The 576,716-nt window shown below is 38.5% G+C and overlaps 2 long non-coding RNA genes across 5 annotated transcripts; one reads left to right on the forward strand and one right to left on the reverse strand.

Annotated features, from left to right (window-relative positions):
- Positions 1-80,963: 80,963 nt before the first annotated feature.
- LOC123335011 lies at positions 80,964-480,730 on the reverse strand. 4 transcript variants are annotated; one of them, XR_006641382.1, is made up of 4 exons: positions 477,856-480,730; positions 324,014-324,154; positions 153,733-153,835; positions 80,964-81,177 (listed from the first exon to the last, which is right to left on the reverse strand). It is a non-coding gene; the product is annotated as an uncharacterized LOC123335011 (long non-coding RNA). The 4 variants fall into 4 exon arrangements; XR_006553227.2 differs by lacking the exon at positions 80,964-81,177 and adding an exon at positions 145,348-145,634 and having other exon boundaries at positions 477,856-480,726; XR_006553226.2 differs by lacking the exons at positions 80,964-81,177; positions 153,733-153,835 and adding exons at positions 294,801-296,585; positions 304,649-304,833 and having other exon boundaries at positions 477,856-480,725.
- On the forward strand, positions 320,838-325,101 carry LOC123335012. Its single transcript, XR_006553228.2, has 3 exons — positions 320,838-321,056; positions 321,258-321,418; positions 324,818-325,101. It is a non-coding gene; the product is annotated as an uncharacterized LOC123335012 (long non-coding RNA).
- Positions 480,731-576,716: the final 95,986 nt, after the last annotated feature.

Raw genomic sequence — 576,716 nt, forward strand, 5'->3', positions numbered from 1 at the left:
CTCCAGACTATTGCATTCATATCCCAAGTTAGAAAGATTATGCAAAAAATCCTTCAAGCTAGGCTTCAGTAGTATGTGAACTGAGATTTTCCAGATGTCCAAGTTGGGTTTAGTACAAAAGGCAGAGGAACCAGAAATCAAATTGCCAACATTTGCTGGATCGTAAAGAAACTGAGGGAATTCCAAGAAAACATCTACATCTGTTTCACTATCCATGCTAAAGCCTTTGACTGTATGCATCATAACAAACTGCAGAAAACTCTTAAAGAAATGGTAATACCAGATCACCTTACCTACTGGTACTCATACGAATCACTGGATGATCTAGAAATATATAGGTTTTTATATAAATTATTTTATTTTGGGCCTAAATTCTATATGATAATGATTCAGTTCAGTTCAGTCACTCAGTCGTGTCCGACTCTTTGTGATCCCATGGACTGCAGCACACCAGGATTCCCTGTCTATCACCAACTCCTGGAGCTTACTCAAACTCATGTCCATTGAGTTGGTGATGCCATCCAACCATCTCATCCTCTATCATCCCCTTCTCCTCCCACCTTCAATCTTTCCCAGCATCAGGGTCTTTTACAATGAGTTAGTTCTTTGCATTGGGTTCATTCCCAAGGCAAACCATTCAATATCACAATAATCCAAGTTTATGTCCCAACTAGTAATGCTGAAGAAGCTGAAGTTGATTGGTTCATGGTTCTATGAAAACCTACAAGAACTTCTAGAGCTAAACCCAAAAAAAGATGGATGGGGACTGGAATGCAAAAGTAGGAAGTCAAGAGATACCCGGAGTAATAGGCAAATTTGGCCTCGGAGTACAAAACGAAGCTGGTCAAAGGCTAACAGAGTTTTGCCAAGAAAACGCCCTGGTCATAGCAAACACCCTCTTCCAACAACACAAAAGATGACTCTACACATCGACATCACCAGGTGGTCAATACGGAAATCAGATTGATTATATTCTTTGCAACCAAAGATGGAGAAGCTCTATAGAGTCAGCAAAAACAGGACCAGGAGCTGACTGTGGCTCAAATCATGAACTCCTTATTGCCAGATTCAGACTTAAATTGAAGAAAGTAGGGAAAACCACTAGACCATTCAGGCATGACTTAAATCCCTTACGATTATACAGTAGAAGTGACAAACAGATTCAAGGGAATTAGATCTGATAGATGGAGTGCCTGAGAACTATGGACGGAGGTTTGTGACATTGTACAGGAGGCAGTGATCAAGACCATCCTTAAGAAAAAGAAATGCAAAAAGGCAAAACGGTTGTCTGAGAAGGCCTTACAAATAGCTGAGAAAAGAAGAGACGGTAAAGGCAAAGGAGAAAAGGAAATATATACCCATTTGAATGCAGAGTTCCAAAGAACAGCAAGGATAGATAAGAAAACCTTCCACAGTGATAAATGCAAAAAAATAGAGGAAAACAATAGAATGGGAAAGACTAGAGATCTCTTCAAGAAAAGTAGAGATACCAAGGGAACAGTTCATGCAAAGATGGGCAAATAAAGGAGATAACTGGTATGGACCTAACAGAAACAGAAGATAGTAAGAAGAGGTAGCAACAATACACAGAAACATTATACAAAAAAAGAAAGAAAAAGATAATTATAAATTCATTATTATTTAGCTGGTTAATCTTTTCTTTGGGGTAGTCTTATCCAGTCAGTTTTATTTGGTTTAGAGTTTCCACTACTATTCTTTAGAAATTTTACTTTGTGAGGAAACGTCTTCCCTTTTTGTTGCACATTCCTCCCCTAAATCTGTAACATATCATGTCTTAGACTCTGGAATCACCAATGTACATTTACTACTTTCTTGTTTATCAAGCCCAAATTTATATCCCAAAACAATGTAGTTCAAGCTGGGTTCAATGTAATGTATTTTTTTCTCAAAAGGTTGGAAATAGAACAATATTGTAATGCCTTTTCTACCCATAAGATTAAATTTTTCTCCCACTTACCAATAGAAAAATTGAGTTGACCAAAATTCTCCCATTAAAATGTAAATCAAACAAACATGTACGTGTATGCTTTTTTCTTTCACTTGATTATTAGTTAATTTCACCCTTGGTTAGGAGGATTTATGTATAAAACAATGAGAAAATGGTAACTTGACTAGAATAAGGTTTTGTTATCTAATTCCAAAAGGCCTGATAAGATTTTGTGTTTTCTTCCCACAATAAGGTATACTTTTGTTCTGCACTTGTTGCTAAATGGATTCTTACCCTCTGAAACACACCACTCACTCCTACCCTGAACTGCCAGATTTTCACGTGCTCAAAACAGGCCCATAATGGTACCTGTTACCACCTTATTTGTTGCATTGACTTGAAAAATCATTTGTTCTGAGATTTGGTGCAGCCACATAAGATTTCTGTGATCACATCAAGGTCAGTAAAGTATTATTTAAACCTACTACTTTTTCTTCTGGAGAAGGAAATAGCAACCCACTCCAGTATTCTTGCCTGGATCCCTTGGACAGAGAAGCCTGGCAGGCTACAGTTCAAGGGGTCACAAGAGTCGGACACGACTTAGCAGCTAATACCACTATTTCTTCAAAAAATCAGGAATTATCTACAAATTCATAAAAACTGGACATTTATGTATCATGGCTGATTTGTGTCTTCTTGAATTTTTTCCCTACCTCAAATATTTTGCAATATTTCTTACATAGCTATCTAACACAACCCTTTTGTAGGGTTTTTTATAACTGGTATTTTAGAGGCATATCATATTTCTTTTCCTCTTTTAAACATTCTAATATTCAATAATTAAAATAAGTTGATGAAAATATGATGGCTACTGTTGTTTGTTAATTAAGTAGTTGGAAAATAGAGTAAATTGAATATATATTCAGGATATCAGCATATAAGGAATGACTGGTGAGTAGGAATTAAGATATCTTTGGTCAACATGGTCCTCTAATGTGGTCTAGCCAAGTGTCTGATGGGCTGCTCAGGTGGCTCAGTGGTCAAGAATCCACCTGCCAATGCAGGAGATTGCTGGTTTGATCTCTGGGTTGAGAAGATCCCCTGGAGAAGGAAATAGCAACCCACTCCAATATTCTTGCCTGGAGAATCCCATGGAAAGAGGAACCTGGTGGGGAAGGGGGGTTGCAAAGAATCAGACATGACTGAACATATACACATGCATGCAAGCGTATGACATATTATCATTCTTCTCAAAAAATGGTAATTATATATTTTCTTGGAAACCAGTAATATAGGCTAGTTCATAAAATACTAGGAAATTATAATTAACCAATTTGATAATTATAAATTACTATTTTCTTTTGAATGTCTAAAATACTATTTTTATTATTGAAGATGAGGGATTAAATAATTGCATAAATGTTAAGTTTCCCTTTATAACCTATAATATTAAATATATCCCTAGACTAACACTCTGAGGCTATATAAGAAAACATGCAGATCTAACTATGTTACTTATAAATGCTCAAATGCTTGGAAACACATTTAAACATTTTTTATTCCTATGTCAAATTCTATCAAGGCACAAAAGCAAAACACTTATTTTTCCAAAGTTTATTAGTGGCTTAAATGAAAAATGTAAAGCATATTCTCCCAAAATACTCTATGTTGAATGAGCAATTTTCTCTCAGTGCTAATTCATAGCCTAAATTTTGTGCATGGTGAGCATGGCTTCTGTGCAATTTATGGCATATGCGTTATGATAGATCTCAAGTAAATTATGAACTCTGTGTGTTACCAAGGCACTGTCAAACTCTGATTGATTTGGACAGTTTGTAGTTAATTAAGTTCATTTCCAATTCTGTCTCTTCATCCAGTTTCAAAGCATTCTATATTGAAAGCCTATTTTCAATTAGTGAGAAGGATGAAACAAAAAGAATTAATTACAAAAGTGACAATCCCCATTTAAGTCTTCATAGTGGAGCAATTATGTATCTTAAAAGTTAGGAAATTGAAGAGTTGTACTTGTCTAATATATTATGTCCTTGATATATATCTTATATATATATATATATATTTAAATGATGTACATATGCCATTACAGTATGGGGGGAGGGGAATGCAATGATTAAACTTATCTGTAGTTACCATAAGTTAAATAATGAAAGACCAATTTCCTTAGGTATTTTACTTAGTATTTATTATTAAGAATTAGATTTGTTTTCTGAATAAGTATGACAGACATTTAGAAAATCTTAAAGACATTTATTACTTTAGTGAATCTTACAAATATGAGAAGCATGGCTAATTTCTGAAATCCTACTAGATAATTCTGATATAATAAGCCAACACTGGCCAACCTTATCCCATCTTATTGCTCTCCAAGGTCCTATGAACAGGACCACCACAACCAATATGAAGCAAGTTTGCATAGCAAATAAGTACTGGGAGATATACAGATCTACTCTATATGTCTAGCCCTGCCATTTATGAGGCAAGGATTTTTTTTTTTTTTAACTCTATCAGTTCAGATCAGTTCAGTTGCTCAGTCGTGTCCAACTCTTTGCAACCCCATGAATCGCAGCACGCCAGGCCTCCCTGTTCATCAACCAACTCCTGGAGCTCACTCAAACTCACGTCCATCGAGTCAGTGATGCCATCCAGCCATCTCATCCTCTGTCGTCCCCTTTTCCTCCTGCCCCCAATCCCGCCCAGCATCAGAGTCTTTTCCAAGGAGTCAACCCTTCGCATGAGGTGGCCAAAGTACTGGAGTTTCAGCTTTAGCATCATTCCTCCCAAAGAACACCCAAGGCTGATCTCCTTTAGAATGGACTGGTTGGATCTCCTTGCAGTCCAAGGGACTCTCAAGAGTCTTCTCCAACACCACAGTTCAAAAGCATCAATTCTTCAGCACTCAGCTTTCTTCACAGTCCAATTCTCACATCCATACATGACCAATGGAAAAGTAATAGCCTTGACTAGATGGACCTTTGTTGGCAAAGGAATGTCTCTGCTTTTCAATATGCTATCTAGGAGGAGGAGCCAAGATGGCAGAGGAGTAGGACGGGGAGAACACTTTCTCCCCTACAAATTCATCAAAAGAGCATTTAAACGTCGAGTAAATCCCACAAAACAACTTCTGAATGCCGGCAGAGGACATCAGGCACCCAGAAAAGCAGCCCAACTCTTCGAAAGGAGAGAGAAGAAATACAGCTCCATCCACCAGAACATCGACACAAGCTTCCCTAACCAGGAAACCTTGACAAGCCACCGGTACAAACCCACACACAGCGAGGAAACGCCACAATAAAGAGAACTCCACAAACTGCCAGAATACAGAAAGGACACCCCAAACTCAGCAATTTAAACAAGATGAAGAGACAGAGGAATACCCAGCAGATAAAGGAACAGGATAAATGCCCACCAAACCAAACCAAAGAGGAAGAGATAGGGAATCTACCTGATAAAGAATTCCGAATAATGATAGTGAAATTGATCCAAAATCTTGAAATTAAAATGGAATCACAGATAAATAGCCTGGAGGCAAGGATTGAGAAGATGCAAGAAAGGTTTAACAAGGACTTAGAAGAAATAAAAAGAGTCAATATATAATGAATAATGCAATAAGTGAAATTAAAAACACTCTGGAGGCAACAAATAGTAGAATAACAGAGGCAGAAGATAGGATTAGTGAATTAGAAGATAGAATGGTAGAAATAAATGAATCAGAGAGGATAAAAGAAAAACGAATTAAAAGAAATGAGGACAATCTCAGAGACCTCCAGGACAATATTAAACGCTACAACATTCGAATCATAGGGGTCCCAGAAGAAGAAGACAAAAAGAAAGACCATGAGAAAATACTTGAGGAGATAATAGTTGAAAACTTCCCTAAAATGGGGAAGGAAATAATCACCCAAGTCCAAGAAACCCAGAGAGTCCCAAACAAGATAAACCCAAGGCGAAACACCCCAAGACACATATTAATCAAATTAACAAAGATCAAACACAAAGAACAAATATTAAAAGCAGCAAGGGAAAAACAACAAATAACACACAAGGGAATACCCATAAGGATAACAGCTGATCTTTCAATAGAAACTCTTCAAGCCAGGAGGGAATGGCAAGACATACTTAAAATGATGAAAGAAAATAACCTACAGCCCAGATTATTGTACCCAGCAAGGATCTCATTCAAGTATGAAGGAGAAATCAAAAGCTTTTCAGACAAGCAAAAGCTGAGAGAATTCTGCACCACCAAACCAGCTCTCCAACAAATACTAAAGGATATTCTCTAGACAGGAAACACAAAAATGGTGTATAAATTCGAACCCAAAACAATAAAGTAAATGGCAACGGGATCATACTTATCAGTAATTACCTTAAACATAAATGGGTTGAATGCCCCAACCAAAAGACAAAGACTGGCTGAATGGATACAAAAACAAGACCCCTACATATGTTGTCTACAAGAGACCCACCTCAAAACAGGGGACACATACAGACTGAAAGTGAAGGGCTGGAAAAAGATTTTCCATGCAAATAGGGACCAAAAGAAAGCAGGAGTAGCAATACTCATATCAGATAAAATAGACTTTAAAACAAAGACTGTGAAAAGAGACAAAGATGGTCACTACATAATGATCAAAGGATCAATCCAAGAAGAAGATATAACAATTATAAATATATATGCACCCAACACGGGAGCACCGCAGTATGTAAGACAAATGCTAACAAGTATGAAAGAAGAAATTAACAATAACACAATAATAGTGGGAGACTTTAATACCCCACTCACACCTATGGATAGATCAACTAAACAGAAAATTAACAAGGAAACACAAACTTTAAATGATACAATAGACCAGTTAGACCTAATTGATATCTATAGGACATTTCATCCCAAAACAATGAATTTCACCTTCTTCTCAAGCGCACATGGAACCTTCTCCAGGATAGATCACAACCTGGGCCATAAAGCTAGCCTTGGTAAATTCAAAAAAATAGAAATCATTCCAAGCATCTTTTCTGACCACAATGCAGTAAGATTAGATCTCAATTACAGGAGAAAAACTATTAAAAAATCCAACATATGGAGGCTGAAGAACAGGCTGCTGAATAACCAACAAATCACAGAAGAAATCAAAAAGAAATCAAAATTTGCATAGAAACAAATGAAAATGAAAACACAACAACCCAAAACCTGTGGGACACGGTAAAAGCAGTCCTAAGGGGAAAGTTCATAGCAATACAGGCACACCTCAAGAAACAAGAAAAAAGTCAAATAAATAACCTAACTCTACACCTAAAGCAACTAGAAAAGGAAGAAATGAAGAACCCCAGGGTTAGTAGAAGGAAAGAAATCTTAAAAATTAGAGCAGAAATAAATGCAAAAGAAACAAAAGAGACCATAGCAAAAATCAACAAAACCAAAAGCTGGTTCTTTGAAAGGATAAATAAAATTGACAAACCATTAGCCAGACTCATCAAGAAACAAAGGGAGAAAAATCAAATCAATAAAATCAGAAATGAAAATGGAGAGATCACAACAGACAACACAGAAATACAAAGGATCATAAGAGACTACTCTCAACAATTATATGCCAATAAAATGGACAACGAGGAAGAAATGGACAAATTCTTAGAAAAGTACAACTTTCCAAAACTCGACCAGGAAGAAATAGAAAATCTTAACAGACCCATCACAAGCACGGAAATTGAAACTGTAATCAAAAATCTTCCAGCAAACAAAAGCCCAGGTCCAGACAGCTTCACAGCTGAATTCTACCAAAAATTTAGAGAAGAGCTAACACCTATCCTGCTCAAACTCTTCCAGAAAATTGCAGAGGATGGTAAACTTCCAAACTCATTCTATGAGGCCACCATCACCCTAATACCAAAACCTGACAAAGATCCCACAAAAAAAGAAAACTACAGGCCAATATCACTGATGAACATAGATGCAAAAATCCTTAACAAAATTCTAGCAATCAGAATCCAACAACACATTAAAAAGATCATACACCATGACCAAGTGGGCTTTATCCTAGGGATGCAAGGATTCTTCAATATCCGCAAATCAATCAATGTAATACACCACATTCACAAATTAAAAAATAAAAACCATATGATTATTTCAATAGATGCAGAGAAAGCCTTTGACAAAATTCAACATCCATTTATGATAAAACTCTCCAGAAAGCAGGAATAGAAGGGACATACCTCAACATAATAAAAGCTATATATGACAAACCCACAGCAAACATTATCCTCAATGGTGAAAAATTGAAAGCATTTCCTCTAAAGTCAGGAACTAGACAAGGGTGCCCACTTTCACCATTACTATTCAACATAGTTTTGGAAGTTTTGGCCACAGCAATCAGAGCAGAAAAAGAAATAAAAGGAATCCAAATTGGAAAAGAAGAAGTAAAGCTCTCACTGTTTGCAGATGACATGATCCTCTACATAGAAAACCCTAAAGACTCCACCAGAAAATTACTAGAACTAATCAATGACTATAGTAAAGTTGCAGGATATAAAATCAACACACAGAAATCCCTTGCATTCCTATACACTAATAATGAGAAAACAGAAAGAGAAATTAAGGAAACAATTCCATTCACCATTGCAACGGAAAGAATAAAATACTTAGGAATATATCTACCTAAAGAAACTAAAGACCTATATATAGAAAACTATAAAACACTGGTGAAAGAAATCAAAGAGGACACTAACAGAGGGAGAAATATACCATGTTCATGGATTGGAAGAATCAATATAGTGAAAATGAGTATACTACCCAAAGCAATCTATAGATTCAATGCAATCCCTATCAAGCTACCAACAGCATTCTTCACAGAGCTAGAACAAATAATTTCACAATTTGTATGGAAAAACAAAAAACCTCGAATAGCCAAAGCGATCTTGAGAAAGAAGAATGGAACTGGAGGAATCAACCTACCTGACTTCAGGCTCTACTACAAAGCCACAGTTATCAAGACAGTATGGTACTGGCACAAAGACAGAAATATAGATCAATGGAACAAAATAGAAAGCCCAGAGATAAATCCACGCACATATGGACACCTTATCTTTGACACAGGAGGCAAGAATATACAATGGATTAAAGACAATCTCTTTAACAAGTGGTGCTGGGAAATCTGGTCAACCACTTGTAAAAGAATGAAACTAGAACACTTTCTAACACCATACACAAAAATAAACTCAAAATGGATTAAAGATCTCAACGTAAGACCAGAAACTATAAAACTCCTAGAGGAGAACATAGGCAAACACTCTCTGACATACATCACAGCAGGATCCTCTATGACCCACCTCCCAGAATATTGGAAATAAAAGCAAAAATAAACAAATGGGACCTAATTAACCTTAAAAGCTTCTGCACATCAAAGGAAACTATTAGCAAAGTGAAAAGACAGCCTTCAGAATGGGAGAAGATAATAGCAAATGAAGCAACTGACAAACAACTAATCTCGAGAATATACAAGCAACTCCTACAGCTCAACTCCAGAAAAATAAATGACCCAATCAAAAAACGGGCCAAAGAACTAAATTGACATTTCTCCAAAGAAGACATGCAGATGGCTAACAAACACATGAAAAGATGCTCAACATCACTCATTATCAGAGAAATGCAAATCAAAACCACTATGAGGTACCATTTCACGCCAGTCAGAATGGCTGCGATCCAAAAGTCTACAAGTAATAAATGCTGGAGAGGGTGTGGAGAAAAGGGAACCCTCTTCCACTGTTGGTGGGAATGCAAACTAGTACAGCCACTATGGAGAACAGTGTGGAGATTCCTTAAAAAACTGGAAATAGACCTGCCTTATGATCCAGCAATCCCACTGCTGGGCATACACACTGAGGAAACCAGAAGGGAAAGAGACACCTGTACCCCAATGTTCATCGCAGCACTATTTATAATAGCCAGGACATGGAAGCAACCTAGATGTCCATCAGCAGATGAATGGATAAGCAAGCTGTGGTACATATACACAATGGAGTATTATTCAGCCATTAAAAAGAATACATTTGAATCAGTTCTAATGAGGTGGATGAAACTGGAGCCTATTATACAGAGTGAAGTAAGCCAGAAAGAAAAACACCAATACAGTATACTAATGCATATATATGGAATTTAGAAAGATGGTAACAATAACCCTGTGTACGAGACAGCAAAAGAGACACTGATGTATAGAACAGTCTTATGGACTCAGTGAGAGAGGGAGAGGGTGGAAAGATTTGGGAGAATGGCATTGAAACATGTAAAATATCATGTATGAAACAAGTTGCCAGTCCAGGTTCGATGCACGATACTGGATGCTTGGGGCTGGTGCACTGGGACGACCCAGAGGGATGGAATGGGGAGGGAGGAGGGAGGAGGGTTCAGGATGGGGAACACATGTATACCTGTGGCGGATTCATTTTGATATTTGGCAAAACTAATACAGTTATGTAAAGTTTAAAAATAAAATAAATTTAAAAAAAAAATGCTATCTAGGTTGGTCATAACTTTCCTTCCAAGGAGTAAGCGTCTTTTAATTTCATGACTGCAGTTACCATCTGCAGTGATTTTGGAGCCCTGAAAAATAAAGTCTGACACTGTTTCCACTGTTTCCCCATCTATTTCCCATGAAGTGATGGGACCAGATGCCATGATCTTCGTTTTCTGAATGTTGAGCTTTAAGCCAACTTTTTCACTCTCCTCTTTAACTTTCATCAAGAGGCTCTTTAGTTCCTCTTCACTTTCTGCCATAAGGGTGGTGTCATATGCATATCTGAGGTTATTGATATTTCTCCCCACAATCTTGATTCCAGTTTGTGCTTCTTCCAGCCCAGCTTTTAACTCTATATTCCTCAGTTACATGCAGTTATAGACAAATATGGTATTATGCATACTACATCATGCAAAATGTTGGGCTGGATGAAGCACAAGCTGGCATCAAGACTGTGGGGAGAAATATCAATAACCTCATATATGAAGATGACATCACCCTTATGGCAGAAAGCAAAGAGGAACTAACGAGCGTCTTGATGAAGGTGAAAGTGGAGAATGAAAAAGCTGGTTTAAAACTCAACATTCAAAAATCTAAGATCATGGCATTCAGTCCTATCACTTAATGGCAAATAGTGGGGAAACAATGGAAACAGTGACAAACTTTATTTTTTTGGGCTCCAAAATCACTGCAGATGGTGACTACACCATGAAATTAAAACACTTGCTCCTTGGAAGAAAAGCTATGACCAACCTAGATAGCATGTTAAAAAGCAGAAACATTACTGATAAAGGTCCATCTAGTGAAAGCTATGATTTTTCCAGTAGTCATGTTTCGATGTTTGAGTTGGACCATAAGGAAAGCTGAGCTCTGAAGAATTCGTGCTTTTGAACTGTGGTATTGGAGAAGAGTCCAACAAGGGTGTTGAGAGTCCCTTTTACAGCAAGGAGATCAAACCAGTCAATCCTAAAGGAAATCAATCCTGAATATTTTTTGGAAGGACTGATGCTGAAACTGAAGCTCCTATACTTTGGTCACGTTATGTGAAGAGCTGATCTGTTAGAAAAGACTGATGCTGGGAAAGATTGAAGTCAGGAAGAGAAGGGGACAACAGAAGATGAGATGGTTGGATCACATCACTGACTAATGGACATGAGTTTAAGCAAGCTCTGGGAGATGGTGAAGGAGAGGGAAGCCTGCCATGCTGCAGGCCATGGGGTCACAAAGAGTCAGACATGACTGAGCTACTGAACAACATTCCTCAGTTAAGATGTTTGTAAAATGAGGATGATACCATAGAATCTAAAGGGAAGAGTCACGGGTTAAAAAGCACGTACATGAAATGTTTAATCCAGTACCTGGCATAGTAAATAGTTATTTATCATTATTATAAATATAATAATGTTGCTGCTACTGCTGCTAAGTCACTTCAGTCATGTCTGACTCTGTGCAACCCCGTAGACGGCAGCCCACCAGGCTCCCCTGTCCCTGGGATTCTCCAGGCAAGAACACTGGAGTGAGTTGCCATTTCCTTCTTCAAGTGATGTTAGGTACGGGTAAAAATAATCCAGGTCCCAAAACTTCACACCTGTATAATCATAAAGGAAATTATTGTGCATAGGTTTCTGAAAATGGGCTTCCCTCTCAGTTCAGTTGGTAAAGAATTCACCTGCAATGCAGGAAACCCTGGTTCGATTCCTGGGTCAGGAAGATCTACTGGAGAAGAGATAGGCTACCCATTCCAGTATTCTTTGGCTTCTCTTGTGACTCAGCTGGTAAAGAATCCACCTGGAATGCAGGAGACCTGAGTTTGATCCCTTGGTTGGAAAGATCCCCTGGAGAAGGGAAAAGCTACCCACTCCAGTATTGTGACCTGGAGAATTCCATGAACTCTATATTCCATGGCGTCGCAAAGAGTCAGACAGGACTAAGCGACTTTCCCTTTTTTTCTGAAAATGAGACGATTTGAGATGATTGATTTTGGCTTTAAATACACTGAGTTTGAAATCCCAGTAGAGCTTTTATCTGGAAATCCAAGAGGACAGATAAGATAGTGCTATATGAAAATACTTGCATGTTTATCAATGTCAAGGTGAGATTTGCAGTTTGGTAGTTTTTTAGATTTTTTTTTTTTTTTAAATCCTGAATTTAGTAGATGAAATCCCAGACAGACCAACAAGAGACAGAAAAAGGAGCTCAGAGCAAGACCTAACAAACTGCCTCATAGGTGAAAAAAGTTGAAAAACAGTACAAATCAGAATGTAAAACAAAGAATAGTGTAAGGCAGACAAAAACTTGGAGAAAAGAAAAATCAAGAACCTAACAGATGTCAAAATACTATGGAAAAAACCCACTGAAATTAAAATAATGTGCTAATAGCATAAAGATAGTGAAATATTAAGTCAGACAGCATAGATTCAAATAAATTAAGTATATATGAAGATGGCATTTCAAATCAGTGGCAAAATATGGCTTTGTCAATAAATGTTTTAAAAATTATTGAACTTCAGAAGGAAGAGAATTATACATTTATCTTACACCACTCACATCTAAACATCTACATTTAATGGATTAAAAATCTAGATATAAAAAATGAATAGGACAGAATGATACAAAACCCAGGATCTATACATATACAAAAAGAGGTAGATTTGAATTATAACACTGCACTAATTCTCTATTAAAATATATCATAAGCAACATTATAAAATAAATAGGGGGAAATATTTTACACATGCAAAACCCAAAGGTTAATATTTATAAAATGCAAAGAGCTCCATAAATCAACTTCTAAAAATTCAATTATCCCAAGGGAAAAAGGATTTCTCTCTCTCTCTCTCTCTCTCTCTCTCTCTCTCTCTCTCACACACACACACACAGTTGGTAAGTGATAAACTGGTACAACTATATAAATGTGTATAATTCACAGCCTAGTAAACCTAGAAACACTAAAACCATGAATACTATTTATTTCATTAACACTAAATCCCACGTGGAATTATGGCAAATAAGACTAGATATAGACAATTTAGTTATGCACACAAAAAGCTCATTATAGCAACAACAAAAAGGCAAAATAAAATTTTAAATCTCTATCCTTTGATAGAGGAAATTTAGATCCAAAAACAAAATGCCTCAGAATTTTTTTCACTAGTAAAGTAAATGTAGTGACTTGGCTATATTAAAAACGTACCACTGGTCAGTAAAATAAACAGGATGAATTCATGCATGTAAGTACATGCTGAAGCAAAGGACTGCTTACAAACTATTATTACAACAGTTTTCTATGAAAAGCTGAATCAAATGGAAGAAGGGAAATTATTAAGGCCTTTTAAATCAGTTATGATTTTTGCTGGTTTATGTATACTATATAGTTTTGTTTTTCTTAAATCTTCCTAAATAAATGTGATCTACATTTATAATATGTAACATTATATTTTTAAAATGTTTTCCTGAATAAAGGTAGAGCTGGAATTGTGTAGTCGACACAAATATGCTTTATAAACAGACTACCAATATTCATGGCATGGTTAACCTATTTACAAAACTTTCTACATCGTCAAGTTCTTTTGTCTTTTTTTTTTTTAACTCAACCTCCTCAACTGAAAAAAATTAGTATGAAAATAACCCCTGTATTGCATTGTTTTTTGAAATATAAAATGATACATCAATAAAATATTGAAGGTAAAGTATATGCTTAATTCCTGGCATACAGTGAGACTTCAATAAACATGCTGTATGATTTTTATTATTTTTGTTGGTGATACTGATAGGGAAGAGGAAAAATGAAGGGCTGGTTTTATTTGATTAGGTGAAATACGGCAACCAGTTTAATGTGAAATTTATTTCCTTTGAGCTACCACCCATTTTCTTGAAAAAGTGGGTTATGTCAAGGTTATTTTTCTTTAATACTCCTTATATCATCATGCAGCCTCACTTCCCCTTCTCTGAAGTTTCTCTGGGTGACCACTCAGTCTCCAATTGTACTCAACTCCTCCCCATCTTTCTGCCTTTTTGCCAAATCTTTCCAACAATGGCAGTATCATCACCACTTGTTAAAATTCAATCCATCTTCTAAAGAACAGGTCATTCTTATACTACTCCTTCCATTCCCCATTTCTCAAGCTTTCTGCACTATGTTAGAACATCCATTCAGTCATTTCCTGCCTTGAGATATCATAAGGATGTATCCCTGGGTGGGAAGATCCCCTGGAGAAGGAAACAGCAACCCACTCCAGTATTCTTGCCTGGGGAATCCCATGGACAGAGGAGCCTGGCAGGCTAGAGTCCATGGGGTTGCAAAGAGTCAGACACAACATAAAGACTAAACAACAACAATAGCACCAAAATCATCTCCCAAAATAAACTTCTCTTGATGACAAGAGACTAGGGAGGTGAGGGATACTGGTAAGTGTTAAACATGATGCCCACACAGAGTATGACCAAACAGTGTATACACGGAAACCATTCAGTGATTATTAACCGATTTTAATACAATATGGGTGAGCCAAGGATGGGCAAATATAGCACTTAATTTTTTTCCTAGGTAATGATGATACTGTAAAAAAAAACAGGGCAACGGGGATTTTTTGCTTAAAAAGGAACAAGGACAAACCTCTTTATTTCAACTCCCACTCTCAAACTAAAGTAAAAATGAAACAACAAAAGCAGTGAAGTAAACTGCACTTTCAGTGAAGCTAGGAAAAAACAGCAACCCCAAACCACACAAAATGGATATTAGAGTAAAATATAAACAAATTAAGAGAGGGTATGGGGGAAAAAAAAGAATAAATTGTTTATTCTTATTAAAATAGAGGTTACCATTGTATGTAGCACATTATATGTAGCCTGAAAGGACCAAATAAGCCATTCCTTACTTGGAAAGATGAGGGTTTTCTTTTTAATTGAAATACAGTTGACACCTACCTAGGAACAGAATCTAAAAAAGAGTGTATCTATGTGTGTGTTTAACTGACTCATTTTGCTATGCCACAGAAAGTACCTAATGCAAATCAACTATACTCCAATTAAAAATAATTTTAAAAATAAAGGAAAAAGAAATATAACTGCCATACAACATTGGGTAAGCTTAAGGTGTATAATTTCTTGTTTTCATTATCTGCATAGTGAAATGTGATTACTGTCACAGTGTTACACTTCTATCAAATGGCATCATTTTGAGTGAGTGGATAAGCCAGGGAATATGCCTGGGCTTCAATATCTATAAATATCCAGGGATTATCTATTATCCATGGATGTGAGTTAAAGAAAGACTCTAATGTATGTGTATAGTTACAGGAAGTGAGCTGGCAGCATGGAAACAATAAATAAATAAGCATTGTGAGTATTTATTGCCACCAGATGCATAAATATAAATAAATGCTAAATTATAATACACATAGCCTAGATGAAATTATTTTAGAAAGAAATGCAGATGTCTGAATTTATCTCAGAAGATAGCAAAAGATCAAGTACCAAGGAAGTAACTGAAAATATGGTTAAAGAGGGTCAAAGACCTACCCTCTTAAAGTTATGAAGCAAATGACAGTTTGAGATGAAACATACCAAACTTTAGAAACCAGTCATAGACCATTGAAAAAATTAAAAAAAAAAACCCTTCCCAGTTCTTTCTACAAAGCCATAATAATGGAAGTATCATAAATATAGTTTCAAAAAAACAAACAAAAAAAATGTAATGTATGGGGGGAGGAGAAAAAGGAGAAAGAGGAATGTAAACAAAGCTCATTTTTTAATATCAAGACCAAAATTCTGAGAGAAACATCAGTAAAGTTAACCCAGAGGTTTTTTTTTTTTGGGGGGGGGGGGAGGGGGGTTGGGTTTTTTTTTAATTGAAGGACAGTTGCTCTATGGCATTTTTTTGTTTTCTGTCAAACCTCAACATGAATCACCGTAGGTATACATACATATATCCCCTCCCTTTTGAACCTGCCTCCCATTTCCCTCCCTACTCCACCCCTCTAGGAGAAACAGACATAGAGAAATGGACATATGGACATGAGGAGAAGGGAGGAGAGGGTGAGATGTATGGAAAGAGTAACATGGAAACTTACATTACCATATGTAAAATAGATAGCCAATGGGAATTTGCTGTATTACTCAGGAAACTCAAACAGGGGCTCTGTATTAACCCAAAGCTTTTAAAGAGATTTAGAAATAGGATTAAGCCTTGAGCTGCTAAGATGGTTCAATATTGAAAAATGTTTATATTGAGTTTAGAGTGTATGCTAATCTCCACCAAAACTTAAATTTATATTTTACAAGATTAATATTCATTCTGGTAAAACTTACAGTAAAATAGGAATCAGTAGGCTAAACACACAGGTAAAGATAACCGTGAACTTCCTGATGTTCAAGCTGGTTTTAGAAAAGGCAGAGGAACCAGAGATCAAATTGCCAACATCCACTGGATCATGGAAAAAGCAAGAGAGTTCCAGAAAATATCTATTTCTGCTTTATTGACTATGATAAAGTCTTTCACTGTGTGGATCACAATAAACTGTGGAAAATTCTTAAACAGATGGGAATACCAGACCACCTGACCTGCCTCTTGAGAAACCTATATGCAGGTCAGGAAGCAACAGTTAGAACTGGACATGGAACAACAGACGGGATCCAAATAGGAAAAGGAGTACATCAAGGCTGTATATTGTCACCCTGCTTATTTAACTTCTATGCAGAGTACATCATGAGAAACGCTGGGCTGGAAGAAGCACAAGCTGGAATCAAGATTGCCGGGAGAAATATCAATAACCTCAGATATGCAGATGACACCACCCTTATGGCAGAAAGTGAAGAGGAACTAAAGAGCCTCTTGATGAAAGTGAAAGTGGAGAGTGAAAAAGTTGGCTTAAAGCTCAACATTCAGAAAACGAAGATCATGTCATCTGGTCCCATCACTTCATGGGAAATAGATGGGGAAACAGTGGAAACAGTCTCAGACTTTATCTTTTGGGGCTTCAAAATCACCGCAGATGGTGATTGCAGCCATGAAATCAAAAGACGCTTACTCCTTGGAAGGAAAGTTATGTTCAACCTAGATAGCATATTCAAAGGCAGAGACATTACTTTGCCAACAAAGGTCTGTCTAATCAAGGCTATGGTTTTTCCAGTAGTCATGTATGGATGTGAGAGTTGGACTATGAAGAAGGCTGAGTGCCATAGAATTGATGCTTTTGAACTGTGGTGTTGGAGAAGACTCTTGAGAGTCCCTTGGACTGCAAGGAGATCCAACCAGTCTATTCTGAAGGAGATCAACTCTGGGATTTCTTTGGAAGGCATGATGCTAAAGCTGATACTCCAGTACTTTGGCAACCTCCTGCGAAGAGTTGACTCATTGGAAAAGACTCTGATGCTGGGAGGGATTGGGGGCAGGAGGAGAAGGGGATGACAGAGGATGAGATGGCTGGATGGCATCACTGACTCGATGGACGTGCGTCTGAGTGAACTCCGGGAGTTGGTGATGGACAGGGAGGCCTGGCGTGCTGCGATTCATGGGGTTGCAAAGAGTTGGACACAACTGAGCGACTGAACTGAACTGAACTGAACTGAAAGATAACACTTGCTTTTGGAAATGTTAAGCCAAGAACAACCATCATGAATATAAATTTTCAATGATAACTAAACATTCAAAGACCACCATGCAAAATATTTTTATAGTGCAGTAACATTTAATATGAAATTAAGAGTCGTGTATTTGCTCATAAATATTGTCTTCTCAATTACCTTCGAGAGAGAAGGAAGTCTTTATCAACTCCATCACTTTGACAGTGTGTCTGTTCAGTTCAGTTCACTTCAGGTCAGTCACTCAGTAGTGTCCATCTCTCTGTGACCCCATGAACCACAGTATGCCAGTCCTCCCTATCCATCACCAACTCCCGGAGTCCACTCAAACACATGTACATTGAATCGGTTACGCCATCCAACCATCTCATCCTCTGTTGTCCCCTTCTCCTCCTGCCCTCAGTCTTTCCCAGCATCAGGGTCTTTTCAAATGAGTCAGCTCTTCGCATCAGGTGGCCAGAGTATTGGAATTTCAGCTTCAACATCAGTCCCACCAATGAACACCCAGGACTTATCTCCTATAGGATAGACTCGTTGGATCTCCTTGCAGGCTAAGGGACTCGCAAGAGTCTTCTCCAACAACACAGTTCAAAAGCATCAACTCTTTGTCGCTCAGCTTTCTTTATAGTCCAACTCTAACATCCATACATGACCACTGAAAAAACCATAGCCTTGACTAGATGGACATTTGTTGGCAAAGTAATGTCTCTGCTTTTCAATATGCTGTCTAGGTTGGCCATAACTTTCCTTCCAACAAGTAAGCGTCTTTTAATTTCATGGCACAATCATCATCTGCAGTGATTTTGGAGCCCCCAAAAATAAAGTCTGACACTGTTTCCACTGTTTCTCCATCTATTTCCCATGAAGTGATGGGACCAGATGCCATGATCTTAGTTTTCTGTATGTTGAGCTTTAAGCCAATTTTTCCACTCTCCTCTTTCACTTTTATCAAGAGGCTCTTTAGTTCCTCTTCACTTCCTGCCATAAGGGTGGTGTCATCTGCATATCTGAGGTTATTGATATTTCTCCCGGCAATCTTGATTCCAGCTTGTGCTTCTTCCAGCCCAGTGTTTCTCATGAGGTACTCTGCATATAAGTTAAATAAACAGGATGACAATATACAGCCTTGACGTACTCCTTTTCCTATTTGGATCCCGTCTGTTGTTCCATGTCCAGTTCTAACTGTTGTTTCCTGACCTGCATACAGATTGCTCAAGTGGCAGGTCTGGTATTCCCATCTCTTTCAGAATTTCCCACAGTTTATTGTGATCCACACATTCAAAGGCTTTGGCATAGTCAATAAAGCAGAAATAGATGTTTGTATGGAACTCTCTTGCTTTTTTCCATGATCCAGTGGATGTTGGCAATTTGGTCTCTGGTTCCTCTGCCCTTTCTAAAACCAGCTTGAACATATGGAAGTTCATAGTTCACATATTGCTGAAGCCTGGCTTGGAGAATTTTGAGCATTACTTTACTAGCGTGTGAGATGAGTGCAATTGTGCAGTAGTTTGAGCATTCTTTGGCATTGCCTTTCTTTGGGATTGGAATGAAAACTGACCTTTTCCAGTCCTGTGGCCACTGGTGAGTTTTCCAAATTTGCTGGCATATTGAGTGCAGCACCCTCACAGCATCATCTTTCAGGATTGATAATGTGTGTGTAGACATATCTAAAGTGTGTGTGTAGACATATGTGTATGAATGTGTGTATGTTTAATGCAGAATTATGACATGTTTAAAGTAGGCATTTGGAGAATTAAGGTTTTTTCATAACAAAGATTGCATAACAATCTTTGCACAACAAAGACTGTCTAGACTATTTAGAGAGAGTCAAAACAAATATAGACATAAAAGGGGTTTATGGCAAAGGAGGGTCTTTTAGGAAGTAAAGAATTCTACAGTTTGATAATCAAGGAGAGATTTTGATTGTGTGCTGAGGTCTAAAGAAGTCTGCAGGTGTGACCCCTCTGTGGATGCATCAAGAGCAGCTGGAGGGTGGGTAAGCCAATCGAACCCATAAAGCATGGAAAATAATTTCAAAATAAGATGACGAATATGACATCTTCTGGTTAAATTTTGAACTCTAAACCTAACCTCTCTAAGAGCTGAATAAAAGTCCTTTGGAAATAACCACAGATTACACCAGGCAATGGTGTCCCAATATTTTATATATATATATATTGGTGGAAGATTAGAACCATAGTAACCGCATCCAACTTCGTCAAAACTACAAATGATGTTTCTTCTTGCTGCTGCTAAGTCGCTTCAGTCGTGTCCGACTCTGTGCAACCCCATAGACGGCAGCCCAACAGGCTCCACCGTCCCTGGGATTCTCCAGGCAAGAATACTGGAGTGGGTTGCCATTTCCTTCTCCAATGCATGAAAGTGAAAAGTGAAAGTGAAGTCATTCAGTCGTGTCCAACTCTTAGCGACCCCATGGACTGCAGCCTACCAGGTCCTCCGTCCATGGGATTTTCCAGGCAAGAGTACTGGAGTGGGGTGCCATACTTCCAATTTTTTGAATCATACTTGTGATAAGTTTCTTGTGGAATATGTTGTTATATCACTGCTTTGTTTGCCATCTCAACAATATAATTCTATTATAATTATAATTCTTTAGCTCAAGCTTGCTTTTACAAGCATATCATGCCAGAAAAGCACCTTTTAATCCTGAACATATCGTACAAGATAAAGCACTTTTTAATGTTGAAAGATCCTCATATTTAGGATTAAAAAAGGAACAACCCACAATGAATTATCACATGAACTCTCTTAATGCTCATTTAAAATTTCACATACAATGACGTATATAGCATTTTTAGTTTCATAGTGAGCAAGTATCCAAGAAAAGCCAAGAAATAACACAGTTGCTGGATTTCAAAATAAACTATGTTTACCACTTCACAAAATTTAAGGGGGAAATTATTTGCATGAGGAGATAGGCTCCCCATTAAAAAAAAAAAAATTCATTCAGTCCCTGCTGTGTTTCCCTTCAAAGCGATGATCAGTTTCATACATTTCTAATTTTTGCTCCACTGAACGTACAGAGCTAACCTGAATACACCCTTATCGTTTATTTCCTAAAGAGATATATTCTGATTCCTTGCCAGATTGCTATTTATATTGCTCATAAGACAGCCAGTCTGATGATACAGGATGAAAATGGCTTCCAGCCCTACCCATGAGTTCACTGAGCTATAAAGCAACTTTGTTAACTTCACTTACTGGATTTTAAATTGTCATGTATTGGCAATTTGTCTCTGGCATTGACTTCCTGCCCTAGAGCTAAGATAACTGCTGTAACTACTGGTTCATTCTTCATCACTAACTTTATAGCTCACTACTCTGGTCACTGTAAGAAAGTAATGGTTGAGGATTCTGCATCACAGTACCATTTTTATTACCATGCTGAAAACTGAACTATGGAGAATTTCATCTTGAATCTTCTGCCAGCTATCTTTACAAATTCTCAATGATTGAATAGTTCTATCCAAAGACCCATTCAGTCAGCAAATATTTATAAGACTCCACTACCGAGGACTTGGAAGTTTTGATAAATAAAAAAAAAGAAGACATGGTCTCTGCTCTTAAGTAGCTCATAACGGAAAAGACAAAATAAGCACATGGCTAACCATTAGAAAACAGAAATTATTCCAAGTGTCTGGCAAGTTTGTCCACTACTTGCTCTTGCCACTGTTATCATGTTAGCGTCAGTTACCACCAGCTTTTATCTAAAGCATTGTAGCAACCTCTTTACTGGTCTCTCTTCCTTCAATCTATCTTCCCAGTGGGAATGAAAGTTACCTCTCTGATACAGAAATAGAATAATATAGTCTCCATTTATCACATCCATAAATGATTTTTCAATGCCTTTAGGACAAAGTTCAGATTTCTTGACATGGCTCATATGGCCTGCCTCCACCCAGACCTTGTCCAGCTCATCACTTCTGACTTAACCCTCACCATTCTCAGCCCTGCCCTCTACACTATAACCATGTCAAACCCCATGCAGTCTCTAAACTCCAGCTGTTAAGCTTCTCTACTGTGAAATACGTTAGTCCCGCTGCTTCTTCTGCTGTTTTTCACCCTACCCCCATACCTGAGCCTGGATAATTTCTACTTGATATTCATGTATAAGCAGAAATATTACTTCCCTTCAGAAACTTTCAGTGACCCATATATTTGATTACCTTCCCCACTCTATCTCAATACGTGTTCATTTAATACCTTGTTGTTTATACTTTATCACTATATTTTAATTATTTTACAGTCATTTTTGGCTGAATATTAATGTTCCTAAGGAGAGGGGATATTTCTGTCTAACTTATTACTGGACTTGGTATCCAGCTAGTTGATAGCAAACTCACAATAAATATCATCAATGAGTGAATGAGCTCATAATATAAATGTTACAGAAGTTTAGAAAAAAGACATCAGTGTGACTAGAATAATCGGGAGGATCTGTGAAAAAAGGATCTGATGAATAAATATGATTTTGACAAGGAGAAGAAAAAGAGACTTTCATATTAAGGAAAAGAAGCAAATTCATAGTAAATACCAACCATGATATGTATTGACTAAGAGACAAATTTTCAAAACAAGAACTATGTATGCATAGCTGTTACTAGTGGGAAATATAACTGGCTAGGTATGGTGGAGGCAGATCATGAAGAATCTTTAGAAAAAATTGAGAAACAAATGAGTTCACTATGGATTTATTTCTATTTTTTGCCTTCTCAGGACTTTCTATAATTTTCAATCAGTGGATGCTTGATATTGAACAAATTTTCAAAAATGACCACTCATTATCTCATCATGTTGCCACTTCCTCATTCTTTATTCTTTTTACAGTCTCATTAAATTATAATTAAATCCATGATAGGACTTGTCATTCTCTGTTCCTCACTTTCATATTTTTCTTTGCATTGTCTATGCTGCACCAATATTTATTTCTTTAGATTGTCTTGTAGTTTGGTAAATATGTCTTCAACTTTGTCCAATCTGCCATTAAACCTATCCATTGTATTATTCAATTAAATTACTACATTGTTTTCAAGTCTTCTTTTCCTCAAAGATGCCTGTGCTTCCTTTAATAACAGTGTCATTGTTCTTTCTGATACTTAAAAATTTAACAAGTTAAGAATATTCATTTTCCTTCTTCATTGTCTAATTCCATTATCTGAAGATCCTGAAGGTCTGACACTGCTTTTTGTTATTTCTGCTGGCTCTTGCTTATGATGGCATGTTTCCCTGAAAGCTCTGTAAGTCTTAAGTGCCCAGATTTAATCCATGAAAATTCTGTGCAGCTTGAGTTGAGAGGACATCCCTCAAAAGAGAACTTATTTCTGCTTCTGTCAAGTATCCTCATGTTCAACCAATCTGAGACTCATTTATACTATTATAATCACTCATTTGGAAGTTTTCAGGATTACAAAGAAAGTACAAATTTTACCTATTCATCAGCATAAGGGATATTTAAGGTTACAACTCTTTAAGGGAGGCATTTTTTTCCTCAACATGAGCTCAAGCCCAAATAGGTAAGTTATCACCTCTCTCTCTCGTTGGATGGAATTTTGCCTTTCTCTTTCCACCCTTTCCTTAGGTTATGGTCATTTGAGAGTCCCAGATTTGTCAATTCCAAATCTAACATGGACCTCTTTGCCATAAGGCCTTCTCTTCCAAGTGCCCATTGAAAGACAAGCCTTTGATTACTAAGATTGGAAGAAAACACCTTTAGGCAACTCATAATTTTAATGTGGCTTACTACTCAAGAGTTTTTGAGCTCTTTCTTTTTGGTCACTGGCAAGTTTCCTTACATTCCCACAAGCTCAGCAATTGAGGGGATATTGTTGTATTTTATCCAGCTGTTATATTTCATTTGCATATTTTACAGAGGGAAAGCTTTTCTGACTGTTTACTCAATCATACTGACAGGAACTTAAGTCCAGAGTTTTAGCAATATGATTCAGGAAGCAGTGTTCTTAAACTATGGCATCTAGTTAGAATCCAATTTACATTGGTTTGCCTGGTTTTATCATTTCAAGTCCCCTATCCCAGGAACCTCTCGGTCATACATCTAGAACTAACCACATCTGGCTATCAGTGTAGTGGGTAGCCAGTGATAGAAACTGACTATGTTTTTAAAAAAGAAAAAGAATTGTTTTGAGAGATAGAGTAGATATAGGGCTTCCCTTGTAGCTCAGTCAGTAAAGAATCTGCCTGCAATGAAGGAGACTCAGGTTCGATTCCTGGGTTGGGCAGATCCCCTGGAGAAGGAAATGGCAACCCACACTAGTATTCTTGCCTGGAGAATCCCGAGGACAGAGGAGCCTGGCGAGCTACAGTCCATGGGGTCACAAGAGTTGGACATGACTTGGCAACTAAACCATAACTAGTGTAGATATATTTGGAGAGATATTGAGAATCAGTGGTAGGCTGGCAGCCAAGCCTCAAAAATGGCAAAGAACAAAGAGAACTGTCATGTGCCTCTTGTTCAAGATTCAAAAATTCTCCTAGGGGCAATTATTCAAGCCTAAATATCTTCTCTACTCCCTGGATGCATCCTAGAGGTGAGCCATAAATTCCAACAAGATACTCCTAAAAGTGCCTCTCTAAAAGGGAAATGTGATGCAGCAAAACAATACAAAACAGAAAGAAAACAGCACAAAGATGTGATGGACCAGCTGAAAACCAGGGTAACAGCTAAAACCGGCTCAGATCTTCGGAAGTCATAGAGTCATAAACCCTTTTCTACCACAATTACTCTTTAATCAGGTCACTTCCATCTTAACAATCAGTGATTTTTTTTTTTTTGGTTAGTCTAAGTGCATGAGTTTTTATGTTTCCTTCTTCTAGAAGTTTTACATGTTCATACTATTTTATTTACATGAGCATTTAGAATATCAGTTGAGTCATCTTTTGTATTATGCAATTTCTCCTCCTTGTTATATTTTGTTTACATTCCCTTGACCCTCATTGCTTATCATTTTATGAACAAATATATAACCTCCTATTGCTGTATTTCTGTCCATAATCCACACTTATTCTAAAGATATTTAATTATACATGATCTTCTTTGTAAATAAAAAGACATTTCTTATGCATTATATAAAACAGAATGGAAATAGTCATGCTTTATACAATAGCACTTCAAGTAAGTATCACTGTTCCTACTGTAAAGATGAGGAAACTATGCCTTAGAGAAATATTCAAGAAAAGAATGCCCAAAGTTGGGACTCCCCTGGCAATCCAGTGGTTAAGACTCTGTACTCCAAATGCAGGGGGCACAGGCTCGATCCCTAGCCAGGGGGATGAAGATTCCCACATGCCCACATGCTGCAAGGCATGGCCAAAAAAAAAAAAAAAACTTCCCAAAGTTTATAGAGCTAGTTAGCGAAGTAGGGATCCAAAACAATCACCTGACTATAAAGTTTTATGGTTAGCAATTAGGTCATTCTGGTGTGAAGCGAAGTGAAGTTGCTCAGTTGTGTCCGACTCTGCAACCCCATGGACTGTAGCCTACAAGGCTTCTTCATTCATGGGATTTACCAGGCAAGAGTATTGGAGTGGGTTGCCATTTCCTTCTCCAGGGGATCTTCCTGACCCAGGGATCAAACCCAGGTCTCCTGCACTGCAGGCAGACGCTTTACCCTCTGAGCCACCAGGGAAGCCCAGGTCATTCTGGTATACAATATCTAAAACCTGCTTCCAAATGCTTCCTACTATTAAATAGATGTCTGAATGACTGCTTTATTACTTTCTAATAAAGGAGGCATTCAGTATCTATTACTTTCTAATAAAGCAGGCATTCAGTAGCTATTCAATAATGGTTTCAACAAATAGCTATTTGGTAACATTGTGTCAGACACTTTTCTAAGTTCTTAGACTATATCTGTAAATTAAAGGAAAGAAAAGATCAAATCTCAATGTCCATGTATTTTTGTAGCATAAGCTAATATAAACAATAGTAAATACAATGAGTTTTCCTTATGTAGTATTTTAGATGGTGGTTATATATAATGAGAAAATAATTAAAAGTAGTATAAGGTAAGTAGGAAATGAGAATACTAGAGAGCAAGAGTTGAAGATTGAAATACAGGGAGCAAGACTGAAACATGCAATTGTTTTTGACTTAAGAACAATTTCATAGGAGTCAGCCTATCTTGTTGGTCAAGGTAGACATGACTAAGAAGGTGAGATTTGAGCAGATTTGAAGGAGTAAGGGAATTAGCCAGGCAGGTAATTAGAGAAAGAATGATTTAGGTTCCTTCTGTGTATTCTCCCTTTCTCATTTCAGTTTAAAGCTCTCTTAAGCTAACTCCTGGTCTCCTATCATAAATATTCTTCTAGTCTAAGACATTCATTGTTACATGTCAAAATCACCACTGTAGACATTAAAGGCACAGGAAAACTAAATGTTTTTCATAATGCCACTAAGGTTGTGAGCTTTTTACATATTCTTTCCTTTTTCAAATATAAAATACAATTAAAAAAAAAAAACCCTCTGTGAAACTTCCAATTTAAAGTATTTCCCTCCCAATGATTCAGAAGGAGATACTGTTTTTATTTTTTGCCTATTGGCTACTGCCACTTGAAAAATAGGTGTAGGGTGTTCAGCATGTTTGGTAAAGTCTGGCAGGCTCCGTGAGGACCTAATTATCCTTTTTGGACCTCATCATCTGTGCAGTAGAAGATAACTCAGCAGGCCCTTCACTAGCTCTGGTGAGAAAACTTCTGAATGCTGGGAATATCCTGCCTGATAAGGGTATTTTGGTATGCCTGAGGCTTTTAGTCCATCCTCCTATCAATTTGATCTCTGGGGAAGCTGAAGATGAGTAACTAAGATCAATCACACAAGCGATGTGTACCTACACGGCTCACCTTCAACGCACATTATGTCACACATCATTCCTGAGAGAATTGAGCATTTATCTGTGCCATTCCTCTGGGTTCAATTCCTGGGTTGGGAAGATCCCCAGAGAAGGGATAGGCTACCCACTTCAGTATTCTTGGGCTTCCCTAGTGGCTTAGCTGGTAAAGAATCTGCCTGCAATGGGGGAGACCTGGGTTTGATCCCAGGGTTGAGAAGATGCCCTGGAGAAGGGAATGGCTGCCCACTCCATTATTCTAGCCTAGAGAATTCCACGGACTGGGTCACAAAGAGTCGGACAGGACTGAGTGACTTTCACTTTCACTTTTTTTCTGGGAGAGGATAAGCAGCAGCTTGGAGCTGGTTTCTGTAGAACTCCACTCTACATGTCCTCTCCTAACTGCAATGTATCTTTTCACTGTATTGAACTATAACTCTGAGTATAACAGTTTTTCTAAGTTTTGTGAGTCCTTCAAGGGCACTATTTAGTCACTCAGCTGTGTTAAGACAAGGGTGTCAAGTCAAGTCGTTTCAATTCAGTCTTCAGCCAAGGGAACTAGTTATTAAGACAGAGAGTTGTCTTGGGGACCCTTTCCAACACACCTCCACCCGGCTTTCACTCTTCTTCCTGGGACACAGTAACAACTTTCATTTTTACCTCCAGATCCTCAGATCTTTAACCAATGAATAGAGTTCAGGATAAGAAATAGGCAATCATATAACACTGCTTCTGAGCCCTACTCTATCTGCATTTAGTATTCCTCCACATGTTAATGTACACATGTTAATGTACAGCATTTTTAATTCTTTTTCACATTTTCAGATCTCCCTACTCCAAACTCTATCCTAGTTTTATTGATGCATTGCTTCTCCTATTTTGACTGAGAACTTTTTATTTTGGAAAGTAAACTGAAATGTAGAAATTTCAGCATTTTTAGCAAGTACCCTACGTGCCTCTCACACATCCTAAAAGTTGTAAAGACAAAGTGCTCGATTACAGTCAGTCTCCTTGATCAGTTAACAATTCCTCAAAGACTAGTGACTGAACTATTTATAAATCTTCCATTGTCCCTATTTTATCACAGTAAAAAAAAAAAAAGAAACATCCAACTTTCCATAATAAAATATATATAAAATGTAAGAATATAGAAAACAGATTTATTGCATGAAAGGTTGGACTAGTCATCTGATATTAGACCTATCTTAAACATTAAATTATATTATAAATATATTAAAGATCATGCATTCTTAAACAAGTTATTTAAATCTTTCTTTTTAGCAAAAAGGTAGCTATTAAAATTTAAATACTGATATAAATAAACTGAATTAAACTACATTATATAACAATATTATGTCTCTGGAAAGAAAGAAGTAGTGAAATAACTGAATTGGGAAATACAAAAATCCAAACTGGCAAACAACTTTTTATTTCATATTTTCATTTTTTGAGTTGTATTTTGGTTATACATATCCCTCAGAGTAACCTGACATATTTTAAATGAGCTGAAAAGATGAAAATAAAGTTTAATTAATTAAATAATTATACAGTATGAGCCATGTTTTAAAATTTCTTCAACATGCTCTATTTCAAAGTTATATTTCTCTTTTAAAATGACATAAAACTCAGTGTTGAAAATAAGCAATGAATCAACTATTCCATTGAAAGCATCTGGCAAATCACTACTTATGAAATTATACTTAGTACTACCTTAAACTAATGAAATAAAATAATTCTGTTCAGTAGAAATCATTTTTCCATTTCTGCAAATTCTGTTTGTATAAGTAATGTGCCAATACTTCATGCCTCTATGGAGTAACCTATGCACATTTTTATTTGATCATCCTTTTGTGGTAGATTACTTTAAGTAGAACTGTTACTGTAAATGAATTTGCTTAAATGTATGGTTCTAAATTAGTGAATATAAATTACAGTTCCATGATTTGTCATCATTTAGGTTGATATAGGACTTCATTTAAATATATTATAATTGAGAAATGATTTGAATACTACATGTTCATTCACTCTGATAAGTTATCATCTCTACCGCTATATTTAGCTTCTTTCTGAGACTATAGCTTTTGGCAATTCAGAAACAGACTGCAAACCTCTAACTTCCAGATAGCTCATTGTCAGTCAAAAGGGGCAAAGCATAAATAGCATCTATATATTATGAAAATATATAGCTTTAACTCAGAGAACCTACTGAACAGAATGGTATTTGCATAAAAGAGGCAAAGAAAACGTGCCATGACCAGATGCAGATGTTCTAGTTTTATAACCTGGTATCCAGTAAGAGTTTACCACTGAACTTGACATGACTCTACTTTTGGCTAATCAGGCCTTTGTTTTACATCCCAGAAAAACCATTTTCTTGTGAAATGTGTAACTCTCCTAAGGGGAGATATTTTTGCTTGTGAACTTTTTATATCACAAATATACAGAGAAGCACAGAAACATGTGAGAAGTGACTGCCTTTTGTGCTAGTTCAGCAGAAGATAAGAATTTCAGAACAATATATGCAAGTAAGAGTTACATGGAAAAGAAAGAAAAGATTAGAAGATTACAATTATCTTTGGGAGAAGAAAATTCTGTTTTCAGATACGTTTTCTGAATAGGTCTGGCTAAAATATACTTAAAAGATAGGATTTTTAAGATAAGAATTTGGATTGGGTAAGATTAGACAAATGTAGGAGAAAAGAGAGCACATGTAAATTTTACTAATATTAACAGAATGACATAATCTCTATTTCATCAGCTCTCACCCTACAAACATCAGAATTAATATCTGTTTCATTCAAAAATGAACTTTTCATTCATCTCATGAAGCATTCCTAACATGCCAAAGTCACATAGAAATTTCCTACTTTCTGCTTTTGTTTCACTCCCAACATCAGAATATGTCTTATTTTCTTACCAGATCCACAGTAAAATTTCCAGCATTCTTTTATGTTAGTTGGGGTATCAAGTCACCATTCTATCAGAAATGGAACTCACAAGATTAGCTTCAAACAATTTACTTATTATCTAGTACATCTACTAACTTTAATGAAATTAAAATTATTTAGGAGTAAAATAATGTATATGAAACAATTTTATTGGTAAAAATTTTAAGTACAAACTTTTAAAAAGTTCCGAAGAAAGCAGAGTTCACATGAAAAATGTAGGCAAAGCAAAATCCTTATCTACTGTCAACAGAAATTTCAGGTACAAGCTAAAAAAATATTGAAGAAAGCAGTGTTTGCATGGAAAATGTAAGCAAAGCAAAATCTCTGTCTACTAGGTATCCACCTGCTCTACTAGCCCCAGGTCAGGCACAACCTGTACAGCATTGAGGGGGGAGTATGCTACTCAGCATCATTTATAAAGTTACAACTTGTCTTCCCTATAATACTTTTAAAAAAATATTAAAAAATTTCCAAATGCATTATTTAGCTTCCTCAACTCTCCAGATTATGTCCCTATACCTGCTCTATAGAAGTAAAAGAATATAAATACACAGATTTGAAATGCTATTATCCATCCTGATTAAAACTCTAGTTTGTATATAAATTGATCAATAAATTTATTTACTACTGGGGAGGTGGGATTAGGAAGAGACCAAAGGCAGCAAGAAGATCCTCTAGTGTCAACCTGTTTCAAACAACCTTAAAGGAGATAAACTATTGCTAGGCAAAAACAACCAGTAATAAGTTGCTAGCAGATATTTCCCTTACGTCTATAAATATATAATGGCATGAAACAATACTTCTTGATAAATTGCTGCCCCGATGAGAAGAGTGGAATCTTATTTTCTACCAATTTAAAAATATATATTTGTATTGCCAGAAATGATAAGTAGTCTCACTTTAGGGTGAATGGCATGGGAGAGAGTAACAAACCAAGTGCAAACTGATATGTTCTGTAGTTTAGAAAAAGAATAAAAGAAGGAAGGGAAGGATGGAGGGAAGGAGAAGGGAGAAAAAAAGGAGGAAAGAGAGAAAGGAAGGAAGGAAAGAAGGGAGGCAGGCAGGCATGCATATTGGGAAGCAATGAGAGAGGAGAAAACTCCTTAAATGGTATAAAAAGTGAAAGTGTTAGTAGCTCAGTAGTGTCCAACTCTGTGACCCCGTGGAATGTAGCCTGCCAGGCTCCTCTGTCCATGGAATTCTCCAGGCCATAATACTGGAGTGGGTAGCCATTCCCTTCTCCAGGGAAAAAAAGACTGATTCAAAGATAAACAAGAGGACAAGAAGCTGCATGGGAAGCCTGTGCAGTTTATTTGCACAGGACACATCTAAGCTTGAGGAAGATCTGGCATGGGAGAAATAGACGTCTGTGTGGCTAAGGGCTAGGTACTGTACTGGTCTCTGAGGGTCTAATAGGCAACAAAAGTACCAACAGCCATGGCCTTAGAGAACTTGGACTCCAGTAGGGGCAGAAAAGATAAAAATAGTGATGTAACTATTTCACTCAGTGCTAAGTACTAAGAAGAAATATAAAAAGAGTGAGGGGATATAGAATAATTGGAGAAGAAGGGAATTCAGGAAAGGTGTGCTTATCAGTAATGGAATTATGGGGCTAGCAGGCAAGGAGAGTGACCCAAACGCAGGGGACAGTAAGTGAAAAGATCTGAGGCAAGAGGCCTTGCTACGTGGAAGACAAGCAGCCAGCCGAGAGCCCGGTGCAGTGACAACAGAATGAGTCAGCGGTAGATGAGAGGTTGCGGGTGGCGGCGGCAGCAGATTGTGTAGCGGTTACAGAGGACTCTGGATTTTACTCCAAGGTGGGAAGCCGTTAGAGTGTTTTGAACAGGGGAGTGACATGTTGTGACATATACTTTAAAAAAGGATCACTCTGCCCGCTGTAAGGAAACTAGACTGCAGAATGACAAGGATGGAATCAGGGGAACAGTTAGGAGGCAGTTTTATATGTCTGTTTCTCTGTGGGATGACTGCTGTTACAAATTGCCAGATAACAAAAGCGATTAGTTATCATTCATTTACCAAAGTGATTCTGAGCATGTCAATGTCATGTTAATTTTTTTTAAGTTAGTTTTTTTTATAATAGTTTTAGGTTCACAGCAAAAGAGGAAGGTAAAGAGACTTCCCATATACTTCCATCCACACACTTGCATAGCCTCTTCCATTATCAGCATCCCACAACAGAGTGGTACCTTTGTTACAACCAAGACCCTATACTGACCCCTTATAATCACATTATGGCTTGCTCTTGATGTTGTACATTCTATAAATGTGTGCATGCGTGCTAAGTTGCTTCAGTTTTGTCTTACTCTTTGAGACTCTATCAACCATAGCCTGCCTGGCTCCTCTGTCCATGGGAGTCTTCAGGCAAGAATACTGGAGTGGGTTGCCATCCACCAGGGGATCTTCCCAGCACAGGGATCAAATATGAGTCTCTTATGTGTCTCCTGCATTGACAGACGGGTTCTTTGCCACTAGTGCCACCGTGACACAATTATAGTTGACACAATTATAGCATCATACAGAGTAGTTTCCCTGGCCTAAAAATCTTTCACCAATATATTGTCCCAGCCCATGGTTTATCCTCTCTTTCTCTTGGTCATACTAACTCTAATTTTATTATAAAAACACATTAAGAAAAACAGACATTCAAGGGAAAAATCATCTACAATAAAATCACCTGATCAAATATTTTTGTTAACTTAGTTTATAACCATTCTAATGTAAATATTTTCTCTAACAACATATTTGCAGCAATTTTATAAATAGAATTATACAATCTATTCTTCTCACATATAACATTTCACCATGTACGCTTTCTTAATTAGTATCCTTTTTCTTTTCCCTATATTTTTTTTTCTGTTTTGAATTCCCTTCTTCTACTTCCAGATGACTAACATGAACAGACTCTTGTGTATATATCCATATTTTCTTGATGTATCATCACTGACTTGATAGACATAAGTCTCAGTGAACTCCGGGAGTTGGTGATGGACAGGGAGGCCTGGCGTGCTGCGATTCATGGGGTCGCAAAGAGTCGGACATGACTGAGCGACTGATCTGATCTGATCTGATCTGATATACAGTTCCTTTTAAAAAATAATGTAGTTTCTAAAAAATACTGCATTGCCTCCATAAAATACACTGATTCTTTATACGTCCTGTATTCTACTTGCAAGATGTCCAAGGTTTCAACAAATTATTATTTAAGTGCCAAACTATTTTGAGGAAAAATAAGAATATTTAGTCATATTAATAAATGCAAATCTGCTGAAATATGGTATTATTCTCTTTCTGCTTCATTTGCTGTCTGGATCATGAACTCCCATCCTCCTCTTTTGAAACCCTCTCTGAAGCTCTTTTTCAAAGGGAATGGTGCATTTGTAAATACATTTGTTACTTAAAATGTATTCCAAGAATGGTTTTAGTGAAGCTTATTACTAGAATTACATTTGCATTACTAAGTAATATGTACTTACTCCAAGTACTATTTGTGCATGGCCATCTGGTTTGATGGCACATCCAAGGTCGAGACAGCTCCCCAGGGCTCCACAATTCACTGAGATCCCTGAGAGGGCACCACTAAATCAGCAGGCCCAGGATCTGCCAACACACATCCTCTAAACTGCTCATTGGCCCTGAAAACACTTCCTCCTTCTGGAAGTCACAAAAATGGATTAGTGTTACAAGCTTGGGGTCCAGCACATTTTATATAGTCTGTAGTCCCAATAATCAATATTTAGGGGAGTATTGGGTGCTTTGATATTTTGAACTTTTTATTTTCCTGACTATATTCTGATTAAATTATTGATACAAAGGACAATGTACTGGTAGGAAAGAGTGCTTTCTCCTATTTTCCAGGAGATAATTACTAGGTGCAGAAGAAAGAGCTAATCCACTCTAGAGATATTCAGTTAGGAAAGGTTATCAATTACTATTTGTAAAAGAAATGATTCAGTTGAATAAGTCCCTTCTAAATATGCTCTCTTTTTTTGAAATATCTTATAATCTATAGGCTTTATATTTTGTATTACTTTAGAGAAGACTAAACAATAAACTCTACATGAAGTTCCAAAATAGGTTTAATGAAGATAAATATATATATATACACACACATGTATATATATGACTATGCTGCTGCTGCTAAGTCGCTTCAGTCATGTCCGACTCTGTGTGACCTCATAGATGGCAGCCCACCAGGTTCCCCCGTCCCTGGGATTCTCCAGGCAAGAACACTGGAGTGAGTTGCCGTTTCCTTCTCCAATGCATGAAAGTGAAAAGTGAAAGTGAAGTCGCTCAGTCGTGTCTGACTCTAGCGACCCCATGGACTGCAGCCTACCAGGCTCCTCATTCCATGGGATTTTCCAGGCAAGAGTACTGGAGTGGGGTGCCATCGCCTTCTCCAATATATATGACTATATAGACATGTATTTTCACATGTGTGCATGCTTACATATTTTTAGTAAGAGCTCTCCAGAACAAATATTTCATGTTTAATATATTTTATTCTTGGTAGCTATGATTAATATTCTCCAGATAAACTCATTCCTTCTGAAGGAAAAATCAATGCACACATATACAGATGTCAATCAGCTTCTCTCTGAAATCTTTTACAAAATCTTGATGTTTTTCTCCAAATGCATGATTAAGAGCATGCCCTCTGTCCTTAGTATATATAATACACTAAAAACCTTGAATTTAATCCTTTAGTCATTAATGTTTAAAGGAAATAGCCATTTGTGTTCTCTATGTTGGTTGTCATCTGTATCTTTAAAAGCAACTTCTATTTTAGCAACTGAATTTCCGAAAGGAATAATCATAAACCCAAGAACTAGCTGAGAGAAGCTCTTACTTAGTAAGGCCTGAGTAAATTAATCCCCTAGTCATAAAGGTTCTCAATTTCTCATCAAGTTTCACACACACACACACACACACACACACACACACACATATATATATATATATATTCATAAACTTATGGAACTTTGTGCAGAGTTTACAGTTTAGTCTTCTTTAAAGCAATAAAGAATATAAAGCTTGCAGATTACAAGTTTGACAGAAATAAAGATTCAACTTAGAGCCAAACTAAGTATCTCTATAATCTTCCAAAGAACTGAGACTGAAATCTAAACTTACTTACCCCATTTATATCACAAAATAACCAAGGTTTATAACGTGATTTTTTTCCCACACCAAACGTGTAACAGAATTCTAAATAGGCAATCCAAAAGTTCTATCATGTCACTGACCAGCAAGAAAATTTTGGTCTGTTAAGTGACACTTTATTTTTTTTTAATTTAAATTTATTTATTTTAATTGGAGGCTAATTACTTTACAATATTGTATTGGTTCTGCCACATATCAACATAAATCCACCACGGGCGTACACGTGTTCCCCATCCTGAACCCCCCCCACCTCCCTCCCTGTACCATCCCTCCAGGTCACCTTTTAAAATATTGTGCTTCTATCATAATGTAAAAGTGTATTTTACAAATTATAAAGTTATTATAGTCAAAAAAAAGTTACCATTCTTGGATGTCATGTTTAGGAGCTTAATTTATTTTTAAAACTTTTAAAATAGACATTTTAGTTTCTATTTTATGTCAACTACCATAGGCACAAGAATATTTTCAGAATATCTCTGATACCACAATAAATACATATTCCTAAACCTGGTATCATTTCAGCTCTGACTAGGTAAAACAAAAATTGTTTATTTATTATTATGCTATTGAAAGCTCAGGAAACATGAACAGAGATTGAAGACAAAGATTTTCCAGAGATAAATAAAATCAGTTAGCTGGCATAAAACAGCCACTTCCCAGGAGGTTATCACTGATAAAGAGATATATTCACTCTTATTAAACTTATTAGCAGAAGCCTCCTTTTTTAAATCATGTCATTTTTCCTATACGTAGAAAAAATTTTAAAGTCCACATCATCATATATTTTAACAATTATTTTCATTTGCCACTAGGTTGATAAATATTATAAAACCTTAGATTATCAAGCGTTCTTAAAGACTACCTAGTTCGACTGTACTTTTACCCACACAGTTGCCAGCAATTGGTTTTCCCACGTATCTAAAGCCTCCAACAATTCAATGTTAGCAGCATCCCCGGGTTTCCCAACTCTCATCACATTATTTTAGGAAGCAGCATTCAGCGTGCAATTTTAGAATCATGATATTTTAAAAAGTAACGACAATTATATTTCTACTAGGCTCATATTATTCTTCTAACAAAATTTGTCCAGTTACTTTCATTGTAATGATCACATAAGGGCAAAATGTGTGTGTGTGTGTACTCTATATCTATATCCATCTATTTATCTAAATCTAAACCATCTATCCATTGATCTCTAGATAACTAGATAGTTAGATAATTGTTATGTATATATACAAACACATTATTGTTGTTGTTCAGTCGCTCAGTCATGTCCAGCTCTTTGCAACTCCATGGAGTGCAGCATGCCAGGCTTCTCTGTCCTTCGCCATCTCCAGAAGCTTGCTCAACTCATGTCCATTGAGTCAGTGATACAATCCAACCATCTCATCCTCTGTCGTCCCCTTCTCCTCCTGCCTTAAATCTTTCCCAGCATCAGGGTTTTTCCCTAACTATTTGGCGCTTCACATCAGGTAGCCAAATCACTGGAGCTTCAGCTTCAGCATCAGTCCTTCCAGTGAATATTCAGGATTGATTTCCTTTAGGATTGACTGGGTTGATCTCTTTGCTGTCTAAGGGACTCTCAAAAGTCTTCCCCAACACCACAGATCAAAAGCATCAATTTAGCAGTCAGCCTTCTTGCTTCCCTTGTGGCTCAGTTGGTAAAGAATCCACCTGCAATGTGGGAGACCTGGGTTTGATCCCTGGGTTGGGAAGATCCCCTGGAGAAGGGAAAGGCTACCCACTCCAGTATTCTGACCTGGAGAACTCCATGGACTTGCAAAAAGTTTGACACAACTGAGCGACTTTCAGCCTTCTTTATGGTCCAACTCACATCCATACATGACTACTGGAAAAAAACCATAGCTTTGACTATGTAGACTTTTGTTGGCAAAGTAATGTCTCTACTTTTTAATACGCTGTCTAGCTTTGACATAGCTTTTCTTCCAAGGAGCAAGCATCTTTCAATTCCATAGCTGCAGTCACCATCTGCAGTGATTTCTGGAGCCAAAGAAAATAAAGTGTGTCACTGTTTCCATTATTTCCCTATCTATTGGTCATGAAGGGATGGGACTAGATGCCATGATCTTACTTTTTTGAATGTTGAGTTTAAAGCCAGCTTTTTCACTCTCCTCTTTCCTCTTCATCAAGAGGCTCTTTAGGTCCTCTTTAGTTTGTGTATATATACAAACACATACATACATACAAATCAAAACTCAAAAAAGTAAAGTAAAAGAAAGACCAGGTTATTCAAGTAATAAGACATCTCTTGTTTCTAGAAACAAAATTGTTTCCTAGGGTTTCCTTTGCTTTCCTGCAAAGCATCTGCTCCAGGTGCTAGTAGAAATTGTATTGGTAGTTTCTTTTTATGAGTTTCATTTTTTAATGTTTTTATTATAGTAAAATATAAAACATAATATAAAACATATTATTTTAACCGCATTTAACTGTACAGTGCAGTGGCATAAGTACATACACATTGTTATATAAATCTCACCATTGTCCATTTCCCGAATTTTTCACTTTTGTAAACTGAAACTCTGTCCCCAGTAAACATTAACTTCCCATTGCCCATCCCAACCTCCTGCACCTCCCTAGCCACCACTCTAGGCACCTGCATCTACCAACATACTTTCTGACTGTATGGATTTGATTATTCTAGGTAACTTGTACAAGTGGAATCAAACAGTATTTGCCTGCACCTAACCTATATAGCATATTGAAAAGCAGAGACATTACTTTGCCAACAAAGGTCCGTCTAGTCAAGGCTATGGTTTTTCTAGTGGTCATGCGATGAGTTGGACTGTGAAGAAAGCTGAGCACCGAAGAATTGATGCTTTTGAACTGTGGAGTTGAAGAAGACTCTTGAGAGACTCTTGGTCTGCAAGGAGATCCAACCAGTCCATTCTGAAGGAGATCGGCCCTGGGTGTTCTTTGGAGAGAATGATGCTAATGCTGAAGCTCCAGTAATTTGGCCACCTCATGCGAAGAGTTGACTCATTGGAAAAGACTCTGATGTTGGGAGGGATTGGGGGCAGGAGGAAAAGGGGACGATGGAGGATGAGATGACTGGATGGCATCACCAACTCGATGGACGTGAGCTTGAGTGAACTCCAGGAGATGGTGATGGACAGGGAGGTCTGGCATGCTGCGATTCATGGGGTCGTAAACAGTCAGACATGACTGAGCGACAGAACTGAACTGAACTGAACTGAATGTATATTGGGTGGCTTCCCTGGTGGCTCAGAGGTTAAAGCGTCTGCCTGAAATGCGGGAGACTGGGGTTCAATCCCTGGGTCAGGAAGATCCCCTGGAGAAGGAAATGGCAACCCACTCCAGTATTCTTGCCTGGAGAATCTTATGGAGGGAGGAGCCTGGTAGGCTATAGTCCATGGAGTCGCAAAGAGTCAGACACGACTGAGCCACTTCACTTCACTTCAATGTATATTGGAATGCATTTTTATGGTTAACTTAATATATGTCCTACAGGCAGATTGTACCTTATTTTCCCCCTGTGCTATACAGTAGGCCCTCACCAGCCATCCACTTCACATACAGGATTGTTCACAGGTCAATCCCAATCTCCCAATCCATCCTACTCCCCACCTTGGTGTCTCTATGTTTGTTCTCTACACATGTGTCTCTATTTCTGATACGCATATTGGTAGTTTTTAACTGATTCTATAGAGAATGTTTTAAAGACTAAGACATTTTAAATAGTTCTCAATGCTTATTTAGTGTGGACATATACAGAAATGAATCAGTGTTGTTTAAATTGTAGTTATTACCTACAGCTAATGGCAGACTCATTTCAGGAAACTTTAGGTTAAGTATCATTTTCTTAAATAATTGAATATAGTATCAATCTGCACATTGCTTTGAGATATTGTTTTCTTTATATTCCATGACTAGTCTTCAGTTTATTTATCATAACACTCCTATAATATTCTTCTAATTTTAGTTTCCTTCTCCTTCAATCTGAGACATAACATAAAGTAGTATTAAAAGCATAGATATATGTTTGCTTTTGAGCCCACTAATTCACATCTTAACTATTTTACTTTCTAGGTAAATGAGTTGGAGAAAATTACTCAACTGGTGTGTTTGTTTTTCATAATGTTTACTCCCATCTTCCCTTCCCAATGACTTTTGTTGGTTACAAAATGTAATCCCAGTTGTTCTTATACTCTTTCAGTTTACCTACCGTATAACCTGCCACTTGCTAAGTAACCAAACTAAGTATCATACTCTCCTCCACTGTTAAAGCCTATTCTAATAAACTTCTCTTCATGTAATTTTCTTTACCTAAATATGGGTTTTGGTAATTTCTCTTTTTCTTGTTAGCTTTTTTCATCTATAATTTTTATTTAGTAGATACTATTTTTAGAGATGTTTTCAGTTCAGTTCAGTTCAGTCACTCAGTCATGTCTGACTCTTTGTGACCCCATGAATCACAGCACGCCAGGCCTCCCTGTCCATCACCAACTCCCGGAGTTCACTCAGACTCACGTCCATCAAGTCAGTGATGCCATCCAGCCGTCTCATCCTCTGTCGTCCCCTTCTCCTCCTGCCCCCAATCCCTCCCAGCATCAAAATCTTTTCCAATGAGTCAACTCTTCGCATGAGGTGGCCAAAGTATTGGAGTTTCAGCTTTAGCATCATTCCTTCCAAAGAAATCCCAGGGCTGATCTCCTTCACAATGGACTGGTTGGATCTCCTTGCAGTCCAAGGGACTCTCAAGAGTCTTCTCCAACACCACAGTTCAAAAGCAATAATTCTTTGGCGCTCAGCTTTCTTCACAGTCCAACTCTCACATCTATACACAACCACTGGAAAAACCATAGCCTTGACTAGACGGACCTTTGTTGGCAAGGTAATGTCTCTGCTTTTGAATATGCTATCTAGTTTGGTCATAACTTTTCTTCCAAGGAGTAAGTGTCTTTTAATTTCATGGCTGCAATCACCATCTGCAGTGATTTTGGAGCCCCCCAAAATAAAGTCTGACACTGTTTCCACTGTTTCCTCATCTATTTCCCATGAAGTGATGGGACCAGATGCCATGATTTTCATTTTCTGAATGTTGAGCTTTAAGCCAACTTTTCACTCTCCTCTCTCACTTTCATTAAGAGGCTTTTTAGTTCCTCTTCACTTTCTGCCATAAGGGTGGTGTCATCTGCATATCTGAGGTTATTGATATTTCTTCCGGCAATCTCGATTCCAGCTTGTGCTGTTTTAGGTTCACAGCAAAATTAAGAAGAAGGTAGAGATCATTTTTTTTTTCTTTGAAAATGCCAATCTTTATAAGTTGCATCTATCTGTTTAATTTCATGAAGTTCTTACTTATGATATTACCCCTTATGTTACTTTATCTGCCACCACTCTCTTTCCGTTAACTGCTGTGGATTGTAGAATTTAAGTGAGCATTGTTCTAGTAGTACCTTAATAAATCTTTCTAGTAAGTACAGAAAATATGAGGCTAGATGAAATGTCTATTTTCCCCACACATCTTCATAGCTTAAGCATGTTTTTTTCAAGAATGAAATGGAAGGATGAGCTCTATGAGGTGTGTTATTCAGTTTATTCACTGTGGCAGACATGGCTACTATCCTATTGCTACCTGGACATATGGTAGGACTGTACTGCCTCACTCTGCTGAAGTTAAGTATGGCTGTATCACATGCCTTGACCAATAAAATGTGAACATAAGTTGCATTATTACTTTCAACAAGAAGAGATAATTTCCCAGTTCTCCATTCCTTTCTTTTCCTCTGCCACTGCAATTATGGGAGTGTGTGTAGATGTGGAGGTTTAGTGCTACACAAGTCTATGAAGGAGAAGTGTAATGGAGAGTTTCTCAGATTGAAAATAACTTCCCATGAGAGAGGAATAAACTTTGGACTTTAAGCCATGGAAATTTAGTCCATGGAGACTGGTTGTTGCTGTAGCATAACCTAACATATCCTAACTAACATAAATATATAGATTTATCTGAACAACAACAACAAAACAGCATCCGTGTCTATTTTACCTACTACTCTAACTGCCTCTTTAGATAAGGAGTGGATTAAATTTTTTAGTTTACTCACTAATTCATTAAGTAAAGATTCATTTAGAGTTTATGCAAAAAACTGGACAAATTGTTGGGGATAAAAATAATAAACTGGATAGGTATGACCCCTAACCTGAGGTATCTGGCATTCTTGTGCAAAAGACATAAACAAATAATAATCAAACAAAAATAACTTAACAAACAAAACAGTTATAAAATGTTATGAATGCTATAAAGGAAACAATAGTCTAAGAGAATAACAGGAAACTTACTTAGTTATGGTAATCGGAAAAATCTCTGTGATGAACTTTTAAAAGCAACTGCAAGTACTAAAAAAAAATTAGAAAGTCACCAAATCTACCCAGGGAGATGTTCAGGCTCAGAAAAAGACCTAAGAAGATTTTAAATTTATACCTCAGACTTTTCCATAGCATAGAGGCAGAGTATATCAATCAAAAACAAAACAAAAACACAAACAACTTCTCCATTCTTCTCCCTCCTACCACCCCCCCCCCCACCAAAAAAAAAGTAAACTCTGGGAAAGTGGGATAATATGATTCTAGGATTTAAATACATTAGATTTTTGTGTCCAGTTTTCAATAAAAGGATAACAGGACATACAAACAGCAAAGTATGACAAATTAAAAGAAAAAGTCAACAGAAACTGTCCCTGAAAATGACCAATGCCAGACCTAGTAGATAAGATTTTAAGGCAACTGCTTTAGGGATGCTCAAAAAAGGAAAGGAAGATTGTGGAGAAGGTCAAAAAATAATGCACAAACAGATTGACTGATAAAGACAAAGAAAATGTAGAAAGAAACCAAAAAGAAATTCTGGAGCTGAAAAATGCAAAAATTGAAGTGAAAAACTCACTAGAGGGATTAAAAGACTGATTATAGACCAGGCAGAAAAAAATCAATCCGTAAACTTGAAGACAGGACAATGGAAATCATTGTGACTGAGGAACAGAAAGAAAAAAAATGCATATATATATATTAAATGTTGGCAGAGCCTAAGGGGCCTCTGGGCCACATGAAATGGATCAATATATTCATTGTGGGAGTTACATAAGAAGAGCCAGAGGACAAGGCAAAGAGAATACTTAAAAAAGAAATAATAGCTGGAAACATTCAAAATCTGATGAAAGGCATGAATAAAACTTCCAAGGAACTCAACAAACTCCAGGTAAGATGAATTAAAAGAAACCCACATCAAGACACACTATAATCAAATTTTTGTAAGACAGACAAAGATGGAATCTTCAAAGCAGTAACAAATAAGTAACTTGTCACATACTAGAGGAACTTTAATAAGATTAGTGGTATATTTCTCATCAGAAACTCTGAAGGCCAGACGTCAATATGCCAATACATTCAAAGAGCTTAAAAAAACAAAAACCTGTAAATCAAGAAATTAAGTATAAGATATAAATAAATGAAACACATCCCATATTCATGGGTTGGAAGACATAATATTGTTAAGGTATCAAGACTACTCAAAGTGATATACTGATCAAGTGAAATCTCTAGCAAAATTCCAATGGTTTGTTTGGCAGAAATAGAAAAATCTAACCTAAAATTCATATGGAAACTCAAGCACCTTGACTAGCTAAAACAATCCTGAAAAAGAAGAATAAAGCTGGAGGAATTACATTTCCTGATTTGAAAAACACTACAAAACTATAGTAATCAATACCCTGATACTGGCATAAAGACAGACATATAGACCAAAGCAATAAAATAAACAGCCCAGAAAATGAACCTTCATATGTATGGTCAAATGATGTTTAACAAAGGTGCCAAGACATTTCAATGAAGAAAAGACAGTATTTTCAACAAATGTTGCTAGGAAAACTGAACATCCACAGGCAAAAGAATGAAATTAGACGTTTATCTAACAACATGTATAAAATTAACTTAAGATGGATCAAAGATCTAAATGCAAAACTTCAAAGTATACAACTCTTAGAAGAAAACATAGAACAAAAATTTCACAGCATTGATTCCACAGCGATTTATTGGATATGATACAAAAAGCACAAGTAACAAAAGGAAAAACAAACTGAACTTCATGAAAACGAAAATGTTCTGTATATCAAAAGACTATCAAAAGAGTAAAAAGGTAACACACGCATGGGGTAAAATATTTGAAAATCATTTATATGATAAGGGAGTTAACATTCTGAATATATAGAGATTTCCTAATACTTAAAAAAATGAGTATGATTCAAAAATGGACAAAGAGCTTGAATACATATTTCTCAAAGAAGATATACAAATGGCTAACAAGTATGTGAAAAGATATTCAACATCACTATTCATTCAGCTCAGTTCAGTCGCTCAGTCGTATCCAACTCTTTGCAACCCCGTGAATCGCAGCACACCAGGCCTCCTTGTCCATCACCAACTCCCAGAGTTCACTCAAACTCATGTCCATCGAGTAGGTGATGCCATCCAGCCATCTCATCCTCTGTGGTCCCCTTTTCCTCCTGCCCCCAATCCCTCCCAGCATCAGAGTCTTTTCCAATGAGTCAACTCTTCGCATGAGGTGGCCAAAGTACTGGAGCTTCAGCTTCAACATCATTCCCTCCAAAGCGTGAATTTAACTCAGATGACCATTATATCTACTACTGCGGGCAGGAATCCCTTAGAAGAAATGGAGTAGCCATCATGGTCAACAAAAGAGTCCAAAATGCAGTACTTGGGTGCAGTCTCAAAAACGACAGAATGATCTCTGTTCATTTCCAAGGCAAACCATTCAATATCACAGTAATCTAAGCCTATGCCCCAACCAGTAACGCTGAAGAAGCTGATGTTGAACGGTTCTATGAAGACCTACAAGACCTTTAGAACTAACACCCCAAAAAGATGTCCTTTCATTATAGGGGACTAGAATGCAAAAGTAGGAAGTCAAGAAACACCTGGAGTAACAGGCACATTTGGCCTTGGAATACAGAATGAAGCAGGGCAAAGGCTAATAGAGTTTTGCCAAGAGAAGGCACTGGTCATAGCAAACACCCTCTTCCAACAACACAAGAGAAGACTTTACACATGGACATCACCAGATGGTCAACACCAAAATCAGATGATTATATTCTTTACAGCCAAAGATGGAGAAGCTTTATACAGTCAGCAAAAACAAGACCCAGAGCTGACTGTGGCTCAGATCATGAGCTCCTTATTGTCAAATTCAGACTTATATTGAAGAAAGTAGGGAAAACCACTAGACCATTCAGGTATGACCTAAATCAAATCCCTTATGATTATATGGTGGAAATGAGAAATAGATTCAAGGGACTAGATCTGATAGACAGAGTGCCTGATGAACTATGGAATGAGGTTCATGACATTGTACAGGAGACAGCCCATGAAAAGAAATGCAAAAAAGCAAAATGGCTGTCTGGGGAGGCCTTACAAATAGCTGTGAAAAGAAGAGAAGCGAAAAGCAAAGGAGAAAAGGAAAGATATAAGCATCTGAATGCAGAGTTCCAAAGAAGAGCAAGAAGAGATAAGAAAGCCTTCCTCAGAGGTCAATGCCAAGAAATAGAGGAAAACAACAGAATGGGGAAGACTAGAGATCTCTTCAAGAAAATTAGAGATACCAAGGGAACACCTCATACTCTGTGTATTTTACCATAATAAAAAAAAAAAAAAGGAAAGAAAAGATATCCTGGCCAGAAGGAGAGCCACTCAGAACTCTCTTTTGGCAATTAAAATAAAAGAGTAGAATATAATTGGAGATGCTCCACCCTGGGGACAACATCTTAGAGAAAGTGAAAAAGAAAAGAAAGCAAAAGTGGTTATTACTTTTAATATACAGTAAGATTATACTAATTTATGTTGTAGCCTTTGCATATTTGGGAGTTGGAGATAATTCACAATCACTCTATGAAATGATGATTGTATGATAATTAAATAGAGCGCATTGTGACAGGGTTTAGTTAGGTCCTGTGTTTTTAAAATCATGTTGACAATCTCTGCCTTTTAATTAGCTAGTCCATTAACCTTTAAAATGGTTACTGATATGCTTGGTTTGCTTCTACCACTTTATTTCCTACTGTCTCCTTTGCTTTGTTGTTGCTGTTGTTCATTTGTTTGGTTTCTCCTTGCCTGCTTTTTAAAACTTTAATTTTAAAAATTCCATTTCCCCTCCCCCTGCCCAGGCTTTTTAGTTTAATACACACAACAGCACCTTAAAGACATTTGGGAAGAAAGTGGAACAGTGGGGAAGGACTCTCAATCCACACTGAAAATGCAGAGCTGTGTTTTAGTAACATCAATTTAAATTCCATTCTAATTTCTACACTAGCTTTTTTCACTTATGCTTATTTTCATTTTAAGTAGTTGCTACAGGGCTTAGAATATATATTTAAATTTTTTATATGTCCTCTACAGTTAGTTTTGTATCATTACATGCAAAACATAAAAATCATAAAAGTGTGTGGTTATACTGTACAACATAAACTAGTACAAAAATAATATTGTCCTGTACATATATTCATCCTTTTTTTCACTTAATATTTTAGAAGACATATGTCTATGCAGTTCTAGTTTACTGTAACTGGTACTTCTACAAAGGATTATTTAATATATTTTATAAATTTATTTCTTCAGTTGATAGGCTATTGTTATAGCCTCCTCCTGGAGAAGGGAAAGGCTATCCACTCCAGTATTCTGGCCTGGAGAATTCCTTGGACTATATAGGCCATGGGGTTGCCAAGAGTTGGACACAACTGACTTTCACTTTCACTTTCTTAAAAAAAAGAAAAGCCTATTTTGTTAGTCAGGGTCCTCCAGAAAAACAGAATAAATATTAGATAGATACACAGATTCATAGATAGATATATACATGCATATAGATGTATAGTATGCATGTTAAGTCGCTTCAGTCTTGTCCCACTCTTTGCAACCCTATGGACTGTAGCCTGCCAGGGTCCTCTGTCCATGGGATTCTCCAGGCAAGAATACTGGAGTAGGATGCCATGCCCTCCTCAGTGTATAGTATACATACATACATATTTTAGAGTGTAAGTCCTAGTGTGAGAGCAGAAGATCAATGTCCTAGTTCAAGTGGTCAGTCAGAGAAAGAGCCTGAATTCTCCTCTTCCCCTTTTTGTTCTATTCAAGCAATCAATAAATTAGATGATATCTTCCACACTGGGGGCAGTTATCTGCTTTACTCGGTCTAGGAATACAAGCACTAGCCACTTAGTCATGGCCACCTCTTTACAACCATATACTGTAGCCCGCCAGGCTCTTCTGCACATGGAATTCTCCAGGCAAGAATACTGGAGTTGGTAGCCATTCTCTTCTCCAGGGGATCTTCCTGACCCAGATATTGTACCCGGTCTCTTGCACTACAGGCAGATTCTTTACCATCTGAGCTACCAGAGAGGCCCCTCACTTGGTCTATTGATTCAAATACTAGTCTTCTCCAGAAACATCCTCACAGACATATTCAGAAATAATGTTTAGCCAAATATCTGGTTACCCCATGGTCTATTCAAGTTGACACATGAAAATTAACTATCACATCAATGGTGCTAGAATAAATAAGTTTGTATTTAACTTCTTATGCATATGTATTAGTTATTAACTAGGGATACTCTTTAAAGTTGCTATGTGAAAGTCAATGCATATCCTTCAACTTTACTAAATATTCCCAAATTGCTCTCTGAAGTGGTTAAATTATATGAGACTCTCATTAGCAACAAATGAAAGTTCTATCTCATTGTTCCACAAACTTGGAACAGTCTCTTTAGTTTTTACTTTTCTGATGATTTATAAGAGAAGGAGTAGGGCAATAGTTTTCTCTAGGGTATTTCACTGCAGTAGGGTGATTATTGCCTAAAATTCTTCTGCTTTGCAAGGGTGTTCCTTTACTATGGACTGACTATACAGCCCATGGAATTCTACAGGCCAGAATACTGGAGTGGGTAGCCTATCCCTTCTCCAAGGGATATTCCCAACCCAGCGATTGAACCCAGGTCTCCTGCATTGCAGGCAGATCCTTTACTAGCTGAACCACAAGGGAAGACAAAGAATACTGGAGTGGGTAGCCTATCCCTTCTCCAGGAATCGAACTGGGGTCTCCTGCATGTCAGGTGGATTCTTTACCAACTGAGGTATCAGGGAAGCCTAATCCTTTGGCAAAAGAGAGTAAACTCTTTGTTGGGTTCTTTTTAAAAATTGTCCATACCCACTGGCATTTCGAAAACTCTAGGAACATGCCACAGTATGGTTCATCAGGTACCAAGGCTCAGAGCTTCTCTCCCTTCTCTCCCTTTTCAGTTGTCTTGTATGTGTGTGTGTGTGTTTTTTTAATTTTATTTTATTTTTAAACTTTACATAATTGTATTAGTTTTGCCAAATATCAAAGTGAATCTGCCACAGGTATACATGTGTTCCCCACCCTGAACCCTCCTCCCTCCTCCCTCCCCATACCATCCCTCTGGGTCGTCCCAGTGCACTAGCCCCAAGCATCCAGTATCGTGCATCGAACCTGGACTGGCAACTCGTTTCATACATGATATTTTACATGTTTCAATGCCATTCTCCCAAATCTTCCCACCCTCTCCCTCTCCCACAGAGTCCATAAGACTGTTCTATATATCAGTGTCTCTTTTGCTGTCTCATACACAGGGTTATTGTTACCATCTTTCTAAATTCCATATATATGCATTAGTATACTGTATTGGTGTTTTCTTTCTGGCTTACTTCACTCTGTATAATAGGCTCCAGTTTCATCCACCTCATTAGAACTAATTCAAATGTATTATTTTTAATGGCTAAGTAATACTCCATTGTGTATATGTACCACTGCTTTCTTATCCATTCATCTGCTGATGGACATCTAGGTTGCTTCCATGTCCTGGCTATTATAAACAGTGCTGCAATGAACACTGGGGTACACGTGTCTCTTTCCCTTCTGGTTTCCTCAGTGTGTATGCCCAGCAGTGGGATTGCTGGATCATAAGGCAGTTCTATTTCCAGTTTTTTAAGGAATCTCCACACTGTTCTCCATAGTGGCTGTACTAGTTTGCATTCCCACCAACAGTGTAAGAGGGTTCCCTTTTCTCCACACCCTCTCCAGCATTTATTGCTTGTAGACTTTTGGATCACAGCCATTCTGACTGGCGTGAAATGTACCTCATAGTGGTTTTGATTTGCATTTCTCTGATAATGAGTGATGTTGAGCATCTTTTCATGTGTTTGTTAGCCATCTGTATGTCTTCTTTGGAGAAATGTCTATTTAGTTCTTTGGCCCACTTTTTGATTGGGTCATTTATTTTTCTGGAGTTGAGCTGTAGGAGTTGCTTGTATATTCTCGAGATTAGTTGTTTGTCAGTTGCTTCATTTGCTATTATCTTCTCCCATTCTGAAGGCTGTCTTTTCACCTTGCTAATAGTTTCCTTTGATGTGCAGAAGCTTTTAAGGTTAATTAGGTCCCATTTGTTTATTTTTGCTTTTATTTCCAATATTCTGGGAGGTGGGTCATAGAGGATCCTGCTGTGATGTATGTCAGAGAGTGTTTTGCCTATGTTCTCCTCTAGGAGTTTTATAGTTTCTGGTCTTACGTTGAGATCTTTAATCCATTTTGAGTTTATTTTTGTGTATGGTGTTAGAAAGTGTTCTAGTTTCATTCTTTTACAAGTGGTTGACCAGATTTCCCAGCACCACTTGTTAAAGAGATTGTCTTTAATCCATTGTATATTCTTGCCTCCTTTGTCAAAGATAAGGTGTCCATATGTGCGTGGATTTATCTCTGGGCTTTCTATTTTGTTCCATTGATCTATATTTCTGTCTTTGTGCCAGTACCATACTGTCTTGATAACTGTGGCTTTGTAGTAGAGCCTGAAGTCAGGTAGGTTGATTCCTCCAGTTCCATTCTTCTTTCTCAAGATAGCTTTGGCTATTCGAGGTTTTTTGTTTTTCCATACAAATTGTGAAATTATTTGTTCTAGCTCTGTGAAGAATACTATTGGTAGCTTGATAGGGATTGCATTGAATCTATAAATTGCTTTGGGTAGTATACTCATTTTCACTATATTGATTCTTCCAATCCATGAACATGGTATATTTCTCCATCTATTAGTGTCCTCTTTGATTTCTTTCACCAGTGTTTTATAGTTTTCTATATATAGGTCTTTAGTTTCTTTAGGTAGATATATTCCTAAGTATTTTATTCTTTCCGTTGCAATGGTGAATGGAATTGTTTCCTTAATTTCTCTTTCTGTTTTCTCATTATTAGTGTATAGGAATGCAAGGGATTTCTGGGTGTTGATTTTATATCCTGCAACTTTTTTTAATTTTTTAAAATTTATTTATTTATTTTAATTGGAGGCTAATTACTTTATAATACTGTAGTGGTTTTTGCCATACATTGACATGAATCAACCATGGGTGTACATGTGTCCCCCATCATGAACCCCCCTCCCTCATCCCTTCCCATCACATCCCTCAGGGTCATCCCAGTGCACCAGCCCTGAGTGCCCTGTCTCATGCATGGAGCCTGGACTGGCAATCTATTTCACATATGGTAATATACATGTTTCAATGCTATTCTCTCAAGTCATCCCACCCTCGCCTTCTCCCACAGAGTCCAAATACACGATTTTCAAGGTTTTAGCTGTTTTTAATGGAACAAATAGTGAGACCTGCATCTTCTGTTCTTTCATAATGAACTCTGCAATTGGTTTGTTATGTGTTGTGAAAAACCCACCTGTGATTTTGATGGAAATTACTTAGAATTTAATTACTGATTTAAAGAGTTATACTTCTATGTTCTCCAAGTGCTTTATAATTTGCTGCCTAAGGTTCTTGTACATATTTTATAAGATATGTTTCTTCATATGTTTTACATTTTTACTGGTAGAATCTTATTTTCTAATTAGTTATTACTGATATACAGGAACATGGTGATTTTGTATTCATATCTCAGATCGTGTAACCTTGAATTTTCTATTGCTAATATTTCATCTGAAAAGTCTCTTAGAGTCAATATGTGGGTTATCATATAATCTGCAAGTAACAATTGCTTTGTCTCTTTCAATTTCTTCAAAGATATATCTATCTATCTATCTATCTATATATATATATATATATATATATATATATATATATCTTTTTCTTACCTTATTGCATTTTATATGATATCCAGTAGTTGATCTGAAGAGATCTCTGGCTTATGCCTGATTTAAAAGAATACTCATTTTTTCATTTTTTTTTATTATTCTCTAATGAAAATCTTTCATTAATCATTCATTTGAATTTCATTATTATGATGAATTGGCAAGAATACACCAAAGAACTATACAAAAAAGATCTTAATGACTCGTATAAGCATGATAGTGTGATCACTCACCTAGAGTCAGACATCCTTGTGTGCGAAGTCAAGTGGTCCTTAGCAAGCATCACTATGAACAAAGCTAGTGCAGGTGATAGAATTCCAGCTGAGCTAGTTCAAATCCTAAAAGATTATGCTGTTCAAAGGTTGTACTCAATACACCAGCAAATTTGGAAAACTTCGTAGTGGCCACAGGACTGGAAAAGGTCAGTTTTCATTCCAATCCCAAAAAATGGCAATCCCAAAGAGTGTTCAAACTACCACACAGTTGCACTCATTTCACACACTAGCAAAGTAATGCTCAAAATTCTCCAAGCCAGGCTTCAAAAATACGTGAACAAAGAACTTCCAGATGTACAAACTGGATTTAGAAAAGGCAGAGGAACCAGAGATCAAATTGCCAACATCCAACTCATTGGAAAAGACCCTAATACTGGGAAAAATGAAGTCAGGAAAAGAGGGACGACAGAGGACCAGATGGTTGGATGGCATCACTGACTCAATAGACATAAGTTTGAGCAAGCTCCAGGAGATGGTGATGGACAGGAAAGCCTGGTGTGTTGCAGACAAAGGGGTTGGACAGGGTCGGACATGAGTCAGACATGACTGAGCAAATGAACAACAAATTATAGCTTTCTTTTCTTCCTTTGAATGTTAATATGAAATTATACTGCACACATCTAGAAACATTAAAAATTGGTTTAAGGAAAAAGATATTATGTCATAGTTAATATAATAAAGGTTCTCTGCTGCTACTGCTAAGTCACTACAGTCGTGTCCGACTCTGTGTGACCCCATAGACGGAAGCCCACCGGGCTCCCCCGTCCCTGGGATTCTCCAGGCAAGAACACTGGAGTGGGCTGCCATTTACTTCTCCAGAAAGGTATGTTATTATAAAATCAGTTTATCGCTTTATAGAATTATAAAGAAATTTAAATGAATTTTAGTTCTAGTCTATTTTTTCTTTGAGGCCAGTGATCAGACTTAGTATCTTTATACAAAACTACCAGAGTTATCAGGTTGACCAAATGTTAGTAATTGAAAATATGATAAATCTATATTATCTTCTTGCATTCTTATGTGTATATGCTAGATAGCTGTATTTAGAATGTTTTTTATATATACTTTTAATAGGTAAAATTAAGTTTTTATGTTGCAAAAGAAAAACATATTTCTGTCTATAATTCTTAAGAGTGAATTATCAACATATTTTAATTCAATTCAACTTAACCAGATGTCAGCTAAGATCTTCGTGACATTAAGACTGTGGTATAAATTATTCAAATACACAAATTTAATGTCTGAGAACTTCACAAGGTATCTGCTAATCTCTGGTGTTAAAGCACAGTTAAAGTCCTTCATCTGTACTATCAAGTATGGATATTATATTCTACCACAATGTCAAAATTAGAACAAAGCTCACCCTTTATGCCTGACTGGACAAAAGAATTCATTACACCAAGAATTTTATAAATTGGTTTATGGGTTAAGATTGCATCAAATTCCACACTGAATTCCACTGATGTGCAGAACAAACAACCATTCCTCTATTATTCTCTACCCTCTGGTGCAAAGTTATAGCATCTAGACCAAGGTCTTTCTGTGTCTCAGCACCTGTCCTTTTTTAATATTCTAAAGTCATCTTTAAAAAGTCACTTTTTTCATATAAAAAATGCATCATTTTGTACAGCAAATTAATAACTGTTTTCAAATAACATAATATCTATAAACTTCTTACATGGGCATCTTTATCATTTCCCTAAAACAAATTCAGTTTTATGATAATTTCACAGTCACTTTTTAAAGTTGTTTGATATGACTAGAATTAAACCTTTTTAACTTTAGTGAAACTTTATCATATCCAAAGAACGTTACTCACTAAAACTACATCATACATCATATTTTCAGAGCATTAACCCAGAGAAGAACATGGCAGAAAATCAATAATGTATGTAGCTTGATGCCTTTTCACATATTGATTTACATGTCATTTGTCTGCAATTATTGTTTAAATACAATTCACTTTGCCAATAGGATACTATTATCATTATTGCATACAAGAATCAGGCTTACATTAAAATGGTTTAAACCCAAGCCCAATTTTATTGTTGTTTTGATGATTTGCCTTGGAATTTTAAAGATTAACAGAAGTAGAATACATATACTTGAACACTGTAGTCATCCATGTTGAACTTTATAATTCATCTTTGATCTTCTTGCTGATATTTACAATATAACATTGGCTAACACTCTTCCCTGACAAGCATAAGAGCGTGTTGATGGCCTGAAGACCATTACTTATAGTTTCTGTCCATTGCATTGTTTGTACAGGAGATCCTGTAGCAATGATGCTAATTATGATTTCCTACTCTGAAAATTAAACTTTTTACTTGTTTTGTTTAAAAGAAATTAAAGAGGAATCCCAAAACAAACCAAAGATCCCTTCCTCCATGATAACTACCCTCAAAGAACCCCATATGGGATGGAGATGCTCATTCATTTTGCTAGGTTCTCTACCGTCAAACTGGAGACAGTAATCAGATGCAATTATTAGAATCCTGATTTCGTCCTTCCTACCCAAGGGTGAAATGGCCTAGAGTCAGTGCTTCCAATTATACTGGGTGGCCCAGAAAATGGGCAGGCTGATTTATAGATAGCTGCGCTTTGTTCTAACCCAAAGATCCCAAAGGAAAGGCCTGGAGGAGAAGCTGAATCTCCCTATCAAGTAGCTTTCAGCTCTGTCACTAGCTAAAGAATTAAACAGAAAACTAAACCTGAAAGAGAGATTTCTTTTTCTCTTACAGTATGGTCCATTCTTAAATCACTCTGACATTAATAGGAAAATTCCATAGGCACACTTGTATGTCCTTATTAAAGGATAGAAATTAAAGAAGTGACAGAGAAATCACCAAACCCACTACAGAGGAGATGCCCACAGGAATAACAGACTTGGTTCACATTTTAAGTAGTTCAGTCTGAAAAATTCAAAATGCAATTCCTTTTAGGGAACTGGTATCAAAAGCAAGCTCAGTCACATATAACAAACTCCATGCTGTTTTGATCAATTGAAATTATTCTTCCTATTTTGGGCTTTTTAAATCATTTGCTACAGAATTCTCTTCAACAATCTTAAAGATGGAGTCAATAAAAGAGTAAAACTTACACTTATGTTGCTTTGCATATTGTTGAGTAGAAAGTAGAACCCTACCTGTTCTCTGTTTCCATGAGAACCACCCTACACACATACACACCCATCCACCCTCACATACACAATTTCTCCAAGCTACTTCTTGGAAGCTGACTTTTAAAACACCTCTGTTTTAGGACAGAGTTGCCATTTTGTTAGGACATAATGCAAAATCTAGAACTGAATAATATAAAACCTATACCAAAATGGCACATCTCCCTTTTTTATTTTCAAAGACATCAACTATTTCCACATAAAGAAAGGAGGCAGAAAATGAAAAATGCTTTTTAGCCCACAGCCTGAGAAGTTCCAAGTCTTTTTTTGAAACCAACCATAAACAATCTCCGCAAAAGGCAAGAGAGAAATGCCTATATTCAAGTGAATATTTGCATGATTTTAAAAACTTTGATTAGATTTCTGGTTTTGATGCAAAGCAAAATGCTACCTAAAAAGCCAGTATTCTGAAGAAAAAGTTTAGAGGGAGAAATAAGAAATGTACAGTATCTGACTGGTATAGAAAGAAAGCATGTAAAGGGAAGCTTGCATTCCACGTGGAGATGTGATTTACTATCTAAAGCTAGAATTTAAAAAGAAAATAGTACAGGAAAAAATTTCACATTACATCACCTCAATAACCCTCCCTTCAATTTTTCCTTGGTATGGGTATCTGTCTACCATAGCAAATGGTGCAGAGGAGTGATGCTGAGCATTTAATGTGTTTAAACAAAATTATATTATGCTGCAGACTTGCATTTGTCATCCTCGTAAGGCAATAAAAATCTATCTTTCCTGAGAAAGAATGACACCTGTAAAACTGTTCCAGGCAGGGTAAAAATTTTGAAAATGCAAAGTATTCACAAACCTAGCAGACATCCAAAGAGGGTAAGATTCAGAAAGCAGTGTGAAATTTTTGACTTGGGGTAAACTGCAGAATCTATAGATTCTCAACTATAAGTAAAAGAAAAGAAGCAAACTTAAAAGTGTCATTTCTGTTTTTGTACTTAGAGAAGAAACTTCAGTATCATCATTAACAAGTAACATTTAGTATCATGATCTAGAAACAGTAGTTGTAGATACCTGCCAAAGAGGGTGGAGGGTAGGAAAAGGATAATGTGTTGTTGAGTTCACTTGGAAATTTTGGTCAGATATGTACTCATCCCTGCACAGGAGGCTGCTCAGAGAGGTGAGGAGCTTGGTTTTTTATGTATCTGAGATAACTGAAGAACTAAGACAATGCATGTACTATTGGCATCAATTATCAGAGGAGCTCTGATAAAGGCAAAATACAGAGAAATGACAGACATCTGAGAAACCTTCACAGAGGAGAAGGAAGACCCAAACTAACCTAAATGAGAAGGTAAGTGGAATTTCAATCAGCGAAGTGGAGGCAGAGGAGAATAAGTTCTAGATGGGAAAACAGCCCAAGCAGGAAGGAACTAATATTGTCTACTTTGGGCCTGAGATTGGCCCAGATAGGTAATTACAAAAAATAGCTTACTTTAATATTTGAGGAAAGATAAGTTTGAATAAGAATTATGAAGAATATTAGAATAAGTTGTTTAAATACTTTATACATAAAAACTACAACACAATGGGACTAAGTTTATTAAATATTTACCATTATCTCATGTTATTCAAATAGCAACTTTAGGAACACAGGTAATAATATTAGTAAAATTAAGGCTTGAAGCAGTTGAATAATATTGATGACACAGATATAATTTAGAAAAGTCAGGATTAAAACCCAAGTTTGTTATTTCAAAGTATGCTCTTGACTGCTATATTTCATTGTATCATTATAATTTGCTATAATACATATCATTGGTCTTGAAAAATATTTCCATAAGGAGGAATAAAACCCATTGCATTGATGGAGATCATATTTGCTATAATACATATCATTGGTCTTGAAAAATATTTCCGTAAGGAGGAATAAAACCCATTACATTGATGGAGATCATATCTGTATATTAAGCAATGTTGAATACAAGGAGGTATAAGAGACTGTAGAAGAGTTAGCTGGCATTATAAGCAAGGAACAGCTCATGAGTGGCAGTGGGTGCTATAAGCTAGGTCAAGAAGTCTGGACCTTATCCAGAGGATAATGGAGAAGCCATTGAAACATCGGCAGTAAATGGCATAATCAAGTGTGTGGTTTAAAAACATGCTCTGGTTACAATACAGATAATGGTTTGATGAAGACAGTGGTAAGGACACTACTGAGCCAGCTATAGAAAGAATCCAAGTTCAAGGTAATGGTGGCCTGACTTAAAAGGCAGAAATAATGGGCCTTCATAATTGAGCCAAACGATATCTAGGTTTGTGACTTGGACAATGGGAGGAGAGTAATTCTACTTACAGAGTTAGGGATCACAAAAGGATAGGGAGAAATGATGAGTTCATTTTTGGACTTGGTAAGTCTAAAGTGCTTTTGTGGCATTCAAGTAGAAATACCTAATGGGTGGAGATATAGATATGACACTCAGAAGGGAGGTCTCACTAGATGTCAAGATCTGTGATTAATTAAAGCCATGGGAATAAGAAAGATTATCCAAGGTGAGTGTGTAGAGTACAAAAGGAAGGAGGAATTAAGACAGAACCCTGAAAAACAACAAGCTTTCAGAAAACTGCAGAAGGGAAACAGAAAAAATAATTTTCCTCCAGAGAGAAAACATACTCCTGTATGTGGAGCACTTGGAACTAAAGGGGTGAGGGTGTTCAAGATAGAAGACATGACAACCTGTGGCAAATGCGGATGAGCGCTCCAGTTTGACAGAGAAGACAAGTGAAAACTAAATCAGCAACTGAAGGTGTTACTAGTTTAACATCCTAAAAATGATCAGAGGCCAAATTATAATGGATTGAGAAGTTAATTTTTTACAAAAAGCCAGTGTATACAGACTAGCTTTATAATTTCCAAAGGTCAGTGCTGATGCCTAATCAAGTACTTATAGATAAGAAGCTAATGAAAAGCATTGTTTTTGTTTGTTTGATGAAGCTAAATTACTCTATGCTGTTACCCTAGAATAATATCCTTCCAAATTTTTAGTACTAAAAATACATTTTTTCATAAAGTGATGGTGATAGACAATAGTGTGTGCATGCTAAGTCACTTCAGTCGTGTTTGACTTTGTGCAATGCTATGGGATTTCTTTGGAAGGAATGATGCTAAAGCTGAAACTCCAGTACTCTGGCCACCTCATGTGAAGAGTTGACTCATTGGAAAAGACTCTGATGCTGGGAGGGATTGGGGGCAGGAGGAAAAGGGGACCACAGAGGATGAGATGGCTGGATGGCATCACTGATTCGATGGACGTGAGTCTGAGTGAACTCCGGGAGTTGGTGATGGACAGGGAGGCCTGGCGTGCTGCGATTCATGGGGTCGCAAAGAGTCGGACACGACTGAGTGACTAACTGAACTGATGGACTGTAACCTGCCAGGCTCCTCTGTCCATGGGATTCTCCAGATGAGAATACTAGAGTGGGTTGCCACGCCCTCCTCCAGGGGATCTTCCCAAGCCAGGGATTGAACCCAGGTCTCTTACGTTTCCTGCATTTGCAGACAGGTTCTTTTCCACTAGTGCCACCTGGGAAGCCTGAAGATAGTAGTAGTTATTTTGAAATATTATTGATAGTTGAATCTATATACTCTTCTGAATTCTGCAACCTACCATTGCTGCTGGACTTCAAGTGTTTGATTCTAAAGAAATGGGTATCCTAAAGAATATCTCAGCATTCCTTGATGGGTAGAGGGAAGGTAGAATAAAGGAGAGTGCTACTTGTCTGGCAATGATATTTGCTTCTTTTTAAGTACAGAATATAGTTTTGAAGGGTCAGTAGAGAGGTATTTGCCTTTTGTCTTTGGCAGTTTCATTATGTTGTCAATTATTACAGTGCAATGTTCTAATAGGAGTTTCATCATGCATTCAAATTGGATAGAGGATTCATTTAGCTGCCACAACAAATTGAGCTCAGCAGGCTTCATTTCAGGAACTTCTGTGGTGTCAAGTGGTCAGTCCTTCAGTTTTAATTTCTATATATATGAGATGCAAATTGCATGATATTTTCTCCTCTGATAGTCAAAGCAAATGGCTCCAATTACATTCTAACATATCCTTAACTGGGAGGTAAATAACATTATCAGCTTGGGATGTGGTAGGATGAATCACAAAGAAAAGATTAATTATCTTGTAAAGGTATTGTATTATCTTAATTGTTCACATCACTCAAGCTTTTCTAATTAGAAAGGTAAATACCAGCCGAGGCAGTTTTTGCCCCTGCACTGTGAAAAAAAGGCTAAACATTTACATGAATTATACCTTCTCAAATATTTAAACTTGATAAGGCCAGCCTTCGGTTTATACTCATTTTCCTGTCATCAGACTTCCCAAAGGTCAACTGTATTTCTCTTATAAAAAGTGAAGGGATAACATTACACTATTAAATAATAAATATTTCAATGTATTGATGCTGCAAGCAAGCCTACGAATCCACACTACTCCAGCCCACTATTGTTCAGTGGTTTCCAAAATTCAGCATGCTTTTCTCTACCCAATCTATTCTAAGAGTACTTTTAGCCCAGTGGTTTATTTGAAAACCCACAGGAGATTATACACAATCCCTCTGTTTTCTCCCTTCAAGCAGCAGCTGTCATTTCTTGTACAGAACATTTCCCATTTCATCTTTCTGATTAATGCTTTGTCTCTGGATAAATTTAGTCCTTAATAAACAATCAGATTCCAATCCTGCCTTCCAGAACTCTAACCTCGGAGAAGTTAATTGGACTCTCCCATGAGTTGAGCCCTACCATGTCCTAGACAGGCCTTGCTGACACTAGAATATCCTTACTATTATGAATATTTTTCTTGATAGAGCACCCAGGATACAGCAGGTTTTGAGAAGTGATGCTCCCTTTAGACTCATTGTCTCTGTTGTTGGTTTCTTTTCTTCATTTTGAAGCAGTATGGTCTAGTGCTCCAAGAACAAAGACTCTGGACCCATATGGGTCTGCATTTAAACCTCGCTGTAAAACTAACTCTATAATCTTAGGGGGAGTGTTTCACGTCTCTGTGCCCTCTTCCTCTTCTGTAAAATGGCTTTAAAATAATACCAGTCTACTAGGGAGACTTCGAAGGAATAAACGATACCATGGCATGTTGTACACTTAGCGCAGGCCTAGGTATATAAGTCCTTAGTAACTGTTGGCTCTTAATGTATTTTAGTAGTGTAATTTACATCCTCTTTACTGAAACTCAGTTTGAAGTCTGTTTCTGAGGTCAGAATCAGAAGTGAAATATTCTGGTCATTTGAAAAGGTCATCTGAACTTGCCTGCATGCCAAATACTTCCCTGAGTTCTAATCCAGATGTGTCTCTCTCATTATTCCATCTTCAAAGTGGGATCCTTCCAGAGGTCTGATGGGCTTAACACACTGTATCCATAGCTGGTGTACCACCTCACTGATCAGCACCATTTCACTTAAGGCCGTTCCCTTTCCGACAGGAAGGCTTGAGGGAGATGATGACCTTAAATGCCAGGATTTTCCATGTGGGCACAGAGGACAAACATTGTGAGCATCTGGGCACAGCACGGAGAGCAGATTTTGAGGGTTGGGAAGCTCAGTGTTCACTTAATGGACCCTTGGGCTTGAGCACAGTGTATTGTTTAAGGGAAGAGAGGTTAATTCATCAGGAGCTCAATCTTTCAGTCTCATCTACATTTACATGAGCAGGACATCTTAAACAGTGAGGGGGCTGTGTTCTTGGATGAAACCACAGCAAACATGTAAGATTTTATGGGTATGATCTCTTTGTATTCTCTAGCCAGTTGCCTGGAAGCCATAGATCCTTATTTACCATAACATGTTTTTTTTCCTCTAGCGTATCCAACAATTTCTCCCTTCTCCCTAGAATTTATGTCAAGCTTCAATCACTTTATCTGTAATGCCAGAGTCAGACTGCCAATGCAGGAGTCGCAGAAGACACAAGTTTGCTCCCAGATTGGAAAGATCCCCGGGAGTATGAAATAGCAACCTACTTTAGTATTCTAGATGGAAAATTACATGACCGAAGAGCCTGGTGGGCTACAGTTCAGCAGGTAACAAAGGGTCAGACACAACTGAGCATGCATGCACTAAAACCTGTATGCATAGATCACGTTTTCTCTTCGTGACCTCATTCTTAACCTTTATTCTACATTCTCCTCCAGATCTTTGCTAAAAATAGATCAAGACATAGCTGCACCCAAACTGTTTATTTCATCTGCTTGTGGTTTCCATTATATCACCGTTTCCATGAGGTGGTATCCTATTCTCAGGCCAGTCAGGAATGAGGTATGCTTAGCCTAGGGGCTTCCCTGGTAGCTCAGATGGCAAAAACTCTGCCTGCAATGTAGGAGACCCAGATTTGATCCCTGGGTCCAGAAGATCCCCTGGACCATGGAGAAGGAAATGATAACCGACTCCAATATTCTTGCCTGCAAAATTCCATGGACAGAAGAGCATGGTGAGTTACAGGGTTGCAAAGAGTTGGACACAACTTAATGCCTAATGCACACATGCTTAGCCTAGCTGTGCCAGGAATACATCATTGTTAATCAAAGTCTTGTTGTGTTCTTGGGTGACACTCTTACAGTTGAAAGAATGTGAAACATTCTGAAGTACCATGTCCATTCTCTTCTTGTTCAGCATCTTTCCCTCCTGAAGACTGTAAGGTTGGCACAAGCCCTTCCAAAATTATTATATCAACTTCTGCAGGTTCTATCCCCACTCCAGTATTCTTGCCTGGAGAATCCCAGGGACAGGGGAGCCTGGTGGGCTGCCATCTATGGTGTCGCACAGAGTCAGACATGACTGAAGCGACTTAGCAGCAGCAGCAGCAGAAGGTTCTATCATCTTATCCTTAATGCCTCTTTAATCTTTCAGAATATTCGTTGGAAGGACTGAAGCTGAAGCTTCAATACTTTGGTCACCTAAATGCAAAGAGCTGACTCATTGGAAAAGACCCTGATGGTGGGAAAGATTGAAGGCAGGAGGAGAAGGGGATGACAGAGGATGAGATGGTTGGATGGCATCACTGACTCAGTGGACATGAATTTGAGCAAGCTCCAGGAGTTAGCAATGGACAGGGAGGCCTAGAGTGCTACAGTCCATGGGATCTCAAAGAGGTGGACACTACTGAACTGAACCTTTCTGTAAAATAGACTCATACCATTAGAATTCCTCACTCTACACTTAGCACAATGCCTGACACCCAGTATGCTTTCAATAAGGATAAAAGTATTACAATTACAATTACAAAAGTATTACAATTTCTGTTTCAGAAACTATCCTGGGTGTTGCCAATACCAAAGTGAATAATCACAGTTATTATCTGCAGAGAGTTCATCAACGTTTTGAATTTTTTGCTTACATCATGTTTCCATTAATGACTTAACTTTACCCTGAGAACACTATGTCTTCTTTCCCAATTTCCCTCAGATGCAGTGAGCAGAAAACCATGATTCCTGGCTAATGCTATTGGATGATATCATTACTTATAACCAATGAACTGGGCTCCCATGGCAAAACTTCCTAAGAGCTTCATCTGATAATTCTCTTCTTAACTCAAAGGAGGTTAAATATCATTTGAAAAACAAGGAACTAATAAGAATCTAACATAAACTCTCAAACCAGAGAGTCCACAGGACTATGAGGGGCAGAGACCCAATTAGCCAATCATATTCCTATCAATAGGACCTTTGGTCCACTTGTCAATATGAGGATAGCTATAGTTTGAAATAAATATTCAAGTGTTGCAAAGGCAAATTGCTTGTATAAGAAATATTCTTTGAGACTTGAAAATTGACATCTTCTCATTCAAGATTAATGGCACTTAGATTAGAAAAGTAAATATGACTCATTTTATTAATTTCATCAGATTGAAATCTCCTTAAGAAAGAGGGCATGCTTGCTCATGGCTTCAACCTCATTGTCTTACACATGCCTGACACAGAACCCAAGCTCAATAAAAATTCAGTGAAATAATAAATCCATTTTGCTACCAATTCACCACCTAGGAAAAAACTGGCAAGTGAAAGGAAATTTAAAAGCTGTAGCAAATTTATTTGCAAGATTAGAAAAAGGCTGTTCTGATCACAATAGAAAATTTTAAATACCAAGTAAGAATAAATCCATACCGTCATCCACTATAAATCCACATCTGTTGTTTATTTCTATTGATAGTTATTTTCCCCAAGTTTAGAGGTATTACTAATGAAAAGAAAGAACTGAAATGCTGACTGCTTAAGACTTCAAAAAGTTGAGGGAGTTACTTTGCTTTAGTTCTTTAAGTTAATGAAATCTTGTTCAAACCCATCCACCAACCCTTCATTCAAATGTCACTTTCCTGATTGCTTTTGTTATGTGCCACTGAGTCATGGAGATTTCACGGCTGGCTCATGTAGTGGCAAGGCGATAAATCATAACCACCAAATAACGCTAGAGAAATTACAAATGATAGACGGCATTTCAGAGGACTGCCTGTGGGAAACCAGGTATTTATTTTCACTTTGTACCCACTTCTAAATGGCCTGCATTTGGTAATGAGAGTTGTCAGAAAAGTCATAAGTTATTGTTAGCTCACTCCTATTAAGGCACATAGGAAGGACTTGTGAAAAGTAGAAGATTTTGCTCCTTTGTTGTTCTAGAAAATTAAAACTGAAGTTGAGAAGTAGAAATCTGAAGAGAAAGCAAAAACAATCCAACATTCAGACCTTTGGTGAGGAACACTAATTGCTGCCACTTTTTAAGGAATGCTTCCCATATTTTCTTCAGCATAGTGGAAAAAACAAAATAAAGTGTAAATACTTTATGTAATACTTTATATAAATACTTTATAATACTTTAAGTAATACTTTATACATAATAAAGTATAAATACTTTATACATAATAAAGTATAAATACTTTATACATAAATCAGTTTGGACTCAGTTTATTTTAGCATTATGTTGAGTTAGCCAAAAGTTCGTTTGAGCTTTTCTAAACATTTTAGAAGAAAACCCAAATGAACTTTTTGACCAATCTAGTTATCACTATAGTCTGAGAATTATACATGGTTTCTGGAATAGCATTCCTGAACAAATGTAGATACAAATACCAAACAGCCTTTAAATGACTAATTAAGACTATTAACCAGTGTGTCTCTGATAAGCATTTGTTTTATAATTCTCACACAGTAACTTAGCCCTTAGTTATAGTCTCTTCATCTGGGGCTTCCAAACTATTTCATTAACAATGATAAAATTATCCTGCTATTTAAGGGGAAATGGTTGTGCCTTCCAAGCAAATTTGGTTAAAATTTAAAATGTATAAAATTTCAATCTTTGATTTATTACCTTATAACTTGATATGATGAATACAGTTAAGCACCTCCAGTACCAAGAGGCAAAGGAATTTCAAGAACAAACAAGTAGATTTGTGGGTTTTCACACCTTTATCCTCATGTCATTCCAGAGAGCTGGGTTTATGTGTGGTTTAAAACAAGGAAAATTTGAGTTAACCATTGTTTTCTTTCTTTCTTTTTTTTTTTACTTTGTTTATTGGCTTTTCCAAAAATTTGTTTGGTTTCTAACAAAAGTTTTGGAAATTAAAAAAAAATATGTGAAGGAACACTTTTTTTTTAACCCATTAATCACCTGCACTGCAGAATCTCATTTCTAAGAATATTAGGCAAGAAAAGTCAAAAGAGTAAGCTTAAGATACAAACAATCTATGCCATCTCACCTTCTGCAAAACTCACAACCCTCTGGGAAGGATGGAAGAAGAGGAGGAGGTGAGCTGTTTGCTATCTAAGAATATCTAATTAAAGTCACTTGAAGCTTTTACAGGAATATTACATTATCTCTCGTGGACACTTAGAGGAACACAGGTATATAGATATTCCCATTCTCTTAAGAATTGTGCCAAGAAAGAAAAGCTGAGAAGGCATCTTCTTCAAAATTCTGAAGGGAAACTAGTCTTTAAGTAGGCACTTTTGGTGCACTATGCATTAAAGTGTTTTAATAGCATCCATTTATCATTTTAACAGCAAGCATTTACTAAAAGGTATATGGCCAGATGCAAAGAAGAAAGAACATAATGTCTCCTGAGGCCTAAATTTTCAAAAGACAATGTGAAGACATGTCAGAAGTGGGAAATGCTGCTCTTTTCTCTCTGTTTGCCTCAATTGTGTGATTTTCAAGTCCCAGCTCTACAGGTGACAAAACTTTTTGCTCTCAATAGTCTATTGTATGAGGAGACGATTCAAATAAGACCCAATCACATCAGGTTAATTCAAGGTCATATTGGAAAGCTTCTGACTGTTAGCCATTATAACTGGTAAACATAGAAATGATAAGAACAGACACTCAAGAAAAATCAGAACTTATTTACTGCTTTCACATATATTATCTGAGGTGGTTCTCCTAACAACCCTATATATCTAGACCTTATCCACATTTGACACAAGCAATCCACAGAAAGCTAAGCTAACCTGTTGTCTTTGTTGGTGTATGGAACATATTCAAGTGATTGCAACCCAATCACCAAAATAATTTAAAAACCATTAAACACTAAAGAAATAATCCCATTGACACATTAGAGCAAAAATTTTCAAAGTCTGATTTTCTTCAAAACTCCCATGCATTGAGTACCATTGATTAAGTATATGTACTATTAACATGTACAACTGATTAATTATAACATGGGGATGATGACAGAGGATGAGATGGTTAGATGACATCACGGACTCAATGGGCATGGGTTTTAGAAAACTAAGGGATATCGTGAAGGTCAGGGAAGCCTGGCATGCTGCAGTCCATGGGGTCACAAGAAGTTGGACGAGATTTAGCAACTGAACAACAATTATAACATTATTCTTCAACATATAATTTTTCTTCAGACACATGCACGCTTTATCAAAGTATATTATTTTCATGACCTGTCTTGTCCTCTGCCTCCAGTCATTAAGAGTTATTTATTTTACATTCTGGTGAAGCTGACTCATGTTAATACTCAAAAGATACCTGATAGTTGGCTCCTCTGTATATATAAAAGACAGAATATTCCACAGTTGGTGGTATTTTTTGCAGTCTTAAATTTTTTAATTTTTATTTTATGTTGGAGTATAGTTGATTTACACCTGAAACTAACACAATGTAAATCAACTATATTCCCATTGTATTTTGAAATGAGATGTCTGTAGAAGTTCAAAGAATTTAAGAAAAAGGTGGAAGAACAAATGACTAAATATCATCAGAAAGGGACTGATGAAGTAAAATGTAGGAAAGGTTTTAGGCATTAATTGAGTCTGGGAGAGTTGACTGATGTTCAATTTGGTGATTACTGCAAGAAAAAGAAACTAGAAATCATATATGACTTCAGAGTCACTGCCAGTGAGGAATTTCAGAAATGCATTTTGCTTCTTCTGTATGTCCTATGGTCATAAAACAATTCTTTGGGGATTTTATGGTCTCCCATTTGCTGATCCTAATGTTTAATGTATTATGTGAGGCAATATAGCTATTCTAGATATTTTACAGAGCAGGGGATGCAAATTTTTTTAAAGGTCCATATTGTAAATATTTTAGGCTTATGAACCCTATCCATCCCACATGTTCAACTGTGCCGCTGTAACAGAAAAGCAAAGCAGGCCATACTTAAAGCAATGGGTGTGGTTGTGTTCTAATAAAACTTGAGTAACAAAAGGAAACACTGACAAACCTTGTTTTTGGTTATGATTATGGGTGCTTTCTAACTGCTATATCCAGATTCCATAGTGATTTCTGAACTGCTCCCACTTATTTTCCCTTTCAAAGTGTCAGGTAAGGGCAGGAGGGTCTCAAATATTATTGTACAATAGCTTATCTTTTTATCACTTTCACACTTGAGCAACCTGTGAGGCTAGTGTGCTAAAGGTAATCCTAAATTCTAAGCATGGATATCTGTCTTCTTAACTCATGTTCTTTTCTCCAGGAAAATTATTTTTAGAGGCTTCAAAGTTCAGTTCAATCACTCAGTCATGTCCAACTCTGTGACCCCATGGACTGCAGCACACCAGGCTTCCCTGTCCATCACCAACTCCCAGATAATGCTCAAACTCATGTCCATCACTTTGGTGATGGCATCCAGCCATCTCATCCTCTTCTTCATCTCATCATTGTCCTCTTCTCCTCCCACCTTCAATTTTTCCCAGCATCAGGGTATTTTCTAATGAGTCGGTTCTTCACATCAGGTGGTCAAAGTATGGAGCTTCAGCATCAGTCTTTCCAATGAATATTCAGGACTGATTTTCTTTAGGATGGACTGGTTGGATCTTCTTGTAGTCTAAGGGACTCTCAAGTCTTCTCCAACGCCACAGTTCAAAAGCATCAATTCTTCGGCGCTCAGCTTTCTTTATAGTCCAACTCTCACATCCATACGTAACTACTGGAAAAAACCGTAACTTTGACTAGATGGACCTTTATTGGTAAAGTAATGTCTCTGTTTTTTTAATATGCTGTTTAGGTTGGTCATAGCTTTTCTTCCAAGGAGCAAGTGTCTTTTAATTCCATGGCTGAAGTCACTATCTGTAGTGATTTTGGAGCCCCCCAAAAATAAAGTCTCTCATTGTTTCCACTGTTTCCCCATCTATTTTCCGTGAAGTGATGGGACCAGATGCCATGATCTTAGCCTTCTGAATGTTGAGTTTTGAGCCAACTTTTCACTCTCCTCTTTCACTTTCATCAAGAGGCTCTTTAGTTCTTTGCTTTCTGTCATAAGGGTGGTGTCATCTGCATATCTGAGGTTATTGACGTTTCTCCTGGCAATCTTGATTCCAGCTTTTGCTTCATCCAGTCCAGCATTTCTCTTGATATACTCTGCATATAAGTTAAGTAAGCAGGGTGACAATATACAGCCTTGAGGAACTCCTTTCCTGACTTGGAACTAGTCTGTTGTTTCCTGTCCAGTTCTAACTGTTGCTTCTTGACCTGCATACAGATTTCTCAGGAGGCAGGTCAGGTGGTCTGGTATTTCCATCGCTTTAAGAATTTTCCACAGTTTGTTGTGATCCACTCAGTCAAAGGCTTTGGCATATTCAATAAAGCAGATGTAGATGTTTTTCTGGAACTCTCTTGCTTTTTAAATGATCCAACAGATGTTGGCAATTTGATCTCTGGTTCCTCTACCTTTTCTAAACCCAGTTTGAACATCTGAAAGTTCTCAGTTCATGTACTGTTGAAGCCTGCCTTATAGAATTTTGAGCATTATTTTGCTCGAGTGTGAGATCAGTGCAATTGTATGGTAGTTTGAGCATTCTTTGGCATTGCCTTTCTTTGGGATTGGAATGAAAATTGACCTTTTCCAGTCCTGTGGCCACTGTTGAGGTTTCCAGATTTGCTGGCATATTGAGTGCAGTACTTTCATAGTATCATCTTTTAGGATTTGAAATAGCTCAACTGGAATTCTATTACCTCCACTAGCTTTGTTCGTAGTGAGGCTTTCTAAGGCCCACTTGACTTTGCACCCCAGGATGTCTGGCTCTAGGTGTGTGACCACACCATCATGGTTATCTGGGTCATGAAGATTTTTTGGTATAGTTCTTCTGTGCATTCTTGCCACCTCTTCTTAATATCTTCTACTTCTGTTAGGTCCATACCATCTCTGTCCTTTATTGTGCCCATTTTTGCATGAAATGTTCCCTTGGTATCTCTAATTTTCTTGAAGAGATCTCTAGTCTTTCCCATTCTGTTGTTTTCCTCTATGTCTTTGCATTGATCTCTGAGGAAGGTTTTCTTATCTCTCCTTGCTATTCTTTGGAACTCTGCATTCAAATGGGTACACCTTTCCTTTTCTCTTTTGCCTTTAGCTTCTCTTCTTTCTTCAGCTTTTTGTAAGACCTCCTCAAAAAATCATTTTGTCTTTTTGCATTTCTTTGGAGGGTTCTACAACCTGTCTTTTTGTTCTTGGAGCTTCTGTAATTGCAGATAACCTATTTGATGGTCCCTTGCTACATTCTGACCTTAGGCCAACTCATTTCTATGGAGTTAATAAATGATATCATTTGGTGATACACAAGTGAGTATCAGTTCAGTTCAGTTCAGTCACTCAGTCATGTCCGACTCTCTGCGACCCCATGAATCGCAGCACGCCAGGCCTCCCTGTCCATCACCAACTCCTGGAGTTCACTCAGACTCACATCCATCGAGTCAGTGATGCCATCCAGCCATCTCATCCTCTGTCATCCCCTTCTCCTCCTGCCCCCAATCCCTCCCAGCATCAGAGTCTTTTCCAATGAGTCAACTCTTCTCATGAGGTGGACAAAGTACTGGAGTTTCAGCTTCAGCATCAGTCCTTCCAAAGAACACCCAGGACTGATCTCCTTTAGAATGGACTGGTTGGATCTCCTTGCAGTCCAAGGGACTCTCAAGAGTCTTCTCCAACACCACAATTCAAAAGCATCAATTCTTGGGCGCTCAGCTTTCTTCATAGTCCAACTCTCACATCCATACATGACCACAGGAAAAACCATAGCCTTGACTAGATGGACCTTTGTTGGCAAAGTAATGTCTCTGCTAGTGAGTATACCCTCTTATTAAAAGAAGACTCCCAAGACTAAAATGTCCTGAACATACAAAGAAGTACATTTCTTATTGTATACCGAACATACCATGTTAGAAATTAGAGATTTTAGGAGAAAGCTACATATATAATCACACTTTGTAGGTCTTTTTTTTTTTTTTAACCTACTCACAAGGCAAAGTTTGAAAATATTTTTCTTCTCTTTTTTGTCATATTTGAGTTTCTGGTAAATCATAACCATGAGTGCTCAAGGCAACCTCCTCCGTCTGTATCCCATGTGTTCTTCCATGGTTCTCTACTGCCTTTGGAAACTGGAGGTGACACAGCACTCAAGAATTATACTGACTCTTTCCCTGACTTTGGCATTAAAAAGTGTACATTCTTCTTTCTACCCCTCATTGAGCCCTGTCCTGATCTTTGCCACTAAGATTTCAACTTACAAATCTCTGTTCTTCTTATGAAATGCCAGCATCAGGAGGAAAAAATAGCAAAAGGAGGAAGCAGTACAGAGAGTAATTTATTCTATTCTCTAGTCTGACTATTTGGTGCTAAGAATGGAAAATTTTAGAGAAGGAGAAGGAAGCTACCAGCATCATAAGGATAAGCTTGGTTGTCTCAATTGTGGATACAGGAAATAAAAGAGAAACGTATGTTTCTGTTAAATAGTGTTAACTCAAATGTATAATTTACACATCCAGATGCAGCTGCAGCTTCTTGGCTGGAAAAAAGAAGTCAGAATGCATGAGCTGGGACAACGGAAGAGTCCAGGAATTTATAGCATACACACACAAATCCCTTCCATATTCTACTTCTACATACAGAAACAGATGCGCTACCTCTCTGCAGTCCATGTTTTTAAACACAAATAAGAAAGCTGCCAGACAAAGACACAGACCCAAACGAAAAAGTCATTTCCCAGCAAGTGACGCAGCAATCTCTACTTTGACTTTGACTTTAGCTCCACAGCTGTGGTGAAACTCACATTACGGCCGTGGGAAGGAAATTGTTCCCAGGTGAGAAGCAAATTATCCGGCTTGGCACAGAAATGTTGAAAAGGCAAATTCCACCTGCTTTTCTCTAGGCAAGATATTTTTGCTCAAATATCTTCCTGCCACCTAGTCAAACAGTTGCCCACTTGTCCAATTTACATCCTGATTCTGGAAATGACTCCAATTTTGTATTCTGTATACACATGGCATCTGTGTGTGAAAATACACAGGTAACCTAGGGCTGAATCTCACACCTTCTAAACCATTAAAGAGAGAGTTTTAAGAAACCTCAGATATGAATGTCTTGATTTATTGACTGACTGATTCATTCATTCCTTCCTTTTTTCATTGAAAAAATGTTTCCTGTCTGGTATCAAGCACTGTTTCAAATTCTGGGACTGTATCAGTGACAGACAAGCTCAGTGCCATTGTCCTCACACAGGAAGACAATGAAAAAGTAAATCAGTCAATGAGACATTTATTCTTACTTATTTCATACTTAGCTGATGAACAGTATATGAGAAAACATTGTTCTAAGGCCCTGTGATAAAAGAGATGAGGAAAAGAGCATTATGATTTCTTCCCTAAAACACTGAGTTTTATGGGGTAGCAAGCATTCAAACCCTATACTATAGCATTAATCTTAATGATTTTTATGTTCTTTAATAAATATACAGAGAGAGATGTTAGCAGAAGACTAAGGAAAGAACAGATAATCTGACAAATAACAGGAGAAAGCAATTATGAAGAAGTACTAAAAAAAGTATTGATAATGATTATGACAGCAACTAATCCTCCAAGCAGAGCTCACATCCCGTCCTTCACCGTCATAGGCACCTTTAATCCTGTCACCCTCAGACATTAGTATTCTCCTCTTCCCATTACATATACCCATGCTGAGACATAAAAATGGTTAAAAAAAAAAAAGCCATGCAAGGTCACAGATCTAGAATGTAAGGGCACTCGAGTCCATATCCTCAAATGCTGTTCAATATGGCCTTTCACAGTAAACGGAATTTTAACAGGTAAGAAATAATAATCTAGTAGAAAACACAGCATAACCAAAAGCACAAAGGCTTCCAAGGTCTGGAACATGCTGGAGAAGAGTGAGTTGGACAATTGGGTAGATAATCTGAAATAGGAGGATTTAAGGGATTTAAGACTGGAAAGGGAGGAATCCATGCAGAATTTATGTACGTCATGAAAAGTCATTTTACTCTTTACGCTGGCAATGAGTAATAATGAAAAGATATGAAGATAAAAACACCAAAGGTATGAAGATAAAACTCTTGAGAAGAGTTTTATGATGTATACTTACTCTATCTTGATCCTTGCCCTAGGCACTTTAGGTATATTGTTTCTAATTCTCATAAAATGGTACAACCCTTAGCACAACTTTGGAGATGAGAAAACTAAGACTCACTGCTGATATATAGCAAGGCCAGAATTTGAAGCTACATAATTTAGACTACTCCACTATTTCCTCTCATTTCTATGAATTCCATAAGGTAGTGCTAGTGGTAAATAAAGTGCCTGCCAATGCAGGAGATGCAAGAGACCCAAGTTCAGCCCCTGGATAGGGAAGATCCCCTGGTGGAGGGCATGGCAACCCACTTCAGTACTCTTGCCTGGAGAACCCCATGGACAGAGGAACCTGGCGAGCTCTAGTCAATGTGGTCACAAAGAGTTGAACACAGCTGAAGTGACTTAGCCCATACTCATGCAAGCTGCATTGGGGAGGTAAAGAGAAAGCTGAAAGGTTGCAGAAGAGACAAACCATGAACCTATTACTCTATATCATGCTATTTTATGAGTTTTAAAACTCATTATTAAATATCAATAGTGTACTTACATTGTATTTCAATTAAATTCCAATTTCAGTTTTGAAGTTATAGAAGTGGTTAGTTCAATTACTAAGACTTGAGGTCCTATGAATCTAGTAACATTCATTCATTTTTATGTTTAATATTATTTTAATGCTTACTGTTTTCCAGACTGTGTATTAGGGGACACTGTGGATGCTGTAACACACATAATCTTTCTCATTGCAGACTGTGCAGTGTAATGAGGAAGACATAAAGATAACAACAATGGACATGGGATATCTGTGATAAAAACAGAGAAACAGAAAATGCCCCTCACAGTACAGTCATCTAACTTGGTGGAAGATTAGGTTTAAAAGGGGAGGGTGGTGTGGGAGGGTGGCAAGAATGTATCTTGAAGAGGAGGAGTTAACAAGAGTATTCATAAGAAAGATGGAGTAGAGGACTTCCCTAGCTGTTCAGTGGTTAGGGCTCCATGCTTTGATTGTAGGGGGGCACGGGTTTGATCCCTGGTCAAGGAAGTATGTGCCATACAGCATGGCTAAAAAATTTTAAAAAAGAACAATGAAATTACCTATCAAGCATCAGCTAAGTAGAAATGAGAAGTTTCCCCTAATTGGAAAATCTGAATAGAGATTTTCTGCTAGAGAATTGAACTCCCTACTGCTACTCAAAGAAGCTTTAGGTGGCAGATTAGATGCCCAGGATACCAGCAGCATCTCTATGGTCAACAGCAGTCAGGTAGTAATAGAGTACTATTACTATTACTATTGCACCGGGTAGTAATAGAGTGGCGGGCTCAGCCCCATAATTCCAAGGCTAAGTTAAAGATGGTGGCTTAGGCTCCTTCAGTTCCTTCCTCCTGACCTGACCCTTTTGTGGCAGAGCTTACTAATTAGGTGTCTGCACCAAATGTTGCACCAATTGGCACTGGTGGTTCAACAAAAGACTCAGAGGATCTTTGTTTTACTTATCATGGAGAAATGGTGCAGCTGCTGCTGCTGCTAAGTCACTTCAGTCGTGTCTGACTCTATGCGACCCCATAGACAGCAGCCCACCAGGCTCCCCCATCCATGGAGTGGGTTGCCATTTCCTTCTCCAATGCATGAAAGTGAAAAGTCAAAGTGAAGTCGCTCAGTCGTGTCCGACTCTTCGTGACCCATGGACTGCAGCCTACGGGGCTCCTCCATCCATGGGATTTTCCAGGCACGAGTACTGGAGTGGGGTGCCATCGCCTTCTCCAAAATGGTGCAGAGTTAAGGCCTAAACATGGCAGCACCTTTGCTTCACAGAGTCTGGTTGAACATAGTCTAAGAATTTTCTGCTTTCAGCAAGTGACAGGTAAGAGCAAGCTGTCACATACAACATGGTCAGGAGTCTACACAATCCAACAGGATACCAATAAAGCTATCAGATTTTCCAAAACCATCTGGATTTACCTTAATGGCAATGGCACCCCACTCCAGTACTCTTGCCTGGAAGATACCATGGATGGAGGAGCCTGGTAGGCTACAGTCTATGGGGTCACTAAGGGTCGGACACAACTGAGCAACTTCACTTTCACTTTTCACTTTCACACATTGGAGAAGGAAATGGCAACCCACTCCAGTGTTCTTGCCTGGGGAATACCAGGGACGGGGGAGCCTGGTGGGCTACCTTCTATGGGGTCGCACAGAGTCGGACACGACTGAAGCGACTTAGCAGCAGCAGCAGCAGCTGCAGGAAATGACATGTTAAGTCTAAGTAGTGAGTGAAAAAGAACAATACTGAATCATCAGCAACAGATCTTTTATAAAAAAGGCTAAGCTAGGACTCCTCACAACAATGCGTCCCATTGTTATGGAATACAGTTACAACCCTGAAAGGTGTTGTTTGTACAGAGAGGATGACATTTTCATGAACAAAATGACCTTCTTTCACCTAAAGTCTTTGATTTATGCCAGCTGATTAGTGCCAGGATGAAATTTAATTGGTGGGAAATATCATTGACACTCATACTTCTAAGGTTTCATATTGAATTCCACAACTGGATAAAGTTCAAGGAAAAATACATATTCACTCTGCCTTGAACATTTTCTAGTTCCTATGCCTTTTTCTCTCTTTCGCCCGAAGATATGTTAAAAGATCTTTTCTTGGGTCCTGACGGCTGACCTCTAATTATCCACAGCTCTGATTTTCCCACAGGCTCCAGAAACTATTTAGATAATGTTACTGCTTGAGTGGCACTTAGATTTGAAATCTTCTTAGTGAACTCTTGGGAGAAAAGATATAAATTGTAAACAGGACCATGCCCAATGATAGAGTAATAATAATAATAATTTAAAATTTTATTTTATATTTACTGAGTAAGTATTTATATTTATTTTATATTTACTGAGACAATTACTGAGTGCCATTATGCATCAGCCACTATGTTAAGAGATATATAAATATGATCCTATTTATCTTATACACCAGTCCTATATAATAGGAGCCATTGTATCTCTACTTAAGTGACTAAAAAAATGAATATAAGAAAAGCTGACCAGCCTGCTGAAGACCATACCTAGGAAGAGGAACTAAGAAACAGATCTTAGTTCAAATCAAGGACTAACCTCAGCATTACTTGTTTTAATAAAATAACTATATCATCTCCATGTGTTAAGTGAATAGTCTCCTAAAAGTCACTTTTAGTTTTTATGTATATTTAGATTATACATATGTTTATATCCAATATGTCTACATATATATGTATATACATGTGTGTATAATATAAACTGTGCAGGCATACACACACACACATATACATAATATGACAGATGTGAGAGCTGGACAACAAAGAAGGCTGAGCACCAAAAAATTGATGCTTTCAAACTCTGGTGCTGGAGAAGACTCTTGGGAGTCCCTTGGAAAGCAAGGAGGTCAAACCAGTCAATCCTAAAGAAATCAATCCTGAATATTCATTGGAAGGACTGATGCTGAAGCTGATGCTCCAGTATTTGGCCACCTGATGTGAACAGCTGACTCACTGGAAAAGACCATGATGCTGGGAAAGATTGAAGGCAAAAGGAAAAGAGGGTGACAGAGGATAAGAAGGTCGGATGGCATCACTGATTCAGTGGACATGAACTTGGGCAAACTCCAGGAGACGGTAAGGGACAGAGAAGCCTGGTGTGTTGCAGCCCATGAGGTTGCAAAGAATCAGACACAAGTTGGCGACTGAACAACAACAATACACAATATGAGAATCTGTGTATTATGTTTCAGTTGCTTTGGCTCTATTTTGTATAACAAAAATTAATTGCTTAAAATAACAGTCATGTTTATTTTGCTCATGAATCTGTAATCTGGGCAAAATCTAGTGGTGACAGTTTGTTTCTATTGCACAAATCACCTAGGATGGCTTAAAGGCAGGAAGCTGGAATTATCTCAAGACTCATTCACTCTTATTTCTGACAGTGACCGGTGGACTGAGTCCTTAACTATGGCTGCTAACAGAAACAACTACACATGGCTTCTCCATGTGGCCTAGGTTCCTACATGACTGCTGAGCTCTCGGGGCAAACATCCCAAGAAAGACAGAGAAAGATGCATTATATTTCATAGCAGCCTCTTCTGCTACATTCTATTCACTGAGACACTCTCAATGGCCTGCCAGATTCAAGAGGAGGAGAAACAGATTCCCCTCTCTTGATGGAGAATGGCAAGGTTCTAGAAGAGCATGTGAGCCCAGAAATACTTGTTAGGCCATTTTTAATTCAACCCTCTTCAATATGTAACTCACATATAAGACTATATATTAATGAGTTACTCATAAAACCCATATTTATGAATATAATATAGACTGTGTGTATGTGTGTAATGATGGATCCCGACATCATGAAAGTCTTCAATCTAGCTATGATGGGGAATGCAGAATTTAATAAGGCAATTTAGTAGAGACCAGTCAGAATTCAGCTACCATTAACTGCCATTCTTAATGAGTGTTTTTCTTCCTACACAGTTTCTCCTGGCCAACAGGGTCTCAGCCCTCCTATTTCAGATGGGATTTGTTTTTGTGTATATTTCACCTGCATTATGTGTACAATGTGCCAGGTGGCTCTGGAAAATAGGGTTATGGAGATGTGGAATAAAGGGGAAGAATAAACAAGGACTCAAGACTGTGGTGTTAGATCTTGCTGGGAAATTTGGCTTCATTCTTACTATCTAAATAACCTTGGGAAAGTTGATCAACCTCTTTAAGTCTTCATTTTCTTATCCAGAAAATGGAAATATTGTAGCATTCTTCATAGGGTTACTGAAATAACTTTCATAGGTATTTTATGAAATAGCTTCTATAGTGTGATTGGGCAATACTCAGCATGTAGATGTCACAGAAAATTGCATCAAAGTTTTTTTTAAAAAAATAAAATACAAGTGCTTGCTTTATAAGATCTTGACTTAGCCCCTGTTCATCTCCCTGGCTTCACCTTGTACATACTCCACTGAATCACTCTTGTCTAAACTATATGACCTTCTTTCCATTTGGGGGGAAATCGTCCTAGCCTCAAGGCTCTTCTATTTGTTCTTCTCGCTCCTCCTGGAAGATCCCTTCTTCAAAGCATTGTACAATTACTTCCTCCCCATCACTCAGATAATTTAACTCCCCTCCTTAGAGAGATCTTTTCATGATCAACCTCTTATTCAAAAGGCCCTTGTTCTTCCTAATAATTCTTTATCATGTTATCATATTTAAAATCTAATAGTTTTTGACTCATAATTTTCTTAACTATGGATTCATTAACGTTTTAATTATGCGGTTCTCCCCACAAAACTGTGAGCTGTGTTATACAGTGATCTTCTGTCTTATTATGGGCCAGAGGAATAGTCAGTCCTCAGGACATGTCTGATTGATGGATGAATGCATAAATATGTATGTGTGTCTCATAAAAGGGAAAGTCAAAAAATTACAAGATTTTAAACAAACAGCATATAAAATTGTATTTCTGTGTAAGAAACGAGACTGACATTTACCTGCTGTCCCACGTTGGAGGGGTGTAACAGAAAGGGAGGTGGGGGACTGCTTTTTTGTTAGCTGGAGGGCTCACATCAGAGACAAATTTACCCCATGCTGCAGTGAAATCGTAAGTCACCTTTATCTTTTCCTTGATGCTCTTCATCCTTTCCCTCAGGCCTTGTGAATGTGTGACCTAGAGATTATCTCTTTTCCTTTCACTTCTGGTCTTATGGGTTTAACTCCAGGTATCTGGCTGCATGCCTCTAAATCAAGAAAATTTGCCTTCCTTTTCCAGGAAACAGTATTTCAACAGTCTCAAAAAAAAAAAAAAAAAAAAAAATCAAATGCACTGCACATGCAAATCATTCTTCCAAAACCAAAACAATTCTAAAAATTACCCAAGCTTGCACAAAAATAAATGTTAAATTCATTAGACTATTTTCACTTTTCTGGCCTTTTCACTGGAGGTATTTGGCAACTGAAAATTCATCAGTGTATAAATGAATGTATATGCTTGTTGTAAGAAGCTTCTAATTAGCACATACAGTGAAGTGTGGAGAGTTTTCTATGGAACAAACTCTGGCTATGGTTTAAAACCGAGGTCTGTCCTCTGAAATATGTGGACAGCTGCTACGCACTTAAAAAAAAAAATAAAAAGGAAATAAGTTGTTAACTTGGGATTGTGGAGCGGAGCTTGACTGTATGTCTAGAACAGATGTTTGGGGTCTGCGACATTTTGCATGGAGTCATTAGAGACTTTGTATTCAAAGGCTCCTGGGGAGCTGTCTGACTGTTTTGTTTAATTAATAGATCTCTTTGCAACTCTAGAAGCAGAGGAGCCAGGGGACAAATAGAGGTGTGCAATACTACTTTTCCACTTGAAAAAAACTTAACAGTTGCCCCAGGTAGCACTAAATTGGTCACCAGGCCTCTCGAGGTCTCAATTTCCCGGTCCTTAACTGAAGAGGATAGGAAGCCTTCCTTGTTTCACAGGGCTGTGTCAGAGGACCTAAACTAATGAACTGAACCAAAATTGTTTGCTGACAACCCTATTTTTAAATCTTTACTGTCTTCTTTTCTTTATGATCATGATAAACTCAAGGCTATAATAATTGGGGGGATTAGAGCTATATGACTGGAGAAGGAAATAGCAACCTAATCCAGTATTCTTGCCTGGAGAGTCCCATGGACTGCGGAGCCTGGCAGGGGGCTACAGCCCATGGGGTCACAAAGAGTCAGACATGACTGAGTGACACTCTCTCTCTCTCTCTCTCTCACACACACACACACACACACACACACACACACAGAGCTATACTCCTGTTAGGTTAATGGCATTCAACAGTTTACCTTTTATAATTTATGTTCAATCATTCAACAACAGACAAATTTAGTGTTGAGTAATTTCACAGCAGTTTCAAAAAATAATTGAGAACTCTGCTCTCCTGTTCTCACCAGCCACTCTTTTCTTCACAAGCTTGGACACATGGAGAACTGAGAGAATGAACATGAGCCACTTCATAGGGTGTTTTGCACATCAGCTAAAAAAGCACCTTTCTTCCTGTTCAGCTGATTTACAAAAGGATCGATGATGAGCAACATCACTAAGCTCCATGCCCCTAGCTTTGCAAAGTACCACTCCTCAGCTATTAGGAGGATATTGTTTTAATATTGACAGGGAAATCAAAAGGTTTCATTGAGTGGTGGTTACATGTTTTCTTCCTGCTGGAATATGATTTCTTAGTGTCCTTGGGAGGAGAGCAACACTTCCCTCTCCACACTCCCCACCCCACTGGAAAATATTTCCACTCTCCTTGCTTCCTCTAAGGAAGACTTCCTATTCACTTAGTTTCGTTCCCTTGTGACCTGAAGCCATTTCACCTATAGAAGACAGATGACTTCAACCCTCAGTCTTGAGCTTGAATTGCAATACAAACCAAATTAGATAAAATAAATCAATAATACCCTTGCAGGCCAAATTCACTTAAGTAACATTTACAGTACAATTGCCCACTTTGTCCATATACCTTAATCCATTAACACTCTACATCTGCCACCTGAATAAATATGTTGCTCCAGCTGAATATAAATGAACTAGGATCCCATCATTATTTGTGTTGAGTGAAAGGTTAGCAAATTTCCATTTCTTTAAAAAAAAAAATGATTTTGAAATGAAGCAAGAAGCTGCTGAAACATGAAGCTCTAAGATTTTGCTTGAATGCATACTGCAATATCCTCAAAGCTCATTGATGGTCTAGAAGTTTATAATAACTGCATTTATACCTCTTACATCATGAACCCCAAATGTAATATACAGCCCAATACATTTGCATTTGGATTCTAACTTAGAAAGTAAACCTTAGATAAGGAACAAAAGACATACATGGGGAACTGTGACATGGAAAACTTCATGGTGGGTTTACAAAATTACCAGGACACCTAAAGATGACTGCAGCAAAATAGACACAACTGAAAGACCATAGTTAAGTCTACTTTGTTCTGTTAGGTAGGTAGAATAGGGAAAAGGAGTCCAAAATGGCGGTGGCTAAAAGACAAGGAAGGTCCAAGGACCAGAGTGAAGACTTCAGGCGGAACAAACAGAACAAACAGCACTCCTGGCTAAGCCCAATTTGCATAGGGCAGGCCCAGGTGGAGGAAAAACATATAAAAGGAGGAGCCAAACCGCTTTCTCTAGGACTCTCTCTCCCGCGTGCATGTGTGTGCTCGCTCGCTCGCTCTCGCTCTCTCTCTCTCTCTCTCTCTTTCTCCCTCCCCACGCACTCCTCCACTCTCTTCTCTTCAAGTCTTGGATTCTCCTGCTGTCTTATAAATAAAATAGAGCTGTAACACTGATTTGCCTAAGAGCCGTAACTGATTTGCCCTGGCTTTGCGGAGGCTGTTCTGGGCTCGAGGAACCGAGCCCAGAGAACCGAGGAACATACACTCGATAGATGTCACGCTAGTGTAGAACTGAGGAACATACACTCAGTAGATGTCACGCGAGTGTAGAACTGAGGAACATACACTCGATAGATGTCACGCGAGTGTAGAACCGAGGAACATACACTCGATAGATGTCACGCTAGTGTAGAACTGAGGAACATACACTCAACAGATGTCACCCGAGTGTAGAACCGAGGAACATACACTCGATAGATGTCATGCGAGTGTATGTTCCTCGGTTCTTTGTCTCGTCACAACAAAGATTTGGAGCGACGGACATTAAAGCCCTCGGCGCATCACAGCTCTTGGGTCTTGGACAAACCTTGTTACAGCTCTTAGGCAAATCAGTGTTACAGCTCTATTTTATTTATAAGACAGCAGGAGAATCCAAGACTTGAAGAGAAGAGAGTGGAGGAGTGCGTGGGGAGGGAGGGAGAGAGAGAGAGAGAGAGAGAGAGAGAGAGAGAGAGAGAGAGAGCACACACATGCACGCGGGAGAGAGAGTCTGAGAGAAAGCGGTTTGGCTCCTCCTTTTATATGTTTTTTCCTCCACCTGGGCCTGCCCTATGCAAATTGGGCTTAGCCAGGAGTGCTGTTTGTTCTGTTTGTTCTGCCTGAAGTCTTCACTCTGGTCCTCGGACCTTCCTTTTCTTTTAGCCACCGCGATTTTGGACTCCTTTTCCCTCTTCTACCTACCTAACAGTTCCAACTTCACATACAGTACGAGTCAGTCAGTCCCTCCAATTCCCAAACTACTGATGGAATGTAGAATATTACACTGTGAATAAAAGCCTTGTTTGATCATTAACTTGAACTTGGAAAGAGCAATCAGACAATTTCAACCAGTATCAAAGCCACAGTAGCATCAAAACTTGCTTTCTACAGGAAAGATATGAAACATAGTTCCAAGGGTTTAGGAAACAGAGTAAAAAAATAGTGAAGGTATATTCTTAAGCAGATATATTTAAGTTCACTTCAGCAAAAGGAGTGACAAGACCGGTAGTGATGTAATTTCCACTGGATGTACCTTTCATAGTGTTCGGTACCTGAGGTTCTTAACCTTTGCCCCCACCCCACTCTCCATCACACACTGCCAAGGCAGACTACTCTCAGGCAAATTTTATATCATAACACAAAGGCCAAAGAAAAGCTTCAGTGTTAAGAAGCCTAGGTTCAAATATTGGCTACTTATATTCTGAGTGACCGTGGGGAAATCATTAAAACTTAATTAGGTTCATTTGTCACTGGGATTTTTTTTTTAAAGACCTAATCCTTTTTTTTTTTTTTTTCAATTAATTACTATTGGAGTACAGTTGCTTTATAATGTTATTTAGTTTCTCTCTGTGTGTGTGCTTAGTCACTCAGTTGTGTCCAACTCTTTGCAACCCCATGGACTGCAGCCTGTCCATGGGGATTCCCCAGGCAGGAATACTAGCATGGACTGCTATGCTGTCCTCCAGGGGATCTTACTAACCCAGGGATCGAACCCAGGTCTCTCACATTGCAGGCAGATTCTTTACTGTCTGAGCCACCAGGGAAGCCCAAGAATACCAGAGTGGGTAACCTATCCCTTCTCCAGGGGATCTTCCCAACCCAGGAATTGAACCAGGGTCTCCTGCATTGCAGGTGGATTCTTTACCAGCTAAGCTACCAGGGAGGTAGTTTCTACTGTATAGCATGTTGGTGGGAATGTAAATTGATAGCAGTCATTATGGAGAACTCCATGGAGGTTCCTTAAAAAACTAAAGATAGAACTACTATATGGCCCAGCAATCCGACTACTAAGCATATACCCAAAGAAAACCATATTCCAAAAGACAATGCACCCCCATGTCCATTGCAGCACTATTTACAACAGCCAGGACATGGAAGCAACCTAGATGTTCATCCACAGATAAAGAAAATGTGATACATAAAAAGACTGAATTCTTAAGGGTTACAGTGAGAATCAAATGAGGGATATAGGGATGAGGACAAAAAGGAAGGGATAAGAATGAATGAAAATTTAAGTAGGAGGCAGGTCTGCTTACCATTGCTCTTAATGCAGGTAGGCACAGTGTGGGAGGGAGACAGGCCATGGGAGACTTGAATCTCTTGTTTCCTCAGATATTCCAAATCTACATGCCTCTTACAGTTAGCCCAGCTCACCATGATGAGAATGATCCTCATATTTGAGCATATATGTTGTTCATGATGACCAGGGAACATGATCCAAGTATTTTATCTGATGCTCAATCAAAAGCAAGCAATCTGTTTCAACATTAGGAGAAAAACTGTGTTTTACTTGAAACAGTAGTATGTAACCCTGCAGCATAGCACCTATATAAGAGATTTTTGGTAGTTACTTGATTATACCTAATTTTCATCATATGTGATAACTTTAAAATTTTACCCAAAATAGCACAGAACCCTGCCATCTAGGTCAGACCAAATTCTAAGTAGAATGCACAAGTGAGGTTCATGGATCAGAGCATACAAACTGCCTCACATTGAGGATTAAAGTTTCTTCAGGACTACTAAGTGGGTATATTATAGCCTTGGGAAATGACTCTTCCATTTAACCGAGCTCTAAAGTTCTAAGATACTTAAAACTGAGTCAAGGATTCAGTAGAGAAAGCCCATATTTCAAAGATAACTCATAGTACTTATCTAGTAAATTGTGTGGATAAACAGGGGAAAATTAGCTGCAGAGAGAGAAGAGAAAACATTTGTGCTACAGCCTAAACCACACGAAAAACAATTTACAAAATGAGCATTTTAATAGACAAAGCAGAATGTTTTCACTGGTTAAAAATGCTGCAAAATGTTGTCAACAATAGTTTGCATCCAAATAGTCAAACCTAATTGTTTTTGAATGTAACATAATCGCGCCTTCATTGTGGAGCTTTAAGAAAAGCAAGGAATATAACATGAGTTCTCATGACATTAAAAATAAATAATTTGTGTAGAGTTATTATGTTAGAAGAAACACACACCCACCAACCCATTAGATTTCATTAGAGACAGACGCAAACTGTTAAATGTTTTGTTTTGTTTTGTTTCAGCTTTGAACTTCACAAAAGATAAAACTCATTTCTTTGGAGCATTTTCTACTCTGTTTCCTTAGAAGTAAGCTTTCAAAGTGGGTATTAAAGCCGTATGTAAAGTAAATATGGCATGCATAATTACTAGTAGCTGTTAATTCTATTAATCAGCTCTCAGTGGCATTTACAATACCGTCAACAACCATCTACAATCAAAAGCAATGTCCAACAAACACTTCGAAATGTTGAAAGTCATGGACATACGTGCAAATTTACACTGTTAATGAAGGTATCTGGAAACCAGTCAGGAAACAAAGGAAGACATTCATAATAACCTGGATGAGAACCAACAGGAACTGACGACAAAGGAAAAATAAACAAATGTAAGTGACTTTCAAGAACTTTAAGATGATTCTCAGCTTTTACCTTTTCTGAGCCCTATTGAACACCTAACATTGAAGTGAGAAAAAATTAGGCACAGAGGCAAGTTATGGATCACACACCCTAGTGTAATCAAACTCTAGCAGTTACAGCAAGCACAAAATGTCAACTCTAACTACCTTATTGAATTCCCTAAATCTATGACCCACAAGATTGTCATATTAATTTGGTCATGGCCAGAGCCTAAGGGAAATCAGTCAGGGAATAAAGGATATCCAACAGGAATAAAATGAAATGCAAGTCAGTCTTGTTTGTAATATAAACACAGAATCATTTGACCATAATGACCAACTTCCCTGGTTTGCTAGGGAATCCCCTGGTCTTAGCTCTGAGAGTCCTACATCCTTGAAAACTTCAAATCCCAAGCAAACTGGGATATTTGATGACCCTCCTATTTAATCTGAGCTTCTCATGACCACTGACTTACCCACCTGAACTTAGTTTTGACTGAAATATAGAGAGAGCAGTGGTTCTGAGATTTACTCTGCATAAGGATCACCTTATGCAGGCTGTGTATTGTCACCCTGCTTATTTAACTTACATGCAGAGTGCATCCTGTGAAATGTTGAGCTGGGTGAAGCCCAAGCTGAAATCAAGATCGCCGGGAAAAATATCAATAACCTCAGATATGCAGATGACACCACCCTAATGGCAGAAAGCAAAGAGGAACTAGGCCTCTCGATGAGGACGAAAGTGGAGAATGAAAAGCTGATTTAAAACTCAACATTAAAGAAACTAAGATCATGGCATCTGGTCCCATCACTTCATGTCAAATAGATGTGGAAACAATGGAAAAAGTGACAGACTATTTCCTTGGGCTCCAAAATCACTGCAGAGGGTGACTGCAGCCAAGAAATTAAAAGATGCTTTCTCCTTGGAAGAAAAGCTATGACCAAACTAGACAGCACATTAAAAAACAGAGACATCAGTTTGCCCACAGAGGTCTGTATGGTCAGAGCTATGGTTTTTCCAGTAGTCATGCATGGATGTAAGAGCTGGATGATAAAGAAAGCTGAGCACTGAAGAATTGCTGCTTTGAAACTGTGGTGCTGGAAAAGATTCTTGAGAGTCCTTTGGATAGCAAGGAGATCAAACCACTCAATACTAAAGGAAGTCAACCCGGAATATTCACTGAAAAGACTGATGTTAAAGCTGAAGCTCTTATACTTTGGCCACCTGATGTGAAGAGCCAACTCACTGGAAAAGTTCCTGATGCTGGGAAAGACTGAGGGCAGGAGGAGAAGGGGGTGACAGAGGCTGAGATGTTTGGATGGTATCACTGACCCAATGGACATGAGTTTGAGCAAACCCTGGGAGAGAGTAAAGGACAGGGAAGCCTGGTGTGCTGCAGTCCATAGGGTCACAAAGAGTTGAACATGACTGAGCAACCGAACAACAAAGGATAACCTGGAAAACTGTTAATACACAGTGTCCTGGGTCCCATCCCTTGGATTCTGATTTGATAAATTGAAGTGGGGCCAATGAAGTTGTATTTCTATGAAGCTCACAACCAATAGGAATGCTTCTGGTTCAAGTACCATATTTTGAGTAACACTGGTTCAAATTTCATTTACCCCTTTCATTTCCCAATGTTGCATCCTATGTCCTTGAGTTTAGTTCTCAAGAGTACTTAGGCATGAACAGATGTAACAGGTCTTTTAGAAGGAGAAATACCTCATCTTGGCAGAAATGATGCCAGTGTAACAGATGGAAAATGTATCCAATAAACTGAGTATTTATACAACGTTAAAAGATGTAACTGTTTTATTTATAAGAATTTCATCAATTATTCCCATTGTAAAACCTTGGGAAAAAAAGTGAAAGTGTTAGTCACTCAGTCGTGTCTGACTCTTTGTGACTCCTTGGACTGCCCACAAGGCTCCTCTGTCCATGGAATTTTCCAGGCAAGAGTACTGGACTGGGTAGCCACTCTCTTCTCCAGAGGATTTTTCTGACCCAGGGGTTGAACCCAGGTCTCCTGCATTGCATGTGGATTCTTTCCCATCTGAGCCATGAATATCATCAATTATTCCCACTGTAAAGCCTTCCTAAAATTCACTTAAGGGATTAATAGAAATAATAGGAAAACAGAGATACGCCTTGGTTATAGCCACTGTGAATATGCTGCTGTAAAACTAGTATAATCACAAACTATTTGAAGAAGCTCAGCAAGGATTGGTAAGGAAAACCTCAACTAAATTATACTGGCAGGTCGATGATTCTCCAACAACAACTAGGTGTCCAACAATTCAATTCTGACACCAAGGGTCCAGAGTTCGTGCACACTCAACAGGTTAAGGGCTCATTCCTACAAGACTGCCCCCTCTCCATATGCCAGGGGCCAACTCATTTCTAACCATCTATAAATCTGGGGGGTTCCTGTGACGCTTTGCTCAGGTTCTGAAATTGCTAGAATGACCCACAGATGCAGGAAAACATTGTACTCTCATTTACTGGTTTATAACTGTGTGGATCACAATAAACTGTGGGAAATTCTGAAAGAAATGGGAATACTGGACCACCTGACCTGCCTCTTGAGAAACCTGTATGTAGGTCAGGAAGCAACAGTTAGAACTGGACATGGAACAACAGATTGGTTCCAAATAGGAAAAGGAGTATGTCAAGGCTGTATATTGTCACCCTGCTTATTTAACTTATATGCAGAGTACATCATGAGAAACACTGGGCTGGAAGAAACACAAGCTGGAATCAAGATTGCCGGGAGAAATATCATTAAACTCAGATATGCAGATGACACCACCCTTATGGCAGAAAGTGAAGAGGAACTCAAAAGCCTCTTGATGAAAGTGAAAGTGGACAGTAAAAAAGTTGGCTTAAAGCTCAACATTCAGAGAACGAAGATCATGGCATCCGGTCCCATCACTTCATGGGAAATAGATGGGGAAACAGTGGAAACAGTGGCTGACTTTATTTTTGGGTGCTCCAAAATCACTGCAGATGGTGACGACTAAAGCCATGAAATTAAAAGACGCTTACTCCTTGGAAGGAAAGTTATGTCCAACCTAGATAGCATATTCAAAAGCAGAGACATTACTTTGCCAACAAAGGTTCATCTAGTCAAGGCTATGGTTTTTCCTGTGGTCATGTATGGATGTGAGAGTTGGACTGTGAAGAAGGCTGAGCAGCAAAGAATTGATGCTTTTGAACTGTGGTGTTGGAGAAGACTCTTGAGAGTCCCTTGGACTGCAAGGAGATCCAACCAGTCCATTCTGAAGGAATCAGCCCTGGGATTTCTTTGGAAGGAATGATGCTAAAGCTGAAACTCCAGTACTTTGGCCACCTCATGCAAAGAGTTGACTCATTGGAAAAGACTCTGATGCTGGGAGGGATTGGGGGCAGGAGGAGAAGGGGACAACAGAGGATGAGATGGCTGGATGGCATCACTGACTCGATGGATGTGAGTCTGAGTGAACTCCGGGAGTTGGTGATGGACAGGGAGGCCTGGCGTGCTACGATTCATGGGGTTGCAAAGAGTCAGACATGACTGAGCGACTGAACTGAACTGAACTGAACTGAAGGAATGCAAATCTGAAGCGGCCAAATAGAAAAGATGGTTGAGACAAGTTACAGGGTGTGGGCATACAGAGCTTCCATATCCTCTCCAGATAAGCCACCCTCCCAGCCAGTAACATGATTACATGAAATCATATTTAAGAATCAGCTATACTGTCAATATGTTTCAAAGAATGAATACATATGGAAAGGAATTCTGAGATGACAAACGACTTTCCTTCTCAGTTTCAGGACTACCAATAAGGAAAAAGAGTACCAATGGCAAACCACTCCAGTATTTTTGCCTGGGAGGCTGGCAGGCTATAGTCCATAGGGTCACAAGAGTCTGACAAGGCTGAGCAACTAAACAACAACAATCTTTAGGTGTGGCCTGATTTCCTTCCTAAATCTACCTATCTGCTTTGGTGAAAGAAGATGCCTTACTGTAAAAATAATCAGAACTGAAGTATTCACAACCCAGCAGCTTGTCAAGCACTGTCACAGAGGGAGTTTTATTGAAGTGTCATTGTGTAGACATATCTGATTGAATCATTGGCCATTTGTGCATGAACTTCATCACCAGGCCTGGTGTGTGGGCACAAGATGCTGAAAGTTCTAACACTCTGGTCACTTGTTTGGTTTTTCTGGTGGGCAGCACCATTCTGAAGCTATCCAGAGCACACACCCCCTGCCCTCTGCCTCTGCTCAAGAATCATGTCATTAGTGTACAAAAGAGCAAATTCAAAGCATTTTAGGAGCTATGCTAGGAACCTGTAACAAAGACAATAAACTTATCTTCTTATACTACAACAAAAAATTGTTTTAAATTTATCTCACTCAAAAGCTACAAGTCATGAGAGAAAAGGCAATCTTTTGTCAGATACTCAGCTCTGTCTTTATCACCCATAACCAACGTTTGAACCAAAGACCATGACTGTCCACAGCAATGTCACAGGGTTATTAGGCTCAGTCTACTCTCGGAACAGTGGTAAAGAAGCAGTGAATACATTTTATAGAGACTTCTCAATAGCCAAAGCTGAAACTAAAAGAAATTCTCAGGATAAATCCATTTAACTATATAGAATATCATACTTAGTGACAATTTTAATTCACTGAATGTTGAATGTGTTATTTGTTTAAAGATAATCTTTATAAATTCAACATATTTTTATAAATGGTAACATTCATAAAGAGGCTCCAACTTATTCATTTGTCATTTCTCATGTAATAAATTAAAAAAGCAATGCATAAGCACTCAGACTCTCATACACTATCCAGTCTTCATCAGCTACATATGGAGATAAAACTCCTGGTGTTTCCTCTTAAGCTGAAAATACTGCCCAATCCCTTGTCATAGTTACGATTTTTTCTCCATTAACATAAATTTCCAAAGTTTTCTCCAAGCTATGTATTACATATTATTTATTCAGTGATTCCCATAGTCCTGGCCTGTACTGTGTAATTTACTTTAATTATTACTGTTCATCCTCACCAGGGCCAAGACTTAAAGTGAGATAAGTGAAGCTTTCACCTTGGGTTCAAACTCTGAAGAGCCATCAAAAACTTAGTAATCAAGACTAATAATATTTTAATGTAACATTTCTTAAAAGTGAATAGTAATGAAAGATTCATGATAAACAAAATGTTAAAATTTTAAATAAAGACTAGATCAGCATTCTTGGCTTTTTTCTTGTCCCTCAGGTTATAATATGGTTCATCACTCTTACTGATTCCTCACAACAACTCTACAAGGTACAAAATAGTATCATTCTCACTTTATGAAATGAAACAGAGAAGTTAAGTACCTTGTCCAAGATGACACAGTTGGTTAACAGAGAACCAATGTGTCTGACTTCCAAACTCTTCTGCTATGCTGCGGCAGCACCTGTCAGTATTCACTGAATGCTTTTTACGTGTTTAATGTTAGGGGTTACAGTGCCCAACCTGAGGTCCATGGTTCATTAGAAGGGCTTGCAGTTCTCATTTAAAGCTGTTATACTCATGATCATATTTCATGACAGTGAAAGGATACAGATTATAATCAGGCCAACGGAAGAGACACATGGGGCAGAGTCCCAGAAATTCCCAAATGTGGAGCTTCTAACTAATCTCTCCCAGTGGAGTCATGACAGATTGACCTCTCCCAGCAATGATATGTGACAATATGCAAATGGTATTGTTAACCATTTTTCACTAAGACCACATGTCAGGCACCATGAGCAGGAGAGAAGTAGGGTATGAATTAGACTACAGACACCTCTTTTTGGAAGAGAAGTTATGCCCTAAGTAACATGATTGCATGAAATTCTACTTAGGATTCAGCTATATTGTCTATATACTCAGGAGAATGAATACATATGGAAAGGAATTCTAAGTTGGCAAATGACTATCCTCAGTTTCAGGACTGCCAACAGCAAATCTTTAGGAGTACCTAATCTTTAGGAGTCTGATTTCCTTTCTAAATCTACCTTTCTGCTTTGATGAAAAAAGATGCCCTAACTGTAAAAAAGAATCAGAACTGAGGTAGAGATATCAAATAAGATGCGTACACATCTGTATATTATTCATAAATAGCATTTGTCTTGTTCCATGACCCTTAATATGTTTCCTTTGGAAGTGTAGAACATTATCCCTGTTGTCCTAGCCTAACAATTATAAGAGTGTCTAAAAGGTGGGAAGTACACTGCTGGGGATATGAGACAGTTTTAGATGTTATTGGGTTGGCCAAACGCTTCATGGATCATAGCCTTGTTGTGGCACAGGGGCTTGGGTAACTCAATGAAGCTATGAGCCATGCCATGCAGGGCCACCCAAGTTGGATAGGTCATAGTGAACAACTATGACAATACAAGGTCCACTGGAGGAGAGGATGGCAAACCACTCCACCACTCCAGTATTCTTGCCAAGAGAATACCATGGACCATATGAAAAAGCAAAATGATATGACACCAGAAGATGAGCCAAAAAATTTCATTCAGGTAAGATCTTACGGGAAAACTCAAATGAACTTTTTAGCCAATCCCGTAATAAACAAATAGGTTTTTTGTTTTTGCTTTAATGAGTGTGTACTCAGTCTTGTCTGACTCTGCAGCCCCATGGGCTACAGCCCACCAGGCTCCTCTGTCCGTGGAATTTTCCAGGCAAGAATACTGGAGCAGTATTGCCATTTCCTACTCCAAGGGATCAGCTCGACTCAGGGATCAAACTGACATCTCCTACATCAACTTGCACAGGGAACCAGATATTCTTTACCACTGTACCACCTTGGAAGTCCCAGTGTATTTTAATAACCATGTTTTATTCACTGTTTATTAGAAAGTTTTATTATAAATATATTAGAAACATGCTAGGGAAATTATGTAAGCTTTTAAAAATTGTAAGCCTAAAGATGTCAAGTAACTAAAAAAATTAACAGGAGAGGTCATACTCAGTACATGACAAAAGGAAGGAAGGAAAAGAAAATAATCAAAGCTTAGGAAACCATGGATTAGTTAGATATAGATTTTATCCCATCTTTCTACGTGAAAGAGGATTTAAATTCTACGGCTGTCAGAAAATCAGTTTCTGAAGGGCAAAACTAGCCATGTTCAGTTTAGGTTTTATTGAGTTAAAACTTTCTAAATTGAAGAATTTCTAAGGGGGAAGGCAGCATTCTTTCTAACCAAATTCAGAAAATCTGATCGTTCTGAAGTATTTTTAGTCCTGAATTGACTAAGTGATGAAATGTTCTTTGGCTTAAGTTTTGTGTAGTGCTAACCATTATCATCCAATGCTGTAACCCGCCTTCCCTGGGCCCTGTGGTTGTCTCTCTGATCTAGAAAATCAGAAGGTGAGCTGAGGTGGAAGCGGGGAGCTGGGGGACGGTACCCAGCCCCCAGGGTTCTTCTGCCACCTCAGTCTGACCTTTAAAAAACTGTTCCTCCTCCCTGTACCTCACTTTCACCATTTGGGAAGGATGGGATGGTGATCTTCTCAGCACATGGTGGGAGGAATGAGTTCCTGTCTGCTGGCACCCTGAAACTCCTGAAATGAGAAGAGGAGGAGGTAAAGGAACAGCAGGGCTTCTGGAGGAGCCTGTGATCACAGGAATGAGCAGGGCAGGTGGCTAGTTGATGGAATGCAGGGCCCATTCTGAATATGGAGAAAGTTATGGACTGTACCTGGAACTCCCACACTCCTGTGTGGTAATAGAGCTCAACTAGATGACAATGAATGAGCAAATGTTGAACTTGGGTTGGAGGGGGTGGCACGGGTAAAACCATTTCTTGGATTTTTCTTTTTTTTTTTTTTTTCTTTTTTGGTTTACTTGCTTGTTTACAATGTACTAGGAAAAAAGCATTATTGGAGATGACTGGATTTTAAGATTCATAAACAGGAAGTGTGGAATAGCATCGTGACATCGTCACTAGTTATAGAGGCTTTAGAACTGGAAAGGTCTGGTTGTCAGTCCATTACTTCCTATGTGACATTGAGGAAATAATCTCTCAGCTTCCTTAGTGTGCCCTGAGTATAGTAATAGTAGCAACTTCCTGCTTTATTTGAGAGAATTAAATGAGATAATGCAGTGAAGCATACAATACCAGACACATAATTCTGCCTCTGTTATTACTGTTATTATTATTTTAATTTAACCTCTCAAAGTTGCATTTCCTCATCTGTAAAATGATAGCAATAACTATCAATACTTCATTATGTTCCTGTGAGAAGCAAAAGAGATAATGCAGGTGAATTATCTGTAAACTCAAGTCACTCGGGAGCTTTTCTGCCCCTTGGAGCTTTACATAAAATTGGCTTGAACGTTCTGAATTTTAAAATGTGTGTGTGATCAGTGTTTACTAACACACACACACACACAAACACACACGCGAGTTTCAGCAAATTTCCCATCTTTACTTTCTCACTGCCCCCTTATCTCTAGGCCTGAGTTTTCATGGGCATCTGCCAAAATCCCCACATCAAATCTGGACACAAAGCTGTTCTCATTCTATTCTCCTAAGAGAAGCCATCAAACATTCACACACTTAGAGCTTTACTGAAGAATCATAAGATGTACTCTTATTATTGTGCTCCCCTGGCTTCTTTTCTGCCACACGCCACCAGTGTCTGCATTCCCAATGCCTGTCTGACCATATGCCATCCCCCTGTCACACAGAGCTGGCTGGGACCAAATATCTTCCTTTGTAAACGAAAAAGCACCAAGTAATTTCAAAGCATCAGGATGTGCAAATTATGAGTAAGTTGGAATTTTAATCCCAAATCAATTCAGGATATATTTACTGATGCTCATTCTATGCCATAGACGGTGCTGGTTTCTAAGAATGCAATAATGACTAAAGCATATTTCCTGCTAGAGAGCTAGCAGCCAGGTACAGAAAGAGTCAGAAAAAAAAAAAAAAAAAAATGGCGTCAGGACAGCTTCATCCTTGAACAGCCAGGGATAGGAGGAGCAATAAAACAATAGGGGGGTGGAGCCCACACCTTTGGAGAAGATAAAAAAGGCACAGCAGGGTATGGAAAAGAAAAGATAACCCCAAAAAAGAAAAAGAAAGATAAATGGAAGCTCACTGTAGGAAAAACCAGTGTGAAGGGACAAAAAATTTACAAACAAAGGTATGTTAGGGGAACAGAAAATAAGTCTTTATGATTACAGTCCACTTGAGGCATTAAGTTTGGATATCTCTTCCAACAAACAAATACTTCTAAAAATAAACAAAATTGATAAGGCCTATTTAAATACTATTTAGATTAAAAATAATGTTCAAATCTAGCTCAGAGTTACTAACTGAAGTTAAAGCAAGTCCCCAAATTTGAGGCTTATTCTCACAATATCTTGCAGTAGATTGGATGAATAATTACATGAACTTAATGAACTCGATATCTGCAGAGGGGATACATAATATATCTGCTACTAAAAAGCATGACTCTTTCACTCTTTGTGCAGAAACCACAATATATAGGGCTTCAGAAGGCATATGTAGATATAGTCTTGGATGCTAAGTTCAGTTCAGTCGCTCAGTCGTGTCCAACTCTTTGCGACCCCATGAACCGCAGCACGCCAGGCCTCCCTGTCCATCACCAACTCCCAGAGTTCACTCAGATTCACGTCCATCGAGTCAGTGATGCCATCCAACCATCTCATCCTCTGTCGTCCCCTTCTCCTGCCCTCAATCTTTCCCAACATCAGGGTCTTTTCCAATGAGTCAGCTATTCGCATCAGGTGGCCAAAGTACCGGAGTTTCAGCTTCAACATCAGTCCTTCCAATGAACACCCAGCACTGATCTCCTTTAGGATGGACTGGTTAGATCTCTTTGCAGTCCAAGGGACTCTCAAGAGTCTTCTCCAACATTACAGTTCAAAAGCATCAATTCCTCAGTGCTCAGCTTTCTTTATAGTCCAACTCTCACATCCATACATGACCACAGGAAAAATCATAGCCTTGACTAGACAGACCTTTGTTGGCAAAGTAATGTCTCTGCTTTTCAATATGCTATCTAGGTTGGTCATAACTTTCCTTCCAAGGAGTAAGCATCTTTTAATTTCATGGCTGCAATCACCATCTGCAGTGATTTTGGAGCCCTCAAAAATAAAGTCAGCCACTGTTTCCACTGTTTCACCATCTATTTGCCATGAAGTAATGGGACTGGATGCCATGATCTTCATTTTCTGAATTTTGAGCTTTAAGCCAACTTTTTCACTCTCTTCTTTCACTTTCATCAAGAGGCTTTTTAGTTCTTCACTTTCTGCCATAAAGGTGGTGTCATCTGCATATCTGAGGTTAATGATACTTCTCCCAGCAATCTTGATTCCAGCTTGTGCTTCATCTAGCCCAGCGTTTCTCATGATGTACTCTGCATATAAGTTAAATAAGCAGGGTAACAATATACAGCCTTGACGTACTCCTTTTCCTATTTGGAACCAGTCTGTTGTTCCATGTCCAGTTCTAACTGTTGCTTCCTGACCTGCATACAGCCTTCTCAAGAGGCAGGTCAGGTGGGCTGGTATTCCCATCTCTTTCAGAATTTTCCACAGTTTATTGTGATCCACATAGTCAAAGGCTTTGGCATAGTCAATAAAGCAGAAATAGATGTTTTTCTGGAACTCTCTTGCTTTATCTGTGATCCAATGGATGTTGGCAATTTGATCTCTGGTTCCTCTGCCTTTTCTAAAACCAGCTTGAACATCTGGAAGTTCACAGTTCACGTATTGCTGAAGCCTGGCCTGGAGAATTTTAAGCATTACTTTACTAGCGTGTGAGATGAGTGCAATTGTGTTTGAGCATTCTTTGGCATTGCCTTTCTTTGGGATTGGAATGAAAACTGACCTTTTCCAGTCCTTTGGCCACTGCTGAGTTGTCCAAATTTGCTGGCATATTGAGTGCAGCACTTTCACAGCATCATCTTTCAGGATTTGAAATAGCTCAACTGGAATTCCATCACCTCCACTAGCTTTGTTCGTAGTGATGTTTTCTAAGGCCCACTTGACTTCACATTCCAGATTTCTGGCTCTAGGTGAGTGATAATACCATCATGATTATCTGGGTTGTGAAGATCTTTTTTGTACAGTTCTTCTGTGTATTCTTGCCACCTCTTCTTAATATCTTCTGCTTCTGTCAGGGCCCTACCATTTCTGTCATTTATTGAGCCCATCTTTGCATGAAATGTTCCCTTGGTATCTCTAATTTTCTTGAAGAGATCTTTAGTCTTTCCCATTCTGTTATTTTCCTCTATTTCTTTGCACTGATCACTGAGGAAGGCTTTCTTATCTCTCCTTGCTATTCTTTGGAACTCTGCATTGAAAAGGGTATATCTTTTCTTTTCTCCTTTGCTTTTCACTTCCCTTCTTTTCACGGGTATTTGTAAAGCCTCCTCAGACAGCCATTTTGCTTTTTTGCATTTCTTTTTCTTGGGGATGGTCTTGATTCCTGTCTCCTGTACAATGTCACGAATCTCTGTCCATAGTTCATCAGGCATTCTGTCTATCCCTTAAATCTATTTCTCACTTCCACTGTGTAGTCATAAAGGATTTGATTTAGGTCATACCTGAATGGTCTAGTATGAGAGACAAAACAAAAATATATTCATTGTCACATTACTCCTTTTGTGGGCAATTTTTCTAGTCTCTGTCATTATAAGTTACTCATTTCAAAGAAAACATAATTTTACAGTTGGGACTAAAATTTCCATTTCAAAATTAGTGAAGAGAATATAAACATCATAAAGAGAGGAAAGACAGCATGAAGTTGGAGGTTATCAAGGTCCAAAAAGAACCAGACTTATCAACACAGAACTCAGAAAAGACCCAGGTAAGACAGAGAATAGGTTTCTTGTACAACTCTGGAGAGATAAGCAATCTCATCTGTTTCCCTTACATAAAGACACTTCTTTTCTTAATTATTGCAAATATAATTCGGCTTGAAAAGAAATCCAGGCATGCTTGAATCCCAGGATTTATTCATCCCAATATAATCCAAGGAATGGCCTCTGGGCTTTAGACCTCCCTGGCCCAATATGCCCAGTCCTACTTCTTGTATTCAAGCTTGGGTCCAGTGATCTTAATTTTCCTTCCAGTGCATCCGTATCAACTGAGTGATGAGCATTTATTTAAAATGGCTTTCATCCACACTGTAAGAGTAGTTGAATACATTTGAAATACCCTAGTTAGGAATCCATACTCCAGGCGTTTCACTGACAGTTGTGTACACTCCAGAGGTGGTGGCATTAGTGTTTTAAAAACCACTGTATCGATTTGCCTTGGTGTTCACTAGTTAGCACAGAGGATATTAAAAATCAGTTTCCATTGTGGAAAAGCCACAAAAGTGGCTTTGTGAACAAAACCTTGTTGAAAATTATTGCTGATGAGCTCAGTGCTTTAATGCCTTTTGATTATTACTACAGAACTATAATAGACTGTCCTATGAGAGAGTCTATTTCCCTTCAAAATGGAGGAATCTATGGCCTGATCCAACCAGCAGTTTTGTTAATCCTGACAGGTGTTCCTGGAAATGAATCTTTCATACAACAGGAATTTTTTAGGAATTTTTTAAGGATTGAAAGTCTTTCCTGAGCATAACGAACAAACGGCATGACTGTTTATGTACCTAGTTATTAATGTTTGATTATGTGCCAGATTTTCACTTGAGACTAGATCTCATTGAACCATTACACTTGAGAGTTTTGCTGGACTAGGTGAAGACAGATAGTTCCCACTTACCTCTAACTGTTGGCAGTGATCAATATGTACAAAAAGAACTGGACTAATTATAAAATCTAAATGACCTCTGCCTGGGCTCTAGAAATTCCAGCCTCTATAGATACACACAGTTGAAAGCATCACTTAACTAAAACCCTGCCACTTTAGTACTATGATAACATTATTCCCCAGGTAATATTTGGCAACACTTGTATATATTTTGGTTGTCCCAACTGGATGCAGGGTTATTACTAGCATCTATCTGTTCGATAGAAAGCAGGCATCAAGCTGGACTCAAAACTGCCAGGAGAAATATATCAACAACCTTACATATATAGATGATACCATTCTAATGGCAGAAAGTGAAGAGGAACTAAAGAGCCTCTTGATGAGGGTGAAAGAGGACAGTGAAAAAGTTGGCTTAAAACTTAACATTCAAGTTACTAAGATTATGGCATCTGGTCCCATCAATGCATGGCAAATAGAGGGGAAAAAAGTGGAAGCAGTGACAGATTTTTCTCTCCTTGGGCTCCATAATCAATGCAGATGGTGAATGCAATCATGAAATTAGAAGATATTTGCTCCTTGAAAGAAAGCTATGACAAACCTAGACAGTGTATTAAAAAGCAGAGATATCACTTTGCTGACAAAGATCCATATGGTCAAAACTATGGCTTTTCCAGTAGTTATGTATGGATGTGAGATTTGGACCATAAAGAAGACTAAGCACCAAAGAACTGATGATTTTAAACTGTGGTGTTGGAGAAGACTCTTGAGAGTCCCTTGGACTTCAAGGAGATAAAATCAGTCAATCCTAAAGGAAATAAGTCTTGAATATTCATTTGAAGAACTGATGCTGAAGCTCCAATATTTTGGCCACCTGATGTGAAGAGCCAACACTGGAAAAGACCCTGATGCTGAGAAAGATTGAGGGCGGGAGGAGGAGGGGACAACAGAGGATGAGACAGTTAGATAGCATCAGTGACTCAATGAACCTGAGCAAACTCCAGGAGACAGTGAAGAACAGGGGTGCCTGGCATGCTGCAGTCCATGGAGTTGCAAAGAGTCAGACCCAAAGTAGCAGCTGAACAACAATGCTGCTAAACAACCGTCCAACAAAGAAATATCCAATCCCAAATGTCAACAGTGGTGATGTTGTGCAATCCTGTAATAATGATATAGTTGTAAAACATATAATATATAATTCAGTGACTATAGTTGAGAACACTGTACTATATAATTGAAATTTGCTAGAAGATGTTCTCATCACTCTCTCCCCCACCAAGATAAATATATGAGGTGATGGATGTATTAATCAAGTAGATAGAGGGAATCTTTTCACAAAAGGAAAAAAAGATACTATGGGGAGACCCAGACCCTGAAAACTGCTGAAACCCTAATCTCCAATTCTTTTTCTAGACAGGCAACTTCTCTATTTCCTTTCAAAATATTCTCACCATCCTATCCTAAGTTCCCCTTTCCCTCTCAAATAAAAATCTAGGTGAGGGATCTTTTCATGAGATGAGCTCATGAAAAAAAAATAGACCAGTTCACAAATATATAAACATGTTCATTCCTGGTGAAGCAAACGAGCCCTGAACTGAAACCATGAAGACCTTCCAAAAGGGATGGTATGTGAGCAGAGATGAGAATATTTGCATCTTAGTTTTCAGACACTTGAAACACTGAGAGCATATCAAGCATTAATACCTCAATAAACTATCTGTCCTCATCACTGCAGAAACCAAAAATTCAGTGCAAATGTTTTGGGCATTGACATTACATTTTCTTTGTTCTTATTTTTGTCTAGAAGGCAGGAGAGGCAAGTGTGGTAGTGATATATAATAATGTCAACAGTAATAATGGAGGTGATGATAATGGAGATGATGACAGCTATTTACTGCTCAAGAATAATTTCTTACAAGCTGGGTACTGTGCTACAAATACACTTTATGTTACATTTGTTATATCTATTTCATTAGAATTGCAATTCCCATCTTGCAGATGAAGTTATGAAAGCCAAAGGAAAGGATTTAGGCTAAGTTCACACTGATACTTAATGAAAGAGGTAGGGTTTAAATCCAGTTCACAAATCTCTGATATACATACTCAAAATTCATTCAACAAAAACATTAAGTATTTACCATATTGGGAGCTACCCAGGTGGCTCAGCAGTAAAGAATCTGCCTGCCAATACCGGTGACGTGGGTTTAATCCCTGGGTTGGGAAGATCCCTTAGAGAAGGAAATAGCAACCCACTCCAGCATTCTTGCCTGGGAAATCCCATGGGCAGAGAAGCCTGGCGGCCTCACGTCCACATAGTCACAAAAGAGTCACACATGACTTAGTGGCTAAACAACAAGGCACTTATTTGGGATGCTTGAGATAAATCAAAAAGGACAGACATCTCTTAACCACTAAGTTATACTACCACTAGTATGAACATTTCAGCTATAGTCTTGCAGTAAACTGTTTTCTTTGCCTAAACTAGATTTGATTCTCATTTTTTTTTTTTTTTTCATTCTACAGGTTTGTCATCCTTTGGTTCTGATTCAAGTCAGATGTCATTGTTAGAATATTCTTGCTCAGCCAAACATAAGCATTAGGACAGAGTAAAATCTTTCTTATTTTCTCAGCCTATTAAATAATAAAGCTTAGAGGAGACTTTCATAAACTAGAGCACAAGTTCTTGGAAGTAGAGACTTGGAGAGGAAAGCATTTACTGGAAGCAAAATTCTCTTTTAAAGTCTACATGAGGATCTTATTGAGATCCAGGATTCTTTAATCATGAAAGATTCTTTTTTTTAACTGTTGGCAGACCCAGTATTACCATTGTGACCCACGCAAAAATTCTCTTTGTTCTTAGTAGCTGAGGGTGTGTGATTGGAGATTAGCCAGAGGAAGGACCATTGAATTAAACTTTTCAGAAAGGAGGAAGAAGATTTTCAGAAACACTGGTTTTGTCTCATGGCAGTGGGCTCACCAGCCATGGAACTGTAAACACTAATCCATTTTATCCATCAGCAAATGTGACAGTGTCACAAAATTGTCGTAGAAAAATGTGAAAGAGTATCCATTTTGAAAGAGATGAAGGAGACATTCAGGGCCCAAAGAGCACACAAATCTTGGTCCACACGGGGATGTAACCTACAGCCATCCAAATAGTATGTTCACATCTGGAAAAATGAAAGCTACTAGCAAGGGACTACTGTACATGATTAAACTGCTAAACAAGGCTCTCACTACTGATCTATGACCTACCAGCTATGTCACTTAAAACAAGTTACTTACTTGACAATTTCGCAACTTAGTTTTTCTCACCCATAAAAGAAAAATATTACTAGTTCTTACTTTGGAAGATAAAAATGAAATAATGTACCTAAAACACTCAGCAGAATTTCTGACACATTCTAACAACAAATTTAAGGTACTGCTACTGTTAGTTGACCTTCTCATTAATTCAGATAAATGCATTCAACAATTGTTAGGAAACCTAAAATCAGAACTTTTCTTGCAAATAGTTTTCCCTGTAAAACATGAGAAAAGATGATTTATTTTCCAATGGCTTTTCAAAATCTAAGAAGCTGGAATTATCTTATCAGGAACATTTGGATTATAGAAGGAAATTTCAAATCCCCTAGAATACACATGTAGGTTTGCCACAGCAAAATCTCTAATGCCTTAATCATTAAACTAATCCCTTATCTTTACTCTGAAATAAATTGTTTCTCACTTTTTTTTAATTTCCTTTGTTTTCTTCATAAGGATATTCTAAATATGAAGAAAGAAATTCATAGTTTTACATATGAAATATTCAGGAAAAGATGTTAAAACTAGGAAAGTGAAGAATGCTCTCTATCAAAACGTTTTATATTCTGTAAGGGAATAAGGATACTTACTCATGAACTATAGGAGAACAAGTTGGTTACTAAATAATGCTCCAGTGGACTATGACATGAGACAGATCATTAAATTGAGATTTAAACTGGAAAATACCAAAGGAAGCAATGAAAATTAACTTGGACAGTCTAGAAAGTAAAACTGAAAAGGCAAGGAAATGAAATGTACAGAGGAAATACAAAAGCACAGTATGAAGGACTGCTCCTGTGGATATTAGCATGGTGGAAACTGAGCTCCTAAGTGCTTTATCGATAAGCAGAGCTATCATTAATCTTTTGTGACAGGACACTTTGGAGTAACCAAATTGTGATGGTCCCAAGCCCTGAATATCCTGTATTATCCTCAGGATTGAAGATGACTTCTATATACAGTAATTACTGTATCATGTTTCTCCACTGCAGTAAATTTTAGCAGAAATGGCTTTCAAAAGCTGTCTTAATAAAAAGTGATTTAGGGAAAAAAAAATAGTGCCCAACCTCAGTTCTTTCTTTCTCACAATGTTCACCTAGATATATTTGATTTTGAATTTCTTTTTAGAGGCACAGACCTCCTATGTAGTTTAAAGTTAAAATAAGAAGTGGGAGGTTTGTAGTTGGTTTGAGGGTTCTAAGAGAAACCTCCCAGCCCTTGAATCGTATAATTCGTGCTATTTACACATCTTCTATGAATTTCAATTTATGACACGTATGAAGTTCATGAGAGAGACTCCAGGAAGAGGTTAAGATCAAAGTTGAACAAATAAAATATAAACAATGGGAGAAAACCCAGAATTTATAGCATATGAGAAAGCTTTTCTTAGCAGATGAAGTACAAAGAGGGCCTTCCTGTTTGCTGCAATAATTATAGAAGCTTACAGAAAGATGACAAGTGGGGGGGAAAAAATACAGAAATCAGCCCCCCACTCCCACAATGTACTCTTTTCTCATTAGTTTTTTCAATAGCTGGGCCAGGAAGGCAAACTCTGGAACCACCCCCTGTATTTTATCTCAACTCTAGTTCTCATCAGTGTGGCCTTGAGCAGATCATTTAGCTTCTTTGAGTCTCAGTTACACCATCTGTTACATGTAGATAATAATAGTACTTATTTTATTTAGGGTTTTGAGAATTAAAATAGTTAAGGGAGAAATGCTTAGCAAGTGTCTGTCATATGGTATATGCCCATTGAGGGTAGGAATTTATTGGAGGTTGAATGGTGGACCCTCAAAAAACATATCCTGCTCTTGATGTTGTAAATGTAACAGTATTTCCGAAGTGTCTTCCAGACATAAGTTAGTCCCTAAATAAAATAAAGTATCCTTATAAAAGACAAAAGAGGGGAAGACAAGGTAAAGATGGAGGCAGAAGTTGGAGGAATGTAGCTACAAGTCAGTGGATGTTAGGGCCACCAGAAACTAGGAAAAGACAAGGAAGAATTCTCCCCTACAGCGTGTCAGAGGGAACATCTTTTGACATCTTAAATTCAGACATCTGAATTTAAGTTCCTCCAGAACTGTAAGACAATTAATTTCTGTTTTTTGAAGCTACGCAGTGACTATTTGGTTATAGCAATCTAAGGAAACTAATATATAGTTATTTGTAACAGCTTTTATTAATCCACATATTCTACAATTCCATTTAAAGTGTATAATTCAATAAGGGTCTATTTGGAGGTATATTATCAATTTTTTATATTATAGCAAAATATATATTACATTTTAACCATTTTTTAACCACATAGTGGCATTAATTACATTCACAAAGTCATACACCTATCACCACTTTTTCCTAAGTTTTTCATCACCAGAACCTATAATTCTTCATTTTCCCCATCTCCCAGCCCCCAATACCATTTAATCTACTTTCTGTAATATGAAACTTTTTTTACCTACAAATCCAATTGTATTACTTCTGCCCTAGCAAAATATTTGGAGCTGTGATGTACTTCTTCAGTTACTAGTTGGAGGTGACTTTAGCAAAAGGAATTGCCAGACAGGGGCCTAAAATTATCTGCCAATTCCCCATTTGTGGGCTACATGTGGTACCAATCAGCCGATGTGTACCTTGCAACTACACAGCCAAACAGAGTTGACAAAGCTCTCAAGGCAATTACGCAAGAAGAGGTAGCTTCCTATCAAAGTCAAATGTTTATATTGTGATATGACCTTGCTTTATCAGTGGATTTAACCCTCCTGGTCTCCTAGGTATACCTGCTGGGCAATTGTGGTCTCCCGAAGTCTTACCTATAATCCTTAAACTCTCTGCTATATTGACCATGAGCAGGATCTCTAGTTCACTTTCCTTCTGATGTTATAAAAATTGCCTATATTTTACCACTACTCCACTTGCCATTTCCTCTTCCATGTAGGGTATAGTTTTTAGGGAGATACTATACAGTATTTGTCCTATGCTTCTACTTACTCACAAATGTGACAAATTTCAATTAGGAGTAGTGAGACACTATTCTAGGCACTATAAAGGAGATAAGTATTAGTAATTTACTTGGTCTACACTTTTATTTATTATCACAACTGCTTTCTACCAGACTTTGGAGCCTGTAAAAACCATAGCAAGTTCTTTTCACAGTTTTATTTTTAAGATAATTATACATCGTGGTTGAGGCTTAGATCATAGGAAATCATATTTCAAAATATTTCCCAGAAAACTTTTCTATCCTTTAGAAAACCTGATGCTCTTGTTAAGCCAAGAAACTCCATTATGGTGTAATGGATGTCGAGAGTCATATCAGGGCTTGGGTTCTAGTTTTGCTACTAATAGCTGAGGCACCTTAGGAAAGATACTTCATCACTCTAGGTCTAATTTTCTTCTTTCTTAATAAAGGGTAATGCTTGAATCTACTTCTTATGGTTATGAGAATTAAATGAGATAAATTATCTGTCACTATGAACACAGCATCTTCGACATGACTGTTTAAGAAATGATGCCCCAATGATCTAACTACAAAGTTAGAGATCTACTATAAATATTAGGGAGTCTTCATTTTCTGGAGGTTTCCTCTCTACATATGATGTTTCATTGCTTTAATTAAATCTTTGGTTTGAGATGAGACCTAGATGGAACAATGAGTTCCCTCGGCAAAATAGTGCCCTCCTCATTCATCGATCCAATGAACACTTACTAAATATGGTCTCCAGGGGGCTAGGTTCTGAGCCATGTCTCAGAAGCCCATGGTAATGGTGTGTATAGATACATGAACAAATTATTGAACAATAAATATTATATTTAAGAAGGTCTGCAGAGCACTAGAGCACTTAGCATGTATTTACTCTGTGTTGTGTAACTTCTGGTTCCTTTAGCCAAGATGCCTTTTTTTTCCTCCAGTTAATCACATCCTGGGATCCAATGTATAAATCCAGTATTGTATGTCTTTCTTGTACTTAACTCTTCCAAGGAATTTTATTTTATGTACTATATGTATCAGAATGGTGTACACTGCCATGTAATGTAAAAAAACAAAGAAAAATCTATATTAATAATGCAGCTAACTATCTAAGTATTATACCAACTAAAACAATAAATAAACCTTAAGCACTGAATTTAAAAAAAAAAGAAATAGACTCTTCATTCCACCTTGCAAAGGCAGAGAAGGTGGCATTTCAGAGGAGTCTGACATTACATACAAAGGCAAGTAGGAAGAAATGAAAGATAAGGTTCAAGGCACAAAAGAGGGCATAGCATGGTGAGGGACTTTCAGATTGGTTTCTGTGTGAAAGCCAGATACCCACATGAGTGTGGTCAGAGCTAAGAAAAGCTCTGATTTGATAAAAGAGAACATAGATCTAGGGTCTTTGACTTCTCTCTCAAAGATAATGGGGAATAAGTGTAAATTTTTTAATAATTAGACATCAGAATCATATTTCCTACCTACCTTACCTCTTCTACAAACACTTGCAGAGCATCTATTTTGTGTCAGTTGCTTTGCATGATGGATGGCAGAGTCATGGCTCTCAAAGAATTCACAGTCAAGAGAAGAGCACTGGGTAAGAATGCAGTCTCACCACAGTACTACACTAAGTTACCGAGGTGAGCAGAGGGTGTTTTATGGGAGAGGGTATAGAGAAAAGAGAACCCTCTTACATTGCTGGTGGGAAAGTAAATTGGTACAGCTGCTATGGAAAATAAAATGGAGTTTTCTTTAAAAAACTACAAATAGAACTACAATATGATCTAGCAATATCACTCTGGCATATACCCAGAGAAAATCATAATTCAAAAAGATACATGCATCCCAATGTTCACTGTGGGTTTCCCAGGTGGCACTAGTTGTAGAGAACCCATGTGTCAATGCCAAAGACATAAGAGATATGGGTTCTATCCCTGAGTTGGGAAGATCTCCTTGGAGGAGGGCTTGACAATCCACTCCAGAATTCTTGCCTGGAGATTCACATGGACAGAGGAGCCTGGTGGGCTACAGTCTATAGGGTTGCAAAGAGTCAGACACAAATAAAGTGACTTAACACACACACACAATGGTCACTGAAGCACTGTTCACAATAGCCAGGACATGGAAGCAACCTAAACACCCATCAGCAGAGGGATGGATACTGAAGGTGTGGTACATATATACAATGAAATATTACTCCGCCATAAAAAGAAATGAAACTGCCATTTGAAGAGATGTGAGTGGACCTAGAGATTGTCATACAGTGAGAAGTAACTTAGAGAAAAATAAATATCATATATTAAGACACACATGTGGAATCTAGGAAAATGGCATAGATTAACTTATTGGCAAAGCAGAAATAGACACAGACATACAGAACAAATGTATGGACACCAAGTGGGGAAAGGAGTGTGGGATGAATTGAGAGATTGAGATTGACATATATACACTACTGATACTATGTATAAAATAGATAACTAATGAGAATCTACTGTTGTATAGCACAGGGAACTCGACTCAATGCTCTGTCGTGCCCTAAATGGGAAGGAAATTCAAAAAAGAGGAGATATGTGCATACATACAGCTGATTCACTTTGCTGTACAGCAGGAACTAAAACAACATTGTTAAGGAACTATACTCCAATAAAAAAGAAAAAGAAAGAAGGCATTTTGTGAGAACAGTAAAAAGGCACCTAACCAAGTCTTGGCAAGGTCAAGGAAAGAGTTCCAGGAGAAGCCTTCTCTACACCAAGCCTTCGAAGATTAGCAGAGTAGAAGGTTAACACAGAGGAGGTGGGAGAATGCAGGAGGCAGAGGAAGTTGCACACACAAATCTACTGTGCCAAGGAAGAGAGAGATGTGGAACTCAGGAAACCAAGAGTAATTCCTTCTGACCAGGGCTTACACTGGAAGGTTGGAGACGGGAAGAAACTGGGCTGCAGAAAGAGATGGAGTCATTCTGGAAAGAGCTCTCTAAGCCGTGGTAGACAGTTTTGACATTATTCTGAGGGCAACGGGTGTCTTCAAAAGGTCTGTGCATAAAAATGACAAATCATTAGCTGTCTATTTTATACACAGTGGTGTGTATATAAGAGCCCACTGTGTAGCACAAGGAACTCTCCTCAGTACTCTGTAATTATATAGGAAAATAATCTAAAATAAGAGTGGATATATGTTTGTGTATAACTGATACACTTTGCTTACACCTGAAACATTACATCAACTATACCTCAACACAACATACATCAACATTACATACAACATACAACATGACATCAACATTACAAGTCAACTACACATCAATAAAGTTTAAAATAAATAACATTTATATATTTTTAAAAATAGCAAATCACATGTGTACCTTAGAAAAATCACTCTGGCTATACATAGGGAAGTATGTGAGGGGTAAATCTGGAGATAAGGAGACAGGAGGCTGGTATAATAATCCTTGAAAAAGAAAAGAGTATCTTACATAGGATAGTGGTAGAGGGTACTGCTTATAGAGATATTTAGGAATGTCTAAGAGACATTGAATGTCTAAGAATGAAGAGACATAGAATGTCTAAGATTCCTAAGAGACACTTAGGAATCAGAAGTGGCTGGACTTGCTGATGTAAGGAGTAATATGCTGCTGCTGCTAAGTCACATCAGTCATGTCTGACTCTGTGTGACCCCATAGACGGCAGCCCACCAGGCTCCCCCATCCCTGGGATTCTCCAGGTAAGAACACTGGAGTGCGTTGCCATTTCCTTCTCTAATGCATGAAAGTGAAAAGTGAAAGTGAAGACACTCAGTCATATTCGACTTTGAGCGACCCCGTGGACTGCAGCCTACCAGGCTCCTCTGTCCATGAGATTCTCCAGGCAAAAGTACTGGAGTGGGGTGTCATTGCCTTCTCCAAAGGAGTGATATATAAGGAGGAATTTAGAATAAAACCAAGATTTCTGGTATGGCAGCCTAGTGGCTTACTACATTTCCATTCTGATGGGGATCTCCGAGGGAGGTGTTATGTTTTGGGAAACAATTATGAGTTTGCTTTTAAACTGGAAAGAATATTCCTATGGAATATTCAAACAGAGATTGATAACTAGTAGTGAGTTGGCATTCAATATGGACTAGAGACACAAATTTGGGATTCAGCAGCAAAAAGGGAATCACAGAAGCCTTGGAATTTTTGAGATTGTAAAGTAGAGGAAATAAAATGAAAGGAAATTGGGATAAGCTAGAACCTATGAAAAACCTACAAATATGGAATTAGAAAATGTAGAAGAATGTACAAAAAGACCTGGCAAGAACAGGCATAAAGGTGGGAAGAAAACCAGGTGAAAGTATCGTTACATTAACCAAGAAAAGGGTAACAGGAAGATAAAGAAGTCAATGTTATCATGAGTTACAGACAGTTAAAATAAGGACTAAAAAAATCACTTTAGACAGATAATTATAGATACTTATGAATAAAAGTCAGTAAAATATTAAGAATAAAGTTTATAAAATCAGTTAGCAAACTCATATACTTGTCCAAGAAAAGGATGATAAGATCTGGACTAGTGCCATAGTAATGGAATTATTAGCAAGGGAAAGATTTATAGACTAGGACACATTTTGGGATTCTAGATGACAAGACTTAGAGATGAGAGATGAAGAGAAAAAATAATCAGGTAGAGAGACATTTAGTTAAGAGATTGTTGAGTTTGAGGAACTATTGACATTTACAAGTAGTATAGTAAGTGAAGTAAAATGATCGTCTGATCACAAGTTGAAAAAGAGAGATACAGTGGAGAAACACCACTTATCCCCATGAGTGAAGAATGTGTGCAAAATGAAAAAAGAGACACAGGAGAGGATTCTGGGAACACCATCAGAATGGGAGCAGAAGGAATACCCAAAGCACTGAGACAGGAGGAGAGCCAAATGAACAGTGTTGTCCAAACAAAGAGGAACAAGAAAAGGAGTAGCCCCACTTACCAAATGCTGCAGATAGCTTCAATTACACAGGGGAGTTCTCCAAGATGGAGTCAAGGGAATTCAGTTCTTATTCTAGACACTTACAGTGTGAAGCTATAAAGTATAGAATAACCCTGTGAACACCCAGGACACTAGAGTTAACAAATTAATAGAGACAAATAAACAGGATATATGTATATATAAACAAATATTTCTGGCAGAACTTTAAGGTTTTAGTCTTGGTGAAGTTCGTTGTCAAAGTGCTCCTTTAATGACACATCGAGTAAAAGCTAGAGTGATGAATTGATTAACAAAATGAATGCATAGACTCTTCAAGGATGAGGAAAAAAAAAACTGTCTAAACAATGATTTGAAGGCACCACAATATGAAATGTTACCTGAAGTATTAGGTGGCCACTCTCTAAATCCCCAAGAATTTACACAGCTGTCTGTTGAAGAAAGATTATAGCTAGGAAGCTGACATCCAGCACTCTTTAATACTATTATATGTGTTAGAAATACCTTTATTCTAGAAAAATAAATAAATAGTTTAATGATAATCAGCAACATATTCAACATATTCTGGCAACAGAATTTCAAAATAAATAATCTAGAGGAAGTTGAAAATGTTTAAACAACTGCAAATGAGAGAAATTGAATACTGTAAACCATGGAAAGAGACCAGGATTAAGTTCAGAAAGTGTTCTGAAAACCACAGGCATTATAAGTCACATTAACAAGATACTTTGGTAGAACCTAAATGTCTTAAATGACATAATGATTATATTAATGGATAAATACATTAACCATAATATAGGCTTATCTTCTTCCATGCACAAGCAGTTTTCCTTCATGCACTTGCTAATTTGAATGTTTTCATATATAATTAAATTGGTAGCTCTAATAAGATAAATGCTACATATGAAATGCTAGGTTGATCACGAAATATAAATTGCCCTGATGTACAATGACTACAGTGGGAATTAGGTATACCTCAATGCACTGGATCTGTTCCCCAGAATAACAACAGGCTTGTACCACTCCCACCAGCTCAACCCAACCCTCACACCTCCAAGCTGTTTTTGTACTGAACAACACAGAATTATTTGCAGTTCAAAAAGTCCTCCTATTATGAATTCAGATAGCTTGAACTTGATGTCCAGATCAACAATCTCTCAGCCTATAATCAATTCACAATGGAATTTACAAGCAACAGCAACACTCATAGGACATTTTGTCCTTTTAAACTAACGTTCTGAACCACTGGCAAGCTTAGTGGCCAGGGAAGTTATATTTTAGCTCCAGACCATTGAAAAATGCCTCCTATAGCTTCAATAATAAAAAGGGAATCTCTAACTTCATGATAAAACTGCAGGGGTTCTTGTTGCCACATTCAAATCTAATAGAGTAGCCATGACTTCATATTTATTAACATCCATATCATCATTTTAATACACTACTTCATCTTTCCAGGAGAGTGCATAGAGTGCAGCGAAAGCCATATTTTACAAGCCAATTTTAAATGCCTTTTAATGATGATTCACAGTGCTCTAATACAGATTTCTCATCAATATCGCCATCCTGCAGGCACGCATTAAAGCTGCAAATCTTTTCTTGGGTGGTGCTACTGTCAGACTCCAAATGTACTATAAACATAACTCAAAGATCTGAGTTAAGCATCCCCCTTGGATGCAAGGGGTATAATCTGATTTCTGCAAACTGGAAAGAATGCCAGCTATGCCAGAGAGAGATTTGAATGCCCTTGATTGGAAGACATGCCTGAGTCTCTCTCTCTCTCTCCCCACCCCAGATGAAGAAGAACAGAGGCCCACCACCCCTCTGCACTTCCCAATGGCTCAGTCGGTAAAGAATCTGCCTGCAATGCAGGAGACCCAGGTTTAATCTCTGTGTTGGAAAGATCCCCTGAGAAGGGAATGGATACCCACTCCAGTATTCTTGCCTGGAGAATTCCATGATCAGAGGAGCCTGGTGAGCTACAGTCCATGGAGTTGCAAAGAGTTGGACACAACTGAACGACTAACACTTTCATACCATTCCTCCACAGGGTAATCATAAGTTGAACTTCTTTCTGTCTAGGTTTCTTCAATTTGTAAATTGTTTGATTATTTAAGTCTTTCTTCCCCTAGTAAGTGTTAATCAGCATTCTTGATAGTGGTCCTTAGGATTGTTACCAGGGAACTTGTAAATGATTTCAGAGATGTAGCTGAGATAAAGGAAGACACCTGTGGATGAGTTCCTTCCATTATTATTAGCATAAGTCCTTACAGGCCAATTCCTGAAACATTGTGATAAACTGCTGTAAATAGAAATGCTTGATACACAACATGGTGGGAAGGCTTAAATTGTTCTGGGTCTTTAGCATATTTTCACATTGGTATTAAGAATGTTAGAAATAATTTAATCATTGCCTGATTATAGTGATGTTGGGAGTAATGAAATCCTTGCCTTATTACATATGGACTCATTCAGAGCCTCATTATTTATTTGGCAAGCATTAAGCATCAAATCAATTTAGTCAGATACTTGAAAATGGGAAATTCAAGATGAAAGTTAAAGGGAAGATTAAAAGGTAAAATTAAAACTATTTATTTCTAGCAGGCACGGAGTCATTTTCTTCATAAGCAATGCATCCCAAGAGAGTTTAAATGGGAAGAGAGCAAATGACAGAGTCCATCCCAAAGAAGGGAAATTAAAATGAAGAAGAATTGGCAAAGCAACCCCTACTTACATTTGCCTGGGTCAAATGACATAGGAAGAAGAGGGTGGTAACTTTGATTTGTAGCTATGGAATGTACTCTGTGCTTTTATGCAACTGATTATTATTGGAATGGTTTCCATTTCCAGCTCAATAGAAATGGGAAGAAGGGAAGTACATGCAAATCACTTGGGAATCTGCCGTTTCATTCTGTATATGCAGATGTACTGACATTAGTAGAATGCAATAAACGTGCTCAGTAGCGTTTTGGTTTCGGACTTAGCAGCCACATCAATGATACCCATTTTTACATTGCAGTGTATATGGGAAAGTATTCCACCCACACTCAATTGAGGCTGGAGATAATGCCAGTGTAAGCAGCTCTCTAGTTGCTCCTTGTAAGGAAATTTTCTAATGTATTGATCCATGACAATCATTATTGGATTGTGTCACAGGAAGCTGATCCCCAATGCATGATGGGGAATAATTGCCAATAAAATTATACAGGAAGCTTTAAGGAAAAAACCACTTCTTCCTTTTGAATAGAGATGTAATAGAAGCAGAGCCGAAATTATCATAGGGCAGCATTTGGATTTGTTAGCCTGGCTCTCACAAAACAGAAAGCGATACATACGCTAACACAGGCAACCAGTAGCAGATGAAAGAAGTAGTTGGACTTAATTCTCGTCTTTTAGGATAAGGTGAGAAGCTAGACATTTAGATTAAATGTTGGAAGTGTGTCAGAGCATTAATTACAGAGTCATATTTATTACTGAAAAGAACACTGTTTAGCCCAGGAACACATGGGACATACATTTTGTATTAAATGAGGCAAAAACAGAACAAAACAAGAAAATGGAAACCAATGTTAGTATTGAGCCAGGCACCAGTTTAGAAGCTTTACCTATAGCACATGCATGTGGTCCTGCCCACCATTCAGGCTGAGGAAGGTTCAAATTTGATAGATAAGGAAACAGATTTAGGCAGATTATGTCTCCACTTCAGGTCATCCTTGTTGGAAACGATTGACCTGGATTTAAAACTAGCTGTCTAATTCTAAAACCTATGCTTTTTAAAAATTACACCCTTGGCTTACTCAGCATGTACCATCAGGTAAAATAAACACTGCCTCCCAAAAGTATCATCACCCCATTGCACGGATCCCATGCTGGCATCCTCCACGTTTCCGTCTGCCAGCTACAGAGGCTGATGGAGAAGACCTGAGGTCAAACAGCTTCTGTGAAGTGACCCCAAATTCAATAAAAAGTCATTTAATCTGCTGAAGTGGTGAAAGTGACTTTAGTCTCAGTCAGGAGTGGATCAATTTATCCCCACTGGAATTTTTTTCAATGCTTAGATTTTACCAGTCAGCTCATTACAGGGCCAAGAAGAGGTTTTAAAGGAGGAAATTCTTTTAAAACCTACTTCTGTTTCACTCGTGTTTGCTTGAGGATCATACTAAAAAGATAATATTAATGTAAAAAGAGGGAACTAATGTGTTCCTTTGCTGTGGTTATCTTTGGGTAATATTTTTACCCATTTCTCCCTGTGCTATTTTCAAGAAAGACCTATTGATTTTTTAAACAACTCAACATTACTAGGTTGCAAAATTCTCTTTATAATATCAAGTTTTGCTTTGTTTATACCATGACTAAAAGCATGCAACTGCCCAAGTATAAACAAACATATATGACAGTCAGTGTACTTCAAATGCTCTTTGTAAAAGTCAATTCATATTCTCAGTGTCTTTGTGAGTAACCATTTTATTAAGAAGTTTGCATTCTTCCCTCTTTAAAGAAATTTTATCCCCCCACTACTTCATGAATCCACAGTTGTCCATAAGATTAAGATTAAACCAGACTTGCTACTCTAATAAAAATTTGCCATTCCATGTGGTCATTGTAACCAAGTCAAAATAGTTTTGCTTTGTTTCATTTTTTGAAAATAAAGATTCTTTGCCAATAACAATTATTATTGCTACTCAGCCCTTTTCTTTTGTCTGCCCAGCCCTGGAGACATTAGCATCAGGGACTAATTCTAACTGTAAAGCTCCTCTGGCATCCTCCTTGCCCATGGCTTCCTTCACCAGTTCCTCAGAGCTGTCTAATAGCCACAGCCCTGGCTTTAAAAGTCTTAACCGCAGAGATGGAGCTTAATCACAAGAGCTGGTCTTCTCTTGTGTCAAATAAATACCAGTGGCTGCAGACTGACCTTGGAGAGAGAATGGAGGTCACAGCTGTGGCCACCCAGGGAGGATACGAGATTACGGAAGCTCTGACATGATGTGTTTTATATTTATGCACATACACACACACACACACACACACACACACACATGTATTTACAAAAACAGTGTTCATTGTACACTTATAGGATGGGAAATTATATGTCCCCTTCTTATGGACAGAGTTTCCACATAAATTACTTGGTATTCTTATATGAGACATTTGTATATTATCCCTCATTTATTTATTTATTTAATCATTTACTATGTAGACAGAGGATGAGATGGCTGTATGGCATCACTGACTGGATGGACGTGAGTCTGAGTGAACTCCGGGAGTTGGTGATGGACAGGGAGTGCTGCGATTCATGGGGTTGCAAAGAGTCGAACACGACTGAGCTACTGATCTGATCTGATCTCATGTATAAACTCAGGGACATTTATTTTATATTTTGGGTTATAATCTGATCATATGTTATTTATTTAGATGTTTTTCAACATGTTCCAGTTTTAATTATTGGGCGAGCTTTCAGTTAGCTCCTATATGCCTTTGCTATACCTCCATCATTTTGTTTTTTGATCACTTCCTACTTTCTGGAACCACAGGAAGCTCCACACTCATACTGCCCTGGTCTTCAGATCAGTCACTTTTCCAAGGATCCCTAGTTCCTTTTAATGGAAAATGGTATTAAAAATTAAGGTCTTGGAACTGGATGTGCTCATTGTGAATGGGATGTTGCTTCTTCTAGCCCTTTCAGCAGACGGAACTTGGAAATATATATGTGTGTGTTAGTCGCTCAGGCATGTCCAACTCTTTTCAACCCCATGGACTGTAGCCCACTAGGCTCCTCTGTCCATGGAATTCTGAAGGCAAGAATGGAATGGGTAGCCATTCCCTTCTCCAGGGGATCTTCTGGATCCAAGGATCAAACCCTTCATTCTCTTGCAATGAAGGCAGATTCTTTACCATCTGAGCCACAAGGGAAGCCCTGTGTATATTATTAATATACATTATATATTTTATAAATATGTTATAAATATGTTCATGATGTTCTTTTACATGAATACAAAAAGGAAAAAGGAAAAAGATCTAAAAGAACCTCAAATGGACCTCATAGAGATGAAAAATACAGTATATAAAAAAAATTAGATAGTGCCAAGGAAAAAATACTATGAACATGAAGACATGGCAGTTAACACTGTTTAAAATAACGGTGAGAGAGAAAAAGGACTGAAAAATCAAGTCATCTAACTCACATATAATTGAATTACCAGAAAAGGGGAGGGGTTGTAAAAATATATACAAAGAAATAATGGCTTAAGTGTTAAAAAGCATGGAAAAAAACTGGAACTCTAATACACTATTAATATTGATGAAAAATGGTAAGTCACTTTATAAAGAAAAAGTTTCTCATAAAGTCAATTATACACTCACCATATGATAACATATGTCTTCCTAAAAATGTTATGTGGCTGTTCACAGTAGCTCTACTCATTATAGCCAAAACTGGAAGCAAGAAAATGTCCATCAAGTGACGAATAAGTAAGCAAACTGTTACATATCCATACCAGGGAAATCTACCCAGCAATAAGAGGAACAAACTGCTGGCACATGCAACAATATGAAAAAATTCTCATGCAAAATACTAAGTGAAAGCAGCCAGGCACAAAAAAATACACGCTGTATGATTCGATTTTTAGGAAATTTAATATATATCAATAGAACTTATTATATATTATATTTTGAAATAATTGCATACTATATTCTCATATAGTAGGATTTGTATGAAATTCTCAGAAAGTGTAAAGACAAAGTAAAGGTAAGTGATTTCCAGGATGACAGTGGGAATAGGTGATTTTACTGCAAAGGAGCAGAAATGTACTTTCTGGGATAACAGAAACTTGGTATCTCATTATTTGTGGTGTGGTTACTTGACTGCATCCATCAATGCAATACAGAATTATCAGTTTTATTTGAGAATTATGCCTCAATAAATATGAATTTTTAACAGAATATTCTTTGTCCTAAGCTTTAAGGGGAAGAGACAGGCTAGTAAGCAATATTCATAATAACAACAGTATGGTCAGTGCTAACATCAGAGGTGTGTACACATACTCTGTTTATTCAGCTGGTAGCTGTGAGCCTGGGAACGTACTAAGTACTGCAAAGACAATTGTCTGCACAGAACTTAATATTTGGGAAACAGAGCAAAAAATAACTATCTCCAAGGTCTCAAAAAAGACTTCTTACAGGTGATTTCTGACCAAAGTCTCAATAATTTCACCAGGCAAAGGAATAAGCATGTATAAAAACACTAGGGGTCAAACCTACATCTCTTTTGTCTCTTGCATTGGCAGGTGGATTCTTTACCACTGGGCCACCTGGGAAACCCCAACTTCTATTAATAGAAGGATCATATCTGGTTTTTTTCACCACTGTATACTGCAGTGTCTGAGATATGGTAAATGTTCAATAGGTGTTTCTGTTATTGGATGAATATGAAATCATTTTCTGACAATTTATTCCAATTGCTGTCCCTTCAGATTCAAGAAGAGTTTCTGTAGATCAGTGATCCCAACCATGAGCTTTTTAATTTTCTCTGGTAATTTCCACTGTAACTTTCTAATGAGTAGATTAGAATATATAAACTATATATATATTTACAACTATATGTTAAATTTGTGAGCCTAATACACTTCATCCCTAATACACTTCTTCATTGCTTCATGCAGGTCAGGAAGCAACAGTTAGAACTGGACATGGAACAACAGACTGGTTCCAAATAGGAAAAGGAGTACGTCAAGGCTATATATTGTCACCCTGCTTATTTAACTTATATGCAGAGTACATCATGAGAAATACTGGGCTGGAAGAAGCACAAGCTGGAATCAAGATTGCTGGGAGAAATATCAATAACCTCAGATATGCAGATGACACCACCCTTATGGCAGAAAGTGAAGAGGAACTAAAAAACCTCTTGATGAAAGTGAAAGAGGAGAGTGAAAAAGTTGGCTTAAAGCTCAACATTCAGAAACCTAAGATCATGGCATCCAGTCCCATCACTTCATGGGAAATAGATGGGGAAACAGTGGAAACAGTGTCAGACTTTATTTTGGGGGGCTCCAAAATCACTCTGGATGGTGACTGCAGCCATGAAATTAAAAGACGCTTACTCCTTGGAAGTTATGACCAACCTAGACAGCATATTAAAAAGCAGAGACATTACTTTGCCAACAAAGGTCCATCTAGTCAAGGCTATGGTTTTTCCAGTGGTCATGTATGGATGTGAGAGCTGGACTATGAAGAAACCTGAGCGCCGAAGAATTGATGCCTTTGAACTGTGATGTTGGAGAAGACTTTTGAGAGTCCCTTGGACTGTAAGGAGATCCAACCAGTCCATTCTAAAGGAGATCAGTCCTGGGTGTTCATTGGAAGGACTGATGCTGAAGCTGAAACTCCAGTACTTTGGCCACCTCATGCAAAGAGTTGACTCACTGGAAAAGACCCTGATGCTGGGAGGGATTGGGGGCAGGAGGCCAAGGGTTGACAGAGGATAAGATGGTTGGATGGCATCACCAACTCGATGCACATGAGTTTGGGTGAACTCCGGGAGTTGGTGATGGACGGGGAGGCCTGGCGTGCTGCGATTCATAGGGTCGCAAAGAGTCAGACACGACTGAGTGACTGAACTGAACTGAACTGAATACACTTCAGATTATAGATGAAAATCAGAAAAATACTTGTATACTTAAGAAACCTGTATTTTCTTTATGTTTGTTCAAATACTTCATGTAGTCTAGATTTAGAGACTATATGAAGTATTTGAACAAATATCAGTGGCTGCCAGAAGTCTGTATCTGTCTCACATAGGTAACCTAGTTTATGTTATCATCAGAGACATATTGAACTGATAAACCATGGACACTTACCCTGCAACCTGCCTGCAAATGCTTTACAGCTGTTAAATGCCTTGCAACCCAAATGGACTGTAAATGTTTATTTCAACAGTTTCCAATTGAACAGGCATGATTTTACTGTGTGGTATCTATGGTGTGGTGCCTGGTCTCATCACAAGTGAATGAGATGAAGTTCAACATAACTGCATGCAGATAATGGGTTAGACTTGCTAGTGATGCAAGAGCTAGTGAATCAGTCCAGCTCACTTCTGACACTTTGTCACAAGCTTTTTTTGTGTGTTTATCTTTTTTTTTTTCTGCCTTCACATCATATGAGCAGAGAATTCCTTTCCTTTTTGAAGGGAAAGAAAACAACAGTAGTAAATTCTAGATCCCCTTTACATTACTTTCACATGACATGTGTGACCATAAAATTGTAACACTGACAATTTTTTCTTTTGTGGCTGCAGAGGTGAAGAAATCCAGCCACTAAGATTTAATCTTGGTTCTCCCTGTCCCCGCTCCCCCCAAAATAGTCAGCTTTAGGAAAGTATGTTTAATTTTAAATTAATTTTCAATTAGGTGAAAAGCAGGAACATGATTAACTAAACAAAATTTTCTTATGGAACTAGCAAAAACAGATGCTTATTTCACAGTGTTAAAAAGCATATTTTTAGGTAGAGCTTTGGACTGTAATCTAGGAGGTCTGGTTTGTTTGCCTTGCAATAGGCCATTATCTAACTCTGAGACTGCAGATAAGATCCTTGAATAGTGTGTATTTCATTTTCCTTATCTGCCAAATAGCAATGATATTTTACATACCTCTACAGAATTTTATATGAAAATCAAGTCTGATAATATATGAGAAAATGCCTAAGAAAGTATTATAAAATGTACAAATATTTGTTATCACACAGACTCTTTTATGTACCCAGAGCATCATGCTGTATCTTGTACAGAAGTTACTCAGGCAGACAAAATCATCAGGGCTAGTCTATCTCCCTTTGGTAACTACTCATACTTCTGCTATGATCTCTCAAAGAGCAAAAAATAGCTCACCAGGTTTTGTATTCTCTTGATGCTGAGTAATCCAGGATCGTGAAAGAGAAAAAACTAGTTGAACCAGTTAAGTGCTTTAATATAGATGAAGAAGACAAATGACTCAGATATACATTGAATATTGACTATAATACTATCCCTTGCCTTCATGGAGTTTAGAGTTTAGCTGATTTATGGGTATAAAAATCAAAACCTTATCTTTTGTCAAAATATCCTCCAAATGCAAATTCATAAATTCAAGAGTCCTTACTCTCCTACTCTTCTATCCTTTGTGTTTTCTCCTTCCAACTGCAGCAATCACGCATAGTACGCTTGTCCTGACCACATTGAGGTTGCCTGTACCTTTTATCCCTATGCTTCTCTTTGTCAGCTTCATCCAAGGCCTTTCTCTTTCATTCCTATCCAGCTTAGACTTCACATTAACCATTTGGACTCCCTCTTAAAATATTCTCAACTCATTTTCACTGTGATATTTCCAATGTTTATGTCAAACTGTCTTCACACTCAGAAAATATGGCCTGGGCCAATGGAATAAACTAGAACCTACTGGAACCCCAGTATTCCATCCCAACTGAATCTTCAACACTGACCCTGCCCTCATCTTTCAATGTTCCTTAGTCTGCTCTCTCATCCACTCCCCAAAGTAGTGATTACCAACTTTTTTGTTCATTTCAAATCTATTCTATCAACTCTAATCTTTTCTACTACCACAATAGAAACAGGCCAATTTAGAGGAGAATTAAGTCCGTGTTTGCTGTAATTCTACACATATAACTGTATCTCTTTTGAATTGCTAGATATTGCCTCTCTGCTGGCTGTTTCAACTAATTTTTAAACATGACTGAGTCATGTCACCAAAATGGCCAAATAAGACATCTCTCATATGTCCCAGCAACCCCCAATAATAATTAGGTATCCATCTACAGACAAAAGTACTTACCTGTGAACTTTATAATGCAGGTAAGGGACCCAGTGCAGTCCCTAGTCCAAGACTCAGAAAAGTCACATTTAAAAGCTGGACTCATATCTAGGTGTCTCACTCTCTGGCTATGATCTCAGCTACAAAAATAGAAACAGCTCCATACCCTTCAGAACTCAGCTACATCCCCATATGCCTTTGGGTCTGTTACAGCACCATACACCAAGAGACACGGGAGGAGTCAAATTCACCTGTGCATCAGGTAATACACAGAAATTGGTCCTGGAAATAGATCCTGAATTAACTTGTCAACTGGCTCTCTGGATCAGTGTCTAGGAGTCTCTCAAGCTAAGTCCACCAGACATGATCAGACTGTAGATCCTACAAGGACACTGTGCTGGGCTCTGGCCTGCCTAACCAGTCTGTAGATAGTTTTGCTGGCAAGGAACCCTGCAAGAGTACTCCCATCTGCATCCCCAGAGATCCTAAATGGCCCTATACTGAACTCCAGGCTCTCACAGACACAGAACACAAGCATCCTGACAGTGCCGAGACCCGCTAAGCACAGCTCCGGCCCCTCCAACCATGATCAGGGATCAGTCTAGTCCGCTGAGAGCTCTGGTGGGTGACAGGCTGATCCATGCCTCAAGAGGCAGGTGTGCAGACCTGTTGGCAAGAATGTGGTGAAATGGGAACCCTAGTGCCCTATTGATGGGAAGAAAAATAAGTGCAACCACTATGGGAAAAAGTATGAAGTTTCCTCAAGAAATTAAAAAATAGGATTATCATATAATCCAGAAATCATACTTCTGGGTATTGTATCTGAAGAAAAAAAAACCACTATCTCAAATAAATATCTGTGCTGTCCTCATGTGCACTGCAGCATTATTTACAATAGCCAAGACATGCAAACAACTTAAGCCAAATGAATAAAGAAAGAGTTGTACATATACAATGAAATATTAGCCATACAAAAGAAGAAACCTTACCTTTTGGATTTGAATGGACCTTCAAGCTATAGTGTTAAATGAAATAAGTTAGAGAAAGATACATATAATCTCATATGTGGAATCTTAAAAAAAATCCACATTTACAGATAAAGAGAATAAAATGAGGATTGCCAGGGCTTGGAACATGTAGAAAAGTTGAAAAGATATAAACCCAATTATAAAATGAGTAAGTTCAGGGAATCTAATATACAGTATAGTTAACAGGACTGCATTATATGTTGATACTTGAAAGGTACTAAGAAGGTAGAACTTGAATATTCTCACTAAATACACACAAACTGTTATTATGTGCAGTAATGAATCTGTTACCTAACCTTACTGTGATAATCATTTTTCAATGTATACATGTATCAAGCCATCATGTTGCTTACTGTAAAATTATACAATTTTATGTCAATTACATATCAATAAAATTGGGAAAAAACACCATTAAGTTAAATTCATTTTGAGTTTAAAAAGAAAAAGTTCTCTTGATTATATGACCCTCCAACTATGGCTTTATCTTTCTTCTCCTGTTCTTAGCCAAATCTCTGGAGAGACTTTTCTATGCTCACAGCCATCTGACTTCAATTCCTGCAACTCTACAAAATGACTTCACAGCTACACAAAGTTAGTCTCTGCCAAAGTCATCAATACCTTGATTCCAAAATTCACTAGACACTTTTCACTATTTAATAATCTTACCTGACCTGTTAGTAAGTACAATTGAAAAATGTTGGCTACTTGCTCCTTCACTAAACACTCATCTATTTGCTTCTGTGATACCCTCCTCTTCTGTTTTTTTTTTTTTCTCCCATACCTTCCGCATCACAAATGTTCTTGGCACCCAGCCCCACCTATTCCACTTCCCTGAAATGGGACTCTCTCATCTACACTCCTAGGCCAATGTCCAGTGATAGCCTCTACTCATCTAATACAGAAGTCTTCACTTCGCTCAGTTCTTCCCTCTCCCTCACACCTCAAGCCAGTCAATCACCACATTGACTTAATTTTACTCTACAAATATTGGATCCAAATCTGTCCAATCTTCTCCAGCACCACTTCTGCTTCTCTAATTCAGTCAGTTACTGAAATGCTCACTCCAGGTCAAACATTGTGTTAAAAGTATGGGGGAAATACTGCTGATCAAACCAAATATTATTTGAGCCTTCAAGGAGACTCTGTCACCTTTCCTGAATTATTCCAGTAGCCTCATAAAGTGTCTCTTTTTCTCCACATATGTCAGCTTTCCAATCTTTTTTTTTATACTTAAGCCAGATCATTGCTTACTTAAAATGAAGTTTCAGCTATAATACTCCTCATACTAAACCTTTCAGTGGCTCCTTCATGCTCTTAAGAAAAATTTTTGATTCCTTAATATAACCTACAAGACCCAGAAGGATTTGGCCCCAACTCATATTTCTGGACCCATGTCACTAACACTCCCTCCACAGTTTCCCCTATTAACTTGAACAATATAATCCAACCATACTTCCAACTTTTGTAAGCATGATGCTTTTTCTCACTTAGACTCACTACATTTTCTTCATGAAACACCCTCCGTCCCTCTGGATCTAGCTGCTTACTTCTAGAAAGCAAACCATGACACACTAATTTACTATATTTGTATTTTGTTCCCTTCCTCAATGCTCTCCATGGCATGCACTTCACATTTACAATTTTTCTTATACTAACATTATCAAATTATACTCATAAAAAAACCTATGTGGGGAATTTCCTGGTGGTTCAGTGATTAGGACTCCATGGTTTCACTGCTGAAGGCCTGGGTTTAATCCTTGGTCAGGGAACTAAGATACCACAAACTGCATGGAGTGGTCAAAAGAAAAATAAAATGAAGATTAAAAAAAACCCTTGTATATACCAATCATTGTGCATATCACTGTAAACAGACAGAATATCTGCCTTGAGGGAAATAAATGGTAACCAATGTGTGCAGATTTATCTGTGGTGATTTAAAAGCATAAATGTCTAGATGAATGACTAAACCAGATAGATAAAATCACAATTTCTGGGGTAGAAACCAGTTATAGGTTTTTTTTTTTTAATCCTCAACAATACTGATACTCATTTCTGGTTAAGAAACACTATACACTCCCCTTTGTCCCACACAGACTCACATTTTTTTAAAAATATGTGCACCTGATCACTGATTTTCATAGTGTAATCCCTGAATTAGCAGCATCAGCAACACTTGGATACTTGTTAAAAACCATCCATTTTTGTACCACACCCAAGATATACTGAAAGAAACTACTAAGTACCAGGCCCCAGGAATCTGCATTTTTGCAAGCCCTTTAGGTGTTTTTGATACAAATTAATATTTAAGGACCATTGCCTTAGATTAACCTTACAATAAGGATGTATTGCCCACCTACATTATATATTTGTGTGCATGGACGTGTGCTCCGTCGCTCAGTTGTGTCCAACTCTTTGTGACCCCAGGGACTGAAGCCCACCCACCAGGCTCTTCTGTCTGTGGGATTTTCCAGGCAAGAACACTAGATTGCATTGCCATTTCCTTCTCCAGGGATCAAACCTGCATCTCCTGCACTGGCAGGTGGATCTTTACCAGTGACCACCAGGAAAGCCCTAGGTTAATCATGCATAACATGGTTTGGTGTTTGATTAGAGAATCCTTTCCCTGTGAGACCAAGTCATGGTCTCAGAATCCTTCTCAACAGAGAGATACAGGAAGTCATGGCAGTTAAGTCAGAGTTATACCTTAAGTTGAAATCTTTCTGTGATTCTTACTATAATTTCCTATAGGATTCATACTATCAATACTTCTCAGTGCACAAAAAATGTAGGACATAGGCTCAAGCAATGGAGGAAAGAGGGGTGGGCATGAAGATACGAACCTTAAGATAACTTTGATAAAACAAAGAAGAAAAGAACTGGTTTGGAGGAAAGATTCTCTAAATGTAGAGAGAAGTATTGGTGGCCAACAGTGGAGAGGAGATCCAGGTAAGGAGAAATTTTAACAGGACAAAATAGGCATAATGGACTGGAGACCAGAATGAAGAGACTTTTTTGATACTCTACCTTTTATATACAATTATATTCATTTATGGGCTACATGCATTCATTATAGGCTTGCCTGGTGGCTCAGATGGTAAAGAATCCACCTGCAGTGCGGGAGACCCGGGTTTGATCCCTGGGTCGGGAATATCCCTGGAAAAGGCAACAACAACCCACTCCAGTATTCTTGCCTGAAGAAACCAGTGGACAGAGGAGCCTGGCGGGCTACATACAGTCCATGAGGTCACAAAGAGTCAGACACAACTGAGCCACCAACTCTTTCTTTCATATTCATTTATATTCACAAACTATATCGAGTTCTGTAACTGAGGGCATTCTGCCTGGTTTTGATGTTGTATAATGGCAGAAATTTTCCTAACTCATCTTACTGAACAGGAAAGGGAAGGCCAATAAGTACTTTCAAAGTAGTTAAATTTAAGGCACTATTTCCAAATAGGCTAAATTTAAGAAACTAAGACAATTTTGAGAATTTGAGTTTTAAAAATATCACCATAATGGGCTTAATACAGTTAATACTAAGGTATTTAAGTCCCACTTATTTTACCGCCATTAGAAAGTCTTTTTCTTTGATAAATGGCATTACCTATGTGCTACTAAATGCTTCTCCTTTTTTGTGAAAACAGTATATTTTATGGGAACAGGGCAATTTTTATTTATCCAAACCATTATATGTTTGAAACCTCAATAGATCCAAAGAAGTTACAAACAGGAGTAACCAGAGAGCTTGAAATGTATTTATAATAGCCCCATTTAATAAATATCTCTTCTATTGTCCATTATTTTGAAAATATCGTTAAAGCTTGAATAGTCTCATTTGAATGTACATTTCCGAGCTAGAATTTGTGTAACTCTGCTGTCACCAACAGGTTTCTGTGTGAACTAAATGGTTTCGTCTCAGTGTGTTTTCATTGTATCTAACACTTAAAAATCAAGGCATAAACTATACTGTTATTTTCCTTAAACTTAAGATGCTCTGTAGAGTGCAATTAAGCATTAACATATTGCATCTGGAAAAGTAATTATTATTTTTTGATTTGCTTGAAGAGGATAGTATGGACATATATCAGCCAAAGAGCCATTTGTATTTTTTTTTCTCTCGCAACAGATTTATTTCTCCATTAAATGTAGAAAGATCATCAATATCCACTACATGGCTTCAATTAACTGAACATTTTGTCAACCACCACTATTCTCCAGCTGCCAGAAAAACCATATGAAATAATAGAGAACCTGTGCTGTTCGCTCTTCTTCCTTCTCAATTAAACAAAAGAAAATAGAATGACAAGAGGACATTAAATCTAAGCCTGCCTTTTTAGTTGGCATCTGCTCTTTCTCAGACAATTTATAAAAAGTTACATAATGGAAGAACCAATATAAAGGCAAGAGCACAAGGGTATTAAAAATATGTCTCTCCCGCACCTCATTTCATTTGAATGACCTTGGTTCCTATGCCTCCTTCTATGCCTCCCATAAAGTCTCAGCATCAGTAGGCATAAAAGAGAGGGATTCAGAAAGTATTATCTTTTGACCAAGAAAGAAATAGCCAAGAAAACTACTGGTCAACCACAATATAACACAAATATTTCATTAATGTAATTCCGTATTAGAACAGAACCTATTGTTCCTTCATTTTTAATAATCCAGGCAGTTTTATTACTATCAGCTGAGTACGATTTCTCAAGGTTTCATTAAAATATCCCAGATGGACACAAAGCATATTTAACGGAGGTTCATCTTTTTTTAATAAGGAATGTATAAGACTTTAGGATCACATATATGACAATGTGAAGGTAAGATCATAAATTATGTTTACTATATTATACTGAAGTGTAGCTCATATGTACAGACTGATTTTGATAATCTGAAAGAACTGCTCTATTTTTTGTGCTCACATTCATGTATTCAATCTCTTAGAAAATGGTTGGTAGCGTGATGAACAATTAGGATACAGATCTTCACTTTTAGGCAAACATCTAGTTGAGTGTGTGTGTGAACACAAAGCAGATATTCATAACAAGAATAATAAGAGATATGTCTGTGAAAGAGATAGAGATTGATTATGAATTTGAGAATAAAAAGGAAGAGAATCTAAGGCATCAGGGAGTGGTAATGGAAGACTTCCTGGAGAGAAAACTAATTTGAGTTGAGCTTCCCAGCAATTGGCTAGGGTACTCCAGAATGAAAAAGCACTCTGGTTTAATACATGAGGATATTTCTTTATTATTGTTGTCTTAATTAAGCATCTACCAGTGAGGCTTTTATGCTATATGCTTTAAGAAGGACACCTCTTTTAATCCTTCCAATCAACCATGAGACATTTACTATTATCATCTTTATATAAAAAATGAAAAGTAAACAATTTTTCAAAAGTCAATCATACTGGATTTTATCTCACAAAACAACACTAGAGATAGCATGACACCTCTAGGAATATACTATAATCTAGTATTGGATAGTGGAGGGCACTATAATAGATACCACAAATCAGAAATGAAAGTGTGAAAGAGTGGATCTTTTATGTGAAAATGCATATTTTGAATTTTTTCTATTGGCTACATGGTACAATTTCAGGATTAAAAAAAAAGGATAGAATTATGTATTACTTTTATAAAAGCTAATTATTGAATAGATTTATAGTAATCAGTACAGAACATAGATAGGGGAAGTAATGATTAAACCTAGGAGATAACTTAAGAAACTATGGCAGTATTTTAAGTAGGAGATGATAGTTTGGACTGAGTAAGTGGGAGTTAAAGAAAAATGGACAAATTCAGGAGGCAATAAAGAGGAAGAATCCACAGGGCTTTTTAAAAAAATGAATTAGATGTGTGGAGAGGGGGAGAAAAGGTGAAATTTGCAGTGACTTTCATATTTCTAGCTTGAGTAATAAAATTTGGATTGTAGTGACATCTGGATTGTAGCGCTAGTAGAGAATATAGGAAAAAGACACACTGTGGGTAAAATAAGGGAAATGATGGCTCCTCTTTGGAGAACGGTATGGCTGATCTACCTATAGAGAGTATATTGGCAACTGACTAGAATGATCTTACATGCAGACAGATGCTGAAGTCAAATATATATGCATGTGTCACAAGTTCATAGGCTATGGAAGTCGTTTCAGTTGGCAAGATCAATCAAGGGAGTATGTAGGAACAGAAGATAAAGTTGGCCTGGATATCAGGAAAAATAGAATCTCATGAGAAAAACTGAGACATTAGTGAAGAGAGGTGGAAGCAGAAAAAATATATGGAAGAGATAATTCTGGAGTTCAGGCAATGGTATCAGAGACACTAGAGATCGTGTAACTTAGATGTATCTACCAAACATGGCCCTAGAAGAAAAGAATGTGATTGAGTTGCTTAAAGAAGTTAGACCACACTTAGAGGAGAAAGAGATTTGTGTGCCCAGAAAATAGGGGTGCTGAAGTGACACACCATGACGCCCGGGTGGGCTAGGGAAGAAATTAAAGCTAGGTGAGGCCTAAGAACTGGAGGTTGTGATGAATTTAAGTCGTAGAAGTGTTACCATCAAAGTTCTCAGGAAACTGTAAGACAAAGGCTATGGTGGAAAAAAAAAATGCGCCACTAACTTTAAGGCCTCAGAGATGAGAAATTTCTAAGCAATTATATTATCCAGGCTTTTGGTCACAGATTGAGTGACAGAGAATGGAAATGAAGGTCACTAGAAAAGAAATGATGAGAAATTGAGGTAGGTGGCCATATAAAGGTTTGAAGTACCTGAGGTGGTTGACAGGAGTTGGAGTAGAAGGGGAGACTAAGGCAGGAGCCAATTCACAAAATATACAAGGTTTGGGGAGCAGAGGGAAGTAAGAGACCAGACAGGCGGCATGCACTTTATGTAAGAACAGCTTTCTCAAAGGGCTGGATAAATACTAGTTTGTGCTGTGTGCGCTTAGTTGCTCAGTCGTGTCTGAGTCTTGCGACCCCATAGACTGTAGCCTGCCAGGCTCCTCTGTCCACGGGATTCTCCAGGCAAGAATACCGGAGTGGGTTGCCACTTTAGCAGAGTGGAAATGGGGAATTAAAGAAGGTCAACATCTCCCACCACCTCCAACATATGTAGAATGTGAAAAATCAAGTTATCTTCACTAAAAAGAACAGCAGAGTAGAAATTAATTTCCTCTTAGAAGCCCACTCTGAGCCGCAAACTCATCCTGTAGAACCAAGAATCCCTTCTACATAATATTTGCTGTATTTATGATAACAATCGTGTATTTGCCTTTATCATATTTCATTTATATCAGACTACTGGATTTTATCTATTGCTCCATTCATTGTTGTGTTCAATCCTGAATCTTCCACAGACTATATCTCAGAGCTATAGACATAATAACCTTCTAACAAGTACTATATGAAAGAAAGAACAGATGTGTATTGATCAGAAACTCACCCATGTCTTTTCCAATTGGCTAACATAACAGCAACAAAATGGGTATATGGCCTCCTCTATTAAGATATTAACACATTTGCACTATTATTTGTGTCAGTAAACAAGCTAGCTAGGGCTTCAAAGTGTTTATTCCAGCCTAAACACTGATCCAACTCCAAATTAACAGGTAATATAGCCATAACCTTTATTCCAGTTTTTAGGTTAGCCAAAAAGTTCATGTGGGCTTTTCCATATACTGTTACAGAAAAACCCAAATGAAATTTTTAGCCAACCCAATATGTTGTGAATAAAGAGACACAGAGATGAACAAATCAAATCAATTAACTTTAAAAAAATATAGATACCAAAAACCACATTACACACAAAAAATTGGGGGTAATGTCAAAGAAGTATTATGCATTCCAGTTTTAACTTCAGCCTCCCAATTTAGTTCTCTTTAGTCCATCTCACTTTTTATATTTCCTAGTAATACTTCCACTTGCAGTTTCAGAATCTGAAGTTACAACACCAGGGACATCATCGAAATTCTCAGTGCTCAGAGTGACTGTTGTAACGAGCGAGGCTACAGATTCAGCCACTGTTTCAGTAAAAGGATCAATATTTGTATCTTGTCCAAAGTCTGCTGCCTTTCCTTGACAATAACTTCCACTACTCCCTTGAGGAATAACCTATAAATGTTTGCAATTTTCTATCTCAAGGCCTCCTTTCTCCCTGTCCACTGTCTTGGCAAAATACTTTCTTTCTCACACTTCAGGGACCTCCCTTGTTACTCCCTCATCCAGTGTGGCATTAGCACTACTGTTAGGACATCTGCAATAGTTAGAACCTCATCTCAAAAAGGTTGGATGCTCAAGTTGGTATTCAGATTTTTTTTAATATATTTCCTATCAGTAAAATTAAAGTTTTCTGATATAGAGCCAGTGACCAAGTGCAGAATGCCAATATGGGATCAACATTTGATTAGTATTCTTCACAAGCATCAGTTTTATGAAGCCAAAGCTAACAGTTGAAATAGTCGATCTTTCCCATCAATTAGCAGATCATATAAGTAAAAGATAGGATTTAATTCCTTTGATAAATTGGAGCTTATAAAAAGAGCTGATACCTGCTTTAAAGCTTAGAAAGGATTTTAAAATATGATAAAAAGATAAATATCATGAGTCTGCTTGTATCAGGGACCCGTGTAATATTTTAATGATGTATATAGTCAGCCCTCCTTAACTGCAGATGTGGAACCTGTAAATACCAAGGACTGACTTTACTACACCATTTTACTTAAAGGATTTGAACATCAGCCGATTTTGGTATCCTTGGAACTCCTGGAACCAAACCCCACTGGATAACCAGGAATGACAGTGCATTTAGTTTGATCTTTTATTTGAATTACTGAGGGCTTGCAAGGAAATGGAATCATCAGCAAAATACATCATATGGTAGTAGAAAACAACTGGGATTAGGAGATTAGATTCTCGGATTCTAACCCTACTCTTGTGTGTGGCATACAACTAGACCATGGTATGAAACAGACTGCTGCTGCTGCTGCTAAATCACTTCAGTCATGTCTGACTCTGTGTGACCCCATAGATGGCAGCCTACCATGCTCCCCCATCTCTGGGATTCTCCAGCCAAGAACACTGGAGTGGGGTGCCATTCCCTTCTCCAATGCGTGAAAGTGAAGTTGCTCAGTTGTATCCGACTCTTTGCGACCCCATGGACTGCAGCCTACCAGGCTCTTCCATCCATGGGATTTTCCAGGCAAAAGTACTGGAGTGGGGTGCCATTGCCTTCTCCAATGAAACAGACTAGATAGCAGTAAAAAGTATGGATTTAAGAACAAGAATGTAGGGCTTACACCTACCTCTGCCACTTACTAGCTATAAGACCATGGACATATCATTAAACCTATTTGTGTCCTGGTATGCAAATATGTAAAGTGATGATAATAAAAGTACCAATTTTGCAAGGTTGTTGTGACAAATAAATGGATCAATACATGTAAAGCCTTTAAAATGATGCCTAACCCACAGTAGAAACATATTATTATTAATTACAAATGCAAGCTAATATCAGACATATGTATACCTATGGCTGATTCATGTTGATTTTTGGCAGAAATCAACACAATACTGTAAAGCAATTATCCTTCAATTAAAAATAAGTAAATTTTTAAAATAACATATTTTATACAGCACTTCAGAAATGACAAAGAATCTACTTAGAGAATCTTCATTGCTTCATCAAGAGTAGGGTTAGAATTGCTTCATAATCATGGTTCCTATTTTACTGATGAGAAATCTAAGAGTCAGAAACATAACATAGTCTTTCAGAGTCACATGGGTAGGCGATGGCTCAAACTCAGGTCCTCATACCCAAACTCATTTGCCACATTATATGTCCTTATGGCTTTGGCTGGGAATCTACACTAGGTCACTATCATTGGAGTTGAGAATTTTACCAAGTCCTTAGTAGGAAGGAGTACCAGTTTGAAATAAATAAATAAACAAGCCAAGAGTTAGATTCAGAATTCTACTTCTCTTCTAGAAATCAAGGAGTAATTAGGAGAATGGAGTACGTGTAGATAAACTGTGGACCTCAGGATAAATTCAGCCAGCCAGCTAGGTTTGAATGGCCTGTGAGCTGAGGAAGGTTTTCCCATTTTAAATAGTTGCAAGAAAAAAAAAATCAGAAGAAGAATATTTTGCATCACATAAAAATTATTTTAAAAATCTAAATTCATTATCCATAAATAAACTTACTTGGAGACAGCCACATCCATTAGTCTACATAGCGCCTATGGCTGCTTTGTGACACAGGAGTACCTGAGACAGAGACTGTGTGGACCACAAAGTCTACAACAGTTACTATCTGGCTCTTTACAGAAAAAGTTGACTGCTTTCCTTGTCTCTGCTGCATCCTAGTACAGCTGGCACTAGACTATTGAGGGAAAAAAATCATTTTTTATGAAGATGATGATGAAACAAATGTCCTCAGATACCTCACACACACTCAGCACATTCCCTACAATAATGGTTATCAATGCTAGGCTCTTCTCTGATTAAGAGTACCTGGAATTACTGGAATACAACTTTGAAATATTGACCTTTTGATTACAGATCTTTACACTCTACCTGTTATTAAGATGTTTTCACATAAAAGGCTGCCCAGTCTCCTTTTACAAAGAAAACAGAATGGAGATAACAACATAGGTTCAAATCTAAGGCATGTTTGTGTGTGTTCACGCAAGCTCAGTTGCTTCAGCCATGTCCGCCTCTGTTACCCCACACACTGTGGCCCGCCAGTCTCCTCTGTCCATGGGATTCTCCAGGTAGAATACTAGAGTGGGTTGCCATGCTCTTCTCCAGGGGATCTTCCTAACCCACGGATTGAACCCGTGTCTCCTGCATTGCAGGTGGATTCTTTAGCTGCTGCTGCTAAGTCACTTCAGTCGTGTCTGACTCTGTGCAACCCCATAGACAGCAGCCCACCAGTCTCCCTCGTCCCTGGGATTCTCCAGGCAAGAACACTGGAGTGGGTTGCCATTTCCTTCTCCATGCATGAAAGTGAAAAGTCAAAGTGAAGTCGCTCAGTCGTGTCCGACTCTTCACGACCCCATGGACTGCAGCCCACCAGACTCCTCCGTCCATGGGATTTTCCAGGCAAGAGTACTGGAGTGGGTTGCCATTGCCTTCTCCCCTTTACCATCTGAGCCACCAGGAAAGCCCTAAGGTATGAATACTTGAGCTGAAAACTGAAGGTCCCCAGGCTGCCAAGCTCCTATATATAGTGCATACTGAGTATGGTATCTGGAGACAGAGGAAAAGGCTTGTGTGTCCTAGATAAAAGACGGCACACTAACCCTAGACTTAAGTTGTAGAAATCAACTGACTTTCTGCTTGGAGGTTAAGGAGCCAGATGATAATCACGTGTTCAGAACCCTGGGACTGATAAATGATTAGATTTGGTATCAGTTCAGACAACAGTGTTCTCTGGTTTAGCATTTCTAATGACCTTTTGAAACCATAAGCTCAACATTATTTCTTAATGAATTTCCTTTGTCCTATTTCAGGAGCTCTCAGGGCTCCTTGGTTACACTTGGGTGACTCATAATTAGTTCTGCAATACTAACATAGATTACAATTTGAAAAAAGAGAGAGTAAAAACAAATATGCTTTCAATCACAGCAGAGGAGAAAAAAAAAGAGTGGTAACAAAATGTGTTGGTATTGCAAATTACCTAGTTTTATTACTTGTTCTCTTATTTATTTAAATTAAGATTCTAGGTCCTTTAATCCAGGCTTATTCATTTTTTTCAGGATTATTCTTTTAAAGACATTCTATTTTCAAAGTTTTGAAACAGTGATTGTAAAAATATATTCTGTAAAGTTTATGGAAGTTTGCTTAGATAAGCCATCCTGGCCGTTAAACTTGATTTTCAAGTAAACAGCACGGTGATTGTTGCATGGCACATCTAAGAGTCAAAGAACTGAGTACCACTGAGCATCACGGTAGAATCTGAATTAGATGAAGACCACTGGCTTTGAGGACTGACAAACCTCAGCTGGAAGCCTGTCCAGCTACTCAATAACTTGTAGTCTTAAGTAATTATTGCAACTCTCTCAGCCTTGGTTTCCAAGAATCTGTCCTCATAGCTGTGATCAGAATGAAACTGAGTAATTCATGTGAAGTGTCCAGCACAGAAGTGCTCATTAAACATTTATTATTACTCCATTATAATGCAGTCTGACAATCATGTACCCCACTGACTCAATGCCCAGTGCCAAATGCATGAGTGTTCTAGGGTGTTCCTGAGAGCATTTCAGCTCTAAGTCTTTACCTAAGCTTATCATGTGCACTCAAAGATGATCATTTCTCCTTCATAGAGCTCAAACTACCAAGTATTAGTCACTAAGTCATGTCCAACTCTTTGTGACCCCATGGTCTGTAGCACACCAGGCTCCTCTGTCCGTGTAATTCTCCAGGCAAGAAAACTGGAGTGGGTAACCATTCCCTTCTCCAGGGGATCTTCTTCAACCCAGGGATCAAACCCAGGTCTCCCACATTGCAGGCACATTCTTTATTGTTGGAGCCACCAGGGAAGCCAAAACTATTCAAATTATCAAACTTCTTATATTGAAGCCAAATTATTATACTGAAGCCAAATTACTATATTGAAGCCAAATTGTTATATTGAAGCCAAATTACCAACCTTCTTATTATATTGGTTTTCAATTATTAAGTCAGTCTCTCCTTAGTCCAACCCTGTTTCCTGGAGCTACACAAAATCACTCTACGGTTATCCACACAAGTTTTCTCTTCAAATTAACTAACCCAAGTTCCATCAACCATTTCTCATATTTTATCAGTGGTTTCCAACCCTGGTTGCACATCAAAATTATCTGAGAACTTTTTGAAAAATTTGGATGCATAGGAAACTCACCCTAAAACTAAATCAGAATATCTTGGGGGTGGGCCCAGGAATTGCTATTTTAGAAGGTCCCCAGGTAATTCTGAATGTACAGCCAGGGTTAAGAACCACTTTATGTATTCTTCTTTTTATTGTGTTGATCATTTTGTTCCTAAAGAACTGCCTAAATTATTGCTCTCAGATAAACACTGTGGTTTTAGTCGCTAGGTCATATCCAACTCTTTGCGATCCCATGAACTGTAGCCCACCAGGCTCCTATATCCATGGGATTCTCCAAGCAAGAATACTAGGGTGGGTTCCCATTTCCTCCTCCAGGGGGCCTTCTGCAGCGACAGGCAGATTCTTTACCACCGAGCCACCTGAGAAGCCTATACACACTGTATTCTTGATACAACCTGAGCAAAATCACCGTCACCTTCACTTTTCTTTAAAGGAAGAAAATTGTCTGTCTTGTTCAAGCAAACCCCATTCAGGGCTTCTCAAACATTATTATGCATAAGAATAGACTGGGGATTGTGTTAAACCATAGATCCTAATTTATAATCTCTGGGATGGCACTCAAGATCTGTACTTCCAGAAAGGTCCTAGGTAATTGCTGGTCTAAGAACCATACTTTGAGTAGCAGAGGTCTACCTTCTGACTGAAAGCACATTAAAGTGATATGCCAATACTGAAAGAGACAGTGAGCAAATATTCTCTTGGTCACATAATCAGTCATTCCACTGAATCTTTTATAATCTGCATATATTTGGTGAGTTTGTAAGTTGGTTGGCAAGCCATCTATCTCAAATATTGGCTATTTCCTCAGATGTTCTGCTTAGTGCCTGGTTTGGAAACCAGCATCCATTTGTCTTTGTAGCAGCTAGGATGGTGAATTTAGCTAGCAGAAGGGATTCATAGAAATATGAATACTGCACTTTCAAGTCTCTGAGAAAGAAGACGTGCTAAAACAGTGACATAATTTGAACAAATAAACACCTTTTTTGTGTACAAGGATCATGCCCTTCCTTAATAACATCTCTTGAGACTCTCAGTTATCTTCAACATGATGGAAATTAAGATGCTAAATGAGTATTGGCTTATTAACTCATTGATGAGACACACTCACTAGACAATAAAACCTGCTTTTTATGTCCATGGAATAACTAAAGAGGGAGACACTATGTCAAATATAACAAATTGCATGGCATAAACAGTGAATACAATTTGACTAATAAATGGGAATATTGAAAGGGGCTGAAACAAGGCATTGAAGGAGTGATAATCTGCAAAAAGGTAGAGAAAAGGGGCAGGGAAAAGTCATTTCAACCTTTAATATGGATAGTTTTACATCCAGAGTCAACATCATGCTTGACTTGGGATATCTAATGAGATTGCAGACCTAAGTGGTGTACTTGTAGGACCTTCTGTCACATAATGTCAGGGATAATATATTGAGCCAAGGAACATGTGAGTTATATTACAACTGCAAGGGAATAAAAATTAAAACCCCTTCATGTGGAAATAGACATAATCGTGCTACATTTCCCTGCAGAAGAGCATATAGTGGCAATTTTTCTTCATATAATATTACATTAGCTTTAATTCTTATTAATAAGATACAAGAGTCATTAACACTATTAAAAATCTAATTATGTTAGCAATTTTCCATCATGTCATATTTGAGCAGTTAAGTATTGGTATTTGTTTTTCCTAATGGGATTCAAAAGTCTAATTAATAGGCTTTCTTTTGTGGTTAAGTGGGATGAATCTCTATGAGAAGCAAGACATTTTTAGTATCTATAAGCAGCTTGTTTTCTCATATACTACAGTACCAGGTCATCTGTTTATCTGTGGAATAAATAACTAAATGGGAATTATGAGATTATTCTATGAAATTGAACAATGCTTTTCACTACATGTGATGTTACAGCTACTACATTCTAAAAACTTTGATATACTATTTACTAGACAAAAAGCATTGAAAAAGAGTATGCAGAAGATTCTTACTTATACATATTGAAGGAAATGGAAGATCACATACTGAATGGCTAAGATGCTTTTTCTGCTTGTGGTGGTACTGTTTTGGGGAAGTGTACATACAAATAGCTAATAAAGACTCAATAGTTGTAAGGTTAATGTCTTAATGCCTTTTTATTCCTTGGTAGTATTCTAGCTAATATGTATATTATAATATGCTATGCTAACATGTATAACACATATATTATACATTGTATTATATGTATAGCTTCTATATTATGCTAATTACTCCTTGGAAGGAAAGTTATGACCAACCTAGATAGCATATTCAAAAGCAGAGACATTACTTTGCCAACAAAGGTTCATCTAGTCAAGGCTATGGTTTTTCCTGTGGTCATGTATGGATGTGAGAGTTGGACTGTGAAGAAGTCTGAGCGCCAAAGAATTGATGCTTTTGAACTGTGGTGTTGGAGAAGACTCTTGAGAGTCTCTTGGACTGCAAGGAGATCCAACCAGTCCATTCTGAAGGAGATCAGCCCTGGGATTTCTTTGGAAGGAATGATGCTAAAGCTGAAACTCCAGTACTTTGGCCACCTCATGTGAAGAGTTGACTCATTGGAAAAGACTCTGATGCTGGGAGGGACTGGGGGCAGGAGGAGAAGGGGACGACAGAGGATGAGATGGCTGGATGGCATCACTGACTTGATGGACGTGAGTCTGGGTGAACTCCGGGAGTTGGTGATGGACAGGGAGGTCTGGCGTGCTGCGATTCATGGGGTCGCAAAGAGTCGGACATGACTGAGCAACTGAACTGAACTGAAATTATATTATGCTAATGTGTATATTATATTATGCTAATATGTATATTATATGTATAATATGCTATGCTAATATGTATATTATTCATTTATTATAATATAACAGACATAAAATATATATTTCATATATGTGTAATATAATGTAATATATTATAGTCTACAATATAATGTGATATGTGATATGTATGTATAGATAGATACTAACATAGTATCAAAGAATAAATAATATTTATATAGATATCTGTTTCTTGGTATTAAAAATGACCCTGTGATATGCTGATAATTTGTAATTAATCATGTAGTCACAGGAGTTAAACTATCATATCATTTTTTTCCTTCAGACTATTAACTACAATTTTTAAAATTAAGACTAATTTTATAGCAGTTTTAGGTTCATAGCAAAACTAGAGCTAAAGTTATAGACTAGAATTATTCTCAAATTGATGTTGAGGAGCTATTGGTAGGATATGAGAAAGCTAACAGCCCTAGAAATGACATAATACAAGAGCTGGCAGAGCATGGATATAGAATAGCAGCATTAAAGAGCATATACAAATTCTATATTTACAAAATTGTTTCAGTTATTCATAATCACAAAACTAATAAGATCTCAAAAAGAAAATATTAAAATTTAACTCTGCAAGTTATTATGTAGCAAGACAAATGAAAATATTACACAGACTATGACATATTGTTTCTGTCTTGAAGCAGAGAATAGCTCTAAGACAGGAAAATGTGACTTTCTTTTGGTATATTTGATTTTATTAGCTATTTTATCACCTGTTTTAATTTTATCTGTTTGACTAGACCTGTTACTAGTAATTTGAAGCTACAGAAGTTGACATTTTTTCTCCATTGCTTTTCTCGGCCTTTCATGTTGAGGAAAACTGTTCCTTACAGCTGTTACTTTTATCTGCATATGTGCTATTTATATACACCTTAGTTTGCTTTTCTATTTGTTTTATCTTTGGTTAAGTTAATGGTTGATCTATATTATAGTTTCTTGCCTAATTAATTTTAGAATTTATGCTTATTGCTCCCATGCTTTTGCTCTCACTCTCTCTCTTAAGCTAGATTTTTAATTTATTTTAATTATTTTTGTGTCCATATGTACTCCTTGCTATGATTTTTCATCTAATCATGGCATTGGCTATATTTTGCATAAGAGGTTGAGAACCTTGTATCTTTATTTCAATAAGTTAAAACTAGAAATGAGAGTGAAAATATTTCTGTTTTAAGTCTTAAGAAGAGAAAAATACCTTCCTCTTGAGGAGACTGGCAAAGAAAATTAGCATGAGACTCATGAAGCACGTGCTCATCTCATTTTTTGCCCTATCAGTGGTACTATTCAGATGAGAGCATGATTTACAGATGTGAAGAAACCTCTCAGGAACATTTGCCTTTCTCTATCTGATTTTAGGATCCAAGATAGTAAGTATCTCAATAGCATATGAGAAAAAAGATCACAAAATGCTTTTCCTTAGAAACGAAGTTTGTCCTGGTTTTTTATATAAGTGCTATATTCATTTTAAATAAACAATTGACCCACTGAAATAAAATTTTCAAAAAACATTCATGTGATGCTAACATAAATTTCACTTTTACAAATACTGCCAAGTATTTCACTTCAAGATGTAATTTTAATCTTGGGACAAAATGAAATAATTCACAACAGCCTTATATTTAACTATTGGTCAATAAAGCATCCAATGACACTTTAATCACATATTTTGACAAATAAATTTTAAAATATAAAAATAAATTTATATAAAAATTCCATATTTACCATTTAAATAAGTGCAATTATTTCTATAACTTCTATTTTAATCACAAGCATCTAAAAATACATAGAAAGCAAGTTATTTCAGTTGACATAGAGAGATGAAAAAGTAGACCTAATATTATAGCTACCATTCATATAACGATAACTAGTTTTAAGCCCTTAATTTATTCCTAATCACACTCTTCTAAGATGCATATCATTATTATTTTCACTTTATAAAGAAGAAACTGAGGCTTGTACAGATTATGTAACTTAGTCACAATCACAAAGCTAATAAGTGACAGCCAGGATTCAAAGCCAGACAAAATGACTCCCAGTTCATTTTCTTAATCTCTTGTCTAAAACCCACCCTGTGAAGTAGCAGAACACTGAAGAAAGCATATGCTCTCGGGCATGTGTCAGCTCTGTCAGTGTGCACAGCACTCAGCACCATGCTCTGTATTTAGCAGTTCATGAGTGATTCCTATTAAGCCTATAAACCAAGCACAAGCCCTGGAGTTTGAAGAAGGATCACACTTTACAAGACAGACAACCTAAGGTCCTCCAAATCTATCCAATAATACTTCCAACAATAAAGAAAAGACCAGGTACATGATCCTTGGATAAAGACCATCACCAGTGAAATCCCTATGATTTTCATGGTTTGAGATGCACATTTTTTTAAACAGTAGAGTGAAAGTGAAAGAGTTAGTCGCTCCGCCATGTCCAACTCTTTGCTACCCCATGGACTGTAACCTGCCAGGCTCCCCTACCCATGGGATTCTCCAGGCAAGGATACTGGAGTGGGTAACCATTCCCTCTCCAGGGATAAAACCTGGGTCTCCTGTATTGCAGGCTGATTCTTTACTGCCTGAATCACCAGGAAAGCCCTTTAAATGGTAAATTTCACATGGAAGCAAGAGTTCTTTTTTACAAAGGACAAAAACCAACCTTCACTTGTGTACCAAATCCCAGTTATTTGATATTAAGATAAACTGGTTCTCAGCTGGTGGCTGTCTAGCCCCTCTCCCAAGAGATGACACTAGACAATCTCTGGGGACATTTTTGGTTGTCACAACTTGGTCTGGGGTGAAACTGATGCTGGCAACTAGTAGGCAGAGGACAGGGATGCTGTTAAACATTTTGTTAACACAGGGCATCCCCTCAACAATTATCCAGCTCAAAATGTCCATAGTGCTGATGTGGGCAATCATGAACTACATATGGGTGTTTTTTAATTCTAATGAAACTGTGATTTTCATTAATACAAAAGAAGAAAATAATAACTGACCTGGAAAGTTCCTCCCTGGCCCATGTTTTAAGTGACTAACAGAGGGAAAAAGGGAAATAGAGAAATTAGTTCCTCTACAATGCTGTTTTAGAACTTGAACTTGAATGGATGAAAACCTCTAAGACTGTTTGCTATCTGTCTTGACTGAGCCTCTCAACTCTCATTCTCTTCCGTCCCCGAGAATTTCTGAAGGAAATCTGCCTTTGTGCTTTTCCCTGTACCTTGTGACTCCTCACGTTCCTTCCTCTCTATCACAACCTGGCTGTTTGCTTACTGCCAACACATAAAGTCCCAGAGGACTTCAGGTACAGAGGAGGAGGGCAGAAAAGGAATAAAATGGAGAGAAGGAAGGAGGAAGGGAGAGGGGGAGGGAGACCCACTTTCCCAAATCCTTGGAAGGGCTCGTTTTTGTTGTCTGGAAAGCCATTTATGCTCCTAAGAGGTACTAGCAGCATAATCATTGCAGAGTAAGTAATATATTAGGACTGGCTGTTAGCTGTGGGAACAGAAATACAGTATTAATGTTTCAGCATACTTACTTGCCTATTTTCTTAAATTAGTTTAAATAAAAAGGTCTAGACTATTCTACTCTCATCCTGTCATCCATCGCAGCTCTTGAGATTCTGCTTTAGTTCGAAATCCTTATCTCTGCACTCTTCTCCACCAAAATACATCTAAAGGGCATCTAACTCTTTCAGTTAACTGTTCACATATATTTGAAACATTAAGAAGAATCTGCTGGCTTCCAACTTCGGCAACCTAGGTTATTTGGATCAACAAGTCCTCTAGAAACAAGAGCTAAAAATGTTTGCTTAGGTTTTGAGCAAAGCAGTAGAAAAGAAAAACGGGAGGTTATGAGAAAACTCTCAAAACTGTGGGCAGAGTTCATGGAAATTTTGAGACTATGTATAATCTAAGACTAAGGACTAAGACTAAGACTAAGACTAAGGACCTACTACCACCATGGTTGTGGGCAGAGCAGTGCAAAGCCCTTCTAGAGATATGTATGTTCAGCATCATCCGTGAGGAAATACCACAGATATTTTTCAAGGGCAATAACCATACAGCAGTGTCAGATAACTAGATCCAAAGAAACAAGGCAACATGAATGAAAATCAGCAGAAACACAAATAGCATAAAAGACACAATTTAAATACTAGAATGTTCAGATACAAATTTAAACACCAAGCCCACCACATTTAAAGAAACAAGCAATGAAATATTGCCAATAATGGTATATTGAAATAGATAAATGCTCAATTATAAGGTAACTACAAAATTTTAAAAGCCCAAATTATAACTTTTTACTAAACCCTAATAATTTAAGTATTGATAAATAATACAAATACAGTAAATCCTTTAGATAGTAATCAAAATAATATTCAAAAGAAATCTGGGTGACTATACTAATGATGAATAAATATATATTAAGAAAAGTCATCACTGGAGACAGAGTTTTACCACATAATGACACAAATTTCAATTTACAAGGAAGATTCAAAATTTTAGATTGACATGTATAAATCTGGAAAATTTATAAAGCAAAAATTGGCAGACCTACAAATAAACAAATTTATAGTCACATTAAGAGATTCTAATATTCCTCTCTCAGTAATTGATAATAGCAGCAGCAAAAGTTTTGAGCAGAGATAGAGAAGGTTTGATTATTATTCACACTCTTGATTCACATAAAAATATACCACCCCCAGCAACTGTAGACATAATTTTTAAGCACATATGATATTTTCATAAACTTGTAATGTTGAAATAGAAGTCTCAAAAATTTGCAGAGGATTGACCTCTACAAGCACAACTTCTAACCACAAAGATATCCTAACAATGAAATTGTTAAGAATTAACTCAAAGATAACTAGAAATTTCTCACATTGAAATTAAGAAATGAATTAAATAATCCATAAGTCAAAGGAAAAAACACAATGAAGATGAGAAAACACTTTGGATTTGAGAATAATAAAAATGCTACATATCAATATATATAGGATATAGCTAACACTGTACTTTGAGAAAATATATAGCCTTAAGATAGAAAAAAAAGAAAGGCTGAACACTAAGAAATGAAATATTATCTGAGAAAGAAAGAAAGAAAGACCCCATGTAGCCTACCAAGCTCCTCTGTCTATGGGATTTTCCAGGCAATAGTACTGGAGTGGATTGCCATTTCCTTCTCCAGGAGATCTTCCCGACCCAGGGATGGAACCCGGGTCCCCCGCATTGTAGACAGACGCTTTACCGACTGAGCCACCAGAGAAAATTTCAACAGGAACTGCCTCAAAATTCAAAATAATAAAACTCTCGATATTCATGCTGCCAATACCTTTAAAATCATGATGATTTGCCTTATCCTAACTCAGCCAAACTGTAGAAATAAGACAATGCAGATTGTCCTATGAAATGGAAAATATAAACCAATATCAAGTAGGCCAGCTGTTAATACCACTTCTAAGATACTGAAGAGTTCTCAAGGCTTGGAAAGGTTGAATTTAATTACACTCAAGATGGCAACATACTTCAACAAAGACTTCAGAGCAGAAGAGAACTTGATTGGTCATGGAAACCTTAGAGAAGATGTGTCTTAAAACCAATATTCAGAACACATATGAAAACTGATCTGGAGAGGAGGATACTCCACCAGCTCAGTGATCCTGCCTGCCTTGGAAAGTATAACATATGAGGGCTGTGACGTCAAACATTCACCTTTTTGATCTACTTTCTGATTTCCAATTCTATGTTTGTCTTTCAAGAATTTGGTTTCACTTGTACTTTGCCTAGTGCATGGAATCTTGACTTCCAGATTCAAAGAAAGCTATGGCCATCTCCACAAGGCAGGAAAAAAAAAGTTTGATTGTTCATGCAATTCTGGAAGACGATTGTGAAGACCATCCTGATACTCCAAGGCCTAAAGGGAAGAATGTGCTAAATCGGAACAATATCTTGACCTCCTGACAGTTCTATTTCTCAAGGTAAAATAATAAATTAGCATCCTGGTTTGGCATTTCAGTCTACCGTGCACCTTTTCAGGAAAAGGCAGTGTCTTTACATTCTAGCAACTTTGGAAAACTGAGGAAACCAGCATTCTGTACAGCCATTGGCCAGATGGAGGTGACCGTGTTTAGTGTCATGTGGAGGAATTTCAGTCATTAAGTGACTTTAGAATGTAGGAACACACCTCACATTAACTACATCCAGGCAGGTAATAATCAATGGGCGAGACCACGTTGAATGAGTACTTGACCTTCAAAACAGTTTTCATCTTTAAACTTCAGTTTTGCTAGATCTAAAACAAACAAAAAGAGATTCATTCATATGAGTCTGGATATTTCCCTTACCTATTAATTTACAAATTTAGACACTAGATTTGTATCCAAACACCTTAGAAATGCAGTGAAACCAAAAATACATGAACTTGTAATAATTTGATGGAGATGAGTGAAAAGAACTAGTGAATGATCTGATGTATATAAAGAATATTAAACAAAAGAAAAGTGAATGAACTTCTCAGGTAAGTCTTTTTGAACTTTAATAATTTTCAAGGATTCCAACAAATGTTAATAGCAAAACTTTAACACCAATGCATAGTAAACAATCTTAAACATAACTGAAATGTACTTTGAAATAGCAAGGTAAAAAATAAAAAGATAACAAGTAAATCAAAAGCTTGAAAGAAAACGAAGTATGAGTGACCTAGTCAAAGCTGTGAGTTTTCTTTCTTCTGTTTAAAAAAAAAAATAATAATAACAGGACTGCATTCACCCACCTTTTACCCAACCATCAGATATATTACATAGATTTATAAAAAGATCAGAAGACATGAAAATACTTTTTTCCCTTCACATTTGCTATGGCATCAAGGAAATATGAAGGTCATTCCGTGTATCTCCAACTCTAAAAGTCTAGCCTATATTCAAAACAATCTAAAAACGGGAATTGATTCATCATTTTTCCCTTTTAAATTTTACTCATCCACATAGAAGAGACTTAAAACATTTTCATAAAGATTAGTCTGAGACCCAAGACACGTCTCTACCTAGGGACCCTTGAGATGCACACTTCAATACTAGAACACTTATTTGGTGGTATTTGTGACTTGTCTGGAAGATAACACAAAAAAAAACTGTAATGTCAGTTCTCAGATGCCTATGAAAGGATCGAGGTCTCCCCACAAATTTATTCTTCCAGACATGTCAGGCAGTGGGACTTCTAAGGCGTTGTCCTAAGCAGAAATCTGAGTTTGTGATGAGATTTAGATTTCTCCATATAATCCTCAACAAAGTCATAGCTTCCTTACTATTCTTTATGAAGTGTACATCACAATTCTATCTCCTTAAAATCTGTTCCTGATTCTCCACTGCCCATGAACGAGGCTCACTTTAACATCACATTCAAAACCCTTAACTAATGTCAAACTGTCTTCAGTCTTGCCTCTCTCCACCCTTAAAGCCCTGTGCTTATTAATCAGACTGAACTACCTACCATTCTTCACAAATGCCAAGAGTTTTAATATTTTTATGCTTTTCCCCTGTATTTTCTCTGCTTAAAATACCTGTGTACTCCCAGCAAAGCCTTATTCATTCTCTAAGACTGAGATGAAACACATAAGCCCCCAGATACAGCTAATTCCATCCTCCCATTTGCACCAAAGCACTTTGTTCAATCTTCCACTCTGCCCTTCTGAACGTAGCGTTAAGGTATCTGCCTCACAAGCTGGAACTAAGCTCCATGAATGTATGTACTCTGCTACTTATATCCTTAAAGTCATACCATGTAGCAAAATTTTGGTGCATTCAATAAACTACTAACAAATACAAAATTTCAGCAGCAGCCTCCCAGTATTCACCACCATAAGCCTATCATGCTAACACCAATTATAAGTCCATATTGACTCCAAAGTAAACACTCAGCTTCCCTTTGTGTTTCTCATTCATGAGCTCGGGTGACATGTACCTTACTGGTCCTTCTGCAATAGAACTTTTCATTCTAGGGACCCTCGTTTCCAGGGAAGCAATGACTTCATCGGATGCTGATTTATATGGCTTCAGATAGGCGGGACTTACAGAGGAGTTCTAATGGCACTTTCTGTTCACTCATGCCCCGTGCATCATTCAGCCATGGCTCACAGGCTATAAAAGTGTCTCTGCCTGCACGATGAAACATGGCTATCCTAAGGTATGCCAGAGATTCGAAAATAAAAGTAAATCTCCTCCTTGGGTGGGATCCACATTATCATGCAATTTGTGAGCTGGCCCACGTGAGCCTGTTTCAGGCACTTTTAGATCAGTGGAGCAGCTATTAAAGTGCAATCAAAGCATTTTTGACTCCATAGAATTAATCATGAAATCTGTTCCTGCCAGCTCACTTATCATATTCGAAATATTAATTTAGAGCAAAATTAAATCGGACACCCACCGACAGCAACATTTTGCCCTTCAGAACTCCCCTTCATATTGATTTATTAATGGCTGCCAGAACAGTGTACCAGAACAATTCATTACTTCTTTCTGGATGTTTCTGAAAGCTTACAAATAGTCCTTGGGAATGAGAGGTGTTATCTGACAGACTTTTGACAGGGGTATTTTTCAATTTGCATAACATTTGGGGGATTTATTGGGATTTCAGGAAGAAGTCATTTTAGTATCAGTGGCAATGGGTGATTTGCTTCAAGAAGTTTTAAAGCCAGGTGGTCATCTGACTGTGGTGCAAGTCTGAGATAATATAAAACTGAGCGCATCACTGAATCCACTCTCCACTGTGATGAGGCGCTGTAAAATGCAGAAAGGAGGCATAGGGTGTCCTTTTATGAACTATGTAAATATTCTTTTTACTTTTGCTATTAAGATCTCAAATACCTACATCAGCCCTTGAATACCATGCAAGTTCACATGATTAGCTGTGACAGTGCTTATTCCAGGCAGTAAAAGCAAATAGGCCTTTAATCCTGAGACAAAAGGCCTCTCTCCCCGGACCTCAGAGAGGAATCACACTAGCAAAGCCATGAAACAGTGCTGACAAGCCCAACTTCACCGTCTCCTTTGTGTAAACAGCAGCACAAACACAGGAACAGGGAAGAGAACATCTTGGCTGAGTCACAGACTTTGTGCTCATTCATTCACTCATCTGATGCATTTTCAATTGAGTTCCTACCACCAGGCGATTTTCTAAACACATGGCCAACCATGTTGAATGAGACAGACAAGGTAGCTTATCCCTTAACTGAGGCAAGGGGAATAGAAAATGAGAACAAAGCAAATAGATAATTACAGGTGCTGTGGAGAAAACAGTATGGGGAAAAGGAATGGAAGGTCATCATGGGGTGGAAAGAGACTGCATATTCGTTGGGTAGTCACAGAAGTTCTCTGTAAACAGCTGGAAGAAGAAAATTCAGGCAGAAAAAAAATCAGTATAAGTGTTCTGCTGGAAATATAGGAATGAGTTTGTGTGTATAAGAGACAGGAAAAAAAAAAAAGCTGGAGTGACATGAACATGGTATAAAGCAGGGTTCTCCAACCCCTAGACCACAGACCATTACTGGTCTATGGCCTGTTAGGAACTGGGCCACACAGCAGGAGGTGAGTGGTGGGCAAGAAAGTAAAGCTTTATCAGTATTGACAGCCACTCCCCATCACTCGCCTTACCGCCTGAGTTCCTCTTTCTGTCAGATCAGAGGCAGATTTAGATTCTCATAGGAGTGCAAAGCTTACTGTGAATTGCAGATGTGAGGTGCTGTGCTACTTAAAATAATCATCCAAAATCACCCCCTGCTCCCATGTGTGGTAAAAGTGATTTCCATGAAACCGGCCCCTGGTGCCAAAAAGATTGGGGACCACTGATGTAGAGGGTGTAGAGGGGAGAAAGCTTGCAGATGAGGTCAGCAGGGCAGTGGTCAGATCCTTTGGTTCTTGTGTACATCTAATGTGGTTTATGTTTTAAAATATCACCTTGGCTACACTGTGGGGAGGTATCTGAAGTCTCTGTTCTCATGTAATGCCCACCACCACACAATGAGGTGACTACTAAGGTAACTACTACCACCACTCCCATTTCATTAGCCAAAGGTACAACTAGTAAGTGTAAGAGGTGACCTTCCAGATACACTCAGTGTCCTTAACCACTGTGCTCTGCCATGCAAATAGAGTACAAACAGGTGCAATTGTTTAATGTTTCTTCCAGACTTAAAGCAATCAGTACCCACTGTTGTAGGTGAGCGGATTCCGTTCAAAGGGAATCTGTTATCCCACCCTCACCTGGCCCCACAGTCCAGCGCACAAAGCCAGGATGTTAGAGTGGATTCTCCGTTCATTGCCTTGGGACGTGTTCTATCTCTCAGTGGTCCCCAGTGGATTATCTGTTCTCCATCTCCTTGACCCATGATCACAAGGGCTCTTCTGAGCACAGCTGTGATACACAAGGCACATGGTCTCCCCTCGGTCTCCGGGAATGCTGTTTGCATCTTCCTGAGTTCAGCCCAAAAGCTCCTCATTATTGCGCATCCATATGGAGTATTCCCATTTTGGACAAACAAAAAGTAAACAGTTTGACACTTAACAGGCTACTCTTAAAGCAATTTCTCTAAGGCAATAAAAAATTTATTATTTTACTTTTCCCCTGCATTTATCAGGACTTAAACATATAAGAAAAATTGGATCACTGAAAGATTATACAAAACACGAATAACAAGAATTGCTCCAAATTCACTTTTTAAAACAGCATTTATTAGGTAATGGTTGATATTTTGTAAATAGGCACTATGTGGGGAAATTTAGCCCTCATTTGAATTGAGTCATTTGACAGATATCACATTTATTATCTATATATCTATCTATCTACTTCTCTGTACATCTATATCTATCTGCCTATCTGTTATTCATTGTCAAATCATTTATCCATAAAGATAAAATAACAATAGAAAAAATGGCAATGGAATACATCCTTAAAAAATGTAACTACAACTAAATATCTAAATGATGTGCCAGAATCAATCAGCTCTTACGTTTAGGTGCTATGACTGTATGCAGGCCAGAACTACATACAGTAAAAAAGCAACAATGCAAATGGCAAATCAATAGCACAAAAATTGTTGTTCTACTTTTACATGTCAGTGAGAGTAACACAAATTAGAAAAAATGAGAATTAAATTCATGTACTTAGGTATTCTCAATCTCCTATACCAACTGGACTAATACCAACAGACAAGAAGATAAAATGATGAAAGAAAATGAGAAGGAAATCAGAAATCTCAGCTAAGAAATTACCTAAGCTATGGAAAGAGTACAGACCTGGGAATTAGAAGACTTTGTTCTAGTTCTGGCTCACCACCTGAGACATTTTTCTGCACTGTACCTTTTTCAAATGAGGGGAACAGAATTGTTTTTTACCTGCTGCTCTTACTGGATATCAGTAGGTGGTGAATCCTTACTCAAGTTCCTCACCTCCTTATCTCCCAGCTTGTTTATGGCCATATAGTATTCATGACAAGAGGTGCCCAGAAAAACTCAATAAACAAGACATATTTTATTGCAATTTTTTTTTTAAAAAATCCAAGTTAATATAAAATCCAGGTGACAAAAATATCAATACATCAAAAATCTAAAATAAAGACAGAATTTTTAAAAACTGTGTCTCAGCTTTCCAGCATGGAACTGTTATTTTTTGCATTAATTTTTATTTTTAAATAGTATATTTAAATAGCATTTATCCTAAATTACTGAATTTTTTGGGTGCCCATTAAATGTTGTGTAGGTCTTTCCCAATGGATCATCAGTAAAGAATCCACCTATAACACAGAAGATGCAGGAGGCATGTATGAATCTCCCTGTTTCAGGAAGATCCCCTGGAGCAGGAAATGGCAACCCACTCCAATATTCTTGCATGAAAATTCCCATGGACAAAGCCTGGAGGGCTACTGTCCCTACGGTTGCAAAGAGTTGGACACGACTGAGTGACTGAGCACAATATTGTGTACTAGTCAAGTACTTCAGGGAGAAGGCGATGGCACCCCACTCCAGAACTCTTGCCTGGAAAATCCCATGGATGGAGGAGCCTGGTAGGCTGCAGTCTATGGGGTCACTAAGAGTCAGACAAGACTCAGCGACTTCACTTTTACTTTTCACTTTCATGCACTGGAGAAGGAAATGGCAACCCACTCCAGTGTTCTTGCCTGGAGAATCCCAGGGACAGGGGAGCCTGGTGGGCTGCTGTCTATGGGGTCACACAGAGTTGGACACAACTGAAGTGACTTGGCAGCAAGTACTTCACTCACCTTACCCTACCCCATCCCCAGTTAAACCATCAATTCCCTAGGAACTCTGAACAAACCAGACTTAGTGTTACAAAAGCAGATAAAAAGAATAGCAGAGAGAAGTCATCAGATCAAGTGTATTTAATAAAACAGCAAATGTTGTAGAAATCTAACTGTCCATGGTGACTATCGTGCTTGTGTCTATACCTGCTCTCTGCGTCTCCTCTGAAGAATCCCAGATGTAAAGCTCTGGTATGTTTACCAGGTGCTACAAGAAACTCACGAAATATTTCAGAACATTTGAAGTCTTCCCTGACAATGTCTAGGATGGAGAAAGTGAAAGTGAAAATGATAGTCACTCACTTGTGTCTGACTCTTTGCAACTCCTATACAGTCCATGAAAGTCTCAAGGCCATAGTACTGGAGTGGGTAGCCTTTCCCTTCTCTAGGGGTTCTTCCCAACCCAGGGATTGAACCCAAGTCTCTCACATTGCAGACAGATTCTTTGCCAGCTGAGCCACAAGGGAAGCCCCTAGGATGGAGAAGTCCACCCATAAAGTATAAGATTCCCTCTTGTCTCTGCTCTGTTCCCCTCCCTCTTGTACACATGCTTCTGAAAACTTGGGGCTCACATATCGAGGTGTGCAGAACTAGCTTATCCTCCAAGACAAGGGTTTATCAAAAATTTTCCCAAAGGGAAAAATGTTTTTCCCCAAGAGGAAATCTCTTAACTAATTTGACCATTCACCATCCTGCTCTCATATACATACATATGCACATATATACATATATATACCAGAGAAGGCAATGGCACCCTACTCCAGTACTCTTGCCTGGAAAATCCCATAATGTGATGAAAGTATCAGTTCAGTTCAGTTGCTCAGTCATGTCCAACTCTTTGCAACCCCATGGACTGCAGCATGCCAGGCTTCCCTGTCCATCACCAACTCCCAGAGCTTACAAATTCATGTCCATTGAGTCGGTGATACCATCCAACCATCTCATCCTCTGTCGTCCCCTTCTCCTCCTGCCCTCAATCTTTCCCAGCATCAAGGTCTTTTATAATGAGTCAGTATCTTTGCATCAGGTGGCCAAAGTATTGGAGTTTCAGCTTCAGCATCAGTCCTTCCAATGAATATTCAGGACTGATTCCATTTAGGATGGACTGGTTGGATCTCCTTGCAGTCCAAGGGACTCTCAAGAGTCTTCTCCAACACCACAGTTCAAAAGCATCCATTCTTCGGCACTCAGCTTTCTTTACAATCCAACTCTCACTTCCATACATGACTACTGGAAAAACCATAGCTTTAACTAGATGGACCTTTGTTGGCAAAGTAATATCTCTGCTTTTTAATATGCTGTCTAGGTTGGTCATAACTTTTCTTCCAAAGAGCAAACGTCTTTTAATTTCATGGCTGCAGTCACTATCTGTGGTGATTTTGGAGGCCCCCCTCCCCGAAAAAAAAAAGATGAAAGATGCATGAAAAAAGATGAAAGTATAAGATATATTATGTGGGTCACAAAGATTTCCTTTAGGAGCCTTGGTCCAATCTGAAATTGATCGTTTCTCTCTTCTCATTCACTTCCTAATGCCAGTAAAGGGGAAAAAAAATTCTATCTGAGGAAACAGAAATAGCTTTCTCTCTTTCATGTTACTTTCTTATTTTTAATGACTTGGGATCCTTCATCTTTCCTTGTAGCAAATATTTATGGGTTTTTCTCTTGATCTCTGTGGAAAGAGAAATACACAAGAGATTCCTGATGTCCACATGTGGTCCATAAGAGGAAAGCATGGCCCTGTGGGTCTCAGAATACCCACAGAATCCCTCAGAACACTTAGGTATTAGCAGCAAAACCAGAATGCTCCTTTCCTGTACAGTATCTTATTTCCCTGAAACACAACTTGGCTGTGGGCTGCCCTGAGATATACACTGTTCCCTCGCTCTGAATGCTGTTTTGGAGCATCATGCCTTTGAACTTGCTGGTTTCTCTGGCCGGAACACCCTTCTCTTCTGTATCAATTTTTAAAAGTCTCCTGTCAAAAAAGCTGTATTAGTCTCCTGTCTTCTGCAGCAACACAGTACTTAAGACAACGTCATTTTTTGGCCTCACAGTGTTGGAAGTGAGAAGTTCAAAACAGACCTGCTGGCTCTTGAAGAACATCTGTTTCATTGCCTTTTCCAGATTCTTGATGCCACCTATATTCCTTGTCCCCTGGGCCCTCTTCCATCCTAAAAGCCATCGGCGTAGCATCTTCTCATCTCTCTCTCTCCCATCAGCATATTCTTTTCTTCTCTGACTTCATGCCTCTCTCCAAAAAGGTTCTTTGTGATTACATCAGGCTATCCTGATATAACCCTTCCTGTCTCAAAATCTGGAACCTAATGGCACATGCAGAGCTCCTTCTTACCACATACAGTAACATATTCATGAGTTCTAGGGATTAGGACATGAGCGTCATTGGAGTGGAAGGCATCATTCTGTCCCTCACAGAAGCCTATGCTGACTGTGTGTCCTAGAGTAAAGCTTTGCCATCCTTTGGCTACAATAGCACCTTAGCTGTAGGCTCCTCTCACAGTCAGGTACAGGCAGTTAACCAAGATGCTTATCTGTAAAGCATGTTAGAACAACTCAGTAAATGTAAGAAGGTGTGGAAGGAAAATATATTTGCTAGAAAATCTCCCAGGAAGGAAATCTGTTTGCTTAGAAGGAACACTTCAATCAGCTACTTAGAAGAGAAGAAGATGGCACTCCCAAGGAACATCAGCCACCACACTGCTTCCAAAGGGGACTCCTGCCTGCTGAGTGGGCTGGGTAATGCCCAGGGAGGTAGTAGTTGAGGTTTGTTAGGCACTACTGTGTATGGCCATCCCTATTTGCCCCTTCCAACCGCTAACTCAATCACCTTTCTAAGTAAACAATGAACATACACAGAAGCAGTGTATGTTAGAGAAGAAACCAAACTGCTAGTGGGCCAACATATCCTACTTGGGAATCCATCCATAGGGTTGGCCAAACAGTCCATTTGGGTTTTTCCATAATATCTTATGGAATATGTGTGTACGTGTGCTTTTTGGCTTTGTTATAATTTTTTTCACCCGCAAAACGGGGATAAAGGCTTTTCCTCATATGTTGCTGGGAAGACTAAATATGCAAAATATTTAGAACAGTGCCATGCATATAGCGAATGCTTAGTAAACCTTAACTATCCTTACTGGGCATTACTCTGCCTATATGAGGGCCATCTGGTTTGGTAGCCTGTATACTGTTCAAACCCCAGTGTTAACAATTTCTACAGTAGCTTCAACTCCACTGCGCTAGTGAAGCAACACACTACACATGGAATATATGTACAATACAGACACACAATACACATACATACACATACAATAGCTAATAGCCACGTCGGATTATTTACATTCATGTTCAAATTAATTACAATTATACAAAAATATAGAATCCAGGTCCTCAGTCACACAAGCCATAGGTCAAGTGCTCATTAGCCACATAAACACTGATCATTTTCAACATGCCAGAAAACACAAATGCAGAACCCATTCAGTAAATACCCCATGTTGAGGAATACAGTAAGATCTTCAGAGAAGGCAGAAAATGTTTAATGCACTCATAGACTCACACATATCACACATGTCATAGTCACAGTTCTTTCATGGTAAATCTTAAGACCCATAATAGATCTCAAGTTAAAAAACACAGGATTTTAAACTCTAAAATGAGGATATTCTCTGGGCTTTGAGGTTTCTGATATTATGAAGACATCTTTTTCTGGCCTCTGCCCTCTAGCACTAACCAGCCAAAAACCATTAACCTCCCCATGGTAATGACACCATTTCCTCATAATCTTTAAAACCCTGGCTGGATTAGGTGAGGCAAGAAAAGAGGACACATATAGTTCCGGTCATGTTCACATTACCAGAGATTAACGATGTGCCAGAATAGTCTGATTCACAACACACCACCTAACATTACTCTTACAATCAAAAACAAATTCCACTCATATTTTCTCTATCTGGCCCCAACAGTAGTACAGAATTATTTCTATCACAGGCACTCATCTAGAGTTCAGTATCAAGAATGACAGGTTTCGTCAACATTCCAATATTCTGTATGCACAACACACATGGTTAATCAATCGGTAGCCATCTCCCCATTGGCTTGGCTATGGCACCAGAATCCTTCTCCCACGCCAAGCTCCACGTAGCATGAACCAAACAGCGGATATTGCTATCTGAGTTTAAACCTATGTGCTATTCCTGGGTCAAAGGGTATTTGGTGGATAGAAAGAATCAAAGATAGAGGAAATCCAATTATTGCATTTAAACAATGCCACTTTCTTTAAGGCATAAACATGCTTCCTTTCCCTTTTTTAGGATAAGAGAAATGCTCTCTAACCAAGAACTCAGTGGAGCAACAGTGCCACCCAATGGCTGGTTGGTTAGTTTTTCATTTAACTGTTAGCATTTTAAACAGAAAAACTCTTTCACTGATAAAAATGGGAACTGGAGTTGGCTATTAGCTACTTAAGCTCTATTCACCGTTTTTCTAAATGATAGATGCATAGAAGGTAGGAGGCATTGTGAGAAATGGAATTGCCTTAAAACAAAATCCTCAATCCTTGGCACGTTTCCTCTATCAAATCAAACACCTCAGCAAAAAGAAAAGCTCCGCATGAATTTACAAGTGAACAAGATGAATTTTCACCTCTCATTTGCAAGTGGGTGAAATGGTCATCAGTTCCCCAATACTTCCACATCTGCTCCCCAAGGTGAGCATGGTTCTTTTTTTTCCCTATTTTCTGATAAATCAGTGTGCTAAATTCACCCTACTAGAAACATTAGAGTAGGTATATGTATTGCAGCATTTTATATGCAAAAAAAAAAGTATAAAGGCTATGACAAGTGTTATAAATAGAACTATTATTTAGCTTAAAAGGAAGCAGAATTTATATTTCCCAAATCGGAGACCACTCAAGCTTTGAGATTCAAGTAAGCAAAATAAATCTGAGCTTTTTGCAGTGTGAAATCGAAGCTCTAACTCTATTAATAGAAGAGGTGAGTAATAGATTTTCCTGGTTGGATGGTGGTGGGTTTTTATTACCTAATTTTCGTGATCTGCATAGCTCACCAAACATTTCCAAAGTAAGGTGACAGGAAGTCCCCAGGCACTGAGGTTGCATATTGTAAATGATGGGTTTTTCTCCCTTGGAGGGACTTATTTGAAGATTCAGAGATATACCCACAGGACTTAAGCCCAAATAAGTAGGAAAGTCTGCTTTTTCTTTTAACTTGCAATCAATCAGACTGCTCATAAAGTCTTTTTTTTTTTTTTACCTACATTGATGCTTCTTAAAAAAATCCCAATAGTTAAAAAGAATAAGTTAGTGCTAGGTTCTAGTTGGTGCTATTTTTTTTTTCAATGCATAAAGAGGTAACACAGAAATATGTACTAGTGTTTACTGGCAATTGCTATGATTAATCACTTTTGAAGAAAAATAAAATTTCCAATCTGGCATCCATCTGTGGTCAAAAGACTTTTTGTCCAGAACTTCTTTATTCCACTTTTCTCCTCTTATTTCATTTAGCCTTTATTTCAGTGACTTAAATTGTGTTTCACTGATAAATATGATTAACCAGAAAAAAGACTCCAGCTTTGAAAATGAGATATATAGGCTAAACAGAGGCAAACAGTAAATATTTCATGCTAAGAGCAAAAATATGCCCCTAGTGAATCTGAGAAGAATATTCAATTAGGTTCATGTTTCTTCATTGAGTCAGTAGGTAGGAAGTTCAATTAAAGAGAGTTCCATGGATAACTTTGGTGTTTTGTTTTGTTAATAATTTCCATTTGTTCTTAGAGTGTTGAAATAATATGAAACTAGTTACCATGAGCTGTCAGTGTATGAGACCTTAGATCGGTTAGCCTATACTTTAATCTAGTTCAGCCACACAAATTCTGTATGTGAATTTGAGTAAACGACTTAAAGCCTATGAGCCTCAGTTTCCAAATCTGTAAAATGGAAACACCAACAGTACAAACCCATGATACTGCTATGATCTCCTGGCTCAAACCATCTACACTTTGTACACTTTTACCATTTCCCAGCGTCACAGTCACACATCTCCCATCCTTGGTGTTCTCATCGGTAACATGGGAATAGTAATAGGGACGCCCCAGAAACTATACATGCTACATGGTAAGACATAAACAGCTCTTACATACTGCATAGATCAAAATAAGCATTAAATAAGTAGGTACCTGAAACAGAACTCATCTTCACTGTAGTTGAGGTGATCGCATACATGGTTGTGCCTCTACTTATTTTCACTGAGGAAGGCAGAGTTTAATAACTGTCAGGTCATGCAAAGTTAAATAAGCTTTGTGGAAGGCAGAACAAATGCAGAACCATCATCTGCAGAATCTTACTGAAATTCACAATGCTCCTTTTTACCTAGACACTCTTTGCTATAAATGCTGTTAAGTTCACACCCTTACCGTGTAGGTAGTATCAGGCAGACAATCTTTGCTTTTAAGGAGGAGGAATTCTAGTTCAGGAGACAGAGCATTCATGTAGTAAATGTCAAATGAGGGGAACCCATAACAAACTCTCAGATGGGTGCTTCTGCACAGCAGGAAAGACTCAGCCAGACTACCTGGGTTTGATTATCTGCAGTGCTTGATGGTGCCGCTTAGGAGCTGTGTGACCTTGGGCAAGTGACTTGGCTCTACAAATGCCTTACTGTTTACATCTACAAAAGAAGGGAATAATAATACTTAACCTAATTGGGTTGTTGTGCAGAATAAAAGAGTTAAAATACATAAGGAACTTGGAATATATTTTGTGCCTAATAACTACTTACTGATACTCCCACTACTAGTAATAAAAGCTCGCTAATCAAGGCACAGTTGGAGCCAGATGTGTTTCAGAACTTTTCAGATGTTAGTAGGATAGCACGGTATTAACACCATATATTTACACAATCATTCCAAAGGCCAGCCCCTATATTCAAAATGCTAATGTCTCTGCACTATGAATTTTCATAACTGTTAGCTAAATAAAGATCTATAAAGAGACTCATGTCCAGCAATGTCAGAGTTTGCTAATAAATGAGTTCAGATCAGGCAAGATTTTATTACCAGATGAGTTCTTAAAGGCTTTCAGCTTCAAGAGTTTTTTTTTTGTTTTTTTTTTTTAATTTTGGCTTTGTGCATCTGTACAGCTATGAACATTAGAGAGAGATTGGGAAGGCTTCAGAGAAGGGCATTTTTTTCCCTGGTGGGCAAAGAAGAGTAGAGGAATGACAAGCAAAGGGACTTTGTGACAGCATCTCTGGTCAAAGTGAGCAGAATATGCCCATAAGACAGAAGGGCAGACGAAGAGGCGAGGGTGGGGTCAAATCACCTGACCCCCACAACTGTCAGAGATCAGACAAGTACTGATAACAACAATAGTGTTAATTCCCTTGAAATAGTGACATGTCTTTATACTTAATACATGTGCCAAAGACTGCAAACCAACAGGTCTAGACGTCCGACGGTGAGTCTTGCAGGTGTGTCTGTTTTGCTGACACATGATTAGCTTTTGGAAGGTGGATACGTCATGAAGGGTACATACCTGTCACTTGTCGCAGATGGCCCGTCACACCCACGGTTGTCCTCCAGCTGGATTCTCTCAATGCTATCTCTCTGATCTCTCCTGGTATTGGGATTTTCGACCCCTAGTTGGCAAATAAAAGAAAATGACTGTGTGAAATGAGTCAGGAGATTTCAAATCATCAATCGCATGATTGAATTCAAATTATGGTCTCTATATACACTGGCAGAGAGGTTCATTCTAAATGCCATCTCTCTTGATTGGCAGTAACTTCCCAAAATGCTGCATTATGAAGACCTTTTTAGCTGCTGCCAGGCTCACTGCTGTAGAGGAGAAGGAGAACATTCATCTGTCCTATGCTTTACATCATTTATTCTCAAAATATAGTCCAGTGAGTAAAAGTAACATATTATATGGTCTTTTCCTATTCTGTCCAGTGTGGTACTCCTAGCCACATATGGCCTTTAAACACCAGAAATACGACTAGTCCAAGTTGAAATATGCTATAAGTGTAAAATACATACCAGATTTCACAGACTTTTGTACAAAAAATAATGTAAAGTACCTATTAATAATGTTTAATATGGATTATAGTATAACAATAATATTTTATATATTTATTTAATAAAGTACATTACAAAATTTATTTTACCTGTTTCAGTTTTTTTTTTTAACTTCTTTAACATAGTTGCTCAAAAACTGAAACTCACATAAATGTCTCATGATACTTCTATTGGACATCACTTGTCTAGACTATATATGCTAATGTTATAGTAATACTAAAAGTGATTTCTGACCCTCTTTGTTTTATTTTTGCAATTTTAAAGACCTAGAAACCCCACAAAATTATTATTTCAGCTAAAAAATAAATTTTCTTCCCCCCACCAGGGATGGAACCCTGCATAGAAAGAGTAAGTCTTAACCACTGGACCATCAAGGAAGTCCTTTCCTGTGAACTCTTTACAGGAAAAAGATGAAAATTTCCAGTAGGGACTCTCTTGAACTTTACTCCCCAATGAACTTGCCAAAGTTCCCTCCCATCACACCAAAACCAACTGAGAATCACTGTTCTAGAACAGCCCAAGAAGGGCCAAGTCCACCAGCCACACACACACGTTTGCACATTTTCTATGGCTCACTTGGCATGAGGACAGCAGGGTTCACCTAGTGTGACCGACAGCGTCCTCACTCCAAAATCCAAACTGCCCACTGGTTTTTTGTTGTTGTTGTTACAGAAAAAGTTTGCTGACCCCTGCTCTAGAGCAACAATTACTAATGGGCTTTCCTAAATTAATTCTCATAACAGACATTTAGATCAGTTTATGAAAGTGAAAGTGAAGTCATTCAGTGTGTCCGACTCTCTGCGACCGCATGGACTGTAGCCTACCAGGCTTCTCCATCCATGGGATTTTCCAGGCACGAGTACTGGAGTGGGTTGCCATTTCCTTCTCCAGGGGATCTTCCTGACCCAGGGATCAAACCCAGGTCTCCCGCCTTGCAGGCAGACTCTTTACCCAGTTTATAGATATTAACAAAAATTGCTTAGGAAGAAGTTTGAATCAGTGTTACAAACCACAAATAGAATCAGGAATAAAACATTATTTTTAAGTTTCTAAGATTCTTCAAATTGTTTTATTTTTTGGAAACAATACTTTGTAAAATGAGATCCTGGGAGCAATGTTAGTAGACTATAAGTTATTTGAGACTGAAATAAGCAAACATAAAGGGAATGACTTCTACAATTGTAATGCTCTGCTAAAGATTCCATAGAATTTCATGTCTTACTGACATGTTTCCTAAGAATGGACATCCGAATTACTGAGAATTTCCTCACAGCAATCAGAAGTATCCTAAACTTTTGGCTTCTTAGCTAACAGATACTTCTCTTAGTTTCTATGAGAAATTGAAGATATTATATTATTATCTTTGTCATCAAATGCCATTTTTTTTCTCATAAGTTGAATCTAAATCTCCTGATTTCTAGAACCGATTAGAGAAAGCCTCTGGTTTATGCTTCATTGTACAAAAAGTACAGAATGCCTACATTAAAACTGGCATTATGCTTAGGAAAATACCCTCTGGAGGCCGATAAAGCATTATTTCACCCTTCTAAGACCCAGTTTTCATATTAAAGGTTGCAGATGTTCATTTCCCAATTTTATTAGCTTTCTTCACAATTGGTTAAAAACGGAAAGAAAAGAAATTACAATTCTAATTGTGACTCTACTTAACTAGTTCAAACTGATTTAAGTATGAACATCTGAGAAGGCTGAAAACTCAGCAGCCATTTAAAAGTCTATTTGAGCAGTAGATCACAATTCCTTAGAGAAATGGAAAGGTGCTTTATAGTCTAATGCTTCCTTTTGAACTGTATATCACTTTTTCTATTTAGAATTCATTTGAATGCAGAAATCGAGTTAGGTTCCCTTTGCTGGAGACACTCCAAATATTTTGACAGTTATTTGAATACCATATTGACAAGCCCATTATATTTACTGGTCCTAAAACAAATAATTTCCACATATTCTAAGCTTTAAAACTCTTTAGTCCAAATTATTAAAAGATTATAAAGTGTTTGTCTGTGCATTTTTAAAGGGAGGGATTTGTGACTTCTTAAAAAAGGAAAATATTTGAATAGCAGTTATAATTCTAGTATATTCACAAATCAGTCATTAAAATGCATAGAGCAGAGTTGTTGCAGCTGTATACAGCTTTTATTATTCAGACTGCTAAATGGGTGAAACATATATTTTAATTTAATGTATAATGCACAACTCAGAATGAACCAGAATGATTCTTCCTCCCCTCCCTTTCCTAAGGAGCAGCCAGAGATCCTTCAATGGGCTAGTGATAATTTCTCCTGGACAACAGCCAGCCGAGATTTATTGAATATGCCAGCATTTCTTCATAAAACATTGCAAGAGCTGGCAGAGGTTTAGTCAAAATCAGCCCATACCATTTCTACTTTTATTCATATATTTTCAAGGAGAATTTAACTGCTAAGCCTTCAGCTCTGGTTACCAATTATGGCCCAATGGGAACTTTGGCTCCTGTAGAAAGTTAGCAAAGGGGAGGTCTTCTCATTTCTTTATTATGAGAAAAGAAGACACAGACTTGAGGATGGTAGGAGGTGGTATTAGAGTCCTGACTAAAGAGAACTACGAAGAATCACCTTGAAATTGCTGATGTCGGAGACGGGGAGGTAAAGAAAGGGTGTTTATTCTCATTTAATGACCACAGAAGTCAGTGATGGTATGTTTGAAAGCAAAAATAAATCATATGATATGACTGTATTCAAAGGGTGATGTGTTTCCTCTGTTTTAAACAGGCCAGACTCTTGCCTGGAGGACTCCTACTTGGAGAACACTATTGTCTAGCTAGGTCAGACTTTCTCTCCAGCTAGTTGGAGTGCCATCCTGAGCCTTCCTGCAAAATAAAGGCCCTCCTCCTACATTTTCAGAACTAACAAAATCCCATTTATAGCTCCTCATAACTCAACAAATACTTGCAGTCTATTTTATTTCTTTGCTGAAGTGTAAGTTTCTCTCAGCTGTAATTTATTCCTTTCTTAAGGACTCCAACAAGTTCCCATTGGAGTTCTGAACTCTGCTTCTCCAGTACAAATCTCAGTGGTACTGCTTAACTAATTTATTGTGTTTAATCAGAGACTCTGCAAAATAATTTTCTTGCCTTCCCTTGTCTAGAGATTTATACTGGTGCTCACTCTCTAAAAAAAGGACAATGCTAAAATTCATGTCGGTTGTGTTGGCTTTTGGATTTAGACAATTCGTGACCATATCAAGAGGGGATTGTATCTTTTAGCATTCTGGTTAATTTCACCGTAGAGAGGAACAAATTAGGGCTGAGGGTTTAACAGTCTTAGGAGACTCTGAACTTGACTTACTGAATCGCTGAAGCAAATCGTGACACACAATAGCCTTCAAATCTGTGACTGCCACAGGCTGTGCTCTCTCAGCCTGCCACTGCTTTGTGGCAGATGCTTTTATGGTCCAGTCCTTTTCTTAACTTCAGCATGTCTGGATTGAACACAGTGGCCTATTCTGTCTCTTCTAATTTTTTATCACTTTTAAGTAATCAATAATATGGCCCCATCTCTCCCATATCTAAACTGTTTTTGAAACATCTTAGGTATTTATTCACATTTTATCTACCACTTTATAAAAGGGGGTTGAGGTGCTCTTATAATAAAGGAGGTAAGTCTCATAACTTTAATAAAACATAAAAGGAATTCAGGGCCACGGAAAGGTAGAACATGTAAATATGCTACCTCCTGAGCCGTGAATAATCGAAATTGGACTTAACACATGACTTGACGCTTCTTGCTGACAGTACAAAAGGAACACAAGCCATGATCCACATGGTTTCCTTCCCTTACTTCTAAAACATATTTATCCTTGTTATCCATATCTATATGGCCTTGTAGCCCAACTGACTTATTATACAGTCAAAGTTCAAAATTTCATCACACATATTTATCAGAAAAAAAACAGGAGGTCAGTATGTTTACTCTTATTAACATCTTAATTCCGCTTCCTTTACTTATTAGGGAAAAACTGAATCCTCATCTCTTCCAAGACCATGCCTGACATCTGTGCTATTGGTTTTATTCTGGAAGCTTCTTGATCAATTACTACTTGCTTTTGCATCCTAAATTCCTCACATTTCTTTCCTTCTGTCTTTAAATAAGTCTCTCCTCTAAGAAAATGTTCCTTTCCATTCAGCCTGATTTTCAAGTCTACTAACCCTGTCTCTGCCTCTCTGATTGTCAAACTTCTTAAATGAATATTCTCACCTATTACTCATTCTTACTTTCTTAATCCTCTGGACTACTTTCAGTACTCCCTGACATTTATCCAGAAAACCTTGCAGATGACTCCCTGTTTGCCCAACTCAAAATCTTGTTCTCTCTCCTCTTCAGTTTTCCTCTAATTTATACCCGAAATACCTCAACTCCTGCTCCCTGACCTAGGGATTGATCCTGGGTCTCCTTCATTGCAGGCAGATTCTTAACTGTCAGAGCCACTGGGAAAGCCTCATGGAGACTGAAGAAGTAATCAAAAACTCCCAACAAGGAAGAGCTCAGCACCAGAAGGCTTCAGTGATGAATTCTACCAAATATTTAAAGAAGAATTAACCCCAATCCTTCTCAAGCTCTTCCAAAAACTTGTAGAGGAAGGTACACTTCCAAACTCATTTTGAAGCCAGCACTACCCTGACACCAAAGCCAGACAAAGACCCTTCATAAAAAGATACCTCCAGGTCAATATCCCCAGTGAATGTATGGGCAAAGGGTCTCAAAATACTAGAAAATGGAATTCAACAACCTGTTTAAAAACTCATATACCATGATCAAATGGGATTTATCCCTGAATTGCAGAGTGGCTTAGCATTCATAAATCCATTAATGTGACACACCACATGAACAAAATGAAGGTTAAAAAATCACATGATAATTTCAATAGATGCAGACAAAGCATTTGACAGACTCAACATGTTTCCATCATAAAAATTCTCTACTAAGCAAGGTATAGAATGAGTTATTTCAACATAATAAAGGCCATATATGACAAGCCCAGATATTCAAAAAAGACATACAAATGGCTACAGGTACATGAAAAGGTGCTCAACATCACTAATGCTCAGGGAAAGGTAAGTCAAAGCCACAGTGACATATCACTGTGAGATATCACTTCACACATGTTACAATGACTATTACAAAAAAGATAACGTGCTGGTGAGAACATGGAGAAAAAGGTATGCTTGTGTACTACTGATAGGAATGCAAAATGGTGCGGCTGCCATGGAAAACTGTATGGAGGCTCCTCAAAAATCCCGAAATAGATTTACTCTTGTTCAGCTGCTAAGTCGTGTCTGGCTCTTGGCAACCCCATGGACGCAGCATGCCAGGCTTCCCTGTCCTTCCATATGATCCAGCAATTCCACTTCTGGCTATACATTTAAAATAGCTGAAATCAGGATCTTGAAGAGATACTAACATCCTAATGTTCATTACAGCACTATGTACAATAGCCAAGATGTGGAAACAACCTAAATGTCCACCGAAGGATGAATGGATAAAGAAAATGTGGTATAGGTACACAAGGGAATATTATTTAACCTTAAAAACAAAGGAAATCCTGCAACAACATGGATAAACTTTGAAGACATGCTAAGAGAAATAGCCGATCACAGGACAACTACTGAATGAATTCACATATATGAATTGTCTAAAATAGTCAAACCCAGTTGCAGAGAGGAGGAGGCAGATGCTCAGGGAGGGAATGGGGAGCTGTTAATAACTGGCATAAAGTCTCAATTATGAAAAATAAGTAAGTTCTGGAGATCTTCTGTACAACACTGTGCCCCCAGTTAATAATACTATATTGTGCACTTAAAATTTGTTAAGAGGGTAGATCTCACCTTAAGTGAGATCTAATAATTACAAAATAATTACAAAATCTAATAATTACAAAAAATACACACATCATATAAGGTAGGCATTGATACCATCATTTCCTTATCAGGAACCTAAGGTCTAGAGAGATGAAACACTTTGCCTAAGATATCATAGCCATTAAGTGGCAGCATGAACTGTGTGCATTTCCCTACTTGGCTAAAAAGGAAATTGTAATATCAGAAGACTTTTTTTTCTGTTTGTCTATTAATTTGTTTTGTTTTTTAACATGAGCAAGATAAAGACACTCTGGAGAGACAATGCCTTCTCTTACCTGACATAAAAGTGTAAACCTCTGTTCACACTAAGGATAGTGGGGAAAGCAGTGACTATGGAAAGAAAGGAATTTAAAAGCATGTCCAATCTTTGTATGCATTGTGTGGAATTTCTAGTCAGCTTCAAAATGAAAGCCCTGAGACCAGATTTCATTTTTAAGTTTGCCTCTTTCTGACTCTGCTAATAAGTTTAGTCTGTATCGTGCCTAGTTTGGCACCATGCTTGATTAATGTTTTCTTCTAATTAATAATAAAGTAGATAAATCAGAGATTGAAGCTCTCTATCCCACCGCCTCTCCTCCTCAGCCCAAATGAAACCATACTCATTATCTTTCTGCAATTAGGTCTTCATTCCTCAGGTTCATTCCATTATCCCAAGGGATAAACCTTCCAGGAGGAGGACTTCCTTGAGATGATTAGGTCACATTGCACTCACCAATTAAACAATAGTTAGCTATTGATTTCTACTGAGAAATGTAAATGATTAGCAGATCCTTTACACAGAGAGCTGCTGTTCTACAAGGTTACCATTTTATAGTTCTATTTCTAGAGAATTACTTGGCATTTTCTTAAGGTCAGATGGGACACCACAGTGCTAACTATTCAAGAGGATAAAACTATATATTATCACCATTTGAGAGTGCTTACAGGATTATTGCTAAAGCTCATGATATAGATGAAAATATTAACCATTTTCCATATATGAATAATGCAATGTTACAAAGAAAAGTACACCATAATCTCTTCACTATTTCCAATTCTTTAAGGCCTCACTGGGCTTCCCTGGTGGCTCAGTGGTAAAGGACCCATCTGCCAATGAAGAAAACATGGGTTTAATCCCTGGAGAAGGAAGATCCCCTGGAGAAGGAAATGGCAACCCACTCCCATATTCTTGACTGGAAAGTCCCATGGACAGAGGAGCCTGGTACGTTATAGTCCATGGAGTCACAAAAGAGTCGGACACAATTTAGTGACTACAACAATAACAACAAAAGTTCTCACTACAGCTTGCCTTCCTTTTTATACCTCTCTTTATATCAAGAGATAATCTACAGCCCTTGGAACAACATATATACACACACACACATATGTATGTATGTGTGTATTCTGTATATATCAACTGTTTTTCATGAACATTCTATATTCTCACAACAGTGTCAAATTAATCCACAGAGAAAATTATTTCTGAATAAACCATATAAATATAGGTTGCCTTTTAGTAATAAATGGCTATAATTAGTCAGTCAGTCCAGTCGCTCAGTCATGTCCGACTCTTTGCAACCCCATGAATCGCAGCACGCCAGGCCTCCCTGTCCATCATCAACTCCCGGAGTTCACTCAAACTCACATCCATCGAGTCAGTGATGCCATCCAGCCATCTCATCCTCTGTCGTCCCCTTTTCCTCCTGCCCCCAATCCCTCCCAGCATCAGAGTCTTTTCCAATGAGTCAACTCTTCGCATGAGGTGGCCAAAGTACTGGAGTTTCAGCTTTAGCATCATTCCTTCCAAAGAAATCCCAGGGCTGATCTCCTTCAGAATGGACTGGTTGGATCTCCTTGCAGTCCAAGGGACTCTCAAGAGTCTTCTCCAACACCACTGTTCAAAAGCATCAGTTCTTCAGTGCTCAGCCTTCTTCACAGTCCAACTCTCACATCCATACACGACCACAGGAAAAACCATAGCGACGGACCTTTGTTGGCAAGTAGGACTTCATATATTCTTTCTATGTGTGTATACATATATGGTGGTGGTGGTTTAGTCGCTAAGTCGTGTGTATATATTTCTAGTTTTCATAATATTTTTGAGTTTAGTTTTGAGTGTAGTTGAAGCTCCAAGCAAAGGCACAAAACTGAAAATAAATGTGGTACACATAATACTGGTAGTATGTGAGGACATTGTTCTTATAAGGTTATATATTTATTTCATATATAACTATAAAATATGCAAAGCACATAAAATCCATGATTTCATATATATAAATGTTTAATATAAAGCCAAGAAACAATTGAATTTAGGGACTTCCCTGGCGGTCCGGTGGCTAAGACTCCAATGCAGAGGTCCTAGGTTCAACCTCTGGTTAGAGAACTATATCCCACATGCTGCAACTAAGAGCTGCAAGCCTGAACAAAAGATCCCGCATGCTGCACTAAAGAGCAAAGATGCCATGTGCAACAACTAAAACCTGGCATAGCCTAATAAATAAATATTTTTTAAAAAAAACTGAATTTAATTTGATTTAAAGAACGATTGTAGATATAGAAAAAAATGTGAAGGCAGTACAAAAATATTATGGGTGGATCCAGGGATAGAAAACATTACATTCAGGAACAGAAAGCACCAATAATAATTAAAATACATATGGCATGAGCTTCCCTCATAGCTCAGTTGGAAAACAATCAGCCTGCAATACAGGAGACCCAGGTTCGATTCCTGGGTCAGGAAGATCCCCTAGAGAAGGAAATGGCAATGCACTCCAGTATTCTTACCTGCAAAGCTCCATGACAGAGGAGCCTGGTGGGCTACACAGTCCATGGGGTCGCAAGAGTTGGACATGATTTAGCGACTAAACCATCACCAAATGCTATTTTGGGGGCTTTATGTCCATTACCTTATTTAGTGCCTTCAGCAACTCACTTTCATGCACTGGAGAGGGAAATGGCAACCCACTCCAGTGTTCTTGCCTGAAGAATCCCAGGGATGGGGGAGCCCCGTGGGCTGCTATCTATGGGGTCACACAGAGTCGGACACGACTGAAGCGACTTAGTAGCAGCAGCAGCAGCAACAACTCTAAAAATAGAACAGTTATTGTCTTTATTTTCTAGATGAGGAAACTGAGGCACATTAAATTTAAATGACTGGCCCAAGGTCACATCTGAAATATGACTCCAGATTCTTTGTTCTTGACTTCTGATTACACTACTTTAAAAGGATTTTAGTAATAGCCAAAGCACTGGGGAAGAACAATTTCTAAAAATTCAAAATTTAATGCCTAATCATAAAAAAAGTAGACAGACAATAAGACGTCAGAGGAAATATTTCTGGGTTCCCTGAGCTCCATACATTCTTCCCCTAAACTGTGCTTATTCCTTATTTGATCCAAAAATTGAACAGATGGAATCATCCCCCATGAGTGTTTCAGTTATTCTGTAATTTTTCAGAGTCAGTTAGAAATATTACACTAGAGAAAACTACCCTCTGTGGACAAACATTATTTGTTTTCAAGACCAAAAGATGTCTCATCAACAAATAGAGAAAAGTATTTCTAAATTGATAGACATTATATGAACATCATTGTCTCAAGCAAATAAATGACTGTTACTGTTATCACTTCCATTCACTGTTCACTTGCTACAGTTTAGACACTAGCTAAATGTTCTGTGTACACAGTCAAATTTACTTCTCCTAACAAGTGACTAGTTATTACATCTCCACTTTATAGATGAAGGTTGGGAAACTCTGAAAAGCTAAGTGTCTTACCCAAATTTCCATGGATAAGAAGTAGAGAGACTCAGAATATGAATTTGAGACTATCCAATTTCATCTTGCCATTTTGTCCATGATGTCAGAGGATTGTCTTAGCAAGGTCCTAGAAATTAATTCTATCTGAAAATTTAACAATATCTTTGCTGCTATTTCTTCAGAAAGAACCACTGCTTACTATTTCAATAGTTCAGCATCAGAAACCAAAAATCTGTAGACCTACAGATGCATAACGGTCTCCTTGCAAACAACTTGGTCCTGTAATATCTCATAAATTAACTCTATCTAGCTTAGTCTAGGTTTTTAAAATATGATTTTTATTAACTCTATCCAACAACTGTTCAAGCATCTACTAGTTCCTGATAACAAGGAACCAACCATTTTGTTGAGGATAAAAAATATTTATTTGCAAAAAACAACATAATTCAAGATGACATACTATCAGATAAACTGTATGGAATAGAGAGATAATAAGGTCTCTTTATATACATCCTTCAACAGCAGAAAGAAATCATTGGATAAGGTTAAGCCAATGAAAATTTTCTTTATCATACTTTGAATCCCTTTTTCTTGATTCAGCACACAGTAGATTCAGTTCTGTTGCTGAGTCGTGTCCAACTGTTTATGACCCCATGAACCGCAGCACACCAGGCCTCCCTGCCCATCATCAACTCCTAGAGTTCACCCAAACTCATCTCCATTGAGCCGGTGATGCCATGCAACCATCTCATCCTCTACCATCCCCTTCTCCTCCTGCCCTCAATCTTTCCCGGCATCAGAGTCCTTTTAAATGAGTCAGCACTTCACATCAGGTGGCCAAAGTTTTGGAGTTTCAGCTTCAACATCAGTCCTTCCAGTGAACACCCAGGACTGATCTCATTTAGAATAGACTGGTTGGATCAACTTGCAGTCCAAGGGACTCTCAAGAGTCTTCTCCAACACCACAGTTCAAAAGCACCAATTCTTCTGTGCTCAGCTTTCTTTACAGTCCAACTCTCACATCCATACATGACTACTGGAAAAACCATAGCCTTGACTAGATGGACCTTTGTTGGCAAAGTAATATCTCTGCTTTTTAATATGCTGTCTAGGTTGGCCATAACTTTCCTTCCAAAGAGTAAGTGTCTTTTAATTTCATGGCTACAATCAGCATCTGTAGTGATTTTGAAGCCCCAAAAAATAAACTTTATCACTGTTTCCACTGTTTCCCCATCTATTTGCCATGAAGTGATGGGACCAGATGCCATGATCTTTGTTTTCTGAATGTTGAGCTTTAAGCCAACTTTTTCACTATCCTCTTTCACTTTCATCAAGAGGCTCTTTAGTGCTTCTTCACTTTCTGCCATAAGGGTGGTGTCATATGCATAACTGAGGTTATTAATATTTCTCCCAGCAATCTTGATTCCAGCTTGTGCTTCTTCCAGCCCAGCGTTTCTCATGATGTACTCTGCATATAAGTTAAATAAGCAGGGTGACAATATACAGCCTTGACATACTCCTTTTCCTATTTGGAACCAGTCTGTTGTTCCATGTCCAGTTCTAACTGTTGCTTTCTGACCTGCATACTGGTTTCTCAAGAGGCAGGTCAGCTGGTCTGGCATTCCCATCTCTTGAAGAATTTCCCACAGTTTATTGTGATCCACACAGTCAAAGGCTTTGGCATAGTCAATAAAGCAGAAATAGATGTTTTTCTGGAATTGTCTTGCTTTATGTGATCCAACGGATATTGGCATTTGATCTCTGGTTCCTCTGCCTTTTCTAAACCAAGCTTGAACATCTGGAATTTCACAATTCACATATTGCTGAAGCCTGACTTGGAGGATTTTGAGCATTACTTTACTAGCGTGTGAGATGAGTGCAATTGTGAGGTAGTTTGAGCATTCTTTGGCATTGCCTTTCTTTGGGATTGGAATGAAAACTGACCTTTTCCAGTCTTGTGGCCACTGCTGAGTTCTCCAAATTTGCTGGCATATTGAATGCAGCACTTTCACAGCCTCATCTTTCAGGATTTGAAATAGCTCAACTGGAATTTCATCATCTCCACTAGTTTTGTTCATAGCGATATTTTCTAAGGCCCAGTTGACTTCACATTCCAGGATGTCAGGCTCTAGGTGAATGATCACACCATTGTGATTATCTAGGTCATAAAGATAGGGCTATTTAGGAGTATGTCTCTCCCCACTCTCTACTATATGGGAACACTTAAGAGGTAAAGAAAAATTCTGACTCAGCCTCATATTGTACTTAATAAAGATGCCTAAGTGTTAACTTTTATTGAGCATCACTCATAGACTTCACATGCTATGTGAAAAAAGATTCAATTCTTCAAATCTGCACAACCACTCTTTAGGTAGGCACTATAATTTTGTGCATGTGCTCAGTCACTCAGTTCTGTCTGACTCTGTATGACTCTATGGACTGTAGCTTGCCAGGCTTCTCTGACCATGGAACTTTCCTGGCGAGAACATTGGAACGGGTTGCCATTTCCTCCTCCAGGGGATCTTCCTGACCCAGGGATCAAATCCATGTCTCCTGAATCTCCTGCATTGGCAGGAAGATTCTTTACCACTGTGCCACCGGGAAACCCATGAACATGGTATTTTACATGTGGAAAAAACAAATCACTTGCTCGAGGCACAGACTTAGTAAGAGGCAGAGCTGGCATGTGAGCCCAGGCAGACTGACTTCAGGAAGCAGGAACTCAATAAACATTCATCAAAGTGATTTGAGCAAAATCTGTTTCAAGAGGGTATTCACAGAGAAAGTCAGTATCTTGCCTTGAAGAAATAACTACTATTAATCAAGGTCAGATAGTCGTCTCCATTCCCAAGTAAGCAAGGTCATGGGGTGTTGACACAAATGTGGAAAGCAGAATGTGCTAGGTTGGTCTACAAATGGGCAGTCTTGATGCTGCAAGTCATCTTTGCTGTCACCCACTGAGGCCTGAAGACAAGAAAAAGTACCCAAAATAATAACACATGACAAGGAAGAGAGAGGGGAAAGGAAAGTACCCTTTATCATTGAGCAGCTATAAGCTTTGTTCTCTGAGCAAGGCACCTTAGGTACCTTATTTTATCAATTCCACCATGTCCCTTTAAAATTTGAAAACTAAGATTCAGGGATATTAGGATTATCCAAATCCACATATCTATCAAGATTATAACCTAAATCTATTTAAATCTAAACTTTTATTCTTCCCACTTCAAACAGAGAAACCATGCTTTGCCCAACCCTCAAATACTTAAAGTAGTCTTTGTTTAAAAGCCTCATATATTAACTAGCAAGTAGGCACAAGATCTGAGATTTGCTCATAAACATAAAAAATCATCATGATTTTCCTGAGTATAATACCTAAATTCTGAAAACATTCATTTGTGATGTTAAGCATTGAACAGTTTTTCAGAGTGTGGCATGCTCTCAAGCCTAAGGATGCTTGTTTATTGAGTTATCAGAAAAGAAACCATTCTCATTCTTTTGAAATCAAAATATACTTACAAAATCCAGAAGGTTAACAGTGTACACCATAGTATACGTGAAGGATATTGGTGTTACAATTCACATGCGTCAAAACACGTGTTGCACATTATCCAAAAGGAGAAGAAAGAACGGTCCTTGCTTCTGAGATGCTCAGTATCTTAGTGTGAATTTAGGAAATTAAGATCAACATGCAAACTAATTTGCTGAAGAAATGATTCAGACTATGTACATGCTATTTTTTAATGAGAGGGCAATGTTAGCCAGTAGGTAAAAACTTTGAGAAGGGAGCATTTTAGTTTGGAAAGGATATAGTATAGTATTGCCACCATAAGCTTGAATATAACAAGACCACCACCACCAACAAAGCTCATATTGATACACAACCTGGGTTCAGATCCTGTTGGCCCTCAGTACACACCTGTGATTATTTGTGCCCTTGGGTAAACTCTCCATTCATCTAGAAACAGCTTTTGCATTTTTCTTAGGAGACCAGCCCAGTAGTTTTCTCAGTCCTGTATTTAGAGGAAAGGACTTAGCTGAACCCAGTTCCAGTGACCCAAGCCTAACCCTCTCACCATATCTATCCTGTGACCAAAAAAAAAAAAAAAAAATGGCTGTGTGTGTGTGCTCACTCAGTCATGTCCAACCTTTGCAACTCTTTAGACTCTAGTCCATGGAATTTTTCAGGCAATACTGGAGTAGGTTGCCTTTTCCTCCTCCAGGGTATCTTCCTGACCCAGGAATCAAACCCATGTCTCCTGCATCTTCTGTACTGCAGGTGGATTTTTTACCACTGAGCCATTGGGGAAGCCAAACAAAGATGGCTATGTAACTGTAATTGGTCCAATAATTGAGCCAGCCTCAAGACTTCTTGGAAACTGCTAGAAATAGAGGCTTTCACTTTCTCCAGGGAGGCCATCCTCGTCTGTCTCTAGCAACCATCATTTTGCCACCGGTGGAACAGTCTGCCTAAGAATGGGTGCCAACACATGAGAAAGCAGTGCTGAGCAATCCAGAGAAACAAAATCCTCCTGAACAACTCTTGGGATCCTCTGATCAAACCATATCTAAACCCAGGAGTGACTCCTGAGGTTTTGATTATGTAAGTCAGTAAGTCATCTAACTTTTTCTTATATGAGTTTAAGCCTGATTTCTTTTGCTTGCAACCAAGAAAGCCGACTAATACAGCTAATTATCACTGACATGTCCATAGACACGTTATCTGCCTTCTAAGATTTCTGTGAAGAGATTTTATAAAATAATGTATGTAAAAGATTCAGCACATGGCCCAGCACAATTTATTACTTGCTGACTAGGAAAGTATTCGCGAAGAATAATAAGTTGCATGGAGAGTTCAGAAACCCTTCTGTGGATGCCAAACGGAAGTGGTCCAGAGAAAAAGGAGTGTGATAACCTTGCTCTCTACCAGCTCCTTTCTTTTTTCAGGCCTGGAGAAACTAGCTTGAGTCTGAAGTGACAAGGCTAAGAACAGGGAGGAGAAGTGGGTTAAGTCATCTCCATTCGTGTCAATCACTTTCACATTCCAAGGTATAGTTTTCAAACAAAAAGCCTTAGACATACAAAGGAAAACAAAATAGGTCTCTTGGGCCACAGTGAGTCTTTCAGGAAAACCTGTTCTGGCACAATCAGGCTAAACTGAACTACACTGTATAAAGCTTTTGTACGACGAGAATAAAACCAACAGAAGTAATCTGGGGCATTTTGTCTCAGTTCTGTGCCCTATTTTTCATACCTCTCTGTTGTAGGACAAATTAATATTGACAAAATTTATTCTAATTATTTTCTTCTGGTGCATAATTTGATAACCAACAATTTACATAATGGGTCTATATGAAAGTATTATATTTAAAGGTATTTTTGAAGTTCTATAGAATTTAAATCACATTCCAAGGCATTTATTTTTAGTAAACAAGGTCAATCTCATCACAGTATCAATATGGGAGACTGGAATAAAAATAAGAAAATTCACTTACATGCTCTATAAGTAAGATCTAGCAAGTATTTTTGGAGGAAAAAAATAAAAATTTTCATAATCTGGCTATTAATTTGTTTTGTGATATTCTTAAATAAAAATAGGTACAGGTTTTTTATAGGGATGTAAACTAGGAAAATTTAGAACTTTATGTTTAATGCCAACAAAAATGTTTCAGGGATTTCAAACACTAGACATTAATTAAATACAATATAATAATTCTTAACATTTACATTTTTATAAACTCAATTTTGGGTTTCCCAGGTGGTGCAGTTGTAAAGAACCTGCCTGCCAAGAGACACAGGTGCCCTCCCTGGATAGGGAAGATCCCCCGCGTAGGAAATGGCAACCCTACTCCAGTATTCTTACCTGGGAAATCCCATGGACACAGTAGCCTGCTGGGCTACAGTCCATGGGGTCACAAAGAGTCGGACATGACTACACACAGGCACAGAGCAGAAACTGAGTTTGAGAAGTATAGCAAAACATTCAAATGCAAACATTGCAAGGTACGTATTTAGGTCTGGCCATACCACTTTAAAAGAGAAACATGAGTACAAGCAAAATGATACAGGCATAGTAAGACCCAGTGACCCATGCTAAATTAATTTGACATCTTGTGAGAATAAGAGACTCAAATCGGTGACTTTTAGTTAATTTTAGTTTAAATGTTTTATTAAAATGAATCTATGTAAAGAACTAGATTGTTTCAAAGGAAGATCTTGAATTAAGCAAACTAAGATTGTCAAATATTCAGACATTTCACACACACACACACACACACACACACACACACAGAGGTATTATTTTCTGAATAGCCATCGACAGATAAAACTGGAAATCTTTTCATCTTTTAAACCATTTAACTGAGGTGTGATTGACATACAAAAAGTTGTACAAATTTAATGCATACAATTTCATGACTTTGGAGACAAGTTTATACACAACTGGGATTCTTTTTAATCATACTTTAGAATTTCCTCTTTAATCATACATTAGATTTACTTAGTCTAACTCTCAAATGATTTGTCTCAAAGTTAACTCCAAGTATGACTTTTATTAACTCATGTAGTAAATACAGTAATTTTTCTAAGCAACACTCTCCGTTAGAAATATAAGCCATGTGAGCAATATAAGAATTTCTAGAAACTAGATTTTTAAAATGTCAAAAGAAAGAGGTGAAATTAATTTTAACAATACATTTTACATAGCTCAATATACTCAAAATATTACAGTTTTAACATAGAATCTCTAACAAATTTACTAATAAGACATTTTATTTTTGGGGGGACTGTCTGAAACCCAGTATGCAGTGCACTTTGAAAGCGCATCTCAATTCAGGCCAGACGCACGGTGCTAGTGGCTTCTTACTCAACAGAGCAGTTGTCAAGTCATCAGTGGCTCTTCCTCTGACAATTTCCTTCTTTAAAAACTATCACGCCATAGCAAATGCAACGTATTGGGTTTCTCTCCCCATCCCTTTTCAACCATGCTCATCATGGAGAGCCATTAAGAGAAATCAAAATCTCAAAATTCCAGAATACAATTTGAGAATTATGTAGAGAAATGAAAAGGCCCAACAAATACAGATAACTGAGAGAAAATGAAACCAGGGACTAGATGTATATCCGATAATCTATCCAGTCCAGTGAGTTGACACATCAAAAAGTTAGCTACTCTCATATTTTCATTAAAACACTAAACAAAAACAAACAAAATTATTGGAGGAACGTACATTCATTGAATTCTACCAAGCCAAGAAACGCAGGCTTTAAATGAATTTTTTTTAATTTATTTATTTGAATTGGAGGCTAATTACTTCACAATTTCGTATTGGTTTTGCCATACATTGACATGAATCAGCCATGGGTGTACATGTGTTCCCCATCCTGGACCCCTCTCCCACCTCCCTCCCCATCCCATCCTTCAGGGTCAGCCCAGTGCACCAGCCCTGAGCACCCTGTCTCATGCATCGAACCTGGACTGGTGATGTGTTTCACATATGATAATATATATACATGTCTCAATGCTATTATCTCAAATTATCCCACCCTCACCTTCTCCAACAGATTCCAAAAGACTGTTCAATACATCTGTGTCTCTTTCGCTGTCTCACATATAGGGTCATCGTTACCATCTTTCTAATATTTTAACATTTGGCTTTTGGATTATAAGAGCAATAATTCTAGGTAATACTATATATATTTTCAAAGTTTTCTGATACATCAGTCAAATATATCCCTTTAGACTATCAACAAATGTGAGAAAAAAGCTAATATATTCTACTCGTTTTTCTCTTTCTTATCTTCAGGTTGGAGAAGGTGGCAACAGAGCTTTTATAAATGCTTTTCTATTTTGAATTGGGAATAATGACTCCATGTCCATACCCAAAGTGTTCCATCTAATTGCTTGTAATGCCATTGAGAAAATCACATAACCAATTACTTGTAGTCATAGTGACCCCTCAAACAAACTTAAATTATTCTTTCTCTAAAAAATTTCTTTGATCCCTTGTTTGGGAAGATCCCCTGGAGGAGGACATGGCAACCACTCCAGTATTCTTGTTTGGAGAATCCCTATAGACAGAGAAGCCTGGTAAGCCACAGTCCATAGGGTCGCAAAGAGTTGGACACAACTGAAGCGACTGAGCATGAATGCAACATATTCTTTATCTATTTAAATTTCCATTTCTTTCTCAGTGCTCTTTGACCATAATTTACTTCATTGTGTATGTAATCGCTTCTACCTCTCAGTCTACCCAAGAGGCACCAAAGCTCAGCAGGTGTATGGACTGTGGTGTAATGAAAACCCACAGATTGTGGACTAAAGCCAGTTTTAGTTCAGATTAATAGTTCATTACTGCCTTTGCCATTAACAGTGAGTGTTTTGGGCAAGGTACTAATCTGATTTGCTTTTTACCTTTAAAATGGAGATGAGATCTATTGACTTTGGAACATCTAGCAACAATGCACTGAACAAATGCTACTGCTACCTTTATTAGTGTTATTATCACTGCTGCTAAGTCGCTTCAGTCGTGTCCGACTCTGTGCGACCCCATAGACGGCAACCCACCAGGCTCCCTCATCCCTGGGATTCTCCAGGCAAGAACACTGGAGTGGGTTGCCATTTCCTTCTCCAATGCATAAAAGTGAAAAGTGAAAGTGAAGTCACTCAGTCGTGTCCAACCCTTCGTGACCCCATGGACTGCAGCCCACCAGGCTCCTCCGTCCATGGGATTTTCCAGGCAAGAGTACTGGAGTGGGGTGCCATTGCCTTCTCCGGTTATTATCACTAATTCAGTTCAGTTCAGTCGCTCAGTCGTGTCCGACTGTTTGCAACCCCATGAATCACAGCACGCCAGGCCTCCCTGTACATCACCAACTCTTAGAGTTCACTCAGACTCACGTCCATCGAGTCAGAGATGCCATTCAGCCATTTCATCCGCTGTCGTCCCCTTCTCCTCCTGCCCCCAATCTCTCCCAGCATCAGAGTCTTTTCCAATGAGTTAACTCTTCACATGAGGTGGCCAAAGTACTGGAGTTTCAGCTTTAGCATCATTCCTTCCAAAGAAATGCCAGGGCTGATCTCCTTCAGAATGGACTGGTTGGATCTCCTTGCAGTCCAAGGGACTCTCAAGAGTCTTCTCCAACACCACAGTTCAAAAGCATCAATTCTTCGGCGCTCAGCCTTCTTCACAGTCCAACTCTCACATCCATACATGACCACAGGAAAAACCATGGCCTTGACTAGATGAACCTTTGTTGGCAAAGAAATGTCTCTGCTTTTGAATATGCTATCTAGGTTGGTTATAACTTTCCTTTCAAGGAGTCAGCGTCTTTTAATTTCATGGCTGCAGTCACCATCTGCAGTGATTTTGGAGCCCCAAAAAATAAAGTCTGACACTGTTTCCACTGTTTCCCCATCTATTTCCCTTGAAGTGATGGGACCGGATGCCATGATCTTCATTTTCTGAATGTTGAGCTTTAAGCCAACTTTTTCACTCTCCACTTTCACTCTCATCAAGAGGCTTTTGAGTTCCTCTTCACATTCTGCCATAAGGGTGGTGTCATCTGCATATCTGAAGTTATTGATATTTCTCCCGGGAATCTTGATTCCAGCTTGTGCTTCATCCAGTCCAGCATTTCTCATGACGTACTCTGCATATAAGTTAAATAAGCAGGGTGACAATATACAGCCTTGACATACTCCTTTTCCTATTTGGAACCAGTCTGTTGTTCCATGTCCAGTTCTAACTGTTGCTTCCTGACCTGCATACAAATTTCTCAAGAGGCAGGCCAGGTGGTCTGGTATTCCTATCTCTTTCAGAATTTTCCACAGTTTATTGTGATCCACACGGTCAAAGGCTTCGGCATAGTCAATAAAGCAGAAATAGATGTTTTGCTGGAACTCTCTTGCTTTTTCCATGATCCAGCAGATGTTGGCAATTTGATCTCTGGTTCCTCTGCCTTTTCTAAAACCAGCTTGAACATCTGGAAGTTCACGGTTCACGTATTGCTGAAGCCTGACTTGGAGGATTTTGAGCATTACTTTACTAGCGTGTGAGATGAGTGCAATTGTGCGGTAGTTTGAGCATTCTTTGGCATTGCCTTTCTTTGGGATTGGAATGAAAACTGACCTTTTCCAGTCCTGTGGCCACTGCTGAGTTTCCCAAATTTGCTGGCATATTGAGTGCAGCACTTTTACAGCATCATCTTTCAGGATTTGAAATAGCTCAACTGGAATTCCATCACCTCCCCTAGCTTTGTTCGTAGTGATGCTTTCTAAGGCCCACTTGACTTCACATTCCAGGATGTCTGGCTCTAGGTCAGTGATCACACCATCGTGATTATCTGGGTCATGAAGATCTTTTTGGTACAGTTCTTCTGTTTATTCTTGCCACCTCTCTTAATATCTTCTGCTTCTGTTAGGTCTCTACCATTTCTGTCCTTTATCGAGCTCATCTTTGCATGAAATGTTCCCTTGGTATCTCTCATTTTCTTGAAGAGATCTCTAGTCTTTCCCATTCTGTTGTTTTCCTCTATTTCTTTGCATTGATAGCTGAGGAAGGCTTTCTTATCTCTTCTTGCTATTCTTTGGAACTCTGCATTCAAATGCTTATATCTTTCCTTTTCTCCTTTACTTTTCTCTTCTCTTCTTTTCAGCTATTTGTAAGGCTTCCCCAGACAGCCATTTTGCTTTTTTGCATTTCTTTTCCATGGGGATGGTCTTGATGCCTGTCTCCTGTACAATGTCACGAACCTCAGTCCATGGTTCATCAGGCATACTAGTAAAATTTCTCAAAGGATGATCTTTGGAACGCTTGCTGCAAAATACTTTGAGAAAAAGATAATGTGGTCATGTAAATTCAGGAAATGCTGATAATATGTCCCTTTTCTGGAGATTCATGAGTCCTTAATCATATTAAATTTCTGAATAGTTTACTGAAAAATCAAAACCATCCAATCAAAATTTATTTTCCATGCTTTTTAAAACTAGAACTTAAAAAAAATGCTATTGACTCACCCAATAATCTCAATTCTATAAGATTTAAAAATTCTTTAAAAAACCTACTAAGTTAAAATATCTCTGCATTATCTATATCCTTCTCTCCAATGAATATATAGATATCCATAAACTATATCTCTATAGAGATGAATACAGAGATAAAGATATTCTTTCTCTCTGTTACTCTGTGTGTAATTTTTAAGTTGGTCAGTAAAGTACACAGCACTCTGATGCTGTCCCTTCCTACTGTATTCCACGACAGTGATTCTTGGCGATTATTCTCTGAGATCTTAATAGCATTTTTTTAAGTTCTAGTTTTAAAAAGCATGGAAAATAAATTTTGATTGGATGGTTTTGATTTTTCAGTAAATTATTCAGAAATTTAATATGATTAAGGATTCATGAATCTCCAGAAAAGGGACATATTATCAGCATTTCCTGAATTTACATGACCACATTATCTTTTTCTCAAAGTATTTTGCAGCAAGCCTTCCAAAGATCATCCTTTGAGAAATTTTGCCAGCATCTGAAGATTTTTTTGTCACCAGCGGAATCATAAAACTGACCCAGAATCTTAGGCTGCGTATACTTTACAGTTCTTGCTTTTTTACTCACCTTGCAAATCAGAGGAGGAAACAATTTTTTTTTTCTTTTAAATCTTCTTGAAACATTGTTGTGCAAGGTTTCACAATTTTGTTAATTCATAGTCCTCTTACATTTTTTTTTTTGTGTAAACAGAATTCCAAGTGAAGCAATTAGAAGCATAAAAGGAAGAAAGCCAAATTTTCAAATAAAACCTTCCCCCGAGCTTCAAGTTTAAAAAAATTTGAATATCACAGATTTGAATTAAGAGATTAAATTGCTAATAAAAAATTAAATGCAGAATTTTTAAAAATCACATGACAAAACGTATATATAACTGAATGCCCACTTACAATGAGGCCTTATATACAAATAACATTGGTTGTTAAATATTAATATGTATGATTTTTCACTTCTTAAAAATGACAATTTTAAAAGGCATAAGTAAATTAAATATATGCCAATATATTGAACAGTAATCAAGTTACTTGCAAAAGTATATTTCTCAAATCGACTTTAAGTCAAATACCCTCCAGTGTCTTCCTCATGTTTAGTTAGAGGAACTAACTAAACATTAGCACTCCATTCATGTTGAATGGATGTAGATGATAGAAGTAGGCAGTATAAGATAGGAAGTGGCAAATATTGTACACTGGAGGGTATTTGACTTTTTTTTCTGAAAGATACTCAGGTGGAATACAAATAGCTGAACATAATTTCAGGATGGTAGCTTCACTATCTCAGTCTCTTAATCTTTCTAGAAACATGACAATCTTTCTATCTGTGTCATAATAGATCCATCATTATGGGATGAGCTAATTCCATTTCATATTCATCTTAGGAATTATGATAAACATATAGATTTTCCAAAGACTTCTTTCATTCTTTTACAGAGAACTAAAATTTAGGAATCTTCAAGATATAAATTATGGATGAAATTTAAAACCAATAGAAGACAGAGAAAGACATAAACGATTTGGAGGGACTTGCCTCTTACCTAACCATGCAATTGAAAGAAGAAATTGTGTCTTTTTGTTCTAGCATGATCTGATCACCAGGTATAGAACTGCAACTTTCCATTATTTTAATAAATTTACGATATTTGCCACTTCCTATCTTATACTGCCTACTTCTATCATCTACATCCATTCAACATGAATGGAGTGCTAATGTTTAGTTAGTTCCTCTAACTAAACATGAGGAAGACAGGTAGGTAGATATATAGAGAGATAGAGGCCTCAAAAATGAATTTATTTTTCTATTCATTTTCACTAACTATATTATTTAGAATAAAAACCTATATGGGGTAAGGACAGCAAGATAATAAACTGTAATTATGTAGCAACTTTCTCAGAAGACATCAAAACATTTGTAATCTTTGCAATTTGTAGGCTCAGTCTTCAGGTGGCAATTTGAAGGTAAAACATAGGTAATTTCAAGTCTCTGAGATGCCCAAATTTTAATCATTGATTTGTCCATCAAATACCTGCCAATCAAAATGAATTCACCAATTTATTGTTCACTTATTTTAAATTACTGGCTATTTAAAAAAAATATCTTATTTTCATATCCTAGTTATTGGACATGAATGGGGCTATATTTAATATTTTAAAGAGCATGCAATATTCATTTGGAATCAAGCTTCTGTCCTAAAAGATAATTCAAGTCAGTTGAATATATAGGAATATGCCCTTTTTATATCCCAAATGGTCAACAATACAAATATCCTAATTGTCACTAAATGGAGGCCCAATTAAAACTTTGTTACTTAAAGTTAATAACTTCAATCTAAGGATCTCAGAAGCTTCTAGCTGTTTCTGAATTCAGCTGACACACAATCACATCACGGCAAGCTGAGAGATAATTGCTCAAGGTTACTCAAGAACAGCAGTAAGGGAAAATCGAATCCAGGGGTTGCATGCTCTTATAAATGTTCTCATCTCAAGAACACCAAAACAATGCTTTGCAATATGCTGGTCCTCAAGTCTATTTATTATTTCAATGTAATAAGCATTCACCAAGTATGAACGCAAGAGCCCAAATGAAAATAAATGATACCTTTTAGTGAAAAATGGTTTGTTCCAGTTTTTGGGTTTAAAAATCGAGTAACCCCATCAAGAGATAAATACCAGCACTGCCCATGGAAGTCGACAGGTAATGGTAAATAGGAACAAATGGGAAGAAACAAGGAAAACAGCTTAGATTTGGGAGATTGATTTCCTTACATCAGTGATACATTTCATTTTTTTCAGCTCCTTGACTGGCTACCACAATTATATTAAATATTTCTTTTCAATAGATTTTGGTACATTTGAATCACAGAATCTCAAAGAGGAAGAAAAAATGAAAACAAATTCTGATAGGTTTCATTTCTAGGAATGAAAAATGACATTTTCCATTTCTATACATATTATATAATCTTAGATGTAGCAATCGTTTGGTCATAGCATATCTCTTTCAGAGAAGTTACTTTCAAGCAGTAGGTTGGTCCCTGAGTAAGGAAGATCCCTTGGAGAAGGGAATGGCTACCCACTTCAGTATTTTTGCATGGAGAATTCTATGAAAAGAGGAGCCTGGCAGGCTACAGTTCATGGGGTCACAAAGAGTTGGACACAACTAACTGACTTTCACTTTGTCTCAAACTAAATACATCTTTAGAGAGATGTCTATCAGATGAAACTGGAGCCTAATATACAGAGTGAAGTAAGTCAGAAAGAAAAACACCAGTACAGTATATTAACACATATATATGGAATTTAGAAAGATTGTAACAATGACCCTATATGCAAGACAGCAAAAGAGACACAGATATAAAGAACAGACTTTTGGACTCTGTGGGAGAAGGCGAGGGTGGGATGATTTGAGAGAATAGCATTGAAACATGTATATTACCATATGTGAAATAGGTCACCAGTCCAAGCTCGATGCATGAAACAGGGCACTCAAAGCTGGTGCACTGGGACAACCCTGAGGGATGGGATGGCGAGGGAAGAGGAAGGGGGGTTCAGGATTGGGGACACATGTACACCCATGGCTGATTCATGTCAATGTATGGCAAAAACGACTACAATGTTGTAATTAGCCTCCAAGTAAAATAATTTTTTTTTTTTAAAAGAAACTTCTAGTAGACATCCTGAGGTTTTATTCAAGGTGTTTCTAATTGTCGTTACAGTCATGTAGCTGAGGAAAAAGATGGACTGCATTTAAAGATATATGATCATCTAATGGAAATCAAGATCAAGAAATAAGGCTGATCCTCATGAAGGCTTTGAACCAGGAACCAGAAATTAGTCATCAATTTAGTATCTTCCTTCCTCCACTCATATAGCCTGTGTCTGCTCATACAACCTGATTTTTTCTATGAAATAGCTCTTTCTCCATAAACTCCTCTTCCCCAACACTCTGCAAAATACAAGCCAAAAAGTCAGCAGCAGTTCCAGAGGTTATACCATTTTCTAAATCTAGACTCATAACTACAGCAGAAACTAAATTCTCTTATCTGGTCTTGTAGATTTATGTGAATTGAAAAATCAGAGTGGTGACTTTTAAAAATATATTTATACTTTATAAGCTATATTCACAAATAAAACATATATACATAGTACATGTACACTACAGCAATAGCATATATACAGTATATATACACACATATACTGTCATAATGATATAATATATACTAATTGCTATATATGGTAAATAACATATTATATAGTAATATAATACATAGCAATAAATATATAATACATATAAATTGGTATTATAAATATATATATTGGGTTGGCCGAAAAGTTTTTTCAAGTTTTTCTATGTTATGAAAAAACAAACTTTTCAGCCAACCCAGTATAATATATATTCAACCAGTAGAACTTTTTAAATTAAAATGGTTATATGTGAACCATGCACCAATTTTGACATAAATTCCTAAAGCTGGAGGCGAGGGGCGAGGCATGGTTTGCACTTCTACACCTAGGATGCTGGCTCATTCAACATTCCCTATATGTTAAGGTAGAAAAGGGGACACAAGCAACATCTCATTTCCTAACTAGACAAAAGTGTGTACTGGTGTTAGGCTGGTTGCCACTGACTAACCTGCTGGCAATCTTTGAAGGAGGATATAGGGGCCCTCGCCTACCATACAAATCTCTGGCCAGGGAGCTCCTGTTTCATCTCTTCTTCATTTCTCAGGCACCCACCTAGGCATCCCAACTCAAGATTCTCCCTGCTGGGGCCATTTTCCCTCACAGGTGGATATCTTTAATGCAGTTCTATCAAAATTGCTTGAGTCCAACCATCATCTACACAGCTAATCAAGTCACAGAAAGCTCACACACCCTTGGTCAACAGCTTGCATCTGGAAATTACATTCTGAGACTTTCAAGACTGGTTTATTAGAGACCTTCATCTTCTGCTTGGGCCTCTTAGAACACTTGCTCTGGGATAAGACAGCGGCCATGTAAGTTCAATTTTTCTGAGAAAGTCTTGCTTTGAGGAAGTCCACACTTGTTATCTAGAAAGGCACTCCAGGGAAAAGAAAGACACCTGATGAGTTTTAACCATTTCACTCCCATATGACATTTAAATGGAGAAGCTACAGTGGACATTCCAGGTCCATGAGACATGGTATGGAAAAGAACTAAGGGATCAACTAAATGGCTAGTACTAATGCATTAGGCATATGGCCACTATGGAGGCACCCCAGCAGAAACCCAAGTTATCATGGAGGAAAGACAAGTCATCACACTGTCCTCTGCCTAATCTACTGAAATACAAACTTGTGGGCATAATCAACAGTTTTAAGACATACTAGTCGACATACTAAGTTTTAGGTTGTTCGGTACATAGCTAAAGATAACCAGAACAACTATACAACCATCACATTCAAACTTTTTCAGCCTTTTAAGATATATACATTTTTGTGGATAGGTGAAGTTCGTCCATTAGTATTTACTATGTAAGCCTGTTTCTCTAAAAATAATTAATCTTATTTCAGCTGAATTAGCATGAAGGGAAGTGAAGCGCTCAGTCATGTCCGACTCTTTGTGACCCCATGGACTGTAGCCCATCAGACTCCTCTATCCATGGAATTCTCCAGGCAAGAATACTGGAGCGAGCAGCCATTTCCTTCTCCGCTGGATCTACCAGACCCAAGGACTGAATCCAGGCCTCCTGCATTGCAGGCAGATTCTTTCCTGGCTGAGTTTATTTCTTTAAAAATAATTGATCTTATTTCAGCTTAATTAGCATTGGTTTTGCAATCATAATGCTTCACATATATATATATATATATAAATGTATTTTTAAAATATATAGATTTTTGCCTATGTGATCTTGGGTAAGTAACATTAACTCCTTTCTATGTTTTCTTTAACACATTTAAAAAATTGAATAACAGCCATTTAATGGGACTCCACGGGAATTCAATAAAATAATATGCATAATATGTCTTTCACAGCTCCTGGCATATTATAGGTACTTGCCAATTGCTGGCTCTTTGGAATGATAGAATATATTTTCATTTTCATTACTATTTTTCCTAAGAGCCAGATGTGCATAAATACCTAAAGGAGCTATTTCTGACACAGTAAAAGTAATTTTGCATTTAAAAGAGTAAGGTCTGTGGATGTATTTGGTTTCGCATCTGTTTTTAGACCATTTGGAGTAAGCTTGAGAAACCCTGTCAGTCATTCCCAAGCATGTCTGCTTGTTCTACCAGAAGGAAACCTCTCAACATTTTGAAGTTACCTCGTCTTTCCTTGAAACATTTGTGAAAAAAGAACTTCACATATAGAAAGAGAAAGTAAACAAAGATAAATCATAGAAACTTAATCTGCCACAGATGCGATGTAAAGAGAAAAATTGTGTGGGAGGGGTAGAAAAAACTTGTGAGTATTTCAATCAAATTAACATCAAGCTCAAGTTAGACAAGACTGGGAAGATAATTACCTGCCTAGAAAAGCAATTAAATCAGGGTTTTGTCTGTTTTAAAAAAACAGCACATGCTGCTATTAGAAAGAAATAATGGAAATATTAACTGTGGCAATATAATATTTTAGAATTAACTTTCTTTTAAATATCTATACATATGAAAATATGAAATGTTTGGGGTAAAGCCATATATAGTCAAATATTCTAGAAGCACTCCATCCTGACACAGGCATTCTGTTTGACTAGATTTTGATTGTATATTATGATTTGACCTGCCCATAATAAAAGGGTCCTTTTGAAATAAGTGTTACCTTCCAACAGTTCCTTCTGCTTTTTCAGAAAAGCAGGATCTGTGAATCCTTCCTTGATAACTTTAGGCTCTTCATCTCTACTGATTATTCATTTCACTTGAGTCCTTCTTCAAGAGAGTGTCAAGGACTTTTATTTTTGTCAGAGAAATCATTAATTTGCATTTGAAAGACGGGAAGTTGGAAATAAAGTCTTCAACTAATTATAATCAGTGGCTACATCTCTATGCAGAAGGCTGTGCACAGTCACAAAGGAGCTAAGAGGAGGAATGCATGTGTTTCATTCCTCTCTGTGTTTTCATCAAAATTGTGGAAATTTTTATTAGTTTCTTCCGTATTTAATTTCTCATCATTTCTTAGCTTCGTTTTATACGCTTGGCTTTTCAATAGTCAGTATTTCTAATTCGCCCTTATAATTCATTGCTCTCTTCTTCCTCTGCTTTAACTTTCTTTGTTGTGTTATTTTTCTTATTGTGAGAAAAACCACTGGATAAAAGATGAATCCGACAAAGATGAAAAGTGAGCATATTTCACAATTTATATTTTAGCAGAAATTAAGAAAGATATATTCACTGAATATCTCTACAGAAATGACAGGCTTCGTCTAAGCAGCTAATGAGTATTTAAAATCACAATTAGCTTTCATATTTATTATATCTCTGAAAGAAAATTGTATTTCCTAGGTAGTATTGTTCAAAGATAAAGCCACACATAGGAACTCTGTGAAACACCTGAAAAAAATTTCAAAGGCAAGCCATATATAAATTTGTAAAAGAAAACAGAAAAATAGTATGAACATAAAATAACTGCAATAACAAACAGAAGACATAAAATCTCCGGAAGAAGAGTTCCATAATGAAGACAATATAAAATAAATGTGGTTGCCACAAAATAGGCTCAAATTCCAAAGGTCAAAAGACATGAGAGGAAAACCCTTATAATAGAAAACCAAAATAAATTAATATAAAGTAAAGTTTAATACAAGTTCAGTTCAGTTCAGTCGCTCAGTCATGTCCGACTCTGCAACCCCATGAATCACAGCACGCCAGGCCTCCCTGTCCATCACCAACTCCCGGAGTTCACTCAGGCTCACGTCCATCGAGTCAGTGATGCCATCCAGCCGTCTCATCCTCTGTCGTCCCCTTCTCCTCCTGCCCCCAATCTCTCCCAGCATCAGAGTCTTTTCCAATGAGTCGACTCTTCGCATGAGGTGGCCAAAGTACTGGAGTTTCAGCTTTAGCATCAGTCCTTCCAAAGACATCCCAGGGCTGATCTCCTTCAGAATGGACTGGTTGGATCTCCTTGCAGTCCAAGGGACTCTCAAGAGTCTTCTCCAACACCACAGTTCAAAAGCATCAATTCTTCGGCGCTCAGCCTTCTTCACGGTCCAACTCTCCCATCCATACATGACCACTGGAAAAACCATAGCCTTGACTAGACGGACATTAGTTGGCAAAGTAATGCCTCTGCTTTTGAATATGCTATCTAGGTTGGTCATAACTTTTCTTCTAAGGAGTAAGCGTCTTTTAATTTCATGGCCACAGTCACCATCTGCAGTGAGTTTGGAGCCCAAAAAAATAATCTGACACTGTTTCCACAGCAACTTATAACAAAACACCCTGAAAAATAAAATTCAACCAAATCTAATCAAATCATCTTAAACTCAACCTAGAACTTTATATTTTTTATTTTTATAACATATACAGAAGAATTCTGGATCATAGCAGAATTTAATTTTTGGTATTCTAGAGACCAAACAGTAGGTGCAGTAAGATCTTTTAACTAAATTACAAAGATCAAAACACAACAAACTTCAAGTGAATTTCTGATTGTAAAAAATAGGCATCATTTTAGGACTGATTTCATATAATAAATCATCCCTTTATTTGATGGATGGAAGGGGGAAGGTGAGGGTGGGACAAATCAAGAGAGAAGCACTGATACATATATATATACTATCACAATACAATACTGTGTACAATATACATTATACACTATGTAAAATAGATAGCTAGTGGGAAGTTGCAATATAACACAGGGAGCTCAGTCCAGCACTCTGTGATGACCTAGAGGGGTAGAATGTAGGAAGAGGAGCGAATATATATATGTATATATATATGTATATGCAAGCATGCTAAGTTGTTTCTGACTCTTTACAACCCTCTTAACTGCAGTCCACCACACTCTTCTGTCCATGGGGATTCTCCAGGCAAGAACACTGGAATGGGTTGCCATTCCCTTCTCCAATATGTATACTTATAGCTGATTTGCCTTGTATGACAGAAACCAACACAACATTGTAAAGCAATTATCCTCTAATTGAAATTATCCAATTAAAATTTTAAAATAAATAAACCAACCACACACACAAACATATATACATATATATGTATGTATGTATGTATATATATATATATGCATATATATATGCTGCTGCTGCTGCTGCTAAGTCACTTCAGTCGTGTCCAACTCTGTGCAACCCTACAGACGGCAGCCCACCAGGCTTCCCGTCCCTGGGATTCTCCAGGCAATATATATATATATATATATAGGCGTGCAGTTTCATCAGAAATATGCTAAGACACTTTGGATCTAATATTCATCAATGCTAATACAATATACACTAGCTGTATCTACTCTAGCAATATCCTAATACCATTTTACCAATATTTTCAGTGCCTTACTTCTGTGAATATCCAATTATTATAAAATAGATTCTAAACTTGTATGTTTTACAGTCTAATTTTTATTAAATGAAATTAAAGAAAATATCTCAATCTTCCAGCTCCATAAAGAGTCCCACTAAAACCTAAAAACATCCATAAGAAAGACAGCAACTGTAAGATAAAACAAGTATTTTTTTTTTTAATCTTTGGGATTAGATTGGCAAAGCCAACAGCCACTGAATGAAAGAACTACTGCACTAATAGATATTTCAACTGTTTTCTTGAAAATGGCAATGAGACTAATAGGCTGCAATAACAATAATGAACCTTACTAACTTTTTATGATGATGATGACTTATAAAATTACAAGAAAAAATATTGTGCAAGATGTTCTCTGAAATTATAAGTGAAATATGTTCTCTTCCATACATACAACATTTCCAGACAAAATGTGCAAGGTAGAAGCTATTTCTTTTGTACAAAGTAACAGATCATTTCAACTGTGAAAATTAAACCATGGTTATTGTTTCTGTGAAGCGTATACTAAAAGAAACATGTATACTTTCTCTTCCCATATCTGCATACTACTACTTTAAGTCAGAGAGAAATCCACACAGCCCTTGATACAGACAGAAATTAGCTCATCTCTGATAACAGATTGAACCATCCTTAAATTTTGATTTTTTAAAAAATTAAATATGTTTAATTCTTACCCTACAATTTGTGTTTATTTAAATAAATCCCTTAACATTGCTTACCTCATGTCATTACACTTGTTTAAAAATGGAAGTTCTCTTTTTTCAATAAAACTTATGTCAACCATGTTATTCCTAAATGTAATAACTTGATACAACAGCAGGTGGTTTTAGGGCATTATCGTTTCAAGTCACTATTAACAATATAGATAAAAGTTCATGGATTCAGTAGCATAAGTTATTTTCTTCCAACAGAACCTGTATTATGCAAGATTAAGTAGTCTTTAATATTATTAGATTTTGTAGAACATTACATATAGCCTACCCTCCTGATTGAACTCCAAAATAGAGAATGGATAATGAAGAAAGGAAGCCGGTGTTAATAGTTAGTATAACTAATGAGAAATGTGTCACCTAATCTTTAGCCAATATTTGACCCATAATTTAAAATCTCTTCCTATTAAGGGAAATCATTTCATGTGATGAATTGTGGCTTTCCTTACAGTCACACAGAAATCTTCTTCCTCCATCCATCCCCAACCATTATACGTATCTTTCAAATGGGACGTAATGAAGCTTGTCTGCATTTCTCACATGTCAGAAGAGGGCCATCCAGTTTAAAATAAAATGTTGGACCTAATGGTTCCTTCTTCCAAAAAAATAGTCTCTAGGGTGTCACTTCTATGCCAGGCACTTCATTCTGAATGTTTATTTCTTCTAGACCTCAACTTAAGAGGGCGTATAGACATTTTTTGACACACAGAGCTACCCAGAAGTCAGTGTGGTATGTAGTCTCAGTGGACATGTGAGCTTCTTTTAGAAGGAGACTTGAAAGAGAGAAAGAAGTGGTGCAAAAGTAATTGAATCAGAAGTCAACAAAAACACACTCCAATTCTGCCTTTGTCTTTGTACGATCTTGATATGTCATCTCTCTTACACTATCAGTGCTTCAGTTTCCTCATCTGTTAATGAGTGCTGAGGATCACTCTCACCTTTGAAATTATACCATATTTCCTTTTCGTAACTTTTATGCCACCTTGTCTATGACTCTATTAAGCCTATTCAATGAATATTTATTAATAGGTTTCCCATTAGTCTACATTTTCTGTCTCTTCTTTTGCTCACTATTTTGTCTGATTTCCTTATATTTGCTTCCCAAAGTACCATTGTTTACCATGTCTATACCAGGGGTCCTTAAAATTCATGATTTCAGAATGGGTGAGCACTTTCCCCTTTAAGGGACCCAGCTGATATTTGGCCTGCACCAATGATTAGCATTCGAAAACGAAGATCATGGCATCCAGTCCCATCACTTCATGGCAAATAGATGGGGAAACAGAGGCTGACTTTATTTTTCTGGGCTCCAAAATCACTGCAGATGGTGACTGCAGTCATGAAATTAAAAGACGCTTACTCCTTGGAAGGAAATGTTGGTGATGGACAGGGAGGTCTGGCGTGCTGTGGTTCATGGAGTCGCAAAGAGTCGGACATGACTGAGCAACTGTACTGAACTGAACTGAATGCTTAGCAGACAGAAATATGGACACAATTTTGCCAATTTTTTTAAAAAGAACCCAGAAATTTTGTTTTTCATATGAAATCTACTAATTTTAAAATCTTATCAAATAATTTTAAAAAATTGAACACCTTAATGGATCAAATAAGATATATCCTTGAAACAATTATATCCCATGCAATAGACAATTCCTCAAAATCTCTACAGTTTCTTTCCAGTTCATCTTGGTAGATGCCCAAGAACTGTTTCACTCTGCATTCTGAGAGGCATCAACATAAAAGTAATAAGGGATTTCAACTACCCAACTGTCAAGCAAATTGACAGTTCAGCCTACTCATTCATTGTACATGTTGATATCTAAACAATTGAAATGACTTTCCCAAGGCCTGATGGCAAACTGGAAACAAAATTGGAACAAGAATTCAAGTCTCAGCCTTCTCAGTAAAATTTCTGACTTTTGCTTTCCTCCTTATTTTTCCAATATGTATGTCTTTGATAGAAAATTCCATGCTTTCAAATTGCAACCATAACTTTCACATTTATGAAGATACTTTTCCTAGGATCACTCTGTACATTTTTAAATTTTGTTCTTCTATATAAAATTTAATATGAAATATTAAATTATACAAAATTATAATCAAATACATAGTTCATACTGTATGTACTTTATATATATAAAATACATATATATATATAAACAACATAAAAGCAATATGAGGGGTTTTTTTAATATGAGGCTTTTTAACAATGTGAGTTCTCCTTAAAAAAATCTTTATACACACAGGACCTTACCTCCATCACATTCTCCATTATGAACAAAATCCTTTTTCTAAAATAACACGGTTTCTCTCTCGGGTACTATTTAAATCACAGTGGAAGAAGGCTAATCCTGACAGCTCAGTGAAATCACTTGGATAAGTCAAAACTGATCCATTGTTTTAGATGCCTTGTCATTTTTAACCAGTGGTTTGAATTTGACTTCTCAAATACAGACCACTGTGAGAAACATGTGTAGCTGATGGATGTCAAAAAAATGGAGGAAAAAATAGCATGGCAACAAAAGATGATCTTTATTTTTTTAAAAAGTGTTGCAGCATTCAGAATTTTTTTAAGCTATAGTTATTCAAACACTACAGGAAAAATGTATATATGGGTCCTTTTTATAGTGTTGCTCAAAAAGAATGAAAATTAATGAATAGTAGGAATTAAAATTCTTATCTCTAGGAACATTCAATCTACTTGAATTATTTGTAATCCCATTAAATCATATGAATGTTCTAAGACCCAGGAGACCCGGGAACTGTGTTCCATTCTTCTTCTGTTTCTCCTCTTGTGAAGTGAAGTGAAAGTTGCTCAGTCGTGTCCAACTCTTTGCAACCCCATTGACTATACAGTCCATGGAATTCTCCAGGCCAGAATACTGGAGTGGGTAGCCTTTCCCTTCTCCAGGGGATCTTCCCAACCCAGGGATTGAACCCAGGTCTCCCACACTGCAGGCAGATTCCTTACCAGCTGTACCGCAAGGGAAGCCCTTAGTTAAATGCTAAATCAGAGGATGAAAACTACAGGAATCTACAGGGTAAATCTAATCTGTACACACTTTGTATGAAATGTACATCATATAAAACATATATCTACATATAATGTATGTATATATTTATTTAATACATAAAATTATATTTATATTATTTTTGTTACTATTTTTGCTGAGGTCGTTGAAATTATTAAGTTGCCCAGTTTGAAAAATCAAGGTTTTATATACACACTGGTTCTGACTTCTCATAAATAACTGGAAAATCCGGAAACAGCTAATCAACCTAAGTCACTGCTGCCTTTAAATGGAATGTGCGAGTCCACTTCACCGCAATCCTCAGCTTTCAGGCTTGTGCCTCCAACATTGAGCCCATTTAATAGCTGCCTTACATCCAAACCTAGGGGCCTCCTAGATGGCACTAGTGGTAAAGTGTGCCTGCCAATCTCCACCTGCCAATGCAGGAGATGAGGAGATACAGGCTTGATCCCTGGTTTGGGAAGATCCCCTTGAGGAGGGTATGGCAACCCACTCAGTATTCTTTCCTGAAGAATCTCACGGACAAAGAAGCCCGGCAGCCTACAGTCCATAGGGTCACAAAGAGTCAGACACGACTACGGCAACTTGCTATGCACCCAAACTTCATCACTTACTTTACTTACAGGATATTTGCAGGAATCTACAATTGTGAATTTTTGCTCAAACAAGTGTATGCTTTACCAAACAGACAATAATTAGGCAGTGTCCACACAACTCCAAAGCAACTAGTTATTTCAATTCAGAAAACTAAGATTTCACACCAAGTTGAATACCTATTTTAAAAATTGTTTCAGTTTATTCATTCTAGGTGGTAACATTGGGAGGTCATTCTCCATGGATCTCTTATGTCTCTGTACTTCTTATAAGCAAGACACTAACTGATCTATCATTCTAACTAATCATGTCAAAGACTTTTGGGCAGTGAACATCTTTGGAAGATAGAGAAACCATCCTTGTCTGTGAAGGACAGTAAAGTCTTATTGCCCATTACGAAAGATGTGGGTTAATTTAGTTCAGAGTTTCTGTCTTGTAAAGAAAACCCACTGTGTGTGTGTTCACGAAACTAGGACCATTTTAGGTTGCACTCTCTGTCTTCTGCAAACACCCATGATACTATTGCAAGGTAACTTGCTACCCTGTAAATAGAATAAAATGTCAAGACACTTCTGACAAGTCACCCATTTACTAATTTTTATGAATGAACGGAACTTGGAGTTCACTCTGATATAAATCATGCTATATTATTTCAAATGTGTTCATTACTTTACTTTTATGTTCACATAAGGGAAAAAATTTACAAACCTCCTATACAGATGTTCAGGATATTCTGGGCGAATTGTTTCTGACTAGGATACTGACTCTATAGACGGCATATGCTCTCGTGACTATGCACACAAGCTTTCCAATCAGATAGACTAGATCTTAAATCATGGTTGCCCTGCCTATTAGCTGTGTGGACCTTTAACTGTTGCTTCTCTTTATTAAGCCTCAGCTTCTGCATCTATGAAATGGGGCAAACTGCTATGTTGTAATATTCTTGTAAGTATCTGATTCAGTATCTGTGAAGTATAACAGAAATTTTCTTAAGAAGTTCATTCAGTGGGATAATCTGTTAAGAAATTATTTCTTGCTACTATAGATTTAGCAGAAACAAAATAGATTGTGTAAACCATCTTTTTTTCCCTTTTCCCTCCAGTATACAGGAGGGTATTCAGGCCTCCATCCCCAAGTTTTAGGTTTTCCTTAATCCTCAAGGGTATTTTTTAAAAGTTATTTTTAAAAGCCAAGATGTCAAACCCTAACAGGCCTTTAAGTCTATGGTGATGGAATGTTCACTTGGGTAATCAAAGGTGAGAGAATAGAGGTTTCAGGTGTGTTGGATATAGTGGAATTTGATAGTGTAAACAGAGGAGCGCTGAACCAGACAAAAGCCATGTTCTTAAGGTAGCAGGCACAAGTTTGGGGTGAAAATGAAAACCACACTATCTAGTCTTGGCATCTCAGTGAAGGCCCTCAGACATGTCTATCCTACAAGTAGAGGTGCACCAATAGAGATGGCCACCATTAAATGCCCACATGGGCCCAGGGAAAATAATAGTCCAAACTGTCAAATGTGGATTTAAAAACCAAGACTCTTTTCATATTCATGCACTGCACAAGATACAAAAGAGATTACCAATGGAAAATGGCTGATATTGGAATTCAGGCCAATTTTGGAAGTCAACTTAGATTTAATATAATTTGGGGGAAAATGTAAACTTGGTATTTATTTTATGATGATCATCACAGAGTAATTTAAATCTGTTTAGCAAGTGAAAAATAGTATGTGCTCAATAAATTGGGGCTTTTATTAATAGAAGTGTACTACTCAACATACACCATTCTTTTTTAAAAAAATCTCAATTCTGTGACACCTGTTTTCTTCTCAAATACATCGAGTTGTAAGTATTCTAAGAGAACCTCAAGACCAACCTCTTATTCAGTGTAGCAACTATCTGAATAGCTTCTCTAATAGATGGTTATACACTTTCTGTTATCATATGTCCACTGAAAGGGACTTCACAGTTTTTAGTAAGTATTCTTTGTGAATTTTCATTTACTTACTTGTTTAAAAAGTAGAATAATTTCTATAAGGGAAGAACATAAAACTCTCAGATAAAGATGATTTCATGATTATATTTTATCATAAAACATGCTGAATAACTGTATCTACAAAACAAAAAAAAGGGACTATGAATTTTATTTAGTTGGTTCATTAAATGATTTGTATATTGAATCAAATGTGGAAGTATACCTGTTCTTATTTTTATTTATTTATATGTGAGTTTTTACATACACTGAACTTGGGATTCTGTCTAAATATAACACTGAGTATAAAATATTAAGAAAGTCTGAAGCATTATATAATAGAGTAGAATCTAATTTTATCTGACAGATCATCTTTGATGTATACTAATACAAATCTCAATAACAGCTGAAGATAAATGATAATACAAGGGAAGACCTAAGAGTCCATCTAATTTGAAATTTATAAATTAACCCCCCAAAAGTGTTCTGTGACTTGAATCTAATTCAGAGTGAATCTGGCACAAGATATACTCACTCCCAGGATAATACATAGACATGTGGAAAGAAAGTATTATGGAATACAAAAGTATACCTCCAATAGTAAGAGGAATCATGTTTAAAACTGATGGAAGCAGAAATCATTTGCACCACATTAACTTAATTCGCACAGGCTTTGCTGAAACCTTGGGAAGTCATCTTATTGAGGAAAAGCTAAAATTACAGGTGGTGTATTTCCTCTACAATGAACTTGAGTTATTAAAGGCACTAACTAATTTTATCAGCCACCTATTGTTAGCCAAATTGTGAAAACCATTATATTTTCCCCACATAAAACTTTCAAGCAATTCAACCAAATGAATTTATTTCAATTCACTGCATTTATTATCTATTTTTACTGTTGCTGAGGCATTATGGGGAATGTAGGCATGAATAAGATATGCCCTCCCCTCTTCTCTTGTTCTCATCTGTAAGGAGTTTTAGTCTAAAAGAAAGACTTTTGATAGGGATACAAAACACCTTCATTGGAAGTCACACTATGAAAAGGACCAATATCTGAGAAATTATGGGATGGTTTTCTCTAGAACAAAGCTTTGGTTTCAGGCACCAACATATTGTCTTCTCCAAGCCTAAGGCTCAATGAAGGATGTAAAAACTGGAAAAAAGAAATATGGGCCAAAGTTGGCTATAAAATGCAAAACAGAGGCAAGCCCTCCAAGTGTGCCTAAGGGAGACTCATACAAAGCTTTTGACTGGGGTTTTGAAGAAAGAGGAAGATTTTGATAGGGAGTTATTAAAGGAAAGGGTATTTAAGTAACAGTTCAGCATGAGCAAATTCATAAATATGGGAAAGAACAAAACTCAATTAAATGAAGAAGAGGAAGCATCTTTGACTCCAGAAGTTTAAGATTAGCTGGCAAGGTACCTCTGGGAGGGTATCACAAGATTACACCTGACAGACAGCCAGGCAGTAAGCATATTCATTTTTCTTTTTCTTTTTTTGTCTGACTAGCATTTGTTTACCTTCGTCTGATAACAGTGTTTTGTATGCCTAGGACTACCATTACTTCTCTATATTTGTTTAACATTATGTTTTGTTTTATTCTTCAAGTTCTATTGAGATATAATTGACATACAGTGCTGTATAAGTTTAAAGCACTGTATATATGACCTACATACATCATGAAGTGATTACCACAAGTAACTCAATGAACATCCGTCATCTCAAAAGAAAAAAAATATGTTTTTCCTTGTGATGAGAACTCTTAGAATTTACTCTTAACCTTCCTATACTACAGCAGTGTTAATTAATCATGTTGTACATTATATCCCTAATAATTTTCTCATAACTGCAAGTTCATACCTTTTGAATACCTTCATCCAATTCCCCCTCCTCCCAATTCTAATAATCACAAATCTGATCTCTTTCTCTATGAGTTTGTAAGTTGGTTGGTTTTTAAAGTATAATTAACCTACAATATTATGTTAGTTCCTGGTGTACAATAGAAGTGATTCAGTATTTCTATATATTACAAATAATCACTAGGATAAGTCTAGTTACCATCTGTCACCATACAAAGATATTACAGCATTATTGACTAAGCTCTCCACACTGTACATTTCATCCTGTGATTCATTTATTTGGCAACTAAAAATTGGTACCTCTTAATTTCCCTCACCTATTTCACTAATCCCCTCACCAACCACCTCTCTGGGAACCATCTGTTTGTTTTCTGTATCTATGAGTCTGTTTCTGCTTTTTTGTTCTTTTATTTCATTCAGTATAGTGCCCAAGTCATCAGACAATGAATTTTATACATGTATAAATATGTATTTATCAAACAGATCAATATTTCTAGATCAGGGGTCCTCTTGTTTTATTAATACTCTTAAGAGTATTATGCTCACTTTATTAAATATTAGTTTCATCCATTTTGAATATTTGCCTCCTCACTTCAATCTATGTTTGTTTCATCCATGCTGTTGCACATAGTAGTACTCCATTCTTTTTCATTGTTATATAGAACTCCATTGTATACATACAGCATTATATAAATACAGGTGGTCTATTATATAACTACTTATTTATCCATTCTACAGCTGGCGAGCATTTTGGTGGTTTTTAGTTTGGATAAATCAAGTTAAATATGAAATTTTGTTATGACTCACATTTATATACAGAAAGTGACTATATATCTTAATTTGCTTAAAGTCCTACTCTATACATATTTTTCTGGCTTAATTATTAATAGTGCCTTTCCCATTTTACTCTTAAAAAGTGATGTGGTTTGTATGATAAGTTACATATAAACCTATATAAACATAAAATGATAGGACTAAATATATATTATTTTATGAAATGAAAGAACAAAAGTATCATCACTTACCACAGTAGTTAAATGGACCTAAAAAGTAAAAATAAATCAGAAAAACTTCTAAGAATTCCATACACTGCACAGGGATCTTAACTTATCCCTTATTACCATCCAAAATGGCTGGTGATTTATTTTGGAATAACTTTATAATTTCATTATATAGATTACTAAAAGTAATTTCTTAAGACAGTATAAGAATAATAGAATATAAATATAAGTTACATCAAGAGCTACAGAACTTCATCCAAAAATATTTTTGAGGAGTCCTATGGGAAAATTACATATTTAAATTTTTCGGTGGCTTTCATTTCACATATATGATCCCCAAACACATGAGAACAGACTCACAAGACAACATTTCATTGAAACCATTATTAACATCCACATGTTTACTTTTTCACCCATATATAGCTCTATTCACTTTGAAACATCTCATAACTGCACTTGATTTGGCCATTTTCCTTTTATCCAATGCATCTATTATTGATGCTATTTTAAATTATTGACTGTGCTTTTTATTTGGTATTCCCAAGACTTTTATTTTTTTTCCATGTCTTTTTATGCATTTTATTTTTAAACAGGTTCAGACTTTAGTTTTTTTTGTTTTTTTTGTGTGTGTGTGGTTCATTAGCCAGTTTATTTTATTTATTTGTTTTTTTAATTTTATTTTATTTTTAAACTTTACATAATTGTATTAGTTTGCCAATTATCAAAATGAATCCGCCACAGGTATACATGTGTTCCCCATCCTGAACCCTCCTCCCTCCTCCCTCCCCATTCCATCCCTCTGGGTCGTCCCAGTGCACCAGCCCCTAGCATCCAGTATCGTGCATCGAACCTGGACTGGTAACTCGTTTCATACATGATATTTTACATGTTTCAATGCCTTTCTCCCAAATCTTCCTACCCTCTCCCTCTCCCACAGAGTCCATAAGACTGTTCTATACATCAGTGTCTCTTTTGCTGTCTCGTACACAGGGTTGTTACCATCTTTCTAAATTCCATATATATGCGTTAGTATACTGTATTGGTGTTTTTCTTTCTGGCTTACTTCACTCTGTATAATAGGCTCCAGTTTCATCCACCTCATTAGAACTGATTCAAATGTATTCTTTTTAATGGCTGAATAATACTCCATTGTGTATATGTACCACTGCTTTCTTATCCATTCATCTGCTGATGGACATCTAGGTTGCTTCCATGTCCTGGCTATTATAAACAGTGCTGCGATGAACATTGGGGTACTCGTGTCTCTTTCCCTTCTGGTTTCCTCAGTGTGTATGCCCAGCAGTGGGATTGCTGGATCATAAGGCAGTTCTATTTCCAGTTTTTTAAGGAATCTCCACACTGATCTCCATAGTGGCTGTACTAGTTTGCATTCCCACCAACAGTGTAAGAGGGTTCCCTTTTCTCCACACCCTCTCCAGCATTTATTACTTGTAGACTTTGGATCGCAGCCATTCTGACTGGCGTGAAATGGTACCTCATAGTGGTTTTGATTTGCATTTCTCTGATAATGAGTGATGTTGAGCATCTTTTCATGTGTTTGTTAGCCATCTGCATGTCTTCTTTGGAGAAATGTCTCTTTAGTTCTTTGTCCCATTTTTTGATTGGGTCATTTATTTTTCTGGAGTTGAGCTGTAGGAGTTGCTTGTATATTCTCGAGATTAGTTGTTTGTCAGTTGCTTCATTTGCTATTATTTTCTCCCATTCGGAAGGCTGCCTTTTCACCTTGCTAATAGTTTCCTTTGATGTGCAGAAGCTTTTAAGTTTAATTAGGTCCCATTTTTTTTTAATTTTATCTTATTTTTAAACTTTACATAATTGTATTAGTTTTGCCAAATACCATTTGTTTATTTTTGTTTTTATTTCCAATATTCTGGGAGGTGGGTCATAGAGGATCCTGCTGTGAGGTATGTCAGAGAGTGTTTGCCTATGTTCTCCTCTAGGAGTTTTATAGTTTCTGGTCTTACGTTTAGATCGTTAATCCATTTTGAGTTTATTTTTGTGTATGGTGTTAGAAAGTGTTCTAGTTTCATTCTTTTACAAGTGGTTGACCAGATTTCCCAGCACCACTCGTTAAAGAGATTGTCTTTAATCCATTGTATATTCTTGCCTCCTTTGTCAAAGATAAGGTGTCCATATGTGTGTGGATTTATCTCTGGGCTTTCTATTTTGTTCCACTGATCTATATTTCTGTCTTTGTGCCAGTACCATACTGTCTTGATAACTGTGGCTTTGTAGTAGAGCCTGAAGTCAGGTAGGTTGATTCCTCCAGTTCCATTCTTCTTTCTCAAGATCGCTTTGGCTATTCGAGGTTTTTTGTATTTCCATACAAATTGGGAAATTATTTGTTCTAGCTCTGTGAAGAATACTGTTGGTAGCTTGATAGGGATTGCATCGAATCTATAAATTGCCTTGGGTAGTGTACTCATTTTCACTATATTGATTCTTCCAATCCATGAACATGGTATATTTCTCCCTCTGTTAGTGTCCTCTTTGATTTCTTTCACCAGTGTTTTATAGTTTTCCATATATAGGTCTTTAGTTTCTTTAGGAAGACATATTCCTAAGTATTTTATTCTTTCCGTTGCAATGGTGAATGGAATTGTTTCCTTAATTTCTCTTTCTGTTTTCTCATTATTAGTGTATAGGAATGCAAGGGATTTCTGGGTGTTGATTTTATATTCTGCAACTTTACTATAGTCATTGATTAGTTCTAGTAATTTTCTGGTGGAGTCTTTAGGGTTTTCTATGTAGAGGATCATGTCATCTGCAAATAGTGAGAGTTTTATTTCTTCTTTTCCAATTTGGATTCCTTTTATTTCTTTTTCTGCTCTGATTGCTGTGGCCAAAACTTCTAAACTATGTTGAATAGTAATAGTGAGAGTGGGCACCCTTGTCTTGTTCCTGACTTTAGAGGAAATGCTTTCAATTTTTCACCCTTGAGGCTAATGTTTGCTGTGGGTTTGTCATATATAGCTTTTATTATGTTGAGGTATGTTCCTTCTATTCCTGCTTTCTGGAGAGTTTTGATCATAAATGGATGTTGAATTTTGTCAAAGGCTTTCTCTGCATCTATTGGGATAATCATATGGTTTTTATTTTTCAATTTGTTAATGTGGTGTATTACATTGATTGATTTGCGGATATTGAAGAATCCTTACATCTCTGGGATAAAGCCCACTTGGTCATGGTGTATGATCTTTTTAATGTGTTGTTGGTTTCTGATTGCTAGAATTTTGTTAAGGATTTTTGCATCTATGTTCATCAGTGATATTGGCCTGTAGTTTTCTTTTTTTGTGGGATCTTTGTCAGGTTTTGGTATTAGGGTGATGGTGGCCTCATAGAATGAGTTTGGAAGTTTGCCTTCCTCTGTAATTTTCTGGAAGAGTTTGAGCAGGATAGGTGTTAGCTCTTCTCTAAATTTTTAGTAGAATTCAGCTGTGAAGCCATCTGGACCTGGGCTTTTGTTTGCTGGAAGATTTTTGATTACAGTTTCAATTTCCGTGCTTGTGATGGGTCTGTTAAGATTTTCTATTTCTTCCTGGTCCAGTTTTGGAAAGTTGTACTTTTCTAAGAATTTGTCCATCTCTTCCACGTTGTCCATTTTATTGGCATATAATTGTTGATAGTAGTCTCTTATGATCCTTTGTATTTCTGTGTTGTCTGTTGTGATCTCTCCATTTTCATTTCTGATTTTATTGATTTGATTTTTCTCCCTTTGTTTCTTGATGAGTCTGGCTAATGGTTTGTCAATTTTATTTATCCTTTCAAAGAACCAGCTTTTGGCTTTGTTGATTTTTGCTATGGTCTCTTTTGTTTCTTTTGCATTTATTTCTGCTCTAATTTTTAAGATTTCTTTCCTTCTACTAACCCTGGGGTTCTTCATTTCTTCCTTTTCTAGTTGCTTTAGGTGTAGAGTTAGGTTATTTATTCGACTTTTTTCTTGTTTCTTGAGGTGTGCCTGTATTGCTATGAACTTTCCCCTTAGGACTGCTTTTACCGTGTTCCACAGGTTTTGGGTTGTTGTGTTTTCATTTTCATTCGTTTCTATGCAAATTTTGATTTCTTTTTTGATTTCTTCTGTGATTTGTTGGTTATTCAGCAGCGTGTTGTTCAGCCTCCATATGTTGGAATTTTTAATAGTTTTTCTCCTGTAATTGAGATCTAATCTTACTGCATTGTGGTCAGAAAAGATGCTTGGAATGATTTCTATTTTTTTGAATTTACCAAGGCTAGCTTTATGGCCCAGGATGTGATCTATCCTGGAGAAGGGTCCATGTGCGCTTGAGAAAAAGGTGAAATTCATTGTTTTGGGATGAAATGTCCTACAGATATCAATTAGGTCTAACTGGTCTATTGTATCGTTTAAAGTTTGTGTTTCCTTGTTATTTTTCTGTTTAGTTGATCTATCCATAGGTGCGAGTGGGGTATTAAAGTCTCCCACTATTATTGTGTTATTGTTAATTTCTCCTTTCATACTTGTTAGCATTTGTCTTACATACTGCGATGCTCCCGTGTTGGGTGCCTAAATATTTATAATTGTTATATCTTCTTCTTGGATTGATCCTTTGATCATTATGTAGTGACCTTCTTTGTCTCTTTTCACAGCCTTTGTTTTAAAGTCTATTTTATCTGATATGAGTATTGCTACTCCTGCTTTCTTTTGGTCCCTATTTGCATGGAAAATCTTTTTCCAGCCCTTCACTTTCCGTCTGTATGCATCCCCTGTTTTGAGGTGGGTCTCTTGTAGACAACATATGTAGGGGTCTTGTTTTTGTATCCATTCAGCCAGTCTTTGTCTTTTGGTTTGGGCATTCGACCCATTTACGTTTAAGGTCATTACTGATAAGTATGATCCCATTGCCATTTACTTTATTGTTTGGGGTTCGAATTTATACACCATTTTTGTGTTTCCTGTCTAGAGAATATCCTTTAGTATTTGTTGGAGAGCTGGTTTGGTGGTGCAGAATTCTCTCAGCTTTTGCTTGTCTGAAAAGCTTTTGATTTCTCCTTCATACTTGAATGAGATCCTTGCTGGGTACAATAATCTGGGCTGTAGGTTATGTTCTTTCATCATTTTAAGTATGTCTTGCCATTCCCTCCTGGCTTGGAGAGTTTCTATTGAAAGATCAGCTGTTATCCTTATGGGAATTCCCTTGTGTGTTATTTGTTGTTTTTCCCTTGCTGCTTTTAATATTTGTTCTTTGTGTTTGATCTTTGTTAATTTGATTAATATGTGTCTTGGGGTGTTTCACCTTGGGTTTATCCTGTTTGGGACTCTCTGGGTTTCTTGGACTTGGGTGATTATTTCCTTCCCCATTTTAGGGAAGTTTTCAACTATTATCTCCTCAAGTATTTTCTCATGGTCTTTCTTTTTGTCTTCTTCTTCTGGGACCCCTATGATTCGAATGTTGTAGCGTTTAATATTGCCCTGGAGGTCTCTGAGATTGTCCTCATTTCTTTTGTTTTTCTTTTATCCTCTCTGATTCATTTATTTCTACCATTCTATCTTCTAATTCACTAATCCTATCTTCTGCCTCTGTTATTCTACTATTTGTTGCCTCCAGAGTGTTTTTAATTTCACTTATTGCATTATTCATTATATATTGACTCTTTTTTATTTCTTCTAGGTCCTTGTTAAACCTTTCTTGCATCTTCTCAATCCTTGTCTCCAGGCTATTTATCTGTGATTCCATTTTAATTTCAAGATTTTGGATCAATTTCACTATCATTATTCGGAATTCTTTATCAGGTAGATTCCCTGTCTCTTCCTCTTTGGTTTGGTTTGGTGGGCATTTATCCTGTTTATCTGCTGGATATTCCTCTGTCTCTTCATCTTGTTTAAATTGCTGAGTTTGGGGTGTCCTTTCTGTATTCTGGCAGTTTGTGGAGGTCTCTTTATTGTGGCGTTTCCTCACTGTGTGGGGGTTTGTACAGGTGGCTTGTCAAGGTTTCCTGGTTAGGGAAACTTGTGTCGGTGTTCTGGTGGGTGGAGCTGTATTTCTTCTCTCTCCTTTCGAAGACTTGGGTTACTTTTCTGGGTGCCTGATGTCCTCTGCCGGCATTCAGAAGTTATTTTGTGGAATTTACTCGACGTTTAAATGCTCTTTTGATGAATTTGTGGGGGAGAAAGTGTTCTCCCCGTCCTACTCTCTGCCATCTTGGCTCCTCCCCCCACCAAGACTTTTAAATAAAAGGATTTTCTCCTAAGTAACTCACATTTAACTCCATCTCCATCTCTCCTCTAAGTATGAATTTAATCAATTATTTCTACATACATTATACATTTCTTTCATCACCAATGAACTGTGCATTGAAATACCTGTTTTTAATTTCTTCTGAATATATTATATATCCTGTACCTCAAGCTTAAGTGCTGATGATTTCTACTGTTATACAAGAGTGTCATAGATATAATTTGTTACCATTAATATCTAAGGATTACTTTTTTAATAATTACTTTTAGTAATATCTAAGGATTACTTAGATATTATCTAAGTAATTAATATCTAATTACTAAGGATTACTTTTCAATCAGTTTGTGAAATTTAGCCTATATACACTAGAAGGCATGAAAAATTGGCAAATGATAAAAGCTTGATGGTCTGACTTAACAAGGTGTTAGTGTGCATTCATAGCAAAGGTATTAAATGGATTTAGTGCCTCAAAGGAGTATTCAAAAGAGGCCATAGATAAAAAGAGGAAGGATAGGTAGACATAAAATTATGAACAATATCTTAATTGTCTTCTGATGAAAGAAAAAAGAACAGGGAGATGTCTTTTAAGCAAACAAAGGAGAGGAAAAGGGTATTTTCTAATTTCAGTAACACATTATTACAAAAGTCACTACATGAACTTATAAATAAGTCCAGCAGGAAGATGGGTAACAAGATTTGCAAAAATAACAACAAAGTAAAACTTTGTTCTTTGCTTATTAAGGAAACTTTCTCCTGAAAACATATATATTCCACAGGAGGAATTTACCTTTAGCATAGAATGACATAATATTTATAGATAAACATAAACACTATCCCATAGTACCTGTTTAAATATTAAAAATTTATTTTGAGATCATTCTTAATTCTCTATTTTTGTTATTGCTGCTACACTTTTCTTTCTTGCAGCAAAAAATTAACCTTGTAACATCTCAAACTTCAAAGAATCCAAACATACAGCTTGGTCAAGGATAGATCTCAGTGCATTTTGAGATAGTTTTTCCTTCCTGGAAGGAGAAGGAAATGGCAACCCACTCCAGTGTTCTTGCCAGGAGAATCCCAGGGACGGGGGAGCCTGGTGGACTTCTGTCTATGGGGTCGCAGAGAGTCGGACACGACTGAAGTGACTTAGCAGCAGCAGCAGCAGGCTTTCACTGAAGATGCTATGTGCCTACATCCTGCCATTTTGAATTTCAAATGCCATCTTTTCCAACACCTTTTAAGTTATTCCAATCGGTCAAGCTTTCAACAACAAATCTTGAAAATGAATTTTAATTTGCATATTCTCTCCAGGAAATTTTCATACAACCCTGATTAAAATGCTGAGATTTTATAGGGCAAACTCGGAGTCTTTCACTAAATGTAAATTTGTAGATCCCATTTCTGCTTAACTTCAACAACCAATAACATTTCTCGACTTGTTCATGGCTATTAAAAAAATACTACAAAATTTCAAGGTGTTTATTTCATTGGGAATTTTCTGACATAAAGTAACTAAACCAAACTCTACCTCTCTTGAGACCTTGAAAACACCATAGTCTTCATGTATGAATCCTTGTCCTCAGTTATTTAAGCACGTCTTTGGGCATTTCACAGTGCCCCTTCTCATACCCTCTTTGGGAGATTCCAGTCATTCCTGATCTCATTAACTGATCTCATTCATCAGAATCTTCCCCTGACCAATCTGGATTTTTTTCCAAGGAGAATGGATTTTCTTTCTTTGAAAACTGTATCAGGAATACTTCCCTCTAAATTTATACAGTGTTTGTAGGAAAGTACATATAAATAATAAATAGCATTAAAACAATGGTAAATTGAACCCTCATAAAGTTTTATTGAAATACATAACAGTGCAGGAACTTTGGAAAACAACCTGGCAGTTTTTTCAAAAAGTTGAATGTAAAGTTACCATATGCTCCAGCAATTCCACTCCAAGGTATAAAATCAAGAGAGATAAAAACATGCATCCATAAAAAAACTTGTACATGAGTGTATTATTCATAATACTCATACATGCTACTCCCCATAAGTAGAAACAACCAAAATGTCCATCAACTGAGGATAAATAAAATGTGGTCTATATATACAATGGAATATTATTAGGCCATAAAGTGAATGAAGTGCTGATACATGCTACAACTGGGATGAAACTTACATACTAAGTGAAAGAAGCCTGTTACACAAGATGGCATATGACTCCCTTCTGCGAAATGTCCAAAACAGGCACAATTACAGAAGTAGAAAGATTAGCAGTTGCCCAGGAAGGAGGAAGGGGAATCCAAGAATAAAGAATGACTGCTAATTGAAACAAAGTTACTTTTTGAGGTGATGAAAGTGTTTTGAAACCTGACAGTAGTGACGGCTGTACAAGTCTATGAATATATGTTGAACTGCATAATTTAAAATGAGTGAACTGTAGGATAAATGTATCCTATCTCAAATTAACTGGTTATAATTTTTAAGAGTGTAACACAGCATGAGATACATACATGCATGTATCTCCTATATAACAACAATAACCAGACTGGATATTTTTATTTATTGAACTAACATTAATTGATTCTTTGCAGAATTATTTGCAGAAATAAAAAATATTCTTTGCAATTGAAGATGGAAGAGCTCTATGCAGTCAGCAAAAACAAGACCAGGAGCTGACTATGGCTCAGATCATGAACTCCTCATGCAAATTTAGACTTAAACTGAAGAAAGTAGGGAAAACCACTAGACCATTCAGGTATGACCTAAATCAAATCCCTTACAATTATACAATGGAAGTGACAAATACATTCAAGGGATTAGATCTGATAGACAGAGGGCCTGAAGAACTATGGAGGTTCTTGACACTGGACAGGAGGCAGTGATCAAAACCATCCACAAGAAAAAGAAATGCAAAAAGGCAAAATGGTTGTCTCAGAAGGCCTTACAAATAGCTAAGAAAAGAAGAGAAGCAAAAGGCAAAGGAGAAAAGGAAAAGATATATCCACCTGAATACAGAGTTCCAAAGAATAGCAAGGAGAGATAAGAAAGCCTTCCTCAGTGATCAATGCAAAGAAATAAGGAAAACAACAGAATGGGAAAGACTAGAAATCTCTTCAATAAAATTAGAGACATCAAGGGAACATTTCATGGAAAGATGGACACAATAAAGGACAGAAATGGTAACGACCTAACAGAAGTAGAAGATATTAAGAAGATGTGGCAAGAACACACAGAAGAACTATACAAAAAAGATCTTAATGACACAGATAACCACAATGGTGTGATCACTCACCTAGAGCCAGACATCCTGGAGTGTGGAGTCAAGTGGGCCTTAGGAACCATCAATACGAACAAAGCTAGTGGAGGTAATGGATTTCCAGTTGAGCTATAGCGAATTCTAAAAGATGATGCTGTGAAACTGCTGCACTCAATATGCCAGCAAATTTGGAAAACTCAGCAGTGGCCACAGGACTGGAAAAGGTCAGTTTTCATTTCAATCCCAAAGAAAGGTAATGCCAAAGAATGTTCAAACTTCAATACAATTGTATTCATCTCACATGCTAGCAATTAATGCTCAAAATTCTCCAAATTAGGTTTCAACAGTATGTGAACTGAGAATTTCCAGATGTTCAAGCTGGATTTAGAAAGGGCAGAAGAATCAGAGTTCAAATTGCCAACATCTGTTGCATCACAGAAAAATAGAGAATTTCAGAAAAACATCTACTTCTGCTTTATTGACTACACCAAAGCTTTTGACTATGTGGATCACAAAAAACAGTGGGAAATTCTTAAAGAAATGGGAATACCAGACCACCTTACCCTCCTCCTGACAAATACATATGCAGGTCAAGAAGCAACAGTTTTATTAGAACTGGACATGTAACAGCAGACTGGTTCCACGTTAGGAAAGGAGTACATCAAGGCTGCATATTGTCACCCTGCTTATTTAAGTTATATGCAGAGTATATTATGTGAAATGCTGGGCTGGATGAAACACAAGCTGGAATCAAGGTGGATTCTCCCTGGAGTCAAGGGAGAAATATCAATAATCTCAGATATGCAAATGACATCACCCTTGTGGCAGAAAGCAAAGAAGAACTAAAGAGCCTTTGGATGAAAGTGAAAGAGGAGAGTGAAAAATTTGGCTTAAAACTCAACATTCACAAAACTGAGATCATGGCATCAAGTCCCATCACTTCATGGCAAATAGATGGGGAAACAATGGAAATAGAGATAGACTTTGTTTTTAGGGCTCCAAAATCACTGCAGATGGTGACTACAGCCATGAAATTAAAAGATACTTGCTCCTTGGAAGAAAAGCTATAACCACCCTAGAAAGCACATTAAAAAGCAAAGACGGTACTTTGCCGACAAAGGTCCTTCTAGTTAAAGCTATGGTTTTTCCAGTAGTCATGTGAGGATGTGAGAGTTGGACCATAAAGAAAGCCAAGCGCCAAAGAATTGATGATTTTGAACTGTGGTGTTGGAGAAGACTCTTAAGAGGCCCTTGGAATGCAAGGAGATCCAACCAGTCAATCCTAAAGGAAATCAGTCCTGAATATTCATTAGAAGGACAGATGCTGAAGCTGAAGCTCCAATACTTTGGCCACCTGATGTGAAGAACTGACTCATTGGAAAAGATCCTGATGTTGAGAGAAATTGAAAGCAGGAGAAGTGGGTGGCGGAGGATAAGATGGTTGGATGGCATCACCATCTTGATGAACATGAGTTTGAGCAGGCTCTGGGAGTTGGTGATGGACAGGGAAGGAAGCCTGGCATGCTGCAGTCCATAGGGTTGTAAAGAGTTGGACATGACTGAGTGACTGAACTGAACATTAATTGAGCTCCTCACAAAGAAGAACATATTAAACGCTCTAAAAAATGGCAGAAACAGTAAGGAAACAGTAAGCTTTTTTAAAAAAATGAGGTTAATAAATTCTACCAAATCTAACGAAAAGAAAAATACATGGATTTCAGGTCAAACCTTGTTCTACTGATTTATTACCAGAGTAACCTTAAACTAGACATTTAAGCTCCCTCAACCCAGCTAATCCCCTCTGCACAGGAAAAGCATTGTGACTCTATTAATGTGTCTTCTATTTTAGAATTTTAGATTGTTTTTAATGTTTTGACAATTATTTCTTTTCAGTTAAAAAGTGAAACATGGAAAATGTTTAGAAATTAAATGTAGCCCATTTCATTAAACTGCATGTATTTTTAAAGACTGGAAAAGAAAGACTACATAACCATATTTGTCATACCTGTGCACATTACAGTGGGAAAAAAATGAATGCCTAGAGTAGAACAAGATACAGTATTAAATTCGTGAGTTTCATTTCTAATTTGGGGCCTGTTACCAGCGTCTTAAGGTATTTTACTTCTATCCTGATCAATAACAAATACATAAAATTTGTCTATCCCAAAGAGTGTTTGAAATCAACAATTCTCATACTTTTTGTCAAGCAGCTTCATTTTCAAATCACAAAGCAAACACCAACAGAACCATTATTCTTTAAAGTGCAGAGACAGGGGCCTCAAAGCACTGTCTGCCTTCCTTTCCTTTGCCCTGTGACTCTGGCAAGTCACTTAGTACCTAGTGTCAGTTTCAGAGGCAGACGCTATAAATTGCCTACTCATTATCTGTTCTCTCCTTGTCTTTAGCTATCAAGGGCAATTAGTTTGGGGCATCAATGTGCCAAGTTAATGTTCAGCTTTCCCTAAGTTAGCTTTAGTCACTGAGAAGTAAAAAGGAGTTTCTGAGAGGAGCTTCCATGAAGTCTTTCAAACAGGGCCAGGGTCAGCTGGCATTTCATTTTGGACCTTTGTTCTTCATGGTTCCCCTCTACGTATGTGCACACTTACTCGCTCAGTTGTGTCTGACTCTTTGCGACCCCATAGACTGTAGTCCTCCAGACTCCTCTGTACATGGGATTTTTCAGGCAAGAATACTGGAGTGGGTTGCCATTTCCTTCTCCAGGGGATCTTCCCAACCCAGGGATCAAACCTGCATCCCCAGTGTCTCCTGCACTGCAGGAGAATTCTTTGTCCACTGAACCATCTGGGATCTAGAATGTGGACATCACACCTGGAGGAGCAGGAGCCCTACATGGATGATGAAGCACATCACACACCATGGATGGGATGGCAAAGTAGGAAGATCAAGGGCTTTCGTACCACACCACGTAGTAAAAGCATCTGCCCTGGACATTGTGTTTTTTTTGCCATTGTTGTTTAGTTGCTCAGTTGTGTCTGACTCTTTTGCAGCCCCATGAACTGTAGTCCACCAGGCTCCTTCTCCCCAACTCATCTGCTTGAGCTTCTGTTTTTTAAATTTTCATGGTTTATAGCAGAGTACATCCTGTGTGCTAAGTCACTTCAGTCGTGTCCGACTCTGTGCAATCCCATGAACTGCAATCTGCCATGTTTCTCTGTCCATGGGCTTCTCCAGGCAAGAACACTGGAGTGGGTTGTCATTTTCTCCTCCAGGGGACCTTCCAGACCCAGGGATTGAACCCGCCCTGTCTCTCTTAAGTCGCTTGCATTGGAAGACGGGTTCTTTACCACTAGCGCTACCTGGGAAGCCTAGTGTACATCCTAATAGTTTGTTTTTCTGATACTACCTGAAGGGAACAATTGTACCAATCCCTGTGATTATTGATTAGCACAAGGCATAGCTCACGGTATCAGAAAATATTTACTGCTAATGTTATTAGCAAGGTTTCTATCGTAAACCTTAATGGACCGACATCTCTTAAGACGCAGAATGTCGTCTGAGGCAAGATGTGAGTGGGAGAGAGAGACATGGGTGTGAAACCAAATACAAACGTATACATTTAAAAATTGGATTTATTTGTAGTTACACCTTCATTCAGCTAGGGAAGTTTTCTATATTATACACTTTGGAGCTATAGCATCTTCCCATAGTCTAAAAGAAGTCAATAAGTAATTGATAAATTTTCTGTCACTGTGGGCAATTAATAGGAGTTACACAGCATCGGTTACATCAATTTTCCTGCATCTGAGGAGCAAAAAATTGATTTCACAAACTTACTGGTGCATATTGATTCAGTGCCTATCCCTAGGCCATTTCTATTTAACGCTTTTGTGCAGTCATTGAAAAAAGTCTCAGGACTGTCAAATAAAATCTAGTTCTGTAGAGTTTTTATCTATTACTCTGCTTTGCAAGTATTTTTGTATCAGTAATGCACTTTCAAGCTGAGGCATGTGGATAGTTTCTCTCTTAAAATATTTTCGTATCTGGAAAATAAGAATAGGAAACAGCTAAAAATTATTCATTTAAGTCTGAAATCTCAGATGACACATTCACAAAGGTATTAGAGTCTGTGTTTCTTTGAAAAAGAATAGGATTTGTGTTTTAAGCTTCTCTCCTGGGTTTCAATAAGCAGTTTGAGATAAAGGAATACAAATATATTTCCAACACTTTATTTTTCAGGGGGTCCTCTACCCTCATCATCCCAAGGAGGCCTGGGGTCACATTCAAAGAGGAGGGAGACATCCAAAAATATATCTGAATATATATTATATTCAGTAGTAATAGACCTTAAAAGCAATTCTAAAAATGTCTTTATTCAGTGAATGTGGATGAAGTGTCCATTCTGTGTCAGGTACTTTCTGGGTCTTGAGGGGGATACTGTGAGCAAGACAGACAAGACTTGTTCTCATATAGCTTCTATTCAAGACAAGCACAGATGGGTGGGGAGGGGAAAGATAGGAAAAAATAATCAAACAGCATAATTTAAAAGAGTGTTAATGCTGTGAAAAGTGGTGATGGTGCCAAGCAATGGGATGAAACAGTAAGTGGTAGAAAGTAGGAATAAGCTATTTAGATACGGCTGTCAAGTCTTTTTCAGAGGAGGTAACATGTGAGTTAAAACCTGAATGATAAGGAAGAAGCTGTACAAAAATCAGGTAAAGGATATTCTAGAAAGAAGGAATAGGTTATGCAAAGGCCCAAAGGCAGGAAAAAGGTGCGAGTTCTTCAAGGAGCATACAGAAGAGCAAGTGGCTGGAGGTTGCAAAGAGTAAACAGGGTAAAATGAGAGCATAAAAATCTTCATTCTGACAGAGTGGATTTTACTTTATGTGACATTAGGAGTCACTAGAGGGTACCTGGAGAAGGCAATGGCAACCCACTCCAGTACTCTTGCCTGGAAAATCCCATGGATGGAGGGGCCTGGTAGGCTGCAGTCCATGGGGTCGCGAAGATTCAGACTCGACTGAGCGACTTCACTTTCACTTTTCACTTTCATGCATTGGAGAAGGAAATGGCAACCCACTCCAGTGTTCTTGCCTGGAGAATCCCAGGGATGGTGGAGCCTGGTGGGCTGCCGTCTATGGGGTTGCACGGAGTGGGACATGACTGAAGTGACTTAGCAGCAGCAGCAGCAGAGGATACCTGGCATGGGAGTTACTGGCCAGACTCATATTTTGTTTATCCAATCCCAGTGTCCCTAATTAAATCTACTTTTTCATTAATCCTGTCTTTCAATCACTTCCTGCCCCCCTAATGTGAGGATGAAGCAAGAACCTTTATCCTTATTCTCGGGCTTTTTGCTTCCCTGGTGGTTCAAACAGTAAAGAATCATCTGCCTGCAATGTAGGAGACCTGAGTTCAATCCCTGGGTTGGAAAGATCCCCTAGAGAAAAGAATGGAAACTCACTCTAGTATTCCTGCCTGGAAAATTTCATGGATTGAGGAGCCTAGTGGGCTACAGTACATGGGGCCTCAAAGAGTCAGACAGGACTGAGTGACCTTCACTTTCACTTGGGCTTTTTATCCTCCAGTCTCATGAGAAAACAAATTTCTATTGTTTAACCTACCCAGTCTGAGGTATTTTGTTACAAAACTCCAAGGTATTTAGATCTGAGCTTTCCAAAAGTGATCGACATAGAGACATAGAATAGCTTGAGAATGAAACATTAACCCCTACGACACACGTCAAAATCACAGTGACTTCAACTCAATGCTTATCAAAACTATTACCTTCAATTTCATAGAAGATCAAGAAATTGTTTTCCAAACTTTGCTCTAGAATAGAAAATCTACATTTATACAACACCCCTTGACTAAATCACAGCAGCATCCTCCTGAAATCAGTTATCTTCTTGATGATGAGGCAAACATACAAACATATGGCTGCATTCAATAAAGTAGCAGTCAAGCTACGTATATTTCATTTTATAATGGTTAAAAGTATAGTGTAGTATTTATTTTCTAATTGAAATTTACTGTCATTTCTTCCTGAAACATTCTTCCTGAAGATGTTAAAGTATGTTATGTTTCAGCAAATGTAACTTTATTCTTCTTAATTAATAACACAATTTTGGTTTCTCATTTTGATGCATTACAAGAATCTCGACAGTTGGAAGAGTTTGTAAAATGTGTTTTGTTGTGTTGCTTAATACCTTATTAGGAAAATTGTTTTGCCTCCGAGTTAGTTCTGTTTGCTATATTACAATGAGACTGTAAGTTACTTTGACATGAAAACAGGAAAAGGAAGTCTATACTTATAAATATAAATAAGAGTTCATACAAAAGAGAAAATGTAAAATTATTCCATAATCTACATGATGATTGAGAATACTGATCAGCCTAAGCATAAAAATGCAAACACAAGGCTATTTTCTTTTTCTTCTGATATCTTTATGAACATAATCAAGACTTTGATATCAAGCCCTTACTAGCCAATATTATAAACACTGTTAATGTTTATGAATACATATGAATCATTTCCACTTTTAGCATTTACATGCCCCTAAAAATAATTGCCCTCTAGTTCTGCTCAACTTAAATATTAAGAACCTACCATAACTGATTCTCCTCTATAAGAATAATAAAATTAGCTTATTTCATGGTTATGTGTGATTATTCTCATGTGAAATATTCAAAAAATTGATTGTAATATACAACTATCACCTTCAGTGTGCAGTCTAAGAAGAAAAAGAAGGTGGGGTGGACAGCAAAATGTTGTTCAAGATGGAGATTTATTGTTAAACTGAAATAAGAGCAAATTAAGCAAGGGATTTTCAGGCAAAGGGAAGTAAAACATACTGCTGTCCTGATGCATGGTTATAGTATTAAAGCTAATCAATTTTGTTCGGCGAGTGTTCTTGTGCTAAACTTGTAGTGAAAGTGAAAGTCTCTCAGTCGTGTCTGACTCTTTGCGACCCCATGGACCATACAGTCCATGGAATTCTCCAGGCCAGAATACTAGAGTGGGTAGCCTTTCCCTTGTCCAGGGGATCTTCCCAACCCAGGGATCGAACCCAGGTCTCCCACATTGCAGGCAGATTCTTTACCAGCTGAGCCACAGGGAAGCCCAAGAATACTGGAGTAGCCTATCCCTTCTCCAGAGGATCTTCCTGACCCAGGAATGAACCACGGTCTCCTATATTGCAGGCGGATTCTTTACCAGCTGAGCTATCAGGGAAGGCCTAGAGTACAACATTAATTAATTTTTTTTACCCTTGAGAAAGAATCCTTAGTTTCTCTTATTCTCTCTCAAAAGAAAAAGAAAGAGAAAGAGAAGGGGGAGAGGAAAAGAGAAAGGAAAGAATCAAAGAAAGAGGGAGGGAGGGAGAGAGGAAAGATAAAAGGGAGGGACAGAGACTGAGAGAAAGAGAGGGAGGGGAAGAAAGCAAAGGAAGACAAAAAAGGAAAGGAGAAAACAAAGGAAAAAATGAGAGGGCTGGGGAAGAACAGCTCAGACATAGATTGAAAAGAACCAGGTAGGTTTTAGGTTGCTTTAGGAACAAGAAAAAATTATGGAAACCATGAAGTTAGAGTGCAGTGAAACCCTCCCTTTCAGTAATGACCAACATACCACAGGGCTTGTCAAATTTCACAATCCCCTGGAAGCAATGATTACATTGGCCACAATCAGATGAGTGCCCTACGGAGGCCAATCTGCTTGGGGTGCTGATAAACCAGGTCTGCACACAAAGCTTGAAGTAGTCTGGAGAGCAAAATAAGATCTGGCCTGCTTACCCGGAGTAGCTTTTGGATATCTTGCATTGCTGCACAACATGTCACTCTTTAAAGATAAAGAAATAACACCCACCAGCAGTCATCTTTCATCAGTCATTCCAGTCTCAGTAGAAATTAGGTTCAAGTTGCCAGGGCCTGGTGTGAATGTCCTTTGTAAACATACCTGGGCTTCATGCTGCTTTGTTATGTGACTACTTATATAATTTATAGCCTCAGCACCTGGGCCAGGATTATAGGAAATCTATGCCCACTGTCTGCATTTGTTCTTTCATTTGCCTGAGCATATACTTTAAAGAGATCATCTTGCTAATTCTGCTTTCCCTTTTCCTTAAATTGCTTTTCTGTGTGTGTGTAAACAAATGTTATAAACTATGTAAAATATTGTAAAACTATTTTTTTTCAAAATATAATATGTGTAAAATAAAAAATGATTTTATTCCCATCTTGGTTCTCTGTACCTTAATCATCTTGCCTGAGTCCCAAAGTAGGCAAAAGAAATTTTGCTTATAACGTATGTTGTTTGTTGTTTCATTTAACCACAGGCTGATTACTGACCTTTATAATACAAGCCCCCTTAGTGAACAATATGTGTTAAAAAAAAAAAAAAATAGGGGATCACAGTGTTCCTAACATCCCATGTGTATTTCTCAAATTATCTGTTCTCTCTTAATAGTACTCATTGCCAAATCACTAAGAATTAGAGGGAAAACTCCAAAATGCATACATAAAGGTGGTAGGTTTAAAACTGAGGTATTGCTAGTATATATTTTGTTTGGACTGCTAAAACAAATCATAATATAGTGAGTGGTTTAACAAACATTTGTTTCTCAAAACTCTGGAGATTGGAAGTTTAAGATCATCGCGTCAGTACAGTTGGTTCTTGAGAAGAGACCTCTACTAGGTTTACAGATGGTGGTCTTCTTGCTGTGTCACCACACAGCAAAAGAAAAAAAAAAAAAAAGAAAAAGAGATACCTAGCTCTCTGGCCTCCTCTTATAACAGTACTAACCTCAGTCATCGGAGAAGGCAATGGCACCCCACTCCAGTACTCTTGCCTGGAAAATCCCATGGACGGAGGAGCCTGGTAGGCTGCAGTCCATGTGGTTGCTAAAAGTTGGACATGACTGAGCAACTTCATTTTCACTTTCCTGCATTGGAGAAGGAAATGGCAACCCACTCCAGTGTTCTTGCCTGGAGAATCCCAGGGACAGGGGAGCCTGGTGGGCTGCCATCTACGGGGTCACACAAAGTCGGACATGACTAAAGCGACTTAGCAGCAGCAGCAGCAACCTCATTCATGAAGGCTCCACCCTCATGACCTATTACCTCCCAAAGGTCCTACTTCCTAATAATATCACATTGGAGCTAAGGTTTCAACATATGAATTTTGGGGCACACATTCTTTAGATAAATTGACACCTTTAATCTAAGTGCACTGAGGAAAAAAGGCAAAACTATGAGATGTCTTTGACACCTTTCATCTACCACAAAAATCATACTCAGTGGTTTTTTATGGGCTCTACTACTCCCACCTTAAAGGAAGTGTTATGCTATTTATTATTGCTCTAATTGCATTAAAAAAAAATAACACTGAATACTGCAAATGATAGTACCTCTATTGGTAGAACTCCTGGTATTTGTGAGATGATAGTAGAAAAGATTCAGTTTTAATCAGTAAAAACACCATACCTTCTCAACTGGAAGTATATAATTTTAACATCCATTTACTCCAGCAGCAAACACAAGGCTGAATAAAATGATCAAAATGTACCAATACATTTTATGCACTCTATACAATTACAGGCTCTTGTACACCGTTAATGAGACCAGTAAAATAATTTAGTTACACGGTCATTGATAATATCAACATATGTGTGCAACTACTAATGTGAACTAATAAAAGAAAATGGAATCCATTGCTTCTTTAATCTCGATTTTCCCCTAAGATATAAAAAAGTGATAAACTACCTTAGAGATAAATATAATGTGTAATAAAAGTCAAATTACTGGACTTTCTCCAGACATCTGCCACCATGGTAACTTCTATAAAGACAGAAGCAAAAATAACAGGACTGGCAAAATCAAGTTTCCTGGAAAATCGTCTCTGAAAAAGAGGTAAAAACTCAAAGCTTCCTCATTATTCTCTTGCCAAGGAATGAAACCATGAACACTGTGGCATGTTTCAAGATTCCAGATAAGTGCTAAAACCAGTCTTAAACCTACAACTCCACTTCAGAATAACTGCTCATTTAGAATCCTTCTGAACAAAGATGGCACATAATATGGTATTTTTCCACTTCACTTGTTAGTCCCTTTGAAAGAGTTACACTTGACATTTAATGACAAATCACCTCCCTTAAGGCTCTTAAGTCACATACCACCTACTGCAGACTTGAGATTTAAGTCCTGTACAAGACAATAATTCTCTACCAAACCAAAAATACACTTCCTGAAAACTGTCACCTCCTCCTCCAACCGTGAGCCCCTCTTCAACAGGCTTCCTTGAAGGAGATCTTTAAAATAGAAAGCAGTTATGAACTGGCATGCTGTAGTCCATGAGATTGTAAAGAGTCAGACATGACTTAGCAACTCAGGAAAAACAACAACATTTTCCCCTATCTCCAGAGGGATTCAGTATAAGGTAGTCTTTAAACTATATCCATGAGCTTTTACCCATAGTAGGAAGATGCACATTAAAATATGAATTTACTAAATGCTAATTATTTTCCAGGAAATGAATTAGAATTAGAAATGGCTTGCCAGGTAGCTCAGTGGTAAAGAATCTGCCTGCCAAAGCAAGAGATGCAGGAGACACAGGTTCAATCCCTGGGTTGGGAAGATACCCCAGAGGAGGACCCACTCCAGGATTCTTGCCTGAGAATCCCATGGACAGAGAAGCCTGGCAGGCTACAGTTCATAAGACTGCAAAGAGTTGGACAGGATGCATGCAAAATTGGAAATGGGCCAAGATGGCAGAGTAGGAAGACCCTGCTCACCTCCTTTTACACTTTCACAGGTATACCAAAATTACAACTATTTACAGAGCAACTATTGCTGAGATCAGAATCAAGAGAAAAGATCTTCTACAATGAGCGATATAAAGAAGGAACCCCAAGACAGGTAAGAGGGGTGGAGTTGCAGTATAGACGAACCCATACCCCAGGCTGGGCAACCCACAAATGGGAGGGTAATTATAATTGTAGAGGTTCTCCCCAAAAAGCAACAGGTGTGAGCCCTACATCAGGCTCCTCAGCCTGGGGGATCCTACAATCAGAAGACGAGCCACCAGAACTTATGTCTTGGAAGTCTGGCGGAGCTTATTTTCAGGAGATTCAGAGGGTTGTGGAAATAGACTCCATTCTTACATGGTGCTCACAGACTCTCACACACTTCAGGACCCCGGGCAGAAGCAGTTATTTGAAAGGAACCTAAATAATTTCACATCAAAATATGCAATCAGTCCTACTATTCCATTGGCTATATAATTGATACCTTGTACAATTTTGTGGGCTTAGAAAAATGAACTAATTGCATATTTTAGTTGCAAATAGCCATTCACAAAGAAAGCCAATACAGTCCCTAGAAACATAACAGATAGGAGATTCTGATTGGAGTTTGGTCAGTTTCTCTTTCTAAACAGGCAAGACTGGAAAAGCATTTGTATGATCAAGTGTTCCCAGTTTCTGCATCCTTCATGCATTTTCCACCTTGCTTGATCATCTGTTGCAAACTTCCCAAACCAATCTCTTTCTTATTTGTATGTGGAAGAAAGGCATTCCCTAAGGAAATGCACAAAATTGAGGTATTTTATGGATGCAGTCAGCATGTAACAAATGACTTATAGCAACCATCTGAAATGTAGCAATTCTGCATTTTCTGAGTCCATTTACTATACTCTGCTACACTCTTGAGACCTAACCAAGACCCTAAATGTTTCATTGTGTCCAGAAAACACTCTGAGATGAACTTTTTATAAAGCAGTAAGTGTCCTTGGGCATATCTATTGCTTCCAGGTAACCTTAACTATGATAGTCATTAATATAGTGGTCGGAAGAAATGTCCCAAACACCTCAGTTGCGATTAAAATAAATAAAAGGATGCCAGGGATCACACATAACACACCACAGCCTCTAGCGTAAACCACTTTCAAGATTTGCCTGCCGTACTTCTTATCATATTTACCTCAGTTTTTGGCAAGATAATTATAATAGCAACAATTTTATATAAAAAGTCACTGTTACTGGCAAAATATCAAAATTTTGAATATATTTAATAGTCGGTAGCTGTGTAGCTATATTAAAATAATGAGATGTACCTCTGATAACTTCTTTATTTAATTATTAAATTCTTCACAATGCTAACAACTCCTCCTGTCATTCACTCGCTGCGTCCAACCTTTGCGACAACCATGGACTGCACCAACCCAGGCTTCCCTGTCCTCCGCTATCTCCTAGAGTTTGGTCAAGTTCATGTCCACTGAGTCAGTGATGCTTTCTAACCATCTCATCCTCTGCTGCTTCCTCACTAGACCCTGGATAAAATCCAATCTCCTCACTTGACACTGGAATTTAAGACTTGACAGCTCCCTCCTACCCACCTCTCTAATTTTAACTCCCTTTGCTACATTGGATAAACTGTCTCAGTCTACTTCTTCACTGAGAAGATGTTCAATATTGGTAATTATTAGAGAAATACAGATTTCTCAAAGCTACAAAGTCACCTCACAACAGTCAGAATGGGCATCATCAAAATGCCTACATATAATAAATTCTGGACAGGGTGTGCAGAAAAGGGAATCCTCCTACACTTTTCGTGGGAATGTAAATTGGTATAGCCACTATGGAAAACAGTACAGTAGTTCCCTGAAAAAGTAAAAACAGAGCTAATGTATGATCTGGCAATCTCAATCCTGGGCATAAATTTGGAGAAAAGTCTTAATTTGAAAAGATAAAGCACCTTGATATTCATAGCAGCACCATTTACAACAGTCAAGACATGGAAGCAACTTAAATGTCCATCGACAGGTGAATGGATAAAGAATATGTGGTCTGTACACATTCATTGGAATATTATTACCTGGCCAAAAAAAGAATGAAATAATGCCATTTGCAACAACATGAATGGACCCAGAGATTGTCATACTAAGTGAAGTCAGAAAGAAAAAGACAAATATTGTATGATATCACTCATATGTGAAACCCTCCCCCAAAAAATGAATGATATGAATGAACTTATATACAAAACAGAAATAGACTCGCAGACATAGAAAGCAAACTTGTTGTTAACAAGGCGGGAAGGGTAGGGGGAGGAATAAATTAGGAGTTTGGGATTAACAAGTACACACTTCTACGTATAAAATAGATAACCAACAAGAACCTATTGTATAGTGCAGGGAGCTATACAAAACATTCTGAAATAGTCAATAAGGGAAACAAATCTGAAAAATAATAGACATATATATGTATAACCAAATCACTCGAAACTAACACAACATTGTTAATCAACTATACTCCAATATAATTTTTTTTTAAGTAAAAAGAAAGAAGGAAAGAAAGAGAGAGGGGTGAGGGAGAGACAAAGGGAGAGAGGCACAGAAGACGGGAGGAAGGAAAGAAGTCACCATTCCTTAGGAGTTTTTTTTATAAGATTCTTTCTGCCTATTGGCTCCTCTCTTCTACATTTAGAAGCATCACCTTTTCTTCCAGACTTCTAAATATGGTGACAGAGTCTGATGATTGTAATGATAGGAGTTTCTTAATAAATAGAATTATAATTCTTATTATCTATCACATGCCATGGTTGGAATATCCTAATTTTATAAGAATTCTCACCCTCGGTGTTAAGACATCAAACTTTTTAAAATATCACTTCTAATTCTCATAAATTTCATTCATGTAGTGCATATATAATTTTTCAATTGGATACAGGGCAGCAATATAATAATGACCAAGGCTGATGTGGGACTTGCCCTCATGGAGGGCACCACAGTGGGTGAGGAAGGGTAATAAACTATGAAGCATGTATTATTATTATACAAGGCCATCGATGGACTATGGCAACAAGCTTAGAAAAGAGAAGTAATTTAGCTAACTCTACACACTAAGCAGCCATGAAATTAAAAGACGCTTGTTCCTTGGAAGAAAACCTATAATCAAGCTAGACAGCATATTAAAAAGCAGAGACATTACTTTGCCAACAAAGGTCCCTCTAGTCAAAGCTTTAATTTTTCCAGTAGTCATGTATGGATGTGAGAGTTGGACTATAAAGAAAGCTGAGCACCAAAGAACTGATGCTTTTGAATTGTGGTGTTGGAGAAGATACTTGAGAGTCCCTTAGACAGCAAGGAGATCAAACCAGTCAATCCTAAAGGAAATCTGTCCTGAATATTTACTGGAAAGACATGCTGGAGCTGAAACTCCAATATTTTGGTCACCTGATGCAAATAACTGACTTATTGGAAAAGACCCTGATGCTGGGAAAGACTGAAGGCAGGAGGTGGGGACAACAGAAGATGAGATGGATGGATGGCATCACCAACTCTGTGGACATGAATCTGAGCAAGCTCTGGGAGTTAGTGATGGATGGGGAAGCCTGTCGTGCTGCAGTCCCTGGGGTTGCAAAGAGTCGGACATGACCGAGCGACTGAACTGAACTGACACACTAAGCCAAGTTTTATCTCCTTGTCCAACTTGTTCTCTCATTTCTTGGTCTAACTCCATTATCCAAATTATTATGATATGGTGTGGTATAGTATGGATGCAACATTCATTCATCACTACTGTATGCTATTCTGCATTGATATTTAATATCTATATGTGCATCCTTTCGTCCTAAAGAGTTAAAATCCTTGAAAGCAATGACCCCATCAAATATCTCTTTGTGACCCCATGAATCGCAGCATGCCAAGCCTCCCTGTCCATCACCAACTCCCGGAGTTCACTTAGACTCACGTCCATCGAGTCAGTGATGCCATCCAGCCATCTCATCCTCTGTCATCCCCTTCTCCTCCTGCCCCCAATCCCTCCCAGCATCAGAGTCTTTTCCAATGAGTCAATTCTTCGCATGAAGTGGCCAAAGTACTGGAATTTCAGAATGTCTCTAATTTGGATTTGTGTGATGGTTCCTCATTACTGGATTCATATTACAGTAATAGGTAGGAGCACCTTGGAGGTGATACAGTCATGTAAATTTCTTCTTAGTCACTGTATCAGGAGGTATGTGCTGTGTGCTCATCGTGTCTGACTCTTTGCAACCCCGTGGAGTGCAGCCCACCAGGCTCCTCTGTCTTTGGGATTTCCCAGGCAAGAATACTGGAGTGGGTTTCCATTCCCTTCTCCAATCAGGAGGTATACCCTATTGATTTGTTCCATGACTGGGACTAAAAAAGTGAAGTCTTCCAGGATTCTCTACTGAAAAGTTAATATTTTACACTTTGTAACTGGTAAGTCTTATGAGGAGATAAGTTGAGACTAAGTAAATATTCCATTATTCCTTAAACTTTCACCACTGGTTTTTATAGCCATTAAAAATTCTTGCCTGAATCAATTATTATTATTACAATTCAGTTCAGTTCAGTTGTTCAGTCATGTCCGACTCTTTGCGACCCCATGAACCATAGCACGCCAGGCCTCCCTGTCCATCACCAACTCCCGGAGTCCACCCAAACCCATGTCCATTGAGTCGGTGATGCCATCCAACCATCTCATCCTCCAATTGCCAAACAATAATTCCAATTCTGCTATTCTTCATTAGTTTGGAGAAAAGAAACTGTTGAGGAAGATTTCTCTTTAATTCATTTAGTTAACTCTACTGAATTGAATTCATGAATTTATATTCAGTAGGATAAAATCCTTTGCCTTCATTCTTTATCTTGATGTTCAAATTGTCTAGTATGTGGCTAGAGGAGGTCTCTTCAAACATGCTCCTGTATCCTTTGGAAACATCAGCCATTGAGTACATCCTCACTTTCTGCCACATCATATTCCAGGTTCATCTTGTACTTTCCATCCCTCAGTTCTGGAATCATACATTTTTCCAAGGAGCCCAGGAGTTTTCATTCATTTTAGTGGATAATGGTATTTGAAAACCAACACAGGGCCCGTTTTCTTTTGAACATCTCGAATCAGGCTGAACAAAACATTCCACATTAAAAAATCAAACGACCCTTCTCATTTTTCACCATACATGCCCCCGCAGGACCATCTGACTTCATGAGTCACTCATTTGAAATATGCCCTTTCTTGGCTTCCCAGGTGACATTTTCTGAATTTTTCTTAGACCTTACTTCTTGGTTACTTCTTGGTTTCCTTTGCAAGTTCTTCCTCATTCTTGCTGACCTTTGTTTACTATATTACCCTAGGACAATCCTTAGAGTTCATCTCTAAGTATATATAGTTCCTAAAGAACCTCACGAAGGAGGCATGATAGCATGATTCCAGAAATCAGTCTGCCTGAGTTTGCATCGCAACTCCATTACTTACTACAAGTAAGTAGATTATAAAAAAGATATATAACCTCCTATGCCTCAGAATTCTCATCCATAAAATGGAAATATTAACAATACCTACTTTACAAGGTGGTTCTGAGAATTAAAACTGTTCCTGGCCCATAATAAACTCTATATATCATCATTATCAAGTCCCACATTTTTAAATACCATCTTTATCTCTCTCCAGCCTTAATCTCCTCTATGAAAGTGTGAAAGTTAAAGTGTTAATCACTCAGTCATGTCCGACTCTTTGTGACCCCATAGACTACTGTAGCCCACCAGGTTCCTCTGTCCAAGGAATTCTCTAGGCAAGAATACTGGAGTGGGTTGCCATTCCCTTGTCCAGGGGATCTTCCCAACTCAGGAATCAAACCTGGGTTTCCCACATTGCAGGCAGAATCTTTACCATCTAAGCCACCAGAGAAGCCCCTAACTTCCTCTATACTCAGAAATATTTCCAGCATCTGTATATAAAATGGTGACTAGGTATCTAACAGAAATCTCAAAATTAACATATGTAGGCCCAAACGTTTAACTTTATTCATAATGGCTCTTATCTCCTGTTCCCCAGTAATTCCCATTTCAGAAAACAAGAGATGGAAGGATCCATTTAAAACATAAATAAAATCATATTGTCTCTCTGCCCAAAATGCTCAAAATGCTCAAAAGATCTACCTTTATAAAAATTAAAGAAAAGCCCCTTACTGTGACCTACAGGCTCTGTGTAGCTTTGTCTCAACTACTTCAACAACTTCCCATCTTTTCTTTGCCTCCCCACTCACTCAGGGCCTTAGCACTCTCTTTGCCCCGGCCTGAAGCTCTCTTCCTGTCCACATCCAAATGTCTCATTTGCTCACAGTCTATATTAGTCAGATTGTTTTGGAGAAAGAGAACAAAATGAACTATGCATACAATTGCCAATTCAAGATCCAGGAAGAGCTAATGTTTCAAATGGAGTCCAAAGTCAGGAAAAACCCATGTCCCAGGTCAAAGGAAGTAAGAATTTTCCTTCCTACTCATGGGAGAATCAGTCTTCTTGTTCTACCCAGGCCTTTATCTGATTTAATTCTATCTGAGAATTTAATTTAATCTCAGATAGAATTTAATTCTATCTGAGACTGACCCACATTAAGGAGGGCAATGCCTTTAGTCAGTTTACCCATTCAAATGTTAATCTCATCCAAAACACCCTCACCAGAATACCCAGAATGATGTTTGACCAAACATCTAGGCACCCTATTCCACAGTCAAGTTGATGCACACTATTAACCATTACACAATCCTTCACAGAATTTTGCTGAAATATTATATCAGATAGAATGTATCTGCTGCTGCTGCTGCTGCTAAGTCGCTTCAGTCGTGTCCGACTCTGTGCGACCCCATAGACAGCAGCCCACCAGGCTCCCCCGTCCCTGGGATTCTCCAGGCAAGAACACTGGAGTGGGTTGCCATTTCCTTCTCCAACTAATGAAAGCGAAAAGTGAAAGTGAAGTCGCTCAGTCCTGTCCAACTCTTAGCCACCCCATGGACTGCAGCCCACCCCTATAAAATCACAACCATATGCTGCCTCTGGTTCCTGTACTCTTTTTCTTTCTAGCGCTTATTCTCAACTGATGTATTAAATTGATGCTTTATGTTTACTGTCTCTTTCTTTCTCCCTTTCACCTAATACATTTGATTATAAGTTTCATGAAAGCATGCACTTTGTTTTATTCACTGCTTTATTTCTAGTGCTTGGAACAAAGAGGTAATCATTAAACATTTGCTCACTGAATGTGTGAATATCTTCCTTACTTGCCATATTATTTAAAAGGTAAACTAGCTTGTTCTTTTATCACAAAGAGGAGTAATAAGCCATAGAATTTAGCCATTCATATGTGATAACCTAGAGACAACCTTCTAGAAGACAATCATTCCTGACAATGGAAACTGCCTTTTTGTTTTAGAATACACATATTTTTATGTGGATCATCATCATCACTCTTAAAAAACATATAGATGTTTATTTCTCTTATTTCACCACTGTAGTAACAAAATCTTTGATGAGCTTTTAAGAGATTACCAGTTCAGGTCAGTTCAGTTCAGTCACTCAGTCATGTCCAACTATTTGCGACCCCATGAACTGCAGCACGCCAGGCCTCCCTGTCCATCACCACCTCCCGGAGTCCACCCAAACCCATGTTCATTGTGTCGGTGATGCCAACAAACCATCTCATCCTCTGTCGTCCCCTTCTCCTCCTGCCCTCAATCTTTCCCAGCATCAGGGTCTTTCAAACGAGTTATCTCTCTGCATCAGGTGACCAAAGTATTGGAGTTTCAGCTTCAACATCAGTCCCTCCAAGGGAGAGATACCTCACGTCCAAGGTAAGAGAAACCCAAGTAAGACGATAGGCACTGAGAGAGGGCATCAGAGGGCAGACAGACTGAAACCACAATTACAGACAACTAGCCAGTCTGATCACATGGACCACAGCCTTGTCTAACTCAATGAAACTAAGCCATGCCGTGTGGGGCCACCCAAGATGGATGGGTCATGGTGGAGAGGTCTGACAGAATGTGGTCCGCTGGAGAAGGGAATGGCAAACCACTTCAGTATTCTTGCCTTGAGAACCCCATGAACAGTATGAAAAGGGGAAAAGATAGGACATTGAGAGATGAACTCCCCAGGTCAGTAGGTGCCCAATATGCTACTGGAGATTAGTGGAGAAATAACTCCAGAAAGAATGAAGGGATGGAGCCAAAGGAAAAACAACACCCAGTTGTGGATGGGACTGGTGATAGAAGCAAGATTCGATGCTGTAAAGAGCAATATTGCATAGGAACCTGGAATGTTAGGTCCATGAATCAAGAGATTACCAAGTTCAGCATAATTATCAGAACTATGAATAATTGACTGGTATCTTAAAGTTGTTGCTAACTTTTAAAAAAAATAGGTAAATTTCTCAACCTCTCAAATAACATTTTATAGCAGTTATCAACTGAAAAGTTGTGATGACTACATTTCTGAGTTAAAATAAGCTAGCACAGTGATCAGTTAACAAAAAGTACATATGATACACCTTCAGCTCTGATTTTTTGTTGTTTATCCTGACAACCATCTCCATTCTGCTGCCTCACTCCCTTTACAGATAAAAGGAAAACATTTCTCTTTTTCATTTTCCTACTCCCAGTTGCCCTTTCTCTCATTTCATCTCATTTGATCTCATTTCTATTTTTGACTTCTATTAAGAAATGGAATTGTCTATGTTAAATCTACAATGCCCTGTATCTTCATCAATTTTGTTTCAATAGAATACAAATCTGGAAACAGATAACTGTAGCCTGTCAGGGGTATTTCCATAATAAGGCAGAAGTTTCTAAAATTCATTTTTAAGGAAAGTTTCCTAATAAATTTTTAAAGCACATTTTTTTTCATTCTCAGCATCAAAGTCTATTATTTTCATAAGCAGTTTTGGGAATGATATATTCACGTGTGAAATTTTGATAACATCCTTTATTATGTTCTTAACAAATGTAGAACTCAATTATTTCAAATCTGTTCAATTAATGCTCTATTGCTTTTTCATGCTGGTCAGTCATTCTTTTAAGCTATTTGAAGAAATAACAGGAGCTTAAATCACATAATACCTGGTGTTTGAGGACGGGGTATGCTTTGAAAAGCTCAATTCTCTAAGCGAAGTAGTTCTGAAAACTGTTTTCATTTTCTGGATGATAATCCATCAATTTCTACAGTCCTTAAAATAATATAAAGCAGTTAAGCCACGGAGTTTCCAGCTTTACCTACCACTAGAAGTCAGCTTAAGTCCTGTTTGGAAGGATGTAAAAACATTTTTTACAAAGAAAAATTAATAGCCTCAAGCATTTGGATAAGGACAAAATAATCCACAAACACTAATGTTTTGCTTTATTGTGAAGCCTTCGAAATGTGTTAAAATGAAAAAAAAAAAAATCTCAAAGATATCTTTAAAGGAAAATTCTAGAAATTAAATCTTTTCTCCATAGTTACATATGTATTCATTTATAGTAAATATAGTTTCAAAGACTCAGAATCAAAATAGACTGTCTCAGCTCAATGATGCCAGAGAAAAATCTTGGTTTGATAATTGCAGAAATAGTTCAAGAAGTCAGGAAATAGAGAGTCTGATTCTCATATGATCTGTCAGAAATTTCAGCACAAGTTTTGTTTTAAGGCAGCAGTAATTCCAAGATTTTAGAGTAGAGAAACTATAGCAAACTATAGTCCCAGATCAAATCCAGCTAAGGGCCTGCTATGGAATGGTCTTTACACTTTTCAAGGGTTGTTTTTAAAAAGAGAAGAATAAAGAAAGTAAAAGAAGAGAAATGTGCAGAGATAACTAAATATAGCTAGCAAATACTAAAGTATTTACACCAGACACTATATAGAAAAAGTCTGCTGATCCCATAGTCTGAAATTTACTTTGAGTCAATTTTAATTTTATTAAAAATACTAAATTTGTTAAATTTAAATTTTATGCCCAGGAAAGCAACAAAACTAGGACATAGAATACTAGAAACAAGAAAAATTGAAAGTGCCACATCTATCACAAAAATTATCCAGGAATATGGATTAAATGCAGTGGTATGCTTGAAGTGGTTCATATTGGTTTCCAAGGACCAGTTATTAAATCAGGGGGAATTTTGTGAGTGAGTTGGTAAAGCACTGCTGGTTTGAAACCAGCTATTTGTGAGAATATTTACACCACAGAAATTAGTAAGCACTATAAGCAGAGGGTTTTCTCAGAGAGAGGACTGTTTATTTTTTGTCGCTTTAGGGCACATTAGTGACTGAATGAACTCGTCACGTGAACTGTAAAGCAAGATTTCTGTCAAAGAGTCTCAGTGCACCTTGCTCAACCTTACATATATGTCTAACAAAGTCATCTTTAGCCTTTGCACATAGTTCTTTTGACTATGAACTTTCTTTTAGAAAAGTGTAGCTCATGCAGTTTGGGATTTGTGCTAACCACCACCGCCGTCTCCCATTTCTACAGTGTTAATGACTGAAAACCTTCTGGTGCCAAATACAAAGAAATTCCAGATGGACTATTACAAGCAGTCTTGTAAAAGCATGTGTGTGAATGTGTGTGTGTTGTGCATGCATTTGGATCTCCCCAAGAGACAAAAACTAAAAGAAAGCTGGAAAGCAGAGGGACTGGCATGTGAGCTGACTCCACAGAAGCTGAATGGAGGGCCACTGCTCTCATAAAGGAGGGACTTAGGATTTAAAGTCTTGAGAATATACAAGAAGAATAGATTATATCACATAGATTCTCAGATGAAGGCAGGACATTTGAGTAATTTTTAAAGCAGTAAAATGCTACTATATGAGTAACTATGGCTCAAGAAAGTGGTTCAGGGAAGTCAAAGGAAATTGAAGGTTGGATCCTGAATGATAAAGGAGTCTTCCTTGAAAAATCATAAGACACAGGTCCAGATTTAACCTCTTTTCTTTTATTTTTCAATTCTTTTTTTATTTAGTAACTGTTTTACTGCTTATTTTTGAAGGTTTTTTTTTAAAATTTCAAATCTATTTGTTTTTTAATTGAAGGATAATTGCTTTACAGAATTGTGCTGGTTTCTGCCAAACATCAACATGACAGCCAAAGGTGTACATATGTCCCCTCTCTCTTGAAATTCCCTCCATCTCCCTCCCCATCCCACCCCTCTTGATCTGGACCATACCAAGGTGAAAAATTAGCATTAAAAAGCAATGATAATCATTAAAAGGTATTTGGCAGAAACAAATATAAGCCTCCTTAAAAGGTTAAATTATCAGAGATCAGTCTTCTAACAATAAGCCAGAAAGTACAAAAATGTAGAATATACAAGGAAATAAGAGACAATGAAGAAAGCCAGTAGACTCAATAAATACATGGAACTTAAGAAAATAAAGCTAAGAGTTAAGTATTGGGTTGGCCAAAAAGGTCATTCAGATTTTGCTGGAAAATGTTAGGGAAAAACCAGAATGAACTTTTTTGGCTAACCCAACATTTTGAAATGACAATATTCATGTAAAAAAGAAAATTGGAGGCACACGTTACAATAAAAAACACTTACAAAAAACAAACTTGGCAAATTTAAAAAGAAACAAGCTAGATTTCTAAAAATAAATGAAACAAAATCACAGAAAAAAGATTTAGTAAACTGTATGTAAAGAAGTTACCTAGGTAGTGAGCACACACAAATAGAAGAATACCTGAAAGAAAAGTTAACACAATCAACAGCTTAACAGAAAGGTCTAATACATTGTCAGTAGGAGTATAGATAAAAAATACAAAGAATGGAGAAAGGTGATACACTGAATTACAACTGACAATTTCTTGTAACTGATTAAATGCAAGAATCCTTTGCCTCAAGAAAGAAACAGAATAAAATAGAAGATAAGTAAAATAAAATCTATTCTTTACCAGCTGAGCCACAAGAGACACCCAAGAATACTGGAGTGGGTAGCATATCCCTTTCTCCAGCAGATCTTTCTGACCCAGGAATAGAACTGGAGTCTCCTGCATTGCAGGTGGATTCTTTACCAACTGAGCCATCAGAAAAACCATACATGGATACAGCGAACATAAAGACAAAGAACAAATCTTGAAAGTGACCAAAGAGAAAGAAACAAAGTAACATTAAAAAATATTATCAGTTCAGTTCAGTCGCTCATTCACGTCCAACTCTTTGTGACCCCATGAACTGCAGCACGCCAGTCCATCACCAACTCCCAGAGCCTGCTCAAACTCATGCCCATCAAGTCTGTGATGCCATCCAACCATCTCATTCTCTGTCGTCCTCTTTTTCTCATGCCTTCAATCTTTCTCAGCATTAGGGTCTTTTCAAATGAGCCAGACCTTCCCATCAGGTGGCCAAAGTATTGGAGCTACAGCATCAGACCTTCCAGTGACTTTTCAGGACTGATTTTCCTTAGGATTGACTAGATTGATCTCCTTGCAGTCTGAAGGACTCTCAAGAGTCTTCTCCAACACCACAGTTCAAAGCATCAATCCTTTGACACTCAACTTTCTTTATGATCCAACTCTCACAACCATACATGACTACTGGAAAAAACAGAGCTTTTACAAGATGGAACTTAGTTGGCAAAGTAATGTCTCTACTTTTTAATGTGTTGTCTAGCTTGGTCATACCTTTTCTTCCAAGGAGCAAGCATCTTTTAATTTCATGGTTACAGTCACCATCTGCCATGATTTTGGAGTTCAAGAAAATAATGTCTCTCACTGTTTCCATTGTTTCCCCATCTATTTGACATGAAGTGATGGGACCGGATGCCATGATCTTAGTTTTTTGAATGTTGAGCTTTAAGCCAGCTTTTTCACTCTTCTCTTTCACCTTCATCAAGAGGCTCTTCAGTTCCTCTTCAGGTGTGTCATCTGCATATCTGAGGTTATTGATATTTCTCCTGACAATCTTATTTCCAGCTTGTGCTTCATCCAGCCCAGCATTTCACATGATGTACTCTGCATAGAAGTTAAATAAGCAGGGTGACAATATACAGCCTTGAGGAGCTCCTTTCCCAATTTGGAAACAGTCCATTGTTCAATGTCTGGTTCTAACTGGTGCTTCTTGACCTGCATACAGATTTCTCAGGAGGCAGGAAAGGTAGTCTAGTCTAGTATTCCCATTTCTTTAAGAACTTTCCAGTTTGATCCACAGTGTAGTAGATCACAGCGTGATCCACAAGGCTTTAGTGTAGTCAATAAAGCAGAGGTAGATGTCTTCCTGGAATTGCCTTACTTTTTCTATCATCCAATGGATGTTGGCAATTTGATCTCTGGTTCCTCTGCCTTTTCTAAATCCAGCTTGAACATCTGGAATTTCTTCTTTCATGGACTGTTGAAGCATAGCTTATAGAATTTTGAGCATTACTTTGCTAGCATGTGAGATGAGTGCTCTTGTAGTTCATTGCCTTTCTTTGGGATTGGGATGAAAACTGACCTTTTCCAGTCCTGTGGTCACTGCTGAGTTTTCCAAATTTGCTGGCATATTGAGTGCAGAACTTGCAAAGCATCTTCTTTTAGAATTTGAAACAGCTCAACTGGAATTCCTTCACCTCCTCTAGCTTTGTTCATAGTGATGCTTCCTAAGGCCCACTTGACTTTGCACTCTAGGATATCTGTCTCTAGGTGAGTGATCACACTATCGTGGTTATCTGGGTCATGAAGATCGTTTTTGTATAGTTCTGTGTGTTCTTGCCACATTTTCTTAATATCTTCTGCTTTTTTAGGTCCATAACATTTCTGTCCTTTATTGTGCCCATCTTTGCATGAAATGTCCTTGGTATCTCTAATTTTCTTGAAGAGATCTCTACACTTTCCCATTTTATTGTTTTCCTCTATTTCTTTGCATTGATCACTTAGGAAGGGTTTCTTATCTCTCCTTGCTATTCTTTGGAACTTCACATTCACATGGGTATATCTTTCCTAGTCTCCTTTGCCTTCTGTTTCTCCTCTTTTCTCAACTATTTGTAAGGCCTCCTCAGACAGCCATTTTGCCTTTTTGCACTTCTTTTTCTTGGGGATAGTCTTGATCACTGCCTCCTGTACAATGTCATGAACCTCTGTGCATAATTCTTCAGGCACTCTATCAGATCTAATCCCTTGAATATATTTGTCACTTCTACTGTATAATCATAAGGGATTTGATTTAGGTTAGATCATACCTGAATGGTCTAGTGGTTTTCCCTACTTTCAATTTAAGTCTGAATTTGGCAATAAGGACTTCATGATCTGAGCCACAGTTAGCTCCTGGTCTTGTTTTTGCTGACTGTATAGAGCTTCTCTGTCTTCGGCTACAAAGAATATAACCAATCTGATTTCAGTATTGACTGTATGGCAATGTCCACATATATAATTGCCTCTTGTGTTGTTGGAAGAATGTGTTTACTATGACCAGTGTGTTCTCTTGGCAAAACTCTGTTTTATTAAAAAATATTTATTTTATTAAAAATTTTATTTAAAAATATTTATATTAAAAAACATTAATCTTTAATAATTTTTTCAGTAGCAACAATGGATGGAATCTAGAATATTCAGGATAAAATGAAAGTATTGAAAAAAGTTATTGATAATTGCTACTCAGCTAAACTATTATTCTAGAATAAAAAATAAAAGAATCTTCAGTAAAGAATGAGAGAGAGAGCCAGAGAGAAAGGGTCTGCTCTAAGAACTACTAAAGGATATACCTCATGGAAGAAGAAGTTAAATTCAGAAATGAACAGTGGGAAGGAGTGGTAAGAAGAGACAGTGTCGTATGGATCCGTGAGTCTAAAGAAGCCTTGACTAAATCATTTTGCAAGCCACAACTAAAGATTCCACATGCTGCATGAAAATCAAAGATCCTGAGTGTCACAACTAAAACCTGCTGCAGCCAAATGAATATTTTTTTTAATAAATTAAAAAAAAATAAAGAAAGAAGCCTTGACTATCTGTACTGGTCAGCTCTCTCTACTCTAACAAAATACCAGAGACGGGGTTGCTTAGACAACAGAAACTTATTCTCTCACAGTTTGGGAAGCTGTAAGTCAAGATAAAGAGACCAGTTTCGTTGGTGTCTTGTGAGATCTCTCCATGGCTTACAGAAGATCATCTTTCCTCTCTGTCCTCACAAGGTATTTTTTCTAAGTATGCACACTTCTGGAGTCTCTATCCCTTCTTATGAGTACATTAGTCCTTTCAGGTTGGAAATCATTATGACTTAATTTAACCTTAATTAAAGGCCTTATCTCCAAATATATTTATGTTAGGAGTCAGGGCTTCAACATATTAATTCTGGGGCACACAATTCAGTCCCTAACACAACATAAGATAATAACAAAAGGTAATTTCCAATGGAAAAAGAAAATAAGTAAAATTAAAGTATCAGAAAGCAATATGTAAAAGTATGCATCTTTGATTTCTTCAGAAGGAAAAAACAACAGGTTTAGATTTTATGTCAAACAAACATGCATGTTAAAATTTTAAACCACAGACATATTGGGTTGGCCAAAAAATTCAGTTAGTGAATGTGTTGTTCTTTAGATTTTATGTCAAACACACATGCTAAATTTTTAAAACACAGATATATTGGGCTGGGTTAAAAGTTCAGTTAGTGAATGTGTTGTTCAATTAAGTTCTTCATGAAAATGAAAAATGTGTCAAGTGTACTTAAAACCAAACAAACTTTTTGGCCAACCCAATAGAATATAGTAATTTCAAATAAGAGTAGGAAGAGGTAAAAATAAAAATTTGTTCAATCTAATAAAGATAAAAAAGAATCATAGATAAAAACAATACATTTATATTAACCCTAAACGTTATAGATGTAATATAAAAATATCTTAAATCTGTTGATGATTTTACAAGAAAGCATGGAATATTCAGTCCCCAAACTAAACAAAAGCAGGAACCCCAAAAGTTAAGAATAACACTGAAGCTCATTTTTACCTTGAAGCCCTTTCCTGAACCAAGAGAACTTAAGCTTTGGTTTTTACTACTTCAAAGAGGCATGAAGCACAGAAGAATATAAGCTAGCCAGTATAAAAGTAATGATAGGAATATAAAATCAGAACTTTGCAGCTTCAGTGACTAACTAAGACAAGTATCTTCAAGTTCATAAAGATGTAGGTGGAGAGTAAAATATTCACACCTTGCCAAAGAATCATCATACAGATTATTGGTTAATTTAAAACTAAGTGAGCCTTAACAAAGGTAAAACATGTTGGTCACCACTTTAAAGGATCGCGGCTAGCGTCACTGACAATAAGCCAACCTAAGTATCCCCTGATGATTCAACAAGAGCACATAACAGCAAGTATCCGTGCCAAAAACTGCACCCAGCATTGAAGCATATCTACAGACTTACCTTCCAGTTCATACAAAACACAGGGCATAGACAATTTCATGACATGGAAAAACAGAGAGACCAGTACAGAATGGAGACTTTCTGCATGACAACTGGCCAGGCCTTCTCACCAGTTGATCATTGAAAAGAAACAAAAACAGAAAGGCTAGGGACTATTTGAGATCAAACGAAACTAAAGAGGAAGTTTGAATACAGACTGTATTTAGATGATATTAAAAAAGTATTGCTAGTTTTCTTGGGTGTGTAAGAATTGTTTTTGGAATATGTACACTACAATATTTAGGTGTGAAATGGTTTGATATTTGTCAACTCACTTGCAAATGATTTTGCATAGATAGAATAATGTGCAGATAAATATGGCAAAAGTGTTAACATTCTTAAAGTTACAAGTATAGACTCTAGAATTAAACTGGTCTGGTTTCTCCTCCTACTTTCATCTCTTTCGAGTCCTCACCCAGTTCAGCATTGCTTACCTCCTGGTTGTTCCAGAAAGTTCTGCCTTAATTCCTGTCTCAATGCTTTTTCCCCCTGAGGTGCCGTCTGCCTGGACTGCCTCTCTACCACCAATGAATTTATCTGTGATCCATTTCCAGTTTGACACACAACCATTCCTGACCACTCTGCCTTCAGGGGTCTCTTCAAGTGGCCAGTCTTCCCCATAGAATGGATTTGCATGAGAAAGGGGTTGAATACTCTTCTGAATTCTTCTCTGTTTATAATCTTAGGTTCACACATGGCTGTGACAGAAAACAAGACAATGGACCAAGGCAGGGTCTCAGACCCTGGAAACAAGCTTCTCAGTGCATTAAACTAGACCTATGTGTGGAAAGAGAGAGGTCAGTATACGAGACAAGAAGCAAGAAAAACAGCTGTGACAACTAACATTTTCTTCCCAGGCTCGTGATTCAGCAGGTGGAGCAGGACGAAGGCACTCGGATGAATTGCATCACTTCTGCCTTGTCCACTCTTCTAGGCATGCAGTAAATCAGCAGGCTCCAGAATTGTGTGTGTGTTCACCACAGAATTCTCGGGGCCTCCCACAAAACTTCTGCCTCTTATTTGTGGTTTCCATCGCTCTGCAATTATTTTTGCCAGCCGTCTCTACACTCAGCCATCCAATGCCTTTGTCCCAGTGTAATAGCTCAGATGGTAAAGAATCTGCCTGCAATGCAGGAGATCTGAGTTCAATCACTGACCTGGGGGAAGATCCCCTGAAGAAGAGAATGGCTACCCACTCCAGTATTCTTGCCTGGAGAATTCCATGGGCAGAGGAGCCTGGCGGGCTACAGTCAATGGGTTGACAGAGTTAGACACGACTGAGAAACTAACACAGACAGGTGAATGAAGTTGAGAAAATGTTTGATGCCTTTGGTCACACTGGACTCTGAGTAAGGGTCCACGATGAGGCCCAGAAGCATTGTACCATCTGGGAAAATCCCTAAAGACACCTGTGATTTCTCCACCAAATTCATGTAGGTCATAAGACAGGAGTCTCTAATAGAAAAAATGGGGACCCTCAATTCCTTCCAAATAGCTGGTTAATTCTTTCTCTTCCTCATTCTTTTTCCTTATTTCCCACTCAGTATACTCACATTTTAAATTGTGATAAACAGCAAATGACATAAAATTTATCATCCTAGCCATTTAAGTAGGGCTAAGTATATTATCATTGTAACAGACTGTAGAACTTTTGCATCCAGCAAAAATATAACTCTGTATCCATAAAACAACAGCTTTGCATTTCCCCCTCTCCCCAGGCCCTGGCAACCAGAATTCTACTTTCTGCTGCTATGAATTTATTATTTTAGATACCTTATATAAGTGGAATCAGGTAGAATTTGTCTTTTGTGACTGACTTATTTCACTTAGAAGAATGTCCTAAAGGTTCATCCATGTTGTATCACACGAAAGGATTTCCTTCTTTTCTAAGGTCAAAAAAATACTCCATTGTGTATATATATATCACACATTTTATCCATTCATCTCTTGACAGACATTTTGGTTGCTTTCACCTATTAGCTAATGTGAATAACACTGCAATGAACATGGGTGAGGAAATCTCTCTTCAAGATAATGCTTTTAATTCTTTTGGGTATATATCTTGCATATACAGTAATTCTTGGATCATACAGAAAGTACATTACTTGGCTCATACAGTAATTCTTGTATGAGATTCTTGGATCATACAGTGAGACTCTTGGATCATAATTACATTTTTAACTTTTTAGGAATCTCTATTCTGTTTTTCACAGCAGCTGAAGAGTTTTATTTTCTCATAACAATGTGCAAAGGCCCCAATTTCTCTATATCCTCACCTTCATGGCCTGGTGTTGTTATTGTTGTTTATAACATCCATCCAAATGAATATGAGGTGATATTGCATAACTGTTTTGATTTGCATTTCTCTAATGATTAGGAAATTCTGAAAGAGATGGGAATACCAGACCACCTGACCTGCCTCTTGAGAAACCTATGTGCAGGTCAGGAAGCAACAGTTAGGACTGGTCCCAAATAGGAAAAGGAGTACGTCAAGGCTGTATATTATCACCCTGCTTATTCAACTTATATGCAGAGTACATCATGAGAAACGCTGGGCTGGAGGAAGCACAAGCTGGAATCAAGATTGCCAGGAGAAATATTAATAACCTCAGATATGCTGATGACACCACCCTTATGGCAGAAAGTGAAGAGGAACTCAAAAGCCTCTTGATGAAAGTGAAAGAGGAGAGTGAAAAAGTTGGCGTAAAGCTCAACATTCAGAAAACTAAGATCACAGCATCTGGTCCCAACTACTTACACTGGGATAAAGGCATTGAATGGCTGAGTGTAGAGACGGCTGGCAAAAACATGGGAAACAGTGGAAATAGTGTCAGATCACTGCAGATGGTGACTACAGCCATGAAATTAAAAGACGCTTACTCCTTGGAAGAAAAGTTATGACCAACCTACATAGCATATTCAAAAGCAGAGCCATTACTTTGCCAACAAAGGTCGGTCTAGTCAAGGCTATCGTTTTTCCAGTGGTCATGTATGGATGTGAGAGTTGGACTGTGAAGAAGGCTGAGCGCCGAAGAATTGATGCTTTTGAACCGTGGTGTTGGAGAAGACTCTTGAGAGTCCCTTGGACTGCAAGGAGATCCAACCAGTCCATTCTAAAGGAGATCAGTCCTGGGTGTTCATTGGAAGGACTGATGCTAAAGCTGAAACTCCAATACTTTGGCCACCTGATGTGAAGAGCTGACTCATTGGGAAAGACCCTGATGCTGGGAGGGATTGGGGACAGGAGAAGGGAACGACAGAGGATGAGATGGCTGGATGGCATCACCGACTCAATGGACATGAGTTTGAGTGAACTCCGGGAGTTGGTGATGGACAGGGAGACCTGGCATGCTGCAGTTCAGGAGGTCGCAAAGAGTCAGACACGACTGAGCGACTGAACTGACTGACTGAATGCTTAGTAATACTGAGCATCTTTTCATGTGCTTGTTGGTCACTTGTATATCTTCAGTGGAGAAGTGGATATTCAAGATCTCTGCCCATTTTAAAATCCGGTTTGTTGTTTCTGTTGGTGAGTAAAAAGTTCTTGTAAATTTGTATATTATTCCTTTAAAGACATTTTTTGAGTTACAAATATTTTCTCCCAATCTATACGTTGCTTTCTACTCTGTTGTTTCCTTTCATGTGCAAAAGTTTTTAAGTTTGCTGTTGTCTCATTTGGCTATTTGTGTTCTGTTGCCTGTGCTTTTGGTGTTATGTCCAGTCAGTCATTTCCAAATTCAAGTTCAGAAAGCTTTTCTTCCATATTTTCCTCTAGGAGTCTAATAGTTTTAGGTTTTATCTTTAGCTCTGTAATCAACATTGAGTTACTTTTTTTCCTATATGGTAAAAGCTAAGCATTCAATTTCATTCTTTAATTTGTAGATATCCAATTCTCCAAACACCTTTTGTTGAAGAGACTGTCCTGTCCCCCTTGTTTGGTCTTGGAACTTTTGCTGAAGATCATTCAGCCACATATACAAGAAAGTTTACTTCTATACTCTTTATTTTGTTCCATTGGTCTATTTTGTTCCATCTGTCTTCATACTAGTATCACATTGTTTTGATTACTTTGTTATTTTCAAATCAGGAAGTGTGATGCTTCCATCTTTATTTTTCTCTCCCAAGATTGTTTTGGTTATTCAAGGCCCACTGAGATTATATATGAATCTTATGATACTTTTCCCTATTTTTGCAAACAATGGCATTGGGGTTTTAATAGTGATTGCACTGAATCTGTAGATAGCACTGGGTAGTATGGACATTTTCAGCAATATTAAGTCTTCTAATCCATAAATATGAGATATCTTTTCATTTATCTATCCCTTTTAATTTCTTTTAGGAATGTTTGATAATTTTAAGTGTACACATCTTTCACTTCCTTGTTTAAGTTTATTCCTAAGCATTGGATTCTTTGTGATGCCTTCGTAAATAAGATTTTCTTAATTTCCTTTAGTACAAAGGTATTTAGCAAAAGTAATTAAAAGTCTGGATTCTATATGATCATATGAACTGTCACAGACCCTGAGATAAGGGTTCAGGGACAAACATCTTATTTGGGAGGTGACATCTCAGTAGGCACTGGTAGAGGAGCAAGGGCATGAGACAGAGGAAATAAGGCAATTTACAAAGGATGCACTGTTCTGCCAGTCCACTGGTCTTTGTCCCCACTGGATGAAACTGGGAATAGTTGTGGCATGTATGTCTCTGAGTCATCCCATTGGTGGTTCATTAGCTGAGAGTCGCCCAGGGATCATTACTTCTCTTTCCTCTCAAGCCTGCCAGGAACCTGAAGAGAGAGACTATGGCTGCTAGATACAATCCTCAGGGAGTTGGAAGCCAGTGCAGTCTGCTTCACATACCTTGATATATATATTTACACTAGTGGTATAAGCTTCCTGATATATATTTACACTAGTGGTATACTAACCTCTGAAGTTTCAAATGCATCTTCTCTCCACTGCCCTGACTCATCCATTTCTGATTATTAGGGACTGACCAGGACGTCAGCCAGGGTTTGTCTGGAAGGGGAAACTACTCTGAAGCCAGCTAGGCAGCAGATGAGCCTCAAATATGGTTGGGTTAGTATCCGTTTTTATTTGGCTGCACAGATTTTCTGCTTCCAAAATCATCCTAAATTTATTTGGGAAGTTATTTTCCTACCGTACCTCTCTTCCAGCCCCCTATCCATGCACACAATCTCCAGTCCAAGTGAATGAGGAAATACACATTCAGTTTGATTCAGGTGTTAAACAAACTAAGAGAAAGTGTCAGCAAAATTTTCTGTAAGAGTCAAACAGCAAATATTTGGGGCCCTGTAAATGAATAGGCAAAATTAAGAATGTTGTGGAGGCAATAATATAACAAAAGGAAAAAGCAAATTTACATACTTTTTACAAAGTTCAAAAACTATTGAGTCTATTTTTTGTAATAGAGGTCTGCAAATGGAATTCTCTTCTTTTGAAGGAGGGATAACATTTCACTTAAGTGATGTTCAAAGTTAGTATACCCTACAACAAAAATCAGTTGCAAATGTTCATCTGTTATTGCTGATTTGTAACGAGATTTTACCAATTTAATCTTTAAAAATGCTCTTTCACATAGATAGATATTGTCAAGTACTGATACTAATTCATGAGCATATAATTTTCATTGTGGATATTCATCAATTGGAAGACATTTATAATTTCTATTAGATTCTTCTCTTGGTATTTGTCTTTCTGTATGTCATTACAATGTAGATTAATCACGTCCAATTGAAGGTTAAGTGGAAGCTCCTCAGTTGTGCAATTAAATGGATTTTGAAATATGGAAATTCCCTTTTCACTTGCATTGAGTGCTACTATATCTGTAGTTTGAGTTTAGAAAATATATCTGCTGTAAATGTGTGTAAGATTAAAGATATCCTCATTTTAACTCTTAATATTACAATAAGTATACAAAGAAGCTTGTGATTCAAGCTATATTACTTGTTCTGAAAATACTTTTACCACAGTATAAATGTTATATATAAGTGCTGTTTTGCTTGGTAATTTTAGTTTTAACTTATTATACATTATCAAGTCTTCAGCCAAAGCAAATTAATTTCCAAAATGTGCAGTGTTCCATAACAGTTGAAGATAGTCCTCTTGTTCAGAAAACTTTTAATCTCAGTCCTCAAGTCAAACAATTGCAATGAAATGTAATTCCTGTTAAATTACCAGATTGCTAAATGGTGGGGAAGGTCGGGATATTTAGTTTCTATTACTGACAAAACTTCACAAAATGGATGATGAATAGATCCATGAGAGTGAATAATGTTTGCTACTGATAGTGTGTATGCTCAGTCGCTCAGCTGTATGTGACCCCAGATACTGCAGCCCTCCAGTCTCCACTGTCCATGGAATTTTCCAGGCAAGAATACTGGAGCAGGTTGCCACTTCCACCTCCAGAGGATCTTCCCATCCCAGGGATCAAACCCATGTCTCTAGTGTCTCCTGTATTGGTAGGCAGATTCTTTACCACTGCACCACCTGGAAAACCCACCAGTTCAAAAAAACATGATAAATTCAAACATTCTCTGCAAAATACTTGCCAACGAATAATATTCAGAATAACCATGGCATTTTAACACTTCATATTTTCAAAAGCTTTGTAAATTTGTTCAACTAAATTTATTCTTGTGTCACATATTGTTACCATTTTCTTTTATAACGCATTTTAGCACATTCCACTTCAGGTAATATTGAATTAGTGTCTTTTTTTTTTTTAAGTCCTTGAAAAAATTTATCATCTGTAAATGTTCCATGTAGACTAATTTTTAAGTCTCTTCAAACCTGGTATTGACTCCTCAGATAAACAACTGAGCAGTACGGTAATCTATCATCAATTGGTTATCAATTCACCAATAACCAAAGAGACCCATTCAAAATCCGTTCAACTGTTTAAGCAATTGTTCTCACCAAAAAGTTAATAATCTTAAATCAGTTCATTTTCTCTAAAAGTATTTGTTTTTGGTTGTTTCAATCAAACATGATTTAATTAACTCACTAACAGTAAGTGATTTTGTTTTGTTTAATTAACACATAAGTCATTTGAAAGCTTACTTTGTTTGCAGCCTCATGTTTAGTTTTCACTGTTGTGAAGAATTTCCACTAAGGTAAGATACCATCTTGTAAAAGTTTCTAATTTTCCTGACCACTGCTTTCCTGTGCATTGAGAACATTGTGATGGGTGTTTATCCTGGTAATACCATCATATATTTTAGTCTTTTAGCATCTCTATATTGTCACTGCATAACAAATGCAATTTGGGGCATCTAATTCAATAATAAAATAATTCACACTCCATTGACTTTAAAAGTACGATAGTCCATATTAGTTTCCTCTGTGGCTGCTGTAACAAATCACCACAAACTTAATTGTTCAAAATAACACAAATGTATTCTCTTATAGTTCTGGAAATCAGAAGTCTGAAGTAAGTCTTACGGGGTTAAAAATCAAAATACCACCAGGACCAGTTGGAAGCTTTGGTGGAGAATCTATTCCGTGCTTCCTCCAGCTTTCAGAGGCTGCTGGAGTTTCTAGGTTTGTGACCTAAATCACTCTGATCTCTTCTATCATCATATCATCTTCTCTGTCTGACTCTTCTATATCCTATAATTACATTGGACACACCCAGATAATCCAGGATAATCTGTCCGTCTCAAAATCTTCAATTGATCACATCTACAAAATCTCTTTTGCCAAACAAGATAACATACAGGTTCTGAAAATCAGAATGTGGACACTTTTGAGATATTCAGCTTTACTGCACAAAGTCCACTTTTCTCATGTTAATAATGAATATGCACTTACAACAAAAAGTAAATAAATAAGGTGGTCCATAATAACATGCATTTTGAAATGCTGTCAAGTGATAACATCATTGTAATTTGCAGTACACTAAATATTGTGAGAATATGTTGCAACTACTTAACTCTGCTCTTATAGCCTGAAAGCAGACATAGACAATATGTAAATGAGTAAGGGTGGCTGTATGGCACACTAAAATTTAATTTCATGTAATTTTCACTTCATGAAATATTAATCTTCTTTTGAAATTTTCAACCATTGATTAACCTACCTATAAGGCCATACAAAATCTGGTAGTAAGTTGAATTTGCTCTGGATAGGCCACAGTCTGCTGACTCTTGGCATAAAACAACAGACAACAGAGCACCCAGACATGATCTACAGGTACTCTGGAACAGCAGGCAGTTGAAAGGGAAAAAAAACCCCACTTAAAAACCAGGAGAATTCACTTTCTTCCTCTCTTATAAAATCTGCAGATCTGGCAAAATTCCTACAATGAAACAATCAACCACTTACCTGTCTACTTCAATCTGCTGTGGCCAAGGTTTCTTATCTCCCTAAGCTTCTTATTGAATTCTTTCAACAATTTCTCAGGTCACAGCTTCTCAGCATTCTGCTCTCTCAATCGCTTTCCTTTGTACCACCTCCTTTCTCCCCTAAAGTATATACCCAATACAAAATGAAATGCTTTACCTACTTAGCACAGACCTTAGATCAGTGGCCTTAACCCTAGCTATATATTCAAATAACCTGGAGATAAGTTGGGGAACAATTCCAATGCTTGGATCCTTCCCTAAACCAACTGAATCAGACTCACTGAGACTAGGGCCCAAGACTCAGTATTTAAAACACCTCAGGTGAATTCAATACAAAACCAGGGCCCAGACTCACTGAATTAGGGCAGTTTAATATTATATCATCTTCCTTTGGGGGAGTTTATGTATTTAAACTAGCTCTAAGACTTTAAAATAAGAAAAAAAAATCTAATAAACTTCTACTTATCTAGAACAGTTAATATTATGAAATATTTCTGTTTAACTATTATTTCCAATTATTATTGATTCTTTCATTCAACAAGAATTTATTAAGCACCTACTACTTTCTGCACACTAAACCTGATAAGGTAATTGCAGTAAGAATAGTTGTTAATTCTTATTTCCATTTGTTGATGATTAATACTACCTTGGCACCTACCATCTACTGAACATCTGCCTGTGTGACAGACTTTGTACCAGGCACACCATTCACATATTTCTCAGTTTTCTCTTACAACACCATGTCTGTGTGCATGCTAAGTCACTTTAGATGTGTCCGACTCTTTGTGATCTCATGGACTGTAGCCCACAGGCTCCTCTGTGCATGGGATTTTCCAGGCAAGAATACTGGACTAGGTTGCCGTTCCCTTCTCCAGGGGCTCTTCCTGATCCAAGGATTAAACCCATGTATCTCTATGTCTTCTGCATTTGCAGGCAGATTCTTTACAAGTGCCACCTGGGAAGTGCTTATAGCACCGTGCTACTATATATACCTTTATGAGCCTCAGAATATAAATAGTGATCCTGAAAAATGATGAGATTGGAAAGTTCTCCAAGGTTCCACAACTAATCATCTGTACATGCTGAGATTTGAATCAAGATTCCAGAGCCAAAACTGTCTACCACTCTGCTGAACTCCATTTCCATGTGCTAAACTGTACCCCACAGTAAATATAATGTTTTTTATGCTATGAAGTGCTTCAGAGTCATGCAGTACTTCAAGCTCAACTATGAACAGTATTCACATTCATATGGAAATAATACATCCTCATTTGCCTGTCATACAACTGGTTTATGCCTATTTTTTAAGCAAATATATTAACAGACCAGTCTTCACCCTCAAAAGCCTCCTGGCTTAGACAATAAATTATATACTCATCTAGTTTTATAAGGTTATATCCCAATACAGTGCCAGTACACTCAAGGCATTCAAAATTTGTTGGTGTTTAACAAATAAAGGAATAATGGTGAAAGTAAGAACTTGGGTTCTGCCTACGGTTTGACAAGTTAATGGTTAAGGAAGGTCACCCAGAGCAGTCTGTTTATCATGTAACGTTTGTTCTCAAAACTTCAGTATGAATCATTCCTAAATATTTGAATATTCAGAAAAAATTTACAACTAAAGAATAGCTGTAGTTATTAGAACTGCCTGTTTTTGTCAATGAAATAAATGTTATTGACTAGCACTGATTGCTTTACAATGTTGTGTTAGTTTCTACTGTACAGCAAAGTGAATCAACTATATGTATACATAGAGATCCTCTTTTTGGATTTCCTTCCCATGTAGGTCACCACAGAACACTGAGTAGTGTTCTTTGTGCTATACAGGAGGTTCTCATTAGTCATCTGTTATATACATAGTATCAATAGCGTAGATGTGTCAATCCCAATCTCCCCATAGGAGTACTAAAGTTTAAACATGGCTAATATTAGGAACTTCATGCCCTTTGAGATTACTTATGCTGTTCCTGTAATTTTCCCATGTAAGAAAAGGGATTTAGGTACATACATGTCTACTTCCTATAGGAGTCAGAGACAACTCAGTAAACATGGAAGCTTTTTGACTTACAAGAGGCAATATGTCCTGGGCCAGATCTAACACCCTCATTATAATGTGAGATGCTGTCCCCTCTAGGGATGTAACTTCACACCAGAAGCTAAGAGATTTGCTATTGATTGCTCCAATCATTCCTCATAACTCATCCTTAATGTATCAGACCATTAATAAAGGCTCACAAATGATAATTATCAGCATATTTTTCAAGTTTTAAGTAGGTGAGAGTGGAGGTGAAGTTGCATGTGAGTCTGCATCTATTTAGTGAAGGCAATGGCACCCCACTCCAGTACTCTTGCCTGGAAAATCCCATGGATGGAGGAGCCTGGTGGGCTGCAGTCCATGGGGTCACTGAGTCAGACACGACCGAGTGACGTCACTTTCACTTCTCACTTTCATGCATTGGAGAAGGAAATGGCAACCCACCGCAGTGCTCTTGCCTGGAGAATCCCAGGGACGGGGGAGCCTGGTGGACTGCTGTCTATGGGGTCGCACAAGAGTTGGACACGAATGAAGCAACTTAGCAGCAGCAGCAGCAGCTGCATCTATTCACATTGTAGGTGTCTGTTATGCAATGAAATGCGCTTTTCCAGGGTTCTATGAATGTCACTGAGGCATATTTTATATTTTCTCACATCATACTTTCTTCTTTAAAATTGTCCGTACTCTTATTTGACTTGTATTTTTCACCCTGTGACTACAATTACATTATATATTAAAAAGTAATAAAGTGTTCCCACTTGAAAAAAATACAGAAAGATATGTTTCTCTAGTCACTTATGATTAGCTTTAATCTAGCTCTCCAGAGGGAAAGGACACGACATTGAACATCGAGTCTGTCTATTCAGAAAGCTGATCCTTAATAGTGCTGAGGGAAAAAAATGATTCTTTTGATCTTGTATTTTAATCTTAAATTTTAATTTGCACCATACAATTTTAATAACTGTCCTCTAGGTTTCAAAGTGAATAGAATTAAGTATTTTGCGCACGTTGCATATTACACATGTAACTTCAGATTCCTTTGTATCTGCAAGAGCTTTGAAGACTGCTTATTAAATTAGTAATGACCACCAGTCAAGGGCTGTCAACCTCTCTGTACACTCATGAGCCTTGGCCACAAATCAAAACTGGATTTTGAACTCCTTTTGTTCCTAAGTATAACATAATGAAAAGGCCATGATTAATAAAGTCTATGTTTCATGTGGAGTTGTAAATAACTGTATCTCTTGCTTTCTCCAGGGTTTTATTATTACACATGAATGAATGAAGGTGTCATTTGGTTGCTTATACAGTCTAAGAGTGTGATTATCAAATTGTAACACCACAAATATAGGACCACTTCTGAGCAGCACTCTCCCATCTTTATTGCATGTATGTGCTTAGTCATGTCTGACTCTTTGGGACCCCATGGGACTGTATTCCTCCTCTGTCCATGGAATTTTCCAGGCAAGAATACTGGAGTGTGTTGCCATTTCCTCTTCCAGGGGATCTTCCTGACCCAAGGATCGAACACGGGTCTCCTGAGTCTCCTACATTGGTAGGAGGATTCCTGACACTGTTTCACTTGAAAAGTCTATCCTTATTATTCAAAACTAAAGTTGGTAGCTCAGACAGTAAAGAATCTGCCAGCGATGAGAGAGACCTGGATCAGGTAGATCCCTTGGAGAAGGGAACAGCTACCCACTCTAGTATTCTAGCCTGGGGAATTCCACGGACAGAGCAGCCTGGCAGCCTACAGTCCATGGGGTCGCAAAGAGTCAGACATGACTGAGTGACTTTCACTAATGTCCTGGTAAAATCAAAGTACTGCATATAATAGACTCAAGTCTTTCTTATGATGATTAGTACTAATGTTGATTCAACAAATTATCTGATATCTTACTGAGTTACGGATTACACATTCAAAAATTAGATTTTTAGTGTGAGATTAAATGAATTTGAAAAAACATTGTTTAAGTATCCTGACAATCAAAATACACTTTTACCATCCCCAAATAATTTCCTTGTATCCCTTTAAATCACTCCCTTCTTCACACTTCCCCAGTCCCCAGCCAATGGCAACAACTGATATTTCCTTTCCCTATAGCCTTGGCTGTTCCAGAATATAGTATACCTGGAATCACTCAGTTTGAAGTCTTTTGAGTCTGTCTTCTTTCATTTAGCTTAATGCCCATGAGATTCATTAACATATGATGTACATTCATACATACATGTACCAAGAGTTCATTCATTTCTATTGTTGAGTACATTTTCCATTGTACCGATGCACCACACAATTTATACATTCATCAGTTCAAAGATTTGGGATTATTTTCAAAATTTGTCAAATAAATTGCAAAGATCACATTGAATTTTGTGCATGAATGCATGTCTGTTGGGTGGGTGACGTCAGCACTGGGTGTCATGAGGGTTCAGCAGTGGTAGAGGCAAAAAAAACTTGTGACTGACTGTAAGTTTTCATTTTTCTTAGTAACTGTTTTGAAGTACAATCACTGAGGCCATAGGGTAATCATGTTTTTAATTCTATAAGTAACTGATAAACTCTTTTCCAAAGAGGCTGTACCATTATGCATTTTCACCAACAATGAACGAAAGGTCCAATTGCTTGGCATCCTCACCAGCACTGAGTTTTGTCATATTTGATTTTTAAGCTGCGCTTCATGGGGTCGCAAAGAGTCGGACACGACTGAGCAACTGAACTGAACTGAATGGTATGTAATATAACAGTGTGATTTTAATTAGCATTTCCCTAATAACTAATATAATGAACACCTTTTCATACACGTTCTGCCATCCGTTTATCTTCCCTGGTGAAGTGTCTGCGTAAAACCTCTGCTCATGTTTTCAATTCTGTTTTGCTATTTTGACAAATAATTTTGTTTCCCTGTTTTTCTATTATGACATTTTAAAAATTCTTCACATACTACGAGTAGGTTCCCTTTGTAAGGCATGGATTTTGCAAAGACTTCTTTTAACCCACAGATTTTCAATCTCTTAATAGCATCTTTCACAGAGCAGAAGTTTTTAATTTTGATGAAGTCCAAGTCATCATTTTTTAATTTTATGCTTATGTTTTAATAGTGATATCTAAAACATATTGACCTAATCCAAGAGCACAAAGATTTCCTTCTATACTTTCTTCTAAAAGCTTTGTAAATTGGGGTTTTACAATAATTTAGGTCTAAGATAAACATGAATTCACATGTAAGATGTAATGTATGGGTCTAGGTTCCTTTTCTGCATATGGATATCCTATTGCTCTCGCATCCTCTTTTGAAAAGACATCTTTCTCCACGGAATTTCCTTGTGTACCTTTGTCTAAAACCAATTAACTGTGTAGGCAGAACTGGTTTTGGATTCTTTGACATACTTTTTAAAATGTAACTAAGAAGATGATGGAACTCATCGTAGTCCTACTAAGCAAGCTCTGGAAAACGAGTAGCACAAACAGGTAAGTGAGGAGGTGGGGAGAAAGAAACTTGACAAAACACTGGTGGATTGAAAACACGAGGTGTTCCAGACAGTAAAACGGAGCCATCCTTCTCTGTTAAACTCCTATTTCCAAGTATCTGGGCCACCTCTCTTTATTAGAAATATCAGGCCGCATTCTTTTCCCATAAATTCACTGACTTAAATTGAAGATGACACATCAGTCAGGAACATAGCAGACTTGCCCCATGGTGGGCAGACCCATTAGGAGGCAACACACATCTGAGTACCAGGGGATGAATAAAGAGCAGCTTTTCACAGCGCTGTGCGCAGATCTCACAAGGTGTCATTTGGTCGATTCTTTTTCCCCTTCCTCCAGACTCACTTTACATACACCTGTAGCGTAGTCTCTCAAAGAGCACTCTACGGAAAAGGGATTTCTCAGACGTAAACCCTTTGAGGCAACAGTTTTTGATTCTTAACTGTCTAAATCCAAATCCTCAGCCAACTGATAACTGCACATCATATTCCTTTGTGTGGTTAAGGAAGTAAGTCATATAAAAGTCATCTCTTTCATAGGCTGTAATGCTCCTTTAATTAGATTATAATTAAAAGCAAATAAAAAATGCAGATTAATAACTTCATAAATTGTGCTTTGCTGTCCTGGAAAAATAGCTATGTTTTTTCCTCTCATAATCAGCCTAAAATAGAGTCAGGAAATGGTTTGGGGCATTTTGATCATAAACTACTGTCGTGTGTATATATCTGTGTTTGTGTGTGTTTGTGTGTGTGTGTGTGTCTTCCCCTGAAAGGCACTCACACAGAGAACATTTTAATTTTCCATGGTATTGCTATTTTGACCTCTGAGACCTTGCAAAGTAAAGTATTTATGATCCTGGGCTTTTTTTATGGTATTGTTTCAATATTTTTGTAACATTTGTATTTCTTGCTGATGTTTTTGGCATTAAAAATCACTCAAGCTGTGCTGAAATATAATGGTATTCACTGAACCATACCCTAGAAGGATAATTCAGTTCAGTGGGGTTATTCTAGCTCATCATGTACATAAAGGATTGAAAGAAACTGTAGAAGATCCTCAGTTCTCTACATGGGCAGCACTGAGTCTTTTTTTCCCTCTAATAACTTGACATAGAAAAACCTTCGCTTGAATATAGAAATGTCCTGTTTTAAGTCTTTAGAGCAAACCAAAGGAACGACACAATGACTCAAGGCATCAGGAGGCAAAGTGCTGGTGGACAGCTGGTCTAGGTCACTCATTTCCTTTCCGTGCTATCCAGACAAAAAGCAAACCTCGGTCAACTTTCATTCCCAATTTCAAGACATCCCCCTAAATAAGCCCTTCAAATGTTACGTTTCATACATGATTAGCAGAGTGGATTACGCTATTCCAGGTAGAAACCAGGGATGATTTCATTTCCATATATTTAAATTGTCCCTAACTATAGATATCCATAATGCCTGAGTCTGACAGCTATGCTTCTACCATTTTGTATCTATTTTGCAATTTCTGTCCCAAGAATAGATAAATGCAAAGCCTTTTTTGTATCTTTTCACATTCAGCTTGAGATGTTTATTACAACACCACCCAATATTATTTGACTTTTTGTATTTTTTCACTTTGATTGGCTGATCATTCAAGTTTGACCTTGATTATATAATATAAACTCCTAAGGAATGAGGTATAAAAGCTGACTGATCAAAGCACAAATATTTACACTATATATATATATGTGTATACATATACACATATATACACACATGTATATTTAGGCAGATACATAAATGTATGCAGATATAATCTCCAAAAATTTTACTCAGTTCCACACAACAACTATATTTGTATATATATATACAATTTGTATATATATATACAAATGACTGACTGAGATCTTACATTTAGTCTACTCATCTAATGGAAGCCATAAATTCCTGCTGAAGATGAAAACATCTCCCCTGAGTTTTTCTCCCTGTAGATAAATGAAAGTGAATACTGTTGAAATAGTCAAATGCAGCAGAGTACTTAAATACATGAGCTCTGGAACCTGACAAATATATGTTGAAATGGTGCCACTGCTATTTATATAACAAATGACTTTGGACAAATTTCTTTGTCTCTACAGAGCTCGATTTTGTCATCCACAAAATGGGTATCGTAATAATTTGGTTTCTGGTTCAGTTGCTGTAGTATAATATTGACTCAAACAAGACAAAAGCTTATTTCTCTCTCAAACAGCAGCTTTATGGTGCTAGGGGCTTCCCAGGTGGCTCTAATGGTAAAGAATCCACCTTCCAAAGCAGGAGACCCAAGAGATGTGGGTTTGATCCCTGGGTCGAAAAGATCCCCTCGAGGAGGAAATGGCAACCCACTTCAGTATTCTTGCCTGGAGAATCCCATGGACAGAGAAGCCTGGCAGGCTGCAGTCCATGGAGTTGCAAAGAGTTGGACACAACTGAATAGATGCACGTTCACTCACACGCACGCACACACAATGCTAGGGACAGGACTCATTCTATCATCATGGACTGCCATCTTCAATGTACAGTTTCCATATTTTGGTCCAAAAATGCTTATTAAGCTCTTGTTATTATGTCCATGTGCCAGTCAGGGAATAAAGGAAGAGGGGGTGAGACACTACAGAAATGATCACCATCCTCCACTCTTTACTGTATCCATGCCTCTTCACATAGTGACTCTTCATTAACTCTCATAAAGCAGTTTATTTCCCCACCCCTTGATTCCATGAATGCCTTATAACTTACTTTAACCAAGATATTGCACCAAAAATGATGTATGAGTTCTGAATACAGATCTCAGTACGTTTTGCCCTCTTTCACTTGCTCTCTTGGTACTCTCATAGCAACTGTGTAATCAAGTCCAGGCCAGCCCTCTGGATGAAGAAAGACTTGTTAGCTCAGCTACCCTCACTGCCTCAGCTGATGTGCAGCCGCCCAGTCAATCTGATAGCTAATCATAGGTGCACAAGCACAGATAATGCCAGAAGAGTCTATGTGCTGATACCAGCCCAAATTACCAACCTGTAGAATTATGAATGAAAATAAATTACTGTTGTTTTAATCCACAGAATTTTGGGGTGGCTCATTAGGCAACATGTGATAAAAGGGAAAAAGCACATCAGTTTCCTTTTAACATTATGACTCAGAATTTGCATATATCCCTGCCACTCTTGTACCACTGGTAAGAATTTAATGATCTGACCATAGCAGCTGCAAAGGAAGCTGGGAAATGTAGTTTTCACTGAGCAGTTGTGTTTCCGGCTATAGCTAGGTTCCTATCACTAAGAGAAAAAAGGGTGGGGACGAGTCTAGACAATCTGCATTGGGGGACAATTAGTTACATTTCTGCCACCTACACCTCTCCAGCTGGCTATGAAGATTAAATGTGAAATAAACATAACAATCTCAGCCCAAGCGCTGGAACCCAGAAAGGACCCAATAAACGTTTGCTGTCATTTATATTCAGAATTGGAAATAGGTGACATTTGTTTAAAGGGTCACAAAGAATAGTCAGAAGTACTGAATTCTCCATACCTAGTTCTGGTTTGTCTGTTATCCTCCAGCAACCCTTCCCCTGTATTAAACTGAAGTTAGGAACCACACTGGAAGAAGATCCATAGGGAGAATATAAAGAGTGACATTGAAATAGTGTGTCCACTGATGTGATGCGACAAAGCCTGGATGTCTGTTAGACAAGATTAGATGGAGTTTATGGCAGAAAGCCAGGGGACAGGACTGTCATTGTAAAATAAATAGAGAATGTCACTGGGCCACAGTCAGAAATCAGAGTGTGAAAGGACTTTTTTTTTTTCCTCATTTCCTTTTTTTGGGAAATTGGGAGTTTTGTTTAAAAAAAAAAAAAGATAAGGGGTGCAGCAGTAAACTTCCTTAGCCTTAAAAAGAGGGGGAAATGCAGGTGTCCATTTCCTATAGCCAATTTATGTATCTTCTGATTTGAAAGGAAAAGAAATAAAAGACAAGAGCAGAATGAGAGATGGGCTGTGGGATAGTGCCAGGAGAGAAATCTAGAAGGAAAGCGTTTGAAAACAGTTTGATGGATATCTTATTAACCAGCCAAATGATTACCTAATGGCAACTATAGCATAAGTAAGTAACTATTAAACAAGCCTCAGGCAAGAATATATGTTCACCTGTGTTTTGAAATCTGATGTTTTTATTTATCCCCCAGACTACTAGATGGCCTCATAATTGGTAAGCAGTTATTACTGTTGAAATCTGTGTGAATCACGTCTCTCTCCTTCCAGAGTTACTGCCAATTCAGAATTTGCTGTTACCAGTCACATCCTGAAACAAGCTGAAAAAGTGTAACTGAGGGGCCCTGGATATAAGAAAGATTAAATACTCAATAAGTAAAGTGACACATGCGCAAAAGAATGAGACAGCAGTGAGAGGCAGGGCAGGTGCGGGCCACCTTCTGAGTGGCAGTATTTACTGAATACGTCCAGTTGAAACACAAGGAAGGGCTCAAGGTCAAAACAACTAGAAAAACAGAGAGCCATAAGAAAGAAGGCTTTGTCAGGTGCCATTTATGAATAAGGCTGAAAAGCTGAGAGTGGTGTACCCGAAGGTGAGCCAGAGGCTCAAGAGGGAGGGAACATACATACAGTTAAGGCTGACTCGCATTATGGTATGGCAGAAACCAACACAACACTGTAAAGCAATTTTCCTCCAGTTAAAAAATAAATTTAAAAAAAATCCAGAGAATACAAAAGACATTCCAAAGGAGAGAAACTTCAGAAATGGGAGAAGGTGCATATACCAAGATAATGGCATAGAGGAGAAAAGGAAGATGAAGGGCTCCAAAGCAGCATCTGGAGAAATATTTGTTTTATTCAAAATAATTAAGAAGTAAACACCCATGTCACTTACAGTAGCTGACATTTTAAAATATAAGAAAATGTCAGAATAATTGCATCAAAGGATTAGGAAATTGTAATATAGTGCATAGGAGGAATCCAATTAAAGATTAAAGTGTGAAGCCCAAGAGATGTAAGTCAGCACCTCCAGATGGTTTTTGAAGGAATATTAGTCCCTCCAAAGGGTAGTAGATACTACATAAAAACAATAAGTATAAAAAACGGGCAGGTTACCTGTGATTATATGTTTCTTTCCTACAGAGAACATTCAGAGCTCAAGTGCATACAGTTCAGTTGCTCAGTCGTGTCTGACTCTTTGCGATCCCATGGACTACAGCACGCCAGGCCTCACTGTCCATCACCAACTCCCAGAGTTTACTCAAACTCATGTCCACTGAGTCGGTGATGCCATCCAAACATCTCATCCTCTGTCTCCCCTTCTCCTCCCGCCTTCAATCTTTCCCAGCTCCAGGGTCTTTTCCAATGAGTCAGTTCTTCACATCAGGTGGCCAAAGTTTCAGCTTCAACATCAGTCCTTCCAATGAACACCCAGGACTGATCTCCTTTAGGATGGACTGGTTGGATCTCCTTGCGGTCCAAGGGACTCTCAAGAGTCTTCTCCAACACCACAATTCAAAAGTATCAATTCTTTGGCGCTCAGCTTTCTTTATAGCCCAATTCTCACATCCATACATGACTACTGGAAAAACCATAGCCTTGACTAGATGGACCTTTGTTGGCAAAGTAATGTCAAGTGCACTGGGATACTCCAAAAAGTAGATATGTCATAAACTACTGTTATTTGTCTGTCCATCAACCCTTGCCACTTTTCCTTTGGGAAGCAAGATGGCAGCTTCCACCAGGATTTCCACCAGAGTCCTCAGCCCACCAGGGCCCTGCCCAAAGTACTAGACATGTGACCAAGTCCAGGCCAATCAGGTTCTCCTGCCTAAGAGTGTGCTGCTTTCGCAGATGACCACAAGAATTTTAACAAAAACAAAAAAAACAAAAAAATTGATGCCATGAAGTACTACTGCTTTGTTTCTGCTAATGGGCTTCCCCTCCTTCCAAGGCCAGATAGTTCAGGTACCCTTCAATATTCTGAGCAACCCCACATCCTTCTAATGAATCCCATTCAGGCTTGGTAGCCAGACTTCCTTTGCTTGTAACCAAACTGCTCTGAGGGGAACAGTTTGCAACATGTCAAAAATACATTTGACTAAGGATTTTTTTTTTCTTTTTGGCAAAATAACACACTACACAAGGTGTCTTAAGAACACACACTGCTCTGTATAATAATGGAGGGCTTTTAGAACATATTAAAGGAACATAAACTGTACTGGATGTTTACATGTACTCATCAGAAATCACCAAGCAAGGAGCAATGTAGCACTTCCTTCTCTGCCTGTTCTTGCCAGAGAGGGCATTAAAGTGGTTTTGCTAATGATGATGAAACCACCACACAAAGATACTACCCTGACACTAAGCCCTTCCAGGGTCAGATGACTCTGAGGAGAAATGTAAAGTCCTTAGCAAAGTACAGGATTTACCAAGGCATTATATTTTTATAAAGTGACTATAAAAGGGAACCCTGAGCTAACCACATGCAGGACCTGACAGGAAAACAAGTTCTCCTTAATACACCAATCTCCCTCACTCTGGAAGGGTGTGGAGGCTAGAGGTGGTACCCCTAGCAAGCCCCCTCCCAAAGCCTAGTAATGATATGGTGTTTCAGTGGTAAAGAACACGCCTGCCAAAGCAGGAGACATAAGAGACACAGGTTCAATTCCTGGGAAGATCCCCTGGAGGAGGGCATGGCAACCACTCCAGTATTCTTGCCTGGAGAATCCCCATGGACAGAGGAGCCTGGTGAGCTACAGTCCATAGGGTCGCTAAGAGTCAGACATGACTGAAGCAACTTAGCACACATATGTTTTTGAAGAAAAAAAATCTCTCTTTAAGTATATTCATTTAAGAAGAGTAAAATGTCACCAGCATAGATATAACAAAAGAATATCTCTTAACAGGAAAACAGAGAGGGCCCAAGTGGAAAAAAAGAATTTAAAAATGCTAAAAGCACACATCCAAATCACATTAACTCTATGTGTTTTTCCACAACTTCTACAATGACAAGTCCAGAAACAAAAACAGTAAGTATTCATAATAGTAACAGCAAACGCTAAAGACATGATCTGGGTACTATTCTATTTATATTACAAATCATTATGCAGATGAGAAAGCTGATGCAGAGGCAGGTTAACTGTCTGATAAGACTGCCGGTTTAGCCAATTTAATTTCCCCTTGAAGCTGAAACTCCAATACTTTGGCCATCTGATGTGAAGAGCTGACTCATTGGAAAAGACCCTGATGCTGGGAAAGATCGAAGAGGGGAGGAGAAAGGGACGACAGAGGATAAGATGGTTGGATGGTATCACCGACTCAATGGACATGAGTTTGGGTAAACTCCGGGAGTTGGTGATGGACAGGGAGGCCTGGCATGCTGCAGTCCATGGGGTCAGACACGACTGAGCGACTGAACTGAACTGGCTAATTCTCTTGCCCTGTCTTCCTCTTAGACTACCGCACAGAAAAAAAAGCAAATATGATACAATCCGGAGTGACAATGGTGATACAAGTATACTGTATATAGGTTTGTACATGTACACACATACAAACACATGTTTAAAAGGCTGCATGAGAAGAAGGAATAATAGAAGGAATGAATGATAACTGGCATGAGGCTCTGAAGGAATAGGAAGGAGAGATGAAGAACAGTCCTGACGAACACTTCTCTAACTCTGGATAACAATAAAAATAGAAATGTTTTTGAGAGAATTTTGAGGAAATGCATTCCTGAAAGCAGTTCTTGTATAAGTATCATGTGGAATGATCCGAGGGGAAAAAAAATGTTTTCTATCTGTTTATCGAAGAAGTTGGTCTTGATTCGCTTCCACTTTTCTAACTTGTCCTCTATCCACATAGGGTATAGATATTTGTCTGTGATGGAAGTTAGATGAGTGAGTATGGAGTACTCAATGATACATGGTTGCAGCTCTCATGGAATACCTTTCAAAACCTTACAACTTTATCATGAACTTTCAGTTTGGTCCAGCTTTGCCCAGAGTTCCAGTGTTTTTGCTTTACCTTTATTCTCAAGTCATAAAGAATGTTTCAAAATTAGAAGTCACCTGGTGCTCCAAACTCAGATGACCCAGAATCTAGGCAAATAGTATAAGTGAATGAAGCAATCGATGTGTGAAAAGGAATTGTATGGCTGTCTTGGTCTGCTTCTCATTTGCCCTTTCTGGAAGCAGAAAAGAACCTCCCTGCGAGAAGTTACCACGAAAGTGTGATAATAATGACAACCCTTCTTTTCTTAGTCTCAGAAAGATAATAAGGAGTGGGTAGGGACTGTCACAAAATGGAAAATGCATGAATCTTGAGAGCTGGCAGCGGCTACGCACACTTACCTATGAGGGCCATGCTTGAAATGTGATTGCAACACTGTCAGGTGCTATGAAATTTTAAGCAAAATGTGTCTATGCCCTTTGTCATGTAACAATACAGTGCCTTCATACTCTGACTACAGAATCACCTATGTCTCTTGCTTTGATCAACAGAAAAATGCACAAGTGACATTAATGTCATAGCTTCTAAAACTAGAGCTTAGGAGGTCTTACATTCCTGTACACTCTATTCTACTTTACCATTAGCATGAGAACATATCACAAGTAGCCTGATGTGTATGAGAGACAAGGATGTGGAGAAGTGACAGATTGCCCAAGCTGTCAGCCAGATGAGTGAGCCACCAGGATGAGTGAAGCCATGGAATCTAACCCCCAACTCATCCCAGCACACAAGCAATAAACTAAATTCTGCATGCATGTCACTGAAGATGTGTGGATGTTTGTTATGCAGCATTATCACGGCAGCAGATAACTGATATACAAAACCAGGTTCTTAGGTAAAATCTTTTGATTTTTAAAACTAAGCCTGAAAGAATTTCTTAGAGAAGTATCATGCAGAATGATGTAGGAAAAAAAAAAACTGTTTTCCATTGGTTAATTAAGTCTGTCTGGACTAGATTCTCTTTTTCTAACAACCCATAATTAAACCATGTAAGATATAATTAATATATTAATAGATGCTTACCTATGATGCACGTGTTTTTTTCCAAGTTAGCAACCAATTCAAGCTTTTCAAAAAACACACAGTATTTCTGTAGATCAGATCCAGAGCACAGACCACTATTTTGCATTCTCCTTTATACTCTAATCCCTCCATTTTATAATTACGAAAAGATATGAAAGAGATAAAGTATCTTTTCTAACAGGCAGTAATTGGTCTTCAGATGTGTTACTTCACCTAATTAAATTACTTTTTTAAACGCATCTTAGTGTCCTCTTTTGAGGGCATGGGTATTTCCAAAATTATTCAGTTCTGCTCTCCCCATCCTTCCTGCCACTTGTTGTCCAGAGGTTAGGTCCGCATGAAGGATCTGCACTACGTCCTTGTCTACAAGTCTCATCTGAGCCCCATCAGCTACCGTCTTTTGAGAAGAGGATTTGAAGTTTCTTTTTCCCAGGAAAGGTAACACTTCTAAAAGTGTGCTTGAGGCCACAAACTTAGTATATTCTTTCAGCATTAAACTCACACTCTTTCCATGAAACAAATGAATAAATGATGTTTCTACTTTAAAATGGCCTAATTTTTACACAGAGCTGAATAAAGCAAAATTCCCATGAAATGTGGATTACCTCGGTCTTGGCCAAGCTATAATCTAGGAATAAGATCAAGCAAGCAAATTCTAATAGGGTATATGTCCATTCACGTAGAAAAACACAGCTTCTCTTTCACAGAACTACTGAAGGAGAACCCATATTGAAAGTTGTGATTATTGTTTTAGCCAGAATTCATAAAGAGACTGAACAGCTGCACACTTTATTAGATCTAATCTAAATACCTGCTCCTTGTATTTTGTGCTGGTGGATATTTATGTTATCAATTCAACTTTATACTAACCATCAGGCAGAATACTCCCTGTAGTTCTGCTGACTCAAAATAATGACTTGTAAGGGAGCCCTAATGACAGAACAAGGGGCAATTATAGACACAGCTTGAGACTTGGAATAACTGTGTGATGCATTTTGTGCACTTGATTGACCTCATGTTCAAGTTCGTTTGTGTCTCACTGTTGTAGATACGGCCTATGCCTCAGGGCATATGCCTTGTTAATTTCAATATAAGAAGACAGAACCGATTAGATCACATGGCTCAAACAACAACAACAAAAAAGCTACACCAGGGCTTGGTGGAAAAGTGATGGCATGTTGAGTCTACCAGAAGGAACCATCAAGTATTTTTCAGGTTTCAGGATTAAGAACTTAGAACAACATGTGTGTGTGTGTGTGTGTGTGAGCGTGCACACGTGTGCACATGTGCGTGCACGTGCTAGTTGCTCAGTCATGTCCAACTCTTTGTGACCCCCATGGACTGTAGCCTGCCAGGCTCTTCTGTCCATGGAGTATTCAAGGCAAGAATACTGAAGTGGGTTGCCATTCCCTCCTTCAGGGGATCTTCCCAACCCAGGGATCAAACCCAGGTCTCCCACATTGCAGGCAGATTCTTTACTGTCTGAGTCACCAGGGAAGCCCGAGGATAATCAATATGGAGTGTTCATTCATTTCTACACTTGGCAGAACTAAAACAATGCACCTCTTTTTGTGTCTTTACATAACTGTGATGGCTGCTGAAAGGACTTAGAATTTCTTGTGAAATGAGAGAGAGAGAAAAAAAAACAAAGAAGGCATAAGGACTCAGCATAAAATAAGGTTACCATGAGATGTCCATAGATTGTATTGCTTTAGAGTAAAACTGGCAGTCTCTTCTATACATGTCACTTTGAAATAACTCCTGCTGTGCTATAATTCACTGAAGGAGGAGGGTAGTGAGTCCTTTCTGATGGTTTGTTTATAATACCAACACCAAATATGCTTATTAAATACAGACAGGAAGGGAGAGTAAAAGAAAGGGAATGGGTGTAGGAGAGGAATAGTTGTTTATTTAGAAATGTTAATGTTTACCCATAAAATGAGAACAAATCCTCTTGCTTCGTGGTGTACAAAATTACAGAGGGAATTCAAGCATGTAACGATATTGCTGACTGACTTGAAAACAACTGGAATAACTGGCACTTATGCAATTTCTCAGAAATACAGTTTTGATTCTAAACTGGTTGAAAGAGGCATCATGAAATGGTCATTTCATCAGCCTTGGTTGTTTGCTAATAATGTCATCTAGTCAATCCCACCTATATTTCCAAAGTGACTGTTACAAAAACCTACAAAAGCGTTGGTGAAAACCTGAAAACAAATGCTCCTGAGAACTACATCTTTGTTCTTCTATCATTAGCTATGCTATCTTCAAGAAAGTGCATAACTAATATTTAACAATGAGTGAGAAAGCTCCTAACTCAAAACAGACAAAGTGACAACCTATCAAGGAACACAGGCAAATGCTGCCAAGTTTTTGCATGTATTCAATATTTGCCGAGATTAAACACTGGAATACAGGAATCTGTTCCATACGTATCTGGCCTGAAAATTTTAGGCTGAAAGTGGTTCACAATGGAACCGATAGGAATAGAGATAGCTATTGACAGTATAGGAAGGGACAAGATGCTGATACTTTCCACACCATTTTTTGCATCAAATATTAGGGAAAGAGCAGAAAATGCATGCTCAAACATGCAGCACTTTTTTAAAAAACTGATTTTCAATAGGCCAAATTTTAAAAACAAGTATTCGTAAGTTCTTTTCAAGACACCAGTCAGATAAAATATGTGACCAAAAACTCTTACTGCAGAAAAGACATTTCTTTTCCACTAAGGCAGCATCCCTTACTAACTTAGAGTAACTAATAAGATGCAGGCAATCTAAATAAATAAATATAGTACATATGATTCATTTTAAATCACTGTCTTTCCATTTTATTTTAATAGCACTGCCATCACTTTCCCCCTAAATTAAACCAAAGAGAGAACTCATAGTAATAAGACAGATAATGGTACTATTTTATAGTATATATTTTTAAAGAAGTATAAATCACTAAAGTTAATGAGTTAGAAAAATAAAACTACTTTCATGATATAAATAATTAGAAAGTAGGGATGCTTCCCTGGTGGTTCAGTGGTAAAGAATCTGCCTGCCAATGCAGGAGACTCAAGTTTGAAAACTGGCTTGGGAAGATCCCCTAGAGAAGGAAACAGCAACTCATTCCGGTATTCTTGCCTGAGAAATCCCATGGACAGAGGAGCCTGGTGGGCTACAGCCCACAGGGTCGCAGAGTTGGACATGAGTCAGGGAATAAACAACAATAGACAGAAGTTCAGTCATGTAACAACTTTTCATTTGGCCTATTTCAACATTTTATCCCACTAAAATTGAAGAATGCTGGATCAAAAAGTCCATAATTTGGACGTATTTTAACAGAGGAATCCATTTATCATTCACCTAGTAAGGCGATTTTCCTCTGAGAGCCATCTACCTACCTTTCAGTTCACACATTTGGGGACATTCATGACTTCACTGAGACAAGGCACTCAGGTCTGGCCAACCAGACCTTATTTTTCTGGGTGACAGTAGCTGCTTCAAAACAGAATATCTGACACAGCTAAGATCCACCCACGAGTCTTACCCGGAAATTTTTCTGCAGCTACTCAGAGTCACTAAATTTTAACCTGAAAGTATTTGGCCTGGAGCTACTTGCAGCCATCCTCACATTAAACAGAGCCTGAGAATTACTCCATCAAAACAGAATATAGCTCCACAACATAAAGTAAAAATAAATTCTGGGACATATATATTTAATAATTACTTATTCAACAAATATTTATTGAACAATTACTAGGGACGAAGACAGTTATAGAGAAGGTAGCAAATAAAATAACAAATGCTCTTACTCTCATGATGCTTACTTTGTAGTCAGGATAAAATCACAGTTGACCCTTGAACAACACAGGGGACAGGAGTGCTCACCCTCCACACAGTTGAAAATTTGCATAGAATTTTACATTTGAGCTTCCCTATCCACATGCTTTTGAACTGTGGTGTTGGACAAGACTCTTGAGAGTCCCTTGCACTGCAAGGAGATCCAACCAGTCAATCCTAAAGGAAATCAGTCCTCAATATCCATTGTTAGGACTAATGTTGAAGCTGAAGCTCCAATATTTTGGCCACCTGATACAAAGAACTGACTCATTGAAAAGGATCCTGATGCTGGGAGGGATTGAAGGCAGGAGGAGAAGGGGATGACAGAGGATGAGATGGTTGGATGGAATCATCAACTTGATGGACATGAGTTTGAGCAAATTCTAAGAGTTGGTGATGGACAGGGAAGCCTGGTGTGCTGCAGTCCATGGGGTCGCAGAGAGTTGGATATGACTCAGTAACTGAACTGAACTGATCCACAGTACCACTTTCAGGGATTCAACCAACTTGAATCATGTAGTACTACGGTACATAAGTATTTAGTGTAAAAACTTCACACATAGCTGCACATGAGTGCACATGCCGAGTTCAAACCTGTTATTCAAGTATCAACTTAATTTTAAGAAAACAATTTAAAATAATTTCAAAGTAATATAGGAACTTGTAATACAAAAGTATACTAAGAATGAATGATGAAGTGGGTATATCACCTGTCTAAGCATAGATTCACAAACTACATATCACAAATCAAAATTGGTTTCCACATTTTTAAAAGCTTGTTGTCAGAGGAGGAGAGCATATGCAACAAAAATAGGCTGTACAGGGCTACAAAAGCCTAAAATATTTACTATCTGTTCCTTTATAGAAAAGTTGCCAAGAATTTCTCCTGCTCCTCTACCAGCATGCCATTGATACTATCAAAAAGAGAGAGAAAAAAGAATCTACTTTCCCACCCTTTGCATCTTGGCTGTGCCTATAAATAGTGTTAGTGTATAGAGTGACGAAAAGGCAGTATTCTGGGACTTCCAAGCCTACATCTTAAGGGACCTTGCAGTTTTTGCTTTCACTTTTCCTAGAACCCACATAAAGAAATCTAGAGTCTCATACCAGAGCAAGAGGCCCTAGAAAGGGAGAGACCCTAGAGGATAAGAAACTCATGGATAGAAAAGCCACATGGAGGGGAGCTGAAGCACCCTGGGCAACACTAAGGCTCTCTTCACATCACTGGAGCTGTATTTGGTCCGCCAGCCTCAGTCAAGGCACTCTAGCCAACAGCTACCACGTGGAACAGAGATAAACCTACTGGAATTCCTGACTCAGAACTGTGGACAATAAAGTAATTGTTTTAAGCCACTAACTTCAGGGGTGCTTTGTTTTACAGTAATAGATAAATAAAAAGGAAACTGGTATAATAATTTGGATGCTGCTTTGACAAAAACTAAAACACAAACATGCTGTTGTTTAGTTGCACAGTTGTATCTGACTCTTTGCAACTAAAAGGATTGTAGCCCACCAGGCTCCTCTATCCATGGGATTTCCCAGGCAAGAATACTGGAGTGGGTTGCCATTTCCTCCTCCAGGGGATCTTCCTGACCCAGGAATCGAACCTGCATCTCCAGCACTGCAGATGTTTTTTTGTTTGTTTGTTTGTTTTTGTTTTGTTTTTTTACCACTGAGCCATTAGGGAAGCCCAAAACACATACATAGGTGCTTGGAATTGAATGGCAGACAGAGGCTTGAAGGGAAGACCATTAATTAAGGGAAGACCATTAATGGAGGTTTGAAGAGCACTGGGGGGGAAATGCTATTAAAGACAAGAGAAAGAACGGTCTGTGTTACACAGAGGTGAAACACTTGGAAACACTCGCCAGTCTAGCTAAGATTTTTAGACAGAGGTCTGATATCTATTACTTTCTTGAAACTGTTTATCATAAAGTGTAAGAGAGAGAACAACTAAATGTTCTACATACAAATAGAATTTAGGGGAAAGCTATGGATCCAGGATAGTATTTCCACCTAGGAAAAATGTTCTTAAAGTGAGAAATCTTCCCCACGTAAAATGATGTCCATTATGTGTGTGTTAAGTCCCTTCAGTCAAGTCTGATTCTTAGTGACCCCATAGATATAGGCTGCCAGCCCCCCATCCGTTGGATTCTCCAGGCAAGAATACTGGATTAGGTTGCCATTCCCTTCTCCAGAAGATCTTCCTGACCCAGGGATCGAACCCACATCTCTTATGTCTACTGCACTGGCAGGCAGGTTCTTTAGCACCAGTGCCACCTGGGACGTCCACCATACTCTTTGGCAAATTAAGATGCTTAATTCATTGCCCCAAATCAGCCCAATATGCCCAAAATAGAACACCACCAACAAAAAAGTTATCAGTGCAACTTTGAGACATGGAGTGAACCTTGGATAAGATAAATGAAAAGCTCACCCATATTTTAAATGCACATGTACACCCATGGTGGATTCATGTCAATGTATGGCTAAACCAATACAATATTGTAAAGGAAATATTAATTAATTAATTAAAAAATAATAATAATAAAATAAAAGCACTGCACTGGTAGAAGCACACTGGATGAAATGGTATTGAGAGAGAAAAAAATGAAGAGAGGTGTCAAGGCCCCCAACTTTGTCTAGGCAGAAAGCAGAGCAAGATATGAGCTAAACTGCCAACACAAAAATTCTCAAAACATGTAGCCATGAGTCAAGGAAAACAATGCATTTGAGAACTACTGTCAAGGAATGGAAAAACAAGGCCCTAACAAGAACTGTTCTTTTGTCTTTATTTTTTCTGACTTTAAAAATATACATTCTTTTTGTAAAGATAATGGAACATTTCCTTTAAACAAACTAAAAAAAAATCATTTGTAAGTCCAACTCTCCATCCCCAGTCTTCAAAAATGTCATGTCCTTCATCTTCTGTCTTCTACTCCAGATCTTAGTTTTGGCACTGCTCTTTCCCAGTTGCGGTTCCTATTCCACCGCCACACACGCAGTTTTCCAAGTCAGTAGACAGTGGAAGACCCAAGGAGATTTTCTCCCTAAGTTTTATCAGCATTGATGAAATACTGGCAGGGAGAAGAGATGGGAACTTCAACTGTTTCTATTTTGTAGCTCCAAGAAAAGAAAGTTTAGGGAAAGAAGAGGTAATTCACATTTGGAAAATTAGAAAATAAAGAAAAGCCTACTTTATTAGATGATCAAGGGTTGGTGGTCAAAAATGAAGAACAGTTCTTTCACATAGGAAAACCAGTGGCATGTGCCTAGATGGATTTTAAAATTGCTATGGACCGGGGATTACTATGTGCTCTCCTGCCTTCCGCGTTAAGTAGACTGTCTATTGCAGTCAGCCTGCCCTGTCACCACCGTATGTTGGTGAGCAGAGAGGAAAACTTGACTTTCAGCTCAAAAATCTATAGATCAAGAAGAACTATATTCAAGTAGCCTTACTCTCTCCAGAACAGGTAAAGTTCAACAGACACCTAATCTGAGGCCTGATGGGATATTTGGATACCATCTGGGAGTTTGAGAGAATGAATACATTTTGCATGTGGAAAAAGTGAGAACGAGTGTAGCCAGAGGTATACTGTGGTAGAGAATCTGAAAAAATGGCCTCCAATAATTATCTAGTTTCTGTACACACATGACACAACTCCCATCGTGTCTATTCCCCACCATTTGAACCTATGGTGGTCTCAGGACTTGTTTTGACCAATAGAATAAGGTGAAATGACATTCTAGGTCTCCAAATCACAGGCCTGTAAAAGCCTGACAACTTCGGCTTTTACTCTTGGAAGGCAGATACTATATATTAGCAAAGTCCTGACTATCTTACTGGAGAGAGATGCCTCAGAGAAAGAGAAATTCCACAAGATGAGAGATGAAGCAAGGACCGAAGCTGGGTGGAGGAGAATCGAGGTGCCCCATCTAACAACCGGCATCACAACCACAGAGAAGTGAGTGAAGCTATTTTGGTTCCCTAGTCCCTGTTGGTCCACCCAGCCAGCACCACATAGAGCAGAGATAAATCACCAACTGAGTCCTGCTTGATTATGACACATAGAATCATGAGTGACAAATTGTTATTTTAAGTCAATAAGCCTTACGGTGACTTGTTATGAAGCAATATATAAAAGACACATAGTCTATTTCAGAGTAGTCAAAGAAATTCTCCAAAGGAATGGCATCTGAATGGAGACCAAAATGATACAGACACCATGATTGAACACTGTGGTCACACAGACATATTATAAAGCTTTGTGGGCTTAATATATTCTAGAAATCACAGGTTTACTGAAGCTGGAGTGGTGTGGAAAAGATGAGGAGTGGAAAGAGATGGGGTAAGTGAATAGGAAGAAATGGAAAGAAATCAATATTCTAAGACCTTTCAGTCCAAAGGAATTTAAATTTCATTATAAGCCTGTGTTAGAGTTCCTGAATCAAGCATGCTACTCTAGAACTTTTAAGATTTATGAACCAACAAATGATTTTCCTCTCTTTCTTTCTGAACTTGTAGTATTTGCATCTGAAAGTGCTCTAACTAAACAATCTGATTAACTGAGAATATTGAGTTGAAAAGTAACAGCATTTTAACACCTTATATTGAAAACTTAGTATTCCACTAACTAGAAAAGGTAAGGTAAACTTAATCCACATACTTAAGTTCTACTTAAATATGGGATCCCCTGAAGGAAGAAAATACGAGTGATCTCCAATGTGTTCAGATTTGGCAGATTATATATGTAGGTATTTTCTGAGTTCATTTAAATTGGCTTTAAGATATATTCATATTAGTTTCCTATGGCTGCCATAACAGCTGACCACAACACAGAAATACATTCTCTTACAGTTCTACAGGCCAGAAGACCAAAATCAAGCACGGCAGTGCTCTGTCCAAAGTTTCTAGAGGAGAATCCTTTTCCCTTATGGTGGCTCTAGGTATCCCTTGTGGCCCTCCATTGTCAAATAATCTTCCACCCTTCTCTGTCCCATAAGAAGATACTTGTCATTGGATTTAGGATTCAACCAGTTAATCAAGGATGATCTCATCTCAAAATCCTCAACTCAATTACATCTATAAAGACCTTTTCTCCAAATAAAATCACATTTACAGGCATCAGGGGCTACAGCTTGGACATATTTTGGGAAGAACACCGCTCTACCCAATAAGACACATTTTTTAAGTCAGAGGAAAAGATAAAATTCATGAAATGCCTGAAGCACCATTACAAGGAACCAAGTTCGAAAATTATGGCTTCAATTTCAAAAGCATATGTTACTTCATTTGCTTTTAATTTTACAATTTCACAGGATGATGAAGAACTGAGTTTAAGAGGGACCAATAAATGGAAGAAACCACCTGATAATTTGTGTGTTGCACTTGCCTACTTAAAACATCCACAGCTGTTGAAAAAATCATTTGGAGAATCCCAGTACTGCCAATGCCCACCTCCATCTCCACACCTAAGAAATTTTTATTTTCATCATGCTTTCACTGGAGCCATCCTTACTTCCATTTACAATGTGAATTACAATTTATATTGCTGCCCTACATGCCTGAAGGTGACTCAGTAGGGAATAGAAAAGCGAATCACAGTAATATAGACAAGCTTGGTGATATCTGTCAAACAAAAAGAACATCCAGTGAATGTTTACTGACTCCTTTTTTATAATGCATCCACTTGAACAGCTGAATCAAAAGCAACTGTAGAGAAACAGAGATCAAAAATAACACTAAAAAGCAGCATTATATAATTATGCCAATTTAAAAGTGCAATAGCAATTTTCGTTTCTGACTACAAATGGACAATAATGGATACATGCTCTTAAGAAATGTTCACATCCTTTATGCTTACACATTTCTCATTCTCATGTCTAAGAATATTGTTGGTCAGAATGATTTCTGGTCTAAGTGACAGACAATGCAATTCAAATTGGATTTAGAAAAAAAAGTGAAAACAAAAACAAACAAAAAACTCGGTAAGTAACTTAATGAAAGCGTCCAGACTCAGTAACTGACTTAATGAATGAGCCCAAAGTTTCTATTATTGGTGGAACTAACTCCCTAAATGAGTCTTGATCCATGTTTTAAATCTACTTTTCTATGTAATGGCTTCCTTGTTAAAAAAGGCTCCTTCTGTGATGTATTTCTGAAAGTCTTGGGTCACATTCGTTCAGATTCAAATCGTAGACGAGTAAACATTTTTCTCTCTAACACTCCAGCAAAAGCCTCAAAGATACAATGCTCTGGCTGGCCATAACTAATATACATGCCCAGCCTTGAAGCTCACTAAAGTCAGTCCATAATTAGTGGCAACTTAGGTTGTTCCCTTTTGCTTTCATTATAGATTTCTCTTCAAGTAATTTTCTTATGTATATGTATGTATTATTTTCTGATTATATTAATAGAATCAATTTATTACTGTATCAGAATTTACACATGGTATTTTGCAACTTAAAAAATATGTAGAAAATTGCCTATCAGGAAAGTTTTATAAATTTCTATTTCAGTGAGTAGTGTATAAATTTGCCTTCCATGGTCTTATCATATTTGGATATTATCATTTTTGTTAATATTTTCCATACTGGAAGACTAAATAAATTCATGTTTACATATCATTAAGCACACATATTACTTTTATTGAAACTTTTGAAAGTCATTTATAGATATTAAGATACTTTACCACTATATACTTCAATAAATTTCTCTTATATAATCACAAGACCATAATCATAACCAAATAAATTTAATATTCATGATATTACTTAATAAACAGTTCATATGCAAATTTTTCCATTTGATCCCAATATCCTTTATAGCTTTTTCTTTTAATCAAGGACACAATCAGGATCATGAATTACATTTAGATATGACTGTTTATCTCTTTCCTTAAGAGACACTCTTTTAATTCTTTTTTTCTTTTGTTATTGCATTACCAAGACTTTCAGCATAATATTGAAAAGAAATGGTGAGAGGAAATATCCCTGTCTTATTCCTGACATTACAGGGAAAGCATCTAATTTCTCATCATTAAATATGATGTTAGCTATAGGTTTTTACAGGTGTTCTTCATCAGGCTGAGTAACTTGCACTCATTCCTAGTTTAGGAATAGGCTTGCACTCTACCTAGTTTATTGAGTTTCTATAATTTCTCATGCTAGCAAGATTATGCTCAAAATCCTTCAAGCGAGGCTTCAACAGTACATAAACCAAGAACTTTCAGATGTACAAGCTAGATTTAGAAAAGGTAGAGGAACCAGAGATCAAAGTGCCAACATATGCTGGATCATAGAAAAAGTAAGGGAATTCCAAAGAAACATCTACTTCTGCATCATTGACTATGCTAAAGCCTTTGACTGTATTGATCACAACAGTGAAATATTCTTAAAAAGATGGGAATACCAGACCACATCACCTGCTTCCTGAGAAATCTCCATGCAGGACAAGAAGCAACAGTTAGAACTGAACATGGAACAATGGACTAGTTCAAAACTGGGAAAGGAGTATGTGAAGGCTGTATATTGTCACCCTGCTTATTTAATGTATATGTAGAGTACATCATGTGAAATGCCGAGCTAGATGAAGCACAAGCTGGAATCAAAATTGCCAGGAGAAATATCAACAACCTCAGATAAGCAGATGATACCACTTTAATGGCAGAAAGTGAAGAGGAAAATGAAGATCATGGCATCCAGTCCTATCACTTCATGGCAAATAGATGGTGGAAATTTGGAAACAGTCATATTTCATTTCATTTTCTTGGGATCCAGAATCAATGCTGATGGTGACTTCAGCCACAGAATTAAAAGACTCTTGCTCCATGGAAGAAAAGCTATGACAAATCTAGACAGGTGTATTAAAAAGCAGAGACATCACTTTGCCTACAAAGCCCCCATAAAGTCAAAGCTGTGGTTTTTCCAGTAGTCACGTATGTGAGAATTGGGCCATAAAGAAGGCTGAGCACCAAAGAATTGATGCTTTTGAACTGTGGTGTTGGAGAAGACTCTTGAGAGTCCTCTGGACTGCAAGATTAAACCAATCTTAAAAGGAAATCAATCCTGAATACTCATTGGAAGGACTGATGTTGAAGCTGAAGCTCCAGTACTTAGGCCACCTGATGTGAAGAGCCAATTCATTGGAAAAGACCATGATGCTGGGAAAGATTAAGGGTAGGAGGAGAAGGGGATGACAGAGGATGAAATGGGTGGATGGCATCACTGACTCAACAGACATGAGTTTGCTCAAACTCCGGGAGATAGTAAAGGACAGGGAAGCCTGGGGAGCTGCAGTTCACAGGATCAGAAACAGTTGAACACAGCTTAGTGACTGAACAACAACAAATCATGAATGGATGCTGAATTTTGTCAGATACTTTTTCTACATTTATTCATATGACCATGTGATTTTTTGTCTTTAGCAGGTTGATGGAGGATAAATTACAATAATTGACTAATTGACTTTCGAACATTGAACCAGCTGTAGATCTAGGATTAAATCCCACTTGGTCATGGTGTATAATTATTTTTATACGTTGTTGAATTTCTTTTTATACATTGTTCAATATACTAATATTTTTTGGAGAATTCTTGCACCTATGTACATGAGAGATGTTGGCCTGCAGTTTTCCCCTCTTGTTATGTCTTTATCTAGTTTTGAAACTAGGGTAATGCTGTCCTCACCAGGTAAATAGGAAGCATGCCCTGTTTCTTTCTTCTGAAAGAGGCTGTAGAGAACTGGTACAATTTCTGCATTAAATGTTGGTAGAACAGTGAAACAATCTGGGCCTAGTGCCTTCTGTCTTGGAAGGCCCTCAATATTCTTTCATTTTCTTTACAATATATAGGACTATTCATATTGTCTATTTCTTCTTGTGTGAATTTGGTGCATTGTAACTTTCAGGGAAGTGTTCCGTTTCATCAAGGTTATCAGATCTGTGGGCAGAGTTATTCACTGTATTCCTTTACTGTAGTCTTTTTAATGATCATGCCATCTATATGAACTCCCCTCATTTATTTCTATTAGTAATTTGTGCCATCTCTTATTTAGCCTGGCTAGAGGCTTATAAATTATATTGATTTTTTCAAAGAAGCAGCTTTTTTCTTAATGATTTTGTTTTCAATTTCATTGATTTCTGATCTAATTTTTATTGTTTATCTTCTTGTACTTTCTTTGGATTTAATTTGCCCTTTTCTTTCCAGTTTCCAAATGTGGAAGCTTGAGATTATTTAATTATTGATTTAATAAACATACACACACACGTGTGTGTGTGTGTGTGTATACAAACAATATTCTGAATTTACTCCCAAACATTGCTTTCACTACATTCCACAAATTTTTGATAAGTTGCATTTTTATTTTGTTTAAAATGTTTTTTATTGTGCTTGAGATTTCTTCTTTGACCCACATGTTATTTAGAAGTGTTTTTTTTTTTTTTCCAGTCTCCAAGTATTTGGGGTTTCTCCAGCTCTTTCTGTTATCAATTTCTACTTTAATTCTATTATGCTCTGAGAGGAGACATCTATTTTTTACTCTCTTAATTTTTCTAAAATGTGTTTCATGGCCAAGAATGTCGTCTTTCTTGGTGAATGCACCAGCTTGAGAAGAATGTGTATTCTGCTGTTGTCAGATGAAGCAGTCAATAGATGTCGATTATATCCAGTTGATTGATGGTGCTTTTGAGTTCAACTATGTCATTACTGATTTTCTGCCTGCTGGATCTGTCCATTTCTGATAGAGAGATGCTAAAGTTTCCAATGATAATAGCGGTTTCATCTATTTCTCCTTGCAATTCTATCAGTTTTTACCTCACTTATTTTGACATTCTCTTGTTAGGTGCACAGACTTTAAAAATTGTTAACTCTTTAGAGAAAATTAATCCTGTTATTATTATGTAATGCTTTTCTTTACCCCTGATAATTTTTCCTGCTCTGAAGTCTGCTCCATTGGCAATGAATACAGCTAGTGCCTCTTTCCTTAAATTCTAGTTAGAATCATATATCATTCTCTAACCATTTGCTTTTAATATTCATAGACATGTGGCTTTATATCTAAAGTGGATTTCTTGTATAAAACATATATTTGGGTCTTATTTTTTAATCCACTCTGACAATCTCTTTTAATTCACACATTTAGACTATGGACATTCAAGCTGATTCCTGATATAGTTTAATGAATAGTCATCACAGTTGTTATTATTTTTCTATTTATTGCCCTAGTTTTTTGTACCTATTTCATCTTTCACTCTTTTTCTAACTTTGGTAGTTTAAACATTTTATATGATTCCATTTTCTCTCATTTTAAGCATATCAGTTATACTTTACTTTTATTTTTAGTGGCTGCTCTGGAGTTTGCAATATACATTTATAACTAATCCAAGTCCCCTGTCAATTAACACTATACCTCTTCACAGGTTAGTGCCAGTACTATATAATAACAAGTGGTCCTCTTTCCTCCCTCCCATCATCTCTTGTATCATTGCTGTCGCTCTTTTTACTTATACATAGGCACACATTAAGGACATAATCAAATACACTGCTGCTATCATTATTATGGACAAATTATCAGGCAGATTAACTAAAAATAAGAAAAATAAAAATTTATTTTGCCATCATTCATTCCTTATCTGATTCTCTTCCCTTCTTTATGTAAAGTGACTTTCCCTTCTCTCTGTGGAACTTCTTTTAACCTTTCTTGCAAGGCAAGTCTGCTGACCACAAACTCTCCTCACTTTACTGTGTCTGAGAGTCTTGATTTCACTTGCAATTTTGAAGGATAAATTTGCAGGGCAAAGAATTCTGTATTGATGGGTATTTTACTATGTTGCTTTAAGTATTTCATATCACTCTCTTCTTGCATACATAGTTTCTGAGGAAAAGCTGCATATAATTCTTATCTTCTGATTAGGGAAGGTGTTTCCCCCTCTGTCTTCAAGATTTTTTTTAAATCTTTTTCTGCAGTTTGAATACAATATGCCTAGGGATAGATTCCGACATTTGTCCTGCTAGTGTCTCTAAGCCTCCTGGATTTGCAGTTCAGTATTTAACATCAACTTGGGTAAAATTCTCAGTCATTGCTTCAAAGATTTCTTCCGTTCGTTTCTTCCTTCTCCTTCTGGTATTCCAATAACATGCTATGCCTTTTGTAGCCATCACAATTCTTAGATATTCTGTTCCTTGCTCAGTCCTTTTTTTCTATGTGCTTTCAGTTTTCGAAGTTTCTATTGTCATACCCTCAAGCTTAGAGAGATTCTTTCCTTGGTCATGTCTAGTCTACTAATGAGCTCATAAAAGGCATTCTTCATTTCTGTTAACAGTGTTTTTGATCTCTAGCATTTCTTTTTAATGCTTCTTTTGAACTTCCATCTCTCTGTTTACATCACCCAACTCTCCTTGTATGGTGTCTACTTTGCCCATTAGAGCCTCTGGCATATTAATTGTAGCTGTTTTAAATTCCCAGTCTGATAACTCTAGCATTCCTGTTGTAACTTAGTCTTGTTCCGATGCTTTCTCTGTCAACAGCTGTGTGTGTGTGTGTGTGTGTGTGTACATGCATGCATACACACATGCACATGCTTTTGCCATTTATATTGTCATTTTTTTCTTGATATCCATATATAATGTGCTGGCTGACAGGAATTGCAGTTAATAGGCCTTTTGTAAGACATGGAGGAGCAGGAGGAGCCTTCTATAGTTCCATGATTAGGTTTCAGTCTTTTATTTAGTCTGTGCCTCTGGACTGTGAATTTCTCAAATACTTCTTTTGTTCCCTCTCCTTAGGTTGACAAGATAGTGAGGCTGGAGTTGGGTATCTCCCTTCTCCCACATGGAAAACTAGAGTAGGGGTTGAGTATTTATCTTTCCCTAGGGGGGTTAGGCTTTGGAGAAAATCCAACAGTTTAGGCTCTGGTATAACAGTTTCTTTTGAGGGTAAATCTTAAGAAGAATGACACGCTCCAATGTATTTCAAAAATCATTACTTTCCCCTTTCCTCTACCAGAAGCATGAAAGGCTTTATCTCGGATACTCACATACCCCTTATGACTACCACTCCATCCTACCACACCTCCAATGCTTTTCACTCTCACACTGAGCCTCCAGCAATTCATCAATCAGGCATTCTAACCCCACCACTGGGGTTGCACTGGGTCGTGAAATTTCTACTCTGGGTTTCTGCTCCAATTTTAATTTTTTGTCTATCTGCCTTTTCAAGATGGGGAGCAGCAGTTTGCTGTGTGACCTCACTTTTCTGATGAACCTAAGGGGCAGAGTTGATTTTTCAGTTTGTTCGGCTTTTTATTTGTTAGGACAGAGTCACAACTTCGAAGCTTCTTACAGGCTGGATTGGAAACGTTCCCACTCTTTCTTCTAGTTTTCCATCTTCCTCATTTCTGGTATCTACCCTGAGGCAGTTCATGGTCAGCTCCCTACTTTATAGCAGATACACCTTATGTGCCTTTGCCCATAACAGAAATTTCTCATTTCTTTTGCCATATGTCTGCATTATGGTAGAAGGGGGCAGTAGAGGATGATATGGTTAGATAGCATTACTGACTTAATGGACTTGAATTTGAGCAAACTCCAGGAGATAGTGGAGGACAGAGAAGCCTGGCAGGCTGCAGACTGTGGGGCTGCAGAGTCAGACATCACTTAGCAACTCAACAACACCAACGTCTACACAGTTGCAGGTCCAGGATTTTTTGGCCTGCTGGCAAATTAGTACTCATCTCTGATGAGAATCTGATCTCTTACCTACAGTTAGGAACTGTAAGACATATTATCCTCTTCTATACCCTCTTCTTATTGGCAGAGCATATTTGATCTCAGCTGCAAATGACAGAAAGCCCAATTCAAATGATCTTGTGCCAAAAGGGAATTTATTGGCTCTTATATATGGAAAACTCAAAGAAATAGAGCTGACTTCAGACACAGCTTGATGTTACAAGGACACTCTTCTAACCCAGTTCTGCTCGCTTCTGTGCACGAGCCTTGTTCTTACATTGCTCTTCTGTTTCTGTGATGAATGCATCAAATGCAGATTTTTTCTTCTCAACTATTAATATGTGTCCAGAAGGAAAGAATAGAAACCCTCTTTCAGGATTTGCAGAAAGGTTTCATTGCATCATGGTTCTGAATGGTTCTAAATAGGCTGTGAGCCCACATCTGATCTGATCACTGTTGCTCGGGGAATGTGAGATACTGGTTAGCTATGGACCAGGCTATGTAATCTACTCATGAACAAGGAAAGAAGTCAACTCCCCTGGAAACTCTTGGAAAGAGCTGGGGATGGTGGGTAGTTCAGAGGAGAATCAGGACTCAGTTAATGAAAGATGGATGAATAGATATGGGTTGGCCAAGTCAACATATGCTCGCTGCCCTGAAAAACTAGAGCTAATTTGTGGTTATTCACATCAGCAGGTCCTGGGTGAACAACTTGAAACTAAATTTTACTACTTTGTGATAATTTGAATTTTTTTCTCTTTTTCTCCATATTATAAATATTTATGTGATTATAGTATCAGAATCTTGACATTTAGTACTTCATTAATTTTGGATTATTATTGCCAACATCTAATAATAATATTCTACTCATGATATCATAGTTAAGTTACTCTGGAGATTTTGAAACCATGAATTGAGGATTATAACTACAGGTAAAAAATAATGGGAACCAAAAAGGGAGAATGAAGACACTGGTTTCATGAAAATGCCCCCCAACTCCAAGTAATGACTCCATGTAAAAATGATCTGTGATTTACTGGTACTATTGTTTTAAAAAAAAAAAAATACACATTTTCCTTCAATTTCCCACTAGCGTATGTATGCACATGGTATTATAATAGTTAATGATAATTTGTAAATGCTGAATTGGTGAGTTTCATTTATACTATTATTTGGAATGCAAAGAGTATACACATAAAGCAATACATGTATACTATATATACATACATATATATACATATATACATACATATATATACATATATATGTATATATACACATATTACTTGCATAAGACAAACTGAAATCAGAAAATTTGATGGGACATGTAGTCTCTAAGAAAAAATAAGCGTATAATAGGCAGTATGCACAAGCAAACACTAAACATATTTTCTAGTAATCAATCAGAATTCTGATAAAAGGGTGAGGAATAATAATCTAAATTAAAGGACTTCTGATATTCAATATTACTGGCATGGTTGTCAGTTGTAGAAATGATGGAGTATGATAGAAACCACATCTGAAAAAGAAAGTCCTGAGCAGGGGTTGTTAATGTTAAATAAATATTCAACACTCACTTTCCACAATATAAAATGCTGGCAGGCTGAATCCCAAAGGCCTGGCAAATCTAACTCTCACTGAAGTGTGGTTTTGAATTAACAAAATATCCAGAGCTAAGTGAAAGTACTTTAGCTCTCAGGCCCCAGGGCCATAGAAGGAAATGGGGGAGATATGCTGAGATATCAAGGATTGTTTTCATGCCATCCCATTAAAAAAAAAAAAGGTAAAAATCACATTGCATCCTCTATAAATCAATGAACTAGGAGCATCTTACAAATATTTACTGAATTACTCATACATGTCAGGTGCAATTTCTAAATGTTATAAGTGTGGTAAAGTTTGGGTTCATGATATACTGTAATATCCACAAAGATCTCAGAATAACTATCTGGATAAGGCTCATTGATGAGACATTAGATTGATAAGAGAGGGGAAAGGAAAAAGGTAGATTTAGCTCTTTGGAGAAGTATTCTCTTAGAAACTAAAATCCCAGTATGCTGGAGTGAAGTGAGAAGAACATGACATTTGGAGTTAAGTAGATCTGAATATGAGTATTGATACCTACTAATTGCAGACTCTAGACTCTGGTCAATTTGCTAAACTTCTCTGATCCAGACTGTGACTATCCATAAGTGGATAATCACTCCAACTTCACAGGTTTGCTTACGAGTGAAAACTCAATCTAAAAACTTGAAAGATTTCTTTATGAACCTGAAATGAGGTGGAAAAAATATAACTGCATGTGTATTATTTTGTGTGGATAACTGTCTCATTCTTTTGCTGGTGTGCCATAGTAAAACAGTGCAGTAAAATAACATATAAAATCTGGTATATCTTTAGATTTTAAGGTGTATTTTAGGTATATATATGGTAATATATATCTATCCTTCTGTTTCCAGAAAAGAAAAAAGACCATAATTTTACTCTTACCACGCTTTCAAAAATTTCTCCCTATCTCTTGAGTTTCTGAGTATCAGTTAAGGATTTGCAGTATGGGATTTCCAGGAAACATCTTGCTTTAACCCAGAACCCAAGAGATTATTTTCACTATGTCTAAAATATCTTATCTGGTAAGGATGAGAGGGAAAAGAAACGTTTGCATTTAATTGCTTCTTTGATTTATATCAGCTGCCTTAGCTTTGTTGCCGATGCCAAGCATAGTTAGAAGATTTGGAAGGTGAGAGATAACGGAAGAGTAGCTTCTATACGGCTTACAAATGCAAAGCAAAGCATCTTTATTGATACTCTTTTAAAAGAGTTCACTGAGGTACAGCTCACAGTTGTCGAATGGAATGGAAAACAGAAATCCCTTTGAAAATAAGAGATAGAATTCAAGGTCAGTCTCCCACAAGCGGGTATTCCCTCCACCCTCATCTTTTTGGAAATGGTATATCATTTATCGGGGTTTATTCACTGCATGCTGATGGTATCACACCTTATCACTGTCTAAAAGAACACTTCACGAGCATATTTTTAAAACACCAATTTATCTTCTCTTGTCCCCTAAGCTAATTTGAACCCCAAAAGTCTCGTTGGAAAAAAATGTATAAGTCGCAATGCTTTTGATAAACGTTAAAACTGTCTTAGATCTGTCATTCAAAGTTAATGAAGAGCAGATACATTTCTAGTAAATACATTTTCTGTCAGATGAGCCCACTGTGCCTAGTCCAATGACAACATTCACAGCATTCAAGATAAGAGGAGAATTATTGTATTATACCTATGTGGATGACAGCATGTTTCTGGTCATCTTTACTCCATTTCTTTTATGCTGGATCTCTCAAAAAAAAAAAAAAAAAAAAAAAAAAACCACTGGTGATGACTTGCTGAGACTCTCATATAACTGTAGCACAAGATACCTAAGCCAGAAGTACTCAAACTTTATCTCCACCCAAACCTATGATTCAGTAGGTCGGGGGTGGGACCTAAGAATTTACTTGTCTAACAATTTCCCAGATGATGCTAGTGTTCCTAGTCTAAGGATCCTACTATGGCAAGTGTAAGTCACTCAGTCTGCGACCCCATGGACTATACAGTCCATGGAATTCTCCAGGCAAGAATACTGGAGTGGGTAGCCTTTCCCTTCTCCAGGAGTTTTTCCCAACCTAGGGATTGAACCCAGGTCCCCCATAAGGAAAGCCCAAGAACACTGGAGTGGGTAGCCTATCCCTTCTCCAGCGGATCTTCCTCACCCAGGAATCAAACTAGGGTCTCCTGCATTGCAGATAGTTTCTTTATCAACTGAGCTATCAGGGAAGCCCACTGGCTTAAACCATAGAAAGAGAAATTCATTAGTCATCAGCATAAGGATTGTAAAATACTACTTCACTGCAGGTTAAGGCATTTCTAAAAATATGTGAACTATGAAAATGCTCAATAAAGCACAGTAAAATCCATATAATATCTACGACAAAATCAGTTCAGCAGACATGACATTTTGAGACTATTAAAATATAGATGTGCTACACTACTTTGTTCTCCATATAAGGGAAAGAGAATAGAATGGAATTAAGAGATACAAACTACTATGTATAAATTAGATAAGGACATATTGTATAGCAAGGGAATTACAGCCATTATCGTGTAATAACTTTTAACAAAGTATAACCTGCAAAAATACTGAATCACAATGCTGTACCTCTCTAACATAATTTTGTAAATCAATTGTACTTTAATTAAAATTAAAAATAAAATACAATAAAATATGCTGCTGCTAAGTCGCTTCAGTCATGTCTGACTCTGTGCGACCCCAGAGACAGCAGCCCACCAGGCTCCCCCGTCCCTGGGATTCACCAGGCAAGAACACTGGAGTGGGTTGCCATTTCCTCTCCAACAATAAAATATAGGTGCGCTACAAATTCAACATTATATTTTCTTCCATAGGCACTTACAATTCCAAATATTTTCAATTATAGAAAAATAAATTGCATTTTCCTGCACACCTAAGTTTTGTGGCCTAAGACACTGTTAAAAAGTAAACTGAGGCACATTAAAATTGTCAAGAGTTTATTTGAGCACACCTGGAATTCAAACTGGGTCACACCAAACGATAGGTGGTTAGGAATGTTCCACTGACAGGGGACAGTGAGGAGCTTTGTTTTTTGGATCATAAAATGTAGAAGCAAGGCAAGGAAATTATTTGATTGGCTATAGCTTAAGCAGTTGACTTATTTGGGAAAGCCCCATTGGATATTTGTGATTGGCTGTTCTTAACTTTCATTTTCTCAGATTTGAATGAATTGACTTTGGCTTAGGTTTTGGTTTGCTTATGTAGGTTGCTAAGGCATTGGAGTCAACCCAGTCTAGTGGCCTCCACATTTAATTTGACATTACAACTGTTTAATTTTTAGGGGGCAAGAATTTACTGGTGCTTTTCTATTAATGGTTATGGTGTATTTTTTTTTTTAATCTCTGTGCCAAATTGAAGTAGTGTGTAAATTTTATATTTGCTTTGTAAAATCTTTATATATAAATATTCTATCTTCTATAACTTGACATCTATGAGTGTTCTTGTGACAATGGAAACCAGAGATTTTTCTATTTGCATTTTTCTCCAACGAATACATGAGACAAAATGTTTTTTTTTTTATTTTGATCCTGACTTGAAATTAGAACAGCAAGAAAAGATCTCATGTTTCTGAAACACAGAAGGGCTCTGTGTCATTATTATTATTATGCATGAGTCAGTGGCAGGAACAGTAACAGTTCTCCTCTAAAACAAGACATCCTAAAAAACAACCAAGAAAAGAGAATGATTCCTAAGGATGTTTAAATTAAAAGCAAGACAAAAAAGAAGTGACTGATTTATCTTCCACAGTTATCATTTAGTGTACTGAGTTTTCAAAGCCTGTCTCATCCCAAAAGCTAGTATTATTCAAAAGTGCCCTAAGAACCTAAGGACACAGAGACGATTAAGAACAACAACACTAGAGTTGAATTGCATGACATTTAAACACAACAAAACAAGAAGGGTAAAACAGCCATCCCTCAAGTTAAGCAAGTACTATTTATGAAAACTAAGGATACTTGAACTTTGCTCCCAAGAAACCTGATTGATTAATTTGGGGAGTGGGCCCAGAAATTTACATGTATAAATGATTACAACAGGACCAATTTGGAAAACTCTGAGAGATATAGTAATCCTTGGAACTCTTTCTTCCATGTCTTGCTTGTCACTCTACTACACTATCACCTGCAGAATTGTCCACAAGGACTCCCCACTGACCACTAGACTTATACTTAGCTATACTATTAAAAATAAATGTTATACTGTATACATTCTCCCAGTCTTATAGACATTCTGCCAATGGAAATGACTATATATCAACTGTGTATTCCCTTTAAAAATAAGACATTTAAAGACTTTAGCAGTTCAAGATATCCCTTTCTCTGAAAACCTTGGCATTGCTAAAGTTTGTCTATGACTTTCCCAGTTTTATCACTAAAAATCTTTCAGTCCAGGGACCCTTAGCTCTGCGCAAATGAGAACAGTTGGCAACCCCACCAATCATTGTGTGATTGAATGTGTATGTTTCCCAGATGCCTATATACAAGATGAAGCAATGAAAGCAAACACCCCTCAGAGTTCCTTCTTCTTCTTCAATTGCACCCTTGCTCCTATTTGGCTAATCCCCTCCACATATTTTTCAGAACAATAAAGAAAACATGAAACAGCCATTTCCAAGAGTGACTTGAGGGCAATATAGCATTGTATTCAACTTTTTATCCTAATGTCTACCCTAGTGTCTGACACTGTAAGAGGTATTCAATACAGTTTGGTGAATGAAAGGGAACTTTGAAATATTGTTCTCCACATGCAAGAAAGAAGTCATTTCCTTCTGTGAATATCCTCAGAGCTGGTTCTCCTCACTCCCAGCCACCAACCAAAGTACTCCACCAGTCTTGGGTTATGTTTCAGATGTATGTCCCATTGTCAAACTAGGCTTGCTCCTCCAAATGATCTTCATAAAACAGTAGCTCTCAAAAGGATCTGTCAACACTGTTGAAGTGCCAGGGAAGAGGTGTGTCACCTTTTGTAAAGTGTGCTTTAGGAAAATCAAAAAGTGCATGTATTTACACAATCAAAGATGCAGGCATTCATCCTAGGCGTTTTGATATCTATCAGTAAGGATACTAGGAAACTCAGATTAAGTTTAGATGCACTTCTCCTGATTCCTAGTAGTTAGCTGGGAGGCATCTGACAGCCATTCTGATAGTGGAAACATTTCCTCCTACGAAGGAGAAAACTATACAACCAAATACAACGCTAGGACACTGAAGCCAACACTCGAAAGCTTTCCAGAGACTTTTCAATGAAACGGCTTGGGAAGCACTTCTGACTCTTATTTGAAACAGGTTTCATAGAAACAACAATTAAGAATTCAGAAGGTAGTAAATTCACTACCACCACTCTGTATCAAAGTTATGAAGACTTTCAGCTATTTAGGAATGTGTGTATATGTGTGTGTGCATACATATCTGGACAGGTGCACTTTTATCATTGTATCCATGAAGAAAATATAGTAGGAATTTGACAAAGATACAGATACTATTCATACGCAAAGAACAAGTGGTTCAGTAGCTGGCAGTTCACACTGGTGTAGCTGTTCTGAAAACTCACTATGTATAAAACTATTCTCCACTAATCTTGATATTCAGTCTTGTACAAACCACATAAATTCCTTTACACATTTCAGTCACCCATTAAGAATGATGGAAGCCCTTGGAAAACAGCCTTTGAATCATAGCCTTTCAACAATCTGTTGCTTGAGATTCCACCACTCATCTTCCCACCACCTCTGCCTGACTTTTTCCTCGCTTTTCCCACATATGCTCCATCATTTTGAAGGCTTTCTCTCAGCAACCTGGCTCCTCTTGCTCTGGCGCTCAGACTGATGAAAGACAGAAGCACGTGGCTTTTACAAAGCCTGTTCACTTAGGTGGGTATAAGACGATGCAACCCGGTCAATTCTTCCAAAGAGTTCAATAGGCACTGAGAATATTTGTTATTTCTCCCATTTTACACCCATCTGTCTATGCTGACAGCTGGCTTTGACAGTATATTCCATTCCAATGTCACCCCAGGCATACAATAGTTAGGTCAGATCTTTAACAAGAGTGATTCGATCTGGATAAAGAGGAAACATATTGGTAATAAAAGTCTGTGTGTATTCACTTGATAACATCCTAAGATGATGTAGCCATTTCTTTTTAAAGACAAACAATTATTTTAATAGTGGCTCTGCCACTGAGCTTCGTGTTTGTTTTGTGTTATTTTGCTTTGGGGAAGGAGGACTGTTTTTGTTTTGCTTTGGTCTTAGTGCTCAATAGTAAGTGCTAGTAATAAATAAGCACTGTGATTTCTTTGGAGGAAGATGAGTACTACCCAACAGAATTGCTCCATAGAATACTTCTAGAGTCTCCCTTGCAAAATATGTCATTTGACTGTCTTGAGAACTCCCGTGATGAACAGCAGTTTTTGGTTAAAAAACAAACAAATAATAAAGTTAATATTGTTGTTGTTTAGTCACTAAGGCATATCCAACTCTTCTGCAACCCCATGAACTGTAGCCCACCAGGCTTCTCTATCCATGGGATTTCCCAGGCAAGAATACTGGAGTGGGTTGTCATTCCTTCCTCCAGGGGATATTCCCAACCCAGGGATTGAACCAGGTATCCCGCATCACAGTTGGACTCCTTACTGTCTGAGTCACCAGGGAAGCTACAAAAGAATTTACTTGTTCATATTAGATATCTAGGGGTAATTCGGTGATTATTGTTAGCACTTTAAAATCATTACAGAGGAGGGAGGAGGGTTCGGGATGGGGAATACATGTATACCTGTGGCGGATTCATTTCGATATTTGGCAAAACCAATACAATATTTTAAAGATTATAAATAAAATAAAATCATTGCAGAATAAGAAATGCTCTTAGCTGCAATACACCTTAGACATATTACAGGCTTGTGAGAGTCAGGAGTTTTTATAGATTTAGGCATGAAACCTTTCATGGTTTCATGCAGGCTCATTGAGGAAAACAGAAAATGTCTGTTCATACACAGAAGTGACTGCCAGGGACAAAAAGAGGTGCAGAATTCTGAAATCTGCCAGTCTACACCTAACCAACCATCCCCTACTTCAGCTTATATTCAAGTTTATCTGCTCCAGGGTTAAGATGGTAAGTGACAGGCTCCTTGACCAAACTCTAGTCAGGTTCCTTTGAGCCCTTTTTGTCTAGGTCCTGGCCCCAGAACTGTCTTCAAGAGGCAATTTTGCAAGATTTCTGTCAAGTCAGATTAGCCACATTCCTTCATACTTGATATTGATCATTTTTCTCATCCCTACTATTTACCAGGTGACATGTGACCACCCTGGCTTGCCTTTAGCAAGAATCGTATTAAATCAGCTTAGCCAGAATTCCTCCTTTTCCCTGATGTTTTCTTTTAGTAGCTTCCCAATCTGCTTCCTGGCTGTAAATTCCCATTTTCCCTTGTATTCAGAATGCAGCCCAGTCTCTCCCCTTCCAGCAAATCCCACTGCACCAAGTTCAGTCTCTCCCCTCTACTACAAAACTCCGCTATGGTAGTCCCTATACCTTTCCTGATAGTTCTTAATAAAGTCTGCCTTACTGTTCTTTAATAAGAACCATGAGTAATTATTTAACATAAAATGTTCAAAAGATATTTTAGGAAGCAATGGTTATTTTGTTAACTGAGTGCTACATCAAACTGGGGAATTTATTCGCCTGAAAAAAAAAAAAAAATATGGTGATCTTCCTTTTTGTTGTACAAGGAGATGTGGTCCTACCTGCCCTCCTCTCCAAAAATACAGATCTAGAAAAGATCTACACATACCCCTGTAATGGGTCTAACTGAGGAAATGCTAGAAGAATGAATCACAGAACAGAGAACCTAGTCAGAGGCAGAGAAGATGAAAGTTGATGATCTCAGGGATAAAGTCTCTCTTGCCAAAGCAGATACTCAGGAGATCATTAGAATTTGTGGTGTTAGGTGGAACTTGATGCTGCTTTGGAAAGCAAGGGCTGCTCCTAAGGTTCAGCGGCATCTCTATCAACATCCAGCTTGATCGGAGATGGTAGAGTTCAAAAGGCTATTTTAATTTTTTTAGTTCTTCTTCACAAATAAACCATGACAGATTGGGAGGCAGAGAGATTTATAGGTTTGGGGGAGTGAGGATTAAGAATTTGGGAGGTTTGTGTCTTTTAAACAAAATCACGTAAAGTAGGGCACCATATTACTATTTGAGTTCACAACTACTTTTTCACACTGTACTCTTTGCTTCAAATTAGACTTTCTGGAGAGATTCTTCATTTAATATTAAATAATGTTTAGATATCAAGTGAAATCATAGTCCTCAGCTAGAGTCAACTCTTACAGATGGGTAACATTAACGCTCAGATTATGGAGGACACAGCATTCCATCTTCATCTTTTCTACACAATAGCAACACCACCACCAATATTCAGAGGCAAGAGTACTGTTGATTCACCATAGAGGCCCTAGACTGAGGTTTTTTCCAATACTTTTCCATTTCAGCTGTTTTAAACTATCTAATGTTAACTTCACTGGGTTTTCTAGGTCATTTTAGGAAGGAAGGAAGGACAGGAGAGAGGAAAATAGATGTTAGGGACTATCCCCGTACATTATGAATAGTTCATTATAGGGTGACACTTTGCATACATACACATATATATGTATGTATGTGTGTGTGTATGTATATGTGTGCCTCATCTATGAAAATCATAAAACATGGGCAATCACAATGTATTACAAAAATAATCTTTCATATTACAAAAATTTTATGCATTATAACATTTAAATAGCCCTTTTACTGTTTTTTTAAAGGCTTTTATAAGTCCCTTATAATCTCTCTTTCACTAGGGAACATAAAACCAGAAGTCATGGTCTTTAATCTGGAGTAAAGTAGACAAAATATACCCACATAGAACAACTGAAGGACAATAAAATCAAGTACAAGGTTTTAGAATAGAGTTCAAAAGTATACAGAATCTTATTCCACAATGACCCTCCACTTTGTCATTATAGAAAAGGACCTGACTTGGTTGTCCAACGGGCAATCCACAGAAGACACACCATATATACAAGGGCATGTAGGAGAACAGAAGTATGAAATGCATATTTTAATACATTACTGTACATAGGAAAAGTGGACTGATGAAGAGATAGTAAGAGAGAGAGTTCAGAAGGGAGGAGAATGGATATCTATATATTAAACATATAAAAAGTAAAAATTGGAAACATTTCAATAGATTTGTACGCAATTTAGAAGCACCAGTACATTCGTTTGTAGAATTTTCTGGGTTTTTTGTGTGCAGAATCTACCATTTCCACTGTGGCATTCGTTTTCTCTACGTCTTCATTTTAGTGAGTCTATACCAGGTACCCCGAAGCAAAGAGTGTGGTATATTCTCTTTTCTTGGTTTTAATTGTTTAAATAACAGCTAACGTAATACTCTCACTTCTAAGAAAATCAAAAGAGTAAAGTTATCTATTCTTGCTCTGATTCCATAGTTAAAACCAGCTGGAGTTTATACAAGGTCCAGACAGTTCAGACCCAACTGGAGCAGGTCATTTTCCTTTTCCACTTCTGTGCAAGACCTGCTGCCTGGTTATCATTTCCAGAAAAGATCTATGCCAAAAAAACCTGCAGATAGAGACTTTTTTTTTTTCCTTCCAAATTGTTAGTTGGTCTCTCAGTACATTTTGAATGTAACCTTTTTAATCCTTGCATTTGCAATTAGAGATTAAAATTCCATTCCAAGAGCCATTCGGCAGATGGCATAGCATGAAAAAACTGGAGGTAGTTTAAAATTGTATTTATACAGAACACCAGATGAATTTGCCAGGCTGTTTCTTCCTGAGCTTATACGTTCGCTTGTGAAAATTGATTGTTTCAGATGTAAATTTCATTTGCTGGGATTTAGCATTTTTATAGGATTTTAAAGCATCAATTAATCCATCTCTTTTGTTCAGCACAGTTGCTTGAAATATGGAAGTAAAATCTATACTTAAAGAAACTGCTTCTTAAGAAGATTAAGTCACCTGAGCAAAGGTCACCAAGGTAGGTTCAGAAAGGCCACATGATAATGGGATTCCACATGGAATGGACAGGCCACTGAACCAATGCATCTATTAAGTAGAAGCCTCATCACAGCTTAGGCCATTTAGGAAGTTTGATTCTTAATAAAGATTTTTCCTTTAGCTTCCTCCAAGAGCTTTTAAAAAAACCTTTATGACTTTTAAATGTTTATTAACACATAACAGATACAGAAAAAGTGAACAAATCATAAATGTATAGCCTAAGAATTTTTTTTAAGTGAACTCATGTAAACATCTCCCAGTTCAAGAAACAAAAAAGTACGCATATCCCAGAAAGCTCCCTGTGTTTTGTCCCAAGGTATTTCCTCCCCCAACATAACCACTGCATTAATTCCAGCATCACAGGTCAGTTTACATCCTATTGAAATATATACAAATAGATTCACATAAGGTTTAGTCTTTTGTATCTGGCTTCATTCACACAGCACTCTATTTGAGATACATCCATGCATGGAGGGGTACTTTGCTTTTTGTCATTGCTATACATAACTGTATTTTATAACTTATACACAAATTTCTCCATTTTGCTATTTTTAGTTAGGGGTGATTACAAATCCAGTAGAACCCTTTATCCACAGTTTCACTTTCCATGGGTTCAGTTACCCAGGATCAACCTCCATTTGAAAATATGATACAAAAAATTCCAGAAATAATTCATCTGTTTTAAACTGTGTGCCATTCTGAGTAACACGATAAAATCTCTCATCAGACCATGCCATCATGCCCGGGACATGAATCATCCCTTTGTCCAGCGTATCCAACCCATTAGTCACTTAGTAGCCATCTCTTCTCAGATATCAGATCAACTGTCAGGGTATCACAGTGCTTGTGTTCAAGTCACCCTTATTTTACTTACTAATCGCCCTACAGCAAACAGCAGAGATGCTGGCAATTTGAACCTGCCAAACGGAAGTTCTAAAGTGCTTTCTTTAAGTGAAAAGGTGAAAATTCTCAGTAAGGAAAGAAAAAATGATATATTGTAGAAATGAATCTAGTATCAGGGAAACTGTCCAGAAGGAGAAATAAACTGGTGCTAGCTTTGCTGTTTCACCTCAGCTGCAAAAGCCATGGCCACCATGCATGGTAATTGCTTAGTTAAGATGGAAAGGCGTTAAATTTGTAGAAGCTATTTTGAGACAGAAGCACTACATTCACTTAAATTTTATTATAAGGCATGGTTTAAATTGTTCTATTTTATTATTAATGTTGTTATTCTCTTACTGTGCCTAATTTATAAATGAAACTTTATCATAAATATGTATGTAAAGAAAAAACAGTATATATGGAGCAATAGTCCCCAATCTTTTTGTCACCAGGGACCGGTTTCGTGGAAGACAATTTTTCCACGAAGTGGGGTGGGGGATGGTTTCAGGATGATTCAAAAGCATTACCCTTACTGAGCATTTATTTCTATTATTATTATTATTATATCACCTCCATCTCAGATCATCAAGCATTAGATCCAGGAGGCTGGGGACCCCTGATTTATAGGGTGGTATTATCCATGGTTTCAAAAATCCACTGAGAGTCTTAGAATATATCCCCTACAGAAAAGGGAGAGGATTGCTATAGTGCTTCTATGTACATTTTTCATATAAGTTTTTTTGTGAGCATCATATGCATTTCTGATAGGATCAGATGTATTTCTGCAGTTGGTCACAGTTTTCCAAAATAACCATATCCACCAGCAATGCATGAAGGTTTCAGCGGCTCTCCACCCTTGACAGTACTGGATGCTCAGTCTTTTTCACTTTAGCAATCTGGTAGATGTGTAGTGACTTTTGTACCTACCTGAATGACTAATAAAATTGAGTGCATTTCCATATTTAGTGGTCATTTGTGAAATATCTCTTAAAGTCATTTCACCACTATTTGATTGATCCTTTAAAAAAAAATTATCCTAGATGTAAAGCTCTTACGAGATTTCTTGCAAATAACTTCTGTTCTGTGGCTTGCTTCTTCATCTCTTTGGTCTTTAAAAGGTTCTTATTGTTGTTGTTCTGTTACTCAGTCATGTCCAACTATATATGGTCCAATGGACTGCAGCAGGCCAGGCTTCCCTGTCCTTCATTATCTCCTGGAGTTTGCTCAAACTCACATCCATTGAGTGGATGAAGCCATCCAACCATCTCATCATGTGTTGCCCCTTCTCCTCCTGCTCTTAGTCTTTTCCATCATCAGATTCTTTTCCAATGAGCCAGCTCTTCACATCAGGTGATCATGTACTGGAGCTTCACTTCAGCATCATTCCTTCCAATGATTATTCGGGGTTGATTTCCTTTAAGATTGACTGGTTTGATTTCCTTGCAGTCCAAGGTACTCTCAAGAGTCTTCTCTAGCACAACAATTCAAAACCATCAATGCTTTAGTGCTCAACCTTCATTATGGTCCAGCTCTCACATCCATGAGTGACTACTGGAAAAACCATAGGTTTGATTATATGACCTTTGGCAGCAAAGTGATGTCTCTGCTTTTTAATATGCTGTCTAGGATTGTCTTAGCTTTTATTCCAAGGAGCAAGCATCTTTTTAATTTCATGTAAAGCATTCGATGGATCATAGAAAAAGCAAGAGAGTCCCAGAAAAACATCTATTTCTGCTTTATTACTATGTCAAAGCCTTGGACTGTGTGGATCACAATAAACTGTAGAAAATTCTTCAAGAGATGGGAATACCAGACTACCTGACCTGCCTCTTGAGAAGGCTGTATGCAGGTCAGGAAGCAACAGTTAGAACTGGACATGGAACAACAGACTGGTTCCAAATAGGAAAAGGAGTACATCAAGGCTGTATATTGTCACCCTGCTTATTTAACTTATATGCAGAGTACATCATGAGAAATGCTGGGCTGGAGGAAGCACAGGCTGGAGTCAAGATTGCCAGGAGAAATATCAATAACCTCAGATATGCAGATGACACCACCCTTATGGCAGAAAGTGAAGAAGAACTAAAGAGCCTCTTGATGAAGGTGAAAGAGGAGAGTGAAAAAGTTGGCTTAAAACTCAACATTCAGAAAACGAAGATCATGGCATCCGGTTCCATCACTTCATGGCAAATAGATGTGGAAACAGTGTCAGACTTTATTTTGTTGGGCTCCAAAATCACTGCAGATGGTGATTGGGCCATGAAATTAAAAGATGCTTACTCCTTGAAATGAAACTTATGACCAACCTTAGACAGAATATTGGAAAGCAGAGACATTACTTTGCCAACAAAGGTACATCTAATCAAGGCTATGGTTTTTCCAGTAGTCATGTATGGATGTGAGAGTTGGACTATAAAGAAAGCTGAGCACCAAAGAATGGATGCTTTTGAACTGTGGTGTTGGAGAAGACTCTTGAGAGTCCCTTGGACTGCAAGGAGATCCAACCAGTCCATCCTAAAGGAAATCAGTCCTGAATATTCATTGGAAGGAATGATGCTAAAGCTGAAACTCCAATACTTTGGCCACCTGATGCGAAGAACTGACTCATTTGAAAGATCCTGATTCTGGGAAAGAGTGAGGGCAGGAGGAGAAGGGGACAACAGAGGATGAGATGGTTGGATGGCATCACTGACTTGATGGACATGGGTTTGGGTAAACTCCAGGAGTTGGTGATGGACAGGGAGGCCTGGCGTGCTGCGGTTCAAGGGTCACATAGAGTTGGACACGACTGAGCAACTGAACTGAACTTAAAGAAATTTAATCCACCTATATTTTTTTCCTATAAGCTTAGTGTTTTTTATGTTTTAAGAAATCTCTGCCTCTCTTAAGTTCACAGTGAACTCTGCTATCTTCTAGAAAGTCTACCATTTTACCGTTCAAACTGAGTGAATAATACAAAATTAGTTTTCTATATGGTGTCATTTAGGATTAGAGTCATTTATTTCCATTGGATATACTATTGATCCAGCAAGTTTTATTGGAAATATCACTCTTACCCCATATCCGCAGTGCACTGCAGTGGTATCTTTTTCATAAATCAATCATTCCTATATGTGTGGGTCTATTTCTGAGTCTATTTTGCATCTATCCCTGTATGCACAACACTAAAACTAAAGGCAAAGGAGAACAGAAAAGATATACCCATCTGAATGCAGAGTTCCAAAGAATAGCAAGGAGAGATAAGAAAGTGTTCCTCAATGATCAGTGCAAAGAAATAGAGGAAAACAATAGAATGGGAAAGACTGGAGACCTCTTCAAGAAAATTAGTGATATCAAGGGAACATTTCATGCAAAGATGGGCACAAGAAAGGACAGAAACCGTATGGACCTAACAGAAGCAGGAGATATTAAGAAGAGGTGGCAAGAATTCACAGAAGAACTATACAGAAAAGATCTTAATGACCCAGATAACCATGATGGTGTGATCACTCACCTAGAGCCAAACAACCTGGAGTGTGAAGTCAAGTGGGCTTTAGGAAGCCTCACTACAAACAAAGCTAATGGTGATGGAATTCCAGTTGAGTTATTTCAAATACTAGAAGATGATGCTGCACTCAATATGCCAGCAAATTTGGAAAACTCAGCAGTGGTCAAAGGACTGGAAAAGGTCAGTTTTCATTCCAATCCCAAAGAAAGGTAATGCTAAAGAATGCTCAAACTACCGCGCAGTTTCACTCATCTCACATGCCAGCAAAGTAATGCTCAAAATTCTCCAAGCCAGGCTTCAACGGTAAGTGAACTGTGAATTTCCAGATGTTCAAGCTGGATTTAGTAAAGGCAGAGGAACCAGAGATCAAATTGCCAACATCCACTGGATCATAGAAAAAGCAAGAGAGTTCCAGAAAAACATCTACTTCTTCCTTATTGACTACGCCAAATCCTTTGACTGTGTGGATCACAACCAACTATGGAAAATTTTTAAAGACATGGGAATACCAGACCACCTGACCTGCCTCCTGAGAAATCTGTGTACAGGTCAAGAAGCAACAGTTAGAACCAGACGTGAAACAATGGACTGGCTCCAAATCGGAAAAGGAGTACATCAAGGCTGTATATTGTCACCCTGCTTATTAACTTATATGCAGAATACATCATGCAAAATGCCAGGCTGTATGAAGCACAAGCTGGAATCAAGATTGCCGGGAGAAGCATCAATAATCTCAGATATGCAGATGATACCACCTTTATTCCAGAAAGCAAAGAGGAACTAAAGAGCCTCTTGATGAAAGTGAGTGAAGAGAGTAAAAAGCCTGGCTTTAAAACTCAACATTCAAAAAACGAAGATCATGGAATCTGGACCCATCACGTCATGGCAAATAGATGAGGAAACAATGGAAACAATGACAGACTTTATTTTGGAGGGCTCCAAAATCACTGCAGATGGTGACTGTGGCCATGAAATTAAAAGATATTTGCTCCTTGGAAGAAGCAAGGAGTTTGTCTATGACAAATCTAGACAGCATATTAGAAAGCAGAGACATCCATCTCTTTGCCAACAAAGATCCATCTAGTCAAAGCTATGGTTTTTCCAGTAGTCATGTATGGATGTGAGAGTTGGACTATAAAGAAAGCTGAGCATCGAAGAACTGATTGTTTGAACTGTGGTATCAGAGAAGACTCTTGAGAGTCCCTTGGACAGCAAGGAGATCAAAACAGTCAATTGTAAAGGAAATCAGTCCTGAATATTCATTGGAAGGACTGATGCTGAAACTGAAGCTCCAGTACTTTGGCCACCTGATGCGAAGAACTGACTCATTAGAAAAGACCCTGATGCTCGGAAAGATTGAGGGCAGGAGGAGAAGGTGACGACAGAGGATGAGATGGTTGGATGGCATCACTGACTCGATGGACATGGGTCTGCATGGACTCCAGGAGTTGGTGATGGACAGGGAGGCCTGGCATGCTGTGATTCATGGGGTCTCAAAGAGTCGGACATGACTGAGATCAACTGAACTGAACTGAATACAATATACAATATAAATTGTTTTTTATCTCGATTTACTTGGGTGATTTAGTCCACTTACAATTAATGCAATTATTAATATGCTTGAGTTTATCTACTATCTTATCCTTTGTTTTCTAATGACACAGTCTATTCTCTTTTTTCCCTTTCTTATAGTCTTTTGAAGTAACCAGGCACATTTTGCTCCATTTTCCCCCACTGTTAGCTTTTTAGTTATTTTTATTATTTTTTATAGATTATCCTAAGACACAACTTCCTAAAGAGACTATCTTTTCTCCATCATACAATCTTACGTCCTGTGTCAAAGATTAATCAATAGAAGTGTGGGTTTATTTCTGGACTCTCTATTCTGTTCCATTGATCCATACATCTGTATTTGTGCCAATACCATGCTGTTTTGATTACAACAGCTTTGTAATACTATCTGAAGTCTAGAAGGGTTATGCCTCCTTCTTTGTTCTTTTTCCTCAGAATTGCTTTGGCCATGTTGGGTCTTTTATGGTTCCATACCTATTTTAGGATTATTTGTTCTAGTTCTGGAAAAATGTCATGGGTAATCTGATAAAAATGCATTAAATCTGTACATCACTTTAGGTAGTATGGCCATTTTAACAATATTAATTATTCCAACCCAGATCATGGAATATCTTTCAATTTCTTTGAATAATCTTCAGTTTCCTTTATTAATGTTTTGTTGTTCTCAGCATGTAAGTCTTTGACCTCCTTGGTGAGATTTATTCCAAAGTATTTTTTAATGTGATTTTAAAGGGGATTGTTTGTTTACATCCCTTTTCTGATATCTCATTATTAGCGAAAAGAAATGCAACTGATTTCTGTATGTTCATCTTATATCCTGCTACCTTGTTGAATTCATTTATCAGTTCTAGTAGTTTTTGTATGGAGTTTTTACAGTTTTATACATATAGTAATTTTTTAAAGATATTCCCTTTATCTTTGGTTAGACCATCATGAACCTAGATGAGTGAATGTGTGGGGTTTTTTTTGGGGGGGGTGGTGAGTCAGGGTGGAGGGGATTGTCTGCTTTTGTTGTACCATGTGGCCTCAAAGTAAAAGTGTTAGTCACTCAGTGGTATCTAACTCTACAGCCCCATGGACTGTAGCTCAGCAGGCTCCTCTTTCCATGGAATTCTCCAGGCAAGAATACTTGAGTGGATAGTCATTCCCTTCTCCAGGACATCTTCCTAACACAGGAATTTAACCTAGGTTTCCTGCATTGCAGGTAGATTCTTTACCATCCGATCCACCAATGTGGTTTGCAGGATTTCAGTTCCCCCACCAGGGATTGAACTCTGTTCAAAACCAGGGAATTCCCTGTTTTTTATTTTGTATATTTATACTGCTAGGACAACCAGTCCATTCTAAAGGAGATCAGTCCTGGGTGTTCTTTGGAAGGAATGATGCTGAAGCTGAAACTCCAGTATTTTGGCCACCTCATGCCAAGAGTTGACTCATTAGAAAAGACTCTGATGCTGGGAGGGATTGGGGGCAGGAGGAGAAGAGGATGACAGAGGATGAGATGGCTGGATGGCATCACCGACTCGATGGGCGTGAGTTTGAGTGAACTCCGGGAGTTGGTGATGGACAGGAAGGCCTGGAGTGCCGCAATTCATAGGGTCGCAAAGAGTCGGACACAACTGAGTGACTGAACTGAACCTCTGAACTGAGGAGTTTAGAGGAAAGCTTCCTAGATCCATACATGGAAGCAGTTCAGCAGCTATGGAAAAATTTTGGCCATTGTATCTTTAAAGTTTGTTTCTACCTTATTCAGTTCTGTCTTCTCCTTTTAGAACTTTACATATATGATTAACTTTTTTTGTACCAGCTCATATATCTCAAATGTTCTTTTATGTTTTCCGTAATGGCTTCTATGTGGCTATGTTCTACTGACCTGTCTGTAGTACATTAGTTTTCACTTTTGCTATTAAACTGTACTGGGTTTATAAATTCTACATAAATGTTCAGTTAGCAAACTTTCATTTGATTCTTTAATATTGATTGTAATGTTTATTAATTCTCCATATTCTTATCTATTTTCTTGAACACAATAATGAGCAATTCTACTGGAGTTCAAAAAATGAACTCCAAGTTTTGTATTGCTAAAATCAGGATTCCAGTAGAAACTTCACCTAGATTTTTAGCCTCCATTCCTTTCTGCTTGGCTTTTTAGCCTTCTGCCCTGCCCAGAATATGAATCAATAAATGCTTCAATTGGAAAGAACCACAGAATGTCAAACGCATCTGGTTTTTGTTGCTCCCTTCTCTCTAGAACCTTGGCCTCTGCACTCCTGCCTGACTTCATAACCCTGAATTCCATCTTTCATCTACTCAACCTGAGGGCACAGTCAAAAGCTCTGAGCCATAGTTCTCTGCCCATCCTGCTTATGAACCAAAGAACAATTTTAAAGAAAAATGGGACAGAAGGTTAGGTTTATCTTACCCTTTCCTTCAGAATCTTTAACACCCAGGTACTTGATGCTTTGGGTGCTTTTCTATGCCTTTTGTATTTTTTTTTTATCCTTTATGATTGTTCTAACTTGTGTGTTTGTTGAACACAAGCTATTCTATCAGAACCAAAAAGAGAAACACCCTAGCTCAGAGTTTTCAAAACTTCAATGTTTGAAGCTGTAAGACAGATTGGAAGAAAAATCAGTGTATCTTTAGTCACTTCTCATAATATTTTTAAAGTGCCATTACAGATTTAAATATAAGTTGGGAAATTGCTAAGTCCAAACTGGTAATCAACTTATTAAATATAGATAGAGGGAGAAGGGAGAAATTATAGGAGGTGAAATAAAAGGACCTATTTTTAAATCTTAGTAATGAGATTAATTAGCTTTAGGACCAAAGCTGGTCACATAAACTTTCTGACGGCTGGTTTTCATTTGTAAAAAGGAAAAATAATCAATGAGATTAAATGATATTTTAAGGTGAAAACTGTTTGTAATTTGTGAGATAAAACCAGTTGTGATACAATAAAAACCAGAAAACTTCAGACATATTTACATTAAAGAGATCAGATTTTCAAGAACATAAACTGACATAAAGTAATATACATAAAAGCCAAAATTTTATGGGTTCTGAGACATTACTCACCAATGAATTTTAATTTATTCATTGAATTAATTTAATTTATTCAAAGCACACCTAACTAAAATATGACCTCTATAAAAGGAAATAGGAAATATCAGCATATTATGACAAATACAAAGATTAAATTAGTAATCAAAAATACACCCACAAAAGTGAAGTGAAGTCGCTCAGTCGTGTCCGACTCTTTGTGACCCCCTAGACTGTAGCCTACCAGGCTCCTCTGTCCATGGGATTTTCCAGGCAATAGTACTGGAGTGGATTGCCATTTCCTTCTCCAGGGGATCTTCCCAACCCAGGGCTCAAACCCAGGTCTCCCGCATTGTAGACAGATGCTTTACCGTCTGAGCCACCAGAGAAGTCAAAAATACACCCACAAAGGAAAGCCCAAATATAGATGATTTCAGTGGCAAATTCTACAAAATATTTAAAGAACTGAAAAAACATAAGAAAACCATAGATCAGCATCTCTTATGAATCAGTTCAATTCAGTCACTCAGTCATGTCCGACTCTTTGCAACCCCATGAACTGCAGCATGCCAGGTTTCCCTGTCTATCACCAACCCCTGGAGCTTATTCAAATTCATGCCCATTGAGTGGGTGATGCCATCCAACCATCTCCTACTCTATTGTCCCCTTCTCCTCCTACCTTCAATCTTTCCCAGTATATGGGTCTTTTCTAATGAGTCAGTTCTTCACATCAGGTGGCCAAATTATTGGAGTTTCAGCTTCAGCATCAGTCCTTCCAAGGAATAGTCAGGATTAATTTCCTTTACAATTGACTGTTTTGATCTCCTTGCTGTCCAAGGGACTCTCAAGAGTCTTCTCCAACACCACAAGTCAAAAGCATCAATTCTTTGGTGCTCAGCTTTCTTTATGATCCAAATCTCACATCATACATGACTACTGGAAAAACCATAGCTTTGACTACGTGGATCTTTGTCAGCAAAGTAATGTCTCTGCCTTTTAATATGCTGTCTAGGTTTGTCATAGCTTTTCTTCCAAGGAGCAAGTATATTTTAATTTCATGGCTACTGACAAACAAATATTTATGCATCATGAACAACTGGGATCTATCCTAGGAAAGCAAGGATGGTTTAATATGCATAAAATCAGCTAATGTAATAAAACATATCAACCAATAAAATTAAAAACCAAAACAACATAATCATCACTAAATTGCAGAAAAAGCACTTGACAAAACTCAATACCGTTTCATGACAAAAACAGTCAACAATCTAGGAATAGAATAAAACTCACTCAACATGATAAAGTGCATCTACTTCCCAGGTAGCTCAATGGTAAAGAATCTGCCTGCCAATGCAGGAGACGCAGGTGACTTGGGTTTGACTCCTGGAAGGAAATGGTAAACTGCTCCAGTATTCTTGCCTGGAAAATCTCATGGACAGAGGAACTTAGCAGGCTATAGTTTATGGGTTCACAAAGAGCGGGACATGACTGAGCAGCTGGGCACACACAGTGGTGAAAAATCCCACAGCTAACATCAAGTTACTTATGAAAGACTGGATGCTTTTCTCTAAAGACCAGGAACAAGATAAGAATGTTTACTTGCTTTACTTCTCTTTTAGTGAAGGATTAAGACAAGAAGATAAAATAAAAGACATCTAGATTGGAAAAGAAGAAACAAAATTATGTTCACAGATAACATGATCCTACACATAGAAAATTCTAAGGAATCTACTATTAAAACTACTAAATGAGTTCAGCAAGTTTATAGATACAAAATCAATAAAAAAAAATCATATTCCTAGACTCTAAGCAATAAGCAACCTAAAAATGAAATTAAGAAATAATTCCATTTAATGATAGCATCAAGAAAAAAGTGCTGCTTAGAAATAAATTTAATAAAAAAGGGTAATGCCTATCAATGCAGGAGACATAAGACATGCAGGTCAGGAAGATCTGGAAGACGGCACAGCAACCCAATCCAATGTTCTTGCCTGGAGAATCTCATGGACAGAGGAGCCTGGAGGGCTACAGTCCAAGAGGTCACAAAGAAATGAACATGACTGAAGCGATTTAGCATGCACGCACATTTACTAATATGTAATATTGCCTGGCATATCGCAGGTATGTCATAAAATCTGATGAATGATAAGAGCTTCTTATTTAGCTGTTAAGATTCAGCTCAAAAGTGATGTTTTTCCTTATGCAGACTACCTCCTTTACTCCTTCCCAGTATCTTGCACAGGTCTTTCGCCGGCCGCCCAGGACATTCTACAGCCCCTCTCTGTTGAGAAGTCAGCTTCCCCAAGTAATAGATCTGCTTCAACAGTGCCTTCCACAGAGGTAGGCATGATATCATTAATAGATGAATGTGTGGATGAATGAAGGCATATATGGACCTGGGCTGGATTGAGATTGGTAGCTGTATGTGCTAACTCCCAAGAGGGTAAAATTAAAAAAAAAAAGGATAAGATTCACACTTTGGAATCTATAAAACGTTGTTGAAAGAAATTAAAGAAGCTCTAGATGAATGGAAAGACATCCCATAATCATGATTGAGAAGGTTTAACATGGGTGAAGATGGCAAGACCTTCCAAATTGTTCAGACTCACTGAAAGTTCTACAGAATTTCAACTGTTTCTTTATAGAAACCAACAAGCTGATCCTTGTTGGAAATTACCTGGAAAATCAAAGGACTCAAAATAGCCAAAACCATCTTGAGAAGGAAAAACAAAGTTGGAGAACTCAATACTTCCTGATTTTAAAAGTTACAATAAAGCAGCTGTTAACAAGACAGCATGGTACCAGCCTAGGATAAATATATAGATAGACTGGAGGAATAGAAATGAGTATCCAGAAATCAGCTTTGGATTTGGTAGCAGTTTCTTGAGGATGACACTAAGTATGAGCAACAAAATTTTAAAAAGATAAATTGAACTTCATCAAAATTAAAAACATTTGTGCTTAAAAAAACACTATTAGGAAAGTGAAAGTATGACCTACATGATGAGGGGAAAACATTTGCAAATCATATATCTGACAAGGTACTTATATCTAAAATATATAAAGAGCTCTTACAACTCAATTATAAAAATAAAAATAACCCGATTTCAAAATGAGCAAAAGATTCAATAGGTATTTTTCCAAAGAAGATTACAAACAAAAAACAAGCATGGGAAAAGATGCTCAATTGCATTAGTTATTTGGGAAATGTAAATCAAAACCACATTGAGAGTCCACTTCACTCCCACTAGTATGGCTCAAATTAAAAAATCAGTTAACAATAGGAGTTCATAAAGATTAAGAAAACTTGGACCCACCACACATTGCTTCTGGGACTGTACAATGGTGCAACTGCTTAGCAAATCAGTTTGGCAAATCATCAAAAGGTTAAATGCAGAATTACTATTTAATCGATTAGTGCAATTTCACTACATGGTTTATGCTGAAAAGAAATAAGCATATACCTCCATAAAAACCAAATACAGCATTATTAGTAAGAGGAAAAACGTGAAAACAAGCTAAACATTGGTTAATATGTGGCATAATATGTGGTATTCGTGGATCAACAAAATGTGGTACACCTATGAGATGAAATATTATTTAGCAATAAAAACAAATGAAATCTTGATACATGCTTCAATATGCATTAACCTTGGAAAGATTATGCTAAATGAAATAATACAGTTACAAAAGACCACATATTATTTGATTCAGTTCTATGAAATGCTCAGAAGGGGCAAATCTATAGAAACAAAGTAAGGGATGAGGAGAGGTGTGATGATTGGCAACTAACAGCTAAAGGGAATGGGGTTTCTTTTAGGAGGGTGATAAAAATGTTCTAAAGTTGTGTTTGTGATGCTTACACAACTCTGAATATACTAAATACCATTAAATTATATAGTTTCAATGGGCAAATTGTACAGTATGTAAATTATATCCTAATAAAGCTGCTGTGCTGTGCTAAGTCACTTTGGTCACATCCAACTCTGCAACCCCATGGACTGGAGTCCGCAGTCTCCTCTACTACCCTACCCAAAGAAGGGTACAAGTATTCAGTACCGGTAATTAGGTACTACAAGGGCCTAAAATACATTAATCTCTAATTCTGATAAATATAATAGTTCTGTAGGAAGAAGATATAGATACATTTGAAAAAGTTAAATGCCACATGAACAACACATATTTGCCTCATTTTTTAGGTTCTAAGTTTCAGTGGTTTTAGAAATTATCACAAGTCTAAAAGTAGGGTATATCTTAAAAATCAAAGTATGCAGGTTAACACTCTTCATAAGAACTAGGAGGTTTTTCTTCTTAAATAACTTAGAATCCAATAAATGTTGAGGAATGTAATGGAAAATAATTTGTATTATACAGGTATAATCTCATTGTGAATTCATGCAAGAAGTCCCATACTACTGAGATTTGAAATGGTCAGAGAGGCCTTTGTCAAGATTTGTGCTCAAAGAAGTCTTTGAAGACTGGGCAAGGCACAGATTGGGGGTTGTAAGGGGGGAAGCAAGAAAGAACTTCTCAGGCACTTTTATGGAATTTCTGCAGATGCCTTACACTTTAATTTCCTTTTGCTTCTAAGTCTATGCCCTTGCTTTTAACTATTTTGGACATATAAATCTGCTACATATAATCATCCAAATAAAAAATGAGGCCCCTGTCATTTCCTTTCATAAAGCACCTATTATTCATACAAATACCTCATACTATCCAAGATAAAACAGACAAAAGTAGAGCATTTTTTAAATAAAAGATGAAAAAATTGCAATGATTCTCTGATAGTCTATTGTTTTATTCAAACATGAGCAGTGATTATATTTATAGCAAATCCAAATTCATATGGGGATTTTACATTTTGTATAACTTATTTGATCCTCTTCAAATGTTATATCACCAGCTACGCAACTGACTAACCCCACAAAACAATCTAGGATAAGCCCAGGCATTATTTTATTTAAAACATAGACAGAATAGTGGAATTGTTAAAAGTTCAAGCTGGTTTCAAAACCAAAACTCTGGCATTACTATCTGTAAAACCTTGTGCATGTTCTCTAATCTCTGAGTCTCAATTTCCTCATCTTAAAGTGAGAATAATAATATACAGCTGTAAGAAATATTATGACCGTGTTTTCATAGTCCTCATATGAACTGAGTATCAGAACCACTTAGATAAAAGATTATTAAACCTGGGGCTTCCCTGGTGGCTCATTGGTAAAGAATCCACCTGCCAATGCAGGAGACATGGTTCCATCCCTGATCTGGGAAGATCCCACATGCCATGGGAAAACTAAGCCTGTGTGCCACAACTACTGAGCCTATGCTCTAGAACCCAGGAGCCGCAACTATTGAGCCCACCTACAGCAACTACTGAAGCCCAATGTCCTAGAGTCTGTGTTCTGCAATAAGAGAAGCCACCACCATGAGAAGCTCATTTGCTGAAAACAGACAAGAGCCTCCGCTCGCGGCAACTAGAGAAAAGCCCACGCAGCAATGAAGATTCAGCAGAGCCAAAAATAAATAAATTTTTTAAAAACATTTTTAAACCAGAATTGAGTTAGACTTCAGGGAAATGGGTGTAGTTAAAGAAAGCTGGAGGAAGCTATAAATCTACTTTCTGCCTCCAGATGAGGACTTAATTTGGTATTACTAAGTTTGGTTTCAGAGTCATGAGTATCTCATCATTGTAAAGATTCTCTTCAACAGGAACGTAGCTTCTGCAGTTTTCTGAATAGTGAAGCAAAACTGACTGCAGCACAGCAAAAATAATGATCTCAGGTCTGTCAAAATCTTATCAGTAGTTCTGGGTGACCTCCTCTTAGGGACTCTGGAACACAGAAATTATGCTAAGATATGCTGAAACTGGTCCTGCTTTCTCTCAGCATCCACATCCCTTACACAAAGACTCTGCATCCTTGACTAATTAACTCAGGCCCACGAGCTAACCTACAGAGGATGTCTGTATAAGTGCCAATCTCTTCCCAGGATCTGTAACCTCCTAGGCTGCTGTGTGCACATAACCATATAACACATTCAAAGTGCTTAGCAGGATGCTTGCTATAGAGTAAAGCCCTGAACAGATACAAGTTAGGACTGCAATGAAGGTGATGACGTTGATTATGAAATGAACAGATGCACAGATGATGTCAGCATTCTATTTTGGTGGTTGATCAGTAAGACAGGAGTAGGGGAGATGGCTCCTTTACTCTCAGCTCCTGGCATAGAACAGAGATTTTAATGAGAATCTTGATTCTCCTTATTTTCTGAGAATTTTAAACTAAGATAATTAAAAGTACATGATATAATCCAGAAATCACATCAAGGATCACTTTTTTCCCTTTGTATTCATATTTAAACTAAAAATGGAGTGATGGAAATTAAGTTGGAATTTGACATTCCAAGTGTGGTCATTTCCGTGATTCAGAGGGAGTCCATGGTAAGTTTAATACGACAATGGTTCGCTCACTTAGCAGACCACCCTGCAAGATCATCCAGAAGACACAGAGAAGATCTGAAGGCCCCTCAGAGTGCAAGTAATACATAGGGATGAATTACCATAACCTCTGCCTCCTCTTCTATCAAAGCTTTGCTAATACCAGCTTTGTGGCCTCAGGCAAAATACTTAAACTCTGTAAGTCTCATTACACTCACTGTGAAATGGAAAACGAGGAAGCTACTTCATAAGTTGTGTGGGTATTATTATCATTTCACCATTATAAGCTTTATCAAAATGTCTTAGTTAAAAAGATTGAAATAAAAGGAAACCAAGGTTGTTCAGAAGCCATGACACAGCATCCATCCTTTCTAGCTTCATCTATAAAATAGCCCCCAACTCTCGCTACATTTTAGATACATCACAATATTAATTGCTGCTATGAAGAGAAAAATGTTGCCTACTATTCCAGCTCTAAAGGGATCAGCCATTAGCCACTGAAGCTGCTCACCAGCAGTGTATCCTGAGGGGATTCAGGATGGAGAAAAACGGGAAGTATCCTATGCTGTGAATATACTGGCCTTGGATGGTTACGATACATACCTAAGGAAAATTTTCAGTGACACCCAGATTTTTGCATGTAAAACCACTAAAATCATTAACTTGAAATGTTTGTTCCTTGTGATTAGCAGTAATCTTTATATGCTTGACCATATCTTTTTCCCAGGGAAAAAAAGAGTTCATATATAACAAGTCTCCTCCTTTCCCTCTTTGGAGTAGTTTCTCAAAGATATCTGAGAGGCTGTCTTCTGAGTTATCATCCTCAAAAGATCCCCAAACAAAACCTATCTCGCAGCTTTCATGTTGCACATTTTTATTTCAGTGGACAGTTCTTTTTTTTTTTAATTTTATTTTTTAAATTTAAATTTATTTATTTAATTGGAGGCTAATTACTTTGCAATATTGTATTGGTTTTGCCATACATCAACATGCATCCGCCACGGGTGTACACATGCTCTCCCATCCCACCTGAATCCCCCTCCCACCTCCTTCCCCGTACCATCCCTCTGGGTCATCCCAGTGCACCAGCCCCAAGGATCCTGTATCCTGCATTGAACCTGGACTGGCGATTCATTTCTTATATGATATTATACATGTTTCAATGCCATTCTGCCAAATCATCCCCCCTCTCCCTCTCCCACAGTGTCCAAAAGACTGTTCTATACATCCGTGTCTCTTTTGCTGCAGTGGACAGTTCTTAATTACACCAAATTCATTCGTTCTCAAATGTTAATTAAGCACCTATTATTTCAGGGCACTGAAATACAATAATGAAACATCTTGGACACTGTCCTGAGGGAATTTTTAACCTAGTAAAAGATCATTATTGGCATTGCTCTTAATCTAAACGTAACTCTCCACCTCCAACTCTACTCAGGAAATATTTCCCAATACATTCTAACAGTCTGAATTTGCCTTCTCTTGTTACATTTTTTTTTTAACTTTGAATATAGCACTTAAAACACTGGGTTACACAGAACACGCACTACATACAGTACATTTCATTATGGAAAAGATAGCATCTTTTTTACATAGGGTGTGTATTTCTGTGTATTCAACAGCACGAGTAAGCTGCATCTATCAACAGATAGATAGACGTAACACATAAATAAATATATATGCACACAAATAATAATATCTTTATTCCTTTGGCATTTTATATTTTCAAAACACTTTTTCACATACTTCCTTTTTTAACCTCATAGCTTCTACAGTGTATTAATGTGAAAAAAAAATAAGCCTGCTTCAATGAGGTGCCAAAAATCATCAAAAGTTAGAGTTCGGGAATCTAGAACAAAAGGCCTCCAACTCCTGTTTCAGTGATTTTTTATATGATGATCTTATTCCCTTATAAGAGCCATCCTATGATGATGGCTCAATAAGAATGAAATGTGGTCATTTGTAGTGATGTGGATGAACCTAGGTCTTGTCATACAGAGTGAAGTCAGTCAGAAAAACAAATATCATATATTAACACACATAAGTAGAATCTAGAAAAATGAACGTATTTGCAGGGCAGGAATAGAGATACAGATGTAGAGAATGAACTTATGGACATGAGGGGTGTGGTAGGGGAGAGTAGAACAAACTGGGAGAGTAGCATTGACATATATGCACCACCATGCATAAAACAGAGCTAGTGGGAAGCTGCTGCATAGTACGGGGAGCCCAGCTCCTGGCTCTGTGTTGACCTAGAAGGGTGGGAAGGGGGAGGGGGGGTGAGGTTCAAGTGGGAGGTGATATATGTATAAATATAGCGGATTCACTTCATTTCACAGCAGAAACTAACCCAACACTGTAAAGCAATTATCCTCCAATTAAAAAAAAATTCCTATGATAAATTATAATGGAAAATAATATTTGAAAAGAATTTGTATTTATATGTATAGCCAAATCACTTTGCTGTATAAGAGGAATTATGCTATGCTATGCTAAGTCACTTCAGTCATGTCCAACTCTGTGCGACCCCATAGACGGCAGCCCACCAGGCTCCGCCGTCCCTGGGATTCTCCAGGCAAGAACACTGGAGTGGGTTGCCATTTCCTTCTCCAATGCATGACAGTGAAAAGTGAAAGTGAAGTCGCTCAGTCATGTCTGACTCTTAGCGACCCCATGGACTGCAGCCCACCAGGCTCCTCCGTCCATGGGATTTTTCCAGGCAAGAGTACTGGAGTGGGTTGCCATTGCCTTCTCCATAAGAGGAATTAACAACATTGTAAATCAATTATACCCCCATAAAAATAAATTTAAAAAAAATTTACAATTTGTCAATTTTCAGATGGTCTTTAAAGAAACATTTAGGCAGGAGACTGGAAGTCAGAAATGAGAAAGATTAGGAGAGACAAAGATTTATGATCTTCTTGAAAAGGATGAAAAGTTATTGTCAGCAAATGGCAAAACTACATTTGAAATGCAATTCTAAATAATTCCTGGCACTATTTACCTACTAGTATCGAACTGAGGTCAAAACCTTTTAACCTGTGGGAGCTACCTGAAGCATTACAGGTCAAGACTATGTTCAGTTCAGTTCAGTTCAGTCACTCAGTCATGTCCTACTCTTTGCAACCCCATGAATTGCAGCACGCCAGGCCTCCCTGCCCATCACCACCTCCCTGAGTTCACTCAAACTCACATCCATTAAGTCAGTGATGTCATCCAGCCATCTCATCCTCTGTCATCCCCTTCTCCTCCTGCCCCCAATCCCTCCCAGCATCAGAGTCTTTTCCAATGAGTCAACTCTTCGCATGAGGTGGCCAAAGTACTGGAGTTTCAGCTTTAGCATCATTCCTTCCAAAGAAATCCCAGGGCTCATCTCCTTCAGAATGGACTGGTTGGATCTCCTCGCAATCCAAGGGACTCTCCAGAGTCTTCTCCAACACCACAGTTCAAAAGCATCAATTCTTCGGCGCTCAGGTTTCTTCACAGTCCAACTATCACATCTATACATGACCACTGGAAAAACCATAGCCTTGACTAGACAAACCTTTGTTGGCAAAGTAATACTCTGCTTTTCAATATGCTATCTAGGTTGGTCATAACTTTCCTTCCAAGGAGTAAGTGTCTTTTAATTTCATGGCTGCCATCACCATCTGCAGTGATTTTGGAGCCCCAAAAATAAAGTCTGACACTGTTTCCACTGTTTCCCCATCTATTTGCCATGAAGTGATGGGACCAGATGCCATGATCTTCGTTTTCTGAATGTTGAGCTTTAAGGCAACTTTTTCACTCTCCTCTTTCACTTTCAACAAGAGGCTTTTTCGTTCCTCTTCACTTTCTGCCATAAGGGTGGTTGGTGTCATCTGCATATCTGACGTTACTGATATTTCTCCCAGCAATCTTGATTCCAGCTTGTGCTTCTTCCAGCCCAGCATTTCTCATGATGTACTCAGCTCCCATTAAAAAACCTTATGATATTGGTTACTGTATTTGTAAAAGACATGTCTGATTTCCCTACATGTGCATATAAACATGTATGTTTGTGTGTGTGTATGTGTGTGTAGAGCTCTGTCACTATACAGAAAAACCACTAGGCAAGCTCCTAGTTCAGAGAGCTCTCTCACCAGACTACAATTAAAATACTATGATTCTCACTGCAAAAATGACACACCTGAACAGAATCCAGTGTCCTGAGCCTGGAATTCATGAACTATTAGCTTGATATAAGCAATTCTTCCTGTCATTTAATCTTTTCATTTCTGGAAAATGAGTTTTGATTTAAATAGCTATTTTTCAACATGCATGATTTGCTGGTCGATGTTGGCACTAGAAATATATGCTTAAGGAGGCATTTGGGTAAGTCAAGGAAGATATAATGAACTGAAACAGACTAAGTTGAAATCATCATGCTTCTACATTATCAAAGATGAATAGGCCTGAGTCTCCTGAATTTCAGTGATCTCTGTCCTTTCACCTCACCATGACCTCTACCATCATTTGGAGGAGCCCATCCAATGAAGCAAACTCTTCCCACTGACGCTGAGCTCGTCACTTTCTCCTAAATTTTAGAGTGACAGAGGGAATGTTATTTTACTTTCTGGGAAGAAAAACAAGGCTTTGAAGCTGGAGGAAAAAAAGGGACAGACAAAAATACAGATTTTAAAGCAAGAAGATATCCCTTTATCTTGAAAATCTGCAAGCTTCAAAACGTAGCCCACAAATGCACTCATTGTTGTTCTCTATCTTACCTCCACAATGTGGGACATACACTTTCTAAAAGGATTTTAGTCTCCAGCTGTTTTCCCCTAGCTCTCCCAAGTTTGAATGATCAATTCACATGATAGGTCTAAAATCAAGTTTGGAAACAGACTTATTGCTATGGAGATACGGCTCTATGCATAAAATATCAGCCTTTTTTGGCCAAATGGCAACTCTCTTTGTTTGCACACTCTTGCAATTACTTCCAGGTCATTAGGCCCATCTTGAGTAGATGTTTTACTGTCATGAATAAAAGTGGCATAAAGACATTCAGTGATTTCATGATAATAGTCATAAAAGAGCAGGGGAAGCAATACCAACAAGGAAGAATTACAGGCACTGAACTTGAGCTCAATTTTATAAGAAAAAATATTAGGAAGAAAATCGGCACTATCATAAATTATCAATAGATTTGTTCTACCCAAAAGATATACTGAGGACCTACAGTTAGCCGGATGCCATTCTAGGTGCTAAAAGATGGAAAAAACAGACACTCTGCCAGAATGTATTAGCAGTAAGCATAGCGAAGAAAATAAAACCAGATGATATAATAGAAAATGACCAGGGACCGAAAAATATAAGTTGTCGATGAAGCATCACACAAACTTAGATCAAATGACAAAAAGTCATTTGAAAATCAGGTAAAAGCTGGGATAGCTGGTACAAAGCCTATGAGACAGGAATAAACTTTGCATGTTTTAGGAACAATAACAACAACAACAACAAAAAGTGAGTCTGGCTAGAGAATATTGACCTAGAGGAAAGGACTGGAGAAATAGACTAGATTGTGTAAAGCCTGGTTGTTGAGCTGCTCAGTCGTGTCCAACTTTTTTGTGATGCCATGGACTATAGACCATCAGTTCTTCTGTCCATGGGATTTTCCAGGCAAGAATACTGGAGTGGGTTGTCATTTCCTTCTCCAGGGGATCTTCCTGATTCAGGGATCAAACCCATGCCTCCTGCATTGAAAGTCGATTCTTTACCATCGAGCCACTGAGAAAGCCCCATAAGGCCTGATAAGCGTATACAATTGGCCCAAATATTTACTGAAAACCTAGTATGCACTAGGCACTATTCTAAACTCCAGGGTTATATGAACAAAACGGCAAATTCCTGACCTTGGGGAGCTCACTTTCTATTTATCAGAGACAGACAGCAAACAAATTTTTAAAAATATAATGCTATAGAGAACTATAAAATGGGCTAAGGAAATTAACTGGTATGTGTTTAATAGAGACATGCTATTTATACAGAGTATTACAGTAAACGAAGGATGATGACAAATCCTTTGCCAGTCCTTATGTTGAGATGTCGAGTCTGATTCTCTTATCCTTGAACCTGGGCTAGCCCTGATGACTTTCTTCAATAATAGGATCCAGTGAAAGTTATTTTCTGAGACTTTCTGTGCAGTTAAAACATAATAATCCTTGCTGCTACTACCAGGTCTCTTAGAACACTTTCTTGGAGCTCTGAGAGCATCACACTGTAGAAGTCACATGTAGACACCCTGGTTAAGATAGGCAGCATCTTAACTGCTACCCAATGATCCCAACTTCCTAACATTCATATCCTTGTGTACTCCCCTCCCTTTGAGTATGTGCTGGACCTAGTGACTCAGTTCTAACAAAGAGAATACCACAAACATGTTGCTGCTGCTGCTGCTGCTGCTGCTGCTAAGTCGCTTCAGTTGTGTCCGACTCTGTGCGACCCCATAGACGGCAGCCCACCAGGCTCCCCCGTCCCTGGGATTCTCCAGGCAAGAACACTGGAGTGGGTTGCCATTTCCTTCTCCAATGCATGAAAGTGAAAAGTGAAAGTGAAGTCACTCAGTTGTGTCCGACTCTTAGTGACCTCATGGACTGCAGCCTATCAGGCTCCTCCATCCATGGGATTTTCCAGGCAAGAGTACTGGAGTGGGGTGCCATTGCCTTCTCTGACAAACATGTTGAAATGTCCCATATACTCATTAGGTTCCAAAAACCCATGTTGTCTGTCTTGCTTGATCAATCTCTCTCTCCCTACTGCAACCCTCAACCCAAGCAAGTCTCTCACTCCAGGGAATGCAACCAGCCACGTTGTGATGTTGTGGTCAACCGAAAGAGGGGCCCACATAGCAGGGAACTAATATGTCTGACCAACAACCAGTAAGGTCTTGAGACCTGTCAACAGCTGCCTGAGTTTGGATTCTGCTTCTCCCCAGGCAAGACTAGATGACTGCACCCCCAGAAAACACCTTGAATGCCTGCCATGCAAAAAACCCTGAGCCAGAGGACTCAGCTAAGTTCCACCTGGATTTTCGACCCAAAGGAACTTCCAGATAATAATGTTTGTTATTTTAAGTCACTTTGGGGGTACTTTCTTCAACAGCAACAGATAATCTATACACAGAAAAACAATCCTAAATTGAGACCAGCTTTCCATCATCACTTCCACAGTGCCAGGCATGTGAGTGAAGCCTCTCTCCAAGCCCATTCACCAACTAAGTAGCACTGAACGACCTCTATCGATATCAATTCCAATAGAGGCTTCCAGCCAAGCCCGGCCCAAACTCCCCACCCACAAAATTGTAAGCTATATAAAATGTTGCTTGAAGTCACTGTTTTGGGGTAATTTGATAGGCAGCAATAGACAACTGGAATATGTGGTCAGGAATACCTCTTTGATAAGGTGACCTCAGAGCAAATATCTGAAGGAAAAAAGAGAGGAACATATGCCGGTATCAGACCATGGCAATAGCAAGTAAAGGACTAAGGTGAAAGCATGCTAACCATGTTCCGGGAACATGAAGGAAGTGCACCTGTGGCTGGAGCAGAGTAAGTAAAGAACAGAGGAGTAGGAGATGCACTCAGAGAGGAAGCAGGACAGCAGATCACAAAGGCGATTTCAAGGACTGGCACTTGCTGGGAGTGCACCTTAGGGTTTCGAACAGTGACTCAAACTTTGAGTAGAATATTGTCATAAAATTCTGTGTCTTAGTTCAACTCCCTACCCTTATAAATTCTATGCCCAAATGGTGAGCAGCACAAGCTTACAACAGACACCCTTCACAGCATCAAGCACCCATCATCAACCAGTCATTTTCTAACTTACCCTGAGGAATGGCTCACGGAGCCTGTAGTCGGTGAGTGGCCTGTGCCTTTATTTCATCCCCTCCTTCTTTTTGGTCAGGCCATATTTGCAATTCAGCACCCGGTGCTTTCATTTTCAGAGTGTTTACATTAACTTGAAGTTGTTAACCTAGTTGTGGTGCAGAATGTTTCAGACAGTGCCAGAGGCTGTAAATAAATAACAGTTATATCAGGTCTACCTGGCAAACAAGCGTCTGGATTCTGTTGAGGCCCCAGAGACCATGACTGCCTCAATACCTCAAACAGGGCTAAAAGCAGGTATTCTCAAGGAATACTAAGCAGATGCACTCCAGGTGACACGGTTATGTCTTCCCATCGACATACATCTCCTGATCACCATGGAGACCAATAAATAGACCTCTCTGTCATACCCACTTGGAATAAACTACAGCTAACCTGAGCCCAATTATTACATATCACCAACCAGATTTCTTATCTCACTTCAAACTTTAGTAACTGACAAATGACCAAAACCAAGTCTTCCAAGAATTTTTTTTAATGTATGTTGTCATCTAGAGCAGTAGATCCCCAGTTTTTCAATTAGCAAGAGCTATTTTTATAACATCTCATTAATGATCAATATATAACTATATGCACTCAGACCAAATAAGTCATCTCTCTATGTCTCAGTTTCTCTCATTGTAAAATGGAAATTAAACTACCTATGTCACAGTGAATGGGGACTTAAATGAGATAATACATGAAAACTGTTGAGAAAAGTATCTGGCCTGAACTTAACAGTCAATAAATATCAGTTCATCATTACATAAAAATACTATTGATTATTCTCTCCATGTAATAGTTATACTTCAAGCCAGTTTTTCTAAGAAAAACTCTAATGACCATGTTACAAAGAATTTGGTAGCACTTATAAATGAATTAAAAATTCATTTTTCATTAGAGAATTGCATATACTTAAACCATAGGATGTAGTGGGAAAGGAATATGTGGTCATCACAGATTTGGAGAACAGTACATTTATCCCCATTCACTTTATCATTTATATCTTGAGCAAATACCATGAAAATTGTTCAGAATTAGGACACGTAGTACCAGCAAGAATCTCACTTACCAAAGAATGCAATAAAAATTGTGTCAGTGTATTTTAAGAGAAAGATGCAGGAAATATGAATTTGGAACTCTTTAGCAACAAACTCAGAAAGGGCAATGGCACCCTACTCCAGTACTCTTCCCTGGAAAATCCCATGGACAGAGGAGCCTGATAGGCTGCAGTCCATGGGGTCGTGAAGAGTCGGACACGACTGAGCGAATTCACTTTCACTTTTCACTTTCCTGCATTGAAGAAGGAAATGGCAACCCACTCCAGTGTTCTTGCCTGGAGAATCCCAGGGATGGGGGAGCCTGGTGGGCTGCCATCTATGGGGTCAACAGAGTCATGACTGAAGTGACTTAGCAGCAGCAGCAACAAAACTGTTACCAAAAAAAAAAAAAAAAAAGTCCTGATTCATTTTTCATTAAGCAGAAAATTCAACTAATCAGAATTCCTCTTTCTTTGGCAATCTAGCTGGTTAAGATTTTGTACTGATATCGTTTTGTTGAAGTACCTCAGGATGCAAACTGGTGGTCAACTGCTTGGTCTATATACGTTTTTATTTTATGTGACTCTCTTTTGACAAAATGTCACAGTGTTTAGACTAAGGACCTTGGGAAATGATTAAGGGTGGTTAGTTTTCTCCTTTGTAGATTTCTGATCTTCTCGTAATCAAACATACTATTTATGGAAAAATAATATTAACTTCACCAAAATGTTAGTTTACGTATTAATTTCAAACAAAAATAGAAGTAATACTTTTTTTTCAATTTACTAAACATTTAATATGTTTTGATGTGGGAGGAAAAGTAGAGATTAAAGAGCTGAAAATGTCATTCATATTCACAAATTTAGCAACGAAATTATATACTATGAGTGTGAATTAAGGCAAATTCTTAGTTTAGTTCAGTCACTCAGTCGTGTCCGACTCTGCGACCCCATGAATCGCAGCACGCCAGGCCTCCCTGTCCATCACCAACTCCCAGAGTTCACTCAAGCTCATTTCCACAGATTCAGTGATGCCATCCAGCCATCTCATCCTCTGTCATCCCCTTCTCCTCCTGCCCCCAATCCCTCCCAGCATCAGAGTCTTTTCCAATGAGTCAACTCTTCGCATGAGGTGGCCAAAGTACTGGAGTTTCAGCTTTAGCATGAGTCCTTCCAATGAACACCCAGGACTGATCTTTTTTAGAATGGACTGGTTGGATCTCCTTGCAGTCCAAGGGACTCTGAAGAGTCTTCTCCAACACCACAGTTCAAAAACATCAATTCTTCAGCACTCAGCTATTTTCACAGTCCAACTATCACATCCACGTGAAAACATCACATGACCACGGGAAAAACCATAGCCTTGATTAGACGGACCTTTGTTGGCAAAGTAATATCTCTGCTTTTGAATATGCTATCTAGGTTGGTCATAACTTTCCTTCCAAGGAGTAAGCGTCTTTTCATTTCATGGCCGCAGTCACCATCTGCAGTGATTTTGGAGCCCCAAAAAATAAAGTCTGACACTGTTTCCACTCTTTACCCGTCTATTTCCCATGAAGTGATGGGACCAGATGCCATGATCTTCGTTTTCTGAATCTTGAGCTTTAAGCCAACTTTTTCACTCTCCTCTTTCACTTTCATCAAGAGGCTTTTTAGTTCCTCTTTGCTTTCTGCCATAAGGGTGGTGTCATCTGCATATCTGAGGTTATTGATATTTCTCCCAGCAATCTTGATTCTAGCTTGTGCTTCTTCCAGCCCAGCATTTCTCATGATGTACTCTGCAAAGAGTTAAATAAGCAGGGTGACAATATACAGCCTTGACGTACTCCTTTTCCTATTTGGAACCAGTCTGTTGTTCCATGTCCAGTTCTAACTGTTGCTTCCTGACCTGCATATAGGTTTCTCAAGAGGCAGATCAGGTGGTCTGGTATTCCCATCACTTTCAGAATTTTCCACAGTTTATTGTGATCCACACAGTCCAAGGCTTTGGCATAGTCAATAAAGCAGAAATAGATGTTTTTCTGGAACTCTCTTGCTTTTTCGATGATCCAGCGGATGCTGGCGATTTGATCTCTGGTTCCTCTGCCTTTTCTAAAACCAGCCTGAACAGCAGGAAGTTCACCATTTACGTATTGCTTAAGCCTGGCTTGGAGAATTTTGAGCATTACTTTACTAGCATGTGAGATGAGTGCAATTGTGCGGTAGTTTGAGCATTCCTTGGCATTGTCTTTCTTTGGGATTGGAATGAAAACTGACCTTTTCCAGTCCTGTGGCCACTGCTGAGTTTTCCTAATTTGCTGGTATATTGAGTGCAGCACTTTCACAGCATCACCTTTCAGGATTTGAAATAGCTCAACTGGAATTCCATCTCCTCCGCTAGCTTTGTCCATAGTGATGCTTTCTAAGGCCCACTTGACTTCACATTCCAGGATGTCTGGCTCTAGGTCAGTGATCACACCATCATGATTATCTGGGTCGTGAAGATCTTTTTTGTACAGTTCTTTTGTGTATTCTTGCCACCTCTTCTTGATATCTTCTGCTTCTGTTAGGTCCATACCATTTCTGTCCTTTATTGAGCCCATCTTTGCATGAAATGTTCCCTTGGTATCTCTAATTTTCTTGAAGAGATCTCTAGTCTTTCCCATTCTGTTGTTTTTCTCTATTTCTTTGCATTGATTGCTGAGGAAGCCTTTCTTATCTCTCCTTGCTATTCTTTGGAACTCTGCCTGCAGATGCTTATATCTTTCCTTTTCTCCATTGCTTTTTGCTTCTCTTCTTTTCACAGCTATTTGTAAGGCCTCCCCAGACAGCCATTTTGCTCTTTTGCATTTCTTTTCCATGGGGATGGTCTTGATCCCTGTCTCCTGTACAATGTCACGAACCTCATTCCATAGTTCATCAGGCACTCTATCTACCTATCTAGTCTTAGTTACTATATAAAAATCGTCTTCATCTAGGTTAACTTCACTTACATTTTTGGATGTAACTGTTAGTAGAGAGAAATACCAACCTTCCCCCTCATTCAATTAATTACAAGCTTATAAAGGAGCAAAATACAGCATTTTGGGAAAAAAAAAGGGGGGAAAGAGAACAAATTTCAGAATGAGAACTACTGATACTATTGATAGTATCATATATGAATCTACTATCTTTCATCATTTTTCTTTCATACCCATTTTAACATTTGCCATTCTTAAGAATATAAAAGACTGCTATAGACAAGACAAAGTGCAAAATTAAGTGTTATCATGACATCTAGTTATTAAGAATAACTCTGTCTTCTGAACAAGAGAACTTATTACTGCTAATCCACAGTACTGACCTGGATCAAAATGTTGATTGTTTTTTCTTCCCCAGATTAGCTGACCACACCCACGTAAAGTCCCAGCCTTGTTCTCTTGCTTGTCTAGGGATTTATATGCCCCTAAGTTGCTATTTGCAGGTTGGGTTGGATCTGGAATGCTTCACCCAGGTCTTTAATCCTGAGAAACTCTTTACAGTATGGGTTAATTACCTCTCATCTCACCTCCCATTACAACTCACTCAAATACAAATTTGAACAACAACAAAAAAAAAAGCAGTTTGCATCCCACACAAATGTTTGTTTTTAGCCTAATGCACTAAGTAACTGGTTGCCATGGTGGCAGGCACTTTGGACAAAGTGTCTCAGAGTGAATAAAGATCATTAAAAATGACTAATTAGCCATCAGATAGGAAGCTGCTATTTTCATGCTCAGGTGAAAACCAGAATTCTCCTTCATAAACATGCATGTAAAATAGGAGAGAGATAAAAGGTAAAGAAAACAAAGTTCTCTTTCATCCTTCTTTCTTTCCAGCCAGAATGCTACTTTAAAAACACAGGCTACAAAAACTGCTTGATCCTCTTGGCTACCTGATTACCAATCATGCTGCCTTTCTAGAATATCTACCCAATATCCATCTTTTCACGGCTCAGTTGTTTGTGATGTATATGAAAAGGATGTAGGCACTGGTACTTTAGCCATAATTAGATTCTGCTACTTCTCTCACCAATTCAAAACTCACGATTGTATTTCCAGAGAGATATTTCTTAGCACAAGGTCACAAAGACACTACCAATTTCATTTTAACCTGCCTCTTCAACTGACAACTTAACTGACAGCTCTAATTGTCCACCAGTGGATACATTTATGCATTAAAATGTCTGGTTACATTGTTCTAAACCAAAGGATAATCTGACTTCAATAATCAGGTCTGAATTTAGAGGCTAATTGCATCTCATCCTTTAACCTTTAAAATGAGTTGCCCTTATAATTTAACAGAATTCTTTGCACATTTGTCTAAAGCTAAGGGTCCAAAGGGATGGAAATAAAGAGATTATTTTCTGTGACTGAAAAGTGACAAAGCAATGACCCCCCAAGTCTTCAATTTCAAAAGGGTTATGAAATCTATGTTCATATTGTGTACTTGCTGGATTTATAATTTGTTCAACGTCCATTGATTTGATTTGCATGAAAAAATGGAGGGAAAGGTTAATATGTTCCTTTCAAAGTGTCTAAACTTCAATCCCAGAAAGCACTGTTTAATGGAGGGTCTCTTTGCCTCTCTCACTCTTTCTACATCTCTGTACAAAAGATAGAACCCCATAATGTAGACTTGTGTTTGGTTTCAGAAAAATCTGAGTTTTGATCCTAATACTACCTTTAAAAGTGGAATAACCCAGGGAAAACACACATCTTTTTTCAATATTGTTTGTCTTTGGACTATTAAGATTATATTTATAACCCATGCAGTTACTGGTGGTTTCTTGTATATGGTTAACTAACAGTCATTTAATGTTTGTTGCCATATCATCAAGCACGTTTGTAAAAGCCTGAGTAGAAATGAAGCACATTATATATGTTTATTAGGGACCGTGGTTGCTGGCTGCCACCAAACAGATTATAACCATGCACCTACCTAGGTTAAGGAAACAATGAAAATATGACCTTAGCGAAGGATGAATCCATATTAAATGTCAGTTGTTATTACTTGTTTAGATTTCCCTATCACTTGTCTGCTGTACTATACAAAAGAAACAATAACTTAAAATTCATATGCTTTTCTTCTGATTCTTAAACTGACTCTAAATTTGTAGCTTCTATCATTCATTCTGATTCTTCCTACATGCAACACAACTTTCAAGCAGGTAATACTGGTTATATATATATATATATATATATAAAAAAGAAAGTAAAGTACAAATATCTTTGCTTATTTAACTGAACTGCTAAATTAAATGTACTTTTGAATTTTGACATTTTGCCTACTTGAGTGGAATGAAGAAAATCCCTCTTCTTTGACCAGAGCTGCTTATTTACAAAGAAGAAATAGTTACTAACAGATAAAACAAATTTATGTTTACCAAAGGGGAAAGAGGATGGGGAGGAATAAATTGGGAGCTAGGGATTCACATATACACATTACTATGGATAAAACAGATAACCAATAGGGACCTACTGTATAGCAGAGGGGACTCTACTTGATGCTCTATAATGGCCTATATGGGAAAAGAATCTAAAAAAGGAGTGGACTTATGTATATGTATAACTGATTCACTCTGCTGTACACATGAAAATAATACAACATTGTAAATCAAGTATGCTCCAATAAAATTTTTTTAAAAAACAAAATAACTGCTCTATCAAAAGTCTACAATAATCCGGGGGCGGGGGGGGGGGTGGATGGACGACTCTTCAACAGGTATGAAGTCTCAGTCATTCAAGATGAAAAAGTTCTACTGATCTGCTGTACAACATGGTGCTCAGAGTTCACACTACTATCATGCACCGTTAAATTTGGTTAGGAGGGTAGGTCTTTTTTATGTGTTTTCTAATATGATAAAAAAATATTAAATGTCTAGAAAAGTCCTCATTCTATAGATGATTAAGAAACCATTGGGATTTGAAGAAAGCATTTGAAAAATCAGCTATTTATGAACAGCTGATGTAATGATGATCTGCTGACCTCTGTAAGTGAAAATGCTATTTTTGGTCTCCCACAGTAAACAATCAAGGCTATGGTTTTTCCAGTAGTCATGTATGGATTTGAGAGTTGGACTATAAAGAAAGCTGAGCGCCAAAGAATTGATGCTTTTGAACTGTGGTATTGGAGAACACTCTTGAGAGTCCCTTGGATAGCAAGGAGATCCAACCAGTCCATCCTAAAGGAAATCAGTCCTGAATATTCATTGGAAGGACTGATGTTGAGGCTGAAACGCCAAAACTTTTGCCACCTGATGCAAAGAGCTGACTCATTTGAAAAGACCCTGATGCTGGGAAAGATTGAAGACGAGAGGAGAAGGGGACAACAGAGGATGAGATGGCTGGATGGCATCACCAACTCAATGGACATGAGTTTGAGTAAACTCCAGGAGTTGGTGATGGACAGGGAGGCCTGGTGTGCTGCAGTCCATGGGGTCACAAAGAGTCGGACACAACTGAACGGCTGCACTGAACTGAACAGTAAACAGACTAGACTTAGTTTACTTGCTTAACATGTAGTTTCTAGGACTCCAAAGATTCTAATTCAGTAGATCAGCTTAATGGGCTCCAAATCCACATTCTTAACAGCATTTACAGGATTTATAGGTTAAGGTCTACAGTCTACACGTTGAAAAGTCTGGGGATGGTTATGCCCCTTTGCCCCAAATATCAAGATGTATTTGATGAACACCTTTCATGGTCTCTATTGAAACATATACTTGGAAACATACACTTGGAAAGCACTGGCCTGGATGCACCTGAAAATCTAAAATGGTGTAATATTAAGGGGTCAGTTCTGGGAATAAAATCCATGACTCTGGCACTATTAATACCAACAAAGTGGTTGCCATGGTGATAGGAACTATGGTCAAAGTGCCTCACATAGAAAGAAAATTTCATTAAAAATGACTAATACATCATCAATAGGAAATTTACTAAAATAGCTATAATTCATAGGCAACTTAGCTTAATAAAGGAAGAAATAAAGAGGAAAGAAATGACTCTTGAGTCTTTCCGATCTCAGAGCCTTTTTTTAAAAAAAAGCTCCTTATAAATACAATGAGGTTTCTGAATCGTGATGCTGCAACTTCAGCTGTTCATTTGGCTCCTTTCAGTAGGGCACCACGAAATTTGATTAGAATATTAAAATTCCAGGAGTTACTGCAATTTAAAAAGAAAACATATTAAGAAAGGCTGATGATAACAAAGACAGGGGAAAAAAATATATCAGCAGGCCACAGGACATTTCCAGATTACAATTCTCTTTTCTTTGATTAGAATGAAAACCTTTTTGCACTCAAAAATCTTTAAATCATGTTCATGACATCTTGGTATTCTTGGAAGATCCTTCTTTTCTATATAAGGTCCAATGAGCATAAATCAAAACCATCAAATAGAATCTTACTCTCAGACAATAATTTCCTGGATAACTAACCTTGTATATTTTAAGATGTTTTAGAATATGTAAAAATCCTCCTTCCCTAATCAGAGCTGCTTCAGTAGAAGTCTAAGAAAGTCTTTCATACAACGGGTGATTAGGAAACCACTGGAATGTGAAGGAAGGATTTAAATAATGTAATCTCTATAATGCTGGAAAGTTGTCAAATCACTCATAGATCGCTTGCATTTGTATTCTACTTTCTTTGTACACAGGAGTTTCAAAAACACTCAAGACCAAGTGATCAATTAAAAAAATCAGGCTGAAGCAAAATTTACATCTAGATTTTGATGGGATACCCTAGACAGATTAATTCATATCTCTCAGCCTTTAAAAACTTTGCTATGGTTTTCTACTTGTCAAAAATATAATACTGCCAACAAAAGAGAAGTTGCAAACCATATATACTGTAAATGGAGTCCAAAACTCATGTTTCGTCTTTGTAATCCAAAACAGGGTTTCAATTAAAGACAGTAGTTTGACTATCTTAAAAGATTTTGCTTCAATTAATGTATCAGACCCTAGTGAGGAGAATATGGGCCTCAAACCACATACAAGGTAACAGAGACAAAGTGAAAGTCACTCAGTCATGTCCAACTCTTTGCGACCCCATGTTCTATATGGTCCATGGAATTCTCCAAGCCAGAATACTGGAATGGGTAGCCTTTCCCTTCTCCAGGGGGTTTTCCCAACCCAGGGATCAAACCCAGGTCTCCTGCATTGCAGGCGAATTCTTTATCTACTGTGCTATGAGGGAAGCAAAAAGCTAAACAAAGATCTTAATGACCCAGAAAACCACGATGGTGTGGTCACTCACCTAGAGCCAGACATCCTGGGGTGTGAAGTCAAGTGGGCCTTAGGAAGTATCACTATGAACAAAGCTAGTGGAGGTGATGGAATTCCAGTTGAGCTATTTCAAATCCTAAAAGACGATGCTGTGAAAGTGCTGCACTCAATATGTCAGCAAATTTGGAAAACTAAGAAATGGCCACAGGACTGGAAAAGGTCAGTTTTCATTCCAATCCCAAAGAAGAGCAATGCAAAGAATCTTCAAACTACCATATGTTTAGGCTCATTTCATATGCTAGCAAGGTAATGATCAAAATCCTTCAAGCTAGGCTTCAATAATATGTGAACTGAGAACTTCCAGATGTACAAGCTGAACTGAGCAAAGGCAGAGGAAGTAGAGATCAAATTGCCAACATCCATTGGGATCATAGAAAAAGCAAGGCAATTCCAGAAAAACATCTACTTCTGCTTCATTGACTACACTAAAGGCTTTGACTATGTGGGTCACAACAAACTGTGGAAAATTCTTAAAGAGTTGGGAATACCAGACCACCTTACCTGCCTTCTGAGAAATGTGTATGCAGGTCAAGAAGCAACAGTTAGAATCAGACCCAGAACAACGGACTGGGTCAAAATCAGTAAATGAGTATGTTCAAGATGTATATTGTTACCCTGCTTATTTAATTTATATACAGAGTATATCAAATGCCATGTTAAAAGAATCACAGGTAGAATAAAGACAGCTGGGAGAAATATCAATAACTTCATATATGCAGATGATACCACCCTAATGGCAGAAAGTGAAGAGGAACTAAAGAGCCTCTTGATGAAGGTGAAAGAAGAGAGTGAAAGAGTTGGCTTAAAATTCAACATTCACAGAACAAAGATCATGGCATCAGTCTCATCACTTCATGGCAAATAGATGGGGAAAAAATGGAAACAGTGACGGACTTTATTTCCTTGGACTCCAAAATCACTGCAGATGGTGACTACAGTCATGAAATTAAAAGACACTTGCTCCTTGGAAGAAAAGCTATGACACACCTAGACAGTACATTAAAAAGCAGAAACATCACTTGGCTGACAGAGGTCCATATAGTCAAAGCTATGTACGGATGTGAGCGTTGGACCATAATGAAGGCTGAGTGCCAAGAATTGATCCTTTTCAACTCTGGTGATGGATAAGGCTCTTGAGAGTCCCTTGGATAGCACAGAGATCAAACCAGTCAATCCTAAAGGAAATCAACCCTAAATATTCTTTGGAAGAACAGATGCTGAAACAAGCACCAACACTTTGGCCATCTGATGCAAAGAGCCAAATCACTGAAAAAGACCATGATGCTAGAAAAGATTCGGGGCAGGAGGAGAGAATGAGATGGTTGGAGGGCATCATCAACTCAATGGAAATGAATTTGAGCAAACTCCGGGAGACAGTAAAGGACAGGGAAGCCTGGTGTACTACAGTCCATGGGGTTGCAAAGAGTCAGACACGACTGAGTGAACAACAACAACTTCACCTTGAAGGAGCTTGCATACCAGCAGGCCTGACCATCACAGGGCCAGTTTCTACCAAAGTGAAAAGAATCACAACCCAGGTATGCAAAAATTATGTGGGAGCATGGCTAAACTTTATTATTTATTTTTTTTACTGAAGTAGAATTGCTTTACAATGTTGTGTTAGTTTCAGATTTACACAACAAAGTGATTCAGCTATATGTATACATATATCCTCTCCCTCTTTAGCCTCCCTCCCACCCCCTCCCCCTCAATCCCACCCTGTAGGTCATCACAGAGCACTGAGCTGAGTTCCCTGTGCTATACAGTAGCTTGCCACTAGCTATCATTTTACACATGGTAATGCTTGTATGTCAATGCTACTCTCTCAATTCATCCCATCCTCACCTCCCCCACCCCATGTCCACATGCCCATTCTGTGCCTGCATCTCTATTCCTGACCTGCAAACAGGTTCATAAGTACCATTTTTCTAAATTTCACATATATGAATTAATGTATGATATTTGTTTTTCTGACTGACTTCACTGTGCATGACAGACTCTAGGTCTGTCCATGTCACTACAATAGTGCAATTTTGTTCCTTTTATGACTGAGTAATATTTCATTGTATATATGTACCACATCTTTATCCATTCCTCTGCTGATGGCCACTTAGGTTGTTTCCATGTCCTGGCCATTTTATATAGTGTTGCTATGAACACTGGGGTGCATGACTCTCTCTGTCTAGGGGTAGAGTCACTACTTAGTGAAATAGCTACTTTGCAAAGCCCACCTTGCCCCACAAGCAGGAGTAAATACTGGGAAGGAAGAAAAGAATCAAATGGAAAGGGGCATATGTGATGGATTTGTCAAGGGCAAAGACTGCTTCATGGGGCTGGTGAAAACACCCACAGGAGATGAGAATGGAAAAGTCTTTCCAATCAAAAATCTTTAAAACATATTTACCTCTTTCTTCAATTCACCAGCATCTTCTGAGGGCCTACCATTCTCCTTTCCCACTGTTTGATGTTCCCAGTATATACATACACCATACACACACACATAAATATACTTGTAGGACACACAGAAGTAAAAGTCCCTCCCAGGACTGAAGGAAACCCTTTAGCACATCTGAAACTCCCCAGCCAAGCAATGGGAAGATTCAAGCCAGAGAAGAGCAGCCTGAATAAGAATCAGATGTCTCAGAATTAAACTCTCAAGATTCAAATCCTGATTCAGTACTTTTGAGAGCTCGGAGAGGTTTCTTAATCCAGCTAAACTTCTGTTTCTCTATCTGGAAAATGCAAGTGATAATATTTACTTACTCATGGTGTGAGGATTGAAGTTAGTAGCAAAATTTACCTAACAGATCACCATGACTATTATTATTATCAACATTATTTGCCATGGGAAACACAGATGAAATAATAGTAGCTACTAGACACTGAATTTCTACCAAGATGCCAAAGCTATTTAATCTTCCTAACAGTACAATGAGGAAGGCACCATGATCATTTTCCTTTTACAGATGAGGAATCTAGGTATATAACTGCATAAGGTGCATAGCTAACAAGTGTCATCTGAAATATGTCAGGAGAATTGTCACTCCTGGGAGACCCTCTAGCTCACAGAATAAACTTCTTTAACAGAAAAATAACAGTCAATTCCCACCTTCTTTTAAGAGGCATTGTGCCATGTCTAAGCTTATCTAAACCCTCTTTGTGTTTATGTATGTTTCCTGCCTCAGCTCTCTGCTAGTGATTCCATAGGACTTTCTTTTATTTTTTCCTGTATTTACTTCACTCAAATCACCTGTTAATATCTCCCTGGGCTGATACATCCACATTGGACAGAAAGTCAATTTTCTCCTTAGGCTTATGTTTCTAATTCTGGCTTCATACAGTGATCCTTTGTCCCCAGTCCTTTACTGGACTGTGCTTAAGTGGTATTTTGTCTTCCTGAGGTGTGACTGCTAGAATTACACCCCATGTTTCTAGGTAATTTGAGAAGCTGTGTTTTTAAATAAGCCCCACCCTCAAGAAGCTTAGAATACAGGTAAGAAGACTAATATGCTGACATAATGCTTGTTTGACAATGCAGGTGTACTTTATCTCCTACCGGCCATTCTTTATCTCATCATCTCTTCATTCTTTCTGGAGTTATTTCTCCACTGAACTCCAGTTGTATACTGGGCACTTACTGACCTGGGGAGGTCATCTTTCAGTATCCTATCTTTTTGCCTTTTCATACTGTTCATGGGGTTCTCAAGGCAAGAATACTGAAGTAGTTTGCCATTCCCTTCTCCAGTGGACCATGTTTTGTCAGAACTCTCCACCATGACCCGTCCACTTTGGGTGGCCCTACACAGCATGGCTCATAGTTTCATTGAGTTAGACAAGGCTGTGGTCCATGTGATCAGATTGGTTAGTTTTCTGTGTGGTTTCCAGTCTGTCTGCCCTCTGATGGAGAAGGATAAGAGGCTTACTGAAGCTTCCTGTTGGGAGAGACTGACTGAGGGAAAACTAGGTCTTGTTCTGATGGGCGGGGCCATGCTCAGTAAATCTTTAATCCAATTTTTTTGTTGAAGGGCAGGGCTGTGTTCCTTCCCTGTTATTTGATCTGAGGCCAAACTATGGTGGAGGCAATGAATATAATGGAGACCTCTTTCAAAAGGTCCCATGCAGGCACTGCTACTCTCAGTGCCCCCAACCCTGCAGGAGGCCACTGCTGACCCACGCCTCCACCGGAGACTCCTGGACACTCACAGGCAAGTCTGGGTCAACTATTACTTGGGGCCCCCAGATCAGAGACCCTCAATATGAGGTCTAGGAGAATATGTTGCCTGAACAATTTAGGGACCATGCCCCATCACAGCAGGAAGTAGTTATGGAATGAAAATGACATCCCTTTCCCTTGGCAACATAATTCTCCTAAAAGAAAAGGGGGAAATGAGAGAGTCAATTCCTAGACAGATTGATAAGAAGTCCAGGTCTCTGAGGAGGAGAGAGGGCTCTGGGGCTCTGGAGGAGGAGGAGATAAGGGTCTGAAATTCTCAAGGAGGAGGAAAGGACAAACATCTTTTTTTTCTCTACATTCCTTAGTCTTTGTCACATAAAACATTTTTATCTTTAAGCCCTGAACTGATGATTACACAACAAACAACTTAGTTTAAACTCTGTACTAAGGATTATACAACAACAATGTATCCTGCTTAAAGACAGTTTCTCCTTCCTGAAAACCTTCTGCTATCTTAAAATGTAAACTATGGGAGTGGATCTAGTAAGATCTTTACAACCTTGAGACATTCTTTTGATTTACTGTAATAACTAATTAAAAAAGTATATAACTCCCTTGCTAACACTAGCAAGAGGGGCACTCTCCATCCCCCTTCTGATGTCTATGCCAGAAGCTTTCTCTGTCCTTTTTTATACTTTAATAAAACTCTGCTACACACACACACACAAAAGAGCCACCTAGACAGCATATTAAAAAGCAGAGACATTACTTTGCCAACAAAGGTCCATCTAGTCAAGGCTATGGTTTTTCCAGTAGTCATGTATGGATGTGAGAGTTGGACTATAAAGAAAGCTAAGTGCCAGAGAATTGATGCTTTTGAACTGGTGTTCAAAAGTGGTGTTGGAGAAGATCTTGAGAATCCCTTGGACTTCACGGAGATCAGACCAGTCAATTCTAAAGGAAATCAGTCCTGAATATTCATTGGAAGGACTGATGCTGAAGCTGAAACTCCAATACTTTGGCCACCTGATGCAAAGAACTGACTCATTTGAAAAGACTCATGCTGGGAAAGATTGAAGGTGGGAGGAGAAGAGGACAACAGAGGATGAGATGGTTGGATGGCATTACCGACTCAAGGGACATGAGTTTGAGCAAGCTCTGGGAGTTGGTGATGGACAGGGAAGCCTGGCATGCTGCAGTCCATGGGGTTGCAAAGAGTCAGACATGACTGAGCTCCTGAACTGAACTGCGCAAATAAATTCTATAAATTGAATTGACACCAGAAAATATGGTTGTCAAATGGAAACCTACTATATGCCTTTATCCAGAAAGGTTGAGGTATAAACTAATTTTTCAAATTGCCAAATGAAAACTAGTTATTGTTTTCTGAGGACAGAACAAATAGACTTGCACGATAGAATACTCCAAATTGTCATTTTTGGTGTAGCTATATCATTAAAAAAAAATAAAGTGTGCAGGATAATCTTGTTATTTAAAGACATGGAGGTAAATCCCAGATGAAACAGCTAAATGGGATTAAAATAATTTTTCTGGAGACAATGTAGCAGCAGGAGGTTAGTATGGAAGGATCAGGGTAGAGCTGTTTAGCTATAAGATAGCTGAACACTTGTACAAATTACTTTATCAAATAATTAAATACCTTTTGCAAAGTATTCAATGCTCACTTGCTAAAATATACAAGTGCAGAAATAAATAATTAACCTGAGGATAATACAGCTATGATATATGGTTAATACTGAGATATGGGCCAATTTAGAGTTTGACCACTAGTGAAATATCCACTCTCTATATATCAAAAAGAGTTTAAAATAAAGTCAATGATGCAGTTTATTTGTTTAATCAGAAAACTTGTCAATCTTGAATCACTTAGAATGGAGTTTCCTCCCTTCAACTTGATAATATTATTTGCTTTCTTTTTTCCTACACATTTATTATCTGTGTTATTTATAAGACAATCAATCCTCTACAATTAATCCAAAAACTCTTTGATGAAAGGTCTGTATTTTCTTCAATTCTTATCTCCTATAGTCACTGCATACTGTAGATACATGATGAATGAAGAAAGAAAGGAGAGAGGGGGGTCAGTTAAAAGAAACAAGTTGGGCAATTTATATCTAGTGTTCATGCAAACAAGTGTTTTAAAACCATCCTGAACTTTGGCAGCTTTTTATTTTTTTTGGTGGCTTTTCTATTCTTTGGATGTTTTTATTTAATTATACAATAATAATCTCAGAAGCTCATGGTTTCAATTTATCTGATTTTAAAAAAAAGCTAGGCATTACCCCTCAGAGTATTTAATTAAACATTTTTATCAATCACACTGAATAAATATACAGTCACAAGTACCACTGGTTGGTATTTAAAAAACTGGCATATATTAAAGCCCCAGTTTGGGTATGCAACACATTAGCTTCGGTTAGCAAACATAGCAATTGTTTTTCCTAAGAAAATTGTTTCTTTTAATTAAAGCATTTGCTCTTCTCTTAGCACTCTACAATGTGTGACGCAAAATAAACATAAAATAGTTACTGCAGATTTTTCCTTCAGCTTTCTCAGTCCAGATTTAGAATAAATTGACTCAGAATAATTTCTTCAGGGCTTATTTACTTGGAATGGGAGAAAAATATACTACTGGCAATTTTGATAATCAGAAAAACTACTTTATCAATAAATCATACTATCTATCCTAAGAAAACTCCTATAGAAAACATGATGAGATACTAAGAAGTGGGAGAAGAAATCTCCAGCTATATATGGAATGCCTGTTGAAAAAATTTAGTCACACGGGAACATGATGTTTGAAACATTGAAGATCTGATAGAAACAAAGAATACGGATCTTGAACCTAAGGTAATCTACCAGAGCTGGATGTTCTTTCTCTTTGAAATACTGCCATTAGTTAAGGGTGAAGTATTTACTTTTCATATTTTAAACTAATCTCTGGATCATAACATAAATTGACTTATACTTCAATTACAGTTTAGAAATGTTGCAATTCTTTAGTACCCCTTCTCTTTCTTTCTCTCCACATATATTTAACACATGTTCCAGACCCACTTTTTAAACATGAGTATTGGATGAAAGAATGTTCATGCAGTATGGCTGAACCATCAAAGAAAGTGTGATTCTGCTGGATTTTCTCTTCAAGTATTATTAGAGATTTTAGGAGCCCTAGGAATCAATTCCTCTTACAGAACTACTTCCAATGGAAAGTAAGTATAGAATTGCCGGTCTACACATTCATCTGTGTGACTAAAGCTTTTAAAGAAAAATAATCAATGAAACCATTTTATATGCCACCAAATACTGGTATCATTTTTTTTTTTAAACAAGTCTTTAGAATTCACTGGGTTTTTTTAGCTTTGGCTGAAAGAAACAAAAGTCCACCCTACCTCCCAACACTGTGTATAGTGAAAATAAAAGTCGTTCAGTCATGTCCGACTCTTTGCGACCCCATGGACTATATATACAGTCCATGGAATTCTCCAGGCCAGAATACTGGAGTGGGCAGCCTTTCCCTTCTCCAGGGGATTTTCCCAACCCAGGGATCAAACCCAGGTCTCCCGCACTACAGGCAGACTCTTTACCAGCTGAGCCACAAGTGAAGCCAACACTGTGTATGAGTGTGTATAAAACAGTAGGTCACAAAACGAAAGACACAAAGTTCCTCTTTCCTCTTAAGAGCCCAGAATTAGGAATTAGAACCAAAAACTACACTCTCTGTCTACCTCTTTTAACATGGGCAGGTAAGCCCGCCACCTGCCTCATGTCTGTCCTTTCCCCACATTCTTTGTGCCTCTCCCTCTACTTAATAGATGAAGAGTCTTTTCATTCTAAACTAAGTCTTTACTTTCATTCTCATTTTGAAAAAACAAAACTGGAATGCCTAGAGTTTGTTTTACCAACTAGTAGGAAAACCTCTGTCAAAAATCCAAAGAAGTTGACTAAGTCAACGAGCATTGTGGGACCTAATCAAGTCGCTTGAGGACTTCCCTGGTGATCCAGTGGTTAAGAATCTGCCTGCCAATGCAGAGGACACGAGTTCCATCCTGGTTCAGGAAGATCCCACAACTAAGCCCATGCATCACAATTACTGAGCCCATGCTCTAGAGGAGTCTGCAAGATGCAACTACTGAAGCCCATGTGCCCTGGAACCCGTACTCTGCAACAAGAGAAACCGCTGCAACCAGAAGCCCACGCACCGCAACTAGAGTATAGCCTCCACTTGCCACAACTCGAGAAAACCTGCGTGCAGCAGTGGGAACCCAAAACAGCCACAAATAAATTTAAAAAAATTTTAACAAGTGTCGTAAGAAAGGAATGCTGCTGCTAAGTCGCTTCAGTCATGTCCGACTCTGTGCGACCCCATAGACGGAAGCCCACCAGGCTCCCCCATCCCTGGGATTCTCCAGGCAAGAACACTGGAGTGGGTTGCCATTTCCTTCTCCAATGCATGAAAGTGAAAAGTGAAAGTGAAGTCGCTCAGTCGTGCCGGACTCTTAGCGACCCCATGGACTGCAGCCTACCAGGCTCCTCCATCCATGGGATTTTCCAGACAAGAAGAGTACTGGAGTGGGTTGCCACTGCCTTCTCCAAAGAAAGGAACAGGTGACATAAAATGAGCCTTTCATGATCACATATCCTCCAGACAGCAGGCATACAGGAAAGGTCACCTGGTCCTCTTATCCATAGAGCAGAGCCTCCAAATACCATTAATAAATACACTCCACAAGCAAAGAAATAAGAGCATTATGGATCTAAAGCACTATAATGGGAATAAAACAACCAGAATTCAGTGTGGGGTAAGAAAATTAGTTTTAAAGTTAAAATACCTAGGATTCAATTTCTGACAGAACCAGTTAGCCAAGTAACCCTGAGAAAATAACTTAACCTCTATAGGTGTCTATTTCAACATCTGTAAGATGGAGATAGTATTATCTACTTGGTAGGACTGGTGAAGCAAAGGAGATAATGCATGTAAAGCTTATGACACAATGACAACTCGTCTTTACCAAGTTTGTCTACGAGCTCGGTGATGGGAAAGTTACTCATCAAGTGTAATTCAGAGAAGAATGCAAAAGAGTATCTGTCATTCCCTAGTGTGGTCAAGCTTTCTGGACTATCTGTCCCTGTAGTTTCTTCCTCAAAATGTAGAGTGCCAGAATAAAGGACATTTGCTCAATAGGCAGCTTGAAGACTGCATGGAACACCTCTCTTCCACACCCCCAAGATGGATTAACTTCTATTTATCTTCTCATTCTGAGCTTGGGTGCTTCAAGAAGCATTAGCTTACATGATGGACTGCCTCCCAAAGGCTAGGTCAGGCCAGCAATCCCTCTAATTAGTCCAGAAGCTATGCCCTGTGCTCTAATATAAATCACTACTTTGTCACATCTTTTTTTTTTAATCATAGTGGGAGAGTCTTTAGAGCAGGGAACATTTTTCAGTAACTACTTCACCTCTAGCAATCCATAGAAAATCTGACAAATGAGTGGCCAGGGCTAACATTTGCCATTTGTTTTTTAGTAACCCAGCACCTAAAAACCCTCTGACTTTGGGTAAAAACTCCTGTGCATGAGAATTGGTAGCAGTCAGGGATGACAGAAGTCACACTGTACCAGAAATTTTCATTTCTAACACCTAGAAGTTAGGCCTTGAGCATGAGTCCTAGGGTTGGCCAACTGGACACCCTTATCCAGGACTCTGAAGCCACAGGAATGAAACAAAGCGCATGAGACAGAGATTATTCACAGTGGCATCTGAGCAATTACATCATAAAAAGACCATGGACAAGCTCTGGCACCTACCTTACCAAGGTCTGTGTTGTCATTCACCTTGCATCCTCAGTCCAGGTCCTTGATCCTAGGAACTGTGCAGTTTTCTACAAATAAATCAAATTTCTGCTTAAATTGGTTGCTCATGACTTCTGTTGTTTACCACCAAGATACCTAAAGAAGGAAAGAATTTAAAATTTTAATAATGGGGTAGTCATATGGATAGAATGGTGCACAAATAATTAAATCAGCAAATTAAATCAGTAAAACAATAAAAGGAAGACTAGACTCAATCTCCATGGTATTCACTATTATTTCTCTCCTCCCTCCCATGAACTGGCCTGGCCTCCCAAGCCTTTCCTTAATAACAAATACATATATTTTTTAAATAAACATTCCGGTTTCCTAGAAACCCTGAAGATTCTTACATAATGTATAATAATGATTCCTAAGATATTTAATTATATTCAACTAGACTGAACTGGGAAGCCTGGCGTGCTGCAGTCCATGGGGTCACAAAGAGTCAGACACGACTAAGTGACTGAACTGAGACTGAACTGGCTGAAGCAGAAGACCCTGAAGCTCATTTATGTTTTTGAAACTCAGGAAAAGCTTAGAAGAAAGGAAATGACCATCTTTTCATTTACAAAACTTATCTGAGCTTACTATGATATTAAAGCTTGGGTTTCAATAAACAATCCTGTTTATGATTTTAAACAGCAGAGATCTTCCTCTGAGTATCCCTCAGGCACCTTAAATTCAACAAGCCTTTAAAAATTAATTTACCTCTTTAACTGTAAACATGGTTTGAAACTTTATTTATTCTTCATGTTCCAGATGAAAACATGACCATATGGATGGATGCCCCCAATTTTCACCTTCAAATTTCCTTAAAATCAGTTCAGAAATGTGATAAAACAAGTCTGTGTTACTACTAGAAAACATTTTTTTTAACTGTCCCATACAAGTGCCAGATATTTGGAGGCAATTCTATGAATACTGAAAAAGGACTCGAGACTGGAATTTCCATTACACAAATAAAATGCCAAAATGAGGAGTAAGTGGAGGAGCCCCCAGCAGAACTATACTCAGACCTCATACTCAAGAGAAGCAAATGAACTCGGAAAAAGAAAAACGAATTAATCCTATCAGAGCAGGTATTTTACATGGCAGCGTTACAATGTGGGAATCTCATTTTAAATCAGAGGAAATATAATGGCTTTGACTAATAGAGCATAGCGGATGCAACTCTGTGACTTTCAAGATTTTTTAAATGGCTAACAGATCATGCAATCTGTGCTCTATTCAATGGAACACCCTCTAAGAGAGCCCTGGGCCTCCATGTTAAATGTCTCACTGCTCTGAGAAGCCCATGTTGGGGGAGTCATGGGAGTGTTGAGCTGGTCAACACTTCCAGCTAAGTCCTGCCTCCAGGCATCCATGCCAAGGTGCCAGATGTATAACTGAGGCCAGTATGCCCAATGAGCCCTTCTACTAGCAGAATGTCATGGAGAGACCTCCCATCAATATGCTCTTGATCAAAAGAAAAATCAACTCGTGCCTTGCCTGAATGACTGACTCAGAAATTTAAGACAAATAATAAAATGACTGGTGGTGTAAGTCCCTATATTTGGGGATAGTTTCATATGCGGCTACAGAATTTGATAACAGAAATGGTAACACTAAAGGTACAACACGTGGCATGGATGTGGGAAACAGGAAATGAATAAAACCATGAAAGGATGCAAGCTAACTGTCAAGGGGCTTGAAGTGAGGAAAAAATATTTTGGAGGCTAGATGAAAAGAAATTATTATGCAATAGCAGAAAATTTGCCAATACTGCTCCCTGGACTGTAACATATACTTAATGAATCTGATGACTTACTAAGGCAATTTCTGTGGACTGTGTTGAAGATATCATCTGACCTATCCTCAATGCCTATAAGACAATGAAAGGGGAAAGCAATCAATCAAAAGATGATCTCTTCAATTTTTTTTTTAACAAAATTGTAAGGAAATGTAAAGGAACCCAGGAGAGTCTTTCCAAGCAACTCAAAGTTCTCAAAGATTCAGCCTTAGGGAAAAGATCAAATTCAGAGCATTGCAAATAAAACACAGTCCCAAAGAATCCTAGCTTTGACTGTAAAATCTTTCCTTAAGATGTGAGAAACTGTGACAACCTAGAGGGGAGGGATGGAGTGGGAGATGGGAGGGAGGTTCAAGAGGGAGGAGACATATGTATACCTACAGCTGATGCATGTTGATGTATGGCAGAAACAGACACAATAATGTAAAGCAATTATCCTCCAATTAAAATTAAATTTTAAAATAAAAAGCTCTGATTAAAAACATGTGAGAAAGATTTAAATCAGTACCTCAAACACCCTTTCACTTATACAGAGAAGCTTCTAAAGAATTCTAAGAGGATGCCTTACATTTTCAACTAGACAATAGTGCTTCTAAGATGGATAAGAATGCCAAAATCTGTAGGCAGAGAACAGATGAAGAAAGTTACTCAGCTGCAATATGGGCTGTGTTTTAGAGAAAGTACTACTCAGAAGACTGAACCAAGAGCTGTAGAGACTCATTCACAGAGAGCAAGAGGGAGCCCCCATTCATGAAACTGACAATGTGTACACAGCTGAATTTTGGAAGTGTTCTACTAGTGACTGTCATGTACCTCCCATTCCCCTTCTTCACTGAACAAGACTGGCTAGTGTGACTAGCTCCCATCACTGTACCTTGCCTGTATGTGTGTTGAAGGCGGGAAGGAGACAGGGCATTATTTAAGTTTGCAATTCTCCAGAGTAAGAATTATGCTCAATAGAGTGAGTTGCAGAGTTGAGCACTGGCACAGGAGAGCTTTGACCTGGAAGTGATACACATCGTTTCTGCTCACATTTTATTTCCTAGGATCAGTCAGGTGTCTACACTTAGCTTCCAAGGGCTGAGGGTTCATAATCCTCCCTGTGCTAGGAAGGAGGTAAGAACTAGATATTGGAGTGTATGAGTCATGTCTACCACAGGGGTACAGAAATACCAATACACTCCAATATACCTCCTCCAAGACTGAGATGTGAAAAATTAATTCTAAATGGTTCAAGAGCAGACATTCTGCTATTTCTAATTATTGTTCTTGCATTCTCTAACACAGTAGCCACTAGCCACATGCAGCTGTTAAAATCAAAGTAAACATTTAGTTCCTCAGTTGTATTAGCCACATTTCAAGTTGTCAGTAGCCACAGGTGGCTAGTAGCTCCCATAATACAAAGCGCAGCTATAGAAGATTTGCATCATTTCAGAAAATTCTACTGGACACTGCTGTCTCTGCAAAAAAAAAAAAAAAAACCAGCCAATATCTGGGGCTTTGCAGGACATATGGTTTCTGTAGTAACTACTCAAATTTGCTGTTGTAGTGTGAAAGTAGCCACAGCAATACGTAAGGGAATAGGTAGCATTGTGTTCTAATAAATCTTTATTAAAAAAAAAAAAAGAATTGTGCCCAAGTAACTGAACTCAAAGAGTACCATCTGGTCCAGGACATGAGTTAAAATGAGATCCTGGATCTCAAGCCAGATTGAAGGCAGATTCTGGTAGTGAAAGTGGATACAAAATCTTTGATACTTCTCTCAACAAGAGGTAGGGCTTACATACCCTCCCTTGAAGTGAAGTAAGCTAGTGGATGCTTCAACTAATAAGCAGAAATGATGCTGAATGACTTCTAGAGGATAGCACATAAAAGGCCATGCCATCTTCTGCTGTATTGAATGGAAGTCTGACCATCTCAAGGTTGCCATCATGAAGAGACCTCTATAAGCAATCTGGTTGACAATTCCAGCTGAGTCCAGCCTTACAGCCATCCCCACCCAGGCTCTGGAATATCAGTGAAACCATCCCAGAGGGGTCAGAGCAGCCCTCCACTAGCTGGATCCTAGTGAGGTGACCACCATTCACACCACATGGAAGAATCACCCGGCCAAGCCCTAGCTAAATACTCAACTCAGAAAAGCATAAGATGTAATAGAATGTTGTCTTAAACTAACAAGATTTCGGGTCATTTGTCATATAGCCACAGATAAGTGGAACACTTACTGAAGCTTCTAGAGTGTTTACCACATACTCTAGGCCATGTATCAGAAGTCCCACTGTGAGGATGATAATTGGTACCTATTATAAATCATAAACCAAGTAATGTGGGAGCTGCTGCTGGCAGTGCCGCTAAAAGGAGGAGTTAGTCTCAGCTGATTTCAGCAAATCATAAAGTAAAAACCCCTTTCTCTTTAAAGCATCACTCCTCCACAGATATATTCAGCAAGCCACAGTATCTTCATTATTCTTCACCAAGCTTCCAGCTGGGAAAACTAAATTAGAGAATTTTTTCCCTCTCTCCTTTTTTTCTTTTTTTGGCCTTTCTATGAAATATACATATACATACATACATATATATATGTATGTAAGTACTCAAAAAACTAACAGAATTGAGTTTAAATCTAAATTCCTGACAAACATCAATGTAAACAGACAACAATCTCTGGGTATACAGGAAAACTGAGAAACTGAAAACAGGGGGAATAATTCCTCTCTGATCCTACTGGGAAAGCCTCCTTGCTTTAGAAAAGCCCTCCTGAGAACAACTAGAAATGTGGATTAAGTTCTTTATCCAGAGTCCAACATTCTGGGGTCACTTACTCAACCATCTCTATGATTTGCCAAACACCTCAATTGAGAGGCTAGGAAACTGAAAATCTAAGCAGAAATTTTTGAGTTCAACTCCTTTATTCATTCATATGAAAAATCTGATGGGTCACCAAATTGTAGAGCCAAATTGTAATCATTAAAAACAAAAAACTTTCAGAAAATAATATAAAAAACTATTTATTCCACTGTGGGAATTGTGACATAGGCTTGGACAGGCAGAAAAGCACAGTGCTACCGAAAGTGTTCAGCTGAACTTCAGCAAAATGTTCACTTATCAAGAGACACCAAGTAAGAAATGAATAAACAAGTCATGGACTTGGAAAAAGGATTTGCAGGATACAAAAGCCCTGTATTTGGATGAAAGAACTCCCATAAATTAACAAAAAAAATACCCTAAAATTCCTAACTTATAACATGGATACAAGACTTAAACAGATATTGACAAAAAAACAAATTTAATTATCCAAGAAAATAAGAACATGTACTCAATATTATTAGTCACCAAGAAAAAATAAGTTAAATACCACATTGAGACACTACTTCTGACATGACAGATGGCTAAAAACAGAATGCTGGTGAGGAAGTGGAACAATGGTCTCTCTTTGTTGGTAAGAATGTAAAAGATACAACCATTTTGGAGGACTGCTGACATTTTTTGATAAGTAAAATACAGATCTACCTATAGCCCACCATGTCTAGTCCTGGTTATCTATTCAAGATAAATGGAAACATGTATCTATACAAAGACTTATACAAGAATGTTTACAACAGTCTTCTTCACAACAGCCAAATATTACAAAAATCCAAACATCCATGAACAAGACAATGGATAAACCAATTGTGGCTTAGCCACACACTGGAATACTACTCGGCAATACAAAATAAAGTACTGATACACTTACATTATTTGTTCCACAAATTCTACTTCCAGAAATTACAGAGCTAATGAATTCAGAAGATGTGAAAAATTTAACTAAAAGATAGTCAGCACAGCACTTTTATAATATTAATAGTAAATAAATGAATCAACGAAGCTCCTCAAATTAAGAAGTAAATTAAATCAACTGTGGTTTATACCTGAAATGAGAAAATACAGAAAACTAAAACTGGGGATGCAGTTTTATAAAAAAACTGGTCACACCATTTTATTTGAACAAGTCAACTTACAATATAATATAAAGGATAATATGTTATAGACATATATAAACTTATACTTAACAATATGTACTTGTATATATATGTATCCTTTTTGTGATATGCTAGTATCCAAAGCATATGCATACACATGTATACAAGTAGAGAGGATGAGAGGTGGGGAGAAGCAAGTCATGCTGGAATACTACTCTGGAGCATCTTTCTTCAATGACATTGCTAAATCTTGTTTTGTTTTTAACAGATGTTAATTGCTAATAAAAACCATAATCTAATAAAAATTCAGTCTACAGATCAACTAAAATATGCTTAACTATATGCCTTTTATGCAATCTATTCATTAAAATGAATCAGAGTTTTTCAACAGATGCTCTTCAGTAATCTAATTACAACTGCCACTTCTCCTAAATCTGATGTGAAGTCAGCCCCCTTTTCTATTGATAGGTCTAGCAAGAAGAAAGTACCATTTTCACTGACTGAACTCTCCATAGAATACCTTTTAATCCAGTTTTCCCTTACACCAGGGTAAGCAAACTTTTTCTATAAATGCGAAGACAGTAAATATTTGGGGCTTTGGAGGCTATTGGTCTCTATCCAATTTGGCATGGAGAACACAGTTTGCTGGCCCCTGCCCTATATAATGTAACTATAGTAATGACTCAAAGAGTAATGGAAATATGGAATGAATAGAATAGAAATGGTATGGACAAGATTAAAAAAATGATAAATAAGTAGATTTTTATACCTGAAGCTCATTTTGTAAATGTGAGATATTTTGCCAAAATGTTGGTAATGTGCTTTTTTCTTATTTTAATATGCAACCTCTAGCCAATAGTTAAAATATTTAAGTCAAAGAAATATCCTGTACTAGGAAGAAGAATTATATTTTAAGACTTTTTAAATAAATATATATCTTTGGAAAGATACAAACCAATTTGATAATAGCAACTATCTCTGAAAGTTAAACTGATGAGATAAGTAACTACATAGTTGGGAAAATATGGGGAATGGAAACAGAAACAAGATAATTCAAACATATAGTTTTTGGAACATATTGATTCATTCCTCTATCATTCCCTATTTAAGTCCCAAGGTAAGAAGAACAGGTAAATAGAGAATATTCTTGTTTCCAACATTTTCATACTGAACTTTGTAAATATTTCAACCTGATATATTTATAGATAATGACTTTTTGCCTCAATTAAGATAATCTTTTTACACAACCATTTTTACAAGATAAAAATCTTCAAACAAGTCTTCTCTATTTTAGATATTCTTAACACCTTTCACCAAATATTAACACTGAAAACTCACAGAACTCCTCAAACTCAATTCATTCCAGCAAAGTAAAAAAGAAATTTATACTCCTATTCAGTTATTCAGTTAAAAAGGGCTTCCCTCATAGCTCAGTTGGTAAAGAATCCGCCTGCAATGCAGGAGACCCTGGTTCGATTCCTGAGTCGGGAAGATCCCCTGGAGAAGGGATAGGCTACTCACTCCAGTATTCTTGGACTTCCCTTGTGGCTCAGCTGGTAAAGAATCCACCTGCAATGTGGGAGTCCTGGGTTGGGAAGATCTCTTGGGAAAGGGAAGGGCTACCCACTCCAGTATTCTGGCCTGGAAAATTTCATGGACTGTATAGTCCATGGGGTTGCAAAGAGTTGGATGAGACTTTCACTTTCACTTTCAGTTAAAAATAGGAGCTCCATCAAAAACTGTTTCCTACAGTTTGAAATATTGCAAACTACCATTATAGAATTTCAAACTGAAATCTTGTATACCATTAGAGGAATAATATTTAATTTGTTCTGATCTTCCCTTGTTTTAAAAGAGGTGTTCTGCAATACCTACCCGTTCATAAATTTTGTTTTAAGCAATTATATTTTAATAAGCAGTAAGAGCTGATGTTTCTTGGTGCTCCATTCACAAATACATTGATTATTTCAAACTGATTTTGAAAAAGATGCAACAAAAATTTTAGATGACTCATTACCAAAATGTTCAGTATCATGGAAGAATATTTATGTTTATTTTCAAATATTTCAAAGTCTAAAGTATTTCCAACATCTGTTTAATTATGGGTAGCAAAGATAGATGGAAAGCACCTCTGCTAGCTAAAATTACTTTTTTGTTCTTATTCGGAAGAGCTTCTCACATAAAAATTTTGTAGTTCAGTTACTCTAAGTTGTGTATGTATTTAAACTGTAAAAATTTGACAACTCTTAATTCTGTTACCATTGATAGATATGCTTTACTTCACTTCAGTTCAGTCACTCAGGTGTGTCCAACTCTTTGTTACCCCATGAATCACGGCACGCCAGGCATCCCTGTCCATCACCACCTCCCTGAGTTCACTCAAACTCACATCCTTCGAGTCGGTGATGCCATCCAGCCATCTCATCCTCTGTCGTCCCCTTCTCCTCCTGCCCTCAATCCCTCCCAGCATCAGAGTCCTTTCCAATGAGTCAACACTTCGCATGAGGTGGCCAAAGTACTGGAGTTTCAGCTTTAGCATCATTCCTTCCAAAGAAATCCCAGGGCTCATCTCCTTCAGAATGGACTGGTTGGATCTCCTTGCAGTCCAAGGGACTCTCAAGAGTCTTCTCCAACACCACAGTTCAAAAGCATCAATTCTTTGGCACTCAGCTTTCTTCACAGTCCAACTCTCGCATCCATACATGACCACTGGAAAAACCATAGCCTTGACTAGACAGACCTTTGTTGGCAAAGTAATATCTCTGCTTTTGAATATGCTATCTAGGTTGGTCATAACTTTCCTTCCAAGGAGTAAGCATCTTTTAATTTCATGGCTGCAATCACCATCTGCGGTCATTTTGGAGCCCCAAAAAATAAAGTCTGACACTGTTTCCACTGTTTCCCCATCTATTTCCCATGAAGTGATGGGACCAGATGCCATGATCTTTGTTTTCTGAATGTTGAGCTTTACGCCAACTTTTTCACTCTCCTCTTTCACTTTCACCAAGAGGCTTTTTAGTTCCTCTTCACCTTCTGCCATTAGGGTGGTGTCATCTGCATATCTGAGGTTATTGATATTTCTCCCGGCAATCTTGATTCCAGCTTGTGCTTCTTCCAACCCAGCGTTTCTCACAATGTAGTGTAAGTCAAATAAGCAGGATGACAATATACAGCCTTAACGTACACCTTTTCCTATTTGGAACCAGTCTGTTGTTCCATGTCCAGTTCTAACTGTTGCTTTCTGACCTGCATATAGGTTTCTCAAGAGGCAGGTCAGGTGGTCTGGTATTCCCATCTCTTTCAGAATTTTCCACAGTTGATTGAGATCCACACAGTCAAAGGCTTTGGCATAGTCAATAAAGCAGAAATAGATGTTTTTCTGGAACTCTCTTGCTTTTTCCATGATCCAGCACTTACCCCCAATGAATACTAAGCGCATGGCTCCAAGTTTTCTTAACTTAGTAACAACAGTGTTTGTCTGTGATGCCATGTTCTATAATTTTTAGTAATACAGCAAAACCAGATAATTTCATTTTGAATGGTGAGTCTTTTAACTAAATTTCACAAAAGCATCCACCATAATATCAGACATTTCACATTTGACAAAACGAATGTCCAAAGCCTTTACTTTGAATCCATAACTTGGATTGGGGGAAAAAAAAAAAAAAAACAACAAAAACTGATCCACCGTTGGAATTAATCAGTTTTCTGTTTGAAGGATCTGAACACTCTGGTATAAACATGATATCATTTAATGATTGGAGATTTTTTCCGCTTAAAAAAAAAAAAAAACACATTTACAGCTACTGTTTAAGTTTTCATACTTGCTCAGAATAAAAATTGAATAAAAGCTATTTTAAACAGCCATTTTATCTAAATGATAAATGATATTTCACAGTGACATGTAAACATATCATCTGCAGCTGCACATTAAATCACAGTCTTCAGGCACATTCCTTTTAATAGAATTATTAACTTCTGAAGTTAATTCTGATATTCCTTAGCACATTTGTCTTCTGTTTCTGATGACAATTACTACCCACCATGGGGACCACAGTGATATTCAACAAGTATTTTGCATAAGCTAAATGTTCTTCATCAACTTTTTGGACAAACAGAAATTTAGTACCTAATTTTTTCAAGTATGCACTTCCAACTTTTGAGTTCATTGTACTCAAAAAGATTTATTCAAAACTTAATAAATACAAATAAAATACATATTTGTATATCTGCACATATAATACACATCAATATGACTCTAACAATAAAGTTCAGAATACTTTCAGTATTCTCAGCTACTCTTTTCTGAATATATTTCACATACACTTAACCAGTAAGTGTCATGTTACCCACTGATTCCTCCAACTAGTGATCTCACAACTTCACCCACCTCACTGGCCACAGCACAACCATCTGGCACACCAGGGAGAAAGAACAATGAACCTTTCTTCCATGGGTAGCAAGAAATCAATTAGCAGGCCCTAATTATTCTTGGGAGGTAGTTTTACCAGGTAAACAAAAAGGGTAAAAAACATAAACAGATCACAGCTGAGTATTTTGTCTTATTTTGCTATGTTCCGCATATTTAATCATGTAATAAAACATAGCCTCAACGGCATGGCAGAAGCTGGGTGGTCAGAGCAGAGGTCTATAAAATCTTAATAGGTGTACTTTTCCAAAAAATAGTTGGAAATTGGAATTAAAGAAATAACACCAAACCGCTCTGACCACCCAGCTTCTGCCATGCCATTGAGGCTATGTTAAGAGTTGGGCACAACTGAGCAACCTTACTTTCACTTTCATGCATTGGAGAAGGAAATGGCAACCCACTCCAGTGTTCTTGCCTGGAAAATCCCAGGGACGGGGAAGCCTGGTGGGCTGCCGTCTATGTGGTCGCACAGAGTCAGACACGACTGAAGCGACTTAGCAGCAGCAGCATAACAGCATTAAAACATAAAATACTTAGGGGTAAATTCAACAGGTATGTGGAAGAGCTACACACTAAAATCTATAAAGCACTGCTGAGATCGAATTTTAAAGACTAAATAAAGGCACAAGAAATCATGATCATGATTAGAAAACCCATTATCAGTAAGAATGCAGCGCTTCTAAAGTTGGCCTATTGAAAAGTCAATCAAAATATCAGGAGATTCTTTGTAGAAACTGAGGAGCTGATTCTAATTAATATGGGAAGACAAAGAAAAAAAAAAACAAACAATTTTGAAAATGAAGCACACAGTTGTATAATTTACAAGACTAGATTTCAAGACATCATAGTAAACAACAGAAATCAAGACAGTATGGTACTGGACAGACTCAAAAATCAAGGAACAGAATGAAGTGGGGTGGAAATACATACATACACGTATGTATAAATTTATTCATGTGATACTCTGAGAAAGGCAAAACAGCTGGTTCTGAAAACAGATTGCCAAAGAGCAGGGGTAAGAGTAGAAGGTTGATTGCAAAGAGATAAAAGAGAACAACTCAGTGACGATAGAAACATTGTATCTTGATTGTGCTGATGGTTATGTAACTGTATACATTTGTCAAGTCATGGAACTGAACATTCTTAAAAGGTGTATTTTATCATGCTGTGAAGAAGGCTGAGCTCCAAAGAATTGATGCCTTTGTTGTTGTTTTTTTTTATTTTATTTTTAAACTTTACATAATTGTATTAGTTTTGCCAAATTTGGAGAAGACTCTTGAGAGTCCCTTGGACTGCAAGGAGATCCAACCAGTCCATTCTGAAGGAGATCAGCCCTGGGATTTCTTTGGAAGGAATGATGCCAAAGCTGAAACTCCAGTACTTTGGCCACCTCATGCGAAAAGTTGACTCACTGGAAAAGAGTCTGATGCTGGGAGGGATTGAGGGCAGGAGGAGAAGGGGATGACAGAGGATGAGATGGCTGGATGGCATTACTGACTCGATGGATGTGAGTCTGGGTGAACTCCGGGAGTTGGTGATGGACAGGGAGGCCTGGCGTGCTGCAATTCATGGGGTCGCAAAGAGTCGAACACGACTGAGCGACTGAACTGAACTGAACTATCATGTATACATTTTATCTCAACAAAGGTAAAATTCTTACTTGCAAAGAAGAATAAGAAAAAGGAAACCTCAGCTGAGTATCATTGCCTCTTGGAAATACTTCTTGCCTTCATTATTTTCAGCCTGGCGTTTCCAGGTGAAACTTCAGCAGCTACATGGCCACTCTCCTTGTGGCTCTCCTCATGCCTAGAATCTGTGTTAAACTCAAAGATGTTCCTGTCTGTTCTTCCACTGGATTGAGCTCCTTGAGAGGTTTTTGGGTTCTTTACCAGCTGCGCCACCTAGGAAGCCCTTTAAAGTCACATCTAACACACAGATAATCAAATATTTTGGAGAAGGAAAGAATGAATGAATGAACAGAAAAGACACACTTTTCATTACAATTTGCTCTCCCAACCATGCCCTGGATTTGGAGGTGGGTATGGGGGAATGTTTTCCTTCATTGTTGACACCAAAGCTAATCTTAATTGTTTTTTTAAATGTCCTGAAATCCTGAAAGATGATGCTGTGAAAGTGCTGCACTCAATATGCCAGCACATTTGGAAAACTCAGCAGTGCCCACAGGACTGGAAAAGGTCAGTTTTCACTCGAATCCCAAAGAAAGGCAATGCCAAAGAATGCTCAAACTACTGCACAATTGAACTCATCTCACACACTAGTAAAGTAATGCTCAAAATTCTCCAAGCCAGGCTTCAGCAATATGTGAACTGTGAACTTCCAGATGTTCAAGCTGCTTTTGAAAAGGCAGAGGAACCAGAAATCAAATTGCCAACATCGCTGGATCATCAAAAAAGCAAGAGAGTTCCAGAAAAACATCTATTTCTGCTTTATTGACTATGCCAAAGCCATTGACTGTGTGGATCACAATCAACTGTGGAAAATTCTGAAAGAGATGGGAATACCAGACCACCTGACCTGCCTCTTGAGAAACCTATATGCAGGTCAGAAAGCAACAGTTAGAACTGGACATGGAACAACAGACTGGTTCCAAATAGGAAAAGGGGTACGTCAAGGCTGTATATTGTCACCCTGCTTATTTAACTTCTATGCAGAGTACATCATGAGAAATGCTGGGCTGGAGGAAGCACAAGCGGCAATCAACATTGCCAGGAGAAATATCAATAACCTCAGATATGCAGATGACACCACCCTTATGGCAGAAAGTGAAGAGGAACTAAAAAGCCTCTTGATGAAAGTCAAAGAGGAGAGTGAAAAAGTTGGCTTAAAGCTCAACATTCAGAAAACAAAGATCATGGCATCTGGTCCCATCACTTCATGGGAAATAGATGGGGAAACAGTGGAAACAGTGTCAGACTTTATTTTTTGGGGCTCCAAAATGACCGCAGATGGTGATTGCAGCCATGAAATTAAAAGATGCTTACTCCTTGGAAGTAAAGTTATGACCAACTTAGATAGCATATTCAAAAGCAGAGACATTACCTTGCCAACAAAGGTCTGTCTAGTCAAGGTTATGGTTTTTCCAGTGGTCATGCATGGACATGAGAGTTGGACTGTGAAGAAAGCTGAGTGCTGAAGAATGGATGCTTTTGAACTGTGGTGTTGGAGAAGACTTGAGAATCCCTTGGACTGCAAGGAGATCCAACTAGTCCATCCTAAAGGAGATCAGCCCTGGGATTTCTTTGGAAGGACTGATGCTAAAGCTGAAACTCCAGTACTTTGGCCACCTCATGCAAATAGCTGACTCATTGGAACAGACCCTAATGCTGGGAGGGATTGGGGGCAGGAGGAAAAGGGGACGACAGAGGATAAGATGGCTGGATGGCATCACCGACTCAATGGACATGAGTTTGAATGAACTCTGGGAGTTGGTGATGGACAGGGAGGCCTGGCATGCTGCAATTCATGGGGTCACAAAGAGTCGGACACGACTGAGTGACTGAACTGAACTGAAAATTATGTTTTAAAATGAACCTTGGATTTTGTTTTTCTTCAGGTCAACAGATCAGTAGTTGACTGCCACTGAAAAGATATTCTGTGACTCACAGTTCCTAAGAACAGGGGCCATGCCACGCCATGCAGGGCCACAAAGAGAAGTACCAGGGTAAGCTGGGGGGTAAAAGGAGTGAGCAGAACCAAGAGAAGGGTGGGTCACAGCCTTTACTGTGGTTTTGATGAGGGAATGGACACGGCAAAGTAAGCAGCTGAGTATGCTTAGCTAAGACTGGGTGGTTTCTGAGCAACTTCAGTGGGCTCTGGACTACAAAGTTGTCTCTAGTTTCCAGTACCTGGTCATGGAGTGATTCAGGGCAAGGGGGTTGTGCAAATTCCAGGAGCCTGAGAAAGGGAGGCAGAAAAGGAGGTAGAACTCAGGAGTGATCACCCTGCATATCAAAGGGATGCTGCCTGCCAAGTATTCCTTATCTCTAGGAAGGGGGCAGTCACTTTACCCTTCCTGCTCCCACAGCCTCCACCCCTATGGGTGAGACCCCATATGCCATACAAGAATAGAAAAAAATAAGAAAATGTAGTTAATTAAATTTAATATAGGATCTTTCTTGTATGTATTATAGTTTATTCTATAACTTTAGAATAAAATTGGAAGTGCATTGCTGGTTATCTAGATACTCTCACTATTTTTAGTCTACAAAATCCATCACATCTTGCTAAATATCAAGTGAAAAATTGCTTAGTGATGTGCTAAGGCATATTTCTCTATATTCTGCAATAAGCACTATGCAAACACTGAGAGAGATATTTAATTTGTGTATGGAAAGATGGATTACATAGTCAACTTCTTTAACTTTTATTTCCTACTGTGAATCAACAAAAGCTGCGCTTTAGTGCCTCCCGGAATAAGTAATAGAAAATGCCACAGACGCAAACTGCTGAGTTATCTTCACCCTTGTTCTTTTATTTAATATTATGTCCATGTTATTTCATTAAATATGAGATACAAGGGCTGAGAAAACACAATAGTGTGTCTGTGCATGTAAAGATATAGGAGAAATCAATTACGATATAATAGAAAGCATTATATTTTCTTACATACATTTTGTTTAAAGTATTAGGAAAAGACCACACTATAATATACCCCAAAATATATTTACTTTAATATAAACTCCACTATAACAAGCAAATATTTATCACTGTTCTAAGATCACTATTCTGTTTTCATTTCTAATATCTCTGTTACACATCTGCTTTTGGCATTATTCAGGGTTAAAGTTCGAAACAACAATAATTAAATATAAGGCCATCAAACACTTTCATCATAAGGTTCTCAACTGCTGGGTAAATGCATAAAATAACATTCACTTAGGAAATTGTGTTTTGTGTCTCAAAAGTCTCTCTCAATTGTCCTCTCATATCTAAAAATATATAAACATTGGCAAACTCTAAAAAATGTTTAAAACCTACAGTAACAATAGTAATATTAAATAGGTAATACTTGATATCTTACTATGTGCTTATCAAGTGTGATATTACCTCATTTATTCCTCCAAATGCTATATGAGGGATGTATTTATACTACCCCCATTTGCAGATGGAGAAACTGAAGGACAGAGAGATTAAGAAACTCACTCTGTCACTCAGCTCCCAAGTAGTAAATCCAGGATTTCAATGAAGGGTTCTCTGACTCCTGAACCTATACTTTTCACCACTCTATTAGGCTGGATCTCAAGTATAATCTGCTTGGTTGGAAGAATTTCCCCTAGAAACAGTGTTTAAAGCCCCATGGGTACTCACAAAATTGTACCCATACAAAATCTGACCTTAATGCACAAACTCGTTTCTTTAAGACAACACACTGTAAGATTTTTATTCTTGGCATAGCACAAATAGATTTTTTTTATATTTATGTAACTGGACAACGGAAGCGTTCCACTTTTCCTTGTGCCCTATTAAACCTGAATACAGCTGATTATGTGGCGTTTTGTGATATAATAAAGTGAAATAAGAATCATTTTCACATTGAAGGGACAGAAGTAAGTCATTCTAGAAAGACTCAAGTAACTGTAACAGGTACAGTAGAAGATGAGAATCTATTGTAAGTTTGAGAAAATACATTCCTATCATATATTAAGTACTTACAGTTTCCAATTTCTTGCTAGATATTTTACAGATATTACCTCTAATCAATCCTCAAAGCAATCTTGTAAGGTAGATATAGCTATTTGTATTTTATAGATTAGGGTTGGGCGAAAGGACCCTCATGAAAAGGTGGTTCCCATAGCCAGGGAAACAGAACCAGTCTCTGAACTCCTGGTTTGTGCAGGGTCTAGGTCTCCCCTATGGTGTGGTCACCACTGATGAGATCTCTGACAAAAGCAGCTAACTGTCACAGCCTGAATGTCAAGGTTGTTCCCCAGTCATGTTTTATTTGGTGCACCAAGTTTTTTTAGGGTTTCCTTGGTAGCTCAGCTGGTAAAGAATCTGCCTGCAATATGGGAGACCTGGGTTCAATCTCTGCATTGAGAAGATCCCCTGGAGAAGGGAATGGCTACCCACTCCAGTATTCTGGCCTGGAGAATTTCATGGACTATATAGTCCATGGGGTTGCAAAGAGTCGGACAGAACTGAGCAACTTTCACTTTTCAAGTATTTTAAGTAATTTTTAACTTAAGTTCCTTTGCTCACCAATTTGTTACAGTTTCCACACACACACCATCTCTTACACTCAGCTTCCAATACAGTTATATTAATTTTGTGGCTCCTAGAATAATTGAAGAAGCCTGGAGGAAGGTAATGATATCACATTATGTACAGTATCAAAATATTGTACATAAGCTGTTTACTAAATGCTTTACATGTATTATCCCACATTTAATCATCATAACCACCCAGTGTGTTAGATATGGTTACTCCATTTTACATATAAGAAATGTATTAATTTGCCTAAAGTCACACAGCTCTCTAATGGTATTTTAATCCAAGTCCGTATCACTCAAAATATATGTTCCTAATTTCTACTTGTATTGCTTCTACTACATGATTTCATTGTAAATGTTTTCATTAAAACAACTCCTGAACAATAGCTAAAAGCATCGGAATATGCCCTAAGAAGTAGCAAAGGAACATGACTAGCTAATCAGTGGACTCCCTTCCTTCGGAAAAGAATCCATCAAAATTTCAATTCAACTAAATGTTACACAGCTTCTATTGAAAAAAAGCCTTCATCCTAGGATGTTGACTTAATATCTTCTAGAGGATTTGAGGCTAAATATTCTGTCCTTTGATTTCACTCTTGAGTCAATGGCCCTCATGTCCTTCTGTCACTGTGAAGACTACAGTCTCTCCTCTCCAGACAGAAGAAGAGCAAGTGTGCTGGAAGGAAAGAGGCTGATGTATTAAAACGAACTGCAACCTGGGCATACGATTGATGGTGGCTTCAAGAGAAGGCGCTCTCCCATCCACTCACAAGTGTAATTTAAAGAGGATTTTTCAGGGCATGGATAGAAACCATTACTCACATCAACTCCCACTGCCTTCTCCCTCTATAACTCTTTACCAATTCTGGTCCACAGCTACTCTGCCCTGTTTAATCAACAACATGCATTTGAGAAGTATTCTCCAGCATCCCCAAATGAATTTCTTACAACGCAAATTGAATGAAGTGGTGAAAATGATAAATCTGTCTGGAGTGTAACAGATTTGTTTCAAGCTGTAAGATCTGCCTAAGGATAAAAGGGACTTCCCAAACAAACTATGCCAACTTCAGGTTTGAAATGATCTATTTTGACCATCATCTTACTCTCATTTTATCTCCTATGAATTTTTTTTTCTGTCAGAGTTTTTATCAAAATTTTTATCTATTTTTTTTATATTAAGGTCAATTCTCTGCTTTGAAAGCAAAGTTATAAATAAGTTCAAGGACATCAGTTTAGACAAGACAAAGATTTCATAAAGTAAAGTGCATTTGTAATTCATGATGCTTTCTAACCCTTTCTTCATATGAAAAGTCTGGTAGACAGAATAATACACCCCCAAAGATATTCACATCACTAGAACCTGAGAATATTTTATTAGCATGTTACATGTCAAGGCCATTAAAATTGCAGATGGCATTAAGTATGTCAATTATGTGACCTTGACATGGAGAGATTATCCTGTATTATCTAAAAGAGCACAATATAATCATAAGAGTTCTTAAAAGTGAAAAAGCAAGCTAGGAAATTCAGGGTCAGAGGGAAGTGAGAAAGGAAGGGTCATGAATTGAGGAAGGTAGGTGGTCTGTAGAATCTGGAAAAGGCAAGAAAACAGATTCTTCCCTAAATTCTCCATAAAACAATGCAGCCCTGCCAACACCTTGATTTTATCAGTGAGATCCTTTTAAGATTTCTGATCCTCAGAACTATAAGGTATTAATTTAAAATACTACTTTTGACATAGGAGATGCAGGTTTGATCCCTGGATCAGGAAGATCCTCAGGAGAAGGAAATGGCAATCTACTCCAGTGTTCTTGGCTAGGAAATTCCATGGATAGAGGAGCCTGGCGGGCTACAGTCCATAGGGTTGCAAAAAGTTGAACACAATTGAGCATACACGCACGCACATAACTTAATTCTACTGAGAGGCCAATAGGAATTGTGATGAAAACTTAGGAAAGAGAGGTAAAAAATCTTCACACAGTAAGTAACCTCAGGCATAATTTATTTTAAAGCAGGTCTGTTGCATTATAGAATTCCAATTGCTCTTAAAGAGAAGACTTCCCTAGACTCCACATCCAGATGGGTTAAGAAGTGCAGGTGGGGAAAAATATTTGAAAGAGGAGGAGTACTCATACAGTTATGAGTGAAAATGTGTCAAAGGTGTAGATACCTCAGAGTATGGTCCAGCAAGATGGGAGAGGCACTCTCTGGGCACAGAGGGGAAATCTGAGAAGCCTTGAGGCAGAAAGTCCAAAAGAGATTTCAGTAAATAAAAATACTGAATAACTGAAAACTTACATCTAAACAGTAAATATAAATGGGAAATGATTCTGGACCCCCCCTAATCATCAGGAAAATGTAACTTAAAGTCAGAGCTAAATACCATTGCACCACTAAAAAGACTGACAATTTAAAGGAGTAACAAGAAAGTGGAACCATGGAAATCCTCATAAGCTACTTTTAAAACCTAAATTGCAGGACTCTGACCTAGATATTTCAATTCAAAGTATATCTCCAAATCCAGCATTACATCTATGTCATAGCTCTAACCTGGAAACAACCAGAATGGTCATCAACAATGGGATGGACACATCATTTGTGTTATGTTCACACAATGCAATACTACACAGCAATAAAAATAAGCGAACTATAGCCACACATAAGAACTTAGATATGGAACATATACTCATAATATTATTGAGCCAAAGAGCCTAGACACAAAAGAATATGCGGTGTGTGACTTTCCATATAAATTTGGAAAATTTCTATTCAGGAATAGATACTTGAATATAACTTAAAAGGAAAAGCAGGACAGTAATTACCCTAAAAGTCAGGATGATGGCAATTTTGAGAAGGGGAGAGAAAGGGGAGAGAGGTTCTGGCACGCTGGTGACAATCAATTCCTCAACCTGGGGACTGGTCACACAGGATTCATCTTTGTTTTAGGTACTTTTTTTCATGTGGCTTACAGCTTAAACAACAGGAATGACAAAGAGGAAATTCAAAGTAGCAAGGCGGAAAAATGTAGTAGTAAAGATCTTCAAAATCACCATGGACAACTCTGTTTATGTTTCAGCACCCTTTTCCCAAGACAATACAGTTTTAAACTCTACATTTAAACTTTAAATCATGATTTTTACCCCATGGATGTAATTCACTACCATTGGGCGTTACAGTGCATTTGAAATTACTTCTCATAAATGTGCATATATGTCTTTGTCTCCTTTAAAAATCTTTAATTCAGATAGCATTCAAGACTTGGCAATAGCAGTGCAGAATCACAGCATTCTGAAACGTATCACTGTGTCAATTACCTCTGTGATAGCAGACCTGGTCACTGCTGCTACAGATCCCTGCCTAAATAGAAAGGAGTCACTATGTTTCTTAAGCAATAGCTCTTCCGCATATAGGGTACATGAATAAATAAATATTTACTAACAAAATCATACTTACTTGTCCTACAAGTTACTGCAATTAATTCTTACATATTTCAGCAAATGAACATTTTAAGATCATTTTTATCTCTAGTAGCAGTTTCTGGTGCCCAGTGAATAAAGCCAAAAACCTAACACTCTGATGAGACCTCTAGATGTATTTCCTTGGTTCAGGGGAATGCAGTATCAGTATTCCATGTGTAAATAAGTTCAATTAACAACGAGTTATAATTGCAAAGGGAGATGAAAATTAGTTTAAACAAGTCAATTAAATCATAAACATTTCAGGAATAAGAAGATGTGTTTGTAATCCAATTAGTGTGTTAATATACTAATAGATTTACTGATTTGAATGGTATCTTAATTGTATAGTAAGACGCCAGAAGAAAAAAATTGTATATCTTAATTGTCATAAAGGGAGATTTGGCTGCAGTACGACTACATAAGTTTGGAGAAAATTATCCATGTTAATGAGATCAAAATGCTTCTATCTAGAATAATAAATAAGGTTACTTGATGGTTTGGCTAATAAAAATGCATCCAAGGGACAGGGGAAATGACTGAACTCAGTGTTGTCTGCCAGACGCTAATTACACTAAGTTCCTGATGAGAGAGAATGGGACATTTTATACTATGACCAAAAAAAACCGCTTCCATAGTTTAAACCCTCGTAAGATCATGGGAATAAAATATTCCAGGGGTAATTCTTTATTGCTACCTCAATTACCACAAATTAAGCCGATATTAATATACTTTACTGCTGCTCAGCCCTAAGTGAAATCAGTTGCACTTCACATATAACTCAAGGGAATGAGCTGATCTCCTATTTCTGCGTAATTACCTGTAATTTATGGAGCACAGAGAGACCTGTGAGCAGCCTAGCCAAGGTCACCTAAGAAGGCTGAATTGCATCGTTTTCAATCACCATCTGTGATCTGGGTTGGGGCTGCCATCGCCCCAACTGGCACTAGAGAAAAGGACCCTTACCCAGCACAGGGGTCATGGAACCAGACCCTCAGGCCAAGGGGCAGAGTTGATCATGAGTTGATGTCTCTCAATGAGTAGATGGTATTCCAATTAAAAAAAAGGTAGAAATAGATAAATAATGGGTTTTATTGCTAATTGCAACATTTTAAATCAACTGGAATGCCTGCAAGGAAGTTTGACAACCCATTCTGGACAAATTCCAACTTACTCCTACAAATGTGGTCTCCTCAAGCCTTCTACTCAACTGTAGTACAAGGGCAGTGTCCCCTCCATATCTCCCCAACTCAGACAAACCTCCAGCCATTTCCAACATTACCTAAAGCCATTGTTACTCCACAGACATTTCTCAGGGTTTTACCTCACTCTAATAAAATTCAATATGAGTATTTTCTATTTATTTATATGCCTGTTTTACCAAAAAGAAAAAAAAAATTAAGTCAAGTGGATAAGCAATTGGGAAATGATATGCAGGGTAAATCACTAAAACCAATGATGAACTAGGAGTAGCTGAAGGGGAAAAGACAATCTGGGGTTTCTTGATGAACACTGTGTGTAGAGCTTTAATAAAACAATAGCATTTTTGTATGCCAAAGTAAGGACACCAAAATACAGAATGATCTCATATTAATTAATTTAAAAGACACAGAATAAGTACTTGCTTGTGCTGGCCACTGAAACACAACAGGGCCCCTCACAACCTGGCATTTATAACTCCAAGTTTATTGCTTAGAAGACATATGGTATATATGTCAGTGCTACTTTTTCAGTTTCTCCCAGCCTCTCCTTCCCCCGCTATGTCCACAAGTGCGTTCTCTACATCCGTATCTCCATTTCCTCTATGTAAACAGGTTCATCAGTAGTATTTTTCTAGATTCAATATATATGCATTAATATACAATATTTATTTTTCTCTTTCTGACTCACTTCACTCTGTATAACAGGCTCTAGGTTCATCCACCTCACTACAGCTGACTCAAATTTGTTCCTTTTAATGGCTCAGTAACATTCCATTGTATATATGTACCACAACTTTTTTATTGATAACTAGTTGAAAGTTGCTATATAACACAGGGAGCCCAGCCTGGCACTCTGACAATCTAGAGAGGTAGAATGGGGGTGGGACGGAGGCTCAAGAGAGAGAGGCAATAATATATGTATGTATGTGTGTGTGTGTGTGTGTATATATATACACACACACATATATATAATTATGAGTAATTCATATTGTTGCACAACAGAAATCATCACAAAATTGTAAGGCAATTATCCTCCAATTAAAAAAATAAGAATTAGAATTTACAATTCATCAGACTGAAGGAATTATATCAATTAAATTACCTGACTTATAGTAAACAAACAAGAGTAAATATAAATGATAAACAAGATAAGGCAAAATAAGGAAGAAAAGAAAAGCAATAGGAGGAGGGAGAATTTTTATTTATGGTAAAGAAAGAAAGCTTATCTAATCAGCAATATTTGACCATAAGTAACTGATAGAGAAGGCCATATGACTACTGGAGAAGAAATATTTCAGAAAGAAGGAAGAGTATGTGAGACTGGGGCCATGAAATGGAAGTATGCTTGGTAAGTGTGAGGAAGGGAAGGAGGTCAGTATGGCTAAAGTTTAGGAAGGATAGGGGAAAATCGAAGGACATGGTATCTAGGAGACAACAACGGATCAGATATCAAAAGGTGCTGCAAACTATTTTAACAAAAATTTCTTTTGCTCTGAGTGGCATGCCCTTGTTATTGGAAACCACTGGAAGATGCTGTGATCTGATATGTTTCAAAAGAAACATTTGGACTCCTGGATTGAAAATGGATGTCAACAGAGGAGAGAGAACAGTTAGGAGGCTACTTCAACCATTTGCGTGAGAAATGATGGTTGTTAAATCAGGAAGATAGAAGTAAAGGCAGTTAGAAAATATCACAATTCTGTACACAAATCAAACATAGAGACAACTAGATTTTCTCATTGGAAGTAGGACTGGAGAAAAAGGCAAGAGTCATGGACACACCCAAAATTTTGGTATATTCTGTTGGAAGGATGAGGTTACTCTTTACTGAGATGAAGACAAGCAACAAGATTTGGATGGAGAGAGGAACTGGCAGTCAATCTGCAAACATATAAAGCTTCAGATGCTAATTTGTCATCCAAATTGAACTGTTAAGTGAGCAGCCAGATAGCTGAGTTCATAGGGGTCCAAGTTGCAGGCATGGATTTAGAAATCATCAGTTTTTTAATAATTTTAAAAACAAAAGTACAGATAACATCACTCTGAAGTGAGAGTAAATAAAGAATGGAAGAGATTCAAGGACTAACATCAGCAAAGGAGCCAGAGAAATATTTAATCTCTCAGAGGAAAACAGTAGCCCAGAATCCAAATGTTATATCCAAGGTCAAGAAAGATGAAGATTAAGATGCTGTCATTGGCTTTAGCCATGTGGAGGTCATTGGAAATTTCTGACAGGTGCTTTCAGTGGAGTCAGTTCAGTCGCTCAGTCATGTCCAACTCTTTGTGACCCCATGGACTGCAGCAAGCCAGGCTTCCCTGTCCATCACCAACTCCCGGAACTTGCTCCAGTTCATGTCCATCAAGTTGGTGATGCCATCCAGCCATCTCATCCTCTGTTTTCCCCTTCTCCTCTCACCTTCAATCTTTCTCAGCATCAGGGTCTCCTCCAATGAGTCAGTTCTTCACATCAGGTGGCCAAAGTATTGGAGCTTCAGCTTCAACATCAGTCCTTCCAATGAATATTCAGGACTGATTTCCTTTAGGATGGACTGGTTGGATCTCCTTGCAGTCCAAGGGACTCTCAAGAGTCTTCTCCAACACCACAGTTCAAAAGCATCAATTCTTTGGCACTCATCTTTCTTTGTAGTCCAACGCTCACATCCATACATGACTACTAGAAAAACCATAGCTTTGACTAGACAGACCTTTGTTGGCAAAGTAATGTCTCTGCTTTTTAAAATGCTGTCTAGGTTGGACATAGCTTTTCTTCCAAATAGTAAGCGTCTTTTAATTTCATGGCTACCATCACCATCTGCAGTGATTTTGGAACCCAAAAAACTAAAGTCTCCCACTGTTTCCATCATTTCCCCATTTATTGCCATGAAGTGATGGGATCAGGTGCCATGATCTTAGTTTTTTGAATGTTGAGTTTTAAGCCAATTTTTTCCACTCTCCTCTTTCACTTGCATCAAGAGGCTCTTTAGTTCTTTGCTTTCTGCTATAAGGTAGTGTCATCTGCATATCTGAGGTTATTGATATTTCTCCTGGCAATCTTGATTCCAGCTTGTGCTTCATCCAGCCCAGCATTTCACATGATGTACTCTGCATATAAGTTAAATAAGCAGGGTGACAATATACAGCTTTGATGTACTCCTTTCCCAATTTGTAACCAATCGGTTGTTCCATGTCCAGTTCTAACTGTTGCTTCTTGACCTGCATACAGATTTCTCAGAAGGCAGGTCAGATGGTCTGGTATTCCCATCTCTTTCAGAATTTTCCATACTTTGTTACGATCCACACAGTCAAAGGCTTTGGTGTAGTCAATAAAGCAGAAGTAGATGTTTTTCTGGAACTCTCTTGCTTTTTCTATGATTCAGTGGAGTGATGGGGATTAAAAACTGCTTTGAATATGTTCAAGGAATTTGGGAGCAAGCAAATATATACTTCTTTCAAGAAGCTTTACAGGAAATGAGGTCAGAAGCTAGAGAGAAATGTGAAGCCAGGAAATGTTTTTTCAGATATGAGAAATTAGAGCATATTTGCATGCTACTAGAATAAAGAGGTAAAAAAGAGATGAGAGTAAGGGGAAAATTGTTGGAGCACAAGTGTTGAGTTTGGCCTTAGAGAGAAACACTGAGATTTCATCACTGAAAAATAAAGGAAAGGCAGATTATATGGGTATAGTTCCAAGTTGACTGGCAGATGTCAGAGTGGGATCATGTAGAAATCTTAAGTGCTTCTACTTTCTCCGTGAAAGGTTATCAAATGAGAATGAAGATGAGAAAGTATGTGTTGAAAGTTTAATGAAAACAAGATGAAAAGGAAATAGGAGAGTAAAAAAAAAATCTAGGAGAGTAAAAAAATGAATAGACTAGCAAAATGAAGTAGGATGGCTCAACAGTAGATGAGCCCACTTGAATAAAGTGGCCATGGATTTCAAGTAAGACTATTCAAAATAATGTTGTTTTTCTCCAGTCATGTTCAATCTAAGTTCAGGAGCAGAGTAAGTACAGAGTGGGATTCAACTAAGATTAAGTGATACTATGTAAACACAATGATGGGATAGAGGGGAAAAGGGCAAAATATTTGAGAGTGTATTCAGGGAAGTGATTAAACAGGCAGACCTGTTAAATAATCAAAGACCATAAATATCAAAGCTGAATCTATTGGTTTGCACACAAGGGAAAATCACTCTGGAGTGGACAGTGAGTTTCTCTGAGTGTTAAGTCTTCAGCTAGATATAGGGCAAGAAGAAAAACTTTCTATCCAAGGAAGATAGGATTCTGAAAAGCACTTTTGATTACAAAGGAAAGCAATGAAAGCCTTTCTTAGGGTTGGTCATTATTGCAGTATGACTGGTCATCTGTGCAAGAATAAAACAGGATTTGACTCTCAACAAGACAGCATAAAACAACTTAGTATCAAACTAGCTTAGGGTCAGGAGTGATCCAGCCCTAATGAGCAGGTACAAGACTGGATCAGACTTAGAGTCAAAAAACAGCCAAACTCTGAAATGAAGCACAAGGTCTGAGCAGAGATATTTCATAGTTAGACTAGAGAACTCAAGCTAAGTACAAAATGAGGGAGCAAGTAACAGTGAAAATGTGGTATTTGTGTAAAGAGAATGGAGTGAAAGGATTGTTGCCAAGTGTACTAGAGGCACTGAGTAAGGGAGATAATAGCTAGACAGTAAGATGCTTATAACTGAAATTGTAGAAGGGATGTCATTTTAGGGAATTTCAGTCTGGGATTCATTTAGGGAGTTTATGGCTGCATAAGGTGGATGCCAGGTTCTCTGAAAAAGAAAGAGTCAAGGAACCTGGAGATCAGGGAAGAATTATTAACACAAAATCTAAAATCAGCCACTATGATAATGAGAAAGTATTAGAGAAAACAACAGTGAGTGAGCTAGGAACTAAAATCTTCATGAAATGAGACATGATGTGTCCATGAAGATTACACCAAAGGGGCGAGTAGCAGGAAGTGTAGTCTGACCCTCCGGGGGAAAAGGGAGGGGAAGACTTACCTAAAAAAGAAAAGAGTTTGCAACTTCAAATGGGCTGGTAGAGAAATAATCTGTCAAGCACCATAAAAAAAATCACAGTGAAACTGTATCACAAAAGAAAACAACGCTATCACAGAAACCAAATTTAAGTCACAGAATGCTGTTGTCTAACTGATAAAAAACTCAAAATAGCTGTCATGAAGAAACTCAACAAGCTGCAAGAAAATGCAGAAAGGCAGTTTAATGAACTCAGGAATAAAATTAATGAACAAAAGGAATATTTTAACCAAAGAGATTTTAACTCTAAAAAAGAACCAAAGAATTAAGAAATATTCAAAGAATTATCCAATCCATTTAGGAAGGATAACACAATAATAAGCAGTATCCCAGAGGGAGAGGACAGTAAAGTTTACTTAAAGAAGTAATAGCTGAGAACTTGCCAAACCTGGGGAAGGAACTGGATTTACAAGCCCATGCAGCTGAGAAAACAACTAGTAATTTCAACACAAGAAGATGTTCTCCAAGCACATCATATTAAAAAGTCCAAAGTCAATGACAAAGAATTTTAAAGGTAGCCAAGGAAAATGTATGGTAATCTACAAAGGAACCCCCATTAGGCATATCAGCATATTTCTCAGCAAGACCTCTATAGGCCGAGAGGGAACAGAATGACATGCCCAAAATACTGAAAGATAAAAATTGTCAGCCAAGAATATTCTATCCAGCACAATTATCAATCAGCTTGTGAAGAAGAAATAAAGGCTTTCCTAAACAAATGAAAGCTGGGGGAGGGCATCAATACTAGACCTGTTTTACAAGAAATGTTTAAAGGAGCTCTTCTAACTGAAACAAAATGGCAAGAGTACACAAAAATCTGAGCAAGGTGATAACAGAATCAGAAAAATGCAACTCTGTATCGTAATAGGTGTTAAACATTTAATTAAAGGTTAAAGATTAAAAAACAGTAAGAATAACTATGACTACTTCTATTTGGTAACAAGCTCACAGCATAAAAATCCGTAATCTGAGACAACAGAAACACACAAGAGGGAAAGGAAAATGATAGGAACCATATAGATAACTGAAGATAAAATGCTTTCAGGAGAAAAAGGACTGTTTTATTGATGAGACATTTATAATACAAACCTCACAATAACCACAAAACGTAAATGTAGAGCAGAGACCCTAAACATACATTAAAAAAAAGGAAAATGAGAGAAACATCACAGAAAACCACCACATCAACATGGCAGACAGAATTACACACACACACACACACAAAAAACTGGAGGCAGAGCAACCAAAAAACAAAACATAAAACGGCAGTACTAGGTTCTCATTTATCAATAAGCACCCTAAATGTAACTGGATTGAACTCACCCATGAAAGCATATCGAGTGGCTAAATGGATTTAAAAAAAACACAACTATATAGTGTGTCTAGGAGATTTACCCCAGCTCTAAAGACAAACATAGGCTCAAAGTGAAGGGACAGAATTTGATACTCCAAGCAAATGACAGCTAAAAAGAAGTAGGTATAACCCATATTCATACCAGGTAAAATAGACTTCCAGCTAAAAAAGGTAACAGGAAACAAAGATGGATAGGATATAACAATAAAGGGAACAATTCATCAAGAAGATGTAACAGGCATTATTTATATATGCACTTAACACAGGAGCACCAAAACATGTAAAGCAATTATTGACAGACTTAAAGGGAGAAATTTATAGCAAGACAATAATATTAGGGGATTTTGACATCTCACCCTTATCAATGGACAGATCTTCCAGACAGAGAGTAAACAGGAAAACAGTGCCTTTAAATGAAATATTAGGCCAGATAGATTTAATAGATTTATCCAGAAAATTCCATCCAAATGCAGCAGGATACACATTCTTCTCAAGTGCACAATGGAATACTCTCAAAGATGGACATATACTGTGATATAAAAGAAGTATCAATAAATTTAAGAATGAAATCATATCAGTCATCTTTTCCAGTCACAATGGTATAAAACTAGAAACCAACTACAAGAAGAAAGCTAGAAAAATAATGAACAGGTGGAGACTAAACATGTTATTGGTAACTACTGTGTCAAAAATGAAATCAAAGAAGATTAAAAATACCTGAAGACAAAAAGTGAAAATACAATATATGAAAATCTGTAAGTTGCAGCAAAATCATTACTAAGAGGGAAGCTTATAGTAACACAGGTCCACTTCAAACACAAGAAAAAGTTCAAATAAACAATTTAATCCTGCACCTAAAAGAACTAGAAAAAGAAGAACAAATGAATGGAAAAAACAATACAGATAAGAGTGGAAATAAATGAAATAATACTAAAAAGATAAAAGAAAAGATCAATGAAAATAAGAGCATATTCTTTGAAAAGATAAACAAAATTCACCCAGCATTATTAGCTGGACTCACTGAGACAAAAATAGAGAGAGAAAAGGTGCTGATAAATAAAATCAAAAATGAAAGAGGAGAAATAACAATGGATACCAAAGAAACATGAAAGGTTAGAAAAGAATACAATCAACAAATTGGACAGCCAAGCAGAAATGGATAAATTCTCAGAATCACACAATTTACCAAGACTAAATCAGGAAAAAATAGAAAAGGCTGAATGTATGAATTACTAGTAAGGAGACTAAACAGTAATCAAAGATCTCTGAAAAAAACAAAAGTTCAGAACCAGACAGCTTCTGAGAAAGCAGAACAGAGCTGGAGGTACCACACTTCTTGATTTCAAGCTATGTTACAAAGTTATGCGATGAAAATAGCATGGTACTGGCAGGAAAACAGACATACAGACCAGTGGAACAATGTTGAGAGGGCATAAGTAAATCCACACGTATATGGGCAATTAACTTATGACAAAGGGGCAAAGAACATACATGAGAAAGGACCATCTCATCAACAAACGGTGCTGGGAAAACCAAACTGCTGCTGCTGCTGCTAAGTCGCTTCAGTCGTGTCTGACTCTGTGCGAGCCCATAGATGGCAGCCCACCAGGCTCCCCCGTCCCTGGGATCCTCCAGGCAAGAACACTGGAGTGGGTTGCCATTTCCTTCTCCAATGCATGAAAGTGAAAAGTGAAAGTGAAGTCGCTCAGTCGTGTCTGACTCTTAGCGACCCCATGGACTGCGGCCTACCAGGCTCCTCCGTCCATGGGATTTTCCAGGCAAGAGTACTGGAGTGGGGTGCCATTGCCCCATGGGAAAACCAAACAGCTACATGCAAAAAAAGGAAAAAGAAAGAAACTAGACCAAACGAGACTCAAACCATACACAAAAATTTCTCAAAAATGGATTGAAAACTTGAGTGTAAGATGTGAAACCATGAAATTACTAGAAAAAAACAAAGGCAGTACATTCTTTGACATAAGTCTTAGCAAAATCTTTCTGGACATGTCTCCTCAGGCAAGGAAAACAAAAACAAAATGAACAAGTGGACTATATCTAACTAAAAAGCTTCTGCACAGGAAAGGAAACAAAATGAAAGACAATAAATTGAATGGTATAGGATACTTGCAAATCACATATTCAATAAGGAGTTAATATCCAAAATACATGAACAACTCCTACAACTCAACAACAAAAAGCAACACAACTTAAAGATGGGCATAGGATAATTTTTCCAAAGAGGATAAACAGATGGCCAAAAGGCACATGTAAAGATGGCTAACATAACTAATTATTAGGGAAATGCAAATCAAAACCACAATTAGATACCACCTCACATTTATTAGAATGGCTATTCCCAAAAAAAAAGAAGAAAGAAAGAAAGAAATAGCAAGTGTTGGTAGGGATGTGGAAAAAAGGAAATCAGCATATACTGTTGGTGGGAATGTAAACTGGTGTAGCCATTGTGGAAAACAGAATGGACATGCTGCAAAAATTTAATAGAACTATCATATGATCTAGCTATTTCATTTCTGGGTATTTATTAAAGAATATGAAACACTAAGTTGAAAAGATTCTGTACCTCTGCATTCATCATACTATTATTTACAACAACCAAGAAATGGGAACAATCTATGTGTCCATTAATGGATGAATGGATTTTAAAAATTGTTGTATACACATATGTAAAATAGCATAGTATTTAGCCATTTAAAAAAGACAAAATCTTGCCATCTGTAACAACATGAATGGGCACTGAGAGTATTATTCTAAGTGAAATAAGTCATCCTGGGAAATACCATTTTTTCATCCCTATGAAAGTAAAAGTCACTCAGTCGTGTCCAACTCTTTGCAACTCCGTGGACTATACAGTCCATGGAACTCTCCAGGTCAGAATACTGGAGTGGGTAGCCTTCCCCTTCTCCGGAGGATCTTCCCAACTGAGGGATTGAACCAAGGTCTCCCACATTGCTGGAGGATTCTTTACCAGCTGAGCCACAAGGAAAACCTGAGAATACTGGAGTGGGTAGCCTATCACTTCTCCAGTGGATTTTCCCAGCCCATGAATAGAACTGGGGTCTCCTGCTTTGCAGGCGGATTCTTTACCAACTGAACTATCAGGGAAGCCTCTTTCACCCCTCTGTTGTTTTATAGTTTCATCCCTGTATGGAATATAAAATAATACAACAAAATAAATAACAAAATAAACTTAAGGACCAAAACAAACACATAAATACAGAGAACAGAGCAGTTGTTACCAGAGGGGAAGGAAATTAGGGAAAGAAGTAAGAAAGCAGTCAACTGTATGGTGAGGGATGGAATCTAAAAATTTGGTGGTAATCATGCTGCAGTGTATACAGAAGTAGAAATATCAATGTTGCACAGGAAACTTTTATAATGTTATAAACCAGTGTGGGAGAAGGCAATGGCACCCCACTCCAGTACTCTTGCCTGGAAAATCCCATGGATGGAGGAGCCTGGTAGGCTGCAGTCCATGGGGTAGCTAAGAGTGGACACGACTGAGCGACTTCACTTTCACTTTCCACTTTCATGCATTGGAGAAGGAAATGGCACCCCACTCCAGTACTCTTGCCTGGAAAATCCCATGGATGGAGGAGCCTGGTAGGCTGCAGTCTGATGAGTCAGACATGACTGAGCGACTTCACTTTCACTTTTTGCTTTCATGCATTGGAGAAGGAAATGGCAACCCACTCCAGTGTTCTTGCCTGGAGAATCCCAGGGACGGCGGAGCCTGGTGGCCTGCCGTCTATGGGGTCGCACAGAGTCGGACACGACTGAAGCGACTTAACAACAACAACAAAACCAATGTGACTTGTTAAGAAATCCGAATGAAAACTGATAACAGAGGACATTAACCCAAATCCTACTTTATATGGTAACTCATTCGTTACTCATTCTTTCATTTATCTATTCAATATATTAATAAACACGATAAAATAAAAGCTACACAGTAGGCACTGAACAAGGTTATGTCTAATGCCTAATGAGAATAAACCAGGGGACATTTCACATGACCTATCGTGCCCTTTTGGGAAAAATATCTCCAAATAGAAAGACACTGTAGGTAGGAAGTTTCAGCTATCTTCTAGCAATTCATGAGAGAGGGAGAAGCCGCCTTGAAGCATCAAATGAGAATACCTTATTTGAGGTCAGTCTGGAAATAAGGGGTCCTTGCCAGAGAGGACTCAGGGCCGGACTAAGGTTCTACTCAGCAGTTTTCCCTTGTCTGATGTTAGGGTTTGACCCACAGGGGAAAAAAAAAAATGGTATTTTGGATCTTTCATGTCAGGGAAAGCATAGGATTCTAGGTTTGAGGGCAGCAAGTAGTGAGTCCACTGAATGATTTCAATTTTCTCCCTATAATTGACACATACCAAAGTAACAAATGAACTTCCAGCTCTTTAATCCAATGGACCTTTGCTTTTCTTTGCTGTTCTTGTCTTCTTTAACCTCTTAGCTCTATACGCCTCCTGTTTCTCACAAAGCTCTTCTGTCCTGGCTTCCCTGACACCTTCCTCTGTTAGACATTTTGCTGTACTTTTTCAGTTCTTCAAAAAAAAAGTAGTGTGCCAATTAAAACTACAGTGAAGTACTGATACACACACACATTAGGATGGATCAAGTTAAAAAGATGAACACAGTGAAGTGTTGGCGAGGATGTAGAACAACTATAGTTCTCAGGCACTACCGTGTAGAATGTAAAACTACAGCCACTTGAAAAGTTCAATGGCAGCTGCTTAGTTACAACATACGTGAGACTTAGCAACTCTGCTGCTGCTGCTGCTAAGTCACTTCAGTCATGTCCGACTCTGTGCAACCCCAGAGACAGCAGCCCACCAGGCTCCCCCATCCCTGGGATTTTCCAGGCAAGAGTACTGGAGTATGGTGCCATTGCCTTCTCCATTAGCAACTCTACTCGTGGGTATTTAACCCCAGAAGAATTTAAAACATTGGCTCCAAAAAAATGAGTTGTAAACAGCAGTTTTATTCATAAGAGCCAAAAGCTGAAGAAGAGAAAAATGATAAATACAGGCATGAAAAATCAATCATGGTACATCCATACAACAGAACACTACCCAGCAACCAAAACAAATAACTCACTGCTATGTGATACACACAACAATGTGGATGAATCTCAGAAATATCATGTTGAGCAAAGAAGCAATACACTAAAAAGTATTATTCCATTTATAAGAAATTCTAGAACAGGCAAAATTAACATACAGTAATAGAAGGCAAATCAATGGTGGTTTCAGTCCAAAGATCAGGGGTATGCAGAAGATACATGAAGGAACTTTGTGCAAGAATGTATGATCAGTGCTGTGCTAGTAAGTGCTTAATAACCAGCTCTCTGTGGAAAAAAAAAAAAATATATATATATATATAAAATATAGTTTTATATATGTTTTTATGTTTTATTGATTTAAAAAATTGTACCATACACAATTTACAAATAACAAAATATACAATATACTTTATTGTAAATTCCATTGGGCAATTAATTCTCACAAAATGCTTTAACTGGCTTTTGCCAAACTCTGACATACATAAGCTACCTGTGATTCCAATTCAACCAAGTTTTCACAAATGATGTTGCATCCAACTCTCTCATTCTTTTCCCAATAAATTATTTTCATTACATCTGATAGGTCACATACTTTTAAATTCCTTCTCATCCTCTTATAAATTGCATCTATTAAGCTTCTGTGGAACCCATCTTGTTTAATAAAGACACGAGTAGTTGCTTTCCTGAACCAGGTAATAGTTCTCAAATATAAGAGGAACATATCTTCAAATAGCCTCAATTTTTATGCTATTCATAAAGTAACAGCTATAGATACGTCACTTTCAAATTTAATCTTTATTATTAACATTTTACCCTTCACTAACTTACATCTAGACAATCAGCTAAAAAATGTCAAGCCCTGATCTGTAAATGTTTGCCAAATTCCATGACATTAAATCTCACTATGGCCCATTTCCAGTTACCAACATGACATCACTGAACACTTACTAAGATACAGGACTTCATCCGCTCAAATAAAACACATATGAATAACTCCAAAAATCATAGTATTAAATACAGTAAATAACCAGGAAATAGGCTTCAAGTATATTTTGTTTTTAATAAAGTTTATTTAACTGTAAGATCATATAATTTTCAACAATGTCTATACTTAATAACCAGCATTCAAAACTCCTGAAAACTAAATTGGAACTCCCAATCCAGATTCAGCACAACACTAGATATTTTCTGAATCTTGATTAGAGTTAGAGGGATGTGTACATTTGTAAAATGTGTACATTTGTGTGAGGAGCCTGTACATTTGCAAAATGTGTACATTTTTGTGAGGGAGGTGAACATTTGTAAAATGCGTACATTTGTGTGAGGGATGTGCACATTTGTAAAAATCATTAAAATGTTTACTTAAAATGGGGTGTGTGTGTGTGTGTGTGTGTGTGTGTGTGTGCTCAGTCATGTCCAACTCTATGTGATCCCATGGACTGAAGCCTGCCAGGCTTCTCTGTCCATTGGATTTCCCAAGCAAGAATACTGGAGAGGGTTTCCATTTCCTACTCCAGGGGATCTTCCTGACCACGGATCAAACCCATGTCTCTTGCATCTCCTGCATTGGCAGATTCTTTACCACTAGCATCACCTTGGAAGCCCTAAATCAGGTGCACTCTGGTATATAAATTATACTTCAATGAAGATGATTTAAAAGAAAATAATTGGTCAGCTCTACAAATTCTGTCTTCGGCCTCATTTTTACTCCACTTGTACTCCCTAGGCCAGTTTATTTCCTCTCATTATTTCAATTAATATCCATATTTTGATAGCTTTTAATTGTATATATCGATTTAATAAGTTTCTCTCTCTCTTGACTGCCACTTTCATTAATCTCCACTTCGATATTACAAAGACATTTCAAACTCAGTACATTTAAAACTGTACTCAATATCTAATGACACCCAAACTATTCTCCTTCCTGGCTGCCCAGTTCAGAAAATAATACTTCTACCCACTAGGATCCACAAGCCAAAAATGAATACAAAACTTAAATCTGACTCTTCTCCTAACTCCACATGTCTAATCAACACTGGTCAAGTCTACTCTTAAATATCTCTTATGTTCATCTGCCTCTGAACCTACTCTCTCACTACAACTATTGCTCACATGGAGTATCCCAAAAGCCTGTGACTTCTCAGTGTTTCTTTCCTTGAATCATCAGGCTGACTACATAGACAGGGGTTTTATTTCACATATACAATTCTGACCTTGTTATATAACTTACAATTACCTATGTGATTGGGTCCTGATTACATCTACTACCTATTTCCTTGATATCTACCCTCCATGTTCATTGAATTTTACCCAACTTCACTGAAGTTTTTTTCACTGTTTCTGCACAAAACAGTTCTTTCTCCTCCTTATCTCTAGCTATTTTCTATTCATCCTTTAGACATCAGTTTATGGATCACATCTTTGAGGAAGTCTCCCCTGACTCCTTATACTGGATTAAACATCCCACCTGTATAATCCCATAGCTCATAGCACACTATAATACTGCCCATGTAATTTTCTGTCTCCCCTACAGACTGAATGCTTCTTTAGGTCAGGGATCTTTTTTTTTTTTTTTCTGTTGTTGTTGCTGGAACACTAGCACATAGGAAGGTGACTGAAAAGCTGCAGCTCATCACTGAGTATTTAGGAATGAGTCATTAATCCTACAGACTGAAAGGTTGTTCTTGGGTACTGCTAACCCTTCTCCTTGCCTCATAAACATCAGATTTCAAGCTTATCATCTCTGATGTTACTGAAGTTACTTGATGGGTTTACAGTTCTGCTTTAAATTGGTTTAAAAACCCACAAATTCTTCATATAACACTAATCAGAATTTATTTAAGTGCCTGATCAAGGATTCTTTTTATTTCTAAAACACAAATTCCTACCAACTTCTTCAAGGTGACATTGAAGATCCTATCAACAGAACACAAAATGTGATTTGAACTCTCTAAAACATAGACTGTATATTGCTTTTAGCCAATATTCCAAATATTTTCCAATATTCCCAATATTTTTCCTCCTTGGATGAGCCCCTAGTTTACCCTCCTTTTCTTCTTTCCTCCGCTATTCCTTCCTCTAGCCTTTCCGTACTCCATTGCCACTATCTTAAATGTTTTCGTCTCTTGCAATTAGTTTCTCAGACTATCTTCTAAAAGACCACTCTAGTTCTTGACTTTTTCCTGCCTTCAATTCTTTGCTTTAGGAACATTTTTCAGCTCTCTCTCTGCTCCAAGAGGATCAGTAGGTGCTGAGTAAACAAAATTAACTAACAGACTCTACCACGTAGGAGCTTGCATGCTGGGCAAAGGGTATGGCTGGTATTTATATACACAGTTTTAATATAACATGATAAGGTACTGCAGAAGGTGCTGAGACAGCAATGAGAAAGGAACACCTTCTCACCTGAGCGTGGGATGGAGAGGAATAGGAGAAGTCATTAAGAAAATTGTTACATCTCCTTTCTCTGGATTCCTATAATAAAATACCATGCCCCATTCATTCCAGCAGTTTCTGTGGCTAACATCTGTGGAGCACACCCATTACCTCATTTAATTTTCATTACAACACTATGAGTTAGACTGACATAGATACTATTATGGTCAGCATTTTATAGCAGAAAAAACAAACTAAGAGACACTGGCTCAATATCCAGGCTCTTAACCACCCCATGCTGCAAAATCTCAATCATCTGTGAATGATATAAAATATACCAGGGGCAGCAGAAGGGAGTGAATGTGTCACATGAATCCTAAGGCAGTACTAGGCACACAGTAAATTGCTTGTGTTTGTGGGGTTTGTGGTTTGTTTTTTTTTTTTTTTTTTTTTTTTTTGCTCTTTTAATATTTGGACCAAGGACAATCTGTATATCCAGTTCAAGGGCAAAAAATGAAATCCACAGCATCTAACCTTCCACTCCAATATGTTCACACATCAGATCTTGATTTTTTTTCTCTCTTGTTGTACATTTATTTGTTTTGTTTGAATTGGGGTTAGGCGTGTGTTTATTTAATGGACCAAAGTCTCTGAGGAAGAAGGAAGGAATACCACAATAGCTGCTCCTGTAGGAAATAACCCAGATATGAGATTTCCTATTATTCCCCCCATTTTTATTACCAAATAAAAAAATCAAGTCTGTCTCTTGCATTTCTCAGTGTAGACGATGAGGAAGTCAGGCCAGCCCATGGATTCCCCCATCCTCTTGTGATCACCAACCAGGCAAGGCTACTATCCAACTGCCCTTCTGATACTTCTCTCACTGTTTGCATGAAAGAAAAGCTTGAAATAAAATTTACTCTTTGCTCTCAGCAAGAACTAATACTTATCAAATGCCCTGGTCAAACACAATAAAATCATACTGTGTAAGGAAATTGCTTTTGTAATTGATTTACTAGTTTTCATAGAGGAAAAAGCATTTCAGTAGCATTTTCATTAAATTGCTTGTCTACAACAACCAAAAAAAAAAAATCTAGTTTTCAATTTTTAAAGACCCAGTACCTCTATCATTTAAGGGTTTTTTTTTAAGTAATAGAGTAAGGAAAAATACTAAACCTGGTAGTGTGTGCTGTATGGTAAATAAGAGATCTAGACATGTCCTTCATTGCAGAAAAGTGTAGAATTAAAGATTATTTCTAGGGAAGGAAGTATTTTTGTCTTTGTTGTCTTAGGTTGGAAGACAGAAAAATAAAGTGATAAAGGAGTAGTCTGGCTTTGTTTATATTTTTAAAAATGCCCATTTCCCTGAGTCTCATAGGAAGGTCCAGCAATCAAAAACCAAATTCAAGTGCTCAGATTCTGTTCCTCCAGGCTCTGTATGTCACCCGAGGCACTGTGATGAGACCATAAGCTCCGGCAGAAAGATCAAGGTAATGAACTCTATCCAAGTTTCCTACTGGTGAAATTACTGTATTTGACATAAAACCAAACCACAGAGCCTTTAACTAAAAATCTTATATAGTCATTTCCATATTATTGTAAGCACCCTAAAGACAAGGTTTGTATGAGTGTCCTCAGGGCCAAGCACAGAATGTGACTGATAATTAATACATGCCCTTTGAATAAGTAGGGCTTCGCTGGCAGCTCAGTTGGCAAAGAATCCACCTGCAATGCAGGAGACCCTGGTTCAATTCCTGGGTTGGGAAGATCTGCTGGAGAAGAGATAGGCTACTCACTCCATTACTCTTGGGCTTCTCTTGTGGCTCAGCTGGTAAAGAATCCACCTGTAATAAGGGGAGACCTGGGTTCAACTCTTGGGTTGGGAAGATCCTCCAGAGAAGGGAAAGGCTACACACTCCAGTATTCTGGCCTGGAGAATTCCATGGACTGTATAGTCAAGAGGTCACAAAGAGTCAGACACAACTCAGTGACTTTCACTTTTGAATAAGTAAACAAATTTCCCATTGAATCAAATAAAAAATGCCTTTGAATGGACATCAAAACAATGTCTTTCACCATTAACCTTTCAAGGGGGAAATCTTCCCAAGATCCAACTTGGATCTACCATTTTTAGGGTGGGATCAAAGGAAAGGAAAGATTTAGGAGCCAGGGTAGAAAGAAACAGGAAGAGTATAAGAGAAAAGCTATAGGAAATGGGAAAAAATAAAAAAGTCACTTGGAAGATCATATCAAAACCTTGAGCTCCCAATACCAAATGGCAATCTTAGCTTACCTTTAAATATAAATACTGTTGGTGACTACATTTGGTAGGCACTGCAAGAAACCAGGCAAAGTAAACAAGGTTTTCTTTGGACAAACTAGAGTATTCCAGGAAACCCACTTGACACGTTGACACAACTTGAGAGTATTCATTTATCCAACAAATATTTAGAGACCTGCTCTTTGCTAAGCACTGTGCGAAGTGCTGAGGATTCAATAGTGAACACACAATGCGCATCTGAGATTTTTTTTTTTAAAGGTCGTGAATCAATTTAAGAATCTGATATCCAAGCTCTCTCCCATGGGAAAAAAATTGAAGAAACAAATTCACACATGTACATCTTTTTCATACAATTTCAAAGGAGTTGTAGAAAACTGAACCCAATTGACATACTCAGATGATATACACAGCAACCCACCGATTCCACTGCCCAAGCAGTGATCTAACATGTTGCTGTACTTTGTCCTTTTGCATTTAAATTAAATTTAGGTTATGTTCTAGACAAAAGCCCCTTGACTAGAACAGAGTACAAAAGGAGGTTTAAAAAAAGGAGGGCAAGATGGCAGGTGATGTCAGCCCCTTCCCAAAGTTAGAGAGCTTCCTAAAGCTTCTACAAACTAAGTAAATCATTTTAATGTAGTTTTTAGACACCTCCCCTAACTTGATTACTCAACTTAAAAGCACTTTCTTTTTCAAAGGTGTTACTCATTTAAAACATTTGCATTTTCAATATGTGGATAACAAACCAGAAATGATGCAGAGAAAAATCAAGCAGAGGCATCCAATTCCACACAGAAAGAGAATGCCAGGTTGGCATTTAAAAGACTTATTTGCACAAAGGACTCTTTGCTTTTTTTTAAATTAATTATCCTGGACTCACTTGCTTTATGTATTATAATTCACGGATTACAGGAATTAGAAATTGAGTAACATGGAGATGTTACCTAGAGGTGCTAAACCAATTCTCCTCCTTGGAATTGCCTGTCTAAATAAGAATGACACTAACTTGAGCATTTTCTCTCTGATTAGAGACACTATAGATTTGCAGTCGCCTCCATGTAATATAAATCAATAAAGAATAATTTTCCAGGCAGTAAATCAATTGTCAGTTCACAGACCCTAATACCCCTGTGCAGGATTTATTGAAAAAATGAATGGCAGTCTTGTTAGGAGATGTACAGCATGTTTTATGGGGACATAATAGTGTATACCCCAGACTATTACATTCACTACAGTGAGGAATCCAAAAGATCTAACCCTTTCCTTTCTGTGGAACACATACTTAAATGGATTTTCTAATGACAAAATGAAAAAACTCTTAAAAGACAATTGAAAGAAACACATCTCTGGAGTGGGAGGGCATGTCAGTCTTGGGGACACCATAATACCTTGGCTGGGACTTTCTGCATTTTGGGTGTGATAGACCAGAAAAATTAACATTCTAAATCTTTGCCATCAACATATTACCCACTAGCTACATGGAGGGGTTGCGTTCTTATGATATGGCTAGTCCAAACTGAGATGTGCTTTAAGTAGAAAACAAACATTTGATCTCATGGACTTAGAACAAAACAAAAAACAGAGTATCTCATTAATTATTTTTATACTGATTATATGCTAATATGGTAATAGTTTGGTAATATTAGCTTAAATAAAATACACTGTTAATTAATTTCAACTATGTTTTTATGGGGCAGCAAGAAAATGTCGAAGTACATATGTGGTTCACATACCATTGCTATCTTACGGCACCGTCTCACACAGCGCATCCTCATTCACTTCAGTGGTGCCTGACTCTTTCGCAACCCCATGGACTGTATCCCGCCAGGCTCCTCTGTCCACGGGATTTCCCAGGTAAGAATACTGGAGCAAGTTGCCATTTCCTTCTCCAGGGGATCTTTCTGACCCAAGGATCAAACACACATTTCTTGTGTCTCGTGCATTGGCAAGTGGAGTCTTTATCACAAGCTCCACCTGGGAAGGCTGCTTCCACATAGTAACTGATTGAAAAACTGTATCACTTTCAGTCAGTGACAAACCAGAAAATCTCCAGAGGATCAGACAGTTAAGTCAAGGAATGACAGAACGAGACTCCACTGTGAGGAGAACAATATATGGGCTTTCTGAAGAAGTTGGGAGAAGATGGTAGCCAGAAGTTCATGGGCAGGGAAGGTCCCCACAGCTCACTTGGTAACTACCATTATTAAAGTACTTGGCCAATGAAACTAAAGGACATGAAAGAAGAGAAATATCTACCTATTAATGGCAACAAAACCAGATTTCAGCCAATCATAAGTATAGGAAAGAGTAAGCCAAGAGAAGTTTGATTAATGCCCAATGAAGATACTGTAAGTCTTTTGTACCAAAAGTTATCTTTGGTTCAATAATTACAAGCAGTCTCATTTTTTAAATGCCTGGAATCTTGCACAGGGCCTGACTCTAAGATACGCTCAATAAATATCAGGCAAATGAATGAAGAAAATGACTGAAAAAAAAAAAAAAAAAAAAAACCACCTAATGAACCTAAAGCATCATTCAAGTGGCAAAAAAAAAAATTGGGTAGATTTTTCAATTTTTCTACTGCACTAAACCAGAAATACCCAGGGAGCAGAGTGGAGAGACTGGAATTCTAGACAATGACAAAGAATTATTGAAAACAGGTGGATAAAGATGGAAATACTTTTAGACATAAGAGTAAGGAAGAATTAAAACATATAGCAGCATTCAGATCAGTGGCTCAGTCGTGTCCAACTCTTTGCGATAGCAGCATTAGTGAATCATAAAAGAGGGGAAGGTAAACAAAGATTAGAAGATGTAATGACTGGATAGAATCCAGGATAATTTCAACCATTCTCTGGCTGGGTGAGATAAGTCACAGCTTTTTGAATCTTGAATTTTGAATTTGTACAATGAAGCTTCAGACTTAATTCTATAATTCCAGTATTCTGTAATATCAGTGATATGGGGGGGGGGGGGGGGAATCAAAGAAGGCAACCAAAATTCCAAATCCTCAGGAAGTCCTCTGACAGATTTAACATCAAGCAGAAAACACACATAAACTTCACTGCTTCTCGGTGAAGGATAAGTTCGCTTCCCCGGGGGTATTTGGCAACATCTGAAGATGTTTTAGTTTTGTCACTACTTAGGAAGTAAGTACTTGGAGAAAGAACTGGCAGTCCACTCCAGTATTCTTGCCTGGAGAATCCAATGAACATAGGAGCCTGGCGGGCTTCAGTCCGTGGAGTCCAGACCTGAACAAGATTCAGGGACTAAACAGCAGCAGCAGAGTACTACTGGCACCTAGTGGTCAAAACCAGAAATGCTACTAAATATCCTGTAGCTCAGACGGTAAAGAATCTGCCAGCAATGCAGGAGACCAGGGTTCGATCCCTGGGTCGGGAAGATCCTCTGGCGCATGGAATGGCAATCCACTCCAGTATTCTTGCCTGGAGAATCCCATGGACAGAGCAGGCTGGCGGGCCACAGTCCATGGGGTCGCAAAGAGTCAGATACGACTGAACACAGCACACACGAGATAGCACCTCAAGACAAAGAACCACCTGGCTCAAAATATCAATAATGCAATGTCAAGAAGCCCTGATCTACTACAATATAGAAATAGTATTTACAGAGCCAATGAAGGTGAGCCAAGAAAATATAAGAAGTTTCAAAGCACTGCAGTGATAGGACAAAAGAGCTTGTGTAAGTCTTGGGCTTAAAGACACGAAATAACACCAATTCATCATTCACTCCCGGTTCTCCTCTCTCAATATCACTTCCACAGTTGTGCAAAAATTCTTTTGATTGGACTATAACTGCCTTACAAGGTTGTGTTAGTTTTTGCTGCACAACAAAGTGAATCAGTTATGCGTATACATATATCCCTCTGTCTTGAGCCTCCCTTCCATCCCCCCAACCCCCTCCCCCACCACCGGGAATCCCTGATACCTCAGTTTGGTAAAGAATCCACCTGCAATTCAGAAGATCCCGGTTCGAGTCGTGGATCGGGAAGATATGCTAGAGAAGGGATAGGCTACTCACTCCAGTATTCTGGGGCTTGCCTTGTGGCTCAGCTGATAAAGAATCTGCCTGCAACGCGGGAGACCTTCCCTGGGCTGGGAAGATCCCCTGGAGAAGGGGAAGGCTACCCACTCCAGTATTCTTGCCTAGTGAATTCCACAGACTGTACAGTCCATGGGGTTGCAAAGAGTCGGACATGACGAGCCACTTTCACTTTCATTCCCCTCATCCCACCCCACTTGGTCATCACAGAGAACTGAGCTAGAGCTCTCTGTTATACAACAGCTTCCCTCTTAAGAAATCATCTCTAAGAAAACAAGAAAAATAATTCAAATTTATAGGGAAGATGTATGTGCATTTTATTCAGGGGAAATAAAAATTATGGTTTATTCTATTATGAATAAAAAGACTTGTCATAAACTTAGACTTGGTTTATTTCTTTATGCTTAATAAAGCCTGCACATGCGTACCTGAACAGAAAGTGTACCCTTTAAAATATTTTCTCTTTCAATTAATCTAAAGTGGTAAGAAACATAGGCTTAATTATCTCCTCAGATTTTCAGCTAGCATATGAATTTTCAGTCCTACAAAAGTTGAAAAATAAAGAACACCTTCAGTATCAAATTTAAATCTACTGTTTTAAAAATACCTTCCTTTGGACTGCAAACTATAATCAAGTATCTATATCACTATGCATTTTAGTACATTAATATGACATAAAGTATGCTTTAAAGATATATTCATGATTTATAATAATTGCAACTCTCAGAAACTAAAAGCCAGAAGCATTTGACTTCTACCTTCAAAGAGCCTCACTCAAATCCAGTTAAAACACTGAATCAGCATAAGAGCTTCTAGAGTAAGATATTAAAAACCATCATCATTTTTTAAAAGAATCCTGCTATTAAGGTTTGATATGTTACTCTTCTTGGGTAACATTTTTATTTTTCTAGGAATTTCTTGGAAATACACTTTAAAATAATTTTAGTGATGATATTTTCAGGGACCCAGAGCTAGAAAGCATACACACATTGGGTTGGCCAAAAGGTTCATTCAGGATACCCCAAATGAATCTTTTGGCCAACCCAAAATATTAATAATACATGTGGGTGGAAATGGGGGACGTGAGGAACAGGCAGACTTTTGGGAGTAACTCACCATATTCATTTCCAGAGGCTGATACAACCAACTTCCACAAACTTTATGGCTTAAAACAATGGAAATTTGTTATTTGCAGTTCTCTGTTATTTGGAGTCTAGAAGTCTAGATCAGGGTGTCCGCAGGGTTGGCCTCCTGCCTCAACCCAGCTTCTGGTAGTCGGCTGGCACTCCTCGGTTTATAGCATTACTGAGCCCCAGTGTCTGCCTCCATTTTTACAGGGTTTTCTTCTCTCATCTCTGCCTCCTCTGTGCCTGGGTATCTATGTGTCCTCTCCTCTTCTGAAGGGAATGGTCATTGGATTTCAGGTCCACTCTAATTTCAAGATGATTTCACTTCTAGATCCTTAACTAATTTTACCTGCAATTTCTAGGTCCTTTACTGATTATTTCCAAAGCCACCTTGAAGTCCTAGGTGGACCTGAATTTGGGGAGGATACTATTCACTCCATTGTACTCACCAGACCTTAGCTATGGTCAACTATTTTGTTAAATAAAGATCTGACTCTGTCTGAGCCACCCTCTCTCGTCTTCCTTATGATGCCAAGCCTGAAATTATATCCAGATAACCTTCCCACGGGGACCCACTGTGGCATCACCTAACCAACAGCACTGCCCCCAACATACGTCAGTGAAGGCGTCCAAACTGACGTGGAATAAAATGGCCCATGTACAAATTCAGACTTTTTCAGGAAATAGCTGGGAATCTTAAGTAAGTGATTTAACTTCTTAAGGTCTGTGTTATGAGGAAGATAAAATGAATGAATCATGATGCAATGATTCTAGCTCTTCCACTGAACAGCCATTTGACTATAGCCCAATTACCCAAATTCAGGTCCTTTATTTGTAAAACCAGAATAATGTAGTGCTGAGTTTAATCATAAAATAAAAATCCTGTATATGAACAGGCCTACCATAGTAGATGCAGTGGTTAGTTAGATCTTCTATTTATCCAGTACAATGGACTTTATTTTTTATTTGAATTTAAACAACTTTAAGTATAGAGGGCATTCTCCAATTTGCCATAGACACCACTCTCCACTGTACCAACCTGGGTTTACCTGTCCTAGAAAGCCTTTGAATTTATACTACAATGTAGACATATAGCAAATATTCAATAAATGAGAACGATATCAAAGGCTACCTATACCAATACTGATCATACAAAGCAATTGAGGAATTCATTACCTAGAGAGAGAGCCAATCCCATTCTTTAAAATAACTTCATTTTCTGGCAAATTCTTCCATCTATTATTTCTGTAAGTTTTATTTACTGACCTTAGTTTTCACTCCTAAAACAATATTAATCTACTCAACTGTCTTTCATTTACATCAACATATTTATTGTGACTTCCCAATACATGAGATCATTTCTATGACAGCATTCAAAGGCATAATTATAAATTATAATTAGTATACCTCATGAACCATTCATCTCACTGCTGTCAAAAATTGCCCAAGGAAATTTTCATGCCATGAGATACTTCAAGCTTATAAACAATCAGCCCTCCTTTACTTTTCTACCTTTGTAAGATATGCTGCTGCTGCTGCTGCTAAGTCACTTCAGTCATGTCTGGCTCTGTGTGACCCCAGAGACGGCAGCCCACCAGGCTCCTCCGTCCCTGGGATTCTCCAGGCAAGAACACTGGAGTGGGTTGCCATTTCCTTCTCTAATGCGTGAAAGTGAAGTGGCTCAGTTGTGTCCGACACTTAGCAACCCCATGGACTGCAGCCCACCAGGCTCCTCCATCCATGGGATTTTCCAGGCAAGAACACTGGAGTGGGTTGCCATTTCCTTCTCCAATGCATGAAAGTGAAGTGGCTCAGTTGTGTCCAACTCTTAGCAACCCCATGGACTGCAGCCCACCAGGCTCCTCCATCCATGGGATTTTCCAGGCAAGAGTACTGGAGTGGGTGCCATTGCCTCCTCCGAAGATATGATGGGAAAACCCAAATTAATCACTCCGAATGTTTATAGACAAAACGAAAGAAATACACCTTTGAGCATATTTACCAAGGGCTCTCCTTCTTCTGGTGGCTCAGAGGTTAAAGCGTCTGCCTGGAATATGGGAGACCCGAGTTCGATGCCTGGGTCGGGAAGATCCCTTGGAGAAGGAAATGGCAACCCACTCCAGTACTCTTGCCTGGAGAATCCCATGGAGGGAGGAGCCTGGTAGGCTACAGTCCATGGGGTTGCAAAGAGTCAGACACGACTGAGTGACTTCACTCTCACTCTCTCTTCTTCTATTTTTCTTCAGCCCAAAGATCATAGAATAACATTAATAAGCAATTTTCCTTCTACAAAAACAGGAGACGGCAAGAGTGAACATCAACATTTTAGGAATCAGTGAACTAAAATGGACCAGAATGGGTGAATTTAATTCAGATGACCACTGTATCTACTCTTGTGGGCAAGAATCCCTTAGAAGAAATGGAGTAGACCTCGTAGTCAACACAAGGGTCCAAAATGCAGTATTTGGGTACAATCTCAAAAACTACAGAATTATCTGTTATTTCTGAGGCAAGCCATTCATATCACAGTAATACAAGTCTATGCCCCAACCACTAATGCCAGAGAAGCTGAAGTGAAACAGTTCTATGAAGATCTACAAGACCTTCTAGAACTAAAACAAACAAACAAACAAAAAAAAAACACCTCCCCTTTTTGCCATAGGGGACTGGAATACAAAAACAGGAAGTCAAGAGATACCTGAAGTAACAGACATTTTTGGCCTTGGAGTACAAAATGAAACAGGTCAAAGGCTAACAGAGTTTTGCCAAGAGAACGCACTGGTAATAGCAAACACCCTCTTCCAACAACACAAGAGAAGACTCTACACATGGACATCACCAGATGGTCAATACCGAAATCAGACTGATTATATTCTTGCAGCCAAAGATGGAGAAGCTCTATACAGTCAGCAAAAACAAGACCGGGAACTGACTGTGGCTCAGATCATGAACTCTTTATTGACAAATTGACAAATTGACTCTCACTCTCTCTTCTTCTTCTATTTTTCTTCAGCCCAAAGATCATAGAATAACATTAATAAGCAATTTTCCTTCTTACAAAAACAGGAGACGGCAAGAGTGAACATCAACATTTTAGGAATCAGTGAACTAAAAAGGACCAGAATGGGTGAATTTAATTCAGATGACCACTGTATCTACTCTTGTGGGCAAGAATCCCTTAGAAGAAATGGAGTAGACCTCGTAGTCAACACAAGGTAGTAAGTGAGACTTAAGTAAGTGAGTGAGTGAGACTTAAATTGAATGAAGTAAGGAAAACCACTAGGCCATTCAGGTATGACCTAAATCCAATCCCTTACTATTATATAGTGGAAGTGATATAGATTCCAGGGATTAGATCTAATAGACAGAGTGCCTGAAGAACTATAAATGGAGGTTCATGATACTGTACAGGAGGCAGTGATCAAAAGCATCCACAAGAAAAAGAAATGTAAAAAAGCAAAATGGCTGTCTGAGGAGATCTTAAAAATAGCTGAGCAAAGAAGAGATGAGAAAGGCAAAGAAGGAAAGGAAAGATATACCCATCTGAATGCAGAGTTCCACAAAATAGCAAGGAGAGATAAGAAAGTCTTCCTCAGTGATCAGTGCAAAGAAATAGAGGAAAACAATAGAATGGGAAAGACTAGAGATCTCTTCAAGAAAATTAGAGATACCAAGGGAATATTTCATGCAAAAATGGGCACAATAAAGGATAGAAACAGTATGGACTTAACAGAAGCAGAAGATGTTAAGAAGAGGTGGCAAGAATACACAGAACAACAACACAAAAAGACCTTAATGACCAAGATAATCATGATGGTGTGATCACTCACCTAGAGCCTGACATCCTAGAGTGCAAAGTCAAGTGGGCCTTAAGGAGCATCACTATGAACAAAGCTAGTGAAGGTGACAGAATTCCAGCTGAGCTATTTCAAATCCTAAAAGATGATGCTGTTGAAGTGCTGCACTCAATATGCCACCGAATCTGGAAAACTCAGCAGTGACCACAGGACTACAAAAGGTCAGTTTTCATTCCAATCTGAAAGGAAGGCAATGCCAAAGAATGCTCAAACTACCGCTCAATTGTACTCATCTCACACACTAACAAAGTAATGCTCAAAATTCTCCACGCCAGGTTTCAACAGTACATGAACTGAGACATTCCAGATGCTCAAGCTGGATTTAAAAAGGCAGAGGAATCAGATCAAATTGCCAACATCCGCTGGATCATAGATAAAGCAAGAGAGTTCCAGAAAAACATCTACTTCTGCTTTATTGACTATGTCAAAGCCTTTGACTGTGTGGATCACAACAAACTGTGGAAAATTCTTTAAGAGATGGGAATACCAGACCACCTTACCTGCCTCCTAAGAAACCTCAATGCAGGTCAAGGTGCAACATGGACTGGACATGGAACAACAGAAATTGGGAAAGGAGTATGTCAAGGCTGTATATTGACATCCTGCTTATTTAACTTCTATGCAGAGTACATCATGGGCAATGCTGGCTGGATGAAGCACAAGTTGGAATCAAGATTTCTGGGACAAATATCAATAACCTCAGATAGGCAAATGATGCCACCCTTATAGCAGAAAGCAGAGAGGAACTAAAAAGCCTCATGATGAAAGCTGAAGAGGAGAGTGAAAAAGTTAGCTAAAACTCAACTTTCAAAAAACTAAGATCATGGCATCCAGTCCCATCACTTTATGTCAAATAGATGGGGAAACAATGGGAATGGTGACAGACTTTATTTATTGGGCTCCGAAATCACTGCAGATGGTGACTACAGCCACGCAATTAAAAGACGCTTGCTCCTTGGAAGAAAAGCTATGACTAACCTAGTAGTGTTAGTCGCTCAGTCATGTGTGACTCTTTGTGACCCCATGGACTGTAGCCTGCCAGGCTTCCCTGTCCATGGATTCTCCAGGCAAGGATACTGGAGTGAGTTGCCATTTCATTCTCCAGACCAACCTAGACAGCATACTAAAAACCAGAGACATCACTTTTCTAGGAAAGGTCCATGTGGTCAAATGCTATGGTTTTTCCAATAGTCATGTATGGATGTGAGAGTTGGACCATAAAGAAGACTGAACACCAAAGAATTGATGCTTTTGAACTGTGGTGTTGGAGAAGACTCTTGAGAGTCCCTTGGACTGCAAGGAGATCCAACCCGTCCATCCTAAAGAAGATCAGTCCTGAATATTTATTAGAAGGACTGATGCTGGAACTAACGCTCCAATACTTTGGACACCTGATACAAAGAGCTGACTCATTAGAAAAGACCCTGATGCTGGGAAAGATTGAAGGTAGGAGGAGAAGGGGATGACAGAGGATGAGATGGTTGTATGGCATCACTGGCTCAATGGACATGAGTTTGAGAAAGCTCTGGGAGATGGTGAATGACAGGGAAGCCTGGAATGCTGCAGTCCATGGAGTCATGGAAAGTATCGGACACAACTGAGTGACTGAACAACAAAAATAATATTTAAAGCAATCTTAACCTTCAGATTTAGCAATCGGTTGTGGTTAGCTTCCCCCCATCCTTCACCGCTGAGCCTCTTTTCCAGTTCCAAGAACCCTACAGAAAAACTTGACTGTTTTTGGATGTACATTGAATATGCTAGCTTGAAATTATTGACCAGGGTCATATGTCAGGACTCTGGAGAATTTGAGAGCAACTCTGAATCAGCCCTGATATTCCTGGTATTTAGAAAGAATGAGAAAAAAATACTGATCACCTTATACAGCAACTTCTCTTGCACAGGCTGTAATTGCCAAGTAACCAGATGTCAATATAATCAGCTTTTTGCAATGGCTATAGGAATTCTATAGGATCTGGAATGCTGAGATACTTACTTATCTTGCTTATAGCAAAATAAACTTCTGTCACCAAGACCTTGACATTTAGGCCCTGTAGGAACCAATTCTCTTTAAAGCTATAGCAATCTGAAGTGCCCAAAACATTAACTACTAGGAAGGGGAAAGACAAAAATGTCACTGTCAGTAATTTCCAAAGTATATCATACCACCATTTCCTTTCTAATCCTCTCTTCTAACCCAATGCTAAACTTACCCAAATAATAATTCTTTGGTTAAGGAAATGGCTGCATTTAAATCCTTTAAAGCAAAAGTCTTTGAAGTTAGGAGCTTCCTAACTGGTGGCTCAGATGCTAAAGTGTCTGCCTGCAATGTGGGAGTCCCAGGTTCGATCTCTGGGTCAGGAAGATCCCCTGGAGAAGGAAATGGCACCCCACTCCAGTACTCTTGCCTGGAAAATCCCATGGATAGAGGAACCTGGTAGGCTACAGTCCATGGGGTCACAAAGAGTCAGACACGACTGAGCGACTTCACTTTTCCTTTCACTTTCCTTTGAAGCTAGGGTACACTAACATATCAACTACAAATTAAGAATATATTTTCTGGTATGCCAAAGGGCTTTTAATTTTTCAGAAAACAACACATAAGCTACACATATATTGTATATAAATTCAGCAAAGCAGTGGGAAAAGAATAAAAGAATCACTCATAATCAATCTTGACCAGAGATGAGAGGTGATAAAATTTTGGATTTTGCATAGTACATTTCAGACAACCAGACTTACTATTAATATGTGGAAAATAATATGACTATCAACCTTATGCGGCATGACTACAGTTCTATGCAAAGCAGCATTTTCAACAACTGTTCTATCCAACTGGACACTGCCATCAGGTCAGCCTTAAGAATTTCTCCTGTACTCCTACACTATACTCTCAAAACTTCCTGAATCGCACTTTCATTATCCTCATACATTTAGAATGATTAATAAAATTAGCCTACCAAATAATCACATTAGCTGCAGTAACTAAATCCATATAACTCAGATTTAAAATTTCTCATGTTTAAAAAGTTCAGTTCAATAATGTAAATTTGGTCCAACTTAAAAATGTTTGATACTCAATACACTTAGCTCATTTTTTAGAACAAGAGATCTTTATTAGGCAAATATAATCAAATACAGTTTATGATATTTTAAAAACACTAAAACAATAAATGCATAGTCCTAGTAGCACTTCTCAAAGAAGAAAATGATATATTTAAGCAAAATTATTCCTTGCTTCCAGTGTGCTGATGAGCAGTGAAAATGCCAGAGTGAAATTAAAAGATTACAATAAAAGACAAAAAAAGTGGCTAACTGTAATTAAGAAGTTATAGGTTTTTAGAAAAGTATGTATGCATCTTACAATTCAAAACTTTCAGTCTGTAATTTAAAGAGAAGATGAATCAACCCTAAAATGGTATTAAATAGCATTTAATAAATATCAACATTGGATAAGAGAGAGTAGAATAGTCAAGGGCCCAAGTAGCAAGGGAGCAGGCAAGGACTGGGAAAAAGTGGATCAAAGGTGAAAGATGGAGTGTCTCCTATAATGGTACGAAGACTATCACACTCAAAAGGAGTTGAAAATTTATGTCCTCACAAAAAAGCTGCATACAAATGTTTATGGTTGCTTTATTCAAAACTTGGAAGCAACCAATATGTCTTTCAACAGATGAACAGATAAACTATTGTACATCCAGATCACAGAGTATTACTCTGCTAAAAAGAAATGAGGCATCAAGCAGTGGAAAAACATGGAGAACCTTATTAATCTATATTACTTGGTGAAAGAAGCCAGTCTACAAAAACTATATACTGTATGATTCCAACTATATGACATTCTGGAAAAGGCAGAACTATGGAGACTGTTTGTTTTTTTTATTTATTTTTTTTTTATTTTTAAACTTTACATAACTGTATTAGTTTTGCCAAATATCAAAATGAATCCACCACAGGTATACATGTGTTCCCCATCCTGAATCCTCCTCCCTCCTCCCTCCCCATTCCAAACTGGTTGTGGTGGTTGCCAATGGTTAGGGGACAGAAGGCTGAATATGCAAGAGACACAGAAGGTTTTTAAGGCAGTGAAACAATTTTTAGGAATACTGTAATGGTGGATATATGCCATTATACATTTAAACCCATAAAATTTGTAGAGACACATACTTAGAGAATATATGGATACCAAAAGAGAAGTGGGGGGGTCAGATGGGAAGAATTGGGAGATTCAGACTGACACATATACTCTACTGATACCGTGTGCAAAATAGATAATTAATGAGGACATATTGTATAGCATAGGGAACTCTACTTAATGCACTCTGGAGACCTGAATGGGAAGGGAACCCTAAAGGGAGGGGACATATGTATATGTATGGCTGATTCATTTTGCTGTGTAGCAGAAACTAACACAACATTGTAAAGCAACTATCCACCATTAAAAGTTAATTTAAAAAATTAAATAAACCTATAGAATTTGCAACACCACAGCAAATCCTAATATAAACTGTGGATTCTGGATGATAAGGATGTATCAATGTAATTCAATTTTAAAACATGTACCACTCTGGTGGGAGATGTTAATAACAAGGAGAAGAGGTTACACATATATGGGGGCAGGGGGAACATGGGCATTCTCATTGCTTTCCTCTCAATTTTGTTGTGAATCTTAACAGTTTTTTAAAAGTCAATTCAATAAGAAATGAAAGCTAAATGAAGACTTTTTCATACAATAGTTGAAAGAAATCACCAGCATATCTGCACTACAAGAAATGTTAAAGAAAATCCATCAGGCAGAAATAATGCCAGTTGGAAATATAAATCTAAACAAACAAATGACAAATATAAGAAAAGGTAGTTATCTGGATAAATATGTAATCTCTATTATTTAAATTAAACAATAATTGCCTGAACAAAACTAATAAAGACATACTATGATGTGTATGGGCTTCCTAAACATGGTGGCACAGACCATAAAGAATCGTGCCTAGAGGAGACCTGGGTCTGATCCCTGGGTTGGGAAGATACCCTGAAGAAGGGAATGGCAACCCACTCCAGTATTCTTGCCTGGAGAATTCCATGGACAGAGGAACCTGGCTGGCTACAGTCCATGGGGTCACAAAGAGCTGGACACACACACATATACAATGTGTGAGCGAGTAACACACACACGTATACAATGTTTATAATATACTTTAAGACAAAAAATATCACAAAGGCTAGGTAGTCAAAAATGGAAGTATACTATTCTAAGTGTCCTATATTACTTGTGAAGTGACATATCACTTTTGGGCAACTATGATGAGTCAAATACGGATGCCATGAGACCTAAAGCAACCACTAAAATAACAAAGCAAAAAAATTATAGCTAATATGTCAACACACAAACAACAGGCCAATCTTATCACATGGATCACAGCCTTGTCTAACTCACAATAAACTGGAAAATTCTGAAAGAGATGGGAATACCAGACCACCTGACCTGCCTCTTGAGAAACCTATATGCAGGTCAGGAAGCAACAGTTAGAACTGGACATGGAACAACAGACTGGTTCCAAATAGGAAAAGGAGTATGTCAAAGCTGTGTATTGTCACCCTGCTTATTTAACTTATATGCAGAGTACATCATGAGAAACGCTGGGCTGGAAGAAGCACAAGCTGGAATCAAGATTGCCGGGAGAAATATCAAAAACCTCAGATATGCAGATGACACCACCCTTATGGCAAAAAAAATGAAGAAGAACTAAAAAGCCTCTTGATGCAAGTGAAAGAGGAGAGTGAAAAAGTTGGCTTAAAGCTCAACATTCAGAAAACGAAGATCATGGCATCTGGTCCCATCACTTCATGGCAAATATTTGGGGAAACAGTGGAAACAGTGGCTGACTTTATTTTTCTGGGCTCCAAAATCACTGCAGATGGTGACTGTAGCCATGAAATTAAAAGACGCTTACTCCTTGGAAGGAAAGTTATGACCAACCTAGATAGCATATTGAAAAGCAGAGACATTACTTTGCCAACAAAGGTCCATCTGGTCAAGGCTATGGTTTTTCCAGTAGTCATGTATGAATGTGAGAGTTGGACTATGAAGAAGGCTGAGTGCTGAAGAATTAATGCTTTTGAACTGTGGTGTTGGAGAAGACTCTTGAGAGTCCCTTGGACCTTAAGGAGATCCAACCAATGCATTCTAAAGGAGATTGGTCCTGGATGTTCATTGGAAGGACTGATACTGAAGCTGAAACTCCAATACTTTGGCCACCTGATGCGAAGAGTTAACTCATTTGAAAGACCCTGATGCTGGGAAAGATTGAGGGCAGGAGGAGAAGGGGACGACAGAGGATGAGATGGTTGGATGGCATCACGGACTCAATGGACATGAGTTTCAGTAAACTCCAGGAGTTTACCCAATGCACAGGGAGGCCTGGCGTGCTGCGGTTCATGGGGTCGCAAAGAGTCGGACACGACTGAGTGACTGAACTGAACTGAATACGTCAACAAAGGCAACAAGAGGGAGTCAAAAATACTACCAAGGAAATTCCCTGGTGGCCCAGTGGTTAGGACTTGGAACTTTCACTACCATAGGCCTGGGTTCAATCCCTGGTCAGGGAACTAAAATCCTGCAAGCCATGTGGCATGTCAAAAAATAATCAAGTAATTTAAAAATAAAAATAAATGTAAGATATATAAAAATAAGTAAGTAGGTAAGTAAATAAATACTACTACTTATTACAAAAGAAGGCAGGGAAAATGGAGAAAAGGCAAGAAAGAAAACTAATTGTGTTAGTCATTCAGTCGTGTCCAACTCTGCAACCCCATAGACTATAGCCCACCAGGTTCCTCTGTCCATGGGATTCGCCAGGCAAGAATACTAGAGTGGATATCCATTCCCTTCTCCAGGGGATCTTCCCAAGCAAAGGATCAAACCTGGGCCTCCTGCATTACAGGCAGATTCTTTACCATCTGAGCCATGAGGAAAGCCCCGATAGTCTAAAAGCAGTGATAAAAAAAAATAAATATATATATATATATATACACACACACACATATATACACACATATACATATATACATACATACCATAGTTGTGTGTGTGTGCTCAGTCCTGTCCAACTGTTTGAAGCCCCATGGACTGTAGCCTGCCAGGATCCTCTGCCCATGGACTTCCCCAGACAATACTGGAGAGAGTTGCCATTTCCTACTCAAGAGGATCTTCCCAAGCCAGGGGTTGAACCTGCATCTCCTGCATCTCCTACATTGGCAAGGAGGATTCTTTACCACTAGTGCATCTGGGAAGCCCATATACCATGGTAATACTAACCAAAAAAAAGGGGGGGGAGGAGGTGACGGTATAACACTCCATTCCTTTTCTCTCTCCCCTTCAATCTATACCCAGTCAAACATCTGTAACATGATAAAGGTTCCTCTGCCCAAGACACAGTGGCGAGTTCCACAGATGTCTACATTTGAAGATTGGTGGATTGGAAACACAGAGGAATCAGAAAGCGAGAACAGCAGAGGTAATGCCTAGGATGGCACCCCTCCCCAACACAATGATCCCAGAAAACCTTGTGGCACCAGAGAACCCAGGAGGCAGTGCACACAACCCCAGTTTCCTGGCTGCAGAAGCACCCTCCACTGCTGAGAACAGGGCAGGAGTGGCAGGGGGCCTCTGACTCCATTCCTCTAGCTGCAAATACACACGTGACTCCAGCCCCTATTCACAAGAGATGGTGCCCATGAACCTGACAAAACTGGATATAGTGCAGGCGCCGTGAGGCTCAATCTCTGCCCCTCCCTCCTGCAGTAGCAGGGCCCACGGCCCAGGCTATTCCTGAGGCAGCAAGGCGCCCCCCATCTAGGTGCCCCAGGAAGCAACACCAACAACAGTACCAGCACAGGCTACAGCAAAGCAGAGCAAGCCCAGAGGTACAAGCAGCAAAAGTAAGGGCAAAGGGCAAGAACTCTGGCAGAGGCAGTGGAGGGTGAAAAGTACAGGATGAACCCTCAAGTACAACCACAGACAACTCAGGTAGAAATACCAAAAACTTGTGCTATAGCACCACCTACTGAAAAACAAAAGTAAAAAAGTGAACGTGTGAGTCGCTCAGTCTTGTCTGACTCTTTATGACTCCATGCACTGTAGCCCACCAGGCTCCTCTGTTCATGGAATTCTCCAGGCAAGAATACTGAAGATCTTTAGGGGATCTTCCCAATACAGGGATCAAACACGAGTCTCCTGCATTGCAGACAGATTCCTTACCATCTGAGCCACCAGGGAAACCCTAAAAATAAAAGGAAGATCTCTAATTACTAACCTGTTGAATTTTTAGAATTGTTAGGGAGTTAGAATAGGAAACAGGAGTCCAAAATGGTGGTGGCTAAAAGACAAGGAAGGGAAAAGCCCGCGAAAATAGAACGAAGGAAGGTCCGAGGACCGGAGTGAGGACCTCAGGTAGAACAAACAGCAGTCCTGGCTAGCCCAATTTACATAGGGCAGGCCTGGGGCAGCGGGGAAGGAGGAAAAAACATATAAAAAGAGGAGCCAAAGGGCCGGGGCTCTTGCTTCTCTTTGCATCTTTGGGTCGGCATGCCCTCATGCCTCGAGGATGTATTTTCTTGCTATTTTCTAAATAAAACTGAGCTGTAACACGGAGCTGTAACACTGATCTGTCTAAGAGCTATAACACAGTCTGTCCAAGAGCTGTGACATGCCAAGGGCTTTAATGTCCGTCGCTTCAAATTTTTGTTGAGACAAGACAGAACCAAGGAGATTACACTTGCCTGACAGAATCAAGTAAAAAAAGCTTTACCTAAAGAAGCAAAGAATTTGCTTCTTCAAATGTATCAGCCAAAGAACAACTCATAAAGCACCAGGAAAAACCAGCGTAACATTGTATCACAAAAAGAATATGACAATTCTCCAGAAACCAAAAGTCATGGACTTGAGTAATCTAGTAAAGAATCCAAAACAGCTGTCATGAAGAAACGCACAAGCTACCAAAAAAAAAAAAAAAAAGAAAAAAAGAAAGGACACAGAAAGGCAGTTCAAAGAGCTCAGGAATAAAATTAATAAAAAAAACTTTACAAAAGATTTAAATCTAAAAGAGAACTAAGAGACATTCAGAAGCTGAAGGATGCGATAAATGAGACAAAGAAGACACTAGAGCATACTGGAAACAGAGCAGACCATCTCGAAGAGAGAATTAGCACCTTGAAGATACGAATCTAAAAATGACACTGGTAGAAGAGGAGAGAGAATTAAGATCTAAAATAATTGAGGAAATCCTGAGAACTGTGAAACTCTTTTAGGAAGGGCAACCTAAGGATAATGGGTATCCTAGAAGGAGAAAAGGGAGAAGGGAGTAGAGAGTTTACCTAAGAAAGTAATAGCTGAGAACTTTCCAAACCTGGGGGAAGGAACTGCATTTACAAGCCAATGAAGCTAAGAGGAAAACCTACATAAGAAATCTCAATGCAAAAAGGCCTTTTCCAAAACATATTATAATGAAAACTGCCAAAATTCAATGACAAAGACAGAATCTTAAAGGCAGCCACAGAAAAAAGGAAGGTAACATACAAAGTAACCCCCATTACACTATCAGCAGATTTCTCAATAGAAACTCTGTATAGGCCACTATGCAGTAGAATAACATTCTCCAAATACAGGCAACTGAAGATCAGAGGCTATAGGCAAGAAAAGGACTATTTTATCTAGGAAAATGTTTTATACAAACCCACAGTAACCACAAAACATAAATCTAGACCAGAGACACATTTTGAAAAAGCAAGCTGGGAAACACACCTCATAGAAAACCACCAAACCAAAATGGCAAACAGAAACACCAGGAAAAAGAAACAGAGAGATACAGAACAGACAACAAAAGATAAAACAGCAGTATTAAGTCTTCATTTATCAATAATCATTTACATTTAGTAAACGAATAGAATTCACCAATCAAAAGACAAAGTAACTGGACAGATTCATAAATAAAAAGACTCACCTCAGTTCATAAGACAAACATAGGCTCAAAGTAAAGAGATAGAAGACAATTCTCTAAGCTATCAGTAGCCAAAAGCAAAAAAAAAATGTAGCCATATTCATATCAGAGAAAATACTTCAGGCCAAAAAAGGTAACAAGAGATAAAGATGGACAGTGTACAATAATTAAACATAATTTATCAAGAAGACATAACAAGGATTAATATATATACCTAACATACATAGAACTATTATGAACAGACATAAAGGGGAAAATTGACAGCAAAGCAATAGGAGGGCACTGTAACACTACACTTACATAAATGGATGGCTTATCTAGAAAGAAAGCCAAGGTTAAGAGCAGACTTAAATGAAACAGTAGATCACATAGGTTTGATAACATATACATATCCATCCATCCAAATGCAGCAGAATGCACACTTTTCTCAAGTGCCCATGGAACTTTGTCAAGGATAGACCAAATGCTGGGATTCAAGTCTCATTAAATTTAAGAAGATTTAAATCATATCAAGTGTCTTTTCAACCACAATGGTATGAAACTAGAAATCTACTGTAAGACAAAAGCCGGGAAAAAATGACAATATGTGGAGACTGAACAAGCTATTGAAAACTATTGAGTCAACAAAAAAGTTAAAAGAGAAAGAGAAAAAATATCTGAAGATAAATGAAAAGGAAAAATCCAAAATGTGTGGGATGCAGCACAAAGAGCACTAACAGGGAAGTTCATAGCAATATATGTCTATCTGAAGCTCAAATAATCTATCCATACATCTAAAGTAACTAGAAAATGAAGAACAAATGAAGCTCAAAGTTAGAAGAAAGGAAATAACAAAATCAGAGCAGAAGTAAATTAAATAGACTGAAAAGATAATAGAAAAGATCAATAAAAATAAGAGCTCATTCTTTGAAAATAGACAAAACTGACACACCTTTAGGATGACTCACTAAAAAAAAGATCAGATAAAATCAGAAATGAAAGAGACAAAATTAAAATGGATAATAGAGAACTATAAAGGATAGGACGGACTATATGAGAATACTATGAATAACTACACACCAACAAACTGGACAACATAGAAGAAATGGGTAAATTCTGAGAATCCTACAAATTTCCAAGACTGAATCAAGATGAAAGAGAAAAGTCAATACACTGATAAGAAGACTGAAACAGTCATCAAAAGCCTCTGAAGAGAACGAAAGTCCAGGACCAGACAGCTTCACAGGTGAAGTCTATCAAATATTCAAAGATATAATACCTACCTTTAAACTCTCCGAAAAAACTGAAAAGAAACAGCTTCTAACTCATTTAGAAGGCCAACATTACCCTGATACTAAAACACACAAAGATAACACAAAAATTAAAAATTACAGGCCAGTGTCACTGATAAACATAGATGCGAAAATCCTCCACAAAATATTAACAAACCAAACAATAAGAGGGCACTAGTGGTAGAGAATCTGCCTGAGAGTGCAGGAGACTCGGGTTCAATCTCTGGGTTGAGAAGGTTCCCTGGGGGAGGAAATGGCAGCCCACCCCAGTATTCTTGCCTGGAGAATCCCACGGATAGAGGAGCCTAGCGGGCTACAGTCCATGGGGCTGCAAAGAGTCGGACACGACTGAGCGCGCACACACAACAGGATCAAGTAGGATTTATTATAGGATGCAGGGATGGTCCGACATTCACAAATCATCAACACAAAGCACCACATTAACAAAGTGCAGGGTGAAGGATAAAACTGCATCAACATCTCAATAGATGCAGAAAAAGCATTTGACAAGATTCAACACCTATTTATCACAAAACCTCTCAAAGTGCACATAAAATACATCAACATAGTAAAGGCCGTATATGACAAACCCACAGCTAACATCACGCTCAACGGTGAAAACCTGAAAGCGAGCCCTGTAAGATCAGGAACAAGACAGGGATACGGCTGTCACCACTGGAAGCTCCAGTCAGAACAAAAGGAGAGAAGCAACAAGTAAAACCACTACTATTTATAGACGACATGATTTTATTTATATTTAAAAACCCTAAAGGCCCTACCAATATACTATTGGAAATAATAAACAAAGTTTCAGGGTACAAAAAATACACAAAAAATTTGTATATTTTTCAGTACAAAAATTTGTTGCATTTTTATATGCTAACAATGAGCTAGCAGAAGGAAAAATTATGAAAATAATCCTATTTACAGTTGCAACAAAAAGAATAACATACCTAGAAATAAATTTAACCAAGGAGGTGAAAAATGAAGACAGTACTGGCATTTTATCTTCTGTTTTCTTGTTGCTCTACATCCCCATGTTTCTTTTTACTTGTGTTTCAATCTGCCATTTTGGTTTGATTAACCTGATTAAAAATGAGCAGAACACTTAACAGATATTTATCCAAAGAATACATACAAATGCCCATTAGGCATAACTAATTTAATCTGCATGTTTAAATCTATCACTCAATGTAGACTGAGTACAAACAAGTCTCACCTTCTCTGTCATCACATTTCTGTATTTTATGTCAACAGAGAAATAATTATGCAGTGCAGAGGGAAGATCCCAAGTGTAAAATACAACCCTCTTACAAACTGCCAGATATTTAACATGTGCTTTTTATATGAAACATAGCAGGCTAGAGGCTATAGGGTATAATCAGTGGCATAAAAAGTATTTCCTCCCCTCAAGTAGTTTATAATACAATAGAGGAAATGAAATTAACACAAAATAGTAAAATCAGTAAGTGAACAGATAAAAATAAGTAATGCAATTAAGTGGCCAATGAGTAATCTCCATGAGTTCAGAGGGGCCAAAGTGGTTTGGGATGGAAACCACATGATGATGAGACGGAAGTTCATCACATGGTACCATAAATGCTTCTTTATTTTTCAGATTCTCCAGTTTATAAAATAGACTCCATGAAATGAGATCCTGTCTTGTTATGAGCTGAGCACTAAAGACATTGGCACCTAGCTCAATGCCAGTACATAGCATACACCAATAAACAGCTGATGAATAGTGTATAAATAAGATCAGTCCTGGGTGTTCATTGGAAGGACTGATGCTAAAGCTGAAACTCCAATACTTTGGCCACCTCATGCAGAGTTGACTCATTGGAAAAGACCCTGATGCTGGGAGGGATTGGGGGCAGGAGGAGAAGGGGACGACAGAGGATGAGATGGCTGGATGGCATCACCGACTCAACGGACATGAGTTTGAGTATACTCCGGGAGTTGGTGATAGACAGGCAGGCCTGGCGTGCTGCGATTCAGGGGTCACACAGATTCAGACATGACTGAGCGACTGAACTGAACTGAAACCTTAAAAGTTTTAGGCATATAGGATTTGAAAACACAAATAAGATGAACCCATTTTTGGCAGAGCTAGTAGCATTAAGCAAAAGCACGTGGTTGGAAAAGCAAGAGTGATTCAACAAGTGTGGCCAAGCCAATGTACTTGGAAGGTAAGATGCATGCAGAACAGTCAGATGAGATAGAAATGGAGTGGTTAGCACAACTTCAACTGAGAGTGAAGGTAATAACACCAAGTAGGAGGCTGAAAATAAGGCACACCTGAGCTGAGGAAAAGTTAAGTCAAGGTACAGACAATGGAAAAGGAAACTCATTGTAACCCAATATCCACTAGAAAGGAAGAACTCTCCTGGCCTCAGCAGTACATACTAAAATTCAAATAATATGGGGAAAGTTAGTACGGCCCCTCAGCAAGGAGAACACACAAATGCACAAAGCATTCCATGTTTTATAAAAATGAACTACCAGCAGGTGTTGATTGAATTGAGAGGGAGGAGCTTAAAAATATGTTAAAAGTCAAAAAAGACCAAGCTCTTCAACTCAAGTAACAAGAAATACAGTGGTACCTTTCAACATAGGATAGGGGATTCATTTTGATAGGAAAATTATGAGCTCTGTTTGATATTAAACTTATATGTTTGCACATCAAACAAGAAACTTAAAGGAGAAACTGTGACATTTTAAAGCCAGTCATTGAAGAGATCAGAATTAGCTATATTTTCTCACCAAAGACATCAGTTCAGTCACTCAGTCATGTCCAACTCTTTGTGACCCCATGGGCTGCAGCATGCCAGGCTTCCCTGTCCTTCACCAACTCCCAGAGCTTGCCCACACTCATGTTCATTGAGTCAGTGATGCCATCCAACCAACACATCTTCTGTCATTCCCTTCTCCTCCTGCCTTCAATCTTTCCTAGCATCAAGGTCTTTTCCAATGAGTTGCCTCTTCACATCAGGTGGCCAAAGTACTGGAGCTTCAGTGTCAGTCCTTCCAATGAACACCCAGGACTGATCTCCTTTAGGATGGACTGGTTGGATCTCCTTGCAGTCCAAGGGACTCTCAAGAGTCTTCAATACCACAGTTTAAAAGCATGAATTCTTCAGTGCTCAGCTTTCTTTATGGTCCAACTCTCACATCCATACATGACTACTGGAAAAAAAACTATAGCCTTGACTAGATGTACCTTTGTCAGCAAAGTAATGTCTCTGCTTTTTAATATGCTGTCTAGGTTGGTCATAGCTTTTCTTCCAGGGAGCAAGAGTCTTTTATCTTCATGGCTACAGTCACCATCTGCAGTGATTCTGGAGCCCAAGAAAGTAAAGTCTGTCACTGGTTCCATCGTTTCCCCATCTATTGCCATGAAGTGATAGGACTGGATGCCATAATCTTAGTTTTCTGAATGTTGAGTTTAAAGCAGCTTTTTCTCACTCTCCTCTTTCACGTTCTTCAAGAAGCTCTTTAGTTCCTCTTCACTTTCTGCCATAAGGTGGTATCATCTGCACATCTGAGGTTCTTGATGTTTCTCCCAGTAATCTTGATTCCAGCCTGTGCTTCATCCAGCCCAGCGTTTTCTTGATGAACTTTGTACAGAAGTTAAATAAGCAGGATGACAATATACAGCATTGACGTACTCCTTTCCCAATTTGGAACTAGTCTGTTGTTCCAGGTCCAATTCTAACTGTTGCTTCTTGACCTACACACAGGTTTCTCAGGAGGCAGATAAGGCGGTCTGGTATTCCCATCTCTTTAAAAATTTTCCACAGTGTGTTGTGATCCACACAGAGGTCTCAGCATAGTCAATGAAGGAGAGTAGATGTTTTCCTGGAATTCTCTTACTTTTCCTATGAACCAATGGATTTTGGCAATTTGATCTCTGGTTCCTCTGCCTTTTTTAAATCCAGCTTGAACATCTGGAAGTTCACGGTTCACATACTGTTGAAGCCTGGCTTGGAGAATTTTGAGCATTACTTTGCTAGCATGTGAAATGAGTGCAATTGTGCAGTAGTTTAAACATTCTTTGTCATTGCACTTCTTTGGGATTGGAATGAAAACTGATCTTTTCCAGTCCTGTGGCCACTGCTGAGTTTTCCATATTTGCTGGCACATTGAGTGCAGCACTTTCACAGCATCATCTTTTAGGATATGAAATAGTTCAACTGGAATTTCATCACTTCTGCTAGCTTTATCCATAGTGATGCTTCCTAAGGCCCGCTTGACTTTTCACTCTAAGATGTCTGGCTCTAGGTGAGTGATCACACCATCGTGATCATCTGGGTCATGAAGATCTTTTTGGTATAGTTCTTCTGTGTATTCTTGCTGCCTCTTAATATCTTCTGCTTCTGTTAGGTACATACTATTTCTGTCCTTTATTGAGCCCATCATTGCATGAAATGTTCCCTTGGTATCTCTAATTTTCTTGAAGAGATCTCTAATTTTTCCCACTCTATTGCTTTCCTCTATTTCTTTGCATTGATCACTGAAGAAGGTTTTCTTATCTCTCCTTGCTATTTTTTGGAAGTCTGCATTCAAATGGGTATATCTTTCCTTTTCTCCTTTGCCTTTCGCTTCTCTTCTTTTCTCAGCTATTTGTAGGCCTCAGAGAGCCATTTTGCATTTCTTTTTCTTGGGGAAGGTTTTGATCACAGGTTTTGAATGTTACAAACCTTCATCCATAGTTCTTCAGGCACTCTGTCTATCATATCTAATCCCTTTAATCTATTTGTCACTTCCACTGTACAATCAAAAGGGATTTGATTTAGGTCATACCTGAATGGTCTAGTGGTATCCCCCACTTTCTTCAATTTAAGTCTGAATTTGGCAATAAGGAGTTCATGATCTTAGGCACAGTCAGCTCCCAGTCTTGTTTTTGTTGACTGTACAGTGCTTCTCCTTCAACTGCAAAGAATATAATCAATCTGATTTCAGTATTGACCATATGGTGATGTCCATGTGGAGAGTCGTCTCTTGTGTTGTTGGAAGAGGGTGTTTTCTATGGCCAATGCGGTCTCTTGGCAAAACTCTGTTAGACTTTGCCCTGCTTCATTTTGTACTCCAAGACCAAACTTGCCTGTTACTCCATGTATTTCTTGTCTTCCTACATTTGCATTCCAGTCCCCTATAATGAAAAGGACATCTTTTGGGGGTATTAGTTCTAGAAGGTCTTGTAGGTCTTCATAGAACTGTTCCACTTTAGCTTCTCTGACATTAGTGGTTGGGTCATAGACTTTGATTACTGTGATATGAATGGTTTGCCTTGGAAATGAACAGAAATTATTCTGTCATTTTTGAGACTACACCCAAGTACTACATTTCTGACTCTTTTGTTGACTATGAGGGCTACTCCATTTCTTCTAAGAGATTCTTGCCCACAGTAGTAGATATAATGGTCATCCGAATTAAATTCACCCATTCCAGTCCATTTTAGCTCACTGATTCCTTAAATGTTGATGTTCACTCTTGACACCTCCTGCTTGACCACTTCCAACTTACCTTGATTTGTGGACCTAACATTCCAGGTTCCTATGCAATATTGTTCTTTACTCCATCAGACTTTACTTCCATCACCAGGCACATCTACAACTGGGCGTCGTTTTTACTTTGGCTCCATCTCTTCATTCTTTCTGGAGTTATTTCTCTACTTATTTCGCTACTCTTCTCCAGTAGCATATTGGGCATCTACCACCTGGGGAATTCATCTTTCAGTGTTTTGTCTTTTTGCTTTTTCATATTGTTCATCAAGTGCTCAAGGCAAGCATACTGAAATGGTTTACCATTCCCTTTTCCAGTGGACCATGTTTTGTCAGAACTCTCCACCATGACCCGTCCATCTTGGGGAGCCCTACATGGTATGGCTCATCATTCATTGAGTTAGACAAGGCTGTGATCCATGTGATCAGTTTGGTTAATTTTCTGTGATTATGGTTTTTATTCTGTCTTCCCTCTGATGGATAAAGATAAGAGGCTTGTGGAAGCTTCTGGATGGGAGGGACTGTCTATGGGGGAATATGGGTCTTTTTCTGATGGGCAGTAAATCTTTAATTTTCTGCTGATGGGCAGGGCTGTGTTCCCTCCAGATAATTTGGCCTGAGGCCAAGAAACTTCAAGGAGAAAAGTGTCACATTTTAAAACTCTCCATTGAAGAGATCAGAATTAGCTATATTTCCTTACCAAAGACATAAATCAGAACTTTTGGCTTAATCTAGAAGAACAAATTTGAGCTGGAAAGAAGAGAAAAAGACTACTGGTAGAAGAAACTCAGAATGTTGCAGCACTGAGGAGGTTAAAGAGAGGTCTTAAGGCAGGGGCTGATAATAGTGGAAATCCTATGAGACAGTTGGGCTTCCCACGTGGCGCTAGTGGTAAAGAATCTGCCTACAATGCAAGAGACACAAGAGACGTAGGCGCTACCCCTGGGTTAGGAAGATCCCCTGGAGGAGGGCATGCAACCACTCCAGTATTCTTGCCTGGAGAATCTCATGGAGAGAGGAGCCTGGTGGGCTACAGTCCATAGGGTTATAAAGAGTCGGACATGACTGAAGCGACTTAGCAAACACACACAAAATGCAGAGAGTACTGCCTCAAGAAGTCTGGATATAAAAGAAAATTTTAGTACTTAGCAATAAGAGCAGAGTAAAATAGGGAATTGTGCATATATGTGTAAGACCAGGAAGGGGAAGGGGGTGTCAGGGGAATGGGAATTGGTGCACATTTTAAACACAAGAAAATATACTAGCAATCAGAAGCCCAGAATAAAATAATTTAATTGGCAGACTACATATCCAGATGTTAACTTTTTTTTTTAAGCTCTATTTCTTTTCAACTTTTTATTTTGTATATCAGTATAACCCGTGAACAATGTTGTGCTAATTTCAGGTGAATAGCGATGGGACTCGGCCATACATATATACGTATCCATTCTCCCCTAAACGCCCCTCCCATCTAGGCTGCCACATGACACTGAGCAGAGTTCCATGTGCTATACAGTATGTCCTTGTTGGTAATCCATTTTTAAAATATTAGTGTGTACAAGTCCATCCCAACTCCCTAGCTGTCCCTCCCCTTCAACCTTTCCCCAGCACAGATGTTGACTTTTTTAGTCTGTCTTCCAGATCTCTTTAGACCTGCTCTGTCCAAAATGGTAGCCACCAACCACATATGGCTATTTAAACTTAAATTAATCAAGTCAAAATTTTAGTTCCTTATTCACACCAGCTACATTTCAAGTGCTCGATAGTGACTCATAGCTAGTGACAATGATGTCAGACATATTTATAAAAGTCTTTTAGTCTCAGAAATTTCTATTGGAAAGACCACAGTCTTTCAAAAGCATGTAATCAACTATGAATGTTCTGGAAATGCTTTAGTATTATAATGAAATATTGTATTCATCCTCTTTGGTCCTCCTTCTCCAGAGTAAGCACAAATACATAAGCACATATGCACGGGTGTACACACACACACACACACACACACACACACACAGAGTATTTTACCATGAAAGATATAAATCATAAACAGAATCTAACATGCACAGAACCACAAGCTTGATTACAAATCCCTAGAAGTACTACATGACTGGCGGTGGGGGGAATGTTTTCTTTTTTAGCTGTTTTTCCTGACACATCAATACATCAAGCATTTTCAATGAACACACTTCACAGATGGGTTTCACAGATGGGCAGACTGAGGCCTAAAATGAGGAACAGTTATGAGGAATGGCAGTCGCTCCAGCGTGTTTCTCTCTCTGAAGATTCTCTTCTTAGCAGCCAGACCTCAACCTGCTCTGTCTCCAGGTACTTAGAGAGGTAGTGTTTCTTCTGCTCTCTGACAGGTGTCAAAAACCTCACCCACAGGCTCTGTCAGGTGCTAGATGAGAAATCAACCACCACATGTACCTCCTACTAGATCTGTGTTTTGTATGGAGGTGGTATTTCATCTGACACAATCACCCGTGCATTATTATGGCACGCAAATGCACTTGAACGTCCAGGTTTATGTTGCTTTCCTGCCACGGAGCCAAATAAAAACTCTAAAAAAGCATCCTCTTCAGTCTCCTCCCTCTCTGTTTTCACTACAAATACCATTACTTATATATACATGCATGTGTTTAATAAGGTTACATTCATACATGCATCCAGAGTACAGGAGCGTGTCATAAAAACAGACCAGAATAATAAAAGGACACACATTTTTAAGGGATGGGAAGGACAAAAACATGGGGGGAAAAAAAACAAACAAAAAAACACACTATGAGTAACTAACTCCACTTTCCCAAATTCCCACAGTGGAAGACTGAGTTTTTCTGGCATATGTCTCCCAATGAAATTCTGCTTGGCATTTTAGGGACTTGTGAGAATAGTGAGAGTCAATAGTACTTGACAACTCTGAATTATAATTCATGATGATTACTTTAGTTTCACCTTTTTGTTCATTGTATTGACATCATTGTACCCACCCAGGAAAAAATGTGGGCAGCTACCAACACAAGGGAACAGTCTCCATGATACATCAGAATTATTATCTGATTGATCAAGACTGTTCCCACCAAACCCTTTCCAGTAATTCACATGATTATTCTCCTCAAATTCTTAAGCAGTTCCACGATCGCCCTTCCTTCACTCAAGAGACTCACAATCCCCTAAGAAGTCTTTGTTTCAGTCAGCAAGTTTAGCAAATAATTTTTTTCACCCATATCCCCTACTGCCTGTCACTTCTATTCAGACCGCAGCTCAAATTACTCCACAATGAGGGAGGAAGTTATCTTTATATAGGTACATATTATATTTGCCTACTGTGTTATCTTCCCTAGATATAATTTTATATAACCCCTATACATTCCTCGTAAGAGCAAGAATGCATCTGTTTTGCTTATCATACTGTGACTGCCACATTATGGGCACTCAAATAAATATTTAATAAAATCCAGTTGAGCCTCTAGATCTAAGTTCTAGTGCACAGTGAATTTAAGGGATTGAGATACACATTCATTTCAGTTCAGTTGCTCCGACTCTTTGTGACCCCAAGAATTGTAGCACGCCAGGCCTCCCTGTCCGTCACCAACTCTCAAAGTTCATTCAAAATCATGTCCATCAAGTTGGTGATGCCATCCAGCCATCTCATCCTCTGTCGTCCCCTTCTCCTCCTGCCCCCAATCCCTCCCAGCATCAGGGTCTTTTCCAATGAGTCAACTCTTCGCATGAGGTGGCCAAAGTATTGGAGTTTCAGCTTTAGCATCAGTCCTTCCAATGAACACCCAGGACTGATCTCCTTTAGGATGGACTTGTTGGATCTCCTTGCAGTCCAAGGGACTCTCATTAAGTGACACCAAAAGGAAATAATCAAGCAAATAAAAAATGTGAGAAATTATACATAGTAATTGACTTGAACTCTTCATGGTGAAAACAAAGTGGAGAGATTATCTGAGGAAGATTTAGATGTTCAATGACTTATGGAATTGTTATTTTCTTAGAAATAACAATGACATTGTCATAACTTAGCCAAAAGTCCTTATTCTTAAGAGATTCACACTGAATTATTAATGGATGAAATTTTTACATACCTGGAACTTTCAAATGGAATGCTGAAACTCAGAGTGTATATGTCAACAAAGAGAGAGAATGAGGAAAGGTAGATAGTAATTATATAGGTCTTTATTGTGCTTGTCTTTTGACTTACTTTGCTTTTTTATGAAAATTTTCTAAGTTGGAAAAAACAGCATCTGAATAAGTGACCAGCTAGATAAAAGGTAGCAAGTTCCTATTTATTCTAGCTTACCTAATATAAAGTAGTCAGGATGCAAAAGTGCTCCAATTTTTCATAATAAGAATATTTCTTTATGCTTATTTAAGAGTCTGAGCCACTGGTTTCTTGCCTTTTTACAAGCTGTATGTCCTTTATACCACTTGATTCAGTGATAATCCTTACAGAATGAAAGCCCAGATATCAGCGATCATGTCCACCAATTCATTTCCAATGCCTATACTAGAGTATCAAACACAGAATGATGATTAATAAGTTACTGAAAATGAAAGTGTTAGTCACTTAGTTGTGTCCAACTCTTCGCAACCCCATGGACTACAGCCCACCAGGCCTCTGTCCACAGTATTCTCCAGACAAGAATACTGGAGTGGGTTGCCATTCCCTTCTCCAGGGGATCTTCCTGACCCAGGGATTGAACCCAAGTCTCCTACACTGCAGATGAAGTCTTTAAAGCCTGAGCCACCAGCGAAGCCCAATAAATTACTAGAGGAACAAAAATATATGCAGAACAGCTGCCCGCTGAGGTAAGTTACGGATCTTGAGCATCTAGATAGAGATCTTGGAACCAGTCCCAGGAGAGCTGGCCATGAATGGGAAAGTAACCAACTCTGCAAAATGAAGTAAGTCTGGTTCAGTTCTCAAATGTTTACGCTGCAACTTATGCGAAGCCCATCTCAAACACTATGGTCACAGAAAAGGACATCCTGCAGTGCCCAAAATGGCATAAAGCAAACTAACCAATTCCCATTTCCTTTGACTTCCCCAGATTGCTCACTGGAATATAAAATATAAGACAGCCAGAGTTTGACTATTTGTTCACACTGCTATACGGTCAGTGCCTAAAAAGAGTGCTTAGAATTTGTTCGATGCCCAGTAAGTATCTGTTGAATGAATTAGTGAATTCTGGTACAACAATGGCTCTCTGATTTAAGCATTCATTAGAATCACCTGAAACATTTGCTAAAACACAGTTGCTGGACCTCACTCCCAGAATTTTTGATTTGGTACTTCTGGATTGTGGGACAAGAACACATCGCTAACAAACTACTATGTCATGCTAATACTACTGGCCTGGGGACCATGTTTTGAGAAAACCTGCTGTAGGAGGCCTCTCTTTTAGCTTTCCCCTTGCTTCACAAAGCTCCTGCTTCAGAAATAAAAACAGTACTATGCAGTTCTTTTGTATAAGATACTTAATGTAACTCATTGTTTATTTGACCAATAATCTTCTTATGGTATTACAGAAACATTTGAGTTTAGATTAGTCAAAATTCAGACACTTTCCCATCAATCAAGCCAAATATTTACCATAGGTATTTTTCTCCCTGCCAGGGAAGCTAGAATTCTGTATTAGCAGCTCAGCATACTACTCCTCCAGCTCATATTTGTGTATTTGGGAGAAGGCTGGGAAAATACACACTATCTCTTTGCAGCATGATTGCTCTGTGAAGCATGTCTGCCCCCAGAGAAATCAGGTGCCTTGTGCACAGCAGAAATTTATGTAAAAGAAAGTCTGTTTATGAGAGGCGAATGTGGAACCCAAATTTATCTCCCAGTGACAACTTCAGAATCTGAAAATTTCCAACTTCTCCCCTTGTGAGTTGCTTGAAATTGCTGTTTTTCAAGTCAAGAACACCTGTTTAGTGTTTTTTTCCCTCGCCCTCCCTGGTAAATGAAGCCGCTAGGAAAACAGCATCTGAAGGTTTTAATGAATAAGACACACAAAGTACTGACAGATTTCAGCACATTATACAACCCTTACCCTGTCCTTCTAATGAGGGAAGATCAAAAAGGAAGAAAACAGTTGTGATACTGGGCTCTGGAGTTTGTTTTTAAACTGCTGCAAATGAGCTCAGCTCGAGCACCACTCTACTGGGTACAGTCGTAAGCGATTTGCACATTGCTGTGAAGTAACGTACGCAGACATGACTTTGGTAAGCGAACAACAACTACAGGTTTGATGTTCAGCATCAGGCACCCTTCCAAAGAACTTTCCATCTCAACTATACGACACTGTAGCCATCAAAATTCCACTTGTGCCTCTACCACCAGGTCAGACACAACTACAGAGCAGAAAGCCACAAAAACAGACAACCAGAAAGCCTCTTACTGGATCTTATTCTTCTAATTCAATAGTTACTGAGTACCTACTCTGTACAAAGCACAGATTTTGAGACTATAAAAGGAAAACATTAGTTACGGCTAGGTGGGTGAAAAATCAGTGAAAGCTTCAGGGTGACTTAACTTTTATTCATTGGATATACTACAATAAAGCACCTACTTTGTGTGAGTTACAGACCTAGGTACGAATATTTATTTGATGATCACAGTCCCCATATGCACCTGGTCTAGTCACAATAACAAACAGGTCAACAAATAAATGGATATGTAACCACAAGTAAAGAAAAATACATCAAAAGAAATGAACAGAAGGCCCTTCATTCAACCCACATTTGCTGTACAACTGCAGTAAGTCAGGTCCTGTGGCTTGCGGGATAGATTAAATTCTGAGAACCAGATAAGGAAAAACTGAGGAAAGAAAGATGAATGGTAGTCTATGAAGAACTAATAACATGAGGAAATACACAGAATAGAAAATTACAAAAGAATCAAACAGAAGATCTTAAGTTTTGAACTCCATACAAGGGGATATAGATTTTATTTTCTAGTACATGAGTGCTAAGTCACTTCAGTCCTGTCCAACTCTATGCAATCCGATGGACCACAGCCTGCCAGGCTCCTCTGTCCATGGGATTCTTCAGGCAAGAATACTGGGGTGGGTTCCTGTGCCCTCCTCTAGGGGATCTTCCCAACCCAGGGATTGAATCTACTTCTCTTACGTCTCCTGCATTGGCAGGTGGGTTCTTTATTATTAGTGCCACCTGGGAAGCCAAGGTCTATAAATCGGGGTTTACAAATAATTAAACCATTAAAGGTAGGAAGAACAAATTAAAATATCTATTTATCCTTGGTTCCCAGATGGCACTAATGATAAAGAATATGCTTGCCAATGCAGGAGATGCAAGAGATGCCGGTTCGATCTCTGGGTGAGAAAGATCCCCTGCAGGAGGAAATGGCAACCCACTCGAGTACTCTTGCCTGAAAAATTCCAGGGACAGAGGAGCCTGGCAGGCTACAGTCTATGTAGTCACAAAGAGTCGGACACGACTGAGCGACTGAGCACACACTGACATTTCTTACCTAAAAGTTTTACGACAAAGATCACTATAGCTTCCATATTTGACCTGTATGTTGAATACACATGAATCTTGAAAGAAACTTTGATAGAGCAAGTCACTTCTTTCCATCTTGCCCTCACTTGCAGTACTTACAGAGCTGCCTGAGAGGTTAAGAGACATGAATATGTTTAATTGGCAAAGTTCTTATAATACTTTTTAATGAGATAAGGACTCAAGAGCATCTATATCACTCAGTTGTTTGTTAGTTATCTTAATGGAGAGTACTTAAGAGTTGTAGAGCTGCCCAATTAAAGATGAATTGTACAATTTTTAGAGAAATAAATTCCAATTTTTCAGGCCTCTTATATGACAATAGATTTAAAATATCATACATGCCTTGACTGTCCCTTCAAGGTAAATATTAATATTTTAATACCTAAGAAAATAACTTACTTAGGGAGATTTTTTTAAAAAGCTATGGAAAAATTTAGGATATTAATATTTGGGAATTTCCCCATTTAAAAATTTCTGTTACCTAAGTGACTGAAGTGTGTCATATAGTTAAAGATATATCAATACATTTAAATTTGGAAGTGGAATTTTCTAGCTTGTACACGAATCTTCTAAATGAGTTTCAGATGATTTGGAGTCATTTGTTAATATAAAAATGTTTGATTACTTTGCAAGATTAACTAATCTGCAAGTAAAACTGACTAATATTAAAGAAGGCAGAAATTTACATGTCATATTTCAGTGAAAAAATAAACTTTCATATAATTGGCAAAGCAGATTGAAAATGAGTATCATGACAGTGTAGTAAACAATATATCCTCTCATATGCATATTATGAGGAAACTTTTTTTAGTTAATGGCATCTATAACAAGTATCAGGCTTCCTTGGTGGCTTAGATGGTAAAGAATCTGCCTGCAATGCAGGCGATCCAAGTTCCCTTGGTCAGAAAGAACCCTTGGAGAAGGGAATGGCTACCCACTTCAGTATTCTTGCCTGTAGAATTAAATGGACAGAGGAGCCTTTACAATCCATGGGGTTATAAAGAGTCTGACACAACTGAGTGACTAACACTTTCCCTTTTTCATAATAAGTATCACAATAATCTGGATGTAGACCAAGACAGTGAATACATTAAAGTGTTAAGCCAAGATTTCCATACAATTATGATGCACAATTTCACATTTATTACTGATATTAAATATTTTACTAAGAAATAGGAATTTTGTATTATACACAAAATTGTAACTACCTCAAAACCTTGCTTATTTCATCTTTTGCACATTTTAAAAAATTTTACATATGTTAATAAGTTTATAAAATACTAGTATATCATATGAACAAAAATTATAGTTAAATAAAAACATATTAATGTGTACACAAATTTGTACAGACTGGCTGCATAATCAAAAGAGTTTGGTGAACACTGCCTTACTGAAAATACTACCAATGAAGCTTTTTGAGGATAGATAGAATATCTACACTAGACTTTATGGAGATGAGTCTGCCTGTGGAGATTAGGATATCTGGAGAGATGGAAAACTAATGGCAGAGAAGAAAGTCAAAGGCTACTGCAATGATCATAATAAGTGGGCCTGAAATAAAAGATTCATTTAGTACTCATGAAATAAGGAATGAGTATGACAGTTATTGGGACAGGCAGAATAATATCTCCTCATATATAGCAAAACCCTAATTCCTAGAACTTGTTTATATGTTATATTAAATGGCCAGAGAGAATTAGTTAGTTAGCACTAATACCAATCATTGTTTTTATCTTTGGCTCCTTTTTTCTCCCACATTTAATTCCTATAAAGGAATGCTGTATTCCTATAAATAACAAGGTGCTTCTGTACCTAAATCCAATGCACTAATATCTTGATACTGCTTTGGAATAGAAACAAGAAATTACTGCATGTGTGCTCAGCCCTGGATGACTCTCTTGTGACCCCCATGGGCTGTAGCCCACGAGGCTCCTCTGTCCATGGGATTATCCTGACAAGACTAGTAGAGTGGGTTGCCATTTCCTCCTCCAGGGGATCTTCCTGACCCAGGGATCGAACCTGTGTCTCCTGTGGCTCCTGCATTGGCAGGCAGATGCTTTACCACTAGCACCACCTGGGAAGCCCCAAGAAAATACTAGGCGAGTTGAAATGGATTAGTCTAGTAAACGTACAGCAGATGGCTCTTTTCTGTTTTTTGTCTCATGTCCTCTGAGTTACTCAGTGAACTGCCTGGTTAGAGGATCAGAGACATTATCAGAACCCAACAAGCAAGTGCAACTTTGAATGAGATCATGGGACAAGACACAGGGTTTTTAGATGTTGACAGAACACTTGCTGTTGAATAAATACAGACTTGAGGAGAGAACTAAAATGAACAGTCACTGCGCTGTAGAGCTCTCCATGTAACTTCTTGGCTGGCAATTTTGGGTAGCGTTCAACTCAAAGTATCTCCATATGCTAGTAGTCTGGCAAGATGTTACAAGAGCATTTAAATGCATATACTTTCTGACCCTGTAATCATATTTATAGCACTCTATACTAAAGAACTAACCAGGTATGGGGTGTGTGTGTGTGTGTGTGTGTGTGTGTGAATAATTTCTACAAAGGTTCATTCACATTGATCTTGCTCTATTTCCTTCACCCTGTCCCAGTTTCAAGCAATGGCCAGGCTACTGTTTGCTTCCTCAACTCAAAGTATTTTTCAGGGCAAAAAGCAAAAGAAGCACAAGTCTAAAGTTCTTTCCATAGGTGACAGATTCATAGAAGAAAAATTGTTAGACTCAGTAAGTGAGGAGCAAAACAAAAGTAAAAGACAAAGAAGTAACAGAAATTTTCTCAGAACAGAGCGAGGAATGAGTATCGTGAGTATTTATTCATGTATGCACATCTCAGGTTTTATCCACCCAAGGATTTTAGCCTGGATTTTCAACTCCAGCTCTGCCACAGACAGGGTGAGTAAACCTTAGTCTAAACCCTGTTCCATGTCCTCAGGCTACAGCAGTGAGCAAGAAAGACAAGCCCTCTACTCATGGATCTTACATCCTCCTAAACGACAAAATTAAATAACTCATTCTGCAAAATAAAGCACAGAGATAAAAGAGCAAAAGCAAAACAAAAAAATCAGAACCATAGTAAACTGTAGGAAAATATCGAACAGAAGAATGGCAGCAAAAGCAGAAAAATCATTTGAAGAAATAATGGCCACAATTTTTCCAAATTTGGTGAAAACTTTCAACAGATTCAAAAAGATTACCAAAAATCAAGCAAGATAAACATAACACATCAATACAATTAATTATCAAATTTCTTTAAACAAAAAACAGTGATAAAAATCTCAAAAAGCCATCAGTGAAAAACAAGGACAGATTACGTAGAGAGGAGAAATATAAATGACTTCTCATGAGAAACTATGTAAACATAAAAACAATGGAAAGACATCTTTAAAGAAAATAACCTAATAATAAAGCTGCTGCTGCTGCTGCTAAGTTGCTTCGGTCGTGTCCGACTCTGTGCGACCCCATAGACGGCAGCCCACCAGGCTTCCCCGACCCCAGGATTCTCCAGGCAAGAACACTGGAGTGGTTTGCCATTTCCTTCTCCAATGCATGGAAGTGAAAAGTGAAAGTGAAGTCGCGGCAATCATTATCGAGGCTACTAGCATCACAAAAAGACAAACAACTTACTTATCTCCTGTTGGAGATACACAAACTACATATGTGTGTATTTTTGCGACAAAATAAGAATCTGAATCAAATCAAAATTCTAGATGCAAAATACAAGGGACATGGAAACACATCAAATGAAGTTGAAATACAAACCAAAACAAGTATATCCAAAATCAAATTCTTAGTAAGAGTTTAAGCAAATTAAGTCTTCCTTTTATTTTGGAGTTGATGAATAAAGGGGTAATTCAGAAATACCAAGTCACAATATCCATGTCTCTACTATGATATCTTTTCCAGGTAAACGTAACCCTTTCTTTCATTGTTTTCTGACAGCACATTGCATGTCTCTTTTTTATTGCTTCTTAATTTCATTATATTATTATGTTTAAGAGCCTCTCTTTCTTCTCTGGCTTAAATGCAGGACTTTAGAGACCAGACACTATATCTTATTAATCTCTGTATCACAGAACTGACACACACATGTTCACTAAAGATATATTAGATAAATGAATGAGTTACTAACACTTTTGATAAAATAAAAGAATTAAATTTATGGAAACTACAGAAAATATGAACAAAACAGAGATTCTTTAACTGAAAGATCTTTTGATGAGATTGATGAATCAATTGTTTAGTCTTTTAAATAAACATTTATTAAGCTTCAATCCTGTGCTAGGTACCTGAATGAATTTTTTTTTTCAGTTAGATTAGTTTCTCTCAAAGAGATTAGAATCCCACAAAGGAACAAAGAGAATCATACATTGCTGCACTAACAAGCTCATAGGAGGAAAGGGGCATGGAAGGTACCAAGAGTCCCTATCACCTAATAATACAGAATATTTACATCCTAAAGGGAACAGAGGGAAAGCTCTGTGGAGAAGAAAGTTCTGGTATTATCTTGAAAGATGCTTGGGAAAAAATATGTGGTAAAGAAGAGCATGAGTTAAAGATGCAGACATATGCATACTTTGACACCATCAGTAAAAATCAAAAAGGCAGGGACTTCCATGGTTGCCCAGTGGTTAGCAATCACCTGTCAATGCAGTGGACACAGGTTTGATCCCTGGTCCAGAAAGACCCTACATGCTATGGGACAACTAAGCCCACGTGTCACAACTACCAAGGCTATTAACCCCAGAGCCTGTGCTCTGCAACAAGAGAAGCCACCACAACAGAGAGTAGCCCCCACTTGCCCCAACCAAAGAAAGCCCACACACAGCATTGAAGACTCAGTATAGACAAAAATTTAAAAAAAAAAAGGCAGAAAGTGACTAGATGGACCTTTAACAACTAAAAGCCAACAAAAGCAATTTACAGACCCTAAAACATAAATAAATGTCAACAACTGACCAAATATTCATTAATTCTTCCAATGCTGCTGCTGCTGCTGCTAAGTCACTTCAGTCACGTTTGATTCTGTGCGACCCCACAGACAGCAGCCCACCAGGCTCCCCCATCCCTGGGATTCTCCAGGCAAGAACACCTGGAGTGGGTTGCCATTTCCTTCTCCAATGCGTGAAAGTGAAAAGTGAAAGTGAAGTCCCTCAGTCCTGTCTGACTCGTAGCAACCTCATGGACTGCAGCCTACTAGGCTCCTCTGTCCATGGGATCTTCCAGGCAAGAGTGCTGGAGCGGGGTGCCATTGCCTTCTCCTAATTCTTCCAACAAATATTCATTAAAAGATTCTGGGTATCAGGCACCATGTCTACCACACTTTATGGTCTGACCTCCACTTACCCATCCCCTTCAATGCTTTCTTTCCCCACTACACATGCAATATCTTTCCCCCCTCATCCCTTTCTCCTCATCCCTTCTATCCCTATAAAACGCAGCCAAGGAAGTTCCCCTTCGAAGTGACTTTTTCAGGTCAAGTAAAACACCGGCCATCTAGGATGCTCTGGGCGTGTGCTCTCCTCCACCCCATCACCACCATCACCACTGTCATCGTTTTGTTGTGGTTGCTGTTGTTTAGTCCTTAAGTCATGTGGAACTCTTTGTGACCCCATGGACGGTAGCCCACCAGGCTCCTCTGTCCATGGGATTTCCCAGGCAAGAATACTGGAGTGGGTTGCCATTTCCTTCTCCAGGGGACCTTCCCAGCCCAGAGATCAAATCCTCATCTCCTGCCTTGCAGGTGGCTTCTTTACCACTGAGCCACCAGGGAAGGCCAGACCATTACTACATATATCACAACTGGAGACTAACCAAGAACATCAATTGGGCTTCCCTGCTAGTGCAGATGGTAAAGAATCCACCTGCAATGCAGAAGACCCACATTCGATTCTTGGGTTGGGAAGATCCACTGGAGAAGGGATAGGCTACCCACTCCAGCATTCTGGCCTGGAGAATTCTGTGGACTGTATAGTCCATGCAGTCACAAAGAGTCGGACACGACTGAGTGACTTTCACTTTCACAAGAACATCAATACTATCTGATATTAGTGACTAATGTTTGATGCATCCATAGTACATCAACTAAAAGTCAGTAATAAGTTAACAGTCAATAGAACAATGTTATTAGTGGCAGGTGGGTTTGATAAGGAAGTTTGGTAAATGGAGTCCCAGATAGTTTAAGCTATGAGACACTTTTCAGCTCAGCTTGACGTGATGAAGACTGAGCAAAGAATGCATACACAGACAAACGTAATACTGTGTGAGGTTTGTTTATTTCCTCCTTTCTTTGTATTTGTAGACATGGGTAAGGCAGGGGAGGCATCTGAAAGCATCCCATCACACTAGAAGTTTTCCTTGCAGAACTCCCACCCATAACAAATCTCAGCAGACATAGGAACAATTTTCTCCAGGCGTGAATCAGATCATTGGTACCGAGCTTCTTTTTACAGCAAGATATTCTAATGGCATTTTGTTCTTTCCTTCACAAAGGCAGCCAGAATATCTGCCTCATTCTCTCCAAACTATTCCCATCTCAGCCAGGGTCAGATTATTTCTTGCTCTCATGCCTGGCTACCTCCATACTGTTGACTGAATAAATCAAACTTACCGAATGTCCCCAGACGTGGCCAGGAAGGAAAGCCTGACTTTTAAACAAAAAAAAAGGAAGCACACACTCAACAATCATTTAGACTCCTTTCCACTTCTGGAGCTAAGGAGACATTCCCATTACCTCACAAGGTCCCCTGTTAGTTCTCCCTGGTTTTATTAAAACCTTTTCTCTTTCATTAAAATAAAAAGCCTCTGAAAAACTACAGTTACAGATTTTCTGCAACCCACAATTTATGGCTGCTACTCGCAACCTTCAAAAGCTTTTAAAAATAGTATCGGCTCTATTATTCTATATTATGGTAATTGTAGTAAAGATTTAAGAGGCACTTTAAGACTTTTTAGCTCCACAGTATATTTCTGTTCCAATTTCTTGCTTAGGCATTTGGGAAAGAAGTCTTATTTAAAAGCTTTACCCTCTGCCCTCTGATATACAGTTTCCCTCTTAACTACAGTAACTAGACCTCACTACACAATTAGGAAAGCTAGGTCTCCAATTAGAGCTCAGCAAAACATGGGGCAAAGCACATCTTTCCAGAAGCCCATTCCATTTATATGCACCTGACGATAATCAACATTTTTCTCACATGTGCTAGGTACCTCTGACCCCTTTGTTATGCTTCACATCCCCTTGTTAACTTCCTACCCCTCCTCCATTCCCATAGGAAATCAGCAAAGATAATCACAAGATTAAATAACTCCAATGCCATTGCTAAAACGTTCAAAGCCATTAATATAACAAACACCCAAGTGGCCACAGGGAATTTATATAGTACTGAAATTAAACTGACCTCACCCTATCTTCGACATAGATCTGTTCTTCCCAGTTAACTTGTGTTTTTCTCTTGTTGCCTAGTCTAGGATGGTGGCAATTCAAAACAACCAAGGAAATAGCTAATGGAATTTCCATGACTGTGAGCACACACAAAATACCAATCTAAAGGTTCCCCAGGCACTGTCCTTTCTATTCACTGCATCCAATGAGAGGAGCATTTTAAACATAATACCCTCCACACATCACATCGCTAAGGCACTTTTCTTGGGCACACACCATATGGAAAAACCACACATTCCCTGCTCCTTCCCTTCCCTCCTTTAGGATTTCAGGAACATCTGACAGCACAAATCTGTAACAGTCCCCAACTCTGCAAAGGACGGAGCCAAGTTCCAGACTTTCCATGTTCTGACTCAAACCTTCCCACTACAGAGCCACAATTTTTTAATATGTCAACAGTTATCAGCTGGGGAGCTTTCACATGCACTTCCTCACTGAGTGCATTTTCCTCCAACTGCCAACTTTCTTCCAAAGCAAAGGATAATTCTATTCCATACCCACAGTAAATAATCTTAAGTGTTTCCGCTTTGTTTCACCCCACTCCAAGTTTCCATGTAAATTTCAGGATAGTGAAACAGTGATTCCTGCCCACTGGTATTTTATGATTTTAATTTGCTCAAAAGCTCTGAATTTCATTATATTTTCCCATTTGGTGCATGGGATTTTTACAGTTAACAGATGTTCACTTAATAGAGCCTCCTAGTGAGCAAATCAGTTTTTTCCCCTCTGGTATTCATGTAACTTTCAAGTCCTGCAGTAGCTGTTTCTGGCACCTGCCAACTTATCTGGCAGTGGAAGCTCAAGTTGCAAAGTGCAGTAGCTCTTTGCTAATGCACATTCTCCTTCCTTCAGTCCCACTCATCCCAACTTGATGCCCTCCTCATCAACACCATGTGAGAAAGGTCCCAGAGGGAGACACCTGCCTGACACTAGACAGGGTTCACTCACAGAGGCAAAGATGCTCTGCACCCAATAGACATTTTCTCAGCCTGGGTATGGCCACAGCAAATGCCAAAAATGTTAATACATCCAAAATACTAAATGAAGAGTTTTCGAAACAAGTATCCCAGGTAAATTTCCAACTCATGAGTGGTTTGGAGGTTTTTACTCAAATATATCTCAGGACATTAAAATAAGTTGCAGCACTGAAGAAACTGTATATCCCAGGAATCCTGACATGTCTGCTTATAGTTTCTTACTTAAATAGGAGAGGTGCAAAGAAGTTCTTACTTGATAGAAGTTCTGCAGAGACTGAATTACGAGTCTCCTTCAAGGCTTTCCTGGTGGCTCAGAGGTAAAGAAGAATCTGTCTGCAATGCAGGAGACCCAAGTTTGATCCCTGAGTTGGGATGATCCCCTGGAGAAGGGAATGGCTACCCACTCCAGTATTCTTGTCTGGAGAATCCTATGGACAGAGGAGCCTGGCGGGCTACAGTCCATGGGGTAGCAAAGAGTCAGACACAATTGAGCGACTAACATTTTCACTTTTCTGATTACATGACCTAAAAGTTTGAGTACCCAATGGCTGCTGCTACTACTGCTGCTAAGTCGCTTCAGTCGTGTCCGACTCTGTGCGACCCCATAGACGGAAGCCCACCAGGCTCCCCCGTCCCTGGGATTCTCCAGGCAAGAACACTGGAGTGGGTTGCCATTTCCTTCTCCAATGCATGAAAGTGAAAAGTGAAAGGTAAGTCGCTCAGTCGTGTCCGACTCTTAGTGACCCCATGGACTGTAGCCTACCAGGCTCCTGCATCCATGGGATTTTCCAGGCAAGAGTACTGGAGTGGGGTGCCATTGCCTTCTCCGACCCAATGGCTACCAACCTCCTATTTGATTCAGGATACAAAGAATGATCTCTCTTTTTAATTGAAGTATAGCTGATTTACAATGTTGGGTTAATTTCTGCTGTACAACAAAGTGATTGAGTTATATATATATATATATATATATATATATACACACACACACGCACTTTTGCATGTTCTTTTCCATTATGATTTATCAGGGGATACTGAATACAGTTCCCTGTGCTGTACAGTAGGACCTTGGTGTTTATCCAGCCTGTATATAATAGCTTGCATCTGCCAATCCTCAACTCCTAATCCATTCCTCCCTCATACCTGCTCCCCTCTGGCAACCACGACTCTGTTCTCTAGATCTGTGACTCTGTTTTGCAGATTAGTTCATGTGCATCATAGATCCCACATAAACATGATACCATGTGGTACTTGTCTTTCTCTTTCTGACTTCACTTAGTGCAATGATCTTTAGGTCCGTGGAATGATTTCTTCTGAGAGTCTGTTTGAAGCTACAAATTATCCATTAAGTAGGAGAAGCAGAGGACAAACTTCTTTATAAAGAAACCAAAGCTCTCAACTTGTGAAAAGTCCTCTTGGTTATTTCTTAATAGGATTCCTAAGATTAGAGCTTGTAACAAATGAAAGACAAAGAAAAGAAATGGGAGGAAATTGGGAACATCATCCAACTTTATTTCTTCTCTCCTAACTGAGGATGTCTAAATATCTGCAATGGACTTGCTCCTGTTTGGTTACAAGTGTTGTCTGGCTTTCTAATGTGGTCCTTTTTTTTTTTTTTTTTTTAATAGTTGTAATGCATTTACCTCATCCTTTTATTATTTTTAAATTAATTTTACTCAAGTATAATTGCTTTACAATGTTATTGGTTTCTATTCTACAGCAAAATGAACCAGCCATACATATACATACACATATATCCCCTCCGTTTTGGATGCAGACAAGCATGTAGAAAACAAATACATGGACACCAAGGGGGAAGGGGGGCAGGAACTGGGAGATTGGGATTGATACGCTATTGATGCCATGTGTAAAAAGATAACTAATGAGAACGTACTGTATAGCACAGGGAACTCTATTTAACGTGGTGTCTTCCAATACCCTTATCTTATACCCTTATACCCTCACCAGATTTCCAGTCAGCTTGTGACATCAACAGTCTCTGAGTTAGTCATCCTTCAGGACTCAGGCCAATTTCCCTTCCTTCATGAAGTTCTTCCGGATCCCCACCATCTGTCCCCAACCAAATGAATGTCTATCACTGTGTAGCTGAGAAATATATTATTTTGTACATGTCTTACTAAACAGGTAGGTAAGGTCCTTAATACTTAAGGCTCTAACCTAATTTCTCTAAGTTGACTTAAGCCAGAGGCAGAAATTCAACCCAAGTGTCCAGCACTTTGGACCCCAAGCACTTTCTATGATCTCACTTACAATCCACTTTATCATCATCCTTTAGTGTTTGCCTTTCTCATTATCCCTGATCTCTGACCATTTAGAGGCTTATCGAGTATCTCTTATATGTCGGGAACTTTAAATGCATTCTTTACTTAATCCTGAAAGATCACATCACAGTCTAATTAAGACAACAGAAAACACTCTTGGTGTTCCAAAACAACAGCATTTCATGTAGGAAATCTGTCACAAAGGTGACAGGCGAGTTAAGAAGCCTAACAGGGATAAAAAGGCTACTCAGAATTGAGCCAAAAAAGGAAACTGCTACCTCGGGGCAGGAGAGATAAAGGAAAGGGCACATCACCAGAGCCAATGAGTCAACCTCAGTGATGAAAGCTGAAGCCATAACTGACTTGTCTGCAGGGAACTGGAGCCCTGGGAGACATGCAGCTGCTGCCAGAGAGGCTGCAGGAGCAAACAGAGGGAGAGCTCATCTAACTTCTCTGTTCCTCCAGCCGGCCATTCTCCCACCAGCGATCCCATTGGCAAAATCCAGCACAAGTCAGCTGACAAGGGAGTTTGCAGGAATGGGTCCCCATTGGCATTTGGAGCAGAACAGAAGAGTGAAGAATGGCTCTGAGAGCAAATAGCACAATAATTACCATCAACTCTATTTACCAGTTCAGGCTTAGGCTAAAGGTCAAGATACTTGTCCAAAGTTAGATACCTAATAAGCAATGGACTCACCATTCCAACTCTGACACCACACAGTTGATTCCAATGCCCATTGTCCTGCTGCTGCTGCTGCTAAGTCACTTCAGTCATGTCCGACTCTGTGTGACCCCATAGATGTCAGCCCACGAGGCTCTCCCGTCCCTGGGATTCTCCAGGCAAGAACACTGGAGTGGGATGCCATTTCCTTCTCCAGCCCATTGTTCTACACTGCCCCTAATCAAAGCAAAGCTCTTAATCTCTCCCTGTCCTGCCTTCACCCTCACACACGAACTCATAGTCGGTGCTCAATGGGAGAGCAAGGGATTACATATAATGCCAGAAAAGCAGCCAGGCTCTGTGTTCCCATGTGAAGGCCCCCCTGTGAGTTTCCAGAGGCTGCTGATTCAGATTAGGCTTTGAGAACTCCTGCCTGTTTCCCATTCATAGAAAAGAGAGACACCATTAATAGACACTCCCTTAATCATAAACTTCCATGGGCGATGGTTTCAGAGCCAGTCTTAAGTGGCTCATGTCTTAAACAATGTAGTATACAGTTGTGTTTAATGACCAAGGGTTTTGAAATTAGACTGAACTGGACATAAATCTTTGCTTTGCTATTCGTAAGCTGTATACCCTGGTCAAGTACATTTCCCTCTCTGAGTATCAGTTTTCCCATGAGTCAAATGAAAATAGTAACACCTACCATATAGGGTTGTTAGACAGACTGTTAGGCTAGTTACATAAAAGAAATAGTATGGTATCTGAGTCCCTTGAACAATAAGGATATTAAACCAGTCAATCCTAAAGGAAATCAGTCCTGAATATTCACTGGAAGGACTGAAGCTGAAGCTGAAGTTCCAATACTTTGGCCACCTGATGCAAAGAGCCAACTCACTGGAAAAGAACCTGATGCTGGGAAAGATTGAAGGCAGAAGGAAAAGGGGACCACAAAGGATGAGATGGCTAGACAGCATCACCAACTCAATGGACATGAGTTTGAGCAAACTCCAGGAGATGGTGAAAGATGGGGAAGCTTGACATGCTGCAGTTCATGGGGTCACAAAGAGACAAGACTGTGCGACTGAACAACAATAACACCACATTTCAAGTGCTCAATAAATAATAGAAAAGATAATAATAAGTGTTCAGAAAAACATTCCCTGGGGGGCGATACAGCTTTACACAGATAGACCAAAGAGAAAGGCATCTCCCAGGGACTCCCACAGTAACTTGTGGTTCTATGGTGATTAAAAAACAAGTTGGCAATAATGAGCCAGTATCTCTGGGCATCAGCAAACCCCAGGGTCCATATTACTACTGTGAGGGGCATTTAAATGTTTTTTTAGCTCTTAATTGGCAACAAGTTAGTATAACCCAAGAATTGTAAAAACAAAATAAAACAAAAAACTGTATTTATCTGCATCCAACTGATCAATATTCACTCAGCATGCTTCAGCTCCTAGCATCTCAGAGGAATAAATTGTCAGTCAGTAGAACAATTCTGTTGTGATGCTGGCAGTAAATTTTTTTTTTTTTTGCTAAATTATTCACCTTCTCAAAAAGCAATTTGATAAATGTTTATTTCTTCATAATACATTCTAACAACCACTGATTTGTGACCCTCGCTGTGGACGGAATTTAAATTGGAGACAAGGTAAGGACTGCATGAAAATGCCAGGACAGGGCCACAAACTCAGGGGCTCTTTATTTCTTGCTCTCAGAGAGCACACTGGCCTCCACAGCAAGAGGGCACTAATTGAATTTAAGACAGTAATAAGTGAGAAGCGAAAACAAACACAACCTGCAGTGCGAACGCCAATGTCTCAGGCTTGGCAGGAGATTCGGTAGCGGGGAGCAACCCCACCGCCAAACCAGGGTCCAAGGCTTGGAGACGAGCTGACGAGTGACCTGGGAGACCAGCGGACAGGTAGGGGACAGGGAAGGTGGGATTCTGTGTGCTTCTGGCATCAGCAAGCATTCTGGCCGGGAAAGCACAACTAAACCACGGATAGAACACACATAAGGTTTGCTTCCAGCTGCCTCTTTTGAATAATCTCTCTCCACCGACCCCTGCTGGACCATTTAGATGATTCCCCAGTTGAGAAAAAGGAAATGCTTCTTGCAAGCTGCCGAGTAGGAAGGTGGTTCACTAAAGGAATCCTGCTCCACTTAGCGTTTCCCTAGCATCTTGATATTCTTGATGGCAGATGACTGAGAGTTTCCAAAGTCTTTCCTCCCAATACTTAGGAGGATTTAAATTAAGAAGAATGGAAGCTCCGAGTGCCCAGAGCAGCAGGACACAGTGCTACTTTCCTTCATGCACTTGTTCCCTTCCCTTCAGCACAAGGGAACGTGTGCTGCTTGGTACCTGTCCCTGCTATGGATCACACCATGGAAATTCCCTCTTGGTGAAGGCCCATGGCAATCATCCTGACTTCTGTCCTGCCTGCACCATGAGGCAGATTGCTCAGGTTAAGCTTGGTTGGGACTGGGCACTAAAGAATCCACGCTTGCCAATACAGGAGACACAAGAGATGCAGGTTCGATCGTTAAGTCAAGAAGATCCTCTGGAGGAGGAAATGGCAACCCACTCCAGTATTCTTGCCTGGAAAATCCCAAGGACAGGAACCTGGAGGGCTACAGTCCATGGGGTCGCTATGAGTCAGACACAACTGAGCACACAAGCACAACAGGAAGATGGGAGCAAAAGACAGAACTCTATTTTTGCCTGATACAACATTTTCTATTATGGATATGGGCGGGGGACAAGGTTAGTCTAGGGGGATCTGCAGAAAAGCTGGTATTTTATGCCAGGGTTCTTTCTGATTTTTCAAAGCAATAGATCAAAGATTTTATGATATCTGAAAGTTTGCCAAGGCATACATACACCATTGTCCACTGTCAGGTGGAAAAAGAGACAAAGTTAATAGTGATTGCCATTAACGGGCATTATTTCATGAACATCACAGAACTAGAGCTGGAAGATCCATTTATTAATAAATTTAAAAGATTTATCCCAGCCTCCTCAACTGAAAGAAACATGTTTATTGATGGTCACATAGCTCATGTGAGGCAGACAATTATAAAAATCCCAAACCACTCTTTTCTCTACAACGTTATGTTTATTTCACACTGTTCAAGCTACAGTATAAATCACTTTCCCACAAAGTTTAAAGGAATATTATTGTAAGATGGTCCATTTTTAATAGATTTCAAATGTTAATAGTAAAATAAAAGGGCAGAAGGAATGTGGTGGACATCGGTCATTTTTTTGCAATCCTAATATGGGGAAACAGTGGAAACAGTGTCAGACTTTATTTTTTTGGGCTCCAAAATCACTGTAGATGGTGACTGCAGCCATGAAATTAAAAGACACTTGCTCTTTGGAAGAAAAGTTGTGACCAACCTAGATAGCATATTCAAAAGCAGAGACATTACTTTGCCAACAAAGGTCCGTCTAGTCAAGGCTATGGTTTTTCCAGTGGTCATGTATGGATGTGAGAGTTGGACTGTGAAGAAAGCTGAGCGCCGAAGAATTGATGCTTTTGAACTGTGGTGTTGGAGAAGACTCTTGAGAGTCACTTGGACTGCAAGGAGATCCAACCAGTCCATTCTGAAGGAGATGAGCCCTGGGATTTCTTTGGAAGGAATGATGCTAAAGCTGAAACTCCAGTACTTTGGCCACCTCATGCGAAGAGTCGACTCATTGGAAAAGACTCGGATGCTGGGAGGGATCGGGAGCAGGAGGAGAAGGGGACGACAGAGGATGAGATGACTGGAGGGCATCACTGACTCAATGGACGTGAGTCTGAGTGAACTCCGGGAGTTGGTGATGGACAGGGAGGCCTGGCGTGCTGCGATTCATGGGGTCACAAAGAGTAGGACATGACTGAGCGACTGAACTGAACTGAATACCCTTTCTCTCTTCTTCTGGCAATAGCACCCTGCTTTTCCATGGAGGAACAACCTGTCTCCCTATTTCCTAATGTTATCTGACCCTCCTCTTCTCCCCAGCTCTGGGAACAGGCAGGTGCCCCCAACCTGACCAAGCAGAATACTCCTATTGTGCCCATGGTGTTTGATTCAGAGATTAACATATGTTCCAAGAAAAGTCAAGAGTCAGTTCAGGAACGTTTGCTAGATTGCTTGGGAAAAAGAAAAATACAATTTCTGCTCAATTTGGAGATTAAAAACAGGGTGTAAAGCCAGAAACTATGGACCAAGAGAGTAAAAAAATCCTGCTGAATCATGAAGCTAAGACAGAGGAAAACAGCTACCTGACAGAAAGGTCTCCATCCTCTAACATCACTGGAAACTCTGGCTCTGGTTGTATGTAATATCAATCCTTTTTCTTTTTTTTTTTTTTTTTGGCTTAAGTCAATTTGAGCTGAGTGATAAAAAGTCCTGCTAACAGAAAAAAGTATTACACAGAAATCAGATACCATACCCAGTGGGGAAAAGTCAAAATTGACAACTTAGTTCCTGTTTGTGAGGAAAGTTTCTTTTAGGAGGAAGACACAAAGATAAAATGATAAACAACACTCACAACAGTATGTTCTCAATAAAATGTGAGCTGTCAGGTGCCGGCCCCTCAAATTTTACATCAATTAACCTATATTAATTTCACAAGCCTATGAGACAGGTATTATCAAGATCCCCATTTAACAAAGAATCTAAGGCTTATAGAGGTAACTTCCCAAGGCCTAAAATTAGGAAGCAGCAGAGCTCAAAATCCAATCGTTTTCTAAAATTCAAAGACATATTCCTCATTCCTACTGTTGTAATATCTTAGGAGATATTTCCTCACAGACGACACTGGTTCAAGAGAAGGGCGCGAGTCCCTATAAGATACTGAACAGAACATAAGTACTTGCTCCACTTATCTTAAAGATAATACTCTTCCTAATAAACAAATACCATATATTAACGCATATACATGGAATCTAGAGAAAGGGTACAGGTGAAACCATTTGGGGGCAGCAATAGGGCCTCAGACACAGAGAACAGACATGTGAACACAGGGGCGGAAGGGGAGGGTGGGACGCCAGGGGAAAGTCGCATTGGCATATGTAAACCATCATGTGTGAAATAGATGGCTAGTGGAAAACTGTTCTATAGCACAGGGAGCTCAGCTTGGTGCCCTGGGATGACCTAGAAGGGTAGCATGGGGGGTGGGAGGGAGGGACGCTCAAGAGGGAGGGGACGTATGTATAAACATGGCTGATCACTCTGTTGTACAGCAGAAACTAACACTGTAAAGCAATTATACTCCAATAATAAAAATAAAATACAATACTCTTCCCCACTGACAATTTAACCTAGTCTGAAAATAAGAAAACTAAAGTCAGAGCCCCTGTGAGCCTATACGCACCTCTGGATAAAGGCAGCCTCATTTTGAGCTAATCATCACAATCACCCTCTCTGCCCAGCGCTTGTGTGCAGCACGCCAACTGCAGAAACAGGCAGACCTCCCCTTCCCAAATTCAAGGCCAAACGGAATGCTAATGTCAGGTGGTTAGAATAGGAAAAAGGAGTCCAAAATGGCAGTGGCTAAAAGACAAAGAAAGGAAAAAGCCTGCAAAAAAGGAACAAAAAATCCAGGGACCAGAGTGAGAACTTCAGGTGAAACAAACACACCCGCTTCTTGGCCAGCCTTTGGCAAGGCATGAGGGCAGGCCCACCCAAAAGGGAGGCCTCAGTCTGTCTTGGCTTCCTCTTTTTATATGTCTTGTCTCCTCCCCACCTTGAACCTGCCCTATGCAAACTGGGCTGGCCAAGAAGGGGGTGTGTTTGTTTGACCTGAAGTTCTCACTCCGGTCCTCGTATTCTCTTTTGTTCCTTTTTCACAGGCTTTTTCCTTTCTTTGTCTTTTAGCCACCGCCATTTTGGACTCCATTTTCCTATTCTAACTACCCAACACTGATGTCTCTTGTGTCATCTCTAACACATTTTCTTCTCCCTGCCCAGAATCACCTCACCTTCATTCATTTTCTTATATGTGGATTATTCCTGTTCATCCTTTTGGATTCAGTTTTGGATGCCATCATCTCCACAAAGCCCTCTCTGGTCCATCACACAGACCAACAGGAAGAGAGTTGGCATCCCACTCGAGAGACTCCCCAGAATACTGTATTTACCTTAATCAAAATGCTAGAGGAACCACTGACTCAAACCACCTGCCCTGGCCAGACGTGACAGGAACTACATGCATGAGTTATCTTACAACAGGAGGTCCTGGTAAAGCACACAGAACTCACAGGCTACCACCAACCAGAAGAATTCGGGAAAACTCAAAAGGAGAGAAGAGATGTCAGTCCATCTGTCCTGCCAACCTCCGAGAATCCCTCTCGTTAGAATCCATCTTGACTGAGCCATGCACATCACCAGGAAAGACCCTGAGTCAAAATGATTGACCAGAGACAACCCAGAAACTAATCCCATTACCATAAAACCTGAGACTGAGCAGCTCTCCTGGGTTCCCTTACCCTGTTGCTCTCCATCTAGGTGCCTCTTTCCAATAAAGTCTATTGTTTTGTCAGCACGTGTGTCTCCTCAGACAATTCATTTCTGAGTGCTAGACAACAGCCCACTCTCAGGCCCTGGATCAGTGGTAAAGAATTGGCACCTACCTGCCAATGCAGGAGATGCAGGAGACATAGGTTCGATCCCTCGGTCAGGAAGATCCTCTGAGGAGGAAGTGGCAGCCCCCTCCAGCACTCTTGCCAGGAAAATCCCAGTCCATGGGGTCACAAAGAGTTGGACAAGACTGAGCGCAAACACGAACACACACACAACAGATATTAGGCACTCAGAAAGTAATTGTTAAATAAGTAAATGGATAGAATTACTGAGGAAGATATTACTAAATCAGCTTCAGGGAAATGTAAACATATAATATGGAATGAAGAAGACTTTTCAGTGATTTTTATCTTCATCAAAGCTTAATAACATTCACATATCCATTTAAAGCTAGGCTCTTTATACAAGGCAGAATATTGGAGGAGAAAAACTTTTGGAGAATAGAATGTTAAGAAAACAAAATTTAACTAAGTAGATTTGAAGATCTAATTGGCTTTACTTAATGGTTCACGTGGAGAAGGAAACGGCAGATCACCCCAGTGTTCTTGCCTGGAGAATTCCATGGACAGAGGAGCCTGGCAGGCTACAGCCCATGGGGTCGCAAAGAGACAGGACTGAGCGACTACCACTCAATGTTTCACGAATTGACAGCATCTCATTTAGTAAACAGAAGGGCACTCAAGGGGTTGTATAAAATGGAAGGTTTTTATAAGCAGAAGGAAGGTGGGGCAAGAAGAAAAGAAAGGATTGTGTGTGGCCAGGCCATCCTCCTCTGGGGGAAGGAAACAGGAGGAGTCTTCATCGTGTAGATTACCTCTTTAGTGTTTTGACAATTTCAGATTGACTATTGCAAAGGTCACTTTTCTGGAAGGGGCTGAAACTGGGTCTTGTGGGGGTTTTTTTGGGGGGGAGGGGTGGCAGCGGGTGGGTAGGGGAGAGGAAGACTACTCTTTTTTTCTTTTTAATAGGAAAAAACCAAAACTCATTCTTCCTAAACCAGATTCCTCCATTTTTAGTCTTTCACCCAGTGGCTCATCACTACAGCATGAGCTCCCACTGTCCTAACCTGATACTTTACATTTTCCAGTCTTCTTCCCTTTCTTTCTTTCTTATTAGTCCTTTCTGTACCTTCTCTAATCCCATGAGATATTACTGACATAATTCCAGATAAACTGTGGTTGTATTTTTATATTTCTGACTTTTCATATCTTGTAATTTTTTCCAGAACACCCTTTTCCTTCTCTTATATGATGAACTCACTCATCAATTCCCCACTCAAATTTTTACCTCCTGATGAACTCACTCATCAATTCCCCACTCAAATTTTTACCTCCTGATGAACTCACTCATCAATTCCCCACTCAAATTTTTACCTCCTCTGTGAAGTCATGTCCATCCTCTCAAAAGGTGAATTAATTCTCCCATCTGCATTCTGCCATAGCTGTCTATTTATTTCTATTCAAATCCTTTCTGAGGACTGCTATTTTTATAGACTGTCAATAGGTCATATACAGGACCCAGGGTTTCCATTTTCAGTAATTATGAAATATTGGGCAAAAGATGTACCATTTCTGTAGCATTTCTGAGTTCTTATGTGCACTGTAAAACTTAAAAAGATATTACAGTTTAATGTATTTTTCAAATTTATGTAGTCATGAAATTCTTAAAGCCAGGAATCCCTTTCTGTGCAGAATACTGATAATTAGTAGAGCTAGTGTTCTGCAGAATATCTGAGCAAATGTGGCTTATTTTATGGTTACCTATGTCAGTCCACCCAAAGAGTCTGTATGCTCATTGTGAAGGGTGAAATAAAATGGAGTCACTTATGTCAAAGGGTTTTACAATGGAGCCAGGAGGCCATTAAGGAAGTAGTCCTTTCACATTCTCATAAAGTAAAACATGAACTTTTGAAAAACGGCAAACCACAAATACTCCAAGTATTCCTAGAACTCCAAAAGAATACCTACAACTTGTTCCAGGAAAGGCCTTTTGCTTCATGATAGCCTTTGCTGTTCAGTCACTCAGTCATGTCTGACTCTTTGGCTGTTTTTGTTGTTGTTCAGTCACTAAGTCATGTCCAGCTCTTTGCAACTCCGTGGACAGCAGCACGCCAGGTTTCCCTGTCCTTCAGCATCTCCCAGAGTTTGCTCAAAGTCACATCCTTTGAGTCGGTGCTGCCATCTAACGATCTCGTCCTCTGTCTAGCCTAAGTAACCAATAATGTTTGGTTAAGACTAGCTTTCTACCACCAACACCAATTAAAAGTCTTTGTTAAGAGAATTATGTAGACCTTCCCTTTTTTGTCTCTAAAAATCCTTGACTTTTCCTCAGTGGGACACTATTTAGGTTGCTACCCAAATCTGTGTATCCTAAATTGCGGTTCTTTGATGACAATAAATGATTTTGCTTGATTGCTGCTTCATAACATTTTTAGTTTGATATAACTGGTTTCATAAGTGGGATCTCAAGCCATCTCACTGTCAGAGGACTAGCATCTCCTGGAACCAGATGCAGTTCCACCCAAGTCTTTGATGCTCACCAGTTCCACAAACCACTATCTCCTTCAACTGAGTCTCCTCTCAGGCTCTGACCTCCCTCCTTTGGTTGAGGTTTTCACCTTTCTTTAGGATCAGGTGGGCAGTTATCCTGGGAGATGATCATCTCATGGTGCTGGCTCATGGCTACACCTCTCGAGGGGTTTCCCTACTGTTGAGACCTCTAATTTTTTTTGGTTTGAATGCTCCTTTAATTATGGAATTGTATTCAGGGACACAACTGGTTTCATGTTTTAAAACTACAGTCCTTTATCTCATAAATATATACCTCAATAGCACCAAGGATGATTTAAAAATACAGTGGCCACAATGGAGCTCTTTTAAAGTTTCCAAACTTGTTTTCCTGCACAATAAACTTAAAAACCATAGAGCCAAACAAACTGAATGGAGTGCTTACCTTGTGCTCAGTCACTCCAGTCATACCTGACTCTGCAACCCCATGGACTATAGCCCGCTTGCTCCTTTGTCCATGGGATTATTCAGGCAAGAATACTGGAGTGGGTTGACATTTCCTTCTCCAGGGGATTTTCCCAACCCAGGGATCGAACCTGAGCCTCCCGCATTGTAGGCAGATGCTTTACTGTCTGAGCCATATAATAAATAATAAAGGTATAGCTTTTAGTACAAGGCGTATAAGCTGCATTTAAAGATTACTCACTGTTTAGCAGAGGAATTTAATATTGTCATTCAAATCTATGAACCTGAGTTTTCCTATTTTTATCAACTAATTTACATGTTCATGAGAGAAGGTCAGGCCAACATTGTATGGAAATTATCCTTTACAGGCTTTTCAATAAACTCTATCAAATGGCAAATCTAAAGCTGAAAGAAAAGCAAAAACTTTATATGAAGCTATCCCTCTGGCCTTTCCAAAACCTGTTGATGGGGATAAAATCCAAGCATGCACTCAAAGGACTGATGAACCTGTGCGTGACTATTATAACAAACTTAAAATTCTTTTTTAAGGAAAACTTCAGATGCCCTTCAGACACAGAATCTACTAGAGGGTTTTTAACTCTGTGTTCATAAATGGCCTCGATCAAGATCTCACACTTCTAGTAAACTGAACTCAACTTATTTGGGAAACTGGCAACTTCTGATTTGGTTAAATTGGCAAAACAACTGGCTCAAACCATTCAGAAAGATCAAAAAAGGGAAAGAAAGGCCACTAAAATCATGAATTTCCAGCTTCCACAGCTAACAGCCTTCTCCCAAAGTCCTTGGCAAATGTTTGCCATCATTTACAAAAACCTGGTCATTGGGAAAAGGATTGTCTTAAGTTAAAACATTAGAACTAAAGAGCCTCTTGATGAAAGTGAAAGAGGAGAATGAAAAAGTTGGCTTAAAATTCAACATTCAGAAAACTAAGACCATGGCATCCGGTCCCATCACTTCACGGCAAATAGATGGGGAAACAGTGAGAGACTTTTTTGAGGGGGCTCCAAAAATCACTGCAGATGGTGACTGCACCCAAGAAATTAAAAGACGCTTGCTCCTTGGAAGAAAAGCTATGATCAACCTGCTGCTGCTACTGCTAAGTCGCTTCAGTCGTGTCCGACTCTGTGCAACCCCAGAGATGGCAGCCCACCAGGCTCCCCCGTCCCTAGGATTCTCCAGGCAAAAACACTGGAGTGGGTTGCCATTTCCTTCTCCAATGCATGAAAGGGAAAAGTGAAAGTGAAGTCACTCAGTCGTGTCCGACTCTTAGCGACCCCATGGACTGCAGCCTACCAGGCTCCTCCGCCCAACCTAGACATCATATTAAAAAGCAGAGACATTACTTTGCCAACAAAGGTCCGTCTAATCAAAATTATGGTTTTTCCAGTAGTCATATATGGATGTGAGAACTGGACTATAAAGAAAGCTGAGCACTGAAGAACTGATGCTTTTGAACTGTGGTGTTGGAGAAGACTCTTGAGAGTCCCTTGGACTGCAAGGAGATCCAACCAGGCCATCCTAAAGGAAATCAGTCCTGAAAATTCATTTGAAGGACTGATGGATGCTGAAGCTGAAATTCCAATACTTTGGCCACATGATGCGAAAAATTGACTCATTGGAGAAGACCCTAATGCTGGGAAAGATTGAAGGTAGGAGGAGAAGGGGAAGACAGAGGATGAGAAGGTTGCATGGCATCACTGACTCAACAGACATGAGTTTGAGTAGACTCTGGGAGCTGGTGATGGACAGGGAAGCCTGGCATGCTGCAGTCCATGGGGTCACAAAGAGTCTTGGACATGACTGAGCAACTGAACTGAACTGAAAACCCATTAAACAATCCTCCAATGTTAAGCCTTTAGCTCCTTCCATGGAGTGAAGCTGTTCCAAGAACAAAAGAAGGAGTTTTTCTAATTCTTCCCTACGCACCTAGTTGAAACTTCTCTTATGATCATAAATGAGGTCATTACTGTCTTAATCAATACTGGAGCTACATTTCCCATACTCAACCCTACCAACCTCGAACACTCCCTTCCTCAGAGTAGTGAAAACATTCAACTGGTGGGAGTATACAGTAAACTCCTTACACCTTACAAATCCCTTGCTTTACCCTTCCAACTTGGGCCCTAGACTAATATTCCTTCTTACTGATCAACATTGGCTCAGATGGTAAAGAATCTCCCTGCAATGCAGGAGACCCAGGTTTGATCCCGGGGTTGGGAAGATCCCCTGGAGAAGGGAATGGCAAGCCACTCCAGTATTCTTGCCTGGAGAATCCCATGGACTGAGGAGCCTGGTGGGCTACTGTCCATGGGGTCACAAAGAGTCGGACACAACTGAGTGGCTAACATTTTCACTTTCATTCCTGTCAACTTACTCGGACGAGATCTTTTTGAAAAATACCATGCTGCCATCTTTTGTTCTCAAAAGGAAGAAATATTAATAATTCTCAAACTCTACTCAGCTCATTTCACCTGGCAGTACTGAAAATCTTTCAATGTCCTTAACAGTTTTGAACCTGAAATCAACTAAGGAAAATAATGAAAACTTAATCCTCTTAGAGCAAATTCCTGAAAATCTTTGGGCAAAATCCACCACAGATATCCTGTAAATTCACTCAGCACTCTTGATAAAAATGCAAATAAATCCAAATAAGCCTCTCTCCAACATTACACAACACCCATTTAACCAAGCTGCCCTTGTAGAAATTAAGCTAATAAAAAAGAATTTAAGGCCCCAGGTCTTATAATCCCTTGCAGTAGCCCCTGCAACACATTCATCCTCACCATAAAAAACAAAACAAACAAAATAAACATGAATGAGGACTGGTATTTGTTCAGGATCTCAGAGCCATTAATAGCATCGGCATCCCTCAATATCCAGTTCTTCCTCCTCTCCACCTTCTCCTAACTTCCATTCCTATGGAAAGTAAATTATTTATTGTAACTGATTTTTGCAGCACCTTCTTCAGTCTCCCTGTAGACCCTGAAAGTCAATTTTTATTTTCCTTTACTTGGGAAGGACAATAATTTACTTGGCTGTCATGCCACAAAGCTATACAGAATCCATCCTACTTTTCACAGATTTTAAAAGGCAAACTTGACATATGTTACTTTCCCATATGAATCAACACTTTTGCAGTATGTTGATGACACCCTCTTCCGCTCTCCTGCTCAAGAAGCATGTGAATGCAACAGTATTCAGCTCCTCAAGCTATTAACTATCAAAGACCATAATAAGGTCTCCAAGGAAAAACTTCCATTTGTCCAAACTCAATTTAAGTATCTGGGACATTTAATTTTAGATCAGTGACTCTTTCTGGACCCTGACAGGTTCCAAAGCATTTTAAACTTCCCACTACCACAAACTAAAGGACACCTTTTAGGAATTTCAGGGCTGACAGTATATTATAGAAATTGGATACTTAATTTTTCCTTAATAGTTCAAACCCTCTACACCTTGCTAAAACCTGATAAATCTGACCCTATAGAATGGAGAAAGAATGTTCATACACTCTCTGCCAATTAAAAGAAAGGTTCCTCAGCCCACCTACATTAGGGCACCCTAAAAATCAACTTCCATTTCCATGTGAAAAAGAAGGAAATGCCTTGAGGTCCTTACTCAGAAATATGGAGATCAGCACTAACTCTGGCTACTACAGCCGACAATTAGACTCAACAGTCAAAGAACTTCCTCCTTGCATGCGAGCCAGTTCAGCTACCAGCAGCCCTTGCCAAATCCACAGAAGAGATAGTCATAGGCTCTGCCCTCATCATTTAAGCTCCTCATGCACTAGAAACTTTATTAAATTCCCATCAATGCAACATCTTTCTGCAAGCCACCTTACCTATCTCTTAGGAAATCCTGTTGCTAACTTCTCCCCATATTATACTCTCACTGTAGCAATCTTAACCCTCCAACTCTCCTTCCTCTGCCTTCTGACAAAACACCTCATGACCGTTAGCTGTGAATGACCCACTACTGACACCAAGGATGACTTGCAGAAGACTCCTATTATGAATGCTGTACTCCTGTGGTTTATCAGTGGTTCCTATTTAAGAAATGCTGAAGGGAAATACTGCACTGGGGTTAACATAACTGTTTTCAAGGTGGCTGAAACATTCCCACTCAAGACCACCACCTCACATCAACCAGCTGAACTATAGGCTTTAATAGAGCTTGGGGTTCAGAAAGAGGTAAAACTGCAGACATTTATACAGACCCCATAAATGGCCTTTGGGGTCATTTATGATTTTAGTATGTTCTGGAAATAGAATTTCTAACTTCTGGAGGATCTCAAATTAAGAATGGATCTTTCATTAATGAATCACTAGACTCAGTCTAATTTCAATCTACTTTGGCCATAACCAAAGTTCCTGGACATTCAAAAGTAGATTCAGAAGAAGATAATGGCAACAATTTGGTTGATCAGGCAGTAAAAGTTGCCTTAAAATCTATCAAAACCAAGGTTCTTATAGCCAACATTAATTACCTCCCGACAAAAGATCTGAAGCTCATTTTTAAGGATGTGCAGTCTAGGGCACTTCACAAGATGCTTTATTGGGTTAGCAATGGTAAGTTCCAGCCCACTGACCAATTTATGGTCTGGCCCAAATAAGAAACTTGTCTTGCTAGGGTCTACAAAATGACCCTGACAGAAATGTCTCATCAGATGACCCACTGGAGAGCTTGATAAACTTGTAAGTTCCATGAAATAATATGGCTGGGGATATATTCCTAGGGTCATCAAAGAAGAAGAATTCACTTGTACTGTGTGTCTTAAATACAGTACAGGGAAGACTATACACACAGTTCCTGGACATTTTGACTTACAAAAGGACCTTCCAAAGAATGGCAAACAGATTTTATTCAACTGCCTTCCTTGGCTGGAACACATTCCTAAATCCATACCCATCAAAGAAATTGAAACTAACTGCATTCTCTTGATGATGTAATATGTGCCCCTATGCTGACACCTTTGAGTGTGATTACAGAAGAGAACCATGGGCTTATCAATGTCTAGATAATTGGCATATAGCAGGACAATATCTTTGGGGCTACCATAGTATTCCATTTCAAGTGTTTGTTAAAGAAAAAAAATATTGCAACTACAGTCTCACAGGTCTAAATAAAACTTAACAACCCTCTTTTTAAACCCCATCTGTTGTTGCCATTCAGTCTCCCAGCTGTCTCTGACTCTCTGCGACCCCATAGACTATAGCCTACCAGGCTCTTCTGTCCATGGAATTCTCTATGCAGGAATACTGGAATGGGTTGCCACTCCCTTCTGCAGGAGACATTTCCAACCCAGGGATCAAACTCAGGTCTCCTGCACTGCAGGCAGATTCTTTATCACTGAGCCATCAGGGAAGTCATGGTTAGGATCAATTGCTATTGTCAGGGAGACAGATAATAGAACCAAGCCCTGACCACAGTTCTAGTCATTCCCGTGTTTGCAACCTACATGCATTACTCAAAAAAGGGAGACAGAGAGGATTGATGAGCAGACCAGCCAAGAGCTACTACCATCCACTCCAGTTGTTTAAATATGGCCCAACTAAAAGACTATCCAGACACTTTATTCTTGGCATGAAGAAAAAAAAAAAAACAAAACATTTTGTTGTTGTTGTGGGGAGAGCAGTGTCTCACTTTCTGTTTTGGCTTCAAGCATCTCTCTCCCGCTGTGAAGAAAGAAAGTTTCAAAACTCAAAGCAAAGGGACATAAGAGAATATATACTTAGCTTATTGAAGCAGAAAGATGTTGAGCTTGTCCTTAAAATGCAAATATCTAAACCCTTTGAAAACCCCTAGAAGCTAGGTAACAAGAGAAACACCTGTCTGATACCGTAACCATGTCAAGTTACATCTTTATTCCAGGTGTCCTGTTTTCGGTAGAAACACAATTTGACCTCAAGACGGCTCATGAAATATGGACAAAAATAGGCTGAGTTATACACAAGACTATTACAACAGACAGAGTATTACTTAACGCTTACCTTTTCCACTTCACAGAAAAAATTGGAAGAAGCCTAAGACTTTTTACTTTCCTATACTGCTTACTGAGAATTTTCCAGCCATCAAAGGCGCAGAGTTTAATTTTTTTGAGAGATAGAGAAAAATGAAGAATTAAAACTGTAATTAGAAAAATTGCTTCAATTAGAATTGCACTTCAAGATGCTTGAATGGATGGGCTAAATAAGTTCAGGCATCCATTAGTTTCCAAATTGAATTAAAATATATTGAGTACTAATTCAAAAATCTAAAAGCAGCCAGCTGGAATAGAACGGGAATCAACTGGGTCTAAGAGGGTAGTACAGATGACACAAAGCAAGGAGAGATGATGGCATTTTTGCTGACCTGAAAGAACAAAACAGAAATCTTAAAAACTGCTAGTAATTTATTACAGCCCATTATACTAATATTGCTGTTTACTCCCAGCCTGCGTAATGGGGGGTCCCTTTTGATTCTGCACAGCACACCAGCCCAGTTCTAACACTCCTTTCTGCTCCTTCTCCCAGGAAGCCCTTTTTCTCTACCATTTGCTGTGTGCGGCAGAGATGACCTGTGGTAATTGCTGAAGACATTTTCACCCATATTTTTTAGCAAATGTAATTTCCTTTTGATGCAGCCGCATCTTCTCCCCACCCTGCTGTGACAACGGACTCCAATAATCAAGCCACTAGCATTCAGATAGAGATCAAGTAAAGCAGCCAGCTGTATCACAACTTTTGACTTTCAACTCTGTACTTGGGTGCACGTATTACCACATTTGAGGAAATGAAAAACATTTTTTTCTCTAATGAAAATAGCTTTTGGCCTGGGGTGAGGCTGGTGGAATTGTCCTGAGTTTAAAAAAAAATTTTTTTCTTCATATAATTTGGCTCTAACCAAAGTCCTTTTTAAAAAATTAGTGAGTCCTTTTCTGTAACACACATTTTCAAAGCACCCCACGATTAAGATACTTATTAATTATAGAGCTGAAGAAATAGTCCTTATTTTTAAGACTGTCCTCGAAATATTGTGAATCTTTTTTTTTTTTTAAGGAAAGGAAGGAAATAGAGGAAAGAGGGAGGGAGAAAGAGTTGCATATCAAGGAATAATAACAAATTACTTCAAAACTTAGAGGCAGAACCATTTGTTATGCTCACAGATTCTGTGGGTCAAAAATTGAGACAGACTTTGGGATTAACAGACACAAACTATTATATACAGAATGAATAAATGACAAGGTCCTACTATTTAGCACAGGGAATTACATTCAATATCCTGTAATAAACCATAATGGAAAAAATATGAAAAAGAATGTATGTATAACTGAATCACTTTGCTATGTAGCAGAAATTAACACAACCTTGCAAATCAACTATACTTCAATAAAATAAATTTTTTAAAGAAGTTAGGACATAGCAAGGACAGCTTGTCTTTGTTTCCTGCTGGTTGAAGCCTCTTCTGGAAGACTTCAGAGCTGAGGGCTGGAAGCACCTAAAGCCTCAATGACTCAGCTGTCTGAGCCAATGGTGGCTATCATTGGAGAACCTCACTGCGGCTAGTGTCAGCTGGAATATATACCCATGGCCTTTTTGCTTGCCCTGAGCTTCCTTACACAATGGCACTTTGAAGCCAATATGATGACTCCAAAAGACCAAAACATGTCTGTATATCACTTGCCCAGACACCCAGTAAATTGATGGACTAACATCTCCTTGGAGGCCAGCCAAGAAACAGTGCATCACTTGAACCAAGGTCACTCCTCACATGATGTCATCTTGGAAGGAAGGAAAAAAGGTTCCTTAAGAAAAAATAGACTTGATAAGTTCCTAAACTTTGAACTGACTGAATATTTACCCAAACAAGATTGTCATTTACCCAAACAAGATTGTCTTATAACCAAACAGTTTGAGTTTACTTTAAACATGAAGTTTAAATATTTTCTGTTGTCAGCAGAAATGGGAGTCCAAGAACAAGATCAGTTATAAAAATCATAAAGATAGTAACTTTGTTTTGATGTCTGAGTTGAAATATACATGGTTGGCCCTACTAAACTAGGAACTTGTTTAAACTTTCAATATATTAAGAAGTTAGCTTTTCCTTTAGACCATTTGCTACTTGAGGTGATGAATGTGACTCCTTTCTATTATTTAATCAATTTTCATTGAATATCTACTATGAACAAGGCATTCCAGTAGGCATTCAAAACACAGAAATGAAGGGCATAGTCTTATCCCTCCATGAGCTCAGAATCCATAGCATAGTAAGAAAGCAAATAATTATTTAAATAGAGGAATTTCATTGGTCCCTTCACATAAAAAAAAAAAAAAAATCCCATACATGGTTTGAAACTTCAGGAGAGAATGACAGAATCAAAGTTGTACACAAATAAGGGAAATGTGCTAAATCCGCAGATGGTTTATTATTATATGCTTAGCTCAGTCAGTCAGTACAAACTACAATAAAGTCAGAACAGTGGATTCATTTAGTCTGTATAATCCAGTTAACTCTGCGCATGCTAAACTCGGGCCCAAAGCTATAAGCTACATTTCTGTTTCCAGTCAGTCATCATCTTGAGAATGTATGATTAGGAGGATTGATGACCAACAGTTATGGTGGAAAGGCATTCATTTTCTCTGTAAGAAACCATCTCAACACTTAAGAGTTTCTGACCGTGGCTCTGGTTCATCAGGTCACCGTGAAGTTAGGGAGATGTAATTGACATCAATTATGTACCATTTTGGAAATCTGGACATACCATATTTCACCAAATCTAAGACATCAATTATAAGATGCACCACTGTTTTTTTTACCAAAAGGAAATACAAATGGTATCAAATAAACTATGACACTATGCCAAGACATTCTCACATCCCAAACAAAGAGATACGTGAAGTGAGGTGAAGTGAAAGTCGCTCAGTCATGGCCACCTCTCTGCGACCCCCTTGGAATTCTCCAGGCAAGAATACTGGAGTGGGTAGCCTTTCCTTTCTCCAGGGGATCTTCCCAACCCAGGAATCGAATCCAGGTCTCCCGCATTGCAGGCAGACTCTCTACCAACTGAGCCACCATTTTATTTACCACCAGGAAATACTAATGGTATTAAATAAATTATGACACTATGCCAAGATATTCTCACATTCCAAATATAGAAAAATAAACAATACCAAAAAAATCTCAGTTTATAATCAATAAAATATGGTATCACATGAGAAGTCCTGATAGATATTCAGGAAGCAATGATGAGGCAAGTTCTTTAAACAACTTCACAACAGGAAGTCCTGCTGCTGCTAAGTCACTTCAGTCGTGTCCGACTCTGTGCGACCCCAGAGACGGCAGCCCACCAGGCTCCCCCGTCCCTGGGATTCTCCAGGCAAGAACACTGGAGTGGGTTGCCGTTTCCTTCTCCAATGCAGGAAAGTGAAAAGTGAAAGTGAAGTCGCTCAGTCGTGTCTGACTCTTAGTGACCCCATGGACTGCAGCCCACCAGGCTCCTCTGTCCATGGGATTCTCCAGGAAAGACTACTGGAGTGGGGTGCCATTGCCTTCTCTGAAATGTACAGGAAGTACAAATGATCTTTAATATTTTTAGGATCCATAGTCCTTGTCACACCCTGTAAAACAGTCTGGTTTGCAGCTTCCACTCAGGCTCTTCTGAGCCACCATCAGTTCAGTTCAGTCGCTCAGTCGTGTCCAACTCTTTGCAACCCCATGAACCACAGCACACCAGGCCTCCCTGTCCATCACCAACTCCTGGAGTTTACCCAAACTCATGTCCATTGAGTCAGTGATGCCATTCAGCCATCTCATCCTCTGTCATCCCCTTCTCCTCCTGCCCTCAATCTTTCCCAGCATCAGGGTCTTTTCGAATGAGTCAACTCTTGGCATCAGGTGGCCAAAGTATTGGAGTTTCAGCTTCAACATCAGCCTTTCCAAAGAACACCCAGGACTGATCTCCTTTAGGATAGACTGGTTGGATCTCCTGGCAGTCCAAGGGACTCTCAAGAGTCTTCTCCAACACCGCAGTTCAAAAGGATCAATTTTTCTTCACTCAGCTTTCTTTATAGTCCAACTCTCACATCCATACATGACTTTGGAAAAATGATAGTCTTGACAAGACAGACCTTTGTTGGCAAAGTAATATCTCCACTTTTTAATATGCTGTCTAGGTTGGAGAAGGCAATGGCAACCCACTCCAGTACTCTTGCCCGGAGACTCCCATGGACAGAGGAGCCTGGTAGGCTGCAGTCCATGGGGTCTCAAAGAGTCAGACATGACTGAGCGATTTCACTTCCACTTTTCACTTTCATGCATTAGAGAAGAAAATGGCAACCCACTCCAGTGTTCTTGCCTGGAGAATCCCAGGGACAGCAGAGCCTGTGGGCTGCCGTCTATGGAGTCGCACAGAGTTGGACATGACTGAAGCGACTTAACAGCAGCAGCAGCAGGTTGATCATAACTTTCCTTTCAAGGAGGCTGCAGTCACCATCTGTAGTGATTTTGGAGGCCAAAAAAGTAAAGTCAGCCACTGTTTTCACTGTTTCCCCATCTATTTGCCATGAAGTGATGAGACCAGATGCCATGATCTTAGTTTTCGAATGTTGAGCTTTAAGCCAACTTTTTCACTCTCCTCTTTCACTTTCATCAAGAGGCTCTTTAGTTCTTCACTTTCTGCCATCAGGGTGGTGTCATCTGCATATCTGAGGTTATTGATTCCTGCAAATCTTGATTCCAGCTTGTCCTTCATCCAGTCCAGCGTTTCTCATGATGTACTCTGTATATAGGTTAAATAAGCAGGGTGACAATATACAGCCTTGATGTACTCCTTTTCCTATTCAGAACCAGTCTGTTGTTCCATGTCCAGTTCTAACTGTTGCTTCCTGACCTGCATACAGGTTTTTCAAGAGGCAGGTCAGGTGGTCTGGTATTCCTTCTCTTTCAGAATTTCCCACAGTTTGGAACAACAGACTGGTTACAAATTGGGAAAGGAGTATGTCAAGGCTGTATATTGTCACCCTGCTTATTTAACTTATATGCAGAGTACTCATGAAAAATGCTGGGCTGGGTGAAGCACAAGCTGGAATCAAGATTGCCAGAAGAAATATCAATAACCTCAGATATGCAAATGACACCACCCTTATGGCAGAAAGCGAAGAAGAACTAAAGAGCCTCTTGATGAAAGTGAAAGAGGAGAGGGAAAAAGCTTGCTTAAAACTCAACATTCAGAAAACTAAGATCATGGCATCTGGTCCCATCACTTCATGGCAAATAGATTGGGAAACAATAGAAACTAACACATTTTATTTTGGGGGGCTCCAAAATCACTGCAGATGGTGACTGCAGCCATGAAATTAAAAGACGCTTCTTCCTTGGAAGGACTTGCCATTTTGAAGAAGACATGCTCCCAGGACCTCACAGGTGATAAACAGCAAAGCCCAAAGTCCACACATCTCTGTGGTCTTCTCCCTGAGTTTTCATGTCAAGGGGAGACATACCAGAGAGAATCAATGTCAAGGGCAGGGAAGAAAGAGGCTGACATCATTGGCTTGTGACATTAGAGAACATGGTTAACAACTCAGGGCTGTATTTTGAGATGGAAGGACTAAGAAAGAGGAGTTTTAATGACCCTAACAGATATAAATATTTCGTGCGTGTGTGTGCTCAGTCACGCGACCCCATGGACTATAGCCCACCAGGCTCCTCTGTCCAGGAGATTGTCCAGGCAAGAATACTGGAGTAGATTCCCAATTCTTCCTCTGGGAGATCTTTCCAAACCAGGGATCAAACCTGCATCTCCTGCATTGCAGGCAGATTCTTTACCCTAAGCCATCGGGGAAGACCTTATATATTTCAATCACTTACACATCTACAATTCAAACTGGACTCTAGGGTGTTTGCTCAAGAGCCTCCAGCTATATCTTAGAGAAGGAACAGGAATGAATCTAAACTGCCACCCTCAAAATTATTTTTTTAATTGTTGGAAAGTGATGTTATTACTATTCAAAAGTAACACTATATATACAGAAAAATCAGGAGGATTACACATCAAAAAATAAAGATTAGGTTTGTGAGGGGAAATGGAGAGTTACTATTATAGGCATATTTTATTTTTCCACATTATATACCTCTCTAATGTTTGAATTCTTGACATTGAGCATATATTACTTTTATATTTAGGGAAAACAATGTGGTTTGAATTTTTTAATCATTGCAAGAAAACGAAAGATCAGGGGGAAAAGTGTTTACAATGCAAGAGTAATTTAAGAAAAGTCAAAGATTTTTATAATTTAAAATTTAAGATTTAAAAACAGAAGTAAAGACATTCAAGTCAATGAAAAAGGACTGGTATTTTAATTACCAGTCCTCTCGTCTTTCATTTTCAGAAAAACAGATAAGGTACGGTGAGGACAGAAGAGGAAAGAGGCCATTTTCTTATTACTTGGAGGAAGAGGATTCAAAAAGAACAAAGGAGCTCGTTGACAGGTCTAACCATAGACATGCTATTAGAAGGGAGAGGGGAAAAAAGGAGAATTCGGAATCGGAGGCATTTGTTTCATCTGTCACATTTCCTTCTTCGCAAAGGCACAGTGAATTTGCAAGCCAGCTACTAAAGAAGAGTGGCCAACTAAAACAGAAAGAGGGAGCAGGCACCAGCTATTCCCCCTAGGAACTCAGTCAATTAAATGCAGCCTGGAAGGGATCTAATCTAATATCAAAGAGGCTGTCAGGGGATCAGTTCCCCAGAGTTTAGGGTTAATGATGTAGGGCATGGCAGCCTGGCCAGGAGCAGAGAAAAAGAAACCTCACCCAGATCAGGTGTGACTAGAAAAGGCCACAATAAAATAAAATAAGCATTTCTCAAAGTAATAGAGGACCTTGGGCAAAACCTTCTGCAGACATGTCACAATATCCTCTGCTTGCGGCAATCTTCAAGGGGTTGGGTTCTCCAAAATTTAACATGTTTCACTACAAATCAAGGGTCTTTTGCCTAAAATCATCAGCAGCACTGAAGAATGACCTCCCTTGATATCATTCATAAGTCTTGGGATATTAATCTAGTCCAAAGTAAGTCCTTATTTTACCCAGGGTTCAACCAAAAGCATCATATTAATCCTTAAGTTTTTATACAAAAGAGTTCTGAGATGAAGGTCAGTGGTAAAATTGTATCTAGAAATTTGAGTGTGAGTTAATTACCTACCAGTCCACTTTGGTGAAAATCAGTGACCAACACAAATGGAGACAAGGTGAATTACTAAATAGGCCTTCACTAGCTGTGGTCAACAGAGCCCTCCTTCTGAAGGGTTCGGAATCTGTGAGAAGATTCTCCCACTACTTTCCAGGCCAAGTGTGAGACGTGAAGAAAGAAACACAAACAACCTATTCAAGTAAACAGGCAGACAGATTACAGCCCATACTGAGTATGTAATCTTTTAAAGTTACTAAAATTCATAGGCAACTTGCCTTTTTGGTTTCATGAATTTCATTTCCCACAACACGGTAAACAAGATATCTTAAAAGTTCATTCCATCTAAAGGATGATTCCCTTCCCTTTTTCACCTCCTCCTTCCCAACCACAATCCAGGAGGTATACTGATAATTAGCTTTTAGCTGTGTACACTGACAAAAAAAGAAGAAAAAAAAAAAGGCCCATGATGTCCTTTAAGCCTTTGACAGATGCTATGCTTTTCATTTTACTCAATTCTTTTATTTAACTGTTGTATTAAACTATTTGGTGATTTAACTTTTTCATAATCAGTAAATGTTAAGTCAGATAAGAGAAAGGCAATATGAGAGACAGAGAGAAGCCCTGCTTAACCTTTGCTGGAATCACTCTGATAGAAATCAAAGAACAAACAACTCGATAGGGCTGTAATGGGCCCTTTGGAGAGAGAATAAAAAATATAATGTATTCCTCAAAGCAATCATGGAAGCCTCACCATTACTTCAAGCTTAATGGGTCTGAAAATAGTAGTTAAAAAGGAATCAACTACTTTTCCCTTTTGGAAAAACATGTTAACTCTTCTAGGATATCATTCAGAGACCCAAGTGAGCCAGTTTACTCAGTGGCACACAAGTGGCCTCTAAAAATTAATGGACCTTTCAGAGGCTGTTACTTATTACCTGATGCTGAGGTCTAAGGCTAGGCATTGTTGAAGGGGGAAAAAAAGGTGGGGATACACAGATGCTCACACTGGCAAATGAGTGAGTTTTGCAATAGCCTGTTATCCAATGCTGAGTACAAATGACTTTTAGGGAAAATATTTATTTAGCACTTACTGAATGCCATACATTAGGTTCGTCCCCTTACATATGGTAGCACATTTAACCTTCACAACAACAGTGTGAAGTAAGTCCTGCTATTATCTTTGCTTTACAGAAGGAAATTGAACCTTAGGAAGATTTTTAAAAACTGATCCAACAAATCCCCACAGAGGAAAATTTATGGGCATCAGAAAATGAAAATTACATAGTGAGAACACTAACTACTTCTGTTTCTAGACAACTGCTCAGAGGTCAAAAAAGTCACTATGCTTCTCAAAATAGTAAATGGAAAGCCAAAAATGCATATTAGTACACAATCTCAGGAACACTGTGAATTCCAACCACAGAATTCAGAATAAACCACAAATAGCAATGGAGAATTTAACATCAAGGGAAAACCACAAGCAATTAATATTAATAACCTCACACGGACATTATAAAACCATATTTATGAACTTCAACTCACAGACCCTCTGGATCATGATCCTAGAAGTTTTGGCGATGGCAATAAAGCAGGATATGATTAATGTGAAACTAAACTGTCATATTCATGCCCTTTCATTTGACAATCCATCATGTAAATGCAACAAAACTAAGATACAGAAATTTGTCAATATTCATGGTGTTTGGCTTGGAACTTCTTTACAAACCCAATACTCCTAAGATCTGTTTGATGTTTCAAATCACTACCAAACTCCCAAATCTTTAACAAAGGCAATAAAGAGTAGGGTAGTCATTATACCTGATCTATTGGATTTTCACATTCACCTACAAAGAAAGGTTCTTTGAGCTAGTCATGATCTATCTTTACCTAGGCTCTAGTACTTGCATAAGAGAGATTAAATTACTTTTCAGTAAGTGACTTAAACAGGATGAAAAATACATATACACACATTATGCACATATGCATGTATGTATGCAAACATATCTACTTGCATGTACATATATATATATAAACATACATATGTATATGGCCATTAAAAAATGACAGGTCTTTGCCTAATAACAATTTTAAGTGTTTATATGAGCAACAAGCCAAATGGTACAGGTGTCATCAGCAGTAAACAATCTGATCCTCATCTTACTTCTCCAGCATGGAGACATACTGACCATCTAGACAGATGGAGAGACCGCCCTGTGAGCAGAGCCTGCAAAACGACTAGCTTTGGAAGGCTGTAAAAGGATATCACCAAAAAAATTTTTAAATGGCATGTACAAGGAAATAGATTCATTTAAACTTCAAAATGCTACAGCAGAAACAATTCTGAAATATAAATGGGTTATGTGTGTGTGCTCAGTCGTGTTTGACTTTTTGTGACCTCATGGAGTGTAGCCCACCAGGCTCTTCTGTCCAAGGGATTTTCCAGGAGAGAATACTGGAGTGGGTTGCCCTGTCCCTTCTCCATAAATACGTTAAGTACATAAGAAATAAAAGCATTACTTCAAATAGAATGCAACAATCTTACAAAAATAATTACCTTCTCCCCAACTCCCCGCCCCCCCCCCCAAAAAAAGAGACAAGACAACTAAATGTAAGGTAGTAACCTAGATGGAATATTGGAATAGAAAAACCAAAGGCAGTAGTTGAGCCACTAGAGAAGCTCCAGGTAAAAATTTTAAAATCTAAATATATACATATGCTCAGTCGCTTCAGTCATGTCCAGCTCTTTGAGACTCCATGGACTGTAGCACACCAGGCTCCTTCGTCCATGGGATTTTCCTGGCAAGAATACTGGAATGGATTACCATGCCCTCCTCCAGGGGGTCTTTCTGATCCAAGGATTTAACCCACGTCTCCTGCATCTCCTGCACTGCAGGCAGATCCTTAACTGTTGAGCCACTGGGGAAACCCAAATGAAGTATGGACTTGGTTAATAATAATATATCAATATTGGTTCATTAATTGTGGCAAATTCACAATACCCATGTAATACGTTAATAACAGTGGAAATCGAGTGTGAGGTAGAACTCTCTGTACTGCCTTTGCAACTTTCCTGTAAATCTAAAACTGTTCTAAAATTTAAAAGTTTATTTTTTAAAATCTAGCAGCAATGATACCTTTTGGCAACCACAAATCTATAACCTCTACATCTGTCCTAAGGAGAGGAAAATAAAGCTTATCTAATTTACTTCCCCAGGTTCACCCCAAACAACCTTCTCCTTTCTAGCCATGGTGGATCTTTCTCCCATCTTCAAGGATGACATTTTGTAAGATTCTGGATGTGCTGTTCCAGGGCCAGAAAAAACTCTCCCTGGTTTTCACTTTCTTTTCTGACACTTTCTTTTCTGTCTGAAATAATCCAAAAGACCTATTTCAAATGCTCGGCCACACATATACAAAAGCCATCCTGAAAGAGCAGAGTGGCATATCCAATCTTTCTTTGACCTTGGTAGGAACTGGCAGAAAAATAGCCAATTCATAAGGCAAGTAGATAGTGGGAAATGCTCTCAACCAGAGATACAGATGAGGCTTGAGTGTTAGGAAATGTTAACTTTCTATTCCTGTCTCATTTTCGTTTTTGATGCCCATCAGGCTTTCTCAGCTACCTGGAGCCCAAAGCTGCTCAGCTCCTTTGCGCCAGCCTTGCAACTAAAAAGCAATGTATAGAACAGTCTTATGGACTCTGTGGGAGAGGGAGAGGGTGGGAAGATTTGGGAGAATGGCATTGAAACATGTAAAATATCATGTATGAAATGAGTTGCCAGTCCAGGTTCGATGCACGATACTGGATGCTTGGGGCTGGTGCACTGAGACGACCCAGAGGGATGGAATGGGAAGGGAGGAGGGAGGAGGGTTCAGGATGGGGAACACATGTATACCTGCGGCAGATTTATGTAAAGTTTAAAAATAAAATAAAATTTAAAATCTTAAAAAAAAATAAATAAATAATAAATAAATAAAAAGTAATGGAAACAGACACTAACTAAGAAGCCAGGAGCCATGTGAGGTGGAACGTTCCTGTCTGCAGAAACTCTGAAACCGATTCCAACAACTACAAATCAGGGTTGCTGGTGGTGACAAGCACGGCAGATCTGTGCACTCTTGTTTAATTGCCAGGAGGGCACACAATGCTTTTGATTTCCATGAATCCATAAAGGAAATATAAGCCAAACTTCTCCAAAGGGATAGAAAGAGAAAAAAATACTAAAATTTTAACAGGGACTGGTTACAAAAGCCAAAGCAAGTGGGTGGGGGAAGGAGGCGAGCATAATTTTGCATGTTTTTTCTCGCTTTTAGGACCTGGAGTAAGTGTCAGGCTGAAGATTTTGTCAGTTCCCTAGTCTTCTTTGTAGTGCTCATTACATTTGTAATTATTAATATCTATGCTCTGTGCTGTTATACTGCAGGGATCGTTCTGCTAAATCCCCACAACCTTCCTTAGTGCTGTTACATAGTAAATGCTCAGTAAACAAACTTTCCTATGCTTCTTATCTAGTTCTTTAACTATTTTAATGCAATTAAGTGTATTTTTTTTTTAACTTTACTTCCTGGTCTTAATAAAATCAATTTTCCTTCAGGGGCTCAGCTGTCTTATCAATGAGGAAAAAAATGGTTTTAATTACAATTTCCCAATCTACATTATACCCAATGATAAAAGACTTTAATCAGGAATATACTTATAATTAATTTGTATTTTAAAAGGCATAGAAAACGTCTATCAGTCACCTTTGAAAGACGTGGCTAAGTGACTCTTAAACACTGCCCTTAATCCAGCCACAGGGAGTATTAAATATTTAGGAGTGTGGTGGTGTCTAGTTTGTCAGAGCAGTTCCATTTAAATTATGCTCCCCTGTTACCAATTGGAGCTGATGATTTAATTAGGTTGATGGAGTGAGTTACAATGATCATTAATAAGCTGTGTTAATGTCATCAAAATTCCTATTCTCCAGAGTTGAGGGAATGGCAAAAAAAAAAACCCTGCCTAGTGAGGAAGATGGCCTATTTCTCACAAAATTCATTCCTTTTTTCCCCCTCCAGTAATTAGCCTTGTTTTGTTTGGTATCTTCACACTAATTATCACAACATATTTATTCTGCTTTGTATAAAAGATTGTTTCATTTGATTACGTTTGCAGAGAGTCTACATAATGTAGCTATTATAAAGTGTCCAAAGGATGCTTTTGTGTTCTTTTCCCAAGGCATCCATAAGAGCTGTTCATATTGTTTAAACTGTGTCAAATAAAGAGTTCAGAAAACCAATATGCAAATAAAACTCAACTCTTTAAAGACTATATATTGCAATAACTTTTTTAGAACACTTTATCTTGGAGGGCTTCCCAGGTGGGAAAGTAAAGAATCCACCTGCCAGTGCAGGAGACTCAGGCAATGTGGGTTTGATCCCTAGGTCACAAAGATCCTTTGGAGAAGGAAATGGCCATTCACTCCAGTATTCTTCCCTGGAAAAATCTGATGGGCAGAGGAGCCTGGCAGGCTACAGTCACATGGGGTCACAAAGAGTCGGACACGACTGAGCATACACATACACACACATACACGTCTTGGATGGGAAACACCAAAAAGTTTTCCATCTTCTAAATGAAAATTGTTATAGAAGAATGTCTGAGAGAATATCATGCAGGACCCTGGATTTGCTTTCAGAGGCTGACAGCGCCTGGAGAATTTACCTGTATCCTGCTCAGAGAGCACACAGATCAAGACACTGAGGAGGAAGAGAGAATCCCACATCCAGTTGTGACCTCTGGATCTTAGTGATTCCACATGGCACCCACAAATAAAAGGTTTTCTCTTTTCATCTGCTAAGGTGAAAGTCGTCTCAGCAATGAAGAATCCTATTTCCAACTCCCCAATTATCCACAGGACAAACTCTATACCATTCACTCATACAGATAAGATAAAAATGGAAATAGGGTTAGTCCTCAGAATAAGAACAGCAGTCGTCTTTTTTTTTTAATTTAATTTTATTTTATTTTTTAACTTTACAATATTGTATTGGTTTTGCCATATATCAAAATGAATCCGCCACAGGTATACATGTGTATAAAAAAAAAAAAAAGAACAGCAGTCGTGAAAGAGAGGCTCCCAAAAAGCCCAACTATCCAAAGTAATTGCCTTTAAACCTGACAGGAAATTCTCACAAGCATTCATTATTTATAGGAGTCGCCACATGGAAATGGATTAAGACTCACTTGTCCTCAAGGAAAGAAACATTAGACAACTAATTCAAATAGAAAGGATTAGTTTATCTCTTGAAACAATTAGAGTCACCAACACCAGAAAAAGTAAAGTGGCCTGAAAAATGCACCATGAGGCCAACGACTTTTATTTGAGAGGAGAAAGGACATCAGGAAAGTCCCATGTAAAGAACTCAATGAAGGGCACTGCCGGAGTTCATCAACAAGAGACCCTACAGACATTCATTCATTCTTTCAGCAATGTTTTACCAAATATGCAAAATATACATAGTCCTGTACTTGCACTAAAGGGAGAGAAGGAGAGAATGTAGCATCTGGATGACCACCACTTATGTGCCAGCAGCTTTACCTCGGCTTCCTTGTTTCTTCATCACACCCTCACGGTGCATTTTTCAGGCCACTTTACTTTTTCTTGGTGATGGTGACTAAAAGGTTGTCATCTTTACTATACAGATGAGAAAGCAGATGCACCAGGCACTAACAATCTATGTGAGATCACACCCACCAAATGGCAGAAGCAGCATCTGAAATTCCTTCTGCTGACTCAGATCCCCATGCAAGTTCCTGCAGGAGAAATAAAGACATCACCTCCCCTCCAGAGACAGACCCACAAGCCAAGGAGAAAGGGCACAGATAAAGTTCATTCTAATAAATGTTTCTGTGACAGTGCTTAGAGAAGGAAATGGCAACCCACTCCAGTATTCTTGCCTGGAGAATTCCATGGACAGAGGAGCCTGGCGGGCTACAGTCCATGGGTGACAGAGTTGGACATGACTGAGCAACAGTGCTATATGGAAAGGCGGAAAGGCATGTGTAGTGCCTTAGTTGATAAATAGGGAAGATTTAAAAGAATTGAAATATCAGCTGGGCTTTTGACTTGTGACTCACAAAGCACTCCAGAAGAAAAACAAAATATAAACAAAGGCACAGAAACAAAAATGTACAATGTAGGTTTGGGACACAATAGTTGATCGATTGGAAAATAGAGTACACGGAAGGACTTCCTTGGTGGCTCAGATGGTAGAGTCTACGTGCAATGTAGAAGACTAAGGTTCGATCTTTGGGTCAGGAAGATCCCCTGGAAAAGGGACTGGCAACCCACTCCAATATTCTTGCCTGGAGAATTATATGGACAGAGGAGTCTGATGGGCTATGGCAAATACTTTCACTTTTCACCAGCAATATGCAGTGGGTAATTTACAACATCTGCTTTGGATTCAAATTCCACTTGAGCATGTGCTAGCAGTGTGAACCTCTGCAATTTATTTAAAGCCCTCTAAGCCTCAGTATTCTCATCTGTAAAATAAGGACAATGATACATATGCCAAGCTTTGTTTCAAAGATATCAAGCCCTTACAATGATTCCTCAGACATGCAAAGTGAACGCTTGCTGTTGTTACTCTATGGAGATCATGAGAGAGAAACTTGAAAAAGAAAGTTGGGACCATACTGAAGACTGGTGTGACTGTCACGGAGAAGAGTTTGAACAATATATCATGGGCAATAGAGAAATAACACAAAGTTTTTGAGTCAAGGTGGTCTGTGATGAGAGTCATACTACAGTAAGAGTAATGTGGCAGTGGTATCCATGATGGGCTGCAGGAAAAAAAGATGAACATAATGAACACATCAAACATATTCTATGATTAGCCCTCTTATCCTACCAGAGGCAATCTTCAATTAATGAACTAGTGACTGATCCTATAAATGGCTGATCCTACAAATTCACTGACTCTGCAGTCATAGGAGATGCATAAGTAAGACCCTAGACAAAAATTGACTATGTACTTGGCAAATATAAATTAAGTGTCTCCAGTCTTTTATGCTTTATAATAGATGTTTGGGATAGAATACTGATTGTGACATTATTCCCACCCTCAATGCATTCAGTCTAGTATGAACTCCAATGGTATGTATATGAGTTGCTCAATAAATAGTGAATGGAAAAATCAAGTGTAATCACACCAACAGTATTTCTAAGGTCAAAAGACCAGCATTAAAATTTCAGCCCCAAAATTCATTAAATTTGTGACTTGAATGAATTTATTTAGTATTCCCAGCCTGTTTTCCTTACCAGTTGGTACTTGCACATGTACTGTCCTATCCAGCTCTCTGCAACCCCATGGACTGTGTCCACTAGGCTTCTCTGTCAATGGAATTTTCCAGCCAAGAATACTGGAGTGGGTTGCCATTTCCTTCTCCAGGGGATCTTCCCAATCCAGGTATCAAATGTGCATCTCTTGCATCTCCTGCTTTGGCAGGTGGATTCTTTACCACTGAGCCCCCTGGGAAGCACATATTTGTTCACAGTAGGCGGTATATGTTGAAGTATCATTAATTCTATCTTTGTAATGTTTGAAAATAGATATTTTAATTTGTTAAGTGAAATTATAGAAACAAATCTAATACTACAATATTGAGAATCAATATTATAATACTCATAATAAAAGCAAATGAATTTTTTAAGACATTTTGATGTGGACCATTTTTAGTTTTTATTGAATTTCTTTCAATACTGCTTCTGTTTTACCCTTGCAATGGAAGGTGGAATCTTAGCTGCTAGACCACCATGGAAGTTCCAAACTCTTATAAAAAGAAAGGAAAAAGTAACTATCAAGTAACTATCCAAAAGTAACTAACCAAGTAACTATCAAGCCAAATAAAGTCATAGAAACTGATTTATTTCAGATCACATACACTTGAGAGAGGAAAAACATCATAAGGAACAAAAAAACTATATTATGAACAGGTTAAAGGAGTAAAAAATTGAAACAAAAAAAAATGTGATAGAAAGGGGGAGGGAAGGAAGGAGGAACGAAAGAAGGAAGGAAGAGATGGAGGGAGAGAAGAAAGGAAATAAAGGACAGAAACCAAGAAAATTGAAATAAATGACAAAATCAAAAATAAATATTAGCAAATCCCTGGAAAAACAAATCAAGAAAAATAATTTAAAATGTATATATCAGAATTAAGAGTGGGTAAATTATGACAATATAATATGTATCAAAACTATTAAAATGCTATGGAAAAACTATGGTAACAAATCTGAAACTTAGACAAAAAGGACACATTTTCAGAAATATGTAAAATGTCAAAATAGGAAAGTTGAACAGGCCAACAGTCATCAAATAAATTAAAAGAGGTAATCTTGACAGTTTGTTTTCTCTCAAGTAAAAATGGTGTGTTAAGCTAGAAAATTCCCAGAACCCTCTTCCCTGAGTGATTCTGAGTTAGTGCCTGCCAAAAGAAAAATGTGTAAAAGATGGGAAGGTGGAAGTGAAGTAGTGTCGTTACGCTCTGAAGGTTGCCATAGTCACACGTGGTGACAGACCAGTGGTGTGCTGGAGCCAGCCTGCGCCGGTTCACAGAAGTTCATTATGCTTACTTCTTCACAACTTATCCTTCAGAGACCATATTGCTAGCTTGAAATCGGACACAGTGACAATATTTACACCACAGATATTGGCAAAGACAAATCAGGAAGCCCTCCTCCCTTCACAACTCCCCCACAGAGAGCCTGTTGTTAAATATTTTCAACACACCACTGTGAAAGATACAAAGCTATCAATAAGTTTCCTGCTATCAGTAGTAATCCTGGGCCTATTATCAAATGCTTTGAAGGCAATGATGATCTCCATCTTATTCAAGGAATCCTAGCAAGTGTAAGGTACTTCCCTGGCAGCCCAAGGTCAGGACTCTGCGCTTTCACTACTGAGGGCCCAGGTTCCATTCCTGGTCAGGGAACCAAAATCTCACAAGCCATATGGTGCAGCCAAAAAAAAAAAAAGACATTCTAGCAAGTATAAAAAGAATCTGAGCTCCTTGATTATATTGCAAAGCTAAGTATTAAGCTAAAACTAAATCTGGATATAAGAATATGACATTATAGGATCATTTCAACATATGAACATAGATCCCCAAAATCTTTTATAAAAGACAAGCTAAATGCTCTAATTCTATACTAAAATGAATACATCATAATTTAACAGAGTTTTTCCCAGGAATTTAGCAATTATAACATCAGAAAATCTAAATCACCACAGCATATCATGGTAATCTTAGTCATTAAGTTGTGTCCGACTCTTTGTGACCCTGTGGACTAGCAGCCTGGCAGCCTCCTCTGTCTATGGAATTCTCCAGGCAAGAATACTGGAGGTGGTTGCCACTTCCTTCTCCAGGGATAAGGCACAATATTAATGGGCTAAAGCAAAAAAAAAAAAAGACATGATCATTTCAATAGAGGCAGAGGAGGCCTTATACAAATTTCAATAATTTATAGGATTATTTTTTTAAAAACTGAGAAAACCTGAAGTAGAAGGGAACTTGCTTAATTTGATAAATATCTGCCTAAATTTCCACAACAAATGCATAATCAATGGCACAAATGGAGACATTTTCCTTTTAACATCAGAAACAATGCGACTCCTCAACATTGTACTAAAAGCCATAAGCCATAAGAAAGCCATAGCTCAATATCGTAAGACAAAGAAAGTAAAAGTATGAGGATTTTGAAAAGGTAAAATTATATTATTTAGTAAATATTATCTCTTTTATAGTCAACTCCAGAAAATTAAAATATTTTATTCGAGTTGAAAAAATTTTCTAAAATATTAGCATGAAAATCTATACATTTATTTTCAACAATATCAGCTAGCTAAATGATACACGAGAAAGCAAGACACTAGTGCCAGCCATGACAATGCAGCTAATCAATATCTAGGAATTACCCTCAACCAAAAGGACATTTGCAGGGAAGAGAAAATAACAACTCTCTTGGAAATGTTTCAAACTGAGTACAAACTTCATGGATGGAACAATTAATTAAAAGATATCAACTGTCCCCCAAATTACTCATCAATTTCATTCCAAAAAAAACCAAAACAAATATTTTGAGTAAAATTGAATGCAGTTTGATAGGTTTTCCCTACAGTTTATATGGAAGAATGCAGAATCATAAGTAGGCAGGACCATTTCACAAAAAGGAAGAAAACAGATGGAAGACTTGCTGTAGCAGATATTATAAAGCAAAGAGCTGAAGATAAATGAAAGATAGAAAAAAAGAGAAAGAAAGAGACTGAGGAAGAGAAAAGAAAGAGAGGGAAGGAAGGAAGGGAGAGAGGGAAGGAGGGAAGGAAGAAATTAGCACAAGAATAAACAGGCCAGTGGAAAAGACTAGAGGAGCTTTGTCAGTGGAAAAGACTAGAGGAGCTTTGTAATAGGCGCCATATATCAGCAGAATTAGGACTCATTATAATGAAGATTATGCTGGAATACTTACTATCTTAATATGAGGAGAAAATGTTAACATCAGATGTAGCCCTTTGCCCATAAATAATAACAAAAAAAGATTTTAAGTGTTTTTCTCATTTAAAAAAATAATTAAAATTATATACTCTCAACAGAAAAAATAATTTTAATACAAATTTTATGAAAGATTCCTCTTCAATTAAGAATTTCATTAAAAAAAATGAGGGAGAACATTCACAATAATTAAGATAAAGGATTGATTATGATATACAGGGAATCCTAATAAACACTCAGAAAAAAAAACTGGAAGTCTGAAAGTAAAATGGGCAACGCTATGAACAGACAATTTCAAGAAAAACCTTTAATGTCTAATCAGTATATAATGTTTGACCTCATTAGTAATCAGAGAAGTACAAATTAAAAGAATAGGATGCCACTTTATATACATTAGAATGGCAAAATTTCAAAGACCAGATAGCATCAATTATGAAAAGCCTCGTGAACTATTAGGAGAACATTAAGTCAGAGTATACCCTGGAACCCAACAGTCATTCTTAAGAAGATACCTACAAAGATCACTCCTGAAGCATCATTCTGCTACTTAAAATGCTGGAGTCCTCCAAGGTGTCCATCATGAAAAAAAATGGATAAGTAAAATGTAATAAATGTATATATATATATATGTATATATATATATAATGTAATAAATAATGAAAAATTTGCTTTATAATATTTTTTAAATGTTGAAGAGAAAAATCAGGAGTGTGCTTTATAGCATAGACTCTGTGTGACCCCATAGACGGCAGCCCATCAGGCTCCCCGGTCCCTGGGATTCTCCAGGCAAGAACACTGGAGTGGGTTGCCATTTCCTTCTCTAAAAGTACCATATAAGTAAACTAAAACCTCACACACACACAAAAAGGAGCATGTTTGTCAAGGATGTGTACCTGAATAAACATAGGAATATAAGATCAGAAAGACATATGTTAAATTCAACAAAGTGAGTGCTTACAGACAGAGTGGAATGATGGCAAGGATTGAAGATAAGGAGAGAAAACATCATTAAAGAAGATAAAAGATACTAAGGAGTTAAGACATATGTTAAATTCAACAAAGTGAGTGCTTACAGACAGAGTGGAATGATGGCAAGGATTGAAGATAAGGAGAGAAAACATCATTAAAGAAGATAAAAGATACTAAGGAGTTATTAGATTACCATAAATTAAGATCAACTCAATTCTTGCAATCAAAGAAGAAAAGCAAATGGTCAATGGCACACATCCACATGTCAGAAATGACCATCTGTGTCATGTAACTAAATGCCAGTTGACAGATTCTGTTCTCCCAAACTGATTTCCAGATGCATGAAACATTCTTATGTCCAAATGATAAACTTTTAAACATCCAAATGAAAGGGGAGAATAGTATTCCTCCCTTCAACCCCACACCCTCACTTTCAAAAAAAGACAAGAAAACACTGATATTGCCATAGAAAGAAGCTGCTGCCTCTAAATAGTGTGCAGTTTTTCAAATCACAATTTATTATCTCTATACTTCTGAAAATTCTGAAATTTCCAAAGAGAAATAAATCATAGATCTCAGATTCAGTCAGGAGATAAGCTTAAAACAGAAGTAAAACTAGGCACAGCTTGTCTAGAGATTTTTCTTTAGAAAACATCAACTACTCTATGCAATTATATTGAGAATTGAAAACTGCTACAGATGGCTTACTAAGACTATTAATACCATAAAAACCATTATATGCAATTTTGTCATTAATTGCTAAAATCCCATTGATTTTAATCTACAAAAGTAATAAATCCAACATACCATAATTGCTTGTATTTTTAAACCCTAAGAGATTAGACATTTTAAATCTTCTTGTCTCTGCCTATAACAAGGGAATTTAAATATGAGAAAATAAATTTGAAGCTTATGCTTTAGGGAATAAAAACATAAAAAAAGATGAATTCTGTGTGTACTATTTACCTCACTACAGACTTTCTATAAAAACTGCAAGATAAAACTAAATGTTAGCAAAATGTAATATTCTTGACTCAGACTATGACCTAACATGGGTCTCAGGTAAAAATTAATTTTGTAACTTTGATAGATCTTAGAACATATTTCCTTGTGATTATAGATACACATATTTTAGTGGTATTATCCTTATATCCTAATATTTACATAAAGACATTTTCAAATGCAGATCACAACAATGTAAATACTTTAAAAATTACTAGGTTTTAATTTTAAAATTTAATAGTAGTCAAACACAGAAATCTTTGGGAACAGTCTGTATACTTAATGTTAAAGTATACACAAAGAATGGGATAGAGTAGGAGAAAAATGAAGATTTACTTTAATACTAAATTATTTTGAATTATTTTATTTCTTTAATATTTGCATATAAAGTACAGACTACAGTTATGTCTGAGAGGTAGGATTATAAGAGATACTTCGTTTTCTCCCTCATAGTTTTATATATGTTTCCAATTCTCTTCCACAAGAATATATTTCTTTTTTACTTGGAGAGAGAATAAACCTCAAAAGTAAAACAAATCGAGTTGGTCCCTACCAGCAATGTGGCTAGCCAGGTACCTAGAGTACAGATCAAACACCAACCACCTAAATCTCTAGATAAAACACACTTTTTAAAATTCACAGCCAAGAAATTTTCTAAATGAGAGGAAATGGAGTAAGATGCTAGACAAGAAAACTAACAATCATTCCCAGTACTAAGGGAAGTTTATTAAAAATTGTTTAAAAGTCTGAAGTTAAATGAACATGTTCAACTAACATTTTACTGTAAGCTCTAAAAAAATAGAGTGCCCGCTTTCATACCAGTTTTTACATTTAGTATCACCTCAGTATACGAGACGACTATCATTGCATATTAATAAAGAAATTTTGCCTTATTCAATATATGCTGTTGAGACCATGGGCTGGTCATACAGAAAAATAGAATCAAACTGAATTTCTTCCACACATAAGAAAAATCAAACTAAAATCACACTGAGATATTACCATAGACACATGTGAATGCCTGAAATTAATATCACTGACAGTACCAAGGGTTGGCCAGAATGTGAAGAAACTGGAACCCTCACACATGGCTAGTGGGAATGCTGTTGCTGCTGCTGCTAAGTCGCTTCAGTCGTGTCCGAATCTGTGCAACCCCATAGATGGCAGCCCACCAGGCTCCTCCGTCCCTGGGATTCTCCAGGCAAGAACACTGGAGTGGGTTGCCATTGCCTTCTCCAGTGCATGAAAGCGAAAAGTGAAAGTGAAGTCGCTCAGTCACATCTGACTCGTAGCGACCCCATGGACTGCAGCCCACCAGGCTCCTCCATCCATGGGATTTTCCAGGCAAGAGTACTGGAGTGGGTTGCCATCGCCTTCTCCGAGTGGGAATGCAGAAAGGTACAGCTACTTTGGAAAACAGTCTGGCAGTTTTTCTAAAATTAAACATAAACTCAACACTCCTGGGTTGATTCACAATAGCCAAAAAAACTGGGAAGAGATAAATGGACAGACAAACCGTGGAATATTCACACAGTAGAATGAAATAGGATTCAGCAAAAAAAAAAAAAAGTAGTGCTACATAGAACAACATGAAAGTGAAAAGTGAAAGTGAAGTTGCTCCGTTGTGTCTGACTCTTTGCGACCCCATGGACTGTCGCCTGGCAGGCTCCTCTGCCCATGGGATTTTCCAGGCAAGAGTACTGGAGTGGGTTGACAAACAATATGGGCAAATCTCAAATACATTTTGCTTAGTGAAAGAAGCCAAATGCAAAATATATACTGTTCACTTCCATTTATAGAAAGCTCTATAAAAGATATTCAATGGTTTGCCTTGGAAACGAACAGAGATCATTCTGTCGTTTTTGAGATTGCATCCAAGTACTGCATTTCGGACTCTCTTGTTGACCATGATGGCCACTCCAGTTCTTCTAAGGGATTCCTGTCCGCAGTAGTAGATATAATGGTCATCTGAGTTAAATTCACCTATTCCAATCCATTTCAGTTCACTGATTCCTAGAACGTCGACATTCACTCTTGCCATCTCTTGTTTGACCACTTCCAATTTGCCTTGATTCATGGATCTGACATTCTAGGTTCCTATGCAATATTGCTCTTTACAGCATTGGACATTGCTCCTATCACCAGTCACATCCACAGCTGGGTATTGTTTTTGCTTTGGCTCCCTCCCTTCATTCTTTCTGGAGTTATTTCTCCACTGATCTCCAGTAGCACATTGGGCACCTACTGACCTGGGGAGTTCATCTTTCAGTATCCTATCATTTTGCCTTTTCATACTGTTCATGGGGTTCTCAAGGCAAGAATACTAAAGTGGTTTGCCATTCCCTTCTCCAGTGGACCACATTCTGTCAGATCTCTCCACCATGACCTGCCCATCTTCGGTGGCCCCACGGGCATGGCTTAGTTTCATTGAGTTAGACAAAGCTGTGGTCCTAGTGTGATTAGATTGACTAGTTTTCTGTGAGTATGGTTTCAGTGTGTCTGCCCTCTGATGCCATCTTGCAACACTTACCGTCTTACTTGGGTTTGTCTTACCTTGGGTGTGGGGTATCTCTTCGAGGCTGCTCCAGCAAAGTGCAGCCGCTGCTCCTTACCTTGGACGAGGGGTATCTCCTCACCGCCACCCTTCCTGACCTTCATCGTGGGATAGCTCCTCTAGGCCCTCCTGCGCCCGAGCAGCCACCGCTCCTTGGACGTGGGGTTGGTCCTCCCAGCTGCCGCCCCTGGCCTCGGGCATGGGGGCATGGGGTAGCTCCTCCCGGCCGTCACCCCTGACCTCTGACGCAGGGTAGCTCCTCTTGGCCACCGCCCCTGACCTCAGACGCAGGGTAGCTCCTCTCGGCTGTCACCCCTGAACTCGGACGTGGGGTAGCTCCTCTCGGCTGTCGCCCCTGACCTCAGACTTGGGTAGCTCTTCTCAGCTGTTCCTGCTACGTTGAAGCCTGGCACTCTGGGCCACTGCCCCTGACCTCGGACATGGGGTAAGTCCTCTTGGCCGCCGCCCTTTGGGCATGGGGGTCCTCCCGGCTTCTGCCCCTGACCTCGGACGTGGGATAGCTCTTCTCAGCCATGCTTATTATCACAGTAATCCAAGTCTATGCCCCAACCAGTAACGCTGAAGAAGCTGAAGTTGAATGGTTCTATGAAGACCTACAAGACCTTATAGAACTAACAACCAAAAAAGATGTCCTTTTCATTATAGGGGACTGGAATGCAAAAGTAGGAAGTCAAGAAACACCTGGGGTAACAGGCAAATTTGGCCTTGGAATACGGAATGAAGCAGGGCAAAGGCTAATAGAGTTTTGCCAAGAGAAGGCACTGGTCATAGCAAACACCCGCTTCCAACAACACAAGAGCAGACTCTACACATGGACATCACCAGACGGTCAACACCGATTTCAGATTGATTATGTTCTTTGAAGCCAAAATGGAGAAGCTCTATACAGTCAACAAAAACAAGACCAGGAGCGGACTGTGGCTCAGATCATGAACTCCTTATTGCCAAATTCAGACTTAAATTGAAGAAAGTAGGGAAAACCACTAGACCATTCAGGTATGACCTAAATCAAATCCCTTATGATTATACAATGGAAATGAGAAATAGATTTAAGGGCCTACATCTGATAGATAGAGTGCCTGATGAACTATGGACAGAGGTTCGTGACATTGTACAGGAGACAGGGATCAAGACCATCCCCATGGAAAAGAAATGCAAAAAAGCAAAATGGCTGTCTGGGGAGGACTTACAAATAGCTGTGAAAAGAAGAGAAGTGAAAAGCAAAGGAGAAAAGGAAAGATATAAGCATCTGAATGCAGAGTTCCAAAGAATAGCAAGAAGAGATAAGAAAGCATTCCTTAGCGATCAATGAAAAGAAATAGAGGAAAACAACAGAATGGGAAAGACTAGAGATCTCTGCAAGAAAATGAGAGATACCAAAGGAACATTTCATGCAAAGATGGGCTCAATAAAGGACAGAAATGGTATGGACCTAACAGAAGCAGAAGATATCAAGAAGAGGTAGCAAGAATACACAGAAGAACTGTACAAAAAAGATCTTCATGACCCAGATAATCATGATGGTGTGATCACTGACCTAGAGCCAGACATCGTGGAATGTGAAGTCAAGTGGGCCTTAGAAAGCATCACTATGAACAAAGCTAGTGGAGATGATGGAATTCCAGTTGAGCTATTTCAAATCCTGAAAGATGATGCTGTGAAAGTGCTGCACTCAATATGCCAGCAAATTTGGAAAACTCAGCAGTGGCCACAGGACTGGAAAAGGTCAGTTTTCATTCCAATCCCAAAGAAAGGCAATGCCAAAGAATGCTCAAACTACCGCACAATTGCACTCATCTCACATGCTAGTAAAGTCATGCTCAAAATTCTCCAAGCCAGGCTTCAGCAATACATGAATCGTGAATTTCCAGATGTTCAAGTTGGTTTTAGAAAAGGCACAGGAACCAGAGATCAAATTGCCAACATCTGCTGGATCATGGAAAAAGCAAGAGAGTTCCAGAAAAACATCTATTTCTGCTTTATTGACTATGCCAAAGCCTTTCACTGTGTGGATCACAATAAACTGTGGAAAATTCTGAAAGAGATAGGAATACCAGACCACCTGACCTGCCTCTTGAGAAACCTATATGCAGGTCAGGAAGCAACAGTTAGAACTGGACATGGAACAACAGACTGGTTCCAAATAGGAAAAGGAGTACATCAAGGCTGTATTGTCAGCCTGCTTATTTAACTTATATGCAGAGTACAGCATGAGAAACGCTGGACTGGGAGAAGCACAAGCTGGAATCAAGATTGCTGGGAGAAATATAAATAATCTCAGATATGCAGATGACACCACCCTTATGGCAGAAAGTGAAGAGGAACTCAAAAGCCTCTTGATGAAAGTGAAAGTGGAGAGTGAAAAAGTTGGCTTAAAGCTCAACATTCAGAAAACGAAGATCATGGCATCCGGTCCCATCACTTCATGGGAAATAGATGGGGAAACACTGGAAACAGTGTCAGACTTTATTTTTCTGGGCTCCAAAATCACTACAGATGGTGACTGCAGCCATGAAATTAAAAGACGCTTACTCCTTGGAAGGAAAGTTATGACCAACCTAGATAGCATATTCAAAAGCAGAGACATTACTTTGCCAACAAAGGTCTGTCTAGTCAAGGCTATGGTTTTTCCTGTGGTCATGTATGGATGTGAGAGTTGGACTGTGAAGAAGGCTGAGCGCCGAAGAACTGATGCTTTAGAACTGTGGTGTTGGAGAAGACTGTTGAGAGCCCCTTGGACTTCAAGGAGATCTAACCAGTCCATTCTAAAGGAGATCAGCCCTGGATTTCTTTGGCAGGACTGATGCTAAAGCTGAAACTCCAGTACTTTGGCCACCTCATGCAAAGAGTTGACTCATTGGAAAAGACTCTGATGCTGGGAGTGATTGGGGGCAGGAAGAGAAGGGGACTAGAGAGGATGAGATGGCTGGATGGCATTACTGACTTGATGGACATGAGTCTGAGTGAACTCCGGGAGTTGGTGATGGACAGGGAGGCCTGGCGTGCTGCAATTCATGGGGTCGCAAAGAGTCGGACACGACTGAGTGACTGAACTGAACTATAAAGGATAAAATGAACCTCTGGTTATAGCACATATCAGTGGTTTGTTGGGGCCAGTAGAGTTAGTGGGACTGACTACAAAGCAAAACAAAGGAGCTTTCTGAGGTGATGAACATGTCTGACATGTTGATTGTGGTGGTGGCAACATGAGTGTGTACATTTGTCAAAATCCAAACTGCATACTGTAAGTGAGTATGTTTTATTTTATGTGTATTATACCTCAATAAAATGTACATACATGTGCATGCATAATTTTAACATGGATTAAAAACTTAAATGCTAAGATACAACATTCAACACCTTCTGGGGGGAAAAAGCAGACAATAGCTCTGTTTTCTGGATAGAAAATAATTTTCTAAATAAATCACAGAAACAAAAATCATTAAAGGAAAAGACAAATGATTTTGACTACATTAAAATTATGAACTCCTTTTCTTCTCAGCTACATCAAGAAGAGTGATAATAGAAAAACTATAATCAGCTATTAAAAGATGCTTGCTTCTTGGAAGAAAAGCTATGACCAACCTAGACAGCATATTAAAAAGCAGAGACATTACTTTGCCAACAAAGATCTGTCTAGTCAAAGCTATGGTTTTTCTAGTAGTCATGTATGGATGTGAGAGTTGGACTATAAAGAAAGCTGAGCACAGAAAAATTGATGCCTTTGAACTGTGATGTTGGAGAATACTCTTGAGAGTCCCTTGGGCTACAAGGAGATCCAACCAGTCCATCCTGAAGGAGATCTGTCCTGAATATTCATTGGAAGGACTGATGCTGAAGCTGAAATTCCAATATTTTGGCCACCTGATGCAAAGAACTGACTCATTTGAAAAGACCCTGATGCTGGGAAAGATTGAAAGCAGGAGGAGAAGGGGACAACAGAGGATGAGATGGTTGGATGGTACCACCAATGCAATGGACATGAGTTTGAGTAGGCTCTGGGAGTTGGTGACAGACAAGGAAGCCTGGCGTGCTGCAGTCTGTGGGGTTGAGAAAAGTCCCACGCAACTGAGCGACTGAACTGAACTTAAAACCAGCAGCAGAAAGATATTTGAAACAGAAAATGACAATGGATTAGCATCCAGAATATTTTTAAACTCCTACCAATCAAAAAATATGACCCAACGGAGCAATGAGCACAAGATAAAAGTAAGCATTTCACTTATATGCAAACATGACTGGCTAATAAACAGAAAGATGCTAAACCTCATTAGGGATCTATCAAATTAAAACTACAACTTGATACCATTGCACAACCACCAGATTTGCAGAAATTAAAGTGTGTGACAAAGTTAGGCTCAGACAGTAAGACTTTGAATAAGACTGGTGGTAACCTAAATTGGCACAAACGTTTATAAAAGTATTCAGCATTACCTAGTAAAGCTGAACAAGTCCATATCTGACTGAGAAGTTCTATTCCCAGGAGTAAAATATTTTAGTAACTAATAGCAACCTAGGTAAATTGGGTATACTAAATTTTCTTTAAGGCAGGCAGTAGTTCTAAAATCAGCATCCATCAGATGCTCCTTGGGAGGCTTCTTAAAGCAAAGATAGCTCCCCGAGTCCATCCCAGAGTTTCTGATTCAGTAGGCTTCGTTTGGGCCTTAGAAACTCACATTTCTAACAAGATCTCAAGTCATGGTAATGGTCTGAGAGCTAACTAAGAGAAGAACAGCTTTAGAGTAATGTATTATCCCAGATTTACACCTTGACATAGGAGTATAGGAAAGAAACCCTTTGCTTTAGAGATCTCCCCCGTCATCGCAAGGAAAAGCATTATCTGAGAAACAAAAACAAAAGCGAAGAAATACTGAAACAAGTTTACTCCAAAAACAGGAGTGTGTCGCAAAGGAACTGACAGCCTCCGATCGTAACACACAGTAGATACTCTAGGTTAAGTTACTTGTTCTCTCCGCCTATAGCATAAAAATGACACTACTACTTTAACAGTTTCAACTAACTCAATCACTTTCTAATGGACAGTCTTTTCCGTCCACATTTCTAGTTTCTTACTAATCTGTATACAGTTTTTTATAGAGTATGGTAAATTATGCAAGAGATCTAATTATACCTATTTTTCAAAAGACAAGATAAGTAAACCTCGGACTTAAATAGCAAGAAATGAACATCTGATTTTAATTTACTTGCTCTCAACATCAGGAAAAAGAAGAAAATTCCAATTACAGGTTACATTCACAAAATCTAATACAGACTGACAACCTCTAAACAATTTATTTCAAAAACCATTATTTTGTAACTCCTAAAGATATTTCCCCTGAGATATTCCATGACAGCTTCACAATCTAAAATTATGTAAAAATTGTACAAGGCACATAATGTTGGACCAGATTTTGTCATTTATGTTAAGGCATCATCAAGCAATTTAATAGAACCCAATAGCCTTCTATGACTAATAAAAGAAGATATATGGTTATTCAAAGAGTTTTGAGGGTTTTAAGAAAAATAATTTTATCAAAAACAGGAAACCTTATAGAGTTATTCATGTATCTGAATGCAAACAAACACATTCATATAGGATGCCAGTAACTAGTCAACTAAAAATTAAAAAAAAAAAAACAATTCCCACTAAAAACATAAACAGAATTATTTAAGTTTCCATGAACAGACAGTAACTACAATAGTTGTTGTTCAGTCACTAAGCTGTGTCCAACTCTTTGCGACCCCCTGGACTGTAGCATGCCAGGCTTCCCTGTCCTTCACTATGTCTCAAAGTTGGCTCAAACTTAGGTCCATTGATTCGGTGATGCTACCCAACCATCTCATCCTCTGTCACCCCTGAAGGTAAAGAATCTGCCTGCAACACAAGAAACCAGGTTTGATCCCTGTGTCGGAAAGATCCCCTGGAGAAAGGAATGGCTACCCACTCCAGTATTTCTTGCCTTGAGAAGTCCATGGTCAGAGGAGCCTGCCAGGCTACTAGTCCATGGGGTCACAAAGTTAGTCAGGCACAATTTAGTGACTAAGACCACCATGGTGCATTATGGTGATTTAGATTTCTGTCAACCTCATGGGCTACAGTCCACAGCATCACAAAGAGGCAGACACGACTAACATTTTCACTACATAATAGTTGTTAAGAGTCTGATAACTAATGAAATTATTTCATGTGAATTAACTGATGAGATAAACCTGAAGAATTACATGGGAGTGGGTAAACAGCTAATATGAAGCAGCCAAAACTTGAAGAGGACAATCAGTAACTGTTTAGTCAAGAACATTTCTTCGTAGATCCTTTAAAGATGCTACCACCCTACTGTTGAAAGCCAAGAAATGCCCCATAATCTTCAGCCAGGAAAAGGCTGATCCACTCCCCTAAAACTGAGGTTTTCATATTGTAAAATGGGAACAAATGACAAGGCTGCCTAATCCAGAGGCAACACAGATGTACTCCACAAAGGGGTCTGGTTTAGGGAGAAAGAAGGGGTCCAAATCCATCTCTATTCTACTTAGTCAGACTTGCACGCTCCCTCCAGCCAGAGGGACCTCCTTTCTCTGCTTCACACAAAGGCACCATACAGACTAATAGCAGCCTTGTTAACTGAGCCTATGTCATACAGCTGTTCCAGGAATGAAAGGAGATAATGTATGTCCAATACTGTAGTGATGATAATACCATAAGCACTTAATAAATGTAAGCAATAAAATAAGTTTTATTGTAATGGCAGGTTTCATTAAGATCTAATGATTATATGAAAATATCGTTTTTGACAGAAGGATTTCAACACTGCACCCTAACTGGATCCATTAAAAGGAACATCTCAATTTTTTGAAGGTAAGATTTTTTTTCATCATGATTGTGGTGTTGATTACATGACTGTATACACTGTGAAAACTTAATGTGCATCCTTAGATTTGGTGAGCTTTACTTAAATTATTCCTCAATGAAGTTAAGTTTTAAAAGAATATGGATCTGTTGGAGTTCTGAGATTTTCTGTGTGCTTTAAAAGAGACAGAAGAACATGAGCTCTGTCTCTAGCTGCCCTGAAAGAACCTCTACTTCTTACCTTGAATAGAGTTCTGTCAAGATTTTATTTCTCTACATTTTGCAGCCATTTTGTGACCAGGAGGTAATAAGCCTCAGAAGCAGATAAGGGCTTACAGAGAGAATGGTTTAGTTGCTAAATTGTGTCTGGCTCTTGCAACCCCATAGACTGTAGCCTGCCAGGCTCCTCTAACCATGGGATACTCCAGGCAAGAAAACTGGAGTGGGTTGTCATTTCCTCCTCCCATAGAAAGAATAGAGGAGGGAAAATATATAAAGTACATACATTTTATAGAGAACAATGAGTTGTCAAAGCAATTTTTCTCTGTACTTGTGTTAATCCAACAGGCAATGCTCTTAGATTTGAGGATCCTGTGAATGGCGGCACAAAGCATTTTGACAAGTACCAAATTCAGAGGAAAAACATTGCATAGGAAGTATCAGACGACACGGTGGACACAGTCTTCAATGTGTCATCTTCTAGCCACTTCAGAGTAGTGGATCTTTACTGCTGTATCTTCCTAGTATTTCTGCCTTCTGGAAACAACATGTTTTGAAGACACTCACTTCTCTGTCATTGGATCAATGCCTCAGCCCTCACTACTGTTCTAAATTAAATCAGAGCTTTTCAACTGCCTATCTCATCTGATTGGTTGTTTCTACCGCAAATTAACAATTCATCTTAGAGCCTCAAAAATATTTTTTGGGGGGGCGGGGGGAATAAAAGGAACTTCCCTGGGTCATTTCCTCAAAACTATTAATATAAGCAGAAGGTGGACCCCCATCATACAAGTCTAAAGTTGTCTTCCATTGAACTTTTCAGTGTACAGAACTGTATGTGTGTGCAGAAGTATGTTTGAATGCTGACATTAGCACAAAACCTAACGATTCTTTGAGATGTTTGTTTGAGATGATTGAGATGTTTATTCTCCTGTCTAACCACACAGACAGAACTCGTTTTAAACAATCTATAATTTCAAGTTAAAATGCTATGGGGCATTTCTGGTTGAAACTTCCTATTTACCGTTTCACTTACCTCAAATTCTTCCCATCCTTCAACATCTAACTAGGGCCTCCTTTTAAACTGTATTTTTAATCTATGACAACTTAAATAGACTTTTCCTGCTCTTAAACCATATAGTATATATCTAGATTAAACATTTTAAAAATTTGATCATTTCATATTTAATTTTATTTTCCAATCTTATTTCTAAACACTGCATGAAATGCTTGACATATAGTAGGTTCTTAGTATATTCTGTATCTGAAACTATCACCCTTATTCATCCAACCAAACCAAGTGTAGCATGGTAAACACAGAATGCTAAACTTACGTTTAGCACTTAAAATAAAAACACTGGAAACTAAATTAATACTTTTCTTTAAAAAATCTTTCTTTCTACATCAGGATGGGGAACACATGTATACCTGTGGTGGATTCATTTTTATATCTGGCAAAACTAATACAAGTATGTCAAGTTTAAAAATAAAATAAAATTAAAAATAAATAAAAAAATAAATAAAAATAAAATATAGAATCTTAGAAATATAGTCTAAAACTTGTAAATATTAATCTTCCAGATAAACCGATGGGTTTCTCTAGGGTCTCTGATTAACATATTAAAAACACACCATTATGCATTTTAGAACAGAAACAGTATGGACCTAACAGAAGCAGAAGATAAAAGAAGGGGTGGCCAGATACACAAAAGAACTACACAAAAAAGATCTTGCTACTGCTACTGCTAAGTCACTTCAGCCGTGTCCGACTCTGTGTGACCCCATAGACGGCAGCCCACCAGGCTCCCCCATCCCTGGGATTCTCCAGGCAAGAACACTGGAGTGGGTTGCCAGTTCCTTCTCCAATGCATGAAAGTGAAAAGTGAAAGTGAAGCCGCTCAGTCGTGTCCGACCCTCAGTGACCCCATGGACTGCAGCCTTCCAGGCTCCTCCATCCATGGGATTTTCCAGGCAGTAGTACTGGAGTGGGGTGCCATTGCCTTCTCCGAAAAAAGATCTTAACGACCCAGATAACCATGATGATGTGATCACTCACCTAGAGTCAAACATCTTAGAGTATGAAGTCAGTGGGCCTTAGGAAGCATCACTACAAACAAAGCCAGTGAAGGTGATGGAACTCCAGTTGAGCTATTTTAAATCCAAAAAGATGTTGCTGTGAAAGTGCTGCACTCAATATACCAGCAAATATGGAAAATTCAGCAGTGGCCACAGGACTGGAAAAGGTCAGTTTTCACTCCAATACTGAAGAAGGGCAATGCCAAAGAATGTTCAAACTACCACACAATTGCACTCATTTCACACGCTAGCAAAGACAGTGAAAGTCGCTCAGTCACGTCCAACTCTTTGCAACCCCATGGACTATAGAGTAAATGGAATTATCCAGGCCAGAATACTCGAGTGGGTAGCTTTTCCCTTCTCCAGGGGATCTTCCCAACTCAGGGATCGAATCCAGGTCTCACACATTGCAGGCGGATTCTTTATCAGCTAAGCCACAAGAGAAGCCCCATACTAGCAAAGTAATGCTCAAAATTCTCCAAGCTAGGCTTCAACAGTACATGAACTGAGAACTTCCAGATGTTCAAATTGGATTTAGAAAAGGCAGAGGAACTGGAGATCAAATTGCCAACATCTGTTAGATCATAGATAAAGCAAGAGAGTTCCAGGAAAACATCTACTTCTCCTTTATTGACTACACCAAAGCCTTTGATTGTGGATTACAACAAACTGAAAAACTCTTCAAGAGATGAGAATATCAAACCACCTTAACTGCCTCCTGAGAAATCTGTATGCAGTTCAAGAAGCAACACCTAGAACTGAACATGGAACAGACTGGTTCCAAATTGGGAAAGGAGTATGTCAAGGTTGTATATTGTCACCCTGCTTATTTAACTTCTATGCAGAGTACATCATGTGAAATACCAGGCTGAATGAAGTACAAGCTGAAATTAAGATTTCCAGGAGAAACATCAATAACCTCAAATACACAGATGACACTCTTATGACAGAAAGAAAAGAGGAACTAAAGAGGCTCTTGCTGAAGTGGAAGAGGAGAGTGAAAAAGCTGGCTTAAAACTCAACATTCAAAAAACTAAGATCATGGCATCTGGTCCCATCACTTCATGGCAAATAGATGGGGAAACAATGGACAGTGACAGACTTTATTTTCTTGGGGCCCAAAATCACTGCAGATGGTGATTGCAGCTATGAAATTAAAAGCACACTTGCTCCTTGGAAGAAAAGCTATGACAAACCTCAACAGCATATTAAATAGCAGAGATATTACTTTGCCAACAATCATATAGTCAAAGCTATGGTTTTCCAGTAGTCCTGTATGGACCCAAGAGTTGGACCATAAAGAAGGCTGAGCACTGAAGAATGGATGCTTTTGAACTGTGGTGCTGGAGAAGACTGAGAGTCCCCTTGGATTGCAAGGAGTTCCAACCAGTCCATTCTAAAGGAGATTAGCCCTGAATATTCATCGGAGGGACTGATGCTGAAACTGAAGCTGAAGCTTCAGTACTTTGGCCACTTGATGCGAAGAGCTGACTCACTGGAAAAGACCCTGATGCTGGGAAAGATAGAGGGCAGGAGGAGAAGGGGACGACAGAGGATGAGATGGTTGGATGTCATCAATGACTCAATGGACATGAGTTGGAGCAAGCTCCAGGAGATGGTGAAGGACGGGGAAGCCTGGCATGCTGCAGTCCATGGGGGTCACAAAGAATCAGACACAACTAAGAGACTGAACAAGAACAATGCATTTTAAGTAGTTACAATTTTTTCAAAATTATGATTTCTCATATTTGCTTTGAGAGATGCATGAAACAGATCTTATGCCCTGTGATTTTAGAAGATACAAGACTACAGGAATAATAACTGGGCTCTCCTGAATCTCAGCTCTGTCTTTCTAGAAACAAAGTTACAGAAATGGCTTTATTACATTCTAAGAAATGTCATGTCTTCTATAAAAAACAAGGGCACAAATCTGTTTGCAGTTAATTAGCTGAAAGCAACCTAACAGGTTAAATGTTAATAGTATGATCCCACAGATACTTTCAGTTCTTAAAAATGTAAATTTTATCATAAAATATGATTTAAATGAATGTGTGACTAGACAAAAGAAAACAGAGAAACAATCGTATATATTCAAGGTGCTAATGATGACACATTGAGAAGTCAGATCACAAAATTGTACAATCATGGTCTTATTAGCATTTAAACTGGTGAAAAAAAAAAAAAACTGATTAATGTTAGAGTCGGAGAAGGCAATGGCACCTCACTCCAGTACTCTTGCCTGGAAAATCCCATGGATGGAGGAGCCTGGAAGGCTGCAGTCCATGGTGTCGCTAAGAGTTGGACATGACCGAGAGACTTCACTTTCATTTTTCACTTTCATGCATTGGAGAAGGAAATGGCAACCCACTCCAGCATTCTTGCCTAGAGAATCCGAGGGACAGGGGAGCCTGGTGGGCTGCCGTCTATGGGGTCGCACCGAGTCGGACACGACTGAAGCAACTTAGCAGCAGTGTTAGAGTACTTATATACACGTATGCATTACTGGAGAAACCTGTGAAATGGAATTGATATGTTCCAATATAAACATCTGCTATCCTTCCCATCTGGAATGATTACTGCTCAAAAATAAAGCTAACATCCCCAAAATGTCTCTATCAAGCCTTTACTTTCTCCTTAAATTCTAAGTATTACTGTACCTTCCTCAGTATCTGTATCGACTAGTCTTACAACTAAGACATTCTTCTTAAGAGCCTTAATGCTATTTTTTTCTTTCCACTTGAGTCTTCCCTTCCACCAAAAGCTGATGCCTAATCTACCTACCCTTGGTCCCTATCATTCAAGTCTTCTTTTGTTTTCTGCCTGCCTACCTCCCTCCCTTTCTTCTTCATCCAAGATCTTGAAAGAGTAGTTCATGTTTATCCCTACTCTTAATCCATAGCAATGAATGGCAACTACCATGCCCACCTGCCCTTAGAAGGTTTCTAATGGTGCCTTCATCACAAAAGCCTCAATCTTCCATCTTCTTTAGCCCTACATAGCTGTTAACAGTCTTAGGAACTTACCTTCCATAACTCCCTTATCTCATGTGACCATTATTTTCCTGTGTGGCTAAACCATTGCTGGTCCTCTTGCTGCTTCTTCACTAAATGTGAGCTACCTTGCAGAAGTACCATGATCCTGCTCTTTGCTCTACTTCTCCCACTGCTGCTGCTGCTAAGTCGCTTCAGTCATGTCCGACTCTGTGCTACCCCAAAGATGGCAGCCCACCAGGCTCCCCTGTCCCTGGGATTCTCCAGGCAAGAACACTGGAGTGGGTTGCCATTTCCTTCTCCAATGCATGAAAGTGAAAAGTGAAAGTGAAGTTGCTCAGTCGTATCCGACTCTTAGCGACCCCATGGACTGCAGCCTACCAGGCTCCTCCATCCATTCCACTCCATCCAGAAGTGGGGTGCCACTGCCTTCTCCGACTTCTCCCACTAGCCCCTTGCTATTCTTGGCATATTAATTCAATCTCATGGCTTTAAATATCACCACTACTCAGAAGATTCTCTGATCTGTAACTCATCTCCCTCTTCCCAGCCCAGACTCCTCTTCCAAATTCTAGTCTCTTTCCTGATCAATTCAACTTTCAAACATTCAGTCTCTGTATACACTGGGAAGTAGCAACATTTGAGAAATTCAAACAATTATGTTTCTACTTTCAAAGATCTCTGTAAACATAACTACAGAATATCTTTGATGGATATTGAACATATGCTATTGCTATGTCTAAGATGAAACCATCTCCCCATTACCCAGACCTGTCCCATCAACTTCCCCATCACATTTGAAAACATCTTTTGTGCCCATAATTTTGGTTAACAGCATTGCCATTCTTATAGGTTTGAACTTTGAGAAACAACTTCCTCTCCTTTGCTCCCTCAGTTCAGTTCAGTCACTCAGTTGTGTCCGACTCTTTGCAACTCTTTGGACTGCAGCACACCAGGCTTCCCTATCCATCACCAACTCCCAGAGCTTGCTCAAACTCATTCCATCGAGTCTGTGATGCCATCCAACCATCTCATCCTCTGTCGTCCCCTTTTCCTCCCACCTTCAACCTTTTCTATCATCAGGGTCTTTTCAAATGAGTTGGTTCTTTACATCAGGTGGCCAAATACTGTCGCTTCAGCTTCAGCATCAGTCCTTCCAATGAATATTCAGGACTAATTTCCTTTCGGGTGGACTGGTTGGATCTCCTTTAGTCCAAGGCACTCTCAAGAGTCTTCTCCAACACCACAGTTCAAAAGCATCCATTCTTCAGTGCTCAGCCTTCTTTAGGGTCCAACTCTCACATCCATACATGACTACTGGAAAAACCATATCTTTAACTAGATGGACCTTTGTTGGCAAAGTAATGTCTCTGTTATTTAATATCCTGTCGAGCTTGGTCATATCTTTTCTTCCAAGCAGCAAGAGTCCTTTTTAATTTCATGCCTGCAGTCACCATCTGCAGTGATTTTGGAGACCGTTACTGTTTCCATTGTTTCCCCATCTATTAGCCATAAAGTGATGGGACTGGATACCATGATCTTAGTTTTTTGAATGTTGAGTTTTAAGCCAGCTTTTTCACTCTCCTCTTTTCACTTTCATCAAGAGGCTCTTTAGTTCCTCTTGGCATTCAGCCATAGGGTGGTGTCATCTGCATATCTGAAGTTATTGATATTTCTCCCCGGCAATCTCAATTCCAGCTTGTGCTTCTTCCAGAGCTCAGCATTTCGCATGATGTACTCTGCATAGAAGTTAAATAAGCAGGTTGACAATATACAGCCTTGATGAACTCCTTTCCCAATTTGGAACCAGGCTGTTGTCCCATCCAGTTCTAACTGCTGTTTCTTGACCTGCATACAGATTTCTCAGGAGGCAGGTAAGGTGGTCTGGTATTCCCACCTTTAAGAATTTTCCACAGTTTGTTGTGATCCACACAATCAAAGGCTTTGGCATAATCAGTAAGGCAGAAGTAGATGTTTTTCTGGAACTCTCTTGCTTTTTTGATGATCCAACGGATGCTGGCAATTTAATCTACAGTTCCTCTACCTTTTGTAAATCCAGTTTGAACATCCGGAAGTTCTCAGTTCATGTACTGTTGAAGCCTAGCTTGGAGAATTTTGACAATACTTTGCTAGCTTGTGAGTTGAGTGCAATTGTGCAGTAGTTTGAACATTCTTTAGCATTGCCTTTCTTGGGACTGGAATGAAAACTGACTTTTTCCAGTCCTGTGGCCACTCCTAAGTTTTCCAGATTTGCTGGCATATTGCTCCCTACTTCGACTTAGTTTTGGAATCCACTCCCTCCACATTAGTCTCCGCTAGAGCCTTATTCAGGTCATCACTATTTCGGGGATGCAGCACAACAAAAAGACAGAAGTACAGACACTGGATCAGGATGCCCCAAATTCCTCATCGTCCAGAGGAACATAGCAGGGAACTGCAACAATGAGGAACCCAAAGGAATAAGACTAGCAACATTCATGGCCAGTTTCTTAAAGCTTAGGACAGATAAATGGCTAGATGTTAAAAGGAGGCAATTATTACCAACAGGACTGATGGGCACTAAGAAAACTGTTTTAGTTACCATAGTACTCACCAATGAAGGGGGGTGGGGTGAGATGATATGGAAAGGACATACCTACCCTAGTGACTGAGGCTCACAGTGAATGCCACTTTCATCTTTTTCATTAGTACCCACAGTATTTAAATTGTACCAGAATTTTTCTTCCCAGCACCTAGCCCACATACAGTTAGCATTCAAACATCTGTTGAATGAATTATTAACAGCAATCATTTATTAAGCACTTAATGAGTACCAGATATAGAAAAAAGACATTGCACATATATAGGAAATTATTTCATCCTAATTAGATGAGGAACATAAGCCTCCCATGACTGAAATACTTTGCCCAGAAACTCACAATTTACAAATGACTGGGTCAGAATTAAAATTCAGTATCCATGGGGTCACAAAGAGTACAACATGACAGCGACTTTCACTTTCACCCAACATGAAAGTCTCTACTCTTTCCGCTGCATCGCAATTCTTTAAAGACATTAAAGATGTTTTGAAAAATTCTTTAAGGCCTCAATCGTGATTATTTGCATGAAATTTCATCATAAAAAGCAGAATCTCTCTTGAAACGCACAAATGTAAAGTTATTGTGGGGGAAGAAAGAGTTACATTTAAGCTATTATTATTCATTTTGTTTGTAGAAACGAAAGAAGGGGTCATACAAGTAAGTAAAAAGAAGGTGGGAACATAGTGAGAGACTAAGATGGTCAAAGATCCCTAAATTCAACATACTTTACAATTTTGCCTAAGGCCAGCCCTGAATTATCATCTCCCAAAATCCTAGAAATAAGATTTATCTCAAAGAACCACCTGTCTTCATTAAATATAGATGAACAGGAAAGAGAATATGTGAGAATGGAGTAACCCACATCCTACTAGCCTAAGGCAAAAACTTGGAGAAAAACAAGGTGAGACCATTTTTTTCTCTGACCTGTGACATAATTCCAGATGCATACATTCTGGCTCCCAAGAATTTAAAACCAATATGCTGAATGTTATCATTGTAAGTAGCAATGTGAATTATTCAAACCAACTACCCCCTTTATCTCCAACACTTCATGGAGAAAACAAAATTAAGTTGAAGCAGCATGGTTCTCTTTGAAGTCCCACCATGTACTAACAATGCATCTGAACAAATAACTTATTCTCTTGGTACCTTAATTTTCTTTTCTGCAAAATGTGGATAATAACAAGACAATTGTTATCAAATGATTTCTTAGATGTAGTAACAGAAGCAGGTCTAGCAATGGAAAGCATCAATAAATGTTAATTACATTATCTCCACCCTAGAAAGTTCCATAAGGGGTGTTAGTCTGTTTTATACATTGCTATATCTTCTTGAGCCTATGAAGCATATATCATATAGAGCATGTCAATAAATTTCCCAATGAGTGAATGAAAATAAATAAAATACATTCACCTGAGTCCTCCAACAACACAAAAATGAAGCTGCCTTCATATTTAGTCAGCCAGCCAAGTGCTTCTACTCTCACTGTACCAGATTACTGGGTGCTGTTTTAAAGACCTCTGGGGTAAAAGTTCCCTGTTTTCATAATTAGAAGTGTTTAAGGCAACTTTGGTCCACTGCCTCATTTATCCTCTTGGTGCTTAATAGTGGCCCATCTGTTCATCAAGTTAGTCATATCATTTATGATCTCTAGAGAAAGAAAACACCTCTTTCATTTGGGGTTCTGGCTTTTATGAGGAGAATGCTACAGTTACTAAAATAGTAATAATTAATGGAGATGGGGCCATCATCATTACTTGCATTATGAATCCATTTTCCCTGACCGGCCAGGTGTTTGATGGGTAGTCACTTTATGGCTCAAACCCCTACTGCTGGGAAACTCCTACAATGAATGTAAATTCAGCTTTACTCGCTTTACTCGCTGTGGGATGAATGGCAAGCAATTAACAAATGCTCACAAAGTACTTGGAAAGAGATAATGGCATGATATAAATGTTACAGATTATTGCACCATGAAGCTTAAAATCATAATCAACTCTAAGATGGGTTAATTGGAAAGGTTAAAAAAAAAAAAAAAAAAAAAAAAAAAAACCTCTCTCAAAAAGAGCCTCTTTCAAGAGGAAAATCAAAATGGCATTGCTTTCCCGTGGCCAATAAATCAGTATCAGACCTTCAACCCCTCATCCATACGTTTGAGGGAACACTATAAGGATAAGAAGAAACTGCAGTTATAATGAGTAGCAGGAGAAAGAGAGTATCAATAAAAAGCAAATATAAACATAAAATCATTAGCTATCCAGAATTACAGCAGAGAAAAAAATTTAAGAGTCCTGGCTTTAAACTAGGTTACAATGCTAAGGGACCACCAACAATTCTTCTGCAAGTCACAAATAGCAAAATGGAAAGCAGAGAGCTCTTTGCTCACCACTACTGACTGCTCCCTAACAGATACCTCCAACTCACTCCCAGTATCCTGTTATCTCCACCAGATATCAAATGGGCACCTCAAACTAGCATATCCAAAACCAAGCTCCTGATTCTCTCCTAAAAACCTGTAACCCTCACCAGGCAGTTGAGCCATTCTCTGTAAATGGCAATTCTACCATCCAGTTGCTCCAGCCAAAAGCCTGGGACTCAACTCTTCTACCATAATATCCCTCATTCAATATGACAATAAAATCTGCTGGCTGTGATTTCAAAACATTTCCAAAAATCAATTCCTTACCATAATGTTTACTGATATTGCTCTGGTACAAGCCACCGTCTCCTCTAGACTGGATTATTCAGTCTCCTAATGGGTCTTCCTGCTACCTCCCTTGCTTTCCTTCAGTATATTCTTAGCAAGTAAAGTCACGGCATTCTCTGCTTCCAATCCTGAGATGACTCTCCACTTGACTCCAAAAGCCAGAGTCTCTTTATAATGGCTTCTAAGAATCTACACAATCTTCTCTTCGCATCCTCTCTGATCTGACCTCCTTCCTACACCCCATCTACACTGGCCAAACTGATTTCTTTACTGCTCTTGAATGGTACCGGGCATGAATGTGCCAGGGGCTTTGCACTTGCTGGTCCCATCTACCCAGATATCTGCTTGGCTTGCTCCCTCACCTTTTCCCCTTCTGTACTCAAACCTAAAAATTCAGTAAGAATTTTCCAAGCCAATCCTTCACTTTTCTAAAATTGTAAGCCTCACCTTGACCCTGACTGTTCATTTAACCCTTCTCTATTATTTTTCTTCTTAGTATCTATCACCATTTGACATCACTTGTTGAGTATTTACTGTTGAATACTTCCCCTCATTTGAATATACTCTATGTGAGGGTGGTAACTTGTGCCTATTTCTTTTCTTTGTTGTTCACTGCTGTCTATCCCCAGAAAAAAAAATGTCTGACATATAAGACACACTAGATAAATATTTTTTAATTTACTTTGTCACCAATTTGCTGGTCCCTGAAATCCAAAGTGCCAAAATTATTGCACTAATAATCTGTTCTAAAGAAACACATGGCATCATCAAGAAATGATACCAGGAATGCAGTTGGCTTGCTCTCAAACTTTTGAATTATACGACTTCTGGGCATGAAGATATTAAAGGGTGAAGTTGGAATTTAATTTTTCCATAGTTATTAATATTGAACACTAGCCCTCTAATCATAAAGTGCAACACTGGTTTATACTCGTGAATCAGGCTGGAAGGGGAGAAATCAAACCAAGATGCACATTTCGTACTCTGGCACTGTCCCTTGGATATGAGACAGTTTTGTTCAACTGCTAAAACAATGTTTTTAATGCGTAAATTCTACAAGAAAATTAAAACTGGCAGCTACTTGATGTTCAGCAAAAAAAACAAAAAAAAAAAAAAAAAAAACCTCCTGTTCAGCAATCATTAAGATCTAGAGCTGCAATAATTCCGATAAAAAATAATTTAAGATTTTCTTCGAGCTGAGAAAATGATGGTGCACCTGAGCCTGTGACTTATAAAAAATGTATCTCCAGCTTTTTTTTTTTTAACCACATCTTTATTTCAGCTTTAAAATTCTTCAGTCAAAGCAAATCATAATAGTAAGCCCTCGACAAGAAGGGAAAAGCCATATAAAGAGGCCTTTTCAAAATTGCAGGGGAAAAGGTGAAGACTTGCAGAATTATTTTGGAAGACCCTCTCAAATGTGACACAGTGGCCTTTTCTTACTATCCAGTCTAAAGTGTCCCCTCCAGCATCTACCAATCACCCAATTTTAACTGGTGACAGAGCAATTGTCCTTACCTTTCTGTGTATTACAGGTCTCCAAACTCTAGAAGCTCCCAAAGCCAGGACCTGTCTGTCTGGTCCAGTAATGCATTTACAATGGCCAGGATGACAGCTAGCAAAGAGTAGTGCTAGGACAGATTTGCTGCATGAATGATTCCATTAAATGTCAGAAGTTTTCCTTCTTGCATTCTGTCCAAGTAGGAGGTATGATGCTAACTCTTGCCAATTAATAAATTAATCTGAACAGCTGAGAAGATTCTAAGGAAATGCATGCTTTTGTAGCTTTTGTGAAGTCTAAGTTCTACTCATACAAATTAGTGCTGTAGAAAAGAGCTGTGAGAGTAAGCCCATCCCTGTTCCCCTCCCTAATTCCCAATACAATAAATGAAATGTACATTTCTGTTGGCTTCTATTTGCTGGTGACATTTAGTTTTAATTCGAACCCGTCTTCATAAATTCTGGTACTGTGCACATCTTAAATGGCTCTATTTTTTATTCAAAATCATCCGTCTCATTCCCAGAATTGTAGTAAATAGATCTTCTAAAGGGGAAATAAAACTATTTCTACAACAGGCCTATTTCAGCAATTTTTCAAAAGATATTCCTTTCACTCCCTTGGTTAGAATTTCCGTTTTATGCTTGGAAAGTTGTGTTATATATACGTGTATTTTAGTCCAAATGGATGTGGCATTTTTTTGCTGTTATTGTTGATTTCGGCTTTTCTATTTTCCACTTCAGTATGTCTACAAAAGCAAAACTTCCTATTTCTCTTATCTCTGCATTTGTGAGTCTTTATTACTAAACTCGTGTTCTCTTTCAAAGAAAGAATACCCAGAACACTCTGTGATTCATATTTTCCCTAATGAAAAAAATCAAATTTATAGATCAGAATATTTATAGCATATAGCAATCTCAAATAAGCTTTCATTTTTCTACACAACTTTTAAGGACTGATTTACACGGATAAGAATCTTTTCTTAACTTTTTCTTCCTTCTATGCCCTGACTAGAGCTTCCCAGGTGGCTCCGTGGTAGAGAATCCGCCTGCCAATGCAGGAGACACAGGAGATGTGGATTCAATCACTGAGTCAGGAAGATCCCCTGGAGAAGGGCATGGCAAACCACTCCAGTATCCTTGCCTGGAAAGTTCCATGGACAGAGGAGCCTGGTGGGCTTGAGTCCATGGGGTCGCAAAGAGTGGGACACATCTGAGCGGCTGAGCATGCATACCCTCACTATGAACTCAGGTCCTCAGAATAATAGGTAAGCCAGAGACAACCTCACACTATCAACAACAGTGCTCAGTGAGATTACTGGAGTGGAAGAAATATTGCAAAAGTCATCACTCCTTCCCTCTTCTAATCTAACAGCTTCAATATAACAATGCCTTTCTCCAATCCTAAGCCCCAAGGTGACTTAAAAATTTAAAGAAATTTTAATTAGCCCAAAGGAAACGATCATATACCAAACAGAAGGTTTTATCACAACATTATTCTATTATAGTATCAATAATATAGATGTGTACCCATATTGGACAGAAAAAAAGACTGGGATGAACTAAAACCATTTAATACTATGATGAGGCTTCCCAGGTGGCACTGGTGATAAAGAACCTGCCTGGCAGTGCAGGTAGACATCAGAGACCTGGATTTGATACCCAGGTCCGGAAGATGCCCTGGAGAAGGAAATGGCAACCCACTTCAGTATTCTTGCCTGAAGAACTATGATACAGCCCTAAACAAAGGAATTATCAATTATTCTTGTTTTCTTTTTACTTTATGGGTTTCTATTTTTTTTCAAGGATCATGTGTTCTATTAAAAAGTCATAGTTTGGATGTTTAATACAAATCCTTTTAACAACAAAAGGTAGAAGAATCCTCTGATTATAGATTATCCTTTTTTGGCCACTCTGCACAACATGTGGGATCTTAGTTCCCCAACTGGGGATCAAACCCATGCCCCCTGCAGTGGAAGCATGGAGACTTAACCACTAGACTGCTAGGGCAGTCCCATAACTGTCTTTTTAAAAATATTTGTAGCTACTTTAATTGCCAGAGTAAAAGGAACAAAGTGTCAGTCTAAGATACACTGAGAGATCCTTATCATGTGATGAAAACACATCTCCTAGAGACAACCACTGCCAAGTCTGTGGATATAAAAATCAAGAGAAGGAAGAGTAGAAAGAGGAGGCAGGCTTTGCCAGCGCTAGAGAATGCATCTTTCATAATTCTCAGCCTTTGTTTCTCTCCTTTTCTCTTAGAAACCTATGGAGCAACATGGGATTTCTGACTGATTACATTTACGAATCAACATGATCAATGACTATTTTTCTAGCCAAATCTTTTGACAGATGAGCAACTCACAGCTTTCTGGAAGCATTCAAAAAAAATCTTATCTAAAGCCCTCTTTCCACAATTTGCATTTATTCTTTACTAAAAACATGTATCAATTTACCATCTAATATGTTAACTACTTTCATCTCTTTCTTTCCAACCCACGGACATCTCTATCTCATCCAGTTGTAAACATGTTAAAAGATGTCACGCTCTGCTCTCTTCATTTAATTTAGAGAAATTCTTAAACTATTGCATGGTTTTGATTCAAAGAGAGAAAATAATTCTGTGAGGTTTTGACTAGAGGTATCTTTCTACCCAAGTATAAACCCTAAAAGTAAATACAGCTATTAAAATTAATTACACCAAATTGCCTGAGCAAGGTAAACAGAATACCCAGGGCCCAGTGCTAAAAACCTGAGAGTCAATTATCAAGCTATCTAGTAAAAGCCTCCAAAAATCCATAATCCTCCAGTCTTACTTTTACGATGACATTAGAAATAACATTTAATTTTTATATATATAACGAATGAATTCAAGGAAAAGCAACAGTCTATGCTAATCTTTTAAACCTATTACCAACATTTTATGCATCATAATCCTAGCTAAGCCAGAGTATATATATATCTATTTAGGTTCTTCCAAACAACAGCACTTTCTAAAAGGGTCCCTGCCAGGCAGTAATACTATTCATTTACTAAATATTGCTGGGTGACTCAGCCATGCATGACTCACATTAGTGCAGATGGGAGTTTCACAGTCATATCCAAGGTCTGTGGAACAAATGGAGTAACCCATTATTGGTTCTTCTTCTCTCATATCTATTTAACATGGATCATAAAAAGAATTTGGTCTGCTATGCCTTACCCAATTGCCAAATACCATTAGGTTCATATTTTTAGACTTTGTTTTCCCTTTGAACCCAGGTATCATTTATCCTCATGAGTTTACAGGTAGGATGAAACCTATACTTTAAGCCATTATCTTAAGACTATTTCTTGATCAGCCTCCAGTCATATCATGATTTTATTGGTATAATTACAAGTAAAGGAAATTTGATATATAAAAGTTGCTACATAGGATATAAATCTGCATTTTCCTAACACCGAATACTGCTAATATTCACATCACAGGTAACTGTCCTACAACAAAGTAGTCTGTCAATTTGATTTCCTAATATTAATATTATCCAAATAATGATGCTCAATTAAAGCTATGCAAACAGGTAAGAGGCAAGAGGCACTTGTTTCTAAGCCTTCAGCAATATGATGAAATAAATTATAGCCTATCTGTCCAAGAAAGTGTGCTCAAGCAATTGAATATGATACATAGGTCTCTACTTATTGTCCAGGACATACCACCAATTAAAATTTAACAAACAATAGGTCAATATGGTAGATGATCCAATTTTGAGCCTATAGATGTGTGTTAAAATGGAGCATGGAAGAGTATACACCAAAATCTTATTAACAGTTATCTCTGGGTGACAAGATAAGGTGCTTGCTTCTTCTAATCTATCAATATCCCATATAATGATAAATTTAAATCTAGGCTTCCTGGATGGCTCAAAGGTAAAGAATCCACCTGCCAATGCAGGAGCTGTGGGTTCAATCCCTGGGTCAGGAAGATCCCCTGGAGAAGGAAATGGCAACCCACTCCAATATTCTTGCCTAAAAAATCTGATGGATAGAGGAGCCTGGTGGGCTACAGTCCCTGGGGCCCCAGAAGAGTCAGAAACAACTTAGGGGCTAAACAACAATAACAACAAAATTTAGGTCTATATGCTAAAAAGAAAAAGAGATTAGTTAGGATCAAGAGAGACAGACAACCAACTTATCCTTCAGTTCAATATCAAACATGTATATATTACTTCATATAAAAAAAAAAAAAAACTATCGACTTGGGTTGACAACACTAATTTAATCATCAGTTTGCAACTTCCAGGACACAAACAGTTAAACCTCAGCACACCAAGAGTGTCTTTGCCATTCCTTTGTCCTGTGCTGCAAACTAGTTCAATTTCCTTACCCACATGTCCTCCATTAATTGCCTTTTCAATGGATTACTAATAAGTTTTTGATGTTAAGCAAACATCCTATTAAAGTGAGACCAAACACTGTGACTATTTGTTTAATAATACAGTCTGAATGAAGGACGGAGTTCAATTAGCACTGGAGCTGATACAGGCTTCATTAGGAAGGAGAGGCAATTAAAAAGAGGAAGGCTGCAGGAGGCACCAATGTGCACATCGTGCAGCGAGTGGAAAAGGACAAGCGGCAGAGTTCCTTTGAAAAAACGGTAACCTGAGGACTTCAGACAGAAAGAAGGATCATTAGCACAAAATTAAGCACCCTAATAGGGTGATCCTTATCCCGCCAGCTCCAGAAGAAATATGAGGCCAAATCACGTCATCTAAATAAACGGCAGGGTGTCAGGACAACTGGAAGGAACAGGAATTATCTAGCGGATAGAATTTCATTGTATCACAGAGCTTGGTTCATAGACACTGCTCCATGGATACTGCTAAGCACTATTTGGGGAGTCGGAAGACCCGCCTGTGCCGTTAACTAGCCGTGTGACCTTGAATAAGTCACCTAACCTCTGAAGATTTGTTTCCCTTTTTGTAAAATTAAAGAATTAAATAAAGGAGCTCTTCTACAAAATTTCCATGGTTTTATGATTCCAATTACTCATGGTTATCATTGTTATCTCAGTGATCCAAAAGATAAAGCAAATCATAAATTACCTAATGTTTACCAATATTCATATTATTTTCTTAAAAAGATAGTAATAAGGATAAGCAAATGTGCTGCAATTTTTTTAAAAAGGTACACACGGACAGGGATTTTATTTCATGATTAAAATTCCAGGATGTCTTTGATCTATCACAATTTCAATATATGTTCTATAAATTTTAAACCAATATGATAAATCAGATCTTTTTTTTTTTTCCTATAAATTTTCCTTGTGGTATTGAGTATTTACAACTTAGTGCCAGACATTTGGGGAGAAGTAAATGTGACTGAAGTATGAAGTGATTCTTTCATCTATTAAATTGTTTAATAACAACTCTGTCATACCCCAAGGTCACTCTTGAAATCACAGCCTTGTGAAGAGGCCCGCGGGGATCAGACCAGCTGCCTAGTGTTTCCTTTTCCTCCCGAGATCCCAGGAGGGAGAGAACTCAAACCAGCCTTCCACGGTAGAAACGGCAGACAGACTCACAGAACTATTCTGAAGAGAAGAGGAGCATGAGAACACTAAAATAAAACAGGCAAAGGTGTGGGAGGGAGGAGTATAGTAACAAAGGATTTGAAAAAGACCTATTTGGCAAAACTAATACAATTATGTAAAGTTTAAAAATAAAATAAAATTTAAAAAAAAAAAGACAACTGCAATTAGTGCAAAAGGAAGCAATTTTGCATCTAGAAATGTATTCTACACAGCACTTATTCAAATGGATAGATATGTCCATTCAACACTCATTGGACAAATAGGATAAAGCAACATTTGAACAGAAATAAGGAGGTGGGCAAGAACGGGGGAGGGGTAGGACTTGAAGGTTTCCATGCGGTGGAAACAACAAATGCAAAGATTCTAAGGAAAAACTGTGCTTATTACATTCAAGAAATAGCAAATATTTCAGTCTGGCTGGTGTGCTGTGATTATGGGGGAAGAGCGGCAGAGGTCAAGGTCAGAAAAGTAGTAGGACGCCAGTTTATGGGGAGTCTTCAAGACCATGGCAAACACTTTGGATTTTAGCAACTTAAAAGGGGAGACATTGAAGAGCTTTGACCACAGTGGTTTTTATCTGACTGAGTTTTTTAAAAATGACTCTTGGCTGCCGGTGGGGAGAAGAGACACTGATAGAAGATGATAACAATAATCTAGGTAACAGGCAATGATGGTTTAGATCAGATGCTGGTAGTGAGAGATGCGGAGAAATGGCCAATCTGTTTAAAAAATAGAATCTGCATATACATAAAAATTAAAATCAATAGGATTTGCTGTTGAATTGGATACAACAATTTCTTTGTTAGAGAAAGAGGACAATGCCAAGGTTTGGGGCCTAAACTGGAAAAATGAAATTTGCATTTACAGAGATGGTAAAGACTAGGATATTTATTTCCATATAGTTTTCTATTTTCTCATAACTATAAATAATCTAAATAGCAATGAATTGTATAATAACTAAATAAATTATGGTATATCTATACTATAGAACCAGTAAGATAAATGAAGGCAGAACCATTTGTCCTTTCATGGAAAGAGATCCACAACATATAATTAACTTAGTCACAAGATACAGAAATATGATGAATAATATACAACGAATTCTAATAGTAGCTATATCTTTGGAAACTGGTAGGTTAGTAGGGACTAGCATCAATTTAAATAAGTCTTACCACCGTGGTTTAGTCACTAAGTTGTGTCCAACTCCTGTGACACCATGGGCTGTAGCCTGCCAGATCCTCTGTCCAAGAAATTTTCCAGACAAGAATACTAGATTGGGTTGCCATTTCCTTCTCCAGGGGATCTTCCTGACCCAGAGATTGGAGGCGCATCCCCTACATTATAGGCAGATTCTTTACCTGTGAGCCTTCCGGGAAGCCCATGAAAACTGGTGGGTTAGTAGGGACTAGCATCAACTTTAGCAATTTTACCATAGTCTGAGGTTTTAACAACTTATATATCTTATTATTGTTCATTATTAGCATGTATTGCATTTTATAATTACAAAAAAGTTTTAAATAAACAAACAAGAGCATCTACCCACGTCAAGCTAAAGACCTGGACTCTGAAGTCAGACTCTTAGTTCAAATGCCTATTCTGTAATTAGCTATTTGACCAAGAGAAAATTGCTCAACCTCTCTGTGTCTCAAATTTTCATCTTTAAAAAATAGATATAAATAATACCTATCTAAAAAAGTGGTTGTGAGGATTAAATGAGATAATGACTATACAGTCCCTAAAACAGTACCTAGAACACAGAACATGCCAAACAGAAATAAACTCTGAATACACTTAATGGAAGTTCTTGGCTTAATTCTTACCTATGACTTCATGAATATCACTGTTATTTGTATTTCACCTGTTATACAAAATTGCTATTTCCTACATTATCAAATGTGGGACTGAGCTCTGATAAAATAATATGTAGAAAAAAAAGTGAATTATGAATAAAACTCTACCATGTGATAAATCACCACAAATTGCATAGACTTTACCTTTTTAACAGTACTAAGAAGTATATGTGTGTGTGACTGTATGTGCATATTTAAAGTTGGTGGGTTTAGACAGGAGGAAAAAGAACACTGATGAGGACTTTAATTTTAGTCATAGTCTGTGCTTTGAGGAGGAAGACATATTTGTGCTTATCACATTTTAATAACTCAAAAGATCAACAGAAAGAGAAAATGGTAAGAGGGGAAAATAAAGTCCTTGTAGGAACAAAAGACGTGAATGAATGATTTCAAACTATCAGGTTGACTACTTTTATGAAGATCTGCTCTTTTTCACATATACCCCAATGTTCACTGCAGCACTATTTACAATAGCCAGGAAATGGAAGCAACCTAGATGTCCACTGACAAATGAATGGATAAAAACGTGGTACATATATACAAAAGAATATTACTCAGTCATAAAAAGGAATGAAGTTGAGTCAGTGGTAGTAAGGTGGATGAACCTTGAGCCTATTGTACAGTGAAGACAGAAAAAACAAATATCATATCAACACATATACATGGAATCTAGAAAAATGATTCTGATGAACCTATTTGCAGAGAAGGAATAGAGACGTCCATGTAGAGAATGCACTTGTGGACCCATCAGGAGAAGGAGAGGGTAGGACGAATGGAGAAAGTAGCATCAACATCTATACATTATCCTGTGTAAAACAGACAGCTGATGAGAAACTGTTATATGACACAGGGAGTCCAGCCCAGTGCTCGATGATGACCTAGAGGGGTGAGTTGGAAGGAGGGGAGGGAGGCGCAAGAGGGAGGGGATATATGTACAATTACTGCTGATTTGTGTTACTGTATTGCAGAAACAAACAACATTATAAGGCAATTTTCCTTCATTTAAAAAAATTTTTATTAAAAAAAAATAGAAAAGATTTAGTCTTATAAAAATACATTGTTACCAATAATATTTTTGCTTTTTTTTAAGAGCTTATTACCATATATACCAAAATAGATGGTGACCCAGATTCCCCCATTTTCTCAGTAAGAAGATTCCTAAAATGTTTTTAGCCAACATGAGCACATAATTACTTGAAATAATTTTATCTGAATTGTTCACATGTGTCTTTGTCATTACATCTGTATCAACTCTGGATGCACATTTAGAGATGACGAACTACTTTCCAGAGCTCATCAAGTTCTTTTCTGTCTCAACTGTTTGGATTTGTGCAAATGCGATCAATAACAGTATTACCCCATGCCTCAAGTACTCAACAGCATTACCTTAGGGCACTGACTCTTTTCATCATCCTGCAGGAATATATTCCTAATTTCCACAAACTCAAACACACAGAATCTTCCTTTTTTAGGGACTAAAATTCTGGTAAACACTGGCATACAATAAAGTTGTGACGTCAAACTCCCAGGAACAATAACAAGCTAAATAGTTCTGCTTCTTTTTAAAACCTATAATGGCAGATGAGCTCTGTAAGTATCCAAATCTAACATTCAATGAGGTCTACAGGGTTTATTTGCTTATTTGTTTTCCACAAATTTTAACTCTATTTTACAGTGCATCCTTTATGAGGGGCTTCCAATGAATTTCTTGTTAAATGCCACTCAGTCTTCTGGTGGATAATATTTTAGAGAAAAGAAAGCCTTTCTTATGTTTAAACATCAATCAGGCAGTATGCTAAGCATCTTTTATGTAATGTCTATTACATGACATTTTCAAAATAACCCCCTAAAGTAGAAAATATTATAGTCACCATTTTCCAGATGAGAATACTGGGGCAATTAAGTAACTTGCCCAAGATCACAAGGCAAAAAAGTAATGGAATGAATATTTGAAACTCCAAAAATCTCATGCTCTCAGCCATTACTTTCTATGGCACTCCCAGTTAAGACTATTGGCATAACATCCATTTCGGAAGAAAGGCTAAGAAGAAAGAAGGATCCAGACAAAAGCATGAGTCTTTTTACTAAAAAATAGACCAACAATTCAACAGGAGAGGAAAATATGGCCAAACCTGTGGGTTTTTTAAAAACGAATATAATTAAATCTCCATGGACCAAAGGAAGAACAATTTGTCAGAAACAAAGAGGCTATTTAAAGATATTTTTCTACAGAGGACATTACAGAACCATAAGGTATTTGAATAAAATTTTTCTAAAAATGCAACTTTTTAGAACCTGTAAAGTTTACTTAAGAAAACATTATCCTTTACTTAAGAAAACATTTATCCTTTCTAGTTTCCTTTTATATAGTAAAGGATAGGGCTGGGGAAGCTATGGTTTTTCCTATGACTAGAATTTCTTCATAACAAGAGTCTTTGACATTAGTGAGTAGAAAACCTCATATTGGACAGTCAGCTGTGTGGGAAGGAAACATGAAATTCAAGTGTGAGTCCCTCAGTCCTGTTCAACTGTTTGTAACCCCATGGACTACAGCCCACCAGGCTCCTCTGTCCATGGAATTCTCCAGGCCAGAATACTGGAATGGGTAGCCATTCCCTTCTCCAGTGGAATCTTCCCAACCCAGGAATCAAACCCAAGTCTCCCTCATTGCGGGCAGATTCTTTACCATCTGAGTCACTAGGGAAGCCCAGGGAAAGCTAATTAAGTTCTGAGTCAAGAAAATGTAATTCAACTCTTTTGTGAGTTATTCAGTGTGTCTCTGTGGAATGCATTGGATTATTCAATAAATATACCTTGAGTAGTCATTATTTGGAGAAGGCAATGGCACCCCACTCCAGTACTCTTGACTGGAAAATCCCATGGATGGAGGAGCCCGGTAGGCTGCAGTCCATGGGGTCGCTAAGAGTCGGACACGACTGAGCGACTTCACTTTCACTTTTCACTTTCATGCAGTGGAGAAGGAAATGGCAACCCACTCCAGTGTATCGCCTGGAGAATCCCAGGGTCGGGGGAGCCTGGTGGGCTGCCATCTATGGGTTCCCACAGAGTCAGACTGAAGCGAATTAGCAGCAGCAGCAGCAGTCATTATTTGACTAGCACTTCGTTAAGCACTTTAAGTTTATAAAAAGAGTCTCTGTTTTCAATCTACATAATCTTTAAGCATAATTATTATTGGATGGTAGGATTATGTTGATCTTTATTTTCCCTTTTGGATTATATTTTCCAGCTATATCAATTTGGGGAAATTAATCCTTCTAATCCTTCATTTCCTCATCTATAAAGCAGGAATAATAGTATATCCATCTCAAAGTTCATGTGGGAAACAGATGAAATAATGATGCACAGCTAACGTTTTTCAATAAATATCAGTTATTTCATTTTTATTGTTATTTTAAATGCTTGCCATTTTTAATGGGACTGCTACAGTCCTACTGTGGTTGTGAAACAATACAACACTTATCCAATACTGAACAGCTTTTATTTAGCTAATTTATTGCTACCACAAAAAAAATATGTAATTAAGTACCTAGTGAATGTCAAACAGAGTAAAGAACTCAAAGAAGAGATCACTTTTGCTTAGACAGATCAGAAATTATTTGGAAGACACAAACTTTAAGTTTCCATGAATGGAGGAGGAGCAGGAGAGGACACAGACAGCATGTCAGAGGTCATGGAAATGTTAAGCTCAAATCATGGACCCTGAAATAGAAGCAACCAAGGGGTAGTAAGGCAACAGGAAAGAGCATTGGGGAGTTCCTTCGTCAATTCCTCGGTTATCAAAGCGTTTCCGAGTATTTTCCATGATGATATTCGCATTTCCACTTCTTAGTTGAAAGAAAAGCTCTTCTCCCTTTTTCCTAATGCCCCAAGCTCTGGCAATTCTCTCTGTTCCTCTTCCACCTGCAAGTAAGTAAGCTCATCTACCCTCATTAAGTATAGGATGAGTAGGTAATTGTGTGTGGCCAGGAAGAAACAGGAAGATTTTTCTACCAGGTGATGTAGTGGAAATACCATAGGCTAAGAAATAAGCCTTAGTTTCCAGTCCTGGTTTTGCTTATATAATTTTCAGTTCAGGGTCTCAGTCTTTCCATCTCTAAAATGGGGTGGTGATACCACAGATGTTGTGATCATTAATTTGATAAAGTTGATAAGGTAATTAATATAGCTAGTATATAGTCAGAACTCAAATAAGAGATGGGATGGAAGACAAGGAAGAAGAGGAGGAGGAAAATGAGTAAAAATATTGAACCTTATTGCAAACTTTTTCTTTGGGGGCAACCCTTGTTTTGAAGAGAGTAAAAAACAAAGGAATCATGAGGAAAATGAAAGGAGAAAAAATATGTCTTTCAAAGTTGATTTATCCTGGATTCTAGCCTGTCAAAACATTTTCAACAATAGAGCTCAACATTCTATTTCATAACTTGAAATTGTTTAAATCTCCCCTAAAGACCTACTCATAATCTGTTAAGGCTATACTCATTTAACTGGCATTATATTTTAGTAAAAGAATCCTATTCTCCTTGCTGCTGCTGCTGCTAAGTCGCTTCAGTCGTGTCTGACTCTGTGCGACCCCACAGAGGGCAGCCCACCAGGCCCCTCCGTCCCTGGGATTCTCCAGGCAAGAACACTGGAGTGGGGTGCCATTTCCTTCTCCAATGCATGAAAGTGAAAGTGAAGTCGCTCAGTAAGCGTCCGACTCTTCATGACCCCATGGACTACAGCCTACCAGGCTCCTCCATCCATGGGATTTTCCAGGCAAGAGTACTGGAGTGGGTTGCCATTGCCTTCTCCCCTATTCTCCTTTTACAGTACTTAATGATACAGCTCTTAAATTTCCGGGGGGAGCCACTTCATCTGTGATAGCCAAAAACTAGCAACAACCTAAATGTCCATCAACAGATGTTCATATTCACATAATGGAATATTACTCAGCAAAAACAGGAACAAACTAGTAATACCCATAAATTACAGGGACAAATCTCTAAAACATAATGCTAAGTTTAAAAAGTGAGACACAAAACACGACATACTGTAGGGGCCCTTTATAAGATATTCTAAATAAGACAAAACTACAGTGATAAAAATCAGATCAGTGGTTGCCTGAGGCTGGAGATCACGGTCTGCTGCAGAGTCATGAGAAAATTCAGGGTGATGGAAATGCTCCTATATCTTGCTTATGGTGGTTTGGTTGCACTACAATATACAATTACCATAATTCAAGCTCTACACTAAAAGGGGTGAATTGTATTATATGTAAATTACACCTCAATAGGCTGGGGAGGAAAAATCTCTAAGGCAACCACAGCTTCCTGACAGGAACCTTTACACACACAGCTTTAAATAAACAATGATCCAACTCCAGCAAAGCAAAATCAGGTCCTAGAATTTTTTCACTGTCATTCAAACACGTTACAGTATATTCCCCCAAAACTTGCATACGGCAAACGTAAAAAGAGCACCGTACTCACAATCTGTATCCGACTTCAAAGGCTTTGAAATCGTCCAGCACTTGTATTACCCGAGCAAACAGCTCATGGCTTCTCTCCCTTGGGTTATGAATGGTGCTGTTTACCCGACCTCCATTAAATGACAAAAGGTTCATTTTACATATTAACACCTTCTATCTCCACCCAAAGTTCCCAAGCAAATTCCTGGAAGAATTTGTACAAGAACTTACTGCACGCAGCCGATACAGCCTGGTGGGCCTTAAGACCGTATCCGTCAACAACCAGGGTGATGCAGCGAACCCGTGCTGCTCAGGCTGTTTGTCCAGTCGGTCCTGGGTCATTCCAGGATGGTCAGGAAACTCCTGAAGGCCCGCCATCTTCTCTTTGGCCCCTACAGCCATCAGCTTGCCTCACACTGACCGGGCACGAACCCCGGAGAGCAAGAGCCTCTGGCCCAACTGCCGCACCTGGTGGTGGAGCCAGCAGAGGGGCTTTGCGGCCGCGGAACGCGAGGTCAGGGGCTGGGAGGACTAAGTCGGCTGCGTGGTACAGAGCCGAGGGCGGGGATCTTAAATCTCCGCTCATCCTCCTTCCACCTGGCCCATCTCACTCCAGGTGTTAGTACTTCGGACCCTTAAACTTCTTATGATGGGTCTAAGCTTTGCCTGAAAAACTCTTCCTCGCATTTATACTGTTATCAGCCAACATAGCCAGTAAAACTGCCTTTTATCATTCATTGTTTTGGATTTATGCCGTCATATTTGCTCATATAACCAACATTTACCAGAGCCAGAAATGGTGCTAGTTGCTAGAGTTGTAACACTGACCAAAGGAGATGCAGGCCCTTCCCGTCCCTGGCTCTGCGGTCCGCTGAAATCACACACTGTTCCCGCCTTCCATGAGGGCAGCAAACGGACCATCACTGAACATCTACTAGCTTACCGGAGAGTACAAGCACTTAGCCCGCAACCTCGTTTAAGCGGGCAACAGCTGAGGCTGGACTCTGATTGAATAATAATAAAAAAATAATAAATTTACAAACAAGGACCACAAAGCCCAGAGGTTAAGTCTGTCTAGGCAAAAAAGTAAATATGACTATGGTACAGCTGACCCACGGTACTGTCTTGCCCTCATCTGGCCGCAGAAAGCCTTTTTTCATTCTCCTTAAATGCCACTATGTGAAGCATCATCCACTCAGCCCAACTGGTGCTCATAAAAATGTTAAGCCAATGAGTAACATTTCTGTAATGTCCAGTGGTTCTCAAATTACAGCAATATTCCAATTGTTTGAACGGCTGATTAAAACACAGCTTGCTGCCCAGCACCTGATTTAATTGGTCTGGGGTAGGGCCTAAGATTGATGCTTCTACTAGGAATGCTGACACGGATCGCTTAGGGACATGGTGTTGAGATCACTACTCTAATGAATGCATAGGGTTTCCAGCCCAACTAAAGAGTTTAAAGTTAAGAACAACAGAATCTACAAAACTTCTTCATCACCTTCTTAAAACATGGGAACAGGAACAAGCGGAGCATGTGAGAGAAGTCTGAACCCTTAAACCACTTACAGCTGAAACAAATGAGGTTGTGGGAACCTTAGTACAAACTGGAGATGCCAAGGATGGGTCAATGTAAGTCCCTCAGTTGAAACAAGGGTACCACTCTTGGAGGCAAAGTTGGTAATGAGGGAGGCTGTGCATGTGTTGGGGCAGGGGGTGTACAAGGCATCTCTGTGTCTTCCACTCAATTCTGTTATGCACCAAAAATAGCTCTAACAAAGGATAATTTTAATTTTTTAAAAAATGTTTTCTGTAAATGACAAGGCTAGGACTTGGAGTCAAAGGCTATATGATATAAAACCAAAGAATACTCTTACTCCAGTGCTAGAGTTTGGAACATGGAAAGCGTAAGTACATTGCAGGTATCAGATATCACTCCCCTTAGTGCCCGGTGTGGAAGAATAGGGGGTATTTGGGGCGGCCTGAACCCCGCAAACAGCCTCATGGAGACCAAGTCCAACTGAATCTCTTAATATGCCCTGCCCCACACCTATGGTTTACAATATGTAGGTTTGATCTGAGTACGGCCCAGAAATCTGCATTTTTCCCATCATACTGAATTTTGGAAAAAACTAAATGGTTGTTAATGCCTCCAGGAAACATTAACCGTGTCCAAAGCAATCCTCTCTGTTGCTACTTCTTAAAATGTCCTGGCTAGGCGCTGAGTACTGGGGGTCAAACAACAAAGCCCACAGGTAGCAGCTCGTCCTCCACTGCTCAAGTTCCACATGGTCAGGGAGCTCTGCAAATCAGTATCATTTGGGGTCAGTGGCTCTTTAATCTCCTAGATGATCTAAACAAGAAAGATGGCCAGCAGCAAGCCAAGACTGAATTCCTTTCCCTTAATATCTGCATTCCATACCTGTTCATCCCTAATTCTCCATTGTTGTAACCTAGCTTCATCCAGAGCATCAGCTTCTGAAAAATAGTTCGGTTACTCGAGGAACCTGAATCTGATCAAGACTTAAGTATGTGTGTGAATGTGAACAAAAAGAAGAAAAGGGGAGGTTAATTAATATCTATTAGAGGTTAAGAAAGTGTTTTCCTACCCAACTCATGTACTCATTGATCAAATGCCTACTTTATACATGTGCTCTGTGCTAGACCCTGAAATCTCAAAGGAGCACAAATCATGCTGTCTTCCCTTGTAGAGCTTATGGTCTGTCTAATGATCAAGTGACCACTGATCTGCATAAGTAGAGGGGAGCAACCGTTGCCTTGTTTACACACAGATGGGACCCAAAGCAAGTTAGACCAAGTTGGGAAAAAGTGACAAGTCAAAGTAGTAAAGTAGATTTATCATCTTCATTTTAGAAAGGAGGCACTGAATACTTTACCCAACAACATAATGAACCAATTCTCCATGTTCTCCTTTCTACATAGGATTTAGGAGAGCCCTGATCAAATCATAACCTGCAGGTGCCCCCATATCTCTCCCCAACAAAACAACTGGGATCCCTTATTGTTGTGGTGGTTTTAGCTGCGAAGTCATATCCAACTCTTTGCAATCCCATGGATTGTAGCCTGCCAGGCTCCTCTGTCCATAGCATTCTCCAGGCAAGAATACTGGAGTGGGTTGCCATTTCCTCCTCCAGGGGATCTGCCCAACCCAGGGACTGAACCCAGGTCTTCTGCATTGGCAGGCAGATTCTTTACCACTGAGCCACCTGGGAAGCCCAGCTGTGATGTCTGGCTCTATTTTTCGCCCTCTCCTCTTGGTTATGCTGTTTCCCCAGACCCTTTTATAAAGACAGTTACCCCACAGAAGTTGTATGCCTTAAGCCAGGAATTCTCAGCCTATGGTGAGTGTAAGAATTTCCTAGAGCTCTTTTAAAAATGGAGATTCTGGATCTTTTCCTCAAGATTCTGAGTCAGCTGTCTAGAATCAGATTCAGAAAACTTCATTTTTAATAAGCACCTTAAGTTTTCTATCTAGACATTGAGTTTTAAATGTGGTGTTTTACTTACTGCTCAAAATAGCCCTATTTACACAGGAGGACATAAAGTGCAGGAAAGTTGAATAATTTGCCTAAACTAACAAAGCACGGAAACTGCAGAATCTGGATCCTAACAGAGTTTCCAGACCCCCAAACCCAAGGACAATCCCAAATAAGCAAACCTAATGCCAGAGGCAATTAAACTGAAAACTAATAAGGTTTAAAGAGAAATGGAAGGAAGCCTTAGGTTCATTGAGAGGAAAGGCCAGCAATGAAATCATAAGGGGCTCAGAAGCAGACTTTGCCAACCACTCAACTTTGCCTAGGGCCAGTTCCACTATGCTAAGGCCAGCACAAGCATACACGCATAAACAAGGCAGAGCAGTTCCTATAAATGTCTCAGGAAAAAAACTTGAGATTTTACATGCAATTAATTGCAAAGACATTTCTTAATGGCAGCCTCCTCTTGCCTTTCCAAATTAATGAGTCAGAAAAGCTCTGCTCTCAATAGCATCTTTAGAAGTGGGCAAGGCCCCCTCCTGGGCTCCCATTAAAACAGAACACAGGACCTTCAGCTAAATGCTGCAATGTCCTCCAAATTAGAAAGTCATCTTGAAGCTGTAAAACCCTGTGCCCAGATTCATTCCTGGAATCCCTTTTGGTCCCAGAAGGAAAAAAAGGCAGGGAAAGAGAGGAGGAGGGGTCATCTTGGGTAACATGTCACTTGGAGAACATTCTGGACAACATTAGAGGTAGTTATTTCATTTAAAAGATGGTTCTTTCTGTGAAGGAAAATGCCTTTTTTCTTATAAATAATTTTGCAAGTAAAGAGGATGGGGCTGGAAAAAAAAAAAAAAAAACCTCAACTATTGGGTACCAGGAAACACACTCAACAATAGCATTTTCAAGTTCTTTCTGTTTTTACTATAGGTATTTGTGTGTGTGTGTGTGTGTGTGTGTGTGTGTGTGTGTGTGTAACATACACTGGGAGGAACTAATAATGAGCAGATTTTCTCATATACCATCCAGTCTATAAATAGATGAAGTAGGATAGGCTACAGCCTCTTGCCAAATTAAACTCGGAGTTAAAGGCCTGGGTGGCTACCTGGAAACTTAACGTTCTGTAGAGTCTTGGCTTTTAAATGAACCAACAAGGGCCCACCTGTGTTTGTTACATGTCCCTTGGATAATTAATGCTGGTGATAACACCTAAGTGTTAGCACACAAAGCACCTGGAATGCAGCTCGCCCATACACATTCTAATCACATCGGCCACCGAACTCTCTAAATGACCTTCTTCAAAACATTGACTGTCTTTGAAACCACTGAAGCCAACCTAGGAGGAAGCTGTTTTTTCCTAGGATTGGGCTGAGGCAGAGCCGTTTTCTTAAAGCGAGAGTGGCACCAAGTGGTCAGGATGGGAACTAGGCTGCCGATTTGTATTCACAGCCTCCAGCCAGGCTGCACACCTGCCAATAAGTGTTCCCAGGCTGGCAGATGTCTCGGGCCCATCTCCTCAGAGCCGTGACCAGGACCAGGGAGGAAAACGGAGCCCTGTGTACCCCTAATAGCTCAAAGGTGATTCTGAAACTCACATAAATCCTCAACTCTCCTAGTTTTAAGGAGACTTAAATTTTAAAGCTCACCAAAGCCGGGGTGGGGCTGGGAGGTGGAGTGGATCGCAGTGAGGACCACCTATTCCATATCATTGTTTACCATAGTCATAGTATTTTCTTTTTTTTTTTTTTATCAAATTGGAGTATAATTGCTTTAATGAAATGTTGGTTTCTGCCATACAACAGCGTGAATCAGCCGTAAGTGTACATAAGCCCCCTTCCTCTTGCACCTCCCTTCCCACCCACCCTCCATCCCACCCCTCTAGGGCGTCACAGAGCTGAATTCCCTGTGCTATACAGCTGCTTAGTGTTCTCTGTTTTTACTAAAGTCTGTCTGTATCACTGAGCTTCACAAAGATGATAAGAAATATTATCTCCATATTACAGATAAGAAAGAAGGGGTGTCGTGGTAAGAACAATAGGGAGAATATTAGAGCAGGTAAGTGTTACATGACTTTGTGTAATTCCTTGTTTAACTGCTGAACCAATAGCTCCTCCTGTCTGTCAGCTTATCACGGCCCCAACAGATTTTTTTTTCACTCATGCACAGAGTCTCCTCCCTAGACCAGTATCACTACTGCATATTCTGATTGTTCTCTTTCTTCATATTTGTCTTACTTTGTTTCTTCCTGTTTTTCCCCCTCTAATGGCTCAGACTCAAATAACTTGGGTGGCTTCAAAGACCACTATCAGAAAGGGTTTCTCCCTCCTGTGGTTTCCTATAATTATAGGCATACCATTTCCCCATCATGCTGCAGCATCGTTAATCACTTCAAATACAGAGAGAGCCGGGCATGCTGCTCTATGAGCAGAAAGCCCACGGTCCCATTTCAATTTGTGATTGTATCAATAATCTCGAGACTGTCTTATGTGAACTAACCCATTCTTTCTAGAGAAACTGGAAGGAAACTGCTAAAATCATATAGGCAAACCCTCACTGACACAGGGAGTATGTTTGTATGATATAAAATTCCAGATGACAGTTGTCAGCTGCTTTGTCCTGCATTTCTAAGCAGCAAAAAGGCAATATCCTGTCAGGATATTCATGTAAAGAATTGTGAGAACCTCTATCATTAAAAGCACCAGTTGTCTAAGGATCTCTCCCACACACCCCAGGGGCCAGTATGAATTTAAACTGCTTATAGATCAGAACAAAAACAACAACAAATTAATCCTGATGTACTTTTCTAGAATACCCTAGTGTAATTTTCATGTGGCAGCCCCTACACCCCAAGACTACAAGAAAATCTTGTAGCAATTTCACAGATAATATTACTGCAGATTGGAAAGATTAGAGAAAGCATAATTTCTAAAGAGATCATTTCATAGGGGAAAAAAAGCTTAACGTAAATATTTTGATTTGTATTGATTATTTCTCATGAATACATCTTTAACCAGGCAATCTTCAAGCACAGAATAAACATATCACAAGCAATGTGTGTATGTGTTAGTCGCTCAGTCATGTCTGACTCTTTGTGACCCTGTGGACTGTAGCCCGCTAGGCTCCTTCTTCTGTCCATGGAAATCTCCAGGCAAAAATACTGGAGTGGGTAGCCATTCCCTTCTCCAGGGGATCTTCCCCACCCAGGGATCAAACCCAGGTCTCCTGCACTCCAGGCCGATTCTTTACTGGCTCAGCCACCAGGGAAATCCAGATATGTCACAGGTTATCTCCTAACAGGAAAATAATTTTCTTTGGGATAATAAATGAGTAATTACACATACTGCCATGGTCAAACAGTGGAACCACAAGACTGGAGAAGGGAATGTTTAGATACAACTTGCCTTTAAAGAAAATGCACTCATTTGTTCCAAAAAATGTTTATTGAGTATCAACTCTGTACCAGGTACAATGTTTATGACAGCAAATAAGGCCCTTGGATGGTATATGCTAGTAGAACTGTGACAATTGTACTTTGTAACAACAATAAACGACTCTAATGTCAGGTAGATAAAAATGCTATGAAGTAAAGAATACCACTTGAGAAATACATTATGAGAGTGGCAGAGTGGTCAAGGAAGGCCTCTCTAAATACATAAATTTGAGAGCAATGAAGGTCTATGATCAAATGTGCATTTTTAGGATTTAAGCCTAGTAGCAGCCATAACGGAGAAGGCGATGGCACCCCACTCCAGTACTCTTGCCTGGAAAATCCCATGGATGGAGGAGCCTGGTAGGCTGCAGTCCGTGGGATCGCTGAGCATCGGACACGACTGAGCAACTTCCCTTTCACTTTTCACTTTCATGCATTGAAGAAGTAAATGGCAACCCACTCCAGTGTTCTTGCCTGGAGAATCCCAGGGACAGGGGAGCCTGGTGGGCTGGCGTCTCTGGGGTCGCATAGAGTCAGACACGACTGAAGCAACGCAGCAGCAGCAGCAGCAGCCATAAGAAAGTACCAAAGGGAGAAAAGAGTGAAGGTGCCCAATAGCTAGGGATGCCTTTAATTCCATAGGGAGGGTGGAGTAGAATAACCAATCACTGGGGATATTAACTGCCTGCTCATCAACTTCTGGGAATCTAAGTACTTATCTGGTGCTTTCCGCTTCAGCAAGGGAAAGAATAAGGGTCACACGATAAACAGATCATCCTTGACATTTCACAGAGGTTTGAATTAATTGCCATGGGATAATAGCATCAAGACTTAAGCTTATAACAAATGTTACTTTCAAATCAGCTATGCAAATACAGCTTTAAGAAGCCTGATATATGTAGATTTATGACTAGTTCCTTACAAGTAATGATCTAAAAAAAATCTTTTAAAAAATTCCACTAACTCTAAGAAGAATTTATAATGTAAAATAAAAATAAGAGAAAAGCAAACAATGGACAAAGTTTTTCACAAACAAAGAAATGTAACTTTTCTACTAGAAATAATAGTATAAGCCCACTGATTTCTTTTCTCACACGGCATATTTTACTGAGCTTTTGCATATATCAGAAGGCAAAAGCAGCCAGCAATCTGGAGCTCTGGCACATAGTAGATTTCATCTCATTTTGCATATATAGGGCCACATGCTGTGGAATTAACAACTTTTAGATTGTTCTAGTGCCACCATTGGGCTGCTGCACTTGAATATGATGTATATTTTTTAATTTAAATAAAATACATTTAATATTGATTTTTTTTCATCCATATTCAGTATGCTATCCAAACCACAAAACATTCTGATGATAGAAAAAGTCCCTTCCAGAGTTTAAAAAACATTCTATGATTCTATATGATGTTTCATTTATACTTAGTACAAATTTGCCACTCCGGAAAATTACTACAGCCTTCTGTAGTCCGATCAATAATTGTTGATAGTTTATAAAATACAAAGGTTTTCTTCAGATACTAAGCAAGTGTATTATCCAATGTGCTTTTTAAGATTCTACAAATATACAGAATTAATTTCTTAGATACATGGCTATTGAATGAGCAAAGCATTGGTATACTACCAAAATGGTCAATTTTATAAGGAGAGTATGTTTGACACAGCCTTCATCTGGTGTGAAACCATGAGTGGCAATTCCTGGGAAATACTTGAAGAACCTACTATAGTAGAAATTTTTCAAATTTCTCAAACAACTTTTCAAAACAACTTCTTAATGACACAGGGAAAACAATCTAAGAAATTATTAGGAATAAACAAAAATATATTCATAGTTGATGCTTATGGAATTTTACCTACTCCTATCCAGATTCCAGATGAGAAGATTAGCAGACAAATATTTGAATACCACCATTGTGTCCCAAAGGTCATTGGTAATTTTTGTTTGCCTGAGGTGGTGATATTTTATACAACAGTTAAGAGAGGAAAGGTAAATAATTTAACAGTTCAGATGAGACCATTTTATGCCAGAAATTTTTAAAAATTTTTTAAGTTTTTCAATTTAGTAAAAGTATGAGAAATAATGTACATGCTTTTATAACTATCAATATATCTTCTTTCCAAGTTTTAGGTGAGCTCAAGTGAAAACTTTTATTAAAATGCAGAAAAGTCAGATCATATAGTACAGAGAAGCAAAAACCATTTACTTTAAAATGAATCCCACAAAAAATTTATAATTTCCTGATAGATCTTCTCCTGTCATCTTCAAAGACTGTCAGTGAAAGTTTTATTTTCATCATTTTTAAGTAGCAAATGCTTAATCATTATCAAAAGAATTTAAATTTGAGGTACCCATCTGTTGCATTTTTTAGAGGCTCCAAACACCCTTCATAGAGAGAAACCTTGGTTTTGAACTTCAGTGATTAAACAGTGGTCTCCTTTGTACAATCTGCTTATACCACTGTTAGATAGCAAGTATTTTAATGCCAACCTTCAGTCAAGAGCCTCTTGTCCTACAAGACACTCATTATGCAAGAAAAAAAATATCATCTACATTTAAAAAATGAAAGGAGGGAATCTGTGCTCACACAAGTGTTTCATGTTGTATTTTTTTTTTTTAACTCCAATTCAGAGGCTTTGCAATCATCAGAATTGTGAAGTATTTTTTTCCCTCTCTGAAATAATAAAGAGATCACTTAATTATCATCTCATGGTCATTTTGCCTGCTATGTGCAGATTGCAAAACCCAATAACAACTCTAATGAAAAGCATTTCTTCACGGCCACAACCTCTTTACACCTGGACAGTGGCTTTCACAAGATGATTATATGGCTGCGGCAAGAAGGTCACCACACAAGGCCAGAGTCGCAATCCAGATACCGGAATTCCTCCCAAGCACTTTACCGGTAACATTGCAGGATGAGGGCTCCAAAGGATGGAGTGGCTTATAAAAGAGACTTTTTAAATGTCATTTTAACTTTAAAATATCCATTAATGCTTTGAAAAGACAATGCAAAAGAAATATAACAGTACACAGAGGTTAAGATAATGGACCGACTTTATAAAAAGTTAATCAACTTGTAGTTTGAAGTAAGAATTAGGGTAAACAGAGATGAAACATATTTTACAGGAATTTTTACCAAAGTAAATGAGACAATGCTTCAATAGGAGAACCTGGGAAGAACGCAGAATTCTACCCATCAATTTGTTATAAACGACAGCATATGTTGTGTTTTATTTTGAATTGTCTGATAAATGAATGTTTATCCTGGGATCAATGGTTCTGGGTGAATGGCAGATTGCAGCAGCAATTGCTTTCTCACCAAGAGAATTATCTTAAATCAGATCTCCTTTGTTTGATGAAACTTAAATTGCAGGGGGAATATTTAAACATCTAAGGAGAAAATCCATAGATAAGCTAACAACACATGGCTCCAAGATGCATTTAACAGAACTAATTGTCTCTATTATTCTTTTATTCTAAAAGCTACAGATAGAATGTAGAAGTCAAATAACAAAATACTGTATCATTATAGGTGCTCTGATAAGGGAAAGTGGGCCACCAAAATGCTCTCTTTACTTCAAGTGATACTGGAGGGCTAGGGCAAATGAGACAATTATGTCTATGGTAAATCCAGCTAAATAACAGGATTAGGAAGAGAAACTCCTTCCCTGTACCGATATTTTTATGAGGGTAAGCAAAACATGGAAGCCATCTCTTCTGTGCAGTGTCCATGGCCACAGATGTCCTCAGCATGCCCTGGGACCAAGAAGGCTCTCAATTCCATTAGGTGATTATAGACTCATGGCCTTGATTAAAGTGATGAAAAAATTAACCATAGTTAAGAGCTCAACCCCTCAAGGCAGAAGTCTATAGGAATCCTGTATCTGCCGCTCACTAGATGTATAATCCCTGGTAAAGTACTGAACCTTTTTTAAATCCTTTTTCCTCATTGTTTAGCAATGGAATGATAAGAATATGTAAAGTATCAAAAGGCTGCTGCTGCTACTGCTGCTAAGTCACTTCAGTTGTGTCCGACTCTGTGCGACCCCATAGACGGCAGCTCAACAGGCTCCCCTGTCCCTGGGATTCTCCAGGCAAGAACACTGGAGTGGGTTGCCATTTCCTTCTCCAATGCATGAAAGTGAAACGTGAAAGGGAAGTCGCTCAGTCGTGTCCGACTCTTAGCGACCCCATGGACTGAAGCCCACCAGGCTCCTCCGTCCATGGGATTTTCCAGGCAAGAGTACTGGTGCCATTGCCTTACCTCAATATTCTTGTCTCTCATGCATTTCTCAATCATCTCTTGTGTGGCTTGTTGCTTCCCTGCTCCATTGAGGCATCTGTCCTTAAAGTCACCTTTGTCACAAAGTCACCTTTATCCCTAAGTCAGTGGCCACTTTCCTAGTCCCCACTGTGTTACAACAGAGCCTCAACAGCGTCTAACAATGTTGGCCACTCCCACCTTCATGTAACAGCTCTTCCCTCTGCAGAAAGATGCACAAAAGAGAAGCCACTTGTGGTCCAAGGGATAGCAACTATTTGAAGTTTTTATGGCCCCTGGAACCAGAGTTCTAGCATTTCTGAGTTTGGATTCTGTAACCCTGTCATGAATCTTTACTGTGAATTAGGTACTTTGGGGTACCTTAAAAGACTGGAGACACTATGCAAATGGACAGGACCACTGTTAAATCAATTTTAAGTTTTTCTCTTCCAAATCCTGCTCTGTGTACCTGCCCCCACCTTGATTTCTTAAGCTTTAGCAACAGACAGGCACATAACATATACAATTGACAGGCACTGGGAAGGAGTGAAAAGAAACAAGAAAAGTCCATGGTTCAGTGTGATTCATTTCTAAAGCCCCTTCACCAATTAAGTGGTGTCCCTGGAGGGTTATTCCAGGTCAGGTGTTGGAAAGGTTTCCTTGAATTTAGAGAAAGCTGGCTTAGGACAGCCCCAGGCCTGTGATATGTCTTCACCCCTTAAGAGACTTATTTAAAATAAATAGCCAAGGCTTTGTCTTTTTGCCATAGCCTTCCCTATTACAAGCTGAGGTCAGGACAAATAGCTCATGTCCCTGACTCACAGCTAAGGAAGAGATGGCTCCTTCGAGGAATCACTAAATCACATAATCCTCCTGGCAAAGGACAAATGGAGCTCGCCATTCGCCACTGGCTCAAAAAGGTATCAACAGGACTTGGAATCAAGCCTCTTATGTTTTTATTTTGCTCGAGGCCCTTCTGACTGCCCCTTGAACAGGTCACTCCATCTTTCCTGCTTCTGGGTGGCATTTCAGTAGAGCGATTCAGGGCTGTCTTTCTGCAAATGCTCTGTGACTGTCAGTGGTGTGTCTGCTAAGACAAAGACTGACAAATTGCACTCCTCACATTAATTTTCAAGTGCGTTTTTAAAGCACATGCCTCTGATGAAGTATTTTGAATAGTGCTATGGATGTCAAGGAGACATTTAAAATATCTCACTCATAATTTTTGAAAATCTTCCTCATTCAGAGTTGTCACAGCTTGACAGCTTAGCTCTGTGTTGAGTATATTCTTTTACAATGTGCTACAAACTGATTGAAGAGCTGACAAATCTGACTTAACCCAAACAAGAATCTTTAAATATAGCTGATTGAAAAGAATGTTTAATGAAAATGCATATACAGATATTACATCTAGCATCCTATTTTTAAGAAGTCAAATTACACAATTAACATCTTTACTGAAAATATGCCTCTAGCCTGGACTAGAAAAAAGAAAATTATTCCACAATCTATCAAGAGAAAAAGCTGAAATTATTAGAAATCATTCTGATTGAATATTCATTTATCTTTTTTGCCTAATTAAAAGCCAGGGTTTTGTTTTCTGAGTGTACCTTTAAATGGATTTTAATATAATTATTGCCCAACTGACCCATTCCTTTGAATCCCATGACTCACCCTAGCTTGCACAAACAACTTAAAGGAAAGAGAGTAAAACACTGAAATGAGGTTATTATACTTCTCCTCTAACCCAGGCTGGAGAAGTAACCTTATGGTTATTAAGTACAAAAAAGGGAAAAGAAGAATAAAAGGTATCTGTAGCTAAATGAAGGGGGAGAAATTGATTGTGGAATGCAGGAGTCGACCATGAGTTAAGGTTCTTTTTGCAATGAAGTTCCTTTGATACCCATAAGCAAGGCAAACCTTTAAAATTCCACTGATATCAGCAGAGTGAAGGAGAGATTTTCTGAAGATATAGCCATAAGATAATCTCCCAAAATATTTTGTGGTTTTTCTAAAATACTTTCAGCTTCCTACAACCCTTTCTTGCATTAAGATTATGTCACTAACAAAGAGTAGAAAAAGAACAAGCAATAACACAAGGCAAAAAATTCCTGCTAGAAAGAGGATGAAATGGAGAGCCTTTATAGTGCTGAGATTAAAGGAAGAAATCAAAGAAAGAGAAGGATGAGAGCATCCCAGCAAGCTATAACCTCTAGGGGAGAAAAAAGCCCAAGAAATGACAGGATGGTTTTATAGGAATCTGAGAATGTTAGAGTGGGTACCACATTTTCATGGATGTGGCTAACGTAGCCAGGAGCATCTTAGAGAAGTCTGCATGTTCAACATGGCACCACATTCCACCTGGCTTGAGAATGATGGAGCAACATCGTGCCCTCTGGGGTCAGTAGTACTTAAACTGGATACTTGTGGGTATTTCAGAGCCTTCTGCCCATTTGGGCCAGACAGAGAACAGCTCCAATGACATGGGTGAGATATATCCTTCAGCATGGTTCTCTTTACACACAAACTCTCACCCTTGAAAGCTCTTTACGCCAATCTTGGAAAGGACCTAAAGTAGTTCAGGGCCAGGTCTGATCTTCATGCAGTCCACATTTGATCCATGAAAACATGTGCATTGTCTGCTTGGTCTTTAGCAGACACGTAGTTAGTTATTAAATGCAATCTTCCGGAGGCTTGCTCTGCCTTTACTCAAACTCCTGTAGCTCCCTCTGACATGAGTGAGGCTCCACAGTCCATAGAAGTGACAACTGTAGGCTCTCCTAAGTGCAAATGAAGCCCCCAATTCTTAACTGGCCCTAAGGTGAGGGGCAGACAATCCCTACCTCACTGGGTTGGAGGACTAGCAAGAAATTTGACAGTTTCTCCACAATGGAGGCAAGGAAGACTATATCTGGAATACTGGGCCATCACTTAACATTACTATGTACTGTGATTAAGGCTGGGCTCCCCAGGTGGCTTAATGGTAAAGAATCCACCTGCCAGTGCAGGAGACGAAAGAGACTCAGGTTCCATCTCTGGGCCAGGAAGATCCCCTAGAGCCGGAAATGGCAACCCACTCCCATATTCTTGCCTGGACAATGCCATGGACAATGCAGCCTGGCAAGCTACTACACACAGTCCAGGGGACTGCACAGAATCAGACAGAACTGAGCATGCACACATGTGATTAAGGACAATGGAAAACAGTAACCCAATTTCTGGTAGGACTACCATGGCCCAGACCCTTCAGGAATGAAAATCTACCCATCATGTAAAGAACTATGATTAGCTGAGTGCAAACAGAACATGGGATGAGTGGTAGAAGAAAGTAGTTAAAAATATCGCTTGTGACCACATGACTATTTATAGAAATAAGGACTAGTTGTCTTGATGCCATGAGCTTTTCTTCCTCATTTCTTCCTCAAATGAATGCAAAGTCAAGTGGGCCTTAGGAAGCATCACTACAAACAAAGCTAGTGGAGGTGATGGAATTCCAGTTGATCTATTTCAAATCCTAAAAGATGATGATGTGAAAGTGCTGCACTCAATATGTCAGCAAATTTGGAAAACTCAGCACTGGCCACAGGACTGGAAAAGGTCAGTTTTCATTCCAATCCAACAGAAAGGCAATGCCAAAGAACGTCCAAACTACTGTAAAATTGCATTCATCTCACACACTAGCAAAGTAATGCTCAAAATATTCCAAGCCAGGCTTTAACAGTATGTGAACCAAGAACTTCCAGACATTCAAGCTGGATTAAGAAAAGGCAGAGAAACCAGAGATCAAACTGGCAACATCCATGGGATCATTGAAAAAGCAAGAGAGTTCCAGTAAAACATCTATTTCTGCTTTATTGACTATGTCAAAGCCTTTGTCTGTGGATCAAAACAAACTGTGGAAAATTTTTAAAGAGATGGGAATACCAGATTACCTGTCCTGCCTCCTGAGAAATCTGTATGCAGGTCAAGAAGCAACAGTCAGAACTGGACATGGAACAGCTGACTGGTTCCAAACTGGGAAAGGAGTATGTCAAGGCTGTATATTGCCACCCTGCTTATTTAACTTATATGCAGAGTACATTATGAGAAATTCTGGGCTGGATGAAGCATAAACTGGAATCAAGATTGCCAAGAGAAATATCAATAACCTCAAATATGCAGATGACACCACCCTTATGGCAGAAAGAACCTCTTGATGAAAGTAAAAGAGGAGAGTGGAAAAAGTTGGCTTAAAATTCAATATTTAGAAAACTAAGATCATGGCATCCGGTCCCATCACTTCATGGGAAATAGATGGGGAAACAATGGAAACAGTGGCTGAGTTTATTTTTTTGAGGCTCCAAGATGACTGAAGATGGTGACTGTACCCATGAAATTAAAAGACGTTTGCTCCTTGGAAGAAAATCTATGACCAACCTAGATAGCATATTAAAAAGCGGAGACATTACTTTGCCAACAAAGGTCCATTTAGTCAAAGCTATGGTTTTTCCAGTAGTCATGTATGGATGTGAGAGTTGGACTATAAAGAAAGCTGAGCGCCAAAGAATTGATGCTTTTGAACTGTGGTGTTGGAGAAGACTCTTGACAGTCCCTTATGCTGCAAGGAGTTCCCCCAGTCCATCCTAAAGGAAATAAGTCCTGAATATTCATTGGAAGGACTGATGTTGAAGCTGAAACTCCAATACTTTGGCCACCTGATGCCAAGAGCTGACTCATTTGAAAAGACCCTGATGCTGGGAAAGATTGATGGTAGGAGGAGAAGGGGATTACAGAGGATGAGATGGTTTGATGGCATCACTGACTAAATGGATATGAGTTTGAATAAGCTCTGGCAGTTGATGATGGTCAGGTAGACCTGGCATACTGCAGTCCATGGGGTTGCAAAGAGCTGGACATGACTGAGTGACTGAACTTGGCTGATTTGAACTATTCTGAGTATTTCTGTGAGGGTGTTTTGTACGAGATTAACATTGAAATCAGTGGACTTTGAGTAAAGCAGATTGCTCTCCATTATGTGGGTGGGCCTTGTCCAATCAGTTGAAGACCTGAAGAGACCAAAATGCTAGTCTGCTCAAAGAGGGAATTCTCCAGCAGATGGCCTTCAGACATGATCTGTAACATCAGCTGTGTCTGATTTTCTAGAAGAATAACTTTGGACTTGAACTCCTTCCTGAGTCTCCAGCCTGCTGGCCTCTTTCATTAGATTTTGAACTCCCTTAGCCCCCACAATTGCATTAGCCAATTCCTTAAAATAAATCACTTCCTATAAATATACACATTCTGGGGCTTGTTTCTCTGGGGAACCCTAATACAGGGTTCAGCATAACAGTCTCTAAAGAGGTGAAAGTGAAGTTGCTCAGTCATGTCCAACTCTTTGCAACCCCATGGACTGTAGCCTACCAGGTTCCTCCATCCATGGGATTTTCAAGGCAAGAATACTGGAGTGGGTTGCCAGATCTCCTCATAAAATCCTCTTCTCAACATTTTGACCTTTTTCTACAACTTTGATTTGACTGAAAGATCCTTCTTTAAATGGCTGCATTTTAATATGGTACCTTAGTTAAGTAGCATCTCTAACATTTTACCTTTAGAAAATTCTACTGACAGCTTCTGTCACAGATGCTAACGAGGTGGAAGAAGACCAGTTCTTAGTACAAGAAAACCTCAGAGAGTAGAGACCCCACAACCAGAGATCAAAAGGGTGATCCATGGGGGTACCAGAATGCCTACGGGCCAAACCAACAATTCCCACACTGGAAATCCTCCCAGGGTAAAACAGCCCTGAGAGGTTAGTGTCATCTCTGAATTGACCATATTTCATCTACAAGAAAAGACCCAAACTAGAAGAGTCCTAGTTAACATGATTGGAAAGTTTATGGGTTTTTTTTTTTCTTCCACTTGAGGGAATAAGTAAAAGAAAAACACAGCAATATGAAACTAGTTTCAGAAAAAAAGAAAGCTACATGCTTATTCACATCTAAGTCATAATGAGAATTTTCATTTTCTGATTCTATTTCACACTGAGAAATTTCAGTAACTGCAGACTGACTGATATTTCTTGGCTATAATAAATCAACCACAATGTAACCATGAGTATATTGTAGATCCCCATGGGCTGTGGAAAAGCATGAACACAGAGATAATCAGCACACAGAGGTGAAGCAGGGCAAAAAGGAATAAGAGGCACAAATTGACCAGGACTGGGACATTTCCATTAGCTTCTTCTGAGATTATCTAGAAATGTCTGAATACTTGAAGAGGAAAAATTGTAAAGAAATGTCAGAACCATAATGTAGTTATAACTGTATTTTTATTGTAGAATATGAATGTGACATATTGTGTGACATACATCGATGTGCATACTTATAAAATATTCATTATATATTCCTTAGGTAAGAGAAGTAGGTCATAAAATTCATCCACTTCCAGATATTAATAGCCCCAAACACTGGAAGTTGACATTTTAAACACTTCTGTCTTTTAAGCAATCAAGACCAACAGCATAGTATAATAGTTAAAAGCGTATATTCTAGAAGTTTCAAATCACAGCTCTTTCTTTTATTATAAATGTGACCTTGGGAAAGTTGTATAACCTCTCCGTGTCTCATTTCCTAATGAGAAAAGTGGGGATGATGGTAACAACCTCATAGGGGTGTTATACTGATTATTGTGGGGACTTAATATCTGTCCAGCTCTTAGAATAGCACCTGGCACATGGTGAGCTCTACATAAAGATTTGTTAAATAAAACTAATATGGTAACACACATTAAGACAATGATGATAAAATGTGTAAATTGTGTGCTTTATTTTATTGGGATATTTATTTTTGTTCTTCTAAACCAATTGTTTTGACTTTCCTTATTACTTTTAAAAAAGGGAGGAATCTCTAATTGCAATTATTATTTTAAAGTGGCTTAAGTTATTTAGCTTATGCCAATGAAACAGCTATAAATAAAACCAATGTTCTAGCACATTATTAGAAGTTTGGAAATAGCACTAAAATAAAAGAAGTTTAAGATCGTGGAGATATTAAATTGATGCTTGAAAAAAAAAGAAGGAACCTGAGAACTAGTCTTTCATAGGGAAAGTTGAAAAATACATGGAGCTTTGAAATTCAAACTACCATAACTTTTAACAAGCTAGGGTTTCCCATTTGATTGAAACTTAAGAGTATTTAAAAAGTTAAATTTTAAAAATTCTTGATATGGCTTAGGGAATTCCCTGGCAGTCCAGTGGTTAGGATTCTGCACTTTCACTGATGAGGGCATGGGTTCAATCCCTGGTCAGGGAACTAAGATCCTGCAAGTCTTGCAGCATGGCACCCCCCCAAAAAAATTTTAAATTTAAAAAATAGATACAATTTATATTCAACCAATATTTAGGCCAGTCCATCTACTATAATCAATGAAATAGATAAATTGGAATGATTTACATGACACACTAAAGATTTTCAATTAAAAGTAGATCATATTATGCTTAATTTACTGTTTTTAAAGACAGGAAAATGAACTCAAACATTAAAGATTTTCAGAGCTGGGAAAAGAAAGGATACTTAACCCTCAGCTGACTAAAAATGTTTAAATTATCTGGAACACCCCATTCTCCCAGCTTTGAAGTTATCCAACTTATATTACTAAGTCCCGATTTCACTTCTGGTGATCTTGCTTGTCACATTGACAGTTCTGATTTTTATGCTGGCAAAATTATGTGAAATACACATAACATGGTAACATGCGTACTAACAAAGAATAAATATTTCTGTCACTGGTAACACAAAAAATAACCACTCGAGGTCAAACTCTCAGTCAGTTCACAAAGTCAGCAGATGAGATCTTTTTGTGGGAAAAGCTTCTGGTTTTCCACACAAGCTAACCCAGAATTGACAAATAGGAAAAAGAAAGGCAACATAATAGCCACTGACCAAAAGCATTCCACAGGAGGTGGACCAGGATACGTGTGAACAGATTACATTGCTCGCCTGGCTGGAGTCTATGGTCATTACCACATGAAGGCTTGGGGATTTCCCACAGTTATTTATGCAAATAAAGCCTCACATCATTAAATCCTCATCAGTGCAGCTGTTCTCTGCGTCTGATTGCACAGAATGCTGAAGAAGGAAAGGGGATTTCAGAGCTTCTTCTTTGGGAGACTGAGAGGTTACATTTTTCCTTCCTGGAGAGTTGTGTCTAGAGACTAAGAATCTCCTGGACATTTGTCTTCAGTATCTCTCATTTGTCCTTTGTCTGAGCCTCAGAAGAAGCATCATGCCAAGCCTCTCCTGTGAGATGTATATGTAGCCAGTCTCTCTTATATTCCTCAAACTAGAGGCAACCTTGAGCATAAATGCTCAGGGAATATTATTATCTTAGACAGGTTGGGCAACTACAACAGAATACCAGAGACTGGGGCCTTTGATAATAAATACATATTTCTCACAGTTCTGGAGGAATGCTGGGCTGGAGGAAGCACAAGCTGCAATCAAGATTGCCCAGATAAGTATCAGTAACCTCAGATATGCAGATGACACCACCCTTATGGCAGAAAGTGAAAAGGAACTAAAAAGCCTCTTGATGAAAATGAAAGAGGAGAGTGAAAAAGTTGGCTTAAAGCTCAACATTCAGAAAACGAAGATCATGGCATCCGGTCCCATCACTTCATGGGAAATAGATGGGGAAACACTGGAAACAGCGTCAGACTTTATTTTTCTGGGCTCCAAAATCACTGCAGATGGTGACTGCAGCCATGAAATTAAAAGATGCTTACTCCTTGGAAGGAAAGTTATGACCAACCTAGATAGCATATTGAAAAGTAGAGATATTAATTTGCCAACAAATGTCCATCTAGTCAAGGCTATGGTGTTTCCAGTGGTCATGTATGGATGTGAGAGCTGGACTGTGAAGAAAGCTGAGCACTGAAGAATTCATGCTTTTAAACTGTGGTATTGAAGACTCTTGAGAGTCCCTTGGACTGCAAGGAGATCCAACCAGTCCATCCTAAAGGAGATCAGCCCTGGGATTTCTTTGGAAGGAATGATGCTAAGGCTGAAACTCCAGTACTTTGGCCACCTCATGCGAAGAATTGACTCTTTGGAAAAGACTCTGATGCTGGGAGGGATTGGGGGTAGGAGGAGAAGGGGATGATAGAGGATGAGATGGCTGGATGGCATCACTGACTCAATGGGCATAAGTTTGAGTAAACTCTGGGAGTTGGTGATGGACAGGGAAGCCTGGCATGCTCCAATTCATGGGGTCGCAGAGTCGGACATGACTGAGCGACTGAACTGAACTGAACTGAACTGATGCAGATGACACCACCCTTATGACAGAAAGTGAAGAAGAACTAAAGAGCCTCTTGATGAAAATGAAAGAGGAGAGTAAAAAAGTTGGCTTAAAGCTCAACATTCAGAAAACTAAGATCATGGCCTCTGGTCCCATCACTTCATGGCAAATAGATGGGGAAACAGTGGAAACAGTGGTTGACTTTATTTTGGGGGGGCTCCAAAATCACTGCAGATGGTGATTGCAGCTGTGAAACTAAAAGATGCTTACTCCTTAGAAGGAAAGTTATGACCAACCTAGACAGCATATTAAAAAGCAGAGACATTACTTTATCAACAAAGGTCTGTCTAGTCAAGGCTATGGTTTATCCAGTAGTCATATATGGATGTGAGAGTTGGACTATAAAGAAAGCTGAGCATTGAAGAATTGATGCTTTTGAACTGTGGTGTTGGAGAAGACTCTTGAGAGTCCCTTGGACTGCAAGGAGATCCAACCAGTCCATCCTAAAGGAGATTGGTCCTGGGCATTCATTGGAAGGACTGATGTTGAAACTGAAACTCCAATACTTTTGCCACCTGGTGCAAAGAGCTGACTTATTTGAAAAGACCCTGATGCTGGGAAAGATTGGGGGCAGGAGCAGAAGGGGACAACAGAGAATGAGATGGTTGGATGGCATCACTGACTCAATGGACATGGGTTTGGGTAGACTCCAGGAGTTGGTGATGGACAGGGATACCTGGTGTGCTGTGGTTCATGGGGTTGCAAAGAGTCAGATGTGACTGAGTGACTGAACTGAACTGAACTGGAGGCTGGAGCATCCAAAATCAAGGTGCTAAGATTCAGTTTCTGGTGAAGTCCTTCTTGCAGATTGCTGCCTCCTTGCTGTGTCCTCACAAGGTGGGGTCAGGGGGAGGGGAGGGGAGAAAGGGAAAGGGAGGGGAGAAGGGGAAGGGGAGGGGAGAATGGGAAGGGGAGTGAGAGAGTTTGAGGGATCACTGTTCTTTTTTTTTTTTAAACTTTACAATATTGTATTAGTTTTGCCAAATATCAAAATGAATCCACCACAGGTATACGTGTGTTCCCCATCCTGAACCCTCCTCCCTCCTCCCTCCCCATGCCATCCCTCTGGGTCGTCCCAGTGCACCAGCCCCAAGCATCCAGTATCAGGCATCGAACCTGGACTGGCGACTCGTTTCATACATGATATTATACATGCTTCAATGCCATTCTCCCAAATCTTCCCACCCTCTCCCTCTCCCACAGAGTCCATAAAACTGTTCTATACATCAGTGTCTCTTTTGCTGTCTCGTACACAGGGTTATTGTTACCATCTTTCTAGATCCCATATATATGCGTTAGTATACTGTATAGGTGTTTTTCTTTCTGGCTTACTTCACTCTGTATAATAGGCTCCAGTTTCATCCACCTCATTAGAATTGATTCAAATGTATTCTTTTTAATGGCTGAGGGGATCACTGTTCTTATAAGACCACTCAATCTTGAACTGTCCCTGGCAGTCCAGTGGTTAAGACTCCAGGCTCCCAAAGCAGGGAGCACAGGTTCAATCCCTGATCAGGGATTGAACTAAGTGGCCAAATAAAATAAAGTTTTTAAAAATTAAATTAAAAAACTTAAAAACAAGCAAACAAAAAACCTTAAAAACACACACACACTTAATCTCCTATGAAGCTCAAGCCTCATGACCTTGTCTAAACCTAACTAGCTCCCAAAGGCCTTACCTCCTACCATACCTCCTACTACCATACCGAGATTAGGGTTTCAACATACAAATTTTTATATAAAGAATACATTCAGCCCATGACAATTTTCCTTAGTGGGTTTTCTAATACCTAGACAATAGCCACACCCTCATTCTCGCTTTGTATTATATCCTCTGGCCTAGTAAAAGGACAGCTTTGATAACAAAGGTAATAGTATTTTCTGATCTTTCTCTTCTGCTTATATGATACAGATGAAATCAAAGATCAAAATGGGGCAGAATAGCTTAAGTAAAAAGATCAGACTGAAATTAATATCTGTTTGATTTTGTATAAAATGCTTAATCTTGTTTCCTCCTCTGTCAAATTGGGTAATAGTAATACTTACTTCCCAGACTGTGCTGTGAATATTAAGTGAGATGCATTTGGTCATTTCTTCCAGTACTTCTTAAGTGCCTACTCTGTGTAGATGTTGTTTAGACACTAGGTTATCACAGTGGAAAAGACTGTCAATATCTCCAAATAATGGAGCTTGCATTCTAATCAAGGAGGTAAAGAAACCTGTGTACTTTATAGTTAGGCAATGCCAAGAACTATGGAGAGAAACAAAAACAATGTGAAAGGCTAGAAATTAACAAAAAGTGTTACTGGGGAAAGGTGGCCAACGGAGGCCTCTCCTTGGTAATGAATTTGAGTGAAGACCTATTAAAGTGATAGAGCAAACCATGCACATATAAGGAGGAAGAGAATTCTAGATGAGAGCAAAGAGCAAGTGCAAATTCCATGAGATGGAAACATGCGTGGGGTCTTCAAGGAATAATGAGGAGGTCATTGTGGCTGATATTCAGTGGCCAGTGGAGAGAACAGAGGGAAGTAAGAGCTGAAAAATAAGGGGTAGAGAGTGGAGGCAGATCACAGAGAGCCTGGCACAGAACAAGTGTTCAAAATGTGGCTATTATTGATATATGCCATCCCTGTGTTGTTGATACAAGTTAGGATTACACAGTTTTCTTTAACACTTTCAACAAGTCCCCTTTCCAAAAAAAAAGGCTTGCGGAACAGATTATGGTCCCATCACTTCCCCACAGTGCCATCAATGGAGTATTTGGGTTCTCATTGACCCTGGGCTTTCAGTAAGTGACAATTGCTTTTCCTCTTTCCAAGGTCCTGTTCATCCTAATGAAGATGCATCGTTGGCACTTGCCTCCTGCATGGCTGGGAAAGAGCAGTGCAACCAAAAGTCCCCATCCAGATGGAGGAGCTCAGTAGAACATCTGCCTTGCATGTCTGTCACCTCCCTACCTCCTGCTGCTGTGTTAGCTGCCAGCCATTATAGCAGCTCCTGAATCAAGGGCCCTCCTCTTCTAGTGTTTTCTTGGAGCTTTGACAGATTATCTGCACTGTCATTCCCAACAGCATCGTGCCATCTTTCTTAAAACTGCAGGAAGATCCTGATGGAAATCTCAGTCCTTTAAAAAAAAAAAAAAACCCTCCAAAATAGATTCCATTAAATTATAGTTATGCCTGCAAATTTTATATCAACTGGCATTAGGCAGTTAGTTCACTGCATCAACTACATGGATGGCCTATAGTGGCCATGTGACACTAAAGAAACGAGAGAGCTGTGGAAAATGCATTCACCCCTCTCCATGTCCTCTACCACCAATCTAAGTCCAAACCAGCCTCATCTCCTGCCCAGATTATTACAGTAGCTGCCTAACTGATCTGGTCCAACCATCTTAGTTAGTCCAAATCATCACTTGCCTGAGCATTACTAAGTAGCCTCCTAACTAGTATGTTTCCACTCTAGCTCTCCTTAACCCAGTTGATTTTCCACATTTGGGCACGTGAAGTAACATTTTTGAAACCAAATTCTGAACATCTGAATTTTGATGAAAACCTTTCTATGGCTTCCTAAAGCTATTAGAGATTATTCACTACTGATAAATCAAGATTGCCATTGGTACCCTGAAGGCAGTGCATGATCTATCCTTTGCCTAGCTTTTATCTAAAAACATCATTTTCCTTGTTCCCCATACTTTAGTCATACCAGCCATTTATCTGTTCTGCCAACATGCTATGGTCTTTGCTGCCCTAGGGATATTGTAATACTATTGTTTCAGACTGGAAATCCTTCCCCATCTCATTACACTTCACCTACTAAACCATAACTTTTCATAATTCCAATTTAAACACCACTTCCTCAGAGATTCCCTGTGCTCCATCACCCACTAATCCTTTCTATAGTTTTCTTTCCTCTACTTTTGAAGCTCTTATAGTTTGTAATTACATATCACCATGATTATTTTATTAAATACCTATCTCCCTCCACTAGGCTGTATTTACCGAGAAGCCAGAAACTTTGCTTTTCTCACTTCCTGAATCCAGCATTTTCTGGTTTCAAAGCTAGTGTTCATTATACTGCTTTCTGAACAGATTTGTCAAAGAACAAATAACCATTTAAATCTAAATGACTCTCAATATAAACACTGCCTGTATAAGTTTTTCAAACCTATGCCATTTGATGTATTTTTATATAGGAGAAATTGCAACATCAGTATTTTCAAACATGAGGCTGAGCTAAGAACTGAACTAAGAGCAAACACCCATAATACTTGTTGTCAGTAACACTTTGCAAAACCATAGACTTTTATCTACATTCTTCTTCTCATTGAAGTTTTATTCCCCCCCGCCAAAAAAAAAATCAACTGTGGACATCAGCATCAAGGTAAAAATGGAACTGACCTAATCTGCTTTTGTGAGTTTACCTAATTTATTTAGTGAAAATGAATGTTAACTCGCTTAATTCTGTTAAGTCCTGCTTGGGTTTCTTGGTACAAATTCCATATGCTAAGTGAACTAAAATGGCAAAGCCTTGCTCTATTATGACATCATCCCTTTCTTTGAAAAATAAACTGTTTTCATAAACATGTTTAATAACACTTCCTTAAAATTCTGAGTTTTTAAAGTAGTATTTTATACTGTGGAAAAAAATAGAAGAATATTACTAATCCAACTCAATTATAAATTCCCAGAAAAAAATAACAAAAAGAAGAGGAGGAAAGACAGAAAAATATAAAAAGATAAAGCAACATTTAGAAAATAGAATAATTAGTCATAAGTTTCAGAACTATGGATTCTGTGTGAAATCATCATGTTATTCTAATATAGCTACAGGAAAATGTGATGGTATTTATATACAACTACCCCCCTAAACCACTAAATCAATAAGGATTTAGCACATAAAATGGTATTTGATATTCTGACATCACAATATCAAACTTCTATCCACTCATGGGCAGACACCTTATTTCTTTCATAAAAGCAATCCATATTTACTGATTGTCTACTATATATATATGCCAGGCAATGGAATCCTTCGGTAAAGAGAACCCAAGATTTCTCTCCTTATTGTTGTTTTAGTCACTAAGTTGTGTCAGACTCTTTTACAGCCCCATGGACTATAGCCCTCCAGGCTCCTTTTCCATAGAATTTTCCAGACAAGAATACTGCAGTGGGCTGCCATTTCCTCCTCTAGCCATCTTCCTGACCCAAGGATTGAACCCACGTCTCCTGCATTGGCAGGCAGATTATTTACCATTGAGCCACCTTGGAAACCCAAAATCTAGATATTAGTAGGTAAACAAAATCAATAACTAATAAGTATAATCAGTAAATTATATAATTTGTTGGAAGATGACAAACACTATGGAGAAAAACAAAACCAGAGAAGAGGTGAGTGTAGAAGGATAGGGAATTGCAAGCAAAATTTGAGGAAGGTAAGAGAGTATTTGGAGGAAGTGCATTTCAGGTAGAGGTCAAGATTGTATCTGGGAGATGCTAAGAAGAGCAAAGATATATATATGGCTGATGTGGAAGTGAGGCAGGAAATGTGAGAAAGGAATTCAGAGAAGTGCTAAGGAGCCAGATCATATATTTTCATTCCCATGTCAGTTAACAGTGTTGAATATCTTTTCATGTGTCATTTGTAGACTCTTTGGTGAAGTGTGTATCCAAGTTTTTGCTAATCTTGAAGTTAGTTTGCTTGTTTCTTTACTATTGAGTTTTGAGAGTTCTTTATATATTTGGATACAAGTCTTTTGACATGTGCTTTGCAAATACATTCTCCCAGCTTATAGTTTGTCTTTTCATTCTCTAAATAATGTCTTTTGCAGAACAGAGATTCTTAATTTTGATGACTTTTTATGTATCAACTTCTTTCATGGATCCTACTTTTGCATTTCCATCTAAGAATACTTTGCTTAACTTCAGGTCATGAAGATATACTCTTAAAAGTTTAATAATTTAAAACTTATATTTGCAATTCATTTTGAGTTGATTTTTCTATGAGGTGTAAAGGTGAGATTTAGTCTCATGGTTTTTTGTTTTTGCTTTTTAAAGCATGGGGATTTTTAATACCCAACTTTCAACAATGGACAGATTATCCAGAAAGAAAACCAAGGAAATACTGTATCTGAATTATACATTAGACCAAATGGATTTAACAGATGAAAACAGAACAGTCCATCCAATAGCAGCAGAATACATACGCTTCTCAAGTGTCATGTTCTGCGTATAGATTCAAATAGTTCCAACACTGTTTGTTGAAATGACTATTCTTTCTCCATTGAATTGCTTATGTATCTTTGTAAAAATCAAATGGCAACCATACAATGAAACATTATTTAGAAACAAAAAGAAAAGAGGCATCAACTCATGAAAATACATGGATGAATCATGAATGCCCATATTTAAGTAAAAGAAGTCAGTCTGAAAAGGCTACATACTGATTACAATTACATGGGATTCTGGAATAGGAAAAACTATAGAGACGATAAAAAGATGAGTGTTTCCCAGGGGTTCAGCAGGGAAGGGTTGGCTAGTTGAAGCGTGGGGGAATTTTTAAGGTGGTGAAACTATTCTGTATGATATATAATTGCTTATACAAGACACTACGCATCTGTCAAAGTCTATTCAATTTTATAGTACTTTACAATGTCAGTAGGCAAAATTAAAAAAATTACTTAGAATGACATGAGACCCCAGGATGAACTATCTGTGAGCCCATACTAATAGAAATGAATTACTTGACACATATATGAACAGTAAGAAGAACTAAATCTTATATGCAGAAGACTTCCAAATAATTTTCTTGCATAATCTTTCCATAGAAAAGCATGATAGTAAAATACAGAAAGGCTTCCCTGGAGGCTCAGTCGGTAAAGAATCTGCCTGCAATGCAGGAGAGCTGGGTTCAATCCCTGGGTCAGGAAGATGCCCTGGAGAAGGGAATGGCTGCCCACTCAAGTATTCTTGCCTGGGAAATCCCATGGACAGAAGGAGCTTGGCAGGCTACAATCCATGGGGTCACAAGAGTCAGACACGACTTCGCAAATAAACCACCACCACCACCACCAAGGTACAGAAAGGAGGGGAAATGAGCAACTTTTCACTTAAGAAACCTGACAAACACTATTTCAGCCAGATGTTCAAGGTCAATATCAACAGTGATGTCATATTGGTTGTATGTGCTCTTGATATGACATGGTGAAACTGGAACTTTGCTTCTATAGTCTTCTTCCAAAAAAACAATAGCTCCAGTCTAATTATAATGATTGGATGGCATCACAGACTCAATGGACATGAGTTTGAGCAAACTGTGGGAGACAGTAAAGGACAGGGAAGCCTGGCGTGCTTCAATCCATGCAGTCGCAGAGTTGGGCATGACTGAGCAACAAATTATAACCAAAACATAAGAAAAACACCAAATGAGGGGCAATCTACAAAAGACCTGCCAAGTACTCTTCAAAACTGTCAAGGTCAACAAAAATAAAGTCTGAGAAAAACTGAGAAACAGTAGATACTGGATATATGGGAACTCTGTATTCTCAGTTCTTTTATAAATCTAAAATTGCTGTAAAATAGTTTATTTTAAAACAAATAAAGTTCCTCAGGTGCAAATAAAATCAAAAGGTCATATTTGTGTTGGTCTATTTCCAGAATCTCTTCAACTCTAGTGATCTGTGTGTCTATCCTGTTGGCAACACCACACCATCTTCATAACTGTAGCTTTACAGTAAGTTTTTAAATTGGGCAGTTTGATTTCTGTAACTTTATTCTTCTTTCTCAAAGTTGTTTCAGCTATTCTAATTTCTTTGCCTTTCCATACATCTTGTAGAATCTGCTTGTGTGTATGAGAAATGTGCTAAATCCATAGATAAATTTGGAGTGAATTTAAATCTTTACTACGCTAGTCTTCCTACTTATGAACATGGTTTCTCTCTCCATTTATATACATCTTCTTAGAGTTCTTTCAATAGCATTAGTAGTTTCAGCATACAGAAGACAGCATATTTTGTTAGATTATTCCTAACAATTTCATTTTGGGAGCCAATCTAAAATTCTCTATACTGTGAAATTATGCTTCAAAAGTGAAGGAGAAATAAAGATTTTTCTCAGACCAACAAAAGTTAAAGAAGTTCATTGCCAGTAGATTTGCCTTGCAAGAAATAAAAAAGCAGCTCTTTAGAGAAAAGAATAAGATATAATTCAGTAACTCAGATTTACATTAAAAAAGGAAGAGAATAAGAGAAGGAACAAGTGAAAATAAAATCTTTCATTTTCCTTATTAATTCAACAGAAAAGTTTATTTAAAATAATAATAGCAACAATGAATTCAATTATGTATAATTTTATTCAACTTTATACATTTATATATGTGATTATACATTATTTATTATTATATATTTATTTGATATATATGCTTATGTGTTAAGTTAAAGAAATGATGGTAGTGATAAAAAGGACAGAAGGAAGGAATTAGGATATTTTTATTATAAGCTATGCACACTACCCACAAATTATAATAGTATAGTATTACTTAAAAGTGGATTTGGATTAGTTGTAGAAGTATTTTGCAGACTCTAGAACAAACACTAAAAATAAAAAGTATAACTGATGTTAAGAAAAGAAAGAAAGTGGAATTGTATAAAATGCTCAGTTAAAACCATAAAACACACACACACAAAATAGTGGAAGACAAAAATAGGGATAAAGAATGAGGGGAATAAAGAAAACAACCAATATGGTAAATACTAATCCAACTATACCAATAATCTCTTTCAGTGCTAGTGGTCTACATACACCAATTAAAAGGCAGAGACTGTCAGAATGCATCAGCAAACAAGACAACTATATGGTGTCTATGAGAAATCCACACTAAATACAAAGGCACACATAAAAGTATCGGAAAAAGATATACCATGCTAACACTAATCAAAGGAAAGCAGAAGTAAAGCGGTCATTGCTTCAAGAAAACATAAGTGCGAGTGTGCCTTATAGAGTGTTAAAATGCATAAGGCAACAACTAAGAGAATTGTAAGAACTAGATGAATTCAGTATTACAGTGGGAGACTACAATGCCCCTCTCTCAGAAATGCATAGAACCAGAGGGTGAAAAATCAGGAAAGACATAGTTGAACTCAACCCCATCCATCACCTATATATAATTGAGATCTATCATCTATAGACTATTTCATCCACATCCTTCTCAAGTTCACATGGGACATTCACTGAGAAAGACCACATTCTGGGCTATGAAACACACCTTGAAAAATTTAAAATCATAGGAAACATACAGTGTATCCTCTCAGATCATGATGGAATTAAACTAGGGATCAGTAACAGAAGGGGAGCTGTAAAATCCCCAAATACTTAGAGATGAAGTCACATGTTTCTAAACAACACGTCAACTAAAAAAAATCCTCAAGATGAGTGTAAACATTTTTTGAAAAAGAATGAAAATACAACTTATCAGAATTTGTGAAATGCAGTACAAGCAAAGCTTAGAGGGAAATTTATAGCAATGAATGCATATTTTAAAAAAGATCAAAAATTAATTATCTTAGTTTCTACCTTATAAAACTAGATAAAGAAGAACAAATTAGGATGTACCTAGTGCCTATTTTACAGAATGAAGTAAGTCAGAAAGGGTAAGTCAGAATTAAATAAGTCAGAAATGTTAATATAAAACATTGTATATTAAACGCATATATATGGAATTTAGAAAGATGGTCCTGATGAACCTATTTGCAGAGCAGCAATGGAGATGCAGACACAGAGAACAGACTCATGGACACAGTGGGGGAGGAGAGGGAGGGACGAACTGAGAGAGTAATATTGAAACATGTACATTACCATGTGTAAAATCAACAGCCAGTGGGAATTTGCTGTGACGCAGGGAGGTCAAACCCAGTGCTCCATGACAACATAGAGGGGCGGGATGTGCTGGGAGGTGGGAGGAAGGTTTAAGACAGGGGACATATATATACCTGTGACTGATTCATATTGATATATGGCAGAAAGCAATACAATGTTGTAAAGCAATTATCCTCCAATTAAAAATAAATAAAATTTTTAAAAAATAAAAAAGAACAAATTAGATCCAATGTATAGAAGAAGAAAAGTGATTAAAAAAATTATAGCTAGTATCCTGCAACCTTGTAAAATTCACCTATTCTAGGAGGTTTTTATTTGCTTTGATTTAGATTTGTTTTTATCATTGCTGCTGCTGTAACAGGGACTATTTGTAAATTCCTTGGCTTTTCTATGTAGAAAATCCTGCCTGCAAATAGAGACAGTTTTATTTCTTCTTTTTTAATTCATTTCATTTAGATCTTTTTATTATCACATTGCCTAGGACTTCTGGTAGAATATTAAATGGGAGTTGTGAGATAGAATATCTGTTCATTATCTACCTAGGAAAAGCATTCAGTCTCTCACCATTAAATGATTTTGTCTATCACTTTCTTATAAAATGTCCTTTATTAGGTTAAGAAAATGCCCTTCTATTCCTAGTTTTTTTTAGAGTTACTATAAGAAATAGATGTTGGGATTTGGGCAATTTTTTTCACATTGGTTGCAATGATCATATGGTTTTTCTTCTTTAAAGTATTAACTCAGTAGATTATCTTGATTAATTTTTAGATAAGCCAGCTTTCCTCAGAGAAGGCAATGGCACCTCACTCCAGTACTCTTGCCTGGAAAAATCCCATGGATGGAGGAGCCTGGTTGGCTGCAGTCCACGGGGTTGCGAAGAGTCGGGCGACCGAGTGACTTCGCTTTCATTTTTCACTTTCATGCATTGGAGAAGGAAATGGCGACCCACTCCAGTGTTCTTGCCTGGAGAATCCCAGGGATGGGAGAGCCTGGTGGGCTGCCGCCTATGGGGTCGCACAGAGTCAGACATGACTGAAGCGACTTAGCAGCAGCAAGCCAGCTTTCCATTCCCAAGACAAACCCTGCTTGGTCACGTTCTATTATTCCTTTTGTGTATTGTTGGGTTGAATTTGCTAAAGTTTTATGGAAGCTTTTTACAGCAATATGCATGAGGTATATTGTTCTGTAGTTTTCTTTCCAGTAATGTCTTTGTTTCATTTTTATAGCAGGACAATTCTAGCTTCATAAAATGAGTTGAAAAGTACCCCTTCGTCTTCTATTCTCTGGAAGAAATTATATAGAATTTGTGTTAATTCTATAAATATTTGTTATAATTCACCAGTTAAACCACCTGAGCCTGCAGATTTCCTTTACAGAAGATTTTAAACTATTTTTACTAATAATAAGGCTATCCTGGTTACCTATTAAAATCTTCAGTGAGTTTAATAATTTAAATTTTTTAGGGAACTAGTACTTTTTTATCTATCACTGAATGTCAAATTCAGTTGCATGGAGTTTGGGGTCAGATTTATTTATTATTCCTTTAATTCCATAGAGTGTATAGTGATATCCACTTCTTCTATTTCTGATATATGTACAGATACTTGTATCTGTAATTTGTATCTTCTCTACTCTTTGGTCAGTCATTAACTTCTGTGTACTTTTGGAACTCCCTGGTGGTACAGTGGATAGGAATCCCCCTGTGTATGCAGGGGACATGGGTTCAATCCCTGGTCCAGGAAGATTCCACATGCCGTGGAGCAACTAAGCCCATGTGCCACAACTACAGAGCCTGTGTTCTAGAGTCCAGGTGCCATAGCTACTGAAGCCCTCATGCCCTAGAGCCTGAGAGCCACAACTACCGAAGCCCATGCACTTGAAGGCTGTGCTCCATGACAAGAGAAGTCACCACAATGAGAAGCCTGAACACCACAATTAGAAAGTAGCCTCCATTCTCCTCAAGAGAGAAAGCAAGTACACAGCAACAAAGACCCAGCACAACTAAAAATTAAAAAAAAGAAAACAACCGCATACTTTTGACACTTCAGATTTCTGATAATAAATGTTTGTCATTTTACAATTAGAAAAAATATGATCACTTTAATTCATTTTAAATTTGCTTGCTTCTACATTTAAATTATGGATAATAATGCCAACCACATGGTGCTGATATGTGGATTAAAAGCAAATGCACATAAAAATTCAATCTATATTCATGTTAGCTATTATAACACAAGTAAAAGAAGACAGTTGTATAACTGAGTTAGAAGAATAGTGTCATCCAACTGAAGAATAGGTGGTAATATTTGAATTATGATTGGGGGGCTTCAAGAGAATAATCTAAATATTAAAAGATGGTTTCCCACAACAATTACAGTAAGATTAGATATATGACATTCTCTTACTCAAAATTTTTAATCACTTCTGCAAATGACTAATCACAACTCAACATGTAAAATCTTTGTCAACAAATATAAAGAGCAGTAGAAGCTAAGTAGTTATCTGATTAGTTTTGAAATATCCCATTTATTTTGTGAAGACCAGTCCTCTAAACTAAATGGTACAGTACAGCAAGTTGATTCATATTACACATTTAGGTCCTCAGGTAGATTACCTGTGGGGCTAGAACATGCTAACTTCTTTGTCCTATTTTTCAAATTAATTTTTAAAAAACCAACTAATATAAACCAGTCCTGAAAATAAACAGACCAGATTACATACTTTAAAATCTGACATTAGCACAGAGTTTAGGGCAAATGGGAGGGTAGGGTGGGGGAATTACATTTTGTTTAAAAGCACTTAAGGTGGGCTAGTACAAATATTCCATCTCATGAAAAGAGTTGCTGAATTTTCCCCCTCTGAAGCCCAGAATCACTCTACCTGGCATTTGGAAGATGCTACTCTATGAGGCAGAGATCCTCTAAATATTGAGCTCTCAGAGCCTCGTGAATTAGGAGGCAGGAATGAGGCAAGGGGAATGACAAGATGAGATGGATTCCAATTTTAGGAAAAGAAGAGCATTAGAGGAAGCCAACACATTCAGCCATGATTTATGCAATACCCAAGTACTAACTCTCAAGCCAACAGCACACTTTCAGGCTATATGCAACCACCAAATTATCATAAATTAAGCTCAAGCAAAAATAAGGCCATAAAATGGACATTTTACAGTGGCTATTGACTGCGATGTTCAGTATGCATTAAATCTTCCAAAACATTGTTACTTTATCAACTGAATTAGTAATTGGTGTCTTCTTGGGAGGGAAATATATAATGCTTCAAACTCCATATATATTACTCACCACAATTAAAGTCACTCACTGTAAGAAGCTGCTATCTATATGCATCAGACTAATTATTTTGTGCTTTTTTCCCTAAGATAATGGGACACTGCTGCCAGTGGGCAAATCCCGATCATACATTATGTGGTACTTCCTAGCAATTTTTGATGAAAACTACAGGTACAGACAGATTATAATGGGAACATCTAATTGAAATTCATCTCCATTTTGCTTCAGATGGAAGACATGCTGCTTGAGCCCTGAAACTTATTCAATTTCATTTAAATGGGATGCAGATTTTTCAGGGAAATCTAAATTCAAAAAATAAATATTTCAAAGGGTCTTCGAAGAGAGTGAAGAATACCATAAATGTTGACCACTCAGGTTTACCAGGCTATTGCTTCTAAGGTGGGAATAGAGAGCTGAACTTCTACTAGGGCAATTATTTCTGTGTCCTTGTTTGTTTGACTGCACCTGATCCTAGGCTGTGGCAAGCAGAATCTTGCTTGTGGCATGTGGGATCTAGTTCCCTAAGCAGGGATGAAACCCAGGCCACTGGACCACCAGGGAAGTTCCAAGGGCCATTATCTTTGTTATACCCTACTCTACGGGTAGGTTCACAAAGCCCGTGAGGCACACTATTCAGTCTTTTCACAAATTGCCCTCCCACTCCACAGTCAGGTCTTCTCAGCACTGTGGAAGGTTCCCGCTGACACCTCTTTCCATGTCCTGCCTCTGGCACTGCTTCCTAGGACAGAAGATGAATATTCTTCCAATGAGACATTGAACGGAAAGCTATCTCCTTTCTGGCCAAAAAATTTTATGCACAAACACACTAATGAACACATACACACATATACATGTATTCCTACACAAATAGCATTCATATATATAGGCACAGGCACATTCCCATGTAATATATGCATGCATATATTTATTTTATATAAATATGCATATCCCCGTCTTGTCTATAAACCAAAACATCTCCCATTGGCAGCAAGACTGGTAAAATTCTTAGCAAAGTATCAGATAAGAACTCAATAAAATATTACTTAAAATGGAAGATTTCTGAGTTATTTTTGCTACATGCTAGACAATATACTTCTTAAGAACAACTGATTTATTCATTTACCCACTCATTCATTTAACCATATTTGATATTAGATGAGCACCAACTATACACCATGTACTAAAATAGATGTCAGAGACACAGCCCTGAGCTCAACAGTCTCAACTTTCGAGAAGCTTTCATTCTTTTTTTAAAAAATCAGTTTATTTATTTTTGGCTGTGCTGGGGCTCTGTTGCTGCACACACTTCCTGTAGTTGCAGCGAGCGGGGGCCACTCTTCCTTGTGGTGCACAGGCTTCTCACTGTGGAGGCGTCTCTCGTTGAAGAGCACAGGCTCTGGTGTCACGTGGTTTTGGTAGTTGTGGATCTTGGGCTCTAGTGCGCAGGCTCAGTAGTTGTGGCGCATGGTCTGAGTTATCCTGTGGCATGTGGGATCTTCCCAGATCAAGGGCTGGGCCTGTGTCTCCAGCATTGGCAGGTGGATTCTTTACCGCTGAGCCACAAGGGAAACCCAAGAAACTTTCATTCTTGTGGGAGAGAGTCAAACAGGTAAATATGTCAGACGGTGATATGACCTTTAAAGAAAAATAACAAGTTGCTGTGAAAACAGAGTGATGGTGGGCACTCTCTATATAATGATCAGCAGTGGCCTCTCTTTTAAGGTCACATTTTAACAGCTCTGAAAGAAATGAGAGACTAAGGCAGGCAGAGAAGGGGAGGAAGGGCATTTTAGGCAGGAGGAACAGCATATACAAAGGCTTGGCAGCAGGAGCATGCTATGGCAGGATTACAATGAGAGAAGAGGAGAATGAAAGGCAATAAAGTTAGAGAGAGCAGAGGAAAAGGTAACGTGTAGTCTTATAAGCTTTGGTGCTGGCTTTGGCTTTTACTCCGAGTGAGATGGGAACCATCAGAGGGTTTTGAACAGAGGAGCTTTCTGACATGACCTTTTATAACGTTTTCTCTGTTTTCTCTGTAGAGAAAAGATGGAAGGGAGAAGGAGGAGAAGCAGACAGAGAAATTAGGAGATAGCCACACTAATCTGAGGGAGAAGGGATGGTGTCCTGAACCACAGCACTGCAGAACAGGTGGAGAGAAGTGGCCAGATTCTGAATATTTTTTTTAAAATAGAGACCACAGGACAAGCTGATAGATTCAGGTGGAGCATAAAGAAAAATGAAGAATCAAAGTTTACTACAAGCTTTCTGGTGAGCAACTGGAATAAGTGACTGTGAGTAAAGTGTCCAGGAGGCAGTAGATGTTAAGAGATGCCAGTAATCAGTATGCATATTATTCCCTCGTGCTGAGACTAGCGAATGTCCTCCTCACCAAGCACGGGTGGCCTAATGAATAGCTGTAATGAAACCCTCTGTCTCGGAGATGTTAGTTTTTATCATCAAGGGGGATTCTACATGTCAATAACTTCTTCACTTGGGGAGGAAACTGAAGTCTTAAAACTGAAGCCACAAATAAATCTCCAGGGATTCCATGGACAATTTCTATACAGTTTCTTTTCGTGCTATATTTTAAGATGTACTCAAATCTCCACAGGCAACATATTAAAATCAAAATTAACCCAATTCTTCTACGGAGTTATAATTACAAGTGACCATTCAAAGTATGCTTTAAATACAGTGAGAGAAATGCAGAACATAAAATCAAAACAAAGCAACACAGCTGAATGCAGTCTTGCAGGAGGTATAGCAATGTGACTTCTTTAAGAAGCCATATTTAGTCTGCCTGAATAGTCAGCATATCAGTTATAAACAGAAATAGCTCATGGAAAGGATAAGTAAATTCATAGAATATAGAATGATAGGCCCATAATTACAGAATGAAAGAGAATATACAACAGGTATATCACTAGATTTTTAAAGTTGACAATCAGGCAGACAACTACAATCTTTGAAAATATTCTTCTTGTAGCCCTTTCCAGAGAGACACATGTGAACTGGCTAGACCGTGGGCAGGACACGGGAAGATAATTCTAGGGATGTCATCCATGCTCTTTCAGAGTTTCTTGTCTCCATGATGAAAGCATAGAAGCGATCTTACACTGTGAAAAGAAGCACATCTACCAAACAAACCACATCCACACATTTGCCATCCACAACTTGGTACACAAATGTGTAGCTAGAAAATGTTATTTATACCAATACACACTTGATATTCTTGGTATGTCCCTCCATGTCCACTCTCCAGTCTTCTGCATCCTGCTTTGTGTCTCAGGAGTCTGATTTGTATTGACTGTGTCAGCTGGACTCCCTGACCAACGGAAAGCACCAGAATGAGATCAAAGAGCAAAGGGGAAAAAGATTTTTCTCTCTGCTGGATCATGGTTTGGCCATGGCCATCTACAGTTCTCATCCAGGAGTACTCATATCTTATAAGTCTGATCAATTTCTGACTTGCATCCGTTTCCTGGTATCACTAGCTGGGGGTAGAGGGTAGGGAGGGAGGAGGAGGAATTATCATCCCTTAATAGTTTAAGGGCAATAGTTTAAACTTGCCCATGCTTTTGAAAATAACTCAGTATTAACAATTTAATAACATTTTTTAAGTTTACTGTCATTTCCTGCCCCTCAACTGATACACAGTGATCTCCACACTTGCTTCGATCCCCAGATTCTACCCAAGACCTACTGACTCAGAATCTCTGTGCCTGGAGCTAAAGAACATGTAACTTTAATAAATAACCCAGGAGTTTCTGATGCAAGCAATGTGTGGCAACCATCCCCGACCAGCACTTGGGAACCAGTGTTCTATAGATGCTACCATATCAAACAGAAGCCCCTGCAAACAAACATGATGCTTCCAGAAAACAAGCCCAGCTACAAGTCCCTCTAACGCCAGAGTAACCAGTACTCAGAAAAAGAAGTGGATTCTCCATGGGGACCTCGAAAGCCAAGGAAAATGAGCATACGGTCTGCAGTGATAGGAGATGCTCCTGAGCACATTAAGTAAATACTCAACTACCCCTTTCACATCTGATTAGATCCTCAATTGAAAATCACTTTTCAACCATTCTGTGGGAAATGAAATCCATTTCCACCTCCATCTGGTGCCAAAATTAACGAAGTGGAAAATGCCTACCCGTTTAGGCCTGTCCAACTTCAGCTGAGAGCGGGCACCCGAGCACCCACTGCCTTTCAGCCTTGGAGAATTGAGCCTATTTATTCCTGAAGAGCATGAGTCTCTGATTGGACCAACGGATAAGCAGAATCAAGAGCCCAAGCTGCTCCAGTCTCTGAGGATCTACTCTCTATTCTGAAGCCGAAGGCGTCAGGAGACAGGCTAAGCTGACCATCTGTTCTACTCTCTGATAATGTGTAATTAAGTAATTTATTTATTCAACACTCGAACCCCCTCCTCTCGCCTCCCATTAGTCAGGGATGATCATGCCAGACCCAGCTGTAGGTAACATATTGCACACTCAGATGAGCGCTGTGCTACAAAAGCACTCTGCTAGCCTCCTGGCTACCGCCACGTCCCAGACCTGACCATAGGAGTGACTGCGTGAGGCTTGCTGCTCTGCTGGCTTTGCCTTCTTCCCTGACGATTAGGCGGCACTTTCCTGCTGTGCATCAGACCATTGACTGTGTGTATTTAATTCATTTGTTCAAAGATGAATTCACCCATGTTCTCTGATCACTTCCACCAGGCCAGCTTACTGGCTAGGCAACACCAATGGATCTGTCCCATCTGGCAGATTTTATCTAAATACACAAACAAACATAAATGTATCCAGAGTCTGATGCACAGATTTAAAGCAATGGGATGGACTCCATAAGTCTCCGGCTAAACTTAGAGCCGAAACTATGAATACATATAGCATATGTAATGTTTTGCATATTACATATAATGTTTTGCATATTGCATCTGTTATTGTGGCCTGACCAACCAATATGTCCCTTTTTCTGATAGAGGCTTTTTTCACTCCTTTAATGGAGCTGCAGTTTCAAAGCGGCTGACATGTTCCAAAGTTGGGCTTATGACCTTGGCGAGCCCAATGAATGCAAATTCTAGAAACTGTTGAAAATGGAGCTTTTCCCACTGAAGCCCAGGAAGGTACCAAAGTTGCCTGAGTCATTTTAGTGATCATCTTGTCATCTTATTAGCTTTAGCTTGTTTAAATGCAATCAATCAAAAAGAACCAGAACTCAGAGACAGACAGACCAAGTGCTAAGCAAACAAGTCAACATTTGAGCCCCGGGATCCTGCTGATGCATACTTATTCCAAGTCTTTTCTGGTATGTGAGCCAATAAGTTCTTGTCATTGCTTAAGCCATTCAGTTATTTTTTAACACTTGCAAACATAAGAATTTTGATGAATATACTTCCTTATTTTAAATGTGATAGGTTACTGTAAAACCTCAATAACCATTCAGGCATGAATTGGAATAAATTCACCTGAGCTTAACATTTTTTTTTTAATAGGTGGCACAGGTAGAAATTAGTAAATGCACACCAGTTTCTACAAAAGGAACTTAAAAACAGTAATTCTAAAACCATAGATTCTCTAGAATAGGAAAGGGTTAAAGGTGATTATAGTACATACTGCTGCTGCTGCTGCTAAGTCGCTTCAGTCGTGTCCGACTCTGTGTGACCCCAGAGACAGCAGCCCACCAGGCTCCCCCGTCCCTGGGATTCTCCAGGCAAGAACACTGGAGTGGGTTGCCATTTCCTTCTCCAATGCATGAAAGTGAAAAGTGAAAGTGAAGTCACTCAGTCGTGTCCGACTCTTCGTGACCCCATGGACTGCAGCCTACCAGGCTCCTCTGTCCATGGGATTTTCTAGGCAAGAGTACTGGAGTGGGGTGCCATCACCTTCTCCAATAGTACATACTAAGGGCCAATAATATTAGTTCCCTCACACTGACATTACTGAAGGGGAGGCTGAAAGACACTTGCCCAAGATACTGTAGAGAGTGGTCTTAGAGAAAAGAAGATAAAGCCAGGATTTGAACCCAGGAAACCTGATTTTAGAGTTGGAGAACTTAACTATTACAGATAATGTTTCCCTGTATTTGATCCCTTTCCATGATGAGGAACAGATAAGACATCAATCATCTGTAAGGTGGACTGTCTTTTCATGTACAGATGCCTCTAATCAGCAAGAGATTTTCCTCACACCAAGCCCAAATTTACCTCCTTCTATGACTTCTGTCAGTCATGAAGTTTTCTAAAGATACAAAGAATAATTTTGATCAGTTTTCCACAACACAATCCATTACACCCCCTTAAACTTTCCCTTCCTCAAATTAAATCCCCTGTATTTTTAACTGGTCCTCAAATAATACAATATCCTAATGCTTCACCATCCTAACTATCTTTGTCTTGACACATCACAGGTTCCCTAATATTCTGGAAAGTTCAGTATCCAGAACAGAATGCCATGTTCCAGTTAGGTCTGGCCAGCACAGAATACAAATAAACTATTACTCCCTCTATTGGCCTGGTCACAAATTCCTTTGGGCTACCTGAAATGTATATTCTTTGCCATGAAAAGGTGCTCGATATCACTAATCATCAGAGAAATGCAAATCAAAACCAAAATGAGGTATCACCTCACCTGTAAGAATGGCTATTATCAATAAATAAATAATAACAAATGTTGGAAAGGATATGGAGAAAAAGGAACCACTGTGCACTCTTGATAGTGCAGCTACTGTGGAAAACAGAAGGATGATTCCTCAAAAAGTTAAAAATAGAGCTACCATATGATCTAGCAATCTGACTTCTGAGTATTTATCCCAAAGGACCTAAATGAGCTTCTCAAAGAGATATCTATATTGTGTCCAATGCATTCACAATAGGCAAGAAATGAAGCAAGCCAAGAGTCCATCAATGAATTAATAAATAAAGAATATATGGTGTATATATATGTGTGTGTGTGTGTATATATATATATATATATATATATATATATGGAATGTTATTCAGCCACAAGAAAGACATGTCATAACAACATGAATGAACCTGAGACTATGTGCTAAATGAAATGTCACACAGAGAAAAACAAATATTGTATGATTCACTGGTGTGTGGAATTTTAAAAAGCAAAACCCATAGAAAGAGAAACTAGAATGGTAGTTACCAGAGGCTAGAGGGCAGAGGTGAGAGAAATGGGGAGATGTTGGTCAAAAAGTATAAACTTCTACTTATAAGAGCTATAAGATGAGTAAGTTCTGGGGATCTACTGTACATCATGGTGACTATGGTTACAAATACTATGTTACACACTTGAGGAGCATCCCAACTGTCTCAGTGGTAAAGAATCCACATGCCAATGCAGGAGATGCAAGAGATGCAGGTTTGATCCCTGGGTTGGGAAGATTCCTTGGAGGAGGAAATGGCAACTCGCTCCAGTATTTTTGCCTGATAAATTCCATGGATAGAGGAGCCTGGTGGGCTACAGTCCATGGGCTCTCAAAGAGTTGGACATGACTTAGCAACTGAGTGCACACACACACACATACACTTGAAATCTGTTGAGACAGTTAATCTCTTTCTCACCACAAAAAGACATGGTAATTACATGATATGATGGGGGTGTTAGCTGACATTATGGTGGTAATCATTTTGCTGTATATTTATATCTGTATCAAATCAACACAAGATACACCTTAAACTTACACAATGTAATACATCAATTATATCTCAACAAAGCTGAGGAATATATATATATATTCTTTGAGCAGCAATGTCATGGAAAAAACTACATATATTTTCAATTTAAGAATAATATCTATGGAGTATACATAAAATAATTCAACAAGAAAAGATCAGTTTAGGCCTTCAGGCAAAACTAGCAGATCAGATAACCTGAACACCTCATGCTATAAAATGTACAGATAATCTGGCTTAAAAATCACAAATGTCCTTTCAAATACATGTTAGTGTGTTAGTCTCTCAGTCATGTCCAACTCTTTTGTGACCCCATGGCCTATAGCCCACCAGGCTCCTCTGTCCAAGGAACTCTGGGCAAGAATACTGGAGTGAGTAGCCATTCCCTTCTCCAGGGTATCTTCCTGACCCAGGGATCAAATCTGGGTCTCCTGCATTGCAGGCAGATTCTTTACCATCTGAGCCACCAAGGAAGCCATAGTAAGGAGCTCAAAAGTAAGGAGAATCCCCAGGAGTCAAAATTGAAATGGAAAGAAACTCAATGAGACAGCACCATATTGTCCTGGTTTGGTGACTGGAGAAGGTATTGGTCTGGTCTCAGGTAGCACAGGGTCTTTGCTTTTAATAACCACACATATAGGACCTAAGACCTGGGCCCTCGACCTGGGACCTACGTGAAGCAGATAGTTGAAAATGAGACCTTCACCTTAGTTCAGAGCCTTCAGAGGACTGCATTTTCAATGAAATGGAGTTTTATATGCTCACTGGCACAGGAAGGTAATAAAGAGGCAGATGCAGTTCTACATTCTAGGCATGAGGAGTGGGGAAAGCCTTCCCTGAAAATTCTTAACCTGAAGCCTTTCTTCCCATGAGTTTGGGTTTTATTTTACAGTGTCCTTGCAGGGTCCTATATTCCTAAGGCAAGAAATTAATATAAACTGTCATTCTGGAATACCTGGCAGAAGAAAATGAGAAAGCTTACCTCGGTGAAGACTCAGCCCAAACCACATAAAAAACCCATGGATAAAACCCTACTGAGAATACACAAGCAAAACAAAATTATAGAGCTAAAGAGGAAAATACAGTGTTCATGAGAAAAACAGCAGGTAAATAGAAGAATTAGATACCCCCTTCAAAAATAACTTCAGATAACAAAGCAGAGATTATTTTTTAAGGTATGCTTAAAATGATTAAAATGACAGTGTATTTAAAACATGCAGGGAATTCGGGTTCTTCCCAAAACCTCACTAAAATGCTAGTAAACTTTTCCCTACATAGGCATAAACTCATAACTTCAAAAAGAACAAAAAAAAAATTGTTGAAGGATAGAAAGCTGACAAATAAGTGATAATTTACTAGTAGACAAAAAAGGCCACATTCTAAAGTAGCAATCAGAAAAACCCAGAATTAGTCAATTTACCCTACAGATAATACCCACACAGTCAACAAGCCCCACGCATGCTCAAAATATTTATAACCCCACTGGTACATATGAGCAGATGACCCAAGTATGATCTGATATCTGATAAAGAAGATATGAAAGTCAGATTATACCTGAATTCCAACTCTGCAATTTTGTACTATACAATTTTAGCCAAGTATTTACCTTCTTTATGTCTCAGCTTCCTCACCTATAAAACTAAGAAAATGATACTTCCAACAGTTAAAGTGAAGATTAATTAAATTAGTATGCATTAAATAAGTTAATATGTATAATGCAGTAGAAGACTGACTAATGCAGAGTCAGTGTTTAATAAGTGGTTACTACTACAGTTGCCATTTTTGTCTGAAGAAAGGTCAAATGTAGAAGAGAGGACAAAATTAATAACCTGAAGCCAATTAGAGGAAATGAATATTATAAGGGGTGAGAAATATTTTAAATTAATAATATCCTCAGAGAGATAAACTATCTTGGCTATTGCATTCAAGAAAGAAGAACACACACTCATTTTTCCAAAAAAAAAAATGTACTCAGAGAATCAGATCAGATCAGATCAGTCGCTCAGTCATGTCCAACTCTCTGTGATCCCATGAATTGCAGCACGCCAGGCCTCCCTGTCCATCACCAACTCCCAGAGTTCACTCACACTCACGTCCATCGAGTCAGTGATGCCATCCAGCCATCTCATCCTCTGTCATCCCCTTCTCCTCCTGCCCTCAATCCCTCCCAGCATCAGAGTCTTTTCCAATGAGTTAACTCTTCACATGAGGTGGCCAAAGTACTGGAGTTTCAGCTTTAGCATCATTCCTTCCAAAGAAATCCCAGGGCTGATCTCCTTCAGAATGGACTGGTTGGATCTCCTTGCAGTCCAAGGGACTCTCAACAGTCTTCTCCAACATCACAGTTCAAAAGCATCAATTCTTCAGCGCTCAGCCTTCTTCACAGTCCAACTCTCACATCCATACATGACCACAGGAAAAACCATAGCCTTGATTAGACGAATCTTTGTTGGCAGTAATGTCTCTGCTTTTGAATATGCTATCTAGGTTGGTCATAACTTTCCTTCCAAGGAGTAAGTGTCTTTTAATTTCATGGCTGCAGCCACCATCTGCAGTGATTTTGGAGCCCAGAAAAATAAAGTCTGACACTGTTTCCACTGTTTCCCCATCTATTTCCCATGAAGTGGTGGGACCGGATGCCATGATCCTAGTTTTCTGAATGTTGAGCTTTAAGCCAACTTTTTCACTCTCCACTTTCACTTTCATCAAGAGGCTTTTTAGTTCCTCTTCACTTTCTGCCATAAGGGTGGTGTCATCTGCATATCTGAGGTTATTTATATTTCTCCCGGCAATCTTGATTCCAGTTTGTGTTTCTTCCAGTCCAGCGTTTCTCATGATGTACTCTGCATATAAGTTAAATAAGCAGGGTGACAATATACAGCCTTGATGAACTCCTTTTCCTATTTAGAACCAGTCTGTTGTTCCATGTCCAGTTCTAACTGTTGACTCCTGACCTGCATACAAATTTCTCAAGAGGCAGATCAGGTGGTCTGGTATTCCCATCTCTTTCAGAATTTCCCACAGTTTATTGTGAGCCACACAGTCAAAGGCTGTGGCATAGTCAATAAAGCAGAAATAGATGTTTTTCTGGAACTCTCTTGCTTTTTCTATGATCCAGCACAGTCAAAAGAAAGAACAAAAAAGATTTCAAAAAATCTCTGGAAATCTGGAATGATGGGAAAAGTATATCTAAAAAACCATTCCTCTATAAAAGCAGTGGAATACTAGCAAACATTGTTCAGTTCAGTTCAGTGCAGCCGCTCAGTCATGTCCGACTCTTTCTGACCCCATGGACTGCAGCATGCCAGGCTACCCCGTCCATCACCAACTCACAGAGCTTGCTCAAACTCATAGTTATCTAGTTCCTGATGCCATCGAACCACCTCATCCTCTGTTGTCCCCTTCTCCTGACTTCAATCTTTCCCAGCATCAGGGTCTTTTCCAGTGTGTTAGTTCTTCGCAAGCAAAAATTGTTAAAATCAACTTATTCAGAAGGACTGATGTTGAAGCTGAAACTCCAATACTTTGGCCACCTGACGCGAAGAGCTGACTCATTGGAAAAGACCCTGATGCTGGGAAAGATTGAGAGCAGGAGGAGAAGGGGACGACAGATGACGAGAAGGCTGGATGGCATCACCGACTCAATGGACATGGGTTTGAGTGAACTCCGGGAGTTGGTGATGGACAGGGAGGTCTGGCGTGCTGCAGTTCATGGGGTCGCAAAGAGTCAGACATGACTGAGCGACTGAACTGAACTGATTCAAATCCCTGGAAATTAAAGAATGATATAACACAAACCGAGAAGTGTTTATTCAAGGAAAACATCTGAATCTCTTAGGGACAATGAAGTTTCTGATGTTCTAATATGACCTATCTTTTCCTTCCTCCCTTGCTTTTCACTTCTCATAGGATTGCAAAGAGTCAGACACAACTTAATAACTGAACAACAACAAATAAGACCTATTCCATCACCCTCTCCCCAGTTCTGCAATAGCCTTGAAAACCAACAGTGTAACAAAGTGATCAGCTGTGGAAACCAGCAGCCTTAGGGAGTTCAAGTGGTATACTAGAAAATATCTAACAGGTAGCAAAACAATAAAGATAAAAAGGACAGAAGACACAGAAATATAAATAGCAAACTTACAGACATAAATCCTACCTTGGAAATATTTGCATTAAAAGTAAACATATTAAATATTCCAATCAAGAACCAGAGATTGACAGATGGATTTTTCAAAAATACTGTATTTATATTCCAACTATATGTTGTCTACAAGAGATACACTTTAAAAGACACAAGTAGGTGAAAAGTAGAAAGACAATAAAGGACATACCATGCAGTGTAACCAAAAGAAGTTGGAGTGGGTACACTTTTATGAGGCAAATTAAACTTTATTACAGAAAAGGGTATTTTATAATGATGAAAAAGCAAATCCATCATGAAAACATAATAATTATAAACATATAATCAACTACATGGTTCTAAAATAAATGTAGTCAAAACTGAAACAATTAAGAGAAATATACAATTCAACAAAAATAGTTGGAGACTTCATATCCCCACCTTTCATAATAGAATAGACAAAAGATAAATAATGGAATAGGAAGAATTGAAAATCACTATAAACAGACTAGACCTAACAGAAATCTATAGAACTCTACCATCAAGAATAGAAGAATATACATTTTTATTAAGTCTATATGGAACTTTCTCCAGGAATAGACCATATGCTACTCCATAAAATAAGTTTCAACATATGTATAAGGATTTGTATCATACAAAATATGTTCTCTGGCCACAGTGAAATGAAATTAGAAATTAATAACAGAAGGACATCAGGGAAATTCACAAATATATGGAATTTACACAATGGAGTCCCCAAAAAACAATGGGTCAAAGAAGAAATCACACAAAAAATTAGAAAATACATTGAGATTAATGAAAGCAAAGCACATCAAAATTCATGAGATGTGCCTAAAATAGTCCTTTGGGGGAAATTTATAGCTGTAAAAGCCTACATTAAGACAGAAGAAAGATCTCAAGTCAGCAACCTAACTTTCCACTTTAAGGAACTAGGTAAAAAGAGTAAACTAGACCCAAAGCAAGTTTAAATGGAGACAAAGGGAGGAGACAGGAGAGAAGGGAAGAGAAGAGACTTACCAGAAAGTCAGAACACAAAGATGCAGAAATTGAAAATATGAACGAAAAGACTAAAAAATTAGAGGAATAATTCAGGAGGTCTAACATCTGATAAGATGAAGAGAATGAAGGAGATTAATGAATCATCAAAAAAAAAAAAAAACCAATCGTCATTATTATTCACTGAGGGATACAAGTTTCTAAATTTAAAAGACACATTACCAGCAAAATAGATGAAATAAATGTACACCAAAACATATGTGAAGGACTTTTCTGGTGGCACAGTGGATAAGAATTCACCAGCCAGGGCAGAAGACACGAGTTTGATCCCTGGGACTGGGAAAAGCCCACATGCCAGAGAGCAACAAAGCCCATGAGCCGCAACTACTGAATCCATGCTCTAGAGCCTGCAAACTACAACTACGGAAGCCCGCTTGGCCTACAGCCTGTGCTCTGCAACAAGAGAAGCCATCGCAACCAGCAGCCTGCTCACCACCAGCTAGAGAAGGCCTGTGCAAAGCAATGAAGACTCAGCAGAGCCAAAAATGAATAAATAAAATTATATTTTAAAAATCTATTAAAAATATGTGAAATTTCAGAAAGTTAAAATATATAAGTACACTTCATGGCTTGATTGTGAATAATTCTTATGAAGCCATAATAATGTAGGTACTGAATATAGAAATACAAATCTAACAAATTTCAACTAATTCTGAACTACAGCAGGACCCTGTGGGACCCTCCTGGGCACCAAACCTTTCTGTGTGTCTTCATTTATTTGCAGGAAAAATGCTTCAGCATCCTAGACTTTGCTGAATACCAAAGAGGAGATTCAAACAGTTGTTAATCAAGGAAGTAAGGGAATGCAGAAACAAAGGAGGACCAATCAAGAAACTATAGTGAAGTGATTAAAGCCAGGTCCTGGTCCCACATCAAGGGATATACTTAACAGTATCTTTGAGTTCTTCTGCAGGAACTAAGGCCCCCATGAGGTGGAGGTTGGGAACTGCAGGCTGAGCACAGAGATTCCTAGAGTATCCTATTATATCATCACCAGCTAATCAAAGGGCTTGCCTGATGGTTCAGCTGGTGAAGAATCTACCTGCAATACAGGAGACCCAGGTTCTATCCCTGGGTCAGGAAGATCCCCCGGAGAAGAGAATGGTAACCCACTCCAGTACTCTTGCCTGGAGAATTTCATGGACAGAGGAGCCCAATGGGCTACAGTCTGTGAGGCCACAAAGAGTCAGACTCACTGAGTTTCACTTTCAACCAACCAAAAAACAGTTCACACCTTGCAGCCCTCACCCAAAACTTTGCCTATAAAAACTTCTCTCTGAAAACCATTGAAGAGTTCTGTTTTTTTGAGCAAGAGCTGCCCATTCTCCTGGCGTGGCCCTGCAATAAACCTCTTTCTGCTTCAGACTTTGAAATTTCGATTTGTTTGGTCTCACAGTGCATCCAGCACATGAACTTGAATACAGTAACAGTTCAAATGTGGGGATGGAACGATTTTGTTTTGTGGTAGGGATCAAGGGTGAAATCCCTGCTTAATTATTTTATATTTGAAAACACTTAAAATTGAAAAATCAAGAAATAGCAATAAAAGCATGTTATTAGAAACATACACTTAATTCCAAAATAATAAGTTAAAATAAAGTGTTTTTTTCTGAAGAGTAAAATAGGGAGAGAGGAGGAAAAAGGAGGAGGAAAATGTAAAACAAAGGACAAGACACCACTTTAAAAAGGCAGGGAAATTTAGAAAATCCCAGGACAAGAAATATCCTTGCAGTAGGAAAGTAGACACGTTTACAATGGCATGTAGGCCATAATCACTGAAGAACCAACATTTGAGCCTGAGCAACATCCTGGAAGACATTCTTTTTTTCTTCATAGAAATCATGGAAGCTCATCAAACCTATCCTTCCCAGGGAGCACCACATGGGTACATTGACAGGCATTCAAACTTGACAATGAGTGGGCATCACCTCACTACATCACTTACTGAAACAACGATTAGAAACAGAAATTACGAAAGTCATAAAAATTTAACTGAACTTTGTGCAGATACAAACTTAAAGAGTTGCAGCAGAAAAATAGAGTTTGCTGTGATTACCCTATCAAAACTCACATCTAAAGACAAAATACTCAGAGACAGAGAAAAAAAGGCAACACAAACTGATGACCTGAATCAGGATAACAACAGGGCCAAGAGAAAGAAATTACTAAAGGAATCTGAAAATATGCACACACATAGTTTTACATATATAACTGAATCATTTTGCTGTACATTCAAAACACAACACTGTAAATTAATTATGCCTCAATGTAAATTAATTTTTAAAAACACACACAGAAATTACCCTTGTTGTTTCTGACAAAGGGCATTATCTACATACTCATAATAGACAACTAGTAATTAATGCCAAAACTACATGTGGTTACAGATGCATGTCATTTGTAATTTTCTGTGTGAGAGTGTATGTATTTGCATAAAACACTTAGAAAATTGCATATAGTTCAGTAAGCAGCATCAGTTCACTGCTGAATAAAGACTTCTGCTGTTTTTAGGAAATTAGATCAGAACATCATAGCAAGTAAGATAAGTAAAATAGTAAACATCTTCATTCACTATCCAGGTTCCACATGGCATAGACTGGTAAAATACCATAAGACAGTTCTTATTTGAGTATTATCCATGAACATTTTACATACTAATAAAAGAATAAACTATTAATTACAGTTGGCTAATTTTTTCTTGACAGGCAATACTTCACGCCCTTCAGGATTACAATGCATATTTGGGCGAAAAGAGTTGCAATTCTTTAGAATCATTCTTAATATAACAGCTAGAAACTTTGAGTCTGTAGCCTAGATCAGACTCGCAGGCCTGTTTTTACTTTCAAAAGCGCCATAATTAGTTGCCAAAATATAAAACTTGGAAGACTGCAACCCTCCCCAAAATCCAGATTTACAGATTCTCTATTTTAAAAAATGTTTTATCAGTTGGCTCAAGCTAAGTAGGGGGGCCTATTTTGGACAAGATCTACAAGCAGGGGGTCTTCTTCACCCCAACTTCCCAGCCTCCTCCCCTATCTGCTTGGCTCCATAGGCAGTGAAGACTAGGATCTTGGCTCTCATTGCAAGCACAGAGCAGTCTAGTAAATTCAGCATCAAGCCAGGCAGACTTGGGTTAGAATCCTGGGTTCACCTGAGTCTCCTGATGCCGTGTAATTTATTTACTATTTTCAGCCTCAGTTTCTCCATTTTTGGCAAAATGGGAATGATTTTGTCTTTTTTTATAGGACTATTATGAGGATTCACAGGAAAAGTGCATTTTGTCAAATGTTTGGCATATATATTCAACAAATGATAGTTCTTCCCTTCCCCTAATCAAACTTTTCACCAACCCTAACACACTCAATATCTTCAATCATTCAGCGCACTTTTGAGTGACTTTCACATGCACATGATTTTACAGCAGGGGGCTGAGGATAAAAAAGTGTGTGTAACCTCTACTTTTAAGGTGTATATAAGCTAGTTGAGGTAAAAACTAAGAGCAGAACAAGATAGAACAGGATGCCACCACACACCTATTTAGAATGGCCAAAATCCAGAACAATGACAATACTAAAATGCTAACAAGGATATGAAGAAACAAGAATTCCCATTCATTGTTAGTGGGAATGTACTGGGTTGACCAAAAGCTCATTTCAGTTTTCCCATAAGATGTTATGGAAAAACCTGAATGAACTTTTTGTCCAACCCAATAAAGTGGTATCGCCACAGTTTCTTAGAAAACTAAACATACTTTTTATCATACAATCTAGGAATTGTACTCCTTGGTATTTATCCAGATGAGTTGAAAACTCATGTTCACCCAAACCTCCACCTGAGTGGTTAATCCAGCTTTATTCATATTTGTCAAAACATGGGAACAAACAATGTGTCCTTCAGAAGGTAAATGGATAAAAAAAACTGCGGCACATCCAGACAATGGGATATTATTCACTGGCAGAAAGACATGAACTCTCGAGCCATGAAAAGGCATGGAGGAATCTAAAGGCACACTATTAAGTAAAAGAAGCCATTCTCAAAAAGCTATGTACTTACTGTATGATACTGCTGCTGCTGCTGCTAAGTCACTTCAGTCATGTCCGACTCTGTGCGACCCCGTAAACGGCAGCCCACCAGGCTCCCCCGTCCCTGGGATTCTCCAGGCAAGAACACTGGAGTGGGTTGTCATTTCCTTCTCCAAGGTATGAAAGTGAAAAGTGGAAGTGAAGTCGCTCAGTCGTGTCTGACTCCTAGCGACCCCATGGACTGCAGCCTACCAGGCTCCTCCATCCATGGGATTTTCCAGGCAAGAGTACTGGAGTGGGTTGCCATTGCCTTCTCCGACTGTACGATACTAACTATATGATATTCTGGAAAAGGCAAAACTATAGATACAGTAAAAAGATTAGCAGTTGCCAGGTTTTCGGTGGTAGGGAGGGATGAATAGGTGGAGCACAAGAGATTTTTAGGGCAGTGAAAATACTCTGCGTAATACTGGAATGATGGATACACGTCCCTGTACATTTGTCCAAACTCACAGAATGTACATTAAAAGTGAACCCCAAGGTAAGTAAAGAACTTTGGGTGATTATGTGTCAATGTAGGTTCATCAATTTTAGCAAATGTACCACTTACATTGGAGATGTAGATGACAGGGAGAATATGCGTATGTGGGAGCAGGGAGTATTTGGGAAACCTTTGTGCTTCCCCTCAACTTTGCTATGAAACAAACTTCTTTCTAAAAAACAGTCTTAAATTATAATAAAGATGTCAAGCAGGAGGGGAAAAGAAGGATAGTGTATTATGAATGCCATGGCAAAAGTGAAAAAAAAAATGCAGTGACTATATCCAGGTCACATGTGATGAGGCAAGTGTTACTCAGCTGTGTTTTGTATAAACCCTCATTGTACCTCTCTATGTATTACCATCTACCTCACTCTTGTTCTCATCTACACCAAAACAAGGAGGGGGATGAGGGAACTACAGTTAGAACTTCACTTGTGTGTTAGTCGCTCAGTCGTGTCCAACTCTTTGTGACCCCATGGACTGCAGCCTGCCAGGCTCCTCTGTCCAAGGAATTCTCCAGGCAAGAAGACTGGAGTGTGTTGCTATTTCCTTGTCCGGGGATCTTCTGATTGAGGGATTAAACCCTGGTCTCCTGCATTGCAGGCAGATTCTTTACCATTTAAGCCACCAGGGAAGCCCCAGAAATTCACTTAAGGAACTGAAAACTCACCAGTCTTCACAGATCTGCTTTCTGTACTTCTGACCATGTTCTCTACAAAGAGAAACAGCGGCTACTGCTGTTGTTTTAAAATAGGATGTCACATCTAGCTGTGGAATAACATTTAAAAGACTCTACTTTAGATCTGAGTATACATGGTGGGGAGAGAGAAGGCGGCCAATTTTTAAGAACAATCTTACTTGTCTAGTGGGACTCACACTTTATCTCAAACACAAATGTGCTATTAAGTGAATCTAAAATAAGTGGTACAAATCTCTCCACTGAGCCAGTGGGAAATTCCAACCTTTATAAGTTGGGAAGTGCTAAACCAGCAACCTTTTAGAAAAGAGTATCTATCTTTTTGAGTTGTTTCTGGGGAATTGCATATAAAGCGTTCTGAAAACAAAAATACTTCCCAATTTTTCCAGGATCTGTTTGCTGGCTTAATACAAGGCTGCCCAGGACAGATATTGTCAGGGCTCAAAGTGTTTTCAGAATTATATTCACAGTTGAAATGTTTTCCAATATGGTGTTTGAACATCAAGAAGAAAACAGTCCTTGAGGAGAGTTAAAGCAAAACAACAACAACAACAAAAAACTCATTCTCTAATTTTTTAATCCCTATAAAATGTCTAAAGGAATTTATTTTTTTCTACCAACATTCCTATCACTTAATAATTAGACAGTCCTTTCTGGAAAATGTCTTTAGGAGATTTACACCTAGAAGAACTAGGCACAATATTTTGATTGACTACAGTAAGCCACAAAGTGACATATTCTGATTGATTTTAGATGAGAAAGGAAAACCATATGCTAAATGTTTCTGTCTTCTTATGGGTAGAAAGAGTAATTATTGGTCAGGTTCCAGGGGTTTCAGAAACAGTTACGTACCCAAGCTTCATTTTCTAGTTAAACGTTTGAGTCATTCTTCTGATGATTAATTCATCTTTGCAAAAAGGTACTCTTATGGCAACTTACTTGGAATAAGAAGTCAATGACAAAAATCTTAACTTTATTGAGCTTATATTTTGACATAACTGTCAAAAAGATGAGTACATTTTTTTTAAGAAAAGATTAGTTTATACATGCTAAATTCAGGCAAGACTACTAAAGGGAGTTAACAATGTTTGGCATCTAGTTCTAATCTGGGGATGCTAGCAGAGAGTGGCAACCCACTCCAGTGTTCTTGCCTGGAGAATCCCAGGGACGGGGGAGTCTGGTGGGCTGCCGTCTATGGGGTCACACAGAGTCGGAGACGACTGAAGCGACTTAGCAGCAGCAGCAGCAACAGCAGTAGAGAGTGAATGTTTATGTTCCCTCAAAATTGACATGTTGAAGCTCCAACGTCCAATGTAATGGTGTTTGGAGAAGGGGTCTTTGCGAGGTAATCGAGGTTAGATGAGGTCATGAGGTTGGGCCCTCATGAAGGGATTATGTTTTTACATGAATCGACACCTTCTCTGCCCCTTACATGCACATAAAGAAGGCCGTGTGAGGACACAGGGAGAAGACAATCATCTAGAAGCCAGGAAGAAGTGCTCCCCACAATCTGACAATGTCGGCATTCTGATCTTGGAGTTCCGGCTTCTGAATTGTAAGAAAATAAATTTCTGTTGATTAAGCCACCAAGTGTATGGTATTAATATTTTGTTCTGGCAGCTCGAGCTGGCTTACACAGGGATCACATCCCAGAAGTAAATTTCATCTTTTAGCAGACATCTTTTAGGATGTACCTACCTATCCCACATCCCCACTGCTGAGAATTGACCCTCCTCTCCACCCAAGTATTAATGAGACTCACTCTCCTGCCCATAACCAATTGACCTAGGGGCAGATACTTGGAAAACTGTAGTGCTCTCAGCTATACTGGAGCCAGGGTGGGTGGGCAGTGGCGGATCAAAAATCAGTAACAGAGATTCTGTGTTTAAAATTTTATGTTTTGTTCATCACGAAATATTTTGTATTAATTTTTGTTTTGTAGAATATTGCATTGAAGTATTATTTATCTAGATTCTGGATATTTTTAGACATTGCCTTAAAATTTGCTGATGCTCCACTCACCTTAGCCAAAACGCATCCCTGCTGACAGTTAGGTGTCCCCTGAATTTGAGAAATGATCTAAGAAAGCCTGGTCAAGGGATCTTACACTGGCAACCTCAAGACTCCATTTGGCCTACAGACTCCGGTTGTGTTCAGCTTTGCCATTAATATTGTTTAATTTCAATGCTCTTAAGGAAGAAACACCCCAAGGTGGCACTAGTGGGAAAGAACACTCCTGCCAATGTAGGAGACATAAGGGACACGGGTTCAATCCCCGGGTAGGGAAGATCCCCTGGAGGAGGGCATGGCAACCCACTCTGGTGTTCTTGTCTGGAGAATCCCATTGACAGAGGAGCCTGATGGGCTACAATCCATGGGATCATACAAAGACACTCACGACTGAAGTGACTTAACATGCAAGGAAGAGATGCACTCTGCATATTGCCACTACCCTCATCACACCCTTTTTAATGAAGCTGTGGCCCAGCTCCTGATGTGGCCTTTGGGCCTGACTCCAGCCTAGCGGGTAGAAATGGTCACTGAAATTGAGACCCTGTGCAGCCACCATATACTACAAATGCAGAAAGATGCAGAAAAAACCCAACTGCTGAAAGAAAAATGAGACGTGTGCAGACAGAAGCTAAAAAGAAACCTCTGGGAGAGAGAAGAGTATAAGCTGGACTGTGCTGACCTTAAACTTCCCATTCCAGTCACTCACAGGCAGCTCTAAATCTACCTTTGGTTTGAATGAAACACCATGTCCCAGCTCACTAACCATCGCTCCCTCTCCCATCTTCCTGGGTTAGGGCTCCTGATATGTGGAAACTAACAGCCCTCACCAAGTCTTCTAATGAGGAAAAACCATTGTTCTCTCTCAACCTTCTATTTAATGTAAAATGAGCAGATAAGCCATTTGCCAAGGAAGTTCTGTCCTGCTCAGAGTGCCTGACAAACAGTTGCCATTTGAAAGGAGGAATAATCTTTTCACTCCACAGTCTTTGTTGTGTGGTTCATAACCCCGTCTGCGCCACAGATAATAGTTAACACTTAAAAACGGGTAAGTGCAGAGAGGCTGGATGGAGACTGCCTCCAGGAGCTATAAAGAACACTGCCCAGGTCCACGCTGTGATCTACTGTTGTTATAATTATTCTGAATTAATTTTAATCAGGAAACAACATACCCATTGAAATAAAATGAAAATAAAAGCACCAGGAGGAAAACCAAAGTTTGATTCCAAGCAAAACTGAAGAATTCAGCCTCTGCAAAGAATATCTAATTCTGCCAAAATTTAGTACATTTTTACATTTAATTTTGCTCTGATTTATGACTGAATCTCCTGGGTACTGATGGTATATAAAAAACCATTAACTCTGCAGAGGCAATTGTTGGTTTTTATAATAAAAAATGCATACTGCTTATACCATTATTGCTTAGGAAATTAGAGAACACAGCTTCTAATACCCTATGCGTGGAATACTGTAGCAAACCACTTAACTTGCAATAATAGAGTATCGACTGGTACAGTGATCTGTGAGCCACAGCCAGATGAAGCTACCATCACACCCTGATAGAGCCACTCTCATAAGACATCCATTCCACCCCAGCCAAAGAATTGCAAACAGATTAGCCACGAACAGGACTCAGAGGCTCTTCATGTAAAGTGAATATTATTCTCCTTGTTTCACTTGGTTTTCAAATGCTTAAACAACTGACTTCCTTTTTCCTCCTATCTGCAAAACCTTTAGGACTTTGTGATACTGTAAGCCCATGACTTAAGTAATATCTGAATTAAAGGAAGGTGTTTCTAATTTCATGTTAACTCAAGAGAATCACCATCCAAAAGTTGGGGTTATCATTTGCAGGTCTTGAAGGTATGACAGCATAAATTTAAGAGCTTTAAAATGCCCTTTACGGGCTTCCCTGGTGGTCCGGTGGCTAAGACTCTGCACTTTGAATACAGAGGGCCCAGGTTCCATCCCTGGTCAGGGAACTAAATCCTACACGCCTCAACTAAGAGTTTGCATGATGTAAAGATACTGCATGCTACAGCAAAGATCAAGGATCCCCCATGCCGTAAGACCCAACACAGCCAAATAAATACATTTTAAAAAATAAATAAATAAAATGCCCTTTAAGTGAGGCTCACTAGCCCAGTGACATCACAGGCACATGCTCTTTCTGAATGCAGGCTGCAGTCAGCACCCCTCTCCTTTTTCTTCTCCCTCTCTTTCCTCCCTCCCGCTTCCCTTCTTCCCTTTTCTCCTCTTCATACACACACACACACACATCACACATACACTCACTCACACAGAGACTTTTCATTATTCCCTAGGTAATCTGTGGGAGCAATCCGGCATATCACACTGACAGGATATGGTAAGCTATCTTCCGGTCCCTGTCACTACTCTTTAATGGACACTGGAACATTCAGTCTGAAGCCTCATCTTTGCATCCCAATTAGCCTTGTGGACAGATCCTAAGTGTCTGTGCCAGATGAGCCTTAATAACAGGAGAAAAAAAAGACACCATTCTGGAAAATGTAACCAAGTTACAGATCATAAAAGGGAAAGCCTCAGTGGGTATAACTCTGGAGACATAGAAAACTGGCATGCCCCCAAAACATTCTTCCTGTTTTCCCATAATTAGTGTTACTCCTTTGACTTCAGGCACTAACTAAACATAATAATTAGAAAAATATGGGTCTTTTGAACATATTGTTGGGGTCAGCTCTTCATAAGTTTCTCACATTCCTGCAAGTTTTCCACAGGAGTTGACAGTTTTTGCCTAGACTATCTTGTCAAGGATGTTTAATAGCAAACAGCCTTGGAAGCTAGAGACAGTATCTCCCTCTGTGACAGAGGACAGATATGTTTCCTGACCAATGTAAGAAAGAAAATATCTCTCTCTGAAGCAAAGGTTGGTCAGGTTTATCAGCAGCTCCTTTAAAAAAGTGGAGTTTCCTAAATTTGTGGTTCCACAACTATGACACAAATCCATTATTCACAGCAATCCCATTGAACATTTTCTGCACCATCCTATGGATTCGGGGGACACAAGGAACCAATGAAATCATGATGCTCATGCTGCCGGAGGAGCTATAAATAATGAAGTCTGTTATTTCCACCCAAGAGTCTTCTGGTTTTTACCAGCATCCATGAAATTGTCACAGGCTGACTTGTTAGTTTGCAAGCAGGTTAAAATTTTAGTTGATCGCAGCTCTGGACATGAACCACACTAGGCCAATTAACATGAAACTTGAATACAACCAACTCTTTCTTCACAGGAATAACAAATTGCTTGATGCTGAATTTCAATGATCCTAAGGGATGCTTAAAATATTCCCCACTGTCACTCCTAAAGGAATGCTTCACACATGCCCATGAACTGATATATCAGCTAAAGCCCCCACAAAGAACTGCCATGCTTTCCCTCTCCTGCACCAGCTGCCTCCATAGGTATTTTGAGCTTCCTTCAGCAACTGCTCATCACATCCACCCTGTGACTGCCAGTGTCTGTGCAAGATCACACTCTCCAGGCGCTCCTTCATGACGCCAATTCCAAAGCCGTCATACGATGCTTAGAGACTTCCCTCTCTTCTATCCTGTGCCCTCTTCTGACTTTTAGGTTCTGAAACACCACTGCTTGGGCACTAGAATCCCTGAAGTCACCCATAAGAAAAAAAGATTTCAACAACTTCTGGCCCCTGTCCCATTAATCAATGAACTCAAAGTCATTGCATTGTATATAGCAAGAAAGATAAAGCAACACCCTCAACGTTTTTGTCTCTCCTCTTGGTAATCTTCATTGCAGCCAAACTCCTCCCTCTAATTCAAATGAACAATCCAATGTTCTTCTATCAAAGGATACAGGCAGAATCTTGTAAATGTCTTTACCTTCCGTTCATTCTGGTAAGAGTCTATTACAAACTCTTTTTGTTTAAGACTACCTGACTTCCCTGGTGTCTCAGGCGGTAAAGCGTCTGTCTACAATGAGGGAGACCTGGGTTCGATCCCTGGGTCGGGAAGATTCCCCTGGAGAAGGAAATGGCAATCCACTCCAGTACTATTGCCTGGAAAATCCCATGGACAGAGGAGCCTGGTAGGCTACAGTCCATGGGGTCGCAAAGAGTAGGACACGACTGAGCGACTTCACTCACTCACCTCCTAACCAAAGAGCAGAATGTGAACATGTGTGCTCAATTGTGTCCAACTCTCTGCAACCCCACAGACTGTAGTCCACCAAGATCCTCTGTCCATTGGATTCTCCAGGCAAGAATACTGGAGTGGGTTACCATTTCCTACTCTAGGGAATCTTCCTGACCCAGGGATCGAACCCATGACTCTTGCATCTCATGCACTGGCAGGTGGATTCAACCAAGGAGCAGAAAACTATATTAAAGAAAATGGAACAGAAGTTGCATAAACATTGTAGAAGACAACAGAAACGGAAAAAAAGGCAAAAAGAAATGACCTAGACTTTAAAGATATAGGGGAAATATGCACATATGCATTTGAACATGTTCCTGGCAGTAAAGACAAGATTGTCAAGGTCATCTTCAGCCTTGAGCACCTTTATCCAGGGCAATAGTTCTTTGCATATGCACTCCAGGCTTTGAAACTGATCACACTTTTATCTAGGTGGTGAGGCTCATTTGTATATTCAAATATGCTAACTAGTAATTACAAAAAGCAGTACACGCAAAACATGGGTGGACTAGTGTAATTACTCAATATGAAGCTAATGAAAAACTGAGTTCTACTACCTTTCATTTTTCTGTCTCATCCTCAAAAAAAAAAAAAAAAAAGAAGAAGAAGAAGAAAATGGAGTCTTGCTAGGAATCAAGGAAAGCATCTGGATCAGAACACCCCCCAAATTTCACATTCAGTCCTGCCATCCAAACAAAGATTTAGAAGCTCTTTTCCTAAACCAATAATTGAGTGGCACCTGCCAATTTTCCCCAGAACTTGGCTTTTCTTAACAAGCCATTCCACTGCCTTTATCCCTTTTGTTCTTTGTAATAAAAATAAGAAAAACTAGACAGAGGAAAAAAAAAAAAGAAAACTGGATGAACTGTACACAATCAGTAGGGGTATCATGGAGGTAAAGGTGTGTAATGAATTGGTTTTTTTTAAGAAAGACTTTTGAATCATGGAATTTTCTGAGAAAAATCCACAAATAAATATCATCTAGAAACTTGACAGTTTTATGAATTGGTCCATAAAACAGTAATGCTTACAGTTTTTTTTACTAGCCTAGAAATAGTTTAGTTTTGACAGTAATGACCCAAGCAGCAAGGACTCTATTTCTATGAGGCAAGTGATAAATACGTAAAATGTAGCCAGGACCAATTTTAGCCACACACACACACAAAAAAGTCAAAGGAATGAAGCTACTCATAGAGAAGAATGAATTAACAGCTAACACAACTCAACAATCATTTCCTTGGCAGAGAATTCTCAGGAAGGCTATACCATCACCCAGAACTCTGCATCTATCCACTGTGCTGGCCCAGATCTCGGAGTCCAAGTTCGATCCTAGTGTGATCACTGAATGTTCAGAGCATTAATGGTTTCAGATCTAATCAGCAAATTGCCATCTGAACCTTGACCCTAAAAGAACAGCTTTGAGAAAATGTATCAACCTTGAGAAACAGCCTCTCCCAAGGCTGAATCTGCCCCCTAGGAGTAAGTTAAATTACTGCAGAAGCACTGAAGGTTTTACAGGCCTGTATGTCATGAGATCAACAGCACAGGTTTGGTGGAGGCCAGTCTCAGGTTCAAGTCCCAGCTCTGCCAGTACTGCCCAGGTGGCCTCAAGAAAATTATAAGTGATTTTGTAAGGCCAGGTTCCGCTTCCCTAAGAGAGGGATAATATTACCATACATGTCCTCTGTGAAAGAAAACTTTGATTCCCAGGTGGTTCGGTGGTAAAGAATCCACCTGCCAATACAGGACACGGGTTCAATCCCTGAGCCAGGAAGTCCCCCTTGCAAAGGAAATGGCAATCCACTCTAGTATTTCTTGCCTGGAAAATTTCATCGACAGAGGAGCCTGGAGGACCACAGTCCATTGGGTCACAAACAGTCAGACACAATTGAGCAACTGAGCACAGCATAAAAATCCCTGCAGAAGAAAAGACAGGTGTTACAAAGAAAACTCTCATTCATTACTTCTCCTCTGGAGTTTTCTGTTTTACTTCTCTGATCTCTAGAAGCTGTTGAGACATCAACTTCTTCTCTGAATAGGAGCTGACAGGTGACCAGAAAGGATGCTCAGAACAGGAGCTATGAGTCATGTAATCTGCACTGAGAAGCACTGAAAGCTCCCCTGGGCTTTGTCACAAATGGGATCTACCTGGGGCCCTTTTTGGCACTAGTGGTAAAGGACCTGCCTGACAATGCAGGTTAGAGAAAAGAGACGTGAGTTTGATCCCTGTGTCTGGAAGATCCCCTGGAGGAGGGCACACTCCAGTGTTCTTGCCTAGAGAGTCTCATGGACAGAGGAATTTGGCAGGCTGCAGTTCACAGAGTTGCAAAGAGTCAGACATGACTGAAGTGATTTAGCATGCATGCATGGGACCCTCACTTAGCCTTTCTGAGAGCCCCAAATTCTCAATTAGAATATGAGAGATTTGAATGACAAATATTCTAGAAGATCAACTAGAGCTAATGGAAAACATTACAAATTTCCATGATTCTATGAAACCAAAAAGACATTATCCAAAAAAGATTGCAAGTCCTTACTCCTAGAGAAATTGAGCTTGTGTTAAACGGAGCTCATGTCTTGTTTGGCAATGAATGTCCTGATCCACTGCACTGGGCAACCAGGTGACCCACAATTCTGCATAAATGCTTCTGCTGGTGCCAAGGGCTGCATGTGGCCTGGAACTAGAAAGGAAGAGATTAAACTGAAGGCACAAACACCTGCCTCAAAGCCTGTAGGGAGCTCTAACCATTCTGATGGGCCATTTGTGGTAATTGTCCTGTCTCATCCAATAAACTGGCTATTCAGGCACTGAGAGGTTGATGCCTCCTGTCAGTTGACCGTAATTCCAATCACCTCCACGCACATATATGTTTTATTTGCATCGCACCTGTACCGCCACAGACCAGGAGAGACCAATTAAACTATGATTAGTACATATGCCACCTAAATCTGACAAACGTCTGTTCTCAATGAAATTAAAGAACTGTGTTAGCGAAGTCCAGATGACCATTTGGGTGTGGGAGGGTAGTTCCGATGACATTGAGAATATGATATTCAGAAACAGATCTAAAAGAAATAGGTTTTCGAATTGCATTTTCTCTTGCTATTGATAGACAACTTCTGATAGCACAACTTCAGACAAAGGAGTGCATTCTACTTTAAAAACCTACTAGTAAATCAAGTGGCAAAGGAAGAGGATCCTGCAGCTTGACTTAAGTCCATCAATTGCCAGGGCATCTGGTCATTAGCCTCTGGATACAGCATCATCTAGGCTACTGAAATGTAAAATGCAAATACAGACAAGGTCATTGCCTTGACTAATACCTCATCACAACTTGCCTCCCTGCCTGCATTTGTGAGGGGAACCACCAGCCGCTCTTAAAAATAAAACTGTTAGCATTCAGTGAAAGTGTTCCTGGTGAGTGGGCTACCCTCCTCCACATGGAGATTCAGAAAACCAGAATCCTTCTGTCTGGAGACTTTGTCAATTCCTAGTTCCCTGGAGTCTTCTCCATTCAGATGACAGACAAGGAAAGGAACATCAGAGATACTGGTTTCTTAAAACTTTGGCCTGGGAAATAATATCTCTGCTCCTTCACAAGAGCAGTCATATGGCCATACCTACATGTGAGGAGGACCGGGAAGTATAGTCCCTAGGTGGGCAATTTCCTCCCTAGTTTGACCCTAAACTTTGGCAGGCACAGCACTAAATTCTGCCGGACAAATAGTCTCTTCTACAATCACGTGCTATCTCATATATAAATGCATATACTTGGGAGCTGGTTTTTCGATCCCTGTCATTTCAGCTTTTACTTTATCATTGGCTAGGTACGCTACATACCATCCTCCTGCTTCTTCATAGTCAGTAATTTCATATGGGACTTCCCTGGTGGTCCAGTGGTTGGGACTTAATCTTCCAATGCAGGGGGTGCAAATTCAATCCCTGGTTGGGGAGTTAGGATCCCACAAGCCTCATGGCCAAAAAACCAAAAACACAAAACAGAAGCAATATTGTAATAAATTTAATGAAGACTTTAAAATGTCCAATTTTTAATCAAAAAAAATTTTCATATGGTTATCACATTGAATACTTTTTTAAGGTATTAGAGGATGTCCAATCAGACTATAAAAATGCCACAGAAGTGTATTGTTAGGAACAAGACCATACAATTGCTTTCCTCATGAGGAAAAAGAATATATTGATCTGTTTTCACTTTTTGGTCACTCTGCTTTCAAGCTTTACACCTGGTATGGTGACAGGCTGGTTATAGTGTCCAACTCTGCCTCAGGAACCTGGATCATGATGTGAGCCCAAATCCAGCTCTGCCATCATCACCAAGAGTAGATTCCTCCTCCCAGGACAAAATCAGGGTCACAATTCAAGGCTTTGTGAACTGTGAGAGTGAGTACAAATGATAGTCAGAGGCTGTGGTCAAAGATGATTGTTAGATGGCGTAAGTGAGAAGGAAAGAGATATATTAAGGATGTCATATTTGGCACATCAGTTAAAGTCTCAAAATCCTGATTGCCTTCTTAGTTAAATCCTATCGCTTATACCACTGTTAGGACTGATGGAACATCCCGGGACAGCTGGACTTTGTTATAGAAAAAAGACCACTGAGTCGTAAAAGTAAAAATGAAACAAAAGTGAAAAAAAATGGCATTTATAAGAACTGTACTGAACAAAGCAGGAGACTGTTCACCAGCCAGGTGAAAGGAACCACCACTCTCCAGGTTCTTAATATGCTGAAATGACAGTGTTCCTTTTGTTTCTGAGTATAACTAAGATTCCCAGCAAGGTATGTCTTACAGAAAGCAAGTAGAATCTGCTTACGTCACTAAAGCAGCAAAGATGAGATCATGTGACATTCAGCAGAGGAAGAAAGGCGGGTCTTGTAAACATAAGGTGGCCTACTGTATAAATAAAACCTATTTAAAAGGAGTTCAGGTAACATTCATTTTGATGAGATCAAAACATGCACATAAACATTTCAATATACATTAAAGTGAAAGTCGCTTAGTCTTGTCTGACTCTTTGCCACCCCGTGGACTATACAGTCCATGGAATTCTCTTAGGCAAGAATACTGGAGTGGGTAACCTTTCACTTCTCCAGAAGATCTTCCTAACCCAGGGATCAAACCCAGGTCTCCCACATTGCAGGGCAAATTCTTTACCAATTGAGCCACAGGGGAAACCAAGAATGCTGGAGTGGGTAGCCTATCCCTTCTCCAGCAGATCTTCCCGACCTAGGAATTGAACTGGGGTCTCCTGCATTGCAGGTGAATTCTTTACCAACTGAGCTATCAGGGAAGCCTTCAATATACATTATTGAGGCAATACTCAATAAACATTATTGAGACAAATACTGTATGATTCCAGTTATATGAGATACCTTGGAGAAGAAAATGGCAACACACTCTAGTATTCTTGTCTGGAAAATTCTATAGACAGAGGAGCTTGGTGGGCTACAGTCCATGGGGTCGTAAAGAGTCAGACACGACTGAGCTGCACACACACATATATACAAGATACCTAGAACAGTCACATTCATAGAGTCAGAAAGTTACCACTGCTAGATGCCAGGGATGGGAAGTGCAGGGCTGAGGAGGGGGGATGGGGACAGAGTTTCAGTGCAGAAAACTGAAAATGGTGGGAGCTGCTCAACAGTGTGAATGTACTTAGTGCCACTACACTGTCCAGTTAAATATGGTTAAAATAGTATGTTTTATATTATATGACTTTTACCACAATTAAAAAAAACACAAAATATGCATATAAAACATAGAATTTACAAACTGCAATTTATGTCCAGGGTAGTAAGTATTAAGGATCTCTGAGCTTAGATTTTTAACTTCTAAAATGCATGATGTAAAGTTCCGGTGATTATAGAGAATGTGATTTTCTAGTCAGCATCCACCAAAAGCAGCCACAGAAAATGCCTCTGTGCAGAGTTCCGCTGACTTACGATCCCTCCTCTGCCGACAGCTCATCTGCTTCTAAGCACAGCTGTTTCCAACGGAACAGCACTTTATGCAAACAGTGCCAGCCTGGCCTCTGAGCAAGAAAGCCCAGAGAAGAGGAGTTGGGGAAATCAGTCTTTGATAGCTGGAGCCAAGAATTTGGACCATCACCTGCAATTTCAGATTCCTGAGATGTTATAAGGCTTCCTCTTTGCCCAAACGCACAGCCTGAAGCAAATCTTAGAGAGATGTTAGGACAACCTGGTTCTGTGGGTCCTTGAAAATGTCCATGAGACTGCCAAGAAGCTGAGCAAATCTGAAAATAATGAAGAAGGCTGAAGCACACACAGTGCCTCCTCTAGCTCTGCTCAACCTCAAGGACAAAGCGACACCCAATTTGATAATTACAATATTAGAATTCATGTGAGGGTTTTGTTGTCTGTTTTTCTATAGAGTTCAATAGTACAGATTTTCTATTAAAAAAAAAAAAACAAAAAAAAACTAACTAAGCCCAGTGAATCCACTCTGTAGGAAACTTGGAAGGGAGCAGAATTTCAGATTCAACAAGATAAGTTAGAAAACTAAGAGAAACTGTATTAGTCACTCAGTTGTGTCCAGCTCTTTCTGAGTCATATCACTGTAGCCCAACAGGGTCCTCTGTCCACAGAATTTCCAGGCAAGAATACTGGAATACTAGCCATTCCCTTCTCCAGGGGATCTTCCCGACCCAGGGATCAAACCTGGGTCTCCTGCATTGCAGGCAGATTTTTTTACTGTCTGAACCACCAGGGAAGCCCAAACTAAGAGAAACAGACCCTTTAAAGAACAACAGTTCCCTTGATGCTCAATAGAATGTTTCACAGAAGTCAGCCTCCTGCACTTGGCCTCTGGCTGATGGCTGTTGCTGTTTTGTCGTTAAGTCATATCCGACTCCTTATGACTCCATGAAATGTAGCCCACCAGGCTCCCCTGTCCATGGATTCTTCGGGCAAGCATACTGGAGTGGATTGCCATTTCCTTATCAGATGGATCTTTTGGACCCAGGGATTGAGCCTATGTCTCCCGCATTGGCGGGCAGATTCTTTACCGCCAAGCCACCAGAGACCTAACAATTGCTATAATCCTATGTCTTCCGGTATTTCCAAAGACTAGGATTTGCTCCATAAGGCAAAGTATAAATCACAGTGCTTGAGAACAAAGGCTTTGGAGTAAGTCTTCCTTACTTTATGTCATGGCTTCACTTCTTACAAAATGACTGTCAGTAAGTTGCTTAACTTCTGTTAAGCCTAATTCATACTTGGGAGAAAAAAGAATGAAAGATATATATTGTAAAAGTTAACAACAGTTATCTCTGCAGAGAGGGATCAAGCATTAAATTATAATAAAAATAAAATAATATAATTATAATTATATAATACAATATAATAAAAATAAAATAAAATGAAATTTTATTTGCATCTGCTAAAAATTTTTACAAACGAGTGTATATTATTCTTGTAAGAAGAAAGCAAACATGTTCTATAATAATAAACTATATTTATAATTATATAATAATAAAATTAACTTACATAATAATTAATAAGAAAACTGAAACTTAATGAAATAATGGTTTTAATAGAGTAATACATGATAAATCCAAGCAACAGTTAAATCTCAACTTTGTTCCTCTAAATATGGTAAAAATGCCAAAAGTCAATTTGAAAATCAGTTGATGGGCTTAATTCTAAATAAAATAAAACAAAACCACAGTACAGTATAATGAATAAAAATACAAAACCTCCCCATCTCCCCGTTGGTCACTTGACTCCATTTCTCCAGGCCTTAGTTATATAGTAACTGGCTCCCTTGACAGTCCCATGATTTTTCCTCTACCAGACTTTGGGCTATTAACCAGATATATGCCTCCCAGGATTACCACAAAACTGTCCTTCGAAAAGATTCCAGCAAAATGAAACATTCCATTGGAATGTTTTTAAACAAGTTATTGAAACACAAAAAAGACATTGCTTTCAAAGTTTTAGCCTATTCCAAGAACCTCGCTGAGATTTTTGGCTCATTCTCCAACAGCCCTGACATAAAACTCAACTGACAAAGACAGTCCTGCTTCATGATGACTGACTGAGCACAGAAGATGCATCAACCAACCTGACCATTAAGAAACTTTCAGAAAATTAAAAAAAAAAAAGCATATGATTGACAGTGAACTCCCAAAGAACTGAAAAAGCTACAACCTCAGGCAAGAGAGAAGACCGACAGAACTATAGAATAATCCCCAAATAAGAGAATCGGGTGCAGTGGCAAGCTTTAGCAGAGACAACAAATCTTGTGATTGTTCATGAGAAAATCGAAGTGCTAGAGAGTGGCTGCACTGGTCCCTGCTTTCAAATCAATGTCAGTACATTGAATAAAGTGGAAGATACGCACCCAAAAGACAACCCACGCAAGCACTAGAACACTACGTTGCATGAAGCTCTTGCACTCAAAGCTAACCTACTCACGCGGCTATAGAAAAGGTTACACAGCCCAGTGTTTCTCTCCCCTCCTGCCTTCCACAGCCGTAGAGCCACAGATCCTGAAATCATAACTGAATAATCTACCAGAGTATCTATTTTCCTTTACGCTGAAGAAATCTATTCCATCTACTACTACTTACCAATATAGATTCAAAATTATGAATATAAGAAGGTCAAAATAACAAAACTTATAAGGAAAGCTAACAAACGAAAGAGATACAAGATTAAAAAATCAAAATAAGAAATCCCTGTATATGAGCTTATGGACAATAGTGAATATAAGTTTAAATATATAATAATTATCTTCAAGAGATTTGGTAGGATGTACAGCTATAAAAGAGCACTGTGAAAATGATCACCAGTCAGCAAATTAAAAACATGATTTCTAAGATTTTTTTTAAAAACTAACAAATCATCCAAATAGTAAAATGGACATCAACTAAAACTGAATTAACAAATTGAAAATCTATCAAATGGACCCGGAGATAGAAATTATAAGATAAGTGGCAAGAGTCATGATAAATCTTAGATCTTTCAAGACAAATCTTGAAAAGCCAGTATCTCTCTACCATGAGTACTAGAAGAAAGGAATGAAAGACATGGAGAGGGAATATAATGAAAGAAATAAAAATCAATTTTTCTTGACTTGAAGAAATTTTCCACAGGACATGGTCCACTGTAGAAAAGACAGCTAATTGTCTAACTATATCCATTCTCCCTTTCTTCTCTTAGTAAACCTCCTGAGAATTTTAGCTGATCACTAAGCTAAATAATTTCTTTTCTCCTCTTTCTCATTGATTATTTTATATATAGTAGTATGTTTATGTTGTTAATTCCAAGTTCCTGATTTATCCCTTCTCTCTATGTTTCTCCTTTGTAGCCATAAGTTTGTTTTCTCTATTTTTATTTTTTATTTATTATTCAAACTTTTTATTTTGTATTGGGGTATAGCCGATTAACAACACTGTGATAGTTTCAGGAGGACAGTAAAAGGACTAAGCCATATATACACATGCATCTATTCTCCCCTAAACTCCTGTTGATGGGCACTTGGGCGATTTTCATGTCTTGGCTATTGTAAATAGTGCTACAATGAATATTGGGGCGCTCTGTATCTTTTTGAACTGAAGTTTTCATCTTTTCTGGATATATGTTCAGCAGTGGGATTGCTAGACTGTAGCTCTATTTTCAGTTTTCTTAAGGAACCTCCATACTGTTCTCCACAGTGTCTGTACCAATTTAAACTCCCACCAACAGTGTAGCTTGTTGTTGTTGTTGTTGAGTTGCTCAGTCATGTCTGACTCTGTGCCACCCCATGAACTGAGGCACACCAGGCTTCCCTGTGCTTCACCATCACACAGAGCCTGCTCAAACTCATGTCCATTGTGTCAATGATGCCAGCCAAGCATCTCATCCTCTGTTGTCCCCTTCTCCTCTGCCTTCAGTCTTTTCCAGCATCAGGGTTTTTTCTAATGAGTTGGCTCTTGGCATCAGGTGGCCAAAGTATTGGAGCTTCAGCTTCAGCATCAGCATCCTGAATATTCTAATGAATATTCAGGACTGGTTTCCTTTAGGACTGCCTGGTTTAATCTCCTTACAGTCGAAGGTACTCTCAAGAGTCTTCTTCAACACCACAATTCAAAACCATCAATTCTTTGGCACTCAGCTTTCTTCACAGTCCAACTCTCACATCCATACATGACCACTGGAAAAACCCTAGCCTTGACTAGACAGACCTTTGTTGGCAGAGTAATGTCTCTGCTTTTTAGTACACTGTCTAGGGTGGTCATAGCTTTCCTTCCAAGGAGCAAGCGTCTTTTAATTTCATGGCTGCAGTCACCATCTGCAGTGATTTTTGAGCCCGAGAAAATAAAGTCTGTCACCATTTCAATTGCTTCCCCATCTACTTGCCATTAAGTGATGGGACCGGATGCCATGATCTTTATTTTTTGAATGTTGAATTTTAAGCTTTTTCATGGGCTTAAACAGTAGGAGCATTCTCTTTTTTTTTTCACACCTCTCTAGCATTTATTATTTGTAGACTTTTTGATGATGGCTATTCTGACTGGTATGACGTGATACCTCATTGTCGTTTTGATTTGCATTTCTCTAATAATTAATGATATTTGTCATTTATTTTTGGAGAAGGCAATGGCAACCCACTCTAGCACTCTTGCCTGGAAAATCCTATGGACAGAGGAGCCTGGTGGGCTGCAGTCCAGGGGGTTGCTAAAAGTTGGACATGACTGAGTGACTTCACTTTCACTTTTCACTTTCATGCATTGGAAAAGGAAATGGCACCCCACTCCAGTATTCTTACCTGGAGAATCCCAGGGATGGGGTTGCCTGGTGGGCTGCCATCTATGGGGTTGCAAAGAGTCAGACACGACTGAATTGACTTAGCAGCAGCAGCAGCAGCAGCATTTATTTTTAAAATAGAAATTCAACATATACAGTCAGACAACTACTCTTTTGTGATAACCTATATGAGACAAGAATCTAAGAAAGAATGACTGTTTCACTGAATCACTTTGCTATACACCTGAAACTAACACAACATTGTAAATCAAGTATACTCGAATAAAATATTTTTAAATAAAAATAATTTTAAAAATAGGCAAATGGTTTAAGATGTGATATATATACATATATATATAGAATAGAATATTACTTAGCCATAAAATAGGATGAAAGACTGCTATTTGCAGCATCATGAATGGACCTAGAAAATATCATACTAAGCAAAGTAAGTCAAGACAGAGAAACACAAATATTATATGATATGTGGAACCTAAAAAAAATACAAATGAATCCACACAAAACATTAACAGACTCACAGACATAAAAACAAATTTATGGTTACCAAAGAGGACAGGAAGCAAGGGAGAAATTAGGAGTATGGGATTAATAGATATAAACCATTGTATATAAAATAGATAAGCAATAAGTATTTACTATATATAGCACACAATGTCTGATAATAACCTATAATGGAAAACAATCTGAGAAAAATATTTATCTATATATATATATATGTAACTGAATCACTTTGCTGTACACCTGAAACTAATACAGTATTGCAAATCAACTACTTTAATAATAAAATTTTAATAAAAATTTTATAAAAGACTGCTCAGAACAGTTTCATTCATTTTAATAAAGAGTGGATAAACATATTTTGATGCATTCATATAATGAAAAACTACACAGCAATAAAAAGGAACAAATAACTGCTACACCCAAATATATGAATGGAACCCCCAAAACGTACTACTAATGAGTGGAAAACAGAGACAAAAATAGAATTTACTGCATGATCTTCTTATATGAAATTCAGAAAGAAAAATTAATCTGTGATGATGGAAATCAGAATGGTTTATATTGGTGGAAGGTGTTAATTGGCTGGAAGGGGACATCAGGAAGCTTTTAGAGTGCTAAAAATTCTATAACTTAATCCAACTGGTGGTTACATAGGTACTTACATACGTAAAAAACTGTCAGGCTACACTGTTAAAGAAATGGGAATCAGACCACCCTACCTGTCTTCTGAGAAACCTGTATGTGGGTCAAGAAGCAACACTTAGAACCAGACATGGAATAATGGACTGGTTCAAAATTGCAAAAGGAGTACATCAAGGATGTATATTGTCACCCTACTTATTTAACTTCTATGCAGAGTACATCATGTTAAATGCTGGGCTGGATGAATCACAAGCTGGAATCAAGTTTGCCAGGAAAAATATCAACAACCTCAGATATGCAGATGATACCACTCTAATGGCAGAAACTGAAGAGTAACTAAAGAATCTCTTGATGAGAGTGAAAGACAGTGAAAAATCGGCTTAAAACTCAACATTTTAAAAACAAAGATCATGACATCCAGTTCCATCACTTCATGGCACATAGAAGTGGAAAAAGTGATAGATTTTATTTTCTTGGGCTCCAAAATCATTGCAAACAGTGATTGTAGCCATGAAATTAAAAGATGCTTTATTCTTGGAAGGAAAGCTATGACAAACCTAGACAGTGTATTAAAAAGCAGAGACATTACTTTGCCAACAAAGGTCTGTATAGTCAAAGCTATGGTTTTTCCAGTAGTCATGTACATATGCATGTATTGGATTATAAAGAAGGCTGGGCACCAAAGAATTGATGCTCTCGTATTGTGATGTTGGAGAAGACCGTTGAGAGTACCCTGGACTGTAAGGAGATTAAACCAGTCAACCTAAAGGAAATCAGTCCTGAATATTCACTGGAAGGACTGATGCTGGAGTTCCAATACTTTGGCTACCTGACGAGAAAAGCAAACTCGTTGGAAAATACCCTGATGTTGGGAAAGATTGAAGGCAAAAGGAAAAGGGTGTGTGGCAGAGGATGAGATGGCTAGATATCATCACCATGAATCTGAGCAAACTCCAGGAGATAGTGAAGGACAGGGAAGCCTGGCATGCTGCCGCCCATGGGGTCACAAAGAGTCGGACAAGAATTAGCGACTGAACAAAAACGCACTTAAAGATTTTGTACTTTACTGTATACATATTATTGGAGAAGGAAATGGTAACCCACTCCAGTATTCTTGCCTAGAGAATCCTGTGGACAGAGGAGCCTGGTGAGCTGCTGTCCATAGGTTCGCACAGAGTCGGACACGACTGAAGCGACTTAGCATGCATGCATGCATTGGAGAAGGAAATGGCAACCCACTCCAGTATTCTTGCCTGGAGAATCCCAGGGACAGAGGAGCCTGATGGGCTGCCGTCTATGGGGTTGCACAGAGTCAGACACGACTGAAGTGACTTAGCAGCAGCAGCAGTATACATATTATAACTGAATAAAAACTGAAAGATGAAAAGCTGAGGTAAACAATAATATCAATATATCTTTAGTTAACACAAAATAATTATTGTTGATTAACTTCTGGCAACACTGCAGGCCATAGAATTAAATATATTTCCTGAAAATGTAAGACTTAAAAATGTAACAGACAAGAATAAGAGATAAGGTCTTCTAAATCATACATAGAAATAAATCAACTGCAGCAATATTCAATAAATATTCCAATGTTTAGTAAAAAGAACAAGACACTAGAAACATTCACAGTATGAATCCATTCATATAAAATTCAAAAACAGATTTAAAGTATGTATAATATGAATGCATGTTTAGGTGGCAAAGCTACATAGGAAAACAAGGATGTGAATCTCATTATATTAGGAGAGTAATTACCTTAGGCAATAATAGAAGGGGCTGTGATAACAAAGTGATAGGGGAGTTGGACTTTCAACACGATTATTTTACTGCTGCTTGAATTATTATTGTGCTAAAATGTACATATGGTTTAAGCATTTTTCTCAATGTCTACTTTATTTCACATAACAAAAAGCTTTTAAAATGAAGTAGAGAGAATTCTCTGGCAGTCCAGGGGTTAGGATTCTGCACTTTCACTGCCTAGGGCACAGGTTCAATTCCCAGTTGGGGAACTAAGATCCTGCAAGCTGCTCAGTGCAGCCAAAAAAGAAAAAAATTAAAATTAGCAGAGACATAAAGAATTTGAATAGCAAGTTTTACTCACTATTATGTATGTGTTATCTTTTTGTATATAAGTATATTATACCCATATAGATACAATGTTATAGAAATATATATTATAGATACATATGAATTTACTTTAAAAATTTATTTACTTTAATTGGAAGATAATTGCTTTACCGTACTGTGTTGGTTTCTGCCATCCATCAACATGAATCAGCCAGAGGTATACATATATCCCCTCTGTCTTGACACTCTCTCCCACCTCCCATCCCATCCCACCCCTCTAAGTTGTCACAGACATATGACTTTAAATATATATGTGTATATGTACCAGAGACGATGCAGTCTATTCAAAAAACCTTCTTTTAAAAGTCCATCATCTACAAGGCAAGGGATAACTTTATCATTGCTGCAGAATCAATGATAGCTGTAAATTTCCTATGCTTTCATTTCCCAGGTTGGGATTCATGTGTGTATTTATACTCTCATTATTTACAGGTGTGTGGTAGGGGGTGGGAGGATAACTCAGCTTCCAGTTCATATGTACAAGGAATCACATTCATCCATGCTTCATGCCAGACAGTTATACATTACCCAGAAAGCCTAGACTTTGACTTAAATGCAGTAAGTGAATGGGATTCTGTATTGTCTTTCTTTTTTTAACTTAATTTTTTTTTCTTTTGAACATTTTCTTGCTCTTTTTTTAATTAAAGGATAATTACTTAACAACATTGTGATTGTTTTTGCCATACATCAACATGAATCAGCCATCGGTATACATATGTCCCCTCCCTCTTGAACCCCCCTCCCACCTCCCTCCCTAGAGCCTATTGGCGGATTCATTTTGATATTTGGCAAAACTAATACAATTATGTAAAGTTTAAAAATAAAATAAAATTTAAAAAAAAGGAAAAAAAACCTCATCAAATGATAAAAAAAAAACAGAAAGAGAAAGAAAAGTATTGTATATTAATGTACATATATGGAATCTTTTGAACTTATATGTGGTATTGGGGTATGGCTGATTAAGATTTGTTTCAGGTGAACAGCTAAGGAATACAGGCGTATATATACCTGTATTCGTTTTCCCCAACCCCCTCCCCACTCCCATCCAGGCTGCCACATAACATTGAGTCGAGTTCCATGTGCTACACATGGAACTTGTTGGTTATCCATTTTAAATATAGCAGTGTGTACATGACCATCCTAAACTCCCTAATTATCCCTTTCCCCCACCAACCATAAGTGTATTTTATAAGTCTGTGAGTCTCTGTTTTGTAAGTTCATTTGTATCATTTCTTTCTACATTCCATGTATTAGGGATATCATAAGAGGATTCTGAATTGTCTTTTTTAGAGAGCATTGTGAGAAGAAAGATGCTGATACATACTTGGTAGCCCGAGGACCAGACTAGGACTAAGATGGCTAACTGCGTTTCACTTTCCACATGGCACTGAGTTGTCTCAGAAAAGAGGCTGGTTACCCAGGGACTACATTTCCCAGTTCCCTTCACCATTCGAGGCAGTCATGTGACAAAGTTCCAGCCGGCAGGTTATGAACACAACTAAGGGCTGAAACGTCCAGGCCTGCCACATAAAGACCTCCACATAGCATCCCATCTGTATTCTTCCCACCTTTCAGCTAGCTAGAATGGCAGTAATCCCCCAGGGTGACCTTTAAAACTATTTGTTGAAGAGAGAAAATTCTCCATCAAGCCAGGTTCCTGAAAAACCGTATGAATGCAGGCTACCCCCTCTAGGCTTTTTTTCTAAAACAGTACTGTTATGTGAACAAGTTAGAAATGTCAATGGTATTTGAGCCATCAATCATTTAGGGTCTAATGGTTAGAAAAGTTAGCCCACACTAACTAAGCTCGAACAATAATAGTACCTACCCTGCAGTGCGGTTGTGAAGAGTGGATGAAATCATGAAAAGAAGAAACTTTAAAAAAGATTGTATTGAAATAAAAAAAGAGGAAACTTAACACAATGCCTCACACATCATACGTGCAGAGTGTGTGTTAGCTTAGTAAGTACCCAGGAAATGATCACAAGGACCTTAGCGTCTTCAAAATGATTAAGTTTCAAGAGATGAGCTCTGGAAAATAAAGGAAAGTGATTGATGACAGTCTACTCAGTCCATTTCTTCCAGTTAATCACTCCTTCCTCTAAAGACTCCTCTGGGCTTGGTTATATGAGTGGAACAGTAGGCAACGGAAGCAAATTTGAGCAATAAAGCTGCAGAACCTGTTCAATATGCTAACCATCAGGGACAAAGATGGACCAGCTGGGGACTCTGAGATGAATCCCTAACATCTGAACAGAATGTTCAGTGAACAGAAAAGAGGAAATCATATGTAAATATGGGTGTAAAGGTAAAGTTTTTCCCTGCTTTTTCATTTTCTGCTTGCAGCAAGCACCTGTATGTGTACACACACACACACACACACATACACACACCCTGGGACACAGCTAGATTGCGGTGCTACAAACAGTATTGGTGATTTTATTGATGATTCTCTCAAATCATCACTAAAACAAAATAAGCTGTTCACTTCACAGCTGGAGTCAAATGGAGTGATAACAGTTGTCTCGCCCTTCTCTGATGATAAATGAGTCTTCCCCTCCTTACTCAGGTCCTTGACCCAAATTCACAGTGATTCCAGTGACCCAGGCAGATCTCTGAGATGAAAAAAAGCCATCCTCACAAATGCTTAATGAAGCTTGTCTCAACTATTACTATTGTACCCTGTCATTCTAACTATAATTGATTGGCTAAGGTAGCTTTTTTTTTTTTAATCAGCCTAACAGACAAAAATACCTAACAGAAATTAAACACATTCCCCTCTCTCTCTCCTCCACATTTCAACAGCCGTACTATGCCATGTTTATTTTAAACTTTCTCTAAAACTCCATATTCTCCTTTTTTATCTTGGAAATAAGCAAGTAAGTGTCTAGCCTTTAAGAGGTTCTTTGGTAAAAGAATCTTTCCATCATGTAAAGTGACTTTTCTGTCCTCTCAACAATCTTTAGCAGTGAGGCACAAATTTTAATCAATGGAGAGGGACCTTCTAAAACCCCTTTTTGAAAATGGTTCAGAAGACACATCAGAGCTTAGCAGGAAAGAAAGCAGTGATCAGATAGAGATGTCTACACAGACAGGGAATGGTGACATTTAGTGAAAGAATACATTCCATATATTTATTCTCTCTAGTAATCATGATACAGTGATGCATAGAAAATTCCAGAAAGCAATATATCTAGCCTATTGGATATAGATACAGACGTAGATACAGATATTTAGAATCCCAGTTCTTCAAGGATGATAACACAATCTCATCCCAAAGCACACACCCTGAAGCCGCTTGTGTTTGTGGGTTGGTTCCTACAACCATCTACTTTAAACTCCTTGTGTTGTGACATACAGAGATAAAATTAAACAGTTTACTCAGGAAAAAAGAGAAAAAAGGCTCTTAGAAGCAAGGGCCTGAGGTTTCTGTGTTCCTTTCACAGAACCAAACTCTCTGAGAACTCCTCGAGCCTGAGATCCTCCTGGAAGCCACGTGCTCTGTGGCCACCTGGGGGTCTTTCTTCAACAATGGAAGGGCGCATGTTAACAGCCTGTAGTAACAAGACTCCATTATTACCAGAACACAACATCTCGGAAGGACTCCCAGCCACCCAGAGTTTGTAGAGAGTTCCATTTAACACCATCTTTGTGAGGCGTGAACACCTGACACAGGATGAAAGTGGAGGAACCAGCCCTGGGGAGGAAGGGCTTCTTCCCTTTCAAGTTTCTGAACTTTTCTAGGTCTGTAGAGGTCCAAACCACAGAACCAAGGAAACTCAAAAGGAAAGCAACAAAAGAAGCTACAAATCAAAAGAGCCCTCTCCGCTGCACAACTCCTGCTGTTCTACTTTCATTCTGCACCAGCATCATCTGAATGGATGGCAGCACCTCAGCCTCCTGTACAAAGTCAACACATTGTATGGAGGAGTGTGTACAACTTGCAAAGGCGCGGACTGGCTTCTCATGAAATTCTCCAGCCCCTTCCGTCTCCCTCTGTGCCTTTCTTCTTTGTGGGACTGGGGGCTGCAGGGGGGTTTTCTTTATCCCATGATTACTAGATTCCTTTGGGATCTTTAGGAGCACCCTAAGGGCACCCCCCACCCATCCCCCAAACAACCATGCTCTACCTGAAAGCTATCCCACAATTGGGACCTTTTTGTGCCCACCTAGTACCCCTATCCTTTGCTCTCTCTGCATCTCACTCTGCCATGAATTTCTTTAAAGGTATTCATGTTAGAGCTCTCTGAGTTGTATAAAACAGAAACACACTTCAAACTAGAAAGAAGGAACTTCTGGAGATTATGTAGAATGAATGTATGATAATAAAACAGAAGTGGAGACAGATCTAGATTTTGTAGGGTTCAAAGTTTAAACAATGAATGCAGGAGGCAAGGGGAATGGGAATCTCTGTAATTTCAAACACAAAATTGGTCTGAAAGTGAGTATTTATTAAGAATGAGAAAAGAAGCCACGGTAAATTGTGAATTTTTAAATGTTGACAAATGTCACAAATAGTGCAACATCCAGGAAAATATCCTAATGCTTCTGTTAATTAACTGGCTGATCACACTTTTGTAATAAGTTTGTCCTGGTTCCTTTTATCTACTTACCACTTTGATCACCTCTCCACATGACAAAAACTTTGTACTGTAATTTTCTTTAAGAGAATAAAGAGAGCTCAGTCTTTCCTCTAGCACAGAGGATCAGAATTCATTACTGAAGGTGGGATGCAGAACATGCAACATTACACACAGTGCATACTCACTTCTCGCATTATAGCTGTCTGTCCTTGCTCTAGGAAGACAGGAACTCTGACGCATTATATTTTGTATGACTCACACAAAAGAAAAATATATGATTTATTTAAATTGCCCAGGACTTCCCTGGTGGCACAGAGGATAGGAATCTGCCAATGCAAGGGACACAGGTTCGATCCTTGGTCTGGGGAGATTCCACGTGCCTCAGGGAAACTAAGCCTGTGCGCCACAACTACTGAAGGCCATGTGCCCTAGAGCCACACAACACAAAAACAGGACCCTGAGCACCCAGAGCCTGTGCTCTGCAACAAGAGAAGCCCACACACCGGAACTAGAGTGTAGTCCCCACTCGCTGCAACTAGAGAAAGTCTGTGTGCAGCAACAAAGACCCAATAAAAACAAAAATCAATCAATAAAAAAATTTTAAATATATGTATAATTTGTTTTATTAAATATATAAACTACCTATACTGCATACTCAAATATGTTGCTCCATTTTTCCATTTTGATGACATCAGTTCAATTCAGTCACTCAGTCGTGTCCAACTGTTTGTGACCCCATGGACTGCAGCATGCCAGGCCTCCCTGTCCATCACCAACTCCTGGAGTTTATGGAAGCTCATGTCCATTGAGTCGGTGACACCAACATCAGTGAGGACCAAATTCTCTTATTATAATTTTAGATTTCTGATCACTTAAGTGTACAATACTTAATATTACAATATTACAAATAGCTGAGAAGAGAAGCTAAAGGCAAAGGAGAAAAGGAAAGATATACCCATCTGAATGCAGAGTTCCAAAGAATAGCAAGGAGAGATAAGAAAACCTTCCACAGTGATCAATGCAAAGAAATAGAGGAAAATAATAGAATGGGAAAGACTAGAGATGTCGTCAAGAAAATGAGAGATACCAAGGGAATATTTAATGCAAAGATGGGCACAATAAAGGACAGAAATGGTATGGGCCTAACAAAAGCAGAAGATATTAAGAAGAGGTGGCAAGAAAACACCGAAGAACTATAGAAAAAAGATCTTCATGACCCGGATAACCATAATGGTGTGATCACTCACCCAATGCCAGACATCCTGGAGTCCAAAGTCAGGTGAGTCTTAGGAAGCATCACTACAAACAAGACTAGTGGAGGTGATGCAATTCCAGCTGAGCTATTTCAAATTCTGAAAGATGATGCTACACTAAATATGCCAGCAAATCTGGAAAACTCAGCAGTGGCCACAGGACTGGAAAAGGTCAGTTTTCATTCCAATCTCAAAGAAAGGCAATGCCAAAGAATGTCCAAAATATCACACAATTCCATCCACACACTGGCAAAGCAATGCTCAAAATTCTCCAAGTCAGGCTTCAACAGTACATGAACCAAGAACTTCCAGATGTTCAAGCTGGATTTAGAAAAGGCAGAGGAACCAGAGGTCAAAGTGCCAACATCTGTTGGATCATAGAAAAAGCAAGAGAGTTCCAGAAAAACATCTACTTCTGCTTTATTGACTATGTCAAAGCCTTTGACTGTGTGGATTACAACAAACTGTGGGAAATTCTTCAAGAGATGGGAATACCAGACCACCTGACCTGCCTCCTGAGAAATCTGTATGCAGGTCAAGAAGCTACAGTTAGAACCGGACATAGAACAATGCACTGGTTCCAAATCAGGAAAGGAGTACGTCAAGGCTGTATATTGTCATTGTCACCCTGATTATTTAAATTATATGCAGAGTACATCATGTGAAATGCTGGGCTGGATGAAGCACAAGCTGGAATCGAGATTGCCGGGAGAAATATCAATAACCTCAGATAGGCAGATGGCACCAGCCTTATGGCAGAAAGTGAAGAACTAAAGAGCCTCTTGAAGAAAGTGAAAGACGAGAGTGAAAAGCTGGCTTAAAACTCAACATTCAAAAAATAAAGATCATGGCATCTGGTCCCATCCCTTCATAGCAAATAGATGAGGAAACAATGGAAACAGTGACAGACTTTATTTTGGCAGGCTCCAAAATCACCGAAGATGGTGACTGCAGCCATGAAATTAAAAGACACTTGCTCCTTGGAAGAAAAGCTATGACAGACCTAGACAGCATATTAAAAAGCAGAGACATTACTTTGCCAACAAAGGTCTGTATAAAAACTATGGTTTTTCCGGTAGTTATGTACAGATGTTAAGAGTTGAGTTATAAAGAAAGCTGAGCATCAAAAAACTGATGCTCTCATATTGTGATGTTGGAGAAGACTCTTGACATTCCCCTGGACTGTAAGGAGATCAAACCAGTCAATCCTCAAGGAAATCAGTCCTGAATATTCATTGGAAAGACTGATGCTGAAGCTGAAACTCCAATACTTCGGCCACTTGATGTGAAGAACTGACTCATTGGAAAAGCCCCTAATGCTGGAAAAGATTGAAGGGAGGAGGAAAAGGGGATGGCAAGGATTAGATGGTTGGATGGCATCATTGACTCAATGGCCCTGAGTCTGAGCAAGCTCCGGGAGTTGGTGATGGACAGGGAAGCCTGGCATGCTGCAGTCCATGGAGTCACAGAGTCAGACACGACTGAGCAACTGAACTGAAGTGTACAATAGTCTTTTAAACCTTCCTGTCCTCCATTCTCCACATATATCTGACCCTAGAAGCTATACAATATGCTCATATATTAACCAGGTCATACTGCCTCACTCTGTTTCTCTGTAGGAAAATGATTATCAGCCAAGAGGAGAGATGCAAAGTGGAAACACAGCATGGTATTAGTGGCAGAGGGAGGTTCCAGGTGGTGCTAGCCAATGCAGGAGACGCAAGAGACGCGGGTTGGATCCCTGAGTCGAGAAGATCCCCTGGAGAAGGGCATGGCAACCCACTTCAGTATTCTTGCCTGGAAAATTCCCCAACAGAGGAGCCTGGCAGGCTACAGTAAAGGGTCGCAAAGAGTCGAACACAACTGAAGTGACTTAGCACGCACACATGCACTGGTGGTAGAGACAGTAAGTGATCGGACTCAGACAGATTTTGACAGCAAAGCCAATATAATTTGCTAATTAGATATGGGAGGCAAGAAAGAAGGTGAGCCAAGTAGATAAGAGGACCATTTCCACACTGGATTATTCTGAGTACTAATTGAATTAATGCTTGCAATTATACCTAGCAAGATGTCTGGAGCATTAGTTGAATCTGGACCTTGTTTATATTACTCAAAAAAAAAAAAAAAAAAAGCCCTGAGAACAAACTGTACAGCAGACTCTATATGGTTCCTGGCCTGACTATTCATGACAACAAGCATTTCTGAAAATGTCCTTCACTGGCCCTTACAAATCTGCTGAGCACAAGATAGGCTAACAAACCAAGCAGGCAATTAAAATAAGATGCTACCAAAACAGAATGTAGAACATAATCTTCTATTTATCTAGGTAAACACAATCCACAATGCAACTCAAAAAAGATATCTAGGGTGATCACTTCAGTGCAAAGGAGGAGCTACTGCAAACTCATTCTGACAAAACCTAGAGACCCCAACACACAACCCTCAGCACATTTTATACTTCCCATGACTACCCAGCTTTGAAATAATATCTTTATATGGCATAATTTTTAATTTGAAAAATTAATGCTATTCCAAATCTTTCCATTAAATGAAATATTAATATTTGCATCACTTCACCATTTGCTTAAATCTGCCAAAAATGAGATCTTATCTTCTAACAAAATACCAACAGAAGTTATTTCTAGTTAGTGGGTTTTTAATGTTTCTTCTGTTTTTAATCTGTATTTTGTAAAAATTTATGCAATGACAGTGTATTAGAGAAGAGACTGTATTTTTGAAATGCTAAGAGAAGAGACTGTATTTTTGAAATGCTAAGAAAAACAAGTGGAAAGATTACTTGATTATACCTCAGTAATATCAGCTTCTTGGTAAATTATAAAGTTGAACTTAAAACTTCAATTAACCAGATTAATTGAGAATAATTAAGGACTGGCACATTCTAACAGAGCAGTATGACATACATTTTAGTCACACAAATATATTCACATCATCTCTGGTCCCTGTATTCCTCCCCTCTCCCTAAGTCTTCTCTTTTCTACTTCTTTCTCCTAAGAATATAGCATAGTTCATCAAGAAGATCCAAGAATTTCCAAAGCTTTGTCTCTGGCACGTAGACCACTAGGGCTAAAGAAATAGCAAAGGTTTATACTGTGGTAGAAGAGACTTAAATCAATATTCACCACAAAATATGGAAATTTCCTCAGAGGATATGGCAAATACTGTAGGTTGGCTCCTGCAGTACTCATTCCAATTCCCTTTCCCTTTTCTTCCTCTCCTACGTAGACTAGAGAGATGCAAACCCACCTTTCCAGAGACCTCTGCAACTAAGGGCAGCCACATGACACATTTATAACCAATGACAACTATGCAGATGTCTCCTGGGAACTTCTGGGCAACACTGTCCATTCCAGTTCCTGCCTGGAATGCAGATACAGTAGAGTGGCAGCAGCCACATTGGGACATAAGAAGCAGGTCAAGAGAACCACAGAGACTTTGGGCCTCATATCTTGGCCGCACTGATCTACCACCAAGTGATACATGCCTCCAGACATTTTCCCATGGGAAAAAGAAGAAGCTTTTATATAGATATGTCTACTATAAGTCCTGCTATATGAAAAGTGTTAGTGTTAGCTGCTCAGTCATGTCCGACTCTTTGCCACCCTATGGACTGTAGCCTGCCAGGCTTCTCTGTCCATGGGACTCTCCAGGCAAGAATATTGGAGTGGGTGGCCATTCCCTTCCCCAGGGCATCTTCCTGGCCCAGGGATTGAACTCCAGTCTCCTGCATTGCAGGCAGATTCTTTACTGTCTGAATCACCAGCGAAGTCCAGCTTCTGCTACAGACAAAGGTAAATCCTAATAGATCGATAGGTCAAAAGGGGTTTATTGCCTTTAATCAAATCTCTACTACCTTATATTCCTAAATTAGACATGTTCTTCTGATATCACTATTTGGGAGAGAATATTAATTACCTGATGGTTCTAGAAAATTAAAGTTGTTTAGCAAAAAATATAATAATTATCATATTAGGCTTTTTAGACCTTAATGATCCAATTCATATATTATGCATTTATATACTAGGGAAAAGACAAAGAAATGAATGACACAAATCAAAGAAAATCACAAACTTGACAGTTTCATAAAGAATTATTGGGCAAGAGGTCCTTAGAGTCAACAGTCTTTATATTTGAGCGCTTCCCTGGTGGCTCAGAGGTTAAAACATCTGCCTTCAATGCGGGAGACCTAGGTTCGATCCCTGGGTTGGGAAGATCCCCTGGAGAAGGAAACGGGCAACCCACTCCAGTATTCTTGCCTGGAGAATCCCATGGACGGAGGAGCCTGGTGGGCTACAGTTTATGGGGTTGCAAAGAGTCAGACACAACTAAGCGACTATATAAAAAAACTAAAAAATGTTGTCTGTAAACCTTTCTGTGTCAACCAACCTGCTTTGCCCTGTAAGAGGTGACTAGATGTTCAGCATGTAAAAAAGCCGCTAAGTCCTAACTTAGAAGTGTATTCATCTAGTCCGTGGCCAAGAGGGTGCCTACACCCCACCCCCAATCAGAAAGTATACAGGAGACATCGAGGCCATGAAAAGGTAACAGGCAGAAGACAATCTCACCAAGATTACATTCCATAAAATGGAATTGGCAACATCTGCTCAATCTACTGTAGATAAACAGTGAACTATTTTCCATCTCATTAACTGAGAGGATGAGATATTAAATAAACCCCAGGGGCCTCATGCTTTGTTATCACATGTAAGGGTTGGCCCAGACTTGCTGCATTAGCTAAATCTTAAAATGGTTTACAGTCTAAAATCCTACACAATCCCAACCTCTCTTTCTTTCTTTCTTTCTCTTACACACACACACACACACACACACATTCCCAGATGGTTTAAAACCAAAAGTTCCTGCTTAATCGGACTGTCTCTCTAATTACTAGTCACTTAGCTTAAATTATTAACCATGTCTTCAACTGTGATATATGATACCTGTAGGTCTCCAAACAGGATTCTAATAGAATTATCTAATTCTATTAAACTGCAAACAACTGCCCATTAAATATTTATTAGCCAGCTTGCATTCATTGAAGATAGATTGGAGTGTCAGCAAACCTCTGGGTTCTCTCTTCCTGCTGCTCTGTCACATAGAAGGTTCAGCCAAACCAGCTCATCAGAATCATGCCTACTGATCAGCTGCCAATTACCTCTTTAATGAAAATCAATGGAAATAAAAGATTTTCAAAGAACTTACAAGGTATGGTATGGATTTGTTTTAATACTTGGTTAAATAAGTAAACTAGGTTAAAATCTAGCTAACTTGATTGTAAACACTTAAGGTTTATTCTACCAGGGAGAAAACTACTGGTGGTTATATAATTAGATTTTCAGCCTGGTGAATTGTATTTTTAACAAAGGAGTTAAAGAATTGTCAGTTTCAGCCACTTAAGACTGATGCTTTTTAATGCCATACTTTCAGGCTAAAATGCCTTCTTTCTTAAAGCCATATGAAAGATGACCTGACACCTTTGGCAAACAGCACTCTTTAAGATGGTAAGCATGTGGGCAGTTTTAGACAATTAGATCAGGCAAGATGGCAACTGTTCATGCACTTAAAATGCAAGAACCATCTGGATTCTCCCAGAGGATGTGGGGGAAATGAACAAGGAAAGTCACTTCTCTCGACAAAGTATTTTAACATGAATCGTTCAAAACCCAAATTGTAAATCAATTCTTAATAGCAAAAGGCCATAATTCAGAATATAAAAGAAGAGAGGGAATATCATCTGACACTTGCTCAACTAGCGTCTCAATAGTCACAGAAAGTCAGGTGAAAGAAAAATGGAAATTACTACAGCAAATAATCAGTGGTAGTATATATATTTGCTTCCTGGTTGCTGTATTTAAAGATATGACTTCAGACAACTGCCTTGTAGGTTGGTTTTGAGAAAATACCCCTGTCCAGAAGCAAAACAATTAAGATGGACCTGAAAATCAACACTAGGAATCTCTAGTCATTAAAAACAAAGCAATAGGAAAACAAATAAATTGCATTCTCAAAAAAATAAATAAATAAAAATAAATTGCATTCTCTTCACACACTGGAATAAAACGTTGCAATGCAAATGGACAGACTACTGCAACATGAAAAATGGATTAATTTCATAAACATCACGTTGGATGAAAAAGCCAGACCAAAAAAGAACAGATTCTGTGTGATTGAATTTACATAAAGTTCAAAAACAGGCAAAATTAAGCTATGTTTTAAATAGAATAGCAGTCCCCTTTGGGAATGGGAGAAAGGATAGTTACTAGGGAGGGATACAAAGGAGATTTTTGAAGTGCTTGGTGATGCTCATGTTCAGTCTATAAGCTGGTTACACAAATCTAGCCGCTTTAGGAAATTTTTTATTTTTCAATGAAAAGTTTACTTTTCAAAAAAGTAAAGTAACAGAGCAATTTATTTGTGTGGCCTTAGGCAAGTCACTTATCTCTGGACCTCAAAATTTCCATCATGTGTAAAATAAGGAGTTGGACGAGATGGTCTTCAGACTTCTATTGCAAAAATGCTCTGACTCACTCATCTCACAAGGATAAAATAGATCGATAAATCTATTCTGACACCAACCTCATTTTAGTAGTCAAATGCTTTCCTCCACCCCCTTACCCTTTCTATACCTTTTATTTAAATAATAAAAAGCAAATTTTTAGGCAGCACACATAGGGAATCCTTCCAATAGATAAATGATAGATAGATGGATGGGTAGATATCATGCAAATTCATAGATAGAGGTATTCTTATAACACCAGACAAAAAGGAGGTGAAGAACTTTCACAGCCTCATGGACTTGCCCTTCAAGTTTCTTTCAGTTCTTCACTCACATGAAATATTTAACTTTTCAGTTATCTTATTCCAAGGGAGTTATGAAATCAGAGAAGCATGGGGTTTCCCTAGTGGCTCAGTGATAAAGAATTCACCTGCCAATGCAGAAGACGTGAGTTCGATCCCTGGGTCAGGATGATCCCTTAGAGAAGAAAATGGCAACCCACTCCTGTACTCTTGCCTAGGAAATCCCATAGACAGAGAAGCCTGGAAGGTTATAGTCCATGGGGTCACAAAAGAGTTGAACACAACTGAGCAACTAGACATCATCAATAATCTCAAAACAGTTCTGAAATCAGACAGGCATGGACTCATAAGGAATGCAAGAAAAATCTGCCCTAAAATATTTATTTGGCCTAAGTGCCTGATGTTCCCACAGTTAGAGCATCTTTAGATCAATCACCCCTTCACCTAGCAGAGAACTGACCTCTGAAGATGTGAGACAAAGGACACAAGCTTTGTTCACATGGAAGAGGATGGTAGAGATCAGGAGCCTGGTGCAACTTTAGAAGAGAGTGCTGACATGGCAACAAGGTGACATTTGCTCACCTGCCCATTACAGTGTAATGAAATGGGAGCTAGCTCCCACTGTTCATTTCCCACATCACACCACTTCTCATGTTTCTACTAGGAAAAAGTCTTGTGAGTTTCCCCATGCAATAGGAAAATAAAATCCTGTAATGGTTTCCTTCCCCTAAAAATCCATAAGTCACCAAAATAAACTGTTAACTTTTTAAACTACTATAGAACACTGTAGAAGGACAGCTCAAAATTTCCCTTAACTCATTGTAGAAACCGAAGTGTAGACCTTTCTGCTCACAGAACTTTATAAGGACATGTTGGAGATTCATTGGGGGATGAGCAAACATCACCAATTCATGGCCAAAACAATGGACAGAAAGAACCTAAATCCCTCAATGATGAAGTCTTACAACATTTAAATTTCCCAGTAGTAGATTTCTTAAAAGGACAAGTCAAGAATTGTTCTCTGGAAGAAGATCCCTAGATCTTGTTGTCAGGAAACAGATAATATGTCATATCTCCTTTAGATTTCAGGTAGACTAGAAATGTCTGGAGAATAAGCAATGAGCAAGTTTCCTGCTGCTGTCTTTCACAAATCTTAAACAGAAGACCAAAATCCAGTTTGGTTGGATTTCCTTAACAGGGTGAAGCATCCCTGGAGAACACACTCTCACCAGGCAAAACAGCTGTCTCTAAATGTCTCTGTCTCATGCACTCCTGACATCACTTTGTCCACAAAGGTCCATATAGTCAAAGCTATGGATTTTCCAGTAGTCATGTATGAATGTGAGGGTTGGACCGTAAAGAAGGCTGAGTGACAAAGAATTGATGCTCTCAAACTGTGGTGCTGGAGAAGACACTTGATAGTCCCTTGGAAAGCTAGGAGATCAAACCAGTCAATCCTAAAGGATATCAACCCTGAATATTCATTGGAAGAACTGATGTTGAAGCTGAAGCTCCAATACTTTGGCCACCTGATGTGAAGAGCCAACTCATTAGAAAAGACCCTGATGCTGGGAAAGATTGAGATGGCTGGATGGCATCATCAACTCAATGGACATGAGTCTGAGCAAACTCCAGGAGATAGTGAAGGACAGGGAACCTGGCATGCTGCAGTCCATGAGGTCACAAAGAGTCAGACATGACTGAGGAACTGAGCAACAACATGTATTCCTGCCTAGCACTGAGGATCTGCTCTCTCCTTCAGGAGCAAAGGACTCTGCTACATATCTGGGGAAAAGACGAGGAGGAATTCTATTCTGAAGGTATATGCTTAGGTGTCAATTTTCCTGTGAATACTATTTAACTCATAAAAAAAAAAGTCTGTACTAAGCCTGGTACAGAAAAACCCTGTGATAAAACAGACTTTTCCACTTGCAGATGGTAGAAGCAAGTTGGGAGAAGAGACAAGAATATAAAGAAGGAAGTATAAGAGGGAAACTAGCGCTCTGGTTACAGTAAGGCCCATTCCATAAAAAAATTAGGGGCTGTCCCTGGTGGCTCGGTGGTAAAGAATCTGCCTGCCAGTGCAGGAGACATGGGTTGGATCCCTGATCCAGGAAGATTCCACGTGCTGCAGAGCAACTAAACCTACACACCGCAACTACTGAACCTGTGTTCTAGGGCCCAGGAGCTGCAACTGCTGAGCCCACATGCTGCAGCTACTGAAGCATGAGCACCCTAGCAGCCGTGCTTCGCAACAAGAGAAGCCACTGCAGTGAGAAGCCCTCACGCTGCAGCTAGAGAATAGTCCCCATTCACTACAACTAGAGAGTAGCCCCCATTCGCTGCAACTAGAGAAAGGCCTGCACAGATACGAAGACCCAGCACAGCCAAAAATAAATAAATAAAATTATTTTTTTTTAAATTCAGACACTGAGGCCCACAAAGACACTATTCACGCTGCCATCCCTCAAGGATCCTGAGGTTTCCAGTCTTCTAAATCTGTTTCTATAATAATAGAAATTTTATTTGTGTGTATGGCTACCAGGTTAAAGACCACATTTCTCAGCCTTCTCTAAAGCTAGACATGTTGATGTATGGGAGAGGCCAGCACAATACTATAAAGCAATTATCCTCCAACTGAAAAAAAAAAAAGCTAGACATCTGACCAGGTACAAGATATGAGCAGAAGTTACTTGTACAACTTTCTGGTCATGCCCTTAAAAAATAAGGCACATGGGGATTCTACTGTTCTTTGTTCTTACTTGTTGGAATCCAGACATGGTGGTAGAAAAAAGCAGCCATCATGGACCAAGAAGCTAAACATGGAAGAGCAGCAACACAGAAGGTGCTGAGTCCCCACACCATGGACTTACTATATAAACCCGACTGCTTACACTCGGCAGCCAAAACAATATTGTAAAATACACAAACACCAATTGGTTCTTCACCATCCTCTGTTCCATTTGGAGTGATGATTCTCTCTTCTCCGGACATTACCCAGTGCTCTCATCAAGCATGGATCTAACATCCTGGCACAATGATAATCTCACCACCCCCCACCACCACTACCAGGACTGAAGATACTACTACAGACAAACAGCTTGCAGGATCATGGTAGTCTGAATCGAGAGCCCTGTCCTGATCAAGGCGGGACCATGATGAACCAGTTTGAAATCATCTACTGAGCCTGGACAGCAGTGGCTACAATACCCCTGAGGACAGCTTAATAGCCTTTTTCTTCAGCCAGGAAATTTGAGAGGTGAGCCAGGGCAGGGTTACCTAAACAGACTGTACTTGCCAAGACCTGGGGACTGAATGAATAAGGTGACTGACTGCATGTGGACTGGAAATTAGGGGGCTGGACCTAAAATAAATTTAACAGACTGCCTTCTCTTTATGTACTCCTTTTAATCAGCTGGTTTCATGAGATTTCTCTTTGCAGAGGAGGAGATGTGACTCATGAGCATGCTTGCCAGAGACAGATGCTTTGTGGGTTTTGTTGTTTTTTTTAAAAAAAAATTCTATCAGACAAGGATCTGCAGGAAATTTGGATGAGAAGAAATGCCAACGGTAAACATGATTGGAATTAAGGCAGATTTTGGAAGGAAGTTGTACAGGATTTTTATAGATTTGCAGTTCCTCAAACTCTTTTCAAAGACTCAAAAATAAAAAGTGAGTTAGATTTTTACAAACAAAGTCATGTAGTTCAACTTTGTTTTTCAAATAAATACCTTAGATAGTATATAACTCACAGTTGGCAATCAAATACTTATTTTTGCAGTTGTTAGATAAATGATTGCCTGATTTGAAAATAATAGAGATAAGTGACTTATTCCAGATTATACAAGAAAGATCCAGGTGAACTAAGTTGTCTTAACCCCAAGCCCAGTATATTTTCTTTGCTGTCTTCTCTCATTACGTGGCATAAGCTCTTTACTTTTTGAAATGAACACACAAAATCTAGTACACTCCTTCCTTTTCCTGGTATCCACTGCAGTTCGGACAATTTTAGCACAGCAATAGGTAACATAACATCTAGAAAAGAGTTATTTGAACCAGAAGATTGCTGTATTGTTTACTTGACACAAATCCAGAGGTAGACTGTCCCAGGATTGATTTTGATGACTAAATAACATCATCAAGGACCTAAGAACCTTCCACGTGCCCGTGCTTATGTGTTGCTTTCATTGGGGTCTTACTTCCTCATGATTGCAGCATTTCTTATTTTCTATGAAAGCATCCAAGTAGAAAAGAAGGAAGAAGGATACAAATAGCTTCCTTCTCACATCACTGTATTAATAAAAAGAGATATCATTCCCCAAACCTTCAACATACTTCCCCTTATCCTTCATTGGCCAGAAGTGGATCACATGCCCACCCTTGGACCAATCACTGGCATAAAGGAATGGAACTGTGATAACTGGATTAGGCCAATGATGCTTTCCCTATTGGGAAATGAGCCTTTGAGCTCATTCAATCCCAAAGAAATATGTTAACAGGAAAGAAGGGAAGGGGCCATCTGAAGACATGGATTAGATTCTGCCACATGCACAGACTGCCTGGGCAGCATTACTGAAGACTAAGCCCAGAGGTATTATACCCCATCAATGTGACGTATAGCAGTATGAATCCACCTCAGCAAGCACTTGTCAATCCCTTTTTATTCACCAGGCTCCACACAGACTCTGCAACTAAACCTGTAAATAGGACTGACACTTTTCTCATGCTCAAAGAGCTATCTATACAAGGCAGGTGAAAATCACTAAGTAGATTACTACAACCCAATATGCTGTGTGTTCAACATGCCTACACCCATGAAATAATAAAGAAGACCTAATAGCCCACATGCATGCATGCTCAATCGCTTCAGTCATGTCTGACTCTGCAACCTATGGACTGTAGGCTGCCAGGTTCCTCTGTCCATGAGATTCTCCAGGCAAGAATACTGGAGTGGGTTACCGTGCCCTCCTCCAGGGGATCTTCCTGACCCAGGAATTGAACCCATATCTCCTGCATTGCAGGCTGGTTCTTTACACACTGAGCCACCTGGGAAGCCCAATTAACCCACAAGAGCTTCTGAGAGCAGGCATCATCCTCAGAGTAAGTAGAAGTTAGCATAGGTGTACTACAGGACATGCAGAGTTTAAGACAGAAAACTCAGGATAAGTCAAATGCAAAAGACAATGAGAATACAATGAGTCTGAAGGCTCAAAAAAAAAAAAATCAGTAGGATTAAATCATTGAACATAAGGCAGAGAGATCAACTGAGACTAAAGAGGTAAGAGCTGGTATGCAAACTAGTCCCATTACAAGTTGTTACCAGTTTGATAAAGGATTCATCATGATAGCTGTCGGTGGAGTTACAGATGTAAAAACAACTAAAAAGCAGCAGGCACAGAGGTGACCTCCCTCGAGGAAATGGATCATGACATTGCTACTTGGTGACTTGCAATTCCCTTTGCCAATTCTCCATCTCTCGAGGCTATTACAGACCAGGCTGAAAATAATATACCAGTTCAGAGTGTCAACAACTCCCCTGCATAAGGGCTAGTGTGGGTAACGAGTGTGCTTTGACAGCCCAAGGTCAGATATTTAACAATATTCCAGAGTTTAAGTATGATACACGGAGCGCTGTTTTAGCTCCTTACTTGAAAGGCTCACAGCTGCTAATATTTACAGAAATAGGAAGCAATTACAGTCCGCTGCCACAGGAGGAACTTAAATAATTTAAGACTCATAATGCCTCTGATTCTTTGCAAGCCATCTTTTCTCCAGAACCAGCTGCTTCTAGCTCTCAGGAAGCCCTCTGTTCAGAAGGCAGAGAGTCGTCCTGATGCAGAGCACTGCTATCGCTGGCCCAAAAACTCAAGTACACAGCTTTCTGGCATCCATAACGTTTCTCCCACACTTGTTCTGCAGTTCTGGAAAGGGCCCCTTTTCTCACCAGCGATGAAACTCCATTGCCATCTGCTTGGGCTAATCTGGGCAAACTGGCATGAGCAGAGAGAACCGTAATGTGATTTCACAAATTAAACTAATTTATTTCAGTAGCCATTTCCATGACACGGATGTGGTGGGACAAGAATAGAGAAGAAGAAAGGGGAATGGAGGGGAAGTTGAGGATGTTGAGTGCCAAATAGAAGAAAGTCAAATTTTCAGGGCTTCAAGTTTCCATGTGAACCATCACCAGAATCTCTCCTGATGCTTCCATGTGGACACAGCTCTTTCCCATGGTGGTCAACATGCTGATGACTGGAGTAAGAAAATGCAGACAGTTATAAATTCTTTGAATGGAAATGTAGATTAATGAGCTTCTAACATTAGCCCATAAAATGATCTTTCTAGAATGAGAGACTATTGGGGTATCTGCTGCCATTATTAAGTTTTAAAATATGACCAAGAAGGTAATTGATAAAATTATTCCACCTGGGGAGAGACACTTTTTATTGGAAGGTGTTCTAGGATCTTTGACTTCTACAACCTTACATTCTTCATCACAGCTTTTCTTGGGAGGCCATCAGACTAGAAGGAAAAGAACATGTTTTCTGGCACTCAATCTATTAGCTATCAAATCCCAGCTCTAGCCTTTTCTGGCTCCAAACTCAGGATGGTGATTCCATGTTTTTGAACCTGTTTCTACATCTGCAAAATAGAGATGACCTTATAAACATGTTTTAATGATAATCAAATTCTTTTCAAAGAAATGACTTGGGCAAAGACCCTAATACTCTCTAGACTATAGCAAGCACCCAGTGAAGCCTGGCTCCTTCCCTTCCCTCCCAATACATGCTCTTCCATTTTTCTCAACAGGATCACATGTGTACTTTTTCCAATGACTATAGCACTTGGGAGAAATGCTGATCAATTGCTCCTCTTTGTACTTTGAAAAAATTAAGAAACTGTAATGCATTGAATTGTGTCCACTAAAGTTTGCATGTTATACTCCTCACCCCCAGGACCTCACAAGGTGACCTTATTTGAACTAGAGTTATTGTACATGTAACGAGTTAAATTAATACAAGGTCATATGAGAACAGGGTGGGCCCCTAATCCAACATGACTGGTATCCTTATTAATAAAATACCATGTGAGGAGTCAGGCCCCCAAAGAGAATGCCATGTGAAGAAGAAGGTAGAGATCTGAATGACGCAGCAGAAGCCAAGGAATGCCTGACTGTGAGCAAACTGCCAGCAAACCACCAGCAGCTAGGAGAGAGGCATGGGATGCTTCCTTCTAGCCTCCAGAAGGAACCACCCTGCTAACACTGATCTCAGACTTTCAGCCTCCAGAACTGTGAGACAATAAAACTCAGCTTAACGGATAACCAGCAAGGTCCTACTGTATAGCACAGGGAACTCTTCTCAATGTTATGTGGCAGCCTGGATGGGAGGGGAGTTTGGGGGAGAATAGACATGTGTATATGTATGGCTGTCCACCTAAAACTATGGCAATATTGTTATCCCTTTGCTGTCTACCTGAAACTACCACCAGATTGTTAATTGGCTACACACCAATATAAAATAAAAAGCTTTTAAAAAAAGTCTACTGTTAAAGCCACCCATTTGTGGCAGTTGATTATTGCAGCCCAGCAAACTAATCCACTCCCTCTGCTAAAGTCATTTTCTACTCAGTGTGCACATTAATAGCTTTTACCACTGCAACATTTTTTACAGGTTGCCAATAACTTTAGGTCTTTTGAGCGAACATTCAATTATACCCTGTGCAAATACCATGACTGACATGGGTCATTCAGGTTGGCTGAGAACACAGAGGCCCTTGGTCACTACCTCCTTACTCCCTAAGCACCTTGACTCAAAGGTCTCACTGACTCTATTGATTTACCTTTCTTTCCTATTAGGCTTCAAGTTCCTTGAAAGCAGAAACTATGTCTCACCCATCTTTGTATCCCTGGCACAAAGATGGGAAAGGGGTGAAACAGTTGTTGAATATCTGCTTTTGCCAAGCATCCTAAACTTAGTCCCACAAACTGATGTGAGCACCAGCCCAGTTCTCCAAACCAGGACAGGAGTGCATCAATGTCCTCATCAAAGCAGAAATCAGGTTCAGAAAATTAAGATGGAAAAGAGGACTCCATTTTTTTTTCTTTTAAATTGAATTTTGCAACATGATTTCAGGAAATAGGAGTCCAATGTAGAAGTTCTCCTGGAACTTGAGCTCAGAGAAGGCAAGGAAGAAAGAGAAAGAGTAGGTGAAAGATGTCACCTCCCAATAAACTCCCATAAGTAAACCAGACACTGTAAATAAACCACAATGAGTGATACCATAGCCCTGACCCTGAGAAAATGAAGGTAAAATCTAGAACGTAGTTATATCTCAGAAGGAACATCTGACCCAGAAAGACTCATTGCCTTCCTAAAATGCTCAACACTCATTAACTGTATCTTGTGAACTAAATGCTAAGGTAGAATCATGCCTTACCTTTTACTCTTCAACTTGTGGGAGAGTAGCCGGTAACTGTTTCAAAGCCAAAGCCAACGAGATCAAATATATATATATATATATATGACTGTGACTGTGAAGTAGTTCAGTCGTGTCCGACTCTTTGCAACTCTGTGGACTGTAGCCCACCAGGCTTCTCTGTCCATGGGAGAGATATATATAGAGAGAGAGAGCCTGATGAACTATGGAATGAGGTTCGTGACATTGTACAGGACACAGGGATCAAGACCATTCCCATAGAAAAGAAATGCAAAAGAAGCAAAATGGCTGTCTGGGGAGGCCTTACAAATAGCTGTGAAAAGAACAGAAGCTAAAAGCAAAGGAGAAAAGGAAAGATATAAACATCTGAATGCAGAGTTCCAAAGAATAGCAAGAAGAGATAAGAAAGCCTTCTTCAGCGATCAATGCAAAGAAATAGAGGAAAACAACAGAATGGGAAAGACTAGGGATCTCTTCAAGAAAATCAGAGATACCAAAGGAACATTTCACGCAAAGATGAGCTCGATAAAGGACAGAAATGGTATGGACCTAACAGAAGAAGATATTAAGAAGAGATGGCAAGAATACACAGAGGAACTGTACAAAAAAGATCTTCACAACCCAGATAATCACGATGGTGTGATCACTCACCTAGAGCCAGACATCCTGGAATGTGAAGTCAAGTGGGCCTTAGAAAGCATCACTGCGAACAAAGCTAGTGGAGGTGATGGAATTCCAGTTGAGCTATTCCAAATCCTGAAAGATGATGCTGTGAAAGTGCTGCATTCAATATGCCAGCAAATTTGGGAAACTCAGCAGTGGCCACAGGACTGGAAAAGGTCAGTTTTCATTCCAATCCCAAAGAAAGGCAATGCCAAAGAATTCTCAAACTACTGCACAATTGCACTCATCTCACACACTAGTAAAGTAATGCTCAAAATTCTCCAAGCCAGGATTCAGCAATACGTGAACCGTGAACTTCCTGATGTTCAAGCTGGTTTTAGAAAAGGCAGAGGAACCAGAGATCAAATTGCCAACATCTGCTGGATCATGGAAAAAGCAAGAGAGTTCCAGAAAAACATCTATTTCTGCTTTATTGACTATGCCAAAGCCTTTGACTGTGTGGATCACAATAAACTGTGGAAAATTCTGAAAGAGATGGGAATACCAGAACACCTGATCTGCCTCTTGAGAAATCTGTATGCAGGTCAGGAAACAACAGTTAGAACTGGACATGGAACAACAGACTGGTTCCAAATAGGAAAAGGAGTTCATCAAGGCTGTATATTGTCACCCTGCTTATTTAACTTCCATGCAGAGTACATCATGAGAAACGCTGGGCTGGAAGAAACACAAGGTGGAATCAAGATTGCCGGGAGAAATATCAATAACCTCAGATATACAGATGACACCACCCTTATGGCAGAAAGTGAAGAGGAACTCAAAAGCCTCTTGATGAAAGTGAAAGTGGAGAGTGAAAAAGTTGGCTTAAAGCTCAACATTCAGAAAACGAAGATCGTGGCATCTGGCCTCACCACTTCATGGGAAATAGATGGGGAAACAGTGGAAACAGTGTCAGACTTTATTTTGGGGGGCTCCAAAATCACTACAGATGGTGACTGCAGCCATGAAATTAAGAGATGCTTACTCCTTGGAAGGAAAGTTATGACCAACCTAGATAGCATATTCAAAAGCAGAGACATTACTTTGCCAACAAAGGTTCGTCTAGTCAAGGCTATGGTTTTCCTGTGGTCATGTATGGATGTGAGAGTGGACTGTGAAGAAGGCTGAGCGCCGAAGAATTGATGCTTTTGAACTGTGGTGTTGGAGAAGACTGTTGAGAGTCCCTTGGACTGCAAGGAGATCCAACCAGTCCATTCTGAAGGAGATCAGCCCTGGGATTTCTTTGGAAGGAATGATGCTAAAGCTGAAACTCCCGTACTTTGGCCACCTCATGCAAAGAGTTGACTCATGGAAAAGACTCTGATGCTGGGAGGGATTGGGGGCAAAAGGAGAAGGGGATGACAGAGGATGAGATGGCTGGATGGCATCACTCACTCGATGGATGTGAGTCTGAGTGAACTCCGGGAGTTGGTGATGGACAGGGAGGCCTGGCGTGCTGCGATTCATGGGGTCGCAAAGAGTCGGACACGACTGATCTGATCTCTGATATATATATATATATATATTTCACATAGATAAATAGAGAGATGGATAATAATGGAAAGATAGGTCAAATCCATACATAAATCCAAATATTTTGAGAAAAATAAGTCCTTTCAAAAATCTAGTACTTTCTCTCAAAACAGAGCTATTATTCAAGGGAAAGCATTTTTCTCTGCTTTGAAAGGTTTCTGGCATCGAGCTTTCTTGTTAGTTCTTCTTTTAAGTTTTGTGTCATGGTGTCTTACATATCAAGACACACACACATGCATACATACCCCAGACATATTTATTAAGAAATACCCTTGAGTACCACCTCTACACGCACTCCCAACCCCTGCTACTTCCCTTGATCACAAAGACACATCCCTTCAGGATGACTTGGGGCCAATCTGGACATGTGAGTGTGTGAGGGCTATGGACTAAATGTTTGTGTTCCCCAAAATTATTAAGTTGACATCCTAACCCCAAAGATAGTGGTATTAGGAGATGGGACCTTCTGGAGATACCTAAGCATGAAGATGGGGCCCTCATGAATAGGATTAGTGCCTTATAAAACAGGCTCCACAGAGACCCCTGACCCCTCCCACCATGTGTGGACACCGCAGGAAGAAGGCTCACACAAGAATATGACTACATTAGTGCCTTGATCTTGGAATTTTCAACTTTCAGACTGTGAGAAATAAATTTCTGCTGTTTATAAGCCACCCAATCTATGGTATTTTGTTCTAGCCTCCCAAATGGACCAAGACGCTGATCAACCTTGACAGACACCCTCTGACTTTGACATTGCTGTTGCTCATTTCACAGTCTATTAGCTGGTTTTCGTCTCTTCCAAACTTCTCATTTGCAGTATTATTCATGAAGAGGGGACACAGAACTAACTTTATACAACCCTGCTGCTGCTGCTGCTGCTGCTAAGTCCCTTCAGTTGTGTCCGATTCTGTGTGACCCCATAGACAGTAGCCCACCAGCCTCCTGTGTCCCTGGGATTCTCCAGGCAAGAATACTGGAGTGGGTTGCCATTTCCTTTTCCAAGGCATGCATGCAAGCTAAGTCACTTCAGTCGTGTCCGATTCTGTGCAACCCCATGGACAGCAACCCACCAGGCTCCTCTGTTCACAGGATTCTCTAGGCAAGAATACTGGAGTGGGTTGCATTTCCTTCTCCAATACAACCCTGCAGAAACTCTAAAAAGTACCTCCATGTCAGGCCCTTGAACCAAATCAAACACTTCAGCTCTTGCCTGCAGGTTTCCAAATCCATTCTCAGGAACTCAAGAAAAATCTCATGGAGAATTGTACTAAGTCAGCTTCAAATTAGATGCTTAATAATTAACTATATGCCCTTGATAAAATATTAAATCACAACATTCATTGCCTGGCAATCATGACTTGTTTTAGAATACCTCTTTAAATGGATGTCAATGTATAACCAATTTTAGAAACCACCTTCTTCTCTAAAGGAAAACATATATAAGCAATAAAATTCAATATTTACTCTTCTTCAAAGAAACCATGAGCTCCCTGAGGACAGGAAGCATCCTTTTTGTCCTGAACACCCATCACAGTATTTGGTACACAGTATGATGCTTTTGATTGCAGAAGGCAATGGCACCCCACTCCAGTACTCTTGCCTGGAAAATCCCATGGACAGAGGAGCCTGGAAGGCTGCAGTCCATGGGTCACTAGGAGTCAGACACAACTGAGCCACTTCACTTTCACTTTTCACTTTCATGCATTGAAGGAAGAAATGGCAACCCACTCCAGTGTTCTTGCCTGGAGAATCCCAGGGACGGTGGAGCCTGGTGGGCCGCCATCTATGGGGTCGCACAGAGTCGGACACAACTGAAGTGACTTAGCAGCAGCAGCAGCATGATGCTTTTGAACTGTGGTGTTGAAGAAAACTTTTGAGAGTCCCTTGAACTGTCCAAGGAGATCCAACCAGTCCATCCTAAAGGAGATCAGTCCTGAATATTCATTGGAAGGACTGATGCTGAAGCTGAAACTCCGATAGTTTGGCCACTTGATGCAAAGAACTGACTCATTGGAAAAGATCCTGATGCTGGGAAAGATTGAAGGCAAGAGGAGAAGGGGATGACAGAGAATGAGATGATTGGATGGCATCACCGACTCAATGGTCATGAGTTTGAGTAAGCTCCAGGAGTTAGTGATGGGCAGGGAGGCCTGGTGTGCTGCAGTCCATGGGGTTGCAAAGAGTTGGACACGACTGAGCGACTGAACTGAACTGATGCTTCCTATAGATGACAGGCAGGCTGACTGAATGGCAGAGAAGGTACTGAGACATATAGATGTTAAAGATCAAGGTTAACATGACAGGCGAGCAAGAGTTACTACAAGTACATCTATTTGCCTATCAATTCCCAAATTATTGGAAGTTTTTTTAATGCTTGCCTTGAACAAGGCTCTAAGAATATGAAAGTAGTGACTTACCGAGCCTGATTCCTTAATGCCAAAATGTGAGAAACTCAATCATTTCTGCAAAACCTAAGCACAATTCAATTTAAAACAACTCAGAGACTTAAGACTCAACCACATCGACTGAACAATTAAATTCTTTATTTGAAACATACAATGCACTTGAATTACATTTGCTAATCATTCTACTCTGTTGCACATTAGAAGCTTAAGAGTTATACCAGAAGCATAAATCTTGCTTATTCTTTTAAACTTTTCTGAATGTAAGAAATTACATCCTCACTAATGCGGGGAGGGATGACACAGAAAGTCCTTGTGATCCAATATCACTGCTAACTCTCTGAGGCTTTTTCTTCCATATATATATATATATATATATATATTTTTTTTTTTTAATTTAGCTTAAAACAGGGATCCTATACATTGTCTTCTGAGCTAGGTGGCTCAGATAGTAAAGAATTCATCTACAAAGCAGGAGACCTGGGTTTGATCCTGGTTGGGAAGATCTCCTAGAGAAGGAAATGACAACCCACTCCAGCATTCTTGCCTGGGAAATGCCATGGACAGAGGAGCCTAGTGAGCTACAGTCCATGGGGTCACAAAGAGTTGGACACAACTGAATGACTAACACTTTCACTTTTCACATACATTGTCTTGTAACTTGCTTTTTTCAACTTTGACAGTGTTTAATGACTATCGTTTTTAAAATCCAATGAAAATGTTAAATGATTAGCTTGTAGATCTATATTGACAACCATGTAGTGCTTAGTTTTGGTAAGTAATGAACAATTTCATGATTTGTATATTTTAACACCCCAGTCAAGCTGAGTCAATGTGAATAAAGATGGATCTCTGTTCAGAAATATATTGAAACTTAAAACTCAGGTATTAAAGCAGAGCTCAAGAGATTGTCAAAATGCTGAAATTTTTAATATAGGCTGATCCTGGATGACTCTAATTGACCTGAGCCCTTTGCTTACAGGCTTCCCACATAGCTCAGTCAATAAAGCATCTGTCTGCAAGATGGGAGATCTGGGTTCAATTCCTGGGTCAGGAAGTTCCCCTGGAGAAGGAAATGGCAACCCACTCTAGTATTCTTGCCTGGAAAATTCCATGGATAGAGGAGCCTGGTAGGCTACAGTTCATGGGATCACAAGAATCGAATACGACTTAGCGCTATCCTTCTTTCTTTTCTTTGCTTACAGGATAAGAAAGAGTCTCTACTACCATGTCAGTTCACCCTTGGGGTGTTGACTTTCTGACATCAGGGGTGAGAG

This window comes from Bubalus bubalis, chromosome 9 (assembly GCF_019923935.1).
Source record: "Bubalus bubalis isolate 160015118507 breed Murrah chromosome 9, NDDB_SH_1, whole genome shotgun sequence".
Classification (NCBI taxonomy): Eukaryota; Metazoa; Chordata; class Mammalia; order Artiodactyla; family Bovidae; genus Bubalus; species Bubalus bubalis.